This window comes from Budorcas taxicolor, chromosome 3 (genome assembly GCF_023091745.1).
Source record: "Budorcas taxicolor isolate Tak-1 chromosome 3, Takin1.1, whole genome shotgun sequence".
Lineage (NCBI taxonomy): Eukaryota > Metazoa > Chordata > Mammalia > Artiodactyla > Bovidae > Budorcas > Budorcas taxicolor.
Genome location: NC_068912.1, coordinates 7,987,092 through 8,455,114, shown reverse-complemented (window position 1 = coordinate 8,455,114; position 468,023 = coordinate 7,987,092). Strand labels below are relative to the sequence as shown.

Genomic DNA, 468,023 nt, shown 5'->3' with positions numbered 1-468,023 from the left:
ATATGTATACATTATTTAAGATTGTTTAGTATAACATTAAATTTTAAGTTACCAGAAAGATTTTAGAAACTGTTTTTAAGTAGATGTATCATGAAGTATAATTACTGTTGAAAACTACATGTATAAACTTGTATCTTAGTTACATCTGTTTATTTGCTCTTAACCATTTTGTTTAAATTGCTAACCATGATCTTAAGTTATCTTTCTTGCTGACAAATTCTGTAAGAGATATAACACAAGCTAATTTGACTTTTAGTAAACCTAGGTAGAATTAAAGTGTTACTGAACCAAATGTGGGTCTGCTGGCTCAGGCACAGTAATGCCAATCTACTGACCCAGGTTGTGGTAAAGTGCAGTGTTTATTGCAGGGTGGCAGGCGAGCTCAGGACAGCTAGTGAACTTGCTAGTGAACAGAAAGCCCACACTTCTCAGTGGGTTTATGCAAAGCATTTTTAAAGGCAAGATGAGGGAATAGAGTCCCAGGGTATGTGATCAGTTTGTGCACAATTTTCTGATTGGCAATGGTGAGGTAACAGGGCAGTGCTGTGGGAGTTAACATCAACATTAGTCAGATACCAACTGGTCTGGCAGCTACTACTCATGATCAAGTAGTTAATTTCTTCCATTTGGTGGTGGCTTTAGCATCTATAAAACAATCCAGGAAAAGTGCATCAGATAATATTATCTAGGTACTTCAGGAAGAAGATAAAAGCAGAGGATATGGGGGAGGGATCTGCACCAAGAAGGCCCCATAGCATCTTACTCAGTTACAAAAGTATTATATTTAATGCTGATATTTCTAAAAACATGCCTGTTTTAATCAAACTGTTTCAGGAAGGGGCGTCCCACATAGCTCAGTCCGTAAAGAATCTGCCTGCAATGCAGGCCACCCCAGTTCAATTCCCAGGTCGGGAAAATCCCCTGGAGAAGGAAATGGCAACTCACTCCAGTTTTCTTGCCTAGAGAATCCCATGGATAGGGGAGCCTGGCAGGCCACAGTCCATGAGGTCTCAAGAGTTGGACACATGACTGTTAGTTTCAGGAAGGGGGACCCCTTAAAGGACAGAGAGTGGGCTCTTATCTAACACTCAGAAATGAATTGTCTGAAGAGACACATGTGCTGACAAAGCAAGAGACTTTATTTGAAAGGGGTACCTGGGCAGAGAGCAGCAGCGTAAGGGAATCCAGGAGAACTGCTCTGCCCTGTGGCTCATAGACTTGGGTTTTATGGTGATGGCATTAGTTTCCAGGTTGTCTCTGGCCAATCTTTCTGACTCAGGGTCCTTAGGTGCATGAGTTACTCAGCCAAGATGAATTCCAGCAAGAAGATTCTGGGAGGTTGGTAGTAAGGCAGGAGGTTGATGAGCTCCAGGCTGAACAGCTGGAGTTTGTCCCCTGTAGACAGGTACTCCAAGATGAAGATAATATTAATAGCAGAAAGGGAGAGGGGAGCTGAGTCCTGTCCAAATAAGAGACCCCATATATCTTTCTTTTTAAAAACTATGTTTATTTTGGCTGTGACAGGCCTTAGTTGCAGCACATGGGATCTTTAGTTGTGGCATAAGAACTCTTACTTGCAGCAGGTAGGATCTAGTTCCCTGACCAGAGATCGAACCCAGGCCCCTGGCATTCACTGGGAGTGAAGAGTTTTAGCCACTGGATCACCGGGGAAGTCCCAAGCCCACATATTTCTCATACTTGAGGTCAAGAGATCTTCCTGCCGACATGTATGCAAAAAGGTTCCTCTGGCCAAAAGACGGGGAAGTCACACACGGGGGAGGACCCTGAGATAAACCAAGTACACACTCAAAACTAGGCTAAGCAAGATGATTAATCATAGGCAATCTAGAAGAAATGCCTCGTAGAAGTAATTCAACTACCACGAGGGTGCTTGCCTGTGTGAGTCAACTCACATGTACCCTTTTCCCTCCTAAGAAACACTTCACTTGTTTCATCACTTTCTCTTTGTGGGAATTCATTTCTACAAAGCCAACGGGCCAGAACCTTGTCACAGGTGACATTGGGTACTGGCCTTCGTAGTCTAATGGCTAGGATTCTGCACTCTCACTGCGTGTCCTGACTTCAGTCTCCGGCCGGGGAACCAAAATCCTGCTTCAAGCCACTGCAGGTCGAGATCACCTGAGATCAGTAGGACATACGGATTGGAGTCTCCTCTCTCTTTTTGACCTTTCCTGAATTCTGGCTGTTGGTAGCGTGTTTTGTATTCCTTGCCAGGACCTCTGGTTGTAAGGTAACTCATTCAAGTGGTTACTCTTGTGCCTGGCCAGGGTAGGCAGTTTCAATCAGTGGTTCCCCTAACAACACTGACAAGCTTAAAGTAGCTTTTATTCAGCAAACTTTATCCTAGATTATGTGAAATTGAAAAACATATTACATATTTCTGAGAGTACACTTGATTTATATAAATGCTTAATTTTCTTTAAGCCAATTAGAGCCCGTCACCAATTAATTTTGGCAATATCATCCAGAGGTGTTAAAAAATATACATTTATAAAACATACTCATAGACATACACAGACATATGTAGAGACCCAGAGATCTTATGCTTCTGTTTAAAGATTTTAGTCACAAGACTATTATGATAATGACAGCCCAAGTCTGTGAGTCTGACCCAGTGAGGCCAAACTGAGATGTCAGAGTTTGGAGCCAAGAAAGGTTTACCACAGGGCTAGGCAAGGAGGTAGGTGGCACGAGCTCTAAAACACCGCCTGCCCTCTGAAGGGTTTCAGCAAAGCATTTTTAAGTCAGGTGAGGGAGGAGGGTTGCAAGTGTCTGTGATCATCTTAGGCACAGTTCTCTGACTGGCTGATAGGTAACAGGGCTGTGTCATAGAAGTTATTAATAACATTAGGTTGGGGGAGTGTGTAACATCCCTCGTTCTGTCTCGCCACAGCAAAAAATTGAAGTGAAGGACAGACCAGTGTTACAGCTTCGTGTTACAGCTCAGTTTTATTTGGCAAGCAAAGGAAAATACATCCTTGAGGTGTGAGGGCGGGCTGACCCAAAAGATGCAAAGAGAAGAGAAACCCCCCGCTGAAATTTGGCTCCTCTTTTTGTATGATTTTTCTCCTCCCCCTGAGCCGGCCCTATGTAAACTGGGCTAGCCAGGAGGGCTGTTTGTTTCACCTGAGGTTCTCACTGCAGTCCTCGGACCTTCCTTTGTTCTATTTTTGTAGGTTTTTCTCTTTGTCTTTTAGCCACTGCCATTCTGGGCCCCTTTTTCCTTTTCTAACTACCTAACATTCCCCCCTCAAGAGATGGGAGGCCCGATTCTTTGGGAATAGGGCATCGAGGTCTCTCTGGCTACTTCCTGCTGAGCTGAGACAGCAAGGGGCATTGGGCGTCCCTCTCTTGCTTATTGCAATCCTCAGAGTCCTTGTAGTGGTGTCCATCTAAGGTTGAGTGATATTTCCCACGGTCGTGTAGTTTTATACATCCTTGTTGAACTGGCACCGCATGTTGTAGCTTGTTGACCTGGACAGAGATAAAATGGCTTAGACAATTGATAATACATGGAGCAATCATGAACAGCATCAAATGGTGGTAACAGGGATTAGTAGGGGCATTAGCCAACTCCAAATTCCCCCTTTCCAGGAGAAAGATCCCCCAAAGAGAGATTGTAGCCACCCTGAGAACTCTCCATCTCATTCTGTGAGGTCCTGTAGGATCTGGAATGTTTTTCTTGAAGACGGTGAGACTTTCTTTAATTTAACTGGAGGTATTTACCCAGAAACAACACGTCTCATTCAAGATGGCACAAGTCCCTCCTTGTTCAGGGGTCAGGAGCTCTATCTCCTGTCTGTTTTGGAATACAACCCCTGCCAAGCTGTGTTGGCTCTTTAGAGCTGTCCTGAGAAATCTTATCCCCAGAAACTTAATTTTGGGCGTGTTCATTAGAATGACACTCATTTGTGGTTCTGAATAGGTATCTGAGATCTCCCAGGGGCTCACAGGAGTATTGAGTGTTCTCTTTTATTTTCTTCCATGGCCTGACTCGTGAGAAGTGAATCCAGGAGTCATGTCCTGGAACCTTGACTGATGTTGGGGTATAAAGTATTATAGGGTAGGGGCGCTTCCATGTGGGCTGGAGTTGAGCCTTTGGGGACTCATTTTTCCAGACTTTAATTAGGACTTGACTCCCTGGAGCATATAGTGGTGGCTCTTTAGAATCTTTTGGGTCCTGGTTGACACCCCACAAGCGTATGTCTTGTTGGAATTGCCCAATGACCATGGTGTAACTCTGGAGGGTCTGAGCCTCCGGATCTAGGAAGAGGTCATTGAGATGAACAAAAGTTCTCCCATATAGCATCTCATAAGGACTGAGACCAAGCTGTTCCTTAGGGGCAATGCGGGTGGAGAGCTATTGGCAAAGCCTCCTTCCATCCCAGGGAGGTCTCCCGGGTTATCTTTCTTATCACTGATTTTGAGAATTGGTTGGCTTTTTCTACTTTTCTTGAAGACTGAGGCCTCCAGGCACAATGGAGATAATAAGTAATGCCCAAAGCTTTAGAGACCCCTTGGGTGACCTTAGAAGTAAATGATGTCCCATTGTCACTTTGTAATGATCTGGACAGACCAAATCTCAGAATGATTTCATGGAGCAGTTTTTTTTTTTTCTTTTTTTACCACCTCTTCAGTCTTCTCAGTCCGGGTGGGAAAGCCTTCAATCCATCCTGTAAATGTATCTATCATGACTAGTATGTATTTATCCCCTTGAGAAACTGGCATCTGGGTGAAGTCCATCTGCCAGTCCTCCCCTGGGTAGGCCCCACGTTGTTGGACAGGCTGGGCCAGCTGGGGTCTTCAAGCTCCTGGGGGGATGTTTAATTGGCAAGTGGGACAAGAGGAGACCACTTGCCTTATAGTTGTTTGGAGACCTGTTCCTCTGAAGGAACTTTCTAGTAATCTTTGGAAAGCCTTTTCCCCTAAATGAGTGGTGGTATGTAAGGAGTTAACCAACTTCCATTGGAGGTTCCCAGGCAGAAAAAGGAGTCCCTCCTTTTGGAACCACTCCATATGATTGAAGAGCCTCCACTTTGCAAAGGTACCGGGCAAACAGACTTAGACTTTGGATAGTGCCTAAACTTGCCCCACTGTGCACAAGCAAATCAGCCCTTAGGTTAAACCTCCTGACTTTAAGTTCAAGAATCTGTGATTTATCTTGGAAATAATGATTTACCTTTGTGATTTACCTTGGAAGTAATGATCTACCATGGAAGTAAAAAAACCAATCAGAAATCCACACACAACCCCACTTTGTTGCCCTTCCACCTGAATATTTCCTATATAAGCAGTGTAACCCAAAACTCGGGGCTCCTCTCCTTAGCTGCTGCATCGGTAACGGTGGGAGCCCCAGCTCGAGCTTGGTAATAAAAACTCTCTTGCTTTTGCATCGGATACCGGCTCCCTGGTGGTCATTGGGAGATTTTGCGACTTGGGCATAACATGGTCTTCTTGAAAGCCCTCACTCTTAGCTTTAAGATAAGTCTCACCTTCAGCATATGAAGGAGTTTCTGGCAAATTAGTCTGTGGAACTAAGGTGGCAACCCCTACTAGATCATTGTTCTGTAATGCTGCTCTCTTTGCTGCCTGATTGGATGCTTGGTTCCCTCGTGTCACTTCTGTGCTGCCTTTTTGGTGTCCTTTACAGTGGGAGACTGAAACCTCAGCGAGCAGATGGACTGCTTCCAAGAGCCTAAGGATTTGATCACCATATTTGATTGGGGACCCTCGGGTAGTCAAGTGGCCTCTTTTCTTTCCAAATAGCAGCATGTGCATGTGGCACTGAAAGGCATATTTGGAGTCAGTGTAAATGGCTACTGTTTTTTCTTTTTCCAGCTATAACACTTGAGTCAGGGCTATGAGCTCAGCTAATCGAGCTGAAGTACCTGGTAGCAAAGGCTTAGCCTCTATGGTCTCAAAATTGGAGACTACTGCATATCTGGCTCTTTTTCCATCCAAGACAAAGTTGCTTCCATCAGTGTACCAGATTTCCTCAGGATTGGCCAGAGGATCTTCTGACAATCCCTCTCAGGGTTTTGTCCAGTGGTCCAAGGTTTCTAGACAAGAGTGAAAGGGAAGAGAGCCATTGGGTGTAGGCAGGAGGGTGGCAAGGTTAAGAACCTCACAAGGGGATATAGTCAGGCCTGGATTTTCCATTGGCACTATTTGATATCTGAGGATTCTTTGATCAAACATCCATAAATGGCCTCTCCCATTTAGGAGTTGTTTTACTTGGCAGCTGGCAAAAATAGTTAGTTTGGCCCCAAAAGAGAGTTTTAAAGAATCTCCTATCAAGACTGCAGTAAAAAAAAAAAAAAAAAAAAAGACTGCAATAGCAGCAAGATTTCGAAGGCAGGGAGGCCAGCTTCGGGCAGTTGGGTCGAGCCTCTTGGATAAGTAAGCTACAGGCTGGGGCTCAGATCCCAACCTTTGAGTTAACACTCCCAAGGCTATTCCCTCTCTTTCAAGGACACAAAGTTGGAATGCTTTTTCTGAGTCTGGCAACCTCAAGGCAGGAGCTTGAGTTAAGGCTTGTTTTAGTGTAGGCTCTGCCTTCTTTTGAGGCATCCCACATCATCCCATCCCTTTAAGCTTTCATATAATGGCTGAGCAATTAGACGATAGTGGGGTATAGATTCTACAATACCCAGTTAGCCCCAGGAAAGCTTGCAATTGTTTTCGAGTCATGGGGGAGGGCAACTGGAGGATTCCTTGTACTTGATCAGAGGACAGCCTCCTAGACCCATGTGTAGTCTGGACTCCCAGGTGAGTGACCTTTGTCTCAACCATCTGGGCCTTAGCACTGGAGATTTTATATTCCCTCTCTGCCAAAAAGTTTAGAACCTGAATTTCATGTCATTGGGCATTTTTCTCATCTGGAGAGAAGATTAGTAGGTCATCTATGTATTATAATATTTTCCCATTAGGTCCCAGGTCCAGATCTAGGAGATCTTGGCTAAAAGCCTGCTCAAACAGGTGGGGGCTATCTCTGAAGCCCTGAGGTAACTGTCCGAGTCATCTGTTGGTGTTTTTCTCCTGGAGCCTCCCACTTGAAGGCAAAAAGGTATTGGGGTTCTTTAGCCAGTGGTATGCAAAAGAATGCATCTTGGAGATCCAGGACTGTAAACCATTTGGCACTGGGCAGGATTTCTCCCAAGATTGCCTAGGGATTGGGTACTGTGTGATGGAGGGGGACCACAGCTTCATTTATGATCCGGAGATCTTGAACCATTCACCAGGTCCCATCCCTTTTCTTTACAAGGAGGATTGGAGTGTTACACGGTGAATTGGTGAGGACCGATAGCCCACAGGCAAGGAATTTATTTACTAGAGGTTGTAGTCCTTCCTGAGCTTCTCTTCTGAGGGGGTATTGTTTCCGGTTTGGAAACCGAGTAGGATCTCAGAGGACAATGACAGCTGGTTCAGCTGGGTGGGCTCATCCAGGAGTCTTCTGGTCCCACACCTGGGGGTTAATTTTGTCCTCCCATAGTTTTTGGCCCTTCCCTATTGGACAGGGTATAATGGGTTCCTCATTAGTAACCAGAAGTGGTAGGGCTCTAGGGACTGAAAAGCTTCCCATCACAAGGGTGGTCCCCACTTTGCTGAGTATATCTCTTTCACTCAGGGACCACCAGAAACTGGTGGGAAAATATTTGTCCATCCCAGGAACAAAGAGGTGCTTGGGTGGGTATTTTTGTAATTTTTCTTCCTGTAGCACCTAAAATGGTACAGGTTTGGGAGGAGAAGGCTCTGGAGTAGGAGGTCAGGACAGAGTAGGTAGCCCCTGTGTCAACCAAGAAATCCTTGGACCTACCTGCCACATCCAATTTCACCCTTGGCTCCAGAAACAGGTGGGCTGGCTGGAGCGGGCTGCTTCAGTCCTGTTGAATCATGGTGAGGGAAGGCTTGGTGGTTGACCTTGAGGCTCTTGGGTCCCCAGGGCAGAGTGCTGCCCAATGTCCCAATTAATGGCATTTGTAGCAAACAGTTTTAGGAGACTTGTCATGGTTTTGATGCTCTTTGGCCCAATGTCCCACTTGTCTACAGATCAGGCATTTGCCTCATGCCTTGTCCTTCAAGGACTTGGGGTTTGCCATAGCGCTTCCCTGGAAGGAAGCCAGCATTTGGGCATGGAGTGTCTCTTTCCTTTTATCCCTTTCATGGGCCTTGGCCTTCCTCTCCTGTTCTCTGTTATAAAACAGATTGATGGCTGTCTGGACCATCTCATCTAAGTATGCAGCAGGGTCCTGCTGCTGTAGCTGTTGTAACTTTATCCTGATGTCTGATGCACATTGGGACAGGAATTTGTCCTTTAAAATCACCTGTCCCTTGTAAGAGTCTAAGTCCAGACTGGTAAACTTTTGGAGATCCTCTTTTAGCCTTTCCAGAAAGGCAGTGGGGTTCTTGTTGGACTGCTGAGTTATTGCTGAGACCAGGCATAGATGATTACTTTTTGCTGGGCTGCTCTTAGTCCTGCCTTTACACAGATCAGAAAATGATCTCTTCCCCAGATGTGCTCAGGGTCATTATAATTCCAATTAGGATCTAAGGTGGGGACCACCATTTCCCTTATTGGGTATTTATCGCTTGACATGTGAAACCCTGTAGCATACCTTCAGGCTTCCTTTAAGACCCTAGCATGCTCAGGTCCAGATAAAGTTTGACTAAATACGACCATGATGTCCATGATGACCATGTCAAGTCAAAGGCCAAGGTAATGTGTTGGAATGTATCTATATATTTGCCTGGGTCATCTGGATAGCTTCCCAGGTCTTGTTTGATCTGTCTTGGAGAAGGGCTTATGGACCTGGATTGGTCCAAATTCTCCAGTTTCAACTAGGGGACATACTCGAATTGGCTTCTGTGGAGGGGGTGCTCCCAGATATGGGGGCATGTTTGGATACAAGGAAGGAGCATCAGGCAACTCGGGAGTTACAGGAGGTGAGCCTTCATGGGAGGCTTCCTTCGCTTGGTTGTGTGTGCCTCACACCATTTGCCTAGTAGGCTCACTTTTAGGGCGTACGACAATCCCATACTTAAGACAGAGCTCCTTCATATCTCTCAGGTGGAAGAAAATTTGGACATAGGGGATCTCTGTCCATTTCCCTTATCTTTTGCAGAATAAGTCTAGCTGCCACATGGTATTGTAATTTAAAGTCCCATCCTCAGGCCAGTGTTCCTTATCCCCCAGAGGATACTGTGCCATGCAGTGGCACAAAGGAATTTTAAGTGACTTCTCCTTAGGGTTTGAGGATTGAACAGCTTCCAGCTATCAAGGATGCATCTCAAGGGCATCTGTCAGGAAGTGGGTTGGTTATTTCCCCTCTGAAAGACAGTGATGACAGGGAGGAAGAGAAAAAAGAAATAAACAAAAAAATAGGCCTCCTTCTATTTCCATGAGTAGACTTTCTTAGAGATTTGAGTCTTTCTGAAGCTTATCCTACCCAGTACTGTTGCAACCTGAGAGTCAGGCATCCCTGGGGCAGGGTGCAGATCCCCAGGCAGGCTGAGGTGTGACAGCCTCCTGGATATCAAATCCCCAGGCAGGTTGAGGCAGGTCAGCCTCCTGAGAATTGGGTCCCTGGGCAGGTCTAGGCAACCCCAGTTGTCACACTGGAGACCTTGGGGGTGCCCAGCTCCAGTCCGGGGGTCCCAGGAGGTCAACCTGCCTCAACCTGCCTAGGAATCTGGTCCTCGAAAGGTTGTCACACCTCAACCTGCTTGGGGATCCACCAGTCCAGGGGTCCCAGGAGGTCAGCATACTTAGACCTGCCCAGGGACCCAATTCTCAGGAGGCTGACCAGCCTCGACCTGCCTGGGGATTTGATCTCCAGGAGGCTGTCGTGCCTCAGCCTGCCTGGGGATCTGCACCCTGACCTGAGGATGCCTGACTCTCAGGTTGCAACAGTACTGGGTAGGATAAGCTTCAGAAAGACTCACCCTTAAGAAAGTCCACCCATGGAAATAGAAGGAGGCCTATTAGTTTTTTGTTTTTTTCTTTTTTCTAAGGGGTTGTAATCTTAACTCATTGCTGGTTTGTCTTCCATGGATGGGAATAAATATTATGATGTAAAGCAATCCAATTCTGTGCCCTGAGACTGGGAACCTCGAGAAATAGTCATAAGCCTTATCCTCTTATTACTCTGTGGGAATGTAAGTCACTGATTTCTTCCCTTAGTCCTCCACAAGAGCAGTTTAGGGTGTTTCCAATGGTAAACATCTCATTGTCATAGGCCCACTTTAGGTAATAACAGAAGTAATGACAAAGCAACAGGTTATCTGGTCCTGTTAGGGGTGTTAGGAGTATTTTAATAATACTAAACAGGGTAGAGTAATGTTGCCTACAAAGAGGCAGGGTCCTGGTTGTAGGAGTTGGTAAGTGGCTTAAGAACAAATTGATGAAAGTGAAAGAGGAGAGTGAAAAAGTTGGCTTAAAACTCAACATTCAGAAAACAGATCATGGCATCTGGTCCCATCACTTCATGGCAAATAGATGGAGAAACAGTGGAAACAGTGTCAGACTTTATTTTGGGGGGCCTCCAAAATTACTGCAGATGGTGACAGCAGCCATGAAATTAAAAGACACTTACTCCTTGGAAGAAAAGTTATGACCAACCTAGACAGCACCAACAAAGGTCCATCTAGTCAAGGCTATGGTTTCCAGTGGTCATGGATGGATGTGAGAGTTGGACTATAAAGAAAGCTGAGTGCTGAAGAATTGATGCTTTTGAAATGTGGGTTGGAGAAGACTCTTGGGAGTCCCTTGGATTGCAAGGAGATCCAACCAGTCCATACTAAAGGAAATCAGTCCTGAATATTCATTGAAAGGACTGATGCTGAAGCTGAAACTCAATACTTTAGCCACCTGATGAGAAGAGCTGACTCATTGGAAAAGACCCTGAGACTGGGAAAGATTGAAGGCAGGAGGAGAAGGGGATGAGAGAGGATGAGATGGTTGGATGGCATCACCGACTCAATTGGCATGAGTTTGAGTAAACTCTGGGAGTTGGTGGTGGTCAGTGAGGCCTGGCGTGCTGCAGTCCATGGGATTGCAAAGAGTTGGACACGACTGAACAACTGAACTGAACTGAACTAAGAGCAAATTGCTAAGAGGCAACAGACCCGATGTTCCATAAAAGTGGAGTGGAGATTTGATCCAGGGGTATGTTTGTAACTTTAGGAGAAGGGTGGTAAGGGTTTGGGCCCAAATATTATCCCTGGATGCCCAATTACCCTTGAAGGGATGCCACCAACAGATAAACCTCCAGTAGGTATTGAGTCACTGAGCCTAGTGGGTTCACTGAGAGATGCTGTTGTTGCAGATGTTGCAGGAAACATGGAAGATGAAGGCCTGAATATCTAGAGAGATTGGATGTTATACAGCATTTCTCTCCCAAAGGCCAGCTATTTTCTGGTTGTCCCACCAGAAGACTGTAGAGGCAACATTGTGGGCCCGGGCACGGCTCAGGAAAGGGAAAGTGAAAGTGAAAGTGAAGTTGCTCAGTCGTGCCTGACTCTTTGCGACCCCATGGACAGTGGCCTGCACCAAGCTCCGCCGTTCATGGGATTTTCCAGGCAAGAGTACTGGAGTGGGTTGCCATTTCCTTCTCCAGGGAATCTTCCCAACCCAGGGATAGAACCCAGGTCTCCCGCATTGTAGACAGACGCTTTTACCGTCAAGCATGAAACAGGAGGGAAGGGGGCAGGGCTCAGCTTTTGAAAAAATGACATAACCCAAGGGCAAAATGTAAACCGATTAAAATCAAATGGGCCCAAGATGACAAGTCAAATTCAACTAAACCTTGATCCTCAGTCTGCAAGCTAAATGACCCATCCAGAGGTGCCAGGACAGTTCCACTGCTGCTACTGCTGCTAAGTCGCTTCAGTCGTGTCCGACTCTGTGCGACCCCATAGATGGCAGCCCATCAGGCTCCCCCATCCCTGGGATTCTCCAGGTAAGAACACTGGAGTGGGTTGCCATTTCCTTCTCCAGTGCATGAAAGTGAAAAGTGAAAGTGAAGTCACTCAGTCGTGTCTGACTCTTAACGACCCCATGGACTGCAGCCTACCAGGCTCCTCCATCCATGGGATTTTCCAGGCAAGAGTACTGGAGTGGGGTGCCATTGCTTTCTCCAGGACAGCTCCAAGGCACTGTCAAAAGACCGAGGAGTGGGTGGTTCCCCAGGTGTTAGAATGAATGATCCTCCCACCCATTAGCATATGAAATCACCCAGCCCTAGAAAACTAACCACACCATATTCCATGGCTGCTTCCCTCTGTGATGGCCCACACTCTTGGAGAGTGATTCTCTCTGAATCCAAACAAATCCACCTATCTTACCTATCGCTGTGTCTCTCACTGAATTTTTTTGCAATGAGACATCAAGAGCCTGAGCTTCCTTAGGTCCTGAAGCCAGGCACCATGGGTTTTGGCCAGGGTCAAATCTCGGGAGAGAGGAGCTGAAGGACAGGAGGAAAAAGCAGTGGGAAAAACGTGCCGAGTAATCCCCTTCATAACCTGCTGGAAAATCTGCTAAATACCTGGCCTGTGCTCACAGTCTTCATTGGCCTAATCCTTGGCACAAAGATTAAGGACAGAAGAACCTCCACCAGCTTGGGCAACAGCTACTAAGTAGCCCGTGCCAGAGTCCCTCAACTGCACCCACTGCAGTGCGCCTATTTGTGGGGTGTTGAAGGAAACAAGCAACGAGAGATTGTAAAGGAATTAAAATTTGTTAGCCATATGTCCTTCCATCCGTAGGACTGAGGACATCCTACCTTAACCGGAGGCCTTCTGGAATCTGAGACTGAGCCCCGTGAGCTTTCTGCTGTTTGTTTGTTTTTGCTGTCCCAGTTTTCAGCACGCTGGGCTTCTTGTCACTTCCTCTGCATTGGGTTTTCCTCTCATTCAGCTTCCACTTGGCTTCCACCTTGCAGGGGCTGAGCTGAGGTTGCTCCAGCCAGGTTAAATCTGAGTCATGGCACCATATATGTCTAAACACAGAGTTCAGAGTCCATTGGAAAGGTGGCCAAGCATGATCAGCATGAACAGGCCTAAGATGGAGTCCAGGCCCTATGAATTCCTTCTTCAATGTGAAGAGAAGAACGCCCCAGCGCGCAGGAAGAGTGAGAGCCAGAGAGAGCTTTGGCTCCTCTTTTTATTTGTTTTTTCCTCCCCCTGGGCCTGCCTTATGTAAATTGGGTCAGCCAGGAGTGTTGTTTGTTCTACCTGAGGTCCTCACTCTGATCCTCGGATCTTCCTTTGTTCTATTTTCACGGGCTTTTCTCTTCCTTTTCTTTTAGCCACCGCCATTCTGGATTCCTTTTCCCTATTCTAACTACCTAACACTTTGTCAGCATGTGTCTTCCTCGGACAAATCTTTTCCAAGTGTGAGACAAAAGCCCACTCTTGGGGCTCTGGAGCAGGTCCCCCTTCCTGCAACAGTTTCAGAGAGAAGGATTTTAGAAGGTTGGTCGGACTGGAGTATTCTCTCTCCTTTTGACCTTTCCCGAATTCTTCCAGTTGCTGGTAGCTTGGTAGTTCTGAGTTCCTTACCAGGACTTCCTGTTGTAAGATTATTTATGAAAGTGGTGTTGCTCACCAAAACCTAGGCTTTCTCTGCCCACTAAAGCTGAATAAAAAATACACATACAGAGTTTGGAGGAAATAGAAGGGGCCCTTATTTCACAGTGGACTCTTGCCTCAAGAACTGTGCCCACCCCTCCATGAGGGATCTAGGGGCTTATATAAGATGGGAGCTTGCATTTAGGAGTCAGTAATCGGGAACGAAGAAGAAGCTCTCAGGGGAATTAGCTAAGTGTGTTGGTGACTTTTGTGAGTGGCTCTGGATCTTGGGAGAGCTATTATGTTTTGCATCCTGTTTTTAGGGCATTCTCCCATAAGCCAAATGACACTATATACCTGGAGAGAAGAAAAACATTCTGAGGAGAAACAGCTATGATCTATGTATAGAACATAGGATTCTTTTTTTTTTTTAAGTTGAGCAATTCCATTTATTTATTTGTTGTTATTGAAGTATAGTCAATTTAAAGATTTCATTTCTATCTCAGTTGAAGATTTTCTCCTGATTAAAAAAAAAAAGCAAATTGAAGATAATATAGTTGGACGGGTGGGTCAGTCAGCCTTTTGAAGTATTCAGATTGCAATGCATTTCTTTAAGGAATTAAAAACAACTGTTCTTGTAAGAACTGAATGCAGCTTAAGAAACAATTTCCCTTCATCTCAAAAGCTTGTAGGTCTCGTAGAATTCTGGATTTAGAAAATAAAATTCCTCCTTGGAGAACTTGCTTTCTTTCCTTGGTCTTTACGATGTAAATGTACACCCGGTCTTCTCCAGGAACTCTTATCTAGCCCATATCTTTGAAATGCAAATCTCAGTGAGGTAACTTTTATTAGAAAAAAGGAAAAGATACTTGGAAACTAGGTAGATGAAAAATCTTTAGAGTTATCACAAACATTATTAAAAAGCATTGCCATCTGAGCAGGTAACTTTAATTTATTCCATCCACCAGAAACATAATTTTGATCCAACTGTCTTTTTTTTAAAAGTAAACTAAAACAGTGAGTTTTTATCAACTAAAAGTGAGTTTTGCCTTATCATAACCGAGCAGAACCCTATGGGGCATTCCTGGGACAGGCCTTCCTCCATATCCTCTGGTTTACCTCTCTCTGAAGTACTTAGATAACAGTATTTGATATACATTTCCTGAATTGTTTAGTTAGGGGAACCACTGACCAAAACTGCCTGCCCTGGCTAGGCAAGATAGTAGCCACTGTTGCAGTGAAAAGGGGGGAAAAAAAAAGAGTGAGTTTTTAAATGTTCCTTTCCTGAGAACAACGAAGATAAAAGAGTGAGCAGGCGGGAACATTCCTAGTTTTTTTTTCTTTTTACTTTGACTGCTCCTAGCTCTGAAAGTCTATAACTAATAAGTTTGCTTTTCTCCCCCCTAACTCTGCAGGAGCTACACTTCACACCTATTTTTCCTTTGACGCTATGCTAAATACATCCTGTGTCTGGTGTTTACCCTTACAACATCCTTTCCCTTGTAGTTAGATATCAGAAAGGAGGCCCCAGAACCACCAAACTGCCAGACTCAATTACTGGATTGCTGGCACCAGCCTATAACTGTCTTTGAAACAATGCAAAAAGAAGAAATCAAAATCCTAACCCCTTTGATAAGGCAAAACTCACTTTTAGTTGATAAAAACTCACTGTTTTAGTTTACTTTAAAAAAAAAGACAGTTGGATCAAAATTATGTTTCTGGTGGATGGAATAAATTAAAGTTACCTGCTCAGATGACAACGCTTTTTAATAATGTTTGTGATAACTCCAAAGATTTTTCATCTACCTAGTTTCCTAGTTTTCCTTTTTTCTAATAAAAGTTACCTCACTGAGATTTGCATTTCAAAGATATGGGCTAGATAAGAGTTCCTGGAGAAGACCGGGTGTACATTTACATCGTAAAGACCAAGGAAAGAAAGCAAGTTCTCCAAGGAGGAATTTTATTTTCTAAATCCAGAATTCTACAAGACCTACAAGCTTTTGAGATGAAGGGAAATTGTTTCTTAAGCTGCATTCAGTTCTTACAAGAACAGTTGTTTTTAATTCCTTAAAGAAATGCATTGCAATCTGAATACTTCAAAAGGCTGGCTGACCCACCCGTCCAACTATATTATCTTCAGTTTGCTTTTTTTTTTTTAAATCAGGAGAAAATCTTCAACTGAGATAGAAATGAAAAGAAATCTTTAAATTGACTATATTTCAATAACAACAAATAAATAAATGGAAAATAAATAAATAAATAAATGGAATTGCTCAACTTAAAAAAAAAAGAATCCTATGTTCTATACATAGATCATAGCTGTTTCTCCTCAGAATGTTTTTCTTCTCTCCAGGTATATAGTGTCATTTGGCTTAGGGGAGAATGCCCTAAAAAACAGGATGCAAAACATAATAGCTCTCCCAAGATCCAGAGCCACTCACAAAAGTCACCAAGACACTTAGCTAATTCCCCTGAGAGATGGCAACAGTAGGACCTCAGCTATAAATGGTGTGCAACCTTGTTTTGTGCTGGTCTCAGGCTACCAACAACTAATGTAGTTGGACCAGCTTTTTTAGCTCTTATAATTGTTGCAGGAAGGGGGACCCCATCCAGGGCCCGAAACTGGGCTCTTGTCTAACACTCAGAAATGAACTGTCCCAGGAGACACACATGCTGACAAAGCAAGAGATTTTATTGGGAAAGGGCACCTGGGTGGAGAGCAGTAGGGTAAGGGAACCCAGAACAGTTCTGCCACGTGGCTTGCAGTCTGGGGTTTTACGATCATGGGATTAGTTTCCGGGTGTCCTTAGCCAATCATTCTGACTCAGAGTACTTCCTGGAGATACACGCCTTCTTCAGCCAAGATAGATGCCAGAGAGAAGGATTCTGGGAGGTGGAGGGACATGTGGTGTCTTCTTTTGACCTTTCCCGAACTCTTCCGGTTGGTGGAGGCTTATTAGTTCCGTGCTCCTTAGCAGGACCTCCAGTCATAAAACAACTCATGCAAATGGTTACTATGGTGCCTGGCCAGACTGGGCGATTTCAATCAGTGTGCTTCCCCTAACATAATTGCAAGATGCCCTTTAGCAATAACTATCAGCAAAATGAAAAAATAGAGGCTTACTATTTACAAGACCTAGGAACTACCCAGCACACCTGGGGCTGAAGAAGGAATTCATAGGGCCTGGACTCCATCTTAGGCCTGTTCATGCTGATCATGTTCAGCCACCTTTCCAGTGGACTCTGAACTCTGTGTTTAGTGCCTATGAAAACAACAACAGAAGGATAAGACCCCTGCATACAGGGGAACCTTGAAGAGCATATCTAGGTTACTCATCGCCTAAGAGAAAACATACACTAATCACCCCTTCCTCCAGACAGGCCATAAATTTTTCTGTATCTATCGGAGTGTAACCTCGGGTTTATTGATTGTTGGCTAATTGTTTGACTGTTTGAGCACATGAGCACATAGCACGTGAATCATGGGGTTACTGGGATTGTATTTTCCTTGGTTTATGTAAGTCTTAAGGAATCTGGAGTGGTGGGTTCAGACACGTACACGTGGGGTATAAAAGATGTTCACAAATACTGGTCGGGGTCCTTGGCTAAGAGGAGACTCTGCCTTGGGCCCGCCGGTGTAATAAACTGCACTCCACTCTCTGCACTGTCCTTCTGGGTGAGTTTGTTTCCCAGAACACGTGGCTACAACAGGGCCACACAACCAGGTCATGGGGAGACACATACAGGCCTGGAGTTCTGCTTTTGTCGCGGAAAGGAAATGCCTTCTAGGGCCCAAAAGTGAGCTCTTGTGTAACACTCAGAAAATAATTGCCCAAAGAGACACACAAGCTAACAAAGCAAGAGACTTTATTGGAAAGGGCACCTGGGAAGAGAGCAGCAGGGTAAGGGAACCCAGGAGAACTGCTCTGCCATGTGGCTCAAAGTCTCGGGTTTTATGGTAATGGGATTAGTTTCCTGGTTGTCTTTTGGCAATCATTCTGACTCAGAGTCCTTCCTGGTGGTGCATGCCTTGCTCAGCCAAGATGGATGCCAGTGATAAGGATTCTGGGAGGTGGTGGGACATGTGCTGTCTCCTCTTGACCTTTTCTGAACTCCTCCGGTTGGTGGTGGCTTATTAGTTCCATTTCCTTACTAGGACCTCCTGTCATAAAATAACTCACACAAATAGTTACTACGGTGCCTGGCCAGAGTGGGCGGTTTCAGTCAGTGTGCTTCCCCTAACACATTTATTGGGGTTGAGAGTGAGTGCCTAGGGGTTTGGGGCCTCACTTTTTATTTGTGAATTTACTATATAAGAGCAGGGATTTAAAGAGCGGGATGCGGAAAAACAAAAACCATGTAGACCAATCAATTAGTTATTTAAACCCACCAGAATCTCTAAAATGAAGTGTTACCAAGTCCAAGCTCAGTCAGCACACCGCCAGACAGGCCAATAAATCGGAGAGACAGTGTTAAGGCAAGAAATGCAACTTTATTTGGAAAGCTGACTGACTAAGATGACAGACTAATGTCTCAAAATAGCCACCTTATGGAGTCTGGATGCCAGATTCTTTTATAGACCAGAGAAGTGGGGAGGTGAGGAAGTAGTTAAAAGGCAGTTAATCTTGCAAACGGGCTTCCCTGGTGGCTCAGAAGGTAAAGCATCTGCCTGCTATGTGGGAGACCTGGGTTCGATCCCTGGGTCAGGAAGATCCCCTGGAGAAGGAAATGGCAACCTACTTCAGTACACTTGCCTGGAAAATTCCATGGATGGAGGAGCCTGGTAGGCTACAGTCCATGGGGTTGCAGACTTGGACATGACTGACCAACTTCACTTTCACTTTCAGTCTTGCAAATATCTCCTAGCATAGCCAGCCTCAGGGATTTCAGTCCAGTCGCTCAGTCGTGTCCAACTCTTTTTGACCCCATGAATCGCAGCACGCCAGGCCTCCTTGTCCATCACCAACTCCCGGAGTTCACTCAGATTCATGTCCATCGAGTTAGTGATGTCATCCAGCCATCTCATCCTCTGTTGTCCCCTTCTCCTCCTGCCCCCAATCCCTCCCAGCATCAGGGTCTTTTCCAATGAGTCAGCTCTTCACATGAGGTGGCCAAAGTACTGGAGTTTCAGCTTTAGCATCAGTTCTTCCAAAGAACACCCAGGACAGATCTCCTTCAGAATGGACTGGTTGGATCTCCTTGCAGTCCAAGGGACTCTCAAGAATCTTCTCCAACACCACAGTTCAAAAGCATCAATTCTTTGGCATTCAGCTTTCTTCACAGTCCAACTCTCACATCCATCCATGACAACAGGAAAAACCATAGCCTTGACTAGACGGATCTTTGTTAGCAAAGTAATGTCTCTGCTTTTGAATATGCTATCTAGGTTGGTCATAACTTTCCTTCCAAGGAGTAAGTGTCTTTTAATTTCATGGCTGCAGTCACCATCTGCAGTGATTTTGGAGCCCCCCCAAAAATAGTCTGACACAGTTTCCACTGTTTCTCCATCTATTTCTCATGAAGTGATGGGACCGGATGCCATGATCTTAGTTTTCTGAATGTTGAGCTTTAAGTCAACTTTTCATTTTCCTCCTTCACTTTCATCAAGAGGCTTTTTAGTTCCTCTTCACTTTCTGCCATAAGGGGTGGTGTCATCTGCATATCTGAGGTTACTGATATTTCTCCCTGCAATCTTGATTCCAGCTTGTGCTTCTTCCAGCCCAGCGTTTCTCATGATGTACTCTGCATATAAGTTAATTAAGCAGAGTGACAATATACAGCCTTGACATACTCCTTTTCCTACTTGGAACCAGTCTGTTGTTCCATGTCCAGTTCTAACTGTTGCTTCCTGACCTGCATACAGGTTTCTCAAGAGGCAGGTTAGGTGGTCTGGTATTCACATCCCTTTCAGAATTTTCCATCATTTATTGTGGTCCACACAGTCAAAGGCTTTAGCATAAGCAATAAAGCAGAAATAGATGGTTTTCTGGAACTCTCTTGCTTTTTCGATGATCCAGCGGATGTTGGCAATTTGATCTCTGGTTCCTCTGCCTTTTCTAAAACCAGCTGGGACATCTGGAAGTTCATGGTTCACGTATTGCTGAAGCCTGGTTTGGAGAATTTTGAGCATTACTTTACTAGCATGTGAGATGAATGCAATTGTGTGGTAGTTCGAGCATTCTTTGGCATTGCCTTTCTTTGGGACTGGAATGAAAACTGACCTTTTCCAGTCCTGTGGCCACTGCTGAGTTTCCCAAATTTGCTGGCATATTGAGTGCAGCACTTTCACAGCATCATCTTTCAGGATTTGAAATAGCTCAACTGGAATTCTATCACCTCCACTAGCTTTGTTTGTAGTGATGCTTTCTAAGGCTCACTTGACTCACATTCCAGGATGTCTGGCTCTAGGTGAGTGATCACACCGTGATTATCTTGGTCATGAAGATCTTTTTTGTCCAGTTCTTCTGTGTATTCTTGCCACCTCTTCTTAATATCTTCTGCTTCTGTTAGGTCCATACCATTTCTGTCCTTTATCGAGCCCATCTTTGCATGAAATGTTCCCTTGGTATCTCTAATTTTCTTGATCCCATTCTGTTCTTTTCCTCTATTTCTTTGTATTGATCACTGAGGAAGGCTTTCTTATCTCTTCTTGCTATTCTTTGGAACTCTGCATTGAGATGCTTATATCTTTCCTTTTCTCCTTTGCTTTTCGCTGGTCTTCTTTTCACAGCTATTTGTAAGGCCTCCCCAGACAGCCATTTTGCTTTTTTGCATTTCTTTTCCATGGGGATGATCTTGATCCCTGTCTCCTGTACAATGTCACGAACCTCTGTCCATAGTTCATCAGGCACTCTGTCTATCAGATCTAGTCCCTTAAATCTATTTCTCACTTCCACTGTTTAATCATAAGGGATTTGATTTAGGTCATACCTGAATGGTCTAGCAGTTTTCCCTACTTTCTTCAATTTAAGTCTGAATTTGGCAATAAGGAGTTCATGATCTGAGCCACAGTCAGCTCCCAGTCTTGGTTTTGCTGACTGTATAGAGCTTCTCTGGGAAAGGATGTGTTAATTTCTTCCTCCCTGTAGTCATCCACAGATGGACAAGACATTTGACATGGACATTTAACATCCTGAACAAAGACATTTTGGTTTAAAATTTCTCACTCCAGAGGTCAGGAGATCCCTCAACCACACATGTGCAGAAAAGCTCCTGGGAGGTCAAAAGGGGAGTGATGCTAATTAATGCCAGGCTACCCATATGCTTTTTCAGTAAAACCCATCTAGGTTTAAAGATGCATGCACGCACATAGAAGGATCCTGAGATATACCAAATATGGACTGTGAACCAGGCCTTCAAATGCTTGGCCAAAGGAAACTCAGAAGAAATGCCCTATAAAATTAATTCAAACCACTATGATGAAGAAGGAATTCATAGGGCCTGGACTCCATCTTAGGCCTGTTAATGCTGATCATGCTTGGCCACCTTTCCAATGGACTCTGAACTCTGTGTTTAGTGCCTATGAAAACAACAACAGAAGGATAAGACCCCCTCCAGATAGGGGAACCTTGAAGAGCATATCTAGGTTACTCATCGCCTAAGAGAAAACATACACTAATCACCCCTTCCTCCAGACAGGCCATAAATTTTTCTGTATCTATCGGAGTGTAACCTCGGGTTTATTGATTGTTGGCTAATTGTTTGACTGTTTGAGCACATGAGCACATAGCACGTGAAACATGGGGTTACTGGGATTGTATTTTTCTTGGTTTATGTAAGTCTCAAGGAATCTGGAGTGGTGGGTTCAGACACGTACACATGCGGTATAAAAGATGTTCACAAATGCTGGTCGGGGTCCTTGGCTAAGAGGAGACTCTGCTTGGGCCCGCCGGTGTAATACACTGCACTCCACTATCTGCATTGTCCTTCTGAGTGAGCTTGTTTCCCAGAACGTGTGGCTACAGCAGTGAGAGTGAGACTCAGGGAGTCTCCTTCTGAGCCTGCCCGTGCATCTACCCACATATACTGTCCTTATTTTTTCCCTCTTAATAAATACTTTACTCGTTTCACTACTTTCCATCTTCGTGGGGATTCTTTTCTGCAAAGCTGAAGGGCCAGGGCTCTTGTCACTGACCACTGGTCTACTGGCTCTCACCACCACAACCACAACCTGGCCTCGATCTCTGGCTGGGAATGGAAGCCCCACTTCAAGCTGTTGCAGGCTGAGGGATGTTCTTGTGAAAGATCACAAGAGATGATTCATACATAACGGCCTGCCTCAGGCGACCCTGCCCTTCTGCCTGAATGTTAAACCTCTGCTGCAAAGGTCCATTGCCACTCTGAAAGTGATGGGGCAATCAAATCTAGGAATAATTTCCTTTAGGATTGTCTTAGTCACTTCAATTGCTCTCTCTGTTCTAGTGGAGAAGACTTCTATCCATCCAGTAAAGTTATCTATGGAGACTAGTAAGCAGTTGAAGGCCTCGAAAGAGGGCATCTGAGTGAAACCTATTTGCCAGGCCTCTCTTGGCTAAGTCCCATGACGCTGGACTGGGCTAACAAAAGGGGGAGGCTTGACGCTCCCTCCAGGATTATAGGTGACACAAAGGACACAGGCTTGAGTAACTCTTTTCATTTCCTCCAGGAGCCCTTTCCCTGTAAAAAGTCAGAAAACAATGATAGACATTGCATCTCTCCCCAGAGGGAGAGAATCATGTAGCCCTTCTTTAATAGTCTTCCATTGTTCGGAGAGAAGTATGAGCCATTCCTGATCTATGTGCCACCAACCATCTGTTCTCTTAGTTCCCCCTCTATCTCGTGTCCAGTTCTCTTTGGAAGTTGAGTAACTGGACACAACGTTAGAAGGGGTAAGGGATGAGATTAAAGCCATTTCATTTATGGGGATCAGGGCTGCTTACTTTGCTTCCTGATCTGCTCTGTTGTTTCCTAGGGAAATTTGAGAATTTCCCTTTTGGTGCTCATGGCAGTGGATGACTGCTACCTGTTCTGGTGTCTGGACCATTTCTATGAGATGTAAAATGTCAGCTTCATACTTTACAGGGGGATTTCTTACATTTGGAAGTCTTTTTTCTTTCCAGATGGCTGTGTGGGCACGTAAAACAAGGAGGGTTTATTTTGAGACTAGGTATGTATTTATAATCTTTCCTTCCCCTAGGATTAAGGCTTGGGTTAGAGCTATCAGTTCAGCCTTTCGGGCCAAGGTGTTAGGTGGCAAGGGTTTTGCTTCTGTGATGCTATGAGTGCTCACAAAAGCATACCCTGCTCTCCTGACCATCTCTAACAAAACTTCTGTCATCAGTAAACCATTCTTCTTTAGGACTTTCTATGGCCTGTGTCTGTTAGGTCAGACCTGTGGGCATAGACCTTGTCAAGGGTTTGGAGGCAAGAATGTGTTAGTTCTGGGCTTTCAACAGGCATTAAGGTAGTGGGGTTAAGAGTATGGCAGGTTTTGAGGGTTAACTCTGAGAAGTCAAGGAGCAAAGCCTGGTACTTGATAAGGCGGCCTCCAGTTGGCCAGTGGTTCTGCATCTGGGCCTTTAGTGGCTTCATACAGGGGCTTAACCATTAGCCTGAATCCTGGAATCCAACCTGTACAAAATCCTGCCATGCTCCAAAAGCTATGGAGATGTTTCCTTAGTCTTTGAAGTGCTTAGGCTTAATATAGCTTGTTTTTTATCTGGAGATAACTGTCTATATTCAGGGTTTATAATATATCCCAGATACTTACCTTGTTGCTTTGCAATTTGTGCCTTTTTCTGAGAGACTCTGTAACCCGGGGCCCCAAGGAAATTAATTAATACTTCAATGGTATTTTGACCTGTGGATTCCATGGAGGGATTACCTGTTAAAAAAAATCATCTATGTACTGTAGAATAACACTTTCTTCTAGGTGTATTTCCCTTAGTTCCTTTCCCAGGGCCTGGGGAAACAGGTGTGGACGGTCCTGAAACCCTGGAGGCAATCCTGTTCAGGTATATTACTGTGCTCAGCCTGAGTCAGAATTAGTCCACTCGAAGGCAAACAGACATTGTGATAAGGAATGAAGTGGGATGTAGAAGGCATCCCTGAGACGGTGTGCAGTAGACCATTTAGCGTCCTCAGGGATTTCAGTTAGCATGTAATAAGGGTTGGCCACGAGGGGATGTACAGGAACCACTGCACCGTTTACTAGTCTAAGGCCTTGTGCCATGTTCTATTCCCCGTTCGGCTTCACAACTAGAACAGGATTGTCATGTGGGGACTGGCAGGGCACCAAGAGGCTATGCCTTAGGAATTTATCCACGAGGGGTTGTAAACCCTTCTTTCCTTCCAACTTTATAGGATAGAGATCTGGAAGATTCTGACTCCGGTAAGAATTCCCACCCTTCAGTGACTTCTGCCGCTTCATTCAGGATCCCTTCTGGAGGCTCTGAAGCAAGAGGGGTTTAAAGTAGAGTGTAGCTCCAGTATCTATCAGAATTTGTAAGGTTGTCCATTAATTTTAATTTTAGTTTGCCTTGGCTGTTTAGGGGAATAAGTAATAGCAGTTTATCAGTGTCTCATCAAACATATAAAGGGCCCATTTGGCAGCCTTCCTTTAAGAGTAGATAAGGGGTGTCAAATAAGGTCAAACTTGGCAGACTTTTGTTTACAGTCTTACGATCTTTTCAGAATGAAAGGGCAATTCGGATACAGGATTTGATAGGAGAAACACTGACCAACACTGCCTGCCCTGGCTGGGCCCCAAAGTAGCCAACTTGCATGAATTCTCTTAACAACAGGAAGTCCTGGTAAGGAAGAGAAAATTAACAAGCTACCACCAACCAGAAGAATTCTGAAAAGGTCAAAAGGAAAGAGGAGACACCAGTCCATATGTCTTACCAACCTCCCAGAATCCTCCTTGCTGGAATTCATCTTGGTTGAGCCATGTGTGTGCCACTGGGTTCCCTTACCCTGCTGCTCTCTGCCCAGCCAGGCGCCCCTTCCCAATAAAGTCTCTTGCTTTGTCAAAATGCGTGTATCCTTGGACAATTCATTTTCAAGTTAGACAAGAGCCCACTCTTGGACCCTGGAAGGGGTGTCCTTCCCTGCAACAAATTGGTTTACTGAGTACTGGTAAAGGAGGAGAGAAGCAAGTAGTAGTGAAACTGTGCAACTCAGACTGGGACCTGAACCCATGGTCTTTTAATCGAGATCACGTACCACCGCTTTCCCTGGTGGCTCAGATTGTAAGGAATCTGCCTGCAATGTGGGAGACCCAGGTTTGATCTCTAGGTCAGGAAGATCCCCTGGAGAAGAAAATGGCAGTCCACTCCAGTATCCCTATCTGCAGAATTCCATGGACAAAGGAGTCCTGGCGGGCTATAGTCTATGGGGTCACAAAGAGTTGAACATGATTGAGAGACTGACAATACATTCCGATTTCTCCCAATGCAGTCCATTTCAAAATGTGAGAGCAGCCTTGGGAGAAACACACTTCAGAGACAGAGTGTGGGCTATCTCAGAAGGCTAAAGGCCCCCATATATGGTTGGTGGTTAGTTTTCGAGGGCTGGGTCATTGTCTAAGCTACTGAGTGGGAGGATTGTTCCATCTATTTCAGGGAAGGAGCAGAGATTTCTAAGAATTGGGCCACTGATGACCTTTTGACCTTTGATGGTTGGCCTCAGAACTCTCTTGGTACTTAAAGGTGTGTCATTAAGCATATGCTAATGTATTACAATGAGTGTATAATGCAGCTCAAGGTCTACTGGAAGTCGAAACTTCCACCATCCTGGACCTAGTTGGTTCTAACCATTTTCTGTCGTATTCTCAAGGGTTATGTCTTTTTTTAACTTTTTATTTTATACTGGACTATAGATGATTAACAATGCTGTGCTAGCCTCAAGTGTATAGCAAAGTGATTCAGCCACACACATACATGCATCCATTCTTTCTCAAACTTCCCTCCTGTGTAGGTTGCCACAAAATATTGAGCCGAATTCCTTGTACTACACAGCAGGTCCCTGTTGGCCATTCATTCCAAAAATAGCCGTGAGTACACATCAATCCGCAAACTCCACAGCTATCCCTCCCATCCACCCTTTCCCCACTAACCCCATAACCATAAGTTCTCTAGTCTGTGAGTCTGTTTCTGTTTTGTAAATAAGTTCATTTCTTTTTTAGATTCTGCATATAAGTGATATCATATGATATGTGTCCTTGTCTGACTTACTTCACTCAATATGACAATTTCTAGGACCATCCATGTTGCTACAAATGGCATTATTTCACCCCTTTTCATGGCTGAATACTCCTCTAATGTATATATGTACCATTTCTCTATCCATTCCTCTGATAATAGACATTTAGTTTCTTTTCATGTTCTGGCTACTGTCAATAGTGCTGCAATCAACACTGGGGTGCATATATCTTTTGGAATTATGGTTTTCTCTGGATATATATAAGCCTAGGGATGGGATTGCAGGATCATAGGATAACTCTATTTTTAGTTTCTTTCCTTGTTTTTCTGACTGCTCTGGGTCTTCCTTGCTGTGCCTGGGCTCTCTGGTTACTGAGAGCGGGGGCTACTCTCTAACGGCAGTGCGTGGGCTTCTCACTGCAGTGCCTTCTCCAGTTGCAAAGCATGGGCACGAGGGCACGTGGGCTTCAGTAGTTGTGGTGCACAGGCTTTGCTCTACAGAATGTGGAATCTTCCCGAACCAGGAATCCAGCCCATGTTTACTCCATTAGCAGGCGGATTCTTATGCACTGGACCACCAAGTTGTTCCTAAATTAGCATTTTTTTTTAACTTTTTATTTTTACTTTATTTTACTTTATAATACTGTATTGGTTTTGCCATACATTGACATGAATCCACCACGGGTGTACATGCGATCCCAAACATGAACCCCCCTCCCACTTCCCTCCCCACAATATCCCTCTGGGTCATCCCCATGCACCAGCCCCAAGTATGCTGTATCCTGCATCGGACATAGACTGGGGATTCAATTCTTACATGATAGCATACATGTTTAGCTTTTAAAGTGTTGATGTCAGCTCACTGGAGCCTTGTCACTGGTTAAGGAAAGTTTTTCACCTCAGAATCAGATAAGGGCTGGAGGTAGATTGGGAGTGGGAGGTGGGGTGGAATGGGGCCAGTAGTAAAGCGTTAGCCAATGGGGCCAAGGGGTGGTTGAGGTTTCTGAAGACCACAGAGCGTAAAAACAGGTTTTACAATATCATGTTCATGAATATTACAGCTTGTTTCCTGAGAAAGCATTTAGAAGAGAGGCTCCAGCAGAGGGCCCCGAGAGAGATCCCAGAGCATCTTCTGTTCTGGGGATGTTGAGGGTGAGCAAACGGTGACAAGGATGATGACAGAAAGCAAAAAAGGGGAACTAGTGTTGACTGGATACCCACAATGCACCAAGGATGGTGCTAGCATACAAATTATCTTTTAATTTTCAAAAACCTTGAGTGCAGTGGTTCTCAGCCAGGGGCAACGTCGCCCCCAAAAGCAGACTTGTCAACGTCTAGAGACATTTCTATTTTCACAATTAGGGGATGCCACTTGGCATCTAGTGGGTAGAGGTCAGGGATGTTGCTGCTGGTGCTGCTAAGTCACTTCAGTCGTGTCTGACTCTGTGTGATCCCATAGACGGCAGCCCACCAGGCTCCCCCGTTCCTGGGATTCTCCAGGCAAGAACACTGGAGTGGGTTGCCATTTCCTTCTCCAATGCATGAAAGTGAAAAGTGAAAGGGAAGTCACTCAGTCGTGTCCGACTCTACTAAACACCCTATAATGTGTGGGACAGGTCCTAACATCGAGAATTATTTGGCCCCAAATGTCAATAGTACTGAGGCTGAGAAATCCTGCTTGAAGGATAGACATATTAATCTTCATTTATACAGATGAGGAATCTGTAGTTCTGAGAAGCTACCTGTCATTCAAAATTAGACTAATACAGCTCCAAAGCCCTGCTCTTTCACCATGCCATAATGATGGGAACAGTGATGGGAATGAGGGTGAGAAAGATAAAGAACCAGGGCACTAGTTGCTGCTCAGAAGATATTTGTTGGAGGGATGAGCACAAGAAAAAAAAACAAAACAAAAAACAAAAAAAAAGAAAGAAAGAAAAACAAAGGGTGATAAAAGATGGGGATGATCATTCTATTGCCACCCTGACACACTTCTCTGTCCTGGTTCCACAATCCAAAACGGAGTCTGGATTATGATAATAAAGGCAATCGAATGATGGGGAAAGGTGGCCTCAAGCCCCTCTGCTCAGTCTCAGGAGGAGTCTGACGCCAGTGTCTGCACCTCTACATGGATCTAGAAGATGGGGAGTTCCCTGGCACATTCTCCTCCATCGCCTTTTCCAAAGAGACAGACAGGGAGTTCTGAGCTGAGTCTGGGTGACCATTCCCCTCTTCCTCCCTGGGGCTGAGCCCAGCTGTGGCCCCAGAGGACGAGGAGAATTTGTTTCCCAGTTCCTACATTTTCTGTGAATTTGGAGTGGGACGGAGCCAGATTCATTCTGGGAAGCCCTGAATCTTCTGGGAGGGGACTCTCTAGATGAAAGAGGGTGGAAGGGGAGGAGCCAGTGATAGAGCAACACTTCTTTTCACTTCTTCTTTTGGACTGCAGAGTTGGCCCTCTGCGTGGACTATCAAGCCTCGAGAGAAGCCAGTGCCTGCCGTGCCAGGCTGTCAGAGCAACCTGCTCACTCGCTCCTGGAGTGATGGGGATCCCCTCATTCCTAGCCTTCCCTGCTGCCTGGAGGAACCGAGCTCACTGCATGCCCTGGCATCCTTGGGGCCACATGCTACTGTGGACAGCTCTGCTCTTCCTGGGTGAGTCGGGGGCCCGGCAGGGGCAGTGGAGCAGGACCATGGGCAGGTGGGCTTCTCCAAGTCACCTGCTGCCACCTGGGTTGTTGCAGAAATAGGAGGTGGTATCACTGGTTGCAGGTGGGTGGGGTGAACACTGCTGGGCACTGCTTTCTCTGCACCACTAACCTCTCTACCGCCAGAGGCAAGGATGAGGGCTGCAGTGGGAAGCACATCAGGAAAGTCAGGAGGGTGAAGGCAGGCTGATGAAAATCACATTCTGACGACCTTGCTGGCCTTGGGAAATTATGAAATTGGCAGAAGTAGGGCTTTTTAAACATTTTGCCCAATGACACTGGGCACCAAGGGCCCTGGTAATCTGCCATCTCCCACAGCTGAGCCAGCCTTGAGGAATGTCCAGTGACCTAGACTTGAAGGACTGATGATGGCCAAGGTGTTCACCTTCCTTAGAAATGTATGTTTCACTGGGACTAATCTTAGGCCAGAGGGCCAATGCTGTCTTAAGCAATAAGAGGTGTGAGGGAGCGATAAAAACTGCCTTGGGGAGCAGAGGCCATCCTCTGTGCCTGCCACTTTAGGCAGCAGGGCCTTTTCTCTTTCTGTGAAAGGAGAGTCCCCCGGGGAAAAGTGCACGAGAGTCTGGGTTATTCAGGGATGGAGATCAGAGAATATGTTAGCCCGGCAACTCCAGCAGCATCAGCTGTGGGACCAGAGACATCAAGAATGCCTCCTTGCACTGCAGGCATGAAGAGAGGAAAAGATCAGTATCACTACCAAGAAAATCAGAGCAAATGTACTCAAGTGTCAGAACTGCACTTTAGTGTCTTTCTGAATATGGTGACAGTAAATTTATGAAGATATCAGTCTGGCCCCTGTGTGGTAATTTTGTTAACGCAGCTGAACAAGTTAAGGCATGAACAACACAGGTGAACGAAACGCAGACATGACGTTAAAGGACCACAAGAGACTCACAAGAGAGGTAAGGGGATTTGCAAGTGAGAGGTTAACAGGCAGGAAGGCTGCTGCTGCTACTGCTGCTGCTAAGTCGCATCAGTCGTGTCCGACTCTGTGCGAACCCACAGACGGCAGCCCACCAGGCTCTGCCGTTCCTGGGATTCTCCAGGCAGGAAGGCGAGGGGCCCCCAAATGGAGGATTGGCCGCAAGTATCAGACATTTTCTAAATTTCTCTCTTAAACGGCAGGAGGAAACTACAAGTGTCAGATTTTATTCCCCTTCTCTATACAAAATTAAAAGGAGGTTTCCCTTAAAATGCTGTGTGGCCATGACAACACCTGGTTCCACCTAAACTTAACTTTTCTCAAACCTTGAGCTAACCAATGTGTTTTTCTTATGGAAATGTTTTTCTTATGGAAATGTTTTTCTTAAGCTATGTTAATGAACTATGTATTTACCTTAGATTCTGTCTTTATTTAAGTCAGTTTTGCCTAACCCTCCCGAACCCTTAAGAGCTCAACAGACCAGTATGTTTTACCAATGGAAATGTTCTCTTAAACTATGTTAATGAGACTATGTATTTGTTTGGAAATCTCCCTTTCTTCAAGATTCATGTCAATCATTTTATGGCCTGGGATGACTCACCTTGTGCCAATGTTACCTCAAAATGTATGTTGTGATAAGGGGCCTGGTACCACTCTCTGAGTTTTGAGACATTTCCTTCCTCTAATTAGCAGCCTGTTGGTAGGAATATAACTTCTTGTTAAAAACTAGCAAGGCAGCACTCTTTCTACCCCCTTCTGATGTTATGTCAGAAGACCAGTCTAAGGAGTGGCCTTCTCTATCTCTTTTATACTTTAATAAAACTTTATTACACAAAAGCTTTGAGCAACCATGCCTCATCACTGGCCTGGATTGAATTTCTCTTCTCCAGAGGCCAAGAGTCCTGGCGTTTTTCATGGCTCAGCAACAACCTTTCACAATGTGATTGTTTGTAATGATGAATCATCATATCCAAACACAAGGCTGATCTTTGCTTTCTCTCTTGCAGCTCCTGTTCCTGGGAAACGTGGTAAGTGCTCCACCGCATCCCTTCTGTCCCCCAGCCACCCTCTCTCTCTGCTCCCTGTACCCTGTCTGGAGGAACTCTGGATGCACCAGCAACCCAGGACTGAGGTAGAGCCAGGAAAGAGGAGTTGTGCCCACAAGAAGCCCCACACCCCCTTCTCCTTCCTGCTTCCCTTCCACTGAAGCCAGGGGTGGGCAGCCAAGGGACACAGATGCCTCAGCCCTCCTGCTTCTGTTATGATGAGACCTCACAGATTCTGTCACAGAAAATAACTGTCCTCTGTCTCAACTGCTTCCTCTTTCCAAACTAAACCACGAGCTCAGGCTATGCAGAATCACATGATATACTTAGGTTATCCCCATGGGTTGATAAATTGTCCATTTTTCATGTATCTGAAGGCTTCAGGGCCTGTTCCCTTGGACAGGAAGAGGAGGCCGTATTACTGGCAGCAGCTGGGTGGGGTGAACACTGCTGGGCACTGCTTTCTCAGCACCACTAACCTCTCCGCCACCCAGGACTGGTAGGGGGTGGGGCTCTCCTGGGTTACTGAATCCAGGGCTTCTAGACTGGCTTTCTGGCCTTTCTCACTCTTCCTTATTCTCCTGAGGCCATAGAGACTCCTCTGTGCTTTGGTGTCAGGACAGGTCTCTTCTAAAGGACAAAGAATGAAACGGGTCAGAAGAGAAATGTGCCCTTTGACTCTCAGCCTGGCACCTCCATCAGGTGGCCCCTTGTCTTCATCCAGCTGGGAAGACAATTTATCCACTAGTGTCCAAGTGCCTCAGGTTATGGAGGTGGGGGAAGTGATTCCCCAAAGGATGTATGTGTAGAGTGTGTGTGTGTCTGAGTGTGAGTTCAAGAGAGAAAAAGAAATAGAGACAGAGAGGAGGAACTGGGTAGAGCTCCTCGGGTGAGATGTACTTGTGTTTCTAGACTGTTTGCTTGCCCCCCTCCCATTTCCCTACCCCCATCCTCTCCTCCCTCAGAGAGTCTGGGCTCCTGGGGGCCCCTGTGTGGCTGCAGAACTGCCACCGGCATCGCCTTCAGGTGCAGAACTGTTCTGGGTTGGGTTCTTCTCCTGATCTCCGCAGCATGGCCACAGTCTTCCATCATCTGAGATTTGGGGTCTGCTTAGGCCCTTGGGGACTTCCCTGGTGGCTCAGATGGTAAAGCGTCTGTCTACAATGCGGGAGACCTGGGTTCGATCCCTGGGTCAGGAAGATTCCCTGGAGGAGGAAATGGCAACCCACTCCAGTCCTCTTGCCTAGAAAATCCCATGGACGGAGGAGCCTGGTGCAGGCTACTGCCCATGCGGTCGCAAGGAGTCGGACACGACTGAGCAACTTCACTTCCAGGCCCTTGGGGTCCCTCTTCCTCATGCTGCCTCCTCTCTCTGCCCCTCAGCAGATCTCCCAAAAGCTGTGGTGAGCATCCAGCCTGCGTGGATCACTGTGCTCAGGGAGGATCACGTGACGCTGATGTGCCAGGGGACCAGCTTCTATGCAGGCAACCTCACCACGTGGTTCCATAACGGGAGCTCCATCGACACCCAGAACCAGCCCAGCTACAGCTTTAGGGCCAACAGCAATGACAGTGGATCCTACAGGTGCCAGAGGGAGCAGACCAGCCTCAGCGACCCCGTGCATCTGGATGTGATTTCTGGTCAGTGGAGGAAGGCCCTGGAGAGTCTGGGAGAACAAGGAGAGATGAAATCTGCTTCCACGGCAGAGGTTTTTAGGAAAGGGCAGTTGCCGACTTACTGGAGAGCACGGCCGTGAGTTGTTTGAAGTGGTTTTGGTCCACTCATTTCCCTTTTCAACCCACCTCCTCGGGTTAGTATGAGTGGCGAGGTGGAAGTTCCTAAGAGATTTCTCAGAATATGCTGGGCTCCTTTGTCTTTGTGCCGACTGAGCAAGAAGGTGACCAGGCCACCAACAGGCATCTGGGTGTGAGAGCAGCAGAAGAAAATCTCTAATTCATAGAAATCTTCCCATTTTTGTGGCAGAGTCAAATGCACAGGGAATTACTAGCCATCTAAGCATGATGATTTCATTCACCTTTTAGCCTCAGTTTCCTCTCCTGCTAGTGGAGATACCACTGCCTCCCCCACGAGGTTCTGGTGAGAATCTGCATCTCCCTAATCCCTGCCCTCTCTCTGTGCAACTGAGGTGAAACGCGTGTCTTTTACATTTTTATTTATTTGTCTACGGCTGCTCTGTGTCTTCGTTGCTGTGTGTGGGCTAGTGTCTAGTTGAGGTGCATGGGCTTCTTACTGAGGTGGCTTCCATAAATACAATTTGGTTGGCGTTATGATTTGCTGAAGGATCTAAGTGTGGTTGACCGGCACACATGTGACTGTTGTCATTTTTTCTTATCTCCCTGCTCCCTTCCGAGTTATCTGTTGTTTCCTGCCCTTTTTTTCCAATTTCGACTCTCCTCTGTCCTATAACTTCAGGAAAAAGGTCGGTGTGGGCTGAGATCAGGATTAGAAGTAGCTACCTAAGCCTCTATTCCCTACACAACGAAGAAATTAAATATTTTTCCTCGGTAAAAAAATGAAATTTGGGGGAAAAATACACAGCCGGCTAATGGCCCACTCATGTCACTGCGGCCTTGAGACAAAGTCCCCACTGAATTCCACATTTACTAATATGCACCAAGTAAACCAATATTTGTTGGATGCCCATGACTTTCCCCAAGGACACAGGTCTCTGCTGTGTCCCCCTCACATGCTGTCTCCTCTCTCAGACTGGCTTCTCCCTCATCTCCCTCCTTCCCTTAGGGAAGGGATTTCACTCTGGGTCCCCTGTATCCTCCTGCAGAGGCCTCTTGGGCCAGACAGGGCTGCAGCTGCGTCTCCCAGGACGGGACGAGAAGACAAGCATATCTGAACACCTACTGTGTGTCAGCAACTACTGTAGATAGTACAGCTAATGGTGCGATTGTGACTCGTTCCGCATACGAGGAAGCTGAGCCCCAGAAGAATTCATTATTTACCCAGGATCACAGGGTGCACGCATGAAGGAGCCAGAATTAGAGACCAGGGGGGTGTGATTCCACATTTAAACTCCCCCACACATACTGGCCCCCGGAAGGATGGTCTGGGTCTCAGATCTGAGTCAAGACCTTCTGGGTCCTGCGGTCCCTTTGTGTCTTTTAGACTGGCTGCTGCTCCAGACCCCCAGCCTCGTGTTCCAGGAAGGGGAGCCCATCATGCTGAGGTGCCACAGCTGGAGAAACCACCCTCTGAGTAAGATCACATTCTACCAGGATGGGAAATCCAAGACATTTTCCTATCAGCGCTCCAACTTCTCTATCCCACACGCCAACCTCAATCACAGCGGCCAGTACCACTGCACAGCGTTTCTCGGGAAGACGCCACACTCGTCACAGCCCGTGAACATCACTGTCCAAGATGGGAATGAAGGTTGTTCAAGGAGATGTACACCTTGGAAAGATGGGTAGTGAGGGGATTATTAATCTTTTCTGGACTCCAGAATGTTTGTTTTCCTGGGAGCGCCTGCTTAACATAAACAGGAACCCTGAAAGTCCTAGTTTGGCCTGATGGTTCTGTGAATGTGAAGCTGTGTTCCAGGTCTTTTCTCAGGGATTATAGAAATGGGTGTCATTCATTTGGTGTTTTAACTCTCAGGGGACAAAATCTATCTTTTCATCCTCCGTATCCAACTCCCAGACATTGCCACTCTCCCTCTTTTGCATCTCATTCAAACCACTCTATCACGTGTCTCTCCCGGCATCTAATGCTTACTGCGTTTTCCTACTGAGCCTCTCACCCTAGGATCGACTCTTAGCTTGCTGCATCCATGTTGGCAGGAGAACCTCTCTCTACACACAAAGAACAAGACTTTGCCTGTTCTTGAGAAACCGTACATTGTGGAATCCATATTATGTCCTTTCAGACGGTATCACAGACTATTTATGCCAGCCTGATGGGTTCAGAGGAGGTGGTGAGTGAAAACGTGTTGATGTCATCTGTGTATTCCCAAGTTCAATGTTCCCCAAAAGCTGTTCCCCAATCACATAACTCTTTGAGAGCCCTTTCAGAATGAAGGGTTCTGTGGTCAAATTAATGCAGAACACACTACGTATTCTTTTCATCTCCTTTTATATTCATAATGCATACCAAAGGCTTCAAGAAGCCCTGTCTCAAAGAAAACTTTTAAATTATGTCTGGTAAGGCATTTGCTAAACTCAGGTAACCACAGAATCCTTCTTCTTCTATAACTTCTCTTAATGTCCTGCAGAACAGATGTGTTTGAGGTCATCCTTTGGGAAATGCCGATCCAGCACTTTATTTGGGAAGGCAGAGAGATGAAGCAATCCACTGAAGACTTCCTGGGGTAGCTGTCTGCTCCTGGCCTTGGCTTGGGTTGCTTTGCAAAGACGCCTCACTAGGGACATGACTGTTTGTTCCAAATTTCTGTCTTAACAACTGTCATTTTCCCCATTCCTCTGCCTCTCTGATTAGGTCCAGCAGTTCCACTCATCTTTCCACCTTGGTATCAAATCACTTTCTGCCTGGTGATGGGGCTCCTTTTGGCAGTGGATACAGGCCTGTATTTTTCAGTGCAGAGAGACCTTCAAAGCTCCATGGGAGACTGGAAGAATTACAAAGCCAGATGGAGCCAAGACCCTCAGAACAAATGACTCTTCATTCCATGATGTAACAGCAGTAGTGGCAGCAACTCTTCAGTCCATAACTTTCCTCTTCCCTGGCCTCACCTTGACAACAACCTGGGCTAAGGAGGCTCCAGGGAAAGAAAAAACCTGTGATCTCCAGATCAAGTAGAAGGTAACAGGCCCTACCTTCACTGATCTCCCAAAGGCTAAGGCACAGTCCCAGCCCATCCAGCTCTACATGGACTCACAGCAAATGTGTTCTCCCAGCTCCTCGCCAGAGGCTCCTCAAATATATGAAACCTCAGTAAATCCTGGTGCTTCTTTCAAAGTAAATCCAACAATCTTCCCACTTCTCAGAGGCTGCAGATGGGCTCGTGGGGGCCGGGGCTGCCTGGAGGGATGGCGCAGCCCCAGGAGGTGGGTAGACATGGCAGCATCTTGATCCAAGCCACCATCCTCTCTTACTTGGATTATTGCAACAGCCTCCTGCCTGGTCTTCCTGCACTCAACCATGTCACCCAACAGTCTATTCTCACAACAGCCAGTGTGTGTTGTATCTGTCACTTCCTTTCTGGAAGCTATGTAATAGCTTCCCCCTTGCATTTAGAGTAATAGCTAAAGCCTTTGCCATGTTCTACAAGGTACTACATGATCTTGCTCCTCAATGCCTCTCTGACCTCATTTACTGCTCTGTTTTGCTTCCTTGGACACTTCAATTATATTTCTGCTACAGGTTCATGTTATTTACTGTTCCTGAAATGTTCTTATAGATAGCCACATCATGCTTCTTCATGGTCTTTACTCAAATATCACCTCATCAGTGAGGTCTCCTCGGTCATTCAACCTAACCTCACTTCTCCACCATCTCCTAATCCTGCTCTTCTGCTTTATTTTTCCCCATTGTTCTCATCTCCAACTGAATATGTTCAGTTGTTCAGTTGTTTATTGCTGTATTCCCCCCCCCCCCCCCCCCCCGGTATATATCACCAACTGACTACTCCCTCTCTCATTAAAACATGCTCCAGGAGATCTGGGCCTTTGTCTGTTTTGTTCACTACTATATACTTAAGAGTCAAGGTCAGTGTCTGGCACATGATAAGGCCCTCAATACATATTTATGGAGTGAGTAAGTTCTTCAGCATTCAAAATCAGACACTTTTTAAAAAAGTACATCTACTCCATCTTACCAGAAGCAGAAATCCAATTCAGTACTACTGAACACCCTGTTAGATACTACCCAAAATATCCCACTAGTACATGCATTTCAGCTTTGAATGTTATCTGTCTAAACTCATTTTTTACTTTCACCCATCACATCTTGTAAAGTAGTGTATTAGTTGGATCTATTTCCCTCTGATTGAATTGACTCTCTAAGCCTGTACAGTAGCCGTGGAAAGCATACTACAAAGACAGTCAAACAACCTGGATCTGTGTTTCATTTCTACCATTTGCTAGGTGCTTTGTCTTGAAGAACTCATTTAACTACTCTATGAATTAGATTCTTCTTTGGTGAAATAGTAATATCTTTATCTCCCTCCCCAGGGATATCATGTGAGGTTAAAGTGTAACAACATACATGGAAGCATAATGTCTTTGGAACGTAGCAGATGTTTAATAAATGCTTATGGAATCTGATGTCTTCAGAGCACACTATTTGGCTGGTACTTTCCCTTTAAATAGATAATAGTGCTTTTACTATAGTAACTGAAAAAAAAAAACATATGAAGGTCTAAGCTGGAGTAGGGACGAAATCAAAGGTAGAAGCGTGGGTGAGTTACGTTTCTGCGGCTAGTCACATTGGAAAAAAAATGGGGATAACACCATTTGACTAGCTCTAGCCAGTATATTAAGCTCGTATGCTGTAAAAATACAATCTTAGTGGCATAAATCATCAAAGGTTTATTTCTCTCTCATTTTCTGCTATATATGTGGAAGACTTCCTAAGGAAGCTACCTCTCATGGGATGGCTCAGGTTTATACTGTACTTTCATTTTAACACCAACTACCACTCATTGCCAAGGAAGGCAAAGAGAACAGTAACAATTAGGACAGTAATTAAATGCACTGTCTCTGTCCAAAAGTAACATATCACGCATACTTGAATTTCATTAATCAAAACAAGTTGTACAACCTGACCTGAAGAGGCATGAAATTGCAATCCTTTTTTGAGGCTGAAAAGAGGCGACTCATACATATTTTTAAGCATCATCAATATCTAGCACACTAAGGTTCCTTACTGTACTGTTGTTAAGGGTTAAAATGAATAAAGTATATATGGCACCGTATGATAGACATAGCAGATCACTCCTCTTTTTCTTATCAACACAAGCTTGATTTTTTCAGGTATAGAGCAAGTACATAGTTTAGGGGAAACAGGAATCCTCTTTTGCTCCTGGATGAAATCAGAGACTTCTACAGCTAGAACGTCTTAGAAAAGATGAAGTTCAATCTCCTCATTTTAAAACTGAGAGAGCAATGAACCAGATGGTTGAAATGATTTGTGCAAGGATGTACAAGTAGCTGTGTCACAGATCTGTACATACCGTAATTGGATTGTACTGTATATTTTGTTCTACAGCTTGTTTTAGAAGCTTGGAAACACCCTCGGAGCACCCTTTTTTGCAGGGCCTTGCCTAAAATACCCTGACTTTGACACACAGGCCTGGCCAGCTAAACACTGAGAGAGAATGAATTTAGAGCTGACAGCTTCTCTCCCTCTTGGGTTTTAAAATAGGTTCCTTCTTTTTGAGGATGTATAGTTACTCTATAACAACCTTTATGGAAAAAGAATCTAAACAAAGAATGGATATATGTACATGTATAAGTGATTCACTTTGCTGTACAGCAACAGAAACATTTTAAAACAAGTACACTCAAATAGAATTTTTTTTTTTTAAATGAAGATCCACTTTAGAAGTTGAATTAAAGAAAAAAACAGAAAAAAAAAAATGTTACAATGAGGGTACCCTGAAAGAAAAACGGAGATTGCATTGGCCGGGAATCGAACCCGGGCCTCCCGCGTGGCAGGCGAGAATTCTACCACTGAACCACCAATGCTACTTCCGTGAAGCACCGTCGCAACACTCTCTCTTATCATCATCTCGACCCTAAGTCCCACCCCATAACAGAAATCTGACCTTTTAGTCACAATTTTGAAAACACTGCCTTCATGTTTCAAGACTAAAATAAAACTTTAAACCTCTGTCCTTGAAGCCATGGCTCTAATGCTTTCGGTTTTTCTCGAGCCGCTGGACTCAAAACCGCCCTCTTCAACCAACCAGAGGGAGAACAAGTTTTCACCTTACCACTCTTCTGCCCCAACCGCTCGCCCTTAGAACAAGCCGGGAGAAGCTGGAACTTTCTCTGAAACTCTGAGTCAGACGCTGGTGGGGCCGCCGCTCCCTGCACGGCCGGATCCGCTCGAACCTTCTCCCAGAGTCAGCGCAGCGCCTCCTGGGCTGAGTCAGCCGGAGCGGGCGGGCTGGGTGGCTCTGGGCTCGCCGCGAAGGCACTGGAAGTTTCGCGCCGGCGGCGGCAGGGGCAGGAGGCGGGTCTCCCGCAACTGGATAAAAAGCTCGTGGAGCCGGAGCCGAGCAGATCCGAGCTGAGCAGGCAGGAGAGCGGCGCCGCGCAGCGCACCTCCACGGCTGAGCAGCACCAACTTCCGCAGGTTCGTGCATCCGACTCTGTATCGCACTCGTCGCCGGGAGCGGGAGATAACCACAACCATGTCCGCCGCGCGCGAGCTGGCCATAGGCATCGACCTGGGCACCACGTACTCGTGCGTGGGCGTGTTCCAGCACGGCCGGGTGGAGATCCTTGCCAACGACCAGGGCAACCGCACCACCCCCAGCTACGTGGCCTTCTCAGACACCGAACGGCTGGTGGGCGACGCGGCCAAGAGCCAGGCGGCCCTGAACCCGCACAACACCGTGTTCGACGTCAAGCGACTGATCGGGCGCAGATTCGCAGACCCCACTGTGCAGTCGGACATGAAGCACTGGCCCTTCCAGGTGGTGAGCGAGGGCGGCAAGCCCAAGGTGCGCGTGTCCTACCGCGGGGAGGACAAGGCGTTCTACCCAGAGGAGATCTCGTCCATGGTGCTGAGCAAGATGAAGGAGACGGCGGAGGCTTACCTGGGCCAGCCCGTGAAGCACGCTGTAATCACGGTGCCCGCCTACTTCAACGACTCGCAGCGTCAGGCCACTAAGGACGCGGGTGCCATTGCGGGGCTCAACGTCCTGAGGATCATCAACGAGCCCACGGCAGCTGCCATCGCCTACGGCCTGGACCGGCTGGGCGCCGGAGAGCGCAACGTGCTCATTTTCGACCTGGGTGGCGGCACCTTCGACGTGTCGGTCCTCACCATCGACGCTGGTGTCTTTGAGGTGAAGGCCACGGCTGGAGACACTCACCTGGGTGGAGAGGACTTTGACAACCGGCTGGTGAAGCACTTCATGGAGGAGTTCCGGCGGAAGCACGGGAAGGATTTGAGCAGGAACAAGCGGGCCCTGCGCAGGCTCCGCACAGCCTGTGAGCGCGCCAAGCGCACCCTGTCGTCCAGTACCCAGGCCACTCTGGAGATCGATTCCCTGTTTGAGGGTGTGGACTTCTACACTTCTATCACTCGAGCCCGCTTTGAAGAACTGTGCTCGGACCTCTTCCGCAGTACCCTGGAGCCGGTGGAGAAGGCCTTGAGGGATGCCAAGCTGGGCAAGGCCCAGATCCATGACGTTGTCCTGGTGGGTGGCTCTACCCGAATCCCCAAGGTACAGAATCTCCTGCAGGACTTCTTCAATGGCAGGGAGCTGAACAAAAGCATCAACCCGGATGAAGCTGTGGCTTATGGGGCTGCCGTGCAGGCAGCAGTGTTGATGGGGGACACGTGTGAGAAGGTGCAAGATCTCTTGCTGCTGGATGTGGCTCCCCTGTCCCTGGGGCTGGAGACAGCTGGTGGGGTGATGACTACACTGATCCAGAGGAATGCCACTATCCCAACCAAGCAGACCCAGACTTTCACCACCTATTCAGACAACCAGCCTGGGGTCCTGATACAGGTGTATGAGGGTGAGAGGGCCATGACCAGGGACAACAACCTGCTAGGGCGCTTTGAGCTCAGTGGCATCCCTCCTGCCCCACGTGGAGTCCCCCAGATCGACGTGACCTTCGACATTGACGCCAATGGCATCCTGAGTGTGACAGCCACTGACAGGAGCACAGGCAAAGCTAACAAGATCACCATCACCAATGACAAGGGCCGGCTGAGCCAGGAGGAGGTGGAGAGGATGGTTCGTGAGGCTGAGCAGTACAAGGCTGAGGATGAGGCCCAGAGAGACAGGGTGGCTGCCAAAAACTCTCTGGAGGCCTATGTCTTCCATGTGAAGAGCTCCTTGCAAGAGGAGAGGCTTAGAGATAAGATTCCTGAAGAGGACAGGTGCAAAGTACAAGACAAGTGTCAGGAAGTCCTTGCTTGGCTGGAGCACAACCAGTTAGCAGAGAAAGAGGAATATGAGCATCAAAAGAGGGAGCTGGAGCAGATCTGTTGCCCCATCTTCTCCAGGCTCTATGGGGGGCCTGGTGTCCCTATGGGCAACAGTTGTGGAGCTCAAGCCCGACATGGAGCCCCTAGTACTGGCCCTGTCATTGAGGAGGTCGATTAAATGGCCCCTCTGGACGGGTCAGCTAAGACTGTAAGGGCTGGGTTTGTGGACTTTCTAGACTTTCTACTGTGATCCTGCCTAACTTCAGGGGTGGGAGTGGAGGAAAATCTTACCCTCAACAGAGACTTTTTTTTTGTCAGTTGTTTTATTACTGAGGTATTTGTCATTTGACTTATAAAAAAATCTTCTCCTACATCAGACAAGCAGAAGTAATCATTATGAACATTTGTATGGCACTTAAATATTGCTTTTACCTACATTTAATGTATTTTGTTACTTGCATGTATGGATTTGTTATATGAAATAATACAGCTAAATAAACTTTTAGAATTTCTTAGTTTTCTTTCTGTGCAATTAAGTAGACGAAGGGGCAGGGCTTTCAGAAGCAGAAATGTTGGGGTGGGTTTTGAAGGAGGGATGGGAAGAAAATTCATGAGGCTGTGTGCATAATTTCTATAAGGGAAAGCAAGAGGAAGAGTTTGAGGAAGGCACACTGAAATAGTATTGAAGTGTGAGGAGAGAGAATTGTGATATTGTGTTGAAAGAGGGAGGGAGGTGGAGTTGGAAAAGCAGAGTATGAAGAGAAACAAGTTTTGGCAAGACCCTAAAGTAACAATTCTGTATTGGGAGCTTAGTTTAGTTTGCCAGTCTATGTGTCCTAATAACACGGACACAAAGTTTATATGCTAATTATTTGCCTCTCATAATGTGACCTTATTGTTCTTTTAGCGAACAAACCCCAAGTCCTGGATTCTGGGGAATGGTATTTGTTAAATTAAGAGAGTAAGTCTAGTGGTGTAATGAAAGTTATTATTGATCTCATCTGTGTGAAAGAAATTGCATGCTCCCACGTGCTTTGTGCTGATGGGCCCCAGGGTGACAGCGATGACGACAGTGGCAACTGTGTAGTAAAACGGCTGTGCTGGAACCGGACGGGTGTTACTTTATCTGCTCTGCAAGGCAAGCTCTGAGCTTCAGTTTCCCTTCTATTTAATGGGGATGATGATCAAATAGTGTCTCAGATTTGCTATGAGGGTACAATTAAGTATGTGAGAAGTGAAGAAGAATGTTAGGCTAGGCATCTAGTATTGAGCAACAAATATTCACTATTACCAATCATTACTAATGGATTGTTGACTGTGTACAATCGAATTGAATCATCACAGCAACACAACAGTGTATTATCTCTTTAGAAAGTGAGGATCCAGAGGTTAAAAGAGGTTGAACAATTTACTCAGTATCCATATCTATGAAGTCGGGGAACGTGGGTAGTGGGGAGAGTTGGAATTAAGAACTATGTCCTGCCTACTTCTGCATTCTGCGCACTCTTACCTCACAAACAGACCATTAAAAAAAGAAAAAAAGATTTTCCCTCAGATGTTGTGAAATTGTACATATTATTCCTTTAGAACACAGTTGGATGCTGAGCCCTGAGAGAAAAAGTATATTTTATTGTATCTTTGCATTATTCATTAAGTGAATATTATTCATTAAGTGCTTTTTATAGCAAGTGACTGAACCTGGGGAATATTCACAGGCTCAACTTTACTACCAGTTAAATGACATAAGAGAAGGGTGAGTTTGTGTAAGTTAGTTCCCAGTCAGCCCAAAGACTCATTTTTATCTCAGAAATGAAAGTGGCCTTGGTTAGCGGAATGCTACATTATATTTAGCTGAGGGTTATCTCCTGCAGGTTGAGAGGAGACTGCAGTAACCACCCACCTGTAGTCTGGTTGTCAGCTCTCATTTTTAACTGCTTTTTCCTGCACCTGGCCCAAGTCTTTTGTGACTTGGCTTCACACTGAAAGAACTTGCAAAAAAGAGATGATATCACACACATATTCTGTATTATACTCCCCCTTTCCTGAATGTCTTTCCAGCTTCCAACATTGACCACCACAATCTGTTTGCAACTTCTCAAGCAGAATGATGGCACCTGCAAGGTTTGGATAGTTTCCTCACATTTCAACAATCTCTCTCTCTAAACAGACACAGGTTATAAGAAGGAGAATTTCATCATGCTTAGTTGTGAAAACACTTCCCATCTCATTTGGATGGTATCTATTTTTCTACAGAGAGATTTAAACAAAACTAACCACTTCATTGCCAAAGAAAGGCAATCCCAAAGAATGCTCAAACTACTGCACAATTGCACTCATCTCACACGCTAGTAAAGTAATGCTCAAAATTCTCCAAGCCAGCCTTCAGCGATATGTGAACTGTAAATTTCCAGACGTTCAAGCTGGTTTTAGAAAAGGCAGAGGAACCATAGATTAAACTGCCAACACCTGCTGGATCATGGAAAAAGCAAGAGAGTTCCAGAAAAACATCTATTTCTGGTTTATTGACTATGCCAAAGCCTTTGACTGTGTGGATCACAATAAACTGTGGAAAATTCTGAAAGAGATGAGAATACCAGACCACCTGACCTGCCTCTTGAGAAACCTGTATGCAGGTCAGGAAGCAACAGTTAGAACTGGACATGGAACAACAGACTGGTTCCAAATAGGAAAAGGAGTACATCAAGGCTGTATATTGTTACCTTGCTTATTTAACTCATATGCAGAGTACATCATGAGAAACACTGGGCTGGAAGAAGCACAAGCTGGAATCAAGATTGCAGGGAGAGATCTCAATAACCTCAGATATGCAGATGACACCACCCTTTAGGCAGAAAGTGAAGAGGAACTAAAAAGCCTCTTGATGAAAGTGAAGGAGGAGAGTGAAAAAGTTGACTTAAAGCTCAACATTCAGAAAACGAAGATCATGGCATCTGGTCCCATCACTTCATGGGAAATAGATGGGGAAACAGGGGAAACTGTGTCAGACTTTATTTTTTGGGGCTCCAAAATCACTGCAGATGGTGACTGCAGCCATGAAATTAAAAGACGCTTACTCCTTGGAAGGAAAGTTTTGACCAACCTAGATAGCAAATTGAAAAGCAGAGACGTTACTTTGCTAACAAAGATCCGTCTAGTCAAGGCTATGGTTTTTCCAGTGGTCATGTATGGATGTGAGAGTTGGATGGTGAAGAAAGCTGAGAGCCGAAGAATTGATGCTTTTGAACTGTGGTGTTGGAGAAGACTCTTGAGAGTCCCTTGGACTGCAAGGAGATGCAACCAGTTCATCTTAAAGGAAATCAGTCCTGGGTGTTCATTGGAAGGACTGATGTTCAAAAACTCTAATACTTTGGCCATGCAAAGAGTTGACTCATTGGAAAAGCCCCTGATGCTGAAGGGGACGACAGAGGATGAGATGGTTGGATGGCATCACCGACTCGATGGACATGAGTTTGGGTGAACTCTGGGAGCTAGTGATGGACAGGGAGGCCTGGCGTGCTGCGATTCATGGGGTCGCAAAGAGCCGGACACGACTGAGCGACTGAACTGAACGGAACCACTTCACCTGCTTCTGAATGACTATTGCTGATGCTTTAGATACTTTGGGGATTGTTTCCTGTTAATGTGCTTCCCTGGTGGCTCAGAGTTAAAGAATCCCCCTGCAATGCAGGAGATGCAGTTTGATCCCTGGGTTGGAGGACAGCATGGTATTTAAGTGTCTTTGTATTGTGTATATATAGTCTTAGTTTGATTCCTGTAATCACAACTATTGTGATTAAAATATTAATTTGTTTCCCAAAATATTGAAACAAAATACATTCCATTATTAAAAAATCAAAACTTCCTACAGCCCTTCCAATGAAAAACCAGCAGTTTTGGAAACTCCCTGGTGGTCCAGTGGTTAGGACTCTATACTTCCACTGCCTTGGCTGGGTTTCTGTCCGTGGTAGGGGGAGTTAAGATCCCACAAGCCTCGTGGTGGTGGTGAGAGCAGAACAAGAATAATAGCAGTTCCTTGCCCCACTCCCAACTGCTACTATTCCTAACAGGTAACCACTGTTTTTTTGTTGTTGTTGTTGTGGTTAAGACCTTTTTATTTTGCAATAGTTTTAGATGGACAGAGAGTTGTAAAGATACTATAGAAAGTCGCTGTATATCCTTCATCCACCTTCTCTAAATGTAAAGGTCTTACATGGAGCCTTGGAGCAATTAAGCCCAAGCTCTGCAACTACTGAGCCCACGTGCCACAACTACTGACGCCTGCACGCTCTAGGGCTCTTGAGCCACAAACAGCTAATGAGTCCCTGTGCTGCAACTGTTGAAGCTGGAGCACATAGATCCTCTGCTCTGCAGTGAGAAGCCCAACTAGAGAATAGTCTGCCACTCTCTGCAACTACAGAAAGCCCACATGCAGCAATGCAGTCTCAGTATGGCCAAAAATGAATGAATGAATAAATAAAGAAATAAAGCAGTGTCAAAAAATTTTTCACATTTTGATGAGTACTGGTTAGGTATTTGGCAGAAGGAAAGTGAAAGTTGCTCAGTCGTGTCCGGCTCTTTGCAACCCCATGGACTATACAGTCCGTGAAATTCTCCAGGCCAGAATACTGGAGTGGGTAGCTTTTCCCTTCTCCAGGGGATCTTCCCAACCCAGGGATCCAACCCAGGTCTCCTGGGTTGCAGGTGGATTCTTTACCAGCTGAGCTACCAGGGAATCAGATTGTCCCCCAATTTGGGTTTGTCAGACTTCTCATGATTAGAGTGGGGGTTTGGGGGTAGTATATCACAGGGTGAAGTGCCCATCTTATTGCATTATATCAGGAGGTATGTGATACCAATGTGACTAAACTCTGGTGATCTTAATCTTGATCATTTGGTTAAGGTTCGGCTTTGTTATTTTTTCCGTGTCTCTCTTATGGACACACTCTTATCTTCTTTAGTTTAGATACAGTATCTAATTTAACTTTTTACCCTCTGTTTTAAGCAGCCACTGGTATACCGTAAGTGCTCAAATGAGATAGAGTAAAAGTTCGAAAGGGAAAGGATATTCCACGTTAAAAGATCTAAATCAGATAGACCAGTGCTTTCAAACTTTAATATGCGTGAGAATCATTTGAGAATCTTATAAAATGTGGATTCAGTAAATCAGAGGTACAGCTTGAGATTTTTGTTTCTAATAAGCTCCTAGGTCATCTCACTCAATCCTCACAACAATTCTGTCTCCATTTTACAACAAGCAAACTAAGGCTCAGAAAAGTCAAATACATTTCCCAAGGTTATAGTCTAGTAAATAAGAAAGAATGTAAGCTTTCACTAACCAACCTAAAGATCCTTCCATCTTCATGCTTATGAACCTCACACATTCAGCCTTTTCGGATTGACAGTTCTTCTCTCTTCTGCAAAGGACAACATTTTTCTATAACCAGTTCCTCTCAAATGAGAAAGTGGCTTTTTTAGGTCTTGAAGAAAAAGTTCTTGAAATAACGCCATGAGTTTATTTTCCCTCTCTATTACTTTTCCCTGGGTTTAGTATGTTGATTTCTTTCCCTGTTTTTTGGTGGTACCGCAAGCCTACTGAATAAAAACTGGTGGTGGGAGCAGTTTGGCAAGATGGTGGGGAATCAGTCTCACCAAAGCTTGACGCTGCAGTCTTGAGCACAAAAAGACTCGGGTCAATTGCAAATTAAGATCTGGACTGAGGGCTTTTCTCCATGAGGTGAATAAGCACTGAGGAACTGGAGTCTAAAGGAAAGAAAAAAAAAATTGTAACTAGGGATAGATCTAAATTGGAGAAGGAATTGGCAACCCATTCCAGTATTCTCGCCTGGAAAATTTCATGGACACAGGAGCCTGGTGGACTACAGTCTATGGGATCACAAAGAGGCAGACACGACTGAGCGACTAACACACAACACATACATAGATCTAAATAGATTCAGTTTTATATTCAAAGCGAAGCACACTTCCTATGTAGATAGGGAGCATTAACAAGTGTTGATAAAAAAAAGCTTTGATTAAAAAATAAAGGGTTGATTAATCAATAGTCGTTTCTCCACGAATTCAATCCTACTTGTTGATTGGAAATAAATAAGAAAAGCCCGAAGAAAATAACTTGGTGTTGTCAGAAGTGGGATTCGAACCCACGCCTCCAGGGGAGACTGCGACCTGAACGCAGCGCCTTAGACCGCTCGGCCATCCTGACACACGGAAAACCGGCTTTCTTATTTCCTTCTAAGACTGTCAAAAAGTGCTGTAGCATGATGTTAGTTTCTCATTTTAAATAAAGCTACAACTCCTCCCTGGACTTCTTCGCAAAATAGGGAAAATAAAACTGTTTCTGACTCTTATTTCCTACGTCATCACCATCCTAAACTGCAAAGATCCATTTCTCCAGTGCCCCTTCGAACGTTCCTCTCGCTCCTTCTCTTGGGAGACATAGCCACACCAGAGCGGACTCGTTTGTTGGCTGCTCGCCCTTGGTCCCTTCGCTTCAAATCGCCCTTACCGAGTGCAACACCCTGTGGATCTAGTCCTGGGGCGGCGCCAAGCGGCGGAGCGGGGAGTTCGGATGACAGAAGGCGGGGGCATGGGTAAGAAAATGCTCTGCCGAGCGAGGCATTGGCTTTCCCTCCTGGCTTCCCGCTGTTCCGTCCTTCCAGCTCCGGGCCCCTGGTGATCTCTGGGTTTCAGGCCCTCGTCCTTCGTTGGCGGGGCCGACTAAGAAGAGTAAGGACGGGGTCCATCCTTGCCTAGAAAAGGCTCTGTGTATTTTGGGGTTTCAGACACAAAACAGTACTGAAAAACATTTGCGGAGTCATAGCCTCTATTACTCTTATACATGTAATTCAAGAAGCTTATTAAGCAAGCGTTGGTGGTATAGTGGTGAGCATAGCTGCCTTCCAAGCAGTTGACCCGGGTTCGATTCCCGGCCAACGCAGGCGTTTTTCTTTTCCCTCTCTCACGCTAACTAAATGAAGAGAGAAGCAGAGCGTGCGACGGTTTTTGCAGTTTAAAGCCTGAGCGAAACTCAGAACTGAAACTAGAGCTGCAGCCATACCTCACTTTCTCCCTCGACCTCATTCTCTGCCCAGCTACATTTTGGAGGGATTCGAATCTGAAGCGTTTCTTTTCTCTCTTACCTTCCCTCCTGCCTTCCATTTCAAACTTTCAGCTCTTGAGAAATCTTTGGGATCTTCCGGATGTCCTGTCTGAAACTGAGCTTCAGAAAGGGGCCATGGTTTTATACCTTCGAGACTGATACGGTAGCTACAAGCTGTTGGGCACTTGAAACTGGCGAATGTGTCTGAGGAACTGCATGTCCAAGTCTAGTTAATTGTAATTAACACATTAATTAATTGAAGTAAATTGATGTAAAAAGTTAAACAGATACTCCATTTACCTATTGCAGAACGTTAAAGTACTTTACGAACGACTTGGTACGTTATGAATCCACTTGAATTTCAGTTGTGAATGTCATGAAATCTAAATATTAGTCATTTTTTTCCAATGAAAATTTAACGTCTGAGTTGAAATGTGGTATCTGTAAATGTAAAAATGCTTACCAGCTTGAAAATTACGTAAAAAAAATCTAGTTCTTATTTCGGAATTTTGGGTTAAATCACATTATTAAAAATATCACCTGTTTCTTACTTTTTAAGGTGGCTATTAGAGTGGCTATTAGAAAGTTTAAATTACACGTGGAGCTCCTATTATGTTTCAATTGCAACGTGACAGACTAGATACAGTAAAATGACAGCCATTTTTCAAGGAATGACTATGGCAGTTTAGAAGTATCTTCCTAACGAACAATTTTACATAAGTAGCTGTCGCTTTCCTCGTTAGTATAGTGGTGAGTATCCCCGCCTGTCACGCGGGAGACCGGGGTTCGATTCCCCGACGGGGAGGCGAAAGAACTGGTTTTATTTTGTCCTCCCACTGCCAAAACAAAGACTGAACAACTTTCGGAGAAGGCAATGGCACCCCACTCCAGTACTCTTGCCTGGAAAATCCCATGGACGGAGGGGCCTTGCAGGCTGCAGTCCATGAGGTCACAAAGAGTCGGACACGACTGAAGCGACTTAGCAGCAGCAGCAGCAGCAGCAAACAACTTAAGGCACTTTCCAAGAGTACTTCTCTTGCATGCAAATTTCTTGGATCCTGGTCAAGAGCAGTAGGTGCTGCGGTTATTTTGACCCCCGGTTCTGCGTTAAATGCATCGAATCATTAATCCTGCAATCAAGTTTCCACCTGCTCTGCAGCTAAGTGGGCCATCCCTGTTGTTTTCCTGCGGCATACTTGAATCCCATCCCAGCATTCAGGCTCTGCCTTAAACCTTGTACTCCAGATTTCCACCTTTTTTCCTTCTTATTTTCTCCTGCCTCGACGATTCACTAAGCTCTCATTTGCTCCCTTCCTTCATATGCTTTTCAGTAGGGGCCGACCTACATTCTCAAGCCCACACTCTTTGCACTGCCATACTACAGGAAAGAATGCAATTTATGAAACAAACCTCTTCTCTACAAGGGATGATGAAGAATAAACCAAGATCTTATGTCTAAACTGGTTTACAAAGAAATGAGTCACTGGGCCTAAGAAAGCATCACTATGAACAAAGCTAGTGGAGGTGATGGAATTCCAGTGGAGCTATTTCAAATCCTGAAAGATGATGCTGTGAAGGTGCTACACTCAATATGCCAGCAAATTTGGAAAACTCAGTAGTGGGCACAGGACTGGAAGAGGTCAGTTTTCATTCCAGTCCCAAAGAAAGGCAATGCCAAAGAATGCTCGAACTACCACACAATTGCACTTATCTCACAAGCTAGTAAAGTAATGCTCCAAATTCTCCAAGCCAGGCTTCAGCAATACATGAACCGTGAACTTCCAGATGTTCCAGCTGGTTTTAGAAAAGGCAGAGGAACCAGATATCAAATTGCCAACATCCGCTGGATCATGGAAAAAGCAAGAGAGTTCCAGAAAAACATCTATTTCTGCTTTATTGACTATGCCAAAGCCTTTGACTGTGTGGACCACAATAAACGGTGGAAAATCCTGAAAGAGATGGGAACACCAGACCATCTGACCTGTCTCTTGAGAAACCTGTATGCAGGTCAGGAAGCAACAGTTTGAACTGGACGTGGAACAACAGACTGGTTCCAAATAGGAAAAGGAGTATGTCAAGGCTGTATATTGTCACCCTGCTCATTTAACTTATATGCAGTGTACATCATGAGAAATGCTGGGCTGGAAGAAGCACAAGCTGGAATCAAGATTGCAGGGAGAAATATCAATCACCTCAGATATGCAGATGACACCACCCTTATGGCAGAAAGTGAAGAGGAACTAAAAAGCCTCTTGATGAAAGTGAAGGAGGAGAGTGAAATTTTGGCCTAAAGCTCAACATTCAGAAAACTAAGATCATGGCGTCTGGTTCCATCATTTCATGGGAAATAGATGGGGAAACAGTGGAAACAGTGTCAGACTTTATTTTTAGGGACTCCAAAATCACTGCAGATGGTGATTGCAGCCATGAAATTAAAAGACACTTACTCCTTGGAAGGAAAGTTATGGCCAACCTAGATAGCATATTGAAAAGTAGAGACATTACTTTGCTAACAAAGGTCCGTCTAGTCAAGGCTATGGTTTTTCCAGTAGTCATGTATGGATGTGAGAGTTGGACGATGAAGAAAGCTGAGCGCCAAAGAATTGATGGTTTTGAACTATGGTGTTGGAGAAGACTCTTGAGAGTCCTTTGGACTGCAAGGAGATCCAACCAGTCCATCCTAAAGGAGATCAGTCCTAGGTGTTCATTGGAAGGACTGATGTTGAAGCTGAAACTCCAATACTTTGGCCACCTCACGTGAAGAGTTGACCCGTTGGAAAAGACCCTGATGCTGGGAGGGATTGGGGGCAGGAGAAGAAGGGGACGACCGAGGATGAGATGGGTGGATGGCATCACTGACTCGATGGACCTGGGTTTGGGTAGACTCCGGAAGTGTGTGATGGACAGGGAGGCCTGGTGTGCTGTGATTCAAGGGGTCACAGAGTCGGACACGACTGAGCGACTGAACTGAACTATTTGATCTATCAAATACTGAGAGAAGTATGTTGAATTCTCCCACCATGGTGATAGATTTGTTAATTTCCCTCTTGGTCTAATAATTCTTGCTTTTATATTTTAATACTATTTTAATAGATACATATGTGTTTAGAGTTATTATGTGTTTATCATGTGTTTAATCTTTTATTAGCATATAGTGACCATCCTCTTCTAGTGATGATTTATTTCTTAAACTTTAGTTTGTCCACTATATAGCTATTAATACATACAAACTACAAACTTTTTTTTCCTTGTAATGTTTCTGACATCAGTTCAGTTCAGTTCAGTTGCTCAGTTGGGTCTGATTCTTTGTGACCCCATGGACTGCAGCATTCCAGGCCTCCCTGTCCATCACCAACTCATGTCCATTGAGTCGGTGATGCCATCCAACCAGCTCATCCTCTGTTGTCCCCTTCTCCCCCTGCCTTCAATCTTTCCCAGCATCAGAGTCTTTTCAAATGAGTCAGTTCTTCACATGAGGTGGCCAAAGTACTGGTGTTTCAGCTTCAGCATCAGTCGTTCCAATGAATATTCAGGACTGATTTCTTTTAGGATGGACTGGTTGGATCTCCTTGCAGTCCAAGGGCCTCACAAGAGTAACAATTCTTTTACATTCAGTCTTTCTGTTTAACATCATTCTTCTAAACAAAATAAGAATAAAATATATTTTAAAAATCCACTTTTGTTTTTAACTGGCACGTTTTCTCCAGTTATATTGGTTGTGATTACTGATATATTTCGGATTTATTTCACTATCCCATTTTGTACTTTCTTTTTGCCTCAATTTTTCTTTTATTCTTTTCCCACCTTCTTTTGGATTATCATGTGTACATGCAAAGTGAAGTACAGGAAATGTATATGTATATAGAATAAACTTGGAAGTTATTTTTACTTTTTGTGGCCAAGATGAAAGTAGTGATTCCCAAACTAGGACTTCATAGAGAAGTAAAAATTTCCCCCAAATGTTGGTGACCAGCATAGGGTTGCTAAGTTTTTGTTTTGCTAAGTTAGGAAATTGATAAAACAATCACAGCCACATCAACTCTCATCTATCCTCATCTTAATGTTATAAAAGAAGGGACATTTAAAAACAAAAATTTAAAGTGTGAAAAAACAATGTTGGCTTGGAGGTCATTTGGCAAGCTTATCTGAGATACACACACACACACACGCACACACACACACACACATATATATAGTGTGTAATCTCATTTCACTGGAAATCAGTGAAAAGTTGGACATGCACCTAGTCTGGAACCCATTATTACAAGGATGGTGGTGCAGAAGGAAGATGGAGATTCTATGTGTTGGTTTCAGAGGTGCCCTGGGACTTGGACAACAGAGAAAATTGCTTCTTATGAGTGCCTGGGTTCTGCGAAGAACTGGTGTTGTAACCTGGTTGGGTATGCCTGTGGCAGAGAAGATGCAGCTCAGGAAGTCTGGGGTTTTTTAATGGCTCAAGAACAAAGAGAGGAGCTTCTCTCCAAACTTTACCAGGCCCAGCACTGGCCAGAATCCCTAGGTTGATTTTGTTGGATAACGGCCCGTGAATATTTGAATCTGGATTATGTCAGAGTGAAAGTCCTTAAATTACAGGCATTTATAAACTCGATGGTCTGTCTGGGAGCCTAATAAGGTAGTAGAAATCCTTCTAAACAGCTGGAATTGAAGATTAGTTTTGTTTCACTATGCTCCTTTACTTAGATATAACATTATTCCAGACATGATTGGACATGTGATGCAGTATTTAAAATTTTCACAGTAATAATGTTATTATAAGTTAACACTCACGCATGAACGCATAAACTGCCTAAATCGGCAAAAAAAGTATGGTGATGTACTTCTCTGAGCAAAACCAAATGAACTCCTGAACCCACAGCATTCGTTTTGGATTCCCCCCAAGAAACCCATCTGTGTGGATCACAACAAACTGTAGAAAATTCTTAAAGAGATGGGACTACCAGACCACCTGACCTGCCTCCTGCAAAACCTATACGCAGGTCAAGAAGCAACAGTTAGAACTGGACATGGTACAACAGACTGTTTCAAAATTGGGAAAGGTGTAGTTAAGGCTGTATATTGTCACCCTGCTTATTTGGCTTATATGCCGAGTTTGTCATTTCAAACTCCAGACTGGAGGAAGCACAAGCTGGAATCAAGACTGCCGGAAGAAATATCAATAATCTCAGATATACAGATGACATCACCTTTATGGCAGAAAGAGAGGAAGAACTAAAGAGCCTCTTGAAGAGGGTGAAAGAGAAGAGTGAAAAAGCTGGTTTTAAACTCAACATTAAAGATCATGGCATCCAGTCCCATCGCTTCATGGAGAAATAGATGGAGAAACAATGAAAACAGTGACAGACTTTCACCGCCAAATCACTGTGAACGGTGACAGCAGGCATGAAATTAAAAGACGCTTGCTCCTTAGAAGAAAAGCTGTGACAAACCCAGACAGTGTATTAAAAAGCACAGACATTACTTTGCCAACAGTGGTCCGTATAGTCAAAGTTACGGTTTTTCCAGTAGTCATGTACCGATGTGAGAGCTGGACAATAAAAAAGACCGAGGGCCAAAGAACTGATGCCTTCGGACTGTGGTGCTGGAGAAGACTCTCGAGAGTCCTTAGGACTGCAAGGAGATCCAACCAGTCCATCCTAAAGAAAAATCAACCCTGAATATTCATTGAAAGGACTGATGCTGAAGCTGAAGCTCCAATACTTCGGCCACCTGATGCGAAGAGCTGACTCATTTGAGAAGACCCTGATTCTGGGAAAGACTGAAGGCAGGAGGAGAAGGGGACGACAGAGGATGAGATGGTTGGATGGCATCACCGACTCAATGGCCATGAGTCTGAGCAAGCTCTGGGAGTTGGTGATGGACAGGGAGGCCTGGCGTGCTGCAGTCCATGAGGTCGCAAAGAGTGGGACACGACTGAGCGACCGAACGACGAAGAGTCCGGTTCATTCACCTTTGGCTGCTCACGTTTTCTTAGCATCTTCCGGATAGAAACTGAGTCCTGTCTCAGATCTAAGCAGGTGCTAGTGCGGGAAAAGGACCCACTTCTCTCTGGGCTACTTACTTCCTGGAGGGGGAGGTCTCCACCAGTTCCTACGCCGGTCTCAACCATATTGGAGACACAGAACACTTCGAGTTTATTTTTCAGTGACCCGATTTGGAAAGGCTCGCTTCTACCGTCTGTCTCTGTGGCGCAATCGGTTAGCGCGTTCGGCTGTTAACCGAAAGGTCGGTGGTTCGAGCCCACCCAGGGACGGAGTGTAGCAATTTTGACCCTTGAGGCAGACCTGTCAGTTTCTCACCGGAAACCAATTGCATTAATATTGTGAAAGTCTGCAAATTTCCACCCAACCTGCATCCAACCTGCATCCAACCTACTACTGTTTTTTTGTTTGTTTTAGAAATTGAAGTATAGTTGATTTGGGATTTTCCCTTGCGGCTCAGCTGGTAAAGAATCCGCCTGCATTGAGGGAGACCTTGGTTTGATCCCTGGGTTGGGAAGATCCCGTGGAGGCGGGAAAGGTTACCCACTCCAGTATTCTGGCCTGGAGAATTCCGCCAACTGTAAAGTCCGCCTGGTCGCAAAGAGTTTGCCACGACCGAGCGACTTTCACTTTCACTTCCATAGTTGATTTGGGCTCCCCTGTGGCTCAGCGGTAAAGCATCCGCCTGCCAGTGCAGGAGAAGCAGGCTGGATCCCTGGGTCAGGAAGATCCCTTGGAGAAGGAAATGACAACTCACTGCAGTATTCTTGCCTGGGAAATCCCATGGACAGAGGAGTCTGGCTGGCTACACCGCATGGTGTCACAAAGGAGTCGGACACGACCTAGCGACTCAGCAACAATAGTTGATTTGCAGTGTTGTGCCAATCTCTTTGGCATAACACTGTATAGCAGTGTCGTGGCGCTTTGTGGCACTGTATGGCATTTTTCTGTATAGCAAAGTGACTCAGTTATACACATAATTCTAAGTTAATCCCAAGAAATTGGATATAGTTTCCTGTGCTGTACAGGACTTTGTTGTTTATCCATTCTCAGTGTAATTGTTTCCATTACCAACCCCAAACTCTCAGTCCTCCCCTCTCCCTTCCCTCCTCCCCCTTGGCAACCACAAATCTCATCTCTTTCGGTTCACTGTGTATTTTGCTAGCAGTTTCTAAACAAAGGGTGTGTGAGATCAGGGCTGCAACCAGTAAAGCAATTTTTACTTGCTTGAGTAAGGTTCTACTAAAATTGCATCATGAGACTGATGCTTTAAAAATATTTACCAACCAAAGTAAGTAAGCATTCATAATCCAAAACTGGATTCTTTTACCCTACGTCTGCCTGTCTTGCCTGTTATACTGGTATTCTTAACTTGTGAAACTGTGTTTCCTGACCCTGGGCCCTCAGTCATGCTACGTCCTGCTGGTTAACAATTTTTGGAGAATCTACCTTCTAAATATTTGAATAGGCATCTTCCTCTTCTGCCTGCTGATATTTACTTTCTGATCACTTGCCCCCTGAGTTACTGCAATAACCACCTTGCTGCCTAAGCAGTCTCCTGTCTTCAACTGTCCTCTTCTTTCCAGCCTCTAGAAAGCCAGAGAGGCTTTCTTTAGAAAAGTTCTGTTCTGCTTAAAATCCTTCAATGACTTGCAGGGTAAATGACAATCTCCTTAGCTTGGAAGAAGTGCCTTTCAAGATCTGGCCCCTGAACGCTTTTCTGTCCTTCACTGACTCTTTAGACTGCAACAGAACCAAACCACTTACTTGACCCTCTTCTCGGCTTTTGAATCATTGCACATGAGCCTTTAGACTGCAACAGAACCAAACCACTTACTTGACCCTCTTCTCGGCTTTTGAATCATTGCACATGAGCCTTTAGACTGCAACAGAACCAAACCACTTTCTTGACACCCGCCACCGCCCCCCGCCCCGCCCCGCCCGGCTTTTGAATCATTGTCCATGAGCCTTCAGCACCTCTCCTTTTTGCCTGGCGAACTCTTAGTCATCCATTACCACAACACCAAATATTAAGCTTCTTTTCAGCAGCCCTTTCTTCATCCTCTATTTATGCTTTTTATTTTTCTTACTAGAATGAAAATTGCTCCAGGGAGTGATCCTGGGTTGTTCATCTTGATATCTTCATCAGCTAAACTCTAGCTTGGGGACATCCTTGGTGGTCCAGTGGTTAAGAATTTGCCTTCCAATTCAGGGGATATGGGTTTGATCCCTGCCTTGGAAACTAAGATCCCACAAGCCCCAGGGCAGCTAAACCCCCATGCCTGCAATTAGGGCCAGCCTCAGCCAAACATAAGAAGAAAAATTTTTTTTTAATTGGCACTTAAGTACTAAGTAGATGTGAGTTGAATGTTTAACGTTTCCAAATGTCCTTGTCTCATGTCCAAATCTAATATCCCTATACTTCTAATATTCTTATACCAAACCTGAATTGTTGGCTTGGCATAAAGCTCATAGTTGACCTACTTCTTTCCTAGCTCTACCTTTTCTTACCTGCCCCATGCTGTAAAACTACCTCTAATTCCCATCCATCCTCCTATCCCAGACTACTTATAAAAGCTCCCCTTTGCCCAGTTGTTCCAACAAGATCTCGTGAATTAGCAAGTTGACTAACCAAATATGAGTTATGGTGAGATGGTTGTGGAGAGGAGAGGGGTTTCTCATTAGCTAATCTCTGATAAGATTTTAGGCAATGGGAGGACAAAAGGATTCTATCATTCATATTTTATTATCATGGTTTTTCCATCTTCTATCTTACAATAACATACAGAATCTTGTAAAATGCCTTACCAGAATCAAGAAATGTTCAGTTTAAAGCTTCTAAAACACAAAGAGAGATAGCTAAAACTTTCTTCCATAAGCAATGATTGACTTCACCTCTACTCCATTATTACTGACATGCTGAAGGATTTCAAAGTTTCATGATTTAATTCAGTAGAGTTTAGTACATGTAATAGTGGTTATCCAACATTTGTTTAAGGGTGATGTGAATAAAGCTGAATTAGATATTGAAGTGAAAATTCTGGTTTTTTATGCCCCTTCTCTCTAATTCTCAGTCTAAAAGCATCCTCATCTCCTGCTGACCCCTTCCTGTGAAGTTGTGGGTGACTTTTTCTTGTAATGCTTTCTCGGTTTAGACACTGATATATCTTTGTTCACTGGGCTTAATTTGGGACAGCAATATTCCTTCCAATGAGCTTGTTCTGTGTTTTCTTTTGCAAATCCTCCAACCCCTAACCCCCTTCCTGGACCATTTTCTACTCTTGACGTTGAGAGGGTTTATCATTGTATACTCACAGACTCACACTGTATACTTTTGACAGGGGCTCACCTGGAAAACTCAATCCTATCTCACTTCTGTGATTTTCTTTTGCCTCCACCATGGTTCATGTTCTAGGAAGACAGCCCAGGTGGTGGTCTGGTCTTGTCTATCCTGGACTGCCCTGCTCTTTCTCACCCACCCTCATCACTGGTTGTGCTCTCTTCCCTAGACCCCCAAATGTCCCCACAGACTAGAAGGAGTTTTAGGGTGCCTTGAAGGCAGTCAGCCTGCAGCAACAGATGTAGACCACCATCCAGCTGCCTCTCCACCACGAATTCTCTTATTTACATATCCATTTATTTTAGCACAATATTCATACGTCAGGGGTGATCTTTGAGAGTCTGTGTCGTTGTTCTCTCGGGACAGAATGGTTGGCATAGAGAAAGCAGCCATGTAGCTCTGAGACTTCTGTTTCTGGTAATGCAGATATTTACTGGTCCTTCACTGTTGGCACTTTCTTTCCATCAGAGCCTAGAAGAAATAGAGTTGGGTGAAGGATCCTCAGATCCCTAGTCTGAAGTGTAATTTTCCTGCTGCTCCCAGAGATGCCTGTTGGGAGATGGTAAGGCTGTGAAATTAGAAAGAGGTTCATAGATGTTGCTTTTATCACCCCCATGGGATGGAGATGCTGGTTTTATTACCTTCATTTGTCCTAAGGGCCCTTGCTCCACATGACTTTGCCATTCCTCCATTCCTCTGAGTTTTGAAGGTGTCTCTGTACAGAAAAATACAACCACGTGTCCACTGCAAACAGGAGTCCCATCACCAGACAGAAAGTGATTTGGTGCCAAAGTGGAAAGAATGACGAGACAGTTTGTGAAGTTCCTAGACCTGAGCAGAGGGATGAGAAAAAATGACATTTGTTTAGGCAGAAAATTGGAATAAACAGTGAGGTCACCAATGTGAAGTCTTTCTGACACCTGCTAAGAAACAAATTCTATTGAATGTGGGGGAGTCTGGAAGAAAGCCACAGCTTCCTCCCACCAGTTTTGGATTCTAGTGCTTCTTGGAATAGTGTTTTCATGTTTGATGGAGGTATTTGTAGCTGGGTTTTGTGTGAGATCATCAACCCTGAATATTCATTGGAAGGACTGATGCTGAAGCTGAAGCTCCAATACTTTGGCCACCTGATGCGAAGAGCTGACTAATTAGAAAAGAGCCTGATGCTGGGAAAGATTGAAGGCAGGAGGAGAAGGAGATGACAGAGGATGAGATGTCTAACTCAATAGACATGAGTTTGAGCAAACTTGGGAGTTAGTTAACGACAGGGAAGCTTGGCATGCTGTCTATGGGGCTGCAAAAAGTCAGACATGTCTTAGCGACTATACAACAGCAATGAGAGATATCAAAGTTTAAGTTGTTGTGAGGACACTGTTTTTTAATTCAGTAACTTTCTCTTGTGTCTCTTGTATACTCATTGTATTCACCCCACTCAAGGAAATCTAAAAAAAAAAAAAAAACAACCAACCAACACACGCAAGTAAGCCATTGAAATCTACTACTTATCCTACTTATTGTCAGAAAATATTTCTTTATCAAGGCTCAGTAACTAAGAACCTAAAATGGAAAGAGGTAGAATTTGTTGGTTCTCAACCTCTTAGCCATAAAGATTGTTTTAAAGTCATTCCTTGCTGTTGTCTATAAGGTAGTAAGATTAGAGTGGATTTTTAGTCTCAATTTTTAAAATCTTAATTGTGATATAATTTTGAACGTAAAGAATGGATGCCAGTAAAGTACAAATAACTCTCAGATAGTCTTTACCTAGCTTTACTAGGTTTGCAATTTGCCCCCATTTTCTTTATTGTTTGCTCTCGCTTTTCCTAGCTATTTGAGAGTATTTACTTTCAATTTAAATTGTGATGAAGTTATTTTTTATACAAACTATGGCATTGTTTTGTTAGACTCTCAGAAGATGCGTGTCTATCTTGCTGTCTTATTACATGTAAATTGTTTAGAGTGTATTGTTGTTGTTCAGTCACTCAGTTGTGTCAGAATCCTGGCGACCCCATGGTCTGCAGCATGCCAGGCTTAACTGTCCTCCACTATCTCTCAGAGTTTGCTCAAACTCATGTCCGTTTAGTCAATGATGCCATCCAACCATCTCCTCCTCTGTCGCCCCCTTCTTTTCCTGCCCTCAATCTTTCCCAGCATCAGGGTTTTTATCTCAGTCTGATTCCAGGTGGAAGTTTTGGGAAATTAGGAAGTCCAGGAGCACCATGGCAGGGCATCTCTGACCCTGAAGGATGGTGCTACGGAAACTGGAGATGTTTTCTAAGTGATTTGGAAAGTAGAATTCAATATCAGTTCAGTTCAGTCCCTCAGTCATGTCTGACTTTTTGCGACCCCATGGACTACAACACGCCAGGCTTCCCTGTCCATCACCAACTCCCAGAGCTTGCTTAAACTCATGTCCATTGAGTCGGTGATGCCATCCAATCATCTCATCTCATCCTCTGTCGTCCCTTCTTCTGCTTCAATCTTTCCCAGCATCAGGGTCCTTTCCAGTGAGTTAGTTCTTCACATCAGGTGGCCAAAGGATTGGAGGTTCAGCTTCAGCATCAGTCCTTCCAATGAATATTCAGGACTGATTTCCTTTAGGATTGACTGTCCTTGCTGTCCAAGGGGCTCTCAAGGGTCTTTTCCAACACCTCAGCTCAAAAGCATTAATTCTTGGGCGCTCAGCTTTCTTTATGGTCCAAATCTCACATCTATACATGACTATTGGGAAAACCATACCTTTGACTAGACAGACCTTTGTCAGTAAAGTAATGTTTCTGCTTTTTAATATGCTGTCTAGGTTGGTCATAGCTTTTCTTCCAAGAAGCAAGTGTCGTTTAATTTCATGGCTGCAGTCACCATCTGCAGTGATTTTGGAGCCCAAGAAAATAAAGTCTGTCACTGTTTCCATTGTTTCTCCATCTATTTGCCATGAAGTGATGGGACCAGATGCCATGATCTTAAGTTTTTGAATGTTCAGTTTAAAGCCAGCTTTTTCACTCTTTTCTTTCACACTCTTCAAGAGGCTCTTTAGTTCTTTCTCATTTTCTGCCATAAAGGTGATGTCATCTGTATATCTGAGGTAATTGATATTTCTCCTGGCAACCTTGATTCCAGCTTGTGCTTCATCCAGTCCAGCATTTCGCATGATGTACTCTGCATGTAAGTTAAATAAGCAGATGACGATACAGCCTTGATGTACTCCTTTCGAAATTTGGAACCAGTCAGTTGCTCCGTGTCTGGTTCTAACTGTTGCTTCTTGACTTGTATACAGATTTCGCAGGAGGCAGGTCAGGTGGTATTGTATTCCCATCTTTTTAAGAATTTCCCACAGTTTGTTGTGATCCAGACAGTCAAAGACTTTGGCATAGTGAATAAAGCAGAAGTAGATGTTTTTCTGGAACTCTCTTGCTTTTTCAATGATCCAGTGGATGTTGCCAATTTGATCTCTGGTTCCTCTGCCTTTTCTAAATCCAACCTGAACCTCTAGAAGTTCTTGGTTCATGTACTGTTGAAGCCTAGCTTGGAGAATTTTGAGCATTACTTTGTTAGCGTGTGAGATGAGTGCAATTGTGCTGTAGTCTGAACGTTCTTTGGCATTGCCTTTCTTTGGGATTGGAATGAAAACTGACTTTTTTTCAGTCCTGTGGCCACTGCTGAGTTTTCCAAATTTGCTGGCATATTGAGTGCAGCACTTTCACAGCATCATCTTTTAGGATTTGAAATAGCTCAGCTGCATTTCCATCATCTCCCCTAGCTTTATTTGCAGTGATGCTTCCTAAGCCCCACTTGACTTCACATTCCAGGATATCTGGCTCTAGGTGAGTGATCAAACACTGTGGTTATCTTGGTTGTGAAGATCTTTTTTGTACAGTTCTTCTGTGTATTCTTGCCACCTCTTAATATCTTCTGCTTCTGTTAGGTCCATTCTGTTTCCTTTATTGTGCCCATCTTTGCATGAAATATTCCCTTCTTATCTCTAATTTTCTTGAAGAGATCTCTATTCTTTCCCATTCTATGGTTTTCCTCTATTTCTTTGCACTGATTTCTGAGGAAGCCTTTCTAATCTCTCCTTGCTATTTTTTGGAACTCTGTATTCAGGTGAATATATCTTTCCTTTTGTCCTTTGCCTTTCACTTCTCTTCTTTTCTCAGCTATTTGTAAGGCCTCCTCAGACAACCATTTTGTCTTTTTGCATTTCTTCTTTTTTGGGATGGTTTTGATAATTTCCTCCTGTATGATGTTACAAACCTCCATCCATAGTTCTTCAGGCACTCTGTCTATCAGATCTAATCCTTTGAATCGATTTGTCAATTACACTGTATTATCATAAGGCATTTGATTTAGGTCATACCTGAATGGTCTAGTGGTTTCCCCCACTTTCTTCAATTTAAGTCTGAATTTAGCAATAAGAGTTCATGATCTGAGCCACAGTCAGCTCCTGGTCTTGTTTTTGCTGTCTGTATAGAGCTTTTCCATCTTTGGTTGCAAAGAATATAAGCAATCTGATTTCAGTATTGACCATCTGGTGATGTTCATGTGTAGAATCTTCTCTTGTGTTGTTGGAAGAGGGTGTTTTGCTATGACCAGTGAATTCTCTTGGCAAAACCCTGTTAGCCTTTGTCCTGCTTCATTTTGTACTCCAAGGCCAAACTTGCCTGTTACTCCAGGTATCTCTTGACCTCCTACTTTTGCGTTCCAGTTCCCTATGATGAAAAGGACATCTGTTTTTTAGTGTTAGTTCTAGAAGATCTTGTAGGTCTTTATAGAACCATTCAACTTCAGTTTCTTCAGCAATAGTGGTTGAGGCATAGACTTGGATGACTGTATTTGTCTTGGAAATGAACTGAGATCATTGTCATTTTTGATATTACAGAAAACTTCATCTGTAGTGTTACTATTACCAATCTCTTAATGTTGTTGTGAAGGGTTACCATGATTATCAGATTAAGTGCATGTAATGAAGCATTCAGCACAGTGTCCAGCACACTGATAGATGCCCAATAAATGTCAACTTGTCTTTGTTACAGAAGTGGAAATTGAGTTCAAGAGACTAACCAGCCACAGTCATATGGTTAATCAGTAGCAGAGCCAGAACACAGGTTCTGGGTCTTTCTGTGAAAAAGTGAGGGGTTACTGCTAGCTTGACTCTTGGCTAAAACTTGAGATGTGGAAGAGAAAGGGGAGCAGGAGCAGGTGAATAAAAGGGCCAGCATGATAGAGACACACAAGAGTGTGGATATTGTTTGAATGAGGTAAGTTAGGACAGGCATATTTATGAGCGAGGAAATGTGGTCTTTGCACCTGCTGTCATGTTTCAGAGTAAATGACATTTGTAAAGAAGTCTGTGGAATTGTCAGCAGTTTCCTCCCAACTCATCTACCCAGTGTGAATGCAAGATTCCCAGCACAGGAGTCCCTGGACCCTTTAGGGCCACACGTGTCTTACCTTGAACAATGATCTGCACAGACTCTGAAGACTCGTTTTTAGTCCCAATAATGCCCCTGCAGAAGTAGGAACCACTGTGTTCAAGTTTTGCTTCTGGAATGTAGAAGTCAGAATTCTGATGAAAATACTTCTTGCCTCTGCCATTCTGGAAATACTGGACCTTTACTACAGGTGTTTTTTTCCAGCTGTGACACTTCAGCTGAATGGGCTCTCCCACATTTACCACCCATTTAGTGGCCCGGAGCAATAGCCAGTCTGCAAAACACAAAGAGAACGCAGGCCCAGGAGGCCTCAGCATCCAGCACAAAGCTCTTCTGAAGATGATGCTCACCACCCAGGTCCTGAGGGACGATGGAACTCCGGACTGGGCACCGTCCTTATACAACTTTCTCTGGGAAAAAGACAACTGGACTCTGGATGAGAATTCAAGTCACTCCAAGAACTTTTGTCTAATGGGAGAGAGGGACAGACACACACATGATCAAAGCATAAAGTGAGAGCAGAGGGACTAAGTGATAAGGCAGGTGAGAAGCAAGCTGCAGCATCCTTCAAGTCTACATTTGAATTTTCTATGGAAGGTGATAAGGGGCCATTGTAAATTCTAGATCAAAGAGTAAAAATCATACTAGAAAATAAGGAAAGGTAGACTTCAGAAGGAATAGACGGTTTTAGGAATGCTGGAAGACTGTTGCAACCAGTCAGGAGGAAGCTTACTGAGTATCCGTAGGAGTGGCTACAGAAATTGTGAAGGTGAGCTCATTATAAAAGTCAGGAAGAGGAAAGAAAAGCATGCTTGGTAGTGCTGATGGTAACTGCTAATTTCAGGGGCCACAGTGTCTTAGCAAGACCATTTCATTACAGAGCACAGCCTTCAAGATGGAAACAGTTAATCAACAAAACAACTCTTTTCACAACTGCCTTGCCAAGTAACCAGATTTCACACACACAGAGAACTTGAAGTCATGGTCAGGAAGTGGCCTGAAAAATTTAAAATGATACTGCAGAGAAATGTTAAAATCACATGAGAAAACATTTATCAGAGAATGTTAAGTTGAAAAGAATATAAAACGTATGTATACACATAAAAAAAGAAAGAACATATGCTTAAATATTAACAGGGGTTAGGTATATAATATATATATACGCACATACACACACACATATATATACATAATGTATGTTGTATATACATACATACACGTGTGTGCGCACACACATATATAGTTTGGTTTCTTTGAGGGGAGAACATTTTTATTCCATTCTGGTTGTCATGGACTCAGTGAATTTTCATATACACATTAGTTAAACAAATATCTTATTGAGAACTTACTATGTCATGTCATGCAGATTTGGGACACCCAGATGACTGAGACACAGCAAAGAACCTGTGGTCTAGGCACAGAAACACATATACTCAGAAATAATTATAATACCAGGTGATAAGTGTTACAACAGGCTAAGAACAAAGGACTGCATGACCAAAGAGAATGGAGCAAAGAAATTCGGCCCAAAGAAAGTAAGCAAAGCTTCTCAGAGAAGAAGATAAGTGAAGTGGGTCCAAAAGAATGATCAGGAGTTGGCCTGGTGAAGTTAATGCTCTTGGTCAGAATTTAAAACTGTTCACACTAATTAGACTTCTAAAGTCAGTTTCTAAAGCCAAGTTTAAGACAAATGAACAACTCCCAGACTTGAGGTTTCTCTTGCTTCCTGTTGGTAATTCCCCATTTTATTTGGTCACAGGTGGCCATCTCTTGGGCTTCCCAGGTGGTGCTAGTGGTAAAGAACCTGCCTGCCAAAGCAGGAGATGTCAGAGATGTGGCTTAGATCCCTGGGTTGGGAAGGCCCCCTGGAGGAGGACATGGCCATCCACTCCAGTGTTCTTGCCTGGAGAATCCCATGGACAGAGGAGCCTGGCAGGCTACAGTCTATAGGGTCACAAAGAGTCGGATATGACTGAAGCAACTTGGCACACAGGCATGGCCATCTCTCACCTAGCTAGATTGAGAACTAAGTCAACTAAGTAACACAGCCAGGCGTAGGAGCCCAGAAAATCAGCTTCAGAGACCCAGGTCCATGGAATTTTGTTGCAGGTCCTCCTTCATTAAACCCACCTTTCCCTCCAGGCTTGTTCCACTCACATACATTATGGAGACGGGGCAGCCAAGCAGATAGAGTCAAGCTTACAAGACACAGCAGGGACCAGGCTATGTGGTGTGATTTCAGGGACACCAGGAGAGATCTCTGCCTCGACATACTTTTCCTTGCATCTAATGCCTGGATTTTGTTAAGACACAAAGACTTTCGTTCCATGATGAATGTGCAGGCTGAACATGTATCTATCTCTACTAGGAGAGATTTCACATTGCTAAATTTAGGCTGAAGTGTATATTTGAGTGTAGCGTTGATGTGAAGAGGAAATAGATATGATGAGGGGTGGCTTGTGGGGTAGCTTAGAGAATGTGGAGACTGTGTCTGAGAATGAGGAGACTGAGGTCCTAAAGTGGATTCATTAATTTATTCAATAACTGTTATAGAGCACTGATGTCATGCCCTGACCTTCAGATGACACCATTCAGGCTGTATATATTCATATTCTATGTGAATGTGCATTCTTGGAATTGTGCAGTCCAGCAGCCCTGTGCCTAGTGTATGCCAGGCTTTGACATTTTATCTAAGGCCTACTTGAAGCTAGGACTACAATTCTGATGTAATTCAATAGACTACAGATCATCTCATCTTAGTTTTAACTCCTGGGAACATTATTTTTTTCAGGGCCTCTTCTTTTATCCTTTATTGGTCAGTTCCCTTTCCCCTTCTCCTACTCACCTACGTGGACTTCTAGCTTCACCGGGTCACTGAGTGCAGAGAGGCCTGTCTGACACTCGTACTCGCCGCTGTCCTCAACCTTGGCATCTGCAATGATGTAGCTGGAGGTCCGGTTTGAGATGCGAGTCCCATTGTGCCACCACTCTGTGGAACTGTTTTCAACAGGGTAGTCTACCCAGCACTTCAGAGTCACATGGTCATTCTTGAGCACCCGGTTCCACGGAGGGTCTAGGAGCACCACAGCCTTTGAGGGATCTGTTGAAGTGTTAAGAGAATGTAGATAAGGGCAGAGAAGTGAGCAGGCTCTTTGCTGGTATTCCTAAGGAGGCTCAAAACCCATTGCAAACTGAGAGTTGGCAGCTCTGCCTTAGTGTTGCACTCAGTCTGAGCATATTGACTTAGAGACTTAGCTTCCTCCTTGGTAGGGCCAAGCCCACTGTGCTGGGGGAATTGCCCCTGCCAAGAATCTGCCCGCAATGCAAGAGACCTGGTTTCAATCCCTGGGTCGGGAAGATCCTCTGGAGAAGGAAATGGCAATCCACTCCAATATTTTGCCTGGAGAATCCCATGGACAGACGAGCCTGGAAGGCTATAGTCCATGGGGTTGCAAGTCAGACACAGCTTAGCGGCTAAACCACCACCACCACCATCAACTCCATGTCAACAGCTTCTTGTGCAAAGAACATTTCCTAACAGTACCCTGCAGCTATTACACATTTCCATGCCTCACTTGATCAATCCAAGACCATGAAGCAAACTCACCAGCTCCCGTGTCAGCTGAAACTGTAAGAAAAAAAGAATAAAACAAATATTGATGAGCAGCAGAGAACAGGGTGACTGGAGTGTGGTATTTAAACTCCCCTGCCCACCTCTGCCTTCAGAGGCCAGTGTACCCAAGAACCAGGATAAAGATAGCGGGGACTTCCCTGGTGGTAAGAATCCGCCCGCCAGTAAAGGGGATGCGGGTTCAATCCCTGGTGCCAGAAGTAAGATCCCACACACTTCAGAGCAACCAGAGCTCATGTTCTAGAGCCTCTGAGCCACAGTTACTGAAGCCTGCACACCCTAGAGCCTGTGCGCCACAACAAGAGAGACCACCACGACGACAGAAACCACCACGACGAGAAGCTTGTGCTCCACCACTAGAGAGAGCCCGCGCAAAGCAGTGAAGAGCCTGAGTGCCACAGTGAAGGCCCAGTGCAGCCGTTAAACAAACAAACAAGTAAAGACATCTTAAAAAAAGATGAATAGAGTGGGTAACGCCCCCATTGCCTGCCTTCTGGTTTCCAGCATCTGTACCTCCTAATCTGTTGTCTGCCCAAATCCCTGTTTTCAATACCCTTCCTCCTTGGTCCCTGTTCAAACCCCAAAGTTAAGGGCACAGGTTGAATATCTCTGAATCAAGCCATGGAAACTATCTCCACCCAAGTCCTCTGGAAAGGATAGAAATGAAAAGACTGAGAGAGGAGCATTGGAAAGTGAGAATGGGAGACAGATCTTAGGGACCACCCAGTACATACTAGTCAGTTTACAGCCAGAGAAGCTGAGACCTAGAGGAGTGAAGTCATGGAGACCTCAAGTCCTCTCCTTTCACCTCCTGATTATGCCCACTTCCCGTATCTCTAACCCCTGAAGCTGTGTCCTAGGAGCTAAATCATGTCTATAGACATGGTAAGGGGTTCTGTCCTCGGTTGAGGGTCTCATTCCTTGCCTGAAAAGAGATGCCTGCTGTGCCCAGGGCATCCTGTACTCTGCTCTCAGGCCAAGTGACTCTGACTTACCTAGAAGCAGCAGAGCTGCTGGCGGTAGCAGCTGCCACATGCTGTGTGTCAGAATGGGCAAGTCACCACGGATAGGAACCCTCAAGAGACCTAGCTGACTGGAAGAGAGGAAGTAAACAGCCTTTCTCCCCACCCCTAATCTATTACTCACCAGTTTTCATTTCTGGGAACTTCATCTAATTCCTGAATATACATGCAGACGAAAGAGCCCACTTCTTGGATTAGGACCCACCAGCGCCATGTTCGAGACAATAGGAGCCTGGGAATGAGACTCAAGAAGGAGAACACTTTCTGAGGGGGCTGTCTTGTTCTATCTCAAAATGTCTCACTTTCCTGCTTGGCCCAGACCCATCTCCAAGCAGCCAGGGCCTGCCTACAGAAAGAAAGAAAGAAAGTGAAGTCACTCAGTTGTGTCCGACTCTTTGTGACCCCATAGACTGTAGCCTACCAGGTTTCTTCGTCCATGGGATTCTCCAGGCAAGAATACTGGAGTGGGTTGCCATTTCCTTCTCCAGGGGATCTTCCTGACCCCAGGATTGAAGCTGGGTTTCCTGCATTGCAGGCAGACGCTTTACTGTCTGAGCGATCAGAAGCTACCCGCAGGAAGCAGTCATTGAAATCTTCAGTCATTAGAAGTGTCCTTCACCCTGATATTATCTACAGCAATATTTTCTTTTAAAATTGGAGATGTGTATACCTCTGGGATCTGTAAACTGCAGGAGCTACTAACTTAGTGGGAATTTGATCATGTGATTTGAATCCTCTATTAAAAGGCATAGGCAGTGGAAGAAATGGGCTCTGGGAGGAGAAGATACCTCCAAAGAGTTGGAAGGAATGAAGAGAAGGTGGAAAGGCAGGAAAGGAAGCAGGTGAGGTGAGAATTAGGGTGACTCTTCTCCCAGTGTTCTTAGGGCTGTGACGGGCCACAGTAGCTGAGGTTAGCTCGGGCCCCTCAGGGCCTTTGCTGACCTGTGAAGCAGCTCCTTCCTGGAAAAAGTGGAGGTGCAGTGGTTAGGAAGTGGTAAAGTTGTTAACCTCTTCTCCTCCTTTCTTGACGTCGCTCTGCCAAAATATACACACCCATACACTCCCCCACCCTCACCCCTGCGCTGTTTGCTCTCACATCAGTCTAGTTCTCAGACAGAAAATCAAATGGCTCTGCTTGGCCATTTCAGGCCCCCAGCAGGTTTCTGGACATCTAGGACAGGCCTTGCTTGGGAAAGCCCAGGAAGTGAGCAGCAGACAGGAGTGGGCCGGTTATGTTGGGCAGCGGTAGCATGGAAGCAGAGGCTGGCACGAGTGACCACTGCTTCGGACACTCCCTTTCCACTCCGGAGTCATATAAAAACTGCTCCACACATTTTCATTTCTCTGGAGTAGAGTTAATCTGTCCTCCCCCATTATCATCTTCCCTGTCCCCAACATGCTCCACAGCAACCCCTCCCCCACAGGCCCTTGGATTAAATGTCTGATTAGGATGCACGGTGGAAACGAATGAAGCAGCCATTCTAGTGTTCCTCGCGGGTGATTTATTTGCCTCTTCCAAAATCCAGACTTACTTGAAATCTTCAGGCTCCAGGCTGCAGCACTGTGGCGGCTTATTGGGAAGCCTAAAATCGAGTGTCTTCTGGGCTTTCTGTGGCTTCAGGGTGAAAGGCGGGTACCTCTCAACGCTCTCTGTTGTCCTTTGTTCCCTGAAGTGACTTTCTGCCACATACGTGCTGCCAGGCGTTCCCTTTATTTTCCTCCTTTGAGGTTTTATTTTCTTCTTGCCTCATTTTCTGTCTGTGGCCTTCAGTTGGAAGGAGGAATTGTCAGCTGTCGAGAGGATGGGCTAGACTGGAAGGAGAGGAGGGAGAACACAGGAGGACCGCAAAAGAGTGGGAACCATTCTGCAGGTTTTCTTGAACAGTCCTCCAGCCGACTGTGGTTGGGGTGGTAAGGATTGGCCTTGCAGTAAACGCAAATTTTTAAAAAGAAGAACAGATGGTCTTGGCGTTATCTTATACTGGAGTGTTTGTCTCTGTGCTTGCTTTTTCTTTTCTCCCTCATCTTTTTCTTTACTCCTTCCCTGCTTCTCTTCCTTCATGTTGAAATGGCAGCCACAGCACAAGGTTCTGAGATTACAGAGGTCCTCGATTATCATCCCCTGGGATTTATAGTTTCTTCTGGCTTGGAAAACTCCATGGACAGAGGAGCCTGGCAGGCTCCATGGGGTTGCAGAGTCAGACACGACTGAGTGAATGATCACAGCAGGGGAAGACTACCCACATAAGCATCTGAAGTGCTTCAGGAACTTAGAAAAGATTTGTGAAATTCTGTGTATCCACAGAGAAGGCAGTGGCTAATTCTGAGGGAGGAGTCCACATGGAAGAGAGAACACCTTTACTGGATCACAGAAGATAATTGCGTGTTCAGCAGGAAGGCTTTTGAGGGAAATGGGCATTTCAGGCAACAGCAGCATCATGAGCCAAGACCGTAAGTGAAATAGGCAGGCATGTTCACAGAGCTGAGTATAGCTGCAGAGGATTCGTGAATACAACAAAAGAGAAGCACAAGCTTTCAAAGGTCTAAGAGGGCTGGGTTTCAGATGAGTGTGGGATGGAATTCCAATTCTACTACTTTAACTTGCTAGGTCTCAGTTTCCATATCTCTAAAATGGGGCTAGCAAAAGTGGTACCAACCCTAAGGAGTTGTTGTGAAGTTTAAATGAAATAATGCATACAGAGTAGTTGGTTCCATATCTGGATACACACCTGTTGATGACGACTAGACGTGGAACACAAGAGGCTGAGGCCGTCTCTCGTCTCCTGACTTAAGTTGTGACACTCACATCCCCTGCAATCCTGTAGCGGCTTGTGCCCCTCCTCTGTAGTACTCATCACATTTGTGGACTGTAAGGTCTCTGAGGGCAGGGAATCTGTTCCCCTTGCTCATCATTGTATCCCCAGCATACAATACAGTGCCTTGAGTAGACTCCTGCTTAGTCACTCAGTCGTGTCCAACTCTTTGCAACCCATGGACTGTAATCCCCCAGGCTCCTCTGTCCCATGGGATTTCCCAGGCAAGCACACTGGAGCGGGTTTCCATTTCCTTCTCCGGGGGATCTTCCTGGCCCAGGGATTGAACCCACATCTCTTGAGTCTGTTGCACTGCAGGCAGCTTCTTTACTGTCTGAGCCACCAGGGAAGCCCCCAGATAAGCCATGTGTGTGGGTGAGTGCTTGGTCGTGTCCGACTTTTTGTGCCCCATGGACTGTAGCCTTCCAGGCTCCTCTGTCCATGAGATTTCCCAGGCAAGAATACTGGAGTGGGTTGCCATTTACTTCTCTAGGGGATCTTCCTGACTCGGGGATCGAACCCACATCTCTTGACTCTCCTGCATTAGCAGGCAGGCTCTTTATCAGTTGAGTCACCAGGGAAACCCTCGAGTAGACCAGGCACTCAATTCATGTTTATTAGGTGATCATAAAAGACTTTGTATGCCATGGTGAAAAATTTGGACTTTCTTGAACTGTTACCATGGTAGTTTTCACAAAACATGAAACTGATCTTCAAAGTTTTAAGCTGGGGAATAACATGGTCCAAGAAATAGGTTGGAGGGGAAAGAGATTGAAAATGGAGGAAAAACTGGGAAAGTTATTTTAACAGCTGAGTTGAGAGATGGGAGATTCTCTGTTAAAGAAGTGAAAATGCAATGGAAGCCTTTAGGAGAGATGTTAAGAAGGAGGAAAGGACAGCATTTGGAGTGGTTTAGAAGGAGGGGCTAGGTGACGCTCAGCTTTCTGATTTGGGTTATCAGGAGGATGGCAACGCATTTCTTGGGCATAAGACATAGAGGAAGGAGAGCAGGCTTTGGGAGAGAGAGATAATGATTTCAACTTTTGACACTGACTTGGAGATTGGTGGTGATTTTAGGTGAAGATGTCAAGTAGGCAGTTGGATATATGGCTCTGGAACTCAGAAGGGTCTGGAAAAAAGATTTAGGAGGCATCAATATGGTTGATGTTTTAAACTTTTGATAAAAGCTCTAGGCCCTCTCCTAAGAAAAAAATGCATGTATATATACCATTTTCCCTATAATTTAAGAGCCTCCATGGGAAGCCCATGTAGAGAGCATAGGTTAAGATGAAGTATAAAAATCTCTTTGTTTATAAGAATATTGAGTGAGAAAGAAAGGGGAACAGTGAGGAAAAGGGGAAGTGAGGGGTGAGGTGGGAAGGGGCTAAAGAGAGGGCCCGTGACAGAAACTTAACACTCAGCAACTTTGACAGGGTGTGCAAAGGAAGAATAGCTGACAAAGGAAATTGGGTAGGAGGGGCTAAAGGAGAGAGCGCAGCAAGGCAGCCCAGGGACAATGGATCTCGTAGGAGAGAGAGTTCAACAGTATGAAATGCTGTAGAAAACTTAAAGAGAAAGTTCTTTCAGTGTGGCCATCCAAGAACTATTTACCACCTTTGCCTGAGCAATTTCAGGGGCTGGGGTTGGGGGATAGGAGCTTGAAAACTTTTGGCTGAAGGTTGGGTAGACATGAAAAAGTGTTTTAATTCTTAAAATTCTATTTAGCATTTCTTTCTTTATCTACTTCTGGCTGTGCTGGGTCTTCGTGGCTGTGCACGCGCTTCGCTAGTTGTGACAAGTGGGCTACTCTTGGCAGTGGCTTCTGCTGGGGAGCGCAGGCTCTGGGGTGCCTGCGCTTCAGTGGCTGTGGCCTGCGGGCTCAGCTGTCGCTGCTCCCGGGCTCTAGAGCACCGGTTCAGTAGTCGTCACGCATGTGCTTAGTTGCTCTGCAGCACGTAGGATCTTCCTAAATCAGAAATCAGAAAATGTTTCTCCTGCATTGGCACACAGATTCTTTACCATTGAGCCATCAAGGAAGGCCACGAGAGTGTCTGTGTTATGAAAACATGCCTGGATCCACTCCTCTTCCCCTTCTCACCAGCACCTCAGTATTCCTTGGGGAAGCCCCCACTGTGAGTAGTAATAGAAAGTGGTGATTGCTTTTTATTGCAGAAGCCAAACGAGACAGATCTCCCCTCCGCCCCTCACCCCATCTTGGGCTTGTGTTATGGGCTCAGTTGTGTCTCCCTTAAATTTATATGTTGAAGACCTAACTCCCAGTACCTCTAGACTGTGACCATATTTTGAGATAGGGTATTTAAAGGGTCATTACATTAAAATGAAGTCATTATGGTGGACCATAACCCAGGATGACTGGTATGGTTATAAGAAGAGGAGATAGGACACAGCCACGCACAGAGGGAAGACCATGTGAACATGCAAGAAAATGGCTATGTACAAGCCAAAGAAAGAGATCACAGAAAAAAAGAAACAACCCTTAAAACACATGATCTCTGATGTCTAGCCCTAGAACTGTGAGAAAATGAGTTTCTGAGGTTTAAGCTCCCCAGTCTGTGATACTTTGCTATGGCAGCCTGAGATGACTAATGCAGAAAGCCAAAGAGCAGGCATGTGAGCTAGGCCTGGCCAGTTTGTCTTTCCTGGGATGCTAAATCTTGAACAAGTAAGACTTGGTCACGTATAAGGCAGACACCTTTAGAAGAGAGGGACACGGTTGGGTCCCAGTGACCACAACAAGGGGATTGGCTGACCTACCTCCAGTTGCCCTCCAATAGATTCCTTTCTTGACACTGAATATATCCAGATTCTGATATTGTGGCTTATTATCAAGAGCCCTGAGAGACATAGTAGGAAAGGGCAATTAGAAGATGATAAGTAGAAGGGGGACAAGGAAAGAAAGGGAGATGGTGTTTTAAGTAAAAGACTTGGACTTGCTTACAGGTCTTTGGGAAGAAGTGAGTCGAGTGGGAGAAGTTGGGTGCACGACAAAGAGGGAATATATGATGAAGCAAGCGCAGATCCTGAAGGCGTGGGAATAGAGCATGGGTGGAGAGTCAGGTCTGAGGTAGGTGTGGAACACCTCTCCCTCGGAGCCAAAAGCAGGAGGTGAGGAAGAGTCATCAGTTCCATTCAGTTCAGCCACTCGGTCGTGTCCGACTCTGCGACCCCATGGACTGCAGCATGCTAGGCCTCCCTGTCCATCACCAATTCCCAGAGTTCACCCAAACCCATGCCCATTGAGTCGGTGATGCCATCCGACCACCTCATCCTCCGTCATCCCCTTCTCCTCCTGCCTTCCATCTTTCCCAGCATCAGGGTCTTTTCCAGTGAGTTAGTTCTTCACATCAGGTGGCCAAAGGATTGGAGTTTCAGCTTCAGCATCAGTCCTTCCAATGAACACCCAGGACTGATTTCCTTTAGGATGGACTGGTTGGATCTCCTTGTAGTCCAAGCGACTCTCAAGAGTCTTCTCCAGCACCACAGTTCAAAAGCATCAATTCTTCGGTGCTCAAGACAAGTCATATGCAAATCTATTTTCAGATAATGAGTAAGAAAGGTGAAGTACTTTATGCCTGATTGCCTTGCTTTTCTTGGGTAAGGAGGCAGTCAGCTGTTGAGAATGAGGGGGCGAAGGTGAGAGTAGGAGGGCTTAAGGGTGCCAGAGAAGGTTTAGAGTGGTCTTATGGTGAACAGGAGAAGGAGCTGAACAGGAGAAGTTTACATGTAAAAGGATTGCCCAGCAATGCGAAGGGCCCAGCAGAGGTTGAGGGGTATGTGTTTGTAGCTAGGCCAGTCCTTGTTCTCGGTAACTTCTCTCCAGTAGTATTCAGGTCAAGTACTCTGACTAGCTTGCTGACAGCAGTCCTAAGCAGGAGTCCAGGTAGATTATGCTACCTGTAGCACCTCCAAAGCAGCGCAATTGGATTGAGGAAATACTAGAATGAAGACAGGCAGAAATTCAGTGAGGTCATCCAAGATACAGAGTCGTGAGAGGGAATGGGAGCGGTAGGCTGGCCTGGTTGTCTTCGATGTAGCCCAGAACTAGAACTCCGGTTATCAATTGCTATGTTCAGTTCAGTTCAGTTCAGTCGCTCAGTGGTGTCCGACTTTTTGCGACTCCATGAATCGCAGCACACCAGGCCTCCCTGTCCATCACCATCTCCCGGAGTTCACTCAGACTCACGTCCATCGAGTTGGTGATGCCATCCAGCCATCTCATCCTCTGTTGTCCTCTTCTCCTCCTGCCCCCAATCGCTCCCAGCATCAGAGTCTTTTCCAATGAGTCAACTCTTCGCATGAGGTGGCCAAAGTACTGGAGCTTCAGCTTCAGCATCATTCCTTCCAAAGAAATCCCAGGGCTGATCTCCTTCAGAATGGACTGGTTGGATCTCCTTGCAGTCCAAGGGACCCTCAAGAGTCTTCTCCAACACCCAAGTCTTCTCCAACACAAACCATAATCAAATTTAAAACAATAATCAGTATGTTGTAAAACAACAGACATTTGATTGTTCTCATGGGTTAAATGGGTCAGGAATTCAAATAGAGCATGGTAGGGATGGCTTATATATGCTCCATAATATCTGGGGGTGCTCTGGGAAGAATCAAACAGCTAAGGGCTAGAACCACCTGGAGGCTTTTTCATTAAAAAGGAAAAATGGGGGAAAACTGAGAAAGACAGAGATGCTCAGAAAGTAAAAAATTACTCAGGACGATACCCCGCTTCACAGATACTAAATCTCAAACACAGATGGAAAATGCACACAGAGTAAGACACAGACACAGAGGTCTGAAAACAGATATGCTTATAGAAACACACAAAGGCAGTCAAGGTGAGGGAACAACTCCAAAAACAGGAAGAGATAGACACAAGGGAAGAAAACTACAAGGAAATAAACTGTATTTGTGGTGTAACCTTAAACCACAACCTGTACTTTAGCTATTGCCATTAAAATAACAGCCTATTGACATGTAAGAACTTCCCAGAAAATAGATGCTATCTGCTAGAGTGACTTATACACACCCTACCTCCTTATTTCACATCAGAATACACTTACACACCCCCCAGACTTACAGAATTTTAAGTTGGTGATGCGGTGTGGGAAAGATAATGGTGGAAGAGGAAGGAAATCCCAAGTTTTGGTTTCGGTTTGACAGAGGCTAGCTGTCAAGCCACTTCTCTTTCCTAAGCTCATCTGTAAATGATGTAATTGAGCTAAATTATATCTAGTTGTTTCCCTTTTAACATTTTATCATTTTGAATATGTGTTAGTCACCCAGTCTTGTCTGACTCTGTGTGACCCCATGATCTGTATCCCACCAGGATCCTCTGACCATGGAACTCTCCAGGCAAGAATACTGGAGTGGGTAGCCATTCCCTTCTCCAGTGGACCACATTCTGTCAGACCTCTCCACCATGACCCGCCCTTCTTGGGTGGCCCCACATGGCTTGGCTTAGTTTCATTGAGTTAGACAAGGCTGTAGTCCATGTGATCAGATTGACTAGTTTTCTGTGAGTATGATTTCAGTGTGTCTGCCCTCTGATGCCCTCTTGCAACACCTACCGTCTTACTTGGGTTTCTCTTACCTTGGACGTAGGGTATTTCGTCACGGCTGTTCCAGCAAAGCACAGCCGCTGCTCCTTACCTTGGATGAGGGGTATCTCCTCAGCGCCACCCCTCCTGACCTTGAACGTGGAATTGCTCCTCTAGGCCCTCCTGCGCCCATGCAGCCACCACTCCTTGGATGTGGGGTTGCTCTAAAACACAATTATCTCTAGCTCAGAGTTTCTTCTCCCTTTCTTCCTTGCGGGTAGAACATGATTTGGTTCAGATATATGGTGGTAAGACTCTGCCTGCAATGCAGGAGATCTGGGTTTGATCCCTGGGTTGGGAAGATCCCCTGGAGAAGAGAATGGCTCCCCGCTCCAGTATTCCTGCCTGGAAAATCCCATGGACAGAGGAGCCTGGGAGGCTACATTCAGTCCATGGGGTGGCAGAGTCGGACATGACTAAGCAACTTTCACATGGTGTCCATGAACTTGAGAGAAGACTAGACATTTTCCTAGCCCCAGGAGGTGGTTTCTGGTTAGTCTAAGTTGGTGGTTCTCATATTTGAGCTCTATCAGAGTCATCTGGAGGTCTAGTTAAAATGCAAATTAGTGAGCCCCCACTCTCAGATTTTCTGATTCTCATGAGGCTCCAGAATTTGCACTTCTAGCAGATTATGATGCTAATCCCCAGAGTAGGAAATGGCAACCCACTCCAGTATTGTTGCCTGGAAAATTCCATGGCAGAGGAACCTGGCAGGCTACAGTCCATGGGGCTGCAGAGTCAGACACAGCTGAGTGACTAACCACATGATGCTACTACTGCTATTCACACTTTGAGAACCAATTCCCTCGCCAGTGATTTATTTAGAACTGAATGTGCAATACAGCTCTGGACAATGAATCTTCAAGGGCAATCTGATTGTGGGGGTAGGGGGGCAATTCTGGAGCACAAGAAGCAATAAATTCTCTGTCAGTCTTTGAACATGGTGATGTTTAAGGATGTGATTCTGTGAGCTGCTGCAGCCATCTTGCCTCCATAAGGGAAGTGGCTAAACTGCTGATAGTAAAGAGAAACATCTGGGGGACTGGTGACATTATTGAGCCATCGTTTAACTAACCCTGGAACTACCCTATCTTCAGACAACTTGATCTATGACATAGCAAAATATTAGTTGTTGTTTAAGCCATCTGAGAGTTTTCTGGTACTTGCTGTGGAAAGTCACCTAACTGATACATACACTTCTCTCAGAGCGATTTACCTAGTCAGATTTTGGACATTTTTAGATGGCTTATTTTTTTTTTTTTTAATTTCAGCTTTATTGACATAGGTAATACAAAAAAATAAAAGATATTTAAAGTGCACATTGTGGTGACTTGTTTTATATATATATATAGTGAAAGGATTTTCTCATTCTAGTTAACACATTCGTCATCTCACAGACTTTCTGATTTTAATTATTTTCAATACTGCTGCAAAGAATGGCAGTTTAAAAAATATTTTGGCATTTTTCCAAAGGCCATTTTCCCAGAAGTGAAATTATGATGGCATAGACATGCATATTTCTCAACTTTTAATTGTATTTCCACATTTTTTTGCAGAACAATTGTTTTAGTTTACATTTCATTCAGAAATCTATGAGAATCCATTTAAACACATTCTTTTTCTTAATCTTAGGATTTAATAGACAAGAAATGGGGTCTTATTATTTTAATTTGCATTTCTTTGATTTTCAGTGTGTCTGAACATTACTCTGGTTGTGGCTTATAAACAGGTTGGAAGGAGGAAGAATGGGAGCAAAAAGATGAGTTAGGCTCTTGCAGTAATCATGGTGGCAGATGAAGATGACTTGGGACCAAGGTAAGGGTTAATGGTAGTGAGGTTTGGATATTTAGCAAAGATAATTGGAAAAATTAGATGTGGATTATGAAAGAGAGTAAGGAAACCCAATGATATCTAGACTTCTGGCTTGGGAGGTGCTATTTCTTGAGGTAGAAAATAAGATGAGAAGAATTTTAGTTGGAATGGAGTAGGGAGATATAAGTTTGGGTGTGGATATTTCGAGTTTGAGGTGCCTGTGGGACACAGGGATGGAGTGGTCAGAATCCGTTGGATATCTGGAAGGAGAGGTTAGGGTTAGAACTAGAGACATGGCCTCAAGCTGAACAGTGCTTTAGGAAATTAACTGGAAGCCATAGAAGTGTTTCCTTTATTTACTGAGACGTTGGGGCCTCATCTTGATGAGATGAAAATTATCATTTTGTCACTGGCTTATTTCTAGTAACAAGATGATAATTTTGAATCACTTAGAACCTCATTTAGAACCTCCTCTGTCCGTGGGATTTTCCAGGAAAGAATACTGGCGTAGTTGCCGTTTCCTTATCCAGGGGATCTTCCCAACCCAGGGATTGAACCCATGCCTCCTGTGTCTCCTGCATTGCAGGTAGATTCTTTATCTACTAAATCATCAGGGAAGCCCTAGAACCTCATTTATACTTCTTCAAATGTTCTTATCTAATTTTGATTTCCTACTGAGCAGGGCATACTGAGAAGCAGAGACATTACTTTGCCAAGAAAGGTCCATCTAGTCAAGGCTATGATTTTTCCAGTGGTCATGTATGGATGTGAGAGTTGGACTGTGAAAAAAGCTGAGCGCCGAAGAGTTGATGCTTTTGAACTATCGTGTTGGAGAAGACTCTTGAGAGTCCCTTGGACTGCAAGAAGATCCAACCAGTCCATTCTGAAGGAGATCAGCCCTGGGATTTCTTTGGAAGGAATGATGCTGAAGCTGAAGCTCCAGTACTTTGGCCACCTCATGTGAAGAGCTGACTCATTGGAAAAGACTCTGATGCTGGGAGGTATTGGGGGCAGGAGGAGAAGGGGACGACAGAGGATGAGATGGCTGGATGGCATCACTGACTCGATGGACGTGAGTCTGAGTGAACTCTGGGAGTTGGTGATGGACAGGGAGGCCTGGTGTGCTGCGATTCATGGGGTTGCAGAGTCGGACACGACTAAAGCGACTTAGCAGCAGCAGCCGAGGGCAGACAAATGCAGGCAAGGCTTTATTGGGTCTCCTGCAGCAGCAGGGGGAAGCAGGAACAAACAACAGATTCCCTTGGTTGCTCGCCCTGGGGCGGGGCGTGGGGGTGGGGGTGGGGTGGGGTGGGGTGGAGGCGGTGGGGTGGGGGTGGTTGTTCCTTACATGGGGCGGGGTTAGGGGTGTTTCCAGGGTTCAGTAGGAGGCGTAGCCTTAGGTGGGTGCTGTGTGCAGGGGGCATGCTCTGTACTCTGCTTTTGCTCTCAATCCCCTGCTTGTGCTGGCTCTTCAAAAGTGGCAGCTGGGTTTTGGGGTCTCTTTTTGTAACTTATGTCCAGAATTTGCCCCATACAGTTTCTTTGTATTTTGTTACTCTAACTGCAAGCATTGCAGCACTCTAGCAAAGGGTCTCCCGTTCCAGCCAGTCTCAGCAGATCTTAGATATTGGGATCTAATTCCTAGTTTTCTACTGCCACTTCAAATTGTGCCATCACTACGAAGGGTCTAAAGCCAGAGTGTGGGTGAATGAAAGCAAGTTTTTGATGTCACTGTCTGAAGTCAAGGGTCACTCAAGCAGAAGAGCGGAGCAAGTGGCTTAGAAAACAACACCCCCAGGTCCTTCTTGCTCCTACCTGACTCTCACTACTCTAGCCCATTAACTGGCTGCTTCTTATATTAAATTGCTTAGATCCTTAGTTTTTTAAACTGGGCTTTTTGTCCTGCAGAGGAAAGTCACATTGTTTACTTTGTTTCAACAGAGGGCAGTAGAGAGCAGCAAATGGCCTTTTGTTAGCCAAGAAAAAAATAAAACAAGAACATTATTTCAAAGTCAAGGGACCCAACATATGGCACATAGAATTTAAGAATGAGAGAGATTTTTGTGGAGGCAGGGCCACCGCTGGAGTCAGCAACATTTAGGTGATTCTTGCAAACTGGAGTTTAGCTATGTGCAACTTTCGGAAGTCTTTATGGAGAAGGAATTTGGTCTTGACGAGGATGGATGGGAAAAGGAGTTTGGTCTTAAGCAGTAAATTGAGTTGGCAAAATGGCTCTGTTCACAGAAAACAGCATAGGTGAAAACATGGCAAATTTGGGGAACAGCAAGAAATGTGGTAGTGGTGGAGCATAGGATTGGGGTGGGAATTACAGTAATAGTAAAACCATGTACAAGCCCCCGCGTCCTTGTCTTTTGAAGTAAAATGCTGACTTAAGAGTTCATGATTAGGAAATGTGAAGATGTAGAAACAAAGTCTAGCTCTTGGGGTAAGGAACTGGTAACAATTTTGACTATAACTGCCACACTGCTGAATTACCAAGCTCACAGTTCCCTGAAAGATATAGATAAAGCCTGACACACATTCCTAAGTTGTTTTTACAAGAAGCAGATCCCCTCCAGAGGAAAATTGCAACCCCAGACCTGGTTGAAACCAGAAGGTTGATGATGCTTGAAACATCACCGTGATGCCAATCCAAGAATTGTCTACAAGTTGAGCACGCCCTGCTCCTTGAACACTATAAAACTCCTTACCACCTTCTCCAGGGTGGGTCACAGTCTTAAGGGCAGTAGCCCCCGTGGGTTCCTTTGCCTGGCAAAGCAATAAAATCCATTCTTTTTACTTCACCCAAAACTCCGTCTCCCTGTTTTTATTCGGCACACGTGAACAGAAGCTGAATATTGGCAACAGAATCTTGCGGGCTCCTCCAGGACTGACTAGTGGGAAGGCAGCCCCATGGGGCTCCTCAGTTTGAGTGGACACTCTGAAGTTTCTCTCCAGACAGCCTTCTTTGGCATAGAGGTTTGGAAGATTCCTCTGGAGGCTGGATCGCCAGGGATCCCTCGCCACAGGGCTATGGCACAATCATATCTGCACTGCTGTCGCGGTAATTGGAGCTCTTGGAAGGGGATGGAAGGCAGGAGAGAGGCTGCTAAAGCTGAACATAGAACAAAGATTAATTATATGGGATTAAATGAGCTACTAATCTTTGTTTTCAGATATAGAAAAACCCTTATTCTCATGCTACTTATGATTTACAACAATTTTGTAATTTGTACTTGTGGGTAAAATTATAATATTTTTCTTTTCTTTCTGTCTGGTTCCTCTAGTAATTGGGGACTCTTGGGTTCTGAGCACACTTATCAGGTGAAGGGAAAAGACTAACTCTTGGTATGTGCAGGAATCTAGGTAGTCCGGGGAACTGGAAAAGACACAAATTGACCCAATCTACAGATATCACGGGCAGAATCTGAAAACAAGCATTGGCATGGCTTTCCCAGCCTTGAGAGGCCTTTTAAAGGTTCTATCTGAGATTCCTAATGAAAAGTTCCAGTGCAATCAATTTAAAAGAGCCTATATAAGCAATTACATTTATATGAATAATTGAGCCATATTTATTGAAACAAAACTTACTTTGAACAAGTCAACTTTAATTTGGCTGGGTTTAGTAAAAATGAAGAGAATCTAGAGAGAAAAATTATGTTTCAATAGTATACCTTGGTGGTGAACTTTCCTGGTGGTCCACTGGTTAGGAATGTGCCTGCCAGTGCAGGGGACATGGGTTCAATTCTTGGTCTAGGAAGATTCTACATGCCACAGGGCAGCAAAGCGTGAGTGCCACTATTGAGCCCATGTGCTGCAGTGACTTAAGCCCTCATGACCTAGAACCTGAGCTATCCAACAAGGGAAGCTACCACAATGAGAAATCTGTGTACCACAACCAGAGAGTAACCCCCGCTTATTGCAACTAGACTAAGCCCACACATAGCAGAGTAAGCTACACTCAGTAATGAAGACCCAGAGCAGCCAAAAATAATAAATAAATCAGTAAATTAAGTTAAAAAAAATTTTAAATACTATACCTTTTTGGATATTGAAATTTTGCATTTACTGAGGCTTTGTAATCTATGTCCAAGATGGCTCCTTGTTGCTATGCTATATTATTACAAAGAGGCAGATTTTTGGTAACAATAGGTATATTTTCAGAAGTTTTGTGCTGTCCTTAAGGTTTTAGATGTCATCTTGAAGGGTTGAACATCATCCTGAAGGCAATGGGAAGTCATTGAAGGATTTTGAGCAGAGCAGTGACTCAATCTGTTAGACAATTTTGGTTTTTACTTTTTTGGTTTTAACTGAGTTTATATGGCATTTTCAATCTTTTTAATTTTAGCCAATCAGGTAGACGTTGTAGGCGAAGAAAAACTTCCCCTTCATCCCCTCGAAGTTCTTTGTAATTATTAAATTGACATAAGACACATTAACAGGGGAAAAATAAATTTAACTTTGTACATTCATATATGTGAATAGGAGCCCCACTAAGAGATGAGACTCAAAAAAGTAAACAGAGCAGGAAACTTTTATGCCTTTCAGACAATGAAAGAATGATTTTGTGAAACATGGACAAGGCGGGGAGTTTGAACTATCTGTGGGTAGTAAATGGTAAAGATGAACAAGGTTGTTTGTACAGTCTTCTTGGCCCTAAATTCCCCATCTCTGTTGATAATTGTTTCCCTTCCTCTTGGTACAGGGAGGGTAACTTTTACTTGGGATATTTATCTCCTGTTTTCAGGGAAGAAGGGTGAGGTGGGGATGTCAGAGCAACTTTCTGGTTTCTGCCATTAAAAAAAAAAAATTCCTTCAGCTTAAATACTCAGTATGCCAAGCTACCAAATTTTGGAACAGCGTATCCTGAACCTCATCAGCATATGGCGATCACTTATTGTGTTTTTAATTTACCTTTCCCTGATAAACAATGATGCTGAGTGTCTTTTTATGTGCTTATTTGGCCATTAGATATCCTCTTTCATGACATGCCTATTTTTTTTAATTAAAATTTTTTTTGGCCATGCAGCTTGCGTGATTTTAGTTCTTGGAACCCAGGGCTCATGGCAGTGAAAGCACAGAGTCCTAATCACTGGACCACCAGGGGGTTCCTGTGAAGTGCCTGTTTAAATCTTTTGTTCACATTTTAACTGGGTTCTACACATTTTAATCAGTCTTACAGATTTGTGGAAGTTCTTCATGTACTCTTGATACGAATCCTTTGTTAGATATGCCTATTACAAATATCTTCTCCAGTCTGTGAGCACTCACTTCATAAATAATGTCTTTTGATGAACAATAGCTTGATATGCCTTTTGGAAACAGTTTAGAAAGTGGATTTGAATGGGGCAAGACTGAGGAAGGAAGACTAGTTAAGATTCTATTTCAATATTTTAGGCAAAGAATAATTAGGCCACGAAATAAATAATAATAACAGCAAGCACTTACATAGTACTTACTATGTGCAGGCACCATTGTAAACTTTCTAAGCAATAATTAACTTATTTAATCCTCATATCAAACGTGTGAGATAGTTGAACTATTATTGTCCCTACTTTACAAATCAGAAAACCAAGGCACAAGGAGATTAGGTGACTTACTCAAAACTTTATCCTGCTAATAATTGGCAGTAGGGGAAGAGATTTAAGAAAATTTAATTATTAATGGGATATGAATGATGGATAGTCGTGGCCTAAGATACCCTGAAGGGTTTTGACTTAGGTAACAGATCATAGAGCGCAAGTGTGGAAGGAATACATGAGTTTCATTTTGCAAGAAAAGATTTTTGAAGTGAAAATGCCTAATAATTAGCTGATTATTCTATACACTTCTAGAATTCAGAAAAAAAAGTGTTGGCTGGAGATAAAGACTTGGGAGTCATTAGCATATAGGGAGTAGAACAGAGTTTTTTAACCTTAGCACTGTTGACGTTTAGGATCAGAAAATTCTTTGTCGTGGGAGGCTGTTCTGTCCCTTGGAGGATACTCAGCAGCATTCTTGGCTTCTTCCCAGCAAATGTAAGGAGGAACTCTCCCCGGTTTTAACAACCCAAAATATCTTCAGACATTGGCAAATATCCCCAGAGGTGGGGATGGGAGAATCACTTTGATTATTAGTCTAGGAGAAATTATGGGTGTGGGTAAAATCATTTAGAAGTGACAAAGTTGCAAAATCATGTTTCCCAACTCTGTGAAGTCTATTCTCAACTCCTTTAAATATAAATATAAAAAATTTCATCTTCCTTTAATTTTATCTCAAATTTCAAAATTTATCTGTCAAATTACAAGTATAAAATTGTATTACAATGCTGAATAATCTTTTCAAATTACACTTCTTCCTCTCTTTCCCCTTCCCATTCTGATACCCACCCTGGGACACTCTCTCTCCATTTAGAAAATCCCTGGAAAAGAGAAAAGTATACTGAGAATAGAGAGATGAAGAAGCACCAATATTTAACGAGTGGGTGAAGACAGAGGAGCATTCACAGAAAGTAGTCATCAGAGGAGCATCAGAGGGGCAGAAGGAGAAACCCAAGTCTTGATGAAAGAGATACTGAACAATATCAGAGTATTTTGGCCCTGCAGGCTATGATGATACATTCTGCCCATGGAGTTCATAAGTTATTTCTTAGAGAAGTGAGAGGATTTCGAGCATTCCTTGGGCTTGGAATGAAGGGAAACTTTCATGTGGCAGGACCCAAGGCAACATCTAGGACAACTCTAAGCTAAGCTAAGCTAAATCACTTCAGCCGTGTCCGACTCTGTGCGACCCCATAGATGGCAGCCCACCAGGCTCCCCCGTCCCTGGGATTCTCCAGGCAAGAACACTGGAGTGGGTTGCCATTTCCTTATCCATGAAAATATTCCATAAATGAATTTCACTAACTCTTAAGCATCCCACAAAATTTCCTAAGAACCTGTGAGAATATAATACCTGGCAATCTTCTCTAAAACAGAAATTCACCTATCTGCTACATTACTGCTGATGATCTGAAATGTACATGATCTCTAAAAAATAACAGTACTGAATAAAACTGAAAGGATCATCCAAGTTCCTACATAATACCAAAGTATTTATCCAGGATTACTGAAAAAATCATAGCAATTTGGTATCCTTTTCAGAAAAAAAATCTCAACTCGGGAGGAATATTTGAGATGCAAAAAGAAAATGTACTTCCTCTCCAAGACAAGTAATAAGGAAGATTGCAGGGCAGCCATCTGGAGTCTGAGATGACCTAAAACTTTCATCTTGCAGGGAAGACTAGAAAACAAGGTCTAGATACCACTGGGTTTTCCATCTGTTCCAAAAGGACATTGTTGTGTGGCATGCTGTCAGAAACTGAGTTCTGGCATTCTTTTTCTCATTTCCATTTCTTAAAAAAACTTCTTTTTTAAACCTTCTAGGCAGTTGTGAGTTGGCCAAGAGACAGATTTAAATGTCTTCACATTTCTGCTGAAATAGTCTCTGGAGTGATTATAACTTTTTTGGCCTGGCTATGGTGGTGGCACTGATATCCTAACTCTAAGATTTTTAAAAATTAAGATCTATTGGTGTTTTGATGATTTTTCACTTTATCTTTGGTTTTCAAGAGTTTGAATGTGAAGTGTCTCTTCTCTCTGAAAATCAGCTCTTTGCGACCCCATGGACTGTAGCTTGCCATGGCTCCTCTGTCCATGGAATTCTCCAGGCAAGAATACTGAAGTGGGTAGTTGTTTCCTTCTCCAGGGGAATCTTCCCAACCCAGGGATAGCATCCAGGTCTCCCACATTACCGGCATATTCTTTACCATCTGAGCCACCAAGGAAGCCCAAGAATAATGGAATGGGTGGCCTATCCCTTCTCCAGGGGATCTTCCTGACCAAGGAATGAAACCAAGGTCTCCTGCATTGCAGGCCTATTCTTTACCAGCTGAGCTACCAGGGAAGCCCCATGTGTTTATGTGGGGTGTGTGTATGTGCACACAGGTGTGCATGTATTTAGTGTGTACAATTCTCTCAGTTTCTGGGATCTGTGGTTTGACAACTTCTATCATTTTTGAAAAATTCTTGGCCATTATCTCTTCAAATGTTTCCTTTGCTCCATTCTTTCTCTCCTCTTTGATATATCTATTACACATACATTGGACTATTTTATAATTATTTATCACTTAGATATTCTGTTCTATTTTTTCTTTTTTCACATTTTTCCTTTGAATTCTCAGTTCAGTTCAGTTGCTCAGTCATGTCCAGCTCTCTGCAACTCCACAGACTACAGCACACCAGGCTTCCCTGTCCATCACCAACTCCCAAAGCTTGCTCAAATTCATGTCCATCAAGTCGGTGATGCCATCTAACCCCCTTATCCTCTGTCATCCCCTCCTCCTCCTTCCTTCAATCTTTCCCAGCATCAGGGTCTTTTCCAAAGAGTCAGTTCTTTGCATCAGGTGGCCAAAGTATTGGAGTTTCACCTGCTACAGCAGTCCTTCCAGTGAATATTCAGGAATAATTTCCTTTAGGACTGACTGTTGGATCTCCTTGCAGTCCAGGGGACTCTCAAGAGTCTTCTCCAACACTACAGTTCAAAAGCATCAATTATTCAATGCTCAACTTTCTTTATAGTCCAACTCTCTCATCCATACATGACTACTGAAAAAACCATAGCTTTGACTAGATGGACCTTTGTTGACAAAGTAATGCCTCTGCTTTTTAATATGCTATCTAGGTTTGTCATAGCTTTTCTTTCAAGGAGCAACTGTCTTTTAATTTCATGGCTGCAGTCATCATCTGCAGTGATTTTGGAGCCCAGAAAATAAAGTCTGTCACTGTTTCCATTGTTTCCCCATCTATTTGCCATGAGGTGATGGGACCAGATTCCATGATCTTAGTTTTTTGAATGTTGAGTTTTAAGCCAACTTTTTCACTCTTCTCTTTCACTTTCATCAAGAAGCTCTTTAGTTTAGTTCTTCTCTAGTTTAGTTCCGCCATAAGGCTGGTGTCATCTGCATATCTGAGGTTATTGATATTTCTCCTGGCAACCTTGATTCCAGCTTGTGCTTTATCCAGCCTGGCATTTTGCATGATATACTCTGCATATAAGTTAAAGGAGCAGGGTTACGATATACAACCCTGATGGACTCCTTTCCCAATTTGGATGGAACCAGTCTGTTGTTCCATGTCCAGTTCTAACTGTTGCTTCTTGACCTGCATACAGATTTCTCAGGAGGCAGGTCAGATGGGTAGTCCCATCTCTTGAAAAATTTTCCAGTTTGTTGTGGTCCACACTGTCAAAGGCTTTGGAGTAGTCCAGATATAGAAATAGATATTTTTCTGGAACTCTCTTGCTTTTTTGATGATCCAACGGGTGTTGGCAAGTTGATGTCTGGTTCCTCTGCCTTTTCTAAATCCAGCTTGAACATCTGGAAGTTCTTGGTTCACATACTGTTCAAGCCTGGCTAGGAGAATTTGGAGCATTACTTTGCTAGAGAGTGAGATGAGCACAATTGTGCAGTAGTTTGAGCACTCTTTGGCATTGCCTTTCTTTGGGATTGGAATGCAAACTGACCTTTTCCAGTCTTGTGGCCACTGCTGAGTTTTCCTAATTTGCTGGCATATTGAGTGAAGTACTTTCACAGAGTCATCTTTTAGGATTTGAAACAGCTCAGTTGAAATGCCGTCACCTCCACTAGCTTTGTTCATGGTGATGCTTCCTAAGGCCCAGTTGACTTCACATTCCAGGATGTCTGGCTCTTGGTGAGTGATCAAACATTGTGGTTATCTGGGTCTTGAAGATCTTTTTTGTGTAGTTCTTCTGTGTATTCTTTCCACCTGTTCTTAATAGCTTCTGCTTCTGTTAGGCCCATACCATTTCTGTTCTTTATTGTGCCCATCTTTGCATGAGATATTCCCTTGGTATCACTAGTTTCCTTGAAGAGCTCTCTGCTAAGTCACTTCAGTCATGTTCGACTCTGTGTGACCCCACAGACGGCAGCCCACCAGGCTCCCCCATCCCTGGGATTCTCCAGGCAATAACACTGGAGTGGGTTGCCATTTCCTTCTCCAATGCATGAAAGTGAAGAGTGAAAATGAAAAGTAAAATTGAAGTCGCTCAGTCGTGTCCAAGCCTCAGCGACCCCGTGGACTGCAGCCTTCCAGGCTCCTCCATCCATGGGATCTTCCAGGCAAGAGGACTGGAGTGGGGTGCCATTGCCTTCTCCAGGAGAGCTCTCTAGTCTTTCCCATTCTATTATTTTCCTCTATTTCTTTGCATTGATCACTGAGGAAGGCTTTCTTATCTCTCTGTGCTATTCTTTGGAACTCTGCGTTCAAATGGGTATATCTTTCCTTTTCTCCTTTGTTTCTCTTCTTTTCTCAGCTATTTGTAAGGCCTCCTCAGACAACCATTTTGCCTTTTTGCATTTCTTTTTCTCGGGGATGGTCTTGATCGCTGCCTCCCAATACCATGAACCTCTGTCCATAGTTCTTCAGGCACTCTATCAGATCTAATCCCTTGAATCTATTTGTCACTTCCACTGTATAATCACAAAGGATTTGATTTAGGTCATACCTGAATGGTCTAGTGGTTTTCCCTACTTTCTTCAATTTTAGTCTGAATTTGGCAATAAGGAGTTCATGATCTGAGCCACAGTCAGCTCCTCCTTGTTTTGTTGACTGTATAGAGCTCTCTGTCTGTATAGAGCTTCTCCAAAATGGGCAAGTCAAGTCCAAAGTAAAAAATCACCAGAAATCATGTCAGGATAAGTTTAGGCACAAGAATCAGGTTTCTCACATGACTTGATAATCTAAAACCTGAAGATATCTCACATCTTCTTCATCCATCCATGCACTGATAGGCACCTACGTTGTTTCTGTATCTCCGCTTTTGTGAGTAATGCTGCAGCGAACATGGGACTGATTTATCTCTTCAAAATCCGGTCTTCATTTCCTTTAGGTATCTACCCAGAAGTGGGATTTCTGTTCATAAGGTAGTACTGTTTTTAATTTTTTGAGGAAAATTCTATGATGTTTTCCATAGTGGTTGAACCAATTTATGTTCCCACCAACACATTTGCATTCCCTTTTCTCCACATTGTCAATAGCACTGACAAGATATTTTGTCTTCTTGATAATAGCTATTCTAATATGTGTGATGCAAAGTCTCATTATGGTTTTGACTTGCATTTCCTTGATGATTATCAATGTTAACCACTATTTTCCATGTACCTGTTGGCCATTTTTCATGTACCTGTTGGCCATTTTTCATGTACCTGTTATACCATGTCTTCTTTAGAAAAGCATATATTTAGTTATTCTACCCAGGTTTTAATCAGACTGTTTGTTTTTTGCAATTGAATTCTGAGTTGCTTGTATATTTTGTATATTAACCCCTTATCTGATACTTGGTTTGCAATGCATGGTTTAAAAACTTTATTTTCCATTCTGTAGGTTGTCTTTTCATTTCCTTCATTGTTTCTTTTGCTGTGCAAAAGCTTTTAAATTTGATGTAGTCCCATTTGTCAGTTTTTGCCTCTGCTGTTAGTGATTTTGTTGTCATATCCAAAAAAACATCATTGCCAAGACCAATGCTGACAAGCTTCCACTCTACATTTTCTCCTAGGAGTTTTACAGATCAAGTCTCATGTTTAAATCTTTTATCCATTTGGAGTGATTTTTCATAGGTTTTGTAAGATGGCGACCTAATTTCATTGCTCTACATGTGTTTGTTCAGTTTTCCCAATACCATTTGTTGAAGTGACTATCCTTTCTCCATTGGGTACTCTAGACTCCCTTGTCAAATATTAATTTACTGTATAAGCAAGAGTTTAATATTTGGGCTGTTTATTCTATTCCATTCCATTGTTCTATGAATCTGTTTTTGTGCCAATGCCATACTCTTTTTATTACTGTATCTTTGTAGTATAGTTTGAGCAGGAAATATGATACCTCTGACTTTGTTCTTTTTCCCTAAGTGTTGTTTTGGCTATTGGGGATCTTTTGTTATCCTACACAAACTTTAGAATTTTTCTTCCTATTTCTATGAAGAATAACACTGTAAGTTGATGGGGATTGAATCTATGGATGATTAGGAGTATATAGGCAATTTTAACAGCATTAATTGTTCTAATCCATAAACACAGAATGTCCTTCAATTTGTTTATATCATCTTCAATTTCTTTCAGCAAAGTCTTGTAGTTTCAGTTTCTTGGTTAAACTTATACCTAAGTATTTTACTGTTTTTGAAGCTATGTAAATGGAACAGTTTTTAAAATTTTCTTTTTCAGATGTTCCATCATTATTATACAGAAAAGCAACTGATTTCTGTATGTTGATTTTGTAGCCTACAACTTTACTAAAATTGTTAATTAGTTCCAAAAGTTTTTTGGTTGAGTCTGTGGGATTTTCTGTATACTAAATTATATCATCTGCAAGTGGTGAAAATTTTACTTCTTCCTTCCTGATCTGGATGCCATTTATTTGTCTTGACTAATGTCCTAGCTAGGATTTCTGGTATTGTATTGAATAAGAATGGTGGGAATGGGTATCCTTTTCATGTTCCTGATTTTCAGCTTTTCTCCACTGAGTATAATGTTAGCTGTGAATTTGTCATATATATAACCTTCATTGTGTTGAGCTGTAATCCTTCTATACCCAATTTTCTGAATTTTTTTCTTTTTTTTTAAATCATGAAAGAATGTTGTCAGGTGCTTTTCCTGAATCTATTGAATAATCAGGTGATTTTTATCTTTTATTTTATTAATAAGTCATATTGCATTTATTGATTTACATATGTTGAACCACCCTGCATCTCATGGATAAATCCTAAATGGCTATGGTGTATAAGGTAATCCTGGCCTTGTAGAATGAGTTTGAAAGTATTCCCTCCCCCTCAATTTTTGGGAAGATTTTGAGAAGGATTGGTATTACTTGTTCTTTGAATGTTTGGTGAAGCTTTCCAGTGAGCTCATATGTTTCTGGGTTTTCTATGTAGGGAGGTTTTTGATTATTGATTAAACCTCTTGTTGTTGGTTTATTCAGCTTTTCTGTTACTTCATGATTCAGTCTTGGTAGGTTGTGTGCTTCTAGAAATTTATTCACTTCTTAGGTTATCTAATTTTTTGGCATATCTTTGTTCATAATAGTGTCTTATGATTCTGTGTGTTTCTGTAGTTAGTTGTAATGTCTCCTTTTTCATTTCTAATTTTATATATTTGAATCTTTTCTCCTTTTTTCTAAAAAAAATGCTAAATGCTTGTGAATTTTGTTTAACTTTTCAAAGAACCAGATCTTGGTTTTGTCGATCCTTTCTATTATTTTTCTGTTGTCTATTTTATTTACTTCCATTATTGATTCTGGTCTTTATTATTTCCTTCCCTCTGCAAACTTTGAGTTTAATTTTGTTTAGTTGCTAAGATGTGTCTGATTCTTTTGTGACCCCATGGACTGTAGCCTGCCAGGCTCCTCTGTCAGTGTGATTTTTCTCAGGCAAGAATACTGGCATAGATTGCCATTTCCTTCTCTGGGGGAACTTCCTAACCCAGGGTTAAAACTCACATCTCCTCCTTGGCGTGGACTCTACCACTAAGCCAGCAGGGAGTAAGCCCTAGTTCTTCTTTTTCTATTTCCTTGAAGCATAAATTAATGTTATTTTCAATCTTTCTAATTTCTTAATAAATGAACTTATTGCTATTGATTTTCTTCTCAGAACTGCTTTTGCTGCATCCCATAAGTGTTGATATGGTGTGTTTCCATTTTCATTTGTTTAGAGATCATTTCCCCCACCCCGCCCCCCCCCTTTGACTTCTTCTTAGACCCATTGGTTGTTTAGAAATAGGTTTAGTTTCCATAAATTTGTAAAATTTCCAGCTTTCCTCAGCTGTTGACTTCTATTTTCATACCACTGTAATCAGAAAAGAAGTTGGATTGAGTTAAATCTTTTTCATCCCTGTACTTTGAACCTATGTATGTCTTTAGAGCTGAAACAAAGTTCTTATAGGCAGTACATGAGTAGATCTTGTTCTTTTTCTTTATCTTTTAAATCCATTCAGCCACTCTATATTTTGTGATTGGTGAATTAAATCCATATATCTTTAGCATGACTATTGATATATAGTGATTTACTATTGCCATCTTATCATTTCCACTCCAGTAGTCTTGCCTGGAGAATTCCATGGACAGAAGAGCCTTGCAGACTATACTCCATGGAGTTGTGGAGTTGGACATGACTGAATGACTAACACTACTACATCTATCATTTGCCTTCTGGTATTTTTTGTATCATTTTTTTCCTTTCTCTTTCTATCTCAGAATGGTTGTTTTAAAGCTCCTCATCAAAAATGACTAAGAGTTAGACACTAACTATGACTAGGGTTTTACACAAGCCAGAACCATGCCATGATAACATGATTTCCATATGTTCTTCTCATCACTAGTTCAATTTGCAGTCTTTCTTCGTGCTAAATTTTCACCACAGGTGATATTGGTATTTGCTTTTCCTGAGGCTATACTGTTTGCAACACAAACATGATTTCAATTTTATGAACTATCATTTATGGCACAATCCTGCCATGTTCTTCAGTGTTTTCTCACTTCTATGTTATTACATAAATGTAGGTCTGCTTTCTATTCAGACATACCTTGCAGCTAACCTTCAGATGTGTTTGAAACCAAAACTTCTTTTGATTAAATGCTTTGGCTCTACAATTAATAATTTTCTTGTCTAACACTCATACTTTTCCTCAATTTTTAATTCCAGTCACAAACTCAAAGCTCTTTTTCTATTAGGTTGGCCAAAACGTTTAAAACCCAAACAAATTTTTAGCCAACCCAATACTATGCTAATACGAGTGAAGGGCAGGAGGTGCTTGTGCTGTTTTTATACTGTCTCTTGCATGGAGCTTGTGTGGTGACCCAAGGTTGAAAAAGCAGATAAAACCAAGGAGGGTCTTGGAATGCAGGAATGGAAAAACCAAACTCTTATTGACCTTACCTCCCATCCCCAAAGATGTAACTATTAATGAATTTCAGGTCCTCCTGACCAGTATATCCTGTCTCCTCTCCTTCCTCATATAGGGAGAAGGTATTGCCTTACTCTTCCCCCCCAACCAATATACCTACCTCACCCAATCAGCAAATGACCTGTAAGACCCCTATCCGGCTCCTTACACCCAGGGTATAAAAATGAATCAAGAACTCCTGTTCACTGTCGGCTCTCCCTGACTATCAGGAAGCCAGCACGCCGTGCTGGAAGCCACTCTCCGCTCCCCACTCTCATAAACTTTATTCTTCTTTCATCCTGCCTCGTGTCTGGAAATTCTTTTCCAACCTGCGCCCAGACCACAACATTTTTGGTGGCCCATACCAGGACCTTGGGGTCTCTTCCCCCATCTCCTTGCTTCTCCTTTCTCATGGGGACCCTCTGCAAACAGGCAAGGGCTATGGAAGCAACTGAGGAACTCTGGCTAGGGTTACCTTCTGGTGTGTTCCAAAGGCCCCACTGCTCACTGTGCCCCAGTAGCTGCTGCCTGAATGGGTGAGGGTCTCTCTTTCTTCTTCTTTCCAACTGAGGACTAGGCCAACCAATACTGTGTGGGCATGGGTCATTAAAAGCCATTAGGGCCCCTGCCACACGAAGACTCCCGTGTGAGGATAAGGGGGACATGGAATGGATCACGCCATAAGGGCATCCGCCCCCAGCAAGACAACTTCTATGCACCATGTCAGACACCGTGGTTGAAGCAAAACGGAGATCACTGTCCCCTGGCCACCACCTCCCTGATAGGATTTTAAGGGGGAATCCTCAGTTCTCTTTCTGCCTACTCTCGCCTCCTCTTCCTTGGCCCGGATTGGCTCCAAAGGACCTCACAGACCCCACGTCATCCTGGAAACTGCCTCCACGTCTGAGGATCTTCTAATGGTGAGTCAACTGGCTGGTGGCCAGGATCTCCCCGTCTGCCCCTGGCACCTTAGTTGCACGGTCTTATGGTTTACACTGGCCACCTCTCAGTCGGATATGACTGTCAGGATGGTTGACATTTTGCCTCAGTCACAGGGATGCCTTTTGCCAGTTGGTGACTCTCAGTACCCCCATTCTATGGCATATAGGCTAAGGATGGGTTCTGGTACATCTTGGGTGCCTCCCTTAGACACGCCCCTTGGCTGTATCCTCAGGAATTGGAAGATGTTTGACTCAGACAATCTCAGGAAAAATTTTGTAGCTCATCCTGGCCACAATACAAATTAGGGAATTAAGAACAGTGGCCTCTTAATGGGACATTAAACTGTTAACACAATCCACCAACTTGACCTCTATTGTTGGAGACATGGAAAAGATTCTGAGGTTCCTTATATTCAGGCCTTCCTGGCCCTCAGCCAGAATCCGGGCTTGAAGAAGACATGTTGCGTGTGCCTATCCACTACAGCTCTATTGCCTTGTGTCTCCCCTCCACCTCCTCTTACACCAGGTATTCTAGATGACCCTTCCTATCCCTGATCTCACCCTTCTTCTCAACCTTTTGTGCCACAATCCCCACCTCCCTATCCAGTGGCAGATCTTCTTTCTCCTCCCTCTACTCGATCTCCAACAGCCCAGCACGTGGAGCCAAGTCCCAATATGCTCCCCCAAGGGAAGTTGCTAATGGAGACTCAGGCACTGTCAGAGTCCACGTCCACTTCCCTATGTTTGACCTCACGGCAAATAGGTTCTTTTAGTCAGGACCCTATCACCTTTACCAGAGAATTGCAGGCCCTCACCATAGCCTTTGAACTAACTTGGCAAGATATTCACATAATTCTAACTACTTGTTGCACCCATAAAGAAAAGAGCAGGATCTGGGCTTTAGCTCAGACTTGGGCAGATGAGGCACATGCTCAAAACCCTAATGAAAAAAGGGCAGGGACAGAGGCAGTCCCTCAGGCAGACCCAGGATGCAAATACCAAGCAAATGAAAATGGGCCAGCAGGTGGACTTACTAGGAGAAATTATACGCCTTCTTGTCTACTAGAAGGCATGAAAATAGGCAATTATCAAACCTGTTAATTATAATAAACTTAGGGAAGTTATGCAGGAACCTTCTGAGAACCCAGCCCTTTTCCAGACCCAATTAGTAGAAGCTATGAGAAAATACACCAGTCTAGACCCAGAGACTCCCAAAGGACAGGCCATTCTTGCAGTCCACTTTATAAGTCAGGCATCCCTGGACAGTAGACAAAAGTTACAAAAACCCCACAAACCCCATCCTCTGTTTTGCTTGATATGGCCTTTAAGGTATTTAACAACAGGGAGGAAACTTCTAGGGATATGCAGGAACAGAAGGAGGAAGAAAAATTAAAGTGACACGCTCAGGACATGGCTCTTGCCATTAGTCAGTCCCTCCCATGGCGGGAATCAAAGGGTGCTCCTCCCCCTTCTCAGAAATCTCTGATGACTTGCTTCCAGTGCGGTCAGCCAGGGCACACTGTCAGGAACTGCCATGCTCCATCACCCATACCTCCTGCCCTTACTGTCACCAGAAGGGCCACTGGAAGAGGAGTTGTCCCTCCTGCCCTCAGGTGGGCAGGCCAACACCACTGCCAACCAAAACCAGGGGTACTTCGGGACTTGGCAATCAGAGCCAAAGTTGAAGTCAGCTTCCACTGTCGGTGGTAGTCGACCATCAAGAACAGGAGCCAGACTGCATTTTGGGTCTTGACTTCCTGGAGGCAGATGGCTCAAGGTGCCCGGGGCTTAGTCTACAGGCTCCCAAATTCCCTATAAAACCGGAGGAGCCCTGGGAGACCCTGAATGTGGTGGGGGCCATTGTAACCTTTCTGATTGACACCAGGGCTACTTCTTCAGCCCTAACTTCCTTCTCTGGGCCCACTTACTATTCCTCAACCCTCCTAACAGGGACAGACAGACAGCCTTCCTATGCCTGTTTCTCTCCCCTTCTACCTTGTTCCCGTGGAAAAACTCTGTTAACCCACTCCTTAGTCCCCCCAACCTACCCCCTACCCCTGCTAGGCCAAGATCTATTAACTAAACTTAAAGCTACCTTATCATTTACATGGCTTTAACAACCACCATGGAACCAGTCCTACCTAAAATTCCACCCAATATCCTTAGGTGCCAGAGTCCTGCTCCAGCAGCCAGGGAATCAACCTGAAGAGATGGATGGTGTCAACAATGAGGCAGCCTCTCAGTTTTCTTGGACTGCCTATTTATTTCAAATTTAAGATTTTCTTTTATACTTTTACAAAAGCATTAGGTCAGAGGTTTGACATTTTCAGTTCCCCCTCACCCAGATTTATTATCTCCATAAATCACTGCTGCTCTTCAGAGTTCCTGCTTCAGTGATTCTCTTGGAATCAGCCTTACCTTCTATTATCTACTTCCTCTGAGGTGGCCTATAGTTAACTTGTGATTCCATTGTAACCCATGCTACATTCCCCAGTTAACTGCTTATCTTCCTAAATCCTGTTTGCCCCTAACATCCTGAGCTCACTATCTCTTAAAAAGGCTTCTAGCTATAGTGTCTCTAAAAATTCCTAAGTTCTATAAGCTCTAGTAAAATATGCTAACTTTACAACATTCCTTAAATCTTTAACTTCTAACTATTCTAAGCCCTAAATTCAGTAAACTCCTTTGCCATAAACATTTTCCTCACACATAGGCTTCAGATAGCAGTCCCTCCCATGGCCTCAAGCTGTGGCCTATGTGCTCATCCTGGAACACTCTTTTGTAAAAGTCCTTAAACAAATGTCAATGATTAACTTTATGAATTATTTTCTGAGCAAAGCTGCAGAAGGTTTTGTGCCTTCTCATGCTCCTCTCAAGAACAATAAGCACCTTAATATTCCTTTTCAGACAGCTCAGCCGAGGAGAGGAAAAAACAAGTCAGAATTACAAGGCCCAACTCCTTCATCCCGGGTCTGTGCCTGTGGAATGAGGAGAAGGGGCTGGGGCTGTGCCTCCATTTTGTCAGTAATGCCTAATGCAGCTCCTGACATCTCCCCCTTTTTTATTTTTTAGAGCATAGATATGAAACTCAGTAGATAGAGCAGAAACACTTCGGTTGAGTATTCTGCAAAGGCACGGGGCTATTACACAAATCAGAACTAACAGGCATAAGCACATGGCTGCAGTAATCATTATTGCTGAAAAGGATCCATGGGAAAGATACCCCTCCAGATTTTCGAAGAGGGAATTAGCCATTGAGAGGAAAAGTCAGACTCTGCCTGCTTCATATTCTGAATATCCTGATGTAACTTAGAAATAGCAATACTAAAATCTGAATAATTCCTGACACCTAAAATATGATTCCTAATGCATTCCCAAGAGTGCATGGACTCATTCACTTGTAGAGGGGTAATGCACACCCATTTAAATTCAGCATGGCACCTTAAAGACAATTGAATTTTTAAATTTGTAATTTCTTGCCCCATAAGTAGAACTCCTTCTTCTAAAGCATTTACCTTATTTTCTCTTCTATAATTTCCTGCTTAGTAAGAGCTACGGAGACATTTTTGGACAGCTGATTGAGAAACGAGGCCATATGCACTTCTTTTGACAGGGCAACAGCAGAAAGTGTAACTGATGCAATTATGGCAATCAAGGCAGTTATTCCCACAACCAGAGCTGCAATGAATCTCTTAGGTCAAGAAATTAAGCCATTAAGTTCATATAAAACTTTCAATGCATAATCATCAAACCATTGTCCCTCTAGTTTTACAGGAACCATCAAATATGGTGCTTGCTTTACAATCATCACAGCCTTATAATTATTATAATCATTCCCATCAACACAATTTGATATAAAACAATTCACACATATAACATTGTAAACAGTTTCTCCTTCAGAAACTTCCAAATCAGTCTGATTTCTGGCCAACAAAAAGGCGTAGGGAGAATGTACGCAGGCCCGTACAATATATCTTTGTTCATTTAAAGGTCTGTGTAAAATCACAGGTGCCATAGCAGCCAATGCTTTCTATAACTCAGGCTGCATGGGACCCGTTCCATTGAAGCTCACTAAAGGAGGAACCCATCCATCGGCATGCCACCTAGTAATTATTAAAGGCATAGGGAGAAATGAATTATTCCATGTGGACCTATAAGGTTCTACATAAATCAAGCCCCATCATTGATTCAAAAGATAGGGGCACCCCCGTTCGGTCAGAAAATGTCTGGTGGCAGCAATGGGAATAGATATCTTTATGGCATACATGCATTCTTTCCAACGAGGAAAGCCAGAAATTCTGCTTATGCTTTCCCAGGTTTGTAGTCTTTGTTCATCAGAGTCTGAAGTGGGGAGTGCATAGCTTGGATAGTCCTTTAAATGAGGGGCTGCCTTTTTTAGGGCATCAAATAGTCTTTCTTGTGCTCCTGGCATCAGCAGCTGTAAAGACCAAAAGTCTCTCTTGCCTTCGCTTCTCGGAGAATCAGTAAGCATGCCTTTCAAGGAAGTGCTAACGCATCCATTCAAAACCAGAGCTGATCTTTGTAAAGAGGAAGGTATGGTAAAGCAAATAAGTGGATAAATGGACACACCTGAAAAATTGAAGGGAGTGCTGACCACTGTTTTAACATTATTAGGATAGATAGAAGCCCCGCCCAAAAGAAGAGTATCATTAACAAAAACATGAATAGGCTCACCCATCCAATCAACAGGCTGGAAAGAAGGTGGATTAGGCAAATAGGCCCAATGAACTTTTCCTGCGCTGGAGGGGTTCGGCTGACAAGCCGACACAGCAAGCATAGCCACAAACATTATCATAGGAGTGGCCTCATATTTCCCTCTTTCTATTAAAAAGAAAGTTTCAGCTCGCCCCAAGTTGGTACTGTGCTGGAGGTGGTTGTTTAAGTACAATGATCAGGATCAATGGGCCCCCAAGTCCTCCTGGCTCTGCGGCAGCCCTAACAAGGGAGTTGCTGGTTTTCTCCAGTAGCAGCCCCAGCCTCTGGGTCGGCTGGGCAGCCCAGGCCCCACGGACGTGCGGGGGAGGTGAACGGAGGCAGCCCATCTTGGCCTGCTTTGCCCCGTTCTATGCCTCCACGGGTGACCACAGCCTGGTGTGTCTGGGGGACAGCCTCAGTGAGCGGGTCAGCACGCGGAAGGAAGGGGTGCCCACCCCATGGGCGACGAGGGAACTCCATCAGCCTGTCTCTCCTGAAGCGCCAGGTGCCTGAAGCGATGTACTAGTGGTGAAGCCTCAGGTGAAGGGTCCCTCACCCTTTGGCATTTCCTTGGCTCCCTCAGGTCTGGACTCGATGAGCTTCTGGTCTCCCCATCTGTTTTCGGTCCCGGACTCCAGGACTTCAGGGATTTTAGTAACCTCAGGCGTCCGAACAGGAGAAGTAGAATCCCGTGGAAACACACAAGCATACCCTCTCCCACAAGTTAGCAGTATATCTGGCCCTTTCCAGTCTCCTGTAAGGAGGTCTTTTCACTTAACCAGAGGCCGAGTTATAGCCCCTTCAGGAATCCAGTGTCTCGTCATTGCAGTCTGCCCCTGTGTGTCCAAGTTTAAATAATTAATTACAAACAAAGCATGGTGTAAAATATGATGTGGAGAGGAATATTTAAATTCTCTGTGCCTTAATTTAGCTATCTGACTTTTTAAAGTCTGGTGCGCCCTTTCCACTATGGCTTGGCCTTGGGGATTATAAGGTATTCCTGTTGAATGTACTATGGAAAATTGTTGACAAAATCTCTTAAAAGCAGCAGAAGTATAAGGTGGGGCATTATCTGTTTTTATCTGTTCAGGGAGTCCTATTTGGAAGAAGCATTGAAACAGGTGCTGAATTACATCTCTTGGTGCTTCACCTGCTCTAGCAGAGGCTATAATAACATGAGAAAAGGTATCCACAGTAACATGCACAAAGGACAGTTTTCCAAAGGCCAGGATATGAGTTACATCCATTTGCCAGAGCACATTAGGCCTAAGGCCTCGGGGATTAATTCCTAATGGTGGAGATGGATTAAATGTTGGGCAATTTGGACGTAACTATTTGTCTAGCTGCTTCCCTAGGGATATGAAATTCATACCTTAAACCAGCTGCATTTTGATGGTGAATTTTGTGAGAATGTTTGGCCTTGTTAATCTTTTGGTGTAAGTTTAAAGCAATTACTTTAGTTAATGCATCTGCCAAAGCAGCTCCTTCATGTAAAGGGCCGGGCAAGCCAGAATGGGCTCTAATATGTCCCACAAAATATTTCTTGTCTCTATGCTTAATCTCCTTCTGTAAATCAAATAACAAGGAGAAGATGGTAGTCTTATTTTCCGGAATATTAGCAGTCTCAATATGAGGAAACAACCCTACAATATATAGGGAGTCAGTCAAAAGATTGAAGGTGTGGTCTCTCAAATGTTGAAAAGCCCAAATAACCGCCCTCAACTCAGCTCTCTGGGCCGATGTCTCTTCAGTTACCTGAAAATGGGATTTTCCATCAATAATTGTGACTGCTTTACCATTAGAGAAACCATCTGTGAAAACTAAAATTGCTCCTTCCAAAGGTTGAATAGAAAATTTCTTCGGAAAAATCACTGGATGTGTTTTCAAAAAATGCAGTGGGGGCTTGAGGGCAAATGAAACAAAATTTGACCCCTGAAATCTATCAGGGCAACTTGTCAATCATCACTATTTTGTAAAAGAAATTGCAGTTGACCCTTATTGAATGGAATCACTATATTTGCTACTTCTTTTCCAAACAGTTCCACACTTCTTTTTCTACCTTTTATAATTAATTGTGCCACCAAGCTGGGGTAAGATAAAACTATTTTTCTTGGGGTCACTGGTAGATGGAGCCATTCCAATGGGCCTTCTTGCCACAAGCATCCTGTAGGTGTATGCTCTGTGGCAAGAATAATTAAATCCCATCCTCTGGTAATATTAATCCTAATTAACTGGTCATTTAAATCCTCATCCATTTTAACAAGAGCCGATTCTGCCTCACTAGTCAACTTTCTCTTAGAACTGGGATTAGGATCGCTTTTTAAGCAATCAAATAAAGGCTTTAAATCTGCAGTAGTCAGTTTTAAATGTGGGGGTATCCAATTAATATCCCCTAATAATTTCTGGAAATCATTTAAAGTTAGTAAACAATCTCTCCACAGCTGCAAAGGGGCATGACCCATGGTATGGGTATTTAATACCCCCCCTAAATAAGAAAAAGGAGGATTTACTTGTATCTTATCTGGAGCTATCTTTAAACCCCAGCTTTCCAAGGCCTCAATCAATTCAGATAAAATTTGTTGCAACAAGGCTCTGTCCTTATGAGCTGCCAAAATATCACCCATATAGTGTATCAAATATAGATCTTTATACTTTTGTCTAACATTTTGCACAGCTTGGTCTACAAATTTCTGACACAAGGTGGGGCTATTTTTCATTCCCTGAGGCAAAACCTTTCATTGAAACCTTCTATGCTGCTGTTGCTGCTAAGTCACTTCAGTCGTGTCCGACTCTGTGCGACCCCATAGACGGCAGCCCACCAGGCTCCCCCGTCCCTGGGACTCTCCAGGCAAGAACACTGGAGTGGCTTGCCATTTCCTTCTCCAATGCATGAAAGTAAAAAGCGAAAGTGAAGTCGCTCAGTCGTGTCCGACTTTGTGACCCCATGGACTGCAGCCTACCAGGCTCCTCTATCCATGGGATTTTCCAGGCAAGAGTACTAGAGTGGGTTGCCATTGCTTTCTCTGGAAATCTTCTATAGGGCTGTTTAAAATTAGTTGCAGGGAGACTGAAGGCAAACCGTTCCAATCTTGATCAGCCAGAGGAATGGTAAAGACACAATCCTGTAGATCTATAACTATACCATTATACTGAAAAGGCACAGCCACTGGGGAAGGGAGGCCTGGCTGGAGGGCCCCCATGTCTTCCATAGTTGCGTTTATAGCCCTCAAATCATGTAACGATCTCCATTTTCCTGATTTTTTCTTAACAACAAAAATAGGAGTATTCCAGGGGCTATTAGAAGGCTCTATATGGCTGGCTGTCAATTGTTCCATAGCTAAATCCTCAGCTGCCTGTAGCTTTTCAGCTATTAAAGGCCATTGTTCCACCCATACCAGATCATCAGATTTCCAGGTAATAGGGTTGGCAGCAAGAGCAACAGCCTCTAGAATAAATTTGAATATCCCAGACCTTCTGTATTTTTGTTAGGAACCACCTCTAATGGTTAAACAATTCCCTGCTGATCTTTACCAAGCCCCTTATCAGGATTATATCTCATTTGCAGCATTTGATTAGTAACCTTTTCATCTGGGCTATACAAAAGCATTCTCATCTGAGATAATATATCTCTCCCCCATAAAGAAAAAGGTAGTTAAGGAACCACATATGGATAAAAGGTGTCTTGTGCCCCCTTCTCATCTGCCATGTCAAAATTTGTGAGCTCTTAGCAACCAAGGGCACTGACCCTATTCCTACCAAGCCGGCACTGGTCAAGTGTGTCAGCCAGGATGAGGGCCAATGTTTTCCAGCAATGTAAGAGACATTTGCTCCAGTATCTAACAGCCCTGACATTTTATTTCCTTGAGTTAAAAGATCTTTCAAAGGCCTAGAAGCTGTAATTTCCTGTACCCAAAAAGCTAGATCACTGGATCCAAATCCTCTGGGGCCCCTAACTTGAGAAGTCAAGGTTTTTCTTGTCTGACAATAAGGTAAAAGCAAAAGCTGTGCTATTCTTTGACTTTTCTTAATTTGCACAGTTTTAGTAGGCGGTGAGATCAAAACTTTAATTTTCCCAGTAAATCAGAATCTACTACACCAGGCACCACTGAAATTCCTTGAAGGGAAAGTGAGCTACGCCCTAGCACAAGTCCTACAATGCCCTCAGGTAGGGGGCCAGCCACTCCCATTGGAATTGGAGTAACCGGCACGTCAGGGGTTAATATTGTTGCAGTGGTGGAACTGAGGTCCAGTCCTGCGGTACCTGGGGTTGCTCTGAGTAGTTCTGAGATGGGACAAAGGGAATAAAAGGATTCAACGCAGCTGCCCCTATTGTTCGGAGAAGGGAATGGCAACCCACTCCAGTACTCTTGCCTGGAAAACCCCTGGACAGAGGAACCTGGTAGGCTGCAGTCCATGGAGTTGCGAAGTCAGACACGACTGAGTGACTTCACTTTCACTTTTCACTTTCATGCATTGGAGAAGGAAATGGCAAGCCACTCCAGTGTTCTTGCCTGGAGAGTCCCAGGGACGGGGGAGCCTGGTGCGCTGCCGTCTATGGGGTCGCATAGAGTCATTTAGCAGCACCAGCAGCAGCAGCCCCTAATGTTGTCCGGGGCTGGGGCTGCCTCTGCTGCCCGTTTCCCTGAAACTGGGATAAATTACCTTCCTGTACTTGGGGGGTGAGCGTAGTCCCATACTTATGTCATTTAGATCTGCAGTCTTTTACCCAAAGATACCCTTTCTGGCATCAGGGACAAAGTGCTTTGGGGGGTTGGTATTAGTCTGTATTGGCACAGCCTGTTGTCCCTGCTTGGCAGGACATTGCCGGCAAAAATGCCCCATTTGGCCACAAGAGAAGCATTTTTTATTTGTAGAATCCTTTCCATTAGGATCAATCTCTTTTTTTTAGCCTGGGTGAGGCCCCCCTGAGGGGGTTTTTCCAAGGAGCAGGCTCTGTATATTGTGCATGCATCTGCTTTAAAAGCTCCTTTGTTTATAAAAAACTATCTTTCTCAGTCTTAGGCAATGCTCTGGGAGGCTTTGGAGGCAAAGTGGGGAACTCCTGGGCCCTGGGAGGCACAAGTGGAGGTGGTGGTGATTGCCTTAAATCAGAAAGTGGTGGATAAATTTTTAAAGGTTTGCATAGAGGGGGAGGGGGCTCGCCAGGGCACCCAGCTGCAGAGTCCTGTAAGCCCTCTGCTTCCTCGGCAGGTAGAGCACAGTCTCCCTCCTTTTCTTCGGCAATGGCAGAAAACATAATCTGCACAAAAGGTAGAGACACACCATCCACCGCTATAGCCTCTCCCATAGGCTATCTAACAGCCTCATGACGGGGGTCCAGGACATTTCTAATCATATTCCACAGAGCAAAAGCATCTACAGGAAACTCTTCTGGCCATGCAAAGTATAAAACAAACGTAGAAATTTAGACAGTCTTCCTGCCCTTACTTTAATGACTCTATGGGCTAACACATGAAGTAATATTTCAATAAACATTTGTCTATTCTTAGATGCAGAGAAACCTATTTTTCAGGAGAATATTCTTATTCATTCTGTACCCTCCTCAACCTGCCTAAACTGCAGAGGGGTGCCGGCCACCCACAGGTACAATCCTAACCATCCCGCGTTACAATCTCAGATTACTTACTCTTCAGTGTCCCTGTTCGGGCGCCACTTGCCGGAGTCCAGCTCCAGCAGCCAGGGAATCAACCTGAAGAGATGGATGGTGTCAGCAATGAGGCAGCCTCTCAGTTTTCTTGGACTGCCTATTTATTTCAAGTTTAAGATTTTCTTTTATACTTCTACAAAAGCATTAGGTCAGAGGTTTGACATTTTCAGTTCCCCCTCACCCAGATTTATTATCTCCATAAATCACTGTTGCTCTTCAAACAGAGTTCCTGCTTCAGTGATTCTCTTGGAATCAGCCTTACCATCTATTATCTACTTCCTCTGAGGTGGCCTATAGTTTACTTGTGATTCCATTGTAACCCATGCTACATTCCCCAGTTTACTACCTATCTTCCTAAATCCTGTTTGCCCCTAACATCCTGAGCTCACTACCTCTTAAAAAAGCTTCTAGCTATAGTGTCTCTAAAAATTCCTAAGTTCTATAAGCTCTAGTAAAATATGCTAACTTTACCACATTCCTTAAATCTTTAACTTCTAATTATTTTAATTATTTCTAAGCCCTAAATTCAGTAAACTCCTCTGCCATAAACACTTTCCTCACACATAGGCTTCAGATAGCAGTCCCTCCCATGGCCTCAAGCTGTGGCCTATGTGCTCATCCTGGAACACTCTTTTGTAAAAGTCCTTAAACAAATGTCAATGATTAACTTTATGAATTGTTCTCTGAGCACAGCTGGAGAAGGCTTTGTGCCTTTTAATGCTTCTCTCAAGAACAATAGTTCAGTTCAGTTCAGTTGCTCAGTCGTGTCCAACTCTTTGCAACCCCATGAATCACAGCACGCCAGGCCTCCCTGTCCATCACCATCTCCCGGAGTTCACTGAGACTCACGTCCATCGAGTTGGTGATGCCATCCAGCCATCTCATCCTTGGTCGTCCCCTTCTCCTCCTGCCTCCAATCCCTTCCAGCATCAGAGTCTTTTCCAATGAGTCAACTCTTCGCATGAGGTGGCCAAAGTACTGGAGTTTCAGCTTTAGCATCATTCCTTCCAAAGAAATCCCAGGGCTGATCTCCTTCAGAATGGACTGGTTGGATCTCCTTGCAGTCCAAGGGACTCTCAAGAGTCTTCTCCAACACCACACTTCAAAAGCATCAATTCTTCGGCACTCAGCCTTCTTCACAGTCCAACTCTCACATCCATACATGACCACAGGAAAAACCATAGCCTTGACTAGATGAAGCTTAGTCAGCAAAGCTATGTCTCTGCTTTTGAATATGCTATCTAGATTGGTCATAACTTTTCTTCCAAGGAGTAAGTGTCTTTTAATTTCATGGCTGCAATCACCATCTGCAGTGATTTTGGAGCCCCCCAAAATAAAGTCTGACACTGTTTCCACTGTTTCCCCATCAATTTCCCATGGAGTGATGGGACCAGATGCCATGATCTTTGTCTTCTGAATGTTGAGCTTTAGGCCAACCTTTTCACTCTCCTCTTTCACTTTCATCAAGAGGCTTTTTAGTTCCTCTTCACTTTCTTCCATAAGGGTGGTGTCATCTGCATATCTGAGCTTATTGATATTTCTCCCAGCAATCTTGATTCCAGCTTGTGTTTCTCCCAGTCCAGTGTTTCTCATGATGTACTCTGCATATAAGTTAAATAAGCACGGTGACAACATACAGCCTTGACGTACTCCTTTTCCTATTTGGAACCGGTCTGTTGTTCCATGTCCAGTTCTACCTGTTGCTTCCTGACCTGCATACAGATTTCTCAAGAGGCAGATCAGGTGGTCTGGTATTCCCATCTCTTTAAGAATTTTCCACAGTTTCTTGTGATCCACACAGTCAAAGGCTTTGGCATAGTCAATAAAGCAGAAATAGATGTTTTTCTGGAACTCTCTTGCTTTTTCCATGATCCAGCAGATGTTGGCAATTTGATCTCTGGTTCCTCTGCCTTTTCTAAAACCAGCTTGAACATCAGGAAGTTCACGGTCCACGTATTGCTGAAGGCTGGCTTGGAGAATTTTGAGCATTACTTTACTAGTGTGTGAGATGAGTGTAATTGTGTGGTAGTTGGAGCATTCTTTGGCATTGCCTTTCTTTGGGATGGGAATGAAAACTGACTTTTTCCAGTCCTGTGGCCACTGCTGAGTTTCCCAAATTTGCTGGCATATTGAATGCAGCACTTTCACAGCATCATCTTTCAGGATTTGAAATGGCTCAACTGGAACTCCATCACCTCCACTAGCTTTATTTGTAGCAATGTTTTCCAGGGCACACTTGACTTCACATTCCAGGATGCCTGGCTCTAGATTAGTGATCACACCATCATGATTATCTGGGTCGTGAAGATCTTTTTTGTACAGTTCTTCTGTGTATTCTTGCCACATCTTCTTAATATCTTCTGCTTCCATTAAGCACCTTAATATTCCGTTTCAGACAACTCAGCCGAGGAGAGGAGAAAAACAAGTCAGAATTACAAGGCCCAACTCCTTCATCCCGGGTCCGTGCCTGCAGAATAAGGAGAAGGGGCTGGGGCCATGCCTCCATTTTGTCAGTAATGCCTAAGGCAGCTCCCAACATTCAGGCAAGTTTCTCCAGAGGTATGGAATACTTCTACTCCTGGCACCCCAGTAGTTATCCGTCTAAAGGATCCTAACTCTTTCCCTAGAGTACCTACCCCAATATCTTGTTAAGGGAGGAAGTATTAATAGGATCAATACCTCTAATCTACAGATTCTTCCAAGTTCAGTTCAGTTCAGTTCAATCACACAGTAGTGTCCGACTCTTTGCGACCCCATGAATCACAGCACGCCAGGCCTCCTTGTCCATCACCAACTCCCAGAGTTTATCCAAACTCACGTCCATCGAGTCGGTGATGCCATCCAGCTATCTCATCCTTGGTCGTCCCCTTCTCCTCCTGCCCCCAATCCCTCCCAGCATCAAAGTCTTTTCCAATGAGTCAACTCTTCTCATGAGGTGGCCAAAGTATTGGAGTTTCAGCTTTAGCATCATTCCTTCCAAAGAACACCCAGGACTGATCTCCTTCAGAATGGACCGGTTGGATCTCCTTGCAGTCCAAGGGACTCTCAAGAGTCTTCTCCAACACCACACTTCAAAAGCATCAATTCTTTGGTCCTCAGCTTTCTTCACAGTCCAAATCTCACATCCATGCATGACCACTGGAAAAACCATAGCCTTGACTAGATGGACCTTTTTGGCAAAGTAATGTCTCTGCTTTTGAATATGCTATCTAGATTGGTCATAACCTTTCTTCCAAGGAGTAAGTGTCTTTTAATTTCATGGCTGCAATCACCATCTGCAGTGATTTTGGAGCCCTAAAAAATAAAGTCTGACACTGTTTCCACTGTTTCTCCATCTATTTCCCATGAAGTGATGGGACCAGATGCCATGATCTTCGTTTTCTGATTGTTGAGCTTTAAGCCAACTTTTTCACTTTCCTCTTTCACTTTCATCAAGAGGCTTTTTAGCTCCTCTTCACTTTCTGCCATAAGGGTGGTGTCATCTGCATATCTGAGGTTATTAATATTTCTCCCAGAAATCTTGATTCCAGCTTGTGCTTCTTCCAGCCCAGCATTTCTCATGATGTACTCTGCATATAAGTTAAATAAGCACGGTGACAACATACAGCCTTGACGTACTCCTTTTCCTATTTGGAACCAGTCTGTTCCATGTCCAGTTTTAACTGTTGCTTCCTGACCTCCATACAGGTTTCTCAAGAGGCAGGTCAGGTGGTCTGGTATTCCCATCTCTTTCAGAATTTTCCACAGTTTATTGTGGTCCACACAGTCAAAGGCTTTGGCATAGTCAATAAAGTAGAAATAGATGTTTTTTTGGAACTCTCTTTCTTTTTACATGATCCAGCATATGTTGGCAAGTTGATGTCTGGTTCCTCTGCCTTTTCTAAATCCAGCTGGAACATCTGGAATTTCACGGTTCATGTATTGCTGAAGCCTGGCTTGGAGAATTTTGAGCATTACTTAGCTAGTGTGTGAGATGAGTAAAATTATGTGGTAGTTTGAGCTTTCTTTGGCATTGCCTTTCTTTGGGATTGGAATGAAAACTAACCTTTTCCAGTCCTTTGGCCACTGCTGAGTTTTCCAAATTTGCTGGCATATTGAATGCAGCACTTTCACAGCATCATCTTTCAGGATTTGAAATGGCTCAACTGGAATTCCATCACCTCCACTAGCATTGTTTGTAGTGATGCTTCTAAGGCCCACCTGACTTCACATTCCAGGATGTCTGGCTCTAGATGAGTGATCACACCATCGTGATTATCCAGGTCATGAAGATCTTTTTTATACAGTTCCTCTGTGTATTCTTGCCACCTCTTAATATTTTCTGCTTCTGTTAGGTCCATACCATTTCTGTCCTTTATGGAGCCCATCTTTGCATGAAATGTTCCCTTGGTATCTCTAATTTTCTTGAAGAGATCTCTAGTCTTTCCCATTCTGTTCTATTCCTCTATTTCTTTGCATTGATTACTTCCCTGGTGGCTCAGACGGTAAAGCATCTGCCTGCAATGCGGGAGACTCAGGTTCGATTCCTGGTTTGGGAAGATTGCCTGGAGCAGGAAATGGCAATCCACTCCAGCACTCTTGCCTAGAAAATCCCATAGACGGAGGAGCCTGGTGGGCTACAGTCCATGGGATAGCAAAGAGTCAGACACGACCGAGCGACTTCACTTCACTGAGGAAGGTTTCTTATCTCTCCTTGCTATTCTTTGGAACTCTGCATTCAGATGCTTATATCTCTCCTTTTCTCCTTTGCATTTCGCTTCTCTTCTTTTCACAGCTATTTGTAAGGCCTCCCCAGACAGCCATTTTGCTTTTTTGCATTTCTTTTCCATGGGGATGGTCTTGATCCCTGTCTCCTGTATGATATCACAAACCTCATTCCATAGTTCATCAGGCACTCTGTCTCTCAGATCTAGTCCCTTAAATCTATTTCTCACTTCCACTGTATAATCATAAGGGATTTGATTTAGGTCATACCTGAATGGTCTAGTGGTTTTCCCTACTTTCTTCAATTTGAATCTGAATTTGGCAATAAGGAGTTCATGATCTCAAATTCTCCCAAACTGGACTACTCATCCCATGTAATTCTCCTGGCAATACCCAGATCCTGGCAATAAAGAAGCCTGACAGCTCTCAGTCCAAGAGTTGAGGGCTGTTAATCAAGCAGTGATCCATTTCACCCAATAGTACCGAAGCCATATAATCTTTTAAGTCAAATCCCTTCACAAACCCAATATTACTCTGTCTTTGACCTCAAAGATGCCTTCTTCTGCATTCCAGCCCAACCGGACTCCCAATTTTTATTTGCCTTTGAATGGAAAGACCCAATTACTAAATTTACCCTACAACTCTCCTGGACAGTTCCGCCTCAGGGATTTAGAGGTAGTCCTCATTTGTTCAGCCAAGCATTAGCAAAGTACCTTTCATCTCTAACATTGGAGGTCGAAAGCTGCTTACTCCAATATGTTGAGGATCTTTTAATCTGTAGTCCAGATAAACTAACCTCAGATACTATTATTCTCATTCTTAAACATTTAGCAGAATGAGGGTACCAGGTATGCCCAGCCAAGGCACAGATTACCTCACAACAAGTCACTTTCTTGGGGCTGATATTAACCCCAGGAAAAAGAAGTATCGCCCCTGATCGAAGGAAGTTAATCTCAGACATGGCCATGCCAGCCACTAAACAACAGCTTAGAATCTTTTTAGGAATGACGAACTTTTGCCAAATCTAGATCCCCACTTATACCTTATTAGCTAAACCCCTTTACGATGCCCTTAAAGGACCAGAAGAGCTGCTCTTTGAATGGACCACAGAAATGGAGACAGCTTTTAAACAAATAAAGAAGGCCCTAATCACAGCACCAGCCTTAGGCCTACCTGATTTAGCAAAGCCTTTCTCTCTCTTTGGTCATGAGAGAAAAGATATGGCTCTGGGCGTACTAACCCAGTCCCTGGGACCATCGCAACGCCCAGTAGCATATCTACCTAAAGCGCTGGACATAATGCCTCAGGGATGGCCTCCTTGTCTAAGGGCATTAGCTGCTACTGCACGTCTAACAGAAGAAGCTTCCAAACTCACTTACAGTCTACACTCCTCACCAGGTCTTAGATGTTCTCAATTCCAAGGCATTCCGTTGGATTTCAGATAGCAGAATTCACAAGTATCAGGCTTTTAGAGGGGCTAGAAATATCCGTCAAACCTTGTACCACTCTAAATCCTGCCACCTTTTTGCCTGATCCAAATCCTAAAGTTTCCCCACTTCTACATTCTTGTTTATAAATAATTGACCAAGCCTACAATGCTAGGCCAGACTTGCGAGATACCGCTTTACCCAACCCAGACGTAGAATGGTTTACTGTTGGCAGCAGTTCCATTCAGGAGGGCCGAAAGTTCTCAGGGTATGCAATAGTTAGCCTAACAGAAATAATAGAGTCAGGCCAATACTTCAGCCCAAAAGGCAGAACGCATAGCTCTAACTAGGGTACTCAAACTAGGAGAGGAACTACAAGTCAATATTTACACAGATTCAGCATACACCTTCCATGTAGTACATGACCATGTAGCCATTTGGAAGGAAAGAGGCCATTAACCACTCATAATACCCCCATTAAACATGGGCCAGAGATTCTAGACTTATTAGAAGCTATCAAATCTCCCAAGGAAGTGGCCATCATGCACTGCAGGGCATCAAAAGGATTCATTGGACATAAGTTAAGGAAATAATAAAGCAGATAAAGAAGCCTAGAGGGCTGCCCGAAGCACTCTACAGGCTCCTCTCATCCCAAGTCTAGACCTCTCTCTGCCTCATTACTCACCCTTTGAACTCAAAGAAGGACAGAACTGTGGGTTTACTTTAATCCCTGAAGGATGGCTACTAAACCCAGACAACAAACTTCTCCTACCAGAAGCTTCCCAATGGAAGATAGTAAACCACCTACATGAGGCCACCCACTTAGGGGCCAAATCCTTTTTAAACTAATGGGGACAATATTCACTGGAAAAGGAATCCTCTCAACCCTTCAATCTATATCCCAAGCCTGTCCTATTTGTCATCAGGTTAACCCAGAGGGGGCCGTAAAAACTCCCCCATTGCTCCACCCTATCCAAAGGAAAGGAGACCAACCAGGAGAAGATTGGCAAATAGATTCTACTCACATGCCACCTTGCAAAGGCTATAAATATCTCCTGGTAATGGTAGACACCTTAATGGGAAGGGGTGAAGCCTACCCCACTAAGACTGAGAGGGCATCTGAGGTCACTATGGCCCTTGTGGAATATATTATACCTAGGTTTGAACTCCCACGCTCTTTACAATCAGATAATGGCCCTGCATTTATTTCCAGTTTGACCCAAGGAGTCCGTGAAGCCCTACAAATTAATTACTATCTTCACTCGGCTTGGCACCCCCAAGCATGCGGAAAGGTAGGAAGAGCCAATCAAACCCTCAAAAGGTATTTAACCAAGATAGCAACTGAAACTGACCAAACATGGGTCACTCTTCTGTATGGAATATTCTATGCACAGGCCTGTGCTATAATTACCAGGGCCTCTTTGAGAAATAAGAATGACTTTCTCATCACACCCAGGTGAAGGGCTGGGAGCAGTCAAAAGTACATCATGGAATGATATCTTGAAAACAAGATGTTGAAGTACTGATGTGACTGATGGAAAACCATTAGTGACTGTTCCCGTAATCAGAAACTTGAGGGAGTTGCTGAGAAAGGGCATCACTAGCTAAAGGGCTAAACAAAGTCATTAAAGGCCTGAAGGTTTGACATTGAGGACTGTGCATTGTATATCTTTATCCCCAATCTGGGATTGTAAAGAACACATATCTCCAGAGCAGGTACAAGGAAGTAGATGTTAACAATAAAAGGCATGCTAGGATTAGGATCTGGGCTTTTGCTTGTGAATGGCATCAGCCCCCTGATCCCCACCTTATTTCTGAGTCTTATTCTTCCTTATTCTTCTGCGGCACTGCTCCCTCAGGTTGGTTTGTTGTTGGGCTTGTCCCAACACTCTTCTTCCTATCGCTCTTTTAAGAGTTCGGATCACCCCAAAATCCCAGTCTCATCTAAGCCCTTATGAAGTCCTTTATGGGAGACCATTCGTAAGTACAGACCTCCTGGTTGATCCAGAAATTCATTACTTAGCCCAGTATCTTCAAACTTTGGGACTAACTCTTAAAAACATCTGGGAATACCAGGATCAAAACAGCCCCAAGCCAGATCCTAATTTTTCAGAAACTTCTCCCCACCTGAACCCTGGTGATTGGGTATATGTTAAGACCCTTCCAAAGGATCGAAAACCTCTCGAAGCAGTATAGACAGGACCACACCAAGTCCTACTGATCACTCTCACAGCTGCCAAGATCCGAGGCTTCACCCCCTGGATGTGTGCGTCAAGACTGAAGACAGCTCCTCCTCCAGAAGAAGATCCTCAACCAGCAGAAGATTCCACAGACATCTTTTTTTTTTTTTTCACAGACATCTCTAATGACTGAAAACCTCTGGATGGCCTTCACTTTCCTTTCAAAAGGAAATCAGGTGGTGACACCTCCTGGAATTCTGAACCTTGAGATATCTTGATCACTCCTCCTTACAACTGACCCCAATAATCTTACTTCTCCTTAATACTAATGTACACTTTATGACAGTTACTAAATCTGCTCTTTCCACAGACCCCTATACACCAGCTTTCCATCTCCCCTTTTGAATTTGACTTCTACTGGGTACTACTGGAAGATATAAATTCCCAAGAGCCTCAGCTATCCTTACAGCCTTCAAGTTACCAAAAACAGTACATATTACAGTTAGCATGGGACAAGATCCTTCGAGGAGACTTCCAAGACTATCCATCAAACAAATCTGTCACCCCTTAAACCTGGAGCCGTGAGACTCTTAGTTTTCCTTTTTGGAAGCCTGGTTAGTATACGGCTGAACACGTCCAGGGAATGGACAACCAATTCTTTAGTAAATATCTCCACGATTATAGCACAAGGGAAGAACCTTAGGGACTGCTGGATATATCACCAACACCCGGAAAGAGGCCTACAGTTTCTCTCCCACCACTATTCACAGGAGATCCAAGATTGTATTTTTCATCCGGCCTGTCCCCAGATACTCCTGTGTCTGCAATTAACTCCCCACCCTAACCTGACAGGAAACCAAAGCCAGGCCCATCACACTGTGCCCAGCGGAGGCGGGGCTGTTGCCACTGCTGTGGCTCAGGGCCCAGAGGAGGCCCCTGCAACCACTCCCTGACTAATATACGGGGATTTGATGCCACCCAGATTTCACCTCCTGAGAAGGCAACGGCAACCCACTCCAGTACTCTTGCCTGGAAAATCCCATGGATGGAGGAGCCTGGTAGGCTGCAGTCCATGGGGTCATGAAGTCAGACACGACTGAGCGACTTCACTTTCACTTTTCACTTTCATGCATTGGAGAAGGAAATGGCAACCCACACCAGTGTTCTTGCCTGGAGAATCCCAGGGACGGGGGAGCCTGGTGGGCTGCCGTCTATGGGGTCGCACAGAGTCGGACACGACTGAAGCGACTTAGCAGCAGCAGCAGCAGATTTCACCTCTGACTTTTAACCATCCAAGATGCAAAAATGGTTTATGCTGTGGTCCCTTATGATTATACAGTGGAAGTGAGAAATAGATTTAAGGGCCTAGATCTGATAGATAAAGTGCCTGATGAACTATGGAATGAGGTTCATGACGTTGTACAGGAGACAGGGATCAAGACCATCCCCATGGGAAAAAAAGAATGCAAAAAAGCAAACTGGCTGTCTGGGGAGGCCTTACAAATAGCTGTGAAAAGAAGAAAAGCAAAAAACAAAGAAGAAAAGGAAAGATATAAGCATCTGAATGCAGAGTTCCAAAGAAGAGCAAGAAGAGATAAGAAACCTTCCTCAGTAATCAATGCAAAGAAATAGAGGAAAACAATAGAATGGGAAAGACTAGAGATCTCTTCAAGAAAATTAGAGATACCAAGGGAACATTTCATGCAAAGATGGGCTTGATAAAGGACAGAAATGGTATGGACCTAACAGAAGCAGAAGATATTAAGAAGAGGTGGCAAGAATACACAGAAGAACTGTACAAAAAAGATCTTCATGACCTGGATAATCACGATGGTGTGATCACTCGCCTAGAGCCAGACATCCTGGAACGTGAAGTCAAGTGGGCCTTAGAAAGCATCACTACGAGCAAAGCTAGTGGAGGGGATGGAATTCCAGTTGAGCTATTTCAAATCCTGAAAGATGATGCTGTGAAAGTGATGCACTCAATATGCCAGCAAATTTGGAAAACTCAGAAGTGGCCACAGGACTGGAAAAAGTCAATTTTTATTCCAACTCCAAAGAAAGGCAATGCCAAAGAATGCTTAAACTAGCGCACAATTGCACTCATCTCACACGCTAGTAAAGTAATGCTCAAAATTCTCCAAGCCAGGCTTCAGTAATACGTGAACCGTGAACTTCCAGATGTTCCAGCTGGTTTTAGAAAAGGCAGAGGAACCAGAGATCAAATTGCCAACACCTGCTGGATCATGGAAAAAGCAAGAGAGTTCCAGAAAAACATTTCTTTCTGCTTTATTGACTATGCCAAAGCCTTTGACTGTGTGGATCACAATAAACTGTGAAAATTCTGAGAGAGATCGGAATACCAGACCACCTGATCTGCCTCTTGAGAAATCTGTATGTGTGTCAGGAAGCAGCAGTTAGAACTGGACATGGAACAACAGACTGGTTCCAAATAGGAAAAGGAGTGTTTCAAGGCTGTATATTGTCACCCTGCTTATTTAACTTCTATGCAGAGCACATCATGAGAAACACTGGACTAGAAGAAACACAAGCTGGAAGATTGCCGTGAGAAATATCAATAACCTCAGATATGCAGATGACACCACCCTTCTGGCAGAAAGTGAAGAGGAACTAAAAAGCCTCTTGATGAAAGTGAAAGTGGAGAGTGAAAAAGTTGGCTTAAAGCTCAACATTCAGAAAACGAAGATCATGGCATCTGGTCCCATCACTTCATGGGAAATAGGTGGGGAAACAGTGTCAGACTTTATTTTTTTGGGCTCCAGAATTGCTGCAGATGGTGATTGCAGCCATGAAATTAAAAGACGCTTACTCCTTGGAAGGAAAGTTATGACCAACCTAGATAGCATATTCAAAAGCAGAGACATTACTTTGCCAACTAAGGTCCATCTAGTCAAGGCTATGGTTTTTCCTGTGGTCATGTATGGATGTGAGAGTTGGACTGTGAAGAAGGCTGAGTGCCAAAGAATTGATGCTTTTGAACTGTGGTGTTGGAGAAGACTCTTGAGAGTCCCTTGGACTGCAAGGAGATCCAACCAGTCCATTCTGAAGGAGATCAACCCTGGGATTTCTTTGGAAGGAATGATGCTAAAGCTGAAACTCCAGTACTTTGGCCATCTCATGCGAAGAGTTGACTCATTGGAAAAGACTCTGATGCTGGGAGGGATTGGGGGCAGGAGGAGAAGGGGACGACAGAGGATTAGATGGCTGGATGGCATCACTGACTTGATGGACGTGAGTCTGAGTGAACTCCGGAAGTTGGTGATGGACAGGGAGGCCTGGCGTGCTGTGATTCATGGAGTCGCATAGAGTCGGACATGACTGAGTGACTGAACTTCACTGAACTGAAGTTTATCTCCCAGTAGGTTCAGAAGATCCAATTCCAAACGGTCTTACAAAAAGGATAACAGCCAGTGGATACTCGGACAACATTAGAACAAGCTGCCATACCATTCCATGGAATCCCACCTGCCTCCCTAAGTATACCCTGCAGGCAAAGGGAACCCAGAGCCCCATGATGCCCCTGTATAGCCTGAAGAAACCAGAGCGATCATTGCCCCTTTTCCCTTGAGAATGGGTTCCCAAATGCCTGAGAAGGGAAATAGGTAGATAGATACTAGCAGGGTATGAAAAGGGGCCAAGGAATTTCTCCTAAAAATAAAGAGAGGGTGGAATGTGGTGACTCAAGGACAAAAGAGCAGATGAAACCAAGGAGGGTCTTGGAATGCAGGAATGGAAAAGCCAGACTCTTATTAACCTTCCCTCCCATCCCCAATGATGTAACTATTAATGAATTTCAGGTCCTCCTGAGCAGTATAACCTGTCTCCCCTCCTTCCTCATATAGGGAGAAGGTATTTGCGTTACTCTCCCCTCCACTCCCCCAACTAATATACCTTCCTCACCCAATCAGCAAATGTCCCATAAGACGCCTATCCCACTCCTTACACCCAGGGTATAAAAATGAATCAAGAACCCCTGTTCACTGTCGGCTCTCCCTGACTATCAGGAAGCTGGCCCGCTGTGCTGGCAGCCACTCTCCCCTCCCCACTCTCATGAACTTTATTCTTCTTTCATCCTGCCTCGTGTTTGGAAATTCTTTTCCTACCTGTGCCCAGACCACGACAGCCTGCATTCCCCATCATAATGAATGTTTCTCAGGACACAGCTTCTTGCCTCTATTTATTTCTTCATCCTCCCACTATCACTCTTTTATTTTCTAATTGAAGTGTAGTTAATTTACAATGTTGTGTTATTTTTTGCTGAATAGCAAAGTGATTCAGCTATATATATGTATGCATATAAAAGATTATATACATATTATGGTATATGATAGGATATTCATTACAGTAGGACCTTGCTGTTTAATCAGCTCGTTTTATGAGTATAGAGTGAATGTAGGGTTAAAGCACTGGGTGTGGCCCGAGTCACTCAATCTCTAGGTAATCACTTCCCCTTGGGCAAGCTCTCCCTTGCTCAGCCTTTGGTGCTATTGCCGGCCTCAGTGCCATTGCCCTCTAGGTGTCCCAGAAGACTTTAGCTTCACTTCTGCAGTTCTGCCAGGGTCCAAGTTTACTCCAGCTTGCCCACCTTCTCTGTACCTTTGCCAGAGAAAACTCTTCTGGGGTCCTCTACTGAGACTAGGGACCACAGGAAAGAACAGATGCTAAACTGGGAACTCCCACTGTCTTCTTGTACAAAATAACTTTTCCCAGTTTCTAGAATGATAAAGTGACCTCCCAGCACCCTTCCCTCCCCAACCATGGAGGAACTTTTCTATAAGCCTCCTCATCCATCAACCATCTCCATAGTTTTATGGAGATCGCCTTTATTTATATTCTTATCCTTTCACAACCTGTCTTCTCTTAGCAATCTGCCAATGCAGAAGAGGAATGAGTGAATGGAACTTGATTTTGACAAGATTTGTTCCAAACTGAATCTGGACCCATCACGCTTTCATCTGTCTTTGACTTCTCGTCCCCCAGCACGTCCTCTCTGAATACTTGGTTAATGGGTCTCTCTGGCTCCTCACTCTTCCGTTTTTCTCTCCAGGTGATGGCATGCCTCCTTCCTCATGGCACAGCATCTGATTAGGATAGGAGTCATGATGAGCTGTCTCTGTGTCCCACTCTCCTGTGTGTGGCTCCATAGAGCAGCCTACCTGGGTGTGATCTAAGATTCCAACACTGTTGTCCCTGACAGGTTGTGAAAGATTGGTCACTTTCAGCCTTGGAATCACTGTTGAAGAGAAAGCAGAGTATGGAGCCTGAACTGGGTAAAATTGGAAATGAATCAATTTATATCTTCATTAACATAGTTTAATGACCAGGAAGAAGTGATTAGATCAGGAAGAGTTCTCAAAGAACATCTTGTTATTGGCAGAAGAACAAATAAATCACTGGAACACAATAGACAGCCCAGAAACTGACTCTCATAAATACAGTCAACTGATCTTCAACAAAGAAGCAAAGGTAATTCAACAGAGAAAAGACAGTCTTTTCAACAAATGGTACTGGAACAACTGGGCAATTGCAAGGCAAAAAAAAAGAAAATCTAGACACAACTTTACACACTTCACAAAAATTAACTCAAAATGGATCATAGACTTAAATGTAAAATACAAAACTATAAAACTCCTAGACGATAAAAAGGAGAAAAATCTAGATAACCTCGGGTACGACAATGACTTTTTAGACACAACATCAAAAGTATGATTTATGAAAAGAAATAATTGATACTTGACTTTATTAAAATGTAGAACTTCTGTTCTGCAAAAGGTACTGTCAGGAAAATAAGAAAAGCCAGAAACTGGGAGAAAATATTTATAAAAGTCATTTTGGATAAACAGCATCCTGTCCATTCCCCTCACTTCATTGAGGTCCGAAAAATGGTGAAGCTCTCTCAGAAATCTGATCTCATCTTTCCCTTCCTAATCTCAGTTCAGTTCAGTTCAGTTCAGTCACTCAGTCATGTCCGACTCTTTGCGGCCCCATGAATCGCAGCACGCCAGGCCTCCCTGTCCATCACCAACTCCCGGAATTCACTCAGACTCACGTCCATCGAGTCAGTGATGCCATCCAGCCATCTCATCCTCGGTCGTCCCCTTCTCCTCCTGCCCCCAATCCCTCCCAGCATCAGAGTCTTTTCCAATGAGTCAACTCTTCGCATGAGGTGGCCAAAGTACTGGCGTTTCAGCTTTAGCATCATTCCTTCCAAAGAAATCCCAGGGCTGATATCCTTCAGAATGGACTGGTTGGATCTCCTTGCAGTCCAAGGGACTCTCAAGAGTCTTCTCCAACACCACAGTTCAAAAACATCAATTCTTCGGCACTCAGCCTTCTTCACAGTCCAACTCTCACATCCATACATGACCACAGGAAAAACCATAGCCTTGACTAGATGGACCTTAGTCGGCAAAGTAATGTCTCTGCTTTTGAATATGCTATCTAGGTTGGTCATAATTTTTCTTCCAAGGAGTAAACGTCTTTTAATTTCATGGCTGCAATCACCATCTGCAGTGATTCTGGAGCCCCAAAAAACAAAGTCTGACACTGTTTCCACTGTTTCCCCACCTATTTCCCATGAAGTGATGGGACCAGATGCCATGATCTTCGTTTTCTGAATGTTGAGCTTTAAGCCAACTTTTTCACTCTCCTCTTTCACTTTCATCAAGAGGCTCTTTAGTTCCTCTTCACTTTCTTCCATAAGGGTGGTGTCATCTGCATATCTGAGGTTATTGATATTTCTCCCGGCAATCTTGATTCCAGCTTGTGCTTCTTCCAGCCCAGCGTTTCTCATGATATACTCTGCATATAAGTCAAACAAGCAGGGTGACAATATACCGCCTTGATGCACTCCTTTTCCTATTTGGATCCAGTCTGTTGTTCCATGTCCAGTTCTAACTGTTGCTTCCTGACCTGCATACAGATTTCTCAAGAGGCAGGTCAGGTGGTCTGGTATTCCCATCTCTTAATCTCAGAGTCCTTCCTAATCTCAGAGATAAATAGCCCTCTATGTCTAAGACCCTCAGTTTGTCATGGATCTTTGCTTCCTGAGAAATAGCCTTTCCTTCTCTTCTATTATTTTTCTCTCCTCTTGTGATAATTCTTCAGCACTCTGTTGTTCCGAAAATGAGTGCTGCTGCTGCTGCTGCTGTGTCTCTTCAGTCGTGTCCGACTCTTAGCGACCCCACAGACTGCAGCCTACCAGGCTCCTCCATCCATGGGATTTTCCAGGCAAGAGAACTGGAGTGGGTTGCCATTGCCTTCTCCATGAAAATGAATGACTGGTGAGCAAAGCCACACTTGTAGTTAACGATGGACACAGCTTAGAGTATTTGCATTTCTAAAAGGTTGTTAAAGGTGACAATGTTTTAGTGCAAAGACGTAAGTTCGAAAGTTTTCAGGCTGGGCTGTTGATATTGGTATATGGAGCTGGCTGAGCCCCTTCAAGCTAGAGCTTCTATAACTCCATCATTCTTTATCCTTTCTTCTTCTGTGGTTGCCTTTCTTTCCAGACTTCCTCCTCCTCTGGGGTCAGTAGTTCCTCAGCTCTTGAGGAAGTCTCTGTAACAAAGAAAGCATAGAAAGGACTGATAAAGGGATTACAAGGATCCACTGAAAGGGTGGTCATTGTATTAACAGGAAGAGAAACAAAACCCAACCAAGCAGAGGAAGAAAAGAAAAAAAAAAAAACATCTGAATCAAGTGGCTGGAATCCAGGCATGTCTAGAGCTGGAGTCATTTATCTGTCCTTCCCAATGTGGGCCCATAAACACCATCCCTCACTGGAAGCAGTGGACTAGACTCTCCTAGTCTTTTCTTTCTTTTTCACTGACTGTATTTCCCCCCTGTACATTTCATATCCGTGACTCCTTTGTTATTTTTTTAATGACACTGGTCTCTTTCATTTTGCTCATTTATTAGGCTGCGTCAGGTCTTGGTGGTGGGATGTCAGATCCTTGTTGTGGCATGCTGTATCTTTTGTTGTGGTGTGTGGGCTGTTCACTGCTGCTCACGGGCTTCTCTCTCTCGCTTTGTGTGGGCTCACTAGTTGCAGCCCACGGGTAGTTGCCCTGTGACATGTGGGATCTTAGTTCCCCAACTAGAGATCAAATCCATGTCCGCTGCGTTGGAAGATGGATTCTTAACTGCTGGACCACCAGGGAAGTCCTCATGACTCATTTATTTCACAGCTGAAAGTTCCTGCCTTTTATTCTCCTTCACTTATTTCTCTCTGGCAACCCCTTTCCCCTGGCAATCACTGGTTTGTTCTCTGTGTCTATGACTCTATTATGTTTGCTCATTTGGGTTTTTTTTTTTTTTTAATTTATTTATTTATCTTTGGCTGCACTGAGTCCTTTCTTCTGTGCAAGGCCGTCTCTAGTTGCAGCAAGTGGGGGCTGCTCTTTAGTTACGGTATGTAGGTTTCTCATCGCTGTGGCCTCTCTGGTTGCAGAGCATGGGCTTTAAAAGTATGCAACAGCTTCAGCAGTCGTAGCATATGGGCTTAGCTGCCGTGTGGTATGTGGAACCTTTCCAAACCAAGGATTGAACCTTGTGTTCCCTGCGTTGGCAGGTGGATTCTTAACCACTGGGCCACCAGGAAATTCTTGTATTGTTTTTTAGATTCTACATACAGTATTTGTCTTCCTCAGACTCATTTCACTTAGCATAATACTCTCAAGGTCTATCCATGGTGTCACAAATGCAAGATTTCTTTCTCTATGACTCAATAATATCCCATAGTGTATATATATCATCAACCTTCTTTATCCATTCATTTATAGATGGACACTAATGTTGCTTTCATATTTTGGGTTTGTAAATAATGCTGCAGTTAATGCAGGGGTTCATGTAACTTTTCCAATTAGTGTCTTCGTTTTCTTCAGACAAATACTCAGGAGTGGAATTGCTGGATCATGTGGTAGCTCTATTTTTAATTTTTTCAGCAATCTCCTCAAATACTGTTTTCCATAATGGCTAACCAATTTACATCCTCACCAAACATGAGCGAGGGTTTCCTTTTCTCCACATTCTTGGCAACACTTATTATTTGTTGTCTTTTGATAATAACCATTCTGATAGATGTGTGGATACATTTCATTGCGGTTTTGATTTGCTTTTCCCTGGTGATTAGTGATGTCGAGCATCTTTTCATGTGCTTACTGACCATCTGTAAGTCTTCTTGGGAAAAATGTCTATTCAGGTCTTCTGCCATTTTAATTGATTTATCTTTTGATTTTGGTTTTTGTTGTGCGGTTGTATGAGTTATTTACATACTTTGGATATTAACCCCTTGGCAGTTATATTGTTTGCAAAATCTCCCCCCATTCTGTAGATAGCCATTTCATTTTGGTAATAGTTCCCTTTGTTGTGCAAAAGCTTTTTAGTTTGATGTAGTCCCATTTGTTTATTTTTCCTTTTGTTTTTCTTGCCTGAGGAAGCATATCCAAAAAAAATAGTGTGAAGACCAATGTCAAAGAGCATACTGCCTATGTTTTATTCTGGAATGTTTATGGTTCATGTCTTGCAATAATTCTTTAACCCATCTTGTGTTTATTTTTGTAGATGGTGTGAAAAGTAGTCCAGTTTGATTCTTTTGCATGTCGATGTCCAGTTTTCTCAACACTGTTTATTGAAGAGACTTTTCCCTATAGTATATCCTTGCTTGCTCTGTCATAGATTAATTGACCATAGAAGTATAGGTTCATTTCTGGGCTCTCTACTCTGCTTCATTGATTTATGTGTTTGTTTTTGTGCCGTACCATACTGTTTTCACAACAATAGATTTGTAGTAAAGTTTGAAATCAGGGAATGTGATATCTCCTGTTTTGTTCTTTCTAGATAGTCTTGGCTGTTCAAGATCTTTTGTGTTTCCATTCAAATTTTTAGAATTATTTGCTCTAGTTTTGTGAAAAATGCCGTCACTATATTGATAGGGATTGCATTGAAATTATAGATTGTCTTGGGTAGTATGAATTATTTATGCCTATTGAATCTTCCAATCCCTGAGAGTGGTACATCTTTCCGTTGGTTTGTGTAATCTTCAATGTCTTTCATCTTCTAGTCTTTTAATAACAATAATAATGGTAAAGACTAAGTCTGTGTGCCAAGTTCCGTATTAAACATCGTTAAAACAAAAAGCCCAAAATGGAGTCACTTGTGCTAAACACCACATCATGAAATTGAGATTTTATTGCAGTTTAGGCTCTCCCAGAAATGGAATCTTAAACTGATCAGTCAGTAATTGCCTAATAAGCACCAGTTAGATAATCTGCCTAGATAACAGACCTCTACTATCTCCTAAAGGAAAGTAACCCTGCCACAGCCAATATGTTTTTTCCCCCCCAATACAACTTCCTGTTCCTGCTCTGGCCAGCCTATAAGAGTCTTTCATTTTGCACGGCATCTCAGAACTCTTTCCTATCTGCTAGATTACATGCTACCTGATTCATAAATTATTGAATAAAGCCAAGAAGATATTTAAAATTTAGTCAGTTGAATTTTATTTATCAACAGCATGATTTATGGATTTTCTCATTTAATCTTTACAACATCCTAAGGTAAGTAGTAATCTGCATTTTACAGATGAGGCAATGGAGCTTAGAAAGGAAGATTAACATATTTAAGATTACATAGTTGATAAGGGATGAGGCTTTTGATCTGTTGCTGCCTGTCTACAAAGTCCATGCTTTTGATCACTGGGCTTTTCTGATTTTTCAATTATTCATACCTTTCCTATTTCAAGATATATATATTTAAAGTGAAGCTATCCCTTTTATTTAAAAAATTTTTTTTAAATATTCATTTGGCCACACCAAGTCTTAGTTGCAGCTCATGGGATCTAGTTCCCTGCCAGGGATTGACCTGGGTCCCCTGCATTGGGAGCAGGAAATCTTAGCCATTCCCAGAATTTGAGGAGCCAGTCTGGGGAGATTATCAAGAAAAGTACAGTAAAGAATAAGATTGTTATGTAGATTTAAGTTTGTGCCTTCTCCATTGATAAGTTTCTTGTGCCCTAGGGTCATCTTCTGTTCCAGGTACATGTTGACACTTTTATAAGTGGAAATTTCCCTTCAGTTCAGTTCAGTTGCTCAGTCATGTCACTCTCTTCTTTCACTTTCATCAGGAGGCTCTTTAGTTCTTCTTCACTTTCTGCCATAAGGGTGGTGTCATCTGCATATCTCAGGTTGATATTTCTCCCTTATAGATGTAGATTTCTCTTACAAAGAATAACTTTTCAGTTTTCAGAACTCTCCCAATGTCTGCTGTTTCTTAAATACAACCAGATCAAGGTAATTCTTATGCCAAAGACGCATATTTTGGGATGACATACTCTGCTCCCTTTCACAATGAATTACAAACAGGCAGCTATGCTTTTCCAAATAATGAAGATACTTAAGAGCAATATTGCATTGGAACCTGGAATTTCAGGTCCATGAATAAAGGTAAATTGGAAGTGGTCAAACAGGAGATGGCAAGAGTGAACATCGACATTTTAGGAATCAGTAAACTGAAATGGACTGGAATGGGTGAATTTAACTCAGATGACCATTATATCTACTACTATGGGCAAGAATCCTTTAGAAGAAATGGAGTAGCCATCATAGTCAACAAAAGAGTCCAAAATGCAGTACTTGGATGCAATCTCAAAAACGACAGAATGGTCTCTGTTCATTTCCAAGGCAAACCATTCAATATCACAGTAATCCAAGTCTATGCTGAAGAAGCTGGAGTTGAATGGTTCTATGAAGACCTACAAGACCTTCTAGAACTAAGACCCAAAACAGATGTCCTTTTCATTATAGGGGACTGGAATGCAAAAATAGGAAGTCAAGTGATATCTGGAGTAACAGGCAAGTTTGACCTTGGAGTACAGAATGAAGCAGGGCTAAGGCTAATAGAGTTTTGCGAAGAGAATGCACTGGTCATAGCAAACACCCTCTTCCAACGATACAAGAGAAGGCTCTACACATGGACATCACCAGATGGTCAATACTGAAATCAGATTGATTATATTCTTTGCAGCCAAAGATGGAGAAGCTCTATACAGTCAGCACAGACAGGACAGGGAGCAGGCTATGGCCCAGATCATGAACTCCTTATTGCCAAATTCAGACATAAATTGAAGAAAGTAGGGAAAATCACCAGACCATTCAGGTATGACCTAAATCAAATCCTATGATTATATACAGTTCAGTTCTGTTCAGTCACTCAGTCATGTCCAACTCTTTGCGACCCCATGGACCACAGCACACCAGGCTTTCCTGTCCATCACCAACTCCCCGGAATTTACCCAAACTCATGTCCACTGAGTCGGTGATGCCACCCAACCATCTCATTCTCTGTCGTCCCCTTCTCCTCCTGCCTTCAGTCTTTCCCAGCATCAGGGTCTTTTCAAATGAGTCAGCTGTTCATGCAGTGGAAATGATAAATAGATTCAAGAGATTAGATCTGATAGAGTGCCTGAAGAACTATGGACGGATGTTCGTGACATTGTACAGGAGGCAGTGATCAAGACCAGCCCCAAGAAAAAGAAATGCAAAAAGGCAAAATGGCTGTCTGAGGAGGCGTTACAAATAGCTGTGAAAAGAAGAGGAGCTAAAGGCAAAGGAGAAAAGGAAAGATATACCCATCTGAATGCAGAGTTGTAAAGAATAGCAAAGAGAGATAAGGAAGACTTCCTCAGAGCCAAGTTAATGCCTAATAGGGAAATGCCTCCAGGTTGGAGATGATATGGTATTCAACAGAGTACCTGGTCATTTGGACATTTTTGTGAGGTTGGCACATGACCTACTGTCAGTCTAACCCATTCCTTGACCAACTTATCCTAGTCCAGGAGTCTGAGACAGAGGTGGTAAGCACTCTAACAGCTTTTAAATGCTTAGTCTGTGGGCACCAATTTTGCTGCTTTGGTTTCTAAGATTCCCATATGTCTTTATAGTAGCAGATGCTCTGATGGCTTTCAAGAGTTTGACTTGTGCCTACTTAGATTTTGATGTGCTTTTGGTCAAAATAGTCCAAATTTATAGTTTAATTCCATTCCCCAAGTCCCTCAGCATTTTGTTCTGTGGACTCATCTCAAGCTTTCTGAGTTCCTAATGGCTGCCACATCTTTCTTTTGCATTGTGTATGTGTGTGTTAGCCGATCAGTCATGTCTGACTCTTTGGAACCCGATGGACTGTAGCCTGCCAAGATTCTCTGTCTACGGGATTTCTTAGGCAAGAATACTGGAGTGGGTTGCCATTTCCTTTTCCAGTCTTTTGCATAAGGGGCTCTTATTATTTTCCCTTGTTTAAATAATCTTCCTTAGTTCAACCAGACTTACTGTTTCTGGCTGCCTGAGCATGTTCCTGAGATCTTTTTGTAGATGCTTACACTGTAGCTGAGATTGGGCATAAATTCAAATGTTGTGGCCTATCAGGTCTCAACACGAAATATCTGGAGTTGTTCACACCCCACATTTCCACCTAAAAGGGTTAGAACAAACAAACTTGATCTCCAAATGGCTAATAGGTGGAGCTCGGTTTAAGAGAAATTTACCGGAGATGCTGAAGAGCAGTTAAAGAGGCAGCAAAGTAAAGTGGCTCTGCAGGAACCTTCACTTTCATCTCAGAGCCAACCCCAGAACCTACTACACTTCACGGACATTACTGGCTATACCTCAGAGAGAGAGAGGGTTTGCTTCCAAACCCCTGCAGTAGAGCCAATATCGCAATTGAATGAGTCACACAATTTTTGGGGGTTTCCCAGTGCATATGAAAGTTATGTTTACACTATACCATAGTCTATAAAGTGTGCAATAGCATCATGTCTATAAAACAATGAACACACCTTAATTTATGATGACCTTATTGCTAAAAGTTCCAAAACAATTTCAATGGGAACATCAAAGATCACTGATCACAGATCTCCATAACACATAATAATAATGAAAAGGTTTAAACTATTGTGAGAATTACCAAAATATGAGACAGGGACATAGAGTGTGCCAAATGCAGTTGGAAAAAAGCACGGTGCTAATAGACTTATCCAGTGAAGGTCGCCACAAGTCTTCAAATTGTGAGAAATGCATTTGCAAAGCTCAATGAAGTTAGCACAATAAAATGAGATACACCCTGCCTGTCCAGCAACAAGGCTAAAGTGATTTAGTTACAAGATTGATATCCTTTATTCAAGGGAAAAGCAAGCCATGGATTGAGGTAGTACAGTTCCTCATAAGCAGAACTCTTTCCAAGGGATTTGGGCAAGGCCAAATTTTACAGAGCTTTACAAGGGGCCATGTGGAAACAGAGCCCCATTGGCTAGAAGGTTGGGAGTTTACTTACAAGACTAGAAGATCCTGACTTGTAGAGTAAGGTAAAGTAGCTAAAGCTGAGTTGGAAGTCTGTGATTGGTGCATGTTAAGTTCCTGGACAGGTGTTTCCTGTAAGCGCAGGCTTACCTAGGCTTAGATTTATGATGCGGGCTGCTCTATTGGGGTGGCTCCAATTTGTGGGTCACGTTATATAAATTAACTTTTAAACTGTTGATAATAGCTCACTGGAGTCTTGACATTGGTGAGTGAAGTGAAGTCACGCAGTCGTGTCCAACTCCTTGCGACCCCATGGACTGTACATTGGTTAAAGAAACTTTTTCACCTAAAAATCAGATAAGGGAAGACCACAGAGTGTAAGAACAGGTTTTACAGTATAATTTCCTTGAATGTTACAGCTTGTTTCCTGAGAGAGCATTTGGGAGAGAGGTCTCAGCAGAGGGTCCTGAGAGAGGTCCCAGAGCATCTCATGTTCTGGGGATGTTAAGGGTGAACACACGGTGATGAGGATGATGACAAAGGGCAGAAAAGGGAAACTAGCATTGACTGGATACCCACAATGCACCAGGGCCTGTGCTAGCACACAAAATCTCTTTTCATTTTCGAAAACTGTGACCGCCGTGATTCTTAGTCAGCAACAAGATTGCCTCCAAGAGCAGATTTGCCAATGTCTAGAGACATTTCTATTTTCACAATAGGGGTTGCCCCTGGCATCTAGTGGGGAGAGGTCAGTTCAGTTCAGTTCAGTCACTCAGTCGTGTCCAACTCTTTGCGACCCACGAATCACAGCACGCCAGGCCTCCCTGTCCATCACCAACTCCCGGAGTTCACCCAGAATCATGTCCATCGAGTCAGTGATGCCATCCAGCCATCTCATCCTCTGTCGTCCCCTTCTCCTTCTGCCCCCAATCCCTCCTAGCATCAGAGTCTTTTCCAATGAGTCAGCTCTTCGCATGAGGTGGCCAAAGTACTGGAGTTTCAGCTTTAGCATCATTCCTTCCAAAGAAATCCCAGGGCTGATCTCCTTCAGAATGGACCGGTTGGATCTCCTTGCAGTCCAAGGGACTCTCAAGAGTCTTCTCCAACACCACAGTTCAAAAGCATCCATTCTTTGGCGCTCAGCCTTCTTCACAGTCCAACTCTCACATCCATACATGACCACAGGAAAAACCATAGCCTTGACTAGATGGACCTTAGTCGGCAAAGTAATGTCTGTTTTTCAATATGCTATCTAGGTTGGTCATAACCTTTCTTCCAAGGAGTACGCGTCTTTTAATTTCATGGCTGCAATCACCATCTGCAGTGATTTTGGAGCCCCAAAAAATGAAGTCTGACACTGTTTCCACTGTTTCTCCATCTATTTCCCATGAAGTGATGGGACCGGATGCCATGATCTTCGTTTTCTGAATGTTGAGCTTTAAGCCAACTTTTTCACTCTCCTCTTTCACTTTCATCAAGAGGCTTTTTAGGTCCTCTTCACTTTCTGCCATAAGGGTGATGTCATCTGCATATCTGAGTTTGGGCATTCTTTGGCATTGCCTTTCTTTGGGGAGAGGTCAGGGATACTGTTAAACACTCTACAATGTATGAGACAGGTCATAACATTGAGAATTATTTGGCCCCAAATGTCAATAACACTGAGGCTGAGAAATTTTGCTTGAAAGATAGACAAGTTAATCTTCATTTATACAGATGAGGAATCTGTAGTTCTGAGAAGCTACCTGTCATTCAAAATTAGACCAATACGGCTCTAAAGCCCTGCTCTTTCCCCATGCCATAATGACGGGAACAGTGATGGGAATGAGGGTGAGAAACAAAGAACCAGGGCACTAGTTGCTCCTCGAAAGATATTTGTTGGAGGGATGAGTACAGAACGAATGACAGAGACTTCCCTTGTGGTCTTGTGGCTAAGACTCCACACTCTCAATGCAGGGGCCCTAGCGTTCCATCCATGGTCAGGGAGCTAGATCCCACATATCACAACTAAGAGTCTGCATGCCACAACGAAAGATCCCACATGCTGCAACTAAGACCCAGGGTTGTCAAATAAGGCAACACAAGGCAAAGTCGCTCAGTCGTGTCAGACTCTTTGTGACCCCATAGACTGTAGCCTCTGTCCATGGGATTTTCCAGGCAATAGTACTAGAGTGGATTGCCATTTCCTTCTCCAGGGGATCTTCCCGACCTAGGGATCAAACCCGGGTCTTCCGCATTGTAGACAGACGTTTTACCGTCTGAGCCACCAGGGGGGTCAAATAAATACATGACTAAATATTTTTTAAAAAGAATGAAAGTCAAGGGGTGATAAAAGATGGGGATGATCATTCTATTGCCACCCTGACACACTTCTCTGTCCTGGTTCCACAATCCAAAACGGAGTCTGGATTATGATAATAAAGGCAATCGAATGATGGGGAAAGGTGGCCTCAAGCCCCTCTGCTCAGTCTCAGGAGGAGTCTGACGCCAGTGTCCGCACCTCTACATGGATCTAGAAGATGGGGAGTTCCCTGGCACATTCTCCTCCATCGCCTTTTCCAAAGAGACAGACAGGGAGTTCTGAGCTGAGTCTGGGTGACCATTCCCCTCTTCCTCCCTGGGGCTGAGCCCAGCTGTGGCCCCAGAGGACGAGGAGAATTTGTTTCCCAGTTCCTACATTTTCTGTGAATTTGGAGTGGGACGGAGCCAGATTCATTCTGGGAAGCACTGAATCTTCTGGGAGGGGACTCTCTAGATGAAAGAGGGTGGAAGGGGAGGAGCCAGTGATAGAGCAACACTTCTTTTCACTTCCTCTTTTGGACTGCAGAATTGGCCCTCTGCGTGGACTATCAAGCCTCGAGAGAAGCCAGTGCCTGCCGTGCCAGGCTGTCAGAGCAACCTGCTCACTCGCTCCTGGAGTGATGGGGATCCCCTCATTCCTAGCCTTCCCTGCTGCCTGGAGGAACCGAGCTCACTGCATGCCCTGGCATCCTTGGGGCCACATGCTACTGTGGACAGCTCTGCTCTTCCCGGGTGAGTCGGGGGCCCAGCAGGGACAGTGGAGCAGGACCATGGGCAGGTGGGATTCTCCAAGTCAGCTGCTGCCACCTGGGTTGGGGCTGAGCTGGGGCAAGGATGAGGACCACAGTGGGCAGCACATCAGGAAAGTCAGGAGGGTAAAGCCAGGCTGATGAAAATCACAGTCTGACAACCTTGCTGGTCTGGGAAATTATGAAATTGGCAAAAGTCGGGTTTATTTTATTTTTATTTTTTTTAATGTGTTTTGCCCAAAATCCCTGGGCACCAAGGTCCCTGGTAATCTACCACCTCCCATGCAGAACCAGCTCTGAGGAAAGTCCAGTGAGCTAGACTTGAAGGACTAATGATGCCCAAGGTGTTTATCTTCCTTAGAAATGTATGTTTCACTGGGACCAAATCTTAGGCCAGAGGGCTGATGATGTCTTAGGCAAATAGGAGATATTGTTGTTGTTCAGTTGCTAAGTCGTGTCCGATTCTTTGTGACCCCATGGACTGCAGCATGCCAGGCTTCCCTGACCTTTACCATCTCCTGGAGTTTGTTCAAACTCATGTCTATTGAGTCAGTGATACCATGGAGATGTGGGGAAGCAATAAAACACATTGCGGTGGGGAGCAGTGGCTGTTCTCTGTGCCCCCAGAAACCACTTCAGACAGCAGAAGCCTGTTCTGTTTATGTGAAAGGAAATCCACCTGGGAAAAAGCACAGGAGGGTCTCAGTGATCCAGGGAATGGGGACCAGAGAATGCATAAGCCAGGCAATTCTAGAATCATTGCTTGTGAGACCAGAGACATCATGCATGTCTGTTTGCACTGTACAGACAGGGAGATGTATCCTATCACTGATGAAAGAGAAGGAGAGGATCTTAGGCTGTGATTGAGCACTACTTTCTGACCACGTTCTCAGCCCTGGGCTAGGGACCATGGACTGATAATGCTGGTGGGAGAAAGAGTCTAGGGAAGGCCAAGCAGAGGAGCCGTATCGCCAGGAATGTCCTCCCAAACTCAATTTCTGGAGTATGACCGTCAAATCCACTTCAGGATAGTCCCAGAGGAAGACATGCAGCCAGCCATTTTCCAAGTTACATACTATGATGGATAGTAAAATCTGGTCAGTGCCGGGAGCCCTGGCCCTTGGTGCTGGATTATGCTGGGACAGGAGGTGGAGATGAGGAAGACAGAGTATTCCCCCATGCCAAAGTGAGATGGAATGAAGTAGAATAGCATGGAAAAGGAGCACACGGAACTTCCTCCCTTTTCCACAAGGAGGAGCTCAGGCCTGGAGAGGTGTATACTTCCCTGCCCCTGCCATGGTGATATCAATGTGAGGCCTAGGCAAGATTCCTGGGAGAGACTTCTGGCATTTTTGTCCACTTGCCTCTTTGGTGTCACCAAGGATTTAGGTCTTCATTGCTCTGTAGCTCATTTTTTTACAACACATTCTGGTCTAGTCTTGCCTGCTCCTGTCTCCTCTTCTCTGGATCCATGCTGCACACTGAGGCCATGGCTTCTTCAGCTACGGCTGTGGGCGAGCCACTGTACTCCACAAATGCCTTCAGCCCTGTTCCACTGCCTGTGTAATGAAGCGCCAATCCTACTCTAACAGGTAGACGTTCCTCTAGAGCCAGACAGTGTGTACAAGGACTCTCTGCTTTCCAGAGATCCCACAAACTGCCTTGTTTACACATTAAATAAATGCGATGTGCAGACTCTGTCCTAGGACCTGGGGATTTATCAGGGAACAAGAGAGATGGCCTTCTGTCTCCCTTACAGTGACGATACAGAGCATGAACATATGTAATATTCACTAATATTTGTTTAGTGAATGAGTGGAAGGTGACTTCTCTCTACTTTTCTCATATCTTACTTGTTTCTTCTCCTTCTCCTCTCGGCCTGCTTCTTTACCCATTTCCTGTACTGTCACTTTTCACTTCTGCACACTCTGGTTTTTAGCTAAGTTCTGTGTCAATGATTTCCGAACCTGTCTTTCTTGTCTTTGTAGATACAGTTTTATATTTCCATTTTCCTGGTTGGAAACATGCAAATTGATTTGTTAGCTCAGAAACAAAACACATTCAAACTCCAACTATCATCTCCCACTCACAAATGTTCTTCTCCTCCTAACATTTATATTTGTGTGAGCACAATTAACTCTTTTCCTGGTCACCCATTTATAAACCCCCATACCTCATCAAGTGCCACTCTCTCGCTGCCTATTAAATTTCTCTCATGCCTATGTCCTCATCTTCACTTTCTACTGTTATCACAACTTTGGACTCTCTTATCTCTCACCTAGGTAACACTCAGTGGGTGATTTTCAGAGTATTGGTAAATAAAATTAACATGGCTATTGCCCTTTTTGAGCTTACATTCTACTGAGGGACACAAACAATAAATAAAAAAGTACAAATGCATAACCATAAATTGGAAAGTGGCTATGAAGCTGTAAACAGGATACTCTGATAAGAACAGTTGTTGTGAGGGAGATGAGAGAATAGCCTGTGTTAACAGGATGATATGGAAAGAATTTTCTGAGGAAGTGACTTTTAGGCTAGGACCTGAAGCAAGATAAAAATTAAGCCATTTGAAGATACAAAGGAAGTGGGTTCAGAGAGTTCAGCATAGAGAAAAGCCCCAAGTTTGAAGAATTTAAAGAGGGCTGGTATTATTGGAATTCAGTGAATAGGGAAAGTGGAGCTTGAGATGAGGCTGGAGAGGTGAGCAAGGACGGTATCAGGTGTGGCCTTGTAAATATTTACATTTTACTTTAAGAGCAAAGGAGGAACCTAGAAGGCTTGTAAGCAGGGGCGTGATATCTGATTTGTTATTTTAAAAATGATTCTAGCTTCTCTGTGGGGAATGAATTGCAGGGGGAACAGAAGAAGGGAAAAGCTAAGTTAGGAGATGGAAGAAAGCTGATGGTAGCCAAAAGTAGTTTGGACATGGACTAAAGTCGATGCACGTAAGGACTAACTGGAAGCAGGATGAACAAGAATTTACTGGTGCAAAGCTAGATGGTTTGGGAAAGAGGAATAAAAGAAGATTTGCAGTTTTCTGGCATGAATACCTGGGTAGATGGTAAAGATATACCTTTATGTGGGGGAATCTGGGAGAGAAACAGGATACTTGTCATTGAGGTCATTGGTGATTTTGACAAGAAAAGTTTTAGTGGACTAGCGAGGTTCAGTGATTGGAAAGAACAGTGATTGGAAAGAGAAGAAATAAGGAGAGCCTATGTAGAAAAAGAATGGAGAAATCAGGCTGGGAAAGGGAGCAGGGAAATATTTTTGGAATTCTATGCAGGGTCAAGTGAGATTTTTATTCTTTCAAAGAAACACCCTGGAGCATATTTATTTTGGTAGGAAAGACCCAGCTGAGAAGGAGAAATGGGTGATGCAGAAGAGAAAGGGAATAACACAGAGAGGGAAATCTCTGTGCAGGTGAAGGGAATCTGACCTGGGATTGATGATTATCTGTAATGATGAATCATCATATCCAAACACCAGGCTGATCTTTGCTTTCTGTCTTGCAGCTCCTGTTCCTGGGAAACCTGGTAAGTACTTCACCACATCTCCTCTGTCCCCCAGCCACCCTCTCTCTCTGCTCCCTGCACCCTGTCTGGAGGAACTCTGGAGGCACCCAGGACTAAGGTAGAGCCAGGAAAGAGGAGTTGTGCCCACAAGAAGCCCTGCACCCCCTTCTCCTTCCTGCTTCCCTTCCACTGAAGCCAGGGGTGGGTAGCCAAGGGACACAGATGCCTCAGCCCTCCCGCTTCTGTTATGATGAGACCTCACAGATTCTGTCACAGAAAATAACTGTCCTCTGTCTCAAATGCCTTCTTCTCTCCAAACTAAACCATGAGCTCAGGCTATGCAGAATCACATGATCTGCTTAGGTTACCCCCATGGGTTGATAAATCATCTACTTTGCATGTATCTGAAGCCCTCAGGGCCTGTTACCCTGGAGAGAACTAGGAGGCCGTTTACTGGCTGCAGCTGGGTGGGGTGAACACTGCTGGGCACCGCTTTCTCAGCACCACTAACCTCTCCGCCACCCAGGACTGGTAGGGGGTGGGGCTCTCCTGGGTCACTGAATCCAGGGCTCCTAGACTGGCCTTCTAGCCTTTCTCACTCTTTCTTATTCTCCTGAGGCCATAGAGACTCCTCTGTGCTTTGGTGTCAGGACAGGTCTCTTCTACAGGACAAAGAATGAAACAGGTCAGAAGAGAAATGTGACCTCTGACTCTCAGCCTGGCACCTCCACCAGGTGGCCCCCTTGTCTTCATCCAGCTGGGAAGACAATTTATCCACTAGTGTCCAAGTGCCTCAGGTTATGGAGGTGGGGGAAGTGATTCCCCAAAGGATGTATGTGTAGTGTGTGTGTGTGTGTGTGTGTGTCTGAGTGTGAGTTCAAGAGAGAAAAAGAAATAGAGACAGAGAGGAGGAACTGGGTAGAGCTCCTCGGGTGAGATGTACTTGTGTTTCTAGACTGTTTGCTTGCCCCCCTCCCATTTCCCTACCCCCATCCTCTCCTCCCTCAGAGAGTCTGGGCTCCTGGGGGCCCCTGTATGGCTGCAGAACTGCCACCGGCATCGCCTTCAGGTGCAGAACTGTTCTGGGTTGGGTTCTTCTCCTGATCTCCGCAGCATGGCCACAGTTTTCCATCATCTGAGATTTGGAGTCTGCTTAGGCCCTTGGGGACTTCCCTGGTGGCTCAGATGGTAAAGCGTCTGTCTACAATGCGGGAGACCTGGGTTCGATCCCTGGGTCGGGAAGATTCCCTGGAGGAGGAAATGGCAACCCACTCCAGTCCTCTTGCCTAGAAAATCCCATGGACGGAGCAGCCTGGTGCAGGCTACTGCCCATGCGGTCGCAAGGAGTCGGACACGACTGAGCAACTTCACTTCCAGGCCCTTGGGGTCCCTCTTCCTCATGCTGCCTCCTCTCTCTGCCCCTCAGCAGATCTCCCAAAAGCTGTGGTGAGCATCCAGCCTGCGTGGATCAATGTGCTCAGGGAGGATCACGTGACGCTGATGTGCCAGGGGACCAGCTTCTATGCAGGCAACCTCACCACGTGGTTCCATAACGGGAGCTCCATCGACACCCAGAACCAGCCCAGCTACAGCTTTAGGGCCAACAGCAATGACAGTGGATCCTACAGGTGCCAGAGGGAGCAGACCAGCCTCAGCGACCCCGTGCATCTGGATGTGATTTCTGGTCAGTGGAGGAAGGCCCTGGAGAGTCTGGGAGAACAAGGAGAGATGAAATCTGCTTCCACGGCAGAGGTTTTTAGGAAAGGGCAGTTGCCGACTTACTGGAGAGCACGGCTATGAGTTGTTTGAAGTGGTTTTGGTCCACTCATTTCCCTTTTCAACCCACCTCCTCGGGTTAGTATGAGTGGCGAGGTGGAAGTTCCTAAGAGATTTCTCAGAATATGCTGGGCTCCTTTGTCTTCGTGCCGACTGAGCAAGAAGGTGACCAGGCCACCAACAGGCATCTGGGTGTGAGAGCAGCAGAAGAAAATCTCTAATTCATAGAAATCTTCCCATTTTTGTGGCAGAGTCAAATGCACAGGGAATTACTAGCCATCTAAGCATGATGATTTCATTCACCTTTTAGCCTCAGTTTCCTCTCCTGCTAGTGGAGATACCACTGCCTCCCCCACGAGGTTCTGGTGAGAATCTGCATCTCCCTAATCCCTGCCCTCTCTCTGTGCAACTGAGGTGAAACGCGTCTTCATCTCCTTATATTTCCAGCCACAGGCACAGGGCAGGGCTTAATAAATATTTGTTGAACAGATCAATGATTTTCCAAAGCTCTTGGCAAGAAATAGTTTCTCCATTAAAAAAAAAAAAAACCAGCTGCAATGTGATTATGATAAATATTGTCATTGTTACTGTTCATTTAGTCCCCTTCCCTCCCTGAATAGCCACATTTTCCTCATAAGTATCTGAGAGGCCCGGTGGGCCTCAGTCCCAGTCCTGCCATCTTTACCCTCTGGGCTTAGCAGGAAAAGACAGTCATGAAGGGAAGGTTCAGTGGCCTGGCAGGGCCGTGGCCTCAGTGCCCGGCCCCTCCAGGAAGGGCTGGAGCTGAGGGGCTTCCTCTCCTCAGGACTAAGTGAGACACCCCCACCACTGTGCCTGATGATGGAACAACTGGCACACGAGGTGGGCACCACCCTGGGGGACCTAGGTGCAGAGCTAGATATGATGTCCTTGAGCCCAACACCAGCCTGGGTGACCTTGGACCACTACCATGGAGACTAGTGCCAACAGAAGGCAAGGCACTCTCAGTCCAAGGCAAAGGCACTCTATAAACAAGAGGCAGGGCAGGCTCTGTAGACACTGCTGGGGCAGCTCTGTGGGCCTCAGTATTTACACCAATTTGTGTCCAGCTGCAGCTCAGCAGGCCCAGCTGCATGGCCTGGCTGTGGTCCAGCTGGCCACAACTGCTGCCAGGCAGCAGACCAGCACCCTAAATGCCAGCAAGACACAGCAGCTGAGCGGCCACCCAGGCCCAAGTCAGTCAGTTCAGAGCATCAGTCTCCCCATTCACCAGCCAATCCCAGAGTGAACTCTTCTGGTATTACAACTTTGACCCAGTCTTCGCTACTGGAGATCACATCCTTCTCCCTCAACCTATCCCAGGCCTAGATGTATCCAAGACTGCAGCTGGGAAATCAATCCTAGGTAAAGCAGACCCTGGCCCAGGATGTGCCTCTAGCTTTCAACTCATCCTGATGCTTGTTAGTGGCTGTAGTCCAGCAGGAGGTACCATCTGCTTAGGCTCCTGGAGTCCATGCAGATACAGTTGAGTATAAAACTTGGCAATGAGGAACAACAGGTCTCAGCCCAAGGCTCCAGCCAGAACGCTATTCCCCATTTTGTTTCTGTTCAGTCACTAGGTCATGTTCAACTCTTTGTGACCCCATGGACTACAGCATGCCAGGCTTCCATGTCCTCTACTATCTCCTGGAGTTTCTCATACTCATGTCCACTGAGTCAGTGATGCCATCCAACCATCTTATTTTCTGTCATCCCCTTCTCTTGCCTTCAATCTTTCCCAGCATTGGAGTCTTTACCAATGAGTCGGCTCTTCTCATCAGGTGGCCAAAGTATTGGAGCTTCAGTATCAGTCCTTCCAATGAATTAATTTCCTTTAGGATTGATTTGTTTGATCTCCTTGCTGTCCAAGGGACCCTCAAAAGTCTTCTCCAGCACCGCAATTCAAAAGCATCCATTCTTCAGTGCTCTGCCTTCTTTATGGTCCGACTCTAACATCCGTACATGACTACTGGAAAATCTATTGCTTTGACTGTATGGATCTTTGTTGGCAAAGTGATGTTTTTGCTTTTTAATACCTCTTTTCTGGCCTACCCCAGGCCATTTGCCAGGCTCCCTCTAGGACTTCCGGACAGTTTGCTAACCTTAGTCCAGCTGGTGGAGGCAGTGGACATAGGCTCATGGCTATGTCCACTGTCCATGGGCTCAGTCCAGAAAGAAGTGGCCACACACCTGGGCCTTTGGGTGAGTTGCCCTTGTGAGGAATAGGTGGTGGTAGGAGCTGCCCAAGGAAAGGCACAGGAGAGGTGGAGCCCTTGCCTACATCCAGGCAGTGACTGACCCGGGGTGTTAGCCAGAGGCAGACAGTGCAGTGGCCGAGGAGGCAGAAGCAGATGGGCGTGGTCGGCAGGGCATGAACCTGCCTCGGACAGCCACACCTGCTCCCAGCCAGACCCTGATGAGCTCAGTCACTCCCGTCAAGCCCTGTTCACTGATTTAGCAACAGCAACAGATCCAGCTCTTGAAGAAACAAGTGGTTATCCGACCGCTGATTGTTCTCGACCACTGGCTGCAGCTCCAGCACCGTCAGTCCCATTACTCCCCCACCCAGCGACGCACCTCCAGTTGGTCCAGCAGCAGCAGCACCCGTGAGCCTCACTGCCCCTCAGCCACCACAACACAGGTCCCCATTGTTCTCCTCATACACTCTGTGCACTGACTGGGCAAGCCCAGACATCGGCTGTCCAACGCAAGGAAGAGGGAGATGATGTCTCCACACTGCGTTCAGTTCCTGCCAAGGGTTCTCAGGCAGCAGAGAGCCCGAGACCACGGACGAGGAGAGCAGTCTTGGAGAAGAAGCTGAACTAGTGACCAGTGGGAATGCGAATTCACCAAGCAATGGATTGGCAGCCGAGGCCCCTGCCCATCAGCACCACCTTCTACACTAGGCATGGAATCCAGACAAATGGAGACTCAAACCTTGGCGAAGCACTGTGAAGCCCCAGATGCTCACTCAGATAACAGAGGGCTTTGGTACCCAGGACTGAGCAGGAGCATTCCCAGTGTTCTCCATTACCGAAAGAGTTTGATGAGCCGCTGTAGACTGGCCTCCCGACAGTGCTGAGTAAGAATCAGTCAGGTGGCTCCAGTGAAGGGGACAACGCATCTACTCAGCAGTAAAGAAGGCAAATCTCCCAGAGTTCCAGCACTGTGGGAAGCATACTCCTGCAGAACAGTTCTACGGCTCCAAGAGTTTTCTGCCTCGTGAGTTGCACTAAGAGGTACTGTGTGAGCTGTAGCCGCCAGTTCTGGCTGAAGAGGGAGAAAATGAAAGAGCTTCAGGAGGCTCACCATGTTGCGGTCGCCAGTGTGGACCCTCCTGCTCCTCTGACACCATCCACGCTATCATCCAGGGCAGTGCTGCAGGCGTCAGGAGCACTCCAGCTGGGGTTCAGAGATTTCAGTTATGATGAAAACACTCTCTCCAACATCCTTGGGCCTTTATCAGTGAGAGCTGGGCATGGCAAATGAGGCCTGGGAAACTTCCACTTGGCTCTGCCTATGCCAGGATTCATGGCATCGACCCTGTGTTCCCGTCTAGTAATCTTAGCCTTTGCAGTGTAGAGGTATATAGGTTTATTGCTTCTCTACAAGGCTTCCAGGAGATTGCAGAGGAGTTTTGTTCCCAGGAGTTTGATGGAAATGCCCTTTTATGACTTAAAGAACACCTCATGAATGCCATGAACATGAAACTGGGCCCTGCCCTCATGAGCTGCACCAAGGAGTTGTCCTCAAGGAGACCTCGGATGGTCCTCTTGTGCAAACCACCCTAAGCCTGAGGCTTCCACTGTACAGGTTAAAATCTGGCACCCGTGGAGCCTTTGCTGAGAAGAAAGTCCTGTTCTAAGGCTGTACACCTTCTGTAGAGGGGATTCCCCAGACAGGGAGGAGAAGTAACTGGTGCAGGTGCTACATGGAAGCAGCTTTGACATTTTCTCTGAGTTTTACTTCATTAAAAAAAAATCTCTACAGTTCTCAGCATTCCCATCTAGCTTAATCCAACCTGTATAAAAGAAGCCGACTAGAGACCGAGGACTGCTCACCTAATCCTGGAGTAGAACGTCTAGCCAGGGTCTGAGCTCCTCAAGAGGAGGGCTTCGCAGGGTGGTCGGGGAGGAAGTGGGTGGAACGCAAGACTGCCCCTAGTGTTAGGTGTGGGAATTTCCAGCCTGTGTGACAGTGCAGAGGCCGGGTGCCCCCACCTTCTCTCTGCATTGTCTCACTGTAGCCGTGGCCCGTGGTTTTCTCTTCCCTGTCACTCACACCCTCTGCTGTGAACATTTCCTTCCACATATGTGGCAGGCTCACCAGCCAATGCAGAGGCTTAGTTGGCATCTTTCTGATCTGCTGAAGGGACTAAGTGTGGTTGACTGGCACACATGTGGCTTTTTTTTTTTTTTCATTCCCCTCCTCCCTTTCAATGTATCTGTTGTTTTCTACCCTTTCATTCCAATTCCAGCTCTGCTCTGTCCTACAGCTTCAGGAAAACAGAGGGCATGGGCTGAGGTCAGGATTATAAGTATCTACCTCAGCCTCTATTCCTTAAACTATAAAGAAATTAAAAATATTTCCTCAGCAAAAGGATTAAAATGACTGGGGAAAAGTACATAGCCGGCTAATGAATGGCCCACTCATGTCACTGCTGGCTTGAGACAAAGTTCCGCTGAAGTGAAATTCCACGTTTACTAACATGCGCTAAGTAAGCTAATATTTGTTGGATGCCTATGACTTTCCCCAAGGACACAGGTCTCTGCTGTGTCCCCCTCACATGCTGTCTCCTCTCTCAGACTGGCTTCTCCCTCATCTCCCTCCTTCCCTTAGGGAAGGGATTTCACTCCGGGTCCCCTGTATCCTCCTGCAGAGGCCTCTTGGGCCAGACAGGGCTGCAGCTGCGTCTCCCAGGACGGGACGAGAAGACAAGCATATCTGAACACCTACTGTGTGTCAGCAACTACTGTAGATAGTACAGCTAATGGTGCGATTGTGACTCGTTCCGCATACGAGGAAGCTGAGCCCCAGAAGAATTCATTATTTACCCAGGATCACAGGGTGCACGCATGAAGGAGCCAGAATTAGAGACCAGGGGGGTGTGATTCCTCATTTAAACTCCCCCACACATACTGGCCCCTGGAGGGATGGTCTGGGTCTCAGATCTGAGTCAAGACCTTCTGGGTCCTGCGGTCCCTTTGTGTCTTTCAGACTGGCTGCTGCTCCAGACCCCCAGCCTCGTGTTCCAGGAAGGGGAGCCCATCATGCTGAGGTGCCACAGCTGGAGAAACCACCCTCTGAGTAAGATCACGTTCTACCAGGATGGGAAATCCAAGACATTTTCCTATCAGCGCTCCAACTTCTCTATCCCACATGCCAACCTCAATCACAGCGGCCAGTACCACTGCACAGCATTTCTCGGGAAGACGCCACACTCGTCACAGCCCGTGAACATCACTGTCCAAGGTGGGGGCTCTCTCAAGATGAAAGGATGGGAGAAGAGATGGATAGTTAGGAATAAAGTCACATGGTCTCAAATGGAGATTTGAGAAATGCCATAGTAGCAAACCTGGGCTTTGGGGCCAAGGGCAAGGGTATGGGCAACTTGATAAATGGTGTCCAGAGCTTGGAACCCTCAGCTCTCAGGTGACAGGTGACGAGGCTTTTATTCCACTTTGAAGTATAAGCCCATCACACCAAGCACAGCAGTGAAGCAGAGCTTTCTTGTTGGTGTAGAAGTTCCCAAAGCTCATGGACATTCCTAAGAACTGAAGTTTTCCTAATTTTTTCTCATGTTTCATGATATGTCCATTCATCCCAAAGGTATAGCATGTTCTTACCAGTTTAGGGGTCCAGTGTTGGAGGCTTCAGGTTCATGCTCTCTGCTCTCCCCATGGTCTAAGAGAAACCCTTCCCTCCACCTTATACACTCAACAGTGTGCCTTCATTTGATTAGAAGAGTAATCGAAAGGGCATGGGGGAGGCACAAGCCCACTCACAGAACTCCAGTGCAGGTGAGGTTGGGGGAGGAAGCGAGTGTTGCATTGGAGGAGGGCAGGGAGGGTGAAGTGGCATAGGGAGGGTACTGCCTGTCCTGAGGTCTGTCTTCCCCAGAGTCCAGCTCGAGTGACCCCTCGTCGACGACGACAGCTGTGGCTATAGGCGCTTGTTTTGCTGCAGTGGCTATTGTTGCTGCCATAGCAGCCTGGTTCCGCCTCAGGAGAAAGCCAATTTCAGGTTTGTGGTTCCTCTTGGTCCCCTCTTGTTATCAGTTTCCTTCTTAGCCAAGGCCTTAACCCCAAACATGGCTAGAACCCTTATCTTTGGGCTAGAGAATCCTTAGCATTCAGATACAGTCCCATATTTTATTTACTCATTCATTCATTCAAGAGGCCTGAACAAATTGGCTTATGTGTCAAGCACTGTGGTAGACTCTGCGGATGATGCCAAGTTAAAGAACAGTTCAGCCTCTGCCCTTAGGGAGTCCATAATATTGTGGAGAAGACTGAAGTACAAATAGTACGATAGTACAGAGAGCAACTGGAGGGGATAAGACCAGTATTAGAGAATGCATGGGCTACAACGGGGATAGAAGAGCCCGAATGACCCAGCACGGGCTGGGCCAGTTAGAGGAAACTTCATAGGGAGGTAGTGTTACATGGTGATTGAAGCTCAACTGGTGGGGTCAGACTGCCTCAGTCCAAATCTAAGCGCCTCCGCTCACCAGCTGAGTAACATGGGGCGAGTTAGTCTCTGTGTGTTGAGAAGACGGAGCTGGCGTGTTAAGAATGTGCACATCATGACCAGCTGAACGAGGAGGCACGAGCCACCCACACGGGGCTGGCGGCTCCTTTAGCATCTGAACTCCTAGATTGGGGAAGTGAAAACCCTGGGTCGTTTTCATTGAAAATACAGTTTAAATACATTCTCATAAAGGAAGTAGAGTCACAAGATTTGCCACTCAGAGATCCCAGAAATGAGAAGGGGTGGCAGCCCTTTGCCCCAGGTCATGGGTGAGCAGAGAGGACGGTGTCAAGCCTCTCTGATTTATGAAGTGGTTGAGGTGGAGGACACCAACATATTTGTGGGCTTAACATCTAAGTGGTTGCTTTGAAAGATGCCCCAGGAAAATCAAAGTGAGAACTTCACAGCGGGAATCCTAAACTCAAGTCCTTATCTTAAATGTCCAGACTCTGGGAGCAAGCAGGGTGATCATACTGTAAAATTCTTAGATGGCAACTCAGGGAAACAAAGTTTTTGGTTTTTTTTCCAGGAAAACAGTTGTTTTTCCTCATCATATTCAACTTCTATGTGCCTCAGTTTCTTCATCTGAAAAATGAGGACACAAATAGAACCTGCCTCATAAGGTTATGAGATTGAATGAGCCTGCAGCTCTTATAACAGTGCCCAGCACACAGCTAGCATCATGTAGTATGGGCTATTAACATTAGGAGGAGGCGATGTTTGAGGCTAGCAGTTAACCAGGCAAAGAGGGTAGATGAGCATTCCAGGCGTGGGGGCCGAGACATCGAAGTGAGAAACACTGTGGCTAGGGTGGGGCCCAGGGGAAGAGTAAGAAGGGTGCTGGAAGCACTTTGATGCCTTCGAAGCCATAAATGGTGAAGCAGAGAAAAAGAAGGTGAAGCAGGGCAGAAAGTTCATGGAACTGACATAGGCTGCCTTTAAAGAACTAATCTGTATTCCAAAGGGCACAGGAGGGCAGTAAGCATGCCTCTTTGTTCTATGCTTCCTTCCCCTTCCCATCAGCACCTAGCACAGTGCTTGCCACCCAGTATGATGATTAATAAACATCTCTTCACTGATCAGCTGAAAAATGTCAGCTCTTGGAAAGCAGTCTCCTTCCCCCCATAGTATTAATATTACTGTGAAATTGCTGAGAGAGAAGGGAAAGTGCTATAGGAATCAAGTAAGCAGACAATCACAATTCTTAACACCGTAAAGCTAGCTTACTGGGGAGAGAAAGTGCTAAAGTTATCCAGACACAGAGAAAGTAAAAGGGAAAAAAGACTCAGAGCCACTGACAAAGAAAATAATACTACTCATACCTCACAAAGCACTTTGCAATTGGTTCATAGCCAAGACCTCAGTTACCAGTGATAAGTAAATGTACAGACTCAGTGAGAAAAATTGAGAGGAAGAAAGAGATGCTTTTAAGAACCTTGCAATGGAACGGCCTTTCTGACAGTCCCAGGAGTCCCTACTATTAACCTAGCCAGCTTCTATCTCTCTAGACCAGCCCTTTTAGAGGCTAAGGTAGTCTCTGGGGAGTGGGGAGGAGAGGAATGTCTGTGGGAGAAGGGTGTGTATTGGTTCTAACCCAGTCTTGCCTCTGGTCTGTGGTCCTGAAGACTTAGGTTCTACCCCGTAATCCTACTAACTTCCATGTGCCCCTCCTAGCTCTCTCAGGAACCCCTGAGCACAGGGAAATGGGGGAGACCCTCCCTGAGGAACCAGGTGAGTGCAGCTCCCCTCTGCGGGCTCAGTGACACCCTGCCGTGTGCATCAAGAAGCAGCTTGTGAGCACAGGAGAGGGAGGGGGCAGTGGGAGGAGGGCAGGGGCTCAAATCTCTTGGTCAGTTCTGAGACTAACTCCTGGGCCTGAAGAGGACCTCACTGGAGATGAGGAGAAGATGAACACCTATCCTAGATAGAGAAACAATGGGCTTGTCTGAGTTTCTGGGGCTAGAACTGCTATTTCCAGAGCAGGACATCAGAGATATTTAGGTCTTTCTGTGGAGCTTTGGAAGAGCTGGCACAGGGTGGGGGTTAGATGCTGAAAGACTAAGGCAAACAGAATTAAAGAGAGAAAACTCTAGAGGAAAGGAGAAAGAGGCCAAGGGAATAAAGTCTAGATTTGCTGCAGTTTGTGTCTGTGGATGGGGTAAGAGTAGATGGGGTGAGCAATGGGGTAAGGGCTCAAGTCTTAGTGGAACATGAAGAGAAGATTTTAGGCCGAGAAAGTTCTGTGTACTAGCTACATTAGCGGGCTTTCCTCTGTTGACAAAGCCTGGATCTAATGCCCACTTCTGTAGGTGTGTTAAATGTGGGCCTGGCACTATCTCGGTCACTATCATAAAATGGAATCTTGAGTGTCGTTTCCTCTCTTGGGGTTTAATCACCTCACTGAGGAAATGAGTGCATTGGCCTGGAGGACCTCGAAGCCTTCCAGGTCTGACATTCTGAGAGTCAGTGCCCATCAACCCTGGCCCAAGTGGGAATATGTTAAAGGAGCAGGAGCATTTCAGACGATTTCCTGACTGTAGTTAAAACCAGAGCTCGGAGGGACCTGGAGCTTTCTCTGGGGGCTCCCAGACAGCAGGAACAGACAGGAAAAAGAAGCCCTTGAGGACCCCACCTCGGACGGCTGGAGTATGACTCAGAGCAGAGCCAACAGATTTGAGAGCTTAGCAAAATGGCCCAGCTGTCCAGCTGCACTTTGAGCAAGACCCCTAGGTCCTGTGGCCAGGCCAAGTGGGGATACGGACCTGAGTCTGCACCGGGGCCAAATTGAAGTAGGAAAAAGTGTCCGAACGCAAGTGGATTAGCCGTTTTGATGCTTGGTTCTACCACTGGCATAAATATATTTCACAAGGTGTTTATTTCACAGGAAGACACTGGGGCTGATGGTTTCCCCAAAGGCTCATCTAGGTTGCTGGGATTGTAGAGGGATGCATTAGAAGGAGGATTCAGGACATGGTTTGTTCCAGAAGTTGGAGCATGGCATACAGGGACTTCTTGTGTCCTGGAGATGAATGAAGACACTAGACGCATTGTCTCAGACTCCTTCCCCACTTCCTGAGGAATGCTGCTTTGCAGATACTGAGCTGCTTTCCGCACTGGCAAAGTGAGTTTGTTGGCAAAAACATGAGGAAGTTTGGATGTGTTTTAGATCTTTACCAAGGAGAGTACTGGCTGGCTTGCTTGCTTCCTTCTTTCGTCTCTTCAGCCTCCCTTGCTCACTCTCACGCTTTCTTTCTTTTTGATGTGAGGGAGTATGAGATTCTTCAGAGCTCCAACAAAGATATACTATTGGGCTGGCCAAAGAGTTCATTCAGGTTTTTCTGTATCAGCTTCCAGAAGAATCTGAATGAACATTTTGACCAACCCAATACATCTGGCGAACCTGGAAAGGTCCTATCTGTGGCTGGCAAAAAATCTGAATTACTTCACTCTAATAGTGAACACCCCCCACCCCACCCCACCCGACACACACCTCTCACCCAGCATCTCCAATCCCAAAAGCTTCGAAGAAAATAGTGATTTTCTGAAAAGCGTAGTACAGATGACTGTCCCCCTTTGCTAATGTAGCTGGTGGGGGCTCCATGTCTGGGATACTGAGGGTGGGGTGGGAACAAAGCTTTCAGCCCGCAGGGCTGAGTTGGGGTCAGTGGTCCTCGCCTCAAGCCTGGTTTGGGCCTCAGCAGCAGCGTGGGGAGGCTCCATGCTATAGTACTGCGCCTGCTCACCTCTGCTCTCTTTGCCCACAGCCGGTCTCACTGATGCTGAAACTGATGCCGCCAGAACTGAGGTGAGCCCTCCAGCGCCTGCTTTTCCTTCTCCCCCTCCTCCAGCCTGCTGCCTCTTCTGCGGCATCATTCCTGTGGCCTCTCCATGGATCCTCACTGCTCCTTTCTCTTTTCTCCAGGCTGAGAACACAATCACCTATTCACTCCTCTCGCACCCGGACGTTGCAGAGGAAGAACCAGAGTCCGATTACCAGAAATGCCTTTAGTTTTCGTTGTCTTGCCTGGGAGTTGGGGAAGTGAATCGTAGAGGCCAGGATCTGGTGTCTTCTGGCCTGAACTCCTCTTAGGGAGGAGAAAAGGATACTGCAGTTCTAAAGGAGAATGGCTTTTCCAGAGTTAGCGCCTCTGAATCCTGAAGCTCCCTGTTCTGACATTCACAGGTGATACAGCCTCAGATAACTGACTCCCGATTTATTCCTTGCCTCAGCACATCTCATCAGCAGGATTCTTCTATTATACATTCACACAGCCAGTGTAAATTACTCTTATTAAGAGATTGCAGCAACATAGAAGTATGTTACAGGTTATATGAGAAAAACTAGATAAGCATGGATGATTTCAGAAATGTTGAAATAGACTAACATATGCCAATATATTAAAAGTGATTGTTTCTGGGGATGGAATTATTGGTGCTTTTCATTTGCTTTGTTAATTCTTCTGTACAGACCATATATTACTTTTATAATAAAATACTACACAAACAACAGTCCCCTTATCTTTTAATCACTGAACCAATTAGAATATAGACTGATCTGGGGTCTGTTTCTTTTCAGTGGTAAGAATCTTGGGAAGGTAGTAATGGGCAGGAGGTGGGGGGAAAAAATGTTTGGAGTGTAGGACAAGTATCCCTCATCTTAAAACCATACACCCTTCTTCCAATGAATTTGTGTTCTTGTTTCCATGTCTTCTTTCTCTTCCTCCCATGGCAAATAAACACCAGTTCTCGGGAAGCCAAACTTCAGATGAGTCCTGAACAGAGATTTACTGACTCTCTCCGGCTCTTCCTCTGTTCGAGTTATCAGAAGGATGTGAACTTCTCAGAGAAGGTTCCGGGAGGTTAGAAACATGACTGACAGCTTCCTCAGGAGATGTCCTTAGAGAGGTCTCATTTGCCTGGGAATCTAACAGGAACATTGTGCAACATTTTTGCATTCAGAATTTAGCAGCTTCCTTTGTTGAATAGTTTTCATGAGGTTTCATATTCACATATTGCTATACAATAAGGAATAGTAATTGCAATTATTGGGTTATTGAGGGCTTATTTTATGCCAAAATATGTGCCTTTAGAATGAGAGTGTTTAAGAGTGTTAGCTGTTCAGAGTTCTTCTGTTGTGATTTTCTTGTTCACATACCCATGCCCTTTTTATAGTAACAATGTATGTCCCTCTATTTATACATTACATGGTAGCAATTTATTTTATTTATATGTAAATTATTTTACTATGCTAATTTTAAAAATAAAATTAAAATACAGGTAAGCAAAAACCTACCAACCTAGATAGCATATTCAAAAGTAGAAACATTACTTTGCCGACTAAGGTCCGTCTAGTCAAGGCTATGGTTTTTCCTGTGGTCATGTATGGATGTGAGAGTTGGACTGTGAAGAAGGCTGAGCGCTGAAGAATTGATGCTTCTGAACTGTGGTGTTGGAGAAGACTCTTGAGAGTCCCTTGGACTGCAAGGAGATCCAACCAGTCCATTCTGAAGGAGATCAGCCCTGGGTGTTCTTTGGAGGGAATGATGCTGAAGCTGAAACTCCAGTACTTTGGCCACCTCATGCGAAGAGTTGACTCATTGGAAAAGACTCTGATGCTTGGAGGGATTGGGGGCAGGAGGAGAAGGGGACAACAGAGGATGAGATGGCTGGATGGCATCACTGACTCGATGGACGTGAGTCTGAGTGAACTCCGGGAGTTGGTGATGGACAGGGAGGCCTGGCGTGCTGCAATTCATGGGGTCGCAAAGAGTCAGACACAACTGAGCGATTGAACTGAACTGAACTGAAGCAAAAAAGATAATTAAGATCACCTATAAATTCACAAAATAGAAACAATCAATGCTAATGTTTAAAAAATTTCAATCCACATTTCTATCTATAAATAAAATGTATAAGCATATGGGTTTTTAAAATTAAATAATGTTATACTTTTGCCTGTTTACAAATACACATAGGCAAAAACTCATATTCATTGTGAGCATGAAAACTCAAGTAATACTGAAATATAAAGAGGAAAAGTGAGAGTTCCATTTTGTTCTCACCCCGTAATCCTGTTTCCTTTTCTGTGGCTAACTACTGTTGAATTTTGAAGTATATTTCTGGATTTTTAAATACACATCTAATACATATTTATAGTTTTCTTGAGTCAGGCACAACTGAGCAATTGAGTATGCACACAGTTTTTTAAGACCGTGAATGGGATCATATACTTAAGTAGTTTATTTTGATTAATAGTATATTATGGAGCCCTTCCATGGAAGTATTTTCTTTTTAAGGATTATATAATATTCCATATCACGAATGCTATGCTATATTTTATTTAACTAATATCTTAAGTATTACCAATTTTTCATTGTTATATACAATACTGTGGTGAACAACACTCTTGAATGATGTTTTTGACTACATATGTGAGTATTTCTTCAGGATAAATTCCTAGAAGTAGAATCATTGGCTCAAAGGATACTCTCATCTTTAAAAAAGCAGTCTACATATCCTCCCAAAGCATATTAGGGTACCCAGCTCCTGACCCCTTTGTCAATGCTGACTATTTCTAACTTTTCCAATCTGATTATAATGGACTATTTTCTTACGCAGCATTGATTTTCCCTGATTCTGTTAATAGTAACAGACCCCGACTTCCCCTTGACTAAATAGCTCTATTCCCCCTCTCATTCCATGCAGGTAGGTGGGCTGACCTCATCCCTAGTTCCAGAGAACATGCATCCCAAGCTGGCTCAATCAGGAGCTGTTTTCCTGGAATTTAAATCTTGAGCAAAGTGACACTGTGCCTGAAAACAAGTGAAGTTCATTCATCCCAATGGCACTGCCCAGATTAGACTAACTTCCTACATGCCTGAATCTGCCCTGTTTTTTATGTTTCTAGGATCCTTCAACTTCCTTTTATATCAGTTAATTTCGAATTGATAGAATTCTCCTATAATATCCTGGCGGGGGCGGAAAGACTTCCCAGGTGATCTAGTAGATAAGAATCTGACTTGCAATTCAAGGGACACTGCTTTGATCCCTGATGTGGGAAGATCCCACATGCTGCAGGGCAACCAAGCCCGTGGGCCACAACTGCTGAAGCGCACTCCCCGAGAGCCTGTGCTTCGCAATAGAGAAGCCGCTGCAGTGAGAAGCATGAGCACCGCAGCTAGAGAGCAGCCCCTGCTCGCCACAGCTGGAGGAAGTCCACACACAGCAATGGAGATCCGGCACAACCAAAAATAAATAGGTATTAAACATGTCCTATGGGCTGGATACTTTTTTAGGCTAGATCTTTGACAAACTTTTTTCCCCTTGTCATTCCTGGTTTGATAAGGCTTTTCTATCTCACTGGAGTCAGTTTTGAAAAAAATGTTACTTTCCTAGAAACCATCCAGTTTATTGATATGCAGCTATACACTGTATCTTCTTTAGTCTTGTGGTAATAATCTGCATGTCTGTAGACTTCCCTGGCGGTTCAGACAGTAAAGAATCTGCCTGCAATGCAGGAGACCTGGGTTCGATTCCTGGGGCGGGAAGATCCCCTGGAGGAAGGCATGGCAACGCACTCCTGTATTCTTGCCTGGAAATCCCATGGACAGAGGAGCCTGGCAGGCTACAGTCCACGGTGTCACAAAGGAGTTGGACACGACTGAGTGACTATTGCTATGTGTCTGCATTTATATTCTCTCTCTCATACCTAGCTTTGGGCTTGCTTTATTTTGTTAGATGACTTCAGCTGGAAATAACAGGAAATCAGATTCAATTTGGCTTAAAGGATAGGGAAATGTATTATCTCACACAACAGAAAGTTCAGAGATAGGGTGTCTCCTGTGCGTCAGGACTCTGGGTGTGCTGTCCTGCATCCCTTGGCCTAGTAGTATGACGATTACAGCAGTTCCAGGCATCACTTCCAAAGATCTAGACGAAGAAAAGGGCTCACTACCTCTTCTATGTGTCTCTTTCTTAAGAGTGAGAAAATGTTTCTCCAGCAACCTTCCCATCACATCATTATTGGCCAGGCCTGGGTCACATGCCCACTCCTAAACCAATCACTAGAAAATGGAATAACTTACTTTAGCTTAATCACTTGGAGGTGGAATGATTTTGGGAGAGTCAACCACCTTGACTGTCATATCTGTTTATCTTAATCAGGCTTCCCAAATGTTTGTCTAGTTTTTGTTTGTCTTGTCATGACTTTTGATTTCACGATCAAGACTTTGCTATTTGTTTTCTAATGGATTATTTCTTTCTGCTACTTTATTTAGACTTACTGTATTGTTCATTTATTTCTAAAGTTCTAAGGATTTGTTTTTAAACAAATTCACAAAAGGCTATAACATTTCCTCATCGCTATTTTAGCCACATCCGTTGGATTTTGATATGTATTTTCGTCATTGCTATTTGTCTTTAAATAATCTATAACTTTTGTTCTATTTTCTTAACTCAAGGTTTATTTAGATGAGTGTTTCACACTATTTGTTTGCTTTATTTCCAAAGGGAATGAGCACTATCTTTTTTGTTGTTATTTCCCACTTTTATTGCACAGTGATGTGGTCTGTGTGAGTTTTCCGCATGTGAATGTCTTAAATGTATATGTGAAGACAATGCTTTCTTCTGTTTTTAAATAAAATTTTAATATTCTGTTAAAGTAATAAGTCATAATTTGAATTATATAACAGAACACAAGGCATATAACAAGAAATAGCTGATTCTTGTCCATTCCCTTGCATCTCCTCAGTCCTGTCCCCCAGAGGCATTTTCAACAATTTCAACTGTATCATCTGTTAATTTAGCTCCATATTTCCAAATAATGCATTTGTAACTATTTCTTGATTTTAAGTGTCAGAGATTATTCACTTGATTTCCTCCTACGGGATATAAAGACTATTTTTACTATACCATGGTCACCCAGTTCTCATTCTCCTTACCCAGTGCTCCGATAGTTTTATCACCATTGTATGACTACTGTTCATTATTGAGACAAATAGTATTTTCTGATTACATTTCTCCTCCTGAACAATCTTTTTTTTTCCCTCTAGAGATAATTACTGCTTCATTTTCATCATGTGTTTAGTTTTCTATGTGCTTATTGCTTACTGCTGTTGCTGCTAAGTCGCTTCAGTTGTGTCCAACTCTGTGCGACCCCAGAGATGGCAACCCACTAGGCTCCCCGCCCCTGGGATTCTCCAGGCAAGAACACTGGAGTGGGTTACTATTTCCTTCTCCAATGCATGAAAGTGAAAAGTGAAAGTGAAGTCGCTCAGTCGTGTCCGACCCTTTGCGACCCCATGGACTGCAGCCTACCAGGCTCCTCCATCCATGGGATTTTCCAGGCAAGAATACTGGAGTGGGTTGCCATTGCCTTCCCCGCATTGCTTACTAGCTTTTCCCAATTTTTCAAAAACTTTCTGAGGCAGCTTAATGCTATTTCTTACACAGGCAAATGCTCCAAATAGTTTTTCTCTTTCTTGCTTTTTTTTCCCCTTTAACAAGAAGCCCTTCTTGGAAATCGCTGTTCTTCAGCACTAATCTGGATTGTTTGCACTCTAGGCTCCCTGGATGGCTGTTGTGTTAAACCCTCTTTCCCCTGAATTTTCTCTGTTTCCATTTCTTGATTGACTTGGCTGGAGCAAGTTTGCCAGGGCGTCCAAGAAAGGGTGTGCAGCTGGAGTAGCAGATGCCCCTGGTGCTCCACCTCAAATCCACTTGGTTCACCTGAATCACTCATACTTGGTGAATAGTTCAATTTCTCCTGAGAATTAAACAAAGGTAGAAGGAAAAGTAGTGACCTGGAAACATCTACTCCCCTTGAGTATGAGAGGCTCTAAGAGTCTAACTTTTCCTTTTACAGATTTTCCCAGTTATCCCCTTATTTTCACAATCATACCTGATCCACATCTTGCATAGTACCTAGTTCTTCCAATTCTTGAACTTTTCCAGGAACTTTCAGGAAAATTGTTTCACTTCTCAATGGCATTCCTCTCATTATGGAAATAAGATCAGTTCCCGGTAACTCTATTTTTTATAACAACATGACCAAGATTTGCGGTCATCCCCACAAATGTCGTGGTCATCCCCACGTTACATCAGAGATACTGAACAAAATACTGCTATTAAATGGTTGAATACTAAAAAGAGAACTTTTACCTCTGTTTATCTTAATCAGACTTGTCCAAGTTCTATTTCATTGATCTTTTCACATAGTTAGCTTTTGATTGTTTGATCAAGTGTTTCCTTTTGTTTGCTTTTTATTTCATACATTGAAATCTCTTTTATATTTGTAATAATTTTTAGCCTTGAAGAATATTCCCTTTCTTATTTCTAAGTTTGTATTTTTTTATACCTGCAATAATAAGTTTATTATTTTATCAACTGAACAACCTTATCAATCCTCATCTCCACCCCCTTCAAAAAACATTTAGAAAACCCTTTGGGGAATAATTTATGGATTATAAGTTAAATAATAAAATAAATCTCTCTTATTTATGTAACATGGTGATTATAATAAATTGTATATTTTAAGTTGACCCTTCAATTTAAGTACCTCTATAAGAGCTCAGCAAACATTTAATATAAAATGTTTTAAACCTATTTAGGTAAAACCAGTAAGCTATGACATAAGAAAGTAGCACACATAGAAGTAAAGAACAAGATTTTCATAAAAGAGCAATAACACCTTTTTGACAAGGTTACTCTAAAAAATAAAGCTTGAACGTATATAATTTGCATTGGGCAATTGGTATCATCACTAAGGTTTTGTATGTATGTATTTTATAAATCTCATATTTTTCATTTTTCCAATCACCATTTTGTCTTTTGAGTGATGTTTTGTGCTTGTTGTTTAAGGTTATGTATGAGTGATGTTAATGAGAGCATCTGTCAGAAACACAGGAAGCATCAACCTTGTCATTATCAGGGCACAGGTTAAAGTTGCTTCTTAACAAACACAAAAGAGAAATCAGAAGTGTTTTAGAATTCTGAAGGAGAAAGTTAGCTGTTTAAAAGTATTTTAACACTGTAAAGCAATTTTCCTCCAATTAAAAATTAAATTTTAAAAAATCATCACACATTAAAAAAAAGTACTTTACATTGTTTGTGTTAGTCGCTAAGTCATGTCCTTCTCTTTTGGGGATCCCATGGCCTTTAGCTCACCAGGCTCCTTGGTCCATGGGATTTCCCAGGCACAAATACTAGAGTGGGTTTGCCATTTCCTTCTCCAGGGTAAATCTGTGTTTTTTAATACTGTGTGCATGCAAGCTAAGTCGCTTAAGTTGTGTCCGACTCTTTGCAACCCTATGGACTGTAGCTCGCCACGCTCCTCTGTCCATGGGATTCTCCAGGCAAGAGTACTGGAGTGGGCTGCCGTGCCTTCCTCAGGGGCTCTTCACCCAGGGATGGAACCCATGTCCTTTACCTCTCCTGCAGGGTTCTTTACCACTAGCGCCACCTGGGAAGCCCATTTTTTAAATACTAAAGAACATGCATATTGCACTTGAAAATATGTGGGTTCCTGTCAAATGTCTTTTGATACTGATTTCTAACATGATTGCACAATAATAAGAAAGCAGACTGTGTATGAATACCTTTACAGTACGAAACTTTTGTACCTTGTTCTATGTTCCTGGATATGTTCCAAGGTCTCTTAGTTTACACTGTCTGGGAGATGGAATAGAATTTGTATGCTACTCTTGTGTGAAAATTGTATAAATCTTAACTATGCTGAGTTGGTTCACAGAGCTTTTGAGGTCTACTATATTCTTCTACTTTTCCGTATATTTAGTTAATTTTTGAGGATTTGATATTGAAACTCCTACTAAAAATCTTAATTTGTCTACTTAAAAAATAATTGTAATGAACAGTGGAATTATATGCAGCCTTGTTCTGCATTTCTAAGTCTCCTATAAATGTATTATCATAGTTTCATAATTTAAAAAAATAAAGAATATGTATAGATTTAAAGTCATCTATGATATTTGCCCCACAAGTCTCTGGTTTACTGTTTTCCTGTGACTACTGTGATTAAATATTCTTTAATTTCTTTTTCATTTGCTGAAAAAGCACAATTTCATTAGATTATTTAAATTATACAAGTATTTATATCAATAAAATTACGTAAGACAACTATTAGTCAAATAAGTTAAACCCTTCAATTTATGATTTTCACATATCCAGTGAAAGTCTCTGCTTTTTAATAGAGCACGATTTTGGTATGAAGTCTAAGAGCTCTTTGCTTAGTAGTAGGCCCAAAAGACATTTCTTCTGTATTTTTGTAAAAGTTTAATTTTTTCACGTTTTGAAGTCCATCACCCATTTTGAGTTCATTTTTTTGAGGTATGAGGCTTAAATTGAGGGTTCTTTTTTTTTGCTATAAATTACCAACTATCTATTTTTAAAGTTTTTCACCATTGAATTACTTTTGCACCTTTGTCAAAATCTGTTGGGCATATTTGTGTGGGTCTATCTATGGCTTGGACTGCAAGGAGATCCAACCAGTCCATTCTGAAGGAGATCAACCCTGGGATTTCTTTGGAGGGAATGATGCTGAAGCTGAAACTCCAGTACTTTGGCCACCTCATGTGAAGAGTTGACTCATTGGAAAAGACTCTGATGCTGGGAGGAATTGGGGGCAGAAGGAGAAGGGGACGACCGAGGATGAGATGGCTGGATGGTATCACGGACTTGATGGACATGAGTCTGAGTGAACTCTGGGAGATGGTGATGAACAGGGAGGCCTGGCGTGCTGCGATTTATGGGGTCGCAAAGAGTCGGACACGACTGAGTGACTGAACTGAACTGAACTGATCTATGGCTGGTTTCCTGTTCTGTTCCATTAGACTTTATGTATACTGCCAATCAAGTCTTAGTTACTGTAGACTGATTTTTCTCACTTTATTCTTTTTCAATATTATTTTTTTTAGTACTTTTTATTTATTTATCTTTTGGGAAAGATTAAAGGCAGGAAGAGAAGGGGATGACAGAGGATGAGATGGTTGGATGGCATCACCGACATCCAGGTTTGGGTAAACTCTGGGAGTTGGTGATGGACTGGAAGGCCTGGCGTGCTGTGGTTCATGGGTTTGCAAAGAGTCGGACATGACTGAGGCACTGAACTGAACTGAACTGAATTGCTTTACAGAATTTTGTACTTTTCTGTCAAACCTCAACATGAATCTGTTATTGTTCCTTTCTCTTTCCATGTACATTTTAGAATAATATTGATTGTCTATACCTACAAAAATTCCTTGCTAGGATTTTGACAGGAATTGTGTTAAACCAATATAATAGTTTGAGGAGAAATGGCTTTTTAAAGATGTTAAAATTTCTAATCCTTAAAACATGGTGTATCTCCCCATTTATTTATATTAAAATTGTTTCTCTTGTGTTATGTAGTTTTCATCATACAAATCCTGTACATATTTTGTTAGATTTGCACCTATTATTTCTTTTCAGTGGTTATAAATGAAATTGCCTTTTTAATTCCAGACTCCACATGTTCATTGCAAAGAAATAGAAAGGATAATTTTTTTACTCTTTACCTGTGTTCTGCAAACTTGCTGGATATTCATTTAGTAGCTTCTAGAAATTTTTTATGAGTTCTTCAGATTTTCTACATAGGTGTTCATATCATGTACAACTAGGGATATTTTTATTTCTCTCATCCCAACCTGAAAGCCTTTTAATTTTATTTTCTTTATTAAACTGGCTAGAACTTTTAGCATTATGTTAAGTAAGAGAGGTGAGAGCAGACATCTTGTTTCCTCTCTTAGTGGGAAATCATGGAGTTTGGACTGTTAAGTATGATGTTAGGGTGATACTAACTTTCTAAAATGAACTGGGATGTGTTCCCTCATTGGCCATACTCTGGAAGGGGTTGTAAAAAGTTGGTGTTAATTCTTCTTTAAATGTTCAGCAGAATTCTCCAGTGAAATCATACAGGCCTGGAGATTTCTTTGGGGGGAGGTTTAAAATTATGAATTCAATTTCCTTTATAATTATAGGGTTATTCAATTATCTACTTTATTTTAAGTGAATTGTGATAGTTTGTACTTTTCAGGGAATTGTTTCATTTTATCTAAGTTGTCAAATTTATGTGTATAAATTGTTTGTAGTACTTAAAATTTTCCTCCTGATTTATGCAAGTTCTGTAGTGATAGCTCTTGTTTCACTCAGATATTGGTGATTTGTGTCTTCCTTTTTGATCAGTCTTGCTAGAGGTTTGTCAATTTTTTTTAATATTCTCAATAAAGATCAATTTTCACTATTTTTTTGTTTCACTGATTTTCTCTGTTTTCATTGTTTTCTGCTTGCCTTATTATTATTCAATTTCTTCTGTTTGCTTTGGATTTATTTTGCTCTTCTTTCTCTAGGTTCCTGAAGTAGGAGTTTAGATGATTGATTTGAGATTTTTCCATTTTTTAAATGTAGTGGCTCATGTTGTAAATTTCTTTCTCAGTAGTATTTTAACTGTGTCCCATAAATTTTGATATGTTGCATTTTTATTTTCATTCATTTCGATGTATTTTTAATTTCTCTTAAGGTTTCCTCTTTGGCCCATGTATTGTTTGGAAGTATCCTTTTTACTTTCCAAGTATTTAGAAATTTTTTTTCTGTTTTCTTTTTGTTTGATTTCTTTGTGTCTGGAAAACATATTCTTTATGATTTCAATTCTTTCAGGTTTGTTGAGTTTTTGTTTATTTGTTTTGTTTTTGCTCAACTCCATGGAGAGTTGAAAAGAAATGTGTGTTTCACTGTTACTGAGTAGTGTGTTCTATAAATACTGATTCGATCCTGTTGGTTAATGTGTCATTGAGCCCTTCCATATCCGTGTTAATTTTCTGTCTGGTTGATTTATCAGTTGTTGAGAGGTGTTGGAGCCTTCAGCTGTAACTGTGGATTTATCAAGTTATCCTTCTGTTCTATCATTGTTGCTTCACATTTTGCAGCTCTACTGCTTGCTATATATTAATGTAGGGTCTTTTTGGTGGATTGATCCTTTGTCATTATATAATATCCCTCTCTGTCTCTGGTAATAGTCTTAGCCCTGACCTTAACTTTACCTGATGCTTTCGTGGGTAGTGGGAGGCCACAGTTTTCCCTGTGATGTTGCTGGAGTGGAACATTTATTATCTGAATGCTTTGGGTCATGCTAAGCTGGTCCTTTCTAGTCCTTTGGCTAGAGAGGACATAGTTCTGTCAGGGCTTCGTATTTGGCTGTGCTATTGATATTTCTGGGTCACTGGTTTTTCACTCAAAATTTGAGAGATATAACGCCAAAAGAAAACCCAGGGAACACAGCACTGTGTCATTCCTCAGAGCCTAAGGTCTCTAGCTGGTCTACTTTTTTCTCCCCAGTTTCTAAGAATCTTATTTTTGTTTTATATACAATGTCCAGGATTTTTAGTTGTACTGAAAAGGAGAAATAGGGATAAGTACCTTTTACCCATATTCTCAGAGGATGTCTGAAACTTTATATTTTTAATATTCATATTTAAACTTATACTTTCTATTGAAACATAGAGTTAATCACAGTCTGTAGTTTCCTCCTAAAATGTTGGAGGGAAAAACACCTGACCAGACCCTCCGTAGGAAAAGTCTCTATGTGTGTGATTTTTTTTTCATTTATTTCCTTTTTCTGTGTTTTCTATACTTTCTATAATTAGCATGTATCATTATAAATAACATTTGAAAGCACAATGTTCTGTGCACCTTATGTTACTATTATGAAGTAATAAAACCCTGTTCATTTCTATATAATTTCTACCAGTAAAATTGAATTTTATAGGCCTTCTTTTTGCTCACAGTGATAACAATAAAATGGCAGATTCTAATCTGAAAAATGCAGCTTCGTAAGTCCCAGAAAGAGATGAAAGAGATGTCCCCTCTCTCCTGAATGAACAGAAGGGGCATTATCTTCTGCATGAAGAAGCTGGCTCAAAGAACCTAGTCTGATTTGTTGTTAAACCAAAGACTTTGATAAGAATATCAAAAGAGCTAAAATGCATAATTCGATTTGGTTATCTTATTTCATAATGTGTTATTTGAGCAATAATGTAATTGACACCTCTGTATTCTTGTATGGAGTAAATACCTGTAAAATTGCCCTGTCAAATAAGACACTTTCACTTTCTCAAGTCCTGTGTATGGGGGAAGGAAGCCTGTGGTCTTCTAGATATTCTCCTTCAACAAAGACATCGAGAGATTTATTTCAATTAATTAACAAATTACAAAAACCCATGTGGGGCTGAAAGCTGAAGGCTATTCTCTGTGCTGACAGACCCAGACACAGCAACAAAGGAAAGGGACATAGACCATAATTTGGGGCCTGAGCAAGACCCTGCTTTTCTCTGTGCTGTACTTCTTGCAGCTCAGAATAATTTTGCTGAACTAATCTGCAAAGCCAACACAAAGAGAGTAAGAAAAAATATACACAAATATATTGTTTAATCATCTGTGGTCCAAGAACTTCAGGCAGATTCAATTTCTCAAGAAGAAAGGGCCCAGGGCACTATCCTCTGTGAAATATTAATTCTTTTATTTGCTGCCAGCAACCAAGTTAAAGGAATAGCTCTGAGCACTATCTTCCAGGAATATGTGAGTTTTCTCTATGAAAATGAGGTCCACCTGGCAGCAGAGTGAGTTTCTTCATACTTCTAGTCTCCCAGAGGTAAGGAATTGGCTTTATTTGCAAACCGGGAACTGTCCCTTGGAAGAGAAACAATAGGGTCGTAAGTCTTGCGCATTGGAGAGCTCAGAGCATCTTTGTAAATGCTTTCTGAATGTGTGCTCTAAAACCCGAACTGTAGGTATAACAGGCATCCAAAGAGAGACGTGTCAGTTCATATCTGGCATGCCTAGAGACTTCTAGCTTCTACCTGAGCAATATGAAACTGGACCTGAGTGTAGTCTCTCTTTTTTTCCTCCCTCCCTCCCTGTCTCTCTCATCCCCCCTCTTCCTTTGTTCCGTTTCTCTCTTTGAAGAAATATATAAGACAAGCCAGTCAAGAAGTGAGGAATAACTTTGTGTACTGCAGTACATTTTCAAATCTTAGGAATAAGATAGATGGCATCACTATGGGTTCTATAGGTTTGCAAAAAGTCACACGAGCACTCAATAGCCACAGTGTAGCTACAGTCCATGGGGTCGCGAAGAGTTGGACACCACTGAACAACTTCACTTTCACTTTTCACTTTCATGCATTGGAGAAGGAAATGGCAGCCCACTCCAGTACTCTTGCCTGGGGAATCCCAGGGACGGGAGCCTGGTGGGCCACCGTCTATGAGGTCGCACAGAGTCGGACACAACTGATGTGACTTAGTAGCAGCAGTAGCAGCTATAGACAGGCATCTTGACTAATGCAAGATTGAATTTATATTTGAAAACCAGTTAATGCAATTCACTGTATTAATAGAGCCAAAAATATGATTATCTCAGTAGAGGCAGAAAAACCACTTGACAGAATTCAACACCCATTAATTATTTTTAAAAAATAGTAAGTAGGGACAGGTGGGCTTCCCAGGTGGCTCAGTGGTAAAAAAATTTGCCTGCCAATGCAGTAGCTGCAGGAAATGTGGGTTTGATCCCTGGGTGAGGGAAGATCCCCTGGAGGAGGAAATGGCAACCCACTCCAGTGTTCTCGCTGGGATAGTCCCATGGACAGAGGAACCTGGAAGGCTACAGTCCTTGGGGTCAAAAGAATTGGACACAACTGAGTGGCGAAGCATGCATGTGAAGGAGCAGAAGAAAACTCTCTTAACCTGATGAAGGGCAATATAAAGAACCCACATTCAACAGCATTAATAGTGAAAGCCTGCATGCTTTCTCCCCAAGGCCAGAAGCAAGCTGAAGAGTCTGCTCGCACCGCTCTTTGAGCATAGTGCTGGAAGTCCTAGCTAGTGAAATAAGGCAATAAAAGAAACAATTTAAACATACAGATGAAAATGAAGAAATAGAATTTTTTGTATTTGAAAATGACTGGTTTGTATAAAAAAATCCCAAGGAATCTATATTTCAAAACTCGTATAGCTAATGAGTGACTTTAACAAGTTTACAAATTCAATATACAAAACTGTCTGTATTTCTATATACTAACTGAACCATCAGAACTTTGTTTTTTAAAGTCACTTACAATAGCATGAAGAATATGACATGTTTAGGGATACATTTGACAAAAGGTGTGCAAGACACATATACTGAAAACTGCTAAGGGAAATTCAAGAAGACTTAAATGGAGAGCACATGTGTTCATAGATCAAAGACTTGGAATTGTTAAGATGTCAGTTCTCTCCAAACTGATCTATGGAATCAAAGTTCCAGCAGATTTTTTTGAAAAAACGTTGGCATGCTGTTTCTAAATTTATACGGAAGTGCAACAATATTTGCATGGAAATGCAAAATCTATATGGAACAGCTTTTGAAATTTTGAAAACGGAGAACAAAGTTAAAGAGAGTGCAGACATATAATCATAAACATATGGCTGATTTATTTTTCATAAAGATGCCAAAGCAATTCAATGAGGAAAGTATAATCTTTTCAACAAATGATGCTGGAACAATTGATAACCAACGTGAAAATTAAACCTTGGTCCTTAACTCACACTATACATAAAAATGTACTTAAAATGGATCCTAAAAGCAAACTTATGATTACCGAAAGAGAATGTAGGGGTCAGTTCAGTTCAGTCGCTCAGTCGTGTCCAACTCTTTGCAACCCCATGAATCGCAGCACGCCAGGCCTCCCTGTTCATCACCATCTCCCAGAGTTCACTCAAACTCATGTCCTTCGAGTCGGTGATGCCATCCAGCCATCTCATCCTCTGTTGTCCCCTTCTCCTCCGGCCCTCAGTCCCTTCCAGCATCAGTGTCTTTTCCAATGAGTCAACTCTTCTCATGAGGTGGCCAAAGTACTGGAGTTTCAGCTTTAGCACCATTTCCTCCAAAGAACACCCAGGGCTGATCTCCTTCAGAATGGACTGGTTGGATCTCCTTGCAGTCCAAGGGACTCTCAAGAGTCTTCTCCAACACCACAGTTCAAAAGCATCAATTCTTCAGCGCTCAGCTTTCTTCACAGTCATTAAGTGGGATTAAAAAGCAATATATAAAAGAAAAAAACTTATAAAAGAATAAACTGGTAAATTGGACTTCATAAAAATTTAAATGTTTGCTTTTCAAAAGACAATGAGGGAAAAAAAGGCAACGAGTGGTGATCATTTTGTAGTGTGTAGAAATACTGAACCACTGTGGTGCACCTGGAGCTACCACAGTTTCTAGGTCAATTATACTTCAGTAATAAAAATAAGAAAAGAAAAGAAGCACCAGACCTCACACACAGACAGACAAAAACCCCACAAACACATACATGCAAATTCATTTGAATGATACCCCCTCAAAAAGAGACAATGATAAGAAAATAAAATGATGAGTCAGATTGGGAGAAAGCATTTCTAAAACATATCACCCCGTAAAGGACATATATCTAGAATTTTTAAAAGCCGAAACTTTTACCGCTCAATAATAAGAAAGTAAACAACCCAACTTTAAAATATGAGCAAACCATTTGAATTAATACTTCATTAAAGAACATATACAGTTAGTAAATAAATACATGAAAAGATGCTCCATCTCATTAGTACATGGATGTTTATAGCAGCTTTATTGATAACTGCCAATCCTTGGAAACACTAAGATATCCTTCAGCAGGTGAATGATAAATAAACTGGTATATCTAGACAATGGAATCCTATTTAGGGCTAAAAAGAAATTTGCTATCAAGTCATGAAAAGGCATGGTGGAATCTTAAATGCACACGGCTAACTGAAAGGAGCCAATCCGGAAGAGCTACACAGTGTATGATTTCAACTATACGACATTCTGGAAGAGGTAAAACTATGGAAACAGTAAAAATGTTAGCAGTCACCAGGTGCTGCAGAAGTGGACTGATGCATAGGCAGAGCAGTGAGGATTTGTAAGGCAGTGAAAACACTCTGTATTTTACTATATTGATGGATACGTTTGTCTAAACCGGTAGAATGCACAACACCAAGAATGCACTCTAAGGGAAACTACGGATTTGGGGTGATTATGATGCATCAGGTTTGTCAGTTTTAACAAACGTACCAGCAGGGGATGGCAGTGGTGAGGGAGGCCGAGCATGTGCTGGGGCGGGAGGGGTATGCGGGCTCCCTGCACTAAACTACTCTTCAAAAAAGGTTTTAAATGTGAAACACACACACATACACACACACCTGACCTGAAGTGTTCTAGAAAAAGAATTAAGAAATTTTTGTCCAAGCCCAGCACAAGGCTAATAAAGAATTCAAAAAAAAAAAAAAAAAAAGAGAGAGAGAGAAGAAAGTAAATCTCAAAACAATGCATACAATATTAATCAATTTAATAAAAGTTCCAAGTGTGAAATGATTACAGCTATAAAATAAAGGAGTGCCACTTTGCTGTGCATCAGAAACTGAACACAACATTGTAAACCAACTATACTTCAAATACAAATAATAAAATTTTAAAAACAAAAAAATAAAATAAAGGGAGTGATAAATACAAGATCAGGACTGTGGTTGATTGTCACCGGGAAAGAAGATAATGAAATCAGAAGGAACCCACACAGTGTTTCAAGGATAGTGGCAATATTCTATTTCCTCCACTGAACCAGGTACAAAAGTTTTCATTGCATCATTATTCTTTATACCGTCATATCTTTTCTAATTTTTTTAATCTACTCAATTAAAAATAAAGAAAACATAAACATCAATTGCTTGTGACAAGCCAGGAGCAGTTGGGAATGATATCAAAGGTCTAATTAGTATTGAGATGCAATGAGGACAGAGACTTGCCCCACTGATCTGTGAAAATTCTGGGGTGATCTTCATGGTGGGACTAACTCAATAAACTGAGATCAGCCTCCATAAGCTCATTACAGGCCCACTGTTCCTCTTTTCCCAGTGTTCACACCTGTTCTAAATATTTCATAGATCAGACTTCAAGTAAGTGAAATTTTTCCAGAGGCTTAGTAGAAATCTTAGTGTAAAGAATGTGATAACTTCATCCCACATTCGCAGAGGCCTTCTTGCTTTCCATACTGAGAGTGGGATCCTGTGGGAGCTGATGGAAATGGTATATATTGATGAGGGTCTCTATCTAGGTATGACTCAGTGGTAAGGGCAGTTAAGGAGAAGTTGGGGGCATGAGAAGGGAAAGATTTCTGGGGTTAACGTGGAAGCTCCTTACAGACCTAACTCCGAGAGTCTGTGTTTTACAGAGTGTTAGGTCTGGAAATTCATCTAAACACATCCATTTTCTTAATTTTCATTAGGGCTGGCCTAGACTTCTCTTCCTCTTCTGAACCTGTGGGTTCTTTCACGTCACATCACCTGCAAGGCTTACTGCCTCACTGCTTCTCCCCACAACCATATTCGCCCCCCACTCCCGCTGGATTCCCTGGGGCCACCTGCAAAAAAAAAATTTGTCTCTCAGATAATGGAAAATTTATTCTAAATGCTTATTTTAGCTTGAGAAGTACCCGCTCTGTCAGGCCTCTGTTGCTAACATATCTGTTCTGACATGTGGTTTTTGCACAGTTGAAGGGTCATGCTGACTCTCCTTCTGCCTTCAGGCAGGACTGCCTCCCCCATTTCTGATGGCTCGTTTCATCTCTCAGTCACCAACTGAGGGCCTGCTGGGTATTATGATGGGAAGGGGAGAGGAGTGTGCTCCCTGGGAAAAGAGGCCTGGGCCCTTTCATTGAGGAGATCTCAGTCCAACAGCACATATTCAGAGGTAGGCACGTGGTTCCCATAGGTCCCCTGGAGCTGAAGACAGAGGCTGTGCCCTTCACGTTGCCCTTGTTCCTGACTCTTCTCAGGTTTCCCAGGCTATCAGATGCCTTCTGTCTCTAATTTCTTCAGGATCAGTGGCTTGAGTGTTGGCCATGAGCCTGAGCCCTAAGCTTACAGATAGGGCCTCCGGAAATTGACTTCCTTTTTTCCTCTGCTCTTTCCCAGGAGTCCTTCTTTGCCTTTTACTCAGATTTCCAATGAGACTGAATAGCTTTAGTTGTACTGTAGCAAAGCAGAGCTAAGGCCTGAGTCTAGAAAAATTTGTTTACAAATTTGTCTGGGCTTTGGATGTTAGGAGCATACCAGGGGGCTAATCTCATGTGTAATTTGGTGCCACCAGTCCATCCTAAAGGAAATCAGTCCTGAATATTCACTGGCAGGACTGATGCTGAAGCTGAAGCTCCAATACCTTGGCCACCTGATATGAAGAGCCAACTCATTGGGAAAGACCCTGTTCCTGGGAAAGATGGAGAGCAGGAGGAGAAGGGGGCAGAAGAGGATGAGATGGTTGAATGGCGTCATGGACTCAATGGACATGAGTTTGAGCAAATTCCAGAAGACGGTGAAGGACAGGGAAGCCTGATGTGCTGCAGTCTGTGGGGTCACAAAGAGTCGGACAGGACTGAGTGACTGAACAACAACCGCCAATCTTCTTCTCCCTTCTGTCGTGCTCCAGTTTGGTTACTAGAAGCATGTAAGACTGGAACAGGACAAGATAGGACACTTGAATTCTCACCATTGCTCTTCCTGTGACTTTCTGTGTAGCCTTCAAGCAATGTCCTGCCTCCTATCCCCAGTTATTTCACTGGTGACATGAATGATTGTTGCACTGATTTTGCCCAGAGTTTGTGAAGGCCGGTGGGAGAGCAGACTTTGAAACATGCTTTCCAACATGCTTTGAAAGGTCTCTGAGCTTTGTGGAGGAATTCGCGAACAACTGGGAGGGTGATCATGTCATCCACACCCCTAAGGGTGCTGATGGTGCTGGAACCAACCTGGTCAATCTGAAGGATGAAAGTCAATTGCAAAGTTGAAAATGGGCCCCAGATGCAAGGAGATCAGACAGTTAGACTTACTTCCTCTTTTCTAATTTGAGAGGTTTCGTGTTGAAGAAAATCAGTGTGTTAGAAGCTGCAGGAGACCCAAACACAGTTACCACGAAGCTCAGCTCTGTCCTCATGGCTGGAGTCTTCTACTTTTCTCCTGCTTTGCTCTGGGCAGCCCAGATGCTACTGGGTAAGTAAAATCTTGGAATTTGTGGTAATGGAGATATGTCGGACTTTGGGGAAAAGACCCAAAGGAAAGCAGCATGGACTAACTTCAGCTCTCAGAAGCCAAGTTCAGGTGGGATAGGGCTAGTGTAAGAAAGTTTCGCGGGCAGAACTGAATGGCTCTTTCTGAATGGTATTTTTTTTTCATCCTAAAAGTCCCCTTAACTATGATGCCCTCTTTAGCTACAATCTCAACTCTTTTCTTTCTTTGCTCAGATAAATCTCTTGAACGAGTAGTCTGCATTTTTGCTTTCTCTATTTCCCCACTTGTCACTCACTCTCAATGACCGTAGTTTGGCTCCCGCTGGGCTCAGTTTCGGCCAGAGCACAACAAACTCTATTCAGACACTTCACACTTTTAAAATCTTATCCTGCTGGACTTCTCTGCTGCATTGGGTACTGCTGATCACTTATTCTTCTTTGGCAATCTCTATTCCCCTGGCTGCTCTTTGTACTTCGTGTATCTCTCTTGGTCCCTTTGGTGGCTTCTCTTCTCTTTCCCTTAAAGACTGGCATTTTTTACAGTTGCCTCCTTGCCTCCTTAGTTTGTAATTTACTGAAGCGACTTAGCAGCAGCAGCTCCTTAGTGAACTTATTTGTCTATTTAACTTTTACCACCACAACTGTATAATTAAGAGTTCTAAGTGATGCATCACATCCTAATCATGCTTTTGAGTTTCACATTCAAACATCAAGCTTTGCACAAGACATAGCTACCTGCGCGTTTCAAGATATCTCAGCACAATACGACCAGAGTGGAACTCATCTATTCTCTTGGTGCCTCCCACTCCTAATTTCATCCTTCTGGTTTTTTTGACTGCACTATGTGGCTTGAGGGATCTCAGTTCCTTAACCAGGGGTTTAACCTGGGCCATGGCAGTGAAAGCCCGGGATCCTAGCCACTAGACCATTAGGGATGTCCCCAAATTTCATTTTTCACTGTTTTATCTCAGTTAATGGTATCCATCCAGACATCTGGGTCAAAAATTGGGAGATAACATAGATTCCTCCCTCTCCTTCATCCTCTACACATGATCAGTTATCAAGTTTGGCAAAGTCTACGTTCTAAGTTGGTCCTAGACCCGGTCTCTTTCCTGAAACATGCCTAATGGTATCCGCTAGGACAAGCCCTCATCATTTCCGTCTTGTGCTAGTCCAACGACTTCCTAACTGATCTTCATATCTCAGCCTTGTGTCCTTGAAATAAATTCTGACTCTGCAGCCAGAGTAATTTCTAAAATTCAAGTCTGCCAGCCCAAGCACCTTATCATGGCATTCAAGGTCCACAATAACTTGGCCCTGTTTCAACCTCTTCAACCTCTTCTCTCACCCTCTGAGCCTTGCAATAAATCCCAATCTGCTTATATTTACCTGCCAAACTATTATTTATCTCCAAAGTTTTGTTCATACTGCTACTTCTGCCTGAAATGAGCCCCGTTTCTCTATCCCCGCCATTGCTCCCTGCTCCTCTCTCACTTACAATCTTCTGGGCATCCCTAAAGACTCAGCTTAGGTGGCATCTTTACCAGGAAATCTTCCTTGAGCCCTCCTCTCTGCTTTGATGGCTGCCTGTGCAAATTCTTTCTTTTTACTTTCTTCCTCATCTGAAATAATCTCTTCATATGCCTGTGCCAGCCGCTGAACTGAGAGTTACTTGTAGGCAGGAACAATGCCTTTTTGTTTGATTTTTAAAACTATATCTTATTTATCTTTGAATTCTCAGCACCCACATTTTCCCTACACAATATTTTTGTTGAATTGTTTTATTGAACACACAGAAACAGGACTGGGTGACTGGATTACGACACAGCAGTGGTACTGTGGTGAGAAGTCCAGACTCAGAATCAGATGCTCTGGTTTCAAACCACTCTTATTTACTAGCTCTGTATCACTTGGAAAAGCCACTTTTCATATTTCTGAACTCAGTTTTCCTATCCATAAAATGAGAATAATAATATCCATCACATAGTTTATTGTGTCAAAGTGCCTGGTGGCCTAACAACATTTTATTTTACAAAAAGAGAAGAGGCTGACTCCAGTTGAGTGAAAGTGGAGGAACTGAAAAGAGGGCAGCAGGGTGATGAAGAGGGCTGAGAGGGATCGAAAGAAAGCACCTGCTGTTGATGTAACGAGGATTCGGAAGTAGAGACGGGCCTTGCTAAGAGAAGTTGCAAGGTCAAAGAAGAGCATCGGGACTTTGGAAGTGAAAGGGAACAAAAGCAAGTGGGACAGGAAGGGACACAGTAAAGAACTGAGAACATGTGAACGGCCATGGGCCCCGGAGAGGGAAAGAAGCATCAAGAGGGTCAAGGAGCAGTCACGGAGATGAGAGATTTACCTAGCCTGGGTCAACCACGGAACTAAGAGGTAGGGTGAGGAAATGTGGTGAAAAAGCTATAACACTAAGTTCAAACCCCCAAGCAAAGAAAGAATTGCTTCACAGCTACCAGTACAGACTCGGAGTAGAGGGTCAGGGGTAGAAGGAAAGACATAGGATGGGCTCTCCCGTTGCCAGGGAAAGTTCAAGGGACAGAGGACGTTAAGGTAAAGGTGACTGAAAAAGGAAAACCTGAAAGGAGGAGCCAGGAAGGAAGTACTAAAAGCTAGTGGTAGCTGACATGTTCAACGATGAAGAGCAAAGTGAATCTGGGAAAATGAAAATATGGAAGAAAGCCCCCAGGAGGGTCTGAGGACCAAAGTAGATCATGTCTGGACAAGGAAGTAAAGAGAATACTGACTCTGGGCTCAGACGTACCTGACTTTCTTGCTGTACTCCTTACTCTTTTTTTAAATTGGGGGTAAATGAATTGGCTTTTCAAAATCTGTTCATTTATTGATAAGATTTATAAAGTGGGGGTGAAATCACATGCCTAGAAATCTTGTGAGATTAGTGAGATAAAGTGTGAACGTGCCTGGCAATGCCTGGCACATGGCCAACACTCAACAAATATTAGAATTTGATCTCCTTTCCCTCTTGTCCCGTGTCTGTCTGCTCTGGGATCCTCTTTGTCTTTGACGTCTGGTTTCCTGCACCTGCAGCTGGATGTCATGCTGGTGAGTTCACCATTCTCTCCCCACCCCCTTCCTCAAACCCACAGTCCACTCACTGACTGCACCCGGGAGCCAGCGAATCAAGTCAAATGTATCCCTCTTAGAGAGCCACACGGGTCTCTTGGGGGAAAAAAAAGGTTTTGATGTCTTCTTACTCTATTTTAAAACGCATGATTCCCCAAGGAGAGGGAGGAACTGCTGTGGAGAGCCGTTCCCTGTCCTCTTTCTCCAAGCTGCAGCATCACTTTCTGGTTCTTCTCCAACCATGCTCTCCGCAGCTGCCAGTTTTGAGGCGCTCCAGTGCGAAGGACCAGCCAGCACCCAGGAGAGCATGTGCCACCCTGAGGATGACTTGACGGACCCAAAGGAAGTCCGCTTCCAGGTCAAAGGCTACACTTTCAGTGAACCCATCCACCTGATTGTGTCCTACGGTGAGGCCCTAGAAAGGACTGACCATTGCGGGCAGCTCTTTCTCCCATTTCCCAAAGCTCTCCTTTCAGCCCCACAGCCCACTCAGGGAGGTACCCCCAGGAAACTAGCCATGGGAAAGGATACCATCTGCTCCATCTTCAGCCCAAGAAGCCAGGGTACCCTCTGTGCTAGACCCTAGAGAAGCTGTCCCACACTCCCAACCAGAGGGCAGGTGGCCTGGCCCCTCAGAGAAAGACTAGAGGGCTCTATCAGGGGCAGCCCTGAGGGAGCTCCCAAGGGGCAGTAGGTCACGCTCAGCTTTTGCTTTGGACCACAGACTGGCTGATCCTCCAAAGCCCAGCCAAGCCTATATTCGAAGGAGACCCTCTGGTTCTGCGCTGCCAGGCCTGGCAAGACTGGCCACTGACCCAGGTCACCTTCTACCGAGACGGCGCAGCCCTTGGCCCCCCTGGACCTAGCAAGGAAATCTCCATCACTGTGGCGCAAAAGGCCGACAGCGGGCACTACCACTGCAGCGCTGTCCTCAGGAGCCCTGGTCCCGGGAGCCCAGAGGCGGCGTCTCCTGTGGCTCTCACAGTTCACGGTAAGCAGGAGGCAGTGTCGTCATGGTGGAGGCAGGTGGAAAGAGACAGGGGAACTACAACTGTCTTTCGCTGGAGAGGGCAAGATCACCGAAGGCCTAAGCAGTAGGTTGCTGCCAGATGCCCAGGTGGCCTTCAGGAGGAGCAGCACCTTAGCATTGCCTTTTCAAGCCCTTCAGCTTGACTCCGAGCTCAACATGTTTCCTTCTGCTCTGTCCTACACAGTTCTGTGCTCCCCGACGTTCACTGACTGGATGTCTGGCTTACTGTCAGATTTGCCCATCTCTAGATCTTCTCTAGCCCTGTCTATTGAAGAGAGAGACAACTTGAAAGGTTCAAATGGAACTTCTCTAGGAGAAGGTCTTCCTGATCTAGAAAGACGGGAAGGAAAGTGGGGCCGGGGTTCTTTGCTTGCTGGGGGCTCACCTGAATGTAGACTGACCTCCGCTTTCTCACCTCTCTCCCCCAGAACTGTTTCGAGCCCCAGTTCTCAGAGTCACACCCTCAGCTGAGCCCCAAGAGGGGAAGCCAGTGACCCTGAGCTGTCAGACCAAGCTGCCCCTGCAGAGGTCAGCCGCCCGCCTCCTCTTCTCCTTCTACAAGGATGGCAGGACAGTGCGCAGCAGGGGCCCCTCTCCAGAATTCCAGATCCCCACTGTGTCAGAAGCACATTCTGGGTCCTACTGGTGTGAAGCAGCCACTGAGGACAATCAAGTTTGGAAACAGAGCCCCAGGCTGGAGATCAGGGTGCAGGGTGAGTTTGTGTGTGTGTTTGTGTGTGTGATGTGTGTGAAAAAGCAGGAAGGAAGGGGATAAGACAACTGGGTCCATGAGCTAGGGTTTGGTGTAAGCAGGTTAAAAAAGGACACACAGGAGGCAAGAACAATAAGCCAGAGTCCCTGGTGGTGGAAAAAAGCACAAATAGGCAACTTCTCCCTCAGACCGTGGTGTACAACTCACCAAACCATGACCTGAGCCAGGAGCTACTGCCCCGTAGACTTGACACTCCCTTCATGAACTCTGGACATTTGTAGGAACAGAGTTTCTAGAGTGAGGATGAAGTAGGCTGCAGTTTATATTCAATTCTAGGAATCTCCATCAAGAAGGCTGCATTTGATCTGAAATATACCCACAGGAGGCGTCCAGGGTAGGGAGGGAGCTCAAGACATGTCATAAGGAAAATAATGGAAGGGATGGGAGATGCTCATCTTGAAGAGGAAGTGACTCATGGGGCCAGCAGAGGCGTCCTCAAAACACTGAAGGCTGGCACAGGATAAGGAATTACACTAATGTCATGTATATTAGTGTAGAAAGCCATGGCAACCCACTCCAGTATTCTTGCCTGGAGAATCCCCATGGACAGAGGAGCCTGGCAGGCCACAGTCCATGGGGTCACAAAGAGTCAGACACGACTGAAGAGACTTAGCGTGCATGCATGTACTACATAAGAGATTGACCTAGGACCAGTTACCTGTTGTACAACATGCGTGTTGTAAGGAATTCAATTAAAAGAGGAGGAACTGGCTATTATCCATAGCCTTTTTAATGATAAGGCCTCCCTGTGGAAGATTTTCAAGCAGAAGAAATTCAGATTTCTTCAGACTGGAATTTGGACCAGAGTCCTCAAGTTTTTGCTGCCACTGGGCTCCAAAGCTGCTTTCAGAGAATAAGAAAGATTGACCAGGAGTATGAGGGTAGGACGAGAGTCGGGCTTCACTCTTGTCTGTGTCTCCCGCCCCTGATCCAGGTCCCTCCAGCTCTGCCGCACCCACTGCCTTGACTCCAGCTCCTCCTCAGAAAGCAGATGCTCCAGAAACTACTTCTACAAAGCCCCCTGGGCCACTGCCTCCACTTCCCACCCCTTCTGCTAAGGATCCAGACTCCTTTTCCCCTCCACAAGGCCCAGACCCTCATCTGTATCACCAGATGCGTGTTCTCCTCAAGCAGATACAGGATATGAGAGTTCTCCTTGGTCACCTGGTCATAGAGCTGAGGGACTTGTCTAGCCACCTGAAGCTTGAGACCACAAAGGGTCCTGCCAAACATGAATAAATAGTTCACCTGCCGTATTGCTTGACTACCCCCAATAAATCCAGGTTTTTTTTTTCTAGTTTTCATCTTTCTGTTCTATACTCATGCATAAATGGTTTTACAGGTTGCCCAGTATTTTGTTAGAGCAGCAGAGATAGGTGAGTATAAATAAATTTGTACCAAGTTATACCTGGAGTTTAACTATAATTGTGTATTCTCTCTTAACATGAAGTCATACCCTGCTTGATCTAGAGAGTTGCCTTCTGTGGCCCAGACCAGAATCTGGTGAATGAAAGAGAAGCAATGAGATAGATTTAATGCAGCAGTGTCAACCAACAGCAATCTCTCTCCATCCTAGGGGACATTTGGCAATGTCTGGAGACGTTTTTGGTTGTTACATGGTCGGGGGCGGGGGTGTGTGCTGCTGGTGTCTAGGGATGTTATTAAACATCCAATAATACACAGAACAGCCTTCCACAACAAAGGATTATCTGGTCCAAAATGGCAATAGTGCTGAGGTTGGGGAACCTCAGCTTCACATAGGTGTTGGACTTTGAGATGAACTTTTGCCTCTTTAACTTAATTCTCTCCTGCTAGCCTTAATTCAGCAAATATTAATTATATGCTGGTATTTTCTGGCCTCTGCTACATGCCCAAATTGATGCTATGTTAAATATACCTATAAAACAGTGTTTCTGTCTATAGGGGATCTACAATTTGAGATGGAGGGATGGTAATACTCCTACCCATTAAGCAATTAAATCAGGGCATATACAAATTCCCCACAGGATCCTACTGAATTATCATGCTTGATCACAGAAATATGTGATAAAGCGTAACACTGCTGGGCTTCCCAGGTGGTAAACAACTTGCCTGCCAATGCAGGAGACTTGAGTTCGATCCCTGGGTCAAGAAGATCCCCTGGAGAAGGAAATGGTAACCCACTCCAGTATTCTTGCCTGGGAAATCCCACGGACAGAGGAGCCTGAAGCGTTACAGTCCATGGGCTCACAAAGAGTCAAACATGACTGAGTGACTAAATGACATCAATAGCATTGCCAGAACAGCAATTATTTGTTTAATTCATCTCTGAAATATTTTTCTTTAAAAATATACATAAATTGATTTTGGTACCATAATAATACTTTTTTCTATGCTGGACTGCTACTGTGCATTCTCAGCCAATAAGAGCTAGCCTGACATAGTCTACAGTGACCTTTGGTCAATGAGTTAGCCCTTCATTTTATGACCTCAGCCAGGGAGGACTCTACCATGTTATCTTAAATTACGTTGTGTTAGGTTATTCAGTGGATGGTTTTTTTCTGCTGTTTATTCTGTGTGCAGTTTGGACCCACAGTGATTTACAACGATGTATATTTGATTGCTCCAGAAATGCTGCAAGGAAACAAAGGAATAGAATCACGTTGAATGTTAAAATTCAAGTTTTCTGGTGGTTCCTGTGTTGTGCTTAGTTGCTGACTGACTTAGTCATGTCTGACTCTTTGCGACCCCATGGACTGTAGCCTGCCAGGCTCCTCTGTCCATGGAGATTCTCTAGGCAAGAATACTGGAGTGGGTTGCCATGCCCTCCCCACTAGTGGTTCCTAGCTCCCTCTAAAATGCCAGTTTTATGGTGATTCCTATCATCTACAAGGGGAAAGATCAAGAAGCAAATGAAAATTGGTAAAAGTCCACAAATACCACTGTAGCATGAGGGGATGGATTAACAAGTGTATGAGTGGGAGTTGCAAGAAATGATGACCAGAAATATGTCATTTGGTAGATGACCAAAGTGGAAGCTCAGGTGCCAATGGACCGCACTGAATGTACCGTCAAAGGTTCTATGTTATAGCCATTCTACATGGAATTGATTTCAACTAGTGGTATCACATTCATAAATGCATCCTGCAAGCCTGTGCTAAATAAGGGAGTCACGTACAGATAATAAAAGCTCTCAGAGAAAAAACAAGGAAGAAATGGGTGTAGCTGGCTAAGTGTCTCTCTTCTGTACTGCTCATCCATGTGTCAATGTGGACCTTTATCATCACATTGCATTTTAATTTTTTTACTATCTTATTTCTAGTCACTGAAAGGTGAGCTCTTTGAGGACTTCTTGAGCTCTCTGTTCCACATTGACTCATTGGTGTCTAGTTTAGTGAGGCATATTTAAACTGTCAGTGAATTTTGGATCATTGAACTGAATAGGGTCAGCATAATAAGGGAAGCATTGTGAAGAAGATGGGAATTAAGCTATACCTTAAAGGATGAGTAGGACATCTAGTATCAGGAAAATGTCCAGGTTCTCCCCTAGAGGACCCAGATTAGGTCAAGAACTGGATGCCTCAGAGAGAGAAACTGCTATCATCACGGATAAGAAAGGCAAGAACAGAAATGAAGGAATGAGAGGCAGAGAGCTTTTACCTGTCCTCATCTGTCTGTCCAGCCTGGGGAAACTGGAAAAAGGCTGGCAAAGAGGAATTGTTATGCTAGATTGGGTTTATGGCCTGTGCAGTGTAGGATTCTGTAACCCAAAAAGGCCTTAATGCAGCTGCACCGGATGTTATCTCTGAAATAAACGTTAGATACCAAGCACACCTGTTGTCTTGTAAAGTTGAATACTTGCACACTCTATAACCCAGAATTTCATGCCTGAGTATATATACTGATTAGTATATTTACATGTATACCAGAAGATATGTAGTGTTCATAAGAGCACTATTAGTAAAATCGGAACTTTGAATTCAATTCAGTTGTCCAACAGAAAAAATGGATAAGTTGTGCTATCTTCACAGAACAGAATACTATACAACAGAATAAATGAACCATAACTACAGTGCAGCAGCATAAAGAATATTAGGAATATTAATATTCAGTGAAAAAAAAACAAATCCCAGAAGATACCATATGGTATGATGTCCTTTATACAAAGGAATATATTGTGTAGCCATTCATTCATACACATGATAAAACTTTTTAAAAAGGCACAAAAATGGAAACAGCATGGTCAGGATAGTAGTTACCTCTGAGGAGCTAATGGGAGACCACTGAGGAGGACCACATAGGTAAATATAAATTATTAATTAAAAAAATCTTCTTGGAGTAGGAATTTAGAAATATATATATATATGTTTCTCTAAATCATCTTCATATTCCTTTATGTTATCTGCTTTTGTTTTTTCTTACAGGTAATAAGAAGCCAAGTTTATTACCTACAGTGTGAAGTAGTTCTTTATCGATCTCCAAGTAATATCAACTTGCTAAAGACTGCCCCTGGTATACTGTTAGAATTGCTGGATTTGGTAAACCTATTTTTGTTGAACTTTAAGACATGATTATAGATGTTTCACACATTTTCCCAGCCAGACAAGACAGCTAATTTTTGTCAGTCCTGAAGCACCTTCATTTAATGTGGTATTTATGTGTACAGTACTGTGCAAGGTGCTATAACAAAAAAAAATTTTTAACATGAACTCTACTTTCAAAGGAGAGTTCAGTGGAAGTTTATGAAGAAAATCTCATACAGGTTTGTAGCTGCCTTTTAAGAGACTTTTTGTATAATTGTGGATATTCTTCTTTGATGCTACATGAAAACTCAACAAGGATAGTTTCTTAAACATTGAGTTGCATTATGGAATCTGAAGCCATATCAACATGCATTTCTTTCTGCTTTTGGCTGCGGTGGGTCTTTGTTGCTGCATTAGGACTTTCTCCAGTTGTGGCGAGTAGGGGCTCCTCTCTAGTTGTGGTGTATGGGCTTCTCATTGCAGTGGCTTCTCTTTGGTGCAGAGCACCAGCTCGAGGACGTGCAGGCTTAGTTGCCTTGTGGCATATGGGATTTTCCTGGACCAGGAATCAAACCCTTGTCCTCTGCCTTGGCAGATGAATTCTTAAACACTGACCGCTAGGGAAGCCCTCAACAAACGTTTCTCACTCTGCTACAATAAAATTCATTGGTCCTTTTTGTACTTTAAATAGATCTTTCATTCATGTGTTGGCAGTTGAAAATATTTGTTCATAAAGTTATAGAGGTCTTTTAAATGTTGATAGCATCTCATTGTATACAATATTTTAAAAATCAGATTCAGTATCAACAGAAAAGTCTTTAATTACTGGGAAACTGTCAAGCTCATGATAACAAATACAAGTTTTTCTAAAGTTCTAATTTTCATTTGAGATCTGGAATTTCACGATTGGCAATAATTACTATCAGATGTTTTCCTTGAAGTGACAGTCTCACTTTGTTCACTTTTAAGAAAATGTCTGAGAAATACCCAAGTCTGAATGACTATAATTTTTCAGTCATTTTTAAAATTAAAAATGGTATTCCAAGAAAAAGGGTAGCTGGTTCAACTCAGAACTCAGTTGTGTAAGAGCTTTTCCTGAAGACAGTCATTGTATTTCAGTATGGAACAGAAGTGCATACTTCCTATTTCAGCCCACAAAATATTTAAGAGATGTGCACTTTGACCACAAAATGTAACAAAATTAATTTTAAAATGATGTCATCAAGGTTTTGTTCTGTTTTCTTACTGTGAGCACACAACATAATGGTGAAAAATACAGTTTGGTACCACTGCCTTCAACTATGCTTCAGATCTAACAGTTTTATCCCGCACTGCTTTGTGCCATCGATGCAAGTGTCAACCTAATGAAACAGGCAAGAAACCTCTTAGTAGGGGGTGAAGCTGGTGGTAAAGAAGCCACCTAACAATGCAGGAGATGTAAGAGACGTGCATTCGATTCCTGGGTTGGGACGATCCCCTGGAGGAGGAAATGGCAACCCACTCCCGCATTCTTGCCTGGAGAATCCCACGGACAGAGGAGCCTGGTGGGCTACACAGTCCATGGGGTCACAAAGAACTGGACATGGCTGAAGTGACTCAGCACACAAACATAATTTTGACTTTGCAGATCCCTTAAAGGGTCATTGGAACCCCCAGGTATCTCTAGACCAAACTGAGAATTACTGAATTAGATCATTCTTAAGGCCCAGCCTGACATTACCCTAAAAAATCTCAATATTTATGCATTTCTGAAGAGAAGAACCCATTTACTTTTCGATTCCTTAATCAGTTCTCTAGGTATAATAAAATAATTTTGACCTCAACCTCAGCTCAGTCATTTTAATGCTTCTGATTGGACACTTTTTAAGAGTCTAAGTTGGTTATACTGCATGTTTCTTTTTTCCTTTGTACATCTGTGAGAAGACACAACAACTTTTGTATAGCAATGAAAATAATCAAGAATGAAAAGGCAACCTATGGAGTGGAAGGAAATATTTGCAAACCCTATAGCTGATAAGGAATTAATATCCAAAATATATAAGAAGCATGAACAACTTAGCAGCAAAACCCCAAATAGCTTGATTAAAAAATGGATGAAGAATCTGAATAGGCATTTCTCAAAAGAAGATGTACAGGTGGCCAATAGGTATATTAAAAGGTGCTCAGTGTCACTAATTATAAGGAAAAAGCAAATTGAAACCACAGTGAGATACCACCTCACACCTATCCAAAAGACTAGTATCAAAAAGAAGATGACAGGTGTTGCAAGGCTGTGGAGGAAAGGGAACCCTTGTGCACCATTGAGGGGAATGTAAATTGGTGCAGCCACTATGGAGAACATTATGGAGGTTGCTCAACATTTAAAAATAGAACTGCCTAGTGAACAAGAATCCCACGTATGTGTATTAGTCAGCTAAGTCCTGTCTGACTCTTTGCCACCTCATGAACTGTAGCATGTCAGGCTCCTCTGTCCATAGAACTCTCCAGGCAAGAGCACTGGAGTGGGTTGCCATTTCCTTCTCCAGGGGTTCTTCCTGACCCAGTGATGGAACCCTAGTCTCTAGCATTGGAAATAGTGGGTATTTGGCCATTTTTTAATGGGAGGGTGGCATTTGAGCAGTAACTTGGCAACATGGGATCAAATCACTAGCCCCCTAGAGACGTGCATGCAAAGCAGCAGGAAGAGCAAGTGCAAAGGTTCTGGGGTGCATATCTGCTGGGCACCTGGAGGGGACACTTGTGAGTGGACCTGGTGAAGAGGAAGAAACGGGTCAGACTTAATCCAGGCCACACCGTGAGGCCTCCTGGATGTACTCAGAAAGCAGAAGAGACACCAGGGGTTCTGAGCATGATCGGCCGAGGCCTGAAGGGGCCCCAGAAGTGTCTGCGAGCTGGGGGTAAGGCAAGAGCTCGCCGCGGGACGGGGGTAGGTGCTGGCTTCTCAGTTCTCCCTCCAGGACACTTTGAGGCTGTGCACAAACTTGGGATCGAAGGGCTGCGAGGTGTTGAATCTGGAGAAGCCCGGGATGTTGGAGGAGTCCTCCACCACCCCGTCCAGGTGCAGAATGGGGAAGTCCATGGTGACGAGGATGTACTTGAAAACGCTGAGTACCTCGAGGCGGTACTGAGAATGAGGTGGGAGATGGATGCGTTGGTGTCAATGAGGATGGTGGGCACTTTTGTCATCATGGAACTCCTTGAGCAGCGGGGTGGGGGTCCCAGCTGCCGTCCAGCATCCTTACGGACAGAGTCTCCTTGGAGATGAGGATGCCATACACCAGTTCCTCCAATCGCAGCAGGCACTCGGCCTTGAGATGAGCACTCACAGATGAGGCTGGCTGAAGGGTAGTTGAAAAACTTGGGGATCCGGGAGATGGCCAGGCTGGTTGTCTTTGTTATTGGGGTACAGGCTGCTAGACGCAAAGCGGAGGTACTGAAGGTGGGACGTCTCCTCGGGACCCACCTTGATGTGGGGGATCTCCTTCTCTCCACAGATCTGGCTCACTGTGGAGACAGAAGTGGGGCTGGAGGACGGTCCCAGGACAGACATGGCCCCCTTGGGCAGGATCTGACACATGGTGTCCGTGGTCCTCTACTGGCTGTCCTGCTGCAGCCCAGAGATGTCTACTTCCACAGCGGCCTTGGCTGGGACTTTGATGATCCTGTTGATCTGCTGCCGGGCCAGGGTCAGGGTCAGGGCCAGACATTCACTGTGGCCCCACACAGTCTGGTCGTCCAGGATGGCAGCCCTGCGTGGTGATGAGAGCACCTGGCAGGTGGGGCTGGCCAAGGCAACAATCAGCAGCAGTGGCAGCAGCAGAACTCAGCCGGAATCTTCCTCCCCTCCTCCTGGGGACACAGCTGCTGTGGCCCCCACTCGCCACAGATCCTGGTGGGGTGGAGGGCTGGGTTTCCTCAAGGCCTGAGGATCAACAAGGGGGAGATGCTGTGGAGCTGGGTGGTGGGGCTGGGGCCACGGGTGAGGGTAGTCCACAGCGCCCCCTCTCCTGCCTCTAGCAGTGGTCCCCAGACAATCCAAAACAGGGGCCTCCCAGGGAGCAGGGAGGAAGGAGAGGTGGAAGAGGAGAGGGAAAGCAGGAAGGGGAGGAATAGGAAAGGAGAAAATGGAGGAGGGAAGCGGAGAGTGGAGAGGGGGAAGGAGCGAATGGAGGGGAAGGAGGGAGGAATATATATATCCCTAAATGAAAAGGGAGATCTGTATCTCAAGAGATATCTGCATTCCCATGTCCATTGTAGCATTATTCACAATAGCCAAAATATGAAAACAACCTAAATGTCAACAAATGAATGGATAATTAAAATGTATCTAAGATATGTTGTATGTAATACACATATATGTAATAGAATATTAGTCAGCCTTAAGAAAAGAAACTCTTGCCATTCATAATATGGATGAACTTGGAAGACACTGTGCCAAGTGAAATAAGCCAGACAAGAGGGACAAATATTGCATGATCTCATTTATGTGTGAAGAAGATCCCCTGAAGGAGGACAAGGCAACCCACTCCAAAATTCTTGCCTGGAGAATCCCCTCGGACAGAGGAGCCTGGCGGGCTGTAGTCCATAGGGTTGCAAGGAGTCGGACATGACTGAGTGACTTAGCATGCATGCGTGCATGTTTGTGTGGAATCTGATAGAGCCAAACTCGAAGAAGGAAAGAGTAGAATGGTGGTTTTCAGAGGCCCAGGGAGAGAGAAGAGAAGGTGAGTATGAGGAATTGGCTCATGAGATTATGGAGGAAGAAAAGTCCCATGATCTGCCATCTGCAAACCAGAGGCTTAGGAAAGGGAAACTGAGTCTGGATCCAAAGGCCCGATAACCAGGGGAATTGATGATGTAAATTCCAGTTCAAGGGCCAGAGAAGATGAGGTGAGATGTCTCGGCACAATGAGGCAGGAAAAAAGGGAGGGAGGAGGCAAATTCTTACCTCTGGCTTTTATTCTAAAAGAGAAATATCTAAAACACAATAGCATGTATGTAAAATAATAATACTAAACATTTGTCAAATGTAAATATATGCATGTATGAAGGATTAGAAAGTAAAGTTTGCACAGCGGATGTTTGTGTGGAGTGGAGGAGAACAGAAGTATGAATGAAAAATGAAAAATGAGGTCACTCAGTTGTCTCCAGTTCTTTGCGACCCCATGGACAGTGGCCTGCCAGGCTCCTCTATTCATGGAATTCTCCAGGCAAGAATACTGCAGTGTATAGCCTTTCTGTTCTCCAGGGGGTTACCAAAGAACTAATGCTTCTGAATTGTGTGCTGGAGGATTCTTGAGAGTCCCTTGACAGCAAGGAGATCAAACAAGTCAATCCTAAAGGAAATCAACCCTGAATATTCATTGGTAGGACTGATGCTGAAGCTGAAGCCACAATACTTTGGCCACCTGATTCAAAGAGCTGACTCGTTGGAAAAGACTCTGAGGCTGGGAAAGATTGAGGGCAAGAGAAGGGGGCGGCAGAGGATGAGATGGTTAGATAGCATCACTGACTCAATGGGCATGAGTTTGAGCAAGCTCCAGGAGACAGTGAAGGACAGGGAAGTCTGGCGTGCTGCAGTCCTTGGGGTCACAAACAGTTGGGCATGACTTAGACACTGAACAACAACAGCTGGAGTGTGTAGCCACTCCCCTTGAGGGATCAAACCCGGGTCTCCTGCATTGCAGATAGATTCTTTACCATCTGAGCTACCAGGGAAGCCCCAGTGTGAATAAAGACAAAAAATAAAACGAGAGAGGAGACTTGAAAAGCCTAATGATGACAGTCTGCCATGAGCATGAGAAAGCAGATTTTAGAGCTGGGACAGATTTCCATTCATATTCCAGCTCTAGCACCACAGGAAACATGTGTAAAATGGAGATAATAATTCTTCCCTAAAGTGCCCTTGCAGGAATTAAAGCAATATGGTCTTCCCTGATGGGCCACGGCTAAGACTCCGAGTTCCCAATGCAAGGGGCCTGGTTCGATCCCTGGTCAGGGAACTAGATCCCACATGCTGCAGCTAAGACTTGGCACAGCCAAATAAATAAATATTTTTAATAAATAAATAAAGTAATATCTGTGAGGCACGTGGGGTCACGCCTGCTACATGCTCAGGGCTGCAGCACGCACTGAAAGTAAGCTGTGTTCTCATTGATAGCAACAGCAGCAGCATCCCACTGTCATCACTGAAAGGGTCTTATTTCTCAGAATTCTTAGCAGATAATGGTATATCTTGTCCAGAAGTGATGTCGTGATAGCTTCACAGAATTGCTCAGGTAATAAATGATCATTGCTAATTTTCTCTGCATAGTAAAGGTGTGCATAGCAAAGAATTAGAAATTCTTCAGGAAAAAGTTCTGGATGGAGATGAAGATTGAATTTAGGAACGTTCAGAAGAAAGCCTGGAATGAAGAAATGCTGGGTGGGAGAGTCTTCAAGCCAAAACTTGAGCTCTATATGATATGAACCCTATGGGTGATTCCAGAGATTTTTCAGGGAAGATTGTACACCTCATGAATTTCGAGTGTAACCAAGTTTTTTTGCGGACTCTGGGGGAAGAGGCTGAGATCTGTATTCTGAGTGACAGGAGGAGAAAATAGAGTCAACTTGGGTAGACTAATGGAACAGCTGAGGGGTGCATTACATTCTTATCATAAAGATGGTGGCCTGGTACCGAGGTCAGACCTTGGAGGAGATTGGGGATGATGCGCGGAGGCTCATGTTGGCCCCGGATGAGGTGTCAGGCACGCTGGGAGAAGCCAGGGACGTCGCCTAGCCTGGGCCTCCTAAAGTGGGCAGTTCATAGTCTCTGTTTCTGGTGTCTAGTCCTCTGCTCCCCGCAATCCTGAACACCTTATCAATTACCCCCCTGGTTTTCAGACCCATATTACTCTATCTCTCTTCTATCAAAACATGCTCTCAAAACAGGATCCGAAGTGACCAGCTTAATTTAAAGGATCAATCGCATTTGCCTAAGGGGCATCTGCATTTTTAACAAAGGCTAGCACATTAAGAGAAACTACGACGAAATTCTCAGAGTGAAACTTTGGGCATCAGCAAGGAAGCGGGGGAGAGACCGTCTTAAACCCTGACAGGGTTTGATCATCTATCTCCTTCCTGCCAGAGTTCCAAAGGAAGGAGGTACCCCAGTATTAAACAGTCACAGATGAGGACCGAACACTGTCCAAGGAGACATACTATCAGGTTGGAAAATTCATTAAGTATTTACAGGAGAATTCAGGTTCCCCACTGCTCAGGGTATGATCACACGGCTTGAAAAGCACAAGAAGTAGAAGCGAGAGGTCAGATCTGAGAAGCTTCCAAGGGGTTGATGCAGTGACTTCTCTAACACAGGTAAGGATTATTAGAACTGGGGTATGGCTGGGGACAGAGAGAAGGAAGGAAAGCCAAGTGCGTGGAGATGCTATGGAGAAGATCATTGGGAAAGGTGGGAAAGAAGGGTTTTCTAATTTCTGAGGTTTAAGGTTCCAGGAAAGGAGACAGAAAGAGGAAACACATAAACATTTCTCCTCTTGATTGTGACATGTAAGACAGTGACACAGAAGGTGGTTGATGAGTCATACTCTTCTGTCTGTTCACCCAGGGAAGGACGTGACTTCCAGGTATACAGAACCCGATGTCAGTCTCACTTCCCACCAATGCCTATCACTGGGAAGTGAGCAGAATAATCCAGGTGGATCTGTTTTTTTTTTTAATTTTTATTTTTACTTTATTGTGCTTTACAATACTGTATTGGTTTTAGGGTGGATCTATTTTTTAAAAAAATATTTTCATTTATTTATTTGGCTGCACTGGGTCTTCGTTGGGGCACAAGTGATCTTTAGTTGCAGCAAAGTGAAGTGAAAGTGTTAGTTGCTCAGTCATGTCCAACTCCTTGTGACTCCATGGAATTCTCCAGGCAAGAATATTGGAGTGGGCAGCCATTTCCTTCTCCAGGGGATCTTCCCCATCCAGGGATCAAACCCAGGTCTCCCACATTGCAGGCAGATTCTTTACTATCTAAGCCATTTCGGTTGTAGTAAGCAGGATCTAATTCCCCAACCAATGATCGAATCCAGGCCATCTGCTTTGGGAGTATGGAGTTTTAGCCACTGGACTACCAGGGAAGTCCGTGTCCTGTGTGGATCTTGAGGACATGAAGATGTCTTTCTCATTTGAGGCTTATCAGACCTTCCTGGATAGGAAGGGAGTGGGATGGGAGTGGGATGTTGTTGGGAGCCTGAAGGCGGCAGGGTCACCTGCCAGAGCCTGGGGTTCTATGTGGCTTTCTTGGGCTGCAAAGGGAACAAAGGCCTTCTCTACAGGAGCTGGGGCTGGCCTGAGATGTGAGGTGGTTTAGGCTTAGTAGGCGGGACAGTGTCTGGTGCTGGGGCATCTGAGAGTTGCCACGTATCCAGCCTTCTCCTGCTCCCTCCAGCCCACCATGTTCAGAAATGAGGAAAGACTGGGAGAAGCAGCGATGCCTCCCAGGGGTCAGTGCTCAGCACTGGTCACCCTGTCTCTGTTTCTCCTCCCATCCCGTGTCAGCGCATCTCCGTTGCTCTGCAGCTGCTGCTGGTAGATCCACCATGTGGGAGCTGGCAGTCCTTCTGCTCCTGGGTGAGTCCTCAGTGAGGCAATACTGGCCTAAGAACGTTAGGTGTGGGGAAGAGTGGGAGGCAGGGTGTATATCATGCTGGGGAATACTCAATCTTCAATTTGGTTTCTATATTTGGAGAGGAAAAGAGGAAAGGGGCTTTCTCAGAGTTGAGGGAACTAAAGGCAGAAGAAAAACACATCTTGGGATTTGTTGAATCTCTCCTATGGTCAAGAGAGCCCCCGTTTTCCTTTCATCACCAACATTCTCTTTCTTCTTTCTCATTTTGTAGTTCCAAGCAGTGGGCAAGCTGGTGAGTCTCACACATCCCTCATCCCAATTTTCTGTGACTTTACTCCAACCGTCCTAAGTGACCTGCCTGGGTACTCCCCACTTCTTAGCTGTTCCAGGGTGGTGTCTCTTCTCATGCCTTCTCAATCCCTGTGACTGTTTGCCAGCAGGCCTGGCACCAAGGGACTAGTTGATAGCCCAGTGTGGTCTCTCCTCTCCCAGGGACAGACTAGTAACCTGGGTCCTGGAAACTGGCATTTTCTGCTATTTTCCAACCTTAGATCACATCCTTGGGCACCTCACCTTGATTCTCTTTTTCACATTGCCGCCTCCCATACCCTCTCCCCCAGCTACTCTGGAGAAGCCCATATTGTCTCTGCACCCACCCTGGACCACAATCTTCAAGGGGGAAAAGGTAACTTTGCGGTGTGATGGGTATCACCCGCTGCTGCTGGAGCTTCGACCCATTAGCACTCTCTGGTATTTGGGCCACCTACTCCTGCCTTCTTATAAGAAGAGCATCGAGGTGCACACGCCAGGGGTGTATAGATGCCAGACACGCGGAGCACCTGTCAGTGACCCCATCCACCTCTCTGTATCTAATGGTGAGTGTCTGAACACTGGAGGGGCAGCACATGTCCTCTGGCAAGGCTGCCCCCGCTGTGGGAGAGGACACGGGGCCACTCGCATTGGGGTAGGAAGACAGGGTTATATTGAGTCTGCCTGGCACTACGTGAGAGATGCACTAAGGCTTGCATAGCCTCAAAGGTCCCTTTACCATCCTGCCACAGTGGACAGTAAATAAACATTTCTGTTCATTTACTAGCTCAGAAGAGAAGAGAGTCTAAGGACCTGGGATACTGAACACTTTTGAGGAAGAGGATTGGGCAGGAAGGGAAAGGGCAGAGCAAAGCAGGAAAAGTGAAGTTCCCTGGACAGGCTGCCTGCAACTGGGGGAATTACTCTTGCTTGAACAGAGTGATGCTTCTTTGTGCCTCCCATTAGTAAAATAGGAACAATAACAGTGTCCATCTGTTCAGTTATTGTAAAGATTAAAAATGAATTATGAGAGGTTGTCAAAGAAGAAAGCAGATGAACAAAGCACTTTATCCAAATTTTATTACACACACACAAGTCAATTAAGAAACTAATTTCCTGGGAAGACATAAAGAGCTTCCAAACAGAATAAGAGAAGTAACAGTAATTTGTTCACTAGGGCACAGGATTGGCTACTTTGTAGGGAATATTTTGTCATTTTAGCCTGGTAGGCTACATTCTGTACTCAGAATTTAAAAGGTTATCACTCAATGTTCAGATTAGCATTTACCCATTTGTTGCTCAGTCTCTAAGTCACGTTGGACTACTTGCAACCCCATGGGACTGCAGCACACCAGGCTTCCTTGTCCTTCACTATCTCCCAGAGTTTGCTCAAACTCATGTCCATTGAGTCAGTAGTGCTATCTAACTGTCTCATCCTCTACCGCCAGCTTCTCCTCTTGCCCTTAATCTTTCCCAGAATCAAGGTCTTTTCCAATGAGACAGCTCTTCGAATTAGGTGGCCAAAGTATCGGAGCTTCAACTTCAGCAGCAGTCCTTCCAATGAATATTCAGGGTTGATTTCTTTTAGGATTGACTGGTTTGATCTCCTTGCAGTCCTAAGGACTCTCAAGAGTCTTCTCCAACACAATTCGAAAGCATCAATTCTTTGGTGCTCAGCCTTCTTTATGGTCCAGCTCTCATCCACACTCCATGGTTTCTTGTTTGGAAACTGACAGCAAGCACAGATAAGATACTGAATATGATAGACAGTAGTTACTGCTTGCAGAACTGAGAGTACCATAGAGATTGTGGCTATTACTTGCAGAATTTTTTCTCCATGTAAAACACCTAAAGTGGCATTTAGCAGACACTAGGGCTGTGTAATGGAGAAGGCAATGGCACCCCACTCCAGTACTCTTGCCTGGAAAATCCCATGGACGGAGGAGCCTGGTGGGCTGCAGTCCATGGGGTCACTAAGCGTCGGACACGACTGAAGCGACTTAGTAGTAGTAGTAGGGCTGTGTAAACGTTCGCTATTATGATGATCAGGTAAATAAGGGTACTGCAGAAGGTGCCTAAGGCTGTCCTCGGGGGTGGGAGGCCCTCAGGCATGTTTTCATTTTCACTTTCACTTTCATGCATTGGAGAAGGAAATGGCAACCCACTCCAGTGTTCTTGCCTGGAGAATCCCAGGGACAGGGGAGCCTGGTGGGCTGCCGTCTATGGGGTCGCAGAGAGTCGGACACAACTGAAGCGACTTAGTAGTAGTAGTAGGGCTGTGTAAACGTTAGCTATTACGGTGATCAGGTAAATAAGGGTACTGCAGAAGGCGCCTAAGGCTGTCCTTGCGGGTGGGAGGCCCTCAGGTATGTTTTCTGGAGGAGATAAGATCTAAGTTCAGACCTGCAGGATAAGTAGGCCTCAACTAAAGTAGGTGAAGAGGTCTTCCTGGCAGGTACTAAGGCTCTGGGCAGTGCCAGTTCTCCCAGCAGTACAGTATGGATGGACTTAGCCTGCATTGTAAGGTGGAAAAGGAAAAGGAGACACGGGGCAGGGGAGAATCCCGAGATGGTGCTGAAAAGGTAAGCAGGGGCCAGGTCAGGAAGGCCTTGATGCCATCTTAAGGCGTTTAAACTGGATTCTGATGGACACTACTCTTTGAGGCTGGAACCAAGTCTCAGCCATCAATACCTAAGATTGGCCTTCCCCTTCCCCTTGCCACTCACCATCTGAGGCTCCTGGGGTGTCCAGTAAGGGAGAAGGGAATTGGTGGCAGAAAAGGGGAAGGAAGAAGGGAGCAAGGAGGTGGAGAAGAATGGGTCACCCCAAGGGCTGGACTTTCTCTTGGAATCAGGCTGTTTGTGCTGACTGTCGTAGACTGGCTGATCCTGCAAGTGCCCTATGCTGCGGTGTTCGAGGGCGAGCCGCTGGTCATGCGCTGTCGCGGTTGGTACGATAAGATCGTCTACAAACTTCACTACTACCACGATGGCCAACCCGTGCGATACTTCCACTCCAGCGCCAACTACACGGTCCCCCAGGCCCGCGCCAGCGACAGCGGGCGCTACCAGTGCTCCGGCACCATGCGCATTCCGGTGGAAAGCGCGCCCATGTTCTCCGCCAAGGTGGCCGTGACTGTGCAAGGTGGGGGAGACGGGGCCGGGGAGGGAGACAAACAAGCCCTGGGAAATTGTGGGACCGAAACCCGGCGGGGAAATGAAGGGGCGGGGGCTACAGTAGCTGGCGAGCTAGGGATTTCTCTGCGGGACCACGAACACTTTCCCTCCTTCTTAGTGTGAAGTCGCACTTGATCTGAAAGCCTGGGTGGGGGCAGGGGTCCTTTCTCTGGGTAGGCACCTATGTAGGGGGCAGCTCTCTCCGCAGCAGCCCCAGCCAGAATGACAGTGGCAGGAAATGGGATCACGGTGGGACTGGGGCGAGGGAACTGCTTCCAGGCGTCCTGAGACCCTTTCTAGGCTGGAGGACCCGAGCTGGATGTCAGTCAGGCGTCTGACCTGGTGCCGCCTCCATTCAAGCTTTCCCCTTCGCTCGTGGGCTTGTCTCCCACATTCCCTTCACGTGTATACACAACCTCCTCCCTGGTGGGTTAGAGGCCCTCGTGGGAAACCGGAGCGGGAGAAGGGTCGTGGGACTACAAAGCTGGGCCCGGTTCCCTGGGACCCTTGCGCCGGCCTAAAGTGCACCTTTGGCCACTGGGCCCCCGCTTCCGCAGAGCTGTTCCAGGCGCCCGTGCTGAGGGTGATGGGCCGGGTGGAGGCTCGCGGCGCGGCCTTCGGAGGAGTGGTCTTGCGCTGCGAGACGCGCCTGCACCCGCAGAAGCGCGACACGCCGCTGCAGTTCGCCTTCTACAAGTACAGTCGCCCCGTGCGCCGGTACGACTGGGATGCGGAGTACACGGTCCCCGAGCCAGAGGTCGAGGAGCTGGAATCGTACTGGTGCGAGGCGGCTACAGCCCCCCGCAGCGTCCGGAAACGCAGCCCGTGGCTGCAGCTCCCGGGCCGCGGTGAGTGACGGCCGTTCCCGAAGCCCTCCGGGCCGGCAGCCCCGGCCGCCCCGCCTCGGCCCACGCCTTCCGGAAACGCCCGTCGCTCCCCACCCCCTGTCCCGCCGCGCCCTCCCCCGCCCCTCCGCCTCCCGCACCCCTCCCGCCCGTTCCCCTCCTGCTCGCGGTCCTCACTCCCCTCCCCGGCCGGGCCCGTCCTTCAGTCCTTCGCCCCCTTCTTCCCCCAGAGGCCGTGGGAGAATGGTTTCGGCCGAGCGGTTCTCCGTGTGTTGTGTTCGCAGGTTCTCCCCTGGACTTGGCGTCCACCACCGCCCCGGTCCCCGGTAACCAGCCGCTTTCCTTCAGAAAGCCCCCGGTGTCCAGATCGGTCCCGTCGGTCCCCTCCGTCCCGAATGTCACCTCAGCGGGGCCGCCGTTCCCCGCGGGCGGAGCCCCCACCGCTGGGCCACCGGCCTGTGCGCCACCGACACCCTTGCATCAAACCGCTGGCGCCCGAAAACCCGACGTGGCGCTTCTGCTCCGAGAAATGCAGCTGCTCCAAGGCCTCCTCAGCCGGGTGGTCCTGGAATTAAAGGAGACGCAGGCCTTCCCAGGACACACAGTCGAGACCTCCACTTCCCACTCGGCTGTGAGTCAGGGAATCCCTGAGGCCACCCTCTCCACTGTGGAGAGCTGAGGGAGAGGGTGGCTACAGTCCCCTTTCCAGGCACATCCACCTCTGGTCTGTCCTGCTCCCGTCACATGGAGACCTTCCTAAGCCACCTCTGTTTCATCCGTGTCTTGCTGTGGTTTATAAAGTGTGGTAGATGACATGTCAATCTCACCCAGCACATCTGAGCAGTTTGTAACCCTAAGGCCTTCCCTCTCATCTCTTGTCTCACAGATTTCAGTAGGGAAGTAGAAATCTGCTATTTACTGCTTTGAGGTTGACTTTTGGAAGTGAATTTAGTCATCTTTAGCTTTTCATGTAAACCCACAGAACGCATATTTCAGCACAGGCAGTTTTTTGTTACTTAAGGTTATTTTGGTACTAAGCTCTTTGGCACATTTAAGGGGGTCAAGTTGTAATTTTTCATCATGAATTTAATGTTAAAATTTAAAAGGTTTTCAGTTCTGTTTCTGATGAGTTTATACCTTCAAAATCCTGTGTTATAGCTTTAGAGACAGAAAGGGATTTGTGTGGGTCTCCCATTCTAGGTTAAGCGTGCCTGTACACTTAGAGCCACCCAGATGCACCTCCCACACCAGCATAGCTAGACAGACTCTGATGGGCTCTGGTGGCAGCAGGCAGGCCCTGCTCATTTTAGCCTAAATTAAACAACTGCATCAAGAAATCTCTTTGAAGAAAGTTTAAGACAAATTCTCAAAATTGCTGAATTCTAGTTTTTGCCAGTTTCTTACTTCTGTAAGAGCCATTCCAACACTAACACACAGTTCAATCTTTATATAAGTTCCTCATCTGCCTACTAAAACTATGAGATCTCAGCAGAGGTGGTGTGAATTATTTCCAGGAGAATTCTTTCTCATTAGGCCTATACCCCCCATCAGTTAACCTTTACTATAAAGGCTTAGAACTGATAACAACTCCACCCTCCCACCCTTCTAGTCTATAGGTGTTCAGTCACAATGCAATTTCCCTTTCTTTTTGAGTGATTAATCAGTATCACATTAACATCCTTCATCTTTTTCTTCTTACTTTCTTATTTTATTCAAGTATTATCTTCACCATGTTATTACTACAAAGTCACTGAAATTATGTAAGAAGAGAGGCAGGTGGGTTCACACATATATAACAGTGCAATGTGAAAAGTGCTTCTGTGAAACACTAGGAATTCAGTGGAGGAAACGGAATCTTGAAGGAGAGCAAGATTTCCACAAGTGAAGATGGGAAAATATTGAGGAGTGGGGGATGCAGGCTGAGGATGCAAAAGCAGAGACATGGAAGACCATAGTGTGTTTGTAGAGTTGCAAATAATTGAAAGTGGCTGGACAATTATATGTGTTTATGTGTGTGTGTATGGCAGATGGGGTATATTTTATGCAGAAGGTGGCAGGAGATGAACGTGGGGAAGTAGAAAGGGGTCAGAACATGGAAGTCTTGCTAAGAGGTTCTTAAACCTGTTGGAAAATCGGGATGGATATGCGGAAGCATTTTTTATTGAGGGCATAAATAAACCTTACTGGAGGAGAAGCTAATTTAAAATTACAAAAGAGCAATCAAATAAACTGATCTCAACGGACACTTGCTTATACCTTGAGAAGATATGTTCAGGCACTATAATCCAGTGTTGGGGTTCTGGTCTTTGTGCCTCTGCTTTTCAGCTTTCTCTGCAGGCTGAGCTCACTTCTCAGAATCTTTTCCTGGCAAGCCTTCCCTGGCTAACCCGACTCTACTTCAGTGGCCCCATTGTGATTTTGTTTCCCTGATGTTTCTGCTGTCTCTTTATCCAGATAGAAAATGACTAGCATTGGTGTCATGACTAGCGCTGATTACCTAATCAAAGAATCTCACCATTAAAAAAAGATCAGTTGATATGTGTAACTGATTCACTTTGCTGCATAGCAGAAACTCACACAACATTGTAAAGCAATTATACTTCAATAATAAGTAATTTAAAAATATCAGCTGATCATTTCTTAAGGGAGTGAAACGGTGAAATAGCCATTCAAAAGAGAGTTTTATCTCTTCAGTATCTCCTCATTCACAGTTAGCAGCCACAATATCTTCCTTCCTGCCACCTACCTCCATTTAGGGCCAGGGATATGGAGGATGGGGAAGAATAAGAACATATGGATTAGAATGAAAATCATTCATGGCGCAACTTCTCTATTTATGCTATGTGGCAAGGGAAGGAGTAACTTTTATGCCCTTTAGTCTCCATGTCTTTAAGCCCCCTGACTCTCCTTGATCTTCCCCTACAAGACCTATTAATGATCTCCCAGGAAGACTTGCACTAAGGAAATACTGAGAAATGTCAGACAGGCAGCTTACTGGCCATGCTCCTCTGGGGGGTGCTGTGAGTCATCCAGCTTCATCAGGTTCCAACATGCTTTTAGGGAAACAGAAGGCTGGCTAGCCCAGGCTACCCAAGGAGAATCTCAAGCTCATTCTCAAGCAGCAAGGGCAGCAACAGAATGCTGGAGAAACCTGGGGAGGAAGCCACTGCTCTCTGGTTCTCTGGTCACTTCTATGTCTCAGTCTCAGGCCTTGACCCTAAACCTGTAAGTGTCCATGCCAGATATCAGACAAGGAACCCAAAAGTCCTCCATCAGACAGCAGAAAGGGTCCTGGCAAGTTTCCTTTGGATCTCAGCCTCCCTCTCTCATACTGTCCTCCCTGAGTCTAAGCTTCTCATCTGGACTTGACTCTGTGGAAGGAAGGAACTCAACTCTGGGTTCCACACTTAATGACTTTTGTCCTAAGAGAGTGAATCAAATCCTCTAGGTTCAAGTCCAAACTCCCTATCATGACATATAGAGCAGTCACACGGACCACCTGCTCTCTCCCATGGAGCCTCTTTCATGCCTCTGTGCCTCTGCATATACTTTTGCGTCAACTCTGTTGGTGGGGCACAGGCCTTCTGAGTTGAAGCTGTCTCATCTGGAAAAAGAGGGAAATAAGAGTACCCTTGAAATGGCAAACCACTCCAATACTCTTGCCTGGAAAACTCCATGGACGGAAGAGCCTGGAAGGCTGTACAATCCATGGGGTTGCAAAGGGTTGGACACGACTGAGCTACTTCACTTTCACTTTCACTTAGAGAGGGAAAGACAAATAAATTTTTTTCATTACTAAAGGTTCTAAGTCAGGGGATGCTAAGGTGCTTAGAAGCACAGAGGAGGAGCACTAAGCCCAGCATGGAGGCTCACAAGTCACTTTCCAAAGAGAAGACGTCTGCCAGTGCCTATTGATGAACTATTAGGTTATTTCCAAACTTCTGCTGTTTTAAATTATGCTGCAATTAAGATTCTCACACTTCGATCTTTAGACACATATTTGAATATATCTGTAGGGCAAACTCCTAGCCTTAAGTAGAATTGTTAAAGAAAATGAGTCTTTTTAAATTTTAATAGATATTGTCAAATTATGTCTGAGAGAGCTTGTTTCTCTTACCCTGGTCAGGAGAGTACATCTTTGTAGTTATTTATTTCTTTTAAAAAAATAATATATTTTTGGTTGCACTGCGCCTTCGGTACTTTGCGAGGGCTTTCTCTAGTTGCAGCAAGCGGGGGCGGCTACTCTTCAGTTGGGCACCGGCTTCTTGTTGCAGTGGCTTCTCTTGTTGCAGAGTGCAGGCTCTAGTTGCACGGGCTCCAGTAGTTGAAGCTCATAGGCTCTAGAGCTTGGGCTCTGTAGTTGTGGCTCAAAGGCTTAGCTGCTCAACAGCATGTAGAGTCTTATTAGACCAAAGATCAAACCCATGTCCCTTGCATTGGTGGGTGGATTCTTATTTATTGTACCACCAAGGAAGTCCTATATTTTAATAAACCCAGAGAAACTCTTGACCTCTTATCTACTGTTGAATTCCCCCAGTTGAATCCTGGTAACATTACTTTGTGCTATGCAGCAGCTCAGCAGTGCAATCCTTGCAGAGTCAATGTCCCTATTTGTAGTTCTAACCCATCCATCGTCTGAATTCTTGTTAGCTGGTCTGCAGTTAACTAAGAGAACGTACTCTTGCATATTTCCTTATTAAATGTGGACTTTCTGCCAAGTAGAGCTCTTATTCCAAGCCAGATCATCCTAGTTCTCCACCCAGTTCCCAAGGTGTACTGCAGTTTGCCCATATTAGTTTAGTTTATTCGCCAGTCACTATACCTGCACTACACCTTTGAAGATAATTGGTTTCAATGCTTGACATTCTAATTATAATAAGAGGCCTCATATAACTATACATCCCTGATTCAGCTAACATCTGAGGCTAAAGAACTGGTACACTTAAGTCTTTTTCAGTTCAAAGAGCTGGGGTGGGAGACCACTCTCCCATTTCTTTACAGTAAATATGCTCTTCATGTAGAATGTTAAGTTGTAGTAGTCAAGCTAATTAACTCTGGACCTAGAGGGGGCAGAGTATAGAGGTTAAGAACCCTGGCCAGCAGTTAATAAACTTGGGTTCAAACATCACCCTCACTACTTACCATCTGGGTCACAAAGGATAAGACACAACTTAGCGACAACAGCAAGACTTGGGCAAGAGATTTTCTCTCTGAAGTTGTATTTCCTCATCTGCAAAGCACAGTAATAATAGTATCTTTCTTACAGAATTGCCAGAGGATTCAATGAGGTTATCCAAGTAACATACTTGATAGAAGCTATTATCACATTATTACTGTAATTCACAGCATCTAAAATGACATTGACTATAGGATGCACCATTGAACAGAACATTAAGGAAGGAAACTGTGGCCAAATAGCCACACAATGTCTTTTAGGCTTAATTAGAAATAGAAAATTTTAAAATCTTAATCACTCTTGAAAGTGAAAGTGTTAGCTGCCAATCGTGTCTGACTCTTTACAACTCCATGGACTGTAGCCCGCCATGGTCCTTTGTCCATGAAACTCTCCAGGCAAGAATACTAGAGTAGCTATTCCCTTCTCCAGGAGATTTTCCCAACCCAGGGGTTAAACCGAGGTCTTCTGTGTTGCAGGCAGACTCTTTACCATCTGAGCCACTAGGGAAGCCCTATAATCACTCTTCAGTTCAGTTCAGTTGCTCAGGTGTGTCTAACTCTTTGTGACCCCATGAACTGCAGGACGCCAGGCCTCCCTGTCCATCACCAACTCCCGGAGTTCACTCAAACTCATGTCCATCGAGTCGGTGATGCCATCCAGCCTCTGTCGTCCCCTTCTCCTCCTGCCCCCAGTCCCTCCCAGCATCAGGGTCTTTTCAAATGAGTCAACTCTTCGCATGAGGTGGCCAGAGTACTGGAGTTTCAGCTTTAGCATCAGGCCTTCCAAAGAACACCCAGGACTGACCTCCTTTAGGATGGACTGGTTGGGTCTTCTTGCAGTCCAAGGGACTCTCAAGAATTTTCTCCAACACCACAGTTCAAAAGCATCAATTCTTCAGCACTCAGCTTTCTTCACAGTCCAACTCTCACACTGGGAAAACCATAGCCTTGACTAGATGGACCTTAGTCGGCAAAGTAATGTCTCTGCTTCTGAATATGCTATCTGGGTTGGTCATAACTTTCCTTCCAAGGAGTAAGCGTCTTTTAATTTCATGGCTGCAGTCACCAACTGCAGTGATTTTGGAGCCCCCCAAAATAAAGTCTGACACTGTTTCCACTGTTTCCCCATCTGTTTCCCATGAGGTGATGGGACCGGATGCCAGGATCTTAGTTTTCTGAATGTTGAGCTTTAAGCCAAGTTTTCACTCTCCTCTTTCACTTTCATCAAGAGGCTTTTTAGTTCCTCTTCACTTTCTGCCATAAGGGTGGTGTCATCTGCATATCTATTGCTATTTCTCCCAGCAATCTTGATTCCAGCTTGTGCTTCTTCCAGCCCAGCGTTTCTCATGATGTGCTCTGCATATAAGTTAAATAAGCAGGGTGACAATATACAGCCTTGACGCACTCCTTTTCCTATTTGGAAGCAGTCTGTTGTTCCATGATGAGTTCTAACTGTTGCTTCCTGAGGTTTCTCAAGAGGCAGGTCAGGTGGTCTGGTATTCCCATCTCTTTCAGAATTTTCCACAGTTTATATCACTCTTAAGTATGCATAAAAAGGACAACATAAGGGAAATATATAAATTGGGTGAGGTATTCCTAAAACTATTCACTTTCAGACTTTGACTTCTCTAAATCACTTTCCCCACTCATATTTATCAAAGATTTTTTTCCCATTCTTAAAACGTGCTCTTTCCTATGAAGAGCGTTAATAATGCAGCATTTCTTAAAAGAAGCCATAACAAGAATAACAGTCATCATTGCCAGACTCGTAAGCTGGTTTTGCAATCATCTTGAGTTAACTTACTTTTGACTTCAGTTGTGGGAAGCCTGGTTTTGAGCCCTGGGGTGGGAAGATCTCCTGGAGAAGGGAATGGCTACCCACTCTAGTATTCTTGCCTGGAAAATTCCATGGACAGAGGAACCTGGTGGGCTACAGTCCACGGTTTCACAAAGAGTCAGACACGACTGAATGACTAACACTTTCACTTTCAGGAATGTTGCTAAACATGTCTGATACACCACCCATTCCACTTCTCACAACCTATGAATGTTTCACTGTCATCTCTAGAAATTTCTCCCAAGATGCTCATACCCATTCTTAAATTTTGAAACCAGTACTTTCATGTTCATGTTTATTTAAGCAATGAAAACTATGATATGATGACAATCATAAGATGCATTGTAGTTTCAGAGATATTAAAAGTAGTTTGAACAAAATTATCTCTTAGAATTAATGAAATGCAAAATGTATCCTAAAAGCAAATTTCAATATGTCTAGAAAAAAAGTTACACATGACCCTACGTGCAGCCTGAGACTAAAGATGGGCTTTGTTTTCAGTTGAAGTGGAAGTCCTCAAAAAATCTGAAAGGAGTTTAAAAGCTGTTTAGTTCAACCAAGAAACCACTTATTACAATGCTAAACTTCTCCTGCCATGTGGCCACGTTGTTTGACTTCCTGTGAGTATGCGGTCCTCATTGCCTCCCAAGGATGATTCACTTTGCATTAGGATGTGTGGGCATGCTCAGTTGTGTCTGACTCTTTGGACCTCATGGGCAATAGCCTGCCAGGCTCCTCTGTCATGGAATTTTCCAGGTGAGAATATTGGAGTGGGTTGCCATTTCCTACTCCCAGGGATCTTCCTCACCCAGGGATCACACCTATATCTCTTGTGTCTCCTGCACTGGCGGGTAGGTTCTTTATCACTGCGCTGCCTGGGATAGCTCTGGCAATTGGAAAGTTCTTCCTATGGGTAATGAGCAAAATGATTTTTTTATAGCTTCTACTCACTGTGCCTCCTAGAGTTACACACGACAGATCTAATTCCTCATCCTCTTGTTAGGCCCTTAGATGTTTAAAGACATTGCTTAAGTCACACTGTCCGTGGAGTCGCTAAGAGTCGGACATGACTGAGCGACTTCTCTTTCACTTTTCATTTTCATGCATTGGAGAAGGAAGTGGCAACCCACTCCAGTGTTCTTGCCTGGAGAATCCCAGGGACGGAGGAGCCTGGTGGGCTTCCATCTATGGGGTTGCACAGAGTTGGACATGACTGAAGCGACTTAGCAGCAGCAGCAGCAAGTCATGCTTAGTTTTCTTAAAGATAGACTCTGTTTGTTTCAGTGTTTTCAACTGTTCTTAATGTTGAATTCCTCCCCATCCTGGCTTTTCGGGGCACATCTCTGTATTTGATTTAAAATGTGGGACCCATAACTGACTGGGTGTGTCCAGGGAGAAAAAGGCAGTAAGGCAGAATTTATTTTTATTTTTTTACAAGTAAGCAGTTGCACTTGTGACAGGATGTCAAAAGTGATATTTCATGATGCAATGCAATAGATATGGAATTCTGAAGCCAGATCATCATACACAGAATTTACAAAGGAAATGACTAAAGATTTGTTCTCCGACTTCTGGACTCTGAAATCACATCAAGAAGAAGGGGTTAGAATATACAGGGGAGAGAGGGCCTATGAAGAGCTTTCTTTGACATATGAAGAGTTTCCATCACAATTCTTACTCATAGTGGGGAGTCTGGGGACACTTATCCTCTCCTCCTCAAGCCTAATGAGTGCAGTCCCACGGCCTCACCCAGAGAGGTCTGAAATGTGTTCCCCACAGTTGCGAGGCACAGGGAACTGGGCCTGACTCACTCCTGAGAAAGCTAAGGTGAATTGTGGCCATAGGATGGAGAAGTCTGTTTTGGGATTCTACACTACAGAATTTGCTGTGGCAAAGCTATGAATGTACATATTTCCATGGCCCATGAAAGACAGAGAGCTGCCGTGGGGTTGTCTTGCGTGTGTGTGTGTGTGAAGTCGCCTCAGTCAGACATGACTCTTTGTGACCCTGTGGACCATAGCCCACCAGTCTCCTCTCTCCCTGGGATTCTCCAGGAAAGAATACTGGAATGGGGGAGTGGGTTGCTGTGCCCTCCTCCAGGGGATCTTCCCAACTCAGGGATGGAACCCACACCTCATACCTCTCTTGCACTGGCAGGCAGGTTCTTTACCACTAGTGGCCCCTGGGGCTTGGTTCCTGTATAATAAGGCCACCAGAAGGGGTTGAAAAAAATACCAGAAAAACTGGAGGTGAGTCTGGATTCCCAGAGACTGAGGAAAGAGGGGCAAGTGAACACCTGGAAAAAGATACACCTGTCTTGAATATCAGAGGGGATCAGTACCCCAAAATGAACACCTCCAAAAAGTCCACAAAATGTGTTCATGGGAGAAAGAATTGGCCATAGTCACCTCCAAACTCAGAGAGGAGGAAGCTGCTCATCCAAAGAGTTTTCTACTTCCTTACCTATCCTTCCTCCCTTCCCTGTTATCCCCATCTTTGGCCTGGGTGAGGTGAAAATGAAACAAACACTAAGGAGATGCAGAAAGAGAGACAGAGGAAAACCAATCAAGCTCCTTCAAGCTGCTTTCCCAAGTCAGGACCTAAACCCAATATGTATGAGGACAAAAAGTTATCTCTGAATTAAGCTTGAAGTTCTGATTAACATCTAAGACTGGGCATTCTAATTCATAAATTGAAACTATATTTGTGGCCTAAAGTCATTAAAGGAATATGAACTGCCAAGAGCAGCAGAAAAGTCAGGGATTGGCTCAAACTTTAATGTATGCATGAATCAGCCAGGGCTCTTCTGCAAATACAGATTATGATCCAGTGGGTCTCGGTAGGACCTGAGAGTCTGCATATCTAACAAGTTTCCAACTGATGCCAGTGATGTTAGTTCTTGGGTTACACTTTGAGTAGCAAGAGGAGCAGGGGATTACTCCATTGAATGAATCTGAAATGGATCATGAAAGATTAAGAAAGCTGAATTTTGATCATTCCATGAATTGTGCTTTCAGCATACCCTGTCTGCTATGGTCCAAGAAATAGATGCTCAGGGCCCTGCCTCTCAGCACCACAGAGATCCACCGGAATCCACTGGGATCACTGATGTTGCTGCTGCTGAAGAAACCAAAAGCATTATCCACCTGGTTTCCAGAAGCCACAGAAGCTGCAGAAGTACAGCCTCTGCTTCACTTTCACCTTCCATATGTCGTCTAAGGGCTTCTGAGTGGCCAGACCTAGCTGCAAGGGAGTCTTGATCCCCTTTTGCTTTCCAGGCTCTTTAGTTCAGAAAGGCATTTGAGAAGGTTCATCCCACTTCCATGGACAATAAAGGGATGAGTCCTATGTAGATTTTTACTATTGTGAAGGACCTAAAAATTTACGGCAACTTGTTAATTTTAGAGGTCAGTAAATGAAGATGCAGAAACTGTAAGACTTGTTAGTGGTGGGGTAGAAATAGAGCTCAGGTCTTTTGAGAAGGAATTCAGTGGGCCTAAAGGATAGCCACTCTCCCAGGAGTCAGGTAGTATTGTCCAGCTTCATTAAGCTATTGCTTGAAAACCCAAGAGAATGTTTTATCTAAGCCATACCTCTTTGACCCCCAATTTATATTTATGCAGTTCATTTGAGGGACTAAAGTCCAGGATCTTATATTTCTCTTTTTTGAATTTAGTTAGCTGGACAAAAACAATTTTGGATCCAAATGTAATCCCTCTCAGCTGTAACACATGTATATTAGATAAACATGTGTTGTGCACTGTAATACAAATTACTAAAAAAAAAAAAAAGTTGAATAAAACAGATTAAAGAAATTTAGATGATGGTTGTATCTTATTAGAAATTTCTCTTATGATTGCCATTGATCCATTTGTTTTTCCTTCTCTTTGGGTGGAATTATTTAACCAATTACTAACTCAATTGCTCTAATATCCAACCTTTATTTCTTTTTTTAAAAAGAAGTTTATCTCATATTATTATTTTTCATTGTGGTTTATCACAGGATATTTAATATAGATCACTGTGCTGCATACTATGATCTTGTTTATCCATCCTATATCTATATATACATAATAGTTTGTATCCCCAAATCCTAATCCATCCCTCCCCTCCCTCCCCTCCCTCCTGGCAACGGCAAGTTTGTTCTCTGTGTCTGTGAGTCTGTTTCTGTTTCATATATAAGTTCATTTGTGTCATATTTTAGGTTCTGTATATAAGTGATATCACATGGTTTCTCTGTCTGCCTTACTTCACTCAGTATGACACTCTCTAGGCCCATCCATGTTGCTGCAAATGGCCTTATTTCATTCATTTTTATGGCAGAGTAGTATTCTACTGTATGTATGTATGTGTATATATGTATGTATATACATACATGTATCATCATTTTTTAAAAAAACTTTTTATTTTGTTTTGGGGCATAGCTGATTAACAAACAATGTGATAGTTTCAGGTGAACAGTGAAGGGACTTAGTGACATATATGCATGTATCCATTCTTCCCCAAACTCCCCTCGCATCCAGGCTGCCACAACATTGAGCAGAGTTCCATGTGATAAATAGTAGGTCCTTGTTTGTTATCTGTTTTAAATATAGCAGTGTGTATATGTCCATGTCAAGCTCCCTAACCATCCCTTTACCCTGGCAGCCATAAATTCCTTCTCTGAGTCTCTTTCTGTTTTGTAAGTAAGTTCATTTGTATCATATTTTAGATTCTGTGTATAAGTGATATCACATGGTTTTTTCCTTTCTCTTTCTGGAGACAGACTCACAGACTTCCAGAATGAGCTTATGGTTGGTGGAGGGAAGGGTGGGAAGAAGGGATAGTTAGGGAGTTTGGGAGTTCAGTTCAGTCACTCAGTCGTGTCTGACTCCTTGCGACCCCATGAATCGCAGCACGCCAGGCCTCCCTGTCCATCACCAACTCCCGGAGTTCACTCAGACTCACGTCCATCGAGTCAGTGATGCCATCCAGCCATCTCATCCTCTGTCGTCCCCTTCTCCTCCTGCCCCCAATCCCTCCCAGCATCAGAGTCTTTTCCAATGAGTCAACTCTTCGCATGAGGTGGCCAAAGTACTGGAGCTTCAGCTTTAGCATCATTCCTCCCAAAGAAATCCCAGGTTGATCTCCTTCAGAATGGACTGGTTGGATCTCCTTGCAGTCCAAGGGACTCTCAAGAGTCTTCTCCAACACCACAGTTCAAAAGCATCAATTCTTCGGCGCTCAGCCTTCTTCACAGTCCAGCTCTCACATCCATTATTCCCTATTCGTGAGATCTATCTACAAGACTGTAGAAGTACAGATTCAGTGGGTGAGAATCTCTCCTTATCTGCCTGTTTAGTCATAGTCAGAAAAAGAACAGGTTAGTAGGGCAAGACTGTTCTTGGTAAAGTCATGCTGGCCCCTAGTGGATGCTTCTTCCACTTCTCCCCACCCACCAGCCTGCCCGTCCCTTCCCCTTCCTTTCTCTTCCCTTTCCTCTCTTCACTCCTCTGACTGAGGTAATATCATTGACATACTTCCTCTTCTTGGGCTCTAAAATCACTGCAGATGGTGACTGCAGCCACGAAATCAGAACATGGCTGCTTCATGGCAGGGAAACGATGACAAACCTAGACAGTGTGTTAAAAGCGGAGACATTACTCTGCTGACAAGCGTCCATATTGTCAAGGCTGTGGTCTTCCCAGTGGTCATGTACTGCCAGAAGCCAGCATGGGGAATCCCGCCCATGGCAAAGGTCATGAGGAAAGGGGCCTGACAAAACGCAAAGGCGGGATCAGGCCTCAGGGGTCCCCCTGGACTTTCTTGAGCATCTACCCCCAAAACCAGAGTCTGCCTGCCTTACTGCATTATGCTTTCCACCTATTCTTCTGACATTACAGGGGGGCTATCCCCGACCACCTTTCTCTGGAAAAAGTTAACCTAGAGCTCCAGTTAATAGTCTCCTGCATATAAAAGGAGTGTCTCAGCTCAGACCCCTCTGATGGCTCTCTAACTTGCCTGACAGGTTTACCTGGACTTTTACAACTATTTATGTGATTGTTTACAGCCCCCCAACTGTGAGAGGCACGGGAAGCCTAAAACATAGAGCCTTTCAAAGAGTTAAAAGTTATTAGAGTAGTGCTGGTGTAGGATTTCATTATTGGGCCAGTGCTTGTTGCTAAGTTCCCATATCTCTTATCCGCTGTGCACCTGGGAGTGCCTTAGTTAACCTAGTTGGAATGTAAGAAAACAAAATAGTAGCCTTGAAATTAACCATATCAGACTTTTGAGCTAACTGGTTCTTTCTTTGTTGTAACTTACTGCACCTTTGCTCCATGAGAAATGTAACTTGTTTAATACTTTCTGAGGCTGACATGGATTAGAAATATAAAGAAAAAACACTTTGAGGGAAAATAAGTTTTCTGGTTGAGCAGCCTTTATCAAAAGAGGGTCATAAAATGTTTCACAGGCCTCCAAGGCCAGAAGATAATGTACACAACATCATTTGTGGGAAAGGTATAAAAGTCTGTTTCGAAAATAAAAGTAACGGGCCTCGCTCGAAGAAGCTTGGTCACCCCATGTCTCTTTTTTTTTCTTTTTTTCTCTCTCTTACTCTCTTTTTCAGGTTGATTCCTTGGAGAAGAGAGGCTCCCTGCATTCATTTATCTGCCCGGGTTTCTAAGACCTGAACGGGAAGATGTTCTGCGTCTTCACTCCCTTGGGAGACCGGGAGGGCACCTGTGGCCTCCATGAACAGGGCAAACTCCTTGTTTCGGGGTTTTATTGGGTTTCTATGTAAACCAAGGAACATCAGCCTCTTTCTCTCCTCTATTTCCTTATCTATGACAGTCTTTCCTTATCTCTCTCTAAACCAATTGCCGACTCCGGTCCCTGCTTCGAATTACCCTGGATCCACTGGGGCTGGACCCCGGCAACGTACGGTTGTGAGAGCTGGACTGTAAAGAAGACAGAATGCCAAAGAATTGATGCCTTCGAACTGTGGTGCTGGAGAAGGCTCCTGAAAGTCCCTCAGACAGCAAGGAGATCAAACCAGTCAACCTTAAGGGAAATCAACCCTGAATACTCGTTGGAAGGACTGATGCTAGAGCTGAATCTCCAGTATTTCAGTCATCTGATATGAACAGCTGACTCATTGGAAAAGTCCTTAATGCTGGGAAAGATTGGGGGCAGAAGAAGAGGGTGTCAGAGGATGAGATGGCTGGGTGGTATCACCAATGCAGTGGACATGAACTTGGGCAAACTTTGGGAGATGGTGAGGGACAGGGAGGTCTGGCCTGCTGCAGGCCATGGGGTCCCAAAGAGTCAGACACAAGTGGGCTACTGAATAACAACAACAATTGACACATAATGTTATATTAACACTAGTTTCAGTTCTATAAATAATGATTTGATATTGGTATATGTTGCAAAATGATCATCACAATAAGTCTAGTTAACATCCTCCACTGTACCTAGTGAAGTAGTGAAAGTCACTCAGTCATGTCCGACTCTTGTGACCCCACAGACTGTGGCCTGCCAGGTTCCTCTGTCCATGGCATTCTCCAGGCAAGAATACTGGAGTGGGTTGCCATTTCCTTCTCCAGAGGATCTTCCAGACTCAGGAATTGAACCCATGTCTTCTGCATTGCAGGCAGATTCCACGGTATATAGTACATTTTTTTTTTTTTTTTTTGTGGTGAGAAATTTTAAGATCTACTCTCTCAGCGACTTTTAAACAGTATTATTAACTATAGTGATCATGCTTTCTACAGTTGATAATGCTAGAATTCATATGAATTGCTTCTTTTTTTAAGTGTGTACAAGAAATTCCTGCAGTAACCTGCACCATTTTGGATTAGAGACAACCAGTAATGGTTCGATACCCTAAAGGTATAGAAGCAGATGGGGCTCATCCACTCACTACCCCACTACCCATGTTATATTTTGTGACCCCACTAAGGAATTCTGAGATCCTTGTGTGCAAGGGGCTCGATAAACCTGAGGCTTGTGCAGGACTTGTAGTGGCCTCTTCCCTTCACAACAGCTACAACTCTGTGTGGCTGCTGTTAGGACTGCACTGGTTGGTGGAACCTAACACATGCCCCAGGACCACTTGTGAAGTCTCAGGATAAATCATGTATTTCTCAGACGCTGGTCGCCCTTAAAGAAACATTCTCAAGCATCTCAGCCCTCATATCTCTATGCCTCCTCCCTCACTTCTCTCTGTCGTCTAACTACTCTTCCAGCCCTTTCTCCCTCATAGCTCTTTCCCTCACCTGTGGGAAAGACCCAACTCAAATGCCGCCTTCCTGGACAATTTTCCCCAGTTTCCTCCAGCCAAAATGAATAATTTTTTTGGTCTGAGCCTCCAAGCATTGTTCGTACTGGCAGTTTAATACAGAATGTGGGTATTTGCACCTCTGTCTGCATAGTGAAGGCTTGAGTCAAAGGGCTTCACCATATTCCAGGCTGCATCTCCACTTTGGAACCATATAAAATGCTTCTACTGAACATCCAAATCTAGCCTTTTCTCTTTATTTGGACAGTTTCCTCCTGCCATCTTGAATATTTGTAAATATATAGCCTTGACACGCTCCTTTCCCAATTTTGAACCAGTCTGTTGTTCCGTGTCTGCTTCTAACTGTTGCTTCTTGACCTGCATACAGGTTTCTCAGGAGGCAGGTGAGGTGGTCTGATATTCCCATCTCTTTAAGAATTTTCCATAGGTTATTGTGATCCACATAGTCAAAGGCTCTAGCATAGTCAATGTAAGCAGAAGTAGATGAGTTTCTGGAATTCTCTTGCTTTTTTTTTTTAATGATCCAACAGATGTTGGCAATTTGATCTCCAGTTCCTCTGCCTTTTCTAAAAATACATTTTGGAAAATATGAGATAGTTGATAGGAAACACACTTAGAAGAAGCAGCTGAGTATATTTGGTATAAGGAGGGGCAAGGAAAAGCATTTTTAAAGGATGTAGAAATGTTCTGTGTACTGACCAAAAGTTTATAGAATTTCTGATTTTTATAGTTGAAAATCATTTAGGGAATGTTAGAGAAGGCATTATTTTAGGGTGGGGCCACTGAAATTCAGAGGGCTTAACTGGCTTGGCCAAGTTATAAAACTGATATATGATAGAACCAAAACTGAAGTCTAGAACATGCATCCAAGTCCAGAGCTCTTTCCATTACAACACACTGGACTACATTTAGGCAGTGAGAGTACTCCAAAGGTTGTGACGTTGGGAAGGGGCAACTTTGGCCATTCTCTGTATTTTGCTTGTCTGGGGAGGAATGGAGGGAGAGGAGTTTTGCAAAATGTAACCCAGCAAACCTCTGACATGTAATAGGGAACATCTTTGCTCTACTCATCTGACTCTTTGTTTACCAGTTTCTCTTTTAGTCAAAAAAGGAACTGAGAGCACAACCCAAATATCACTAACCAGTTCCTGCCCCAGTGTTTCTCACATGGCTCGTCCCCAAATGCGATGAGCTTTCAAATATTATGGGTGGGTGGGGGACACAGTTGGGAGTAAGGCAGGGGAAGTTGTTGGGTCCGTGGACCAAGCTATCCTTACATAAGGAGGGGGTTTCAACTTGCTTCAGTCATCTCTGTTCCCAGGGTTTCATGGTGATGTTATTTCCTCAGAATCTTGACAACAGGCACCCTTCTAGGGAAGGAGGACACATTTTTACAAGACATAGACTCTACATTCATACGTGACTTCAGAATGTGGTTGAAGCAGGATGGGTAGTTAGAGTGCTCTTACCGCCAAGTCTCATGACCACTGAATTCCTGGACTGGTGACGCTCAGTGGTTTATCTCTGCTCACCAGCTTCCTCAGGACATGCCATCTGCGGTCGTTTCTCCCTCGCCACAGCTCAGCCTCTCCTGCGCGGCATCCTCTACGAGCAGCTTCAGGGGCAATGGTGCAGCTTGGGATTTCTTTCTCTCAGTGATAACACATGTTGATGAGTTAATTCTTATTAGAACTCTGCAATGTGGCTATAATTTCTCCTATTTTGCTGTGGGAGACTAGGGTTCGATCCCTGGGTTGGGAGGATCCTCTGGAGGAGGGCATGGCAACCCACTCCAGTATTCTTTCCTGGAGAATCCCCCATCAACAGAGGAGCCTGGCGGGCTACAGTTTACAGGGTGGTAAAGAGTCAGACACAACTGAGCAACTAAGGACAGCACAGCACAGCATTCCTATTTTGCAGGTGAAGAAACTGAGGCTTAGAGAAATCATATAAATTTCTACAGGCACATGATTACATATTGGTAGGTAACAGAGTCAGAAGCAGCGTGGGATCAGACCTGGGTTTTCTCTATATGCCTCAAAGACAGTGTCAAATCTGAACCCATCACTTTCTAGGTGTCCACCCTCTACTCACGAACACAGACAAAATAATGTTATTGTCACCATTTATAGTTTTGTTCCACATTTTAATTTGGAGGCTTTAAAGTACATTTCATGTGTATCTCCATAACGGTCCCAGATCTTAAGTTCCATTAAGAAGATAATTGACAAACATTTATTGATAATTCACTGGGTTTAGGAGGGCCCAGGCAGCATGCTGGAGATAAAAAGAGGAACTTGTCTTTGGACCATGATGGGGAGGCGATGGGACAGAAGAGGGGAAATTTCCCTACTCATTGCTCAGCATAAATATGCACTTACAGCAAGTATTTTCAAAGGTGAAAGTGTTAAATCATACTTGTGACTGTGCTCTAGATGATGAAACATTCTGAAAGCAACCGTAAATGGAAAGGTAGGGTGATGTGTATTCTTATCTGATTTAGGCCTTGTTATATAGAATGAGTGATGTCTTTTTAAAATGCAAGCCACCACATACTTGAATATCTCTTAGAATTTTTGCTTAATTCATGTCTATCAATGATATAGGCTTGCTCCTGATAAAATGAACAGATAAATTGTGTGTGTGTTGGGGGTAGTGCACGCCTGAGCCTACCAATGCCAGGTAGAGGCATAGAGCCTCTTCTCCTCTCCTTGACAAGAAGCAACCCAGCTCCCTCTCTAAAGACAAATTTCTTTCCCTGGGCCAAATATCCAGCTTTTGTTGCAGGTTGCCATATATGCGTTTCTCTCTTTTAAGGGAGGTTGCTGCTGCTGCTAAGTCGCTTCAGTCGTGTCCGACTCTGTGCGACCCCAGAGACGGCAGCCCACCAGGTTCCCCCGTCCCTGGGATTCTCCAGGCAAGAACACTGGAGTGGGTTGCCATTTCCTTCTCCAATGCATGAAAGTGAAAAGTGAAAGTGAAGTCGCTCAGTCATGTCTGACTCTTTGCGACCCCATGGGCTGCAGCCTACCAGGCTCCTCCGTCCATGGGATTTTCCAGGCAAGAATACTGGAGTTAAGGGAAGTTAAGAAAATATATTTTGCAAAAGGGCACATGGTGCCACCTGGTGGCCAGGCATACAAATACAGAAGCTGGTAAATACCTTTCAGCTTTGGGAATTGAGGTATTATTCACCCAGATACAGATAAACACTGAGCCAGGCTATATGAGTGTTTAGTAACAATTCTGATATGTCTCTCATTCCCATCCTTGAAGGAACCTACATTCATTTTAAGGAGTTGAGGAAAAAAGCTAATTTCCAACAGAAAACTAATAAAGCTGATGGAATGATTTAGGCTACCTTAATAAAGTCAACATTCAGAAAACTAAGATTATGGCATCTGGTCCCATCACTTCATGGCAAATAGATGGGGAAACAGTGGAAACAGTGTCAGACTTTATTTTTGGGGGCTCCAAAATCATTGCAGATGGTGATTGCAGCCATGAAATTAAAAGACGTTTACTCCTTGGAAGGAAAGTTAGATAGCATATTCAAAACCTAGCATATTCAAAAGCAGAGATATTACGTTGCCAACAAAGGTCCGTCTAGTCAAGGCTATGGTTTTTCCAGTGGTCATGTATGGCTGTGAGAGTTGGACTGTGAAGAAAGCAGAGCACTGAAGAATTGATGCTTTTGAACTGTGGCTTGGAGAAGACTCTTGAGAGTCCCTTGGACTGCAAGGAGTTCCAACCAGTCCATCCTAAAGGAAATCAGTCCTGGGTGTTCATTGGAAGGACTGATGCTAAAGCTGAAACTCCAAAACTTTGGCCACCTCATGTGAGGAGTTGACTCATTGGAAAAGACTCTGATGCTGGGAGGAATTGGGGGCAGGATGAGAAGGGGACGACAGAGGATGAGATGGCTGGATGGCATCATCGACTCAATGGACATGAGTTTGAGTGAACTCCGGGAGTTGGTGATGGACAGGGAAGCCTGGCGTGCTATGATTCATGGGGTCACAAAGAGTCAGACACGACTGAGCGACTGAACTGAACTGAACTGAACTGAATAAAATGTCTAGGAGATTAACCCTTAATTCTCCCCCTCCTCCATTTTTCCAGAATGTAAATATCTATGATTGTTAACAATGAATAATTTTAATAATACTTCTTGAAAAGATTCAAATTATACAGTTCAGTTGAGTTGCTCAGGTGTGTCTGACTCTTTGCGACCCCATGGACTGCAGCACGCCAGGCTTTCCTGTCCATCACCAGCTCCCAGAGCTTACTCAAACTCATATCCATCGAGTCGGTGATGCCATCCAACCATCTCATCCTTTGTTGTCCCCTTCTCCTCCCGCCTTCAATCTTTCCCAGCATCAGGGTCTTTTCCAGTGAGTCAGCTCTTCGCAACAGGTGGCCAAAGTATTGGAGTTTCACCTCCTACATTAGTCCTTCCAATGAATATTCAGGACTGATTTCCTTTAGGATGGACTGGTTGGATCTCCTTGCAGTCCAAGGGACTCTTAAGCGCCTTCTCCAACACCATAGTTCAAAAGCATCAATTCTTCGGCACTCAGCTTTCTTTATAGTCCAACTCTCACATCCATACATGATTACTGGAAAAACCATAGCTTTGACTAGATGGACCTTTGTTGGTAAAGTAATGTCTCTGCTTTTTAATATGCTGTCTAGGTTGGTCATAGCTTGTCTCCCAAGGAGCAAACGTCTTTTAATTTCATGGCTGCAGTCACCATCTGCAGTGATTTTGGAGTCCCCAAAAATAAAGTCTGACACTGTTTCCATTGTTTCTCCATCTATTTGCCATGAAGTGATGGGACCAGATGCTGTGATCTTAGTTTTCTGAATGTCGAGTTTTAAGCCAACTTTTTCACTCTCCTCTTTCACTTTCATCAAGAGATTCTTTAGTTCTTCTTCACTTTCTGCCATAAGAGTGGTGTCATCGGCATATCTGAGGTTATTGATATTTCTCCTGGTAATCTTGATTCCAGCTTGTGCTTCATCCAGCCGGGCATTTCTCATGATGTACTCTGCATATAACTTAAATAAGCAGGGTGACAATATACAGCCTTGATGTACTCCTTTTCCTATTTGGGACCAGTCTGTTGTTCCGTGTCCAGTTCTAACTGTTGCTTCCTGACCTGCATACAGATCTCTCAAGAGGCAGGTCAAGTGGTCTGGTATTCCCATCTCTTGAAGAATTTTCCACAGTTTGTTGTGATCCACACAGTCAAAGGCTTTGGCATAGTCAATAAAGCAGAAGTAGATGTTTTTCTGGAATTTTCTTGTTTTTTTTTCCATGATCCAGAGGATGTGGGCAATTTGATCTCTGGTTCCTCTGCCTTTTCTAAATCCAGCTTGAACATCTGGAAGTTCACGGTTCATGTACTGTTATACAGAAAGAAGTGTATTAAGAAATTATACAGGAAGAGGTGTATAAACCCTATCATGTACGTCTCTTCATGTCAGCTCCCAGAAATAACCATTGTTAATAGTTGGATACATATATTTCAGTATTTTTAATATATTCCCTACATGCCACCCCTGGCATTCTTCTTAATGATTTGCCCTTGCTCTTGTCAAAACACTATTAGGCTATTTTTTTTTAATATTTTACTCCAGTTGACTCTTATTCATTTTGTAGCTTCAGCATCTACTGTAGAGCCTGACACAAAGGAGATATTTCCAGGACCATAAAGTGAGAAAGGTTGAGTTGATTCAACCAAGGTCTCAGAAGATTGCTAACATGACTCTGCAGCAAAAACACTGAGTGAGCCTTTGAGATAAAGCCTTTGGGATGGGGAAGGATATGACACTGAAAGGGAAGTGTACAGTGTCTTTTCTGGTACTCCTTTCCCTTCATTTCTAACATTCGAAAGACTGAATAATAAGCATCATTAGCCCAAAGATGAAAAGGCAAAGTTCTTACCCTTAAGAGGTTCAGAGCCTGTGGTAGGAGTAAGGGAAGATACCACTCTTCCTCTATCCCTACAGGCTGCCCACTTAAGTGTTTCCAAGCACAGGTAGTTGCTGCTTCCTCCCTTGACTTAGATGGGGGTCAAGTGTTCCTGCCCCAAGTCTCAATCTCTTTGAAAATCATAAAGTCATATATGAGAAAGAGAAAAGCAGACCCCTGGCATCCAGAAGCTGGCTTGGTACTATGAAGTAGATCTTCCTTAGTGTTGCTATAGTTGGCCAGGCACTCACAGTTAGGTGTTTTTTCCTGTCCTGCTGAACATAAACAACTTCATAGAAAAACAACATCAGACAAGGCAACTCTGAGATCATAATGAAGTAAGACAAAGACCAGCATCATTATGTCTGAATAAGATAGAACATGAACATTGTCCAATTACAAAATACCAAACATACCTCTATTTTAGCTAAAATGACTAACTGCTATTAAAAAATATGATGAAAAAACATAAAATTTACTCTTAACCATTTCATTGAAAAACAGAAACTATACCAATTGGCCAACTTTTCAATTCTCCCTCCCTGCAGCCCTAGGCAACCATTATTGTATTCTGTTTCTGAGTTAGCTTTTTCAGTTACCACATGTAAGTGATATGATGCAATATTTGTTTTTCTCTCTCTGACTTATTTCACTTAGCATAATGCTCTCAAAGTTCTATTCATGTTATCACAAATGGCAGGATTTCCTACTTTCATTTGGCTAAATAATATATATTCATATATATTCATTCATTCAATATTCATATATATTCATTCATATATATAGTCAATATATATTCATATATGTTGAATATCTTCACATATATATGAATATATATTCATAATATAAAAAAAATCACATCTTTACCATCCATGCTTAGATGGACATTTAGGTCACTTCCATATATTGGCTGTTGTGAATAACACGAGAGTGCAGATATCTCTGTAAGATTCTAATTTCATTTCCTTTGGACATATATCCAGAAATGGGATTGCCGCATTATATGGTAGCTCTGGTTTTTAAGTTTTTGAAGAGCTTCCATACTGTTTCCGGAGTAGCTATATCCATTTATAGTCCCACCAACAATGCACAAGGTTTCCCTTTTCTCCACCAGCCTCACCAACATGCTACCTATTTTTTTTTTTAATGCCATACTAACAAGTGTGAGGTGATATCTTATCAGGGTTTTGATTTATATTTCCCTGCTGGGTAGTGATATTAAGGATCTTTTCATGTACCTGTGGGCCATTTGTATGTCTTCTTTAGAAAAAAAATATCTTTTCAGTTTATCTGCCCATTTTCTATTTTTATTTGCAGTTGAGTTGTATGAGTTCTTTATATATTTTGGATATTAACTCCTTATCAGATATATGGTTTGAAAATATTTTTTCCCATTCTGTATATTGCCCTTTCCTTTTTTTGACTGTTTCTTTTGCTATGCAGAAACTTTTCAGTTTGATATAGTCCCACTTATTGCTTCTGGTGTCATGTCCAAAAAGTTGTTGACAAAACCATTGTTTGGTCACGGCACCCTTGCCAGAGATCATTTGTGCACATATGTAAGGGTTTATTTCTGCGCTCTATTCCGTTGCATTGCCCCATGTTTCCATCATTATGCAAGTACCATGACTGCTATTTCTTGACCAATAACAGCTTTAGTGTCTCTCTAGCCTTCTTTCCCTTTGGTAAGATGTATTAACATACTGAATCATAGAATCACCTCCACTTCCTGACAGCATCCAATCCAGAGCAAAGTCTTGCTTCCATAGCCCCTTAGCCCTAACTCATCTAATGTAAGCTCAGATCCTGTATGCATGCTAAGTCGCTTCAGTTGTGTCTAACTCTTTGCGACCCTATGGACTGTAGCCCGCCAGGCTCCTCTGTCTATGGGATTCTCCAGGCAAGAATACTGGAGTGGGTTGCCATGCCCTCCTCCAGAGGATCTTCTGGACCCAAGAGATTGAACCCAGGTCTTTTAAGTCTCCTGCATTGGCAGGCGGGTTCTTTACCACTGGTGCCCCTTGGGAAGCCCAAAATCCTGTAATAGGATCTTCCTAACATTCTCTTATGATTCTTTTATGATTATCAAATCCCTTATGATTATACAGTGGAAGTGAGAAATAGATTTAAGGGACTAGATCTGATAGATAGAGTGCCTGATGAACTATGGACAGAGGTTCGTGAGATTGTACAGGAGATAGGGATCAAGACTATCCCCATGGAAAAGAAATGCAAAAAAGCAAACTGGCTGTCTGGGGAGGCCTTACAAATAGCTGTGAAAAGAAGAGAAGTGAAAAGCAAAGGAGAAAAGGAAAGATATAAGCATCTGAATGCAGAGTTCAAAAGAAGAGCAAGGAGAGATAAGAAAGCCTTCCTCAGCAATCAAGGCAAAGAAATAGGGGAAAAACAACAGAATGGGAAAGACTAGAGATCTCTTCAAGAAAATTAGAGATATCAAGGAAATATTTCATGCAAAGATGGGCTCAATAAAGGACAGAAATGGTATGGACGTAACAGAAGCAGAAGATACTAAGAAGAGGCGGCAAGAATACACAGAAGAACGGTACAAAAAAGATCTTCACGACCAAGATAATCACAATGGTGAGATCACTCACCTAAAGCCAGACAACCTGGAATGTGAAGTCAAGTGGGCCTCTGAAAGCATCACTATGAACAAAGCTAGTGGAAGTGATGGAATTCCAGTTGAACTATTTCAAATCCTGAAAGATGATGCTGTGAAAGTGATGCACTCAATAAGCCAGCAAATTTGGAAAACTCAGCAGTGGCCACAGGACTGGAAAAGGTCAGTTTTCATTCCAATCCCAAAGAAAAGCAATGACAAAGAATGCCCAAACTACTGCACAATTGCACTCATCTCACACGCTAGTAAAGTAATGCTCAAAATTCTCCAAGCCAGGCTTCAGCAATACGTGAACCGTGAACTTCCATGTTCAAGCTGGTTTTAGAAAAGGTAGAGGAACCAGAGATCAAACTGCCAACATCTGCTGGCTCATGGAAAAAGCAAGAGAGTTCCAGAAAAACATCTATTTCTGCTTTATTGACTATGCCAAAGTCTTTAACTATGTGGATTATAATAAACTGTGGAAAATTCTGAAAGAGATGGGAACCACCTGACCTCTTGAGAAACCTGTATGGAGGTCAGGAAGCAACAGTTAGAACTGGACATGGAACAACAGACTGGTTCCAAATAGGAAAAGGAGTATGTCAAGGCTGTATATTGTCACCCTGCTTATTTAACTTATATTCAGAGTACATCATGAGAAACGCTGGGCTGGAAGAATCACAAGCTGGAATCAATACCGCCGGGAGAAATATCAATAACCTCAGATATGCAGATGACACCACCCTTATGGCAGAAAGTGAAGAGGACCTAAAAAGCCTCCTGATGAAAGTGAAAGAGGAGAGTGAAAAAGTTGGCTTAAAGCTCGACATTCAGAAAACGAAGATCATGGCATCTGGTCCCATTACTTCATGGGAAATAGATGGGGAAACAGTGGAAACAGTATCAGACTTCATTTTTTTGGGCTCCAGAATCACTGCAGATGGTGATTGCAGCCATGAAATTAAAAGACGCTTACTGCTTGGAAGAAAAGTTATGACCAACCTAAATAGTATATTCAAAAGCAGAGACATTACTTTGTCAACAAAGGTCCGTCTAGTCAAGGCTATGGTTTTTCCAGTGGTCATGTATGGATGTGAGAGCTGGACTGTGTAGAAAGCTGAGCGCCGAAGAATTGATGCTTTTGAACTGTAGTGTTGGAGAAGACTCTTGAGAGTCCCTTGGACTGCAAGGAGATCCAACCAGTCCATCCTAAAGGAGATCAGTCCTGGGTGTTCATTGGAAGGATTGATGCTAAAGCTGAAACGCCAGTATTTTGGCCACCTCACGCGAAGAGTTGACTCATTGGAAAAGACTCTGCTGCTGGGAGGGATTGGGGGTACGAGGAGAAGGGGACGACAGAGGATGAGATGGCTGGATGGCATCAACGACTCAATGGACATGAGTTTGAGTGAACTCCAGGAGTTGGTGATAGACAGGGAGGCCTGGCGTGCTGCAATTCATGGGGTCGCAAAGAGCTGGACACGGCTGAGCGACTGAACTGAAGTAAACATTGTCTTAAGACCTGCATTTCCCAAAATTATACAGTTCATGATTGAGTAATAAACTCAATTTATTTAAAACTACACTTGGATTCTGGGTGGTCTTTGAGTGCACTGGCACAAAACCATGGGATCAATATTTTCAAATATACAGAATAATATACACCAACAAGAAGTCACATACCAATAAAAAAAGGGGGGGCACTAAAAGAAAAAAAAAGTAAAAAGTCACAAGAGAACTACAAACAAATGGTTTCATACGTACTGTAAAAGTGTTGTATTTCAAATGTAGAAGATTATGGTACTGCTTCAGTTGGTGGGACCATCATTTCAACTTGAATCAATTTTCTGCTTCTGCATAAATGTAGTAAAATCTCAACACTAAGAGCCTGAGAAACCCTGTAGGTATTTGCGTTAGCGTTCGGAAGCCGCTGCAATGGGGTTTAGCTCCGCCCAGGCCGAAGTCCCGTCACCTTCCCCAGTAAATCCGCGTTCCCGCGGTCGACGAAATCCTCCGAGGCAGGAGCGGCGCAACTCAGACCGGCTGGTCCTACAATAACGACGTTCTAGCCGATTGCCTACTCGGTGGTAGGGCCCGCCGCAGCCCGGCCTCCGGGCGCCGCCATGTTGGAGGCGCAGGACGGGAGCCATGGCTGCGAGCCCCAGACCAGCGGCCGGAGCCGGGCCCGCTCTGCCAGGCACATGCTGGAAGTGCGTCCGGGGCTGTTCTTGGGTGGAGCCGCGGCCGTCGCGGAGCCAGACCACCTGAGGGAGGCGGGCGTCACGGCAGTGCTGACGGTGGACTCGGAGGAGCCTAACTTCAAAACGGGGGCTGGGGTCGAGGGTCTACGGAGTCTCTTCGTGCCAGCGCTGGACAGACCCGAGACCGACCTGCTCAGTCATCTGGACCGCTGTGTGGCCTTCATCGTCCAGGCTCGCGCCGAGGGCCGCGCGGTGCTGGTGCACTGGTGAGTGGTCGCGTCCGTGGGGAGAGCGACCCGCCGCGCTTCTACCCTGGCCCTCCTCACCCTTTCCCTCCCAGGGCCCAGAAGAGGACCAGGGGGCTGTCGGGCCGCTGGGACCTCCATCCTCTTGCGTAGGCTTGTGTCAGAGAGAGGAGTGGGCAGGACACGGTCCCTTGACGACGCGCAGGCTTTTCATTCATTTTGTTTGTGTTGGTTCATTCTGCAGCCGCTGAGTTTTCGAGGGTAGGAGGAATCTTCAGATAAATGACTAAGTCTCTACATCTAAAGACTTTAAATCTCTTCTCGAGTAGCCAGACACATACTGAGGAAATGCGGACTAGGATGCGAGGTGTGTAGTAAGAGAGATTATTGTAATAGAGGTTAAGGTTATTCAGACTTCAGAGGGAGAACAGGCTGTTTTCATTGTTTTTGTTTGAGGCAGGCGTGGCCGATGTAGGGGAGATTTGGGGAGAGAAAATTTGATTAGTACGTAGCAGTGGCAGAAAGAGTGTAATTACAAGTTTACGCTTACTGAGTCAGCAATTTTACAGCCAGCCTTTGTTATAAATATTACATAAAGAACATAAGGTAGTGATAAAATAGAAGTTTGGGACCAGATCTCCAGGGCCTTTAAAACCAAGAGCAAAAGAGTTTAGATTTGTTCTGAAACCATTATAAGATGTTAAAAAATTAGTGTAATTATTTTTCGGTAGGTAATGCATTCACATGGTTCAGAATTAAAAATGAATAAGGAAGTAAAGGAATACTTCTTTTGTACAGCAGTAGTATTTCAGAGGCAAAGGATTTACTTGAGTAGAAGAAGCAGACAAGAAGTGGACCCCAAACTTTACCATTTATAGGGGGTGGGTTTTTTTGTTTTTGTAATTGTTGCTGTTTGATATTTTGAAGTCCACTTTCTTTTTCAGTCATGCAGGGGTCAGTCGAAGTGTGACTGTCATAACCGCTTTTATAATGAAGACTGACCAGCTTACCTTTGAAAAAGCCTATGAAAACCTTAAGTCTGTCAAGCCAGAGGCCAAGTGAGTTACTTGTTACCGTAATAATTCTGCTTTTGTGATGCAGTTTTATTTATTTAAAGAAAATTTAACTCTGTATCTGTTTGCCCTTACAGGATGAATGAGGGGTTTGAGTGGCAACTGAAATTATACCAGGCAATGGGCTGTGAAGTAGATACCTCCAGTGCAGTTTATAAACAATATCGTTTACAAAAGGTTACAGAGAAGTATCCAGGTAAGTAATAATTGGCAGTATGTATTCAGTCCTTTGTGGGTGTCCCTGGTGGCTCAGCCTGGGTGAAGGATCCGCCCGCAATGTGGGAGACCTGGATTCCATCCCTGGGTTGGGAAGATCCCCTGGAGGAGGTCATCACAACCTACTCCAGTATTCTTGCTTTTGGAAATCCCATGGACTGAGGAGCCTGGTGGGCTGTATAGTCCATGGGGTTGCAAAGAGTCAGACACAACTGAGCAGCTAAGCGCAGCACATTCAGTCTTTTCTAGATGTAGTTTACTCTGACGCTAGATGCTTCAGGTGCATTATTTCACTTTTGAAGCAGGTACTTTTATTTCATTTTGAAACCATGGTTTAGCAAGAAATAGGTTGTTCAGGGTCACATGGTTTGTAACTGGCTGGCTCGAATTTGAAGTCAGGCAGTCTGTGCCTGGAAGCCAAGGGCTGCATCACTGTGCTCTCCCACCTCGTCCTCATTGCTCAACAGGGGAGATTTTTTTTAATTTCTGAGATTAGCATTTTGTTGTTTAGTTGCTAAGTTGTGTCTGACTCTCTTGTGACCCCATGGACTGGCTCCTCTGTCCATGGGATTTCCCAGGCAAGGATACTGGAGTGGGTTGCCATTTCCTTCTCCTGGGGATCTTCCCAACCTATGGATCAAACCTGCGTCTTCTGTATTGGCATGTGGATTCTTTACCACTGAGCAGCTTGCCTCAATTTGACACAAACTGAATTTTGTCTGAAAATGCAGAGTTGATTTTGACAAATGGATACATTTTATGTTACGTAGAATTGCAGAACTTACCTCAAGAACTCTTTGCTGTTGACCCATCTGCCATTTCACAAGGATTGAAAGATGGGGGTCTCTACAAATGTAGAAAGTGCAGGTAAAATATTTTGTATCCTCTGGAAATTTTACTTTGTCTCAGTAGAAAAGTACTGAAAGTTTCAGTTTCTTAAAATCTTGTAGGAAGAATTTGTTTAATGGAATAATACAGAAATTTCATATTCAGATCTGGTTTCAAGAAAAATATGAATTCTTAAAAGTTATCTGGTTACTTGTAGAGGTTATCAAAAATTAAAACAGCATAATCATTGTTATATTAACTTGCTCTCTAAGAAATAGTGCACTTTTAATCTCTTTTTCCATCCTTTTGGAAATCATAAATGTTTTTGTTTCTTTGGGGATTGTAGGCGATCTTTATTTAGAAGTTCTAGCATTTTGGATCATAATGAAGGAAGTGGTCCTACAGCCTTTGCCCACAAGAGGATGACGGCATCCCTCATGCTTTCCACAGGGAGTCAGGCTCAGTGTACATCTTACTTCATTGAACCTGTACAGTGGATGGAATCCACTTTGTTGGGAGTGATGGATGGACAGGTGAGAACACATTTTACTTTCTTTAGTTTTATTATGTCATTTGTATTCTGTTCCTTCTTTCATTTTAAACCATACTTTAACTAGTGTTTTACTCCATCTTAACTGCTTTCTTTCTAAAGATTATATCTTTGTAGTATAGGCAAGATTCTATCAAAGATAAATTAGTTAAATAAAAACCAAGTGATCCAAAATAATGATCCATTTTTTGGTTGAGAGCTTTTGGTCTCAGTTAATTCCTTTTAAGTCTCTTGTTTATATTTTTTCAAATTAAGACAAATTAGAAAATATTTAGCAAAACTTGAGCTTTGTAAGAAGTAGAGAAAATCATGGATTTTAAAATTAGATTTAAAATTTCTTCTTAATCTTTTTTTCTCCTTTGGCTCTATGTATCTCTGTTTTCTTGATTCTTTTAGTTTTATATGTTTGTTATGAGATTCTTTTTCATTTCTTACTAATTCTAAAGAATGCAGCTCATATGAGCATCCTGTGACAGCTACAACTCTTTTAGGTTTACTTGATATTAATGTAAAGATATTCTTAATCTAAGATGTAATGATGTTTAAAGATTATGTAAGTTTGTATAGTGAGTTTTTATGAAACTCTCACTGTATTTCATTTGAAGAATACAATAATTTTATAAAATGGAACAGATATATATATTTACATTTTATATACGAGGAAACTTAATCTACATTAGTTGATGTCTTGCCTAGAAGGGGGTACCCTATATTCAAACCCATGTTTTCAGATGCTGCTGGTTTATTGAGATATAATTCACTTGCCATATAATTCACCCATGGAAAGTGTACAGTTCAGTGGTTTTTAGTATGTTCACAGGTTTTAGAATCTGTCACCATTTTTATCGCTACCAAATAAACCTTGTACAGAAGTCACTTCCTACTCTTGATACTATTTGTTGAAGTCCACTTTATCTGTTTTTTCTTTTGTGGCAGCTTATGTTTTTGCCTTGCTGTTTTTATTTATCTTAGTTGCCTCTTGTGGCTTGTGGGTTCCTGGTTTGCTGACCAGGGATTGAACCCTGGCCCTCAGCAGTGAAAGCGTGGAGTCTTAACCATTGGATGCCCAGGGAATTCCCTTGCTGCTTTTATTTAATCTGGGAAGCACCCAAGATAAAGGCATTTATTTTATTTTTTTATGAAATATTCTAGGTCACATATGTGCATACTTATATGTAAATTTATTTTCGTAAAGAATATATACCTAAAAGTGGAATTCTGGCTTGAAGAGTGTACATTTTTAAATATTACTAATATTCTGGGCTGACCTTAACAGTGCCCACACAGATTTGCCTTTCACTAGCGTTGAATGCGTGTACTCATTTCCCCATACCTTTGGCATATGGATATTATAAAATCAGTAAGGTTTTGTCTGTCGATGAGATGAAAAAATTCATTAATCCTAAGGTGTCTTAATTTGAATCTCTATGACTACTGCTGAGACCAGCATCTTTATCTACTTATCAGGCATTTATACTTTGTTTTGTAGGAAATTTCCTTCATCTCCTTGGTGCATTTCCATGGGTTTTGTCTTTTTCTAAGGAATTCAGGAGCTGTTTCTGTAGTCTAGTGTTTCATATAATGCAGGTGTTTCCTCCAGTCTGTTGCTTATCTCGGCTTTGAGATACACAGTTTTTTTTTCAGTTTATTGAGATATAATTGATATACAGCATTGTGTAAGTTGAAGGTGTAAAAAAAAATAAAATAAGTTGAAGGTGTACAGCACAAGTGGCCTAACATACATATATTATGAACGTGGTTTTTTAAAATTATGGTAAAATAGTCATAACATAAATTTACCATTTTAACTATTTTTAGTGTGTAATTCAGTAGTATTGAGAATGTTCACATTGTGCAACCATCACCACCATCTTCTCCAGTTGAAATGCCATACCCATTAAACACTAATCCCCCACCCCCTCTTCTCCAGTCCCTGGCAACCACTGTTCTGCTCTCTGCTTTTATGAATATGACTCCTCCAGGTGCCTCATAAATTTGTGGCTGGCTTATTGCACTTGGCATAATGGCCTCAAGGTTCATCCATGTTGGAGCGTGTGTCAGAGTTTCCTTCCTTTTTAATGCTGAATAGTATTCCATTTTATGTGTAGACCACATTTTGTTTGTCTACTCAGCTATCCACGGATATCTGGGTTGCTCCCTCCCTTTGGGTATTGGGAATAATGCTGCTGTGAACATGGGTATACAAATAACTGTTTCGGTCCCTGCTTTTATTTCTTTTGAGTATATACCCAGAATTGGGATTACTGGATCATACAGTAATTCTATGTTTAATTGTTTTGAGGAATATGGTATTTTTGTCAAACTAAAAACTTGTAGATATTTGTGTAATCAATTTTAGTTCTGAATTTTATGTACAGACTTTCTTTATAGCTAGATTAAAGGTAAACACATAATATAGTGTGTGGATAATGAAAGATTTCTCTGTCTCACCTTGTTTATGATGAGTGTATGTAAAGTGTGGATCAGGTATGCTCATGTTACTGTGCTGTTTGCTTGAAACGCTCTAGTCTTAGTACTCGCTAATTAGAAACAACAATTTAAGTCTTTAGGTAAAAAAAAAAAAGTCACCATATATGCCACAGTCATGAAACCTTCTATTTCATGCCTCAGTCTTCACCTTTCTCCTTTCATTCTGGAATTAATCTATTCCTTCTCTATACTCCCAGAGTACAAGGTAAACTTAACAATTATTGTAGTCTACTATCCATTATAGTAAATTGCCATTACATTTCATCTCACTGATTAGATCATCAACTCCTTGAAGCTGTGAGCCATGTCTTTCCATGATCTGTGTTACCAAAGATAATTACTTGTTTTATATAAAAGTGAAAGAAAAAGTAACATGTCTGTTTTCTTTTAGCTTCTCTGCCCCAAATGCAATGCCAAGTTGGGTTCTTTCAACTGGTATGGTGAACAGTGCTCCTGTGGCAGATGGATAGCACCCGCTTTTCAAATACATAAGAGCAGAGTGGATGAAACGAGAATGCTGCCGGTTTGGGGATCACAAACAAGAAAAACAGGAACTTGTTATATTTGATGACTTGCTGATATGTGCTACTCTTCCTTATTGTCATCCGTGGCAGATTGTGTAGTTTTTAGGCCATTAACATTTCATTTGCAACGTGAGAAGATAAAATCACTTGATGTTACTTAGAAATTATACATTATCAGGTTCTTATACTGTCCAAGTAGATTACTTTGTATAGAAATCAGAACTTTTTAATCATGTAAATTATACTTTGATATTAAAATCTTCTATAACCTGGGTACTTTCTTTATTTCATATGTATTAAAAGTTGTGATTTTTTTTCTCATCTTTAAAAAAATTTATTTTTTAATTGGAGGAAAATTGCTTTACAATCTTGTGTTGGTTTCTGCTGTAGAAAAATGCAAATCAGCCATAATTACACATATGTCACTTCCTTAAAGTTGTGATTTTTGGAATGTTAGTTATGAATTCCTCAGTTCTAGATGGACAGAATAATGTCCAAAAACTTAAAACTGTCATATTTAAGTGACATCCGTTTATTTCTAGAAATGTAAAGCAAATTTGCTTGGATGTGTTTTGACATTTTCTTTTAAGGGACATAAGTAAAGCTACCTAAGTCTGGATTTTTCTTGGAAATGTAGAAGGAAAGGACATCAGTAAAATGCTGACTAAAATGTCTTTTTTCTATTTTTGTTCTGGAATCCCAGTTATCTGAGTTTTTAGAAAAACATGTTTAAGATACTTCTGGAAGTAGTCTGCTTAAAGAAATATATTAATGTTAGGTATGTTTCTAATGATGAAGAAAATTAAATGTGGAGTAACTGCATATCAATCACCTTTTTAGCCTGGTGTGTGAGAGTATTGGGAAAGGGAAATATGTCCAGATTAGCTTTTTAATGTGCTCTCTGGAGACTGGAATTTATTTTACTCATTGATAATAGTTAGAGTCTAAACACCTGATTAGATGTTTGAACATTTACATGAGATCAGAATTAACTAATAAAGTAGTCCATGTTCTTAATACATACTGCATATCTTCACATGTGAGTGTATCTATATGTACATAAACACCAACATGAAAGTTACTTTACATACAGAGAAATGTGAATCACCATCCTCTTTAAAAGAGTGGGACAGTTACAATTGACTCCTGAGAGTATCTCAGAATAGGACATGGAGCCTTTGGCAACTTTCATTTAATACGTTTTTCTTAGGAGAAGAAATTTCTCCATTTCTGTCTTAGCTTTCATAATAGCTGTTTACCTCTTTGTAATGTTTTCCAGAAAGATTATTTTTTTAATAATTAGGTTGAAACTTTGCCTCTTTGTAGGTAAAAAGTAGTTGAGTAGCAGCAGTTTCATACTGTTCAAGTTACCTATCCATGACACTGTGGCATTTGACACACAAAATTACATAGATTTTACTTGAATTTATAATTGTCAATTCAGTAAATAGTTACTAAGCACCTGTTGTGTGCAATTTGGTGATGTATGGAACAAACTAGATAAAACCTCTGCCTTGTAATTTACATTGTTGCCAGGGGAATTGACAAAATAGTATCTTTTTTGAATGATAATTAGTATTTGCCAGTGAGGAATCGTTTTTGGATACATGACTATTAATGTAAATTTTGAAATTTTGTGAAACATCCTCTAAGGAAGATTTTCAGATTTAAAGTCTTTGCAGGGTTTTGTTTTTTTCTTTTTTGGCAGGGGGTGGGGGATAGATAGAAAATCCATTATGCCTTTGTTCTCAAAAAAGAATTCTTTTTAATATTTAGGAATACCAGTGTAAAACATTTGAATTTACACGTTTGTTGAAAACAGCAATATTAACCTTATTTTAGCGGCAGTGTGGTACAGTGAAAACAGTACTGAAGTAGAATTATTAGAGAGTGGCTCTAATCTGGCTCCACTGATCACCATCTTCTTCGAAGTGAGCAGGTCTTTTGAAAATTGAGTCATTTTTCGTCTTCACCAAATGCTGCTGCTAAGTTGTTTCAGTTGTGTCCGACTGTGTGACCCCATAGACGGCAGCCCACCAGGCTCCCTGTCCCTGGGATTCTCCAGGCAAGAACACTGATTGGGTTGCGATTTCCTTCTCCAATTCGTCAAAGTGAAAAGTGAAAGTGAAGTCGCTCAGCTGGTGTCCGACTCGTAGGGACCCCATGGACTGCAGCCTACCAGGCTTCGGCCATGGAATTTTCCAGGCAAGAGCACTGGAGTAGGGTGCCATTGCCTTTTCCGCTTCACGAAATGAGATTAATATATTCTCTGCTCTCCTGACAGGGTTGTTTGAAAGGATATTTGCATTAGTTTTAATTCGTTTTTACCTGAAATAGAGATGATGATAGGATCCACATCTGAGTTTTTCCGAGGATTTTTGTGATACAATGCTGACAACTTTATATAGTGCCTAGCCACTAGCAGTCAACAGTTTCTCTTAAAATAGCTGCAATTAATTGAGGACTTTTGTGTCAGTCACTATCCTAAACACTTAATGTATATTTAATCCTCAAAACAGCTCTGAGATAGACTCTATTCCCATTTTACAGTCATAACCGGCTCAGGAAGATTGTCACTTCCTCAAAAGTTACATAGCTATCTAGTGAACCGAGATTAGAAGTAAGATTTGACTTACTCCAAAATCTGATCTTTTAACCTCTATATTTATTGTTTGACTTCACTGTTCAGGGTGACATTTGTCTTGAAGATACACTGAAAATGTCAATCAGACTGTAAAATCTAATAGTACTGATGAAATGCAGTTTTTAACTAAGCTACAAATTCACTAGTCAGGCATTCTACCAACATTGGCAGGATTCAGACAGTACAAAATTGAAGTTTACATTCTATTTATCTTAATATTTAGAACTTAAAGCTACAAAGCTATTAAAATGTTTTAATCTCTTATCTTGACAAAAACATCTTCATAATGACCTGGAAGATGTTTGAATTTAGAATTCTCTGTGGAAGTTTTGTGACAAAATATAGCAATGCAGTGAGTTGGCTCCTACCCACAGATTGCCCCTCTTCCCCTACCCCTGGATTTGTCCACGGGGTATGTATTATTTGGACTCCTAACCTCACATTTCTAAGACTCCTGGCATACACTGCTGTCATAGTTCTTTGGAGGTCAGAGGCCTGAGCAAGGCGTGGAGCTATTTGTGTATCAGAAGTGTGTCTGGAGTGGGTATATGTCCTGGCTGTGCACATCACTTTGGCATCATGGATTCTTAACCTGTGGGAAGAGACATTACCAGATGCCAGAGTAGAGTTCTAGGTATGGATCTAGACATGAAAGTCTTTGAAATCTTATTTCTCTGCCAAGGGTTTAAGTTGAAAGCAAATGAATTAAGTTATTTGATAACATTCAACAGGTATGATTTAAAAAGATCTACAAACAGCATATTTCTTAATGAACATTGATGTTTCTTTTAAAAAATGTCTCCAAAGAAAAGATTTTGCAGAAACAAATGAAAAAACAAAAACCCCAAACCTATCAAACCTCTAGATATTACAATCAGGAATCTCACCAAGTGAAAAAATCTACAGGACAAATGATGTTTTTGTTTTCTTTTGGCCCTGCACAGTGGAATCTTAGTTCCCCAACCAGGGACTGAACCCAAACCACAGCAGTGAAAGTACTCTGTGGTGGAAATACAGAGTCCTAGCCACTGGACTGCCAGGAAAAGGAGTTCCTCCAAATGAAGACTTAAGAATTCCCCAGATTCTTTTGTTTGCTTGAAAATTTCCATAGTAAAGGTTAATTTTAAAACGATATGTTTCCCCTGTGGCTCAGATGTAAAGAATCTGCCTGCAATGCAGGAGACCTGGGTTGGATCCCTGGGTTGGGAAGATCGCCTGGAGAAGGGAAAGGCTACCCACTCTAGTACTATGGCCCGGAGAATTCCATGGACTGTATAGTCCATGGGGTCGCAAAGAATTGGACACGACTAAGCAACTTTCACTTCATCTAAAATGATGTTAAATAAAAACTAGATTTAAAAATGTTAATGTTTACATACAAGAAGTCTTTCTACACAGAAAATCCTAGAGGATTTACAGTAAGGAGGATATAGCTCCGTGGTTAGGCGTTTGACTGCACATAATTCAGTAAGGTTTTTGAATACAAAATTGCTGTAAAAAGTCAATAGTGTTACAATATGTCAGCAATAATTGAATTTTTTTTTAAAAAAAGGATGTGTAAAATGAAACTAAAAATATGGCAAGAAAAATTCCCTCAGGAGAGGGACGGATTTCTTATGCAATATACAAATAGCAGAGATCATTAACAAAAGATTGATAAATCTGACTACATTGAAATTAAAACCTAGAGGACATAAATCCCATAAACAAAGACACATGTCAACCTCAGAGAAAGTATTTGCTACATATACACGGGTTAAATGTACACATGACTGAGAGAAAGAAAATCCAGTAGGAAATTTTATGAAAGATATGAATGGGCAATTTACAGAAGAAATAGAGTTTAATGAATATGAGAAGATGTACCACCTCTTTAATTGTCAGGGAAATGTAAATTATAGTCAACCCTTCACAGGCAAAAAATAAAAGTCTGATTACATCTAGCAGTGAGAATTCATCACTGCTAATGACAGTGTAAATTGGTATTATTTGGCAAATATTTGGTACTCCTACTTCATGAGCCAGCAAGTACCTTAAAAGACATTCTTGCATATCTGCACAAGGGTACCCACACGAGGATATATTTTATGTGACAGTAAAATGTTGAAACCTTCCAAATGTCCATCAGTACGGAAATGAAAAAATTTATGGAAATGCCATATAACAGTTAAAACATATAAAAAAATAATGTTGAATGAGAAAAGTGACTTGGAGAAGACTAGTGCTAAACATTTGTGTAAATTAAAATACCCCAAAACAACACTGTATGTATCTATACACATATTTAAACATAACAATAGACTTTAATGGTTAGCATAAAATTCGTAATGGAAGTTGTCTGTGGACGAAGGGAAAAGAAGCAGAGGAAAACAACGTAGCTCAGCTTAATCTGCAATGTTTAATTTCTTATGAAAAACCTGAAGTGAAAATGGAAATTGTTTACATTTCTTTATTCTTGGCGGTAAGCACACAAAATTTGGTTTGTATTATTATTATATAAACTTGAATAAAAAATAAAAAAAATTAAAACCCGAAAACTTGCTGGAGTTGTCACAGCGATTTTCTTAAAAAAAAAAAAAAAAAAAAGACTAATGTATGTGGTGGATATTGAAGATTCTTGGTGATTTTCGTTTTTGTGGCAATTTTTGAATTTGCAGTTGGGTGAGAGTAAAAATCTTATAAATTTCACCTGATATGAAAAATGATTAGTTAGCCAATGACAGAAAGAATCACCTTTAATGTAAGATAATTCTGTGATTTTTTTTTCGGGGTTTGCGTCCCAGGGCGATTCTGTATATTCCGGATTGTGTAATCTGTAGTAATCATCCAGCCACGAGGAGTTTTGTGGATTCTGGGAAGCGCTTGTTTTGTTTAGTAACCGAGGGAAAGATTCCACTTGGTCCTAGAGGTATACGTGTTCTTTTTTCCCTTTTTGTAATATTGTGGTGGCTTTTGCCACAATATTCACATGAGTCAGCCATGGGTGTACATGTGTTCCCCATCCTGACCCTCCCTCCCACCTTCCTCCCCATCCCATCCCTCAGGGTCATCCCAGTGCACCAGCCCTGAGCACCCTGTCTCATGCATAAAAGAACATACGTGTCCTTAAGGTGGAGGCTTTTATTAAATATTCAACCGCTGAAATGCTTTAAAAAGAAATTTTAAGTAGCGGTGTTGAAACTCTTTCATCAAACTGAGTTCAAGTTTGCAGTTAGAGTTTGTGGTGTAGGTGGATTTTTTAAAACAAAATCGATCCATACGTTTTAGTAGTAAAAAGATTGGGAATTTACATTATTACAGGTCTTAGGGTAAGGTCTCGAGGACTCTCTCTGCTAGGTGCTAGGCTTTGGAAATGTATATTTAAGGCGGTGAGCTGATTTTTATTTTTGGAAAGTTCATCTTTTATATTTATTGTGTTTACATTTGCTTAAGTAAAAGTAGGCTTTCTAGAAGTAGGATTCATAGTATTTTTGCTTATCTCAGATGCTGCGCCAGTAGAGGGGAAGCTCTAACGAATGTGGAAAAGTAGTTGTGCATTTTTCTTCCACACATTTGTGTATATGGAGAATTTTTACACTCATAGTGAGTTATTAAAATTAAACCAGATTTACTTTCTTAGTCTTTAAATTTTGTTTTGATATATCTCCACTGTGGAATGAAAGGGGACGATGTTCAGAATGGGTTTTTCCCCATTTCTCAAAATATTATCCATATATTTTATTTAACCGACGTAGTGTTTGCCCCTTTCTTTTTTCCTTAAAACAGCAGAACAGAAAATGCCGAAAATTCCAAAAGGGAAAAATACTTGCTCAGCGATTTGTTTAAGACTAAACTAGCTCAGGCTCTGACGTCCCTCGTGCGGCAGAAGCAGTTTGTCTCCAATCGGCCACCGTCGCGTCAGCGTTGCGCAGTAGTTTGTCCGTTCGCCGCCGCCGTCCCAGGACTAGTCACCGAGTTACTGGGCAGGGGAACGTGTGTTTCGGGGGAGCCGGCTGGCGTTGCCGGCACCATGGAGTCACCTTTTAGTCCGGGACTCCCTCACCGGCCGGATGAAGACTGGGGTGAGTGGGATCTGAGACTGTGTCGGGGGGGCTCCAGGTTTCTTCCTCCCTGCTTCCGCGCCCTCTCGGTGACAGGTGTGGAAGAATCCTGTCGGGGAAGCGAGGGTCACTCATCGCTTCCGTCCGTGGTCCTAGGAGAGTATAGCAGAACCTGTCGGTGTCTGTCCTGGCGACATGAGTGTAAAATACTACCTGACTGGAATTACTATCGTGTTTGGCTGTTTCCTCTGGGAAAGTACCAGGTGATGATTTGGTGCGGCGAATACGACGTCATTAGGAAGCTTAGGGCAGGATGGCCGTGACCACCAAAAAGGCTGCCAGGTTTATTCTCAGAGTATGCGATGTGGGCGATGCTTGCCGTGGAATGTTTGTGCGTGTATGTACACGTTTGGTGTGTCTGAAAGAAGACAAGCCTTTTCTGAGCTTCCACTATTGATCGAGGCTGATGTCCATATTGGCGGAGAAGCAAAGCACCCTGGCACCTGACCTCAGGTTGTTGTTCATCTACACCTAACGCTTATAAATGGGTATAATCCTGATTGCTCTCCGGATACAATTCCGAATTTGCTTGTTACGGATATTTTGTTTGGCTTTGTGGCAGGAAGAGTAGGAATGGAATGTAGTCGAAATAAGAGTAGAGAAGCTTTATCATCCAGTTTGTTTAAAGAAAACTTGTCCTTACCTTATAAAGATAGTAATATTCTTACCTTAGCAGAGTAGTACTTACACTGTTCTTGAGCTTCAGTGTGAATTTGGAGTTGTATACTTCCCTGAATTAGTCCTTTAGCAAACCTAAAACCTACACCATTCATCACCTTTAAAATTTGAGGGAAATACAGACTGACCATCTTTTCATTGGACCATCATTGTCAGTAGCAAGAGTGTAATCTCAATTCTCTTTGTTCAACTGAAGTTCTCGTTTGATTTTCCAAGGGCAGAACTTCTCTTAAATTATATACTGTTAGAGATTTATTTCAATCCTTGGGTAGATTTTCTGAGTTGTTGGAAAAACTAGACTGTCTAAGAGTGCACTTGTAGTGTAAGTAGTATAAGCCTAGTATAATCTTATACAGTATAAGCCTACTGTATTTGGCTTGGGAAAATATATTTGGCTTTGGAAAATATATTCCTATTACAATAGGAACAATTGTCATTTATTAAACATTTTGTGTGAGGTGCTCTGCTAAGCTCTTAGATGCACAGATAAGGAAACTGAAGCTGAGAGAAAATGAATGCTCAAAGTCTCATAACTAGTGAGTGTCAGAAGCAGGATAAGAACTACGTTTGTCTACCTCCAAAGCCTGTTAACTTAGTCACTATTTTATATTGCTTTCCTAAATTATTTCTGCACATTTAATTCTTACCAAGATACCCTGAGTTATTAATGAGTCTAGTATATTGGATAGTTAGGATCTATTTCCTCAGCTAGTCAACTATTATATGATCATGATGTTTCTTAAACTATAACTGTGGGATACTTCCTGATAGCATTATTATATTTTCTGATACTCAGGCTGCATTTTCTTTACTAATTTTATCTGTTGACTCCTACTCTTAATGTTCTTTAACAGATCATTCAGTTCTCTGTAGTAGGTTCACTGACTCAGCTCGGGTGTCTTGCCCTGCCCCTCCCTGAATATGCCATTTCCCATGGTTTTCCAAGCTTGTCTCTTGACACTGTTAAATCTTCTCCTAATAGAACGTTTTACTTCTGATTCCTCAGGTAATATAGGTTTTGCAGGCGCTGGAGTGAAAGGTTACTTTCTGCTAGCATTTCTCAGTAGAATGTGGGTTCTTTTTCTGGGAGTTGCCATTTTGGGTGTTCAGGTACTTCATTGATTTGATTTTTTTCCCATATTAGAAGCTGCTGCTGCTGCTAAGTCGCTTCAGTCGTGTCTGACTCTGTGCAACCCCATAGACGGCAGCCCACCAGGCTCCCCCGTCCCTGGGATTCTCCAGGCAAGAACACCGGAGTGGGTTGCCATTTCCTTCTCCAATGCATGAAAGTGAAAAGTGAAAGTGAAGTTGCTCAGTCGTGTCCCACTCTTAGCGGCCCCATGAACTGCGGCCCACCAGGCTCCTCCGTCCATGGGATTTTCCAGGGAAGAGTACTGGAGTGGGGTGCCATTGCCTTCTCCCAGTCTTTCCCACTAGAGGGCACAAAAATTCTCTAAGCCAAGCTAGCCAGTTAAAATTTTAAAATCAGATCATGTAGTTAGAACTTGTGATTCTAACAACTTTGAATAATTAAAAATGGCTTACTCAGAACAGCCTATGACAAGATGTGCATATTCCTTTGATGCTGGGTAATGAAGTTTAGAGAGGCCCTGTCAGAGTTTTCTGTACAGGTCTAGACAGTAAATGTTGTTGGGCTTTTGTGATCATGCGGTCTCTGTCCCAGCTCCTCAGTTCTGCCAGTTGCCGTATGAAAGCAGCCATGGGCGGTACAAACTGAGCATGGCCCTGCTCCAGAACAAATTTATTTATGGATGCTGAAATTCCATTTCAGGGTAATTATTTTTAAATACTTGATAGAACTTATTTTTAGTACAGTTTTAGATTTACAGAATAATTGAGGGGTTAGTACAGAGTTTCCCCACCCCCAAGTTTCCCTTATTGGTAGCATCTTGCATTAATGGAGTATATTTGGTACAGTTCATGGGCCAGTTGGAGAAGGCAATGGCACCCCACTCTAGTACTCTTGTCTGGAAAATCCCATGGACAGAGGAGCCTGGTAGGCTGCAGTCCATGGGGTCACTAAGAGTCGGACACGACTGAGCGACTTCACTTTCACTTTTCACTTTCATGCATTGGAGAAGGAAATGGCAACCCACTCCAGTGTTCTTGCCTGGAGAATCCAGGGACGAGGGAGCCTGGTGGGCTGCCGTCTATGGGGTCACACAGAGTCAGACATGACTGAAGCGACTTGGCAGCAGCAGTAGCAGCATGGGCCAATATTGATACATTATCATTAACTAAAGTCCATAGTTTATATTAAGATTCACTCTGTTCATTCTGTGTTGTTTTTTTGTTGTTTTTGAGTTGCTAAGTCGTATCCACCTCTTTGCAGCACCATGGACTATAGCATGCCAGATTCCTCTGCCCTGCACGGCTCAGAGTTTGCTCAGATCCATGTCCATTGAGTCAGTGATGCTCTCTAACCATCTCATGGTCTGCCACCCGCTTTTCCTTTTGCCTTCAATCTTTCCAAGCATCAGGGTCTTTCCAGTGAGTTGGCTTTTCATATCAGGTGGCCAAAATATCAGAGTTTCAGCTTCAGCAACAGTCCTTCCAATGAATATTCAGAGTTCATTTCCTTTAGGATTGACTGGTTTGATCTCCTTGCAGTCCAAGGAACTCTCAAGAGTCTTCTCCAGCACCGTAATTCAAAATCATCAATTTTTTTTGGTGCTTAGCCTTCTTTATGACCCACCTCACACATCCATATGTGGCTGCTGGAAAAACCATAACTTTCACTTTATGGATTTCTGTTGGCAAAGTGATGTCTCTGCTTTTTAATACACTGTCTTGGTTGTTATAGGTTTCCTTCCAAGGAACAAGCGTCTCTTACTTTCATGGCTGTAGCTACCATCTGTAATGATTTTGGAGCCCAAGAAAAGGAAATCTATCATTGCTTCCTGTTTATGCCCTTCTATTTGCCATGAAGTGATGGGATCGGATGCCATGATCTTAGTTTTTTTAATGTTGAGTTTCAAGCCAGCTTTTTCATTCTCCTCTTTCATCCTCATTAAGAGGCTCTTTAGTTCTTCTTCACTTTCTGCCATTGGTGTCATATGCATATCTAAAGTTGTTGATATTTTTCCTGGGAATCTTGATTCCAACTTGTGATTCATCCAGCCTGGCATTTTCCCATGATGTATTCTGCATAGAAGTTAAATAAGCAGGATGACAATATACAGCCGTACACTCCTTTCCCAATTTTGAACTAGTTGGTTGTTCCATGTCCAGTTATGACTGTTGCTTCTTGACCTATATACAGATTTCTCAGGAGGCAGGTTAGGTGGTCTGATATTCCCATCTCCTTAAGAATTTTCCACAGTTGTGATCCACGCAGTCAAAGGCTTTCACATAGTCAGTGAAGCAGATGTTTTTCTGAAAGTCCCTTGCTTTCTCTGTGTTCGTTCTGTGGGTTTTGACAAATGCGTAATGTCAGTATCTACTATTATAATATCATATGAAGTAGTTATGCTGCCCTAAAAAAATTCCCTGTGCTCCACTTATTTATCTCTGCCTCCATCCTCCAAAGCCCTCTACAGCCACTGATCTTTCCACTGTCTCCTAGTTTTGCCTTTTGCAGAATGTCATATTATTGGAATGATATAGTATGTAGCATTTTCGAATTGGCTTCTTTCATTTGGCAAAATGCATTTAAGATCCCTCTGTCTTTTAGTGGCCTGATAACTCATTTCTTTTCAGCACTGAATAGTATTCCATTTTGTGGATGTACCACAGTGTCTTTTGGGCTCCCGTAACAAAATACCTAGGTAGCTTAAACAATACAAATTTGTTTTCTGACAGTTCTGGAGGCCGAAGTCCCACTTCAGGTGCCAGCATGGCCAAGTTCTGGTGAGACCTCTCTTCCTGACTTAAAGACAGCCATCTTTTTGCTGTGTCCTCACAAGGCAGAGGGGTGGAAGGGGAAGGAAGGAGGGAAGGAGAGAGAGAGGTAGGTAGATAGCTCTAGCTCTTAGTTTTATGAGGCCACAGTTCTAGCAGATTAGGGCCCCACACTTGTACCCTCATTTAAGCTTGATTACCTCCTAAATACCACCCTACGTCTGGATGCAGTCGTATCGGGGGCTTCAGCTTATAAATTTCGGGGGAACACGGTTTGGTTCAAGGCACACAGTTTGTGTATCCATTTACCTGCTGAAAAACAGTTTGGTTGCTTTCAAATGTTGGCAGTTATATATAAACCTGCTATAAATATTCATGTGCAGCTTTTTTTTTTTTTTTTTTTTTTGCTGTGCCGTGGAGCTTGTGGGATCTCAGTTCCCTCGCTAGGGACTGAACCCAGGCCATGGCTATGAAAGTGCTGATTCCTAACCACCAGACCAGGGAGCTCCCACACACAGCTTTTTATGTGGACATACATTTTCATATCATTTGGATAAATACCAAGGAGCATGATGACTGGATCACACAGTAAGAGTATGTCCAGTTTTGTAAGAAACTCTCAACCTGTCTTCCAAAGTGGTTATGCCATTTTGCATTACTGCCAGTAGTGATTGGATACTCCTGTTGCTCCAGTCCTTGCTGACACTTGGTTGTTGCCAGTGTTTCAGGTTTTAGCTATTCTAATAGATGTGTAGTGGCATCTCATTATTTTAGTTTGTAGTTCCCTGATAACATGTGATATGGAGCATGTTTTCATAAATTGTGTTTGTCATTTGTATATCTTTCCTCTTCTCTTTCCTTCCTACCTCCCTTACTCTCTCCTTCTTTTTCTTACATTTGCGCAAAAGCCACTTTTTTTTTTATTTTTTGACCACGTATAAGATATATGTACCAAGATCAGAAGCTTTGTTCTGCCACTGTGGTTTCTTTGATAACTTCAGTGTCTTCTGTGAAAGTTCTCCTTGCCTTCCTGTGTTGACCAATACCTGACACCCTTGATCACACTTCTCCCCTGAAGTCCTACTGAATGGTTGCGGTTTTCATTCTCAAAACCGTTGCACCATTAGGGTCTCTGAAGGTGGATTAGCTGTCTTTCTTGTTCTTCATTGCTGCTTTTTGATCATTCACTGTTCATCTTCCCTAAAAAAATCCACATCCAGGCTTAAGTTTCACATTGTCTCACATGCTCTCCTCTGCCTGTCCCTGTTATAGTCTTCTGATTTCTGGTTCACTCTCCCTCACATTTTGAAAAAATTTAGTTCTGAACTTATTGTCACTTACTTCAACACTCCTTCCATCAAGATTCTTGGCTGATTTCAGTATTCTCCAAGAAAGAAAGAAAAAAAGAAAAAAAAGTGAAGTTGTTCAGTCATGTCTGACTCTTTGTGACCCCATGGCCTGTAACCTACCAGGCTTCTCTGTCCATGGGATTGTCCAGGCAAGAGTACTGGAGTGGGTTGCCATTCCCTTCTCCAGGGGATTGCACCCCAGTCTCCTGCATTGCAGGCTTTACTGTCTGAGCCACCAGGGAGGCCTTCTCAGAGAAGATCCTTCAAACACCTTGACCTCTCATTTCCTGGGTCTCCTCTCCACCTTCCACCCTGTCTTAGCCATTTGCTTTCCCAGTCATAAGCCTCAATCTAGTTGTGACTAAAAACATAATCTCAGTTTCAAACATCCCACTCTTAACCATCACCTTCCGTCTTACCGGCTCACTCTATTTAGTGATCCAGTGGCACCTTCAGCCCTGCTGAGATTCTGTCGTCTTTTCCTTGTCCCTCATCCCCTTTATGTTATCACTTTCCCCTTATCCAGTTCACATTACATGGACAGTCTCTAACCATTGCCTCATACCCTCAATATTCTTTGTCTCTCTCCTGCTTTGTAATTCTCTCTTTGATCAACGACAGCCTTGTTAAATCTAACTCTGCCTACTCCATGAATGCCCTCCAATAGCTGAAAGTGGCTGAAAAAAAGAAGATTCAACCATGCCGACTGGTGTCACTAAATTTATGGTTCTAACCTGAAATAGACCTTTGGTTAAGTATTACCCAGCTGATCATATGCCCCTGGTCCCCTCACTCTGATGGTTGTTTTTGTGAAGCTTCTTTTCTCTTCAGACCTCCAGCACCTCTTCCGGAATCCTTCGAATCAGAAGAGAACTGCCACAGTGTGCTACTGCCTTATTTGCCCACCCGTGTACCAGCGTATTTGCTTCTCTTCTGTTGGTGGCCTGAGAGCGCCGATCACGTCCACGTGTGCCTCAGAGGCCTCCTGCTTTATTCAAGAATAGTGCTCAAACTCTTCTTCCTTCTGTTCCTTGAACCATCATTTCCCTCCCTGCATGTAGCTGCTTCTCCTATCTAGAGTGAAAAAAAAAAGAAAAACCCCAAACCCACTTCAAGTATTACTTCCCTTCTAACTAACTGCCACATTTCTCTCTTTTATTTTACAGCAGAATTCTTTTTTAGAAAATGTCCATGCTCACTGACTCCAGTTTCTCATTTTCCATTGTCTCTGGAACCCACTGCAGTCAGGCTCTACTGCTTTGCCAAAACAGCTCTTTCTAAGGTCACCACTGATTTCCAGTGGCCATTTCTCATCTTATAAGAAGTAAAGGAATAAATAAGTGGTCAAAGTGGCTGTCAGGTGGGAAAGTGTGCTAAGCAAATGAGACCGAATAGCTACCATAGTTTACTACTGTTAAATAGTAGTAATCTAAATAGTAGAAATCTAAATGGTAGTCTGGGATTGGTGAAAAAGACATAGAAGTTGGCAGTAAATTTCAGAGATACTTCATAGGTAACCAATACCACCACTTCTTATGGATCTTTCTAAGATATTCTGTAGATATACAAGTGTACTTATCAACCCACCATCAGTTTTTTAAAGTATCAGCAAACCACAGAAAAGTTAAAAGATCAGTATTGCGATAACCTATATTCCCCTTATCTAGATTTATCATCTGTTGACATCCTGCCATACTTGCTTTCTCTCTTAGTATTATGAACACTTCCTTTTCTTTCATCATCTGAAAGCAGGTTGCAAATAATATGAAACTCCCAAACGCTTCACTGTGTATTTCCTAAGAAAAAGGAAATACGTGTTTTTAGAAAGCATGAATTTGTACTAATACTCACACTTCAAAGACAGTAGCACAGACAGAGTTCTTTCTCTTCTTGCATTATATACTTTTGCAAGTTTTTTTCTTGCATTATATAGTAATGAAAGTTTTTTTCTTCTTCTATTATATACTTTCATTTCTCTTTTCCTCCTGTGGAAATCCTGATTCCCAGTAACATCCTATGTTTTTATGGGCTCACTTTATTTTTTTAATTATTATTTTTTATTTTTTTATATAAATTTATTTATTTTAATTGGAGGTTAATTACTTTACAATATTGTATTGGTTTTGCCATACATCAACATGAATCCACCACAGGTATACATGTGTTCCCCATCCTGAACTCCCCTCCCTCCTCCCTCCCCGTACCATCCCTCTGGGTCATCCCAGTGCACCATCCCCAAGCATCCAGTATCATGCATTGAACCTTGACTGGCGATTCATTTCATATATGATATACATGTTTCAGTCCCATTCTCCCAAATCCCCTGTCCCTCTCCCACAGAGTCCAAAAGACTGTTCTATACATCTGTGTCTCTTTTGCTGTCTCGCATACAGGGTTATCGTTACCATCTTTCTAAATTCCATATATATGCATTAGTATACTGTATTGGTGTTTTTCTTTCTGGCTTACTTCACTCTGTATAATAGGCTTCAGTTTCATCCACCTCATTAGAACTGATTCAAATGTATTCTTTTTAATGGCTGAGTAATATTCCATTGTGTATATGTATCACAGCTTTCTTATCTGTTCATCTGCTGATGGACATCTAGGTTGCTTCCATGTCCTGGCTATTATAAACAGTGCTGCGATGAACATTGGGGTACATGTGTCTCTTTCAATTCTGGTTTCCTCAGTGTGTATGCCCAACAGTGGGATTACTGGGTCATAAGGCAGTTCTATTTCCAGTTTTTTAAGGAATCTCCACTCTGTTCTCCATAGTGGCTGTACTAGTTTGCATTCCCACCAACAGTTAAGAGGGTTCCCTTTTTTCCACACCCTCTCCAGCATTTATTGCTTGTAGACTTTTGGATCGCAGCCATTCTGACTGGCGTAAAATGGTACCTCATTGTGGTTTTGATTTGCATTTCTCTGATAATGAGTGATGTTGAGCATCTTTTCATGTGTTTGTTAGCCATCTGTATGTCTTCTTTGGAGAAATGTCTGTTTAGTTCTTTGGCCCATTTTTTGATTGGGTTGTTTATTTTTCTGGAATTGAGCTGCAGGAGTTGCTTGTATATTTTTGAGATTAGTTGTTTGTCAGTTGCTTCATTTGCTATTATTTTCTCCCATTCTGAAGGCTGTCTTTTCACCTTGCTTATAGTTTCCTTTGTTGTGCAGAAACTTTTAAGTTTAATTAGGTCGCATTTGTTTATTTTTGCTTTTATTTCTGATATTCTGGGAGGTGGATCATAGAGGATTCTGCTGTGATTTATGTCAGAGAATGTTTTGCCTATGTTCTCCTCTAGGAGTTTTATAGTTTCTGGTCTTACATTTAGATCTTTAATCCATTTTGAGTTTATTTTTGTGTATGGTGTTAGAAAGTGTTCTAGTTTTATTCTTTTACAAGTGGTTGACCAGTTTTCCCAGCACCACTTGTTAGAGAGATTGTCTTTAATCCGTTGTATATTCTTGCCTCCTTTGTCAAAGATAAGGTGTCCATAGGTGCGTGGATTTATCTCTAGGCTTTCTATTTTGTTCCATTGATCTATATTTCTGTCTTTGTGCCAATACCATACTGTCTTGATGACTGTGGCTTTGTAGTAGAGCCTGAAGTCAGGCAGGTTGATTCCTCCAGTTCCATTCTTCTTTCTCAAGGTAGCTTTGGCTATTTGAGGTTTTTTGTATTTCCATACAAATTGTGAAATTAATTGTTCTAGTTCTGTGAAAAATACTGTTGGTAGCTTGATAGGGATTGCACTGAATCTATAGATTGCTTTGGGTGATATACTCATTTTCACTATATTGATTCTTCCAATCCATGAACATGGTATATTTCTCCATCTATTAGTGTCCTCTTTGATTTCTTTCACCAGTGTTTTATATATATAGGTCTTTAGTTTCTTTAGGTAGATATATTCTTAAGTATTTCATTCTTTTCGTTGCAATGGTGAATGGAATTGTGTCCTTAATTTTTCTTTCTATTTTCTCATTATTAGTGTATAGGAATGCAAGAGATTTCTGTGTGTTGATTTTATATCCTGCAGGCTTGCTATATTCATTGATTAGCTCTAGTAATTTTCTGGTGGAGTCTTTAGGGTTTTCTATGTAGAGGATCATATCATCTGCAAACAGTGAGAGTTTTACTTCTTCTTTTCCAATTTGGATTCCTTTTATTTCTTTTTCTGCTCTGATTGCTGTGGCCCAAACTTCCAAAACTATGTTGAATAGTGGTGAAAGTGGGCACCCTTGTCTTGTTCCTGACTTTAGGGGAAATACTTTCAATTTTTCACTTTTTAGGATAATGTTTGCTGTGGGTTTGTCATATATAGCTTTTATTATGTTGAGGTATGTTCCTTCTATTCCTGCTTTCTGGAGAGTTTTTATCATAAATGGATGTTGAATTTGGTCAAAGGCTTTCTCTGCATCTATTGAGATAATCATGTGGCTTTTATTTTTCAATTTATTAATGTGGTGAATTACATTGATTGATTTGTGGATATTGAAGAATCCTTGCATCCCTGGGATAAAGCCCACTTGGTCATGGTGTATGATCTTTTTAATGTGTTGTTGGATTCTGATTGCTAGAATTTTGTAAAGGATTTTTGCATCTATGTTCATCAGTGATATTGGCCTGTAGTTTTCTTTTTTTGTGTGTCATCTTTGTCAGGTTTTGGTATTAGGGTGATGGTGGCCTCATAGAATGAGTTTGGAAGTTTACCTTCCTCTGCAATTTTCTGGAAGAGTTTGAGTAGGATAGGTGTTAGCTCTTCTCGAAATTTTTGGTAGAATTCAGCTGTGAAGCCATCTGGACCTGGGCTTTTGTTTGCTGGAAGATTTCTGATAACAGTTTCAATTTCCAGGCTTGTGATGGGTCTGTTAAGATTTTCTATTTCTTCCTGGTTCAGTTTTGGAAAGTTGTACTTTTCTAAGAATTTGTCCATTTCTTCCATGTTGTCCATTTTATTGGCATATAATTGCTGATAGTAGTCTCTTATGATCCTCTGTATTTCTGTGTTGTCTATTGTGATCTCTCCATTTTCATTTCTAAGTTTTGATTTGATTTTTCTCCCTTTGTTTCTTGATGAGTGTGGCTAATGGTTTGTCAATTTTATTTATCCTTTCAAAGAACCAGCTTTTGGCTTTGTTGATTTTTGCTATGGTCTCTTTTGTTTCTTTATCATTTATTTCTGCCCTAATTTTTAAGATTTCTTTCCTTCTACTAACCCTGGGGTTCTTCATTTCTTCCTTTTCTAGTTGCCTTAGGTGTAGAGTTAGGTTATTTATTTGACTTTTTCTTGTTTCTTGAGGTATGCCTGTATTGCTATGAACTTTCCCCTTAGCACTGCTTTTACAGTGTCCCACAGGTTTTGGTTTGTTGTCTTTTCATTTTCATTCATTTCTATGCATATTTTGATTTCTTTTTTTTTATTTCTTCTGTGATTTGTTGGTTATTCAGCAGCGTGTTGTTCAGCCTCCATATGTTGGAATTTTTAATAGTTTTTCTCCTGTAATTGAGATCTAATCTTACTGCATTGTGGTCAGAAAAGATGCTTGGAATGATTTCAATTTTTTTGAATTTACCAAGGCAAGATTTATGGCCCAGGATGTGATCTATCCTGGAGAAGGTTCCGTGCGTGCTTGAGAAAAAGGTGAAATTCATTGTTTTGGGGTGAATATCCTATAGATACCAATTAGGTCTAACTGGTCTATGGTATCATTTAAAGTTTGTGTTTCCTTGTTAATTTTCTGTTTAGTTGATCTATCCATAGGTGTGAGTGGGGTATTAAAGTCTCCCACTATTATAGTGTTATTGTTAATTTCCCCTTTCATACTTGTTAGCGTCTGTCTTACATATTGCGGTGCTCCTATATTGGGTGCATATATATTTATAATAGTTATATCTTCTTGGATTGATCCTTTGATCATTATGTAGTGTCCTTCTTTGTCTCTTTTCACAGTCTTTGTTTTAAAGACTATTTTATCTGATATGAGTATTGCTACTCCTGCTTTCTTTTGGTCTCTATTTGCATGGAAAATCTTTTTCCAGCTCTTCCCTTTCAGTCTGTATGTGTCCCCTGTTTTGATTTGGGTCTCTTGTAGACAACATATATAGGGGTCTTATTTTTGTATCCATTCAGCCAGTCTTTGTCTTTTGGTTGGGGCATTCAACCCATTTACGTTTAAGGTAATTATTGATAAGTATGATCCCATTGCCATTTACTTTATTGTTTGGGGTTCGAATTTATACACCCTTTTTGTGTTTCCTGTCTAGAGAATATCCTTTAGCATTTGTTGGAGAGCCGGTTTGGTGGTGCTGAATTCTCTCAGCTTTTGCTTGTCTGTAAAGCTTTTGCGTTCTCCTTCATATTTGATTGAGATCCTTGCTGGGTACAGTAATCTGGGCTGTAGGTTATTTTCTTTCATCACTTTAAGTATGTCATGCCATTCCCTCCTGGCCTGAAGGGCTTCTATTGAAAGATCAGCTGTTATCCTTATGGGAATCCCCTTGTGTGTTATTTGTTGTTTTTCCCTTGCTGCTTTTAATATTTGTTCTTTGTGTTTGATCTTTGTTAATTTGATTAATATGTGTCTTTGGGTGTTTTGCCTCAGGTTTACCCTGTTTGGGACTCTCTGGGTTTCTTGGACTTGAGTGATTATTTCCTTCCCCACTTTAGGGAAGTTTTCAAGTATTATCTCCTCAAGTATTTTCTCACGGTCTTTCTTTTTGTCTTCTTCTTCTGGGACTCCTATGATTCGAATGCTGGGGGATTTAACACTGTCGTGGAGGTCTCTGAGATTGTCCTCATTTCTTTTAATTCGTTTTTCTTGTTTCCTCTCTGATTCATTTATTTCTACCATTCTACTTCACTAATCCTATCTTCTGCCTCTGTTATTCTACTATTTGTTCCCTCCAGAGTGTTTTTGATCTAATTTATTGCATTATTCATTATATATTGACTCTCTTTTATTTCTTCTAGGTCCTTGTTAAACCTTTCTTGCATCTTCTCAATCCTTGTCTCCAGGCTATTTATCTGTGATTCCATTTTGATTTCAAGATTTTGGATCATTTTCACTATCATTATTTGGAATTCTTTATCAGGTAGATTCCCTATCTCTTCCTCTTTTGTTTGGTTTGGTGGGCATTTCTCCTGTTCCTTTACCTGCTGGGTATTCCTCTGTCTCTTCATCACGTTTATATTGCTGAGTTTGGGGTGTCCTTTCTGTATTCTGGCAGTTTGTGGAGTTCTCTTTATTGTGGAGTTTCCTTGCTGTGGGTGGGGTTGTACAGGTGGCTTGTCAAGATTTCTTGGTTAGGGAAGCTTGTGTCGGTGTTCTGGTGGGTGGAGCTGGATTTCTTCTCTCTGGAGTGCAATGAAGTGTCCAGTAATGAGTTATGAGATGTCAGTGGTTTTGGAGTAACTTTGGGCAGCCTGTATCTTGGAGCTCAGGGGAGTGTTCTGTGTTGCTGGAGAATTTGCGTGGTATGTCTTGCTCTGGAACTTGTTGGCCCTTGGATGGTGCTTGGTTTCAGTGTAGGTATGGAGGCATTTGATGAGCTCCTGTCAATTAATGTTCCCTGGAGTCAGGAGTTCTCTGGTGTTCTCGGGGTTTGGACGTAAGCGTCCTGCTTCTGGTTTTTAGTCTTATTTTTACAGTAGTCTCCAGACTTCTCCTTCTATACAGCACCGTTGATAAAACATCTAGGTTAAAGATGAAAAGTTTCTCCACAGTGAGGGACACCCAGAGAGGTTCACAGAGTTACATGGAGAAGAGAAGAGGGAGGAGGGAGTTAGAGGTGACCCGAATGAGATGAGATGGAGTCAACAGAGGAGAGTGCAAGCTAGCCAGTAATCACTTCCTTATGTGCATGCCACAACTGGACTGCTTAGAGATGTTCATGGAGTTATACAGAGAAGAGAAGAGGGAGGAAGGAGACAGAGGTGGCCAGGAGGATAAAAGGGGTAAATCAAAAGAAGAGAGACAGATCCAGCCAGTAATCAGTTCCCTAAGTGTTCTCCACCGTCTGGAACACACAGAGATTCACAGAGTTGGGTAGAGAAGAGATGGGTAGGGAGGAGACAGAGGTGACCTGGTGGAGAAAAAGGAGAGTCCAGAGGGGGAGAGAGCAGTCAAACCAGTAATCTCGCTCCCAAGTAAAAATGGGTACTGAAGATTGGGTTCTTAAAGGTACAAAATTGATAACAAATACCAAAAAGCAAAGATTAAAAATCTAGAGTAGTTTGGAATTTCAAAAATACAATATTAAAGAAAAGAAGAAAAAAGAGAGAAAAAAACAACAGTCACAAAAATTATAAAATATATATATATGTATGAAGTTTGCTTTTAAAAAATAGGGTCTTTTTTTTGCAAAGTAATAGTAGTTTGTAAAAGTGAAAATTAAAGGAGTAATAGAGAACTTAAAAATTTAAAAAAAATTAAAAAAAAAAGAACAATCATAAAAATAGTAAAAAATATATCTAGGACTTTCTCTGGTGGTGTTGTGAGTATTGTGAGGTCAGTTCATTTTCAGATAGTTCCTTGGTCCGGCTGATATTTCTCAAGATCTCTAGGCCCCTTCCTATGTAGTTGGTACTAACGACAGGGTTTTAATCTATTGCACCTGTCACTTCCAAGGCGGTTCCCTCTGTTTTAGCTTCTTCTGTTTGCTGGTCTCTTCAGTGTCTGATTTCTGCCCTGACATAAAGGGGGCGGTGGTGGACATTTTTTTAGGCTCACTTGTTCAGTTGCGCTGTGGGGAGGGAGGGACGCTGCAAACAAATAACACTGGCGTGTGCTCGCAGTGCCTCAGCCACACTTGCCTGTCCCCGCTCACGGTGCGTGTACCCTCCCTGCCCACACTGCTCAGGCTCTAGGTTGCTCCCCTGGGAACCGTCCGAGGCCGGCCCTGGGCTGCATGCACCTCCCAGGTCTAAGCCGCTCAGGTTCAGGCACTCGGGTAGTCCTGAGAGGCGCAGACTTGGTTGGGCCTGCGTTTTGTGCCCTTCCCAGGTCCTAGCAGCTCAGGTGATGAGGTGTTTGGCGAGTGCGGTTGCTGTTACTTATCGCCTCCCTCGTCCCTGCTGCTCGGGTTTTCTGGGTGTACAACCGGTGAACCTTCTCAGGCGGATGTTTACTGTCCAGAACCCCAAGAAGTCTTAGTTAGCAAAGAAGCCTGCTTGCAGTTTGGTAGATAATGCCTCTCTGGGGCTGCGATTGCCCCCTTCTGGCTCTGGCTGCTTGTCACCGGAGGGGGATGGTCTGCAGTCGCCTATCTCTGTTCAGTCCTTTGTTCTGTGAGCAGGCCTGACGGTGTCTTCAGTTCAGTTCAGTTCAGTCGCTCAGTCGTGTCCGACTCTCTGCGACCCCATGAATCGCAGCACGCCAGGCCTCCCTGTCCATCACCAACTCCTGGAGTTCACTCAGACTCATGTCCATCGAGTCCGTGATGCCATCCAGCCATCTCATCCTTGGTCGTCCCCTTCTCCTCCTGCCCCCAGTCCCTCCCAGCATCAGAGTCTTTTCCAGTGAGTCAACTCTTCACATGAGGTGGCCAAAGTACTGGAGTTTCAGCTTTAGCATCATTCCTTCCAAAGAAATCCCAGGGCTGATCTCCTTCAGAATGGACTGGTTGGATCTCCTTGCAGTCCAAGGGACTCTCAAGAGTCTTCTCCAACACCGCAGTTCAAAAGCATCCATTCTTTGGCGCTCAGCCTTCTTCACAGTCCAGCTCTCAGGTTAGGGCTTTTCGTGTAGCTCTAGTCCTTTGTTCTGTGAGCGGGCCTGGTGGTGTCTTAGGTTAGGGCTTTTCGCTTAGTAGCTATCCCACAGTCTGGTTTGCTAGCCCAATTAGTTCGCTCAGATTGCCCTCGGGGCATTCCCGGTCCTTACTCTAAGCGATGCAGCCCCGCCTCCCTGCCTAGCCCCTGCTCGCTGGTGGTGGGTGCAGGCATCTGTGCTGCTTCTCCACTGGGGGAGTTACTGTTGGGCTCTTAATCTGTGGGTTTTAATTATTTATTTATTTTTCCTCCCTGTTATGTTGCCCTCTGTGGTTCCAAGGCTCGCCACAGACTGGGCAGTGAGAGTGTTTCCTGGTGTTTGGAAACTTCTCTCTTTTTAAGACTCCGTTCCCGGGACGGAGCTCTGTCCCTACCTCTTTTGTCTTTTATATTTTTTCCTATCTCCTTTCGAAGACAATGGGCTGCTTTTCTGGGTGCCTGATGTCCTCTGCCGGCATTCAGAAGTTGTTTTGTGGAATTTTCTCAGCGTTTAAATGTTCTTTTGGTGAATTTGTGGGAGAGAAAGTGGTCTCCCTGTCCTATTCCTCTGCCATCTTAGGACCAACCCCCCTTTATGGGCTCACTTTAGATGCTCTGTTGAAAATAGACTGAAGGAAGGTCAAGGGCAGAAGCAGGGAGACCATTTGGAGGCTAGTGCAGCAATCCAAGTGATTTATGATGGGAGAATGGAGGAAATGGAAGTGGTTGGATTATGAATCTATACACATATGCATATGCATGTGTATATACCCATGTATATTTTTTATTCAAATTTAAATTTTTGAATAGTTTCAAACCTACAGAAAAGTTATAAGAACTGTACAAAGAATTGTTGCATGTCTTTTACACATATTCCCTAAGTGCTAAATTTTGCTGTATTAGCCCCATTTCTTTCTTTAGAGAGAGAAAAAGACAGAAAACTGTGTTGTTAGATCATTACCCTTAAATACTGCAGTGTTTACCCTCTCCTCCCTGAAACAAGGACACTCGCCTATATCAACTACCATATACTCCTTCCAGTCAGGAAATGACCAAGGGTCCAGCATTACCCTCCAGTTCACTGATCCCATTCAAATGTTGCCATATGTCTTAATAATGTCCCCGTTCCCTTTCCAGTCTGGGACCCTACCTAGAAACCCACATTACTTTTACTTGTCATGTCTCCTGGAACGATTCCTTAGTCTTTCCTTGTTTCTGTATCCTTGACAGTGTTAAAGAGTGCATATCTTTTGTTGTGTAAGATGACTGTAAACCTGGGTCTATCCACTCTTTCCCCATGACCAGAATCAGGCCTTGAGTCCATGGCAGGAATGTCGCAGGAATGCCGGGGAAATGATGCTCTGTTCTCAGTGCACTGCATCCGGAGGCACACCATGTTGACCTGTCCCAAGGTGATGTTCACTTTGACCACATGGTCAAGTTAGTATCTGTCAGATTTCTACACAGTAGTGTCACTATTTCTTGTTTTACATTTGAATAGTATCTGAGGAGAGATAATTGGACATGCCACCAATATTGTATTCCTTATTAAGCCTTCACTCACTAGCCCTGGCCTCCATTGATAACTCCAGTCTATATCAAGTGCTGCTCTAATGCCAAATGGTGATTATTTCTAGATATTATGTCTGCATAAATTAATTGACATTATATTGTAAGAACTGTGAACTTCTGGATGTTCAAGCTGGGTTTAGAAAAGGCAGAGGAACCAGAGATCAAATTGCCAACATCTGCCAGATCATTGAAAAAATAAAAGAGTTCCAGAAAAATATCTACTTTTGCTTTATTGACTACATCAAAGCCTTTGACTCTGTGGATCACAACAAACTGTGGAAAATTCTTAAAGAGATGAGAATACCAGATCTCCTGACCTGCCTCCTGAGAAATCTGTATGCAGGTCAGGAAGCAACAGTTAGAACTGGACATGGAACAACAGACTGGTTCCAAATCGGGAAAGGAGTACATCAAGGCTGTATATTGTCACCCTGCTTGTTTGACTTATATGCAGAGTATATAATGAGAAACGCTGGGCTGGAAGAAGCACAGGCTGGAATCAAGATTGCCAGGAGAAATACCAATAACCTCAGATATACAGATGACACCACCCTTATGGCAGAAAGCAAAGGGGAACTGAAGAGCCTCTTGATGAAAGTGAAGAGGAGAGTAAAAAAGTTGGCTTAAAACTCAACATTCAGAAAACTAAGATCATGGCATCTGGTCCCATCACGTCATGGCAAACAGACGGGGAAAGAGTGAGAGACTATTTTTTTGGGCTTCAAAATCACTGCAGATGGTGACTGCAGCCATTAAATTAAAAGACATTTGCTCCTTGAAAGAAGAGCTATGAACAGCCTAGACCGCATACTAAAAAGCAGAGACATTACTTTGCCAACAAAGGTCTATCTAGTCAAAGCTTTGGTTTTTCCAGTTGTCATGTATGGATGTGAGAGTTGGACTATAAAGAAAGCTGAGCACTGAAGAATTGATGCTTTTGACTTGTGGTGTTGGAGAGGACTTTTGAGAGTCCCTTGGACTACAAGGAAATCAAACCAGTCCATTCTAAAGGAAATCAGTCCTGAATAGTCATTGGAAGGACTAATGCTGATGCTGAAACTCCAATGCTTTGGCCACTTGATGCAAAGAACTGACTCATTGGAAAAGACCCTGATGCTGGGAAAGATTGAAGGCAGGAGGAGATAGGGATGACAGAGGATGGGATAGTTGGATGGCATCACTGACTTGATGGATATGAGTTTGAGTAAGCTCTGGGAGTTGGTGATGGACAGGAAAGCCTGGTGTGCTGCAGTCCATGGGGTCGCAAAGAGTCAGACACGACTGAGTGACTGAACTGAACTGATGCTGTAAGAAAGAGCTTTCTCTTTTTATTTCATTATGGGCTCACTAATTGCTATTTGACTTAATGGGTTGTAATCTGGCTTTATTTTGAGGCTCAGATTTTCCCAGAATTGACCAGTAAGAGTCTATTTGTTAAGTGAAAGAATTGTAAATATGAGAAAACAAAAAGACAAAAATAGCATCCATTCATATCAGCTTCTTTGTTCTTTTGACATGTTCCCATTGTTCTCCGAGAATTTCCTTATTTTCTGGCAAAACAAAATTTTCCCAGGCCTCTTTTGCATGCCCCTGTCTAAGCTAGCTATTACTCTGAGTAGCCCTTTGGTGGACTTCCATTTAGTATCATATTTAGTATCCAAGATCTGGAAACAGGATTTTAAAATACTGACGGGATGTCATCGCTTCTTGGACCTGTTAGAAGACAGAGCTAAGAAATACATGTATATGTATGTGTGTGTGTGTGTGTGTACACACTTATACAAAATCTATAATTCTTTCTGTGTGTATTTTTTAAAAATGTGCCCATATTAATGCTTCTCATACCAGTCCAACACCTTAGGATTCTTTTATTCTCTTCCCTTTTCACATTTGTAAGTGCTTTTTCAAACAGTGAGGAACCTAGCTCCAATTATTTTAAATATATTTAGTCATTTGCTTTATCAAAGAGCACATATTTTTGGTATTATTACTCTCCTAACCACTTGGGCTGTTTTTTACATCTTCTACCCTGTGCCTCCTCCCACTGCTGCATTTTCTTGGCAGCTGAGGCATGCCTACACCTCCACTAGGCAGCCCCCTCTCCGGCATCATCCTATTTCCTTGGGTACCAGGCACATTTTCACAGATGATGACACAAAAAACCCCATCACCCTCCTTGCTCTGCTGACATCTCTCTGTTCAGAAGAGCTGGGGAAGAAAGGAGAGATGGAAAGAGTTGGAAGGATGGAAAAGAAAGGTAAGAAGCGAGATTACTAATACATATTTTGAAGACAGAGCTGAGAGGATTTACTGGTAGATTGAATACAGAGAATGAGGAAGAGAAATAAACAATGACTCTTAAGGTTTTTGACCTGAGCTGCTGGGGTAATTGGATTGCCATTAACTGAGATAAAGACAAAGCCATAGAAGGTTTGATGAAGGGTGATTTGAAGCTCAGTTTGGCTGTGTTAAGTTTGAGATGCCTTTTAGATACTCAAGAGGAGATGGAGAGTACTTACTCTGTTTATACATCTTGAGGTATAGATTGGAAATGTTTGTTTAGGAATCCTTGGCATGTCCATGCTATTTAAAGCCACGAACTCAGCTGAAATCACAAAGGGAGCAGAATAGATAGAAAAGTTTACACTAAGCCCAGGGACAGTTTCATATTAAGAAGATAAGGAAGAACCAGCAAGATAGGGCCAACCAGTGAGATGGGAGGAAAAACCAGGTGAGGATGATAATTTGAAACCAAGTGAGGAAAATGCTTCCATTAATATGAAAGGATCAACTGTTTCAAAGCTGTTGAGAGTAAGATGAGGACCATGAATTTACTATTCAGTTTAGCAAAGGAGAGGTCATTGGTGACATTAATAACTGGTGTGTATGCATGTGTGTGTGGGAGGGGAGCTTGGTTGGAATAGGTTCTAGAAGGAAAGGGAGGAGAGAAATGAGAGGCAGCAGATAAAGAACTCTTTCAAGGAGTTTTAGCCTGTGTATAAGGCACATAGTCACAGTTAGCTACTTATATGGGTTTTTTGTTTTGTTTTGCTCGACCGCTGTGTTTAAGGTAGTCCTTTTTTGAGAGTTATATGAATAACCTTTCATTATCACTGCACACAACATATTTTGCTATGTACTATTTTGTTTTAGGTTGGTGAAATGTTCCTACCACTGGCTGAGTCAAGGATAGACTGGCAGTGCAATTCCTATATATGTGGAGTAAGGAAACCAGCAGAGAAAATTTCAGTGGCCTGATGGTAGGGAGTACAGAGGCCAACTTAGACTGGCAAACTCTTCAAAGCACTTGAAGTTGCTAAGATGTTAGAGAAAATAGATACTTTACAGATTGTACAGTAATCAGCCTTGTTTGGCCTTATCAGAATCTTTACGTTCTGCGTTCATGTTTCTTGGTTTATAATGCAGTCTCATTAGGAAATTGGAACATTGTTAGATTTGCTGAAATAAATTTGATTTAGAAAAGTTCTTTATTGTTTGGATAGAAAATTGGTTGTATCTTTAATTTAAGGCATGGATGGTAAATACCTGATACTGCTGCTGCTAAGTCGCTTCAGTCGTGTCTGACTCTGTGCGACCCCATAGACGGCAGCCCACCAGGCTCCCCCGTCCCTGGGATTCTCCAGGCAAGAACACTGGAGTGGGGTGCCATCGCCTTCTCTGAAATCCCTGATACGTGTTCTGTCATATTCCTGTCCTGTCATCACTGCTGATCAACTCTGTCACCTTTTTTGTGCTGAGTCCAGATGAAGCCTCAGAATTTGTGTTAGTAATGTTCCAGAAAATCACTATCAGTTAGTCCAGTATGACACGGCAGGACATTTTTTAATCCTTGGTATAATAGTTTAGTTCACAAGATAAAAAGTATATGGAAAATAACACATATGTGAGAAATTAGCTTTGCACCGGCTGTTATTCACACTGCTGCTGCTGCTAGAATAACTAATGAGAAACTCTAATAGAGTTGGCACAAGGACACAGCACTTATTCTCTAGTCAAAATGCTGAATTAACAGGAAATATGTATTGTTTTCTTTTGTTTCAAGATTCTGCCCTGTTTGCTGAACTTGGCTATTTCACAGACACTGATGACCTGCAATTGGATGCAGCAAATGAAACTTATGTAAGTATTTATTAGGGGAGAAATATTGAAAAATGTGATATTTAATCTTTAACTATTGCAAGAAGATTTCAGAATAACACCTTTAGGCTGGTTATTTAAGTTTAAATAACTTTTAGGGTTAAAAATGAAAGTTAGTTGCTATTTTGTTGTCAGTGAATGTACAATTGTAGAAATTGCTTTGGTCTTGGTATGTAGAAGACATGTATTCTAAGTCTGCCTTTGGCCCCAGGAGTGGGTAACCTTGGAGAAGTTACTTAACTTCCTGCTACTAAGTCGCTTCAGCCGTGTCCGACTCCGTGCGACCCCATAGACGGCAGCCCACCAGGCTCCCCTGTCCCTGGGATTCTCCAGGCCAGAATACTGGAGTGGGTTGCCATTTCCTTCTCCAATTCATGAAAGTGGAAAGCGAAAGTGAAGTCTCTCAGTTGTGCCTGACTCTTAGCGACCCCATGGACTGCAGCCTACCAGGCTCCTCCATCCATGAGATTTTCCAGGCAAGAGTACTGGAGTTGGGTGCCACTGCCTTCTCCGACTTAACACCCTACATCTTGGTTTTTACACATATTTTGCTGCAAAGGGAAATGATGTGATGTTCAGGGATATATGTGAGTCGTGGATCTAGTTAAGAGAACTTACCGGGCATCCCCGGTGGCTCAGTGGTAGAGAATCTGCCTGCCAATGCAGAAGGCTCGGGTTTGATCCCTGGTCTGGGAAGATCCCACGCACCATGGAGCAACTAAGCCCAAGCACCACATCTACTGAGCCTGTGCTCCAGAGCTCAGGAGCTGCAGCTGTGGATCCCACATGCCACAACTGTTGAGGCCTGTGGGCACTAGAGCCCGTGCTCTGAAACAAGAGAAGCCACTGCCGTGAGGAGTCTGCATGCTTCAACTAGAGAATGTCTCCCTCTCGCCACAACTAGAGAAAAGCAACGAAGATGCAGCACAGCACCCCCACCCAAAAAAGGAGTAAATTATAAAACTTTTTTTTAAAAAAGAGAACTTGCCAACTTCCTTTTTTAAAGTTAAGTATCCTTAGTGTTGAAAGCTCTGAAACTTAGAAATGTCCTTACTTTTTGCCTTTGAGTAGTTGGAAGTATGCATAAAAGTTGTTATAGCACTTTTGAGTCCTCAAAAGTAGCTTAGATTTTTTTTTCCTTTTCTCCTTTTCTGGGTTAGTATATGTGAAGCTGTTTGGCCTGAGCTCTTATTTTGTTTTCTTCTCTAATGGATGAGGTGCTGTTTGACTTGGGAAGTAGTTCAAGTGAACAGAGTGATTTTATATGCACATCAATCAGGTTGAATATTTGTCACTTATTTTTTAAGCTGTTATTAAAAGTAAAGCTTGCTTGGTGAGTTTGACTTTCTCAAAGAATAATTTAGCAGTTGTTTTACCACGAATCAATAGAGAGTGAAACACATGTTTTTAAAAGTCAATTCATGAGATTTTTTGTTGTTGTTGTCTTAAACAATAGTCTTTATGTTTACACAAAGTAGTACAAAGTGAGGCAGTTCCTCAAAGGGTGACTTGGAGCTAGAAAATCCATCCTAAGCGTGAAAGTGTTAGTATTAGTTGGTAAGTTGTGTTCAGCTCTTTGCGACCCCATGGACTGTAGCCTGCTCAGGCTCCTCTGTCCATAGGATTTCCCAGGCAAGAATACTGGAGGTCGTGGGGGTGTTTAGTTGCTAAGTTGTGTCCAACTCTTGTGACCCCATGGACTGTAGCCTACCAGGCTCCTCTGTCCATGGGATTCTCCAGGCAAGAATACCAGAGTGAGTTGCCATTTCCTTCTCCAGGGGATCTTCTCGGCCCAGGAATTGAACCTGGGTCTCCTGCTACGAAGGAAGCCCATGCTGGAGTGGGTTGCTAATCCCTTCTCCAAATGCATAAGATTTTAATGGTTTCATTTACTCCATGAGATGCTTTATAATGTTGTCTATAATTAAGTTGGTTTTTAACATCGACTGGTCGGTTAAGCAACTGATGTGTTTTTCATAACCTCCAGAGCCTAGTCTTTGAGAAACAATGTATTATATTTGAAAGATTCAGGGAAATATGATTCTGATTTTATAACTAACATTCTGTTACCTCAAAGAAGTCATTCAGTCTTTCAGTTTCTTAGTTTTTCTGGTGTAAAATAAGAGATTGGATTAAATCATCTTAGAGGGCCTTTTCTAGTTTTACAACCATCATTCTTCTACATGGCAGCACAGTTTCCTTTGGGAAGTTGTTGAAGAAGCAGAGTATATAAGTATCAGCATGTTTTGCTTTACAATAAAATGGGCCTGTGAAGTTTCCAACCAGATAAAATTCTTATGCTGTAAAAGGTATTTGACTTTTTTGGCTCAAGATTGAGTATGAAGCATCCCTGAAGTAGGTCACACCACTATTGAGCATGTTACAAAGGATTGCTAGTAATCAGGCAAATATTGCTCAATTTACTTGCACTACGAAAGTTTAAAGATTTTTCATTGCTGAAAGTATGAGGCTGTTTAATTTTTTATGTATAGATTCAAATATGAGGAAAAAACCAAAGGAGATTGATTTAAAAGTTGTTTCTTTCATAATTTAAGTAGTTTTTTCTTTTTTCTGTGTGCACTTTCATGCATTCTCTTAAGTAACTTGCACTAATATTTTCTCAGTTCAGGGCAGTATGATAAGAAAAGTTTCCCTTCTTCTGTTACATTCTCAGTAAAAAATAAACCAAATAATAGACATTTGGAAGGATAATATTCTAGAAATTATTACTAGTGGCTGTTAATAGTTACTAGATTAATCTTTCCTTTTTGCCTGAGGTTTACTTTCTTTTTTGTTGCTGTTTTATTATTTGTCACATTAAGTTAATACCGACTACCTTTTGACTTGTTGTACCGTTTATATATTGTTTCCTTTTGTTCTTATCTCTGTGACTTCAGACATTTAAAATAGTAGTGATACTGTCTCAAGTGATATGAGGGTTCTGAAATCATGTGTTAGTTCTTTATTAATGTATATGGTAGAAAATGGTTATGACCCAGAATATACTTATATTTATATTAAAAGAGTTGTCACCTAAATGACAGGAAGCTAAGAGCCCCTTTAAAAGGTTTATTGATCCCTATTTGAGAAACTTGGTTTTATCTTCTAGGATTAAAAAAAAATTAGAAATTTGAAAACTATGGACCAGTAAAAAAGATAAAATTGCCCGTCCTCCTATGGATCTCTTCCCTCTCCCATAACCATTTTAATATTTGGTGTATCTGAAGGTTCAGTTAGTCTCTTTATGATTCCTGAATGCCTTTTGGATACATCTGTATTCTTTTCATTGCATATAGAGATGATTTGATAAATAGGCATTTGCTTTGACTTTTTTTCTTTAGTGACAGTGGGGAAACTTATTATACTGTATCTCTTTTATGACAAAACACATATTTTGTGTTAATATTTTGTGACTCTTGTAATAGTCTCTTTTCATTGAAAAGAATGAGACCAACTGAATCTTTCAGATAATGTTGACTCCATTACCTCCTTCCTAGTTATCACTACTGTGCTTAAAGTGACTAAATTGGTTTATCTCTAAGGTATCTAAGATATATTCTCAAGATGAATTGATGAACTTAGAAAATTATTTTTACTAATTTGGGTAATAGTTATTTTTGGCAAGTTGTTTCTGTTAGTTTGATTTCTGGATGTATATATTTTAATCTGATATTCTTTTGCTGATTTGAAATCTACAGGAAAGTAATTTTGATAATCTTGATTTTGACTTGGATTTGATGCCTTGGGAGACAGGCATTTGGGATGTCAACAATCACTTCTGTACAGGTAATGATGTATTTCATTGATAAAAACTTTAAATGGATTATTTTATGGTTTGGTAATAGTCAAAATTAGGTGGGGTTATTGGGCTACTTTTATTTGTTAAAAATTCCAGGGACTACATTCTACTTCTGGTATGGCCAGGCATACATAAATTTCTTGCCAAAATAGATATAAAGAATTTCAGAGTTATGGCAGAGTCACATAATGAATGAAAAATTTATAATTCAGAAATATTGATTTTGAATTATATGTAATATTCTATAAGAGATTAGCCATGTGAGAATTAAATAGGATTTAGTGAATCGAAGGGAAGAGACTTGGGATTATCAGAACCTAGGACCTTAGTGTAGCTGTCCCACATATACCCTTCTGAGGAGGAAACACTACTTGGATGATGCCAGTATCTGCAAGGGGCCCACTGAACTGGATTTTGGGTGTACTGAAAAAAACTAGAACCTAAAGCAAACTGTCCCTTCTGGGATAAAGCTGATGGAAGGATGAAAAAAAAATCCCTTCTCCCCCATTCTACCTGAAGAAGCATCTTTCTAGAATCTCCTATTGATAGGACCTGAAAGGAAGCCAGCTGGTACTTGTATTAATTTTCATCACAGACTATAGGAAGTGAACTGGAGCTGAGAAACAGTGGGTAATTAACCAGCACATTCCCCCATCTAAGCTATAGTCCTCCCTTTCTGTTGCAATTCCTGTTCCCCTTCATTTTATATATTAGTATATCTTGCTCAATTCATTTCTTTCCTCATAGAATATGGACTACACAAGGTCAGTGTTCTCATTACTATTGTGTAACAAACTTCTCTAAAACTTAGTGGCTTAAAACAACAACTGTTTTATTAGGCTCCCAGAATCTATGGGTTAGGAATTTGGACAGGATACATCAGGAATTTCTTGTCTCTCTTCCATGGTGTCCAGACATCATCTGGGAAGGTTTGGAGGTTAGGGTAGCCTGACATCTAGGGGCTCGGACTACCTTGAGGCTTCTTCCCTCACATGTCTGATGCCTGATCTGAAATGATGTGAAGACATGAACTGCCAGTGTGGGAGCTACCCATCATCTTTCTAAATGTCCTGGCTTCCTCAAAACCTGGTGGTCTCGTGGTAATCAGGATTCAAGGGCTCAAATGTGAGTCTTTCAGCTACCTAATGTAACCCAGACTTGGATTCACATATCATTATTCCCATACTCTATTGGTTCAGGAAGTCATAGGCTCACCTAGATTCAAATAGAAGAGAATATAGCCACTACATCTTGATGGGGAAGTGGCAGGATCACAGTATAGATCATGAGACATGGTAGGTATTTTGCTCCTAACTTTGGAGAACACAGTCTGGCACAGATTCTTCTCTCCTTCCTTCCTACCCTGTTAGAAATTTGGCACCGAGGAACACTGCTTGGGCTGAAGTTGATCAACGCATTTTAAAAAATAGTTCAAAAGATAGGAACATTTTTGTATTGTAATTTTATTGTCAAAAATGCTTTCCACAAAAATTCTTTCCTGTTTCTTATGTTTTAAAATTATTTTTTGGGAAAATCTATAATTTTTTGCATATGGCATAATATTCAAAAGATAAAGTCTATAGAGTAGAAAAATGTCTCCTTTGGCTTTTGTCCCTCAGCCAGCAAGTTCTGCTTCCTAGAGACAAGCACTGTGACCAATTTCTTAAGTTTATCTTTCAAGAGTATTAGTGCAGATATTAGTATTAGTATGCGCATATGTATTTATATGTATATATACACATATAAACATACATGTAAATTTATTACACAGATGGAAGCATATTGGATATACTATTTTCTGCATCTTGAATTTTCACTTGATGATATATTTTGGTGACCTTAACTTCTATATCTGAATTTTGAGAGTAGATTTAACCTTCTTTCTTATTTATTCTGAGTTTATACTGTCCAGTGGGAAAATTTTTGCTTCTCCTTTTCCAATTAAAGATATTAAGACAGAACCTCAGCCACTTTCGCCAGCCTCCTCAAGTTGTTCAATCCCATCTCCTCAATCAGTGGACTCTTACTCATCAACTCAGCATGTTCCTGTAAGTAACTAGTCTTTTACAATGATTTTGGTTATAGTGGAATCTGGGAAATATGTATATGGGGAAGGAAGTTAACTTTTATTAAGTGCTAATATAACTCTTATCTCTTTTAATCCTGAGGAAGGATCTTGAGGGAGTTAGAGAGTTGTTAGTCTCTTTGATTTTGCCATCCTTCCATGTTCTTGTCTTTATAATTTCATTCTTTCATTGTACTTACAGTGTCCAGTATTTTTTGTTGATGGAGCTTACTGTCTTTTCTTCGTGCTACACTCTTTCCCCCTGTTAGGATGTATGTTCTTTGAGAACATGGTCTGTCTGTGTGACTCCTTAGCCATAAAACCTAGGATGGTCTCCTTAGTTCAGGAATGCCTGCTGCTGCTGCTGCTGCTGCTGCTGCTAAGTCGCTTCAGTCGTGTCTGACTCTGTGCGACCCCATAGACGGAAGCCCACCAGGCTCCCCCATCCCTGGGATTCTCCAGGCAAGAACACTGGAGTGGGTTGCCATTTCCTTCTCCAATGCATGAAAGTGAAAAGTGAAAGGGAAGTCGCTCAGTCGTGTCCGACTCTTAGCGACCCCATGGACTGCAGCCCACCAGGCTCCTCCGTCCATGGGATTTTCCAGGCAAGAGTACTGGAGTGGGGTGCCATTGCCTTCTCCTCAGGAATGCCTAGCACTATCTTTTGAATGAGTTAGTAAGGTTTTTTACAAAACCTTAAAAATGCTTCTGCTCTTCATCTAGGAAAAAATTCTTGAGGGCAGGAAAAGAAAATACCAAAGGACTTAGGCATTTTTTGGAATGGAGAAAGGAAAAAAAGAAAAATTGAAATTAATGGTTCAGTATATTGTATCTGATGTAAATTGAGGTGTCTTCATTCTGGCGTGATTTACATGTAGTCAGTTACTAAATCCTGATGATTTTATCCACTTAGTATCTCTAGGATTCATCTTCTCCACCCTGCCAGACTATCATCACCTCTTCTGGAGTAAGGCAATAGAATTTTGACTGGTCTCTCTGCCTCCTAATTCCCCAGACCTTTCTTAGCAGAGGAATCTTCAAAGAGAAGTCTTTACAAATCACAGGTTTGATGGTGTCAATTTTTTGCTTAAAACCTTCCCAACCGTCACAAGGACAAAATCCAAATTGCTAGTGTATTAGGCCCTCCATGCCCCGGCCCCTGCTTACCTTTCAGTCTTGCTTCTCACTGTCCTTCCTTCCTACCTTCTCACTCCTCTTTGCTTTAACTCCAAGAGCTCCTGTGTGCTCCAGTCCTTCAACAACTGCGCCAGGAGCTGTGTGGAACACCACCAGTGAACACGGGCAGTGAGACCTCTGCTTCTACCATTTTACATTTCTGTACATGCTTTTCCTTCCAGCAGAAAGAGCCCTTTTTCTTCCCTTCCCTTGGAAGAAGGTAGCATGTTACATCCCTGTTCTTCACTTTGTTTATTTAACTTAGTGGTATATATCCTGGAGGTAACTACAGTTTCAGGTTATAGATTCTTTCCCATTCCTTTTTATGGCTTTATAGTATTCTGTTGTGTGGTTATATCATACTTTATTCAATGATTTCTGTATTGATGGACATATGTGTTGTTTTCAGTCTTTTCTGAACTCAAACAATGTTGTAATAAATAACTATATACATAGGACACTTCATATTTTTGCCAGGATATCTTGGGGATATACTCCTAAAGAGAGATTGCTGAGATCAAGGTGATTTTTAATGTTACTGTTTATTGCCGAATTTCCCTCCAAGGGTTGTACAGTTGTGTATTCTGACCAGGCAGTAAGTAAGAGGGCCAGTTTTCCCTTTATTGCTACATACCGTTAGCGTGTTTTGTTTTCTATTCTTTTATCATAAGTATGGTTGGACATCTTTTGGTATATTTCATATGTATAATGCCTATTTGCATTTCGTTTTATGAACTGTCAAATTTTTGTCCATTTTTCTATTGGATTGTATTGGTCTTTTTCCCTTCAATTTTTAAAGTGTTTTATTACATATTAGAATTATTAGCGCTTAGGTTGTGAAATAAGTTACAAGTGTTTTCTTCTCTAATTTGTCACTTTCTTTAAGCTTTATTTCCGGTGTTTATTTTCTCTAGGGATACTTTTCTCCACAGCTGAATGACCAATCTTTTATTGCTTTTGTTGTTGTTGTTACTCAAAGGAGGGTTTTAAATGCTCAGAAGTTATACTATTTTTATTCTTGTCTTCTTGCACGTGTGTATATATCTGTGTATATATATATATAGATAGATAGATGTGTGTGTGTATATATATATATACACACATATAGATAGATATGTAGATAGATAAATAGACGGACAGATGAGAGAGAGGGAGAGTTTGGAAAAACCTCAAACTTGCAGAAATGTTATGAGTACATTACAAAGAACTTTTCCCCCCTGAATCATTTGAGAGTAAGTTGCCAACCTGATGCCTTGTCACCCCCAGATACTCCAATGTCTACTTCCTACAAGTAAAGCTGTGTCTTCTAGTCATAATACAGCTATTAAAATCAGGAAATAAATGTTTATACCTTACTGTCATCTATCTTCAGCTCTCATTTAGATTGTGCCAGTTGTTCCAGAGATACCCCGTAGAGAGCAAAAGGAGAGCTAGTTGAGAATCATACATTGCATTTGGTTGTCCTGTCTCTTTAATCTCCTTCAGTTGAAATAGTTCATTCTTCCTTGACTTTCATGACTTGTCACTTTTGGAGATTAAAGACTAGTTATTCTATAGAATGTCCTTTGGTTGGGTTTGGCTGATGTTTCTTCAGGGTGAGATTCAGATTTTGTGGCGGGACTATCACAGAAGTGATACTGTGTCTGTCTCATTTACTTTTCATGCTGTTCCATACTGTTTTCATTTGTCCTGTTGCTGATGAGGTTTACTTTGTTCATTTGATTAAGGTGGTATCTTTCAGGCTATTCTACTGTGAAGTTGCCCATCTCCCTTTGCCATAAATGGGTATTTTATGAGAAGGTACTTTATGTAAAAATATCCTGTTTCTCATCAGACTTTAAATTTATTCATTTCTTTGTTTATATTAGTATTGACTCACGGTTTCCTAGTTGATTCAACAGATTCAGTTCAGTTCAGTTCAGTTACTCAGTTGTGTCTGACTTTTTGCAACCCCATGAACCTCAGCACGCTAGGCCTTCCTGTCCAACCAACTCCCAGAGTTCACCCAAACCCATGTCCATTGAGTCGGTGATGCCATCCACCTACCTCATCCTCTGTTGTCCCCTTCACCTCCTGCCCTCAATCTTTCCCAGCATCAGGGTCGTTTCCAATGAGTCAGCTCTTCATGTCAGGTGGCCAAAGTATTGGAGTTTCAGCTTCAACATCAGTCCTTCCAATGAACACCCAGGACTGATCTCCTTTAGGATGGACTGGTTGGATCTCCTTGTAGTCCAAGGGACTCTCAAGAGTCTTCTCCAACACCACAGTTCAAAGGCATCAGTTCTTCTGTGCTCAGCCTTCCTTATAGTCCAACTCTCACATCCATACATGACCACTGGAAAAACCATAGCCTTGACTAGACGGACCTTTATTGGCAAAGTAATGTCTCTGCTTTTTAATATGCTGTCTAGGTTGGTCAAAACTTTCTTTCCAAGGAGTAAGCGTCTTCTAATTTCATGGCTGCAATTACCATCTGCAGTGATTTTGGAGCCCAGAAAAATAAGTCACTGTTTCCACTGTTTCCCCATCTATTTGCCATGAAGTGATTGGACCAGATGCCAGGATCTTAGTTTTCTGAATATTGAACTTTAAGCCAATGTTTTCACTCTCCACTTTCACTTTCATCAAGAGGCTTTTTAGTGCCTCTTCCCTTTCTGCCATAAGGGTGGTGTCATCTGCATATCTGAGGTTAGTGATATTTTTCCCGGCAATCTTGTTTCCAGCTTGTGCTTCTTCCAGCCCAGCGTTTCTCATGATGTGCTCTGCATAGAAGTTAAATAAGCAGGGTGACAATATACAGCCTTGATGCACTCCTTTTCCTATTTGGAACCAGTCTGTTGTTCCATGTCCAGTTCTAACTGTTGCTTCCTGACCTGCATACAGATTTCTCAAGAGGCAGGTCAGGTGCTTTGGTAATCCCGTCTCTTTCAGAATTTTCCACAGTTGATTGTGATCCACACACTCAAAGGGTTTGGCATAGTCAATAGATTATAGTTCATTATTTTGTTTATTCTGATTCTTATGTGGTCCTGGATTTTGCCGGTGCAGGTCCCTTCACATTGACTCCCGTGTTCTGGGCTTTGACACCCTACCTCAGGCTGATGCAATATGGATACAATCATTACCTTACTCTGACTCCCTGGGCTTGGCTGCCTGCCGCTACTTCCTCCCCTTGGACTCTGACACTCCCGCAGGCTGCCTCTCTGCATCAGTGCTTTTCTTGCACTGCCCCATCTAGTGGCTTTAGGATCAAATTATTCAGGAAGTAGTAGTTTCTAAGTGACTTGTTAATATATATATTTCCTCAGGTTTTATTTTTAATTTTCAAATCTCTGATCCATTTGGAGTTATCCTGGTTTATGATGTAAGATACAAATCCAAGTTTTTTGTTTTCCTCGAAGACTATCAGAAGGACTATTCCAGTACCATTTATTAAAGTTCATTTTTTTCTCACTGATTTCAGTTTTGTGTATGTGTTTTAAACTTATGTAAATGGTATTATATCAGATCTCTTTATTTCTTACTGTAAAAAATTAGCACAGTGTTTTTAAGATCTGTTCATATTGCTCTGTCTGCATCAGTTTGTTGAATGTAACTGCATAACACTTCACCTGCATCACAATGAACATTGTCATAGTTGTCCCCTTGTAGGCTAAGAGGTGACCTTAACATGGAGTACTAAGGACAAATCTAGGTTTAATTTTCACTGTATAAATGAACCAGTTTTCCAGTTGTATTGCCTTTGTAATCATCTTGTTAAAGAATATTATATTATATGTTTCTCTGTTACTAAGGTTTTCTCTCAGTTAAGCTTTATCATTTTCTTCCTATAGATCTTGTACATTCTTTAGGAAATTAATTCCTAGGTATATTGTAATTGCGTTACTATTATGAATAAACTATTTTTATTATATTTTCTAAGTGATTATTAGTACATTTTTATAGTGAAAATTTTTTTGTTGGTTCTTAAATGTGTTTAGACAGCATATCATCTTGCAAAACAAAAGCACTTCTGTCTCTTCTATTTTAATATTTGTTCCTTTTATTTTAGTTTCTGCTATAATTATGTTTTCTAGAATTACAGAAAAAGCAATTATTTCTTTCTTGTCCCAACTTTAATGGCAAAGTATTAGTATTTTACCATTAAGTATGACCTTGGCTATTCAATTATACCATGCTTTTTTTTTTTCAAAGTGTTAAATCATCCTTCCAGTTCTTATTTTCTAGGACTTTTACGAAGAATCTTCTCAGAGTTTTATTAAATGCCTTTTAAGCATCTAAGGCCATAAAGATAATCATTTCCTCCTATATTATCTCTTACTGTTTCCCCACCCCCAAATGTATTGTTATTCAATACACTGTAAGGTTCATGCAGTCCTGGGTTTTGGCTACATGATGATAGGTGTTAGGGATGAATGAATGAAACAGTTCTCATCCTCACCAGCATGACTGAGAGTGACTATTTCTGCCACATGCTTTTTCAGGTTATTTTGACTTTTCGTATCTGATGATTAAAAAAAAAAAGATTTTCTTTTAAATTTGCCTTTGGCTACCATTTGCATTTCCTTTTCAGTGAAATGATGACTCCTGTCCTTTGTTCATTTTAGGCAAATATTTTCTCTCAATATATATCTTTTAACTTTGTTTATGGCCTGTTTTTTTTATTATAAAATAATTATTATTCAAATCTGTTTTTTTCTTTATGGCTTCTGGATTTTTGACTTAAGGGGGCCTACATCATGCTAAGAGCAAACAAGTATTCTTTTAACTCTTCTTTCAGTGATCTTTTAGATTCTTTTGAAGATGATATGATGTATGTATGTAAATGTATATGCCTATTTATTTATTATACATAACATCTTTCTCTCTTGGAACTGAAATGCAACTTTATCTTATGTTGCTGCTGCTGCTGCTGCTAAGTCGCTTCAGTCGTGTCCAACTCTGTGCGACCCCATAGACGGCAGCCCACGAGGCTCCCCTGTCCCTGGGATTCTCCAGGCAAGAACACTGGAGTGGGTTGCCATTTCCTTCTCCAATGCAGGAAAGTGAAAAGTGAAAGTGAAGTCGCTCAGTCATGTCCGACTCTTAGCGACCCCATGGATTGCAGCCCACCAGGCTTCTCCATCCATGGGGTTTTCCAGGCAAGAGTACTGGAGTGGGGTGCCATTGCCTTCTCCATATCCTATGTTAAGTTTCTGTATTTTAGCAAAATGAGACAGATCCACTGAATATTGAACTTTGGAAAATATTAATATTTGTATATCTCTGCATTATTTATTTACCCATTAAATGAAATAGCCCTGCTCCTTTCAGGGTTTTTCTTTCAAACATTAGGGACAAAGGTAGTGTTAATAAATAGAAAAGGATGAAAATAGAAAGAATTATTTGCTTTTGAAATTCCTGTAAGTCTGAATAAGAGATAGTGGGGGAAGATATTAGCATTTTAACTGTAATTCTGTAATGATATTAAATGTTTGTATGGCTAGGAATCAAGTAAAATATAAAGTTTGTGGGAGAAAATGTAGAAGCAGATCGAATCAGTGATCGTATCTTTAATATAAGAGGGTTAAATAGACATACTTCATTTTTAGTTATTTTTACTTTAGTATTGATGGATAATATTGATTTACCCATCCTCTCTTAGTGCTTACTGTATAGATATAGTTGTAATATATCACACCTTTGACTTGAAATTATCTTGAAGTGTTTCTGTTTGTACATGGATCTTGCATCTCTTTCTAAGCCATTTTCTGCTCAAGGATACTATTCTTCTGCATGAATTTATTTGTGTTTTATTTTACTGCAGGAGGAGTTGGATTTGTCTTCTACTTCTCAGATGTCTCCTCTTTCCTTATATGGTGAAAGCTCTAATAACCCCTCCTCAGCAGAGCCACTGAAGGAAGACAAGCCCATCATTGGTCCTAAGAGCAAAACTGGTATTACTCCATCTGCTAACTTCTATTATTTCTATTGTAGACTGAGTGTAAGCTCCATATCTTAAAAGAAAATGTTGCATTAAGTGTATGTTTATTAAGCTAGCTTGCTGTTTTTAAACTAGTGGACCTATATCCTTTGTTGTGAACGTTAATATGAAGAGGAAAGGGAAAAAATGATCTTCTTTGGTTGTCTCTGTCTTTAAAGGTGAATGATGCTCTAAAATAGATTTAGGGCCCCATCTTCAGGAGAAATTTCAAAGTTTCATCTAAAGAAGTTAAATGTGAGGCCTATTTGCCTGTGACATTTGTTAACCTCATTCACCTCAATGCTTTATTCAGTGATTTTAGCTGTGTTTCTTTATTGGTTCCTGTGTCCCCTTAGCAAAGCTGTAGCTTGGTCAGAAAGGAAAACCTCAGATTGAGGAGTCTTCTTCAGTCCACTAAGATAAAATTCTGTTTTTCAGTACATTAAGCTATGCTTAAACTTCAGTTAAGGGTAGTCAGAGGTTAAGATAATGTGTAGAGAAAGGTGTATAATAGAATCTGCTTTCTAGGATTTGCTTAATTGCACTTAAATTATATTTGTGGTTTGTTTGGTTTTTCTCCAGAAAATGGACTGACTCCAAAGAAAAAAATTCAAATAAATTCGAAACCTTCAATTCAGCCCAAGCCTTTATTACTTCCAGCAGCACCCAAGACTCAAACAAACCCCAGCGTTCCAGCAAAAACCATCATTATTCAGACACTACCAACACTTATGCCATTGGCAAAGCAGCAACCAATTATCAGTATACATCCTGCACCCACTAAAGGTACCTGAATGGAATCTGATGCTCTCTATGTTTAATTGGAGGACACTGAGGCATGTGTTATATGATTTGTTTTAATGCAGGGTATAATTTCTGAGCACATGCTGGGTGTGTGTCAAGAATGTCCTTGGCTCTGAGGAGGTTATAGAGATGAGTGATACGTGGTTCCTGTCCTAACAAGGGAGGTAGCTATCCAGATCAATTATATCTGATACTTCTCTTTTCTCACAGTTTTAGTGAAAACACCAGTCTCTAAGGCTTGTGATTTTGTGAAGAAGAAAATCTGGAAAATTTTCTTGATGCTATTGTATTCTGAGATTTTTGTGTCTATGAATTTTTTTTTGTTTTTAAGGAGAGGTTAGTATTTAAAATACGATGGTTCATTTCAGGTCTAATAGGTGTGTTTTGACAATAGAATCAGACTCTTTAATCTCCGAGTAGTAGGAAGCATCGTTTAACAAACATGAGCTTGTACGGGGCATTAAATACCTGAACCTCTGACTTTTAAGCCATTAAGAATGTGTGTTTCTATATTTTGTCCACTAGATGGCCTCGTGTAGTTGATTCTATTAGAAGTTGAGGTCTGTCTTGAAAGTTCAAGTCTGAGGATTTGGTACTGTTCACTTATAGGAATATGTATATATTTGTCACATATATGACCAACCTAGACAGCATATTAAAAAGCAGAGACATTACTTTGCCAAAAAGGTCTATCTAGCCAAAGCTATGGTTTTTCCAGTAGTGATGTATGGATGTGAGAGTTGGACCATAAAGAAAGCTGAGTGCCAAAGAATTGATGCTTTTGTACTGTGAGGTTGGAGAAGATTCTTTAGTGTCCCTTCCCTTGACTGCAAAGAGATCCAATCAGTCCATCCTAAAGGAAATCAGTCCTGAATATTCATTGGAAGGACTCATGCTGAAGCTGAAGTTCCAGTACTTTGGCCACCTGATGAGAAGAACTGACTCGTTGGAAAAGACCCTGACACTGGGAAGGATTGAGGGCAGGAGGAGAAGGGGAAGACAGAGGATGAGATGGTTGGATGGCATCACCGACTCGATGCACATGAGTTTGAGCAACCTCTGGGAGTTGGTGATGGACAGGGCGGCCTGGCATGTATAGTCCATGGGGTCACAGAGAGTCAGACAAATGACTGAGTGGCTGAACTGACTGAACATACAGGGTTCATCTGCACACAGAGCTCTCTTGGGAAGATTATTCATCATTGTGCCTATACTGATGTGTGTACACATGGCTAAAGCGAAACTTGTGCAGCCTTGTTTCCGTGGATTTATCTATTGGCACCAAGTAAGACTAGGTATCAATGGGGTATGGGTTATAAATAAATACCAATGTTACGTTTATAACTATATTTTCAGTTATAGATTTTTAGCTCATTTCTTTGAAGCATGGTTTTAATGAGGGCAAGGTCATAAATTTGATTTGCAGGTACTCTGTTAACTTTGCTCTATTCCATGGTCACAGACAGTATGGCATTGATAAAAAGAACTAGGTGAGAGACTGGATGGATCCGTGAAAATTCACCAAGCCCTTCCAGAAAACCCCAACCAAACAAACCTGAAATACCTGCCCTCTGAGGACAGGGTCAAAATACAGTCTTTTTCATATGAAAAATAACACTCCTGTCTAATGGGTATCCTTGTGACCTGTGAATGGATGTCATGAACTCCTTGAAATAAAATGCAAGATTTAGTGTATATTATTTGTGGATTTTTCTAGGGATAGTCTCCGAAACTTTCATCAGGATCTCAAAAGTGTACATCGTCCCAAAGGCTAAGAATTTAAATGTGTGAAGAGCTTTATTATAGTTTCCATAAGCTATTAAAACATATACATAAAAAGTAAAAGTTTGACATTAATATGATCAGTATGTAAAGCAAGAGGTGTTCCTAAGAATTTGCTCTTAGTAAACCATTGGTTATGTTTGAATGATAGAAAATCTTACCTATAGCGATAAGAGAAACTTCTCTGAGCAGTTCATCAGTTTCAGAGGCTTGAATCATACACTATTCAGAACTTCAGTGCTTTCCCATTATCTGAAAACAGTATTTATTTTGGGGGAGCATATGCTAATACAGGCCTTGTTACTATTTTTATAGTGTAATCTGGAGAGGTAATCTTGTAATAACATAACAGATTTAAATGTATAACTTCCAGTCTTCCATTTATTTGATAATGAGGAGAGAAGAAGAGAAATATAGGAAAGGCATTTTACAGTTAATCAATCTAAGTATCAGAAGTAAATATTTGTTATTAAAAAAGAAGTAATTTCTTTTTTTGGCTACACTGTGCAGCATGCGAGATCTTTGCTCCCCACTCAGGGATCAAACTCTTGCCCCTGCATTGGAAGTGCAGAGTCTTAACCACTGGACTACCAGGCAAGTCCTGCAAAAAAGAAGTAAAGTAATTCTTATAGGATTAAGTTCAAATTGTCTGGCTTGGAAGGTGAAACCCATCATGGTTTGTCTCCAGTTTAGTTTTCTCACTTTACCTTATAATAATAACTCTCTTTTCTATAAATCTTTGGTTCAACTAAGTTGGCTATTGTCCGTTACATTTTCTTGCTTTTTCTAGTTTCTTGACATGCTGTTCAGCCTGCCTTAAATAACTTCTGCCGACTTCTACATCTGTGTCCTAGACATTCATGAAGATTCTTATGATAGTGCAGGTGAGAGATGTTGAAACTTGGAATATCAGTAAAGATCCCGGATAGACAGTGGAGATGTTAGAAAGTGTAGAATCACAGGGGTTGGCAGTTAGGTGATGGGAATGGAGGACGGAAAAAGGGAAAGTATCCTCTCTTGGGCTTTTTGGGTAGATAGTGGTTCAAATCACTGAAATGGAGGATAGAGGTAGAATAACTTGTCCCCAGTCGTTCTATTAATAGAGGCACAGTCAGAACTTGAGCCCAGATGGTCTGGCTCAGAGTCTGTGTAATTAATCATTATGTTCTATTGCCTCTGAAAGAATGCAGACAAGTGGTCCTGGATCTCAAGAATTGACTATCTAATTGGAAAATTATATCAATAGTTAAATAATAGTAACTATGAGAACTAATGAATTAATTATACATGAAATACCCTTATGAAAGTTATTATACATAAAAGATCAAGTGCCAGATACCATTCTAAGTGCTTAACTGTGTCATCTTATTTAATCCTCACATCAGCTCTGTGAGGATAGGTGCTATTATTACCATCTTCCTTTTATAGATGAGAAAATTAATACACAGAGAAATTATTTCCTCAGTCACACAGCCATACTATTTCAGACAAAGAAGACATTCAATAAATGTTTGATACAAAGTTTGAAATCTCTGAAGATAATTGAGAAGGAAGACACTGACTATCACAATCAGTGAGTCATCCATAGTCAGACGTATCCAGCATTGTAACCAGCCGTGGTCCATGCAGGGGGATTTGTGTGTAATGCCAAAGAGGATTTTGAGCATGCTGAAATGGATAAACAGTGTTTTGGTATGCCCTTTTTAACTGTTTCCACATGAGGAACAGTAGTAACTTGTGTTCAGCTGCTAACTATTTAAGCCCTGAAACAGTTCTTTGCCGTGCGTTTTGTGATCTGGTGAGCATCTACCATGTCAGATTCAGCAAGCCACCGTGAACACACTGTGATAGAAATGTAGTTGCTTCTCCCCATTTTTTCTTGAACCCAAACTTGCTGAGACTATTTAGAGGATCATTGATTTAGATATTAAATAATTTGAGGTTAGTTGGGCACTCTGGGATGAAAGGGCTGGATGAGCATTTTTGAAAAAAAAGAGACATCAATGGCCTGGAAGGACTTGGAGCCACATTTAGTATGCAGATCTTGCCTTGATATTGCTTCATCTCCCTTGCTCCATGCTACAGTTCTGTTAGCAAGGAGATGGTGATAACCAGACAATGAACACTACAGACTTGGATTATTTTTTGAATCAATTTTAAAAAATAGTACAAAACCATCTGCATGTGTTATCTGCCAATGCTTTAAATCTGTAACTGATGCTTAAAGTAGGATTGTTTTTTTTGAAATGATTTCACTCTTTATGGTTACCACCTCCTCTGATCTTTGGAGTAATCCCCTAAACTCACTGAACATTTTAGTTTTGAGGGGTGGCTCAGAGGGTAAAATGTCTGCCTGCAATGCAGGAGACCTGGGTTTGATCCCTGGGTCAGGAGGATCCTCTGGAGAAGGAAATGGCAACCCACTCCAGTACTCTTGCCTGGAAAATCCCATGGACAGAGAAGCCTGGTAGACTATAGTCCATGGGATAGCAAAGAGTTGGACACGACTGAGCGACTTCACTTTCACTTTATCATAATTTTTAAACTCAGAAGATGTGGAACGCTGCTTCTGATAATGCTCTTTTCAAAGTATTGCTTTAAATCAGTGGTTCTCAACCGGTAGACTGTGGATCCTGGGGTATGGGTGGTTGGAGTGGCAGTAGCTTTTGGCTTTTTTGTAGGGTATCTGCAAATCCATATTTTCTGTTGACTGGATAAATAATTTGCTTCGTATATCTTTACACTGATTTTTAAAAATTTTGTGGTTATACTTATGATAATAAATTCCAGATTCATTTCAAATCACTACTAAATTCTTACTAAACTTTTCTCATCACATATTTTCTCAATCTACAGAAACTGAAAGGACAACTGTGATCATCTTGGGTGACCATAATGTTTTTGATATTAAAGAAAGGTCCTTAAATTCAGGCTGGGCACCTTTAGTCTGAGTTTTACATTCTTGACATACATGAGTATGTCTTTCATAGTACCAGACTAACTGTAATAGATCAGAAAGTGTTATTTAAAAAACATTTGGTGATATGCTATTTATTATTATTATTATTATTATTTTTGGTTTTGCAACATTGCCTGCAGGATCTTAGTTCTCTGACCAGGGACTGAACCTATGTCCTTGGAAGTGAAAGTGCAGAGTCCTAACCACTGAACCACCAGGGAATTCTCTATTAATTATTTTTATTTGAATATTTGGCTAGAGCAAATTTATATTTGCTTATGAGTTATTTCCATTTTTATATGTTTTTATTTCATAAAGTAAATTATTCCAAGGGAAAATTAGAAGATAAGACTACTTAGTGATCATTTATACTAAATTGTGTATATGATAAATCTGTGAAATTACTTTTAGGTCTTTCTTACTAATTTACTTACTTTTTAGGGATAAAATACTATTAATTCTAGTATAAGTATGCTTTTCAAGGCTTTTTGAGACAGAAAGACTGATTTTGTAGAAGTGATTTTTTTTTTTTTAAGCTAAGACATGTTCATAATAAACAGGTGTTGAAGCATTATTTTGATTTTTAGTTTTCCTTGATCCTTTGAAATACTGAGCTGAATTTTACATGGGTCATGTTACACTGTCTGAAAGCATAGTATTTTTTTTCCTTCAAGAAGAGTATAAATATACAATGGGAAATTTTAGTTGCCAGTTACTTTAATACCTTTATTTTGCTGGATAGGCTCAGGCAGCTGTGGATGTTAGGTGAGGCTTTCAACACCTTATAAAATTGGCCAGGTCTGAAAGCAAACACTCAGCAGACAAGTAAAAGTTTTACTAGACCAGTATTGGGAGTTGTTTGAGCCTTCTTTAGGTTATGATACTAATTCTCAGATTAGCATAATTTTAAAATATGGTTAAATGTGAAGATTAAGAAAAGACTTGTAGACTGTTTTGGTGGGTAGGGGAATCAACATTATCTGCAGGTTATGTTAAATTACAGATCTATGTTTCCCGTGTTAGCTAAGAATTTATCCCAAGTGGTTTTAACATTTTTGATATTTGTAGACTCAGGTTATTCCAAGTATTGACTTACTGAATCTCTGTCATATATTTTTGGTGTTGTATGTATTTCTAAATCCAATTAACTTAAAATATATGATTCTGTGCTCAGTATACAAGGTTTGTTCTTTGTAATATGATAAATACTTCTAGCACTAAAAAGTTTCAGAAGTTAATACTTAGGGAAATCTATGTATAACTTAGCAGATTTAATATTTGTTAGTTGAAAAAAAGTGTGGAAATACATTGTTAATCATAACTTCAAATAGAATGAATTTAAAACATATTTTAGTAGAGAACATCAATACCTAGATAAACTGTGGGAATTACTGTAGAATTTTGATGTTCTACTCCAGTAGATAATATTCTTTTGTTATGGGTCTTTACAATATTGGAGGTTACTGATGGAGATTACTTGGCTGTGTTTATGCAACAGTAGAGCAATTCTACAATGAAATGGCTACTGAAATGCTAGTTAATAAATTCTAGTAGACAGATCTGTCAGTAGTATGATATACAATGTTACATAACTCACAGGATTTTAAAAATACTTTGCAACACCTAAAGAAAAGGTAATATCCACAGTAGTGGATATAGTGGAACAGCAGTGTGATATGAGAATAGACATACAGTCTATTAAAACACATTTTAATTGAGAACATCAGCACGTATGTGTGCTGCTCTTGATTGTGGTTCAGTTGGTGGTTTCAAATCATTTCAGGTGGTTTTACCTATTGTATCTGCAGAAGAGACCTAAATGCGAAACAGTTTGCCCCTGCCACAGCAGTTACGCACCTTCTGATTCCTTTTCTTTTTTCTCTACTGCAGGTCAGACCGTGGTGCTCTCTCAGCCTACCGTGGTTCAGCTCCAGGCACCTGGAGTTCTGCCCTCTCCTCAACCAGTCCTTGCTGTTGCTGGGGGAACCGCGCAGCTCCCTAATCACGTGGTGAATGTGGTACCAGCCCCTGTGGCAAACGGCCCAGCAAATGGGAAACTTTCTGTGACTAAACCTGTCCTACAAAGTACGATGAAAAATGTGGGTTCCGATGTAAGTTTTGAAGTTGAATGCTTTTTTTAAATGCCTGATTTTGAAAATGAGAACAACAACAACAACAAAAACTATTTTTGTTTTTTAAAGTTTGTTATATTGTGTCAAATGTGCTGAAATTGCACATCCAGTCTCTGGTGGAAAATTAGTGTAAGGCTTAGTTTGTTAGAATCTAAGTGAAAAGGTTTTAAAAAATCCAAAGTGGTTTGACTAAGAGAGGTATGCATACCTTCCTCTTCTTTAATTCCTTCTTTTGAACCTTTTCATCGCAATACTTCAGACTGTCACCCCCAACTCAATCATAAAATACTAGTATTTTACAGGATTCTTTCATGTTTCCTGATTGAAATGTTTTTGGCAACACCCCAGATAAGTCTGTAGACTTCTTTTTGGTCAGAGTTTATATTTAGCTCCTCTCTTAACTTACTGAAGAGTTCTCACCACTGCATAATGATGACTTGCTACTCTTAGGAATTCTGTTTCTTAATGATTATTTAGTTTTTTCCCATCTTTGCAAACCTTCAGATTTTCTGTTGTAGGGACTTTTTGTAATTTATAAATCACAGAAAGTTTCCTAAGATCTCTCACAGCCTAAAACCAGTTATAGTACTTGCCAGCTAACTCTTGCTTTCTTTAAAAGTGATACAAAATACCTTATGTTATATGTTAAACAGTAATTGAACATTATGGGCCTGAAGTTCAATGAAAGTTAACATCAAGTAATTAGTCTGAAAGTGGATTCTCTAAAATCATGACTGGGAAAGCAAAACAAACCCTATACCTTTTTTTAAAAATAGAAGTGGATATTACCTTTTCTTTAGGTATTGCAAAGTATTTTTAAAATCCTGTGAGTTATGTAACATTGTATATCCTACTATTGACAGATCTGTCTACTAGAATTTATTAACTAGCATTTCAGTAGCCATTTCATTGTAGAATTGCTCTACTGTTGCATAAACACAGCCAAGTAATCTCCATCAGTAATCTCCAATATTGTAAAGACCCATAACAAAAGAATATTATCTACTGGAGTAGAACATCGAAATTCTAGAGTAATTCCCACAGTTTATATAGGTATTGAAAACGGTGTGTGCCAATACATGAAGGAGGAACGGTAGTGTTGTATGAGAATAGACATACGGTACAGGAGTGAGCTCGACTGCTACGTTTGAGTACTGAAAAAGGTAAGCACACAGTGCTGTGGTATAATAGACACTAATGCATAGTATGTGTTTCAAATGCAGATGAAATGATGTGAAGCTGAGATTTGTTTTAAAATACTCTATGTGGAGGTGATGAGCACAGAACAGAGGAAACATGATTAGCAAAAAAATGTTGGTACTCACTGAGGGTGTGTGTGTAGTCTTTCTTTCCTTTTGGTGTTTGAGAAGTTTTCTACAATAAATGAACAATGATAACAAAAATCTAAAAAATATTTCATGATATTTTCAACTAAAAATCATACATCCAGCTTTTCAATTAAACAGTTTTTCACAGGAGAATGATGTTCACAGGGAAATTCTGTTTCATTTCTGGTGATTGGTCTGTTCAAATTATGTTTCTTCTTGATTAAGTTTCGGCAGGCCGTATGTTTCTAGAAACTTGGGTAATTCTAGGTGGTCCAGTTTTTTGGCATATAACTGTTCATAGTTTCCTCCTATGATTTTTTTGTGTTTCTGTGGTACCAGTTGTTATTTCTCCTCTTTGATTTCTTACTGGGTTCTCTTTGCTTTCCTCTAGGTGGGTGTGGTGAGAGGCTTATGGTTTATCTTTTCAGAAGACCAGCTCTTGTTTTATTGATCTTTTCTGTTGTTTTTGGATCTTTATTTTATTTATTTCCTCTCTGATTTTATTATCTCCTTCATTTTGCTGACTTTGGGTTTTGTCTGTTCTTTTTTTCCTAATTCTTTTAGGTGTCAGGTTAGATTATTTGAGATTTTTCTTCTTTCTTGAGGAAGGCCTGTATGGCTATGAACTTCCCTTTTAGAACTGTTCTTGTTACATCCCATAGATTTTAGAAAGCTGTGTTTTCATTTTCTCTTGTCTTGAAGTATTTTCTGATTTCCTCTTTGGTTTCATTGTTGACCCATTGTTTGTTTAGTGGCTTGTTGTTTAGTCTCCATGTGTTCATTCTTTTCCCGTTTTTCTTGCTGTGGTTGATTTCTAGTTTCATACTGTTGTGATCAGAAAAGATGCTTAAAATAATTTCTATTCTGAACAAGGATTTTGAAAATGATTGCTTAAATTTTTCTTTTAATACTTTTTAAATTGTAAATTTGAATATTTTTTCTATAATACAAATAAAACTTGCAATAGAAAATATTCAAAGGTAATTTGTTTAGACATTAAAAATATGTATTTTGAAATATTTTAGACGTGAAAAAGGTAATGGCTAATTAGAAATTTTAAAAATACTGATGTATATGACATCTATATATTTTTTGATTACCAATCATACCTCAGTGAGTACCAACATTTTTTTTGCTAATCATGTTTCCTCTGTTCTGTGCTCATCACCTCCACATAGAGTGTTTTAAAGCAAATCTCAGCTTCACACCATTTCATCTTCAGTTGAAACACATACTATGCGTTAGTATCTATTATGCTATAGCACTGGGTGCTTACTTTTTTTAGTACTCAAAATAAACTAACATAATAGTCAAGCTTAATCCTGTACTATATATCTATTTTTATGTAACACTACTGTTCCTCCTTCATGTCTTGGCACACACTGTTTTCAATGTTAAAAAATCTTAGCATATTTTAGTCTACATTCATTGAGTTATAACATTCAATCATGGGATGGTCCAGAGGAACGTAGCTAGGATGGGGAGATGGTCTAGAAACCATGTCATGGGGAGAAGAATGGTTTAAAGGTTGGTATGATTCAGTCAACTGAAGAAAAGAAGACTGTAGAGCCATCTTCTAGAAAATGAAGGTTGTCATTTGGAAAATAGGATAACTGTTCTGGGTTATTCCAGAGGATTCATCTAGAACAGGTGCAGGTAAGTTACAGAAAGTAGAAGTCAAAGTCGCCGTCTGTCCTACTCTTTGCGATCCCATGGATGTACACTCCATGGAATTCTCCAGGCCAGAATACTGGAGTGGGTAGCCAGCTGTTCCCTTATCTTCCCAACCTAAGGATCAAACCCTGGTCTCCCACATTGCAGGCAGATTCTTTACCAGCTAAGCCATGAAGGAAGCCAAAGAATACTTGAGTGGGTAGCCTATTTCTTCTTCAGTGAATCTTCCCAACCCAGGAATCAAACAGGGGTCTCCTGCATTGCAGGCCGATTCTCTACCAGCTGAGCTACAAGGGAAGCCCAAGTTATAGAAAAATTTCTTCTAAGAGTCTTTGATGCAATAATTCTATTTAAAAACAAGAAGAGATCATTGTTTTTCTTCTAGGCTTAATATCTGAATAATGAGCATCTTAATGTTGGCAGTCAAGTCATCATTGTATGTCACTGACACACATTCTGTAATCTTTATAAACATTGCAACTAATTATTTGTCAGTCTATTAGCCAGACATCCTTTAGAAGTTCTTTGACATGAAAGACTGTGTCTGTTTTGGTTTTAAACTCTTTGAGTGCTTTGTAAATTTGGTGTATAATGCAGTCAACATTGAAGAACTGGGGGATGTGTGAGATGAGAAAGTATAGAACCAACAAGTATTAGCTTTTTTAAAAGCAATAATTATTGACTAGCATTCTTATTATTTTTCAAAATTCAGAATTGACAGTGTTATACAAGAAAGATTCAAGTACTTTATGTCTGGTGCAAGAGACATAAAGATGATTAGAAGACATTTTCTAATCAACCTGCATTGAGATTTTTGTGTTTGCTTTTCCTTGACTGGCACATCAGGGAGTGAGCCAAACCTTTTCAGTATGAGTTTTCTGTTAGAGGTTTTGACTTAATGTTTATTTCAAGTAAAGAAACATCAGTCTGTCCTCTATCAGCTGGCCAAGCCATTCAGGAACCCAGGATAAATCTGTTCCAGAAGGAGCTGCAGAAAACTTTGATCTGCTCACATATGTAGTCTCCTGTAACCTCAACAGTGTGTGTGTTTGTTAGACTCAAGTCCTATTAAATTAGGATAAATTTGAGTTAGTATAACCCCGATTCAAAATGGCCAAAATGAAAACTTTTTCAGCAAGCATTTTTTTATGTGTTTTTAAACCACAAAATGTGGTGGAAAAGTTGTAATTCGGTACCAAAAAAAAAGTGTATCAGTTTTTTGTGGCTTTGTATTGCTGACATGGCTTCTTTTTTTCTACCTTTTTTGTTCTTTTCATTTGGCTGGTTTCACTCTCCAGAGGTCTGCCCCTGCCATAAAGTAGCATTTTTAACATACCATATTCTGCAAACTACATTAAGTGCCACATTTTTTGTTATGAAACAGTTTGCCTGGTTCAAATTATAATCTCACTCTTCCTGCCTTTTGCTGGTAAATCTGTTCTGTTTAACTCTTGGAAACCTCACCTAAGTCTTCAAGAAATATGGTTGGTTTTTGGCTCAGATCCTGATGGAAAAAATGAACATGGTCTCTCATTTCAGTGTAGAAATTCTCTTAAGCAGTTTCTTAGTAAATGGTAGTCTTGGAACTACAAAGATGCCTTCATGGGAGAATATGCTTATCTTTCTTTAAGGTGCTATTGAATGTTGCCAAACATCAAACCAAGGGCTTGGAAACAGCAATTTGTTTAAATCTGCATTGAATACTTCCGCTTACCCATTATAATTCCATAAAGTTCACAAGACATTATGGCCCTAGTTTTAAGGCTATGGAGCTGCAACATTGTTTTGGTTACTGGGACAACAGAGCAGAAAAAAGAGTGGTGAAATTCTATAGTAAATGTCGCAAGTGGGTCAAGGTGGAGCAAAAACCCATAATAGGAATCAGTTGGTGGATACAATGGAAAGAAAATGATCAGAAACAAGGTCAGAACTTGAAATAACATCAGATGGGAGGCTGATGAAGGGGTACAGGGTATACTGACAGGAGGCCGCAGGTCTTCCTCTCAGTCCATTTGCTCCACTGAGCGTCTTTCAAACCCCTTATTACTTTGGACCCTCTGTCTTGTTCTTTACTTAGTGACCTTGACTCCTTCCATCCCAGCCCCTTCCCTTTGGGAGTCCCTGTCCTGGGTCACCAGAGCCATCATGAGAAGGCGGGTGCTGGGGGATCCTTTCCAGTGGCCTTGGGTGTGAGAATGGTGTGGAGGGGATTCCCCTGGCATACATCCCAAATTGAAACTTTGTGTTTCTTTCTGTGGGGACAGTGTTACATAGTTAAGTTCAAGAATTCAGGTATTGTTAGTATTGTCAGCATGGGGGTGATGTGATACTGGCCCAGCTGATGCTGTACACACAGTGTTCCTTTACTGCAGTGGCGGAATGCTGAAGTTGGGAATTGACTACATTTACAGCAAGCAGTAAGCAAGCCTCATCATTGTCCAGAGGGAGATGTTACCTCATCTCTCAAGGTCAACCCTGAGAAATGGCCTGGGTAAAGAGTGGTCAGGGCTTTGTATTTTTGTCATACCCAGGAGCATGTGTAATAGCAGGACTCACAGGGTACCCCCTGAAGGAGTAGCTTCCAAGAAAAATATGAATCTGAAACAATCTGTTTACAATGCAAAGTAGTGTGGAGAAACTTAGAAAGATGGAGAGTGTCTGTGTTCTATTTCAGAAAAAAAAAGTGCAACTACTGAACATTTAAGATGCATATTTTGACTGTAAACCCACAAATAGATACTCTGTTAGGTCAAAGTGTGAGCTGAATAACCTTGAATTGTGTGACTACCTTAGACCTAAGAAGATAAATAGTGAATAAATAATGAACTTTTTAGCAACTGAATTCTTAACCAATGGAGACATTGAGATCATGATATTTCTTTAGGCTATAAAGTGGAGGAATCCATCAGAACAAATTCAACAGGAAGATTTAGAGATCTGAAAAGCTATCCAGATTCTAGTAAAGAAATTACTTCTGTGCTGACTACTTTTTGGCTCTGCTGCTACCAGGTACTCTGCACATAAAAGAAAAACATGCTTTGTTAAAATATTTGCAGTTCCTCTTTAGATGGAGATTTGGGGCTCCTAAAATTTTATCCTGAATAAAGACTTTGGCAAGTAATCTCTTCTGTGGTTACAGTAGCTTTGGGATGAGAAGTGAACAATGTTTTTTTCCCTGATGTGTTGTGTTAGGTTAGATTTATGTCATGGCAACTTTAACATTCTTTATTCTTTATTTCTCAGTTTAGCATCTTGATAAGCTTAATAAATACTTATTTTTAGAGGGATGCTGATTTATATCTTAATAGATAATTAAATGCTTCTGTCCTTTCTCTGATTTCTCTTCCTATAAACTACCCCTGGAGACTCATTCCTAGGAAGACAGTCCTCCCCTGACCTAGATGCTTTCTAGCCATTTTGTTTCCCTGCTCAGAAGCAATCATCGTTACCAGTTTTTTGTGCATTCTTTCTGAGATAGTTCTTTAGTGTATAAGAATATATCTTTTTACCTATTTACCTGTTTTATGGAAATGGTAACATACTATAAACACTGTCCTGCATGTCACTCTTTTCAATATATCTTAGAGATTTTCGACAGCAGTACCTAAAAAGTTTTCTTATTATTTTAACAGGTGCATGGTAGTCTTATCTCATACAGCTGTCATAATCATTTGAGTTTTATGGGGTTTTTTGGTGTGTCTTTTTTTTTTCTTTGTAAACATTCCTCCATTGAATAACTTGGTACTTATTTTACTTTGTTCATATGAAAGTATGTCTGTAGGAGAAATTCTTAGAACTGAAACTAGAGTGTCAGAGGCTAGGTAGTTTTTCGCCTTAGGGGTAGTTGTAATTTGTTCTTCTACTTTAAATGTGTACGAATGACAGTCACAGGGTTTCTTAATGGAACCCATCAATAGGTTTCAGTGTTTCCATAAACCAGTTCCCTTTTCTTCACCTCACTCTGTTCCCTGCATAATTGCTTGTAATACTTTGTATGCATGTACATTTGTCTGGAAAGAGAGTCCTTAGCTTCTGCCTTCCATGGCCTTTTGAGGTGAATGAAAGTCCTTGTTTGCTTGGGGTTTTTTAATAGCTTAGTTGGGCTAAAATTCATATACTATGGAGTTTACCTTTTTATTTTTAAAAATTGTTTACTTTCTTTGGCTTTGCTGGGTCTTCATTGCTGTGCACAGACTTTCTCTAGGTGCAGCAAATGGGGGCTACTCTCTCGTGGCAGTGCATGAGCTTCTGACTGTGGCGGCTTCTCTTGTTGCCGAGCATGGGCTCTGGGGTGCTTGGGCTTCAGTAGTTGTGGCACATGGGTTTGGTTTTCCTGCCGCATGTGAAATCCTGCTGGACCAAGGATCAAACTCGTGTCTCCTGCATTGGCAGGTGGATTCTTAGCCACTAGACCACCAGGGAAGTCTGAGTTTACCCTTTTAAAATGTACTATTTGGTGATAGCTTAGTATATTCTCAGAGTTATGCAACTGTTACTGATGTTTAATTTTAGGATATTTCATCACCCTAAAAAGGACCTCCATTCCTGTTAGCAGTCATTCCTCATCTGCCATCCTCTTCAACCCCTGACAGCTACTTCCTAATCTGCTTTCTGTATAAGGGAAAGTGAAAGATGCTCAGTTGCGTCTGACTCTTTGTGACTCCATGGACTATACTGTCCATGGAATTCTCCAGGTCAGAATACTGGAGTGGGTAGCCTTTCCCTTCTCCAGGGGATCTTCCCATCCCAGGGATTAAACCCAGGTCTCCCACATTGCAAGTGGATTCTTTACCAGCTGAGCCACAAGAGAAGCTCAAGAATAGTGGAGTGGGTAGCCTGTCCTTTCTCCAGCGGATCTTCCTGACCCAAGAGTTGAACCAGGGTCTCCTGCACTGCAGGTAGATTCTTTACCAACGGAGTTATCAGGGAAGGCTTCTTTCTGTATGGAGTTGCCTATCCTGGACATTTCATATCGATAGAATTATACATGATGTAGCTTTTGTGTCTGACTTCTTTTACTTAGCACAGTATTTTACAATATGTATTTGTGTGGTATATGTCAATGTTAACTCCTTTTTATGGCCAAATAATAGGCCATTTTTCAGATATACCACGTTTGGGTTATACATTGATTAGTTGATGGACATTTGGGTGGTCTCCACTTTTAAGCTTTTAGGAATAATGCTGCTTTGAAAATTCATGTGCAAGTTTTTGTAGTCTTTTAAAAACAATTTTTAGTATATAAAGAGTGTTTACAAATCAGAAAGATCCAAGTAAACCCAACAACCAAATGGACAAAATAAGTGAATAGATAATTTACAAAGAAAAATGACAAATTATTTCAATGAAAGTATCATTGGCTGTATAGTCCTGAAGGTGTGCATTCTCCAGAACATTACTGTTCTACAAATGTGTTAGATAATATTGTTAACAGAAGAGAACTTTTGACTGGTTAAAGGTGGTTAACAAATAATACTCAAAGATTAAACCTGTTATGGTTAACATTTTCTGTGGCTCTTACCACCCTTGATTATGAGTTTTAAAGGAAAATTCTTTTTTCTTTTCCTATAACTCCTTAGTGTTATGTTTGTACTGCAGTCTTGTGTGTGTGTGTGTACATGTGTACCAGACCTTGTATATGGTAATAATTTCAAATTTTAAAAAGTTGTAAAAACAAAACTAGTACAAAGAACACCCATGTCCCTGGATTCACCTGTTGTTAACATTTTACCACATTTGCTTTATCAGTTAGTTTTATTTATCTGCCTATTATCCATCTTCATATATATATATAGATACACACACACATTTTTTTCCTGAACTATTTTACAGTAAGTTACATACCTTATAGTTCTTTACCCTTAAATATGTCAGTGTGTATTTCCTCAGAATAGGGATATTCTCTTACATACCCACATCACCTTCATAAATTTGTGTTTGTAAAATACTTTTTTCAGCTGTCAGTATGACAGTTTCATCACTTGAGTTTTTCCCCCTCCAGTATAGGATCCCTGTAGGGTCAGATACTGCACTGAGATGTCATGTCTCTTTGACTTCTTTCAATCTGGAGCATTCCCATAGCCTTTGTCATTTTGACGCTTCTGAGAAGTTCAGCTCTTCTCCAATATAGTTTTGATAAGTACTTCACATTTATTTTCACATAGTCCTATTTGATTCTCTCAAAATCCTTGTAAAGCAGGCTTTGTTCCCATTTTACCATTGAATGAATCAATTGGTTAAATATTTCAGTCAAGGCCATATTACTTAGATGGCTGATATTGATGAAATGGTATGTACCAGACACTTTGTTGTAAGTGCATAAAACCTCCTAATGGCCTTCTCAGGCAAATGAGAGTCCTGATAAATACAGAATAAGGGGCAGACTGAGGGATCTTGGGAGGAGAGTGAATTAGATTTTTATTCTTCGGCTCTGGTTTTCTGCTTTTGTATGAATTAAATGGGGTTTCCAGATTTTGTCTTTTTGTTTTAATCTGATATTTAATATTTGAAATCTGTAAAAATAAGAGCTGGAATGAAGGCAGATATTTGCAATATTACTTTAGTTGAACAGTTTATCAGAGTATCTCTGAGGCACATTGTTGATGGAATTAAGAATTTTTGTTTCCTCACCCAATTTATTCATAGCTGCAGGATATTTCTTTTTAGTGAAACTTACAGCTTCAGTTCAGTTCAGTCGCTCAGTTGTGTCCACATGTTTGCGACCCTATGAATCGCAGCATGCCAGGCCTCCCTGTCCATCACCAACTCCCGGAGTTCACCCAAACTCACCTCCATCGACAGTGATGCCATCCAGCCATCTCATCCTCTGTTGTCCCCTTCTCCCCCTGCCCCCAATCCTTCCCAGCATCAGAGTCTTTTCCAATGAGTCAGCTCTTCGCACGAGGTGGCCAAAGTATTGGAGTTTCAGCTTAGTATCAGTCCTTCCAATGAACACCCAGGACTGATCTCCTTTAGAATGGACTGGTTGGATCTCCTTGCAGTCCAAGGGACTCTCAAGAGTCTTCTCCAACACCACAGTTCAAAAGCATCAATTCTTCAGCACTCAGCTTTCTTCACAGTCCAACTCTCACATCCATACATGACCACTGGAAAAACCGTAGCCTTGACTAGACAGACCTTTGTTGGCAAAGTAATGTCTTTGCTTTTTTTAATATGCTATCAGATTGGTCATAACTTTCTTTCCAAGGAGTAAGCGTCTTTTAATTTCACGGCTGCAATAACCATCTGCAGTGACTTTGGAGCCCAACTTATAGCTTGCTGCTGCTGCTAAGTCGCTTCAGTCGTGTCCGACTCTGTGCGACCCCATAGATGGCAGCCCACTAGGCTCCTCTGTCTCTGGGATTCTCCAGGCAAGGTAAAAAATCTGCCTGCAATGCAGGAGCCACAGGAGACATGAGTTTGATCCCTGGGTCTGGAAGATCCCATGGAGGAGGAACTGGCAACCCACGGCAGTATTCTTGCCTGGAGAATCCCATGGATAGAGGAGCGTGGTGGGTGACAGTCTCTGGGGTGGCAAAGAGTCGGATATGACTGGAGCAACTTGGCACAGTGTGGCATGTGTGTGGCACATTAGTTTACAGAGAACCTTCACGTCCATTAAAGCTGATCCTCACCTCCATCATAGGACCTGCGATAATGGAGTTAGGCTTCAGACCTTGGCTTTCCCTCAGTTCAGCACTGGGGTCTTTACTCTGTGCTCCATCAGTGAGGCTTACAAGGCAGCCCTGACGCAGTGCCAACTTCAAATTATCCGTATCTTGAAACTTGCTGTTCCCTTTTCTCTCTTTCTACAAATGTATTCTCTTAATTAAGAAAAAAATTCAAGCAGATGGTTTTAAGTTTTGTGAGACAAAGTATAAAGATTGACTTTATTTGAACAGTCTGGAATCAGATAAAACAGCAAAGTTAATAGCATCCATATTTTATGATACAGTAGTTATTATTGTGCTACATGGTAATTAAGCACACATGTTTAACATTGGTACTAGAACCATTTTGCTTTTGGATTGGATGAGACCTTTAGAGGATTAAAGTGTCAATTTCCAGTAGACGAAGTTTATTTCTTTTTTATTTAATTGAATAAAGTTTTGTTTGATATAATGAAGAGAGAAAGATTCAGCAAAATGAGAATTAGAACTGATAGATATATAGTAACCTAGTGGTTCGTTTACCTGTATGTTACCAATACATGGTCTGTCTCAAGCTTGTGTGAGATGTTGGGATGTATTTCTTAGCGGTAAAATATTTTAATATCTTTATAGCCATTCAGGACTACGAAGCTCATTTTTTAGCAACGTCACAGAATCAAGGGTCTAAATAGTCTATTTTATTTGTAAGAAGAACATGTCTTGTAGTGTTTATCAGTAACTTAAAATGAAACATAATGCAAAGAGCTTAGGATTTTGACTCTTAAATTGATCCAACCTTCAAAAAGTATTTGTCCATTTGTGAAAGTTCTCCTTTTATGAGACTCTTTTTTAAAAAATATAAATTTATTTTAATTGGAGGCTAATTATTTTACAGTATTGTAGTGGTTCTGCCATGCATTGACATGAATCCTTACATGTGTTCCCCATCCTAACCCTCCGTCCCACCTCCCTCCCCATACCATCCCTCTGGGTCATCCCAGTGGACCAGCCCCGAGCACCCTGTATCATGAATCGAACCTGGACTGGTATCCTTTCACAAATGATAATGTACATGTTTCAATGCCATTCTCCCAAATCATCCCACCCTCGCCTTCTCACACAGAGTCCAAAAGACTGTGCTTTACATCTGGGTCTCCTTTGCTGTCTCGTGTATAGGGTCATCGTTACCATCTTTCTAAATTCCATATATATGCGTTAGTATACTGTATTGGTGTTTTTCTTTCTGACTTACTTCACTGTGTATAATAGGCTCCAGTTTCATGCATCTCATCAGAACTGATTCAAATGTATTCTTTTTAATGGCTGAGTAATATTCCATTGTGTATATGTACCGTAGCTTTCTTATCCATTCATCTGCTGATGGACATCTAGGTTGCTTCCATGTGCTGGCTATTATAAACAGTGCTGCAGTGAACATTGGGGTACATGTGTCTCTTTCAATTCTGGCTTCCTCGGTGTGTATGCCCAGCAGTGGGATTGCTGGGTCATATGGCAGTTGTGAGAGTCTTTCTTACAGTCGAATAAATGTTTAATAATGAAACACTATGTTTTATAGTGCAGTGGCACTAAAGGGAGAGAATTTTTCTGCTTTGGAGTTTTTCCTTTTCTAAGGCATAATGCTTGGTGAAAGAGATGTCTGAAGGCAGGGTGATCAGAAGCAGGGGCTGGGTAGCTGTTCACTCATCTCAATCATGCTGAATCATCTTATACGCCCACAGGGAGATGTGTCAATTGATTAATGGGCCAGAGTATTGATTTTATGTTTGTCGACTGCTAACAGAGGAGGGTAAACTTCCAGATACAAGCAGTTCCATAAGCCTTCAATTTCAAACAGGCGCGTAAATAAAGTAACCACACAGTTCACTGAGTTGAGAGTTCCATACTGTAATGCAAGACTTCCTGTTTGGTATTTAAAAGCAGCGTGGAGCTGTTGTGTAAGTAGCACTGGTCTTGGAATTAACTGCCCTAAACTCTAGCCTTGATTCTTCTACTCTAACAGTATTGAATGATGAGCCTTATTTTAAAGAATCTTGAAAACTATAACAATTTCAACAAGAGGAGATTAATTAAATGTTTTATAGAGCATCAATATAGTTGAAATACTGCGCTGCCATTCTCATGGCATGTCAAAGGTGATCATGATATGTTGTATGGGAAAAAAAAATCAGTTTACAGAACAGTAATTACAGGTAGTCCTTTTTTTCTTTTAAAATATCCTCCCCTGTCAAACAAAGAAACAAACAGTATGCATATGTTTAATATGAAATTTTATTTTATTTCTTTTACTCTCAAAAATACAGAATAATTTAAATATTTTATTCAGTTAGCTGAATATAGCTTGCTGAGATGTAAAGTTGGAGCTCTGTGTTTGGAGTTTCCTATGGACTTCATATATTTTTACTATACTCATCCTTTGTATTTATTGGTAATACTGAGTATTTACTGCATTTTCAGAACTACTGTTATCTCTTTCTACGGGAAGAAATGAATATTTGGCTACAGGTGGTTTTCATTTTTTTAGTATGAGGCATGTGCACTGACAGCCTTTGAAACTTTACGCTGTATAATATGCAGGTGCTTTTATTGTTTATAGAAATCCCTAATCCTGTTTGAAATTTATTAAGTAGTGTGCCATGTGTAAGCCTCCCCAGAGTCCATACATTAATCAGCCTTTAAATAAGTAAGGTTACCTTTTATCCAACTTTTAGTATAAGCTCTTCCATCTGGGAGCCTTCTCTTTCATGTGCTTGCTCAGCATTCTGTGTACTTCAGCACTCTTGTGTTAAGTATCAGTTATGGACACTGGCATTCTCAGTAACAATGAAGATCACTAAGAGTAACAGTAGATCGAACAAAGTGGCATTTCCAGAAAATAGTTGGAAATTGTTGAATAATTAAAATCCATCATGATTTGATGCTGCTCTGTGTGTGTGTTTAGCATTATTGAAGAGTGGGATAGTTATGCCACAGGGAAATTTTGTAGATTGATGGTTATAGAAGTCAGCATTCTTGTGATGTTTCAGTTAAAAAAGAAAAAAAAGAGGGGGGGGAAAGATACACTTCTTGACATCTCATGTAATATTTCTTTTCCTTGTGGATTCTTTTTTTTTTCCTTATGGAGTCTGATTGCTCAGTTGGATTTGGTATACCTCTATTTCTAGAAAATGTAGTATGGGATGGAAATTGCGTTGTTATATCAAAAGAAATCAGCATTAAATTATTTAGTTTTATGTATGTATCTCAGTAAAAGTTATTAAACAGCCACAGTAAAATGTTTACTTTTTTAAAAGTCCTTTACAAAACAGAGAAGTCAGAAATTCTGTCATCTCTATACTCACAATAATAAATTTAGTATTATTTGGTTCTTTTTATGGACTTAATTTTACTATCTCACATTCTCTCTGAAATAGACTAATGCTAAAACACGTTTCACATCTTTGTTTATAAAATATAACAAAAATAATTTTGGTCAGTAAGTTTTGATTATGGTAGATATTGTGGGTCATATCACATAGTTTTGGCTTCCAAGGTATAAAATCTAGGAAAAGAGAGAAAAAGTCAGCATTTTTGAAACAGAGCATTCAGCTGTATCTTCTGAATTATAAGAGCATAAATAATTCAGACAATATTAAAAACTCCAAGTGGTCTATCATAATTAAGAGTTTGGATGGTCCTTAGAATTAGCTTAGTAGAGGAGATAGCATTCTAAATCAGAACACACAGTATGAATAAAGGAACAAGTTAGATATGTGTGAAGATCATGGAATAACCTTGATTGGAAGGTGTGGTGTGAGTAGTTGTAGAGTTGGGAAAGTAGAGAGTGGTCACATTATGGAAGATTTTGAAAGCGAAGGTGGGTAGGTAAAATACATGACTAGCTTGCTTTTGCAACGGAGTAGCAAGATTAAAATGTTTTTAGGAGAAGAAAGTTATCTTAAAAATGGTAGACAGAAGGAGCTTGAAGCCAGTTGAAGTAGTTAGAAGGCTGTTGTTGCAGTAGTCTGGAGATGAGTTAATATGTTAGGGAATGAAAGAAAAATAGGTTACTGGTCACACCTTCCTTTATATCCTAAGAGATACCATTGATAGAAGTTCAGTAGGTTTTAAAGACTAGGTAGAGGGAGATAATGAATTCAGTTGGCAAATGGTGAATTTGAAGTGATGGTAACTCTACCAGCAGAAGTGGCCCTATAAGTAACTGGATAGATGGTTCTGAAAAACAGTCAAGTAATTCAGGGCCTGTGATATAGATTAAAGCTGTATGTATACATATATATAGTATTTCTAAAGGGCAAATTGGAAGATCAATAAATAAATCTTATTTATCAATAAATAAGTCTTTATTTCTGGTGAAAACACCAGAAGAAATCATTTAACATGTTTTAGAAGGCCTTATTTAATCATTTGATTTCAGTTTATTTCATTTGAGTATTTTTTTTAAACACAACCTGTGAGCTATCTTTTGAAAATTTGTTTAAAAATAATTATAAAAATCAGTATATTCTTCACTGATCTGATTCTAAAATCCAACTATTTTTCATTTACTGTAACTTTTCCTAGATTGCTGTGCTAAGGAGACAGCAACGTATGATTAAAAATCGAGAGTCAGCTTGTCAGTCCCGCAAGAAGAAGAAAGAATACATGCTAGGCTTAGAGGCAAGGTTAAAGGCAGCCCTTTTAGAGAATGAGAAGCTGAAGAAAGAGAATGGTTCACTGAAGCGGCAACTGGATGAAGTTGTATCAGAGGTGAGTGCTAGTTAGTGATAGAGGCGAGATGATGGGTTGAAGTATTTTCTTTTTCCTGATAAAGCAATTGGAAATTTTACATTTTAAATTAAATTTTATAAAATAATAATAGGAAAAGGCAGGCACAATAAGCCCAAAAACATTTGTAGTAAGAATAAAGTGTTGGAAAGAGGAGCTTCTGAATTGTACCTCCCAAGCTGTGTATAAAAATTGTCTCCTTTTCCTGGGTTTCTTCTCCCTTATTATCATAGCACCCTTTCTCTGTTGGGTTTTTTTTTTTTTTTTTTGACTAAATGAATCACATCAGGTCTCCTAAGCAGTCCCACTAGGTCTTCCCTAAAATTTAAAAATTTAATGTGTTCTCAGTTCACCCAACCACTATACTCTACTTTGTATTTTATGGCTATGTATCCCAGTGAGGCTAATCATCTTAATTCTGTTCATGAAATGCTGCTTTCAGAATTTCCTACCTCAGTGCTTTCTTGAACCAAACAGATTCCTCTGCCTAGTGAATGGGACTTTTTTGTTTGACTGTGCAGGGCAGCACATGGGATCTTCATTCCCTGACCAGGGACCAAACCCATGCTCCCTGCAGTGGAAGCGTGGAGTCCTGACCACTGGAACGCCAGGGAATCCGCTGGAGACTGGCTTCTTACATTGCTATTTCTATCTTGCCCTGAGCACATGGGAATGTTCCATTATGTTACTGAAAAGAGTGATTTAAGAGAGAGGCAACAGTGCCTTGGGATTCTTTGAAGATTCATAAAAACATAAATTGTTGAATTCTTCCTTTTGGGTGAAGAGGCCTCTGCAACAAGGGTTGCTGTGTCTCTTCTCTCCCACTCCTCTCCTTAGGCTTTTGAAAAGTACTCTTTGCTCATATTTGCATTTTGGTTTTCATTTAAGCATTCTCATAACTGGTAAACAGGAGAGTTATTATTATCTTAGATGTTGCTTTTTGTGAAACTAATGTGTAATTCAGTTGTATTTAATAATGATCATTTTCTTTAGAACCAGAGGCTTAAAGTTCCTAGTCCGAAGCGAAGAGCTATCTGTGTGATGATAGTTTTGGCATTTGTAATACTGAACTATGGACCCATGAGGTAAGTGTATAGATATTTGTTTTGGATACTAATGCTAGAAATTTGAATTCTTATTATTTATTATTTTTACTGTAGTCATAAGCTAGGGAAAAATGGATTTGTTTTTTCCTCCTCAGAGGCAAGATAACAGAAGAAAGATTGGTTCCTCTTTCTTGTTCTTCATGTAGGTCTGGCAGAAAGTAAAGTTCATGTTTTTTTTTTTTAAATGAAAGAAGCCTTGAGTTGTTAAACAGAGCACTGATAAAGCAGAATACTGAACTGAGAAAGATCATGGACCTTGAAATTAGACTGAGTTCAAATCCTAGCTTCCCCACTTAGTAACTTTGTTGTCTTATTCAAGTTACTTAATCTCTCTATGCCTCAATTACTTACCTTTAAAATGTAATTATAATATTACCTCCCTCAATACTATGATACTTGAGTGTCAGTGATTATAAGGCACTTCAATGACTTCCTCCCTAACTAGAACAGTAATTCTGTTTCCTCTTCAGTAGGTTTGGAACAGGAATTAATATAAATATTTTAAGCATTCTAGCTGTTTTTGACACAGGTTTCAGCTAAATCACAACTAAGAAATGCTGCATTTATGTTGAAATCATAGAATACTAGAATTCAAAGGGATCTTAAAAATCATCTTTTTCAGATTCCCACTAACTGTGACATACTCTACACATGAACAAAATCAGCATCCTAGATGTTGGGGAGTCAAAAAGTAGTTAGACAGGGGCCATGCCTTTAAAGATCTCGTGATCCGGCTGGGAGGAGAGACATGTGAAAGGATGACTGTAGCGTAGTGTGAAAAAGGTCATACCTTCAGTGCCGAAAAGAATATAAACGAGAATACGCGTTCCTGGAGGAGAATCTTCATGTCTTATTGATAGATGGTCAAAACACTTTCTTTTGTTGAACGCCAGAATGATGAGGGAAATCCCAGAGAGGAAGCTGAATCTTAAAGTATGATGATCGTTTGCCTGGTGGAAAGTACGGGAAAGGCATCCTGAGGGAGCAGCATGATAAAAGGCACAGTTACTAAATGGCTGACAAGTTCAGAAAAAAAGTGAAAAATCTGGTGCATTTTATGTATGTGGAAGTGTGTGTGAGGAAATACAGCTAGTGATATAAGTGAGGCCAGATAATGAAGGGCTTAGTATGCTGCTATATGCTGCTACTATAAACCAGTCATTCCTGGGTTTTTAGGCAGAGGATAACATAATCAGTTTCGTATCTCAGGAAGACGACTAAAATGACTCTGAGGCTGTGTTATTGAAAATAGTTTGGATGGAGGAGAAACTATTGACAGAGACAGCATGGGATTCTGTTGATGTATGTAAAGCAAGAGATGAGAGTCTAAACTTGGACTGTGGGGATGGAAAGGATGACCTATCCCAGGGTACATCTCTGATGGGATTTGATGATTATTACAGTGTGGAATGTGAGGAAGAAAAGAGAAATAAACATAATTCCAAAATTTTTCTCTTGAGAGACCGAATGGTGATACTCTCATATGAAGTAGCCAACATATAAAGATGAATAGTTTCATGATAGAAAATAATGGTTTTTATTGCTAGTATAAATTTGAGATAGTGACTAGATATTGGGAAATCTGAGGTAATGATTAGATATTCAGTTCAGTTCAGTTCAGTTCAGTCGCTCAGTTGTGTCCGAGTCTTTGCGACCCCATGAATCGCAGCACGCCAGGCCTCCCTGTCCATCACCAACTCCCAGACTTCAGCCAGACTCATGTGCATCGAGTCAGTGATGCCATCCAGCCATCTCATCCTCTGTTGGCCCCTTCTCCTCCTTCCCCCAATCCCTTCCTACCAGTTATCTGATAGATAGACAGAGATGTTAGTAGTAGCTGAGATTATCCAAGGAGAAAAATAGACGACGACGAAGAAGAAGAAGAAGAATCTGAGTGACTCAGCACGAACAATAGATAGACCCAGGGAAAGACACTCAAAGTGAACAGAATTGGGGACAGAATGAGAAGAAAATGATTTTCTGAAGCCAAGGATGAAAAGAGTTTCAGGAGGGGCTTGAGCCATGGTATCACATGTTGAGGGCTTGGGAGAGGCTGAAAACTGAGATGAGAATACTGAATTTGGTGATTAGCAGGTCAGTGGTAATCTTGGAAAGCAGATTTATTAGGGATAGGAGTGAAATCTGTATTAAAATTAGTTGAGAACGGAAAGGAATTGTAAGTTGATAATAATAATCTCTTTTTTATTTATGAAGATTTTAAACAGAAAATAGTATAATAGTTTGATCAGCATGTTTGATGTTGATCAAACATGTTTGATGGCCAAACCAGGTCATTCCCATTTTATTTCTATGTAGTTGTTTTTTAAAAATAAAGTCGATCTCATATTGGAGTTTTGTTGTTGTTTGATGTTAGCACAATTCCCCAGAGCATTTGAAATCTCTTCATGGAGTCCCAGAGACCTAGCTTTTTAATTAGTTAACTGAGACAACTCAGTGAAAAGTCAATTCCAAGTTGACTTATTTTTGAAAGTTGACACTATACTAGACAAGTTACATAAAATATGCTGAAGAGATACCTGAAATAAGCATTTGAATTATTAAAAAAATTTTTTTACTGCTATTTTCATTATTTATTTTTGACATTTTACCCATATCTTTTATATTAAAATTATTTTGTTTTTGTGTTTGAAGACTGGACTCCTTTTTCTTTTTTTAAAAAGTATTTATTTATTTCACTGCATCAGGTCTTAGTTGCGGCATGCAGGGTCTTTCATTGTGGTGCACGGGCTTTCTAGTTGTGGCATGTGGGCCCCCTAGTTGTGTCACAAGGGTTCCAGTGTGCATGTGTGGGCTCAGTAGTTGTTGTGGGCTTAGCTGTCCCATAGCATGTGGGATCTTTGCTCCCCAACCAGGGATCAAAGCCCTGTGCCCTGCACTGCAAGGCAGATTCTTAACCATTGAAGCATTAGGTAAGTTCCAAGGAGTGTGACTTCTTTATTCAAGAAGATCTATCTCTTGATTAATATAGGAGACAAGAGATGTGCTAATCAAAACTTTGTCATCCTGATTTAGAAACTTGAATGTAATTAAATTCCTTGAAAAAAGTGAATTAGATTACTGTAGAGTGAATATAAAGTCGTCAGTTAGTTCAGTCGCTCAGTCGTGTTCAACTCTTTGTGACCCCAGACTGCAGCAAACCAGGCTTCCCTGTCTATCACCAACTCCCAGAGTTTGCTCAAACTCATGTCCATCAAGTCGGTGATGCCATCCAACCGTCTCATCCTCTGTCAGCCCCTTCTCCTCCCACCTTCAATCTTTCCTAGTATCAGGGTCTTTTCCAATAAGTCAGTTCTTCACATCAGGTTTCCAAAGGATTGGGGCTTCAGCTTCAGCATCAGTCCTTCCAATAAATATTAGGACTGATTTCCTTTAGGATGGACTGGTTGGATCTCCTTGCAGTCCAAGAAGAGTCTTCTCCAACACCAAAGTTCAAAAGCATCAATTCTTTTGCACTCATCAACAGCTCTCAAAATGAAGCATTTTATACTGGGACCCTCAGTACCAGATGGAGCTCCATGAATGTAGGTTGTGGTGAGCAGTGCCTACTCTTTGTTGTGGTGCATGGGCTTCTTACTTCAGTGGCTTTTTTTGTTGCACTGCACAGGCCTAGGTGCATGGGCTTCAGTAGTTGCAGCCCGCGGTCTCTGTCATTGTGGGACGCAGGCTTTAGTTGGTCCATGGCTTGTGGAATCTTCCTGGACTAGGGATCGAATTCATGTCCTGTCCATTGGCAGGCGGATTCCTATCCACTATACTACCACGGAATCCCAGAGATACACATTTATATGATTTCTTAAAAGCTATGTGCTTTTAGTTCTTCATTTGTTATCTAGGCTCTATGAGGTGTGGTTCTCATTATTTTTTCAGTCAAACATACAGCATATATTTTTAGATGTTTGCCAAGTGCTGAGCAAGGAACCAGGAATATAAACATGAATAAAAGCATGTCTAGTAAGAGAAGCACATATGTAAACAACTGTAATATGAAAAAACATTTTGTTGATATTGTGTAAAGATAGCATATTCTTGAAGGAACATCAATAACTCTGATGATGGTAGTCACAGCAACTTTTTGTAGTAGCATTTGATGAACAAATAAAGACAGTGGAATTTTGTTGCAGGAAGTGAGAATGGTGTTGGGTATGTCCTGTTGTGAAAGTCTGTATAAGTCAACAGAGATTTTAAAGATAAGATGGGAACAAAAAATTTTTGATGAATTACTGATCTTCACAGATGCTGAGGTGATGGGCGTATCAGAGGATTGGGCTTATTTCCATGAGCAAGTAGATTGACCCATTATGGATGGAGGGAATAGTGGTCTCAATTTATCAATAAAGGTTTGTGTTTAAAAAATTAGATGGATAGTACAAAAAGAGTAATTAAGAATGGGAGAAAGTTGAAAACTTGAAAATCCTGAGGAGCAACCCAAGGAAATCTGTGCCTGTCTTTATGTGAAGGCTTTAAGAACAGAAAGCCAAGAAGTAATGGCTTCTGTTCAGATTTTAAAAAACATGTTTAAAAGGCTTAGACTGAAGATAAAAAAACAGAGAAGAGCTAGAAGGAATGAAGAAATATCAAAATGTCTTAACAAGTTGGAATATCTCAGACACCAAGAAGGAAATAGGAAAGAAACTGGCTACAAAACTCATACAAAGCTGGAGTTAATTCTTCCGGAGAAAATTCGGCACAAACAGTGAAATATCAAAGCTAGAGAGCAACAGTGACTTGAAAGACTGAAATCTACCCCTGAAGCAAATGTTGGGTATGAAGATGTTCCATCGTGTATATTATTCAGAAGTATTTCTTAATTGACCTTACTGTTTGCAGTCTTTTTCACTGCGAGACAGAGGATCTTCTCAGGCCTGGGAGTCTGCCAGAGGAACAGGAACTCCCTAGTTGAACCTTATTAGTACCACCTGGAAGATATTTATTGAACAACTTCCACATCCATGGCCTTGTGTGTGTGTGTGTGTGTGTGTGTGTGTGTGTGTGTGTATAAAGCAAGCATTATTCTACTTTAATTGGTATAGAAACTGCATAGGCTTTTAAATAACAGACCATGAGTTCTAACTCAACTTTTCTTAGGTACCACAAAACTGGCTACAAGTCCGGCCAGACGAATAGACATTTTAATCAGAGATTTCAAAAGCATTTTAGATTTAGGAACCTGAACTCTTTCAGAAGAGATCACATTACCATAATAGTGTTGTTAATGTTGTTTCAGATGTTCAATGTAGAATTGAACTTTTGTGCCTTACTGGTATGGGTCCAAGTGAGAAAATATATAACACACGTTGGCCAAATATAGGTATGCCTTAAGAAACATTTCCTGAAGGCACTTGGTGATGAAATGTAAATACATCTTATGTCTAAAGTAAGAGAGTTTTGTCAAAGTAATGTGTAAGCAAAACTGACTAGTTTGAAGAGTTTTGTGTACCCGAATAGTTATTACACCGAAAAAGAAAATAAACTAAATAGACTTAAAAGGGTTAATTTTTCTGACCTTATTGATATTGTGTAGATGGTAAAGAAGGAATCTAGTGATTTTTGGCACAGGATTCAAGGAACTGGCCTATTCTGGGTGGTCTATAAAAACAGTAACTCTAGGCAGCAGTGAATAGCCAAACAGGACAAATGTGAATTGGTAGGAAACCCTCTTCTCACTTTCTGCTCATCGAGGTTGATTCTATGATTATTAGTCATATTTGATAAAGAACCTGAAATTTAATCCAGATCTCTTTTTTAAAATTATCATTAAAAATTCTGCCTTTTCTACTAAATCCTAAAGCATTTTTCTTTCCCTATCATTATTCAAAAAAACCTTAAGGACATCTATTTTTGGCAAAATAGAGGGCTAGAGGTATAGAGAAACTTTGCATTTTAGAATACCAGAAAATGCTTGGTTAAAAAACAAATCAAAACTCTTATTTCATGGCTGAACTGAAGAAAAAGGAAGGATTTCTTGGAAGCCAGAAATACTGAGCTAACATGACTCCATGCTGGTAAGCTATCATTGGAAGTAGTGTTTGTCCTGGAGTTATTTCCCATCCTTTTGGCCTAGCATCTGGGAACAGGAAAGAGAGCTCTGGACCCACGCAAAGTGAAAAGTTGCAACTGAAGCCCTCCTACCCTCACCCAAATAAAGTCAGGACTTCCAAAGAATACCATTCTTGGTTGCTAAAAGAAAAAAAAGTAGGTTACCATACCACAGAGGGGGAGTGTTGCAAAGTACCTTGACTTTGAGTAGAATTTAAAAAAATTTTCTCTTTACCACAGGCCCTAACTCATGCAGGTTTGAGCCTGAATTTATACTACTTGTGTGGTCTCCAAAACACCAAGACAGAACTCTAGTTTAAGAGATCCTCTGTTGGTGCTACTACTAGTCTCTTGGCCAAAGCAAATGCCAGTCCTCAAAGAAAGGCACTTTAAATAGACATTTGAAAAAATTGCTAAAGGTAGGATTTCAATTGAACATGAATCCGCATCCCCTCACCTCCTCCAAATTGTTAAACACACCAGGAGACAGGCTACCACGAGCAAGAGTTGGAGGAAATAAACTACAGAGTGAAATGCTGAAAGACTACAGATATTTGAATTAATAGATTCAAAATATGAGTATGTTAAAAGAGGGAGTTAGAGTAAGATGAAAGAACAAAAGACTATCAGAATTGATCAGGACATTTTGAAAAAAATCTATAAATGTGATAATTAAAAAGTTTAAATTAGAAAAGTAATGCACATGTTAAAACAAAAAATTAGACACATTTGGAGAAAGAAATAGTAAATGGGAAGATGGAGCTGAAGAAATTATACAGAATGTAACATAGAAACATAGAGATGGAAAGCATGAGAGCTATTAAGAGGCATGGGGTTATACTACCTTAACTAAATAATCAAAGTAACCCATAATCAATAATCAGTCATGAGACATACTGACATCTTGTACCTCCTGATATGATGCACTGAAAGGGCACAATATCACTTTTGGGATAATCTTGCCAAAAATCCGTAACCTGGATTTTATCATGAAGAAACATTAGATAAGGCCAGATTTGAAGGACATCCAAAATCTTTTGTATTCTTCAGAAGTGTCAGGGTATTAAGGAAGAAGGAAAATGGACTCAAAAGATTTTGAGACATAGAAATGAGTAGCCAGCAACAACAAAAACAATGTGAATGAAACTTTTTTTTTTTAGTTCCAAAATATTTACTGAAAGCGTTCAAATCTTTTATGGATGAAGCTAAAACAAGTTGATGGTAGAAAACATTAACAGTGTCTAAAACAAATCAAGACAGAAGTTTAATATTAGCTCCCCCCACTTATCCTTGGGGGTATGTTCCAAGACCCCTCATGGATGGTTAAAATCATGGATAATATGGAATACTATATATATATATACACACACATACACACACACACACACACACACACACACATATATATATATACACACTATGTTGTTTCCATATGTACATACCCATGATAAAGTTTAATTTCTAGGCACAGTAAGAATAACAGCAGTAACTAATAATAAAATAGAACAGTTATAACAATATACTGTAAGAAAAATTGTGTAAGAAAAGCTGTTTCTCAAAATAGCTTATGGTACAAATTAGTACCTTTTCCATTTTAACTAAGCATTTATACACTGTGGCCATAACTTCTGCAGCTTGAGATGTGATGATGAAACTAGTACGGATTTCTTTTCCCTTCTTTGCAGTTTCATGGATAGATTTGTTCTTACATAGGTCTTAGCAACCTCAGCATGCCATGTGTTCCCTTTTCTTATTAAGTACAGAACCTTACCTTTTCAAATAAAGGAAGCACTTTATGACTTCTCTTTGGCATATACAGATTGCAGTGTCCCTGCTCCTGAACTTTGGTGCCATTACTAAGTAAAATGAGGGTTACTTGAGCACAAGCACTGCACTATTGATACTGTGACAGTTGATCTGGTAACTGAGATGTCTGCAAAGTGACTTACCAGTGGGATACACTGAGCAAAGGGATAATTGACATCTTGAAAGGTGGGACTGAGCAGAACAGTTCAAGATTTCATCATGCTACTCAATGCGCAATTTAAAACAATAATTGTTTATTTCTGGTATGTTTCATATAATATTCTAATTTTTTTAGGCTGCACTGAGTCTTTGTTGCTGGGCTCAGATTTCCTCTAGTTGCAAAAAGCAAGGGCTACTCTCTAGTTGCAGTGTGCTGGCTTCTTCCTGTGTAGAGCGGAGGCTCTTGGGCCTGCAGGCTTCCGTAGTTGCAGCCAGGGGCCCAGTAGTTGTGGCTCGCAGGCCCTAGAGGGAGCAGGCTTCAGTAGTTGGGGCTTCCTGGACTAGGGATCAAACCTATGTCCTCTGCGTTGGCTTATCCACTGTACCATCAGGGAAGTCTGTCATTTAATATCTTCAGACTGTGGTTAACCACAGGTAATTGAAACTCCAGAAAGCAATACCACAGATAAAGGGGGACTACTGTAATTTCTGGATGATAATAACTGATAAATTGTGAGGGGTGTAACTGAACTTAACATACTCAAAGTTTGTATTGTTTGAGAAGTGGGTAAAGCTAATGACTGTGTTTAGAATGTTAAGTTGATATTTTAAAGTTTTGAAGGGGTAACCTCTAGCAAAATATAATTAGAGTATATCATAGCTAAGTCTAGTGTATCGTGGAATGAAGTGGACAGATTCATTCCAAAAGATGGCATTAAGAGAGAGATAAACAGCTCAATTATGAAAGCACAAAATACTGTAGTAAAAATGAATCTAGAATATTTTCTGTAATCACAATGAGTGGAAATGTACTGAACTCTGCATTTAGAAGGCAAAGATTGTCAGACTGGATTGGGGAGAAAAGCAAAATTCGGCTTTATGCTGTTTATAAGAGAAACACCTAAAAGCATAAAGCTGCAAAAAAATAGGTGGTCAGAGGATGAAAAAACAAATAGTAGTCAAAAGAAAGCCTAGTATCAGACACATATACTTAAAGGAGAAAAGCAGTGTTAGACTTAGTCACTATATGTTGATTTAAAGGTTGTTTACCAGGAAGATATTATACTTCTAAATTAGTGTGTTCCCAGTAATATTCCTTGTAAACAATTACTGACAGACCTACAGGAGAAAATTGACCTAAAATTGGGAAATTTTAGCATACTTCTCTCAATAATTGATCGACCACGTAGACAAGAAAATCTGCAAAGATACAGAAGATTTGATTATTGTCATTATTAAATTTGATCTGGTGGCCATATGTATATACAACTGCATCTGTCAGTACAGTTTTCCCACCATATGTGAAAGTGCTAAAAAATTAATCTGTACTAGGCCATAAGGGAAATATTGGCAAATTTCAAAAATTAACATATGGAATATATTCACTGTCAGTGCAATTAAGCTGGAAATCCATAACAAAAAAGATGAAACTAAGAACTTCTAAACCACTAAAAATTAAAAGGCACAGTTCTAAATAACCCATAGATCAAAGAAGAAGTCATAACAAAATTTGGTATTAAATTGGATATTAAAATGCTGTTTGTCAGACTTTGTAGGAAGCACTATGCTGTGTGGGAAAAACAAATTGCAGAAAAATATTTAAAATGTGATTATATCAAGTTCAAATCAGGAAAACTGTAGATTATTTATGTATGTGTGTATATGGTATAGGTATAAAGTAAAGCAAGGGAATTGTTATTTTTAGATTTAAGAATTGGCATTGAGCAAATTGAACTCACCCCTAGGCTAGGCTAAGTATTTTTTTAATTGAAGGATAATTGCTTTACAATGTTGTGTTGATTTCTGCTGTACAAGAACCTGAATCAGCCATAAGTGTACATATTTCCCCTCCCTCTTGAACCTCCCGCCCCCACCCAGCCCACCCCTCTGGGTTGTCACAGAGCACCAGGTTGAGCTCGCTGCGTCGCACAGCAAGTTCTTGCTGGCTTGCCCTTTGAGGTATGGTAATAAATGTTTCAGGGCTACTCTTTCAGTCGGTCCCACCCTCTCCTTCCTCTGCTGTGTCCCAGGTCTGTTCTCCTTGTCTGTGTCTCTCTTCCTGCCCTGTGAATACATTCATCAGCACCATTTTTCTAGATTCCATATATATATGTGTGTCAATATGCGATATTTGCTTTCTCTTTCTGACTGACTGCACTCTGTATAACAGGCTCTCAGTTCATCCACCTCGGTTCAGCTGACGCAGATTCGTTCTTTTTATGGCTGAGCAATATCCTGTTGTGTATGTGTGCCACAGCCCCTTGATCTGCTCATCTGTCAGTGGACATCTAGGTTTCGTCCACGTCCTAGCTACTGTCGGTAGTGCTGCAATGAACACTGGGGGCACGTGTGTCTTTTTGAATTACGGTTTTCTCAGCGTATGTGCCCAGTAGTGGGACTGCTGGGTCATATGGTGGTTTTATTTCTAGTTTTCTAAGGAATCTCCACATTGTTCTCCATAGTGGCTGAATCAATTTACATTCTCACCAACACTGCAAGGGGGTTCCTTTTTCTGTACATCCTCTCTAGCACTTATTGTTTGTAGGTTTTTGATAATGGCCATTCTGACCTCTGTGCGGTGATACCTCATTTTAGTTTTGATTTGCATTTCTCTGGTAAAGAATGATGTTAAGCAGCTTTTCATGTGTTTAGTGGCTGTCTGTATATCTTCTTTGAGGAAATGTTTGTTTAGGTCTTCTGCCCACTTTTTGACTGGGTTGGGCTTCGTATTTCTTTTCAGTGTTCCCGTATTGTCCTGTAGGTATATAATAGAATGTGTCACATTTTTCTGATTATTTGTTGGTCTGTCTGTTGTCACTGACTCCTTTCAGCCACGCTGCATGGCTCTCAGGATCTTAGTTCCCCAACCAGGGAACTGGGCTCCTGCAGTGAAAGCATCAAGTCCTGACCACTGGACTGCCAGGAAATTCCCTCCTTTTTTTTTTTTTTAAGAAATATACATATATTCTCAGCATCTGTATTGTGTGTAGTACATTGAAGACACATGTTGCACTATTGTGGGGAAAGGTTTAATGGTGGTGACAAAGTGGGAATGGCCTTCCAGGCAGAGGGAATATTCTGAATAAATGCTTGGAGAGGTGAAGGAAGATGGCTGTTACCAACAGTAAGCTGTAGTCAGGGATGGCTAGAGCTTACCTTGTTTTTATTTATTTATTTTTATTATTAAAAAAATTTTTTTACCTTGCTTTTAGATTGTGTTTGACATATTATGGCTACTTGATAAATATTTGTTGGATGACAATTGAGGGACTAAGTGAGATGAATGATTGAATGTGAATGAACATAGGTTGTATGGTAGGGAATGGTAAGCAATTAGGCTGAAAGGGTAGACTGTGTCCAACTCACCTAGGCCTCGGGAGAACAGCATAAAACAGTGACTAATGCAAGGATATGTCATAGCAAATACCAAGTAACGTGGTGTATGTTGTGAGTATTGTACTGAGAAGAGGGAAATAGATGGAAATAATTATTATAAAGAAAGACTTTTACAGAGGAGAGTAAAATTAAAGATTTGTAAGGAGAGAAAGAGAGATAGACATTCCAAGGGAAGTGTATGACGCCTGACAGTAAGCAAAGTGTAATATAAAAGGTTCCATGGAAGTGGAAAAGAAGTTATCCCCCTCTTACAAAATACAAATGGCAAAGCAATTTTTTTTTAGCTAATTGATTTATTTTAATGGGAGGATACCTGCTTTGAATGGTGGTGGTTTTTGCGATACATTGACATGAATCAGCCACGGCTGTACATGTGCCCCCCACGCTGAGCCCCCAAATCCTGGGCCTCTTACGATTGACTTTGTTTTCTTTATTTTTTTCTGATTGTACGTTTTCTAAGATACTTTCTTAGCTGTTTATCTCATTACTACTACTTTCTGTACTATAAATGTAGTTTCATTTAATCGTTTTTCATGCAGTAAACCTTCTAACAGACATTGAAATTGGATAGGGTCTGGTATAAATGGTTATTATGTTTTAAATGTTATGAGGTTGAGGAAGAGATATTAATATTTTTTTTTTGTTAGGGAGAGGACTTATCTTTAGGGTTCCCTCCTGTTGGGTCCCTACTTTCAAGGAGTAGTCAAAGATCATACCTGATGTTGTTCATACTGAAGACATAGTTTTTCATTGCTTCTGTATGCTGTGTTTCTATTTGACTTGTAAGTTTTATTGTTTTAAGTGTGAACTTCATGACAGTTTTGACATTAGGTAAGTTTAACTTGCTCCTCACCCCAAGGATTGGTGTAAATCTCAGAGTTATACAAATATTCAGGAAATACAGTGAGGTGGGAAAATGGGCAGTGTTCATTTTGGACACTTGTAAAAATATTTCTTCATGGAGGGAAGTTGAATTAATTTAAGAAATGAGGGAGAAATAAGGAAAGAGGAAAGGAAAATAGATAAATTTTGATAGAAAGAAAAGAATTTCTAAAAGGTTCTATTAGCAACATAAAGTTTAACCAGCAACAAATTGTGCTAAAAATACTTCCTTCTTTGTAAAACAAAGTGATTAAGAGCTAGTTGGAAAACATCAGTCTGAATGCTACTTGTAATTTGTTGTTTATTATTACCTTTATTATATTCTGAGTTTTGTTGACTCTTGAATAATGGTAGGGCAGCAGCTTTTATCATAGAAGTTTGTCTGATATTTTGCTAATTTTCCTTTTCTCCTTAATAGTTTGGATGACTTTTTGTTAAATTCTCTTTATAGTGGTTTTCAACCTTGCCTGTATATAATCACTTTGAAAATCTTAAAAAAAACAGCCAACTGAGCCTGTATGGAATTTAATAAGATGGGTCTAAATCATTTTTTTTAAATAAAGCATTTTTCTTTAGATAATCCTGAGGTATGTCCAAGGTTGAAAACTACTGTGTATAATTTTGTATTTCTTCCTTTCTATACATTGACCCCTATGGTGATTGTAAGCACGCTTACCCATTAAACTGGAAGATAATTCATGTGAAAGAAATTTTTAAAAATCTCTTGATAGGTACTTGTATATTCCTAGGTTTGTGTTATATAATATAATTGAGGAAATTTATGAACTTGGGTTTTGGAGAGAACAAGAGCCATGACAGAATCCTGTAAGAGGAGCTTCTTCCTGGCACGTAGGACTGCAGTATATAGACTGCTTTGTTACTTCTTCCCCTTTCTACTTAGTTAAAAAGTCACTTTAACCATTCTCCTTTCCTGCAAATAATAAAGAAGCATCCTTAGGCGGTTTAAAATATACTAAGTCTTAACCCTGATCCTGGGAAAGATTGAAGACAAGAGGAGAAGGGGGTGACAGAGGATGAGGTGGTTGGATGGCATCACAGACTCAATGGACTTGAGTTTGAGCAAGCTCCGGGAGATGGTGAAGGACAGAATGGTGAAGCCTGGCGTGCTGTGGTCCATGGGGTCACAAAGAGTTGGACATGACAGCGATTGAACAACAACAAAATTAGCAAGTGTTTGAAATTAATAATACTTTTCCTTTGTTCAGGGTGAGGTGCTGTCCTCTCACAAGAACCATAATCTTTACAGTTTAAGACATCAGACTTGGGTGAGGAAGGCAAATCATACTCCGTAGGGGCCAGCTACTCTGTGGTTTTCTTAGGACACTATGTTATTAGGGAAAAGATCACCACAGAGAATACGGTATTGAAATTGCCTGGAACTGGTTAGAAATAAAATGTCTCTAATTCCAGTATTCTCTAAGTTTGTCAGCTTTTCATTATTTTTATAGGAAGAGTTCTAACTTTTTATCCTGAGATGAGCCTGTCTCCAAGTCTGGCTTCAATTTTTCCCCTTATTCAGTTGCTGAGCACACTTTGCTGTATGATATCACTATTGGCTGTAGGTTAAAAGTTACTCTATAACTTATATGTCAGACTTCAAACCACCAAGTATACATGGTTTTGTTCAGCTAGACTTTAAAATGAAATCTAATTCAAGTTTTTGGCTAAAAGTACTTTGCACATTTATCAAAGTGACACATAAACTGAAGAAATACTATGCATCTAAATACTAGGTGTTATTGAATCCCTTTCTGGGATTGCAGAGAGGTAGTGGAGAAGGCAATGGCACCCCACTCCAGTACTCTTGCCTGGAAAATCCCATGGATGGAGGAGCCTGGTAGGCTGCAGTCCATGGGGTCGCTAAGAATCGGACACGACTGAGTGACTTCCCTTTCACTTTTCACTTTCATGTCTAATTTATTCATGTTCTTCAAAAAAGAATCTGTGCAAAGTAATTGGTTCTCTTTTCTTCTAGTCCCTATAGGGTTTCACCCTTTGTTTAAAAAAATGACATAGAGTCTATCAATAGTGCAGAGTTTTGAGGGCATGGAAAATTCTATAGATGATTTTCTTTTTTCTTTTTTTTTTTTTGATGATTTTCTTTAGTTTTGGCTTTCTTGTGAGCTACATATAGAAAGACGAATAAGGAGCATTGCAATGGCTTTATAATGTATCACTTGGCGACCTTTCCCCTCAGACCTGACTTGTCATAGTGAAGGGAAAGCAGTTGAAATCAGAAAGGTACATTCTTTGCTAACTTCCTTCTCTACCTTGAATAAGTCAGTCACTATGTCACTTTCAAAGCTAAAAGGTGATAATGTGGTAACTTCTGCTGCTTCTGTCTTGTGAGAGGGCATCAGTGAGAAACTAGGGCAGATGAGAAAACTACCAGAGTTTAAGTTGGTTACTTTGATATTTTCTTTAGACTATAAAATAACTTTGAAACTTTTGATTTTGCAAAATATATATGTAATTATTATATGTTGCTTCTAGGCAGTTTGCCTAGAAGTTTAATGTCTTATTTTCTCCAGATTTGACCTGTTCTGTCATTTCAGTAAACATTTGAAACTTATATTATAAGGTATATTCTACAGATGGTGTTTGGCTCAGATGGTAAAGTGTCTGCCTGCAATGAAAGAGACCCAGGTTTGATCCCTGGGTTGGGAAGATCCTCGGGAGAAGGAAATGGCAACCCACTCCAGTACTCTTGCCTGGAAAATCCCAGGGACAGAGGAGTGTGGTAGGCTACAGTCCATGGGGTCACAGAGAGTCAGACACAACTAAGCGACTTCACTTTCAGTTCACGGATGGTTTTTAACTGAGTTATAGCTAGTGTAGCATGAAGTGTGAGTGTGTGCTATGCATCTAGACTTCATGGTGTCTGTGTGTTGCGAACATAAACTGGCATTGATATCTTATGTTACCAGTCAATTTATCACAACCCATGAGTTCTGAGAAGCTAATACTGGGGAATCACAGATACTCTGTATGCCTTATATGGCTTTCTGTCTGAACCCTTTTGGGCTTCCCTGTTGGCTCAGTGGTAAAGAATCCCCCTGCCAATACAGGAGACGTGAGTTTGATCCCTAGGTCGGGAAGATCCCCTGGAGAAGGAAATGGCAACCCATTCCAGTATTCTTACCTGAGAAACCCCATGGACAGAAGGAGCCTGGCGGGCTACAGTTCATAGGGTCATAAAAGAGTCAGACACAACTTAGTGACTAAACAACAGCAACTCAACCCTTTTATTGGAATCTCAATAAAGCAGCATTACTTACTTTAATTTTCCTTCCCCCGCTTTTTAGTATAATGTGAATTTGAAAATGAGAGATAAATGGAAATAAGATAGTTGGGAAAAAAGATGAGTACAAAAGTGAAGACAGTTTCAGAATAATCTGCCTGTTTGCTGATACCACCTGTGTTTGGTTGATAAAGGTAGCAGTTTTTTATGTGTTTTGCTGTTGAGCTTTATCAAACATTTGCTGTGTAGCAAGTATTAATTTAAGCACTTTATATATTGAACTATAAGGTAAGTATTATTTTCGCCATTTTACAGATGGGGAAACTGAAGTCATAGCTAACATTTGGCAGAGCTAGATTTCAGTTTGTATTTGGAGCCCTTGTGTTAATCATTAATAGAACAACAGCCATTTATGCAGAGAAAAAGATCCAATAATGTTACCCATTTTCCTAAAGCTTAAGATTGGATGTGAAAGGAGAAAATATGCATTTTATGGGTTGATAGGATTGATGGGAATATAACAGAAGAGATTGCACTGAAATTTATAGGCATTTAAGAATGATTAGAGGATGACTTTTTCAAGTGAGAGGATACTAAAGAGTTGTTCACACACAAACTTATTGTATTAAATATTGATTTATTGACTTCAGCAATTTAATATTGTATTAGTTATCAATTGCTGTGTAGCAAACCACCCCAAAACTTAAAAGCTTAAAACAACAACAGTCATTTACTTTGCTGAAACACCAGCAGTTTGGGAAGTGCTCACTAGAGACAGCAGTTGTTTGCTCCATGGAGTGTCAGCGGGGTTGACTCAGGGTGGATGACCTGCTTGGAGATGGCTCACTCCTCATAGCCAGCAGGTTGGTGCTGGCCTCACTGGGACTGAGCCAGGGCTGTTGGCTAGGGGTCTCCTTCTTTCTTTAGTTGGACCACTCCACAAGCTGCTAGGCCTTTTTCAGAGTCTGGTGACTAGATTCCAAGAATGAACACTGCCTGTTAGAAGAGTGCTTGCTTTATAATTGTTCACTGAATGGATGAAAGAATATCAGGTTGTTTTCTTGCTCTTGCCGGCTTGCTTGGCAAACTGCCACTGTAAAGTATGTGTTTCTTCTCAAGGTCTGGTAATCCGCGGTTCTGAGAACTACGATTTAGAGGAATTTTTTTTTTTTGTTAATCTTGACTATTGATCTATTGCTTCAAATTTCTGTTTCTAGTAAATTGCCCCCAGTTACTAAAAGTCTGCAAAAATCATCTGTGAACCATTCAATAAACAGAGAAAAATAGCTTTTTTAAGATTTGGAGAACTCCCTTGAGAACTCCCTGTCTTTAGCCTCAGTTTCAATGAAAATTAACATAATTTCCTGTTCCTGCATCTGGAGATGGTATAATAATGAGTTCACCACCTGCTATTCTTGAATTGTGCCTTAGTTTTCTCTAAAATAAAGATCTGTATTTTTTCTCCTGGCAAGAGGCAGAATGTTACATAAAAAAACATTTGTTACTTAAGAAAAAAATAAAAATAAAAGAAATCCCTCCTGTGGGTTAGGCATTGTCTTAGAGCAAAATATACATACAGGGACATACAGATAGTAAACATAATAAGTAAAATGATTTTAAAAAAGGGATAAAATATAGTAGGGTAAACAGTTTTACAAGTGTGAGGGTGGTTATTGGAATTGTAGTTTTAAATAGTTGTCATTGTAAAGTGGACATTTGAACCGAGGCTTAAAAGTGATAATTATCCATATGGATGTTTGTGGAAAGAGCATTGCAGGCAGAGGGAACAAAGGTGTTAGGGTGGAAGTGTGCCTTGCATGTTCCAGGAAAAGCAAGGGGGTCGGTGTGGTTGGAATAAAGTGAACAAGGGGGAGAGTAGTAGGAGATGAGGCCAGAGAGGTAAGGTACAGGGAGGGAATAAACTTAGTGAGGCCGTAGGGGCTTTTACCATGATAAAATGGGGAGCCATCTGAAGGTTTTGAGCAGCGGAGTGACATAGTCATCTGACCTAGATTTTAAAACAATCACTTCAGTTGCTATGTTGAGAATAGCCTGAACCTTGGCAGGCAGGAAGACAAGCTGTGCCACTAACTGCTGTGTCATCTTTGGGACACAAAGCACTTTCTGATTTATAAAGCATGTTCTCATCCATCATATCATTTGAATCTTTGAAAACCGCTGTGAAAGTTATTTTTCTTGAGAGGAATTGGAGGCTCAGAGAAGTTAACCAACTTTCCCGGAATGACTCGGGGAGTCTCAGAGCCACACGTTGAATCCATATCTCTTGATTCCCAATTTTGTGTTCTTTCCACTATTCCACATTAAAACCTAAGGATCGTCATGCTCTTTCCAGGCTAAAGTGATTTCAGCTTTTCATGTGCAGTGTTCAGGGAGCGCAATAGCAGCAGATGGGTTTCTTTTGGGGATGGGAACCAGTAAGATTCTTACATGCTGAAATGGCTTGACTTTAAAATTGACCAGCTGGTACCGTAAGGAAACAGGTTCATGAAGGGTAAAATAGATTTGGAGATGTACCATTTTTTGTTGAGCTCCTTGCTATGAAAATGGGGTATCTGAAATCATATCTTAATAATTAAGTTTGCTTCATAAATGAAACAGTTGTTAGCTTTTAGAATTTCATAAATGAAAAAATAAAGTAACAATTCTTACAATACTTTTTCCAGACTTTTGGGGAAATTGAAGTTATTTATGTTTTATTAATCTGTGCTTTTCAGGCCCATTGACCCCCAGCATGAGCAGCGTTTATTGGTGTAATGGTTATTCTGAGACTTAAAACTTGTAACTTTTGCAGGGTAGCTTGTTTTTGGTCACAGAGACATAAAGACTTCTGTTTTTTAAAATATTTATTAGTTTATTTGAAAACACTGAATAGAATGTGATTTAAGCTACTTATGAAAAGAGTGGTTAGATTGCCTTATTTATATCATGAACTATAACAGTTAATCATTATACTAACTCTTACTGTGACTGAGTCATCTCCTTGTGTTTTGGGAAATTTTTTTCCAAAATTAACAAAAAGAGACACTGAATGACGCAAAAACACTCATGCCAAGAATCTGAAAGTTCATATCAACAATAATTTTCTCTTACTCTTTTGTACATTTGGCTATTATGACTGTCAAATTCCTTCCTTCATATCTGTGTTGTCAAAGTTGTGTGAAGACAGTCTTGAATTCTGCCAGTAAAATAAAGCTCCCTCACGTATTTCACATATTAATGAAAACAAGGGACATGTAACTTTGCAGTTATTTAGATGGTTAAAGTTTCTGTAGGTCATTTCATAGTTTGGAGCATATATAGTTGTTTTGAGCTGAATTGGACAGTCAGCGTCTCTGTTATTTAGCTTAAGAGAAATTTCATTTTAAGACTTCAAAAAAATTTACAAGGACTTGGGGCTGAAGGACAACAACTACCAAGAATAAACAAGTGACAAACTTTAAAAGCCTCTTTACAGAATTTCCTGATATATTGCCTTCAATATACATTCAGGCCAAATGGATAGATTAATAAAATTGGGACTCATAGACGGTTTGGAGGCTTTTTTATTTCTTTTTCTTCTAGTCATTTTTTAAAAATTTATTTATTTTAATTGGAGGCTAGTTGCTTTTCAGTATTGTGGTTTTGCCATACATTGACATGAATTAGCCATGGGTGTACATGTGTCCACCTATCCTGAACCCCCCCTCCCACCTCCCTCCTTCCCCCATCCCTCTGGGTTGTCCTGGAGCACTGGCTTTGAGTGCCCTGCTTCGTGCACTGAGCTTGCACTCGTCGTCTGTTTTATATATGGTAGTATACATGTTTCAAAGTTATTCTCTCAAATCATCTCACCCTCACCTCCCACATAGTCCAAAAGTCTGTTTTTTACATCTGTGTGTCTTTTGCTGTCTTGCATATAGGGTCATTGTTACTGTCTTTCTAAATTTCATATATATGCGTTAATATACTGTATTGGTGTTTCTCTTTCTGACTTAATTCACTCTGTGTAATAGACTCCAGTTTCATCCACCTCATTGGAACTGACTCAAATGTGTTCTTTTTTATAGCTGAGTAATATGCCATTCTCAGTTCTATGAAGACCTACAAGACCTTTTAAGAACTAACACCCCCCAAAAGATGTCCTTTTCATTATAGGGGACTGGAATGCAAAAGTAGGAAGTCAAGAAACACCTGGAGTAACAGGCAAATTTGGCCTTGGAGTACGGATTGAAGCAGGGCAAAGACTAATAGAGTTTTGCCAAGAGAACGCTCTGGTGATAGCAAACATTCTCTTCCAACGACACAAGAAAAGAATACACAAGGACATCACCAGAGGTTAACACTGAAATCAGATTGATTATATTTTTTGCAGCCAAAGATGGAGAAGCTCTATACAGTCAGCAAAAATAAGACCGGGAGCTGACTGTGGTTCATATCATGAACTCCTTATTGCCAAATTCAGACTTAAGTGAAGAAAGTAGGGAAAACCACTAGACCATTCAGGTATGACCTAAATCAAATCCCTTATGATTATACAGTGGAAGTGAGAAATAGATTTAAGGGAACAGATCTGATAGACAGAGTGCCTGATGAACTATGGACGGAGATTCGTGACCTTGTACAGGAGACAGGGATCAAGACCATCCCCGTGGAAAAGAAACGCAAAAAAGCAAAATGGCTATCTGAGGAGGCCTTACAAATAGCTGTGAAAAGAAGAGAAGTGAAAAACAGAGGAGAAAAGGAAAGATATAAGCATCTGAATGCAGAGTTCCAAAGAACAGCAAGGAGAGATAAGAAAGCCTTCTTCAGCGATCAATGCAAAGAAACAGAGGAAAACAATAGAATGGGAAACTCTAGAGATCTCTTCAAAAAAATTAGAGATATCAAGGGAACATTTCATGCAAAGATGGGCTTGATAAAGGACAGAAATGGTATGGACCTAACAGAAGCAGAAGATATTAAGAAGAGGTGGCAAGAGTACACAGGAGAACTGTACAAAAAAGAGCTTCACGACCCAGATAATCACAATGGTGTGATCAGTCACCTAGAGCCAGACATCCTGGAATGTGAAGACAAGTGGGCCTTAGAAAGCATCAGGTTCAGGATGGGGAACACGTGTATACTATGGTGGATTCATGTTGATGTATGGCAGAACCAATACAGTATTGTGAAGTAATTAACCTCCAATTAAAATAAATAAATTTATATTTAAAAATAAATAAATAAAACACTGCCTAAAAACAGAAACAAAATAAATAAATAAACTCAGCCTAAAATAGAAAAAAAAAAAAAAAGCATCACTACATGACTATGAACAAAGCTAGTGGAGGTGATGGAATTTACCTATTTCAAAATCCTGAAAGATGATGCTGTGAAAGTGCTGCACTCAATATGCCAGCAAATTTGGAAAACTCAGCAATGGCCACAGGACTGGAAAAGGTCAGTTTTCATTCCAATTCCAAAGAAAGGCAATGCCAAAGAATGCTCAAACTACAGCACAATTGCACTCATCTCACATGCTAGTAAAGTAATGCTCCAAATTCTCCAAGCCAGGCTTCAGCAATGCATGAACTGTGAACTTCCAGATGTTCAAGCTGGTTTTATAAAAGGCAGAGGAACCAGAAATCAAATTGCCAACATCCACTGGATCATGGAAAAAGCAAGAGAGTTCCAGAAAAACATCTATTTCTGCTTTATTGACTAAGTCAAAGCCTTTGACTGTGTGGACCACAATAAACTGGGGAAAATTATGAAAGAGATGGGAATACCAGACCACCTGACCTGCCTCTTGAGAAACCGATATGCAGGTCAGGAAGCAACAGTTAGAACTGGACATGGAACAACAGACTGGTTCCAAATAGGAAAAGGAGTATGCCAAGGCTGTATATTGTCACCCAGCTTATTTAATTTATATGCAGAGTACATCATGAGAAACGCTGGGCTGAAAGAAGCACAAGCTGGAATCAAGATTGCCAGGAGAAATATCAATCACCTCAGATATGCAGATGACACCAACCTTAGGCAGAAAGTGAAGAGGAACTAAAGAGCCTCTTGATGAAAGTGATAGAGGAGAGTGAAAAAGTTGGCTTAAAGCTCAACATTCAGAAAACGAAGATCATGGCATGTGGTCCCATCACTTCATGGGAAATAGATGGGGAAACAGTGGAAACAGTGTCAGACTTTATTTTGGGGGGCTCCAAAATCACTGCAGAAGGTGATTGCAGCCATGAAATTAAAAGACACCTACTCCTTGGAAGGAAAGTTATGACCAACCTAGACAGCATATTAAAAGCAGAGACATTACTTTACCGACAAAGGTCCGTCTAGTCAAGGCTATGGTTTTTCCAGTAGTCCTGGATGGATGTGAGAGTTGGACTGTGAAGAAAGCTGAGTGCCGAAGAATTGATGCTTTTGAACTGTGGTGTTGGAGAAGACTCTTGAGAGTCCCTTGGTCTACGAGGAGATCCAACCAGTCCATCCTAAAGGAGATCAGTCCTGGGTGTTCATTGGAAGGACTGATGCTGAGGCTGACACTCCAATACTTTGGCCACCTCATGCGAAGAGTTGACTCATTGGAAAAGACTCTGATGCTGGGAGGGATTGGGGGCAGGAGAAGAAGGGAATGACAGAGGATGAGATGGCTGGATGGCATCACCGACTCGATGGATGTGAGTTTGAGTGAACTCCGGGAGTTGGTGATGGACAGGAAGGCTGGCGTGCTGCAATTCATGGGGTTACAAAGAGTCAGACACGACTGAGCCACTGAACTCAACTGAACTGAATATGCCATTGTGTATATGTATCACAACTTCCTTATCCATTCCTCTGCCGATGGACATCTAGGTTTTTCAATGTCCTAGCTATTGAAAACAGTGCTGTGATGAACACTGGTGTATACGTGTCTCTTTCCATTTTGGATTCCTTAGTGTGTATGCCCAGCAGTGGGATTGCTGGGGCGTATGGCAGTTCTATTTCCAGTTTTTTAGGGAATCTGCACAGTGTTCTCCATAGTGGCTGTACTAGTTTGCATTCCCACCAACAGTGTAAGAGGCTTCCCTTTTCTCCACACCCTCTCCAGCATTTTTGTTTGTAGAGTTTTTGATGGTAGCCATTCTGACCAGCATGAGATGGTACCTCATTGTGGTTTTGATTTCTCTGATAATGAGTGATGTTGAGCATCTTTTCATGTATTTGTTAGCCTGGATGTTTATTTTTTGCCTCTTTTCTGATTTACTTCCTTGTTAAAAATGCTTTGTTGACTCTGTGTAATGAAAGTGTTGTGAAGATCTTTTTTGTGGAGTCCATTGAATGAGAGATCTAAGTGAGCCCTCAGGCTAAAAAAGGGTAAAATTATTAAAGTAGTTATGGTTAAGCATATATTTGTCATTACACTCTGATAATCATTTTCTCATGTGGGCAGTGGGAAAAATAGTGATCACTTATGAGCCGAACCAGTCAACATTAAAACTGGTTTCGAGCAAGTGTAGCTGCTAAGTGATTATGACTGCTAAGTGATTACAGTCCAATTATAGATGGAATAAACTGAACTGATAGTTAAACTCAAGGCATTTCCTTGTAACAGTTATAAGTTGTGAGTTGAAATGCCAGTTTTCATAGTGGTAGTAAAATCATCTAAAGAACAATAATCAGTAGAAGAACTCTTTAAAAACTCTCAGGTACTAATGGTTATGAATAATTTATTAATAATTTACTTTAGGGACTTCCCTGGTGGTCCAGTAACAAAGACTCTGCGCTCCCAATGCAGGGGGCCCAGGTTTGACCCTTGGTTGGGGAACTAGATCCCACATGCTGCAACTAAAGACTCCACGTGCCACAACAAATATCAAAACCCCACACGCTGTAAGTAAGACCCAGCGCAGCAAAATAAATGAAAATAAATATAAACCTTTAAAAAATAACTTTATTAATCATCCATAAACCACATACATCGTTTTTGATTGTGTCCTTCCACAGCCATTTCATCTAAGTCCCCCATCCTTTTCCCCACACTGTTCACTTCTGTTGGATTTATTGTGAAAAACATGTAACCTTTAGGGAATTGAGATAGGACAGATGTTATGAGAAACAAGATTAGTTTAAAATACTGGTTCTCAAACATTGACGTGTATCATGTGGACAGCTAGTTAAAACATAACTTGTTAGGCACCACTTCCAGGGTTTCTGGGTGCATAGAACTGGAATGAGACCTGAGAGTTTGCATTTTTAAGCAGTTATCAGGTGATGCTAAAGCTGCTGGTCTGGGTACTGCACTTTGTGAGAGTCACTGTGCTAGAGGAAGGTGCATTCTGATCCAGAAGAACTAAATGTGTTCATTGCTAGTTGACAGTAGGATTCGAGGAAGGAAAAATGTAAAAGCTGCTCCTAGAAGCCATAGCAGCCACTTTAACTTGGCACTTACCTATGAGAGCCTCACAAACAGCTTTAAGATACCTAGCCAGGAAATAGGTAAAGCAGAGGAACTGTTCTAGTGGTCTGCTGTTTTTCTGGCAGTGATAATCACCAAGTAGTCTAGATGGGTAGAGGACAAATGTAATATCAGTTTCTAAAAGAAAGAAGCTAGATTTCCCCCATTATACTGGGGAATTTAACATTAATCACATGGAAGATGTTGATATAGAAAGGGATATGATAACTGGGAACCAAAATTAAAACAAGAATAAAACATACCAGTTTTGTTTCTTTTGTTGAATAAGTTGCTAGACTTGCTGATAGTGTGGCAGGCGAGGCCACCCATAAATAATCTAGCCTTGCATTACTCTTAGTCTCGTCTCTTTCCCTTCTCTCTTTGAGGTTGTCCTTTCCCGCTGTGCTTATACATGCACATGTCCACCCATATACCCTCTCCTGCTTTACTTGCAATTTCTCAAGCAAATCATACTCTCCTGTGACTGTGTCCTTTTCCATATTAGTCTGCATGAAATGCCTTTTCTCACTCCCATTCTCCTTTTCCACCTGTTTATTTACTGCTTGTCATTTAAGATAACTTCATGATCCTCTTGGTAAAGATCAAATGCCCTAGCTGTATGCTTCTGTAACATTTGGCATTAACCGCTATCATGCTGCTAATCCCTCTATTATCTTTTATCTGTATCCCCCCCCCCCCCAACATACACACACACACAGACACATTTATACGCACTATATTCGGTTTTATCTTTGAGTCTTTAGTATCAAATATGATTCCTGGAACGTAATAGGTGTCTAGAACATGTTGAATAAATGAGTGAATCAATCAGTCATTCTGGAAAATGTTGTCAACATAAGGCAGTGATGATGTTCTAATCCTGGACCCAAATCCTGGCTTCGTTAATTACTCAGAGCATGTACATTTCTGACATGTACCAATTCCAAATGTGTGTTTTTCCATACCACCAAACAGTTCTCCTAAGGGTTCTGATTATCCAGTTCCAAAATATGGAGAGGTTTTCCCTGTACCACCAAGCACTGACACCAGCTGGGTGTCCTACAATTCAGCTTAATTCTGATGCAGCCAGTGTGGAGACAAGGTCAGATTCCACAGTTTAAGGGCTCCGTCCTAGAAGAGTTACCCTCACCCCCTTCAGACATCAACTGCAAATCCATGTTGTCACCTGTGCTTCTCGCCAACCAGCTAGAGATCAGAGGATCTCACAATCCTCAGGTTTCTGTTTGTTTGCTGGAGTGGCTCACATAAGTCAGAGAAACATTTTGCTTACAAGAATACCAGTTTATCATTAAAGGATATAACTCTGGAACAGCCAAGTGGAAGAGCTGCGTAAAGGATATAACTCCAGAACAGCCAAGTGGAAGAGCTTCATGGGGCAAGGTATGAGGGAATGGACAGGGAGTTTCCATGCCCTCTTCAAGCTCACCACTGTCTCTGAATCTTCACCAACCCAGATGCTCCCTGAATCCCTTTGCTTTGGGTTTTTATGGAGGCTTCATGACAGAGACATGGTTGATTAAGTCATTTGGCCATTGGTGATTGAACCTAATCTCTAGTCCCTTTCCCTTTCCTGGAGGTGGGGGTGCGAGTTGGGACTAAAAGTTCAAACTCTGTATTCTATGACTGATTCCTCTGGGGACTAACCCCCATCCTTAGGCAACCTAAGGGCCTTCCAGAATCACCTCATTAACATAGCATATGGCACCTTTATGGGTCTCATCACTTGGGAAATTCACAAGGATGTTAGGAGCTTTGGGCCAGAAAAATGTTGCCACCAAATATATATTTCTTTTTATAAATCACCGTATCACAGCATGACCTTTGGCAAACTTTAAACTCTTTGAGCCTCAGCTTTCTTTGAGCTTTCATTCCTTAGTACATAGAAGGTGCTCAGAAAACGGTATCTGCTGTTATACTGCATTTGCGTCTTAGGAGGATGTTTAACAGTCTTGTAATATCCCTATGGTCAAGAAAGAGATTTTGGACTAGGAGATATTATGATTAATTCATAAGTGTTTTAACTTACGCTTTTACAAACTTAGAAGCTGCCTGGGAGCATGCTCCAGGGCTCAATTTCTTTTCTCTGTTCTTTTGATATCTTAACAACAGCTCAGCTGAGGATGTTGATGGCATGTTGTTCCTTGCTTTGAAGGAGAATTTCTGTTGCTAATTAGGATCTGAAAAGTTCTTGAATGATATTTTAAAGGGAATTAACGTAAATTATTCAGCTAGATCACAAAGCTCAATTATGTAAATTCTAAATTGGAAGTGGGAGAAGAAGGGAAGGGAAGGGAGGGTAATAGTCCAGTCAGTTTGTGAGAAGAGTTGGAATTTTAATTAAACCAACTTCAATATAGAGTCTGATGTAACTGCCAAAAAAGCCTGTGTGACATTAGGCTGCATTGGTGGAAGAATAATATTTAGAACATGGGAAGGAATTACCCTGTTCCGTCCTGTAGTGGTCATACCGCCTGAGAAGCGCTGTGGCCAGTTCTGGATGTCATCTCTGAGAAGCATATTGAGAGGGGAGTGAGCACATACGCTGAAGGAACCTAAGACTGTACTGTAAAGAGGACATGTGGAAGAAACTACAGCCATGAAAAAGAAAGCCTGAAGTGAGGGCTGAGGGGTGCTAGGTTTCTTTGGATATTGGAAGAAGGCTTGCTTATTAGGTATGTTCTAAATAGCCACAGAGTCCAGAACTTAATACCAAGACCAGTGATACTAGCTAAAACATTTTTAGTTTAAAAAAAAAACGAGGACGCTATTGAAGTGAATTGCAGGGAGGGACACCCAGAATTTGCTCCTCTCCCAAACCCTGTTCCTTCCTAGGAGCTTTTAGCTCAACACTATCCAGTAGAAATAAAATGTGAGTGGGCTTCAGACGCAATTCTTAAATAATTACAGTGGTAGAATTTCTCCTAGTCATTGGTGAAATTGATGGAGTACTTCCACCAAACAGGAATGTTATTATGTGGCTATTTCACAAATGCAGTGAAGAGGTAGGTTGATAGGAGGTGAATTAATTCTGTAAACTGGGGTAAGTTCTTTTTTAAAAAAACAATTGTATTTATTTGTTTATTTGGGGCTGTGCTGGGTCTCTTGCTGGGTGGGCTTTTCTCTGGCTGCGGAGAGCGGAGGCTGCTCTCTAGTGGTGCGCGGGCTCCTTGTTGTGACGGCATGTCTTGTTGTGCAGCGTGGGCTCTCAGGTGCCTGGGCTTCAGTACCTGGGCTCAGTAGCTGTGGTGCCTGGGCTTAGTTGCTCTCCAGCTTGTGGGATGTTTGCAGATCAGGGCTTGAACCTGTGTGTCTTGCGTAGCAGGTGGATTGTTTACCATTGAGCCACCAGGGAAGTCCCGAGGGGGAAGTTTTTACCTTTGATTTTGTTTAGGCTTACTTTCTTAAGTAGAATTTTTGGCATCACCCTTGAAAGGATTAAAAAGTAAGCCCTTTTCCAAAATGTAAGGTTCAAAAAGAAAAAAATGCATTCTACAGTTGTTATCACACTCTTCATTTGGCTTCCCTACAAAATTGCTTTTGTTTACTGCTTATCTCATGTTTTCTAAAATACTCACCAGGCTAAGTTTTCATAAGTTTAGTTGGATATTCCACAGCCTGTTATCTCATTTGTAGTAGGGTTTATACTGTTCCTGACCACTCAGGTGAACATTCTTTCTGAAAGATACAGTTGTAACAAAATGGAGCCTCAGTTGTAGCAAAATTAGATTTTACACCATGACCATCATTTGGTGGTACACCTCTGAAGAGTCCTTAGTATGCCAGCGTGCCGCAGCACACTATGTGAGAAACACTGGATGATGGTGACTCTAGGAATGAAGAATTGAAGAGAATGGGGAATATAACAAGATATCAGAAAAAGGTTCTAGAGTGATGTGCATGCTTTTTCCTTCCACCTAACATCCCTTTCTCCAAATCTGGAGGCAAAGTACTATACTCTAAAGAGCTTTTCTCTTACAATCTCAGGGTCCTTAACTGTGACCCTCTCATCAGCCTTATTTGCTTCCTTCACTTCATCCCTCTAAATAGAATCTGGTATCCCTTTTTTTGTGCTTCCCTAGGGAAATTCCCTTTGTGTTGAATTTCAAGAAGATTTTGACTAGTATAAGTTATATGTGTGGCACTGTAAAATTAAACTCACAAGATATCATATCAATGAGCCAGATTTCTAAGCCCTTGATTAGTTAAAAGTGTTAAATAACTATTGCAATATTTGATTGATTTATATATCTATATCTATATCTGTATCTATGTTTGCCCCAGATACATACAGAAAGATTTAGGGAGAGTGAAGAGAAAGGAGTAAATAAACATTTTAAAAATTTCTGTTAAGTTTATTTGATAGCCTGCCTTCTGGGATGGTGAAAATCTAGTGAATTTGATTGTTGATAAAGAGAATAATTCCCATTTCATTTGAAGTATTTCTTTGAAAACATCAGTCTGAAGCATCAAGGAAGACTTATTATTCTAGTTATTATCTGAGTTTAGAATTTGTTTATATGTACATTGTACCTATTTTTACTTTATATATATGTATATATTCACATGCTAATTCACTCAGTTGTGTCCAACTCTTTGCGACCCCATGGAGTGTACCCCCCCAGGCTCCTTTGTCCATGGAATTCTCCAGGTAAGAATACTGGAGTGGGTTCCCATTTCCTTCTCCAGGGATATATTCATAGTTTAAAGCATATAGAATACTGACTTTTTAAAACAGTTTATAAATAATGTACTTCTATAGTTAGAAAAATTATTTTCAAAATTGTTTTTCATGTATGTACAGGATGCCAAGTTAGGGATTTGACCATATTAGTAAGCTGTTTTGACTTGCCCCTATACCTAGTATTCTTGCTGTGTGTACAGAATTCTGATTTGCTTTAGAGCTACACATTGTATGAATATGTATGACAACTTTTTTTTTCAATTATTTGCTAACATTTTAACATTTTCAGCATGTTGGAACAAGATTCCAAGAGAATGAATCCTAGTGTGAACCCTACAAATCAAAGGAGGCATCTTCTAGGATTTTCTGCTAAAGAGGAGCAAGACACATCAGATAATATCATCCAGAAAAACAGCTACAGGTTAGATTTATATCTGAATTGTTTATACATAGTTTCACCTAGTAGAGCAAACAAGTTACAAGGATGTTTGTAAATTTTAAAAAGATCAGTTCTAAGGGTAAATTTCCTTTTTAAAAACTGTCCCAGTTTTAGAATTCTTGTAGAGCTGGGACCTTAAAATCTCAGTTTGTGTGTACTAATGTACGCATTGAAATACATACCTTATATATTACACATGGTATATTGTTTGTAGTGTTTTAATATAGTTATTTTACTGTCATATGTTTGTATATATAGTGTAATATTTGTTACTATTTCATCTGTGATGGATATGATTTGGTGGAATGATATGGCTGAACCCATTTGCAGTTATTAGATAAAATAATTTATACTTGTTTATTGTGATTTTTATTGAATCTCTTTTTCTTGTTATAATTTAATTCTGTCTTCATACATTTCCATATAGCTTGGAAATAGTAAAGACAGCTGTATGAAAATATAATTTTTACCTTATGTCAAGTAGAAGAAGGTTATAGTGGCCCTTTTCAGAAATGTTTTTGATAAGCATTTTCCTGTGTGATTTATAATTTTTATTAGAGTCAAGTGGAACTAGGTCCTTGAATTACAAGGCAAAGGGAAGTTATAGTGTGGCAACCATGGTACAGAATAATGCTTGAAAATCATTAAAGATTTGATTACTCTTAACTCTGTAAGGTTTTACAGGCCAAAGCCCATGGGGAATCATTCTTTTGATTTTTACTGTTACACCCATACCACTTAATGAGAGTATTACCATAGTCCTTCAGGCTTGTCTTCATTTAGTCTTCCTGGAAAAGAATGCTAGTATTCACTTTTTTTAAGAATCTGCAGTGTGCAAAATACTGTGCTAAATATGGCAGATGATCCAGAGAATTATATGGTAGTAACTGTAATGCAACATAGAATGTGATAGATGTTGGAAAACCTAACATTTCCTTTTTTTTACATGCCCAAATTAGCCATACTTCTGAAATACTGATCTTAGTGATTGTATAAGTCTCCCTGAATATTACTGGAGTTTAATAGTAATAGTATTTTTAATTTACTAAATAATTTTTCCAAGTTAGCCCTGCATATCATGTAATTTTGAGTTCTGTTGTTGTCTACGTAAGATCCAGCAAAAGTTAACATTTTTCATAGATAGCCTTTGGATTTATGAGAGTTGAGAGTATGCCCCTTAAGTTATATAGCTTGTTGCTAAAAATAGAATGGAATTAGACACCTGAAATTACTGTTCAGGCAAGCTTTATAAAAATATTTTGTATTTTTCACTAACTACAATAAATAAAAGCCTTCAGTTACTTGTCCACGTTAGAGTAAGATAATACAGTGGTTTGTGGAAAGCACATTGCTTTGATCGTATTAGCTCTAACTAGAAGTCTGAATGACTTTTAGGCTGTAATTTATCAGCTTTCAAAATTATGCGTGAAGTGTAAGCCATCTCTCTGTCCCTGACCTAGAGCCTCCATTGCTTGTGCATTATTTATTAATAGGTTACTGGTCTTAATAAAAAATGGAAATGATTATCAATTCTTGGTTGTATGCAAGTCTCTATTGAAATACCTAAGATTATTATTGAGCCATTTGGTAGATTTAGGTGTTAGCCCATTAATTTGATATTCTGTCTTTTATTATTTTATATACTAAATAACAGATACCAAAAAATGTTTGTGAAACATTTGAAAGCACCAAGTATGAATTTGTCTTAAACTGATTTTAAGGTGGTTTATTTATACTCAGCCATAACATTTGTGTGTGTGTTTTTTAATGCAGCTTACTTTATGTTATGTTTCATTTTTTCAGGAGAGTTACGAGAACTGGTTCAAATAAAAAGGGAGTAGATTCTAATCTCGTAATTTATAATATTACATTTGTCTATCATTTAATAATTAACTGCATATATTCTTTCAGTCTTAGAAATGTCTGGTATATAAGATGACCATATAATCTGTCAACCAAACCGAGAGCCTTTTAATAATGAAAGGTAGTACTAGTGTCAGTTCAGTCGCTCAGTCGTGTCAGACTCTTTGCGACCCCGTGGACTGTAGCACACCAAGCCTCCCTGTCCATCACCAACTCCTGGAGCTTGCTCAAACTCATGTCCATCGAGTCGGTGATGCCATCCAACCATACCATCATCGGTCGTCCCCTTCTCTTCCTGCCTTCAGTCTTTCCCAGCATCAGGCTCTTTTCTAATGAGTCACTTCTTTGCATCAGATGGCCAAAGAGTTGGAGCTTCAGCTACTAGTACTAGTGTACCAGTGTAATAATTATGTCAGGATGTCAGGTATAAATTAGGACTGTCTTGGATGAAGGAAAAAGGATAGTCACTCTACTTCTAAGGCATCAGCCAGAACCTGTATTTATTCCAGGAATTCTCATTAGCTGTAGCTCCTTAATACTGCCCTTTATTGCAGTGATTTATTTATTGAAATTTTTCCTGTTGGTATGGAATGGTTTGCAGGCAGTCTGGAGCTCTGACCATCTCAGGAGTAGTGTGGATATATTGTCTCCAGATTGCATGTTTGGCTTAGGTTCTCCCTTTTCTTTCCCCTTCAGTTCCACCTAGTCCCTTTCCTCAGAGAAGGCAATGGCACCCCACTCCATTACTCTTGCCTGGAAAATCCCATGGACGGAGGAGCCTGGTAGGCTGCAGCCCATGGGGTTGGTGAAGAATTGAACACGACTGAGTGACTTCATTTCCACTTTTCACTTTCATGCATTGGAGAAGGAAATGGCAACCCACTCCAGTGTTCTTGCCTGGAGAATCCCAGGGATGGGGGGGCCTGGTGGGCTGCCATCTATGGGGTTGCACAGAGTCAGACACGACTGAAGCAACTTAGCAGCAGGAGCAGCAGCAGTCCCTTTCCTGATACAATATTTCTCCTATCACATTTTTTGTTTCCTCTTCCAAAGAATATTTTTGGCTGATAGAACAAAGCCAGTCAGCACAGATGTGCAGAAATCATTACTAGAGTAATGATCACATGGAAATAACATTATAAATCAGATTTATAGTTTCAAAAGTAGTTCTAGACTTTTTTGATTTTTTTGATGGACTTGACTTCAGTGTTTGTATTTTTGTGAGTATTCAGACCTGATTTTAAAATAACACATATATAAAGATCTTTGGTCTTAGTAGGTTTTTTTTTTTTTTTTTAGTGTGGCAAACAGTCTCTGGCTTCTTAAAAGCATTCAGAATTTACCCAGTGCAAGGCAGAGTTTTTTTCTTCTCCCTCAACAGTTAATTTGAGCTGATTTCCTTTTGTATGTGAGTTCATTACCTGGGTACCACCATCGCTGTTTTATTCTGAATAACAACGCCAGTAGGCAGAAGAAAGGGCATCAGGAATGTTTCTGGTGCAGCTGCAGGGAAGAATGGTGTATATACCCTCTGCTGTTGCTTTTTCCCACTTGTATGTGGCATACTTAGAAGTCTTGAAGTTTTATCTAAAGTTAGTTTTCCACACTGCAAAAATTATGTTTGTCAAAGTGGCCAGTGATTTCAGCATTGTCAAATCCAGTGAAAACTTATCTCTATCTTGATCTTTCCTTGGCATTTGGCTGTATAGATCACTCCTTCTTGAAGCATTCTCCTTTAGTATTGCTGCAGTTTGGTTTCCTCTGTTTTCATGGGCTCTGCTTCATCTTTGTAGGCTCCTCTTCTATCCAAATCCTAAAGTATAGAGCTGTGAACTTTTTTTTTCCCCTTTATGCCATAATTTAGCACACAGTCCATTTCTGTATATCCCGATGACTCTCTTTCATTTCCTGTTCAGACTTTGAGTCTCCAAAGTCATATATCCAGTAGTTCCTTCACTTCTCTTAACATTTCGAACTTGACACCTGCACAGTGAAACTCTAGGTCCTTTTCCATATTCTAGTTCCACCCACTTCTGTAGAGTACGTGTCTTCATTTCTGTTGCTCAAGCCAGAGACCCTACTTCCTCCCTTTGAACAAGTGCTATTAATATTCTTTCCAAATATTATCTTGAATTGGTTCATTTTTTATCTTCACTGCCACCACTTTAGTCATAGTATCTTCAGCTATTGCCCAGATTGCTATTGATCTCTCCTAACTGAGAGAATTTACCAAGTGCAAGGCAGAGTGGTTTTCCACTCTAACTGGTCTCCCAGCTTCCCCTTTTGCCTCCGTCAAAACTGATTTTGGTACAATAGCAAGGGATACATATAAATTAAAAATATATCACTTTTCTGTTGCTGTTGCTGTTGCTGTTAAGTCACTTCAGTCATGTCCGACTCTGTGCAACCCTATAGACGGCAGCCCACCAGGCTCCCCCATCCCTGGGATTCTCCAGGCAAGAACACTGGAGTGGGTTGCCATTTCCTTCTCCAATGCATGAAAGTGAAAAGTGAAAGTGAAGTCGCTCAGTCGTGTCCATGGGGTCGCTAACACTGTTTTGTGGCTTCTTATTACATTTAGTAATTCCTTATCATGACTGGTCTCCATCTTTCCAAACATCTTGTGCCTCCCTCACTTGCTTACAACTTTTCAGCTGGTGAGTTTTCTTTAAATTCCATAGAGCCTCCATTTTCCCACCTGCCTCTATCTAGAACACTCTTCCCCCAGTTTTTATAGGTTTGGCTTCTTGTCATCCTTTACGCCTTGTCTTAAATGCCATCTCCTTCTCAGACCATTTTATCTGAAGTAGACGTTGTCATTTGGTTTTCTGTCTCAACCATATGTTTTTTTCATAGCTCTTACCTCAGTTTGGATTTATTCTATGTGTTTGTTTTCTTGTGTTTGGTCCATCTTCTCCATCAAGATCATGGAGGATTGGACTTCATTTCCCTGTTCCCTGTTGGAATTCCATCACCTAGCACAGTATCAGGCACATAGTTGGTATTCAAAAAACATATATTGTTGATTGAAAAGCACAAATCTAGCCATGTCCAATTTTGTGTTTTTCTTTTTGAATTTTAATAAATCTAGTTTTCTAAATCCATATATTGTATATAAAGTATATACAATATATGGTATTGTATTATATATAAAGTATTGCACATAAAGTATTGTATATAAAGAAATTCAAGACAGAATTCAGATATCTTAGTAAGAAAGATTAAAATAGACTGATGGGAATAAATAGCAATAATATCCTCAACTCAGATTAGGATCTGGTTAGGAACCCATATTTTGCTCACTACATCACACTCTGGATATGAATTCACATGAGATAGATCACTGTGATGATTAGGAAAGTATATTTTTTAAAGCTAATGGAATAAGTGGTTAATGTCAGTCAGGTGTTTTATTAGGGATTCCTCCATGATTCTTATATTTAACTTTTCAAGGCTTTTACTTTTCTCCTGCCAAGTATTTTATGCTTTTCCTTCCCCCTTCCACACACAGATATTTTTTTAAAAATTATTTTTAATTGGAGGATAATTGTTTTACAATATTGTGTTGGTGTCTTCCATATAACAGCATGAATCAGCCATAAGTATATATATGTCTCCCTCTTGAACCTCCCCTTCCCCCCTCCAGCCTCTCCTACCCTTCCAGGCTGTCCCTGAGTACCGTGTTGAGCTGCCCGTGTTGCACAGCCCCTTCCCGTTAGCTGTCTGCTTCACATATTGCACTGTATACGTCTCAGTGCTACTCTCTCAATTTGTCCTGTCTGCTCCTTCCCCCGCTGTGTCCCAAGTCTGTTTTCTACATCTGAGTCTCTGTTTAAAGAGGTTCATCAGTACTGGTTTTTCTAGATTCCATACATATGTGTTAATACATGATATTTATTTTTCTATTTGTGATTTATGTCACTGTATAACAGGCTCTAGATTGATCCACTTCACTAGGGCTGACTGAAACATGTTCCTTTTTATGGCTGAGTAATATTTTATTGTATATATGTGCCACAACTTCTTTGTCTGCTCATCTGTCAGTGGACATCTAGGTTGCTTCCATGTCCTAGCTATTGCAGATAGTGCTGTAATGAACACTGGGAGATATACACAGACACTCTTTTAAGGAGACTGTTCAGTTCTCTTATCACAGTGTTGAGAATGAGCACAAAACTTCAGTCTTGTTTACATAATACTTCACTGTCAATCGTAAGTCTTTCCTATCCATCAGTGGGTCTTTCCCCCAGTTTAACGTCTTACTGTGTTCCCTCCTGTGTTCCAGCATCACTGAGTATGCCTCGAGCTCACGGAAGACGTGAACTATGTGTTATCATTATATCTCTAGTTTTAAGTACTTAATAACTGGGCAGTAAATGTGAACTACCGTGATAATCTCTGTAGAAAACTGCAAACTGATGTTTGTGCTATATGGTATATATTTCCCTCCATTTTAAATCACATTCACTTCTTGCTTGCAGTATGTTCTATTTAAAATATTTGCAAAAATGTTTTTATTGAAGTATAGAAGTATAGTTGATATACAGTATTGTGTTAATTAGTGCTGTGTGTACACACACACATTCCTTTTTAACATTCTTTTCCATTATGACTTATCATAGAATACTGAATATAGTTCTCTGCTGTATAGTAGGACTGTACTTCCATGAAAACAATACTAGCAATGACTTTCTTATAGCAAACTTCTTCTTAGGAATATAAGACACAAGGCAACACATTTTGTACATTTATGTTTCAGATATGACCATTCTGTTTCAAATGACAAAGCCCTGATGGTGCTAACTGAAGAACCATTACTCTATATTCCTCCACCTCCCTGTCAGCCCCTGATAAACACAACAGAATCTCTCAGGTGAGTGTTGTCAATTGTTGCAGATATAGCTGATTGGGTTCCCGTGCTTAGCTGTGGAACCTAGAAAGATATTAATTCAGATTAACCAAATACCTGAGAAAACTCTGAATTATTTCTTGCATAACCATAGGCAGGCATATCAATTGTTCAGTTTCCCCACCAACCTGATAAAGGGGGTATTGGGTCTATTTTATGTGATTATATTGGAGTTGTATGCTTAAATATGTCTTATGTGAAAACTAAAGAATGATATTAATATAAATATTCAGGGTAAGTATTAGATTTGCAGGTGGTAACATTCATATTGGAAGGTACCTTTTCCTTCAAATTAGGAAGGTAGTAATTTGAAGATATGTGATTCTGGAATCACTTTCACATTAATGTATTTTTCTTTATTTACTCTTCCCTTGAATTGTTTTTTCCTGTGATTTTTGGATCCTATCTTCACACCTTAAAAACTGCTTCAGTTTGTGTGTGTGTGTGTGTGGTATGTAGTAATCAACTGTAGAAAAGTAAGTATAGTCTGACATCTCCACAACTGCTTTAAAAAGTAAGCAAAATAAAGGGAAGTTATATTTGAACTGGGCTTAAAAATTTTTTTTTTCAGTTTTGGAAAATTTGGAATATACTGCCTTGAAAATTCTTTTCCTGAGCAGTTGATTGATTCTTTTTCTTCTCCCCAAAGAGCATGAGTTTCAAAGGCCTTGATGTATCCATTTGTGGTTAGGAGTCCTATGATTTGTTCTATGCTCTCCAGCATCTCCAGTATTTGTGTGCACATAGTCCAAGAGCAGAAACAGAAATACTTTTTTTGTGGAAAAACTTTTGCATTTAGTATTTATGTTGGGCAGGTATTTAGCTATGATTTTCTTTGAACTTTGAACTCATGATTGAGGAGACTACCATATAAAAATGCAAGTCATTAAAAACAACTAACATTAAGTGTCTTCGCTTTCTTAAGTCAAAAGAATATTGAATCATTAGGCATTTGGAATGCTCTTCAGAACCTCAGAACATGATTAAATTCCTTTCCAGTCAAAGATGAAACATCTGTTTCTATGAAATATGTTTAATCAATTAAGCTATTTTATAGGTTAAATCATGAACTTCGAGGATGGGTTCATAGACATGAAGTGGAAAGGACCAAGTCAAGAAGAATGACGAATAATCAACAGAAAACTAGTATTCTTCAGGTTTGTTTCTGTTTGTCTCTAACAACAGTTGGCATATTTATGGGCTTCCTTGGTGGCTGAGATAGTAAAGAATCTGCCTGCAATACAGGAAACCCAGGTTCAATCCTTGGGTTGGGACGATCCCCTGGAGAAGGAAATGGCAACCCACTCCAGTATCTTGCTGGGAGAACTCCGTGAACAGAGGAGCCTGGCAGGCTACAGTCCATGGGGTCGCTAAGAGTCAGACACTACTGAGCTACTAACACTTCCACGATTAAGACTCTCACTTGGCATACTTGTTAGAAGGCTTCCTGCAGGTGGGTTGCTGTCTTCCCTGGATGACTTGGGAAGCTTGAACTTTAACCACCTCCTGCTTGCCTCCTGCTGCTACTGGTACAGCTGTCATGGCCACTGAAGCCCTCCTCCCAGGTTTCACAACACTCATTTAGGTTTTATAGCGCTAGTGCTTCCTATTCAGGCACGGTGCTCTTTCCTGCTCCGTCTCTCAAATTGGCTTTCAAGTCCAGAGTTCCTTTGCGTGGGTCTGCATCAGCTGTTCTTGGCACAAAAAACTTAACAAATGATACTGTTTATCTCTTCTGTTCTTAGAACTTTTCAAATGTAGGACAGCTTGGGATTGAAGGCACATCTCCATGGAGAGCATTTTTGTAATTAGACTTGTAGCACTACGGGTTATTGACAGCTCTTATTTAGAATCTGTTTAGCTGGGCTTCTGTCTTAATTCTTTTTGTTGTTTTTTTTACCACGAAGCACATTTATAGTCTTTCTGTCATTCCAGTATCTAATACTATTTCTGAATTACTTAGATTGACACATTGCAAGCTTCTAACAAATGTTACCTGTGGTAGTAATAATGAGCCAGGTTTTATTCTGGGCTTTGGGAATATAGTAGAGAGTATGATAGAGTACCTGCCTTCATGGAACTTACATTCTAATGGGAAAGATAAACTATAAACAAGTCAAGTGAAATAAGTCAGACCTAGAAAAGATAAATACTGTATGATCTCATTTACATGTGGAATCTTAAAAAACACACCAAACTCATGGTGGTTGCCAGAGGTGGTGGGGGGAGGGAACAAACTTCTAGTAATGAAATAAAGAAGTCACAGGGATGTAGTTCACTGCATGGTGACCTTAGTTAATAATTCCATAGTGTATATTTGAAATTGGAAGAGAACGGATCTTGTGCATTTCTGGGTGTGCCGGGCCTCCGTGGCTGCACACAGGCTTTCCCTAGTTGTGGAGAGGAGGAGCTGTTCTCTGGTTTTGGTGTGCAGGCTTCTCGTTGCAGTGGCTTCACTTGTTGCAGAGCACAGGCTCTATCTAGGTGTACTGGCTTCAGTAGTTGCAGCACGCAAACTCAGTAGTTGTGATACAGGGGCTTAGTTGCTCTGCAGCGTGTGGAATCTTCCAGACCAGCGGTAAAACAGAGGTTTGCTGCACTGGCAGGAGGATTCTTTTTTTTTTTTTTTTTTAACGTTTTATTTTGTAGTGGGGTGTAGTAGATTAACAATGTAGTGATGGTTTCAGGTAAACAGCAAAGGGACTCAGTCATTCCTGTATCCATTTTTCCCCAATCCCCTCTCCCATCCAGGCTGCCACATAACATTGAGCAGATTTCCATGTGCTCTACAGTAGATGGCAGGCAGATTCTTATCCACTGTACCACCAGGGAAATCTGAGAGTGGATCTTTAAAGTTCTCATCACGAGAGAAAAGATTAACTTAAAAAAATAAGTAAATAAATGTTTAAATACACTCAAAGGGCTTTCCTGGTGGCTCAGGAAAGAATCTGTCTGCAATGTAGGAAATCTGGGTTTGATCCGTGGGTCAGGAAGACTCCCTGGAGAAGGGAATGGCAAACTACCCCAGTATTCTTGCCTGGAAAATTCCATGGACAGAGGGACCTGTGAGCTGCAGTCCATGGTGTTGGATCAGACCCAACTGAGCGACTTTGACTCACTGACTCAAAATTAAAAGTTCTTTAAAGAAAAACAGGGCTAGAGTTTGAATTGAGAGGTAAGTGGCTATTTTAGATGGGGTGGTAAGAGAAGTCTTCTCTATAGCCAGGACATGGAAACAACCTAGATGTCCATCAGCAGATGAATGGATAAGAAAGCTGTGGTACATATACACAATGGAGTATTACTCAGCCGTTAAAAAGAATTCATTTGATTCAGTTCTGATGAGATGGATGAAACTGGAGCCGATTATACAGAGTGAAGTAAGCCAGAAAGAAAAACACCAATACAGTATACTAACACATATATATGGAATTTAGAAAGATGGCAATGACGACCCTGTATGCAAGACAGGAAAAAAGACACAGCTGTGTATAACGGACTTTTGGACTCAGAGGGAGAGGGAGAGGGTGGGATGATTTGGGAGAATGGCATTCTATCATGTATACTATCATGTAAGAATTGAATCGCCAGTCTATGTCTGACGCAGGATGCAGCATGCTTGGGGCTGGTGCATGGGGATGACCCACAGAGATGCTATGGGGAGGGCCGTGGGAGGGGGGTTCATGTTTGGGAACACATGTAAGAATTAAAGATTTTAAAATTAAAAAAAAAAAAAAAATCCAAAAAAAAAAAAAGAGATTCCACTTGAGTAAGGTATTGTCAAGGTAATTATTACCAGCTGATGTCCTTTTCATTATAGGGGACTGGAATGAAAAAATAGGGAGTCAAGAAACACCTGGAGTAACGGGCAAATTTGGCCTTGGACTACGGAATGAAGCAGGGCAAAGACTAATAGAGTTTTGCCAAGATAGTGCACTGGTCCTAGCAAACACCCTGTTCCAACAACACAAGAGAAGACTCTACACATGGACATTACCAGATGGTCAACACCGAAATCAGATTGATTATATTCTCTGCAGCCAAAGATGGAGAAGCTCTATACAGTCAACAAAACAAGACTGGGAGCTGACTGTGGCTCAGATCATGAACTCCTTATTACCAAATTCAGACTTAAATTGAAGAAAGCAGGGAAAACCGCTAGACCATTCAGGTATGACCTAAATCAAATCCCTTATGATTATACAGTGGAAGTGAGACAGATTTAAGGGCCTAGATCTGATAGATAGAGTGCCTGATGAACTATGGAATGGGGTTTGTGACATTGTACAGGAGACAGGGATCAAGACCATCCCCATGGAAAAGAAATGCAAAAAAGCAAAATGGCTATCTGGAGAAGCCTTACATATAGCTGTGAAAAGAAGAGAAGCAAAAAGCAGAGGAGAAAAGGAAAGATATAAGCATCTGAATGCAGAGTTCCAAAGAATAGCAAGAAGAGATAAGAAAGCCTTCCTCAGCGATCAATGCAAAGAAATAGAGGAAAACAACAGAATGGGAAAGACTAGAGATCTCTTCAAGAAAATTAGAGATATCAAGGAAATATTTCATTCAAAGATGGGCTCGATAAAGGACAGAAATGGTATGGACCTAACAGAAGCAGAAGATATTAAGAAGAGGTGGCAAGAATACACAGAGGAACTGTACAAAAAAGATCTTCACGACCAAGATAATCACAATGATGTGATCACTCATCTAGAGCCAGACATTCTGGAATGTGAAGTCAAGTGGGCCTTAGAAAACATCACTACAAACAAAGCTAGTGGAGGTGATAGAATTCCAGTTGAGCTATTTCAAATCCTGAAAGACGATGCTGTGAAAATGCTGCACTCAATATGCCAGCAAATTTGAAAAACTCAGCAGTGGCCACAGGACTGGAAAAAAGTCAGTTTTCATTCCAATCCCAAAGAAAGGCAATGCCAAAGAATGCTCAAACTGCCGCACGATTGCACTCATCTCACACGCTAGTAAAGTAATGCTCAAGATTCTCCAAGCTAGGCTTCAGCAATACGTGAACCGTGAACTTCCAGATGTTCAAGCTGGTTTTAGACAAGGCAGAGGAACCAGAGATCAAATTGCCAACATCCGCTGGATCATGGAAAAAGCAAGAGAGTTCCAGAAAAACATCTATTTCTGCTTTATTGACTATGCCAAAGCCTTTGACTGTGTGGACCACAATAAACTGTGGAAAATTCTGAAAGAGATGGGAAAACCAGACCGCCTAACCTGCCTCTTGAGAAATCTGTATACAGGCCAGGAAGCAACAGTTAGAACTGGACATGGAACAACAGACTGGTTCCAAATAGGAAAAGGAGTATGTCAAGGCTGTATATTGTCACCCTGCTTATTTAACTTATATTCAGAGTACATTATGAGAAATGCTGGACTGGAAGAAACACAAGCTGGAATCAAGATTGCCAGGAGAAATATCGATAACCTCAGATATGCAGATGACACCACCCTTCTGGCAGAAAGTGAAGAGGAACTAAAAAGCCTCTTGATGAAAGAGGAGAGTGAAAAAGTTGGCTTAAAGCTCAACATTCAGAAAACGAAGATCATGGCATCCGGTCCCATCACTCCATGGGAAATAGATGGAGAAACAGTGGAAACAGTGTCAGACTTCATTTTTTGGGGCTCCAAAATCACTGCAGATGGTGACTGCTGCCATGAAATTAAAAGACGCTTGCTCCTCTGAAGGAAAGTTATGACTAACCTAGATAGCATATTCAAAAGCAGAGACATTACTTTGCCGACTAAGGTCCATCTAGTCAAGGCTATGGTTTTTCCAGTAGTCATGTATGGATGTGAGAGTTGGACTGTGAAGAAGGCTGAGCGCCGAACAATTGATGCTTTTGAACTGTGGTGTTGGAGAAGACTCTTGAGAGTCCCTTGGACTGCAAGGAGATCCAACCAGTCCATTCTGAAGGAGATCAACCCTGGGATATCTTTGAAGGAATGATGCTAAAGCTGAAGCTCCACTACTTTGGCCATCTCATGTGAAGAGTTGACTCATTGGAAAAGACTCTGATGCTGGGAGGGATTTGGGGGCAGGAGAAGAAGGGGATGACCGAGGATGAGATGGCTGGATGGCATCACTGACTCGATGGACGTGAGTCTGAGTGAACTCCGGGAGTTGGTGATGGACAGGGAGCCCTGGTGTGCTGCGATTCATGGGGTCACAGAGAGTCGGACACGACTGAGCAACTGAACTGAACTGTCACAAGCCTGGCATGCTGCAGTTCATGGAGGTCACAAAGAGCTGGGCACAACTTAGCAACCAAACAACAGCAGCTAGCCTCAAAATCTCACTAGCCGATTGGAATAAAAATTTGTTTCTCATCCACTCAGAGTTTGAGATAACTCTCTAGAATGGCTTTCCTCCAAGCAGTGACTAAGGAATCCAGTTTCTTCCACATTGTGGCCTCACCAACTTGAAATTCTTTGCTTCTAGCTTTGGATGTTGGGGAAGAAAGTTTGGAAAATTATGCAAAATATTTTAGGGATAAGGCATGGCGTTTGCCACTGTTCAGTTGACTAAAACTCTGTTACTTTTCCTAGTCTCCCTTGCAGTAGGTTTGGCAAATGTAGTTTTCCTATGTACTTGGGAAGAAGAGGGTTTTGGTGAGAACACTGCTTTTGCCATAGGCCTTAAATGGAGGATCAAATAATGTAAAGATCTAGGAGAAAATTTGGAAAAACAGCTTCTAAAGCAAGAGAATAGAAAGTATTAGTAACCCTCAGGAAGAAACAGTTTACATATTGAGGAACATCAAGAAGCAGAATAAAGCTGGATTAAAAGCTTCCTTGGTGGTGCAGATGGTAAAGAGTCTGCCTGCAGTGTAGAAGACCCAGGTTTGATCCTGGGTCAGAAAGATTCCCCTGGAGAAGGAAATGGCAGCCCACTCCAATACTCTTGCCTGGGAAATCCCATGGACAGAGGAGCCAGGCAGGCTCCAGTCCATGGGTTAGCAATAGAACTGTACACAATTTAGTGACTAAGCATCAACAACAAGTGATTGACGAAAGTTGTCTCATTGGAGAGTGGTAATGACAAAAGGCTGATTGATGTGGGTTCTGGAAGTAAAAATAAAATGAGAAAATTACTTCAGGATGATCCCCATTAATGGAAACAGAGAAATGGAGAAGCTCTAAGAATCAAGACGTTTCATTTCAGGATGGGATACATTTCACCAGGTTTACCTGGTTATATGCTAAAAAAGGGAAGTCGCTCAATCATGTCTGACTCTTTTGCGACCCCATGGACTATAGCCCCATGGACAGGCTCTTCTATCCATGGAATTTTCCAGGCAACAGTACTGGAGTGGGTTGCCATTTCCTTCTCCAGGGTATCTTCCCGACCCAGGGATCGAACCCAGGTCTCCCACATTGCAGGCAGATGCTTTACCATCAGCCACCAGGGAAGATAAAGTGAAAGTGAAAGTTGCATCCACCTCTTTGCAACCCCATGGACTGTATAGTCCATGGAATTCTCCAGGTCAGAATACTGGAGTGGGTAGCCGTTCCCTTCTCCAGGGGATCTTCCCGACCCAGGGATTGAACCCAGGTCTCGCATTGCGGGAAGATTCTTTACCAGCTGAGCCACAAGGGAAGCTAGTGGATATGCTAATGGAACGCCTTAACTATTTGATTATTTGGAAACTAATTGGAAGCAGTATGTATGTTCTAAAGTACATTAAAAGGATATTGAGAACCATGGACTTTTAACCAGTAAGGGACTGTTTTCATCTATAAAATAATGAGGTTTAGTCTAAATGAGCTTAAGCTCTAACATTGAGAGTCTCTGATTATCCATTGTGTGTTTCTCTGGGCCACTCACCTTTTGTTCACCTATTATAGCAACTTTATTTGTTGGTAGTACTTCTGGAGGCAACAGGCAATCATTACTAATGTCATAGTTACCTCAAAGTCCCAAAGCTGCTTAGTCGCATTGGAATACAGTGTCTAGTACTGCCAAAACTCACATCTGCTGAAGCCTACACGTTAGCTGCCTCCATGGCCAGAGAAAAAAAATGAACTCTGTCTCCCTCTGTTTTCCAAATCTGGTGCAAGTGAATATTATTGGTAGAACCTAAATTATATCTAGACCCTGGTAGCAAAAAAGTTTGGGTAATGTAGTTGTCAGGCTTTCATCCTTTGTTATACAGGGAAGAGTGAAAAGGGAGCAGGAAGAGACTGTTGCCAGGGGAGAATTCCACACAGCTGGCAAAATGGGCTTTATGAAAAATAGATTAAATCATTGGCCTAAATAAGTTTTTTGTCTTATCTTTTGACATATTTTTTCATGTTATTCTTTCCTGTTCATTAGATAAATAAGCAGAGAGTTAACTTTGTAAGGGTGCTTGGTGTTCTTTAATCTTACAGAAATTTTAGTGGAAGATAAAGAATTTTTCTTTAATTTCATGGGTTTTGAACATTTGGAGATTTGTAGTTTAAAATCTTATCTCTTTCTCTGCTATCTTGGGTACATATATTTTTAGTAGGGAGCTTAGATAATGGTAAAAAATGGGAGTGTTAGCTATTACAGAAAAAGGAATGACAAGGATAAATCTGTGTTTGTTAAAGGTTAAATGAAGTTCTTGGTCAGTTAGGGGAAGAAGAGTCATTCTGCTTCTGCTGTTGTTGATACCAAAGCATATAAAGAATTCATCTGGCTTTGTTTCTTAGTATATAAAACCTCTATCTACTCTGCTTAGTCTTCTTTGCTCATTTCAACCTTCTTGTGCAAAGGACCTAATAGTCCAATAAGGTATTCTATAAATTTGACAAATGAACATTATTTTTTAAATTTCTGTCATCCCTAAGCCTTATATTCTTGATTTGATTTGTCCCATTTCATAATTCTACCCTCTTCCTGGACTGTGAGTTATTAGAAAGGATAAAGGGGCAAATTAGTAAAAATATCATTCCAAATGAAGGCAAAATAAAGATATTTTCAGACAGATAAAAACTGAGATAATTTGTCTCCAGAAGATCTGCACTATAAGAAATACTAACATGAGTTTTTCAGACTAAGGGAAATGGTACCAGACAGAACACCAGATTATCAGGAGTGAAAAGCACCACAATAGTTAAATATCTGGATAAAAATAAATGGCTGTTTTTTTGTTTGTTTGTTTGTTTTAGTATCTTTATTTTGTGTATATCAAAGTCTTTAAAAGACTATTATCTTAAAAAAAAAAAACTTTTTATTTTGTATTGGGGTATGAAAGTGAAGTCACTTAGTCATGTCCGACTCTTTGCAACCCGTGGACTGTAGCCCACCAAGCTCCTCTGTCCATGGGATTCTCCAGGCAAGAAGACTGGAGTGGGTTGTCATTTCCTTCTCCAAGGAAATCGGGTATAGCCGATTAACAATGTGATAGTTTCAGGTGAGCAATGAAGGGGCTCAGCCATACATATGCATGTATCCATTCTCCCTCAAACTCCCCTAGGAGTGGCATCCAGGCTGCCACGTAACACTGAGCAGAGTTCCATGTGCTGTATGCACAGCAGGTCCTTGTTGGTTATCCATTTTAAATATAGCAGTGTGTACATGTCCATCCCAAGCTCCCTAACTATCCCTTTACCCATTTTCTAAGTCTGAGTGTCTTTCTGTTTTGTAAGTTCATTTTTATCATGTCTTTTTAGAAAAAAAGATTTTGCATATAAGGGATGTCATATGATTTTTCTCTTTCTCTGTCTGATGTAACTTTACTCACTATGACAATCTCTAGGTCCATCCATGTTGCTACAAAATGGCATTATTTCATTCTTTTTAATGGCTAAGTAATATTCCAGTGTATATGTGTACCCCATCTCCTTCCTTCATTCCTCTGCTGATGGATATTTAGGTTGCTTCCATGTCTTGGCTGTTGTGAATAGTGCTGCAATGAACATTGGGGTGCATGTATCATTTGAGATCATGTTTTTCTCAAGATACATGCCCAAGAGTGGGATTGCAGGGTCATATGATAGCTCTGTTTTTAGATTTTTAAGGAAACTCCATACTGTTCTTCATACTGGCTGTACCAGTTAAATTCCCACCAACAGTGTAGGAGGGTTTCCTTCTCTCTACACCTTCTCTAGCATTTGTTTGTGGATTTTTCGATGGTAGCCATTTTGATAATTAACCGTGTTGAACATCTCTTTTCAGGTGTCTCTTGGCCATCTGTATATCTTCATTGGAGAAATGTCTGTTTAGGTCTTCTGCCCATTTTTTGATTGGATTGTTTGATTTGATGCTGTTAAGCATCATGAGCTGTTTGTAAATTTTGGAGACTAATCCTTTGTCAGTGACATCATTTGTAAATATTTTCTCCCAATCTTTTTGCTTGTTTATTGTTTCCTTTTCTGTGTAAAAGCTTTTGACTTTAAGTAGATGTCATTTGTTTATTTTTGTTTTTATTTCCATTATTCTGGGGACAGATCCAAAAATATACTGCTGCAATTTGTCAGAGTCTTCTGCCTATGTTTTCCTCTAGTAGTTTTATAGTGTCCAGTCTCACATTTAGGTCTTTAATCCATTTTGAGCTTATTTGCATGTATGGTATTAAAGAATGATCTTATTTCATTTTTTTACATGTAGTGGTCCTATTTTCCCAGCACCAGTTGTTGAAGAGACTGTTTTTTAATACTGTATATTTTTGCCTCCTTTGTCATAAATTGACCATAGGTGCATGGGTTCATTTCTGGGTTTTCTGTCCTGTTTCATTGATCAATATTTCTATTTTTCTGCCAGTATCATACTCTTTTGATGACAGGCTTTCCAGTGTAGCCTGAAGTCAGGGACACTGATTCTTCCAGCTCCATTTTTTTTTTTTCCAACATTGCTTTAGCTATTTGGGATCTTAAAAACACTATTTTAAAAGCAAAGCTTACAGCAGCTTGTTGTGGTTTATAGTTTGTTTAGATATAAAATATAAGATAATAAGAACAAAAAGGGAGGGGGATAAAAGGAATTACACTCTTATAAAGTTTTTATATAGTTCAAGTAATATTTGAAGGTAGACTAGTAGCTTAAAGATCAAAGTATAATCTCTAGAGCAACCACTAAAAATGAGCACAGGAATAGCTGAAAAGGTGATATCATCAGTAAAAATGAAATGCTAAAAAAGTATATATTTCAGCCAAAAGAATAAACAAATAAAGAATAATTAGGATAAATAGAAAATATATACCAGGGTAGTAGAAACAAACTCAACTATATTAGTAATTAAAGTTAATGGCCTAAACATATCAATTAAAAGGGAGAAATTAACAAAGTAGATTTTTTAAAAGGGAAGACAACTGCATGCTGTTGGCAAGAAATGACATTTTAAACATAAAGACACAGACAGATGCAAATAAAGGGTAAAGTGTGTTTTATGTGCAAACACTAAGCATTAGAATGCTGATGTGGCTATGTTAATCAAACAAAGTAAATAGAGAATATTACAGAAGACAATCAAATTTCATATTGAGAGGAGCATTCAATTTTAAATGTATAGGCTCCAAATAACAAAGTTTCAAAAACAGTGCAGAAAAATGACAGAATTAAAGGGAAAAACAAATCTACAACATAATTGGAGATTTTAACATCTTTCTCACTTCAGTTCAGTCGCTCAGTCGTGTCTGACTCTTTGCGACGCCATGAATCGCAGCACGCCAGGCCTCCCTGTCCATCACCAACTCCCGGAGTTCACTCAGACTCACGTCCATCAAGTCAGTGATGCCATCCAGCCATCTGATCCTCTGTTGTCCCCTTCTCCTCCTGTCCCCAATCCCTCCCAGCATCAGAGTCTTTACCAATGAGTCAGCTCTTCACATGAGATTGCCAAAGTACTGGAGTTTCAGCTTTAGCATCATTCCTTCCAAAGAAATCCCAGGGCTGATCTCCTTCAGAATGGACTGGTTGGATCTCCTTGCAGTCCAAGGGACTCTCAAGAGTCTTCTCCAACACCACAGTTCAAAAGCATCAATTGTTTGGCGCTCAGCCTTCTTCACAGTCCAACTCTCACATCCATACATGACCACAGGAAAAACCATAGCCTTGACTAGAAGGACCTTTGTTGGCAAAGTAATGTCTCTGCTATCTAGGTTGGTCATAACTTTTCTTCCAAGGAGTAAGCGTCTTTTACTTTCATGGCTGCCGTCAACATCTGCAGTGATTTTGGAGCCCAAAAAAATAAAGTCTGACACTGTTTCCACTGTTTCCCCATCTATTTCCCATGAAGTGATGGGACCAGATGCCATGATCTTCGTTTTTTGAATGTTGAGCTTTAAGCCAACTTTTTCACTCTTCACTTTCACTTTCATCAAGAGGCTTTTTAGTTCCTCTTCACTTTCTACCATAAGGATGGTGTCATCTGCATATCTGAGGTTATTGATATTTCTGCCGGCAGTCTTGATTACAGCTTGTGCTTCTTCCAGCATTTCTCATGATGTACTCTGCATAAAAGTTAAATAAGCAGAGTGATAATATATAGCCTTGACGTACTCCTTTTCCTCTTTGGAACCAGTCTATTGTTCCATGTCCAGTTCTAACTGTTGCTTCCTGACCTGCATATAGGTTTCTCAAGAGGCAGGTCAGGTGGTCTGGTATTCCCATCTTATTCAGAATTTTCCACAGTTTATTGTGGTCCACACAGTCAAAGGCTTTGGCATAGTCAATAAAGCAGAAATAGGTGTTTTTCTGGAACTCTCTTGCTTTTTTGATGATCCAGCAGATGTTGGCAATTTGATCTCTGGTTCCTCTGCCTTTCCTAAAACCAGCTTGAACATCTGGAAGTTCACGGTTTACATATTGCTGAAGCCTAGCTTGGAGAATCTTGAGCATTACTTTACTAGCGTGTGAGATGAGTGCAATTGTGCTGTAGTTTGAGCATTCATTGGCATTGCCTTTCTTTGGGATTGGAATGAAAATTAACCTTTTCCAGTCCTGTGGCCACTGCTGAGTTTTCCAAATTTTCTGGCATATTGAGTGCAGCACTTTCACAGCATCATCTTTCAGGATGTGAAATAGCTCAACTGGAATTCCATCACCTCCACTAGCTTTGTTCGTAGTGATGCTTTCAGAGGCCCACTTTACTTCACATTCCAGGATGTCTGGCTCTAGGTGAGTGTTCACATCATCGTGATTATCTTGGTTGTGAAGATCTTTTTTGTATAGTTCCTCTGTGTATTCTTGCCACCTCTTCTTAATATCTTCTGCTTCTGTTAGGTCCATACCATTTTTGTCCTTTATCGAGCCCATCTTTTCATGAAATGTTCCCTTGGTATCTCGAATTTTCTTGAAGAGATCTCTAGTCTTTCCCATTCTGTTGTTTTCCTCTATTTCTTTGCATTGGTCACTGAGGAAGGCTTTCTTATCTCTTCTTGCTCTTCTTTGGAACTCTGCATTCAGATGCTTATATCTTTCCTTTTCTCCTCTGCTCTTCACTTCTCTTCTTTTCACAGCTATTTGTGAGGGCTTCTCAGACAGCCATTTTGCTTTTTTGCATTTCTTTTTCTTGGGGATGGTCTTGATCCCTGTCTCCTGTACAGTGTCATGAACCTCATTCCATAGTTCATCAGGCACTCTATCTATCAGATCTAGGCCCTTAAGCCTATGTCTCACTTCCACTGTATAATCATAAGGGATTTGATTTAGGTCATACCTGAATGGTCTAGTGGTTTTCCGTACTTTCTTCAATTTAAGTCTGAATTTGGTAATAAGGAGTTCATGATCTGAGCCACAGTCAGCTCCCGGTCTTGTTTTTGTTGACTGTATAGAGCTTCTCCATCTTTGGCTGCAGAGAATATAATCAATCTGATTTCGGTGTTGACCATCTGGTGATATCCATGTGTAGAGTCTTCTCTTTTGTTGTTGGAAGAGAGTGTTTGTTATGACCAGTGCATTTTCTTGGCAAAACTCTATTAGTCTTTGCCCTGCTTCATTCCACATTCCAAGGCCAAATTTGCCTGTTACTCCACGTGTTTCTTGACTTCCTACTTTTTCATTCCAGTCCCCTATCATGAAAAGGACATCTTTTTTGGGTGTTAGTTCTAAAAGGTCTTGTAGGTCTTCATAGAACCGTTCAGCTTCAGCTTCTTCAGCGTTACTGGTTGGGGCATAGACTTGGATTAATATGATATTGAATGGTTTGCTTTGGAAACGAACAGAGATCATTCTGTTGTTTTTGAGATTGCTTCCAAGTACTGCATTTCTTTGTAAATGTCTCACTTTTTTTTTTTTTCTGATTGTAACCCTGTGCTACGTCTACAGAGCTAAAAATGTTGAAGTTCATGGCCAAATTTTCACAAGTCCCTTTGTTTATTGGTGTAAATCTTGAATAGGTAAATGGCATGTTCAGTTTCTGTTTCCCTGCTGTCTCTGTAAGTCACTCAGCTTTCTTTAAAGCCTACCCACTCATTTCTGAATCTGTGAAAAGAAATCTGGCTTTTTTCAGACTTCTGTGCTTATTTCATATGTGCCAAAGTAGCAAAATCATTTAAAATTCATCTACTATTTAATCTGTTTATTTTAAAATTTATATTATCCACTAACTGTAGTTTAATTTTGGATTTGTTTACTACTTGATAAGCATATCAGTAAGTATAATATTTTATTTAAGTATCTTTTTCTTTTCATTTTATGTGTGCTCTTTTTATTTTTGTTTAATACGTTTTTGAGGACTTACAATATTTAAGACCTACATTAGTTTTTTATAAAATAAGACCCTTGACTTGTTACAGGACCAGGAATTGGAAGCCCTCTTTTCATCCTTGCATATTGGTTCCATCCACCACCAAACAAAATTGTTCCCTCTTCTCTTCCCTTAACCCTTTGTATATTCTTGTGTTTTAGCATTATACTGTATTGTCTTCCCAGTTACACTGCAAGCTTCCTGATGGCAGAAGTCAAATTCTGTAGCACCTGTACATGTAGTAGGCACATTCTATGAAAGTTTGATTGCTGAAGGAAGAATGGATGGATACAGTAACAAACAAATGCTAGTAATCTTGTGATTAAAGTTAGCTAAGTCACTGACAAGGTAATAGTAAAGTCAATTCCTAATGTGCTCTTGAACTCTGATAGTCTTATAAAAGTTTTTTGAAGATCAATTTACAAAGCTGCCAGGGTATATAAGAAGATGTAGTGCAAAGCAGTGTGTAGCTTCCCTGCTGGCTCAGACGGTAAAGCATCTGTCTGCAATGCGGGAGACCTGGGTTCGATTCCTGGGTTGGGAAGATCCCCTGGAGAAGGAAATGGCAATCCAGTCCAGCACTCTTGCCTGGAAAATCCCATGGAAGGAGGAGCCTGATAGGCTACAGTCCATGGGGTCGCAAAGAGTCAGACACGACTGAGCGACTTCAGACTCAGACTCAGTGCAAAGCAGATGCTAAGTGGGAGAGAAGTTTCTACCATAGTCTGTGTAGACCACTAATGGTTCTAGAAGGCGAAGAGTCATTGGTGAGATCTCTTTAGTGATGGACTAGTCTATAGGTCTATGTAGGCATGAATATCTTTGTGTTTACTCAAAGTAAACATTAGCATCTAGTTTTGTTCTGGTCCTTTCATACTTTGGGCTTCCCTTTCGGCTCAGCTGGAAAAGAGTCTGCCTGCAATGCAGGAGATGTGTCCCTGGGTTGGGAAAATCCCCTGGAGAAGGGAAAGGCTACACACTCCAGTATTCTGGCCTAGAAAATTCCATGGACTGTATAGTCCAGGGGTCAGCAAAGAGTCTGATATGACTTTACTTTCTTTTCATACTTTAGGAAATTTTCATTGGGAAAATAATTATTTGAGACAAACACAAGTTGTTAATGATTTCCCTGGTGGCTCTGACAGTAAGAATCTCCCTGCAGTGCAGTGGGTCTGGGTTTGATCCCTGGGTTGGGAAGATCCCCTGGAGAAGGGAATGGCTACACACTCCAGTATTCTTGTATGGAGAATTCCATGGACAAGGGAGCCTGGTGGGCTATAGCCCAAGGGATCGCAGAGAGTCAGTCATGCCTGAGCGACTAATGCTTAAGTTATATGTTCAGTAATACTTGTATGAGCTGGTCATAAAACCTGTGATACTTGGACTAAGTTTTGTGGCTATATCTTGAATCTTTATGGGAAGTCCCTTAAATGTCTTACTGTCCATAAGACACGTCTTTCAGCCCAGAATATGACCAAATGAGTTCTAATTTCTTTATTAGTATTTAGTTATGTAAACTTAATGTCAGAATATTCATGAAAAAAACTTTAAGAATACTTCAATGAAGTTTAGTAAATACAAATATAGATGCTCAATATAGGAAACTTTTCAAATAATTTCATTATATAACATTAAAACATTTTCTTTTCTTTCAGGGTGCTCTGGAACAGGGCTCAAATTCTCAGCTCATGGCTGTCCAATACACAGAAACCACTAGTATCAGGTAAGAAAGTGTGGAGGCTCTTGGTTAAGGAATTCTAAATACCTAGTATTTCAGTAAAGTTGAAATGCACACTTTGCTTCCATCTTAAACTTGTTCCCATCATTATCTTATAGAAATAGATTGTTCAGCTATATGTAGTAACTTATAGATCTCTGTAATCAGAATATTTCATTCAATTACTATGTGTATGTTAAAAATATATTCGTTTTTTGACACATTATTATGATGGCATATTATTTCTTCATTAGTTAAAAATGTTTTTAATCTCTTAGTTCAGTCACTAAGTTGTGTCTGACTCTTTGTGAGCCCATGCACTGCAGCACGCCAGGTCTCCCTGTCCATCACCAACTCCTAGAGCTTACTCAAACTCATGTCCATTGAGTCAGTGATGCCATGCAACCATCTCATCCTCCGTTTTTTCCCTTCTCCTCGTGCCTTGAATCTTTCCCAGCATCAGGGTCTTTTCATTTTTTTTTTTTTTGTCTGCGAAAGATTTTATTTTTAAATGGCCAAACTAAAACAATAGAAGGTCTTTAGGTAATGAATAATCTACCAGTCTTGAAAAGAACCACCTTTCCAGTAAATTGACCAATGAACTTTCTGAGAAGCCCACCAGGACTTCCTGCATTGTATGCATGTGAGTTTAATAGAGTGAAACTTTTATTTTATTTTATTTTTTTTACTATTTATTTTTTTTTTATTTTTTTTATTTTTTTAATTTTAAAATCTTTTTCAAATGAGTCAGTTCTTCACATCAGGTGGCCAAAGTATTGGAGTTTCAGCTTCAGCATCAGTCCTTCCATTGAATATTCAGGACTGATTTCCTTTAGGATGGACTAGTTGGATCTCCTTGCAGTCCAAGGGACTCTCAAGAGTCTTCTCCAACACCACAGTTCAAAAGCATCAATTCTTCGGTGCTCAGCTCTCTTTATAGTCCAACTCTCACTTCCATACATGACCACCGGAAAAACCATAGCCTTGACTAGATGGACTTTTTTGGCAAAGTAATATCTCTGCTTTTTAATATGATGTCTAGGTTGGTCATTACTTTTCTTCTAAGGAGCAAGCATCTTTGCATTTCATGGCTGCAGTCACAATTTGCTGTGATTTTGGAGCCCCCCAAAATAGTCTGTCACTGTTCCCCCATCTATTTCCCATGAAGTGATGGGACCAGATGCCATAATCTTAGTTTCCTGAATGTTGAGCTTTAAGCCAACTTTTTTCACTCTCCTCTTTCACTTTCAGCAAGAGGCTTTTCAGTTCTCCTTTGTTTTCTGCCATAAGGGCCGTGTCATATGCATATCTGAGGCTATTGATATTTCTCCCGGCAGTCTTGATTCCAGCTTGTGCTTTTTCCAACCCAGCGTTTCTCGTGATGTATTCTGCATATAAGTTAAATAAGCAGGGTGACAATATACAGCCTTGACGTACTCCTTTCCCTATTTGGAACCAGTCTGTTGTTCCATGTCCAGTTCTAACTGTTGCTTCCTGGCCTGCATACAGATTTCTCAAGAGGCATGTCAGGTGGTCTGGTACTCCCATCTCTTGAACAATTTTCCACAGTTTGTGGTGGTCCACACAGTCAAAGCCTTTGGCATAGTCAAAGGCAGAAGTAGATGTTTTTCTGGAACTCTCTTGCTTTTTTGATGATCCAATGGATGTTGGCAGTTTGATCTCTGGTTCCTCTGCCTTTTCTAAAACCAGCCTGAACATCTGGAAGTTCACAGTTCATGTACCATTGAAGCCTGGCTTGGAAAATTTTGAGCATTACTTTACTAGCGTGTGAGATGAGTGCAATTGTGCGGCAGTTTGAGCATTCATTGGCATTGCCTTTCTTTGGGATTGGAATGAAAATTGACCTTTTCCAGTCCTGTGGCCACTGCCGAGTTTTCCAAATTTGCTAGCATATTGAGTGTAGCACTTTGACAGCATCATCTTTCAGGATTTGAAATAGCTCCATTGGAATTCCATCACCTCCACTAGCTTTGTTCATAGTGATGCTTCCTAAGGCCCACTTGACTTCACACTCTAGCATGTCTGGCTCTAGGTGAGTGATCACATCATCATGATTATCTGGGTCATGACGATCTTTTTTGTACGGTTCTTCTGTGTATTCTTGCTACCTCTTCTTAATATCTTCTGCTTCTATTAGGTGCATACCATTTCTGTCCTTTATTGAGCCCATCTTTGCATGAAATGTTCCCTTGGTATCTCTAATTGTCTTGAAGAGATCTCTAGACTTTCCCATTCTGTTGTTTTCCTCTATTTCTTTGCACTGGTCACTGAGGAAGGCTTTCTTATCTCTCCTTGCTATTCTTTGGAACTCTGCATTCAAGTGGGTATATTTTTCCTTTTCTCTTTGCCTTTCGCATCTCTTCTTTTCACAAGTATCTGTAAGACCTTCTCAGACAGCCATTTTGCCTTTTGCATTTCTTTTAATCTCAAAGTTGCTATTTAAAACTGAAAACTACTTGAACCTAAACTGCTACTTAAAAAACAGTTTTAAAAAAATGTTTTAAAGGGAATTATAGTTGACCTTCTTTATTCATGTATTCTGTATTTATGAATCCTCATAGTTGAGAAAATTTATTTGTACCCCCAATCAATACTCAAGGTACTTTCATGGCCATTTGCATTCCCAGGTGAATTTCAGCAAAACAACACTTTGGCTTCCTGTTTTAGCTCTCATACTATAAACACTTGTCCTTTCCGAGATCTATTTAGTGCCATATTTTTTACATTGTATGATTTTTGCTTGTAAATTCATCATTTAAAATTGCCCCCAAGCATTAGTTCTGAAGTGTGCTGCCTCGTGTTTGTAAGAGCTCGAGAAAGCTGTATTGTGCCATGTAGAGAAAATATGTGTTAGATAAACTTCATTTGTACATGGGTTATAGTGCTGTTGACTGTGAGTGCTTTGTTAATGAGTGAACAGTATTTGTTAAAGAAAGTATCTTTAGATGGAAACATATAAAGCAAGGTTATATGTTGATCAGTTAACAAAAATGCTGTAACTAAGGGCTCACAGGAACCTAACCTATATTTCCCTTAGGAGAATGGTTCAGTGTTTTCTCATTCAGAGTTCACACTGACTTTACAGAACATAACTACTGTAAATAATAAGAGTTGTGAGAAGGCAATGGCAACCCACTCCAGTACTCTTGCCTGGAAAATCCCATGGACAGAGGAGCCTGGTAGGCTGCAGTCCATGGGGTCGCTAAGAGTTGGACACGACTGAGCAACTTCACTTTCACTTTTCACTTTCATGCATTGGGAAGGAAATGGCAACCCACTCCAGTGTTCTTGCCTGGAGAATCCCAGGGACGGTGGAGCTGGTGGGCTGCCATCTATGGCGTCACACAGAGTTGGACATGACTGAAGCGACTTAGCAGTAGCACGCAAAATATTAGTTAGGAATGGCCTATTGAGTATGTGAAATTATTTCAAAGGAAGTTTTTATGGCATGGCTCATTTATAATTTCTTTTTAGGTCAATCTTTCCTTCCTCTTAAGTTAATAAAAGTTTGAAGACATAGAAGAACCTCTAAGAATTAAATATATATGATTTTTGTTTTTGAAGAAAAATAAACTTTTTTTTTACTCTCTTTAACTTTAGGTATTAGCTTACTGTACTAAACAATAAAAGACTCTGAAAATATTATTAAGAACTATATTAATACCATTTGAGTACATCTTTCGGGATATGATGTGGTTTGAGGTATTACATTTTTAGGTATAATTTTACCAAGGCACTGACACGATACTTCTAATATCTATGGTTAATAATTGTTGAGTGACTCCTATGGAACAGGACCCATAGGAGTAACATGCTTGGTACTAACATCTCTGACGCCAGGGATAGTCCTGAAAGGTTTATGTGGTTACCCTCATTTTACTGATGAGGAAAATGAAGTTGCTCAGGGATGGATTTCCCCAAGAATGCCCAGTTGAGGGGTGGAACAGGAATTCAGAGACAGCTATATTTGTTTCCAAATCCTAAGCTCTTTTTCACCTTTTGTGCAGCCTCATAGGCAAGTGTGCTTTCCCAGATTTGACAGAATGGTGAAAAAGAACTTTTCCTCAGACTTAATTTTTGTTACCAAAATTTTAAAATCATGCAAACTGATGCAAAAGTCTATTTTCTGGTTCTTCTGTTGTTTTTACATGCTTTGCAATGCACTTGACTGTCTGGTACATTTTAGAGCCTTGATTCAGAAATGAGAGTTTAGCTTTAGTGAACTGGATCTTAGCTTTTCAAAATGTTATTATAAAAATTACTGCCAAAATGTTACTAATATTTTGGTTGAGAGAGATTCTTATGATTCAGATGTCACCTTAGACTAGGAAGCATTTTTGAGAGGGTGGAAATTCATCAGTTTAAGAGCACTTTGCCATTTTCTTACTTCAGCAGGAACTCAGGGAGTGAGCTACAGGTGTATTATGCTTCACCCAGAAGTTACCAAGACTTCTTTGAAGCTATCCGCAGAAGGGGAGACACATTTTATGTTGTGTCGTTTCGAAGGGTAAGTTCATTTTGAAAGAATAAAAGAAATATTTTTGAATACTTGCTGTACACAAGGCATTGGGCTGAATACTATGGAAGATAAAAATATATGAGATAGGAAGCAATAGAGAATAAATTGTATGAATGGAACACTCTAAGTGCTATAATAGAAGCTTGACTTTGAGCTGTTCAAGTTATGAAGAGGAACATGGAGTTGATACCAGACAATATTTAGAAAATGTAAGCTGGTTATTGATTTTTATTCTTTGTTGTCCCTATAGCCACATTGTTTGTTTATAACTAAAGGAGAAGTAAAAACAAAAATTTCTTTTTAGGCTTTATGGTGGTTTTCCTATTTGGTTATTGGAAAGTAGACTTCCTAAATTTTAGCTTAATATGAGTTATGAGCTGATTAATACATTACTTGTGGAATGTTTGGATCTATGTGACTGAGACTTTCTATTCTTTTCTCTCTCCTTCATCAAGCATTTACTCTTACTAGTGAAGAATATATAAGATAATTAGTCATTTATGCAAAATAAAATGTTTATATGACCAGTTCTGAATGTTACAAATGTTAGACTAAATGGGGTAAAATGCAAAGCTTATTTTCATGCCATCTACTTTTCCTCTAAAATGAAAATACATTTTTCATAGAATTGCCATTTGAATATCTCTCTTAAAGTGCTATATGTTAAACCAGTAACACATGAATAGGTTAGAATTCCTTGGTAATTTGTATCCTAGGTTTTTCTTTTTCCTTTTTTAAAGAATGTAGAGAGGCATGATAGAAATAAGCATATGCTGACAGTAAACGATTCATTCTCTGATTATTGTCACAACTCACTATCACTGAAGTTTTCAGTTAATTCGTTTCCTGAAGTATAAATATCTAGCGGCTCAGAATTTTGGACTTGAAGATTAGGGCAGTCAAACAGTTCATGTACATGTAGTCATTAATCCAATGTGTTAGGAGATTTGGGATACTATAGTGAAGGTATCTCATGACTTCTGCCTTTTCTCAAAAATTCCCTGTGCTCAGTCTATCCTCTCAGATGTAATCAGTGTGTTTCTATACTGCACCAGCCTCAAAGTTCATTTTCAGCAGAAAGGGGGCAGCTGAAAACAGGGTTTCGGCAAGGCTCCAGCTCTTTTGGCTGATGAGAACTTAGTGTTGCTTTGGGCTGACACAGTCATGTTGGGGGGAAATGTAAATGGGATCCAGCACTATGAAGAAGAGACTTGATGGGTGTGAAAACAGACGTGTTGATGTATGTATATAATGAATATAACCACAAAAGAAACACTGAAATAGCTGAATACTTTTCCTTAGGTTTGGGATAATTTCTGTATTATTTGATGGAAACAGTACGGTATACATTAAAAGTAGCAATTGTCAAGCCACAGATTGACATCATGACTAGTAACATTTTTCTAGGGAGGAGAACAAGTATTTGTTATGAAGAAAATTATTGTAGCCTTAAAAGGACTGTGTTTTTACAAAGGAAGATGAATGCTCTTCTTTTTTTTTAATGAATATGTTACATTTCTTACATTTGTAAAAGCTAATTCTCATTAGTTTGCTGTGAAAAGTGCTGCTAGAAAATTACTTGTCACCCTCCCTCCAGTCTTCTGATGTTCTGGAAGGAACTGTCTCATGTTTAAGGAAACTGTTAGACTCTCACATTCTGTTTGAGTTTTTCATTTCCTAATTACTGATTTATCATATCTTAGTGTTTTATATCAAGGAAAAGTGAGGATAAGCATGAACTTAACTAGATAACAGTCGTTAGAAGTCCTTAGAGAGAGATGGCATCCTTTTTTACTTTTTCTTGCTTTATTTTGTTTCAACAGTAGGGATAAGGAAGTTAATTTTATCATGACGACTATGTCATTGGACAGGAATTTGATTCTTAAGTCCTGGGTTGTTCTTTTTGTTCTTGCTAAAATGAAAATGAGAGACATAATGATCTCATGCTTACATGCTTAGTTTTCTTTTCCATTTTTTTCAGTATAAAATATGCTAACAATTTTATCAAAAAGTTAAGTGTCATCGTTTCTTGTGCAGAAAGATGTAGAAATCTCAATAAAAATAAATAAGGGGAAAAAAAGAAACATGTAGAAGTCTCACTCAGGCTCTTAATTTCATTGACAGGAATTACTGTAATTGATACTGTGTGACTGCATTAGAAATTAAGTGTAGGAATTTTGATGCCTTCAGGTTTTGCTTAGTATAAATGAAAATTTATGGAGCCAATAAGCAAGCCATATTATTTTATTTTATAATTGGACATGTGTTTAACAAATATTTTAATATATAAAAAAATAGATGTAGCTATTGACTGTTTAGTATACCACTATTTAATAAACCAACTCTTACATTTCATAGCTTAGAACATACACTAGTCCTCATGGAAAATTAGAATAGTGGCTTGTTGTCATTCCTGATTCAACAGCAGCTCCAGTAACTCCATTTTAGTCTTTTTCTCACATATCTTATTCAGACTCCCCAAATATAAAAGAGAGCTTGATTTTATATATATATATGTATATAATTATATGGAATTTCTGCAGTAATCTGGCTCATGATCCATGGTCCATTTATTTGTGACCAAAGAAATAGGGTGGATTTCTTTAAATGTACCAGCAAGTTTATGCAGAAGGAATAGCTTGGACTACTAGTCTGAGAAAAAGATTGTGATGAACCATTAGAGCTTCATAAACTGTTTATTTTATCACGTAACACCTGCTTTTTTAAAAACAGTGCTTTCTTTATTGGTCCCTAGTTTTGGTCTCAAAGGCTTGTCTTCTCATATGTATCACAAGCCTCTGACAGACAGGAAGTGTCATATGCGTTTTTATTACTACAGCTGACACTCAGCACAATGCCAGTCACTCAGTGTTTATTGAACAAAGCAATTTTATGTATGGTTCACTAAGGGAAAGTTCATTGTTTTTCATAATCATTTAAGGTGTATATTTACATCTGTTTTGCTTAGGGAAATTTAAATCTATTTTGCTGCTCTAAGAAGTAACATGGGCAGTGCCAAATTCCAGCAGAAAGTTCAGTCAGAGATGACCAATCTTTGCTTTATTTATGGTTGTACTAGCCAGAGATGTATCAGCTTTGTGCTTATCTCTGAATCTAAGCTTTAGAGCTAAGAAAAAAGTCACCTTGGTGAAATTATTGGAGTGGATTGTTGTTAGACCTCGTTGCTTTTTTTTTTTTTTTTTTTGTGGAGAAGGGTTGGTGTCTAATATCTCTGCAGATTCAAGTAGCATGAACCAGAAACTTGTAGCTTTGGACAAAGAATAAGAAAAACTCTAATAGTGCAGAAAGGTTGACTGATGATGTCAGTGATTCAAAATGTTTGCCAAAGGTTTATTCCCACAGAAGGCCATAAAGGAGAGTTTCACAGAATGACAATGACATTTTCTAAGTTAATGCCTAAAGTAATACCTAATACATGCTTAGAAGAGTGGCATATTTTCTTAATGTATATTATTTGTTTCTTGGAAATTTCTGTTTAGTATATAACTTTATATAAAATCTTCAGAGGCAAGAGGAATTTCTTTAGTAATCAAAGGAAATTAGTGTATAATGTCTACTTCGAAAGGATACAGCTCCTTTTGTTTTGGGACTTCACAACTACTCATGGATCTTGAAGTTTGGCGATTTACTTATCTCTGCTTTCATGATCTTTTAGCCAGATTCCTTCTCTGGCTGAAAAAAGAAGTGACTAAATGAATTTTGAAAAATACTTGCTATTTTAAAAATATATCTTTCAAAGAATTAATCTCAAAAATATACAAGCAATTCCTGCAGCTCAATTCCAGAAAAATAAACGACCCAATCAAAAATGGGCCAAAGAACTAAACAAACATTTCTCCAAAGAAGACATACAGATGGCTAACAAACACATGAAAAGATGCTCAACATCACTCATTATCAGAGAAATGCAAATCAAAACCACAATGAGGTACCATCTCACGACGGTCAGAATGGCTGCTATCAAAAAGTCTACAAACAATAAATGCTGGAGAGGGTGCGGGGAAAAGGGAACCCTCTTACAATGTTGGTGGGAATGGAAACCAGTACAGCCACTAAGAACAGTATGGAGATTCCTTTAAAAACTGGAAATAGAACTGCCTTATGACCCAGCAATCCCACTGCTGGGCATACACACTGAGGAAACCAGAATTGAAAGAGACACATGTACCCCAATGTTCATTGCAGCACTGTTTATAATAGCCAGCACATGGAAGCAACCTAGATGTCCATCAGCAGATGAATGGATAAGAAAGCTGTGGTACATATACACAATGGAATATTACTCAGCCATTAAAAAGAATGCATTTGAATCAGTTCTAATGAGGTGGATGAAACTGCAGCCTATGATACAGAGTGAAGTAAGCCAGAAAGAAAAACACCAATACAGTATACTAACACATATATATGGAATTTAGAAAGATGGTAACGCTGACCCTATGTGCGAGACAGCAAAAGAGACACAGATGTAAAGAACAGGCTTTTGGACTTTGTGGGAGAAGGTGAGGGTGGCATGATTTGAGAGAATAGCATTGAAACATGTATATTATCATATTTGAAATAGATTACCAGTCCAGGTTTGATGCATGAGACAGGGTGCTCAAGGCTGGTGCACTGGGATAACCCTGAGGGACGGGGGAGGGACGGAGGTGGGAGGGAGGGTCAGGATGGGGAACACATATACACCCATGACTGATTCATGTCAATGTATGGCAAAAACCACCACAATATTGTAAAGTAATTAGCCTCCAATTAAAATAAATTATTAAAAAATGTCTTTTCTTAGAAGAGAGAGACTTAAAAAAAATCCTTATTTTAGAAGGCTTTTTTCCAAATAAATTGTTAGCTTACTTTAAGATATACTGTTATTCAGGTCTTAAGCACATTATAAAAAATATAACAGAGTTGTCTGAGGATTCACTTAACCTGAGTTTAGTTAATGATTATATCAAGAGCATTATATGTCCATTTTATTTTTCATTCATATACAAATACAGATACCTTTAATGTATACAGCCATTATAATTTATTTTCTCATTCTAGTCCCCTATAATGAAAAGGACATCTTTTTTGGGTGTTAGTTCTAGAAGGTATTGTAGGTCTTCATAGAACCGTTCAACTGGAACTTCTTCAGCATTACTGGTCAGGGCATAGACTTGGATTACTGTGATATTGAATGGTTTGGTGTGGAAACGAACCAAGACCATTCTGTTGTTTTTGAGATTGCATCCAAGTACTGCATTTCGGACTCTTTTGTTGACTGTGAGGGCTACTCTATTTCTTCTAAGGGATTCTTGCCCACAGTAGTAGATCTAATGGTCATCTGAGTTAAATTCACCCATTCCAGTCCATTTAGTTTGCTGATTCCTAATATGTTGACATTCACTCTTGCCATCTCCTGTTTGACCACTTCCAGTTTGCCTTGATTCATGGACTTGACATTCCAGGTTCCCGCAGTACTGCTCTTTACAGCAGTGGACTTTGCTTCCATCACCAGTCACATCCACAGCTGGGTGTTGTTTTGCTTTGTCTCTGTCTCTTCATTCTTTCTGGAATTACTTCTCCACTGATCTCCAGTAGCATATTGGGCACCTGCCAACCTGGGGAGGTCTTTCATCTTTCAGTGTCAGGACACTGTCTTTTCATACTGTCCATGGGGTTCTCAAGGTACAAATACTGAAGTGGTTTGCCATTCCCTTCTCCAGTGGATCACATTTTGTCAGAACTTTCCATCATAATCCGTCCGTCTTGGGTGGCCCAATATGGCATGGCTCATAGTTTCGTTGAGTTAGACAAGGCTCTGGTTCATGTGATCACATTGGTTAGTTTTCTGTGCTTGTGGTTTTCAGTCTGTCTGGCCTCTGATGGAGAAGAATAAGAAGCTTATGGAAGCTTCCTGATGGGAGAGACTGACTGAGTTAGAAATTGGGTCTTGTTCTGATGTGCAGGGCCATGCTCAGTAAATCTTTAATCCAATGTTCTGTTGATGGGCGGGGCTATGTTCCCTCCCTGTTAGTTCAGTTCAGTAGCTCAGTCATGTCTGATTCTTTGTGACCCCATGAACTGCAGCACACCAGGCCTCCCTGTCCATCACCAACTCCCAGAGTTCACCAAACTCATGTCAATCGAGTAGGTGATGCCATCCAGCCATCTCATCCTCTGTCGTCCCCTACTCCTCCTGCCCCCAGTCCCTCCCAGCGTCAGAGTCTTTTCCAATGAGTCAACTCTTTGCATGAGGTGGCCAAAGTATTGGAGTTTCAGCTGTTGTTTACCTGGGGCCAAACTATGATGGAGGTAATGAAGATAATGGCGACCTCCTTCAAAGGTCCCATGTATGCACTGCTACACTCAGTGCCCCCAGCCCTGCAGCAGGCCAGTGCCAACCCATGCCTCTGCCAAAGACTCCTGGACACTTACCAGCAAGTCTGGATCAGTCTCTTCTGGGGTCATTGCTCCTTTCTCCTGGGTCCTGGTGTGCATAAAGTTCTGTTTGTGCCCAGTCTGTTTCCCAGTCCTGTGTAAAGTCTGGCAGCTCTGTGGTGGGGTTAATGGCATCCTCCTCCAAGAGGGCTTATGCCATACCCAGGTCTGCTGCACCCAGAGCCCCTGCCCCTGCGTCAGTCTACTGCTGACCCGTACCTCCACAGGAGACACTCAAACACAATTCGTAGTCTCAGTATCTGTGGGATCTCTGGGTCCTGAAGCAAGGCGAAGTCTAATAGAGTTTTGCCAAGAGAATGCACTGGTCATAGCAAATACCCTCTACCAACAACACAAGAGAAAACTCTACACATGGACTTCACCAGATGGTCAATACCGAAATCAGATTGATTATATTCTTTGCAGCCAAAGATGGAGAAGTTCTATACAGTCAGCAAAAACAAGACTGTTAGCTGATTGTGGCACAGACCATGAACTCCTTATTGCCAAATTCAGAGTAAAATTGAAGTACGGAAAACCACTAGACCATTCAGGTATGACCTAAATCAAATCCCTTACGATTATACAGTGGAAGTGACCAATAGACTCAAGGGATTAGATCTGATAGACTGCCTGAAGAACTATGGACAGAGAGGTTCATGACATTGTACAGGAGGCAGGCTTCAAGACCATCCCCATGGAAAAGAAATGCAAAAAGAAAAAACAGTTGTCTGAGGAGGCCTTACAAATAGCTGTGAATACAAGAGAAGTGAAAGGCAGAGGAGAAAAGGAAAGATATACCCATTTGAATGTAGAGTTCCAAAGAACAGCAAGAGGGATAAGAAAGCCTTCCTCAGCCATCAATGCAAAGATATAGAGGAAAACAACAGAATGGGAAAGGCTAGAGATCTCTTCAAGAAAATTAGAGAACCAAGGGAACATTTCATGCAAAGATGGGCTCGATAAAGAACAGAAATGGTATGGACCTAACAGAAGCAGAAGATATTAAGAAGAGGTGGCAAGAATACACAGAAGAACCATACAAAAAAGATCTTCATGACCCAGATAATCACAATGGTGTGATCACCAACCTAGAGCCAGACATCCTGGAATGAAGTCAAGTGGGCCTTAGGAAGCATCACTGTGAACAAAGCTAGCAGAGGTGATGGGATTCCAGTTGAGCCATTTCAGATCCTAAGATGATGCTGTGAAAGTGCTGCACTCAGTATGCCAGCAAATTTGGAAAACTCGGCAGTGGCCACAGGACTGGAAAAGGTCAATTTTCATTCCAATCCCAAAGAAAGGCAATGCCAATCAATGCTCAAACTGCCACATAATTGCACTCACATCACACGCTCATAAAGTAATACTCAAAATTTTCCAAGCCAGGCTTCAGCGGTACATGAACTGAGAACTTCCAGATGTTCAAGCTGGATTTAGAGAAGGCAGAGGAACCAGAGATCAAACTGCCAACATCCGTTGGATCATCGAAAAAGCAAGAGAGTTCCAGGAAAATATCTACTGCTTTTGACTATGTCAAAGGCTTTGACTGTGTGGACTACAACAAACTGTGGAAAATTGTTCAAGAGATGGGAATACCAGACCACCTGACATGCCTCTTGAGAAATCTGTATGCAGGCCAGGAAGCAACAGTTAGAACTGGACATGGAACAACAGATTGGTTCCAAATAGGAAAAGCAGTACATCAAGGCTATATATTATCACCCTGCTTATTTAATTTCTATGCAGAGTACATCATGAGAAACGCTGGGCTGGTTGAAGCACCAGCTGGAATCAAGATTGCTGGGAAAAATATCAATAACCATAAATATGCAGATGACACCACTCTTATGGCAGAAAGTGAAGAAGAGCTAAAGAACCTCTTGATGAAAGTGAAGGAGGAGAGTGAAAAAGTTGGCTTAAAGCTAAACATTCAGAAAACTAAGATTATGACATCTTTTCCCATCACTTCATGGCAAATAGATGGGGAAACACTGGAAACAGTGACAGACTTTATTTTTTAGGATTCCAAAATCACTGCAGATGGTGATTGCAGCCATGAAATTAAAAGATGCTTACTCCTTGGAAGAAAAGTTGTGACCAACCTCAACAACATATTAAAAAGCAGACATTACTTTGCCAACAAAGGTCTGTGTAGTCAAAGCTATGGTTTTTCCAGCAGTCATGTGTGGATTTGAGAGTTGGGCTATAAAGAAAGCTGAACACCGAAGAATTGATGCTTTTGAACTGTGGTGTTAGAGAAGACTCTTGAGAGTCCCTTGGACTGCAAGGAGAACCAGCCAGTCCATCCTAAAGGAAATCGGTCCTGAATATTCATTGGAAGGACTGATGCTAAAGCTGAAACTCCAGTACTTTGGCCACCTGATGTGAAGAACTGACTCATTTGAAAAGACCCTGATGCTGGTGAAGATTCAAGGCACAAGGAGAAAGGGACGCCAGAGGATAAGGTAATTGGATGACATCACTGACTCATTGGACTGAATTTGAGTAAATCCGGGAGTTGGTGATGCCCAGGGAGACCTGGCATGCTGCAGTCCATGGGGTCGCAAAGAGTCGGACAGGACTGAGTGACCGAACTGAAGTGAACTGATTATACTTTACAGACTCATTTCACATATATAATCTTAGTTCCATGCATATAATAAAGTATTCCTAGTTTTACTTTACACATGGAAATATTGAGGCACAGAGAGGTTAAGTAGCTTGTCTAAGGACAGAAAAAATGGTATGCAGTAGAAATAGCAATAATTGAGGTGTTCTAAGTTAATACAATGATTTTTTTATTTCTTTACATTCTGGTGCTGCATTTTAGATATATATGCAGAATATTTAAGTAGCAAAATTACTCTGTTCCTCCAAAGCCAAGTATGTTTTTTTTGCCAAATCTGCTGGCCAGTTTTGCTAGAGTTATTATATAACAATTAAAATATTTTGTGTGTTAATTACCTGACTGTAGCTTAAGTGCTTTATTAGGTTACACTTTCATAATAGTAAAAAATAACTTAATGGTCTGAAAGATTACAGTATCACTTCAGATTTGAAACCTAGGGAATAGAATAAGTAGACTTTGAGAGTTTCTGGTTTCTTTTTAAAACAGTTGAGGGAAAAAAAAAAATCTTTGCTGTGTCTTGAAAAGGAAGTACTTTAGCCAAAATAGACAATATTTTAATGATTGGTACTCTAGAACTTCTCATAGAGAAGAGTGGGTTTTGTGTCTGTGTAAATGCATTTTATAATGGATTCTGTATATGGCATGTCAGATTCTTGAGATGAGAAACTTTTGATCTCAAGCTCCTTGTTAAATATGAGTTAGTGTTGTATGGTTTTAGGGGATTTAGTCATTTGTTCCTTGGCTCTGTAACAGATTCCTAGCTAACATTAAAAAAGTTTCTGTTATTTGGACTTTTCAGTTATAAACTGTAATATAACTTGTTTTATGTTTGAAAAATGACTGTTCAATGGTCTCTATAACTAGACTTGTAAGTAGAATAGTCATGAACACAAAGAACTTATAACTCATGATTTCAAGTCTTCAAAATTTTCAGGATGATGGGCAAGTCCATCTGAGTCAGGATAATTTTCCAACTTTTTGTTATTCATGTGTTATATTTAGTAATCTTTATTTTATGATGTTTTTTCACATGCATTTGTTTAAGCTCTTTTTATAGATTGCAAGCTTTCTCTGGGCAGGAATAAAGTTATTCCTCTGGTCTTTTTACGAAGTCTGTTGCAATGCACTGCAGACAATGTAAAGCAAGTCCTAAATAAATGTTAGGTCTCAAACTGCTATTTATTTGTGCCTTTTTGCCTTATTTTTTATGTCCTATTGTTCAAAAGATTACTAGAGATGAGGTTTCCAGAAACAAATAAGGAAATTTTTCTCAGTGAATGTTTAAAATTACTTTTATTATTTGAGTAACTGTGGAAAAAATTTTAAAATATATAGTCTACTTTGACGTGGATAGATTTTTAGCTGTAGAATAGAATGACTTCTAAAGTTGCCCCTATTCTTCAGGTGGGATTTGATAATTGATAAAGTTTGGATAGTTTCCTTCTCATCAAACTTCAAATTTTTCATAATGGAGTAAGAAAACATTTCCTGAAAGCAAAACTGCATTTTAAGAAAAAATATTTCTTCACATCATGAATATGTGAGGGAAGATGTTTTTTAAATAACTCATAGATGCAGCCTTTAGTGACTTGCATTCTAACCCCAATTCTGCCGCTTACTATTTGATTTTGGACAAATCACTCATCTCTCCTCATTTCAGTTTCCTGATCTGTAAAATGATTAAGTTAGAGTAGGTTTGCATTTTCCTTCTAACTCTAGAAATCTGAAATCTGTAGTCTTCTATTTGTGTGTGTAGGTATTTGTGTTTCTGTGTGTCAACACTGTTCTTTTAAAGATCTATAGTATTGTGTTAAAAACTCTTTAAAGTTACTAGAGTGACTCAGTCTGTTGGAGTTTGAACATTTTAAAGGTTTTGAAAAACAACCATAACAAAAACAAAATGTCAAATTACAAGATAGACCCATAAGTTAATGAGTTTGATTTTCTAATTGCTAGTGACCTTATAATTTATCTAATAATGGTTTTATAGTGCTTATAATATGCCAGTCTTTAATCCTGAGGTAGGTACAATTATTATTTTCACTTTGCAGATGAGGAGCCTGAGGCACAGAGAGGTTGATTGATTTGTCCAGTGTGACATAGTTTGGAGGTGACTGAACCAACATTTAATTTACGGAGTCTGATTCCAGAATCTGTGTTTCCAGCCACTTCCTAATATTGCCTTTCTAGAACTTTTAAGTCCAAGTGCCTTATCTTTCAGAATATTCAGCTTGGATTTTAATTCAAGATTTTAATTCCACTGATTCATCTGTTCAAAACATAGTTTGAATGCTTCTGGTTCATTTTCTAAAGAACAAGACCAAAGATAAAGCCCTGTGGAAAAGCAGAACCCATGCTCTGAAGAGTAATATTGTAGGAGAAACAGAGCTGCCAGGGAAATACAGGGGAAATGATTAGCGATATAGAAGAAGGATTGGAACAGTACTACAGATGAAGGGGGGAAATCCATTTTAAAATATGGAGATTAAGGAAGAAGAATTCAGAAAGGAGATGGTCAGCAGTATTGGGTGTTGCAGAACTCACTGAGAATGAGATGAGGACAGCCCATTTGGCCTGTATAAACATGGAAATAATTGGTGACTTGAAGAGTATAGTTATGGTAGAGTAATCAGGATGGAATCCAGATTAGAGGCTGAGGGAGATTGTGAAGGAAATAAAATGGTGGGCTTGGTAAACTTGGCACTAAAAGGAAGGAGAAATAGCCTGGATACAGGTACAGGGAAGAGAACTAAGGTGTGTGTTTGTGTATGTGTGTGTGTGTGTGTGCACGCGCATGTGTGCACATGTGTATGTTTAAGGATAGGAGGGATATCAAGTAAAGAGAGATTTGTTGTTGTTCAATTGCTAAGTCATGTCCGACTCTTTGTGGCCCCACGGACTACAGCACGCCAGGCTCCTCTGTCTTTCACTATCTCCTAGAATAGTCACAGAGAGACTGTTATGGTTAATTTATATACATATAAATATAAGAATGGAGTGCATATTTTATTTTTGACAGATGTTTTAAAGGAAAATAAACATGTCAGTGTTTGTTCCTCATCTGTATTAATGTGTTTCTATTTAACTCAGAACATGGAGGAAGTTAAAGAAAAATTTTTGATTTGCAGTAGGACTACAAAAAATAAAAGGAAAAGTGGAATTAAAACCAGATTTCTACAAAATAAAATCATATTTGAAGTATTCCTTGAGACATCAAAAGTCTTCTAAATCTTAAACAGGGAGCTGGTTTTTAATAATGGTAAAATGTTTTTAAAATTTAAAGGAGATAGAACTATTTCTAATTTAACTAATACATAGATGGTCTTCAAGTTTTTCCTCAAAAAGTTGGAAAACTAGCAAAGTAGACTGTTAAATCATTTTATGCTTAAACAGAATTTGATGCTAGCTTTATGATGATGTCATAAAACTTAATTATGAAGGAAGCAGTTATTATAGTTAGGAAAAGTTGTTGATTCACAATCTGACTCAGGAGTAAGGTCTGAAATGCTGTCCTTCCCTCCCCCATATGTGGTGATTTCTTCATTTTGGACTATGATTTGTTTAACTTTGACACCATCAACAAATCTGAACACTGACATGTAGTTGGTTTTTCTTGAAAGATCCTAAGGTTTTGATGAATGAATGAATGAATTGAAGTCGCGTAGTCGTGCCCGACTCTTTGCGACCCCATGGACTGTAGCTTACCGGGCTTCTCAGTCCATGGGATTTTCCAGGCAAGAGTACTGGAGTGGGGTGCCATTTCTTTCTCCAGGGGATCTTCCCAACCCAGGGATCGAACCTAGGTCTCCCGCATTGGAGGCAGACGCTTACCCACTGAGCCACCAGGGAAGCTTGTAGTATTTATTTCAAGACATTGATGCTAATCTGTAGAGAGTCTGTTATGGTTGGGCTTTGAGGAGTTTTCCAGTTCCTAGTATAGAATCACAGTGGAAACCAGCAGGATAGATGATTAGCTGAGACCAGAGTGTGGTGTACGTCTAACTAAATAATTATGCAACTGTTGGCTTAATGTCTGATTCCCTTGTCAGGCCTTAAGCACCTGAGGGCAAGAACCATCTCCGTCTTAGTTAGCATGCTATCCATAGTATCCAGCCTAGTATCAGGCATAGAGCAGGTATTCAGTAAATATTGAATGAATGAACAAACTGGATATCAAATCCATTAGTTTGATGCATGGATTCTAAATTAGTTTATAACATCACCATAATGTGAGAAACAATTTGTGATAGACCAGCTTCTTGATTACTTTTATCGGGGCCTTGTAGGTCTCATGGTAAATCTAGAAATCAGTCTTTGAAAATTAGTAAATTTAAGTGCATTTTATACTGCATAGGGACTATAACCAATATTTTATAATAATTTTAAATGGAATATAATTTATGACAATATTAAATGACTGTGTTGTACACTTGAAACTAATATAATACTGTAAATCAACTGTTCAATAAAGAAAAAACATGCTTCAAGAAAAACTTGTCAATCAAGTCTTCCATAGCCTATATTTTAAATAATTTATATAGTCATCTATGTCCGATTATAATACACCTAGAAGTAAATCTTGAAAATAAAATATATCATACAGAATAAGCAAGCCTCTGTTAAAGTTTTATAGCTGTTTTTCTTCTCATTCTGTTATTGAATAGAAAGTCAATAACTTTTATTCTGTTGAGTATGAATCTGCCTTGGAGGGGGTGTTTACGTTAAAGTTCCTTAAAGAGACTTGCGTTCTTCCTGTTAAATGTGCTTTGAGTTAGTAGCGTTTGGATATCTATTCTTATGGAGGTACAAGCAGTATAAAGAGAATGATACATAGTCAATTTTTCCTTGGCTTTGGAATGAAAAAACATCCAACTCAGAATTTTGCAGGCAGACATTTATCTCATCAAATATTTATCCACTCATTTCCTATATATTTGACTCTGATCTTCAGGCTCCTATTTTCCCTGAAAAATCAGGCCTCAGACTGAACTGAGTGATAAGAAAGTGGAGGTCCTTGACTGATATAGATCAGAGGTTCTCAAACTTTTCACTTTCAGGAGTCCTTTATATTTTCCTAAAAAAATTTAAAAGAAACATTAGTGAGAAGAGTGCCATGGTTTTATATTTTTATGAATCTCTTTAATATCTGGCTTAGTAGAAGTCAGCTGGATTTTCATATGTGCTTCTGCATTAATCATTTCGTTTCGGCTGAAATATATGAAGAAAACCTGACCTCAGACAGATAATGTAGTTGGATATGGAAGAAATATTTTCAAAGCCTTTGCAGATAATTGTGGGTATTCTTCTTTGATGCCATACCAAAATTCAACCAGAGATAGTTTCTTCAAGGGTACTTTAAGTGTAGAAGCCAAATCTAAGAACTATTAGCACTTTGATGTGTTAAAATCCATTGGTTTTACCTTGCCCTTTGAATGGATCTCTTCTCCATGCATGATTTTGTAACGTCACACATTGGCCATTTGGAAAAATTTGGCTCATTGAAATATACAGATCTTCCAAATGTTGACACATTTTATCATACCATATTTTAAAAATCATGCTGTTTAATGCCACCACAAGTCTCATCAGAGAAGTCTTTAAGTATTGTCGTTGTTCAGTCACTCAGGTGTGTCTGATTCTTTTCGACCACATGGACTGTAACACACCAGTTTCTTCTGTCCATGGGATTTTCCAGGCAAGGATACTGGAGTGGGTTGCCGTTTCCTCCTCCAGGGGATCTTCCTGACCCAGGGACCAAACCTGCATCTCCTGCACTGGCAGTGAATTCTTTACCACTGAGCCACCCAGGAAGCCCCAGTAGTACTAACTCTTAGCATCCAATAAACACCCTTATAAAGAAAGAGAGTCTTTAAATATTAGGAAGCTATTAAGTTCATGGTAGCAGATGCAAGTTTTTCAAAATTCTATTTTTTGCTAGAAGGCTCATTTCATCACTGTCAAAATATTGTCAGTTGTTTTCCTTGAAGTGGCAACTTCGTTTAACTCATTTGTCTATCAAATACCCAAGTCAAAATAACTATTTGTCTGTCTGACATCCTTTTAAATAAAACTGATATTACATTAAAAAGTTGCTAGGGAGTTCCCTGGTGGCCTAATGGTTCGGATTCTGGGCTTTCACTCCCGTGACCCAGGCTCAATCCCTGGTTGGGAAACAAATCTGACAAGCCATGTGGCACAGCCAAAAAAGAAATTTTTTTCTGCATTTTCTTTTTTATAAAAATTAATTTATTTTAATTAGAGGCTAATTACTTTACAGTATTGTGGTGGTTTCTGCCATACATTGACATGAATAAGCCATGGATGTACATGTGTTCCCCATCGTGACCCTCCCACCTACCTCCCTCCCCTGTCCCTCAGGGTCATCCCAGTGCACCAGCCTTGAGCACCCTGTTTCATGCATCGAACCTGGACTGGCAATCTATTTCAAATATGATAATATACATGTTTCAATGCTATTCTCTCAAATCATCCCACCCTCACCTTCTCCCACAAAGTCCAAAAGCCTGTTCTTTACATCTGTGTCTCTTTTGCTGTCTTGCATATAGGGTCATCGTTACCATCTTTCTAAATTCCATATATATGTGTTAGTATATTGTATTGGTGTTTTTCTTTCTGACTTACTTCACTCTGTATAATAGGCTGCAGTTTCATCCACCTCATTAGAACTGATTCAAGTGTATTCTTTTTAATGGCTGAGTAATATTCCATTGTGTATATGTACCACAGCTTTCTTATCCATTCATCTGCTGATGGACATCTGAGTTGCTTCTATGTCCTGGCTATTGTAAGCAGTGCTGCGATGAACATTTGGGTACACATGTCTCTTTCAATTCTGGTTTCCTCAGTGGGATTGCTGCATCGTATGGCAGTTCTATTTCCAGTTTTTTAAGGAATCTCCACACTGTTCTCCATAGTGGCTGTACTAGTTTGCATTCCAGGACAAATGAGATTCAAACCCATTATTCAAAATATTAAAATATTCAACATGGAATATTTTAGCATTGCTTCTGTTTGTTGCCAGACATTTTCATAACAAATTTTTGTTGCTGATTATTTGGTGCTCATACTGAATGAGTGTAAATGAAATATCAAGTGTGTAGTTTCTTTCATTTGTTGAGCAGAACAATTCTGCAGTAGAAATATTAATTCAGTCTTCATATTTGCAGCTAATCTTTAATTTGATGGGTTATTATATGACTAGAAAGTAGCAGTGCCATAATTTCTTTTATTGACTTTTCATCCAGCAGGCACTGAGCGGGGTCAACTATCCACAGCAGTTTTAGTCTCTCAGGTATTGATTGTATGCACTTCTTGAGTCAATGCGTTATAAATTTACCATGTAAGATACTTCAGTGGCCCTTAAACTTTACATGATTGGTCTTAGAATAACCTTAAGTTATGGGTTTAAACCTTTACTATGTTGAGTTATATTCCCTCTATACATACTTTGGGGAGCATTTTTATCATGAGTAGATGTTGAATTTTCTCAAATGCTTTTTGTATGTCTGTTGAGATGATCATGTGATTTTTATCCTTCCTTTTGTTAATGCAGTGTAACACATTGATTTCCAAATGTTGAACCATCCTTGTGACCCTGGAATAAGTCCCACTTTATCATGATGTCTGATCTTTTCTACGTTTTTTTTTTTAATTTGTTTTGCTAATATTCTCTTGAGAATTTTTGCATCTAAACTCATCAAAGAGTATGGGCCTATAATTTTCTTTTTTTGTAGTGTCTTGGTGCTCAGTTTTGGTGTGAGGCTGGCCTCATAGAATGAAGCTTTATTTGAGATATTATAAGAAAGCCAGGACTTCCCAGGTGGCTCAGACAGTAAAGTGTCTGCCTACAATTCTGTGAAGACCTACAAGACCTGTTAGAACTAACACCCAGAAAAGATGTCCTTTTCATTATAGGGAACTGGAATGCAGAAGTAGGAAGTCAAGAAACACCTCGGGTAACAGGCAAATTTGGCCTTGGGATACGGAATGAAGCAGGGCAAAGGCTAATAGAGTTTGGCCAAGAGAACGCACTGGTCGTAGCAAACACCCTCTTCCAACAACACAAAGACTCTACACATGGACATCACCAGATGGTCAACACTGAAATCAGATTGATTATATTCTTTGCAGCCAAAGATGGAGAAGCTCTATCAGTTCAATTCAGTCGCTCAGTCATGTCCGACTCTGCGACCCCATGAATCACAGCACAGCAGGCCTCCCTGTCCATTACCAACTCCCAGAGTTCACTCAGACTCATGTCCATTGAGTCAGTGATGCCATCCAGCCATCTCATCCTCTGTCGTCCCCTTCTCCTCCTGCCCCCAATCCCTCCCAGCATCAGAGTCTTTTCCAATGAGTCAACTCTTCGCATGAGGTGGCCAAAGTACTGGAGTTTCAGCTTTAGCATCATTCCTTCCAAAGAAATCCCAGGGCTGATCTCTTTCAGAATGGACTGGTTGGATCTCCTTGCAGTCCAAGGGACTCTCAAGAGTCTTCTCCAACACCACAGTTCAAAAGCATCAATTGTTCGGCGCTCAGCCTTCTTCACAGTCCAACTCTCACATCCATACATGACCAGAGGAAAAACCATAGCCTTGACTAGATGGACCTTTGTTGGAAAAGTAATGTCTCTGCTTTTGAATATGCTATCTATGTTCGTCATAACTTTCCTTCCAAGGAGTAAGTGTCTTTTAATTTCATGGCAGCAGTCACCATCTGCAGTGATTTTGGAGTCCCCCCAAAATAAAGTCTGACACTGTTTCCACTGTTTCCCCATCTATTTCCCATAAAGTGATGGGACCGGATGCCATGATCTTTGTTTTCTGAATGTTGAGCTTTAAGCCAACTTTTCCACTCTCCACTTTCACTTTCATCAAGAAGCTTTTTAGTTCCTCTTCACTTTCTGCCATAAGGGTGGTGTCATCTGCATATCTGAGGTTATTGATATTTCTTCCGCCAGTCTTGATTCCAGCTTGTGCTTCTTCCAGCCTAGCGTTTCTCATGATGTACTCTGCATATAGGTTAAATAAGCAGGGTGACAATATACAGCCTTGACGTACTTCTTTTCCTCTTTGGAACCAGTCTGTTGTTCCATGTCCAGTTCTAACAGTTGCTTCCTGACCTGCATATAGATTTCTCAAGAGGCATGTCAGGTGGTCTGGTATTCCCATCTCTTTCAGAATTTTCCATAGTTTATTGTGATCCACACAGTCAAAAGCTTTGGCAGAGTCAATAAAGCAGAAATAGATGTTTTTCTAGAACTCTCTTGCTTTTTCAATGATCCAGCAGATGTTGGCAATTTGATCTCTGGTTCCTCTGCCTTTTCTAAATTAAATAAAAACTCTTTTTCTTCATGTCCAATAGCTTTTAATAAAAGAATTAAAGCCAAGCTTAAAAGGGTATATGCTTAGTCACTGAGTCATGTCCAACTCTTTGCGACCCTATAGACTGTAGTTTGCCAGGCTTCTCTGTCCATGGGGATTCTCCAAGCAAGAATATTGGAGTGGGTTACCATGCCCTCCTCCAAGGGATCTTCCTGACCGAGGGATAGAACCCAGGTCTCCCACATTGTGGGCGGATTCTCTACCACATTGCAGATGGATTCTTTACCCTCTGAGCCACCTGGGAAGCCCAAGAATACAGGAGTGGATAGCCTATCCCTCCTAAAGAGGATCTTCCCTTCCAAGGAATCACAGCGGGTCTCCTGTGTTGCAGGCAGATTCTTTATCAGCTGAGCTATACTAGGCTATTTTCTTTTGTTATCCTTAAAACTTTCTTGTCCATTTTGGTGAAACTTCTTAAAACAGTATCCTGTGATTGAACTCCTTCAACCTCAAGTTTCCTGTCTTTCTACTTAGCCAATGAAATGTTATTTATATACTCTTTTGGAAACATAACATATACTGTAGGTAATTATAGCAAAAGTATAATGGGTAGCAGAAGATATTGCCAAACCAAGGTTCTAGAGACCAGATGAAATAAACACATAACATGTGCCAATACAGATCTCAGTGCTAGGAAATACACAGAAAAGTAAGTGAAAGAGGAGCTAAAAATAAAGTTTAAAAAGAACTGTCTACTACTTTGTGTCTAATCTGCTATGTTTTTCTCCCTTTTTTTAGTAAAAAAATACCTATAGCATTTGACCTTAGAATTATTCTTTTAAAAATACATGTATTATGAATGTGAATATGTGTATGTATGTGCATACACATGCACCTACAGATATTTTAGGCGTTGGCTTAAAGAGTAGAAAAATAACAGAGGGTATAGATAGTTTATCCTGTACCACTGTGCAGCCTTATTCAGAAATAAGAAAAAAAGTTTACAATCAGCTATGAGTCATCATAATTTTTAGTATAATAGAGAAAATAACTTTGGAGGTGCTGAGACAGCCTTTTTTTTTTTGTAGGAAATCATGTAGCATGGGCTTTAGAGTCAAATGTATTTGGATTTCAACCAGCATTGTTCTCTTGCTTACAAACTCAAAAGATTTCAGGGAAATACTTTTCAGAGCCTCAGTATCTCTAATACAGTAATATTAATAATACTCTGTTTTTAGGCTAAGAAATTTTATATAAAAAATCAGGTACTAGAATACTACTTAACATATAGTAGGTGTTCAGTATATGTCTGTTTCTCTGTCATCAGGGGACTGACCTTTGAAGCCTGTGACTACAGTTTGAAGAACCTATAAATGGATAGGACAAGGGGAGAGAGTTTGTTTTTCATTAGATGTAGCACAGTCATCCATGATCCCGTACCACCCCCAACTCCAAAAAATGAATAAAGATTCATTTTTTGCCATTATCATTCAGCAACAGACATAAAATTAACAAAATGGAAAGAGTGTGAAATCTGCAAGATTTTACAATAGTGACTTTTATATTACTATCCATTATCTAATTAGGTTTTTTGAAGGCTTTATTTAGATAATTTAGACCTACGTTTTATCCCTTTTGGGGGTAAAGGGAATTATAATTTGAAAGGAAGAGCTCTTCCAAACAGAAAGATAGCTAGAATCTCCCTCAGTTGTCTATAATTTCTTACAGTAGTCTTTTAAAAAGTGATTTCAGAGTGATTTCGTAAGTTAATTCTATTTCAATATTTATTTCCTGTGATGCCTGCAGAAACTAGATACTTAGATTACATACAGAAAACGAAGTAATAGAAGACACCAGGTTTTCTGCTGTTTTTAGGATTTATTCAAATTGACTGTGTCACTTTCATTTTGATGATTTTAGTAACATCAGCTGATAATTGAAAAGAAACTGTCATCTTTAATCTGACCTTTCCATACTGATATCAGATAGGAACCATATGCCTGGTATGGATGTGATAGGTCATCCAAAAGATGTAGTGAATATTACATATTTATAGCTTAAAACTAGTCTTGTTTTCCTATAAATTTTAACAGCACACATAAAATCATATGTAGTTTTTGAAACAGTTAACGTCAGCATAGGTTTAGTATTAATAGACATTACTGCGCAAGGTTCTAATTCTGTTATTCATTTTTAGATGAAACCTGTTACCTGACATTTTTATATATAATGGAAGCTCATAGGTTTTAAAAAGATATAGCTATTTATTTATTTGGCTGCACTGGGTCTTAGTTGCAGCATGTAGGGTCTTTAGTTACAGCATGCCAACTCATAGTTGCGGCATGTGGAATCAGTTCCCGGACTAGGGATCAAACATGGGCCCCCTGAATTGGGAGCTCAGAGTTTTAGTCACTGGACCACCAGGGAAGTCCACCATAGGCTATTAAGTAGATCAATAATTAATGATAAAATAATTTGAATTCAGATTATAAATAGTTCAAGTCTATTCTGATGAAACAACTTAAGACTGAGGCTTTGGGGTCAGCTTTTTAGCTATGAAGTTTATCTTGCTTATTTTTTAGTAAAATAAGTATATGTATTACTTACCATACAAAAAGAAGTGATCAACCTAATTTCTGTGCATATATGATTGCTAAATTTTTTGAAAACTATTATCCTCCTAGGATTATTTTACCAACTTTGTGTTCAGGTTACATTTAGGAAAGCATAGTATCTCCTTAAGCAGAGTACTTATTAGAACCAAAATAAGTCCAAATTCAATTTTTTTTATCTGTATTTTTTTTTAACTTTACTGCAATTTGGTGTAGTTGACCCAAGTTGAAAATAGAAAGCTAAGGAGTTATATTTTCCGTCTATCAAAATATGAATCTTTTCATCTTGGAAAAAACATATATTTTAAGAAGGTAAATGGAAGTGATAAATACCAAGATCCAATTTTTTCAAAAACAAGTAGTGCCTCTTTTGTCTTTAAGAGAAAACATAAATATGAGAGATCGTCATAATACGTTTTTTCTTCAGATATTTAAGGATTGCTTTTATTGTTCAAAAAACTTTATTCATACTAAGTTACGACTATTTGAATAATTACCTTACTTTCATAATTTAAAAGTTTTTCCAAATGCAGTTATCCTCAAAGAGTTATTTAAATCAACAGATTTAAACAACTTTACTGTCATTCATCCAACAAAATATTTATTGAGTAGCCATTATGTTCCAAGCTGTTCTCACTGCAAAGAATCCAATAAACAAAACAAAACAAAAAAGCTCTTGATTTTATGTTCTAGACGTTGGAAACAACAGATAGATAAATATGTAATAGAATTTCAGTTTGTGATAAGGGCTAAGAAGGAAAATCAAAGTGAGAGGACAGAGTAATTTTAAATGAACATAAAAAAAGTACATTTTTTCAGGTTGAAGCATATACATTCTTTGGTTTGGTTTTTGAAATGTACATTTGAATATTTCTGCTGGTGAAAATTATTTACAGAAATTAGAAACTCATCATACATATTTTATATACTAATCAAAAGATTTAGCCCCAACTAGTGAGTTTAGCATTTATAAATGGAAGTGTCTGTGGAAGAATAAAATCTTGAGTTAACCACTACTTTACTTTTAGCAGTAAAGTCTGCAGCTCATGAAATTTGTAATTCTGGAGTGGTTTCAGCTTGCACCAGCCCCTGGGGAGTCTGTTGATACAGCACCGAGTTACAGATTATTATTCAGCTGTAGAAGTTTTATGCTTGGGCATTTTCTTATATCTTCCTCTCTGAGTCAGTGAAATCTTGTATATTTGCCAAATAAAACAAATCCCATACTAATAAGAAGCTATAAGTAAACAGTAGGAGCACGAGTCAGAGCCAGCACCACCCGCATTCCTTGTGTGTGTACCTCTCTAGTACTCCCGATGTGTTAATTTTGCACAAACACGTTGTGATGCATAACTACTGTTCTAAAGAACCAACTCCAGTCATTTATGTAAGAGCTCCTTTTTAGAACTAAGCAATACTGTGATTGGTAGAATTCTGGCATATTACCAAAGTCAAAAGCCGAATGTAAAACTCTGCATGCTGTTGATGGGAGAAAAAAGAAATATATTTCCTACTTTCCCTATAAGTCCCTAAAGAGTTCAGCCCAGAAGACCACTATTAGATCTCTAAAATGGATTTTTATATGACGTAGGATAGTTCAGCAATTTTTCAGGGGAAAAAGAAAAAATAAGTTGCTTGAGAATCTCATCTCTTTTGCTAGTTAGGTCCTGTGTGATAAATTTTATTCTACTTCCTTCATTATTTAGTAAATACTCATTGAACACTTATTGTTACCTGGCACACTGCTACTAAAGGACATACAGAAATCAAAGAACTAAAATGCTTATCCTCAAAGAACTTATGGTGAAGAAAAGTGACATGTAAATCCAAACTTACAATACTGTGATAGGGACCATAAAAGAGATATATGCAGAGTACTTTAAGATACAAATAAAATGACTACTATTCATGAAGAATTTATTGTTCTAGATGCTTTATATGTTATTTAATTTAATCCTTTCAACAGCTTTATGAGGTAGATCTTATACTATTTAACCTGTGCCAGAAGCAATAATTTCATCTAACAAGGAAGCAGGTGGCATCAGGAAAAGTTACTGAGTTGATTATAGCAAGATGAATAAGAGAGAGTGAGAGAAAAATGATGCGTGTGGCATTTTACACAGAGAAAGGTGAATATGTAAAACCATAGGACATGTTATTGGAATGTAGAGTTGGTTTTGGGAAATAAAAGATGGCAGGAAATAGGTCATGAAGGAACTTGTAGGGTATTCTTAAAGAATTTGAGAGAAATCTGATCAAAAACACATTTCAGAAAGATAACTCTGGAATTGTTCGCATAGGCATTAGAAGAGGATTTTTACTTTTAAAGGAAGAAATTCTCTGCCAGCATTGACTTATGTTTATTAAGTACATATAAACATAAAACTCAAAACATCCCCTACTTTAGTTTACAAGTACTAAACCAAAATAATATAATTCTATTATATAATATAAATATATAAATTAAATATAAATATTACAAAAATAAAGTTCAAATCAACAACATGAATTTATGTCATAGACTATGTTCTTGTGTAAGTCACTCCTGATAAGTGAAGTACTGACTTTCATGGTGCTTTTAATTTTTAATTAAACATTTCCATATTATTAATTCCAATTAATAATTCCAATTAATTCTCCCACAGATTTTCTCTATTTGAGCTACTAAGAAAACCTTTTGCTCTGTTGGATTAACAGTTATTTGGGAGAAGGGAAAAAAGGATAATCATACCTCATAGGCTCCTTTCTCAGAAGGAAATGGCAACCTACTCCATTATTCCTGCCTGGGAAATCCCATGGACAGAGGAGCCTGGTGGGCTACAGTCCATGGGGTTGCAAGAGTCGGACACAACTTAGCAACTAAACCAACACCACTTAATAGGCTCCTCTCTCGTCAATTAAGGTTGATATACTTGGTACCATCATAATCATGAAAATGTAATTGCTGGGCCCCAGATCACATGGCAGTTATAATATGATCCAGAATATGCTTACATCAATTAATTTATCATCAAAATGAAGACACACAAATAATTATAGGGAACCAGTGGGCTTCAGTTTGAAAAATACTGAACTAGAAGATTAATTGTTCATCCAGTACATTATTTTTTTAAATTAATTTCTTTTGGGCTGCACTGGGTCCTCGTTGCTGCATGCAGGCTTTCTGTAGTTGCAGTGAGCGAGGCCTGCTCCTTGTTGTGGTGCACGGGCTTCTCGTTGCAGTGGCTTCTCGTTGTGGAGCACAAGCCTCAGTAGTTGCAGCACACAGGCTCAGTGGTTGCAGCTCGCAGGCCCTAGAACGTGGGCTCATTAGTTTGGTACATGGGGTTACTTGCTTCGCAGCATGTGGAATCAATCCTTCTGGACCAGGGATCCAACGCATGTCCCCTGCATTGGCAGGCATATTCTCATCCTTTGTACCACCAGGGAAGTCCTCCAGTACATTATTGATCCCGGCATTTGTAAACAAGGAAACTCTCAGTGACTTGAATGGAGAGTCACTGGCCATAGCATCTTAAAAAGTCAAGAATCTAGGACCCGAAAATCAGTGGATTTTTGTTAAAATCAGTGATTTTTAAGGACCCTTGAAAGTAGACATCACTGTTTCCAAACTATCCCAGTTATGTAATTTGTAAGATAAAAATAATGTGAACTTGCTAAAGACACAGCTTTTGCAAGAAGGGGTTCTATTTAGAAACACAGTTTTCAGCCAAGGTAGCCAATAAACCTTTGTGCTTGCTTCACCTATGCCCTCTGTGATATGGACTCTAAATACTGATGATCTGAGAAATTCAAGCCATTAAAAAAAGCTACTTATATTCAACTGTGTAGTACAATTAGTCATCACTGCTAAATAATAAGACAGTGAATGAGAAAATTTACTTGTTCTGTTTGTCTAGAATACACAGTTCTACTCCAAAGAGTAAAGAGAGATTTTGGACTGTTGATAGACCCTCCCTCCTTCAATACTAGCTAACATTTATTGAACAATTACTATATTCCAGGCCCTCTGCTAAACTCTTTACATGTATTAACTAATTTAATCCCCAAAATAATTTCATAGATATTATTATAGATGAAGAAAATGAAGCACAGAGAGGTTAGATAACTTAGCCAGAGTCACAATAAGTAGCAAAGCTTAAGATCTGAACATGACTAACTTCCAACTTTAACCACAATGCTGTATTGCCAACTTGACTTGCCTGGTGGCTCAGACAGTAAAAAATCTGCCTGAAATGCAGGAGACCCAGGTTTGGTCCCTGGGTTGGGAAGATCCCCTGAAGAAGGGCATGGCAACCCATTCCAGTATTCTTGCCTGGAGAATTCCATGGGCAGAGAAGCCTGGCAGGTGATAGAATAGTCCACAGGGTCACAAAGAGACACGACTGAGTGACTTAACACATTCAATTTCTTTCACTTCATTTAAAGCCATGTTAGATGTGGAGACTTGATTCTGATAAAAAGGCACTGCAGACCGTTTATTTCTGTACCTTTACTTATAGCAGTCTAGGAAGACGAATGAAGGAAGAGGACATGATATATTTCCCAGGCCTAGAAATTGCTCACTTGGGGGTTTTCACAGGTGGTAAATGAAACCATTTGGTCTAGATAACGTAAGATCCATTGCAACCCAGATTTGAAGAATTTTATGAAGGCATAAATACTACCACCCACCAGAGTCTTAAGATTATCTAGATATAGCCCCACTGATGATATTTCTTCTAACTTTCATAGACAGAAATCAGTGGAGGAAAAAAAAAGCTTATTTTAGAAGATTAAATTCCAATCCATATCTCAAGCTTACAGGTGTCTCCAATAGTTGATACAACAACGGTTGTTTAGTTTTGTAAGTGGAACTTATACTTAGCACCACAGAATCCTATCTTCACAGGGCAGTTTCAGATTTGGAAGATATTTAAAGGACAAATCAATGCATAGATCTGTTGGTATTCCTAAAAGACGAGTGGGGTGTCTGTTATTGGCATCAGTTCATGATGAAGCCTACTGGGGTGTGGAGAAAGGAGAAACTGAACTGAATGAGACAACACTCTATACAGGTGTCCCTAGCCTTCCTCCACCTGTTAGCACTCAGTGTTAATTTCATGGGTCAAATCAAGGCATGCAAGTGTATTAAATAATCTTTAAAACTGACCGCTGATGGTTGATGGCAGAAGAAAAATTAGGAGCTATTGCTTTCCTACCAACTGCTACTTTCATTAACAAGACCAGAAAACATTACAAATAAATAAAATTCTTACATCACATCAGAAAAAACAGCAGGTGAATCCCCCAAAGGATTTTCTATTTTACCATTAGACAAGTAAAGAAAATAATTTCACATAAATGGCTACATTAATCACTTATAAACAGAAAGAAACTTCTCTCCTTTTTTAAAACAGCAACTGGAAGAGAGGGGATATATGTATGGCTGATTCACTTTGCTGTACAGCAGAAACTGACACAGCAGTGTAAAGCAACTATGCTTCAGTTAAAACAAAAAGCAGCTAGAAATGTTTTCTCTTCGAAAACAGAATAACCATTTGTTAAACCATATATATTAATACCTTTGAGAATGTTATTGGTACAAAAAGGAATTTCCATGCTGGCCCTAATGTAATCTTTTATAGCCAAAGCTATGAAAAAAATCAACATTTTGGAAATTGTGGTCATGTTTCAAAATCTGCTTTTTCTTTTCTGTTTGACATCTCTGTCTAAATTCTCATAACTTGAATGTAAATATGTATATGTAAAAAATGTATGTATATCTAAATCACCTCTTTCTGCTGCTGCTGCTAAGTCGCTTCAGTCATGTCCGACTCTATGCAACCCCATAGACAGCATCTCACCAGGCTCCCCCGTCCCTGGGATTCTCCAGGCAAGAACACTGGAGTGGATTGCCATTTCCTTCTCCAATGCATGAAAGTGAAAAGTTAAAATGAAGTCGCTCAGTCGTGTCCGACTCTTAGTGACCCCATAGGAGTGGTTTAATATAAGTATAAATAGAAATTATTTAGCTAAGCCAAAAAACTTGCATAATATTGAATTCTGCTTTTTTTCATCTCGCCATATCTAAAAGTATCACCATGTTAATTTTACTAAGACTTTCTTGATGCTTCTCTTCAACCACATCACCACCCCCAATGAGGTATTTTTTTTCCATTTGGATTATAGTATCTTAGCGTCTTACATATGTAGTTGAAGCTGTGATGAGCTCCCCAGATCCCTCCTCAGAACTTAAGTTTTTATTTCCCAACTGCAAGAAGGCCTGCCTCCAAAGAGCCCTCTTCAGAACTGCCTTGACCCCATCTCAGGATAACTCTGAAGGGCATCTCCCAGTTCCCCATGGGGTCCTTCAAGGCTCTGAGATTGCATTGACGTCCCACTTCTCCCAGTTCTGTCTCTTCCTTTCCATAGGTGTTTATCTTAAGAACACTCCCTAATAAACTTCCATTAAGCAACTTCTCTGCTTACTGGGGACCCAACCTGTAACAACATGTTTGTCTTGTTGATATTTTCCTTTTGGTTCTAGATTTTCTGAAGTTCTAGTTAGCTAAAATCTTACTATGTCAAGATCATTTCCATCAGGCATGTATTGAGCACCTGTAAAGGAAATGAATTAAAACTTGGCTTCTGTCCTGAAGGAGTTTACAGCCTGACTGAAGTGACAATTACATTTGAAACTATACTATAGCATCTTTAGAATAATCCTTAAAAACAAAACAAAACCCTAAACTTCAATAATTTTAGAATAAAAGTGAGTGGCATGGATTTTACTCTGTGGGTTGCAAAGAACAAAAGGTAAATATTTCAGGGAAAGGAAAATGAATATAAATAAATAGGGTGAAAGTTTAGAAGGCATAAAGAATTTGTCTTTATGATTCCAGAAACCTTTAAGGAAAAGGTAGTTTTTTCACTTTTTATTTTGAATTAAGTTGAAACTTACAGAGAATTTATAAGACTAATACTGATCTCTCATACAATCTATACAGAGTCATCAATTTTTATCATTTCTCCACATGCTTCAGCATTCTCATTCTCTATACACATGCACACACTGACAAACATACACACTCTTTTTCTGAACCATCTGAGAATAGGTAAAATACATCATACCACTTTATCCCTTAATACTGTAGTGTGTAATTACTAAAAACAAGGATATTAACCTTGGTAAGCACCACACACTTACTGAATTCAGGAAATCTGTTACTTTAATCTATAGTCTAGATTTAACTGTAATTATTCACCAAAATGAATTTTTAGAAAAGTTCTGTAACTTAACATTTGCTATTTAAACTAAAAATTATATAAAGTAAGCCATAGAAGATCTCAGAAATTTTCTAACTTGATTAAAAATATAATAGTGAACTCGCTTCTGACTTTTTATGTATGCTTAGTTGTTCAGTCCTGTCCGACTCTTTGCGACCCCGTGGGCTGTAGCCCACCAGGCTCCTTTGCCCGTGGGGCTTCTCCAGGCAAGAAAACTGGAGTGGGTTGCCGTGCCCTCTAACAGGCGATCCTCCCAACCCAGGGATCGAACCCGCATCTTCCCCAGTGCGGGCAGATTCTTTACCAACTGAGTCACCAGGGAAGCCCTCTGACTTTCTAAGGGGAAAGCATGGATAGTCTCAGATTACCTGTAAAGATGTGATTTAAGGCTCTTCAGAAGTGAGCCTATTGGAGAAGGAAATGGCAACCCACTCCAGTATTCTTGCCTGGAGAATCCCAGGGATGGGGGACCCTGGTGGGCTGCCGTCTATGGGGTCGCACAGAGTCGGACACAACTGAAGTGATTTAGCAGCAGCAGCAGAAGTGAGCCTTGCTCTTGGGAGCCCATTTTGTGAGGTGACTTTCAAAAGAGATCGTGTATTCTGGATCTAAGGACGGTGGATTTCCTTGACCTCCGTCTTCACAGCTTAAGTTTAACGAGGTTCTTTGGAACTGTCTTCCAGCCGGTGGGGGCCAGTAAATAGGAGATGAGCCGCCCAGATAACTAGATCCGGCTGGGCCGCCTTCCCACCTACACATGTGGCCAGGGCGCCATCGGGAGTGGTCAGCGTGCAGCTCCGCTTCTGCCGCGTGCCAGTCCGCAGGGACCCCAGGACGTCACTTCGGCCTAGCGGGCCCTGGGTCTGTTGGGAGTTGGCGATGGCGCCGGAAGCCCAAACCTGTATCTGCTCCAACATTTGATGCCCCTGGCGGTCATGGCTTCTCCGCGGAAGCTAGAGCAGGACGTGCAGGCGAAAGTAGATTCATTCCGGGCCCGCATTGCCCAGGAGGCCGAGGATCTAGTGTCCACCTTCTTCCCTCAGAAGCTCTCGGAGCTAGATAGTCGGGTCCAGGAGCTCCGCCTGCAAGACTTGTCCAGAATCCGTTCAGTGCCAGCCCCAGAGAGCCTCATCGCCCCAGACACTGTGGGTGATGGGCCCAACCGGGATCCGCCACCTCTGCAGACCCAGTCCTCCATCAAGGTACTAGCACTGCCCGGCGGCGAGGGACAGCTTCTGCGAAGCAACCAGCATCTGGTGGAGCTGATTGAGCGTGTAAAGCCTGAGATCGAGCTGCTGAGAGAGAAGTGCAACACCGTGCGGATGTGGGTGCAGCTGCTCATCCCGAAGGTGGAGGACGGCAACAACTTCGGAGTGTCCATCCAGGAAGACACCGTGGACCAGCTGTGGACTGTGGAGAGCACAGCAGCCTCCTATCTACGCCGCTTCTCCACCTACTACAACACCCGAGCCAAGCTGGTATCCAAGATAGTGAAATACCCCCAGGTGGAAGATTATCGCCGCACTGTCGCGGAGGTCGACGAAAATGAGTACCTGAGTGTGCGCCAGATCCTGCTCCATGTACGGAACCAGTATGCCACTTTGCATGATGTAATCCTCAAAAACATTGAGAAGATCAAGACCCCTCGGAGCACCAACACTGACAACCTTTACTGAGGACCTTTCTCCACCCCACTTTCCTTCAGGAGTTGGCTGAGCTGTTCAGGCAGCCAGAAGGCTGGTTATCTACAGGTGATGAAACAACTGGAAATGTGCGTTACTCTTTAGAGACTGTTTCGTATAGCTTATCCTCATACTAAATCCTCTTGGTATAATTTTTATTTGATTTTTCTTTGGGGAGAGAGAATGGGATCAAGCCATCTGGTTGAAGGTGGTAAGGCTGGTCAAGGAGAAAGGATGGCCATTTTAAAAACAGCTTTATAGATGAATGTTGGCCAAGGTTTCTTTTTTTATGGCATTGGTGATATTGAATGGTTTCAGGGGTTAATTTAAAAAAAAAAATTTAAGAAAGTTCAATGAAGCTTTTCTTAAAGTTCTGCTCTGTTACTTTGTTCAAACCTCAGAAATGCTCCTTTGATACCATCTTTTGTTTTTTGCAAGAAAAGGAGTTTAAAGGGATGCATTTAGGTCATTGTATGCTTTCAGTTTAGCAAATTGAAATAAAAATCATTTTTTGATGGCCTGTGTGCTTATCTGAACTTTAATTTTCAGATGTATAGTTTTCCTCCTCCTCAGCTGGACTCATACCTTTGGTATTTTTCAACTCTGATTTGTAAGAAAAATGAGCATATAAAGAGGGATAGATCTCAGTTGTTCTAAAGAAATAGGCATCTATACCTCCCTTAGACTGAAGAGAAATCTCTGAAAATGGCTTCCTGGCACAATCTTCTGCCATCTCAGCATCATCTATTTTCCTTTTACACACAATTTAGAGTTTCTTCTGAATATCCATTTGTTTAAGTCCCTGCTAAGTCCTTCAAGCTTATATCACATTTTTTGCCCTCAACTGATTTTCAACTCCTGTATCCTTTTGTCCCTTAAGATATTTCTTATTTCTTAAATGTTTTTCTGTCAAATTATATGGGTCATTTTTTAAATCTAAAGTCTCTAAAATGTGACTGGGTTTTTTCCTCCTTCCTGCTTTTGCTGCCCAGTTTAGGGGAAACCATTGTCATCTTCTCAGTAGTGATCTATATTGTTGGTATATTTCAAGTCCAACATTTCCAGATTTCATTTGCAGGTAAGGTAAATTACTATACCCTGAGTCACCTTATGCATCAGAGAATTTCTTGCAGTTATTGATATGATGAATCTTTCTTCCATGGTGGGTTTTTTTTTTTTTTTTTTTCAGAATTCTACTTTATCTGGTGATGAAGATACTTCAGTCAGCTGAAGTATATTTATTGAAAACTTTTTCAGTGGGACTTCGGATCAGACAGTAAAGCGTCTGCCTACAATGTGGGAGACCCAGGTTCAATCCCTGGGTTGGGAAGATCTGGAGAAGGAAATGGCAACCCACTCCAGTATTCTTCCCTGGAAAATCCCATGGATGGAGGAACCTGGCAGGCTACAGTTCATGGAGTCACAAAGAGTCAGACAGGACTGAGCTACTTCACTTTCGCTTTCTTTCACTTTCACTTTTTTTCAGTATTAGTAGTATTTGAGGATCTTTGTCATTCAAAATCAGCATTTGTGGAAGTTATATAATACACAATTGGAAAAAGAGTGGGAGTTACTTTTGTTGCCTTTTTATATACAGGAATGAGATTATTCCCATGTGTAATTGACAGCTTCATTTCTTTTTCCCATTCAGCTAACAGTGCCCTGAATCCTTATGAGAGCTTTTTAAAACTATGCATAATAAGTTATGACCTTAATCTTTTAATGTATTTTATAGTAGTACTTTCATGCAGTAAATTATTTCTCAAATGAATTTTTGGTAGGGAAATTATGAGGGATAAAATTTATTTTTGTGAGAAATGAGAATGTATTTCCCATTGGAAATTTTTCCCACATAATATAAGACCCTCTGAAACTAGGTAACTGTCCAAGTGAGAGTCTAGAATCTATTATTAAAACTTGCTTGTAATTCTACTCCCCTCCCCCCTTTTTTGCAATATCTTTATAAGAATATACTCCTTGCTATAAGTGAAACTACCTTCAGATCTTGCTTTGCTAAGTCACTTCAGTTGTGTCCGACTCTGTGCGACCCCATAGACAGCAGCCCACCAGGCTCCCCTGTCCCTGGGATTCTCCAGGCAAGAGTACTGGAGTGGGTTGCCATTTCCTTCTCCAATGCATGAAAGTGAAAAGTGAAAGTGAAGTCGCTCAGTCGTGTCTGACCCTCAGTGACCCCATGGACTGCAGCCTTCCAGGCTCCTCCGTCCAGGGGTTTTCCAGGCAAGAGTACTGGAGTGGGGTGCCATCTTGCTTTAGATAGGATCAAAACATAATTATCTACTCTTTTCATTGATCCTAATCATCCCTCCCCATGCCCTCCTTTCCCCATTTAGTGAATGAAATCACTTTTGAAGGAGACTTTTTTATTTAGGAGTTTCTTTTCAACAATGCATTTTGGTTGCCAAGGGTGAAAACCAGCATGAACCTTTATTGTACAGACTTGACTCTAAAGGCTGCTATAAAAACATTTCCTGTTTAACAGTAAGAATTGTTTAATATGTAAAGCAGAGATACTTTCTTTTGCATCTTTTTTTAAAAAGAAATATTTCTTATTTTGAATTATACCACATTTCTAGTGGATGGTTTTGTTTTTCTAAGTGAATAGAGATGTTCATTACATTTTTTTCTGGGGTGGTGTCAAAGTCTGTGCAGGAAGAGCATGATGATTTTGGGCACCTCTTGCTTTTTCATTTTCCTTATCTTTTTCACTTGAAGGAGTAAAACAGCTGTTTCTTCATGAGTGAAGTGAGTTAGAGACATAATCACCTTAAAAAATTTTTAATTTATAACTATATAACATATCCTTATAACTGGGCCTGTATTACTAAAATATACATGAATATGTGTCTATATTAACCTATATAGATGAGAAAAAATTGTAAACTGGTTTAGTGGAAGCTTTATTTTCAAAGTAAACTTCTAAAAAATGATGCCCCAAGATAGAACAAGTTTATTCTTTTGTTGAACTTCTGAAAAGCCTGCATCTTTCAAATTGGACCTTGTAAAACAACAAAAGATATTGCCTAATAGAAAGACTTCTGGTTGCATTTAACATTCTTCTTCAAGAGTTCTCTTTATTTCCCTTGTAAGGTTTTAGATCTGATTCAAATTAAGTGCCAAGAATTCTACGTCAGTTCATATCGTTTGACAGGCATTTAATTGAATGCCAGTGTGTAATCGACAGTGTAAGGAAGTCCAATTGTTGCTTGTTTTTCAAACATAGTTAATCATCTAAGGTTTAAAATACCTGTTCCATACATAATACCACCGTCATCTTACTTGCTTGTTATACTCTTAAACTGTCAAACCCTGTGCCAGTTCAGTTCAGTTGCTCAGTCGTGTTCAACTCTGCCACCCCATGGACTGCAGCACACCAGGCTTCCCTGTCCATCACCAGCTCCCGCAGCTTGCTCAAACTCATGTCCATCCAGTCGGTGATGCCATTCAACCATCTCATCCTCTGTCGTCCCCGTCTCCTCCTGCCTTCAGTCTTTCCCAGCATTAGAGTCTTTTCCAGTGAGTCAGTTCTTTGCATCAGGTGGCCAGAGTTTTGGAGTTTCAGCTTCTTGATGCTGACCTTATGTGAGATTGAAATAAATTATCTCTAATATCCAAGCAAGCATGTCTTTTACTAAGAAAATATGCATGTCCTTTTTAGTTCAGATTTCTGGTATTTGCATTTTTCTCCCTGTTCTAACACTATATCAAACAAATTTGGAGCTGGTGCCTACTTCTGTGAAAATCAGCCCTTTATGATTTCTTCTTGCATATGGTTGCACAAGCTTTTATTGTAATGAGCCTATTTCAGGACTGGTATCAAAACATGGTAGCCAATATGTAACATTTGCTAGCTGTTCTTAAAGCATCTTTTAAATTCCTTTTAAAAAGGCAGCTGAATTGAAAGAGTGTGTGTTTCATGTTTTGTTCTTAGGAAATGGTTTGAAAAACTCATTTGAAATTAATTTTAGTTTTAAATTCTTTTTATGATTCATGAAAGCTTCTAACTCAGATCTGATTGGAAATTCTGAAATTGGTAGATCTGGTTTTTAGAACTCAGTGACATTCTGAGTGACTTTCTTAAGCTATAAAACTGATATAGAAGAGGCTCAAAGTTCTTAAGTTTTTTTTTTTTTAATTATCAAATTGTTTATAAATTCTTTGGTTATTAGAAGCAACTTTTTAAATAGTCTTAATGAGGTTTTCATATTTCTGCAGAACTCTTACCAAATAGCTTAAGGCATTAATAGATAACTGTGATCAATTTAAAATGTTTTTTCAGTTTCAAAAGGACTATCTCAATGCTCAGAAATTTGAAAAACAAACAGGGAGAAGTCATCTCTAATCCACTAGTTTAATGAAATTATTGAAGCTTATGTGTGGGTTTCATTTATTTTAAGAAATACATCTTCTCACATTATTGCAACAAAGATTATGTAAATTTCTATAGAAGATAAACATTTATATTTAAATCAAGTTTTACTGACTAGAATTTCATTTGGCTGTTATCCCCCAGATTCAGATAGCAATAGATAAACCCCCTTTAATTTTGTCTTTCAAGGATTCTTAAGGCTCTGTTACCTAGCTGTGGCAATGATATGCATCTAGGATAAGGGTTTTTACCACAATGTGAAAAATAGAGATCAAGTGGCGAGGAAGACGTGTGCCTAGATTACTGTGGGAATGTCTAGATACTTACAGTAGGATTTTACTCCGATTTTGATTTGAGGTTCCATAGTGGAATTAACCGTTTTATTGTTTAGTGTTTATCCCATTCCCCCTCAAAAAACATTTTTATTACCTCTGTAAATATGTTCAAGAAAGCACTCACTGTCTTGTACTGATTAGATGAGTTGTTCCTTCTTACAGTGATTTGGTATGAGTAGGAGGGAATCCTACTTCCTTTATCAACATTTAAAGATTTCTGAAAGATGCTATTGTGCACTGACATCAAGGCATTTGGTAAAAATTGCTGATCTTTTCGAAGAAACAAAGGACTCAGTCAGTTACAGAAACAGGTGTTGGACCACCCTTGTTCACTGTATTACAACACTGTAGTGCTAACACATAAGTATCTGCCCACCTTGAACTGAAATTATTCGTGGGAAATAAAATAGAAATGTAGAAGTTTCATGACTTATCTTTTCATCAACAGTCATTGGTGTTTAACATTAGATGATTATACATTTGTATATGTTTTTCTTTGCCTTCTTTTTTGTGATAAGTCTTTAAGTTCCTGAAGTTAGTTAGCAGAATCTTATCAGTGAAGCTTAGTGATCCCAGTCACTCAAATTTAAACTATTTCAATACTAAACTGAACTTAATGAATTCTCTCACATAGAGAATGTCAAGTGTTATTTTTACTTGTGAAAAACTATCAGGAGCTGATGAACAGGAACTAAACCTGCCTACAGAATTAAGTTCCTTTTATAACTTGTCCACTTATTTTAGCTTTGTTACTTAATCTCACTCTTAACAAAGTTTTGCAGCATGACCTTGGAAATACTGTTTGCTTCAGATAATACAGCATTTTGAAATTCTTGAATAAATATATAGCTTCCAGTTAAGGTTTTTGATGTACTTTTGCCTCCTTAATTTTACAGATGAAGAAATTTAGATTCAGAGAATTATATAACGTCACACAACTTACGTGACAGAAGTCTAGACACCAAATCATCTTTCATTTCAGGCTAGTGCTTTATTCACTGCACTGTACTGCGTCTTCATTTTCAATAAATGAGATTATAGTGTGTTAAAAGAGAGTTCTAGAAACGTTCAAACCAGTAGCCACAAATTAACATATCACTACGAAGTGGTGTATTACTTTATTATATGAAATTTAAGAGAAGTTGAAATGTTTCTAAACCAGAATGGCCTGTAGTATTTTTACTAAAAGATTATGTAAAGGTATCTAAAACAATCTCTAAACTTATATGGTAACTGTAACTTTATTTTGGTCATAGAAATGACCCTTACTAAACAAAATCCAGGAGTTTCAATACCCCCATTCCACTTCTGAGGAGACATTCTAAACTATCAACCACGCCATTTGTGGTGGTGGTGGTTTAGTCGCTAAATTGTGTCTGACTCTTGCGACCCCGTGGACCCCATGGAGCCTGCCAGGCTCCTCTGTCCATGGGATTCTCCAAGCAAGAATACTGGAGTGGGTTGCCATTTCCTTTTGCAGGGGATCTTCCTGACCCAGGAATCGAACCTGGGTCTCCTGCATTGCAGACAGATTTGTATTGGAGGGAGTTGCTATTACAGCATTTGGAGATAGGTGGGGAGAAATATAGTACAAGATTTTATTTATTTCACTTTTGAATATATGGGTTTAAAATATCTTACTGACCAAGTCCCCTGCCCTCCCATTGTTTACCACCAAAGAACTGCTAAGTGGAGTTGTTACAGCTCTGCCCCTAATAACCTGCAGAATAAAGGGGAAAGCAGAGGAGCGATAGGCTTTTGTTGGAGAGGAAGGCTCAAAGGACAATTTCCCAAAAGAAGTTTATCCTCTAGAGCGTCACAGTGTTCATTATAGTCGCCACTAATCTTCAGCTCTAACTGGTCCTAATGGAGATGTGTTGTAAGAGTAAACTACACACCAGAGTTTGAAGACTAAGAACTTGAAGAAGAAAAGTAAAATAGCTCGATAATTTTTACACTGGTTATGTACAAATTGAATGATAGTATTTTGAATATGTTGGGTAAAGCAAATAGATTATTAAAATTAATTTTACCCATTTCTTTTTACTTTTTTATTACTAGAAAGTTTACATGTGACTTGCATATATGGTTAGCAATATATTGACCTTAGGCAACATGCTTAAGAGCTAAGATTTCTAAGTTAATTGGGTTGAGTCTTGAAGCTGAACCAAAACCTTCTACAGTGACATATTGTGGGGACATTACCTGAGGACACTGATTTGTCATCTTTTCATAATGTATGGTAAAAGTGAATCAAGCTTTCTCAGAGTTCAACTTGATCTTGGAACTTGGAGTGCCTAAAGGGAATGGATGGCCAGCATGCCACTTAAACATATCTTCTAAATATCTTATCTCTTATCCACGGTGAGAGCCTAGAGTACTAGCCTTCTGTATTGCTAATTCAGGGTGATTCCATATGCTTTAGAAACCTAATAGATAGTAAGGGTGACATGTTATTTTGGAGACTGACTTCCCTAACTATTTTTACCTGAATGAAGGAATAATGTACCTATGGATACCTTCAGGCAAAGTCAGGCTCATCCTCAAGGAACAACATTTGAACACTCAGTGAAATCTGGAAAATTCCACTGAATTCCAATAATACTGTTTCTTTGTATTATTTTTATGTGTATACGTATAATACCTTCTCTAGGTAAGTTTCTTGACAATAGTGAGGGATTTTTTTTTTAATTCACTGTTTATCCTTTTGATGTTTGCATATAAGTTTATAAAGCATTTTGAATTTAACTGAGCCAAAACTTGATCAAACTAAAGAAAACTGTTTTCTCATAAGACATATATTAATAGTAAGTGAGGTACTTTGTTACAGTTGAACATGTTTGTGGATGTATACCCAGGAATATGTAACAATGATAGACATCTAAAAATTTGATTCATAATTAAAGACCAGTTTTAGGCTTCTAATTAAACAGTTTTTAATCACAATAATATAAATGTTATAAAGTACTACTGGCAGTTCTCCTCCAATATTCCCAGTGATTTCATTAAGCCTATTCACCCTGCAACAGCTGCAAGTTATTCCAAACATCTGTACTGAATTCCCATGCTGTATAAGCCCATTTGAAAACAACTCGCTCACCCCATTAACAGCATCAGTAATTCTCTTATTACTTTTCTAACCAAGAGTTACGGAGAAATAAGTCTAGTATATCAAAGAGTGAAAAGTTTTGTTTTTCAAAATTGATTCTCTGTGATCATGAATATAATGCTTTAACCTTCCAGGTTTCTGATTTTAAAAAGCTAATTTCTTAAATACTTAAAGGTACATTGTTTATTAAATACTCAAGAAAGAATTCTCTTAGATTTTAAGTTTTATTTGCTAATATAAAGACTTAAAATATTCTGGTTAAAATTATTTCATAAATTTTAAACAGTTTAACAAGTATAGTGAGCTCAAGACATCACTGTCTTATTCCTCAGCTTGTTTAATGTTAGTGAATGTTTTTCTCTGCTTCTTTCCTTCATTTTCTGATGTGAGACAAGCACAAAATTATTGAACCCATTACCTACGTATTTCATAGCTTACTCCAGTACTTCTTTAAGGCACCCATCTGGAACTAAAGAAATTTGACAGACTAAGATGGTTGCTTTTCTGTAGAGGAGAAGTGAAAAAGACCATTTTATGAGCTTCATGAGCTGAGAGTTAATATTTTCAATGAACCAATAAGTTGAATATAGTCCTTTGTATTTAAATTTCAGCTTATCGCATTGCATTATATTAAGTCCAAAAGACCACACAGTATGGTAAGAAGTTTAAATGTTACTTAAGAATCGAATTTCTGTTTATACTTTTAGAAAGAAGATTAAGAGTAATGACAACAAATGAAGTCAAAATAGCTTGATTAAAGGAAGCAAATAATTGTAGTTTATTAAAAGAATATCTCCTTAATCTTACAGTGTATGCTAATTTTTTGCTTTGCAAGTACATAAACTTACGTATTACGAGATATGCTCATTCTGTAAAAGTTTTATGTAAAATTAACAAACTTTAGCCCCATAAGAACATTTAAAAATTAAAACTAATGTTTGAAAAATGAGAACTTTGATAATTCCCATAGGAAAGACTATAAGATATATTGTATCAGAAATATTACTCATTATTCATTTTTTAAGCTCTTTCATTTCTACCTCAGAAATCATTTAAATTTTTTCAAAAAAGTTTAACAACAGTCCTGCCTAGAAAATAAATTTAAGACTTTTAGTATTATCTCATGGTGGTACTATTCTAAATATAAGTTTAATCAGTAACTAGATTTACTCTGAAATTATTTCTGAAATTTTTAGCTACACTGTCAGATTAATGGCTAACTTATTTTCTTTTTTAAATTTAATTTGTATTTTATTTTGGAGTATAATTGATTTACAATGTTGTATTAGTTTCAGGTGTATAGCAAAGTGATTCAGTACATTCTTTTTCAGATTCTTTTCCCTTATAGGTTATTGGAGAATATTGAGTAAAGTTCCCTGTCCCATACAATAGACTGGTCCTTATTGATTATCTGTTTTATATGTAATAGTGTGTATGTGTTAATTTCAAACTGATCTCTTCTCAGTAATTTCAAGAAGCAATATTATTTCATTAAACAATCAAATTGTCCCTGTCCATTGATTAACCTATCCTGAGGATTTACTGATCTATTATTTTGTTCAGGTGTATGTGAAACTCTTTCTGTACCTGTTCTTGAGCTCCCAATAAGTATTAAGGCATTTATTACCTTACATATGGGAACACATTTGCTGTATAACCCTGGTAACATTGTTATGATGTTTTAGTATAAAATTACTAGTAGATAGAGAGACCCTTATGTCAATCACCTGTACATTATTCTGTCCTGTTAACCAACAGAAATCCTTAACTGTCATAAAATGATTTTCTTGTTTGTCATATAATGAAGTATTTGAGTGTAATTATATGAAGTAATTTTTAAAGTCAGTCAGTCCTGAGTGACCAAGCATATTCACTCTCATCATTCCCCTGTACCCCTACCCCCAGTATACCCTCACCCACAGTATATTTTAGGCAAGCCTTAATTTGGATTTCTACTCATAGTTTTGGCAGTCCTAATGTGTGTAGTGAACAAAGCTAGTGGAGGTGATGGAATTCCAGTTGAGCTATTTCAAATCCTGAAAGATGATGCTGTGAAAGTGCTGCACTCAATATGCCAGAAAATTTGGAAAACTCAGCAGTGGCCACAGGACTGGAGAAGGTCAGTTTTCATTCCAATCCCAAAGAAAGGCAATGCCAAAGAATGCTCAAACTACCGCACAATTGCACTCATCTCACATGCTAGTAAAGTAACGCTCCAAATTTTCCAAGCCAGGCTTCAGCAATACGTGAATCGTGAACTTCCTGATGTTAAAGCTGGTTTTAGAAAAGGCAGAGGAGCCAGAGATCAAATTGCTAACATCCGCTGGATCATGGAAAAAGCAAGAGAGTTCCAGAAAAACATCTATTTCTGCTTTATTGACTATGCCAAAGCCTTTGACTGTGTGGATCACAAGAAACTGCAGAAAATTCTTCAAGAGATGGGAATACCAGACCACCTGACCTGCCTCTTGAGAAACCTGTATGCAGGTCAGGAAGCAATAGTTTGAACTGGACATGGAACAACAGACTGGTTCCAAAGAGGAAAAGGAGTATGTCAAGGTTATATATTGTCACTCTGCTTATTTAAAGTATATGTAGAGTACATCATGAGGAATGCTGGGCTTGAGGAAGCACAAGCTGGAATCAAGATTGCCGGGAGAAATATCGATAACCTCAGATATGCAGATGATACCACCCTTATGGCAGAAAGTGAGAACTAAAAAGCCTCCTTCCTTAAAGTGAAGGACGAGAGTGAAAAAGTTGGCTTAAAGCTCAACATTCAGAAAATGAAGATCATGGCATCTGGTCCCATCACTTCATGGCAAATAGATGGGGAAACAGTGGAAACAGTGTCAGACTTTATTTTTGGGGGCTCCAGAATCACTGCAGATGGTGATTGCAGCCCTGAAATTAAAAGACGTTTACTCCTTGGACGGAAAGTTATGACCAACCTAGATAGCATATTAAAAAGCAGAGATGTTACTTTGCCAGTGAAGGTCCGTCTAGTCAATGCTATGGTTTTTCCTGTGGTCATGTATGGATGTGAGAGTTGGACTGTTTAGAAAGCTGAGCACTGAAGAATTGATGCTTTTGAACTGTGGTGCTGGAGAAGACTCTTGAGAGTCCCTTGGACTGCAGGGAGATCCAACCAGTCCATCCTAAAGGAGACCAGTCCTGGGTGTTCATTGGAGGGACTAATGCTGAGACTGAAACTCCAATACTTTGGCCACCTTATGCGAAGAGCTGACTCATTAGAAAAGACACTGATGCTGGGAGGGATTGGGGGCAGGAGGAGAAGGGGACGACAGAGGATGAGATGGCTGGATGGCATCACCGACTCTATGCACTTGGGTTTGGGTGAATTCCAGGAGTTGGTGATGGACAGGGAGGCCTGGCGTGCTGCGATTCATGGGGTCGAAAGAGTCAGACATGACTGACCTAGTGAACTGAGCTGAACTGAATGTGTGTAGCAGACAGCAGGTTTTTAGATTTGAAGTTGCTCTTGAATCACTTATGAATAAATGAATGAATAGATAAATAATGGCTAAAGTAGGTCCTCACCTGAAGTTTGGTGGTTTCAAACAGCTGTTCAGTTCCTCAGTCGTGTCTGACTCTTTGCTGCCCCATGAACCGCAGCATGCCAGGCCTCCCTGTCCGTCACCAATTCCCGGAGTCCACCCAAACCCATGTCCATTGAGTCAGTGATGCCATCCAACCATCTCATCCTGTGTCATCCCCTTCTCCTCCTGCCCTCAATCTTTCCCAGCATCAGGGTCTTTTCCAATGAGTCAGCTCTTTGCATCAGGTAGCCAAAGTATTGGAGTTTCAGCTTCAGCATCAGTCCTTCCAGTGAACACCCAGGACTGATCTCCTTTAGGATGGACTGGTTGGATCTCCTTGCAGTCCACGGGACTCTAAAGAGTCTTCTCCAACACTACAGTCAAAAGCATCAATTCTTCTGGGTTCAGCTTTCTTTATGGTCCAACTCTCACATCCATACATGACTACTGGAAAAACCAGAGCCTTAAATAGACAGACCTTTGTTGACAAAGTAATGTCTCTGTGTTTTAATATAATGTCTAGATTGGTCATAACTTTCCTTCCAAGGAGTAAGCGTCTTTTAAATTCATGGCTGCAGTCACCATCTGCAGTGATTTTGGAGCCCAGAAAAATAAAGTCAGCCACTGTTTCCACTGATTCCCCATCTGTTTGCCATGAAGTAAAGTACAAACCAGTGTACTGTAATTTTATTTTTAAGATTTTGATTTTATTTTCTAGAAACTTTTTATGTTCAAGGAGTTGTCATCCAGTCGTACTTTAATCATTCGTTGACTGTCCACAATAGAGTCATACATTTATTTCCTCTTCATGAACAAAGAAAATCATTTAACAATTCTTGTTTTCTTCATGAACAAGGTATATCATGGGAGGTTTGAAATAGTAGATTCAAAAATTTATGGGACTGTCTTCACTACTCATAACTTAAAACATCTAAGAATAATTCCTAATATATGAGATTACCTATACTTATTTTGACATTAATGTTTTAATATATGACTGTTAGAATTGTTCATGCAAATGCACTTTAGAATCCTATTAATAATATTGAAATAATTATGTTGAAGTTACTTTAGCTTACTTTTTCTTACAGTCGTCCCTACTTTTATGTTCATATAATTATCTATCATTCATATAGATTTGAGGCTATAAAGATTATCTCAGATGACAATTTTTCCCGAGTGTATTTATCATCCTGATATTATATGATTTAGAGTTATGTTGAAGGTAGTGTATGCTTCCTGGACATACAGCAAAGACAGACCAGAAGTACACAAAAGAGAGATTAGAAGTTTTATGTTATAGAGAAATATGATTTGTTCAATAATTTTGTGTTAAGTTGTTGATGAATATTGATTTCCTTTTATTTAGGGGCATCCTAGAAACTTGTCTAGGTATGAGCAGAATTGATCATTCCTAGCAATTTGATAAACTGCCTTTCATGAACCAGTTGTATTTTCTAGTTTGGAGGTCTCAATGTCACTTTTCTTGATAATTTTAAAAACTTTTATTTTGATTTATTCAGTATACCAAACAAACAAACAATTGTTTGGTATACTGGAATAAAATTGTTATTGACAGAGCTTGGTCTAAATGCCAGCTGGGCCTCAGTTTTTTCAAATGAGGGCATATATATAAGATCTCTGAGGTCTCTTCCTCCCGTATGGCCCTGTGCTTTTGCCTAATGAAATTTCTTTCATATTTTGGTTGGCTTTTTGTGTGTAATAGCAGACTTTTAAGAATATCTCCCACATGAGACTTGCGACATGAGATTTGTGGAGTCAGGAAGGGGATGATCATAAAGTCTTCAAAGACAGAGTATGAGCAGAGTCATGTAAATAGTAAGGTATTCTCAGAACAGAATAATAAAGATCAAGAGCAATACAGACACAGGGACCCTCACTACCAAGTATACCTGAAGGAATGTGGGATTCCCAGATGGTGCTAGTGGTAAAGAACCTGCCTGCCAATACAGGAGACATAAGATGTGCGAGTTCTATTTCTGGTTTGCAAAGATCCCCTGGTAGAGGACGTGGCAACCCACTCCAGTATTCCTGCCTGGAGAGTCCCATAGACAGAGAAGCCTGGGGGGCTATAGGGTCACAAAGGGTCAGACACTTCTGAAACAACTGAGCACACATCATCTTCTCAGTTAAGTATGTATTCTATATATATCCATTTGAATGTCCCATATATAGCAAGAGTTGGGAAATAGAAAAGAAATTTTAGATTGCTTTGGATTTTTTTTTTTTTAACATTTTAGAAAGCAGCAGCTTGGTATCTTTGCTTAATAACTGTATGTTGAAACAAAGAAAGGGGTTGGATTAGTCGACTGAGTAACTTTTCCCTGTTTTATTATTTAGTATTTACTTCTGAGACACTTGCCTTGTTTTTTTTTCTTTTTAAATAGTATCTATTGTTTTCCTAATTGTTAAATTTTTATTTTCCTTTTTGGTTTATGGCTCCTATTTATAATTAGCCTAATACTTCAATCAGCCATTTCAAATTGTCATTCTATTCATCTTTTGAGTTCTGTGTTAGCCGATGATTTTTCATGATCTTTGAATGTCAGAGTTCACAACCATTTGATTGGTCTAAAGAGCATATCTATTGTCATACTTCCTAATAAAAATGTTTACTTGTTGTAAGAGTAAAGATTCAAAACTCAGAGAAAAATATCTCTCTCCTCCACCCAAAAAAAACCCCTTCTGTTAGAATGAGGAACGTTATCTTTGTGTGGTATTTTGGGCTTCCCTGGTGGCTCAGAGGGTAAAGCGTCTGCCTGCAATTTGGGAGACCCTGGTTCAGTCCCTGGGTTGGGAAGATCTCCTGGAGAAGGGAACAGCTACCCACTCTAGTGTTCTGGCCTGGAGAAGTCTATGGACTGTAGTCCATGGGGTCACAAAGAGTCGGACATGACTGAGCAACTGTCACTTTCATGAGGTATACTCTTGTGTGTGACCTGATTTTCCAGGGCTGGGCTCAGCACATCTTACTTCCTCTAGTGCTTCACCATGTTAGCACTTGTGTAGACCTCACATTAGAGAGTGAACTACAGCTTAGATTCTTATTACATTGTTTTGAGTGTTTCCATAGGTAAGTATTGGGCAGTATCTTAAAATAATAGCTTCTGCTTCTTAGAGGCATCTGTTTAATAGCTGAACTCTGATGAGGAACGTAAGTGATCTTTGATTAAATGCGGTCTCCTCCAGTTGTATTCCTCATTTTACTGTTTCTGATGAAGAACATATTTTCTATTTGGATGGTCTAAACTTTCTCCTTTCTCTGTTCTATGCATGTGTGTTTTCCTTTGTTTTGTTTTTGTCATCTTTACAGCTAAGGAAACTTGTAAAGAAACATTATCACATCTAGACAGATAAGTCTTCTTTAAATGAGTATACTTCATGTTCTGTTGACTTGAGTCCCTTTAACAATAATGGAAAAGATTGACTCACTTACTTTTTTTAAGTTTCAGTTTCTATTATTTGCCCAATTTATTCTAGTGCTGTGGATACAAAAATTCCAAACATTTTTAGCTCTTTGAAGTCATCTTTGTAGTGACCAGCCCTAATTCCTTTTATTCCTAATGTCATTGTTGTTATTAGTTGCTAAGTGATGTCTGACTCTTTGCAACCCCATGGACTGCAGCATGCCAGGCTTCAGTGTCCTTCACCATTTCCCAGAGTTTGCTCAAACACATGTCCATTTTGTCGCTGATGCCATCCAACCATCTCATCCTCATACATCCTAATAGTATATCTCATCATATTATGAATATAGATCAGTAATAATATTTTTTTTGGTGGTACTTAAGATGTACTAGGAAAAGAGTACGTTTAATTGTTGGCAAGAGATTAAGATTAAAAAAAGATATTCTGAGGATATTGTTGTTCAGCATCTCAGTCTGACTATTTGAGACCTCTTGGACTACAGCACACCAGGCTTCCCTATCCTTCACCATCTCCCAGAAGTTGCTTAAACTCATATCCGTTGAGTTGATGATACCATCCAACTGTCTCATCCTCTGTCATTCCCTTGTCCTCCTGCATCTTTCCCAGCATCAGGGTCTTTTCCAACAAGTCGGCTCTTTGCATCAAGTGACCAAAGTATCGGAGCTTTACCTTCAGCATTAGTCCTTCCAATGAACACCCAGGACTGATCTCCTTTAGGATTGACTGGCTTGATCTCCTTGCAGCCCAAGGGACTCTGAAGAGTTTTCTCCAACACCACAGTTTGAAAGCATCAATTTTTTGGCACTCCATCTTCTTTATGGTCCAACTCTCACATCTATGTATGACTATTGGAAAAACCATAGCTTTGACTACATGGACTTTTGTTGGCAAAGTATTGTTTCTGCTTTTTAATATGCTGTCTAGGTTTGTCATAGCTTTTCTTCCAAGGAGCAAGTGCCTTTTAGTTTCATGACTGCAGTCATGAAACTAAGTCAATCACCAGCTGAGGTGATTTTGGAGTCCCAGAAAATAAAGTATTTCACTATTTCCATTGTTTCCCCATCTATTTGCCATGAAGTGATAGGACTGGATACCATGATCTTAGTTTTTTGAGTGTTGAGTTTTAAGCCAGCTTTTTTCACTCTGCTCTTTCATCTTCATCAAGAGGCTCTTTAGTTCCTGTTTGCTTTCTGCCATAAGGGTGGTGTCATCTGCATATCTGAGGTTATTGATATTTCTCCCAGCAATCTTGATTCCTTCTTGAGCTTCATCTAGCCTGACATTTTGCATGATGTACTCTGCATATAAGTTAAATAAGCAGAGTAAGTAGAAGTACATGAGAGGAGCTAATGTGGACTTAAGCTTGGGAATGAAAAGGGGGCATATTTCGTGCTGAAGGGAAGAACGAAGGAGTCCAAGATGATTTTAGATTTCTGTTTGGATAACTAGATGGAAATTGATGAGTTAATGAAAGTAGAAAACACAAGAGAAGATAAATTGTCATTTAAGAATACTGTTATAGATATTCCAGTGGAGATGTTTAGTGAAAAATTGTAAATATGGGTCTTCAGTTAATATTTGGGAGGTTTGAGTCAGACATATACTTCAAGTCATGGGACTAGATGAAAATGCCAATAATATGCGTTGAAAAAAGATTCACCACTAAGGAACACCAATTGTTAATGTGGAATGTGGTGGAAGAGAAGGTAGCAACAACAATAACATTGGAGGGAAATGAGAACTAAGAGAATTCGAGGAGGGAAAGTCGCATGTCAAATGCTGCAGAGAGAAATCTCGTGTGAGGACTGGATAAAAGCAAGTGGCTTGGACAATTAGAATGTAATATTTTTGAGGACAGTTCAGTAGGGTGGAAGTGACAGATTTAGTTTTCATTACTTTGGGCATCAAATGAAAGATGAGGAAGCCCACTGATTTATGACTCTGTTGTAGTTTAGCTATCTAAAATAATGCCATTATTAACTTAGTTAATGCTTTTGAAAAATGTTAGGTCAGACATTAACTGGCAATGTCATATATGTCAGAAATGGAATTACAGCTCTGTCCTAGTAGTGTTTCCTGATTGTAAGCAACAGAAACCTACTGTAACTTAAAGCAGAAACTGCTGACATTAAGCAGAAAAGAAATTTATTGGAAGTCTATTTGGTAGTTCACAGATACCATGGAAGCCTGGAGAATTCAGCTTAGAATGTGGTGGGAACCAAAGGAATCCACACAGCAAAGAACACAGCCATTGTCTCAGCTCAAGAAGTTGGGTTAGGATAACCCACCACTGGACACCCCACAGATCGCTAGCACTGCTGTCAGTGGCAGACTCTTCACTGCTATGAATGATCTGAGTCTTTTTTCACTAATGCCTGAGCCTTTCAAGTTTAAAAAGAGTATATGATTGGCCAAGCTTATGTCACATGTCCGTGCCCTAGTTGCCAAAGAGCTGGGAGAGAGGCTTTGTCTCCTAGCTTCAGGCTTCTGTAATTGAAGATATTTTCTGCACAAAAACCCACTCAGTGGTAATACCAACAAATAGAAAAGCTTTTGGGATGCAGGATAGCCATAACCACCAGCTAATACTATAAAAATTAAGTGCCAAGTCTTAAAGATTCAGGGAAACTAATTTGAAATTCACATGACTAAAATGAAAAATACTTATTAAGCTTAGGAATGTAATCTATGGCTTGCCTTACCAATATTAAGTATCAAGAGTATTAAATCAAAAACTTGACTTTAATCTCTCCTGCTTTATGGTATAAAGTATTAATATAGTATAGTATTAAGAGGCCCTTCAATGTCCTCTCTCTCCAGATATCTGGGCCCCGATAACCTACACTAGGATTCATTATGGCAGCCTGGGCAAACCAAATGGAGGCAACAGTATTGAACCTAGTAGTAGGAGCACATGTCTAGGGATGAGATTAGTCTCAGCTAGACCTGAATGGATATGGGGAGTAGCTGTGACCCTCTGGAGGGGGAGGTAGAAGAATACCACTTTGCAGAAGAGAAAATTGGGTTGGGGCTGGGGTGGAGGGAAGCGCTTTGGGCCACAGTGAAAGCTGAGTGTCTGGGCCAGGCCAGGGATTGGCTGGGGTAGGAGAATAACAGTGGAGGGAAGCAGAGAAAGGCAGATGTTGTACAGATAGTAGATAGTAGTACAGATTCTTCAAATGAATAGGCCTGTGAGAAACTTTTTTTCTTGGTACTAGGATTTAACTTGATTTTTAAATGTGTTTCCTTGCCAGAAGACCATTATTAATCTGCCCACAGAAGAAAAGACCCTTTATCTACATAATTCAAATAAAACTAGACAGTTTTTTCCTTACCCTGTTAAAAGACTAATTTTGGCATAGTGACACATCCAAAAGAAATGCAAATCCAAAACTTCAAAAACTTGATAAGTAATGTAGCCTTTAAATGGAGTCTCTTGAAAAAACAGGAAAGGGAATATTAATAGACAGGAAAACATCCTCTTGTGTCCAACCACCACTCCTTGCCCCCAACACACAGTCACTGCCTTAGTCTCTCTTCTGTCACACAAAGCCCACAGCTCAGGCTAGCCCTCTTTACTCAATTCTTTTCTACCCTTCCAACTTCCAGACTTCTCCCCCTCTGCTAAACTAATACTTTTTAAAAAATGTAAGCCAATGTAGCTTCTTCCAACTCTGGTCTCCACCTATAACCTCACCCCTCCCACACACACTATTAGCAGTGCTAAAAAAAAAAAAAAAAAAAAAAAATCCTTAGAAGAAGCACAGAGATAGGAGTAGAAGCTCTGAATACTTGCACTTCTGTTATTTATCTCTCGCCATTTTTTTTTTAATTAAAAGAAGTGAAATATCACAGTGTATTCCTTCCTTGGTTGAATTTATAGAGTATCTGTGACAGTTGACACCAGTGTTTGTGAAAAAGAATAATGAGAGATCACAATAGAAAAACCAAAATCAGTGGGGACCAAATCATAAAAGAGCTTTCATTTCTAGGCTCAGGAATTTAGATCCGTTGTAAGTGTCTGTCACCCTCAGTTTCTTTTATGCAGCTGTGGAAAGTGGTTCTCTACTATGAGGTGGAACAGGATGAACCTAGACAGCGGTGTCACTGCCCACTTTGTAATTTGCCTTGTCAAATCCAGTCTTTCCTAAAATGTACTTTATGAGTATTTTACAGCCCCTCATATTTCTTTGTGTGAAACCAAGATCAAAATTGCTTTGGAAAGATAAGGATCAAGATCTGTAGTGAAGAGTGTGGAAATATCCAGACACAGAGTCATTCCAGGAGAGATACCTTTAGAAAATAGATAGAGTAGGACTCCTCTTCTTCCACAGCAGAAGACTGTAGAGTCATAGATACGAAGGAATCAGCTAGAATCATATCCCTCCATGTTCCCGTCCCCTGTTTACACACATAGGGCATTTGAGACTACTCTTGTACAAGTGAAAGGGAAAGTCATTCAGTCGTGTCCAACTCTTTGCAACCCCATGGACTGTATATGTTCTCCAGGCCAGAGTACTGGACTGGATAGCCTTTCCCTTCTCCAGGGGATCTTCCCAGCTGTGGATCGAACCCAGGTCTCCTGCATTGTGGGCAGATTCTTTACCAGTTGAGCCACAAGGGAAGCCCAAGAATACTGGAGTGGGTAGCCTATCCCTTCCCCGTTGGATCTTCCTGACCCAGGAATCGAACTGGGGTCTCCTGCAATGCAGGCAGATTCTTTACCAACTGAGCTAGCAGGGAAGCCCCAAACGGGAATGCGGGCATCGATCCCACTACTGCTCATATGCTAAGTGAGCGCTCTACCATTTGAGCTAATCCCCAACTTCACTCTTGTACAAGTTTACTTCATTTCTAGAGCCTCTGCCTAGAAGTTTAAAAACAATTTTTGGTCTCGACCCAACATTTTCCCCAATTTTTTTCAACAAAAAATAAAGTAATTCTCTTAGATACCAATGTTTAACTTTGCTTGAAGTGTTTCCTAATTAATCTCTTTTTTCAGAAAACTTGATTCAATTTTCTATAGACACAGACCCTCTGTCCCTTCCCCATCCTTTGCTTTGGTAGCATATCTGTAGTTTGCAATTTAATTCTCAGGAAATTCACTTCCTGCCAGTAGTCCTGAGTAAAGTCAATTTTTAAAATAAAACATCTTGTAAACATGTCTGACAAACTCTCATATGGTTAAACTCTATACGTTTAGTGTTTGATCTTTCTCCTTAATAAGACATTTTTCTGATTGCTACACTCTCAGCACACAACAAATGATGATTGATAACAAGTTTCAGGAATCCTAATGTATTTACCTAAATCACACATGGTCCACCTTTGAAAAAGCTCTGTATTATAGCTGACAAAGTTTTGAAGTTGAATGAGCTCAGATTACTGAATGAAGAAATAGGAAGTATAAGGTCAGAGACTTCCTAGCACTCTACCTATTCAAGGCACATAACCAACATTTTGTTCTAAGAGCTTTCTTTAGGAAAAACAATCCCACCCTGGTTTAGAAACGCTTTCCCTGAAGCTCTCATCAAGAGAGAAGAATGATTAGGGGGCTACTGTCTTATTCTTGGGAAAGTTTACAAGGAATCATTTTGACTGTGAAACTCAAAATTAATTCTGGATTTGAAAAAGAGAGGCATATGTAACTGTGTTGTTGTTCAGTTGCTAAGTTGTGTCTGACTCTTCATGACCCCATGAACTAACTGTAGCACGCCAGGCTTCCCTGTCCTTCACTATATCCCAGAGTTTGCGCAAATTCTTGTCCATTGAGTCAGTGATGCCATCCAACTGTTTCTTCTTTTGTCATCCCCTTCTCCTTTCGCCCTCAGTCTTTCCCAGCATCAGGCTCTTTTCCAATGAGTTGGCTGTTCTCATCAGGTGGTCTAAGTATTAGAGCTTCAGCAACAGTCCTTCCGATGAATATTCAGGGTTGATTTCCTTTAGGATTGACTGGTTTGATCTTCTTCCTGTCCTAGGGTCTCTCAAGACTCTTCACCAAACTATGAGGTTGACCATTATGAAATTACTGAGATTTGACTCACCATAAAAATGACAGTTTTGTATGGTTCAATCTTGCCCTTTTTGTGTGAATAAAAGAGTTCAGCATAGAGCCATAACAGAGTGAAGTAAGTCAGAAAGAAAAAATAAATATGTATTAACACACATATATGAAATTTAGAAAAATGGTATTGATGAACCTGTTTGCAGGGCAAGTGGAGATGCAGACGTGGAGAACAGACTTACGGACACAAGGTGGGGATATAGAAGGTGAGGGTGGGAGGAATGGAGAGGGTAGCATGGAAACGTGCACACTAACATATATGTAAGATAGATAGCTGGTGGGAATATGTTTTCTGGCTCAGGGAACTTAACCTGGGGCTCTGTGACTACCTAGAGGGGTGGGATGGGATGGGAGTTGGGAGGGAGGCTCACGAGGGAGGGACATATGTATACCTATGGCTGATCCATGTTGATGTATGGCAGAAACCAACACCATATTGTAATTATCCTTCAATTAAAAAATTAAGAAAAAAAAAAAGGAGTTCAGCATTAGTTGGGGAGTTTTGGGGGCTTGTAGAGTTTGATATGAGAACCATTGCTTATGGCAATACTTGAGTTTGTACTTATTAGGATTTCAAACTAACTTTTTTTTTTTTTGGTGACCTTGCCTGCACTATCAGATTTGAATTTACTGTCAAAATTTTCCTCTTGTCAGAATGTAAACCTTGGCTCACTTTTGAGCCATCTGTTGTGCTCTAATAGTTTTGATTTATTTTTCCTCTGGCTGACATGTGTGCTAACGGTGCAGATGCAAACTTTACATTTCCTTTTATTGGCCTGTACTTTTATTGGATATGTTAGTGGCACAAATACTGCATTCATATTAGCTATTTCTATTAACTGTTTCTAGTTCGGGGATGAGTAATGTATTTTACTTATGTTTTTACTGTGATGGGAAGTTCTACATCATAGACATTTTAACAGACTTTTAAATGATTCCACTCTACTTAATTTTACCAACTCTAATTTTTTCTCTTTTTTTTGCAATTCTTATTTTCGGGATATGTCAGTATGTGTGTCTGTGTAGTTTAATGATTTCAAATTCCCTAATTGCCTTTGGTCTATAATTGCTGAAATGAAAGGACAGAGATGTTTCCTGATCAACAGTTAATGTAACTACTAGAAATTAACGTTGGTTCAGAATGCTGTGAATTGATAAATAACTAGGAAAAACTGACTTTAATTACTGTTTTGGCCTTCAGTTTGGTGGTTTGAAAGATACTTGGTAAGGTAAATGAAGCAGTGATACAGGAAACAACAGGTAGGAACATATTGATAGAGAAAATTTAATACAAAGCTATTTTTCAAATGTGGATAGATGCTCTTATTATTTTTGGTCTGTTTTTAACAGTTTTCTGGGTTAGAAAACCAACCCCCATGTCTGTAATACAGTTTATATGGTTCAAATTTAAAATATCAAGAGGTCATTGTTATTAATATGGACCTGATTTGCAAGACTTTTTGACATGTTGATCTAAGTGATCTAAGAGAAAGCTGTTTAGTGTCAGAGATACTGCCCGTTGCAGACTGAGTTTCCCTCATCTCTAGGGGACATCGTTAGATATTAAATACCTTCCTTTCTGGTCTTCCCTGGTGACTCAGTGGTAAAGAATCTGCCTGCCAGTGCAGGAGACACTTGTTCAATCCTTGGCCCCGGGGGAATCCCACATGCCGCAGAGAAACTAAGAAAACATAAGACTACATCTATGAAGTCTGTGCTCTAAAGCCTGGAACTGCAGCTACTGAAGCCCACTCAGCCTAGAGCCTGTGCCCTGCAGCTACTGCAGTGAGAAGCCTGAGCACACTGCCATTAGAGAAAAGCCTGCATGACAACAAAGACCCAGCACAGCCGAATAAATACATAAATTCTAAATACATTCCTTTCTATCAAAAATAAAAGACTGCAGCCTTGATTCAGTTTCCTGACATGGGGAAAGCTGTTCTACCTAGTAAAACAGAGACTAGGGGTAATCTGTTAATTAACACAGTTGGTTAAAGCAAAGGATCTTTTTTTTTTTTTAAGATATATACATGTGTGTGTGTTACTTTATTTCAGTTAATTATATAAATGTGCATTCATTTGCCAAGCTTTGAGGTAGGGCTGGTTCTTCTTGAGTGCGCATCTACTAAAGTTCCATGTTGTCTTTCTTGCAATAAACTCTACTCACTGTGTGCATGCTAAGTCACTTCAGTCGTGTCTGACTCTTTGCAACCCTATAGGCTGTAGCCCACCAGGCTCCTCTGTCCAAGGGATTCTCAGGCAAGAATAGTGGAGTGCGTTGCTGTGCCTTCCTCCAGGGGATCTTCCTGAGCCAGGGATCGAACCTGCGTCTCTTTCTTCTGCATTGGGAGGCAGGTTCTTTACCACTAGCGCCAACTTGGAAGCGCTACACCCACAGTGCTCTCTTTCTATTCACACTGTTTTATCAGTTACATAGTAGTTTATTAAATTACACAATTAGTAACAAATGCAATTAGCGGAGGTAGTTTTGGAAAAATAACCCAACTAGTCCTGAATGTTTAGTGTGTTAAAGACATCAGTAAGTTTTAGAGGGGGAGCAGGAAGGGTCATTTAACCTAGTGAGTTAGTTTAAGCTAAGGTCAGTTTCTACCTACACAGATATGTAGAATCAACATTAGACAAAACTTGGTAGGACCTCAGTTTGAAGGTGCTTTTCCATCATAACCTCCAGCTGGGCAAAATGTGGTCTTGTTCTTTTGATAAGTTAGTCTCCAATTTTAGCTCTTTTAAAAAAAGAGAAGAAACAGATAACTTTGGATGCTGTATTATGCACTAATAATTTTGTTTTTCTAATAAAGTGCTTGGAAGAGGGAATGGGGAAAGCTGTATTAAAATAGTGTATTTTTTCATGCACAATATCATATAACATTGGAAAACTGATGCTTTATTCTGGCAATGAAACGTTTTGGTGTTTTCCCAAACTTCCTCTGAGAATAACAAAGCATTGATTATGCTATTTGTCCACATAGTTTTCTCCCCAAAGATATTCCTAGGTATCTCAGTCCTATAAAAGCTTTTTAGGAGACCATTTGAAGGTATCTTAAAGGTAGTAACATAGTTTTGAAAGACTGTGACAAAATAATTTATCTCTATGGCAACATCTTTTTTCTACTTTTTATTTTTAAGTAACTTCACTTTTGTTGCAGTTGAATTATATTAGCTGACTGAATAAGAAAGAAAGAATTTTGTTCAGATTCATCTAATTGTACTTGTACTTTTCCAGGATTGAATTTCCTAGACAATTTCTCTAATAAATAAAGGGGAGGGGAATATTATTAACAAAGGTGATTGTTTTACACTGTTAAAGAGTAAAGCTTCTTTGATTAGTTTAACCCTTATTGACATTTCTTTTGAGTAAAAACCACTATATTGTTTCACAAACTTATAATATAACTAGTCATTGGAGCTGTTTTAGTACAAGTGACAGAAAAGTCTAAAATAGTAGTGACTTAGACAAATTAGAATTTTGTTTCTCATATGGAGGTCTTCTGGTATCTCCTTGATCATTAGGATCTCTTGCTCCTTCTTATTGCTCCATAAATTTCAGATTGCAGTTTCCGTATCATGATCCAAGATGGCTACCCCAGTTTCAGCAGTCACATCTGCATTCTAGCTAGCAGGGAAGAAAGAAGAAAAGGAGGAAGTTTGCCTTTCACCATCACCACCCTGATAAAGTTTCATGCCCCATTTCTCCTTACAGTCCACTGACCAGAACTTGAATGTGTGGCTTCAGTTGGTTGCACAGGAATATAGTCCTTTTTCTGAGTAGCTTCGTGCCCAGCTAAATGATATTAGAAAAGGAATAGGAAAAGGAAAGCAGATACTGAGCACAATGACTGTTCCTGCCACAATTAGCATTCTTTGCCTAAGAAAAACTTGAATATATGTTCTTTAAAAGAAAATATCCTCTGTGGCACAGTGCTGAATACATGGTAGGTTACTGTGCTCAGTAAATTTTTTTTAATGAATGGTCAGTAAATGTTTGTTGACTGATCCCTTTCCTTCTGAAGATGTCACTGATAGAATTAGTGAAATGCCATCAAACGTGAGATAAACATAGTTGGAGAGAACAAATGATTGAAGATTCACTGTTATGGCAAGAAACATTTAACTTGATGAAGTGAAAGCAAATGTTAAATGAAGCAACTACACTGTTGTAGGCATGTGTGTGTGCAAAGTATTTTTTAATATAAAATAGGCACAGTTAGAGTTCGTGGGTACATGCTAAGTTACTTGAGTCATGTCCAACTCTTTGCAACCCCATGGACTGTTGTCCACCAGGCTCCTCTGTCCATAGGATTCTCCAGGCAAGAAGACTGGAGTGGGTTGCCATTTCCTCCTCCAGAGGATCTTCCCAACCCAGGGATAGAAGCCACATCTCTTATATCTCCTACATTGGCGGGCAGGTTCTTTACCACTAGCGCCACCTGGGAAGCCCAGAGTTTGTAGTATACCAGCTTTGATTCCCTGCACATCTAACCTATAGGTTTCTCTGTAAACAATTACTTCATAGGTTTTACTCACAGTTTGCACATCTTTAATAATTAGAGGTAGAGAAGGTTAACTGTAATAGTTTTTATGTGTTCAAGATGTGATTTCTTCTTTTTCACAAATAGTAATGTGTTTTTTTGGTTTTCTGCTGCAAAAGTAACTACTTTGTTTGAAATTTAAAGAAGAGAGAAAGTAGGAAGCATTATGTTCTGAAAATCATGTTTAAAAAAGTTTGATACGACATCTAGATCCTAACAGGAAATTCAAATTTAAGTCTGAGCCTGACCTTAACCCATGACCAGTGGAATCAAAGTATGTTTATTTTTACAGTAGCCTTAATTTGGGGCTTGTAAGTTTGTTGGTTTGTTTTCTCATTCAATTTGGGGGATCCTGAAGCAGTATTTTAATTATAGGAGTTTAGCTATTTATAATTTTTATGGCACAAAGATCAGCAAATTTTGTTTTGTCTTGGCTATCATATGTTATCTTACTTTCAGAAACATGTGATCTTTGTGTCTAACAATGCACTTTAAAAAAAAAACAAAAAACTTTCCCATGCTGCAGTGCTGGAATTCTAACAGAACAATCACACTCATCTTTTTTTTTTTAATAAACATGTTCTCATGGAGATGCTGCCTTGAATTAGACAAAGCACAAGCAGTTACTGGAAAGGTTTTCTGTACAGTTCTGTTCATGTACATTAATTTCCGTTTGTTTTTCACAATCTAGACTTTTTTCTTAGCTTTGCTGATACTTACATTTCATAATCACATTGAATTAAGTTGCATTGAATTTTTTGTCACTCTCAGCTATGTCAAGTCCTACTTTTTGATGAGTCCTTCCATAGAGCAAGTTTGTTAAATGAATGATGAAACAAAGAAACAAGAAAAGAAAGCAAGAGGAGTTAGACTGCAGGTCAGCTTTATCTCAGTTTAACCATGCTCCCTTAAAAAGAAACACTATTGTATACTTTTTTCTCTTTTTCCTTTTTGTTGTGACAGTTCCTATGTTTTTGCTAGGAAAAAAAGTGTCTGAGTTATTGAAAACAGTAGTTAGTATCAAAGTCAAAGTCATTTTTAACCAGCTTTTTCATACCTACAAAAGACATACATACCTTTTCAAGAACACTCATTCTTCCCTGTTTCTGAAGCCAAAGTCCTCTTGGTTCATTCTTACTTCAGCTTCAGTATTTGTGTGGTTGGAGACTAGAAACCTCAGATGCTCTGGGTTACTTAAAGATGATCAAAAGTTGGCAATATTACATTTGTGTGTATGTACTCAGTCATGTCTGATTCTTTGCAACCCTGTGGACTGTAACTGGCCAGGTTCCTCAGTTCATGTTATTTTCCAGGCAAGAAATGCTGGAGTGGGTTGCCATTTCCTTTTCTAGAGGATCTTCCTGACCCAGGGATCAAACCCAACTCTCTTGTGCATTGGCAGGCAAATTCTTTCACTCATGTCACCTGGGAAGCCCCAATATTACATTTAGAATTGTATAATTGTGCTAGGCATCCGTTTATTTATTTATTTTTTTTTTACCCTTCCACTAAGCTGTATGCTTTTCAAGGGGAAGAACTATGCATCTTACTTAGCATCTTTCTGTTGCTTACCAAAAGAAAAGCCTAACACTGGCTGCTTCAAGCAGGCAAGGCTCTAGGCCTTGGTCTTGCTTCAGTCAGAACATCTCTTTTATATATCAGTTTCTGGGATCAGAATTGTTTTCAGGAGGGAGCGGAACATTACTCTTCTTTAAAAAAGAAATTTGAAGATGACTCTATTAGATAATTTCAGTATCTTGTGACATTATCTAGTCCAGCCTCCTCATTTTATAGGATTGGAAACAGATCCAGATTATACAGCTATTCAGTGGCAGAGCTAGAATTAAAAGCCCTGTGTTCTGACTGCTTGACCAATACTCTTTATAGTATACTGCAGGATATATGTTATCAGAACTAGCAGTTTTCTATAGAACCTGGAAGTGATAGTCTTTCCCTGGTGGCTCAAACGGTAAAGAATCTGCCCTCAATGTAGGAGACCTGGATTCAATCACTGGGTCAGGAAGATCCTCTAGAGAAGGGAATGGCAACCCACTCCAGTATTCTTGCCCAGGGAATTCCATGGATAGAGGAGCCTGGCAGAGTCAGACATAACTGAGCATCACAAACTGGTCTGGGCTAATGATAGTCACTCAGTAACTCATGTGTATTGCATTATGAATGAATGAATCATAAAATGATTTGTAGTTAATTATCCCAAAGTCAGGTTCAAATAAAAACTATCATTTTAAAAAAATATAAGTTTCCGTCTCACTCTTTCCATACATCTCACCCTCTCCTCCCCTCTCCCCATGTCCATAAGTCTATTCCCTATGTCTATTTTCCATTGCTGTCCTGTAAATTCTTCAGTACCATTTTCCTAGGTTCCTTATGTATGTGTTAGAATACAATATTTATCTTTCTCTTTCTGACTCACTTCACTCTGTATAATAGGTTCTAGGTTCATCTGCCTCATCAAAGCTGACTTAAATGTGTTCCTTTTTATGGCTGAGTAATATTCCATTGTGTATATGTACCACAACTTTTTTATCCATTCATCTGTCGATGGATATCTAGGTTGCTTCTGTGTTCTGGCTATTGTAAATAGTGCTGCAGTGACCAATGGGGTACATGTGTCTTTTTCAATTTTGGTTTCCTCATATGCCTATGAGTGGGATTGCTGGGTCATATGGTTGTTTTATTCCTAGTTTTTTAAGGAATCTCCATACTGTCTTCCATAGTTGCTTTATCAATTTACATTCCCACCAACAGTGCAGGAGCATTCCCTTTTCTCCCCACCCTCTCCAGCATTTATTGTTTGTAGACTTTTTGATGATCACCATTCTGACTGGTATGAGGTGATATGTCATTGTAGTTTTAATTTGCATTTCTCTAATAATGAGCAATGTTGAGCGTCTTTTTGTTTGTTAGCCATCTGTATGTATGTCTTCTTTAGAGAAATGTCTGTTTAGGTCTTTTCCCCATTTTTGATTGGGTTGTTTGTTTTTCTGCTATTGAGTTGTATGAGCTGCTTGTATATTTTAGAAATTAATCCTTTGTCAGTTGTTTCATTTGCTATTATTTTCTCCCATTCTGATGCTCATCTTTTCACCTAGCTTATAGTTTCCTTTGCTGTGCAAAAGCTTTTAAGTTTAATCAGGTCCCACTTGTTTACTTTTATTTTTATTTCCATTACTCTAGGAGGTGGGTCATAGAAGATCTTGCTTTCATTTATGTCATCAAGTGTTCTGCCTATATTTCCCTCTAAGAGTTCTATAGTTTCTGGTGTTATATTTAGGTCTTTAATCCATTTCGAGTTTATTTTTGTGTATGGTGTTAGGAAGTGTTCTAATTTCATTCTTTTACACATATCCAGTTTTCCCAGCACCATTTATTGAAGAGGCTGTCATTGCTCCACTGTATATTCTTGCCTCCTTTGTCAAAAATAAGGTACCCATAGGTGCATGGGTTTACTTCTGGGCTTCCTATCTGGGCTTCCTTAAGATATCAATGAGATTCATCTCATTTAATGTATCATTTAAGACTTATGTTTCCTTATTAATATTCTGTTTTGACGATCTGTCCATTGGTGTGAGTGGGGTGTTAAAGTTTCCTACTATTATTGTGTTACTGTTAATTTCTCCTTTTATGTCTGTTAGTGTTTTGTCTTATGTATTGAGATGCTCCTATGTTGGGTGCATAAATATTTAATTGTTATGTCTTCCTTTTGGATTGATCCCTTGATCATTATGTAGCATCCTTCGTTATCTCTTGTAATCGTCTTTATTTTAAGGTCTGTTTTGTCTGATGTGAGGATTGCTACTCCAGCTTTCTTTTGTTTCCCATTTGCATGGAGTATATTTTTCCATCCTCTCACTTTCAGTCTATATGTGTCTTTAGGTTTCTTGTAGACAGCATACATATGGGTCTTGTTTTTGTATCCATTCAGCCAGTCTGTGTCTTTAGGTTGGAGCATTTAATCCATTTACATTTAAAGTAATTGTTGGAATATATGTTCCTATGCCATTTTCTTAATTGTTTGGGGTTGATTGTGTAGATCTTTTTTCTTCTCTTGTATTTCTTGACTGTAGAAGTCCCTTTAACATTTGTTGTAAAGCTGGTTTGGTGGTACTGAATTCTCTTAACTTTTGGAGAAATTTCTCCATCAATTATTGCTGGGTACAATAATCTTGGTTGTAGATTTTTCCCTTTCAGTACTTTAAATATATCCTGCCATTCCCTTCTGGCCTGCAGAGTTTCTGCTGAAAGATCAGCTGTTAAGCATATGAAGTTTCCCTTGAATGTACTTGTTGCTTCTCCCTTGCTGCTTTTAATATTCTTTCTTTGTGTTTAGTCTTCGTTAGTTTGATTAGTATATGTCTTGGTGTGTTTCTCTTTGGGTTTATCCTTTACGGGACTCTTTGTGCCTCTTGGACTTGGTTGACTATTTCCTTTTCCATGTTGGGGAAATTCTTAACTATAATTTCTTCAGAATTTTTCTCATACGCTTTCTTTTTCTCTTCCTCTTCTGGGATCCTAGAATTTGAATGTTGGTGCATTTGATATTGTCCCAGAGGTCTCTGAATCCTCAGTTCTTTTCATTCTTTTTACTTTATTCTGCTCTTCAGAAGTTATTTCCACATTTTATCTTCCCGCTCACTGATTCATTCTTCTACTTCAGGTATTCTGCTATTGATTTCTTCTAGAGTATCTTTAATTTCAGTAATTGTGTTGTTTGTCTCTGCATCTTTACTCTTTAATTCTTCTAGGTCTTTGTTAATTGATTCTTGCATTTTCTCCATTTTGTTTTCAAGGTTTTTGATCATCTTTACTATCATTATTCAGAATTCTTTTTCAGGTAGTTTGCCTATTTGCTCTTCATTTATTTGGACTTCTGTATTTCTAGTTTGTTCCTTCATTTGTGTAGTATTTCTCTGCTTTTTCATTTTTTTTTTTAACTTACTGTGTTTGAGGTCTCCTTTTCCCAGGCTTCAAGCTTGAATTCTTTCTTCCTTTTGGTTTCTGCCCTCCTAAGTTTGGTCCAGTGGTTTGTGTAAGCTTCATGTAGGGTGAGATTTGTGCTGAGCTTTTTTGTTGTTGTTGTTTGGTTGGTTGGTTTTCCTCTGATGGACAAGGCTGAGTGAGGTGGTAATCCTGTCTGCTGATGATTGGGTTTGTATTTTTTTTGTTGCTTAGATCAAGCATCCTGCACAGGTGTCCTGCACAGGCCTTTTGCACTGGTGGTTGAGTGATACCGGTTCTTGTATTCAAGTGGTTTCCTTTGTATGAGTTCTCACTATTTGATACTCCCTAGGGTTAGTTCTCTGTTAGTCTAGGGTCTTGGAGTTAGTCCTCCCACTCCAGAGGCTTAGGGCTTGATCTCTGAGTCCAGAAGAAATGGGGCACTGCTTTTTACCCAGTCTTCAAAACGGGTCTGAAGCCAGATTCAAGGACTCCTATCCTCCAGGACGATGCCTCCCTCCTGACGGAAGATCCCCTTTTCTCTTCCTCAGTGCTTAGTCTGGTTTCACCTGCTCACAGGGGGACAAATACAGAGGCCTTGCACCTAGTCCTTCAGACCAGAGTTCTGAGTACAAAAGGGCTTAGCCAGCCCCCCTCCTTTTTTTTTATGATAGCATTGAAATGTTGGCATCCTAGAAACTCTGAATTTGGCTTGTTATAGGACTAAGCTGATTGTTATGTGTAACAAATTGTTCTTTGTTAATCTTAGGATCACCTGCTGTTACCAGCTACCACCCATAACAAGACCTCAAGACCAAAGATGTCAATTGTATTACCAGCAATAAACATAAACGGTAAGTTGAAATTTTGGCTTATGAATGACATGTGATTGCTTTGTTTAACCTAGATTCTCTGGATTAACTAAGACATTCATCTGGTTAAGTATATATCCATGCATTAATTCTGAAACATTTTCCCACTGTTTTCACAAAATATTATTTTTTAAATTCCTCTCTTTTAAAAAGTAAAAGGTTTAGTTTAAAGCTACCTTTACAATTACTATATATTTTGTAAATTCATTCTCTTTTATTTATAAAATTAGAAAAGTTACTATCTTTACTGATCTATAGACTTCTTGTCTGGGGCCTTTCTGGTAATACCTGCTATATAAGAAGTCCTTGCTATGTTGTGAGGGTGAGTTTGTAAGGTAGGTTACTGGAGCTCAAAGCAGTTTCTTGTATAACATAAATGGTGATGTGATTCCCAAACTAAACCTAAGAAACCTGTTTATATTTAATCTTTAATACTAGTGAATTTGATATTGACAGTATTACAATTGCATTTTGTTCTCTCATTAATTCTGGGTACTGGATAAAAGACAAATAATACCATAGTGCTTTGAGAGTATCCGAAGTGTGATGGTGTAGTGTACTTGCTTATAGTCTAGCAGGGAGTATAAGATGAGCACAGAAATCACTGTACTCCAGAGAGAGCATCCCATAAGGAATAAACAAAGTACTAAAGAGATTTAGTAAAGAAGAGATTACTTCCGGCTGGGTTCTTCATGGAAAAGAGAAACTTCTCACTCCCAGTGTCAGCTGTGTGTTGAGGATGAGCACAGTGTATATTGTTGGCTGATGACTTTCTCTGACACATCATATTAAGTTCTAATGAAACTGGGAGGATTGGTTGTCCTTCTCAAGTCCATTTATCTGATGTAACAGAACTGCTGGTAAATTTTCTGTCTAATAATGACAACCTTATAGTTTAATGAGTAAGACAAAATTGAAAAGTTCTTTAACCTGTGGTTGAACCAGTCCACATTCTGATTGATGATCATGCTGAAGCCACCAAATACAATTATAAAACACTTGGATAAATTCCAATAAAATAGTCTTAGAGAAAGAGTATTAGGTATTCATTGTACATTTTAAGATCATTGAGGACTGTCGAACTTCAATTAACTGTATACAGACAGCTTATAGAAATGCTTAGGAGGCAATGTTATAGACATATAACATATAAAAAAAAGTTTTTTTCTTGTTAAAACATAAAAGAATTATGACATCCTCTTAGTCTTAGGAAGACAGAACAAACTTTTAAAAAAAACAAACTAATGTTGAGGTGAACTTATCCTCCTTCAATAAAGGCATACCTCTGAAGCTTTCATGGATCAATCATATTACAACTTCAAGTGGAACAGTATATTCAAAAGGGTACTATATAACACTCCAAAGAATATGCTTAGGAAATATTATTCATCTTGTTCCTAGATTTCTCTGCTTGAACTGTAATAGATCTAACTTCTGGTCAGCTTATGCTCAGAAAGGCTATTGTCTAACCTTCAACAAGGCAGAATTTACTTAATTTTAGTGTTTTGATCTCAGATTCTTATAAAATAAAACCAGGCATTCTTCTGCATAACAGTAAGCTATCCATTTGTATTGATATTAAGCCAAAAACAATAAAACGCTGTTTGATTATCTTGGCCAGGGGACTGATTTTTGAAAATGAGCCTTTTCATGGATTCAGAAAGTACCATAATTAGAGGATCATTTCCTTTTTAATCTGGTTTGAATTTCTTTGTAAATAAGTTTTGTTTTCCTTTTTAGAATATAGACAACTCCTGGAAAAGTTACTTCAAATTCAGGAAATACTGATTAAGTAGATACCACGTACTCAGTACTGTGCGGCATCCTCAGCTTCTTTTCTGAACCATCCCTTTACCTTCTTGTTTTGAGGCCACTTCTCAAATTAGACCTTGATTTTTCCTTCCCACCTCATATATCTGAGAGCCTGCAGATGGAGCGGATAGTATCCCTGATTCCCATTACAACCTCCAGATGACCTCACCTTTCTTCTTTAGTCTCCCTAACATCTTTCAAGTTGATAACACTCCTGTTACCCTTCTTTACCGCTGTCTTCTACGCCACTTTCACTGGCTGCTTCTCCACCACAGCTTTTGTCAACTCCCTGTAAAACTTCAGCATCTACACGGAAGATTCATCCAGCACTCAGGCCTCTTTAGATCCACTCATCTTTTATTTCTGCACCACCTCAGCTTCCCGCCCACATGGTCACACTCAAGACCTCCTCATCATCCACAATGGCATCCATTTGAGATCTCTCCAGGCATCCCACTATGACTTTCACTTGCTCTCCCACTGTGATACCCACTCCAGCTCCTCTCCGACCTCACAAATCTCCAGTCCTTTGGCCTTGCCGCTTTTTCTGTGTCACATCCGTCCTGGCCACACACTCCTCCTTTCCAAGCCTATATTTCATGTTCCATACTGTCACCACTCTGTTACAAACCACTCCCCCAATCCTCTTTCCTTAGGTCCCACTTGTCTGTAAAAATCACACAGCTATACTCTTTGTGCCTCCTGTCAAGTGGTTGAAAATTGCTACAAAACATCATCCAGTCGGGACAAGGAAATTCACTTCAGTTTTATGACCATTAATTCCAAAGGGGCATTCAATACCACCTATCATTGCTAGTAAATTCACTTGCCTTCTCTCTGAAACAAGAATTGCTCACCTTCTCTTCTCAAATCTCCAACATCCCCTCTCTTCAGCCCCTCAGCTGATGAACTCATCAAAATGCTACATTGAGAAAATAGATGTAATTGTTGAAGAGCTATCTCATCTTTCCACTACCTAGCGGCATCTGTACCCACAAAGTCTGCTTTCCTTCTTACTGCGCTGTGAGAAAAGTTTCTTCCACTGAGTTGTAAATCCCAACTTTGCTATTTATTGGATATGTATAGTTGGACAAATTAAGTAAGTTTTCTGTACTTGTGTATGCATGCGTGCTTAGTCACTTTGGTCCTGTCTGCCTCTCTGCAACCCCATGGACCATAGCCTGCCAGGCTCCTCTGTCCACGGGGTTCTCCAGGCAAGAATACTGGAGTGGGTTGCCATTTCCTTCTGTACTTGAGCTTCCTGTAAAAGGAGATAATAGTGTAATACCTTCCTCTTAGATTTGAGTGAGAATTAAATGAGCAGGAATGCTTTAAATAGTGCCTAGCTGTTTTCTGTTTGGTCATCTTACTTTGTCATTGTCATCATGCTCACCGTTGTCATCATGCTCACCGTTATCTAAGGTGACTCCTTCCTTTTGGATCGTGCATCCCAGCCCTTCTCACCATTTCAGAGACTTTGCTCCTGCATTTTTGTCCTTGCTATCCCCAATGATTAGTTTCGTCTCTACTGGGTCATCCCTACCAAAGTACAAAGTGCCTTAATATTGCTTTTGGTGTAGGGAGAATCTCTTTACTCCGTGTGCTGTTTCTCTGCTGCCTTCATAGCAGAACTCTGGAAAGAGTGACCTATACTCATTGCTTCCATTTGCTTATCTCCCATTCTCTGCTCTGCTTACTCTTATGTAACTTTTACCCTGCTGAAGTGTTCTTGCGAAAGGGTCACCAATGACCAATACCTTGCCAAAGCCAAGAGTCATGTCTTCATTCTCATCTTACCTGACCTCACAGTGGTATTTGACATGGTTGACTATTCCCTCTTTTTTTCAGCCTCCCATTTTTATTTTTAAAAACTTCACATCTACAGAAAAGTTGGAAGATGAGTACAGTGAGCATACGGAGACCCTTTACCTAGATTTCACCAATTGTTAACATTTTCCCACATTTGCTTTATTTGTATCTATTTATCTCTTTATACCTGTGTTTTTTTCAGAACTGTTAGCAAGTTAGTTGCAAACATTTTAATACTTTACCATTAAATACTTGAATATGCATCTCCTAAAAAAGGGATGTTCTCCTACACAAGCACAATCAAATGACCACATCAAAGTTTAACATTGATATAATAGAGTTTAATATATAATCAATATTCAAGTTTCCAAATTTTCCCCCAAAATATTCTTTATGGCTTTTGGGGGAAGGGATTCAACATCCAATCAGAGGTCATACATGGCAACTCCTTGTCACACCTCTTTAGTCTCCTTTCATTTAGAACAGCTCTTCTGCCCTTTTTAAATTGTTTTTCATGACACATGCATTTTTTAGAAATCAGATTCATTGAGATAAAATGTACATACAATAAAAAAACACCAATTTTATGTGTACAATTTTATGAGTTTTGACAAGTGTAAACAGTTATGAGACCACCACTTCATTCATGATAGCAACGTTCTCACTGCTTCAAGAAGTTTATTATGTCCTTTTGCAGTCAGTCCCCTCAAGTTTATTTTTGGTGTTCCCTGTGTTTTTAAACACTTTAGTTTGTGAGCTTTTGTGATACAATGGCTGGTTTAGTTTTCTTACTGCATCTCCTTCTTGGTCACTTTATCTCCTCCTCTGTAAGGACAGGAATGTTGTTTGTGATATTTGCATTTATGATAACCCCAGCACCGAGAGCAAGCAGTGTCTGGCACAGGGCATGTTGCAAGATGTTCATCTCTGTTAATTTATATAATGCTCAGCTGCCAGCTAAGTATTATCTTCATTTGACAGATGAAGACGTTAAAGGTCAAGGAAGTAATTTGTACCGTTTATTCAACCATTATATAACAGAGAAGTAAGAGCTAAATACATTGTATAAAATATATTTTGATCAATTATTAATTAAATATTTCAATATTAAAGACAAATATGTAAATATTAAAAATATGTGGACTCCAGAATATAAGATATATATTTTTTTTAATTTGTTTTTATTTTTATTGGGTTCTAGGGGATGGGATGGGGAATGTTTCTGTTAAGTTATGTCCCACTAGGAAGATGTCCATTCTAACTTTCCTTGGATAGCTTTCGGAGCTTTTTCTTTTTCTTGGAGCCGCTGCTCTTGCTGGCAGCAGCCTCTTCAGGTCCACTGCTGAGTGGCTCCTCCTTGGAAGACAATTTCCGCTTTTTCTTGGGGACCCTCTTGTTTTCTGACTCATCAGGGTCAGTAACTGGTTCCTCTTTGGGAAAAGATTTCTTCCTCTTGGGAAGACTTCCAGTACCAGCTGTCTCTTCAGGATCACTACTATTAAAAATATGTGGACTCCAGAATTTAAGATATATTTTTATACTACTTTATCCCTGTGTTATAAAGGTTAAGCACATTCATTGAGAGTAATATAATTCAATATAATTTAATATTTTGGATTTGATAGGCATATGTTTGTTGAATGACATAATAAGTAAGGTAAATGTTATTTGGTCATTACTTTGTGGTCACTTGAAAGGCATTACTGTTTTAACTCTTTGATTAAAAATAGTCAGCAAGTTTTTCACCCTGAGCAATATGAGGACTTGAGAAAGTTAATAAAATATATTTTATGCCATCTCTGAATTCAAAAGTTACATGTAACTTGGAATGGAAGAATGAGTTGTGGGTTTGATCCTTTTCTTTGACTTAAGTGGAGCTTGTAGAATTTTGGAGTGAGTGTAGAGGGCATAAAGGCAAAGTTTATTGAGCAATTGGATTTTTTTGTATGTGGGTATTTGGGAATAGGAATTTGATTTTCCAATTTTAGCAAAATAAATTAGATTCCTACGTCAATGTTTTGCCTTAAGCTATAATATATAGTGATTCTACTTTGTGGTTTTGAGCTGTGGGAAAATGTCTATATAAGAAATAGCTAAAGAGTAGGATATGGATGTGAGTTTAATGCCATTTAGAAAATACTAAGTAGCATCGTTCTGTGTTTTCCATGCCTCTTCATTGAGGAGTAATAAACTACATTATTTAATTTCCTTTGTTCTCGTAAGACAGTTGACAGCAGGTTCAGTTCAGTTCAGTTCGGTCCAGTTCAGTCCCTCAGTCGTGTCCAGCTCTTTGCAACCCCATGAATTGCAGCACGCCAGGCCTCCCCCTGTCCATCACCAACTCCCGGAGTTCACTCAGACTCACGTCCATCAAGTTGGTGATGCCATCCAGCCAGCTGTAAGAAAGAAGGTCTGTCTTTGAGGAAGTCTTCACACTGAAGATTATTGAAGTAAAATGAAATTCTAGGCATACTTTTCAAAAACTTTAAAAAAAAAATGATTGCAGATGTATGGCAGGCCAGTTGGTGATGAATTAAAAGGCTATTGCTATATATATATATATATATTTTTTTTTTTGGAAAAGGATTCTAGAAGGTCTTCTTGTACTATAAGTCAGCATTTCCTGCTTTTAAATTATTTCCACTCATGTTATAGTAAAACTGCTCATTTCCTTTCGTTCATTCTTGATAAATAATTCAACAAAATAGAACATAGAAGAGTTTTTTTTAATGGTAGCTACTTTGTAGACTCCTTTCATCAGGCATTGAACACAGCCATTAGCAGATACATTTCACAGTTTGACCAGCACTTTTGTTGATTTGGTTTTACTGTTCTCCTTCCCTCTGTTAGCCATGTAACTCAGATAATGTGGTAAATGAGTAATGAAAATAAAACTGTAACTCTAATGCTACCCTGTCAGTATTAAGGGTTCAAGTAAGTGAACAAATGACTACAAGGCTAAACTGTAATTATATTTAATCTCAAAATAATTTTCATGTAAGGAAAATCTAGAAGTCACTACCAGTGGAACCCCTTTTTAGTTGGAGACACTATAACAGAAGGGCAGAAAGCAAACCAACCAAATAAATGGATTGGTTTTAATAATAACAGAATGTTGATACAACTGCTTTTGATGATTACTTTCATAGGAGTGTTATCCCAAAAAATATATATTTGGAAACTGTCCTACTTTAGACTTGTTCTGCTCAAGCAGGCTGGTTGCCCAAGAGAGTTGTGCCTAAAAGTTGTGCATTTTCTTCTTATATATTCATTTTTCCTTAAATGTGTACCAACTATCCATTTTTAAAACTATGTGAACAGTTTTGCATTTTCATTGCAGTTCATTCCATTTCAGATATAATTATATCTAATTGACTAACTGGAGTCTTCTCTTGAAGCCATGTTTTAATTTTTTTTTTAAATGCATGATCAAATAGTTCTCACTTTTGACCCACTATTAAAACCAGCAGTAAAATTCCCACACTGAGAATTTCTACTGAAGAAAGGAGAAAAATCACACTATTTACCTGAAAAAATGAATTTTTTTTCTTTTGAAACAGAGTCAGAGATGTGTTAATTATGAATATAGTAATAACTGACAAGTAAAATGATGAACATTAAGCCACATTTACTGTGCTAACTATGATAAGCAATACTTTCATAAAGACTAACTTTACATTCTGAGGGGCAGATTCAATTGGCAGTTTTCTAGTTGAGAGGACATTCACCTAAGGGAGGCAGAGTATGACGCAGTTGTCTTTAGAATTTGGGTAAAATCTGACTGAATTTCTTAGGTCCCTTTATAGTTCATAGCTTCCACTGATGCTAATTTACTAAGTGGATCGAGACCCACAGTGATGGCATAGATCAGTTCTGAACCATTAATAATATGCTGATTAATTTTTTTAAAGGAGAGATCAATTAGGTACTGGTAGTTATAAAGCTAATGCTATGGTATACGGCTGATTCATGTTGATGTTTGACAGAAAACAACAAAATTATGAAAGTAATTATCCTTCAATTAAAAAATAAATAAATTTCAAAAGAAGGAAAAAAGAAAATTAGAAGAATATGATAAATGAGAAAATCTTTATGACTAACATAATTTGGTTCCTTGGGAGATAAAACTTGAACTGAACTATAAATGGAAACTTAAAAAAAAAGATGAGGAAAGTATAAGATATAATCTTATACTCTATTATATTAAAATATTTTATATTATTATAAAAAATATAAAAATTGCTTTCAGCTACAAGTAACAGAAAAATCCACAGCAGTGAACCAGTCCAGTTGTTGGTGTTGATTCAGAAATTTAAGGGTGCTAGGACTAAGGTTGCTACAATTGTCTTGGCCTTTCCCAGATGATCTCAAAGCGGCTGTTGCAGCTCAAGCCATCATATCTGTATTTCAGACAGAAAAAAAGGAAGGCATGATGTCTATCAGGAAGGCACATTTTCCAGAAATTTGTAGCAGACTTTATTTCTCACTGGATATGAACTGTGTCATATTCTTGTGCCTAGCTTCAAAGGAGGTTCAGAAGTATAATGTTTTAACTAGGTACACTGTGATCTGAAAAAAACAAAAAACCATGAACTTCTTTTAGTATGGGAATAATGGATATTGTGGAGAAACCAGCATCTGCTTGCTGCGTGCTCCATCATGTGCTGTGTTGGAACTGAGCAAGGTATCCAGGTAGTTTTTGTTGTTTATTTAGTCGTATCCAACTCTGTGACCCCATGGATTGCAGCGTGCCAGGTTTTGCTGTCCTTCACTGTCTCCCAGAGTTTGCTCAAACTCACATCAGTTGGGGGTTGGAAAAAGTTGGACACGACTTAGTAACTGAACAACAACATGTCTGTTGGGTCGGTGATGCCATCCAACCATCTCACCCTCAGTCACTGCCTTCTCCTCCTGCCCTCAATCTTGCCCGGCATCAGGGTCCTTTCCCGTGAGTTTGCGCTTTGTATCAGGGGGCCAGGAGAAGACAGTAAGGAGAGGATTCGTGTTGAGGACAGATGGGGAATAGGTGTTTATTGCATGGAGTGCAGTTATATATGATTTAGGTCTTTAATGAGTTAAGGAAGTGACTTTAAGCTATCATAATTTTAAAAACACTATAAAGGCTCTATTCAGTTCAGTTCAGTTCAGTCGCTCAGTCGTGTCCAACTCTTTGTGACCCCATGAATCGCAGCATGCCAGGCCTCCCTGTCCATCACCATCTCCCAGAGTTCACTCAAACTCATGTCCATGGAGTCGGTGATGCCATCCAGCCATCTCATCCTCTGTTTAAGAGACTGTTAATCTGTGTGAGGTCTGTAAATAGAAAGAAAAATAAGAGGGAACCTGCACTAGGAGGAAGGGTAGAGTACATTGAAGCTTCAGAGGAGATGAGCAAGAAGACACTGCAGCAGACTTGGAGTGAGATCATTAGAGGCCTGGAATGGAGAGAAAGGGAAAATGTCCAAAGAAGTTTCAAAGGGAAATCTATAGCGCTTGGCAACTAAAGGGGCAAGCAGTAAACACTGATCCCATGACTTTGGAAAAGCTGTCGTGTTACTGTATCCTGCCACCCTCATTTCCCTGGTTGTCTTTCTTTCCCATTTATTTCTTGAAGTCATCAGGGTATTTGTTTTTAATTCCTTCCAAACCACTAGGTTATCTCCACTTGGTATAGCCTCTTCTGAAGCCACTTCTACAAAGTAAATCTGAAAATAGATTTTAAATAGAAATAAAATAGGATTTATGGTATGTCTGCCTTTCTGTACTTGGAATACTTATCACTTTGTGAAGAATGATCATTGCTTTGATAATTTATTGGCAGTTGTACGAGTAAATCTTTTCCATGAAGCGTTTGTCTTTTTTTGTATGTGAAGTACTAATCAAGCATTTAATCTGTTAGCACTTTCCCTAGGCTCCAGAGATATAAATTAGACAAGATTGCACTGTATCTTCTAGGATACTAGGGAACTTCCTTGACTCAAAGGAGTGAGTTCCCAAACCCACTGTACCTAACTGACCTTCAATGCCCTGTTAGCTTCAGTGAGATCACTTTCACTCTTTCTCCCTTGGGCCAAAATCTGTTTCTACTCAAACAGATGGTTTAGCTTTCAGCTAATAAAAACTACAGATCAACATCTATTTAAGCCAACAAAATTGGTTTGAACCTCCTACTGACTGTCCAAAATTTGAAATATTCATTTATTTTATACATATTAAGCTCTTCAGAATGGATTTATCTTTGTACTGGAAAATTAAGAACCTGGTAGTATGTCAGAAGATTGAGCCATTTCACATAATCTCAAGTTTCTGTTTTTCAGAAGAACTGCTGAGCAAGCACAGGTTCAACTCCTCTGTGTGTTCTTTGCAGGGATTCCAATTGGAAACACTCGAGACCATAACTTTCTTTGGAGTGTTGCGTAGTTCTTTCCATACTTGCATGGTAAATTCTTTGATATTTAAGACATAAATTGAAGACAGGGTGATAGACCAGCATCATCTTAAGGGTGTACATGTCAAAGACATTGTAGTTTTTGTTCACACTTGGACTTTTGGGGCTTCCCAGGTGGCTCAGTGGTAAAAAATCCACCTGCGAATGCAGGGGACACAGGTTCAATCCCTGGGTCAGGAAGATCCCCTGGAGGAGGAAATGGCAATCCACCCAAGTATTCTTGCTGGAGAATCCCATGGCCAGCGGAGTCTGGCAGACTACAGTCCATGGTATCACGGAGAGTTGGACATGACTAAGCACACATGCTTGCTAAGTCGCTCCAGTCGTGTCCGACTCTGTGCAACCCCATAGATGGCAGCCCACCAGGCTCCCCCATCCCTGGGATTCTCCAGGCAAGAACACTGGAGTGGGTTGCCATTTCCTTCTCCAATGCATGAAAGTGAAAAGTGAAAGTGAAGTCGCTCAGTCATGTCCGACTCTTTGAGACCCCATGGACTGCAGCCCACCAGGCTCCTCCATCCATGGGATTTTCCAGGCAAGAGTACTGGAGTGGGGTGCCATTGCCTTCTCTGAAGCACACATGCTTGGACTTTTACAAATAAAGGTTAGCAAGTCTGAAGAAATCTATATTTCCTTTTTCTGAATTCAGAAAGTTGAAATTGAAAATATGGATTCAGATTAAATTAGAGTTCATTAGAGAGAACTTTTGCTTTGAGGATCTTGAGTACATCAAGCAGCAGTTGCCTTTGAACTCAACCAAATATCCATAGAGATATTTTCCTCCAGATTTATTACAGATTTTACAGAAACAAATGCATCCCTTAAACATATGATTTAGATTAAATAACAAGACAAATGAACTATAAAATAGTTTGTTGCTAGGAGCAGAGTTGCTGAGAAGGCCATATAGATGGCCTCTTTGAAGATATCTAAAGCCCATCTCTTTGTTTTCATTCTGCTTACTATATAGAACAGAATCTTGTGGGAATGTGACTTGGCATCCCTGCAGTGTAGATTAGGATGAAGAAAGACTCATTAATATTCATGTATTCAGGCCATAAAATATCAAGGTTTAAAAGGCTTTAGAACAAAGTCATACATACTAACTCCCTTCCAATGTTTGGATTCCCTTCTGCAGTGCTTTGCTGAGTGGCCAACAGATTGAGAAACAGTCACCTCCAGGGATGAAGACTTACCTGCCTTAAATAGCTCTGGCTATTTGTGAATTGTTTTTCTGTACCTTGCTTACTCTATCCATAAATCCACCAGATTATATACTAATATAAAATCTTTCTTCTACAAGACTGACCTTTAGCTGTTTACACCCTGTGCACCCTCTGAGTCTTCACACAGCACGGCCTTCCAGTTTTCAGAAGCTGTTCTTTTTGTGACGTGGGTTCAAGGTGTCTCAGTTCTGGTCATTCTTTTCTCAGTGGGCTCTGCTTTTCCCTCCTTTCTTCAAGAGGCTGTGAATGCTGAGCGTAATGGAGTATTTCCAAACTCTATACAGACAGTCCCCAATTTCCAAATGTTTGACCTGTCCATTTTTTTGACTTCAAGATAGTGCAAAAGTGATATGCATTCAATAGAAACTATACTTCATGTTTTGAAATTTGATTTTTTCCCCCTAGGCTAGTGATATTAGTTATAGTACTCTAGTGATCCTGGGCAGCAGCAGCTCCCAGTCAGCCGTGTGATCACCAGGGTAAACAACAGATACCCTTACAACCAATCTGTACCCAAACAACCATTCTGCTTCTTGCTTTCAGTACAGTATTCAGTAAATTACATGAGATTGTGATAGGTGATTTTGCCCAACTGTTGGCTAATACAAGTGTTTCGAGCACATTTTTTTAAAACGTGCTTCTTGGCCGTGCTGGGTCTTGGTTGCTGTGCTCGGGCTTTCCCTGGCTGTGGAGAGTGAGGGCTGCTCTTGTTGCGGTGTGCTGGCTTCTCGTTGCGGCTGGCTTCTCTTGTTGTGGAGCATGGATTCTAGAGTGCAGGCTTCAGAGTGTGGACTCAGTAGTTGTGGTGCACGGGTCAGTTCCTCCACGACGTGTGAAGTCTCCCCAGACCAGGGATCGAACCTGTCTCCTCTGCATTGCCAGGTGGATTCTTAACCACTGGAGCACCAGGGCAGCCCCTGTGAGCACATTTAAGGGAAGCTAGGCTTGGGACTTCCCTGGTGGTCCAGCACCTAAGACTCCGTACTCTCAATGCAGGGTCCTAGGCTTGATCCCTGGTCAGGAACTAGATCTCACATGCTGCGACTAAGACCTGATGTGGCCAAATAAATAATTAAGGTACACTGAGCTAAGGGCCTCCCTGGTAGCCGCCAATGCAGGAGATTCAGGTTAGATCCCTGGATGCAGAAGATCCCCTGGGGAAGGAAATGGCAACCACCCACCCCCAGTCCCTCATCCCCCCCAGTATTCTTGCCTGGGAAATCCCATGGACAGAGGAGTCTGGCAGGCTACAATCCATGGGGTCTCAAAGAGTCAGACATGACTTAGTGACTAAACAACAGCAAAAGCTAGGCTAAATGATGTCTGGTAGATAAGGTATATTAAATTCATTTTGACTTACAATATTTTCAATTTACAGTGGATTTATTGGAATGTAATTCCATTGTCAGTTGAGGAGGATCTATATAGTATATTCCCATTGGTGAAACCAAAGTGGTTTTTTTTTCCTATATCATACATTGTGCTTTCTGTCAAATATAGTTCATAACTCTTTTTTGCATATATTGTTGCCAAAGCATGTCTCCATTTTACTTGCTGATTTTGATTTTTGGACTAAAATTTAGGGCTGTGTTTTTATTTTTATTTCACACCTTTTGGGAAGAATTTTTTCTTAAATCCTTTACTCAATAATCATTCAAGAAAAGCTCTCTAAAACCATAGAATAAGTTGGGGGTCCCTCCCCCACCTTATCTGCCCAGAATACTCTGAAATCCCTTATTTTTGTAACTTTTATATCATTTGTAATCAGTTGTTTACTGTCCAACTTCCTTGCTACTTCCCCTCCCTTAAGGTTAGGGACCCTTCACTTAATATTTTTTGTTATCCCTAATGCCTTACAAAAAATGTGCCTAACACATAGTAGGTGCTTAAAAGTTTTTGTTGAACTGAATTATAAATATATATACAAGCCAGGCACTTGTATAGAAGTATCTATATCTGAGAAAAATATATAATTAATTAAATACACACACACAGAAAGTGATACTTAAACTGAATCTTGAAGGATAAGTAGTATTGGCCAAATGGATGGGATATTCTAGGCAGAGGGAACAGTGTAACAGTGATATCAGGAAAAGAAAAATCCTTAGCCCACTTTGGGTATTGAAGTAGAGTTAAAGTGCATAAGTACTGAGGTACAGAAGAAGCTAGAGAGAAAAAGAAGCCAGTTTGTGAAGTCCTTCTATAACATGGTATGGAGTTTTGAATGTTCTAATAGTAATAGGGAGCTACTAAAATTTTTTAAGCAATAGAGAGGCACAGATAAACTTGCATTTCAAATATCTCACTTACAGCCATGTAAAGGATGAATATTACAGAGGCTGATGCTTTTACAGGGACAACAGTTAGGAAGCTGTAATCCTCTAGGCAAGAAGAAATCACAGGTACTTCATATTAGAAAAGGATGATAAATAGGTATTTGTTGTGTATAATCTGCAAACCTAGCAGTTTGAAAAAGCAAACATTGATTAGCTCACACGGTTTCTGAAGGTCAAGAATCTGGGAACAGCTTAGCAGAGTGGTTCTGGCCCCAGATCTCTCCTGAGGTTGCAGTAAGCTGTTGGTGAAGATGAAGACTTGATCAGGGCTGAAGGGTATGCTCCCAGCCTCACTCACTGTTGGTAGGAGGCGTCAGCTTCTCACTCTGTGAACCTCTCCCTGGGGCTTCCCTCAGGGTAAGTAAGCCACAAGAGTGAGAAAGTGAGCACGTGGGAGAGCTCCCAGGAGAGCAGTCAGTCTTTTAAACCTAAGCACTGGAGCCCCATCTGTTCTGCTGCATGCTAACCCTGGTTCTTTGTAGCAGGGGAGTGCATAAGGGTATGAATACCGGGAAGTGGCGTTCCTTGGGGAACTTATTGAAGCTGCTTACCACACTGACGTATGACAGTGTATAAAGAGTAAGCCTAGAAGTTAGGAGTATTTTAATGGTTTATGGAGATAAGAGGACATAACACCTCACATAGAAACTATCTTGTTTAGTCATTCCTCCCAGCTTCATACTACCTAGAACGGTAAAGGAAGCATTTGCTTGACTGAAATAGAAGAGAAGACCCCATTGTAAAGGTTAAATAATGGTTACTTTGCAATAATTGGCTTTATACTATAAAATGTAATAATCTGGTTCCACATTGGGTTTACAGTGTCATATAATTGCAGTTCAGATTTATAGATATTCTATACATAGCACTATGCTAAGTAATGTACAGCTTCTCTCAAAGATCTGATTTATGCCTCCAGAGAACCAATGATCTTATTGGGAAGCAGAACATAATGCAGATCATAGGGAATTTAAGAACTGGAAGAAAACTGAGTGATAGTTTAGTATAACAGGTTTATGATAGAGGCAAGAAAATAGGTTGAGGGAGGCAAACGGCTGACCCAACCCAGCTATTAATGGAGCTGTGACCAGAGCCCAGATCTTCAGATCCCCAGACACAGAACTTTAGTTACACGTGAAAGGTAATTTGTTTATATTTATTTGGTAAACCATTTTATATTAGAAGCAAAATGACTTAGTATTTGACATGGGAAGAAGGGAGACATAAATGTCTTAGAAAACATTTTTGTCTTCTCTTAAAACACCAACTCACTTTGTCACTGATTATTGTACGACTTTGAACTAAATTGTAATGTGTTAGTAAACCCAGAGAAAATAACTTGCAGTGCCACATACCTTACAGTTTTTTGAAGCAGTGATCTCCCTAGTTGATAGTGAGATATTTACATAAATTTTCCCATATTAAAATGATAATCATGGCTTCCCTGGTGGCTCAGTTGGTAAAGAATCCACCTGCAATGCAGGAGACCCGGGTTCGATTCCTGGGTAGGAAAGATCCCCTGGAGAAGGGAAATGGCAACCCATTCCAGTATTCTTGCCTGGAAAATCCCATGGATAGAGGAATCCATGGGGTCTCAAAGAGTCAGACATGACTTAGTGACCAAACCATCACCAAAATGATAAAATCCAAGGTTAAACAAAGAATTATGTTATAAATAATGAATAAAAATAGTAAGTATGAACTATACTGTTAGAATAATGAGAGGATAAAAATAAATAAAGTTAAGCATTTACAAGATTTATTCAGCATGTATCATAGCTTAAAATATTTTGGATTTTCTTCCCCCAAACAAAATGCTTTTGACATAGATTTGCCTGTGCTACTAAATAGTTTAAGTTGCAAATTCAGGTTTAGGTCCTCCCTTTTTTTAGGTTTTGTTCTTGTTGTCACTAAGTCACATCTGCCTCTGCGTTCTTGTGGACTGCAGCTTGCCAGACTTCTCTGTCCTTTACTGTCTCCTGGAGTTTGCTCAAATTCATGTCCTTTGCATTGGTGATGCTATCTAACGATTTCCTCCTCTGCTATCCCCTTCTCCTTTTGCCTTTTTTGAGTGCTCATCCTGTATATTAAGCATATTTCTGGGTTCTTTAAAATATATGATTGCATTTGGTCCTCACACAGTCTCCATGGTATAATTTTATCCCAGTTTATGGCTGAAATGGCTGAGAAGTTGGAAGAATCATAACTGAATTTTCTGAATAGTCCTTGTAGTCAGTTTCCTTTACCCAAAGCTCCTACTTAAATAGTTTGTGACTGAGTGGAAGCAGTATAACTAAATGCCAGCTTATGTTATGATAATTTCAGAGTAGCAGCTATGGTGTTTATGTTCCAGTCATCTATAAATATTTTATATTAGGCACATAATTTGGTAGGATGGCCAACAAAACGGTGAAGTACTTATGTTCAAAGTAAGATAGACATGCTCACATGTTCCCTGGAATTTCCATGATAAGACAGAAAGACTTTCTAACCAGTATATTAAAATGTGAAGAAACAAATGGAGCAACTATAAGCTGCAGCTTTCTTGGCATCATATGTTTACCCAATTAAAGGATTTTAAAATAAATTCATTCCATCCAAATTGAGCAAACATGGATTTCAAAATTTGCTTGCTTTTTCCTTGGCATTTAAATATACAATTTTTCTTTTTTACATTTTCTAGTAAACAAATGTTAATCATTTCCCTAACCTAGCCTGTCCCAGACCAACAGATCAGTTCTACATGCAAAATAAAGCATGTCATTTTATAGCAAAAGTAAACAAACTGTCCTCTCACTAATGAATTTACTGTCTGCGTTTCTCTGGAAACATGTATCTTCCCAGGAAAATGGGCTTGCACTCAAGATTTAGATAGTTTGAGAGTTCCATTAGAAAAACTAGGCTATGAACATTTAAAAAAAAGATTCTGCCCTCCCTACTCTGAGTTTGGTTAGTTGTTCTGTTCTCACACATTCTGGTAAGTGTACTTTCTTGGTGATGCTATCTTTTCTCTTTTATCCCCAGAATCTTCATTAATAAGTATTACCTTTGTAAATAAAATAGCCAATTTAATTCTACATTTGTTAGGAACCTACTAAATGCTGGACATTATCTTACAAGCTGAGAAATACTATTTAATATGAAAACTACATATAGAACCAGCTCCAGATAAACTCACAATATAGAAGGGCTTTTTTCCCTTTCTTTCTTTTTCTTTATTCCTTTCTTTTTCTCTTTCTTTTACTTATAGCTGCTTGTATTAATACTTCTTCTTGGTTTCAAGTAACAGAGACTAACTCTGGGTGACTTGAGCAGAATTTCTCGGAGAGCCAGAGAGTCACACTTGCAGGTCCCTTAAACGAGAACAAAGCCCCAGATTCCACCCCACAGCTGGTCATAGAGCATAGCTTGCACCATTGAGATCACTGATTCTAACTCTGCTTTCAGAACCAGTGCCATGGCTGGCTCTTAAAATTAGATGTTACTGCTTCCAGAGCCACCTCCCTCTCCAGAAGAGTCTTACTAGCCACAGCTTCTCTGTAGTCTGGAGTGGGTGCATCTTGTAAGGCAATGCCTACGTCACGTGTCTGCACCCTAGTTATAAGGAAACCTGGGAGATTAAGTATCTGACACCGTATTGAGAAAACCTGTGGTTCTCCTTTCCTGTGTCTTTCTCCTTTAGTCCTCACAAAAATAGTAACAACAATTTTGGTCACCAAATGTGTGGGGTTTCCCCCCATACCAGGGAATTCTCCACAATGCCAGCTCGGAGTCCTACAGTCTAACTCTGTTCTGACACTGTCCACTTGGATCTGTCTCACATCCCACATGACTGCTCCCACCCAGCTTCAGGTGCCAGTTGCAAGTAGTCAGTACCCCAGGTTACCTGCAACTTCGTCCAACTTGGACAGAAGTTAGTGGTTTACATGACCCCTTTCTTTTGGGTTCAATTAAGTTGCTAGAGTGGCTCACAGAACTCAAGGAAACACTTACGTTTAGCAGTTTGTTAAAGAATGTGATAAAGGACACAGATGAACAGCTAGATGAAGAGCTTCATAGGGAGAGGTCTAGGAGTATCCCAAGCACTGGAGCTTCTGTTCCCTTGAAATTGGGATCCATCACCCTCCCATTTCATGGATGTGTTCTTCAAACTGGAAGCCTTCCAGATCCCGTATTATTGGGGGTTTTATGGAGGCTTCATCACATAGGGATGATGGTCAGTCATTAACTCCATTTTCAGCAGGGCCGGGGCTGAAAATTCCAAACTTCTCGTCACGGCTTGGTCTTTTCGGTGATCAGCCATAATCCAGGAGACCATCCAGAGTGGCCTCATTAGGAGAAGACCTTCCTGTCACCCAGCACCAAGGGTTCAGGAGTCTTGTATCAGGAACCACCGTGAAAGGTCAAATGTTAGAACAAAACATGCTCCCAGTGCTCTTATCACTTAAGAAATTCCAAGAGTTTCAGGAACCAGGGGCAGAGGCCAATATATAATTCCTGTTATCTCACAAGAACTTAAATTATATAGTGGGAGGTAAGCTCTACCTCTTAAGACAGGAGATTCTCTAAACCTATAACAGCAGATGCCAAGTGCCTAAAAACTTACTGCAACTACATTTTAGATAATCAGAGAAGGTTAAACACAGAAAGTGAGAAGAAAGAAACAACAACCAAAGGAGAAATAGAGTGAGTTTGGCTTTAGTTCATATCATTAAACTAAAAAAAACTGTTTTCGTAAACCATTTGATAAAACTCATTTAATAGAAGTCTCGGGGATAACTGATATTCTCAGAAGTTAACAAGGTCTTAAAGAATGGATAATAACTCTACTTGGAGTCCATTATCTCTGTACAGATACAGTAACTATCATCTCTTTTTAAAGGTTTAGTCTTAGCATAAGACCCAGGAAAAGAACCTGCACTTTAGGTTCTCACTCTGCTCAACCCTTAACCAGATGTTCAATTTAATGCCCTCATCTATGACATGAGAAGGCTGAGGCAGGTGATCTTTAAAGGAAGGTCTGCCTAAATGGATTGTGAGCTTATTTTTTGGTGGCAGTAAATTTCCATGAACTCACATAATTAAATCCTCAATTCCTGCTTAGTTTTTTTTTTTTTTTTTTTAAGACAATGCTATTTTCCCACACAGTACAGCTTAGGCATTCAAGATGCAGCAGGGGAAATTCTCATTGAATTTTTTGTGTTTTTATTTATTTATTTATTTTTGGCTTCTACTTTTATAAGAGCCTTTCTAGTTTCCTAGTTTTAATATTATTTCTCAAGTAGATTTTAAGCCATAGCATGCCTGATTTAACATTTGAAGATTAAATTGCATTTATGATAATGAATTAGAATATTACCATGTTCTTAAAAAATGGGTTTATCTCAATACAAAATACAAGATTCTTCACATTTATTGTAAAGTGGAGATTTTGGAGACATTTTGTATCCACTGGTCAACTATTTTCCTTTTTTGATTCAGTTGATTCCGCGATAGAGATGGTAGCAAATTGTACATTTAAAAATTGAATAAATGTCTAAGTTTTCCACTGAAAACCTGTACCGTTTGTGTTCCCACCAGTTGTGTCCAAGGGTTCCATTTTCTGCACATTCTTAAAGGCACTTACTGTTGTCTGTTTTAGAATGTCTGTTTATTTCAGTAGTTGGCCGGGTCAGCTTTTAGTTGCAGCACATGGGGTCCTCACGGAGCCGTGTGCGGTCTTTCACTGTGGCACGTCGACTTTAGTTGCAGCGTGCAGGCTTGGTCCCTCAGTGCCGTTTGGGATCCCAGTTCCCGGACCAGAGATCAAACCCAGGTCCCCTACAGCCATCCTAGTGCGTGTGGAATGGTATGTTAATTGTGGTTTGGATTTACATTTTACCAATGACTGTGTGGAGAGCACAATAAACTGTGGAAAATCCTGAAAGAGATGGGAATACCAGACCACCTGACCTGCCTCTTGAGAAACCTATATGCAGGTCAGGAAGCAACAGTTAGAACTGGACATGGAACAACAGACTGGTTCCAAAGAGGAAAAGGAGTACGTCAAGGCTGTATGTTGTCACCCTGCTTATTTAACTTATATGCAGAGTACATCATGAGAAACGCTGGGCTGGAAGAAGCACAAGCTGGAATCAAGACTGCAGGGAGAAATATCAATAACCTCAGATATGCAGATGACACCACCCTTATGGCAGAAAGTGAAGAGGAACTAAAAAGCCTCTTGATGAAAGTGAAAGTGAAGAGTGAAAAAGTTGGCTTAAAGTTCAACATTCAGAAAACGAAGATCATGGCATCTGGTCCCATCACTTCATGGGAAATAGATGGGGAAACAGTGGAAACAGTGTCAGACTTTATTTTTAGGGGCTCCAAAATCACTGCAGATGGTGACTATAGCCATGAAATTAAAAGATGCTTACTCCTTGAAAGAAAAGTTATGGCCAACCAAGATAGCATATTAAAAAGCAGAGACATTACTTTGCCAGTAAAGGTCCGTCTAGTCAAGGCTATGGTTTTTCCTGTGGTCATGTATGGACTTGAGAGTTGGACTGTGAAGAAGGCTGAGCACTGAAGAATTGATGCTTTTGAACTGTGGTGTTGGAGAAGACTCTGGAGAGTCCCTTGGACTGCAAGGAGATCCAACCAGTCCATTCTGAAGGAGATCAGCCCTGGGATTTCTTTGGAGAGAATGATGCTAAAGCTGAAACTCCAGTACTTTGGCTACCTCATGCAAAGAGTTGACTCATTGGAAAAGACTCTGATGCTGGGAGGGATTGGGGGCAGGAGAAGGGGACTACAGAGGATGAGATGGCTGGATGGCATCACGTACTCGATGGACGTGAGTCTGAGTGAACTCCGGGAGTTGGTGATGGACAGGGAGGCCTGGCGTGCTGCTATTCATGGGGTCGCAAAGAGTCGGACACAACTGAGTGACTAAACTGAATGGCTAATAATGTTGACCATCTTTTCATGTGTTTATTGGCCATTTGTATCTCTTCTTTGAAGAACTATCTCATCAGATCATTTGCCCGTTTTTAATTTGATTGTCTTTTTTATTATTGAGTAGTAAGAGTTCATTTTATATTCTAGATACAAGTCCCAGTCCCTTATGAGTTGCATGATTTACAAGTATTTTCACTCATTCCCTGGGTTTGTCTTCTCGCTTTCTTGAACAAGCGTTTATTTATTCTTGGCTGTGCTGAGTCTTCTTCATTGCTGCACACGGGCTTTCTCTAGTTGTGCTGAGCAGGGGCTACTCTTTGTTGCCATGCACAGGCTTCTCAGTGCAGTGTTGGCTGTTATTGTTGTGGAGCACAGGCTCTAGGCATGCAGGCTTCGATAGCTGCAGCACACAGGCCCAGGAGCTGTGGCTTGTGGGCTCTAGAGGACAGGCTCAAAGTTGCGGCACACGGGCTTAGTTATACCACAGCATGTGGAATCTTCCCAGACCAGGGATCAAATCTGTGTCCTCTGCGTTGGCAGGCGGGTTCTTATCCACTGCACTACCCAGGAAATCCAAGCCTTATTCTTAACTCTGGTTGAAGTTTGGTTTCCTGAACTTCCTGCTATTTTTTTTTTAAATGTCTCATGTGAAGTAACCTGAAAATTTATGATTTTTTAAGACTATAACAGAAAATAGTAATTGTTATAGGAACTAAATTTCTTTGGTTGTTAGCCATGTACCAAGCATTGCTCTGAGTGCTTTACAACCCTAAACTGTAGGTTTTCTTATTATTTTTAATAAATGGATGAAGAAACAGGCGTGAAGAGGTTGATTTGTTAATAAGCACTGCTGCCAGTGCTTTAAAATTGAAGTGTGAGTGCAGGTTATTGTGTCTTTATGTCCCACTGCCATTCTTTTAAAAACAGAATTAGTTTACAACTTCATTTTTCTTCTGATAACAGTCTCTAGATTTTTCTCAGGCATATTAGAACTGAGTCCTTAACTTCTAATTTTAGATTTCTGTCTCTTTGAAACTGTAGTTTCTTAGTTTCTGATCAGGTTTTTTCATTAATATATAACCTTTGGGTTTTTTGGCTATCCCCTCCAAATTAGCCCTTTTAAACTAATTCTGATATTAAAAAATATGAAAAGGCAAACTTGCTACTACAAAGCGATTAGATATGTATGTCAGACATTTTAAATGTCTTTGGATTAGCCACTGTTAAAAATGTAACTGATCTACGTCTCCATTAACATGATAAGTAGTTCGGTGTATTAGTTATGTATTGTTGTGTAACAGATTATCCCCAAAGTTAGTGGCTTAAAACATTTCACAGTTTCTGTGGGTTAGGAATCTAGGGGTAGCTCAGTTGGGTGCCTCTGGTTTAAGGCCTCTCATGAGGTTGCAGTCCAGCTCTCAGCTAGGGCTGCAGCCTCTTTCTTCAGGCTCAGCTTAGGGAGAATCCGTGTCCAAGTTCACTCACACGGTTTTTGGTAGGATTCAGTTCCTTGTGAGCTGTTGGACTGAGAGCTGCATTTCTTACTGGTTATTGGCCAGAGGCCTCCCGCAGTTACTTGCCACATAAGCCTCTCTGTTAGACAGCTCATAACACAGCATCTGACTTATCTCAGAATGAGTAAATAAGAGAATGCTCAAGGTGGATGCCACAATGTTGTTGTAACCTAATCTCAGAGTTAATACCCCATCACTTTTACTATATTCTGTTTGTTAGAAGCAAATTATTAAATACAGCCGCCACTCAACAGGAGGGAGTACCAGGGATGTGAACACTAGACGTGGGGCTCACTGGAAGTGCTGTTAGAGGCTTGCCTGTCACATTCAGTGAATCTGTTGTCCAGTCATGGAGTACCCAAAAGTCAGAGTGTCTTTAGGTAGAGCATTGACATATGCAATTCTGTCGTGCAAACAAGTAATAATTTTATTTCCAAAACATATGTATTACGAGCAGGTCTCTCCATCCTAAATTATGTGTATATGTATGTAATATTTTAAAGCATCTTAATTGTGAATATCCACTGTTATTAATCCATTTTATCAAGAGATGCTGTTAAAGTTCTAAGACACAATTAGAAATTTGTATGTGTAACTTCATTTTTTCTGTTGACTTAGAAAGACTGACATTATTCAACTTTAGTAATAGAAAACTTTGGCCAATGTAAAAGATTATTTTAATTTAAACATGTTCAACATGCAGAAGATTTCTCTTTCTTTTAAATCATGCTGTGAGTTTCAATTCTAATTTAACAAAATAAGTAGTCTGAATAGATTTTAATAATTCATTTGTCCAACAGGCAGGGCTTATTAAGTTACTCGTGTAACTCGTCATGAGTTACACCTGTAATAAAGTCCGCACTCCTCACTTTGGCCTCCGTAACTCAACTGATCTCTGTCCGTCTCTCTAAGTTCATTTTCTCTGTCACCACCGGTCCTATTCTTGTTCATTCCACTCCAGCACGCAGTCCTTGCTCATCTTCAGCCTGACTGATTGTTTATGCTTCAGGCTTTTCCATCTTCTGGAAGCCTCTTAACCTCACATCATCACATGGTTCACTCCTTCTGTTCATTCAGTTCTGTATTCCAGCATCACTACCATAAAGAGGCATTCATTTAACGCCTTTCACAGTATCATAGAGACCATCAAGGCCAGGAACATGATAAAAGTGAAGAAAGATTAATCTCCTGACTGTGTACATGATGACTTATATGTAGACAGAGGCTGGATTAGACATGGATGATCAGGTGCCACAGCTAGGAACTTTCACATTCATTCAGGCGTGAATTGATAATGATCTCACCTGGAGGAAAGGTGAGGACTGTGTGCTTGTAAGCAGAACACAAGACTTTATAGAAGATGGCATATTATTTGCCAAAACCACATCATTTTTTTCTTGACCATTTTATTGACTTCATTTCCCTCAAGAACACAAGTGTCATGTTGAAGGATAGTGGGATCTCCATTCCATGGTTACTGCATGATCGTATCTGTTCAACACAGGGGAAATCTCTCTCTGTGAGCTTAAATGGAAGACATCTGCTATTAGCCTTTTGGTTTACCTAACTATTTTAAAGAATGAGTCTGTCTTCTCTGAGCTGGCAATCCAGTTGTCTTTGTATGTTCAGTGAGATTACAAGCCACTCTTCCTGCTTCTACACTTGAGAAGTATCACAGATTTTTCAAAACTCAGGTCAAGTAGTCAGTGCTACTGTGCTGATTTTGGCTAGCTCCCTTGCCTGTCCCTATAACCTACTAAGGTATTCTTTTAGACAATTTTTGTTGCACTAATTTTGATTTCTTATCTTCTGGAATATATGTGAGGAATTCCTTTATATATTTTCCCTTACTCATCTGTGCTAAGAATGTTTTAGAGACCACAGAGATATTGTAAGTGAGTTGGTCAACCTGATAAACAATCTTCCAGTCCTCTAAACTGATGAATTTGCCAGTCTCAGCTTTAATCCAGTTGATCCTATCATGAAAATAAATCAAAGACTAGAAAGTTAGTGAATGCAGTTTTTAAAAAAGGAACTTAGTGAAAACTTGATTGAGGCCAGCTTTGTGCTGTAACTTCCTGACAAGTTCATGGTCATCTTTGTGATTACCTGTGAGAATATGATAACAATTATTATCATCATGTAGGAAAGCAAAGGTTTCTTTTTAATACAGGCCACTCTATTAGTGGCTTACCTGGTGGCTCAGATGGTAAAAGAATCTGCCTGCAATGCAGGAGATGTGGGTTGGATCTGTGGGTTGAATCCTTGGGTTGGGAATATCCCCTGTAGAAAGGAAGGCTGCCCACTCCAGTGTCTTGCCTGGAGAATTCTGTGGACAGAGGAGCCTGGCGGGCTACAGTCCATGGGGTCGCAAAGAGTGGGACACGACGGAGCAACTGACACTTTCACTTGACTTATATTAGAGAGGAGCATGGATGCTTGTGCAAAGATAATACAATGTTAGGAGAGTCCCCTGAAAACTCTGTGAAACAATGTATAGAGTGACAGCTGGAAAACTAAGCACAAACTGAGCTAGTGGGTAAGCGCTAGTGGCTAATTGTTGTTGTTTAGTCACTAAGTCATGTCCAACTCTTACCAGAGTTGTTCTGTGAAGAAAAATTTTAATCAGGACACAGTGTCTGAAGCCACACACATGTCCTTTTAATGAGAAGGAGAACTTTGCCTGCCCCCATACAAAGCAGAAGCTCCATCCTGTGCAAGTGCGTCTGTTTCACATGAGGATGCCTTGGGATCTGAGCCCACCCTGGTGAGCCACCCAGCAGTAAGACCAGCTTCAGCCTGGGTGAAGCTTCACAAATGGCCTGTGAAAACCAGATCTTCCTTCTGGTTTGTCATGTCGGTAGATTGCTGCTGCCTTCCTACTCCTTTAGCCTCTAGAGCCGCTTGACACCCCAAACCTGATTAAAGTTTGATAAAAATAAGAAGTGCCAAAAAGGCAGCAGGACATTCTTTATCAGGAATGAAACCCATTCAGGTAGGAGGAGCTCGGATAGAGGAAGGAGTGAGTTGCTCAGAGTGCCACACATCTGTGGGCTGTTGTTCCCGACACGCTTTTGGTTCCTAGTGGTGTTAGCCGAGCTTCTTCCCGATGCACCAGATACTTCCCCAAAGGCCTTTCAAAGAGAATATATGGCCAACAGCCACTATGTAAAGGCCCATAACTCTCGAGAGTGTGAATTTTTTTCATAGGAGTTGTGATTTAGTGTTTCCACTTCTTCTCAGTTCCCTTCTAATTGTTTTTCCTCTGGTTCTTAAGCTCAGTGATTTGTTTTTTCCCCTGAATTTTTCATATGCTTGTGGAAAGAATAAATGTGTTTCCATGGCACTTAGCATGTTATAAACACTTTGTTTTCCAGGGAATAAGCACATTCTACTACTGACAACATTAGAACTAAGGTAACCCATGCTTCCCTCGGGGCAGGGCAAGAGTCTTGACTAGCTCTCACATTCTCCATTTGTTCCTGGGGCATCATCACCCCCTGTGTTAACCACTGTCAGCAGGTTTCCTTCCAGAAATAACAGTACTTCTCTCTCTACCCTCATTCCAGTTGAGCTTCCATGATAGCTGGAGAGACTCTGACTTAACAGAGAAATATGATGCACACAATTACTAAAAAAGCTGCAGATGTCAATGTTATGTGGCAACTTGGGTGGGAGGGCAGTTTGGGGGAGAGTGGATACGTGTATATGTATGTGTGTGTTATTCGCTCAGTTGTGTCCGACTCTCTGTGACCCCATGGACCATAGCCTGCCAGGCTTCTCTGTCCCTGGTATTCTCCAGGCAAAAATACTGGATGTGTTGCCATTCTCTTCTCCAGTGTATATGTATGGCTGAGTCCCTTTGCTGTCCACCTGGAACTATCAAAACATTGTTAATCAGCTATACTCCAATACAAAATATGTGGTTTTTTTTTTAAAAAGAGAGAGATGCAAATGGGTTTCAGTAATTGGTATGAAGTTATCACGGAGCTCTTTGGATTAACAGGTACTTAACTAGGCAGAATGTTTTCTTATTCCATGTTAGTTTTAACATACACTCTTGAAAAATACTATACACAGTTGAAAATATCCAGAGAGAGACATGCATAGAAGCATGGGCTTTTGAAGCAGATGGACATAGGTGTGACTCTCAGCTCTTCCCTAACTATATGATTTGTTCACTTTGCTCTGAGTTGAAATTTCCTCATATGTGTGCATGCATGCATGTGTGCTCAGCCATGTATGACTCTTTGCAATCCCATGGACTGTAGCCCACCAGGCTCCTCTGTCCATGGAATTTTCCAGGCAAGAATACTGGAGTGGGTTGCTATTTCCTCCACCAGGGGATCTTCCCGACCCAGGGATCAAAGCCACATTTCTTGCATCTCCTACATTCCAGGAGGATTCTTTACCAGCTAAGCCACCAGGGAAGCCTTTCCTTATATGAGGTTGTAATAAAGAGTGACTTAATATATTGTATAAATTGCCTAACAATATATCTAGCATATGAAAGCATTTATAATAGATTCTCAGAAAATGGTGACAATGCTTCAGTATTTCTCATAAAAGGGCATTGATTACCTCCAGGGACAGTTCATTCTCTTTTCAGACAGCTATAAATATCAGAAATTTCTTTTTATATTGCCTCAGAATCTCTGCCTTTTGATTACTGGTTCTAATTCAGTGTCCTTGGGCCTCAGAGAAGCCATGTAATCCTTTTCCTACATGGTCAGCTTCATGGTCTTTGAAAATGGCTACTTTGAACTCTTGGGTTCAAGCCAACACATAATGGAACAAAGCATTGCAAATGTGCTCTGATCAACAGATAGAGAGTAGAGCTCTCATTTTTTTGGTTGTATTCTCAACACAACCTTATTTGGCATGAGTTGTTTCACCTTTGATTTATCAGACTTGTATACTTGATTAAGACCTCTGTGTCTTTTTCAAACATGTCTCTAGTTTGCTCTATCTCCCTCATCATGTATTTGTATAGAATTTTACATTTTGACTTAATTTCAGCTTTTTAGAGTTTGCTCATGTTTTTTCTAGCCTGTCAAGCTGTTTGGGGTTCTATTATGACAGTGAGTGACTTAGCCATGCACTTTTCTCATTATGTATTCAGTATCAACACTTGCATAATGTTGAGGTCCTTTAATGGACTGGAACCTGGTGGTCCGACGATGATAAGAAAGTAAAGGAGAGAGAAAGAGGCTGATATTCCTTGGTTTACACAGAAAACCAATAAAGTCCCTGACACGGGGCTTGCTCTGTTCACGAAGGCCTCAGGCACTGTCTCGATGGCGTGAAGGCACAGAGCGCCTTCTTGAGAGGGTCTTAGAAGCCCAAGCAGGAAAGTGAACCCAGAGGTCCTCTGCGCTCCAGAGAATTAGTCTGAAAAAGAGAGAGAGGGAGAGAGAGAGAGAGACGACACGAGGACTAAAGCTCTGACGGAGCAAAGGTGTTTTATTCAACATTGTGTGAATATTTATACTGTCTTAAAAGGTAGCTATTTTCAGCAGAGATAAAATCAAAACTTACAAAAACATGAGGTCAGAGAGAGGGTTGTAAATAATCAGTTTTACCGTATGGTTCATAAAAAGGAAGAGGGTCATAAATAGTTGCTTATCACTGTATGGAAATGCATGCATACTTCAGCCCCTGGGAGTAGCTTGCTGTTCCACTTAATTCCTGAATATTTAGGAATTAACAAAACAACACACAGGAAGCCTGTTAAATGCTTCCTGACAGCATAATGTACCTCTAACCTCAGCCTAGCCAGATTCATTTATCCAGCTGCCTCTTTAATATCTCCACTTAGGTGAGGCAGCTCACACTGAACCAGACCTCCTCATTTCCACACCCAACCTTCTCTTCTCATAGTCTTCCCATCTCAGTTGATGGCATATCCAGCCTTCAGTTTGCACAGCCTTGGAGTCATCCTTGGCTCCTTTCTTTTTCTTCCACACCCCACATTTAATCCCGCAACTAATTCTGCTGACTTGACTTGAGCACATATCCTGAATCACACCTCTTCCACATCTCAGCTCCTTGCCCTGCTGCTTTGGACCAGACCTCAGTAGAGCCTTGAATGGACTCCTGTTATTTTCTGCTTTTACCCTTGCCTTCTTTCGTCTCTCTTCAACACCACAGCTGGAGGGATCCCGTTAAAACATAAATTAGGTCATGTCACTCCTCTGTTCAAAATAATCACTTTCCATTTCACTCAGAGTAAAAGCTAGAGCCCTGAAAGCTGCCTGCACAGCCTTGCATGATTCTCACCACACGCACAGACGCGCTGCATTTCTGACCTCACTTTCCACTCCTCTGCCCTGTCCTCTCCATGCAGTGTCCTGCTTGTTGTTCCCAGGACATGCCAAGTGTCCTCCCACATCATCATAGCCTTTGTATTTGCTATTCCTTCTGACCAGAGTGCACTTTCTTTCACTGTCTGGGAATCTTCCCTATGAAGTCTCTGCATGTCATTTTTTGTTTGTTTGTTTGTTTATGGTATTGTATGAGAACCTACGCACTAATAGAAGTTATGACTAATGGCAGTTGTAGGTTTGACTTCTAGACTCACATAAATGAATATTTTGAAATTACATCTAAAGAAATAATTGCCTCTATATACAAAATATTTTGTGTGAACAGTTAGATTCCTCCCCCAACTCCTCTCCTACTAAATGTTAATGATTTTCACATACTTGAGATTTCCCTGTGAATCTGAGAGAACATAAGAAGAGCATTAGGATTTTCAAGGAAATGGTCAGATTTCTCCAATGGAAAAAGTACACCAAACTTTTTAATTCATTCTTGCCTGGAGAATCCCAGGGACGGGGGAGCCTGGTGGGCTGCCGTCTATGGGGTCACACAGAGTCGGACACTTCTGAAGTGACTTAGCAGCAGCAGCAGCAGCAGCAGCAGCAGTACCAAAAATATAAGGTATATTTTAAAAGTTTGTAGAAGAAAGTTTAGTCAGACTATCAAGTTGTGGAGTTTTTTTAATTATCGGCACTGATTTATAAATGAGAGAGAGTCCCATTAATTACCCTATTTCCATTTGTAGTATAGCGATAGCATTTGTGCTGTTAATGTGATTCAGTTAAGGGTCTCAAGTTTAACAGCTTGAGCTGTCATTCCTTTAAGCAGGTGAGTTTGGGTCATCTTTTCAAAGACAGAATTACCCCTTTATAAAAATGTAAGTATTTCATACTGCATTTCAGAGCTCTTGCTTTTTAGTACTTGTCATTAATAATGACAAGGTTAATTAATTTTTAAACTTCTCATTACAGTAGGTTTGATGATGATAGTAGGGCTCACTTAGAAAAAAATATTCCCTGATCCTTCGTTTCCTCTCCAGTTATCTCCCATTTCACTATCGCCCTCCTTAGCAGAAATCATTGAAAGACTCATCTGTACTTGGTGTTTCCTCCTTCTCTCCTCCTATTCATTCTTTAACCCACTCCAAATAGTCTTTCAGCTCATCTCTCCACTGAAACTTCTTGTCAAAGCTGCCTTCACCTTCATTCTTTCAAATTCTCTTTCTCTGTTCTTATCATTCCCAGCAGCATTTGGCACCACTTTGAAACGCTTTATCTAGTTGTTTTCCACTATGACCTTTCTGTTATGTCTCATTTTGTTCTTCATCTTATTTCACTAGTGGCTGTTTTTCGGTCTCATCTATGGACTCTTTCTTTCTCCTCTTCCAAACCCTAAACGTTGAAATATCCCAGGGCTTAGACCTTACCCCTGGTCTTACCTTGGTGATCTCACTTAATTCCATGGTATCTAAATTACAACATCCCTTTCCTGTAAAAGTGAGTGTAGATGATCCCAGTGCTATGATAGCTTGTTAGTGTTGGAGATCCAAACTCTTTCTTTCCTGCTGTTTTCAACACGCTGTCTCCATTTTCTGGTCCCAGATGGCTGCTCCAGCCTCTGCATCACATCTGTGTTCTAGCCAGCAGGAAGAAGAAAATAGGAAGTGAAGGACACATCCCCACTCTGGAGGACATTATAGAGTTAAAGTATTTCTTTTCCTGTCATTCCATTGGCCAGAACTAAGGCACATGACAACTTTCTGAATGGCCTCTAGTAGTCTTTAGTCAGGTAGCCTTGGACTCCAGGTAAGAGTTTGCAGTTCTTTTACTAGAGGAAAAAGAGGATAATTGAGTTTGGTGAACAGGGAGCAATTTCCACAACACATGGCTTTTTAGGTATTAAATAGGTGTGGATGTCTCCCAGTTTTGAGTCTCTAGCCTTGACCTATGCCCTGCATTCCAGATTCTTTACCCAGCTACATTTCCAACATCTCCGAACATTCCCATGTGCAAAACTGAACTCTTTACTTTGCTTCCCAACCCCATTCCTCATCTTAGTTCTCCCAGCTGCTCATACCAGAAAAATAGGAAACCTTGGTTCCTCTCTTTTTCTCTTATGCAACATACAATCCATCTGTATTAATCCAAAATTAATACAATCCTATTAATTTTACCTTCAAAATAACACAACTGGAATTCCATCACCTCCACTAGCTTTGTTCATAGTGATGCTTTCTAAGGCCCACTTGACTTCACATTCCAGGATGTCTGGCTCTAGGTGAGTGATCACATCATTGTGATTATCTTGGTCATGAAGATCTTTTTTGTACAGTTCTTCTGTGTATTCTTGCCACCTCTTCTTAATATCTTCTACTTCTGTTAGGTCCATATCATTTCTGTCCTTTATCGAGCCCGTCTTTGCATGAAATGTTCCCTTGGTATCTCTAATTTTCTTGAAGAGATCTCTAGTCTTTCCCATTCTGTTGTTTTCCTCGATTTCTTTGCATTGATCGCTGAGGAAGGCTTTCTTATCTCTTCTTGCTATTCTTTGGAACTCTGCATTCAGATGCTTATATCTTTCCCTTTCTCCTTTGCTTTTCACTTCTCTTCTTTTCACAGCTATTTGTAAGGCCTCCTCAGACAGCCATTTTGCTTTTTCTGCATTTTTTTCCCATGGGGATGGTCTTGATCCCTGTCTCCTATACAATGTCACGAACCTTAGTCCATAGTTCATCAGGCACTCTGTCTATCAGATCTAGTCCCTTAAATCTATTTCTCACTTCCACTGTATAATCACAAGGGATTTGATTTAGGTCATACCTGAATGATCTAGTGGTTTTCCCTACTGCCTTCAATTTAAGTCTGAATTTGGCAATAAGGAGCTCATGATCTGAGCCACAGTCAGCTCCCAGTCTTGTTTTTGCTGACTGTATAGAGCTTCTCCATCTTTGGCTGCAAAGAATATAATCAATCTGATTTCGGTGTTCACCGTCTGGTGATGTCCATGTGTAGAGTCTTCTCTTGTGTTGTTGGAAGAGGGTGTTTGCTATAACCAGTACATTCTCTTGGCAAAACTCTATTAGTCTTTGCCCTGCTTCATTCCATATTCCAAGGCCAAATTTGCCTGTTACCCCAGATGTTTCTTGACTTCCTACTTTTGCATTCCAGTCCCATATAATGAAAAGGACATCTTTTTTGGGTGTTAGTTCTAAAAGGTCTTGTAGGTCTCATAGAATGGTTCAACTTCAGTTTCTTCAGCATTACTGGTTGGGGCATAGACTTGGATTACTGTGATATTGAATGGTTTGCCTTGGAAACGAAGAGATCATTCTGTCGTTTTTGAGACTGCATCCAAGTACTGCATTTCGGACTCTTTTGTTAACCATGATGGCTACTCCATTTCTTCTAAGGGATTCCTGCCCCCAGTAGTAGATATAATCGTCATCTGAGTTAAATCCACTCATTCCAGTCCATTTTAGTTAACCACTCTGCACAGGTTATACTGTTAAAGACACATTCATATCAAGGTACTTCTGTGGCTATGGCTGCTCTGGTATTAACACTATTGAGCCTAATAATAAATCCTAATGATAACCTAATAATAATAATAATAATAATATCCATTGGCTCATTGAAAAAGAAGAGAGTTCCAGAAAAACATCTTCTGCTTTATTGACTATGACAAAGTCTTTGTGTAGAGCACAACAAACTATGGAAAATTCTTAAAGGGATGTGAATACCAGACCAGCTGACCTGCCTCCTGAGCAATCTGTATGTAAGTCAAGAAGCAACAGTTAGAACTGGATATGGAACAACAGATTGGTTCCAATTTGGGAAAGGAGTACGTCAAGGCTATATACTGTTACAGTGCTTATTTAACTTATATGCAGAGTACATCATGCGAAATGCCAGGCTAGATGAAGCACAAGCTGGAATCACGATTTCACGGAGAAATAACAATAACCTCAGATATGCAGATAACACCACCCTTATGGCAGAAAGCAAAGAAGAGCTTCTTGATGAAAGTGAAAGAGGAGAGTGTAAAAGTTGGCTTAAAAGTCAACATTCAAAAAACTAAGATCATGGCATCTGGTCCCATCACTTTATGGCAAACAGATGGGGAAACAAAGGAAACAATGTCAGACTTTATTTTGGGGGGCTCCAAAATTACTGCAGATGGTGACTGCAGCCATGAAATTAAAAGATGCTTGCTCCTTACAAGAAATGGTATGACCAATCTAAACAGCATATTAAAAAGCAGAGACATTACTTCACTGACAAAGGTCCGTATAGTCAATGCTATGGTTTTTCCAGTAGTCATGAATGGATATGAGAGTTGAACCATGAAGAAAGCTGAGCACCAAAGAACTGATGCTCCTGAACTGTGGTATTGGAGAAGACTCAAGAGTCCCTTGGGCTGCAAGGAGATCCCACCAGTCAGTCCAAAAGGAAATCAGTCCTGAATATTCATTGGAATATTCATGCTAAAGCTCCAATACTTTGGCCACCTGAGGCGAAGAACTGACTCATTGGAAAAGACCCTGATGCTGGGAAAGATTAAAGGTGGGAGGAGAAGGGGATGACAGAGGATGAGATGGCTGGATGGTATCACTGACTTGATGGACATGAGTTTGGGTGAACTCTGGGAGTTAGTGATAGACAGGGAAGCCTGGCGTGCTGGGATTCATGGGGTCACAAAGAGTTGGACACGACTGAGTGACTGAACTGAACTGAAAGTTAGTTTAAATAGGGAATTGGGAGCAGTGTAGAAAATGTAGCAAATGCTTCACTATTCCTTTGATAATTCCTTATTTTTTCCAAATCATATTTTGAATGTTAAAAAATAATATTCTGCTTAAAAGGAGACAATTTTGCTATAGATTGTGCCACTTTGTTACAAAAAAAGAAGGGAAGACTTTTTCACTGTGGATCTCAGAGCCATATTGGACTCTTGAAGACTCCTCTTACATCGGGCTCGTGTATTTTTATTAGAAACAAAGCAGACCTGGTAAGGACAGAGGGTTAACTCATGCATCGAGTGGGGTGTACTCTGGACTGTCAGGCACACATTAAAAATCTGTGTTCCACACTTTTATCTGCACTGGCAGATATAAAGCAAAACTAATGGACCTCTTTACCCCACAGGAAAAAAGTCAGGATATATAAACTTATGATTGAATCATCCCTTTGTTCCTGTCTCCATACTTCAACAGCTCTGTCTTCTGCACTACCACCAGTGACCTATTAAAATACATATCTAATCCTGTTTCTCACTTCATTAAAACTCTTCAGTGGCTCCCCATTGCCATTGGGATAAATTCTAAGCTCTTTGTGAACCACCCCTTCGCACCTCTTCAGACTCATAACCCCACTTTCCACTTCACCATGTAACTTCAACAACCCCTTTTACAGATTGTTGCCTCAGGACTTCATGAATTGCCTAATGCATATCCCTCTCTCATTTCCCCTACCTCTGACCTGGCTGAAGACTCCTTCAGAGTTCACCTTCAGTGGCATTTCATTCAGAAAGCCTTCTTTACCCTCTCCCACCGCCGCCGACCACCGACCCCACGCACCCCCCCCAGCCCCTCTGCCCGCCCCCCCCCCCCCCCCCCCCCCCGCCCGGGCCAGGGAAGGCACTCCTTCTCTTTGTTCTCTTTACACCATATGCAAACCCATAGAGCACCTATGCTGCCTGGTATCTGTTTACATTGCTGCCTCCCTTAAATGCCTTGATCTGGGGCCAGGTCTTACTCATCTCTTTTTCCAGCACCCAGCACAGTACCCAACACAGAACAGCTGTTAAGTAAATATTTATGTAACTGAATCATATTGATCATATGAACAGACTCCCACTGGGAGAACATCTGCCTTGCTTGCCTTATATATCTCAGAAAAGCCCTTGTTTATTATACTCTATTAACTGAGAGCTGCTGTGCTACATATTAAATTGGATATTTTAGTCCTGCTTAAAAAATAAAGGTTAAATTGAGTATTTTCACAGCTCTGTTGAGATTACATAGTGCCTATTAGTGCAGAAACATAGGTGGTGACTACATTTTACAGTTGTTTGGGATGTGTGATGCCCAGCTGCAGTCCAGCATAGCTTTCTGTGTTTGGTGGTATTTTGATGAGATGAGCTAATAGTGTAAAAGTAGCAAGTCACTGTTGGTCTGTGGAAGAGGTTGAGTGGCAAACCGTCTCTGCTTTGATATCTTGCTTTTTAAAAAATCCCAAGATATACAGATTATTTCAAGAAAGCTTATGGCCTGCATTTTCTAGGTCATAAACCAGCCTAGCTTCCATAGAGATTAATAGTGACCTATATAAACTATGTAGTGGTTCCAGTTGTTTTATCCCAAGAAGGGCCCCAAATTTTTTATTGAAGAAGCGCAGAAAGATGTCATGAATTCTGATGAGAAGTACCAAGTTACAGGAAGTGGATTGGGATAACTTATCTGAAAAAGAGATAGGAAACATGCCAAATTTTCTAGTACTTTCTTAGCTCTAAAGGAAGACTTAAAGAAGGTTTTTAATACTTGCCAGAATTTCCCCTCTGGAACCATTTCTACTGTGTAATAATAGACATCTGATGCTGCAGACCTGTTTGCTTTTTCTTCTCTTTCTTCTTCTTATTTTTTTAATAAGTCATAGAACTTGAAAGGTTCTGGAAAGCGTTCTCAGGATAAACATAAATTTCATATTGTTTCCCAAGCAGCAGCTTCCTCTGGAATCTTTCACTGTCTCCTTAGTGTAAGCCTTAGTCACACTTGTATTAACAATAGGAACATTCTGTAGTATCTGCTTTCAAACAGCAGGGTCACAGGCATTAACTTCTTAACCCCCATACCACCACAGGAAACTGTAACCTCCATCCATCAGAGAGATGGAGAAAATGAATCAGCTTTAAAGAATGCAGCTAACTCCGTCACCACAAGACCATAAGGCAGTGGAAAGTCACAGCTAGACCCCGGGGTCACAGATTCCGAGGCCTCTTCCCTGTGCTCTGACGGCTTTCTGTCCTTGCTACTTAGAGCGGTGTACATTGCATGCTGTGTTAGGTACTTGAATCCATGTGTTTAAGTCTCACAGCCACCCTACAGGTTAGATATTAGCCTCCCTGTTACAGATGAAGTTACAAAAACTTGCTAGCTACCAATTAGAAAAGCTCACCTTCAGACCCACGTCTGTGATTCCAAAGCCTGGCGTCTCTCCACTGTGTGACTCTACACAGTGACAGAAAGTCACATTTTATGTCACTTTATAGCCTGAAAGTCCTCAGCCAGATAATCGCATTTAATTCTTAAGAACTTTGGAAATATGAATGCAAGTTTTGCAATAAATAAGCAAGACACTGGTTAAAATGATCTTATTAAAATCTAAGTCAGTCAGTGACACTCATGTTCAAACGCCCAGTTGTGTCTCATCTGTCTAGAGTAGAGGCCAAAATCCGTGTGACCTATAGGGGTCTGGCCCCCTGGCCCCCCTCTGGCCTCAGCCCCCCTTCTACCTCTGCCCCAGTCGCTCTGGCCAGGAGGCTGTTCCTCAGACCCGCGGGGCTTTTATCGGGGCTCTCCCCTCAGCCGGAAATGCCCTTCCTCAGGAACCTGCATGGACAGCTGCCTTATCACTGTCAGGTCTTGACGAAAAAGTCCCATTTTCACCGAAAATCATTTTCCTGGTCGGTTGTTCCTAGACCACTCTTTCTAAAATTATGTTCTACCCCTCAGTACTTCATGTGTCCCTTCCATGTTTTAGTTTTGTCCTTCAGTTCAGTTCAGTCGCTCAGTCGTGTCCGACTCTTTGTGACCCCATGAATCGCAGCATGCCAGGCCTCTTTGTCCATCACCAACTTCCGGAGTTCACTCAAACCCACGTCCATCGAGTCGGTGATGCCATCCAGCCATCTCATCCTCTGTGGTCCCCTTCTCCTCCTGCCCCCAATCCCTCCCAGCATCAGGGTCTTTTCCAATGAGTTAACTCTTTGCATGAGGTGGCCTTATTGTTCATCATTTTCAAACATACTAAGTATTTATTTCTCTTGTTTATCATTATACTCCTTACTGCCAAATTCAGACTTAAATTGAAGAAAGTAGGGGAAACCACTAGACCATTCAGGTATGACTTAAATCAAATCCCTTATGATTATACAGTGGAAGTGAGAAATAGATTTAAGGGACTAGATCTGATAGACAGAGTGCCTGATGAACTATGGAGGGTTCGTGACCTAGTACAGAAGACAGGGATCAAGAAGATCCCCAAGAAAAAGAAATGCAAAAAGGCAAAATGGCTGTCTGAGGAGGCCTTACAAATAGCTGTGAAAAGAAGAGAAGCAAAAAGCAAAGGAGAGAAGGAAAGATATACCCATCTGAATGCAGAGTTCCAAAGAACAGCAAGGAGAGATAAGAAAGCCTTCCTCAGCGATCAATGCAAAGAAAGAGAGGAAAACAATAGAATGGGAAAGACTAGCCATCTCTTCAAGGAAATTAGAGATACCAAGGGAACATTTCATGCAAAGATGGGCTCGATAAAGGGCAGAAATGGTATGGACCTATCAGAAGCAGAAGATATTAAGAAGAGGTGGCAAGAATACACAGAAGAACTGTACAAAAAAGATCTTCACGACCAAGATAATCACGATGATGTGATCACTCACCTAGAGCCAGACATCCTGGAGTGTGAAGTCAAGTGGGCCTTAGAAAGCATCACTACGAACAAAGCTAGTGGAGGTGATGGAGTTCCAGTTGAGCTATTTCAAATCCTGAAAGATGATGCTGTGAAAGTGTTGCACTCAATATACCAGCAAATTTGGAAAACTCAGCAGGGACCACAGGACTGGAGAAGGTCAGTTTTCATTCCAATCCCAAAGAAAGGCAAAGCCAAAGAATGCTCAAACTACCGCACAATTGCAGTCATTTCACACGCTAGTAAAGTAATGCTCAAAATTCTCCAAGCCAGGCTTCAGCAATACGTGAACCGTGAACTTCCAGATGTTCAAGCTGGTTTTAGAAAAGGCAGAGGAACCAGAAATCAAATTGCCAACATCTGCTGGATCATGGAAAAAGGAAGAGAGTTCCAGAAAAACATCTACTTCTGCTTTATTGACTATACCAAAGCCTTTGATTGTGTGGATCACCACAAACTGTGGAAAATTCTGAAAGAGATGGGATTATCAAACCACCTGACCTGCCTCTTGAGAAATCTGTATGCAGGTCAGGAAGTGACAGTTAGAACTGGACATGGAACAACAGAGTGGTTCCAAATAGGAAAAGGAGTACGTCAAGGCTGTATATTGTCACCCTGCTTATTTAACTTATATGCAGAGTAAATCATGAGAAACACTCGGCTGGAAGAAGCACAAGCTGGAATCAGGATTGCCGGGAGAAACATCAATAACCTCAGATATGCAGATGACACTACCCTTATGGCAGAAAGTGAAGAGGAACTAAAGAGCCTCTTGATGAAAGTGAAAGTGGAGAGTGAAAAAGTTGGCTTAAAGCTCAACATTCAGAAAACGAAGATCATGGCATCCGGTCCCATCACTTCATGGGAAATAGATGGGGAAACAGTGGAAACAGTAGCTGACTTTATTTTGGGGGGCTCCAGAATCGCTGCAGATGGTGATTGCAGCCATGAAATTAAAAGACGCTTACTCCTTGGAAGGAAAGTTATGACCAACCTAGACATCATATGAAAAAGCAGAGACATTACTTTGTCAACAAAGGTCCATCTAGTCAAGGCTATGGTTTTTCCAGTAGTCATGGATGGATGTGAGAGTTGGACTGTGAAGAAAGCTGAGCGCCGAAGAATTGATGCTTTGGAACTGTGGTGTTTGAGAAGACTCTGGAGAGTCCCTTGGATAGCAAGGAGATTCAACCAGTCCATCCTAAAGGAGATCAGTCCTGGGTGTTCTTGGAAGGACTGATGTTGAAGCTGAGGCTCCAATACATTGCTCACCTCATGTGAAGAGCTGATTCATTGGATAAGACCCTGATGCTGGGAAACATTGAGAGCGAGAAGAGAAGGGGACGACAGAGGATGAGATAGCTGGATGGCATCACCGACTCGACGGACATTGGTTTGGGTAAACTCCGGGAGTTGGTGATGGACAGGGAGGCCTGGCGTGCTGCGGTTCATGGTGTCACAGAGTTGGACACGACTGAGCGACTGAACTCAACTGAACTGAACTGTTTATCATCGGCCTCCTCCTGCGCACTAGAATGGATATGCTGTGAGGAAATGCTGTGATGCTTTGGTCTGTTTTGTTCACTTCTTAGCTCCAGCACCTAGAACAGGCTTGGCACATAGAAAGCACTCAGTAAATATTCAGTGCATGAAAAAGAAACCAGAAAATGGAAGATCAAAAAGGTAAAGTGGTTTTCCCCAGAAAATACTGTGGCCCAGCAGTGTCAGAGTTTAAACTGAGCCTGATCTTCTGATCCACATTCCATGCTCTTTCAGTTTGGAGCTGAGTGAGCCCAAAATCCACAAGAGGTTGTAAGTGATCTTATAACATAAAACCTAGTTTATTAAGAATACTTTTTAGGTAATTTGCACTTTTAAAACAATTATTTCATCAGTTACTGTATCATAGGGGACACAGGCCAGTCCTTCCTCGGCACTGTCCCCACATAGCAGGAGTAATGAGAACAGGTGTAGAGCTGCATAAACCTAGGTCTTATCACCTCCCTGTGTCCCATTACAGGATTGGCAAGCATGCCAGTCTCTCCTGTAGCCTCTGCCACAGGGAGAGTCTACCAGTCACCAAAGGGACAAACAAAACAGAAGGCAAGGCCGCTTTAGACCAGGGAACTAAATCAGTGATCTACAGGTCAGGAAAGGAAGCAAGTCTGCCGCATGGCTCTGCGCTGTTGCTGTCTGAGTTAAGGATAGGATGTGCCCCAGGCTGCCAGATACAAAAAGTGCACTGGAGAGTCAGGTGGGTGGTTGTCCAACTCTGTACAACAGTTTTGGCAAAGAAGGTGAAAGGCAGTTGTTTTGCAATATATCTCAGTTTCTTTAGTAAAAATTCTCTCTGTGGAGGGAGTCTAGTTATTTGGAGGTGCTGTGCATATCCTTATGAGCAGAAGGCAGCTGTCCAAGCTCCTTGACAAATATCAGGTCTTAAATGTGCAACTTCAGTAAGTTTTGTGACCCCAGTCCTGTTACACTGTTTGCACAATGGTTTGTGATTAAGTGAGCCTGCCATGACCTGTGACAAGGTAGAACAAGTTTGAGAAAGTAAGAATGGTGAGCTAATTACTCAATTTGGGATTTGATCAGTAATCAAACCAAAACTTTTATTTGGAAATAAAATAAAACAAAAACATCAGGGACTTCCCTAGTGGTTCAGTGGTTAAGAATCTGCACTCCCAGTGAGAACCCCACATGCCACACAGCCAAAAAAACCCCGAGACAATAAAACATCAGCCTCCTAAGTCACCTTTCTCTTACTGAATTTCCATTTTCTCCAGAAAGAATTAATCTCTTCTTTCTTCTTATCCTCAAGCACTTTTATAGCTGCACTTAGAGGCAACTGTATTAAGTTCTTTGCTTGAACTGAAGTTTATTTATTATAACCATTACGCCTGTCGCCATACCAGCCAGCGTTTGGATTTCACAGGTCATGCAGTTTCCAAAACACCAACCGATCACTGCTGTATTTATTCTTACATGACTTTTCACTAAGAGAAAGTATAATTGTCTGTCATAACAGAACTACAGATAGGATCCTAATAAGCTTATCATTGTTAATTTCTATTGCATACAAGCAAATTGCTGTATTTTTTCAGTTATTTTGGAATATCTTCCTTCTGAACTGTTATTAGTGTTTTCTTCCTCTGTGTATTTTATCTGCCAACTTGATTGCAAACTACTTACCAATAGGAACTGTGTCGTGTAATCATTTGCTAGTTCTGTGGATGATCAGGAATTTGGTTAGACATTTCAGCTGAAAGCAGTGCCTGCCCTGACACCATGCTGGATCCACTGAAGGCACAGCCACTAGCTTTCATGAGCACATTTTCTGTTCTCCTACCCAAGTATTTACATGAGACAGAACAGGATACCTGACTGCAAACCCGAAGAGTCTTTAACAAACTGGAGTGTGAGGAGGAGCCTGTATCCATGATGTTACACTGCTGTGAGACAATTACAGATCCTTTAAGAAGATCATGCTTCGGCTGTAGCAGTGACACCTATTAGGCACTGTTCCATAAGAGAGCATGAGAAATTCTCTGAGTTCAAAAAATCAAAATGACATCCTTGATCAAAAAATCTCTTTCTGGTTTGAGTATCATAGTTGACACCAGGAGTCTCTGGGAAATTGGTCTTGAAGCTATTCTCAGAGTGTATGTGGCATACATTCCACATGGGCCTTGGGGGCAGGCTTAGTTTTTAGGTTTTCAGCAGGGTTTGTCATCTTCATAGCTGAGTAGAACACTGGAATGTGACATGTACTAAATTGTACCCATTTTTCATCCAGTATTTATCATTTTTTATGTAGCAGGTCTTATCTTAAAAAACAAAAAAACAAGCACCCTCTGCTTTTGTGAGTTTAGTTTGTGAAAAAAAATGAGAGCAGGAGGCTTACTGGACTTCACCTGAGGATTAACCTTCACACCCCGTTCTCATTGTTTGCTCAGCAAGTCACATGACATTTATTGATCAGAGCATTTTATAGTTAATTCACTTTAAAATTTTTCCAAAATGCTGTTTGGCTTCCTGGGTCAGGAAGACCCCCTGGAGTAGGAAATGACAAGCCACTCCAGTATTCTTACCTGGGAAACCAAGGACAGAGGAGCCTGACAGGCTACAGTCCATGGGGTCACAGAGTTGGATACGACTGAATACACACGCATGCACGCACACACATTGTTAATGAAACTTGCCTGGAGTCAGGACTGCATGTTACAGCGCTTAAACAGAGCAGTAGAGCTATTTATAAATGCAGACACCTTTAAGAAGCCCTGTTTCCTGGGTTCTGCTTATGTAAGCCTACAGAACTATCAGTTGTAACAGTGGGGAGTAAACACAGGAAACTGGGGAGTACTAGGCTTTTCCGAACATTATGTAGTTGAAAAGCAACACGGTTTCCTGCAGACTGAGAACTGCAGACATTGCAGTGTAGAAAATGAGACCCAGAACGGCAAATAACCTGGTGGACATTGACCTCTGAACCTGGTCTCCACCTCTCTCTTACCTCCGCTCCTGCCCCTTTTTTGAGAGAGGGGGGAATTCTCTAGTTAAAAACAACCCACAGAAGAGTGTGTCCCTCCTGAGGCAGCCGCCTTACTCTCGTTCTTGTTGAGCTCAGTTCTGTGAATGTGGTAGAGGAGAATACTTCCAGCACCCTCTCTAAGTCAGCGTCCTATGGGAACACTTCCACACAATCAAAGCCTCATTTATTCATTTGTTTTAAAATGCCTACTGAGTACCTTCTGTGTGCCAAGCACTGGGGATTCAGCAGTGAGAAATGGATAAAAATTCATTGTCCTCAGGGAGCTGACTTTCTACTGTGACTCCTCCTAAGAGCTGTCCAAGTTAAATGGACTTTAGAAGTGGGTGTATCTGAGAAGCCTCCAAAGTTTATAGGGCCCCTCACCTGTTCTGTGCCGTTAAGCAGGCTTTATATCTGAGCAGGTGTGGAAAGGAAAAGACACTTCTTCCTATTGAAAGAATATGAAGAATGGCAGCCTTCCGTGTTACACAGACCACTTTCTGGGTATATATATATGTGTTTCTGTGTGTGTGTGTATATGTATATATATCTATATATATTTCACTTAGTTGGTTTTTAGTCTACAGTTACAATACCATGTCAGGTTTCATTCATTTTAACCTGTTGGCAGTTGTTTCTAGAATGTGAATGAGTTTTTCTGCATGTACCTGATATTGGGTGACTGTCATTTCCAAAATATTTTAAGATTCCATTTTATGAATAAAACATATACTAGACTTTTTGCTAGGCTGAGAGCAATATGACAATATCAGGCCTCAGGTTCCTTCATGTTCTATAATTCTGATTTAGTGATTCCTTGTAGAAGCTGAGCCTGCCCAACATAATGGGCAGAAATATTACAGAGAAAGCCATTTTGATGCTCTGAGAAGAATATATAATTCCCATGTATTAACTTTATTTTTTATTTTTGTTTATTTTTACTTTATTTTGCTTTACAATACTGTATTGGTTTTGCCATACATTGACATGAATCAGCCACGGGTGTACATGAGTTCCCAATCCTGAACCCCCCTCCCACCTCTCACCCCATATCTCTCTGGATCATCCCCATGTACCAGCCCCAAGCATCCTGTATCCTGTATCAAACATAGACTGGCAATTCATTCCTTACCTGATAGTATACATGTTTCAATGCCATTCTCCCAAATCTTCCCACCCTCTCCCTCTCCCACAGAGTCTAAAAGTCCATTCTATACATCTGTGTCTCTTTTGCTGTCTCATATAGAGGGTTATCATTACCGTCTTTCTAAATTCCATATATATGCATTAGTATACTGTATTGGTGTTTTTCTTTCTGGCTTACTTCACTCTGTATAATAGGCTCCAGTTTCATCCACCTCATTAGAACTGATTCAAATGTATTCTTTTTAATGGCTGAGTAATACTCCATTGTGTATATGTACCACAGCTTTCTTATCCATTCATCTGCTGATGGACATCTAGGTTGCTTCCATGTGCTGGCTATTATAAACAGTGCTGCAATGGACATTTTAATTTTAAATGCAATTATTGGGAGAAGGCAATGGCACCCCACTCCAGTACTCTTGCCTGAAAAACCCCTGGACGGAGGAGCCTGGAAGGCTGCAGTCCATGGGGTCGCTGAGGGTCAGACACGACTGAGTAACTTCACTTTCACATTTCACTTTCATGCACTGGAGAAGGAAATGGCAACCCACTCCAGTACTCTCGCCTGGAGAATCCCAGGGATGGGGGAGCCTAGTGGGCTGCCGTCTATGGGGTTGCACAGAGTCGGACATGACTGAAGTGACTTAGCAGCAGCATGGAGCCAGTTTTTCAGAAGAAAGTGCTCTTTGACCCAATGTTAGTAATTGCAGAGGTTTGGTTCTTAATCTGCCTGTGGGCTAGTTCTTCCAAGTGTTCTGGTTTTATAAGGAAGTCCCTTTGAACATTGGTTCGGTTCTTATGGGTCTCAAATTGCAGATTGTGATACCATGAAACAGTTTTCTAGTACTTGATGCCAGCAATTTAATTATTTGAAGCAATAACATTGGTCTTCACTAGAATTGGGCCCAGGTCCCAGGCTAGAACTCCCAACTGCATCTTAGGGCAACAAATCAGCTCCTGTGTCTAGTTCATTCAGCTTTCAGAATGAATTTTAACCCCAACCCAGTGTTCTCATGGGTCCCTTTGTTGCCACTCATATTGAAGTTCACTTGTCCTCAGTTTTTCAGGCTAATTGAAATTACATAATCAGATTTCAGTTTGGTAGTCTAGAAATCCAGTTTGAAGCAAAATGAGTAATTTTGTCATATCCATATAATGATCTGTCAGGGGCTGTTGAAGATCAATGAAATGTAACTTTTTTATGATCTGATGGAAAAAACCTCTCACATATGTAGGCAGCATTTTCAGACAAAGACTAGGCAAATCCAGGGTAAATCAAAACTAATACCATTAGTCTTTGAACAACTATGGAATTGTTTTGGAATTATGAACAATTATTATGGAATCTGAACAATTATAGTCAGATTTCCTGAAATCATTCCAGCAAACTATCAAAAGCCCTGGAGGAGCTGAACTTGAGAAAAGGTAGGAACGTGACCATGTACAGCTTTAACTTCTCTGTAAGCCCCTAAATTTCCCAGGGGATAAATTTCATCTGGTCACCTTTAAAGGAATCATTGTTGGCGGTTATGAATTCAGAATATAAACTTGAGGTTGAAGAAAAGTGACTTTGGCTGTGTTTCAGAGGTCTTAATAGGATTATTTTTGTGTTTGAGGATGTTAGAAATTCTTTGTTGCTACCATTTCTAGAAGTATTCTAGGATGACACTTTCTCAAGTTGGAGTCAAGAATGATGAAACTTTCATAGGGCAAAGAATTACCTGATGACATAACTAGCAAGTATGAAGGAAAGCCTTCTTAACCACGTTCTGTATTTTTCATTGTCTGCTGGAAAGAGATGTTGCTAATTCCAGATATGTAGCGGTAAATGAAACAGACATAGTCTTTGAGTTTATGGAGTTGATGATCTAGTAGGGGAGGCATATATTCATAAACAAGTAAATAAGCCAGTGTTTAATTATATGTTGTGATAAGTGCTATGAAGGAAAATAACTGATGTGATTTGAGGATGCTACTTGAGTTTTGGTAGTAAGAAGAAAGGCTTTTCTGAGGAAATGCACTTGTTTGATGTTTCACCAATATTTTAAATGTGATTTTGTTGCTTTTGAAACACTCCTGTAAGCTGCATAAAGGGAGAAACCTCATTTTCTTATGTAATTCCTTACAGTTTAAGGCACTTAGTAAATGTTGGTGGACAGTTTGGTGACCCATTTTCCTTTAGAAAATTCTCCCTCTGTTTAATTTGGATACAGAAAATAGGATCTGAATGCTTTTAAGAGTCTGTAACCATGCCTGACCTATAGGTAGCATGTAAACATTTGTTGAATGAATGAATGAAGATTACAAACTGAGTTTGGTTTCTCAGTTAAAAGTATTCTCAGTGATCAGATAAAACCACAGATCTACTCTTTTCCTTCATGTTCATCATTCTCTTAAAAACCTTTATTGAAGTATAACTGACTTACAGTGCTGTGTCACTTTCAGGGATACAGCAAAATGAATCAGTCATGCGTATATCTGCTCTTTTCTTTCAGGCTCTATTCCCATAAGGGGTGTTACAGAGTATTGAGTAGAGTGTCCCGGGCTGTGCAGTAGCTATTTTATATATGCAGGCTTCCCTTCAGGCTCAGATGGTAAAGAATCTACCTGCAGTGTGGCAGACCTGGGTTTGATCCCTGGGTCAGGAAGATCCCCTGGAGAGGGGAATGGCAACCCCCTCCAGTATTCTTGCCTGGAGAATCCCATGGACAGAAGAACCTGGCGGGTTACAGTCCATGGGGTCGCAAACAGTCGGACACGACTGAGCAACTACAATTTCACTTTCATTTTATATATAGAAGTGTGTGTATGTCAGTCTCCCAGTTTATCTGTCCTCTCCCCTTTTCCCCCCGGTAACAAGTTTGTTTTCTACAAGTGACTCTATTTCTGTTTTATAAGTTAGTTCATTTGTACCTTTTTTTTTTTTCACATTCCACATATAAGCCATATCATATGCTATTTGTTTGTCTTTGTCTGACTTCTTCACTCATTATAACAGTCTCTAAGTCCATCTGTGTTGCTGCAAATGACATTATTTTGTTCTTTTTTGCAGCTGAGTGCTGTCCTGTTGTACATATGTGCCACACCTTCTTTTGTTATGTCTTGGCTATGGTAAACCGTGCAGGAGTAAACATCAGAATGCGTGTATCTTATCATACTACAGTGTTCTCCAGATACATGCCAAGGAGTGGGATTGCTGGATCATATAGCAGTTCTATATTTCGTTTTTTAAGTTCAGTTCAGTCGCTCAGTCGTGTCTGACTCTTTGCAGCCCAGCATGCCTGGACGGCAGCACGCGAGGCTTCCCTGTCTGTCACCAACGCCCAGAGCTTGCTCAAACTCACGTCCATTGAGTCGGTGATGCCATCCAGCCATCTCATCCTCTGTCATCCCCTTTTCCTTCTGCCTTCAGTCTTTCCCAGCATCAGGGTCTTTTCAAATGAGTCAGTTCTTCGCCTCAGGTGGCCAGAGTATTAGAGCTTCAGCTTCAGCATCAGTCCTTCCAATGAATATTCAGGACTGATTTCCTTTAGGATGGATTGGTTGGATCTCCTTGCTGTCCAAGGGACTCTCAAGAGTCTTCTCCAACACCATGCTTCAAAGGCCTCAGTTCTTCAGCACTCAGCCTTCTTTATGGTCCAACTCTCACATCCATACGTGACTACTGAAAAAACCATAGCTTTGAATATACAGACCTCTGTCGATAAACTAATGTCTCTGCTTTTTAATATGCTGTCTAGGTTAGTCATAGCTTTTCTTCCAAGAAGCAAGCGTCTTTTAATTTCATGGCTGCAGTCACCATCTGCAGTGATTTTGGAGTCCAAGAAAATAAAGTCTGTCACTGTTTCCATTGTTTCCCCATCTATTTGCCATGAAGTGATGGGACTGGTTGCCATAATCTTGGTTTTTTGAATATTGAATTTTAAGCCAGCTCTTTCACTCTCCTCTTTTACTTTCATCAAGAAGCTCTTTAATTCCTCTTCACTTTCTCCCATACGGGTGGTGTCCATCTGTATATCTGAGGTTATTGATATTTTTTCCACCAGTCTTGATTCCAGCTTGTGCTTCATCCAGCCTGGCATTTTACATGATGTACTCGGCATATAAGTTAAATAAGCAGGGTGACAATATCCAGCCTTGACGTACTCCTTTCCCGATTTGGAACCAGTCTTGTTCCATGTCCAGTTGTAACTGTTGCTTCTTGACCTGCATGCAGATTTCTCAAGAGGTAGGTAAGGTGCTCTGATAGTCCCACAGTTTGTTGTGATCCACACACCTTCAAAGGCTTTAGTGTAGTCAATGAAGCAGAAGTAGATGTTTTTCTGGAATTTTCTTGCTTTCTCTACAATCTAACTGATACTGGCAATTTGATCTCTTTTTCCTCTGCCTTTTCTAAATCCAACTTGAACATCTGGAAGTTCTCAGTTCACACACTGTTGAAGCCTAGCTTGGAGAATGTTGAACATTACTTTGCTAGCATGTGAGAAGAGTACAATTGTGCGGTAGTATGAACATTCTTTGGCATTGCCTTTCTTTGGGATTGGGTTGAAAAGGAACCTCCGTACTGTCCTCCATAGTGGTTATACCAATTTACATTCCCACCAACAATGTAGGATGGTTCCCTTTTCTCCACACTCTCTCTAGTGTTTATTGTTTGCAGATTTTTTGATGATGGCCACTCTGACTGGTGTGAGGTGATACCTCATTGTAGTTTTGATTTGTATTTCACCAATAATAGGTGATGTTGGAGCATCTTTTCATGTGCTTTGTAGCCATCAGTATGTCTTTGGAGAAATGCCTATTTAGATTTTCCAGCTCTTTTTTTATTAGGTTGTTTGTTGTTTTTTTTTATTGAGCTGCATGGGCTGTTTGTATATTTTGGAGATTATTTGCAAATGAAGGAATTATTTTCTCCCATTCTCTGGGTTCATGCCCATCCTTTTTAACACACATGTTCCCATCTTTTTTCCCCAAGAGTACCATTTGGTTTCAGGACTCCATCTGTCTTGTTTGCAAATAAACTCCAAAATTACAGTTCTAACCCTGTTTTCTCCTGCCAGTCAGTCCTCACCCCTATTTCCTACTGCTTCCCTGTTCTCTCCACTAAAATGTCATGGAATCTCAGACATGTATTGCTCGACTTTTCCCTTGATAGCTGCGTGGCTCACTCCTCACCTCCTGAGGTCCTTATTCAGAAGTCGCCCTCTCAGTGAAGCTCCACCGGCACCACATCTAAACTGCAAGCCACTCCTCACACCGCCACCCGCACTCCCTGACCACCTTCGGTGCTTTGCTTCTACCCGTACCACTTATTCAACAGTCCGTATACTTATTTATTTTCTGTCTCCAGCCTCACTTTCACCTTTTATAAGGGTTAAACTATAAGAATAAGGTTTTTTTTGTTTTGTTTTTGCTGTTTTGTTCACTTCTGTGTCCTCAGTGCCTGGCACGTGGTAGGAATGCAGTAAATATTTGTTGAATGGATAAATATATATAATGTTCAAGCATTATAAATATAATGCTTATATTGCATTAGAATACACAGTGAACAAGTCAGGTGGTTCAACCAGTACATATTATGACTGGGAATGCAACAGCTACAAATGCAAACTGATACTAGAGTTTCCTGATAGTGACCAGATACTAAGGGTATACTTGCCATTGGTTATGTGCTTTCCTGAAATGATGATAAACAAATCTCAGTTACGTTAAAAAAAAAAAAAAATAGTCCCAACATAGTGGAGTAGTTTGTCAGAATGTATTCTAAAGACACTCTGACTATGTTTGAACTTCCTGCTCTGCCATTTCCTTGTTGTGTAGCTAGTTGCATGACAGTTCTATGCTCCAGTTTCCTCATCTATAAAATGAGAATAATAATGCCTGAATTAGGAGGTTGTTTTGAGTATTAGATGAACAATGTCTGGCAAACCAAAGCACTAAATGTTATTAAATAAATTACTCAGTAGTTTATTCCTTGATTTTAGTATATATAAAAACCCATGTAAAAATGCTTTATATTTAAATATAAAGCAGTGAGTTTATTAATATAGTAATAATCAGGTTTCTTTAGCCTACACAAATATTGTATGAGATATAGGACAGTTTTCCAAGGGACTGGTCTTGTGCTCAACAGGCAGACTGTTCAGCCTCCTGACCCCTGCCCATTAAATTCTAGTAGTTCCCTTCAATCATCATGACCACTACATGTCTTCCTTAAAGGTTGGTGGGTTTTATGTACATTATTGTAGGTCCATACATTTTCTAAATGAAATTATTGTGGATCTTCTAACTAGATAAGTTCTTTCTCATCTGTCTCTCCATTGTTCAGAAATATAACATCATATAGTATTTAACAAATTTTATTCATACCTCTCCTCAAACTATTCTGAAAAACTGAAGAGAGAACACATCCAAATTCATTCTGTGAGGCCACCATTACCCTCATACCAAAATCAGATACTATGAAAGATACTATGAAAAAAAAATCACAGGCCAACATTTCTGATGACTATAAATGCAAAAATCTACAACAAAGTATTAGCAAACCAAATTCAATAATATGTAAAAAGGATCATATACCATGAGCAAGTGGGATTTCTTCCAGGGATGGAAGGATGGCTCAATATCTGTAAATCAATTAATGTGGTACATCACATTAACAAAATGAAGACTAAAAATCACATGATTATCTTAACAGATGCAGAAGCATTTGACAAAATTCAATATCCATTCATGATAAAAGCTCTCATCACAGTGAATATATTGGGAATATACCTAAACATAATAAAGGCTGTTTATGACAAACCCATAGTTAATATATTCAACAAGAAAAGCTGAAAGTCTTTCCTGTAAACTCAGGAATAATGTAAGGATGCCAACTCTCACCACTTCTATTTAACACGGTGTTAGAAGTTCTAGCCATATTAATCAGACAAGAAATAAAAGGCATACAAATTGGATGGGAAGAAGTAAAACTCTCTCTACTGTGACATGACACTGTATGTAGAAAGCCCTGAAATCTCTACCAAAAAACTAATAAATGAGTTCAGTCAGTTACAGGATACAAGATTAATTAAAGAAATATTTTATTTCCCTATATACTAACAATGAACTATCAAGAGACTTCAAGAAAACAGTCCTATCTACATTTGCATCAAAAACGATAAAATTCCTAGCAACAAATTTAAACCAAGGAGGTTAAAAGACCTGTACTCTGAAAACTATAAGTTATTGATGAAAGAAATTGAAGACAGTACAGATAAAAATGTAAAGACATTCAGTGTTCAAGAATTGGAAGAATTAATCTTGTTAAAATGACCATACTACCCAAAGCAATCTACAGATTTATTGCACTGTCTATCAAAATAGCTATGACATTTTTCACAGGACTAGAACAAACAATTCTAAAAATTTTACTTGGAACCACCAAAGACCTCAAATAGTCAAAGCAACTTGAGAAGAAAGAACAAAGTTGGAGGCATCACACTTCCTGACTTCAGACTATACTACAAAGCTACAGTCATCAAAACAGTATGGTTCTGTATATAGACACATAGATCAGTGGGACAGAATAGAGAGTCCAGAAACAAATCCACACATTTATGGCCAATTAATCTATGACAAGAGAGGCAAGAATATACAATGGAGAAAAGACAGTGTCTTCATTAAGTGGTGCTGGGAAAATTGCACAGTTACATGTAAAAGAATTAAAGGAGAACATATTCTAGTACTGCATATAAAAATAAACTCAAAATGGATTAAAAACCTAAATGTAAGACTGGAAACCATAGAAACTCCTAGAAGAAAACATAGGCAGAACACTCTTTGACAAAAATTGTAGCACTATTTTTTAGGAATCTGTCTCCTAAAGCAAAGGAAATAAAAGCAGAAGTAAATAAATAGGACCTAATTAAACTTAAAAGCTTTTGCATAACAAAGGAAACCATCAACAAAATGAAGACAACCATTTTGGGACAAATCAGGAGAATGGGAGAAAATATTTGCAGTGATATGACCAGTAAGGGGTTACTATCCAAAATATATATAAACAGCTCATAACAATTCAATGTTGAAAAAGCAAACAGCCCAAATAAAATAAGCCCAAATAAAAAAATGCAGAGGACCTGAATAGACATTCATACAGATGCCCAACAAGCTCATGAAAAAAAAATGCTCAGCATCACTGATTATTAGAGAAATGCAAATCAAAACCTCACTGAGATATCACCTCACACCTATCAAAATGATTGTCATCAAAAAGACCACAAATAACAAATGTTGGAGAGGATGTGGAGAAAAGCGAACCCTATACACTGTTGGTGGGAATGTAAATTGGTGCAGCCACTATGGAAAACAATATGGAGTGTCCTCAAGAAACTAAAACTAAAACTACCATATGATCTAGCAATTCCCCTTCTGAGTGTATATCTGAAGAAAATGAAAACATTAATTCAAAAGAACACATGCACCTCAGTGTTCATGAGAGCATTATTTACAGTAGTCAAGATATGAAGGCACTCTAGGTGTCCATCAGCAGATGAATGCATAAAGAAAATGTGGTCTATATATAGCTGCAACAGAGGACTACTCAGCCATAAAAAAGAGTGAAATGTTGCCATTTGCAACAACACAGATGGACCTGAAGAGTATTCAGTTCAGTTCAGTCGCTCAGTCGTGTCCAACTCTTTGCGACCCCATGAATCGCAGCACGCCAGGCCTCCCTGTCCCTCACCAACTCCCAGAGTTCACCCAAACCCATGTCCATCGAGTTGGTGATGCCATCCAGCCATCTCATCCTCTGTCGTCCCCTTCTCCTCCTGCCCCCAATCCCTCCCAGCATCCGGGTCTTTTCCAATGAATCAGCTCTTTGCATGAGGTGGCCAAAGTATTGGAGTTTCAGCTTCACCATCAGTCCTTCCAAAGAAATCCCAGGACTGATCTCCTTTAGGATGGACTGGTTGGATCTCCTTGCAGTCCAAGGGACTCTCAAGAGTCTTCTCCAACACCACAGTTCAAAAGCATCAATTCTTCAACACTCAGCTTTCTTCACAGTCCAACTCTCACATCCATACATGACCACTGGAAAAACCATAGCCTTGACTAGATGGACCTTTTTAGGCTTAGTGAAATAAATCAGACAGAGAAAGACAAATACTGTATGTTATCACTTATATGTGGAATCTAAAAAAATAGAAAACTGAATATAGTAAAACAGAAATAGACTACCAGATATGGAGAACAAAGCAGTGGTTTCCAGTGGGGAGAAACAAGGTAAGTTAGGGAATAAAGAAGTAGAAACGACTATTTATAAAATAAGCTACAAGCATAGAGAATATAGCCAATATTTTATAACTTTAAATGGAATATGATTTATAAAAATACTGAATCATTATGTCATACAATTGAAATTTATGTAATAGAGCAAACCAACTATACATCAATAAAAAATAAATAAGCACACATGTATTTTTAAAATGTTTAACAAATTCTGGTTTGTCTTATAGTTAAATGTATAAAGCCCCTCCCACTGTCCCTCCCTGCCCTTGGACACTCACAGCCTGAAATCTCTCCACTGTCAGAGAAACAGCAAAAGGCAGACAATCGTAGTTACTGGGTGCTCTTTGCTCCTGCAGGTGTTCTTATGTCTCTGGAAAAAGTCAAGTCGGAAGTGTATTCTGTGTTTCCATCTGCAGTATGCCTGCCTGCTAAGTCACTTGAGTCGTGTCCAACTCTGCGACCCCATGACTGTAGCCCGGCAGGCTCCTCTGTCCAAGGGGATTCTCCAGACAAGAGAAATGGAGTGGGCCGCCACGCCCTCCTCCAGGGGATCTTCCCCACCCAGAGAACAAACCCGCGTCTCTTGTGTCTCCTGCATTAGCAGGCAGCTTCTTTACCACTGGTGTCACCTGGGGAGCCCATCTGCAGTAGGACTCTTAGTTACTCACTCGGCCTTCTTCCCCTCTGATGAGGGAAAGGTTCTAGCTCTACCAGTGATCCCCTCCTGCTACCTTCAAAAATGCCAGACATTTTTTAAAAGAGTCAAACCTCCTTTCTATGAGTATTTTAACATATTCAGTGACATGGAACATTTATATATTGGTTATAAAGAAAAAGGTCAATATTGGAGTTTTCATAGACGGTTCTTAGAAGAAGTTCTTGAAACTGGAATAACATTGAAACATACACACTACCATATATGAAATAGATAGCCAGTGTGAGTTTGATGTATGAGGCAAGGCACCCAAAGCTGGTGCTCTGTGACATCCTGGAGGTATAGAGTCGGGAGGGAGATGGGAGGGGGGCTTCAGGATAGAGGGGGCATATGTATACCTATGGCTGATTCATACTGATGTATGGCAAAAACCATCACAATATTGTAAAGTAATTATCCTACAATTAAATTAATTTTTTTAAAAAGAAGTTGAATGGAGAATTTGGGTAGAAGAGTAGAAAGAGCTTTTTCATTTTTTTCCCAATGCATGGTTCCCTGGGATGGCCACAACCGGGACATATGTGATATTTTACCACTTTATTGTTCATTCTGTTCCCACCTTCCATTCCTTTTGTCTCCTCTTTCTTACCCATTTGGGTTTCTTTCCTGATTTTTTCAGTTAGTTTGTTTTGGATGAAGTTATCTCTTGTGATCCATGAAAGGGGGTATTTTTATTTACCTTCTATGTCCCCCAACACCGCGCGGAATTCAGGCACAGATACTGCCAGTCACCAGCCTAGCTTGCACAGAGCAAGCTACCTGTTGTTAGGATTAGTGTCTGATTCTGAATAGAAATCTGTTTTCTCATACATAACTTCTTTACAAAGCACTGGTGAAGCTTTGTTTTGTTTTGTTTTGCTTTTGAGTTAAGCTTTCTGTAAAATTCTGAGGCATTTGAATTCTGTTTATGGTCAAGGTTCTGATGTATATGTTAGTCATCTCCCAGCTAACAGCCTCTTGGCAGGCCATTCTTAATTCAGTTACTGTGTGTTTACAGGCGTTCAGAATTTCACACTGCCTAGAGTTTTTGCACCTCCACTGTCCAGGCACTTTTTTTCATGCTTTCCCAGTCCTTCTGGGTATTCAGAATCACTTTCTGGTGCTCATGTTTCAAGTCAATCACCTCTTCCTTTTTGTTTGCCTGATTAATTCTGAACTTGAAGTATTCATATTTTATACCTTTTTCCTGACTCAGGTCAATGTTTCTTCTCGTTGTGTTGTCTCCAGAAGGCCCAGAACATAAGATTAGTTACATCACTTGTGCAGCACCCAAAAAAGTGCTAGCCAGTACAAGAGGGAAGGCGAACCTTTACCATCTCTGCTCCATACTATCTCTTTCAGTTCTATTTTCCCCAAATAGTCACTGCCTTTTTTCATTAAGTACACAAAAAATGTTTTAGCACTCTTTTCACATAACTCAGCTCTAACAACTCCCTAATCCAGTATTTACCTTGTTCCCTCTTGTCAGAAAGCCCACGAACCGTTATGTTTTCTCTTATTCTGGGGGTGCTGCCCATTCATAATGGAAGCCTGGCCCTTAATGAGAGTGTGCAGTCCGTCCTCAGCCTCTCACATCCTGTCTGGATTTTCCTTCAGAGGCTTTTCCTCTCCCTATTCCCTGAGCCACCAGAATCTTCAGGTCTCACCTCTCCAGTTAGAACCTACTCTGGTGTATATTATTCACATATGTGTGTTCTCAATCAGGTCCAACTCTTTGTGACCCCATGGACTGTAAGCCCACCAGGGTCCTCCATCCATGGAATTCTCCAGGCAAGAATACTGGAAGTGTGAAGTGAAAGTCACTCAGTCATGTCTGACTCTTTGCGACCCCATGGACTATATATACAGTCCATGGAATTCTCCAGGCCAGAGTACTGGAGTACTGGAGTAGGTAGTGGAGAAGGCAATGGCACCCACTCCAGTGCTCTTGCCTGGAAAATCCCATGAATGGAAGAGCCTGGAGGGCTGCAGTCCATGGGGTCGCTGAGGGTCGGACACGACTGAGCAACTTCCCTTTCACTTTTCACTTTCATGCATTGGAGAAGGAAATGGCAACCCACTCCACTGTTCTTGCCTGGAGAATCCCAGGGACAGCAGAGCCTGGTGGGCTGCCGTCTATGGGGTCGCACAGAGTCGGACACGACTGAAGCGACTTAGCAGCAGCAGCAGCAGGAGTGGGTAGCCTTTCTCTTCTCCAGGGCATTTTCCCAACCCAGGGATCGAACCCAGGTCTCTTGCATCTCCTGCATTGGCAGGCAGATTCTTTACCATTGCACCACCTGTAGACCCCTTGTATTATTCACAGTGAGGCGCAGATTTCAGAGTTTCAGAGTCTCTCTGTTGCTGCTGGAAGCAGACTGTGGGCCTGACAGCACAGGGGAAGGGCCTACCAGACCACAAGTGATCATAAGCTGTTTCCCATTCTGCTCTCCTTTAGTTAAAATAATTAGAACCTCATCAGTAATGTTGAGACCACCCCACTCATTATGCAAGAGGGTCAGTACTGAAACCCCCAAAGGACTCTTTTATAGGGTCCCACATAGTGGACCAAAGAAAAGAAATTGCTAGAGCCACTCATTTTTTTAGAGGTTGTGAGTAACTTGGGAGTCCTAATGGTATGTCACTTTAAACCCTAAATTATCAGTTTGTCGTATAGAAGGGCTTCCTAAATTCGGTTTAAGACATTCATATCCTATCTGGTAGAGTCTTCTTCTAGTATTGCTGGTCATTTCCTTGGCCTCAAAGTTCAGAAAGGAGTGAAGAACAGAGTCCATTTTAAAGCCTCCCGAACCAGAGCTAGCCTGAGCCTCCTGCTGCTACTGCTGCTAAGTCACTTCAGTCGTGGCCAACTCTGTGTGACCCCATAGACGGCAGCCCACCAGGCTTCCCCATCCCTGGGATTCTCCAGGCGAGAACACTGGAGTGGGTTGCCATTTCCTTCTCCAATGCATGAAAGTGAAAAGTGAAAGTGAAGTTGCTCAGTCGTGTCCGACCCTCAGCGACCCCATGGACTGCAGCCTACCAGGCTCCTCCATCCATGGGATTTTCCAGGCAAGAGTACTGGAGTGGGGTGCCATTGCCTTCTCCAGAGCCTCCTGGTTGGGCTTAAAATAATGATGCCATTTCAGCCATGGCAAGGGACTCCCAGGTTTTTGGAATCATGACACAGCTTTAGTTTTCCCCCAAGCATCTGAGCTCATATCACCAGGTTTTTCATCTCTTCCCAATATTTAAGATATTAAAGAACTCCAGTTATCAATTTAAAGCATAGCAGGCACATGGGCTCTGATGACTTCTGCAGGTGGTATGGGCTATATGAGAGAAGCTAGTTTTGATCTTAAACTGTCATCTGGATTCTGAGTCAATCCAGGAAAGTAGTAAAAATTAGTAATGTATATTATGTCTCTTATTACATGTGTTTTTCATTATTCGGTCATCTGTGTGTGTGTGTGTGTGTGTGTATGCATGCACACACACATACAATCTTTCAGTTTTTCTAAAAGAGCGGGCCCATGGTTCCAAAAGGAAATGACTAGTGCGGTACCTTGGAATCTGAACCGTATCACATGTTCTGAACGTAATAACTCCAAATACATTAGCAGCTTGTCTTTCTTCCATTGCCTACTTTTTAGAAAAGAAAACACCTGGATAGGGAAATGTTGGCTAATTTACAGGCAATCAGATTTAATTCTCTAAAGATAAATAAATGATTTGATAACCATTACAGAATAGCAGGAGTTGTAAAATTGGAGTTAAAATTCCATAGCAATGGTCTTAAAAAATAAGTAGGGTTAGTTAATATCCAGCAGCAACTGACTGCTCTTCATTACTAGTAAGGCTGGGAAAGAAGGAAATTAGCTTTAACCGTAATCAAAGAGACTTATAAGACTTATAGTGGGAAATTTACCATCAGTGGAGACTATTTTAGAAATTGAAATAATCAGCCAATAAAAGTGGAAGAATGATGTCTTCCATTAGCTTTAAAATAGGATATATGATCTGCTCAAGGCACTTAAAGTTGATAGCTTATTAGATTTAATAGTTTTTAACCTTTAGGAGGTGATAGACCTCATTAAGAATCTGATGTAACCCCCCTCTCCAGAAAAATGCTCACACAAGTAAAACTTCACATGTAATTTCAGGAAACTTATGGACTCTGAAGTCTTTGCATTAGACCCTATTTTAAGATACCCTGGATTAGGTGATCTCTGTAAATCTTTTCCTGCCTCATAAGAGACAAACTCCATAGTTCAGTTTTCCCAAACATAATGGAATCTGAGGATCAAATGTCAAACTTCGGATTTTCTTCCTCTGGATTTATAATACTTGGCATACATGGTGTAGTAGTAAAAATTAAATAAAAAATAAAAAGATAATGGAATAGAAAGAATTCTACTTTTAAATTCAATTCTTTGTCCTAGAGAAGCCAAATGTTTAATTTAAAACTCACTGGTTGGCTGTGTATCATCTTCATGAAAAGGCAGTGTAGGACTAGGCCTTCGCCAGCATTCTTCCTGATCCCCACACCCAGCTCTGGATTCATGGTTGAAAATGCAAACTGAGATGCCACGTTGACTTTCCAGCCTTCTTCTGACTGTATTGCTGTGACTGTTCAGCTGGACTTGAAAGATGTTATCTATTTATAATTCTTCCATCAGTTTTATGCCAAGTTTCATTGACTACAAGTTGGAAAAAACCACCCAGAATTACAAATCAGGGGATAAATTATTATAGCCTTCACTGTATTTTTATGTTCCTAATTTCTAACCCTTAAATGCATAGTTGGGAATATCTTAATGAAATTAGAAATATTACTGAACCAAGCAGTCTTGGCCAATGCCCCCTTACGATTCACATGATATGGTCCATTTGACAAATTACTCTTCCCACTGGTAAAAGAGGAGGAGAGGACTTAGGTATTCTCCCCCTACACCCACTCCCCACCCTCTGCATCTGGAATCTCCTCCTGTTCCCGTTGCTGCGGTCACGGTGATACAGCGCATGGAAAGCGTGCAAGACATACGATGTCTGTGAATGGGTAACCTGCGGTATTAATTCTGACGGTGCCTCCAGCGCTTACTGAGTCAGTGAAGGTGGTTTGGAAACCAGAATTGAGGAGAGGACAGCCCATCCCGGCCCTGTAACTCTGATTAGTGACTGATGAATTCTCTCTGTACCCTTGAAAGCGTGTTGACAGTTCACACCTTGGAGTTCATGATGTCTTCCTGGGATTGACGCTTATAGCGGAATCTCACCTTCTGTTGAATGTTTATTCCTTGTGTGTATTCCTCTCTGCAGAGAATGTGATCAACGGGCAAGATTACGAAGTGATGATGCAGATTGACTGTCAGGTGATGGACACCAGAATCCTCCACATCAAAAGCTCGTCAGTTCCTCCTTACCTCCGGGATCAGCAGAGGAATCAAACCAACACCTTCTTTGGTTCCCCTCCAGCAGCCCCAGAGGCAGCCCATGTTGTCAGCACCATCCCTGAGTCATTACAATAGTACCCTGGGGCTACATTGGAAAACTAAGAATGGGACCCTGCCAGACTGGTGAGCGGGTGAGAGAAATGTTTCTTTTTGCCTCGGTGGCAAGCAGAGAACTGCCTCATAATAGAGTTCAAGAGATAGAAGAGGAAAAAACGACGCTGCTCTATTTCTCACCATCTGCCTATCCACTTGAAGAGCACTGAAGCTCAGGCACAAGGCAAGCAGCAGTTCTCCAGGGGCATAGGTAGCCCTGCATTCTTCACCGCTGCCTGGTGGAGACTTTTTTTTTCCCCTTGTACTTTTCTAAATTACTTTTCCCTCTGTATTTGTTTTGTGTTTAAATTGTCATATTCTTTCAAATAAGACCCGCTTCCCCTCTCTGCCTTTTCGCTTATAGGTACCGTACTTTCATTTAACAGCACACAGATGTTTCCACTGATTAGATCTTTCATCAACTTAATGCAAACCAATTGTGGATGTATGCTTATTGGAAAGCAAATGTCAGAACTAGCAGAGCCAAAAGCATCCCCAAGAGAGGCAGACCCTTTGGAGTGTTAGGTAAAAGGAAAAATCCTCCAGGGGCAAAGTTTATCTTGGGATTTGTGGTTCACACCTGAAACGGCACGAGAACAACTGTATTGGGCGGGGAGGGTAGTGAATTTGAGATAATGAAATGGAAGAGACGAGGAGGGGGGCATCTTTTTAAAAGAGGAGATAGCTCCATTAATACATATATTTAAAACACTGAAAGTTTGATGAGACTGCAGTTTAATAAAGCCATTTATTCTGAGGACCATGGGCCACTAAGAGTTAGCACACATAAGTATTTATGTCTTTGCTTATCTGATTCAGATCCTCAGAGACCACAGAACAAGTCCTTCGCTTTATTGTGAATCTCCACACACTGCACACCTTCTATTAATATGATACTTCTCTTGAGCATTGACAGGTATTTACTCCTTTAAGACTATGCAGACAGGCAAATTAGATTCCTACTGGTGGAGTGCATCCCATAATATGGCAGTAATTTTCAGTTCTCCAGTGAAAAGGCAGTGAAGGAATTCAGTTCTTTTGTCCTCCCTTATTAAAGCAAAAACAAAACAGAAAAATATCTTACTTTGTTCACTTGTACTTTACTTTCTTCTCCTCTGTGATTTCTACCTTTAGCTCCAAAAATGGGTCTTTGACCCTCTCCTCCTCTGAAACTTTTCAGTTTCTTAGTAGAATGCATTCTGCAAACACCGCTTCTTATCCTAATTGACTTGCTTTGGTGAGATTTCTCCCCTTCCATTCCACACTGTATCAGTCTCTTCCTCCCTGCAAGAAAAGAACGAGAAAATATATCAACTCCTCAAGGATTTATATGTAGCCAGTTAGTTTTCTGCCTGTGAAATTAGCATGGTTCCTAAATGATTCTGAAGACGCACCCACCGGCACTTCTGTCTGGACAGTGATGCTTCTCTAAGTCAGTTAGATGCTTTTGGAGGAAATCAGTGTAACTCTTGTGAGGGGAAGTAGGGGGCTCTGTTGCTCTGTTCCCCGGGAATCTGGAGTTTGAGAAGTATCAGTAGCCTCCTTTTCTGTATGCACAAACCGTTTTAAATCAGGGCAGCACTCCACTCTGATTTGGCTGTCCTGGGCAATTTCAGACAAGAGCCACTTCCCCAGGGGGCCACTCTTCCTTCTACTGGGCACCAAGAAATAGAAGGCAAGCGCCTAGAAGACCTTTAGGCTGCAGGCCAGTCTTCTCCTGGAATGTCTTCTCCCGACCCTGATCCTTCCCATTCTATCCTGTGTATTATTCCAAACAAGAGGCTGCTGCCATGGCTAGTAGTTAGTGGCGACACGGTCATTCCCAAGCTGCCAGTCTTCCCCTGGAACTGAGGTAGTCATTACGGTGGATACACATACAAGTGTGCGTGGAGTGATTATAGACGGTACTTCCTTCCTGTCCTTTGCACTGAATCACGCAAGAGCGAACCATCACGTGGAGTTCTTGGTTTTAGCACTCGTTTTTACTCTTCCCCTTCATTCCCAGCTTTTCCTGCACTCATTTTACCAAGTGGCCAGACTGAAGACTTACGTGTTGTGTCACCTGAATGCCTGTCTTTCAGGTGGGTTAAGTGTGGATTAGGAGTACCTGTGAAGTGACCATAAAAAGCAGTCTGGGAGCCTTGCCTACTTTCACTCACTGACCTTTCTGCTCCTTGTCATGACCTATTCTGGAATTGATCTTTTTGAGAGGTGGGAACAGGATTTTCCTCAGGGTAAAGTTTCAGGAAATGAGTGAAAGGCAACTGACAAGGACAAAGAAATATTATATTTTTTAAATTGCTGTCACGGCTACTGCTAATCCCTGGGCATAATGGTATTTTTATTTTAATGCCTGTACGCTAGCTCAAGGTCCTTTAGGAAATGGAAAGTTTCTGTGCCTGATGAATAAATTAAGCTGTTTTTTCCCTTAATTGTTGTGGTGAGATTGCCTTTTGGGGATGGCAGCCAGGAATTATGGCAGATATGTGGGTGTATATTTATTTTTTTAATTTATTAAGTCTTTAAGTGGTATTTTGCAAGTTTGGGAGACTATTAGATAGGGTCAGGGAGAGGTCAAGTCCACCTGTTACTAGATGGCTGTGCCCTTTGGGGCGCTGGTACTACTCTCTTGGGAAGTGATGGTGAAGACTTCTGGGTATGTTTTTCCCACCTGGTTGCGACTTTTTAAGGCTTCATGGAAGTAGATGTTCCCTTGTGCTACCTACCGAGTCAGATGTCAGGAGCTGCTTCCCCGGGGGGGTTAACTCACTCAGCAGAACAGGGACATAGCTCCAACAGGACCATAGTGTGAAATGTCTCTTTCTAAAGTTAGGGTTTGTGAGAGGATCATCTTGAAAGAAATATATTGCTTGCCATCCTTGTAGTTTATGTTATTGGGTAGTGTTTGTCGTTTCACAAGTAAGAAATTCCCTGTGATTACGAAAGCTCAGAGCATCTTCTAATTTAAAAAAAGAAAAAAAAAATGACTACAGGCTTCAGAACAAAGCTGGCATTGCTTCGCCTTCTCTTGTTAGCAAGAAGTAGACACAGAGGTATTTGAAAGCAGCAATGTTACGTGAGTCATTCCTGAGTGTTCTGAATAAACACTACTTAGAAACAGACAAGAAATTTGGGATTCAAACTGATTTTTCTAGCATTTTTAAAGAGACACTGTCCCGATTAAACTTTCCTGCCTTGAATCTGCCTCTCCTACTGGGGAATGAACCCCCAGTAGTCACAGCAGTGACACTCTGATAAGACCCTGCTGCTGTGGCATCTGGAGTGATTAAAGCTGGAGAACTCTCAAGCTCTTTGCAGCTTTTGTACTATTTTCTGATTCTCACCATTTTACTAACCTCAGGTGGTGAAACTTGACAATCAGAGAGAAAAACTTGTAATTATATTTGACTTGCTTAACACATTGCCAAGTTTCAAAGTAGCTTCCACTGTCAACTATTAAAAGTAACCACTTTTACTGAAGAGCCAGAGTTAGAGTCCATGCCCTCTTCAGTCTGACCTCATGGGAATTTTCCACCATGAAAGCCCTCTTTCCACTGCACACTGCTGGGCCAGCTCAGCTTCCTGCCTCAGAGTCCTAGGGCCCAACTTCAAATGAGACCTTGCATACTACCCTATTGGCCATTTTCGTACAAATTAACCTCTCAAATAAGATAGCTTAATGCCAAAATTGATAGACATTTTTGACCCTCTATAGACCCCTCATTCTTTGCCAAATGCTACTTCTGGTTAGTCTTGAGTCATTTTAATTTACAGAAATTAGGATCTTCGCTGCTAATATGAATACTAATTATAACTTTTACCTTAAAAGCAGAATAAAGCTTAAAGAGATAAAATGAAGTACAAGAAATTTTTATTCTTAACACCTAATAATATTTGGGAGGGAGCAATTCCTATTTCCCCTCACCCCTAGAGGTTGAGATTAATTTTTAATTTTCTAGGAAATAGAACATTGGACTACCACCCAAAATGTTGCCAGAGTCCAGATGGAACTATGCACATTTAAAAAAAAAAAAAAAAAACACTTTTCTCTTACCTGAAAAAAGAGTCTATTCTGTTAACTTATATTTTTAATGACTAAAATTTTATTTTGGACAAGACTAGGACTTTTCGCAGTTAATTCTAATATCTCTGTGTTAGTATCTGTCAGGTTTTCTGTCAGAACTTATGGAAAGAAGGATGACAAAGGTGTCTTGATCAGGAAACTTGTCCTTGCCTTGTGTGAATCAGGGCATGGCTAGTCACTGTCAAATAGTGGGCACCATACCCAACATAGTGGTTTGCTACCTTGAAGCCTTAGAGCCTTAGCACAGTAAAAGACTTTTCATTATATTAAATGGAGAGCCAAGGAGTAAATAAATCATAGTTCATCGTTTCCAAGGTCAGCAGACAGCACACTCTCTTGCTGCTTGCCCCAGTGATGTTGCTGACCATCGGTCAACAAGCACACCAGGCGGCATGGCGTCTTGCCCAGCAGGGTCATCTCAGACAGTGTAGTGGGTTGACTTTCGCAACAGATGTATTTTGGACCCTTTTAACTCACGCTCAGCCCTCACTTCTAGGTCAGTCGTCTTCATGAGGGATGGTGGGGAAATAGAACTTTAGATGGAAACTGCTCTGCACCAGTGGCCTGAGCGATGCTAGTCACTTGTCATCACACTGGCGGCATGGTTAGTCTGAGACCGATGGCGCTTCTCCTGCGGGGCCATCAGAACCCGATAGAGAGCGTCAGAGATGTCGTTTCACCAGGACTTTCTTTCTAAGGTTGTATCTGTGCTCAGTTAAGAATGGGTAAACATGTGGAGGAAAGATGTACCATTTTCTCCCTTAAATTTTTTGTTTTGTTTTGTTTTCAACACATAAAGAAACAATGACAGCAGACTATGATATGCTTTTAAGCAAATCTTTATAATGCAATACTTGTTCTTTGTCTAAAATTCAAATAAAGAATTTTTAAACTTGTTTGGTTTTGTTCTGTATGTAGAAAGAGAAAAAAAAAAAAGACCCCAAATGAATCTGCAGTGTTAAGTGATTAATAATGACAAGGGAAGCCTGACATGGTTTCGTGGCTTGTTACTATTTAGATGACACAATTGAGCTCTTTTCCACTCTTATTCCCAATCTGGTTAAGTAAAAGTTTCCTTTATTGTGTCCAGATATTTAAACTACAGTCTTACTAAGGGGAAAAACAATTGCCTAAAAACTCATCCTTTGACATTCTACATTAGGAAACCAAGTTACTCAGTCACACCAAAGACCTCTTTTCAGCTTGGAATGACATGTCCATGAAGCTGGTCTCCGCAGACTGACAGCACAGAAACCATCTGGGAACAAGCAGTGTAGGCATTTACTGAGGACCCAGGGTATACCTCAGACACTGCTCTATGTTCTCTACCTTTTATCTTTTCTCAATCCTCCCTACTACTCATTTCTTACAGTGGGCACCTAACTGGTGAGCAGCAGACCCAGTATTTGGGCCCAAGCAGTTTAACTCAGTGCATGGATTCTTATTTGCTCTATTGCTCCCCCTCCTGAGGCATAGATCGAGCATAGGTACCTGCCCTAAAGGAGCCTGTGGGGCCAGGTACACAAATATACAAAATTACAGTCACAACAGGGTTCTCTTAGAGGCAAAAATGTTTCTTTCCTAAGATACCTTATCAGGCTTCTTTGGAAAGTAAGACCTCAAATCCCCTCTTCTACAGAGAAGGTCAGCACACGTTGGAGGGTGGGGGCCTGGGCAGCAGAAGAATGAAAGCTACAGGACTTGGTCTCTGGATTCTGGAGCTTCTCAGGGACTCATGAGAAGATTCCCTGGTCACAGGAGGGCAAAAAGACTTCACACTGCTCAGTGTGCTAAAATGTGAATCCTCTTCGTTGTCTCAAATATTCAGTGAGCCTGTTGCGCACACACCTTTGAATCAGTGTTGCTTGAGGGAGTGAAAGAATGGAAATAGGATGTAATGTGGTCTGACTGGTGCTGAAGAAAAGCTTGCAGACAGTAAAGCAAGATAACTCATAAATGGAAGAGTCGATGAAGCAGCAGAAGTGAACAGGGAAATAGCACCCCCCATACCCTGGCCCTCACAGGACCCCACCACCAAATCACTGTGGGATTGTCCCTCCAGGACTTCCCACTGTATGTGGGATAGTGTTCAAGCCAATTTTGGGGTCTCAAAGGATAACCACAGCTGACATTTGGATTACACAATACATGGTGCCTGAAATAGAGGGCGCTTCTAGCACATACTCGGCAATTTATCAAACTAGTCCTTTTTTGTTAGCAATTTAAACCACTTCCAATGTTTTGCTAACCATAGGAAATCTATAGTGTGTTATTCACTCCATCGCATTTGGTGTGATCTCCACAATTGCCTGGAGACAGTGCTTCCCTTAGCTGACTTCATGATGATGGTTGATACATATAGAAGACTTAACTTGTAGTAGAGATTGTGCTAGGCATTTGTAAGCATTAGTTCACTAAACTTTACAGCAGCCTTATGAAGTAGTTTATCCACAATACAGATGAAAAAATGGGCAAAAAAGTTAAGGAACTTGCCTAAGAACTCACAACTAGCACATACCAGAGCTAGGATTTGAAATTATGTCTCAGTTCAGTTCAGTCCATCCAACCATCTCATCCTCTGTCGTCCCCTTCTCCTCCTGCCTTCAGTCTTTTCCAGCATCAGGGTCTTTTCAAAAGAGTCAGCTCTTCGCATCAGGTGGCCAAAGTATTGGAGTTTCAGCTTCAGCATCAATCCTTCCAATGAATATTCAGAACTAATCTCCTTTAGGATGGACTGGTTGGATCTCCTTGCTGTCCAAGGGACTCTGAAGAGTCTTCTCCAACACCACAGTTCAAAAGCATCAATTCTTTGGTGCTCAGCTTTCTTTATAGTCCAACTCTCACATCCATACATGACTACTGGAAAAACCATAGCCTTGACTAGACGGACCTTTGTGGGCAAAGTAATGTCTCTGCTTTTTCATATGATGTCTAGGTTGGTATAATTTTTCTTCCAAGGATTAAGCATCTTTTAATTTCATGGCTGTAGCCACCATCTGCAGTGATTTTGGAGCCCAAAAAAATAAAGTCTGACACTGTTTCCACTGTTTCCCCATCTATTTCTCATGAAGTGATGGGACCGGATGCCATGATCTTCGTTTTCTGAATGTTGAGCTTTAAGCCAACTTTTTCACTCTCCACTTTCACCTTCATCAAGACTCTTTAGTTCTTCACTTTCTGCCTTAAGGGGGATGTCATCTGCATATCTGAGGTTATTGATATTTCTCCCGGAAATCTTGATTCCAGCTTGTGCTTCCTCCAGCCCAGTGTTTCTCATGATGTACATAAGTTAAATAAGCAGGGTGACAATATACAGCCTTGACTTACTCCTTTTCCTATTTGGAACCAGTCTGTTCTTCCACGTCCAGTTCTAACTGT

At 41.1% G+C, this 468,023-nt stretch overlaps 9 protein-coding genes and 5 non-coding genes across 15 annotated transcripts; 11 read left to right on the top strand and 3 right to left on the bottom strand.

Moving 5' to 3' along the window:
- The first annotated feature begins 28,309 nt into the window (after nucleotides 1–28,309).
- On the top strand, nucleotides 28,310–35,110 carry LOC128044372 (low affinity immunoglobulin gamma Fc region receptor II-like). Its single transcript, XM_052636553.1, has 5 exons — nucleotides 28,310–28,421; nucleotides 30,425–30,445; nucleotides 31,847–32,104; nucleotides 33,603–33,869; nucleotides 34,932–35,110. The coding sequence occupies exons 1-5, from the start codon at nucleotides 28,310–28,312 to the stop codon at nucleotides 35,108–35,110; spliced, it is 837 nt and encodes a 278-aa protein (XP_052492513.1).
- Nucleotides 35,111–38,069: 2,959 nt separating this feature from the next.
- On the bottom strand, nucleotides 38,070–38,140 carry TRNAG-GCC (transfer RNA glycine (anticodon GCC)). Its single transcript has one exon. It is a non-coding gene; the product is annotated as a tRNA-Gly (tRNA).
- Nucleotides 38,141–38,695: 555 nt separating this feature from the next.
- Nucleotides 38,696–41,050, top strand: HSPA6 (heat shock protein family A (Hsp70) member 6). Its single transcript, XM_052636550.1, has one exon. The coding sequence runs from the start codon at nucleotides 38,812–38,814 to the stop codon at nucleotides 40,741–40,743; it is 1,932 nt and encodes a 643-aa protein (XP_052492510.1). The 5' UTR covers nucleotides 38,696–38,811; the 3' UTR covers nucleotides 40,744–41,050.
- A 5,652-nt stretch (nucleotides 41,051–46,702) lies between these two features.
- Nucleotides 46,703–46,785, bottom strand: TRNAL-CAG (transfer RNA leucine (anticodon CAG)). The gene has a single exon. It is a non-coding gene; the product is annotated as a tRNA-Leu (tRNA).
- A 663-nt stretch (nucleotides 46,786–47,448) lies between these two features.
- On the top strand, nucleotides 47,449–47,520 carry TRNAG-UCC (transfer RNA glycine (anticodon UCC)). The gene has a single exon. It is a non-coding gene; the product is annotated as a tRNA-Gly (tRNA).
- Nucleotides 47,521–48,415: 895 nt separating this feature from the next.
- On the top strand, nucleotides 48,416–48,487 carry TRNAD-GUC (transfer RNA aspartic acid (anticodon GUC)). The gene has a single exon. It is a non-coding gene; the product is annotated as a tRNA-Asp (tRNA).
- A 5,392-nt stretch (nucleotides 48,488–53,879) lies between these two features.
- TRNAN-GUU (transfer RNA asparagine (anticodon GUU)) lies at nucleotides 53,880–53,953 on the top strand. The gene has a single exon. It is a non-coding gene; the product is annotated as a tRNA-Asn (tRNA).
- A 2,537-nt stretch (nucleotides 53,954–56,490) lies between these two features.
- Nucleotides 56,491–67,142, bottom strand: LOC128044373 (low affinity immunoglobulin gamma Fc region receptor III-A-like). 2 transcript variants are annotated; one of them, XM_052636555.1, is made up of 6 exons: nucleotides 67,074–67,142; nucleotides 66,055–66,075; nucleotides 65,293–65,547; nucleotides 62,467–62,721; nucleotides 57,663–57,852; nucleotides 56,491–57,570 (listed from the first exon to the last, which is right to left on the bottom strand). In XM_052636555.1, exons 1-5 carry the CDS (start codon nucleotides 67,111–67,113, stop codon nucleotides 57,674–57,676), a joined length of 750 nt encoding a protein of 249 aa, XP_052492515.1. In that variant the 5' UTR covers nucleotides 67,114–67,142; the 3' UTR covers nucleotides 56,491–57,570; nucleotides 57,663–57,673. The 2 variants fall into 2 exon arrangements, with proteins under 2 accessions (XP_052492515.1, XP_052492514.1); XM_052636554.1 differs by having other exon boundaries at nucleotides 56,491–57,492; nucleotides 67,074–67,115.
- Nucleotides 67,143–129,171: 62,029 nt separating this feature from the next.
- Nucleotides 129,172–145,470, top strand: FCGR2B (Fc gamma receptor IIb). The gene is made up of 8 exons (XM_052636551.1): nucleotides 129,172–129,283; nucleotides 132,819–132,839; nucleotides 134,248–134,502; nucleotides 139,830–140,084; nucleotides 140,733–140,855; nucleotides 143,037–143,093; nucleotides 145,127–145,167; nucleotides 145,285–145,470. Exons 1-8 carry the CDS (start codon nucleotides 129,172–129,174, stop codon nucleotides 145,369–145,371), a joined length of 951 nt encoding a protein of 316 aa, XP_052492511.1. The 3' UTR covers nucleotides 145,372–145,470.
- Nucleotides 145,471–164,395: 18,925 nt separating this feature from the next.
- Nucleotides 164,396–170,604, top strand: FCRLA (Fc receptor like A). Its single transcript, XM_052637811.1, has 6 exons — nucleotides 164,396–164,453; nucleotides 167,528–167,542; nucleotides 167,818–167,970; nucleotides 168,288–168,554; nucleotides 169,022–169,306; nucleotides 170,300–170,604. Exons 1-6 carry the CDS (start codon nucleotides 164,396–164,398, stop codon nucleotides 170,602–170,604), a joined length of 1,083 nt encoding a protein of 360 aa, XP_052493771.1.
- An 11,854-nt stretch (nucleotides 170,605–182,458) lies between these two features.
- Nucleotides 182,459–187,496, top strand: FCRLB (Fc receptor like B). The gene is made up of 6 exons (XM_052637985.1): nucleotides 182,459–182,489; nucleotides 182,759–182,779; nucleotides 183,108–183,362; nucleotides 185,674–185,940; nucleotides 186,530–186,820; nucleotides 187,102–187,496. Exons 1-6 carry the CDS (start codon nucleotides 182,459–182,461, stop codon nucleotides 187,494–187,496), a joined length of 1,260 nt encoding a protein of 419 aa, XP_052493945.1.
- Nucleotides 187,497–212,833: 25,337 nt separating this feature from the next.
- Nucleotides 212,834–219,120, top strand: DUSP12 (dual specificity phosphatase 12). Its single transcript, XM_052637659.1, has 6 exons — nucleotides 212,834–213,177; nucleotides 214,101–214,214; nucleotides 214,307–214,425; nucleotides 215,216–215,312; nucleotides 215,620–215,806; nucleotides 218,705–219,120. Exons 1-6 carry the CDS (start codon nucleotides 212,834–212,836, stop codon nucleotides 218,879–218,881), a joined length of 1,038 nt encoding a protein of 345 aa, XP_052493619.1. The 3' UTR covers nucleotides 218,882–219,120.
- Nucleotides 219,121–225,136: 6,016 nt separating this feature from the next.
- On the top strand, nucleotides 225,137–464,273 carry ATF6 (activating transcription factor 6). The gene is made up of 17 exons (XM_052637230.1): nucleotides 225,137–225,162; nucleotides 225,247–225,542; nucleotides 246,860–246,936; nucleotides 250,653–250,740; nucleotides 252,701–252,801; nucleotides 259,801–259,930; nucleotides 260,539–260,742; nucleotides 267,392–267,612; nucleotides 282,866–283,051; nucleotides 284,063–284,154; nucleotides 313,154–313,285; nucleotides 319,926–320,039; nucleotides 321,133–321,232; nucleotides 336,409–336,476; nucleotides 340,884–340,998; nucleotides 402,171–402,255; nucleotides 460,335–464,273. Exons 1-17 carry the CDS (start codon nucleotides 225,137–225,139, stop codon nucleotides 460,541–460,543), a joined length of 2,244 nt encoding a protein of 747 aa, XP_052493190.1. The 3' UTR covers nucleotides 460,544–464,273.
- Nucleotides 370,241–370,981, top strand: LOC128044512 (proteasome activator complex subunit 3-like). Its single transcript, XM_052636772.1, has one exon. It carries the CDS (start codon nucleotides 370,241–370,243, stop codon nucleotides 370,979–370,981), a length of 741 nt encoding a protein of 246 aa, XP_052492732.1.
- Nucleotides 464,274–468,023: the final 3,750 nt, after the last annotated feature.

Excerpts from the sequence above, each read along its gene's own strand:
- LOC128044372 (XM_052636553.1), top strand. The coding sequence starts at position 28,310 with ATGGGGATCCCCTCATTCCTAGCCTTCCCTGCTGCCTGGAGGAACCGA. Across the intron at positions 28,422-30,424 it reads GACAGCTCTGCTCTTCCTGG|CTCCTGTTCCTGGGAAACGT; the intron begins GTGAGTCGGGGG and ends TCTCTCTTGCAG. Across the intron at positions 33,870-34,931 it reads TGTCCAAGATGGGAATGAAG|GTCCAGCAGTTCCACTCATC; the intron begins GTTGTTCAAGGA and ends CTCTCTGATTAG.
- HSPA6 (XM_052636550.1), top strand. The coding sequence starts at position 38,812 with ATGTCCGCCGCGCGCGAGCTGGCCATAGGCATCGACCTGGGCACCACG.
- LOC128044373 (XM_052636555.1), bottom strand. The coding sequence starts at position 67,113 with ATGTGGCAGCTGCTACCGCCAGCAGCTCTGCTGCTTCTAG. Across the intron at positions 66,076-67,073 it reads AGCAGCTCTGCTGCTTCTAG|TTTCAGCTGACACGGGAGCT; the intron begins GTAAGTCAGAGT and ends TTTTTCTTACAG. Across the intron at positions 57,853-62,466 it reads TGTGCAGATCATTGTTCAAG|GTCTAGGAACTTCACAAACT; the intron begins GTAAGACACGTG and ends CCCTCTGCTCAG.
- FCGR2B (XM_052636551.1), top strand. The coding sequence starts at position 129,172 with ATGGGGATCCCCTCATTCCTAGCCTTCCCTGCTGCCTGGAGGAACCGA. Across the intron at positions 132,840-134,247 it reads TCCTGTTCCTGGGAAACCTG|ATCTCCCAAAAGCTGTGGTG; the intron begins GTAAGTACTTCA and ends GCCCCTCAGCAG. Across the intron at positions 145,168-145,284 it reads CTGATGCCGCCAGAACTGAG|GCTGAGAACACAATCACCTA; the intron begins GTGAGCCCTCCA and ends TCTTTTCTCCAG.
- FCRLA (XM_052637811.1), top strand. The coding sequence starts at position 164,396 with ATGGCTGGAGTCTTCTACTTTTCTCCTGCTTTGCTCTGGGCAGCCCAG. Across the intron at positions 167,971-168,287 it reads CCACCTGATTGTGTCCTACG|ACTGGCTGATCCTCCAAAGC; the intron begins GTGAGGCCCTAG and ends TTTGGACCACAG. Across the intron at positions 169,307-170,299 it reads GCTGGAGATCAGGGTGCAGG|GTCCCTCCAGCTCTGCCGCA; the intron begins GTGAGTTTGTGT and ends CCCCTGATCCAG.
- FCRLB (XM_052637985.1), top strand. The coding sequence starts at position 182,459 with ATGTGGGAGCTGGCAGTCCTTCTGCTCCTGG. Across the intron at positions 182,780-183,107 it reads TCCAAGCAGTGGGCAAGCTG|CTACTCTGGAGAAGCCCATA; the intron begins GTGAGTCTCACA and ends CCTCTCCCCCAG. Across the intron at positions 186,821-187,101 it reads GCTGCAGCTCCCGGGCCGCG|GTTCTCCCCTGGACTTGGCG; the intron begins GTGAGTGACGGC and ends TTGTGTTCGCAG.
- DUSP12 (XM_052637659.1), top strand. The coding sequence starts at position 212,834 with ATGTTGGAGGCGCAGGACGGGAGCCATGGCTGCGAGCCCCAGACCAGC. Across the intron at positions 214,215-214,306 it reads TCTGTCAAGCCAGAGGCCAA|GATGAATGAGGGGTTTGAGT; the intron begins GTGAGTTACTTG and ends TTGCCCTTACAG. Across the intron at positions 215,313-215,619 it reads TACAAATGTAGAAAGTGCAG|GCGATCTTTATTTAGAAGTT; the intron begins GTAAAATATTTT and ends TGGGGATTGTAG.
- ATF6 (XM_052637230.1), top strand. The coding sequence starts at position 225,137 with ATGAAAGGGGACGATGTTCAGAATGG. Across the intron at positions 313,286-319,925 it reads ATCCAGAAAAACAGCTACAG|ATATGACCATTCTGTTTCAA; the intron begins GTTAGATTTATA and ends TTTATGTTTCAG. Across the intron at positions 321,233-336,408 it reads AGAAAACTAGTATTCTTCAG|GGTGCTCTGGAACAGGGCTC; the intron begins GTTTGTTTCTGT and ends CTTTTCTTTCAG.
- LOC128044512 (XM_052636772.1), top strand. The coding sequence starts at position 370,241 with ATGGCTTCTCCGCGGAAGCTAGAGCAGGACGTGCAGGCGAAAGTAGAT.